Source organism: Phalacrocorax carbo, chromosome 13 (genome assembly GCF_963921805.1).
Source record: "Phalacrocorax carbo chromosome 13, bPhaCar2.1, whole genome shotgun sequence".
NCBI classification, from domain to species: Eukaryota; Metazoa; Chordata; class Aves; order Suliformes; family Phalacrocoracidae; genus Phalacrocorax; species Phalacrocorax carbo.
The window spans coordinates 8,254,468-8,733,900 of NC_087525.1; the positions used below are offsets into that span (position 1 = coordinate 8,254,468).

General features: G+C 41.8%; 4 protein-coding genes and 1 long non-coding RNA gene across 13 annotated transcripts; 2 read left to right on the forward strand and 3 right to left on the reverse strand.

Annotated features, from left to right (window-relative positions):
• Positions 1-21,657: 21,657 nt before the first annotated feature.
• On the reverse strand, positions 21,658-145,736 carry ARID5B (AT-rich interaction domain 5B). 5 transcript variants are annotated; one of them, XM_064464752.1, is made up of 10 exons: positions 145,593-145,736; positions 145,070-145,330; positions 131,870-132,095; positions 96,791-97,021; positions 61,568-61,680; positions 54,199-54,403; positions 51,802-51,854; positions 44,044-44,141; positions 31,509-31,707; positions 21,658-27,573 (listed from the first exon to the last, which is right to left on the reverse strand). In XM_064464752.1, the coding sequence occupies exons 1-10, from the start codon at positions 145,611-145,613 to the stop codon at positions 25,426-25,428; spliced, it is 3,555 nt and encodes a 1,184-aa protein (XP_064320822.1). In that variant the 5' UTR covers positions 145,614-145,736; the 3' UTR covers positions 21,658-25,425. The 5 variants fall into 5 exon arrangements, with proteins under 5 accessions (XP_064320822.1, XP_064320824.1, XP_064320821.1 ...); XM_064464754.1 differs by lacking the exon at positions 145,070-145,330 and having other exon boundaries at positions 145,593-145,735; XM_064464751.1 differs by lacking the exon at positions 145,593-145,736 and having other exon boundaries at positions 145,070-145,430.
• Positions 145,737-188,422: 42,686 nt separating this feature from the next.
• Positions 188,423-425,116, reverse strand: CABCOCO1 (ciliary associated calcium binding coiled-coil 1). Of its 3 annotated transcripts, none has more exons than XM_064464761.1 (10): positions 424,560-425,116; positions 422,158-422,235; positions 384,456-384,554; positions 235,257-235,369; positions 232,239-232,408; positions 228,918-229,062; positions 222,460-222,532; positions 191,961-192,083; positions 191,420-191,560; positions 188,423-188,749 (listed from the first exon to the last, which is right to left on the reverse strand). In XM_064464761.1, exons 2-10 carry the CDS (start codon positions 422,212-422,214, stop codon positions 188,675-188,677), a joined length of 996 nt encoding a protein of 331 aa, XP_064320831.1. In that variant the 5' UTR covers positions 422,215-422,235; positions 424,560-425,116; the 3' UTR covers positions 188,423-188,674. The 3 variants fall into 3 exon arrangements, with proteins under 3 accessions (XP_064320831.1, XP_064320830.1, XP_064320833.1); XM_064464760.1 differs by having other exon boundaries at positions 188,423-188,752; XM_064464763.1 differs by lacking the exons at positions 384,456-384,554; positions 422,158-422,235; positions 424,560-425,116 and adding an exon at positions 328,017-328,140 and having other exon boundaries at positions 188,423-188,752.
• LOC135315605 (uncharacterized) lies at positions 249,632-328,247 on the reverse strand. Its single transcript, XR_010375085.1, has 3 exons — positions 328,172-328,247; positions 252,535-252,694; positions 249,632-250,044 (listed from the first exon to the last, which is right to left on the reverse strand). It is a non-coding gene; the product is annotated as an uncharacterized LOC135315605 (long non-coding RNA).
• On the forward strand, positions 303,146-320,787 carry TMEM26 (transmembrane protein 26). Its single transcript, XM_009512300.2, has 6 exons — positions 303,146-303,658; positions 306,866-306,944; positions 312,553-312,666; positions 313,191-313,411; positions 314,471-314,547; positions 316,942-320,787. Exons 1-6 carry the CDS (start codon positions 303,468-303,470, stop codon positions 317,355-317,357), a joined length of 1,098 nt encoding a protein of 365 aa, XP_009510595.2. The 5' UTR covers positions 303,146-303,467; the 3' UTR covers positions 317,358-320,787.
• Positions 424,654-479,229, forward strand: RHOBTB1 (Rho related BTB domain containing 1). 3 transcript variants are annotated; one of them, XM_064464757.1, is made up of 11 exons: positions 424,654-425,121; positions 429,612-429,710; positions 453,433-453,634; positions 453,979-454,082; positions 467,028-467,213; positions 468,960-469,927; positions 470,356-470,474; positions 472,846-472,996; positions 474,718-474,806; positions 476,316-476,421; positions 476,933-479,229. In XM_064464757.1, the coding sequence occupies exons 3-11, from the start codon at positions 453,443-453,445 to the stop codon at positions 477,100-477,102; spliced, it is 2,085 nt and encodes a 694-aa protein (XP_064320827.1). In that variant the 5' UTR covers positions 424,654-425,121; positions 429,612-429,710; positions 453,433-453,442; the 3' UTR covers positions 477,103-479,229. The 3 variants fall into 3 exon arrangements, with proteins under 3 accessions (XP_064320827.1, XP_064320828.1, XP_064320829.1); XM_064464758.1 differs by lacking the exons at positions 424,654-425,121; positions 429,612-429,710 and adding an exon at positions 442,033-442,194; XM_064464759.1 differs by lacking the exons at positions 424,654-425,121; positions 429,612-429,710; positions 453,433-453,634 and adding an exon at positions 461,045-461,100 and having other exon boundaries at positions 453,993-454,082.
• Positions 479,230-479,433: the final 204 nt, after the last annotated feature.

A 479,433-nucleotide genomic window follows, 5' to 3' on the forward strand; every position in this document is an offset into this window, starting at 1 on the left:
GTACAACTTGAAAGCAATTGCTAGTCCAAACTTGTTCATGTTCTGTGAAATTTGTATCCAACTTTTGAAATATTGACTGAACAAATACTTAATTTAGTAACTTTATGTTGTACCTAATGTCTGCAGCTCTTCACTCGGTCTTGGAACGGTAGATGGTACCTCTTACAATTTTAAAGACATCAGCTTAAAGTGTTTACATTTTAACTAGTATTATGATTTAATTTTTTTCTATGGTAATTATATTAATAGTTATTTTATGGCGGTTTTTAGATTTTGGAAATACTGTCTTAGTATTCAGATTTGTAATGAATGTAGATTGCCTTAATAGAAAAATGCAGATTTGGACACGAAGGTATTGTGAAATGTTAGAACAGAAATATTTTTTTTTTGCTGCTAACCTATTGTATTTCTGTTAAAATATGCAAGTGAAATTAAAAATGTTTCTAGAGTAAAAGGGTTTTGGTGTCATTTTCTTCAGTCTAGAACTACATTAAGCTTTACTCCAGTTTATAAACCATGGGTGATGGCTGCTGTGAAACCGGAGAACTTATGGGTAGCTACTTTTCTGCTGGGCCTGCTGAATGTGTCCCTCTAGGCTCGTACTGACAACAGCAAACAGTATTGGCCTCAGCCTTCTGGACTGGAGGAAGGGAGGGAAAACCGCTTGGCAGCTGGCATTGATTGCTCAGCGAGTTGCCCAATGTATCCAACAGATCTCTGTGTGAATATGTAAAGTTAGAAATGTTAGCTGAGGCGCACCGTGTTTCCACAAGCGTGCCTGAACGTTGGTTTAGGTGCTGTCTCACTTCTCTCATAGTCTTGCAAGAAAACGTGTCATGAAGCGGATTTACATCATTCCGTCTGCTTTGTAAGGTGACTTCATAAACGCCCGCTGACATGACTAATACCATCTATTAATTTTTTTTTTTCTTTCATAGGCAGCCTTGTGCTGGAGAGGAGCTCCTGTTCGCCTCACTGGCTAGAGCTCGGAGTAGCGCTGCTAATCTAAAGCTAACTGTGCCACTCGAGTAAAGTGTTCTTTTGGCCCAATTATCATAAAAGAACTGTAATAAACGTAGAGGGAATTGTTAGACACTTTCATTTTAGAATATTTGACTGATTTAAGAGCCCATGAAAAAAACAAAGTGTGATTGATAATTGCAAGGCAAGCCACATACAGCTGAGTGCTTTAATGAAAATCATGCTGCAGTTGAAGTTGCCGCAGTTTGCTTTAAGGGATCAGAGTAAAGTAAGATATGATGATCTTTTCATATAACTGTTAGCAAATGGTTATACTATAATCTTTCCATATATGTATTATATATTCACAGAAAAATCTGTTTGTGAGACATCAAAATAAATTGCTTTTCATGGGGAAAAAACAGTCTTTCAAGATTTTTATATCAAGATAGCTTTCTGAATGTTCTCGATGTTCCTCCCCAAAGGGAGAAAAGTTATAGTAACTAGTGAAGTGTCTTTCATTCTGTTAAGGCTTTTCTTCACATTTCTATAAACTACTTCCTAAAGTATATAAAGAATATAATTTATAACATACATTATCTCACCAGAGGGGTTTTTTTGGCTATTGTCCAGCACCACCTGTGTGAGAAGGGGATACAGGAATACCTGCCGAAGGAAGTTGCAGAGTTGTGTTGCATACACAGGCAGCTTCGCCCTAGCCCTTAGTAATTACAGGCTTTTTTTATATGCAGACGTGGGAAGCCTTTTGTCCTGTCAAAGTTTCACTGCACGTCTGTGTCTGGACATGAATTCATAGTGGCAGCTAAAAGTAAAAAATTGTATTTTTTAAATTACCTAACTTTTGGCATCACTGCTGCCTCATAGACCTTGCAGTTTGATGATATGCCACAAGGGTGTTCTTTCCAAACTTTAAAATTTGGCAAAAGAAAATATGAAAATATACAAGACGGAAAGAGTCAGTAATCCTCCATCACCTTCCTTTTTTTGTTACTGGCTGTAAAGGTGGCACCAAGATGCAGATAGCTTTGCTGAAGTTTTTTCATCCCAAAGGCAAACAGCCTCAGTCTTTTCTACCTTTCTTTAGCTTATATCTTCCATTTTCTAATTAGTGTCTATTTCAAAATCCCACATGTACTTTGATAATATATTTCTTAAGCTGGGTGCCCAGAGCTGAACACGCACTCCTAGCTCGGGGGTGCTCTTGGTTGACACAACGTAATATGTACGTTAATATTGTCTCTCCATTTAACTGCTCATTCCGCATTAGCAAAAAAAAACAAACAAAAATGTTTCCATCCCTCTATGGCCAGAATTGCCTGTGTTTAAATAAAGATGCATCTTGGGAAAGAAAAGAAGATGCTAGCACTGTTATGGTGAGCTTAACATCTGACTGACAAATTTCCCGAAGCAGGAGATGTTATGGATGTGTAGCTGGCACAAGTAAGCTGCTTTGTCCACACAACGTTTGTCTTTCAGATGGCAGCAGCTACTTCCTTTGGTTTTGAGTGATCATTATTCCTCAGTCCCTCATCTCTGTAGGCAAGGGTCGAGAGATATTTTAAAATAAACTGAGAGCAATTTGACTGACCTTCTCATGATGTGGATGTGTCAGCTGGAGTCACAATCATCGAAGTACTGAGCTGCCAGAGTCTTAGCCTGTGTATCTGGCTTGCAGGAAAATCGAGGGCCTATGGCAACTTTGGTTTTCTTTCTCCTGAACCCTGACTTACTGACTGAACGCAGAGGACAAGGCTGCTCTTCTCCCCAGTGTAACTTTATCTCATGACGTGGGCAGCGTAGCTCTTCAAATATGGAAGAAACTTTGCTCAAAGTTAGGAGTCTCACGTTTTCTTAAGTAAATGGAAAGCTTTTTTATTAAGGACAAATCCTCATAATGGTGTTCTATGCACAGGTCCAGGTCAAACTGGATTTACTATCCCGTGCCTTTAATATATATGGTTTTTTTTTTTTTAATTTAATAAGAGTTTGTGTGTCTGATAATACATCACATTTTACTCATGACCTCATCAGAAAGTTTCTTAAGTATTTGCTTGATTGTTATCCCTCAGTAAAGAATGGTCTGCTGTCTTGGGACTAGCTTGGGTTTAGCCCAGCTCGCACAATAGCCCGTGAAGCCTGCAGACCGACACATGCTTTCCCATTTATCCATTTAAAATAATTGTATAATTCCTTGGCAAGTAAAGTTAGTGATTTCCAAGCATTAATGCGTAACCCGCTGTTTACATTTTTCATAAGGATAAACCAGAACATATCAGTCTTCTGCTACTCTATAGCTTGCTAGAGTGATTAATACAAACTTCAGCAACAATTTGTTTACTTGCCTTTTTCTACACGTTTCCTTCAGCAGGGCAAATCCTCTCAACCATACCTGCAGAAAAAAAAAGGGAAAGATAGAGCTAATTATTTAGTTTGGCTCCATCTGTCTCTTACTGAAGCATTAAAGAGAGCCAAGGGGTTACTGCAGAAAGAATTACTTGAATCGGGGTACATAGTTACAAGCGTATAAATCCAGTTCGGGCTCTCGCCTATATTAAACAAGAGCCAACGCGAGGGCCACGGCTTCTCAGCTCCTCGCCTATAAACAGGGACAGTAGTGGCCGCAGGTTCCTTCACGCTTTTGGAGTCATCAGTTCTTAGTGGTGCTGGATTTGGCAAAACGGGGCAACGTTTCATGACCGTGACCTAAATGCCGGCATCCCCACAGATTTCTCTGAACGGGGGGCGTGCAGGAAAGGGAAAAGAATTCCAGTTCTCCCTGTTTCTAGAGAGGTGGTGCTAGCAAAGGTATTTTTAACGTAAGAACAGGGCAGTTTTGAAAAGCTGACTGTTAGGAGCTTCATGTGACCCACAGAAGCTCAATTAGGATGTTTTCTGCAAAGCTACCTGACATTATCGCTACCCTCCAGCTTACTGTGCAAGTTTTTCAGCTTTTTATAGTGACATAATATTCGGAGATTACATTGTTTAGTCCTTGTACTTCACTTTTGAAACCCCTTACAACAGAGGGTTTTGAACCTTTAAGCTCTCCTTCCCTTTCAGTGTCACTGTAGGAATTAGTCATATCTGGCAGGAACGTGTTTCATCTCAGCTGGTTCGCAAAGCACGGGAGGTACAGCAGCTGAAAGAAGGGAGTGTGGCCTTGTGTTTGGCCAGTGCGTTGCGGCTGAGGCTTGTCCATGGAGCAGAGCTTGGGCCTGTCTCACGTGAGACACCGTGATCCTCCTCGTGCCGTTGAAGGCGCAGCAGTCACGCCGCTCAATGCCCCACAGACAAAGAAGCTGAAGAAAGATCAGAAGCGCCTTTCCAACTGATGTCTTCAGTACCTGCAGCAAGCTTCAGCAGTGATCCCGCTATTTTCCACAATGCTCTAGTCCCAACGAAGCACCGACATGCACTCGGGATGCAAGCTCTCCTGACACCGCCCCGGGTACGTGGCGGGGAGCGAACGGCGCCGGCACTGCTGCCTTTCCCCAGCGCCCGGCTCCGAGCACCGCTGCGCACTGAGACACTTTTGCCCAGCCAGGGCCGGAGCCGAGACGCTCTGCTTTTTATCCAGCATTTTCGTGCCTTGTTTTGCTTTTTATCCCACTCCAGTGCGATCACAGCAGCTCCCTTCGGGAGAAAGGCTTACAGTGCTTTATAATCATTAAGCCTCACAACACCCCCGGGTTAATTACTTGTATGGCAGGAGAAGTCAGCCACAGAGATTACATGCATGAAGTAGCCATGTGTCAGCCTTTATGGACCTGCTAGTGCTCAGGTTTGCCCTTTTAGCAGCATCCGATCCTATAATCAAATTACACGTGTAAGTTCTGGTTTTGATAAACTAAAGCTTAGAAGAACAAACACGCAAACGAGCGTTTCCACAGCCTCCAAGGTGCGCTCCTCATCGAGTGCTCCCTGGAGCAGGGCTGCAGCTTACCGAGCCGGAGTCCCTCTGGCACTCTCATTCATGCATTCTGTCAAACAACATTTTCTTTGATTTTTATCAAGATCTTCTTGACTGAGATCTTCAAAGCAATTAATTCAGTGCTCTATGATTGCAGCTGCTGAATAATTGTTTGAGTATTTTCTTTCCCAGGGAAGAGATGTAAAATGGTTGCTCCCCTCAATAAACAAGTTGTCAAATGTGATTAGTTAATGGACCTGTAATCATGCGCTAGCATAAAGGTAAGGATTTGGTAAGTGCAATGTGAAAATGTGTATTTAAATTAAAGCTATAGGGGAAGATTTTCCCATAGGAAATCTTGCTATCAATGCTGAAATAGACTATTTACCATTCATAGTGATTAACTGTAGATCATTAATTAAAGAAAACAAGAGATTAGTCGTCAAGCATTTCAAATTAAAGGTGCATTGATTGAGTTACTTATAGGTCTGGCTGGGAGATCAGGTTTGTGCCCGGCTCCCCATGCCTGAGCCAGCCGCCCCATGTAACCCGATATGCAGAAGTAAAAGCCTGTTAAAATTAAGGTAAAAAATTTACTGGCCACTATTAAGCTCCAAGAGCCTGAAATGTGATCCTGTGTTCCTAGTCACCCGGCCTGTAAGTCTCCGTTCTGCTCTTGGTCAGACGCGTGCTAGGAAGCAGAAACGGAGCGTTCGGGCTCGTTGGTTTGTGGGGGAGAGGGACCGTCTCCTTTTTGGCAAGTGAATGCTGAATTCCAAGCTCAATGCAGTTACAGCAAACACATACTAGAGCTCAAAAAGATAATTAGCTTGTTCTCATCTCTAAATAATAGATCTACCTTTCTCCCAGCTCTTTAGAAGAAACCTCAGGCAATCCTGCAGTGGCACGCGCGGGAAGCTGAAGCCCTGCGCAAAGGAATCTTGCAAGGTTGGGGTGTCCCCCTCCCCTTTTGGAAATGTACATTCGAGGGTATCATTTCCTAAAAGAGTTGTCCTTGACAGAAAAAGAAAATACTCTGTGTGTGTGTGTGTGTGTGTGTGTGTGTGTGTGTGTGTGTGTGTGTGTGTGTGTGTGTGTGTGTGTGTGTGTGTGTGTGTTAAAATTGTATCTATTATAGAAATGTAATTCTCCATTTGGGAATTACAAGCAGTAATACAATAATAATAGTTGTTGGTTACCACACACTAATTTCAAACTATTCCAGGCAGCTGCCTTCTGCTTTCTGTGCAATCTCTTAGCATTAGGCTCCAATATAAAATGAAATTACTCTGAACTGTCTGTCAAATTTGACTATTCTTTTAAAATCGTGTAGCTGTTACTTACATTATGTAATAGCAACTGGGGTAATTTAATTACTAAGTCATGTACGAGAAATAAGACTTCAGCTTGCAACCTTCAGGTAATTAACCACCTAACTACTATCAAAAAGAAAATAATCAGGGCACATAATGCTGGAGCAGCGGCCATAGCAAAGCACTTCGCTGGTGACGCACTGCGCAGTCAGCGGCTGCAGGGCCGTTGCTGCTTGTAACCCAAAACCTCCCCCTTCTTTTTTTGATCGCTTTTTGGAGAGCTGGGGCAGGCAAAGCTTTCGTGAGCTCAGCAGCGACCATCTCCCCCGACGCTGCCAGGACGAGGCACCTTCACGCTCCCAGTCCTCACGTCCCTGATGCACACGTGCCCTGAAGGCAGACGTTTAGGAGTGGGCTGACGCTCCTGACCCCGAGAGCCGCGGCGGGCAGTGGGTACCAGGGTCGCTGCCCCGGTGGCCGGGAGCCAAGGCTGGCCATGGTCTGTGGGCTCCCTTGCAGCCTTGCTCCCACCCTTGGGGGGTGCCCCTCTGGCACGAGGGACGATGGCGCTGGGTTTCTGCAGGACTCAGGTTTGATGCACCTTCCTTGATGTTTTTCAGAAGACAGGTATTTGACTGGGACTACAGGCTACCAGGTATGTGTTAGTAAAGCTGGTTTATAAGTACAGCTCTTTGCCAAGAATATTCCTCTTTGCTAACCCTGGATCCTAACACTGAGGGCACTGGCTTGACAAAAGTCATGGAATAGTATTTGTATTGACATTTTGGCTCTTCAGTCAGTAGGTCACACTGCAGGGGCTTTTCTTTTCTCCTCCAAGGCTATTTTATAATGCAACCTGAGATTCATGAATATGGTGTTCTTAGACACAACCCCACAAATTACCTGTTTAAAGCAAAAGCCCTGTGCTTTGGTGTTGGCACGCTTACAGCCTTACCCCACAGTTTTGCTCCAGCATCCCTCCAGCCCCATCTCCTCTGTGACTTACTTCAGAGCCTGTCCCAGTCGTCATCTCCCTCCCAGCCCACTCCCAGTGTCCCAATGGGATATTGTGATTCCTCCCACTCCCACCTCTGCATTTCCCGGTGTGGTATTTGAGAACAGTGGTTACCTAAGAGAGTGTTTCAAGGTACTGGACCTTTTAAAAGTGAGCAGGTCAGCCAAAGGGCGGATCATACACACAAAAATATGGTCAGTTGCAGGACTCCAGCAGCTAGAGCATGATGTCGAAGGCCAAATGTCAGGATGCTCGCCATGGTATCCCCCAACCCGGTGAGACCAAGGGTAGCACCAGGTGACTCCTTTGCATAGCCGCATTGCTCACAAAGAGCATCCAGGTTTTCCTTGAAGGCTACGTGCTCGAGCGAGTTCTGCATCCCTTCTTCGCTCACACATTGCTCGAGAGCCGTCCTCGTCCTTGTTAGTATGCAGCTGGTGTGGTTCACCGACTCTGCCAAGCAGAGCTTTTTAATTCTCCCTCGCTGGAGAGAGGAAACTTCTGAACAAGAGAATGATTAATGGGCGGGGTGGGGGGGGGGGAAGGGGGGAAGTGGGGAAGCAAACAAAATTAAAAAAAAGAATAATAAAAACCCTTAATGAAAGTGAAATGATCAAGATTTATGAGGATTCTATGAATTCCTCACACTCGTTCAACGCAGGATTGTGTAAGTTGCAGCGCACCGCACTTGGCACAGCTATTAATGAGAATAGCCACGTTTATGCTTTCATTTACGCTGCCTCCATGCCCGGAGGCTCCAAGCACGAGGCCTGTTCACACACGTACGGAAAAAACAGAAAGGCAGGCCTGAGTAACTCAGGACCAGCTGGAAGGTTTTTGGCTGCGAAGGGTGGGTGCTGCCTGCAGCGCAGCTTGGAGGGGCCGTGCAGGGCAGCTCCGGCGCGGGGACGGCTGGGGAGGGGGACGCAAATAGCAGGGCACTACAGTGGAAATGGGTTTTTCACAACACCGCAAAGCGTGGTATGTGGATAAACCCAAGTTTCCCTGGGAAGGCTAACCAGCTCCATTCAGCAGCGTTCACCATAGCCTTGGAAAGGTTTGCCAGGCGCTCATTTTCCTTCCATCCCCTTCACAGCTTTGATGGAAGCCAATGAAATGTTGCCGGTCAGGTTTCTTACCATGGCTGTGGAGACACAGTCTTCCCATGCTGCTGCAGCGGTAAGCACAAGCCAAACTGCATTAAGGGTGCCTCCAAGCTGCTTGAAATTAGAAACCATTGGAGCACATATACTTTAGCAGGTCTTTTTTTTTTCTGGTGAGAGTCCAGCAGAGGAGAAGTGCCCGGCTCAGCTGTGAGATGTTTGCAATGAATTGTCATCATAGGAAATACTGCACTTGAATAATAGCCCTCCACTCCCCATGACAGTAGCAGTAGATGTTTGAGCATTCTTCTTCTAATAGCTTGGCTTTGCTCTGCATCCCTCATGCTTCCCTTCACCACCAAACTCGCTCTGTCACTGAGGGTGGATAGGGGTGTTAACGGGAGGCTAACCAGGGCAGTACAAGCCAGCAGCAGTCAGGGCGTTACAAAGCACAACTCTCCCACAATTATCTTTGTAGGCAGCACGAGCGCACGTTTGTTCCGGGTGGGTCACAGAAGTTCTCCCATGTGGCGAGCTGCAGGGCACCTGGTAGAATCGTTGGGTATCATAGCTAGAGATGGGCCCGTATGCTGCCTGAGCACAGAGATGGCTCAGCCCTTGCAGACAGAGGCCACGCCTGAACTCCTCTGACGAGCTGAGGTTTGCAGCACGATCACTCCTCAGTACAGGGATCCAAAGCCCAGACTGCAAACCCTTCTGGACAGGTTTGACGGTCAGATCAAAATGTTGCAGATTAGTACAACATACACCAGTGTGTTTAAGAAGTGGCCACTCCAGTACACAGAATGTAATTCAGGGGCTGTGAAGAGGCGGGATGGAGGAACAGAGACGGCATCCCTATGTATTCCAGGTTAAAAAATCATCCCATTGACTTGAGGTTGAAATTTTAAAGTCTTTGTGCTATCTAGTGTGCGCACATACACGTGCATGCATGCACACACAGAGACACATCACACACATGTGTACATGTGTAAGTTTTAGCACTGCCAGCAGACTAGCAAGACACGCACTGGGAGCCCAGACACCCGGGGCTCGTGGGGCGCAGGCTGCCCTGCAGCACAGTCCCAGTGCTTGTAAAATGTGACACCCAGCTTGTGCATCTGCCTGTTGTTTCTCAGCTACGCGATCCAAGAAGTGACACGGTAACTCTTTCCCCTCTTCCTGTTTTCTCAGTTGGATAAGGAAAATTAAATAGAGCAAAATAAAATGGCATGAGCAGAATTTTTCCAATTCTTATGACCATCTGTCTAGATTTTACCAATGGCAAGACTCAGGGCCACTCACCTGGTGAAGACAGCCGTGCCAATGAAGCAGTCCTCACTTGGCCATGGGCCACCGTTGCTAGTTTGCCGGCTGCATTTTCTGCGCTGGTCGAGGCGCTGTGCTGTGGCAGGGTGCTGTGTGGCAGTGCCTGGTTCAGCTCTGGATGGTCCGGCACGTGGCGATGGGTACGGCCCTGCAGAGCAACCAGCCTGGGCAGGAGACGCAGCATAGCCATCGCGGCACTGTGTAGTGCATTGGTCTGGGAGGCCTAATCAGCCGAGCAGGCGCGCCATGCCTTGTTAGCGCCGCTGACTCAGGGTTATGCTGTGCAACTCAGTTACCCAAGGGGCCCTTACAGCGAGGGCTTGGTGCTGGACCCCAGGGCAGGGGCCCGGGTGTGGGTGCACCCCTGCCTGGCAGCGCAAGCGGCACCCAGCCCTTGGCTGTGGCTGCTCCCACCGGGCAAAGCTGCTCCTCCGGGCACTCTCAGAGCAGCAGGTACTGGTCTGCCTGCTCCAGGGAGAGGTGTTCGTCCACAAAAACTGACACACCTTCTTTTGATGGGAATGAAGACGTGACATTAAAACAAAAAGTGATGTGGCACACAAGGGAAAAAAAAATAGCGAGACAAAGGCGGCCTCAGAAAGGGGAAGATTGGAGAGTACATACCTTCTGGTGGACAGGAAGGTTAGCCTCCGATACCTCCCGAAAAGACGGGGGAAGAGTGGCCCTGGCTACAAAACCACCAGGCAGTGCCCATTTCTGCTGGGCATTAAACCTGGGAGGAGGGCGCGTGTCTGCCTGGGATACAGGTGGAGGGTACAAGGAAACCATTGCTGACGATGGTGCTGGCCACGGTATTTCCTATTGCTGAAGCATTTCATCACAATTTATTATTCTGACCTTGCTGCCTGTACTCTGGGTTTCTCCCCTCTTTCTCAGGGTCCAGAGGCTACTGGTGGCTGGTTATGCCTGCTTAGGACACGGGTATCTCTGGGGAAGCTTTTGGTCATCCTGCCTGCCTGTGGAGCTCACGCATGGCCGCAGCACCCTGCCTAACACAGTCACTGTGTAGTGAGACAGCAAAGCAACCACATGTACAGGAGGCAGTGGAATTTATAAAAACGTTGGTTTTGGAAAGAATAATAAGACTGAAAATTAATAGCGTAGCCAAGCCCTGTTTCGCCAGAGGGAGGAGCGGCGTTGAAGAGTGGGGATGGCCCCAAGACCAGGGTGGCACCAGGAGCACAGAGGCCCCAGCCAGCCCACTGGAGAGACGGGGCCGCGGGATTTCTAGTCTGAGTAACCTTGTTGCTTTGTTTGAAGTATCCAACGCGCAGCTCTAAGTCCTTTGTGTCTGATCCATGTGGAGATGTAGCTCAATTCTAGTAGCCTACAACTCCTTTGCCCTTTCTGGGATTTTCATTACATAACCCTGTAATGGCCCGGCTGAAAAGCTGAAGCCAGACGGAGCTGGGAACCGCAGTTCCCCACCGTGCTGATTTCAGTTCCTTGATCCAGTATTTCCTCTGAATGGAGGAGGCCCGATAATCGATAGGTGCTACAGGCAAGCTATTTAGTGGGACTCCCTCTGAACTTGGATAAATCATTTGACCTCCTTCTGCCTCCATCAATCCCATTGCAAAAGTAGCTTACTGCTGGCTCTAAATGAAGAACAGATGTTCTTTCTGAGCAGAGCTAGCACGCACCAGTGAGAGAGGGGGAGATAAACAAACAAACAAACACACACTCCAACTGCAGCCAGTGGAAAAGACAATTGGTGGCTCCACTCTGGGAGTTGTTCCTCTGTCTCCATCAGCACCTGAAAGCAGAAGACGCGGGGAAGACGGAGCGAGTGTTCGGGTAATGACTGCTTTCTCAGAGCTCCCCGTGACCCCACAGATCCTGCAGCTCAAGGCACGCCGATGGAGAGTAAGGGGGTTCAGGGCTTGCCTCTGCAAGGGGTGGTGGTACACCGAGGGGTGAAACTTGAAGGCATTTCATGCCACATTTTAAGTTAACGGAAGCAAAATCCCCTTTCCACTGATGTATGTAATGCCTTAATGAGTTAACACCCCTGCCTTCCCATTCCTGCTTCAGAGGCCAGCCTCTTCACCACAGCAGTTCGGACCCTTCTGTTCCGCCTTTTATAGCTGCTTTGTGCAAGTTTGGGTCACCGTCGCATCAGCAGCAGCCTTATCAGACATCTGGTTGGGGTTGGAGACCTGTCCACACTGAAATGGATTTGGCTGATCTCACTGAGGTAAACTCATAATGCGGTGGGCTGTTGTCAGGCTTTATTTATTTCAAGTTTATTTTATATCAGCCATTGGGTAGTGTTTGGTTGGGCTGCAATATAGCTCCAGGTGGGGAAATGTAATCCACTCTCCTCCATCCCTTGATGGAGTAGTGCCGGCTTCTCACTTTCATATCAGACAAAATTGCAGCTGAATGAATGATATACTTTGCCTAATTCAAAAGCTACCATAAATGAAAAGAGACCTGCACAGCAGTTTTTACTGTACACTTCCCCCCCCCCCCCCCCCATCCTGCTCTTCAGCAGGGAATAGGATTTTATTGTGCAATTATCACGTCCTAAGACAAGGCGTCCGCGATGACAAAGCGGACGGATGCTCAGCCGCAGCACGCTTCGGCAGCCTTTTCTGGTTTTGCTGATGGAAGACACTTTTCGTAAGTATTAAAAGATGAAGCGTTTGACAAAATGCTTCACAAAGTCTTTCTCCAAAGGGCCTCTCGTGCTCGTGGAAGGCAGGCTGCCGGATGGTCTACAGGGCCACCTGGCTCCCAGGCCACCCGCCAGCCAGCGCGAGCACAGGGGTGTCCGTGCAGCCTCCCGGGAACCCGCCTGCTTTGGCAGCCGCCCGGAGGGCACCGCCTGCGCTGCCTCGCCGCTGGGGACCGGCGGCTTTCACCTGCTGCTCTCGGCACCAACGGCCTCAGCCTGCCGCTGCTTCAGGCACACATCGCGCCTGAGTGTTATTTGCTCCTTTGCAGGCACCTTAGCTCAAAAGCCCACGTAGGTGGTTTTCTTTGCTCTACTTAAGCTTTGTTCTGAGTATTAGAAGCTGTAAGATAAAAGAGCAATACACAAGCGCCGGAGGTGATCTAAACCAAACCGGGCTTCTAGGAATGGAGATACCCAACATTTAACTTACAGAAATTAACATCTCCAGCCTAGCTGAGGCAGAAGCTCAGGAACCATCTAGCAAGCTTTGGCAAGGTTTGGGGACCTGGTGGAAAGGTTCAGCCAGGACGGGTGCCTGCAGCAGCGCGTCTGTCTGCTTCGTGCCTTTAGACCAAGGCCTTCACAGACAATGCTAAAACAACTTTTTAGCACAACTGTGGAAAGAGGACCATACTTTTAACATGAGGCAATTGAGCCCAGCCTTCTAGGAGCCCATCTAGGTATTAGAAGTATTTGGGAGATTCTGATGAAGATCTGGGGATGACGGGATTTAGGAAGGTCTGATGAAAACAAACACTAACGGTACGTGAAATGCTCTGCTCACCACAAAGCAGATACTAATGGTACAGAAAAACAGGCTATAGTTGGAAAGCTGGAGTCATTGTATGTTAATAATCTAAAATTAAAGCCCCAATGCTCTCCATTGCACAGAGAAGCTGGTATAAAACCACCTGCCCCTCACACGCCTGCAAGCCCACCTAGCCCCAGCTACAGGTGGGTTACATGGGCAGGATCGGTGCTGCCAAAGACCAAGCACCAGAGCACGATACCTGCTCCAGGCACGCCCCTGATGGGACAGAGGTGGTCGGTTTGCAGCGACAGAGCAGGACTGACACCGCTCAGACGGGTGTGTGCCACCGAAGTGTCGGTGTTTGATCCCACAGCCCTGCGAGGGCAGGAGCTGGGCTCCGCCGACAGCTGCCCCACAGGGAACCCGCCTCTCCCCAGCCCTCCTCCTAGCCTAGCCCCACTAAAATGGTGCTGAGCGATCAGGAAAAAAAATAGAGCTAAATTATTCATTTCTGGATAATACCACCACAAGAAAACACCATCACTCATGGGAAGCCAGTCCAGTACAAAACCACCAGTGGGCCTCTTAACCTCATTGCCCTTGTGGTAAATGCTGAGTCCTCGGTGTTTTAGAGGTTACCACACATCCTCTTTTTGGCATTATTTTGTATTGGTCTCACTTCTTTGCTTATGAGACATTTAGAAAATGATTTGTCCCTCACACTCCAGCTGGCACGAGCCAAGGACGACAGCCCCCCGCCACGCCGGCAGGGACCGGCCTCGGAGACGTGCAGCAGCCGCACTGAGCGCACACGCACACTGTCTCTGCATGTTAGTGTTGCATATAAATCAATATTTTCCACTCTTTATTGACTGTTTTCTCCATCAGAAATTCAGATACCGTCTAGCCACAGTTCCTCGTATGTCACGGGTGGCTGGGGGCCGGAATCCGGACAGGGTGGTGGCAGCACCCCGACAGCCACGCTCAGCAGCTGTAGGACGAAGTAAACACATTGCAGCGCTTGGGCAGCCTCATTTGGTAAGCTTGAGCGCCTTCGGACATGCTGCTTATGCAGTCATGGTGTGTTTCTTGGCGCCTCTGTATTTCGATTTGTCTGTTGGTTCCTTCCAAATAAATTTTGAAACTAACAGCGGCCAAAGAGCCTGTTGAACAATCGTGACCACCAGGGACGGAGGAGCAGCGGTCTCAGAGGTAATTATATATTGCATTGTATATTTTTATAACGAAAGTATATATGTGTTCATCTATAGAGATATATATGTAATATATTTCATTATATATTTTTATAATTCTATATTTCATAATGCCCACAGGCATTATGACAGGCTGCAGGTGGCTGGCGGGGTGGGACAGCTGGTACCCCCACCCCAGGGAGAGCCGCAGCGCAGCACCAACCCTCACAGGCACTGGGGAACCCCCAGGGGAAGAGCCACTGCAGGGTAAGTGCAGAACAAGCCCTCCATGAGGAGCCACTCAGCAGAAGGCAGCCTCCCCAGTCCTGCTGCAACCTGCTCTGCCTGTTGCCGCCTTTGCTCGCGTGGTCAAACCTCCGGAGCTCAGTCAAGTGGAGAGAAAAAAGATACCTCTCTGCTAAACATTCACCATCTCACTGTTTCAGGTGAGCACTGAAAAAACCATCCACTTTATGCCCTCCAAGGAAGTCACCCAGCTGAAACCGCGAACGTCAGCCTGGATATTTGCAGTCCCAGCAGAAAGCAATCCTCTGCTCTCCTTCATTAATTTTTTGGGGGGAGGATGGGGAGGGGAAGCAGACAGGGATGATGACAGTGGGCCTAGGTCGCAGTTGGGCTGCAGCCATTTCGCATTCACTTTCTCCTGCATCACAAGAAATCAGAAGTGGCACAGATTATTTTTGTCCCTCTTTTGTAGGTCACCTTTAATAGAAATGTTAATAATGCTTGCTATCTGTATATCTGAAATCTTACATGGTAGCTCTGTAATTCACTGTCTTTATCAGCCTTCTTTAATGTATAATTTAATGCTTGTGTAACTATTTTGTTTGGGTATGACTCTCAGAATTATGACTAAGAAAAATCTGTATGCTAGTTAACTACTTTTTATGGAAAGTATTTCTTTCATGTTATTTTAAAACCATGGAGCCGGGGGAAGTATTTTATGGACCACAGAACCTCGCAGCGTAGTTAATTTCTGTTTGAGCTGGTTTCTCTGCTATTTTAAAGGGTGCCATCAAGATCTTTGCTATTTCTCTTGGTTGGGAGCCAGCTGACTCTTCTGCAGTTGCAACACATCCTTGTGCTGTTATTAAAACTGGGGAAAATAGTAAACATGGGAGCTGGATGCTGCGTCACCCGTGCTGATGGGTGGAAGGAGGGTCTGCCTCGCTGTCCCGGGCACCCCAGGGCGGTCACTGCTTGAAATTAGGCACCGAGGATGCTGCATCCTTCCTCTGATGGGCAGAAACTGTTTCAGCCTGGGCTGAAACAGGCCACCAGGCCCTGTCCCAGCCATCCTGCCAGCCGGGTGCTGGGGCCAGGAGAGCCAGTGCAGTCCCGTGAAAGGGGCTTTCTTCCCACAGGCGGCAAATGGGTCTCTGTCACGTGCGTGCCGTGGGCTCAACAGAGCACGTGGACCTTCGCCGTACGTGTGTTAGCTCAGACTAAGCACCCTCTGCTTTAAAAGCAGTCATTGGGTGGTTAGCTGAGCCCTAGGCAAGCTCAAATTATGCACTAAATATTCTGCCTTTTGTTTCATAATGGATTATTTTGTGTATCTAAGCAAAGGAGGGGGTTTTGGGGGTCTTTTCTCTGCAGTTTGTTCCTAGCCTACTTGTGGGTGTGTGTTGAAATTTTTGCCTTTTGCTTGTGAGGTCAAGTGCTTTAATCGGGAGCAAAAAATTTGCGTGCTTTAGTCCTAAATTCTCTGAGCGGCTGCCAAATGTAATTAGAAACAAATGGCTTTATTCCTCATTTGAGAGCGCCACAGACATTGGTGAGGCAGCGGGGGGAGAGCTTGCTTTGCCTGGCTGGTTTTTGGGGAACTTGCAAACAAAAACATGGACAGAAAAACCTGAGCAAGCCCTGCGAGAGGAGGAGAGCGCCTTGTGCTCTGCACAGGACGGAGGGGTTGAGCAGCGGTGCAGGAAGCTGGGCATGGGGGAACAAGGCACCCCCTGTGCGCCTGCTTTGCAAGCGGCTCAATGTTTTCTCCCCATTGCTAGTGGAGAGCAGAGGGGGGCCAGAGCAGGTCATCGGCCAGCAAAGCTGCATGGCCATCGCCTGCCCCTGCAACTACAGATGCTGCCTACGCTGAGGTTTGGAGGCAGAGTGGGGCTTAGACACTCGTGAGCAGGACAGTTGAGGTGTTTAGCACGCCCTGGGCTCCCCTCTCCAGATGACCAGTAGGTAAACCCCAACTAGATGCACGCATAATGTATAAATTACAAGTGTTGAACTCTGCTCCAAGCAACACCAGTCAGTACCACTCACTGCAGAAACCCACTTCATCTCTGCTTAAACACATCTGGACTGCCTGTAACTTCAGCTAAATTGTGTTTAGGTGTATCCACAAACCATCCACAGCCTGAGAGAGAGCTGCAATAGCTTCATCCTCCTGGCGTGGTTTCCCACCACGTCCATTACTCATACCTGAGTACTTCTGGGATGTGCTGAGAGCGCAGCAAGGCTGCCCCCTGCCCCCCCCCCCCCCAAGCAAACCGCTCCCCTCCCCATGGTACCTACGTAGCTCAGCCCTGCCGTGGCGCCTGGGTCAAGGCTTCCTCACCTGAGGACCAGTGTCTGGTGCTGGGCACATTGCCTGCTGGCACTGCAGCTCCTGAACCCTCATATGGTGGGCCCTAAATAAACAGGGGCCATTGCTCATCCCTCTGGCGTCTCCCAGCATGAGGGGGCATTTGCTGTGTGCACAAGCGCTTGGAGGTCACAAGCCGCCTGTTCCAACAAGCAAACTGTTCTGGTGCCAAAATGGCTCTTACTGGCTTGTATAAGATGTGAAGTTTTGCAGCATTGCATCACAGCCTGGCATCGCCGCGTAGCATGGCATCGCCTCACGGTACTGCATCATGGCATGGCATCATCTCAGGGCATCGCCTCACGGCATGGCATCACGTCACCGCGCAGCGTCACCTCGCAGCGTCCCCTCACGGCACGGCGCTGCCTTGTGGCACAGCCCGCAGCAGAGGAGGGGAGATGGGGAGCCCACTACCACCCCCCCGCAGCCGCACATGTGCTCCGGGCGATGGAACTGCCTCAGAAATTGGTGGGGAGATTTTTTTCCTTTCCTGAGTAAATTTCAGAGCAAACTGAATAAAATTTGCAAGTTCTGTGTTTTTTGCCTCACTTTCTTCCTTCTTAAAGAAGACCCCCATGCACTGGGCACCCTCAGCCGCCTCCTTTCCCAGGCGAGCAGCCGGTCCCGGGTGGGTCTGGGGGGACCATACAGGACGTGGGTGGGTGAGGTTTGCACCCTAGTTGCAGGTCAGTGTGGCCGGGCACCGGTGTCCCCAGCACCCCACGGGACCAGGCTCGGGGCTGGCAGTCACGGTGATTGCTGTGGGACGACTAATTGGCTAATCAGCAATTTGTTAAATGCTGTTATGCCCCTCACCAAAAAACAAAGGAAGCAGCTGTCGAGCAGCTCTGTCGCCAAGACCAGTAGGAGTCGGAGGGACCTACCAGGATTTTTGTGCCCCCATGTTATGGTGGGGTAGATGAGGCGCAGGGTGCAGCACCCAAAGACAAGGCACATGTGCTGGCCCCACGGCCACCCCTCCCAGCACCTCCTGCCCACTGGTGAGCACGGGGAGGTCTTCGCAGCTGCCACTGCTCAGGACTTTCAGGTGTCCTGAATGTGGTGGTTTTACCTGAGCCTTTGGTTTTCAGCAGCCGCAAAAGTCTTCAAGACTGTGTCTAAGCCAGTTTTGAATACGTTTGTCCCCAACGCCCCAGCCTGCTGGCCCTCGCGGTACCGGCGCTGCAGGGAAGGAGGGCCCAGTCCCCGATGCACCCACTGACTCGAGGATGGGGACGTCCTGTCCCAGGCCTCGCCAGTGACACTGGGGGCTCATTCCCCAGGTGAGACACTAGATGGAGCATCTAACATCGCAAATACTTTTTTTTTTTTTTTTAAATCCCATAAAGGATAAATTGAAAAGCTAAATGAAAACACAGATTAAGTTGTATCCAGCAGCCCTCGCATCCCTGCCTGCTCGCTGGACGTGTACTGCTGCAAAAGCAGGTGCCTGTGCGGGGGGCAGGAGGGGGGCACGGCCTGGGCCCTGGCACAGCCACAGCTTTCTCCTGAAAAAAATGCAAACCTCAAGGGGCCATGGGTCCAGGTGCACAAGAGGGAGACAGGGGATGCTTTGGTGGCCATTCCTTATGCTTTCGTCGAGGCCATCCAGCCCTCCCAAGTTTCTCTTCAGCTGGGGAGGCAATATGCTCTGATAGCACCTCAGCTGTGAGGCGACCCAAACTGGGGAAGGCAAAGATAGAGACTCCAGTTTTCTTGCTCTGTGAAGAGCCAACGTGTCTGATATTCCTGGAAAGCCTGTGGGCGAGCGCTGCGTTTCCCAGAGCAATTACAGTGCCAGTGAGGATTACCGGTGATGTCTGTGCATGAGCTGCTCCTCCCAGCAGTGGAAACTTTCCTAAAAATATTCCTGAAAACTTCTGCAAGGAGCAGAGACACTGCTGGTGCGGCAGAAGGGGAGAGGAAGGGCCCCGTTCCCAACAGGTTGTTGTGACCATGGGGTTAGGGTCAGCCCTGAGAGGCTGTCGGGAGATGCAGCTGCTGGCAGAGCATCTGCAACCAGCCACACGCCCTGGGATCCATCCAGGGCAGGGGGATCCTGGCCCAGGACCTCTGCCTGCTTCCAGCCTCCCATGCCCTGGCAGCTGGTGAAAGGCTCGCGATGGTCCTGTGAGGCATTCAGGAGTTGTGCGTCTCAGGTGCGTGGGCTGCCACAGCCCAGAAACCAGAGAAAACCAGCACCACTGTCCCGGTCCTTCTCGAATGGTGGTCGCGACTGCAAGGAGTGTGCCACCAGGCACTGCTGTGCAACTGCAGGAAGGCGTGATAGCAAAAGCCAGCACCAAGAGCCCTCAGTCAGCACCACAATGTTTTGCGTCTCTGCTCGGCTTCAGACCCCCCAAAACCATTCATTTCCTGCCGCTGGCAGCTGAATTAAAAAAAATGGTGCGACGAGGTGACAAATCCCTCGGCTGCAGCAAGCCAGCGGCACAGCATCCCTTGTCCTCGCTCAGACCACAGGACATTTCACTTTCAAAACCAGAAGCGGTTGCGAGTCACTAAGACGGTAACAAACTTTTCCCAGGTGCTGTTCTGACCTCCTGCAGCCCTCACCAGCCCACGGCGGGAGCCGATGAGCGCCGAGGAGGTGCCCATGCTCCTCTGCGAGCCCTTTGGGTGATATAAGCACCCAATCCTCCGCTCCATCGCTTGCATGTGCACCGATACCCAGGTGACCCCCCCCCGACAAACCCACTGGGGTGTGCCCAGCCAAGGGAGGACGCTGCGACCCTCCAGTGCCACGCACAGTCCAGGCTCCTCTGGGAGTGAAAACTGCAGCGTGCTGCTCCTGGGGGCTTCCTCTTGGCCGCTCTCTGCGGCACGAGTAGGGCAGCCTGACACACACCCCAGAACAGCAGGAACACGCAGTGTTGGTTTATGCTAATCCACCTGCTAATTCCAGCATGGTGCTGGAACCCAAACTGCGTTGGCCACCTCTGCAGCTACTGCAAAGGCCAGCATCCATACGTGTCTGCATTTCCCACCTCCTTCAGGTGTTCGCTGGTAGGCAATATTGTCAGTACGAGAAGAATAAAATGCCTCAGCTTGGCACAGACAAAAATGGATGGGGGAAGAGGTTTGCTAGAGGGTCCCATCTTCTCCCATAGCCTCACAGCTGGTGTGGGGATGGGACATATGGCACGACTATTTACTGTTTCTCACAATACAAGAACAAACAAGCACTAAAGGAAATTATCAGGAGGCAGGTTAAACCAGAGGAAGGTTTGTTCTGTCTGCTCGTACACAGTGCATACTGAAACCATGGAGGTCCTTCCATAGCTCACTCTGAAGCGCAAATGATTGAACAAGGACTCAGCCATCAGAAGAGAAGAGAGCTTGTCGAGGGCAATGAAGTGCAGTGGTGGCCGTCGCGCTGGCTCAGGAAGCGCCTCACCGGGAGCCGTGCTGGCGGGCCACACCACGGGTGCCCCCCCTGCCCTCATGCCGGGCCATCCCCATCGGAGATGGTGCAGGGCTGCATGGCGCTGCTGCGCACAGCTGCGTGCGGGGCCTGGGCAGGCGTCACCACGGCTTCCCCCGGGCACACCCAGCCTGTGCATCAACACAGCCCCACGGCGCTCAACGGCACCGCGCTGCTTCACGTGTGCCCAACGGCCGCCTCGTCGCCAGAGCTGGTATTTCCCCTCATTTCCCAGCACGCACAAGAAATGCTTTGAGACTTTCCCTCAACCGCAGCGCGTATCTCTAAGCCTCATCTAACGGTGACGTCAACCTGGCCCGCGCTCGCCTGGCTGCAGCACGGTTAGGGGAGCAGCTTCCCCGCCGCATGCCGCGCTCCCGTACTTCCCCGCAGGCTGGGGGTTACGTCGCAGACACCAGCACGTACCCTAACCGCACCCCAGCCTTGGCCCGCGGCTGGCGCTGCCCGCGGAGACGCTGAGCAGGAAAGAGCTCCTGGGGTGTCGGCTGCAAACAGCCCCAGCCATGCGTGGTGCAGGGCGGGCGCATGAAGCAGCACGAGGAGCTTCAGCTCCTGGGGCTCCCACGCATGGGGAAGGTTCTCCCCTACCCACCCCGCCAGGACCCCGCTGTTAAGCCACGATCCGGGACGACAGGGCGGCCCTAGCCACTGGGGCACGCCTGCCCTGCTGCCGAGATGTGCCGGGCCGGGGCGATACCCAGTCCTGACCAGGAGCGTAACAGCCCCCTGACAGCACTCGCTGTGGTAACGGCTTCTCGAAGGGCCAAGTTTAGAGCCACTTTTTGGACCTGTGAAGGAACAGAGTACAAATTAATTCTTCTTGGTTGTTTACTGTCATCAGCAAAATTACTAGTTACCATCTGACTCCAAAATCTTACTCATGGTCGAGCTGGGAAGAACAGAGGTCAATTCTCAGATCCCAGCTTGAGCCTGCAGTGGTGGAAAAAAAATCCTGCTCTGAGATGCAAATGAAGCAAATTTGTTACTGGAGCCACTGGCCGTACATGGATGTTATCCCCCAAAAGGTATTCCTACAGTCAAGCCTGACCACAGTTACACTTTAATGCGAGCACACTGCAAAAATAGAGGGGCACCGACTGAAGATCTTGTCTCTTTCTCCTTTAGGAAATTGCAAACTTCCATTTCTTTAATCTAATCATTTGCAGGAGGAGATATTTTCTCTAGAAAAGCCAATATAAGAGGGCTGAAAGGTCGGATGGGATAATATGTAATCCATTGCGATAAGGGCTGTTTACAGAATTATTAATCAAACACAAAAGGGAACAGATAGTAACATTTTTTATTAAATATTACAGTGGATCAAAAAGTACAAAATATCTTTTGCCTGCTATGTGATTGGGAAACTATTGGCACATAATACAGTATCAAAAGCATTAATAAGTACAATTTGGAAAACATACAAAAATTGAGTGTTTATAGTTGGCTCAGCTTTATTTCTGGTAGTGTTTAAACTAACGCAAAGGTTACTCAATAACCTTTTAAATGGGAAACTATATAATATTACTGGGCCATTTTTATATATACAAATCATCACCTTACAGAGCATATAGGCTACATAACTTGAATCACAAAAAGTATACAATATTTACAACAAATGAAAGTTAAAAAAGTATAAACAGCTAGTAGATTACGCTGCCATTATTAGAACATATTTAAAACTGCGGGGCTGGGGGGAGAGGGGAGGGGGAGGAAGAGAACGAGTGAAATACCAACCACGCGTACAGCAAACACTGCAGGAAGCACTCACGGCAGTGCTGCCAGTGCCGCCCGCCTCACGCCAGCCCAACAAGTCCCATTGCTCATTAAAATCACAACAATTTCAAAACCAGACCAGATGCAACCTCACTGACCACCGCAAAGGAAGGGACCAGGCGGGGGAGCGGCGAGGGGACCCCGGCGGTGGTCTCGGGAGGCGGCAGCCCTGCGCCCCCCGAACGGGGCAGAGGTGCCGGCGGGGGCAGGCACAGCACTCGCCTCCTGCACCACCTCCTGCGCTGCCAAGCCAACTTCTCTGCAGCTGGGACAAACTACTTCCTAGGCACCCACACACCGGGCAAACTTCTCGTGTCAGGCCAGCACGCAGCCAAGACAGACCTGCTGCAAAACGCCGGCTTGCTCCTGCCCAGCCTTGCTAGGGTACGGATTTTACTGGGAGTCAGACCCTACTTCCCACCCGTTTCGCAAAGTCCAGCTCAGCATGTGGCCAGAAGCTACACGCGAGCTGTTTGCTGCTGGGCCTTTCCCTTTGAATCTCACAACCTTTAGCATCCCTAATGAATCCTGGACATGGTGCGTTTGAATTGCAACATTTCTTGGACCTGGCTCCTGGTAGATTTATGACTCTATTGCCAATTAGATTCCACAGTTTCCTTTACAAACCTACCAATAACAATGGTTTGATTGCACAAAGAAAGGCTTGTGCAATTTCATTCAATAATAAGGCCCCTTGAACTCAAACAATGCAAACAAAGCCCCATTTAAGGCATTAAAAAAAAAAGACTTTTCAGCCAATGGAGAATTCAATAGTCTTTTGAAAGATTTCCAAGATTTCTGTTAAGAGTATTTAAACAAATAATGCACCGCTTCTGTTGGGCGTTTATGCTACCATTTCTTTTCCTTTGCCCTGACGTTTTGCCCAGTACATTATGAGCTTCCCCAGCCAGCAGCAGCCAGCCTCCTCGCGGGGCAAGCGAGGATCCTTCCTCCCCTCTCCCCGTCCCCAGCCCCGCGCTGCCTCCACACAGCTCCAAAAGGCTACCATCGAACTCCAACGGGACGTAACCAAAAGGAAATCAGACACTTTGCATAAACAAATGCACAACTCCAGGACACACAACTTAACTGGAACAAGAAAGAGAAGCGTTTGCTTCGCCAAACACATGACAAGCTTCTGTTCGTGTTTGCTGTAGATTTTATATTCTCTCCCCTCCCCCCCGCCCGCTTCTCCCCCCCATCCCTAAACCCCTGATTCTCACGCGATTCAGATCTAGTGCAACTTTACTAGAGATGTCCTCCACACTGTGCCTCTGCCCGGCTGAGCCTGCGGTTCTGTCTGCTGTATGATTTGTGGAGCAGCAGGGTGCTCTGCACTGGCACATCCATGTTCTAAGTTCTACTAGTCTGTTTATCGATCAATTAAATATAGTTTTACCACAGGAATATAAAGTATTTAATTGAAGAAGCTGGATCTTTAACAGTAGACGAGTATATTATTCTGGTTTCCACCTTTGGATATTAAGTATGATACATTATATATTGTATTTGGCTTCATATCACGGGAAAATTCAATGACATGCCTAGCATGCAAAGTGTTTCTTAGTAGTTTCCATTTTTCTTTTCCTATCAATTATGCTGTCTTTGAACAGTAACTGAGATTGGTTTGAATCACAACCAATTTTCACATTGTAAAAAGCCTCCAAGTCACACTTCGCTTTATCGATGTCTATGCTCAGCTGCGTGGTGATGATGTCCTTCAAAGTGAACATACATCCATAGGGAAGTTCTTTTGTCAGGAAAACCCAGCCTCTCCACACCCAGGCGTTCCCCCTGCGAAAGGATGCCCAGGGAGAGGCTGAGATCCCCACAGGGGTGTGGGAGGACCGTCCCGACCACTGCGTGCAACCCCCCACCCATCCTACCAAGCCTGGCCGCTCGCGTGGCACAGGCCCCGTGAGCCTCCGATCCAAATCAGCACTGGTGCCTGTCCCAGTTTCTGAAATTCTCGACATTCTCACAAACCACAAATGCGTTTTCTGGACTCCTTTGTCATCCAGCAGCTTGTGCCAGGGAGGTTTTGTTTTCTAGACCATTTCTCTGGTAGGCAGGAAGGTTTCACAGCCTAGGTAAGCTTAAGTACAACGCTCGACAAATTCACGGACCACGATACGGGAAAGCAAAGCTCGGTGGGAGGGGAGAAGCGGTGTAGGAGCCATCGCAACCACAGGAGGAGGGCGAGAGGTGCTCAGCACCTCGCGAGGGCAGACCATGGGGAAAGGAACCTTGTTTGCATCCTTGCACCATAACATCACCTACAGTATGTTTATAACCATTAAGATTAATCTGAACCAGTTGCTTCGGTTTGTAAACAGTAAACGTTACCACAAAAACAAAACAAAAACACTGCTCAAAAGTATAAAGAAACTGGAAAAATTACAAACACATTAAAAAAAAAATTAGGACAGCCACAGCCTTTAAAAAAAGTTGCAGATAAAATGATACTGTTTAATTTAAAAAAAAAGAAACCCGAAACAGAACAAAACAAAAAACCCAAACATAAAGAGCACAGAATATACTGGACAAACAAAACTATATAAATTATTGTGACCAAATGTGACACTGGTAGTTTATGAAGTGGATATGTACAGTCAAATTAAACAGTGTTTACACTTCTGTTCTAATAGTGTTAAAATGAAAAATCTATTGCCGTTTTACTATACATTGCATTGATTGAATCTTTAGGACTCAGGAAAAGTTACCCAAAAATGCACATCCACTGATTGTACGGATTCTCGGCCCGCTTCTCCTTTCCAGGTTCATCTCGAGTCCTTGACTCATTTGCAACAACGCACGGCCTCTGGTCCTCGGCTCAGTGAAAGGCAAATGCAGCCCTCACCTGGGATTTCAGTGAGCTCAGGACTGGGCCTGCATTTCCATGGCTCCCTTTGAACATTTGCTCTTACCATATGCAAGTCCTTTCAGAAAATACGTATGCAAAATCCAATGATTTTTTTCTTTCCTTTTTTTTTGGTTGTTTTGTTGTTGTTGTGGGGTTTTTGGTGGTTTTTTGTTGTTTTTGTTCTTTTTTTTTATTTTTCAGGGGCTGGGATAAGGAGCGAGGGGGCTGATGTGGGACCCAGAATTAAAGAAGCAGTCCTGTCTCCAAACTCCAAAGCGCTCCGCTGGGCGGGGTATGACTGTGTCCTGGTGGACAAAAATACAGATCACTAAATCTGCGAGACATTGTCACAGGGGGAGGAATGTCGCTAACTTAACTTTTCTCCTCAGACCTTTTTTTGTGAGCGAGAGGGTTTACAGTTTTGTGCTGGGATGTACAGAGGACAGCTGGGAAGGTGGGAACGCAGCTTGAGGGTTTATAGCAGCTAAAGGATAAATGCTGTTATGCAAAAGGTCACCATAGGAACTTCCTACAGGTGTTGCTGCAGCTAAGTGTCTGTACAGTTGCTGAGAGTTTGCAGGGGACGTGAGGAATTGTCTCTGCACCATGAAGGAGTGAAGAGCCAAAGGCTGCATTAGTGGGGAGAGCACAGTCTGATTTTTCAAGTACTGCAGGGGATGAGAATACCCGGGCGGGAGGCGATTGTTCAGCCCTGTGCACAGGCTTCCCGGATACAAGCCTGGGAAGATGGGGGCTGAAAGGGGAAATTTGTGGCTTTCCAGCATGCTGCCAGAATGGAGGCCATGCACCGGCTTGCTGCCTTCCCCCTCTGGGTCGGGAACCTTGTCTTTCGCCGGCGTCTCCTTTGGTAAGTGCAGAGGAGAGACAGCTCGGATTTTTTTTTCAGAAATGACTTTGTCCAAATCCTCCAGGCTCCGTTTCAAAGGCCGGGCAGCCCCCACGTTCTGAGGGCTCGTTCTGCGGCTGATGATAGGATGCACCATCCCCTCCATCTTCCTCAGATTCTCCAGCCTCTGGGCCTGCTGCTTCCCGGACCTGTGGAGCAACTCACTGTGTTTTTTCGGGACTGTCATGGCCATGGGGGACACGCGGCAAGCTTTGGGGTTACAGTCTAGGCTCACCGCCTGGTTGCTCGCAGCCTGGAATGGGGAGATGCCTTTGCCTTCTTGCTGGGCCATGGATGAATGAGGGAGGCCGGAGCCCGGAGCCTTTGCAGTCTGTTTGTGTATGCTCTTTGGAAGACTCAAATCTGTTGGCTGATCATCTGAAGAGGCCTCCACTGCTGCCTTTTTTTCTTGCTGATGCAAAGATGGGCGATAATTTAAATTTAGTTTTTCTTGGTGTTTGTGTTGAGTAAAAGTAGAAATATTTTCAGACTCTCTGAACATATCCCGGGGGAGGTACTTTGATGTCTGTTCATTATTAAGGTGGTGTTCTGTGTGCCTATAAAGGCTGTGCAGATGAGGTGATGAATAAAAATCTGCCAAGAAAGTGGGCACATGGGAGTGCTGCAGTGCCCTTTTCTCACTCATTTTATCTTTGCAGTCCTGGATATCCGTCTTCGGTACGTATGACTCGGCAAGAGAACTGAGGTGATGTTTTGAAAAATCACAGCGCTGAGGATCCGTTTTACTTAGCATGTCATGTTTAAAAACGTCATTAATCGATTTCCTTTCCTCCTTGGTTTTAAAACTCTGTACATGTTGTATGACTGAGGGCCTATTAATTGCTACAGGATCAGAATTAGGGGCACGGGGACCTTGTGATATGCTTGAGGACAGCTCATCTCTGCCGTTCAGTTTCTTTTTGCTGATCAAAGGTGGAGGAGAGCCGTAAGGATAACTACATGACAGGGCTGCCCCACTGACCTGCGACAGCAGCTTCTTCTTTGCCAGGGGTGACATGATGCCTGGATTACCCTTTGAGTAGAGCAGCGGCGTGTAACCAAAAGTGGCGTCATCGTTCATGGACCCGGGCAGCTCCTTTTCCTTGAACATGTCGAAGTTCTGGACCACCAGTACTTTGGGCGTTTGCTTCAGTGCGTTGTGGATATCTTCGTTTCCCAGCTGGTCCACTTTCACCGTGCAGTTTGCAATGTAATCGGCCATCTCTGGCAATTTGTCATCTTCCATGTCGCTCTGAGTGGGCAGCTGGACTGGGAAAGCCGTGAAGGGCATTTCTGGAGGTTCGCTTTCTAAGCTGTCAGTAAAAGCTTTGTGTAGTCTTTGTTCAGGCTTTGTGTCTTCCAGGACATCTGCTGGGGGATGTAATCGTTTCGTGATGGTGGCATCCAGCATGGTGTCTTCTTCTGGGGGTGCAGATGTACTTGAGAAAGAGGATGAGTGCTGAACCTCCTCGGCTTTCTCACTGTTGGCGCTGTTTTCTGTCAGGTCTGACTTTTCCAGAGGCAGTGGTCGAGCCGCCTCTGGTAAAAGAGAGGGAGGGCCTTGCACGGGTTGTTTCGTCTCTCCCACTGTAGGATGTTCAGGGAAATTTTTCTGGTCTGCTGATTCTTGATCCTTCTCTTGTTCTGATGAAATCTAATAAAACGATTCAACAGACAGTAATAAGAATGTGGTGCGTTTCAACAGACTGTTCATAAGATCATACACAGTACACCGTTGGCTACTTTTAAAGAAGTACTTGTCAAGCACCTTGCTGGAACGTGAAGGCTCTAATGCCAGGTATTGGACTCAAACAAAGAAACATACCTCCTGGAAATATTAAGAAATACACCATCCCTGCCAGGGTCACAATATGGCATTTCAAAACAGCAGATGTTCGTAACCTGATGAGAGGCACCAGTGGCCTGACCAGATAGCTAAGCACTGATGTTATGCTCTTTTAAAATTAATTAGGCAAATGCAGGAGTGTAGAGTTTGTAACACAAACGATAAAGCTATAGAAATTTCTCCTGTTAGCCAACTTCATCTACGAAAACGACACAACGGTTCCCATGTTTCTTCTTACATAAAGTCTCTCCAGCGTAGCTATTTTAAAATTCAGTGATCACATAGGAGATCATTCACACCCAGTTCTGCATTAAAGTGTGAAAATGATAGAAATGGCATACTAGGAATCCCTATTGTAGGCAGCAAATCACTGCCACAGCTTAACTAGGACACACATTTTTTTATTAACGGATTAAAATGAAGTTGTCAACATTCAGTAAGTGTGTGTGCCCGCTATTACAAACATGGCTTTTATACGTTATCGTCAATGGGACTGCAGCTCTTTCTGCTCCCCCATTAATAAAGCTTGTGTGCACAATTCACACTATTCATCCCATTATGTAGCCGGCTGAACTGTGACCTGCAAAGGTCACCAGAGCGTCCCGTCTGCGATCCAGCTGACTGACAGCCCTTTTCAAAACTGCTGTCACTCTCCTCTGACATGTTGTGGTAGAAGACAGTCATAAAACAGCAGCATTGTGCGAGCCCTTTATTATTATTATTGTTTTCTTTCTTTCTTCGTTGTAAAGATAAGACGCATCGTGAAAGTTATTATCTAAATGCTGCTTTATGGTCTGTCATAGGAGTTGGGGATCGGAGAAGGTCCTAACGAATCTAACCCTCTCAGAGATTTATTTCTTCACAGCTGCTTTTAAATATTGCTGTCTTTTTGGTTGGCCTATTAGTTACAGTGTCTGTTAGTCATCCTAACTTCTTTTTAAACTCATAGCTGCCTTTTGCAGCCAAATACCATCATTAGGTCCTTTACAAAGTACCACCGCTAGTCTCTTGAGCTTATAAAATTACAGGAAAATACCAGACAGATGAGCAAAGCAAGGAGGAGAAAAAAAGAGAGAAATCATATTTAATAACTGTACATTCTGCTCTTTGTTTCTGTTAAGCAACATTTTGATTGAAGTTTCAGCTATTGTGAGGAAATGTGCAGTCTAAGGCTAATAGCATTTTGTCTGGTATCTCGTTACACTGACAATGTCATTGTGACGGCAGGAAAACAATGAAGACTACAAAAGCAAATGCAACCCTAATAAATTAAAGTTATATTCTCTCCCTGCATACTGCTCATGGTGTATGAGTTGAACATGCAATTGAGAAGACCACGCATTTGTAACTTGATTATGCTTTTCCATCTCACAGCTACGTCCAGGTTCTAGGCCACGTGCAGAAATGGTTTAAGCAGTAGCTTGCTTGGGGCCATGCCTACACATCTATGCGTGTGGCTTTAGAGGCTCCCTGTGAGCACCACACTACCACTGCTGTGCCTGGGTGAGGACTGAGCCCAAACGTGGAGCCTGGCATGTGGCTGGTGTGAGGGGGAAATCCAACCTTCTGCCTGGCTCCAGCGGACTTGGATTTCACTCCACTCAAGGGAGCTGGACGTCTTCTTTCTGCTGGTCCCGTAAGGGCCACATCCTGGCCGCAAAGCTCTCCCTAAGGCAAAGCATGGATGAGCTCTGCAGCTCTGCACCCACCCAGAGTGGAAGTGCCCACCCCTGCAGGCCCCTTTACTGCTCGGGCTTCGTGTGACCACCTGCCCATATGGTGACGCACATGAAGGCTGAGGTCCTTAATCACCCACCCTGATTAAACAGGGGCAGGATACGTTTTCCAACGCAGTCAGGGAGGAAACACTAATTCTGCTATAAAAGGTACCATTTTACAATGGGAAACTGCCATAATTGTACATTTTTATTGTCTCGTCTAGGCTCCCTACATTTCCGCTAAGTGCAGCTTAAGAACTCTTCCTGCAAACCACACAAAAATAACTGCAGCTTAAGTAGCAGGAAGTTTGAGATAGGAAACAACAAAAGCAAGGAAATTCAAAGCTGAGGCTGACGCTCTGTTGCTGACTTGTTATGTTGCGCTTAGTGGTGGCAGTACAAATAGCGTGTAATGTATCTTGCTGATCCAAGACCCCTTAATATATAACCAGGCACAAAGGAATAACGGGACGGGAGCACAAGCCTTCACTTCACATGTCCTTGCTTTGGGCAATCTGTGTTGCAACCTCCCAGTGGCTGAAGCAGGTTTGTGCGCACTCTCCTCTCTACGTATTTTTCATCAGAAGTAGAGGGGTTTTCCCCCAACAGGGCTCCCTGCTTTAAAATTACAGTGCGAGAGAAACAAAAAAACCCCTCCCCTCTGTGTGGAGTGCTCTTACGCTAGACCTTAAAGGTACTGTTGATAAAGGCAATTTAAGGCACAAATTCCAGTTTGGATGGGAGATGAAATTGTCCCTGTAAGTGCAACTTAGAGATGTAGCGGGACATGAAAATCAGAATTTTCTGTTCTCAAAACCGGGTACACAAAGTCTCAGAGGCATCCGTGTTTACTGGTCCTGCATTGCTTTTTTAAGCAATGAGGAGGAGGGTTGTTGGTAGCTGACTCAATACCAATTTCCAAACTGGTTTAGAAACAGGACTTATGTACCTGCCAGACGGTAATGGAGTCAAAGGAGCAGCCATAGTCTGCCGGGCATGTCATGTGTTCCGACATTCTTTGAATACTTACTTTCACTGCAACGCCTTGAAGGCTGCTGTGAGCTGGCAGACCGAGACAGGAAAAGCAATGTCTTGTGTAGGAGTTAAGCATGAGGAGGCTCACCGCCTCGTTCGCACAGGGCGCAAGCAGGGCACAGGAGAGAGTGGGCAGGATGGGCAAAAGAAGTGCCTAAGTAACACCTGAGCAAAAAGCCCATTGATACTGCTTAACAACACGTGAACCTTACTCTTATTTGCAGACAAATATTAATTCCACTGATCTGTCTTACGCTGGGCTGTGAACATAAGTTCTGTTCCACAAGGGCTGTCCTATGACTGCAGGTAATGCAGCTCTACGTGGAAACTGTGGCCTGTCCATGTGAGGCAGGTGACAGAATAAGAACCTATCTCAGCTGAAAACCATCTGTGGCATGTGAGAGGGAAGTTGGACTCAATGAGGGCTTGGATGGGGTTTCCCTCAAAATATGACCTTTTAATCCAAAGAGAAATTTAGCACAACACGATAAAAATCCTGGGGAGCGATCTGGTTTTTGACAGACGTGCATACATCTGTGAGCACGGACGGGCTGATCCAGAGGTTACCATTATAAAAATCAGCTGTGTCCAACAGTTACCACAGTATTATCAACAGTATTAGAGGTTCCCGCACCCTATACTTAGATTAGGAAATAACTGTGGTAGTTGTGTGGTTTCCTTTTGGCAGCTGCTGATCTTTTAGTGGTGACCACTGTATAATACAATGAGCAGAAATGGTACTTGTTACATCCAGTGCTTGGTCTTCTGCCACCACTACTATGCAATATGGAGCTAACTGGTTGCTCTTTGTAGCCCAGCAAAATCCCAACACAGACAGTACCACAACAACTGAATTTCCACTGCCAAGGAAGCTCAAAGGCCAACTGCTTGGAATTCTCCAGTTTAAATTATGTATTTTATCACTGGATTTCACATGATTAAAGCTGTACATTTTTAATTGAAAAGTTGAAATGCAGGAAAGCAACCAACCTCAGATGCATCTTGGGGTTTCTGTGCATTATCTTTTTCCTTCTTGCTCTTTTGGTTTTCATTTTTGAGGCGTTTCGTTCCAGACGCTTTTGTTTTCGCTTCACCCTCCTGGGAACTGTTATCCTGTTTTCGAGGTTTCACTGGAGGCAGTGGCTTATCTTCCTCTCCTTTAATAAATCTTTCATACGGCAGGATTAATCTAGGGGATTAAGGAACAAATAATTGATCAGATTTTGCCATTCTAGCAAAGAACAAAATGTATCTACTACGAGCAGTTTACTTAATAAATCCATTTTCTTCCATGCCATAAAAGCAACAGTGTGAACTCTACATCCACAAATCCAAGTATGATAAATCAATTTATTTGGCAAGATTATCATGTGGCGTAAATTCAGTAGAGTTGGAGTTGGTGTGGATCAGTTGTTAGTGGTTTGTGCGGCTACACCAATTTGTACCAGATGAGGATATGAGCCACTACATTTTTAGACTGTTCTAAAAAAACACATCAACCATTTATTTTTATTTTCCCTCCCTACCCTTAAAAGCATGCAGCAAACCCCAGGAAAACACCTACAAAGGCACAGCCAACTTGATAACAGCTACACAATTTCCAGGCTGGTGGTTCCCCTGCGTGCAAGGGCGAGTGCCAGGAACTTGGCAGAGGATGAGAGAGTAGGGCTGCAGGAAACCTACGGCGGCGGGCACAGCCCCCGGCACGCTGCAGCCAGCACCAGCCCACCGCTACCCTCGCAATGCACCCGCACAGCGACAGTCACCACGCTCCCGGCCTTTGCCAGTGAGTCTTTTCTTTTTCAGGAAAGGAGAGAGGAAAGAAGTTGAAAGCAAGGGAATTCTTCACTGTGGAACTGTCCTCCACAAAGTGCACAAAATTGCTTTAAAAACGCAAAGAAGAAAGACAAACAAAAAATACCCTCCCCTGAAAGCATCAAATACAGAGTTTTTTAATCTATCTGTTTTCCCTTTGCAATTCTTGATCTGAAAGGAAAAATAACTGATATAATTAAAAGGGATGGATTGCATTACGATCTCAGTTTCAACTTCAGTGATTAAAGTTTTTATAATGCATTTGGTATGATTAATGACTCACTGTGGGATTAATACAAGCCTCAGACTTTAAAAATGTGAACTTTAATACAGCAAACATAATTTGTTTCTAAAAAAAAAAAAAGACAAGTTAACTCTATGAAGAAAATGTACTTTGCTTATAAACAACATAAATCTGTTCAAATACCAGGAATCCTTAATTATCTTTAATCTAAGACTCCAAGGCAGAAACCTCTTTGGTTCAGCTATTCGTTTGTTATCCTAGAATCAGTTTCTAAGCATGCAATTTTGATTTACATACTTAGATGTTCAAACACAGTTTGGGCTTAAGAGAGCAGAAATTAGATTGCTCATGATCATAATATTTTACATTTTAATAAAATACAACATAAATTATGTTAAAATATAAACCTAATTTATGCTATATTAGAAACAAAATTCATTAACTGAGCATGCTCTGACATGGTATGTGCAAAGAGGCGTGAATAATACTTTCTAGCCCTGAATTTGGCAGGGCTCCAGTAATGAAGCTAAGCAGAGCCCACAGGGAATATTCATCTTCAGATCCCATTACAAACTGAGTTTAAACATGTTACAGCTGCTAAAACTGGAAACTGCTCCCTCTATGCAAACTTAGCAAAATAATACGTAGTTGCCAAATACCTGCTTCCCACTGTAATATTACAGTTAATGTTTATATAATAAAAAGCATAACTAAGCAGAATACGAAAAAAATAATCTTGTTCATACTTGAGGCTGCTACATTTCATCCGCAAAGCGCAAATATTGGTGAAAACACTGAATTCCTCGCCGTGCTGCACATAGCGCTTTGGACTTTAGCAGAGACAAGGTTGGGTTTCACACAGGGCAACGGTGAGGCCACTCCGCCATGTGTTAAATATTTAAAATCGCTTTTAATAAAAACACATTTTATTACAATAATTGTTAGCACTGCGAGGGAAGTGTTTGACTTTGTTTTGTTTCCATGGGAACACGTCACCCATTAAAAAAATCTACATATTCTATCCGTAAAGGTTTCAGACACTGTCCAGTCCCCCACGGGAGACAGAGATGCTCCGGCCCACGAGCAGGCCTTTCCATGAAAGATGCCGCTTGATTAACCCCGTGGCTACGGCCGGGACGGGATCAAGGCCTGGGCCAACACGATTAATCACTGCTCGCGTGCTCTCCACCGAGCCTTGTAGGGTAACGCGGGACGCAAACTCCTCCTCCTCCCGCTGCACCTCACCAGAACTCATTAGCTTTGGCGCTAATTAGTAACCGTGGCTTAAATTTCCTTTTCTGATCTTAAGGGTTCATGTGGGAGTACAAGGTTTTCATTTTAGTTATTTTTCACTGAGCTCAGCAGTTGGCAGGCCGACAGCAGTAAAAATACATTTCACATAGCCGGTCAAAGGCCCGGAGCCAGCGGCAGGAAATCTGGAATTAAATGTTTCGTGTATCGGGGAGGCGGCATGACTAAGGTAAAACTGAATCAAAACACAAGGATGGCTTGTTCTAGGATTTTCCCCTCCTCATTTGAAACGAAGGCCGGCAGGCTGCTGTTCCCCGCCACCGCCAAGATGGGTTTTGGGGGCCACGGGGTGCAGCTGGAGAGGAACTGGGCAGGAACGCGGGCTGTGAGACCCCGGGGAGCAGCACCGAGCTGAGCAACGCCAACAATTGCCGCTTCATGTAGAGATTTCCGTCGGTTGCAATTTTCACTGAATGTTTTTTCAGTTATCCTGTCATGGTACAACACAATTACCCACAGGATATGATCTTATCATTTGATTATTAGAAGTTTTTATAGTGCAGGAGTAATAAAGCTAATACAGCTCTCGGAACATGTAAGCAGCCGGCTCACATGCCATGAAAGCAGACGGCTTAGCCAATTTAAGGTCAATATTGCCCAACACAGGAAGAATGCGATCTGCTGTTAGCCAAATAGTTTAGCAGAATGTGACATGTCTGAAACCAACACGTTTTCTTTTTGGTCAAATATTTGCAGCGCAGGTAAGATTTAATCAATCTTTGCGCAAGGAGAGGTAGAGACGATGTCCAAAAAACCAGAGCTGGGTACCTCAAATGTATCGCACTTGGGAAACAATAACCATGTTTGCAGTCGCTTTGAACTGGGGCTGTATTTCGCAGGGGGGGAGTATCAAAGTATTCATAAAAAAGGAGAAGGGGGGGAATATTTTGTGGTCTAAAGAATATTTACTTCTAAAGCCAGTGAGGAGACCAAATAAAAGGGTCTTTATCATGATCAAGATTCCAATATTAGGATTAATAAAATGTATTATTTATAAGTCAATTAACATAAATAGAATATGTAAGCACTAGCGTATTAAAAAATCTTTCCACAGGCAGCAGATTTTTAGCAGCATGAGGTTTTTTTTTTTCTTTCCTGGAATAATACAAGAATAACATTTTCCAGCCAAGAGCAGAAACAGTAGGGGAGTCTTTGCTATCACAGGGCTTCTTATTAAATTCAGTCACTGTGAAAAGCCAGTCTTTTTTTTTTTTTTTAAATAAAGACAACTTAAAATCAATACAAGTTAGATTAACAAATCAGTACTATCCTAATCCTGATTTATTACGATCGGCAATATTAAGTTTAATCACGTATAAACTGCTACTCAGAAAAAGATTTTGCTTTACTAAGTCCTGAATTAAATAATGGTGCAGAGTGTACCGAGTTTTTAGATCTGCATCATCTGATATTATGAAAAATTCAATGTACTTCTCTGCAGCAGATGTCAGAGGTCAGCAAATCTATTACAGTAATGTAAGTAATCTGGCTTTCTGCCAACCTTTTTTTAAAAAACACTGAAGCAGATAATTTTATATTTACAAATTCTAAAATCCTCCAGGGACTGAATCTCTTTCCCAACAAAAAGCAGAAACTTCACATTAGAGAAATGTATTTCACAGTATATCAAACATGTCTTCATCATTAGCATTTCATAAAGAGGAAAAAAAAAGCCCTTAATCTTTATTAGTCAACATTTTTTTCCCAGCTACAGAACTAACAATACAAGATCTCATCTGAGCCAGTAACCACTACATTTTCATGTATTGATTATGCAGAATGAATGACTTTTTTGGCCCGACTCCGCTTCACGGGACACATGAGAGCACATCTATTTATAGACGTGATAAAAAAAGTAGTTACAATAATGCAAAGGATCTGACCAGCCCAGAAAGAGGAAGGAAATTAAATGTTAAGGCTGCCAGTTTCCTCTTTAACTCTCCACGCTGTGTATGGATGTGATGGGGCTCTCAGGCCGCGGAGGAACCATATGCCCAGGACACACAGGGTGAAGGAGGGAAGGAGGCAGTTCAGCACAACTCCTACAGTATTTTTTATATCACTTGTTTCAGTGTTTATTTTTAGTTTTTTTTTTTCTGGCAGAATAAAATATGCCAGCACGTCTCCCATTGACATCATCTTGCTTTCTCAAGGGCCCCAAGTCCAACACAAAACAGCGTGCAATGAAGCCTCTCAGCCACAAGAATAATGTTGGAAGGATTTAAAATACTGAAGCCCATTCCTTGGGAGATGGTGCCCCGTTCCCATGCTTGGCCAGAACGTTAAGGAGGTTGATTGCAATGAGAATGGAAAAGATTTAAATCTGCTTCACCAAATGAATACAGCAACCGGTTAACCCGTGGAACTCACTGCCAATGGATATCTTGGGGCCAAGGGATTAGTGAGATTATGCAAGGATTAGATGCTAATGTAAATCATGAGAACATTAAGCTTTTAGAGTTTCAAAAACACTGAAAAGGGACAGGCAATAAATCTCTTTTACCGGTAGGAGTTTGAAAAACACTTCCCTCCTGGCACATTATGCCACAGTGGCACTGCCGGAGCTGGGGGACAAGACGGCCGGTCTGCCTGGTTCAATAGGGCGACCATCGCTCAGGTCCTCACAGCAGGCGGGCAGAGCTGCCCACACCCCCTGCAGCCAGAGGGTCTGAGCACAGGGCCGGGATGAACAGCCACTGAGCGGAGGCAGCTCGGGGCAGCTCCACTGACAGCCCCTGCACTGTAAAGGGACCCCTGTTGTTAACCTTAGTGAGATAAACCCGATTCTCGTTCCCTAGAAACTCAGTGGAAAAAACATTCAGTTGTTTTAAGGGACCAGCAGGAATGCCCGAGCTCTGATCCCAGGAGAAGTCTTGGGTTTTTTACCCTGATGCTCTTTAAAAGGGATAAATCTTGCAGCAATGCTGTCAGTAAGCACAGGAAACAAGCCACCTTCAACAGCTATCAGCTGGTGGGGATGCCCAGGAGCAGGGGCAGCCTTCCTGGGCACCAGCAACAAATTCCCAGCAGAGAAGAGGGGAGAGGAATAACCCAAACTCTAAGGTCCCAGCCTGCTTTCTGAAATAGAAAAACAAAATACATTGAGGAAATCCAGCAGCGCGTTCCTCAAGCCTGACCTCCCCGGACCACATCGTACAATTCAGGGGTTACGAAAGCAAGCCTCGCGTGCTTTTGTGCAGAACACAATAGCAATAGGATTATTTGCATTTGTCTGAAGTACAAAACTGGTGTGTATTTTATCAGCAAAGACAAAATATGTTTGAGTTCAATTTTCTTCCCAAAGAATTTCCTTTCCTTAAAGAAATGGCTCTTTCATTATTTCATCAACAACTTTCCTCGCAGCCCACTGGGAGTGCTGGTGGGTAATGAGAATGGCTCACTGCTTAAAGGTGGGAACTGTGTGGCTCTAAGAGAATTCAAAGACACTTTGTTTTAAGTAAACTGGAAATTAGTGACATTACAAACACAGCTGTTGATTTAGCTGCACAGCCAGGCAAAGGAGGCTCAGGCGCTCTCAATCCTATGACTCAGCAGGGGGAGATGAACAACCCCAGTCTTTGCCTTCGGTGCAGATTTACTGGATGGGAAAGATTCAAAGGATGGGTGACAGGGACAGAAAAGCTTCCCCACGTCACTCTACCACAATTGCTACAAGCCTCTGTTCTGGCTGCAGTCAGCATTTCTGCATCTAAAGGCTGTCATGCCTTTTGCCCGTTGGTCCATATAGCTCAGCTTCTATGCTCAAGATAAGCTTACAGATGCCATTTTGCATTGCCCGTGGGGTGCAGGTCTGCTGGAGGGACTCCAAAATCCTGCTGACCCTGCCTGGGAACTGGAAGCCACATCCCCATTGCACAAAGTTGAACAAAGTTGGGGCAATCCCTGCCCTGTTAGCAAAGTGCTGCAGCAAAGTACAAGGTGGAGATTCCCAGCGGACCTCGGGAATCTGAAGTGAAAGATCTTACTCTCCATCCCTGCTGCTGCTCCTGCAAAGGAGAGTGGCACATCTCCCATTGCACAGCACTCTCCTGGGGCAACTCAGCTCCTAGCAAGGAAAAGGGGCTTGTCCCTGTATGTAGAGTCTGTCCCTACTCCTAGATGCCAAGAAATGGGGTCATCAGGCGAGAGACATTTTACCTACTGTTGACCAACCACGAGCACCCAGCTCAGCTGCTAGGAGTGCCAGAAGCCCAAGAGTGCTGGGCACGCTGCACAGCCTCGACGTAAGCATTGACACTTGCGTATGGCGGGCACGACTGGGAAGTTCCCCTCTGCTTGGGCGACAACCCAACCGGGAGCACTGGGTAGCACACGGCATTCCCCAACTCCACTGGGACAAACTCCTGGGAGAAAAGAAGGATGTGGCTGGGAAAACAATTCCCCGCGAGGAGAGAGATCATCTGTTTCCAGGCACTGGAAGGCAGTCCCCGACTAACCAGCGCTCCTGCACCCAAGGACTCCCGCTGATTCCAGTGCCGGCCAGTACGTCTCTGAGGCTGAAAACCCAGAAGTTTTGAAAAAACTGTGTGCTCTCAGATGTTTTGAATGGACAGCTAAGGATCTGTTTTAATGGTAAACAATTACATTCCTCTGTCATCTGATACTTTTTAAATTTTGGGGAGGGGGGGGAAGCTTTCTGAATTTTCAATAGTTCCTTTGTTAAAGCATCTGTTACTCACATAATTGAAAAGATGTTTGTTCAGTGGTATGCTTGAGAGTACAGTTATTTAATCTTAATGATAAAGCCCCGAGGGCAGAAAATCGTAAGTAGAAACCTCTTGTTATTTATCAAAAAGGAAAAAAAAAAACCAACACACCAAACCAAAAGCCCAGGAAAAGAGAGAACTGAGACACCTCATCTATCTTCAGACTTAAATTTGTGCTTGATGGAAAACTATTGAGACAATTTGCAACTTGCGGAGTTTTCTGTGAGTCTGGGACCAGCTGAAGTGGGAGGGGGACAGGAAAGTGGGGTGAAGACAAAAATAAAACAACCAAGTTAGTACGACAAGAAAAAACTGCTGCTTGGCAAGTTTTTTTGGGTCAAACAAAGAGCTAGCTGTAGTTTACAGCATGACATAACACTTGATTAATTTTTGCCTCAGGATGTTTTCACACTTAGTGTAAATCAAAACCTTCTATTAATTACAATGTGAATTAAAAGATAACCATAAGCATTTTCATGTAGATGCTATACTAGCCTCCTATTTTTTGTTACCTCTAAAAGATTGGCTGCTATTTTCTAAAAAACTCTACTGAAATGCTTACACCTTACCAAAGTTATCCAAACGCTTTAACAAAACCCAACGGCATTTGCATGGAACGTGGGGCTCTCTTGCATATTGAATTACTGCACAATATCCTTAGGGTAGAGAGACTTCATGGCTGTTAAAGGGAAACCATGTAAGGGACTTACTTTGACCTGCCTTGTGTTTCTGATAATATGCAATATTTATGTGAAAAATTTAGACAGAAAAAATGGCAAAATGCACTCTGAACTGTACAAAACCCTGCATCTCCTGGGGTTTAGTCCCCTGGGAAGGGACAGATGTGCAGGGTCCTCTGCAGGTGCACAGGGGCCACGCTCACAGCCCGAATAAAACCCTCCATGGGTCCGTGTCCCAACCGTGGGCACACCCATCTTGCCTATTCGCTCCTCATCAAGTCCCAGGTGGCTGTGGCTCTGCAGCACTCTCCTGCTCAGCTGCCTGAATTTGATGTGAGCATGAAGCCTAATCCCCCTCCATGCAGGGGTTGACCAGGACAGTCTGGTTTTCAGGGTGCTAGTGACTCATGAGGGTCAGGGTACAAGCTACACCACTGAAGAGCAGGGCACGGCCCATGGGAGGCTCTGGGTCCCTCCCTGCTGGGGACCCCAAGGGCACCTGAAGAGGCCAGGGGAGGCTACTGCTCTATGGGACTGTCCAGTCTCCTGCCACAACACCTTTGAACACAGACATCTCTGTCCACCAAAGCAGCTGAGGAGTGTTACCACATGCTGTTGCACATTACAGTTCCCCAGCCCGTGCGTGTTTGTGCGCAGCTTGTGCACAAGGCTTGCTTTGGAGGAAACCAAGATGAATCACAGCCAGACTTGGAGGCAGAAAAAGGCCCCAACAGGCAATTGCTTGTATTTTTGTTTTGTTCAATGCATTTTACTGGGAACATTATATACCTTGCAAAACAGCAGGCTGGGGTTTTTCGTTTGGGTTTGGTTTGTTTTATGAGGGAGTCATGATGGCGTAATATTTATGAAAAATCCCTAACAACAACGTCACTAGCACTGCAGAAACACAGCCTATCATTCATGCTGGAAAATTGAAGCTGCCGATCATGTGTTTTGTGTAAAAGCGAAATAAACCTCAAACCCTGCATGTGAAAACCACATCAGCATTATTAGGGGAAGGCAGCATGCAGGAGAGTGCTTCGCAGAAAAGTAGCCGTTTCTGAGGGTTTCTTGATAAGAGAGAGATGTAGCATACTGACAAGGGCTGTTAGGAGTTTCACAGGAAAGGTTCAGACTGAATCAGCTAATACCAACCAGCACGCCTCTAGCTTTCTGCGATCATGCAAGGTAAATGCATTAGAGGAGCACAAATGAAGAAAGTAACGACCAAAACAACAACTCATAAGCCCTGTACAGTCCGAGTCATGCACAGAGCAACAGCCCCACGATGGGAAAACATTTATGCTTTTTATATTGGTAATCATCTGTAACATGTGCAATTAAGTACAGTACTAATGGACTATAGCCAAGAGCCTGGTACTAATATTAAAAACTGACAGAGATGAATAGGTTTGGAAGGAAAACTAGGCTGACAAAGACATTTTTATGAAGTGCTTGGGCCTATCTGGAATAATCCAATCAGAGGCAGGTTCAGACCAGCCATGCCTACAGTGACAATAACGCATTCATTGGCATTATACGATGCCTGCTATGCTTTAAATAAAAACACCCATTGCTTCTACTCAGCAACCTGCACTTTCATTATTATACTCATTAATAAAACAAAAGTTGTCTAACTAATATACAAATAACACTTACTGAAACACTGGCAGCCTCGCCTTGTTTTAAAATGAAACCAGTTACTGGAAACACAAACCGTACTACATGAAAAATGAATCAGTTGATAATGCACACAAAAATCTTTCTTTCCCTTTTACTAGGGAGACAAAGCAAACACCACACCAACTGAAGCACTCTTCCTCCCTATAGTGCAGCGGCAGCAACCACCGTGACCCCTGCCCCGAACAGGGGGGCATGGAGCAGGAAGCAAAGCATTCCCTACAGTCTTTAAATCTGGCTTTGCTTCAGCTTTTGCCATCCTTGGTACCATGGCTCTGCAGCAACATGCTGGCTTTTTAGAGGTTATAAGCACCTTCTGAGAAATGCAACATTTCTTCATGGAATTTGCTAGACAGGGAGGAAATTCTGCCCTCTCCAATTCTTGTTTTTTTGTTAGTTCTTATTTCTCCTTTTTCTTTTTCTTTTTGCCCTTTGAAGGAGTGTGTGAAACTCCACCTTGCAGAGGGCAGGAAGGTGGGATGCAGTACCTGAATGGGACATACGTGACATTCCACTCCTCAGCATCCTAAGGATGTCACTGAAAGGTCGCTGCCACCTAAGCAACCTTGATACGTTAAAGCCGGTGCAAACAGCTAGTAGCTTCTGTCATCTTGGAAGAAAGCTAGTTAACAACACGGATGCCCTTGAGATCTAGTTGTAGACATGAATGGCAAGGCTAAGTCAAACAGCAGCAGGATCAGTGAAGTTGGGGAACTGCGTGTTCTGCCTCCAGTAAGAAAGGAAAGGCCAGAGGGATTCAGAAAGGAAAAATCATGAGGTTTATTCAGCATTTACTTCCCAGATTAATTCAATTTCCAGTTTAGCTTTACAGCTCACCTTCAAGTTAGAAAATGTATGTGTGTCCTGAATCATGAATGTGTATTCCTGCACTGCAGTTCTAGTTTTAGATTAAATGTCATCTGAGCACTTTGGCTAAAAATGAGCATTACATTTACAGGTGCTGTAGTTAGAATTACCGGCTGAAACAAACCATGACAATTTCATTTACTTTTTTCCAAGTCTGAGGCTTAATACAGCTTTCCTGCGGTGGAAAAAAAGTGTCTAACACTAGAAATCCAGAGACTGGACCAGGCACTGAGGGTTTTTGTACATGTGTTTTGGTTTTTCAGCCCAGATTTGGTAAAGCGTATTTTAGGTAAGCTTAGGGCTAACCTAAAAATACTAGAAGATTTTTTTTCTCAGGTGCCATCTTTTGACAGCTTGCCACAGAGACCTGGATAATAGGTTCTGCTTCGTATCAGACCTAACCAAGAACCACACAAGGGACTCTGGCATCCAAGAACTCAGATATGAGCCCTTCAGCGTGCTAAGACCCATCCTAAGCATAAACTAAAAAACTCCTCCTTCCTGGCTCAAGGCAAGCAGAACTGCTTTGGGTAGCCTGGAAAAGCCTCTGAATCTTGAAGGCATCATGAGTCTGTTCAGGTTTTCTAGTGAACACAATGGGCTTTGTGGCACTTTGTAGCATACCCCTGAGTAACTGCTGAGTAAGACACACAGACGGGTCTCTCTGCATCAGAAGACTGCAATTCAACGGTTTTGCATGTAAAAAAATAAACCACTAGCATGAAAGCAGGAGAGAGAGACAGGAGTTCACGGAGTATTTTTGAATGGCTCATTTATTTTTCCACAACTACAAAAGACACGCTCTCTCGGTGACTCCAGGATTTCAACACAGAGCCTAGCAAGGCTTGCTCCCTGTGCAATTTAAACCCGCAGAGACCTAACTCTCATGCATGCCTGGGTCTCCTCTGTCAAATAAACAACATCCTACAAAGCACATCTGGTGAGGGAAGACCCAGACTGCCAGTTTGAAACTCATCAGCTGGCTTGGGTGCAAGAGGAAGCCCTGAGCCTCCAAGGGCTGTAATGATGGAGGGGAAGAGCTGAATACCCACAATCTTATGAAACAATTACAACAATCTATAACATTTGTATGCAAAACAAAGGCAAGGAAAAGCCCCATCTGACGGGCACAGCGACTCAATTTGCTCTGCTGCTTGGCTTGATCTCCAGAAAGCTTCCAACTCTAACTTTTATAGAGGTATTACATACAGCTTCGTTGTGCACCCAAGTCCCTGTGTTGGAGACGTCGCCTGTAAATAACCCTTATTTACCCTTATCAACCTCCCCCTCCATGAGGAGGGTAGCGTCTCCCCTGCAGTGGCCAACATGTAAGGCACCAGAAGAAGGTGAAACACTGCCCACTAAGCACAGCTCTGCTGTGCTTCCTTGTGCACAGGCAAGTACAATCTCTTCTCGACCCCAGCAAAGCAAGTTGTTTATGCCCAGGAGCAAGAAATTGGACTTTCGTCATCTGAGCCTGAAATTGCAGAGCTTTTATTAACATTTCCTTGTCTAAGAAAAGAAAAAAAAAAGGGGAAAAAAAAAAAAAAGAGTTGTTTCTAAAAGCCATACCAAACCAAAACAACATTCCAGCTCCAGTATTTTATTCAACACATGCTGGCTCTGCAAGCCCTGGAAGTTATTATCTACATGGGAAGAATAAGAAATCAACAGTTCTGACCAGCAACAATGGCTGCAGAGAAAGAGTGTTTGGCAGCAGCTCGCAGGCAGGGAGGAGGGAAGGAATGCAATGAAGAAGAGGAATGCAACGCTCTGCATGACCTACAACATTAACAGCACCCTGCATTGTGGGCCACCCCATTATTTTGATCACAACGACAATTTGCTTAATTGGTATTCCTAAAAAATGACAGAAGACAAGTGTTTGTATCAATTAGCTGTTGTTTCTTATTTTCCTTGAGTATGTTTGACTCAATTTTTCAGCTCCTTTAACCAGAAAGCTGTTGTAAAAACTAAGATATGTACCAAAGGAAAATCAGATGCTTGTTTTATTTATTTAGTCACTGGAGACATACACGCTGGTTTAAATTACAATGGATTATCTGACTAAACTGTTGTGGGAATATTTACTATATCTTTAAGAAGCCTTTCTCTCTCTCTAATTCTTTATAAAACGCTTTGAAGGCTCTCCAAATTAATTTTTTCATTATTAAACATGCATTTCAGATTTGTTATCTTACCTTTCATAATGTCTGCGAGTACATGTAGCAGCACTTGTGCTTCCAGGGTTACCACCTAATTCATCATAAATATGTTTCCATTGTCGACGGGCTGTTATCTGTAAAAATGGCAATGGAAAATTTAATCTTGCATCTTTACAGATTCTACAGCGTTTGAGTTCACAACAACAAATGCATGTGTGACACTTTCAGAACAGCATGTACTACAAGAACTATAAAAGCCCCTACAGAATATATAGAGTGCACAGAGCTTTGGGTGTCTTTTTTTTTTTTGTAAGTTAACACTATGTCTATTTTCTTTCTCTCTAAAATGGAGTGATCTGACTGATTCATTAACAAGTCACAAGCAATACGGCCTCACAAAAGAGAATCTCAATCAATATGGGGTCATTAACCATCAGAAGTTATGCAGACAAATCCCATGGTGAATTATGAAAATGAAGCTCAAACCATACTCAGCACAAATAATGATTACATAGTTATTTTAACTGAATTAGGGAAAATAAATCTGCTGCAAAACCCAAATCCACCACAGAATTCTGTAAATCCACAAAAGCATAGTCCGTAACTCTATATGTTACAAGCTGTTTATTTTTATCCATTTATGTCAGTAAAATATATAGATCAAATACTAATGAAATCTTAACATACTCCAGTGTTAATATTTGAGCTATGTACTTTATTGGACCATGCTGATGAAAATAAACATCTTGTAACATATTGAGTTGCATACCATGGTTCTGTTTTTTTGAACAGAAATTAGGATTATACGGAATAACAGATGGAAGACCTGGCAAAAGAATTGTTTCTGAATACCACTTCATTATTTTATATATTCCACTATATATAAAACAGGAAGAAAAACAGGAATAGGACAAGCACAACAGATCACCCTCTTTTGCCTGCAGCTCATAAAGAAGGCCAGTGGAAAATTGTAGGGGCAATTTGGGGAGAATTTTGTCATTTTCTGTGGAATGCTACGGATTTTAATATATTCAGCCCCGGAGGCTTCTTCGGAGTTACCCACAGAGCAGTCAATGGCGTTTACTGAGGAGCTAAAGGCAGCAATCAGAAGAAAACAAATATTACAACTTGCAATCTGAGACCTGTAATTTTAATCTAAACAGAGATAGCTACCATCATTAAATATTACAGGGTAAGAGGTGTTCCTTTTCGCTCAATATGAAAGGAAAATCCTTCCTTTGTAGACATTTTTCTCTGAAGGCAAAAGCGTGGCTGGAGACTTATAATTTGATAATGTTACAATTTCTTCAAGTTTATTGTTTGTACAGTTCTCCTTAGAAAACATTAGCACCTCCAACTCACTTTTAGTACCTGTACACAGTTTGCACCTACAGATACTTGAAAAAAAAAGGTATCTTACTTTAAAACAAATTTAAAGCAAAATGGACTGGCTACATTCACTAATTTTATTTTCTGTCTTCTGTAACCAACCAACCCAAAGGCCACAGGCACAGGATAGAGACTGCAATTCAAGGACAAATTCTGCACAAACGAATTTTTAAAATAAAAATCAAACACTCATCTGAAGAAAGGTTTATTTTAAGTCTATTTTAAGTTCTTATGCTGCCTCTTCCCCAAGCTACCCACGCTTCTACCTATTCTTATTACTAAAGGTGTTGAAAAACTGGAGTCCTAATGAGCCATAAAGAACATTACCTCCTGAGAATATGAATGGATGCGCTTTCTGCAACCTGAAAGGTCAAAAAAGAGTTGGACCAAGTAACCCGCTGTGGAGGAATGCCTGGATGGCAAACTACCTCTGGTCTTGCCTTCCACACCTATTCCACCAGTCCTTGGGACAGGCAAAGGCTGGACGGCCCTTGCCTTCTGGTAGCTCCCTAAAATCACAGACCCCCTGAGGAGTGCTGCAAATGGCTTTATATTAAATCAAGTATCTGGCAGCCTCACAGACTGTGGGAACAAAGATGCACAAAGCCAAGCTGGGGGCTGTGCTCTGGCTCTCTGGCAAGCACAGCATGGCTGGCTTGCAAGGTGGTGGGCCAGGACCTGATGCTTTGGCTAAAACAGTGATGGTGTGCAGAAGCTATAAATGAAAGCAAAGGATTAGTCAGCAAGACGACTACTGCAAGTCCCCTTTTTAAACATCCCAATGTGACTAAGAAGCATGGTCTCCATTTTTAAAAGGAAAATGGTTACCTTTAGAGCCCAAGCCTCATTAACTATGAGCTGACTCAAGTGTCAATATGCAGGCTGGAACATCAGTAAACACAACCGTCTTTGAGGGGAAATGGGAATCCCTTTGAAATAATTTTTGGTCTCTCTCTCCTCTAGGCTGTTTAAAATAATAGTATTTATACAAATGTTTGCCCAGCTTTATCCAATTCTGCCTCTGCAACGGACCAGAACTCCTTGGCAGTTAGCAGAGACACACCCTCCCACGTACAGAGCTACGTTTAAATTTGTCATTCCCTGAAATGATTGGTATTCTAACAAAGCCTGGGGTTGAGTTTTCCACTGCTCTGGGAAGTTTAGGTTTTATGCTTAACAAACTTCAAAGGGCTAAAGTAAGTGATAAATTTCATCCTTAAACAATCTGAACAAAATGCTGCACTGTGGGAACTTCACAACTGTCACGCAGGGCAGCACTGCTCAAGCTGGATACTCATGCTGGCCGTATCAAGTCGAGGACTGCTTTCTTCTCACATACAAGTCCCTCCCAGCCATCTCAGTGACTATGAACTTCTTGAGGAGCCAGGGAAGGGCAGTGCTTGGCAATGCTTTGCCTATGGTTGCTGTTCCTATGAAAAATGCCTGCCTTGGCTGCTTTTACACAGTGGTTTTAACACTGAAGCAGCTCATACGTGCTCCCGGTGAGTAATATGTCCATGACTGGGGCACAGGAGGAACAGAAAGGCAGATAACAAATGGTATGAAAATTTCCCATAAACAATGAGGAGCAAAGTGTTGCACTTTTTTAAGGACATGGAGCTATAGTGGTCTAAGACAACTTAGAACCTGCAAAAGCTTTAACAAATGTCCTGAGCACTTTCATTTCACACTTTCGATTAATTCATTTTCAGTTGCCTGACGTAAGTTGACCTGCTCCAGCAGAAAACATACAGAAGCCAAAGCACCTTTGCTGCTTTACTTCTCCAATTTGTTTTTCCCTACTCCTACCGGTATATACATCCCTCCCAGTGCCTGCCACATTTCTAAAGGTGCAGGATGCTCCAGGCTCACCCATTAATCAAGGCAGTTGCACAGGCCAGTCTCATTGCCAGGCAGTTGCACAGGCCAGCTTCCCATTCCAATGCTGACTTTAAAGTAGTCTTCTGCTTTGCAGACCCCTCCCACAAATTTGCTCCAACCCACAGCTTCACAATTCTAGAGCTGGACCCACTGGAAGCCAGGAGCTTTGAAAACCTCCATGACATCCTTCCCAATCAGCAGAATTTGGAGTTAAGCAAGAGACTGGTCTGCCCAGGGACGTGAGAGCAGATCTGATCTTGTTCCTAGAAGCACAGTATTAGGCAGTGACTGGTACTCAAAAACAACCAAATAAAAGCGATGAGCTTATCTATTAAAGTAGAGGGCTGTTTATACACATGCTTTTAATGGTGTCTTCTGCTTTGAGGAACCTTAAGGTCTTCTGCACTGCAATCCCAGTTCCCAGCTCCTTTCCTCATGAAAAGGCTTCTTGCTTATTTCCTGCTGCAAATCTAATTGGGAATTTTCTGGTCATGGTATGTGATGTTCACAATACTCTTCAAAACACTGCTCTAGGTATTAGCACTGTATGATACAAACCCAGGTAGCTTTGCATTCCACTGATATATCAGTTTCTTTGAGCCTGCCCAGACGCAGGACTGCTGTATGTGTCAATCATTAATTTTTAAAAACTAAAGCACTTTATTGTTGCTTCCAGGAGGCAGAAGCTAAACTGGATCGCACTGACCTTCAGCAAAAGTTAAGCTGCTACACACTGAAGGTTAAGCTCCACCTAATTTTCTTTTTACCCTTTATCTTTCTAAGACATCTCCAGGTAGAGTCCATTCAGCACCACAGCCTTCTGCAAACATCCCAAGGCACTCCTTTTGTGTTGGCTCAAAAGGAAAAATGCCACTTCATGACTTGCCAAGGACAACTCTTTAGGTAAGTCCTGGAATTTTCCCATCTATGAACCTCTGAACATTTAACTCACTTGACTTAAGGTGACTGGGAAAATTCCAGGCAATGGCTGTTAAATGCCACTGCAGCTGAGCCCCCTAGAATGTGACATGGTTTTGCATTTCATCCAGGGATTTGGGGACATTTGTAAATCATTCATACTGTGAAGGGCTGCTATAGTGTTTTCCAATGCACTATCCTATTATTAGTAACAAAGATGCTCATTTCATGTATCTGTGTTTAAGAGAAATATGATCCCACCAATTCCAAAGAGACAACTTTGTCTGTTAAGGACTAAAACCAATTTGTACAGGTTGCTATTTTTATTAAGCCTGTATTATGTCCAACAAGAAGTACATGGGAGTGTGGTATTGCACAGTCATAGATGACAACTAACTAAGAATTAGTAGTCAAACAGATAATGGACAGATGAGAAATGACCCTCACAAATACTCTAACTGGAGAGCCCTTAAATATGACATGACACACAATCATGACTTGACACTACTAGATATCCCATATGTATATACTGTATGTACAGGTAATACTCTCTGACAAGTGTCACTGGAACCATTCCAGCCCCTGATACATGACAATAAAGGAAAGTCAGACAGCTGGCTAAGAAAGTTGTTCTCTGTACCTCCAATCCAATCCTCCAGTCCCTGGCTGTTTTCCTTCACTTTTAGATCCTTAACTGACAGGACTGGATTCAGAGGTCTTGCACTGTTCTGTGAATCTGGGCAGAAGCTGGAGAACATTGTACATAACCTCTGCTTCATCACAAATATACCAAAGATGCTTTTAAAGCTCCATCGAACTTGTCCATGGACGGACAAGGGACAGGGCAGGGGATGAAACTGAAAATGGGCTGACTCGTATTGTTCTGCCAAACAGAAGGATGTGAAGGTTGCAACTGCTTTAACTGGGAAAGTTTCTACACTCAGTAGTAAAAAACTAGTCACCTGACCAACCTAAGTCCATACATGTGATTTTAACCAATCTTTTAGTTGTTTCCTGTTCATAAAATGGCTGTCACATGCTGAGGCCAAATACCTACTTTTAAATATTCTTTTCTTTACAATACTTCCAAGAGAAAAGAACCATTTCTATCTCAGTGCACAAACCAGAAACCTGTGAAATTTTAAAACAAGCTAAAGATGACGAAGCCCTTATAATGGACAAATGACTCATTCAAGTCAGATGGAAGGGTCCATATAGATAAATGTGTATTAATCAGGGTAGGTTCAAGAAAGCCTTTGCTCTATACATGACTCCTCATCATCCACAGATATTGGCACTGTGCGTGAGTGGTGGATTCTGGTTGTTACTGAATGACAGCACTCACTCACAATTTCTACATCTAAGCAGACCTGCCTAAGATTGTGGAATTCATACTGAGGTCCATGTCACCCCAGTCATGCTTTCACTGCCTTGCTGAAATATGAAACACGAATCAAACGCATAAGCCCCTAAGCAATGCTCGCCGTGATAAAATATATACAAACAAATGCAGCTTGGCAAACTCAATGCATATCAACTGGCCATAAAATAATAAAAACCAGGGTGTGCACAGGTCAAAGTATTGCAACAGCTATTGGTTTAACATTCAGGGAATGTAAAGCAAAGGGAGATCCATACTGAGGATGAGATTGTTAACAGAAGAGAATGAGGTCAGGAAACCTCATGCTCCATGTACAACTTAAATTGCATCACAACAGCCCTCCCGACTTCAGCTCTTCTGCAGAGAGCACAGACACCAACCACATCATAAAAACAGGACCAGGTCCATCACTTCAGCCAGAGTCACTCTCAAACCAAAGCTGGGCTGCCACGTATGTCAGAGGGCGTGAGCTATGCTTGCCTGGCCGCTTACTGACCAGCAAGCAATTGCTTCGTTCCTTCTCTATGAAGAATAAGCACCACTGGTACATTTTTATCAAAGGTGACAAATGACCCTAAACAACAGAGAACATCTGTTACTGAGAAAAGGGCAGGAGCTTTGAGATGAGGGTGGACTGATGCTACTCTGGATGACATTCTCACATGTGTGATCTTCCCCTCCAAACCTCTCATGTTTCTGCTACCACCGGTAGACCTGGCCCTCTGGCCTCGTGTTCACAAACTCACCGTCCTAACTCCTGCTCTGCCCCAGGCACAGAGGTTCACCTTCTCCAGCACCTCTAAACCATCCCTCTCCCTCTGACACTAAAACTCAGCTCTCTCCAACAGGCCACCACTTTGGCATCCCTGCTTCTGTCCTTGGTCCCTCCAAGCAGGTCTGAAACATTGCTGTGAAAATCACCCGCCTCCCGGAGCGCTCTCAACACACCACTTTCAATCTCCCTTCCCGCCTTCCCTTGTGCTCTGGATCAAGTTCAAGATTTTAGCCCTCATTTTCATTGCACTTTACAGCTCATGGCAATTACTGTTGGCTCATAATTGCTTTAACGATCTATCTATGGTAGCTATTCATTCATATACACCCATGAGCACGCCTACGCACACCCCTGTACATAAGCATGGTATGTGCTGATTAATGAAAGATACAGGAACAATAAAAGCCAAATCAAGCATATATTTTTGTTGAGAATGTTAGATTTCATGTTTCACAAAATCTCAGCCACACCTAAACAACCCGGGCTGCTGATTTACAGAACAATATCCTTCATTGCATGGAAGGAAAACAGTGAGTTTTATATTTGGGTTCAAACGACTTTCAGTTTCTTGGTAGTGCATTTCTTCTTGTCATTTCTCTACAGCACAGATATGTCCCAGATTACTTCGTAAACAAAGCAAAAATAATTTCTTTCATCCAACTGCGGCAGGAACTGAACAACTTAATCTGATCATTGTGTGCAAAGAAAATATTTCCAATGACGACATCTTCCTATGTCAATTGGTTTTTATTACAGATGTCATCTCGATGTGCCATATTAATGCAGCTCTTTCTTCTCATTTCAAGATTTTAATCTAAGTTTGTTGCTCTAATATTTTATTGGTTCAAAATACACGCTGTAAAATCCATGGCCATCAAATTTTCCTGTGAGCTAAAAATAAACTGCTCTTGTCAGATATGGTTAGCTGATAAAAAGTGTCAGAGACTTTTCTGAATTACTTTGATAACTTCCTGTTTATGTGGTACTGACCCTTGTCTAATAAAGGTCTTTTACACTTGGAATAAGAGAAGATACTGCAGCATACTATTCCTTAATGGACAATGCTGATTACTTTTGAAAGCCTTTAATACATTTCCCATATTAGACATGAACAGATGTCAGGGATGTTGCCAAGTGAAATTTCTTTTATGCAATCTTGGCTTGTTGTACAATAATAGCCCTTTCTCAACATGGGAAAAAATTACAGACCCAACTAATTTCCTTGACAGGGAAGAGTTACATATGTTTTCCACTTGTAGTTTTTACGACAAGTTTACAATTTTGCCAAACCTGGAACTAATTGGGACTGTTTCCAAAAACAGTCCAATAAACCCACAATGTGTACAGCTAGCCTAAAATGCAGCAAATGATTGTTTGCTTTTACATTTTTTTTCTAACAGGGAAAAGTTAGATTGCACAATTATTTCATTTAAGTTACTTAAACACTTACTGTTTCATATCCTCCCAGTTTTTGAGCAGCTTGAAACATAGTCCAAAGGTTAACTGTTAGAGGGACAATAAGTATTTAGATAAGCATTGCATTAACCAACACATTTCAAAGAAATGCAAATTAAACAGTTTTTAAAAAAAGAAAAATAGAGAAAAAAAGCTCACAGCCCCTGAAAAAGCTCCTGTGAAACATCTTCCAAAGAGGTATTTACATAATCTGAAGAGTAAATATTAGCCCATACTATATATATTTTTAATTACATATAAGGGAACACACTTAGATTCCTTAACAGGACTGGAAAAATACACTGAGACAAAGGTAATAGGCTCATTTGACTTTGCTGATAAGAGACACGGTATAATGACTGTAGCATGTTTCCATAACTTTGATAATAAAAATTACTCATTGGGAAGAATGTTGCTTTGAATTATTTGTTTAATACTGATTTCATTAGCAAGCAAGCATGAGCCGCACACTGGCTCACAGAGAAAGCCTATTGATTAAACAATATCCAATATTTACTGCAGCCCATATAATGGCCTTCATAATCAATAAACAATAAGCTGCATTCTAACGGGTCCCATGCGAATGAACCCGGGGGAGCACAAATGAAAATTACCATAATAATTATGGTATGAGTGGTTGTGCCTTGCCCATGGCTGTGGGGTGGTAGGAACAGAGGCAACTCAATTCAAAAGATGTGTTGGGAGGTGCTTGTTACTCCCTGCAGAACTCATCCCTCTCACGTGCTTTTCATCCTGGCCCACTGTCCCACGGGGCCACTGCTTGCTACTGGTGTCTCACTTTATTCTATTTTATTTAATTTTTGTTTTATCTTATTTTAATTGCTAGAAGAAAAATCGATGTCTTAGCTCTATGAAAGGTGTATGCACCATTCCACCAACAAACTGATTCCCCGTAGACATACTACAGGCCACACTCAGCAATAATGCTGTGGACCATGGGGGACAAGACCTCTTCCTCCGCAGGGGGATGCTCTGCTGTAGTGTACATACTACTTCTTCCCACTCACCTATTTATATTGGCAATGTTTGCACAAGTCTTGCTGGACAAATAGAGAGTCCCGTCCTGCAAACATTTCTGCTCTTCTCAGCATACTTACTCTTGGCATTTAAGGTTTTGCTGGATCAGGCCCCTAATTTATAATGAATGTCAGGCAACTTTCAGTGTATTTCAGCTAAATGTTAGCAGAGGGCTCTACCCCTGGTGGTGAATTTTAGAAATAATACTTTACCTTGTCTTTCAAGCCCACCCTGTCACCCGTCCCCATGCTTAAGGGAGTGCAGAATAAAATGGAGGGGGGGGAAATCCTCTCTTCAACACAAAACGTTCTGAAAGCCTCATTGAACCTTGTACTGTTTCAAAGCTATCAAGAGCTTCGCTTAGGCCTTGATTTAATCTGAATCAATGCATAATGCAACGAAGCTGTTCATAGTACATTAATTTTACTTCCATTTCAAGCAGTCAGTTTTCAGACAAACACTGTAATCATTCGGAGTTATATAAGTTTATAATGGCTGCTGGAGGCCTGTTGCAATCAGTGCCAATTGCTATTAGGTATGTAAATTGTTATGTAAAACATACAGGTTTGACATTCTTCATCAAAATAACACATGGTTTTAATCTGGGAGATAAATTAGAGTAAATAATATTTCAATCCATGGAGTTCTCCCTTTAAGGATATAAAGTATCATTCAATCTATAGATAAGGAGGAAAAATACCCCCATTCACAGCTTTTGTTGGAAACTCTGAAAGATCTACATTGTGCTGCAATATTTATGTAAAATTCAGTTACAACTGTATCTTCTCCACCTACAATTTCATTACAGATTGTGGCACTACAAACTGTACATGCCAAAGCAATTCCAAACATTGCATTCTGTATTAAACAGATAAAGTCTGGTTTTATATTCTCCAAAGTCAGTAATTTATTAACTATAAACACATTTTGGGGCTTAAAAATACGATCTCTTTTGTGCCTTTCTTGACCACCTTTAAATGTCTTCCTTTAATATTTGTCCTTTCATAAAGAACATCTGGGCACAATAAAGATACGTCATATTATTAACTCAGAAGAAAGGCATTACAGACGCTGCAGATTTACAAAACAGAAAACTAGAGTGTTTTCAACATGCCTATTTCTAGTCATAATCAGCGGATTTAAACCTATAAATATCCAGCAGCAACTACCCCAGAAGGAAGAGATGCAAATCTAGGCATAAGACAGCGAAATGCCTGGACTGGAAAATGTGTGCATATAAACATGGTCCCCCCATCCATAAGGCTTTAAAATAGGCTTTGTGTGCAAATGCTTTCTCCAGAGAAGCCAAACCATTCTAAAATGTCAACAAGGAAGTGAGAAAAAGGATACTTACTCTGCTTAAAACCTAAATAGGGTATTCGTTCAATTGGTGTTTTCCTTTCTTTCATATATTTATAAAGAGCCACAAGGAAAGCCTGCTCATCAGCTCTGCATTCTTCACCTACGGCAATCTTTGATTTATCCTCACTTGAGCCTTTTTTACAGTTGCTGTTGTTACTCTTGGGTTTGGGCAAAGCTGACTTAGCCTCACATTTTACCTGGGAAAAGAAAAGATGTCATATCAGATCTGGGTAACCTTTAATTTTCACTTAAGAAATAAATACCCTTTCCTAGCAGAATGAATTGTTGAAAAAATGAAGGCCAAACCATGCAACTGTGTTTGAGGGGAAACAAAGGAACCTATTTATAGAGCTAAATGTCTTGTTCTGAATCTTAGTCACAATATTTTTAAATAGCCACATCTTTAAATCATTATAACCCATTGGTAATGCTCTCCAGATCTGCATTTTTATGACTATACATTGCTATGTCACAGACAGCTCCCATCGCTCACATACACTTGCCATTAGCAAGTCTAATAATAACCTTCTTTCCAGGATTGACACTGAGCATTGTCAACTCCTGTAGACAACCCTGGGACCTGAGGGTGTTCAGCTCCTTCCAGGAACACTTAGCAGCTTCCTCTGAAATGACACATTTTTCTCTCCTTTGGCCCACCAGAATAGATGAAAACCTTAGCAAGCCTTACCCAGGCAGAGCTCTCACCACACACGAGTGGAGGTTCTGCTGTAGCACAGACTTAAGTCAAGTGAGTTTGAGCATCTGCTTAAACTTAAGCACAGCCCTAAGTATTTAGAAGAAGGAAGAGGCCGGTAGCTGGAGCCTTTACTGGTAGACACCAGCAGCCCCAATGCGCACCGGTTCCAGAACTCCAGGTCTTCCACTAGCCTCCCCGGCAGACATGTGCCAGTCAGGAAGTCAACAAATTGGAACCACTTTACCTCTCATCAGTATTCAAACATGGGAAAAAATATCCAGTGAGACCGGCTTAATCCAGTAGTCCTGAAGGTAATCCTCTCATTGAATCAAGCAAATTACAACTCAAGCATTCCCATAATTTATGTATACGAAAACCAAAACCTGATGTTTAAAAGCTCTTCATGACCAAGACGGGATAGATACGTTTCCAGTGAAATACTAGAAGTCCTCTAATACAAAGTAGTGGGAATGCTTACATGTATTTTGGATTTGCACTGTCCCTTCAATGCTGTTAAGTGCTATGAGGAGCCTTCTGGCAGCTCCATACCCCATCCAAGACACGTCCTTTGTGCTCTCAGAGGGAGCAGGGAGACTGTAAGAGCAAGTGTTTGGCATTTTAGGAGGACAGCAAAGGAGAGCAGGGTATCTTGCTGAAGAGGAAGGCAGGAGCTCTTGGTCAAGTTGACTCTCTTTCACTCTCCCCACTTCTAAACCAGCTGCTTCCTAGGTGCTCGTTGGCATTTTGGAAGTGCTATGAAGAGCATTATCTAAGTGCTTGCGAACAACAACAAACATCTCATTGGAAAGCCTATGATATGCTTATTTTACCTCAATAAAGCTACCCTGTGTTCAGGCTCAGGGAAAGCAAAATCTTTTCTTTTATACTCCTCCAGGGTATTAACTTTGCAGAAAGCACTGACTTAAGATTAGCTGCCTCCATAGTTTTCCACAGATAAGCAACACTAGCTCCTAACCAGAAGGTAGAAGTGGCCACAATTTTCCAAGGTAATCGCTGCTACTGAAAAATCTCCCGGTTGGACACTGCAGGGTACAGTCTCGCTCCTCGCCACAACGCAGCAGGGACTGGGAAATGGGCTTCCTCTGGGATTTTTCTTGGTCAGTTACTGCTGAAGTATGTCTGTTGTACTGCTCAATATTCTCTGGTTGCACAGTTCAAAGAGATCTTGTCTTCCTATGGCACAAAACACCATGCTTTGCCTTTTAGTAATAGATATGCTTGTTGATTAAACTTCTGTAAAGATCCTGGGTTTCATCCAAAACAATGGAGCTAATGGGATTTTTTTTCTATTAAATGAACTTTGGATTTCCTCATCCACCTTCAATTCAGAGCTGTAATCCCTTCACTTTTTTTACTTTGGCTCCTCGCAAAATTATTTAACAGCTTCCCCTTATAAAATTTAGATTACATCGTCACAGTTTTCAATGCTATACCAAAGATTGGGTTAGTACTCCCAACACAAACCCATGATTTCAATAAATTTGGGATTTTTAATTTGAGCTGCAAATTTGTTGCAAGCTAAAACTTCACTGGACCAGGGAACAATTTTTCACTTTTGTCACCCACTTGCTAGGTAAAGTCAATCAGTCAATCAATCTTTTTAATGGATTTTCTTTTTCAAATTGGACAATTCAGAACTATGTTTCCAAAGACAGCCTGGGCATTAACGCTAAATGAAATCAAAGCTCACTGCTATGCAAACAAACTAATGGCAAAGGATGTTACTCACAAGGAAATAAAAGGAAACAATGGAAATAACATCAAAAAAGCCACCGGGAGTGGGAAAACCCCATGTAACATACAACCTCCTTCTCTCCAGCGTACAGAGAAGTGAGGTCAACCTGCCTGTGGAACTCAAAGGTGCCAAAATGCAACGGTAGGACTCCAAGCAGTGTTGTGTTAAATGAAGCTTTGACGAAGGCTGCAATGCTTCATCCACTCAGCGTTCAAGGCACAAGCCTCACTTCTGGAACCTCCCCACCATGTGACAGGAGATACGGATGAATGGCATGATCAGTGATTACAAGACCAAAAAGGCCAAATGCCATTCTGGGTAACACTGTTGTAAATCCAGCATAAATGTATTGAAGTAACAACCCCATGCAACATGCAACGCTACTGGCTTGGGGAAGAGTGGCCGGAGAGCTGCCCAGCAGAGAAGGACCTTGGGGTGCTGGCTGACAGCCGGCTGTACATGAGCCAGCAGTGCCCAGGTGGCCAAGGAGGCCAACAGCATCCTGGCTTGTGTCAGCAATGGTGTGGCCAGCAGGAGCAGGGCAGGGATGGGGCCCCTGTGCTGGGCACTGGTGAGGCCCCACCTCAAATACCGTGTTCAGTTTTGGGCCCCTCAGTACAAGAGGGACATTTCGGTGTTGGAGTGTGTCCAGAGAAAAAGTCTGATGAGGAGCAGCTGAGGAAGCTGGGGTGGTTTAGTCTGGAGAAGAGGAAGCTGAGGGGGGGACACCTTATCGCTCTCTATAACTACCTGAAAGGAGGTTGTAGCGAGGTGGGTGTTGGTCTCTTCTCCCAGGTCACTAGCGATAGGACGAGAGGACATGGCTTCAAGCTGCGCCAGGGGAGGTTTAGATTGGATATTAGGAAAAATTTCTTCCCTGAAAGAGCAGTCAGGCATTGGAACAGGCTGCCCAGGGAGGTGGTGGAATCACCATCCCTGGAGGCGTTCAAAAAACGTGTAGATGTGGCACTTCAGGGCATGGTTTAGGAGACGTGATAGTGTTGGGTTGATGGTTGGACTTGATGATCCTAGAGGCCTTTTCCAACCTTAATGATTCTATGAAGTCATGAGAGTGATGCCAGATTTGCACCAGGCACCACAAACCAACCTCTCTCAAAACACAATTTTGAATCTTCCTAGAGGGCAAAGATCTGGAGGGAGGTCCTGAACATGGAGTTTTGCTTGGCTCTGCTCACTCTTCTGGTCTGCTCAGAAAGCCTGGACGACTCTGTTATTATAGGAGAGTTCAATTTCCTCAGGAGAAGTTAAAGCTCTTTCATTGTAGCCTCAGTGTGAGTAACACCTCCAAAATGAAACTGGGTACTAAGGCCCAGACGGGCAACCCAGCGCTGCAGCGTGGATAAACTGGGGGTGTACTGAGATGGGCTCTGGGAACATCTGACCAGCACCTACTGTGTGTTCCATCAGAGGTGTACGATCTATTACCAAATGGCCAGTGAAACTCACAGGTACACCTGTGTGCTTGTCTTCTCCTGCCAGAGGTCACATTCAACACAGACCACTGCAGACCTGCATTTTAGAGTTTCAATCAGATAACGGCTGAGGCGCTCAGAATAGATCTCCAGGTCCAAGAGCACGCCAGGCCACCTGTGGCCACAGGAAAAGCATATCCTGGTAACTTTTAAACTAATTTCCCAGATCTTGCTCTACAAATGAAGTGAGAGGTTTACTTTAGCATTTGCACTAGGAGATGTAATGAGTAGATTCATTAGGGGACAATTTCCATGTTTAACAAGTTAATCCTTTCAGCTCTTCGAAATGGTCAGATCAGTCAGTTTTAGAACTCTTAAGAGTGCATTTCTGCACACTTTGAATGGGAACGCTCTTTGGGAGCATGAAGCCGGTATGATGCGGGTCGCACTGGAGCCTGCAAATCCCAAAAGGCTGTCCAGCAGTGATGACACATGACGTATGAAAGCTTCTGGAGTCCTGTGAGTGTTCGGAGAGAAAAGCTTGATATACATCTCTCCAATAGAGCTGATTCTGCCTCAGTGAATGGCCTTGTATTTTTGCAATTTTTATGTGCCCAGCCTGGGAGGGAACTCCCTTGGAATCTTCCCCAGGAGGTAATAAAATGGATGCAGTAGCCAGCAAGGAGATCAAAAGTAAGTGGTACATGATCAAAAAGAAGAACACGAAAGACTCACTTCTCCTGGCAGCACCTGCAGGTCCAGGATCACGTCTCTCCTGCTATCGTTCTATTTTTAACAAGCCACCTACACCGGCATTTACTCAGAGCTGCTCCTACCCAGCCAAATACTCTTCTGTGTCAGGTAACAGTAAAAGCCTACAAAACAATCTGCTGATGGTTGAAGGTAAACATGCCTAATGAGAACTAAGTTGTAAGAAAACACAAAGCTTTCTAGTCATTGGCAGCTGAGAACATGAAATTCAGCAAGTCATTACAACCATGTGGCTTGTGTTGGTCTTGACAGGCTCAAAACCACAGTCTTCAGAATGCCACTTCTGCCATTTCCCAACCCAAAGCATACAGCCACTGCATCTCCGTCAGAGTATTGCCCTGCCACCCAATAAATGGGGCTGCTGTCAGACACTGGGTGCCACGATCTGAGGATGAAAGCAGCACAACTTCTAGGTCAAAAGGGATTTTAGCTGGAACAGGAATACAGCCAAGACTGCTGCCAAAATGTTTTTAGCATCTGACACAAGTGGATTTGTCCCATTCACTCTAGCAGTGTTCAGCTCTGCTCTCCATGGACCCATTGTCAGCATTAGTCAGAGATGGAACACAGAGAAAGGAGGAAAACCAATGGTGAAGCCCAATGTGGAGCCTGAGGTGATGACTTAACCTCCCAACTGTTCCCAACAATGAGAAGACAATAGGTGGATCTCCATTTCCCCCCCTTCCCCAAATACGCTTCCCCTCCTTCCCCAGAAACCCACAGGCAGGGTCTGTAGAAAGTGCAATACATCTGCAGTAGAGGGTTTCTGATTCGCTGTCCCTCTTACTAAAGAGCAGCCCTACGACACAGATGGATAGGAAGAGCCGCAGTGAAGTCAGTGTGACTACATGCAAGGACATTATATCATGAGCATGTCTATTATTTATAATGAAATTAAGCTGGCCAAGATAATTAATGCTATTAATATCTGCACAATGATGAGCACAGTATGACTAGATAAATAGGCGGAATTACTTCTTATCTGAAATATCCTCCCATTTGACTAGTAGGGTGAACCCAAATATAAACAGAGAGGATAAACAATTTGGCATGAAGTGTTACTGTTTTTAATTATCTAATACCTATATATCAGGTGCTGAAGAGGCAGAACTGCTCGTGCTACAGTCCAGGGCACTTTGACAATATGGACCATGCTGCAGTTTGCTGCTAATATTTTAACATGAAAAACGGGCTGGGGAAAGGGGGAACTGAGGCAAACTGAGACATTTTCACACCACGGATATTGCACATTCTTCCACAAAAACATTCAGGCAAACTCTATAGTATCTGGCAGGACCCTGCAACTCGACACACCAGGCTCCATCACCTTTTACCATGCCCGTCTAATACTATAGTACAGACTCCAACTGAGCACAATAGGGCACAAAAAGAAGAGAAACAGTGACTTAAGGGCAGAGCTTCATCATGAACTTCAGCCTCTTTTATCGCCATCAACCGAAGGCACAATTTTAACTGAACTCCTAGGGAGGAGGAGGAGGTGGAATTTAATTTGCCTTCCTATGAGAAACTGAGAGCAGAACACTTCCACTTGACCTCTCTAACCTCCTAATCTCCCAGGACATTCACTGCATACAACAATACCAATGTAAATGGATCTATAGATTCACTGTATTTCCTAAAGAGATGGTCACAACAGTGGAAACGTTTTTCAGATACACATCCATCTAATTTATTGAAACAATGGATTCTGGAGGAGTTGGCCTAAAAATTCAGTCTATGCAAACCTGTTTAGCTGTTCAGCTCAAAAGTATCACAGTGAGAAAGTTCTGCCTCAGATAAAAATCTACAAGTATTGCTCTAAGTAATTTTCCGTCTTTGCATCTTACAGTTTCAAATTAAATCATCTTGAAAGGAGCCATTTGTGCTCTTTTTTTTAAAAAGAGAAAACCAAATTCCTATTTAAAACCACACAGACAACATCGAAAATAGGATGTAAATTACACTACAGAAAGTCCATTTTTAAATATTTTAAGGAAAAGACACAAAACCATAAATATGTAAAAGATTAAGTCTATAAACACAAATCGGTGATCCAATTTTTACTTGCAGCATGGGCTAAGCACTGCAGCACGTACAGAAGACTGTAAAAGCATGCCCTATTCAACAAACCCTGGAACATGCAGCTCAGCACTAAGTATTAAAGACACAGCCCAGATTTTTTTTTAAGCTTTCATACTGAATTTCTGCCTTTATCTTCTTTTTGTCTAACTCAAAAGAAGTTGAGATCTTAACATGAGGGTAACGTAATTTGTGTGTGCTTCTTAGAAACCATTACTGAAGCAGCTCTTGTTTCATAGTCTGTTTATCTTCAAACTTATATTTAGAAGTACATTGTAACAGGGTGAGCTGCTCCCTGGTTTATTTTTAATTTGAAGATACTGTCACAAACTATGTTTGTGTGTCACAGAATGTGAAAACTAACACTAGATGCCAAGAAAGCTTAAGCACTACCAGTTACCAACAAGCTGATACCATTAGGTTGTTAGGTGATTATAGGTGCTGCTAACTTTGAACACAGACATGAATTAAAGTGAAGAATAAAAGTATTGAAAAAAAAAATTACATTTATCTCCCCAAGAAAATAAGTTACATTCTAAATTTGAAACAGTGTGCTGGGAAACAAAGGCAGGGCTGTACCTAAAAAAGGAGTGTGTACTGAAAAGAGTATTATTAAGTGATTTACCTTGGCAACAGCTTTGCTTTCAGAATTATTGTTGGAATCCTTAATGCCATTTAATGAATCTCTTCTCTGTGGGCAAGGCTTCTTTTTGCGCGGTCTGCCTTTAAGATTTGGCGCTGAAAATTAATGGAGAACAATTTGAGCACATTGTCTTATACTGGATTCTTAACAGCTGAAAGCATAATAAATAATTCCACTACAATCAGTCACAGAAACGTACACATCTGTCTACAGTAAATGCTTATTACAAGATTCCCATCCTCCATGGGTTACATCTTGTCACACTATATGTTTCTATAGAATATCCCCCAAGGCTAATCCATTCTACTTTCACATAACTAATTAATATAAAGTCAAACATTGGTCTCCAAAGGACTCAGAGAGAAAGCACAAGTGTTTCTCCATGGTACAAAAAAGAACAAAATGGAATATTAATTGGTAACTTTGCATTAATCACCCTGCTGCATTTATTATTTCTAATCTTCAAGTAAGAGTACTAACTGCTATTTCCAACTTTGGGAAACATCTGGTTTTGGAAATACTCTCAAATATTGAAATTCCTTTCAGCTCCAAGAAATGTTTATATATCCTGTCATTCTTGTCAAAGTTCTTCTAAAAAAGTTAAGAAAACGAAAATAGATTACCCCCAAGTCCTGAAACGGATCAAAAAAGCCCTTAACAACTAGTTCTGGAAGTCGACAAGTACTGAAATAAGTGATTGTTTCATACGGGTTATATACCACATATATAAATTAACACGAATCATTCTCAGTTTTGTCCAATTCTTAAGATAAAAAAAGCTCTGAAATAACACAGTGACTAAATCCTAACCGTGCTGAGCCATATGTAGAATGGGATATAGATCATCCTAAAAAATATCAGACTCATCTTTCAATAACAGTATTACAATATAAATTATGATCACATATAGAAATAATAGATGAAGCAGATGTTTGCTCATTATTACCTGTCCTGCCTGCTTTCAGATTTAAAAATCAGCCTCCCACTACTATGGCAACATTTAAAATGATAAACAATCATGAAATAATGACTGTACCGAAGAAGATAATTTCTTTTAAACCTTTGATTTCTAGGTAACCATTGTTTTCACTACTTAAAGGGATGATTAGAACAACGTCAGAAATCTAAACACCACAAACCTCTTGAGTGCCTTCTAATTGTTTCTAATCTTACATTTGTCACACAGTAAGCCAGTGGTTTCAGGACATTTTACATTTTAATTAGTTTGCAAACACAATAAAGGGTGCTAATTTGATTTTATAGTTTGAGTAACAGTGTCATATTTGGTCTGTTCAGAGAAAAATAGAAGCTGTGGGTTTAAAACCAAAAGTCCGAAAGACACATCCTTTTTCTTCCCCCAGCACTGACACATGGTAAATAAATATATCTATATAGATATATGCATGTGCCTATGTGTGTAAGTCCATATTTGTATCTACATAAAAATATGTTTATCTCCCTATAGAAATATCTCCATCTATCTCCAGTGAAGCACATTCTGCTTATTGAAAAGTACTGCAGAAAGCAATTCTTAAATTGTCATCTGAGGCTAACATGCAAAATCAAACAAAGAGAGAAAGAAATTATTACCCATTCCAGTCGACAAACATCTGCCTGATTTATATCTGTACTCATGAATGCTACAGCATGTGACTGCACACTACGTCGCTGGAAGTCTCGACTTGGTGTGGATGTCAGTCTTACACAAAATGAACACTAAGAGTATTTGCTCTGTGCTTACAAATCCCCTCCCCCAGCCGCTCCATTACTCATATAAACAGAGATGAACGACTCGGCAGGAGCGTGGGATGAGCTCCGAGGACTCCAGCGCCGGCTGCCAGACTGCCAGCCCCGGCCACGCCGCCCTGCCTTATGTATAAAACCCGCTCATCCCTCCACCTTTGATGTCTTCCTGATGCCTACTTTTTTTCTGCACACAACCTGGACAGGATGGAGAGATCCTTGACCATGGTTAGCCCCAGCAGTCACACCTTCTTTAAAAAGGTACTGAAGAAAATAGAAACGTTCCTTCAATTTACTACACCCTAGCACATACGTTAAAATGTTAATCTTCAAATGAATGGATCCCCCAACCCAGTCCAACCAACGGCCAGAGAGAGATGTGGTTCAGCTAGGATCAAATGCACTTGTATGTGAATTACTTTTTCTTTCCTTCTTTCTTTTTTTTTTTTTAATAAATAAAGAAACTAGTTCAAGGCTCAATGTTTTCCAAACATACTTGTTACCCTGAGTTTTGGCACTGTACTTTGCATCACACTATAAAGCACTTCTAATGTTTTGCTGGAAGCTTTAAAAGCAAGAAGGCATTTGTTCCTAAATTCCAGGTATATTGAGTTTGCATATAAACACTGTTTAAATTGGAGCCTTCCACGGCAGAACTGGCACAAACCCACTATAAAATGGGGTATTTGCATTCTCCCCGTGGCTCAGGAGGTGTGGCCGGGAAGGTCTGTCTGCAGCACACACGAGGACTGTCCCACACGCGGCACTGTATGACTTTAAACCACTTTAAGCCATTCCAGAGCAGACGCACAATTAACAAGAAAGCAGCAAGAGCAATTAATACCAGAAGAGAAGGCCTTGCCTCTAGTATCTACTCTGTAAAAGAAAACATCTGATATAGTTCCAGTCACACTTGAAACAAAGCCATTAACATTTGCTCCCTAAATCATTACAAATAAATGCATTATTTGAAGATTATTTATATTTCAGCTATACCCATTTTGTTCTCCTGAGCTAGGAAACATGGCTAGGACTGAAGGAATAATTTACAAGTCACATACTTGTTTTAGTTTTTTCCTTTTTTTTTTTTTTTTCATTTATGACATATTCATGAGGACACACTGAAGATTTCTTGAATTTGTTATTCGTAATTATTTTAAAGCAATTTTACAAACATGTTGTGGCTTAGTCCCAGTCAGTTTTCCTGATGACACTGGATGTTCAGTATGTACTGGGCAGCTAAGTGAATATCCCATGATTTTTTCTGCTTTCTGGTGGAGGAGGACTTCTGGCATGACTACCTGAGAATATCTGAAACAATTCAATTTCTTCACGTTTGCACATATGGCTTTCAAATTAATTTTCTGAAAGCATTTGTGGCAGTGAGACCTGATAACTCATACATTCCCAGAAGGTGAGAACATAAGCAAAGCAAAATAAAGTAAAAAATGAATAAATAAGTGAATAAATAAGTAGAGTAAAAAGTTTGCATTTATTTGTCACCTCTTTAGTCTAAGTGCCTGAAACAGGAGTATGAGAGACATGACATACTACCAGTTTAAATACTTTTTTTCCTGTGCATTTGACAACATGTTTGCTCTTGCCAATTTGTGGGTTTTTCCCCTTCCTTTCTTTCTTTTTGCTTCCTGATGTATCTGAAAGAGGGGAAACCTCAGCTACTGAAATGTCCACTGGGACCCATGGTGGGCTGCTGGGAACTTTTTTTGCCTCTACTTAGGCATGAGTCAAAGGATCAATATTAGCACAGTATACATGCCTCATATGCCCAAGGTTTGGGATGCAAACCATAAGACCCCCAGGCCTGCAATCAGCAGGTGACAACACCCTGGGAGAGCAGAGCTGCTGCTGTTCAAGGCAGGGAAGCACAGAAAGGCTGCCAGCAGAGACGTGGACCTGGTACAGTACAAATGGCCCAAACCTCTGAGCTCAGACCTCTGGAAGTAAAAGGACGCTCATCCACTTGAAGCCCACACACACCTGTGCCTTGCTGACTCAAGAAGCCTCTTCTTGAAATTACACTTTGTCCCAAGTTTGCTAGTCATCACAAAGGGCAAATTCATTTAGACAATGGCAATGGACAAGAAATTAACTTCCCTGCAAAATCTGTAGGTGCAATAGCAATCCAGAGCCCGGCAGGGAAAGCCACTTCACCAGCTGAGTCCTGGTAAAGAGGTATGACCAGGTAAAGCACAGCCAGCTGCAAAATACACACAGTATGAGCCAACGCTCCTTATGTTAGGAGAGCTGGAGGAGCACAAGGGCACGTTTCCCACCTTGGGCTGGTTATCTTTCCCATACATGTCACCATTGTGCCTGCTACCTTTACCCATCAACAGGAGTTCAGAGGGACCATTCCAGCACTCCTTGGATGCCAGTTTTATATCAGCATCCTGCTTCCTTGTTTCCCTGAGCAGTAGATGCAGCTGGTGTCATTTAAACAAACCTGTCCCTCAGAGCCCACCAACCCGGCTGGCCCTGCAATGCAACCACCACCGCTTGCAATGCTGCCCACTGCTGCAGAGGATGCTGAGGCTGTAACATGGGGTTTCACAAGGAATCAAGCAAGAATCCAAGATGAACGAAGATCTAATTCAAGCACATGCATTTGTAACCATGAAGAACAAAAGATGTGATTAATAACTCGCATGTATGTGGTGTGGACTTTGTTTTTCAGCTAACCCCTTCTTGGTAGTAAAAGTCTTGTGTCCCCAGTCAAGTGAAAGCACGTGAAATGGATACATCATGAATATCAAGTCACACAAGCCATGATGATAACCATATCTTAACAACTCTTCCCATTCTGGAATATGTCTTATTGCCTCTCAGTTGTGAATTCTCAGGGAAAAGAAAATTATTTATAGGAATTTGCCTAGAGAAAGGAATGGTTTCTTTCCCTCCATGTTTGAAAGGGTCCTTAGGCGTTGTCTGGAAACAGGTAGTCACAAATCACAGATTGCTGCTTGCCATTGGACATGAGGTATCAGTATTTCTCAGAAGACCATGAAATGTTGACTTGTGCTTGAGTGGGACACAAGGAGACTGGGCAGGAGAAGAGAAGAGAGAACAGCTTGTGCTTGTGCCAGGGAGTGAAAGAAGGAGATGGGGAGACAGAGAGGGGAGAGGTGGCAGGTGTGCCCCCAGCCCACTCCTCCTATGCTGCGTGGCAGGAGAGGTCTCGTGTCAAATCACACACTTCCCACCTGGGCCATGGCCAGCCACCCCACGCTGTGCCAGTCTCCAGCATGCTACACAGCATAGGGTGCAGGAGGAGGCAGCCATAATCCTCCTGCCGAGCTGTTCCTTCCCCTGTACGTGGCTCTCTGGAGCAAGAGGGAGGGGAGGAGTAATGCCCTTGGCTTCTTGGGTTTGGGTAGGGGAAGTAACTTTTGCTGGCCACAGCCATGCAGAACTCCTCCTCAACACTCCTTGGGCTGTCTAGAAACTCCTTCTCTACCTGCACGAGAGCAAAAGGAGGTGCACACAGCCATGGTCTTCAGGAGTGGGGAGTGAAAGGGAAGGTGAGGTGCAGAAGCCACCACTGCCACCACCTCTGTGCAATTCTCACCCATAGGCACATCTCCTTTTAAAAAAAAACAAAAGCATTTAGTCCCTGATGTAATGTGACTTGTCCTCAACACTCTGAAATTAGGATTTAATCACTCTTCTTCCTAGATGGAATCTTGTACCTTGCCGCCTCCTTACCAAAGTGTGGCTAAGCTCTGCAGTACCAAAAGACCAGCAATGCCCTATGTGTTTCTATTACAAACCAACACACCTGAGAGGTTAAATGCAAACCCTGTGATATGCATGGCACAGGGAGTTAAACTGTCTGGAGATGTAGATCAGCAAATCTTTGCTGACTAAAATATACCTCAGGAAGAAGCTGACCTGGTGATCTCAAAGCCTGTCCTTGTGAGCTGCCTACGGATCACCATAATTGAACAAGGCCAACCCAGAGGCACCTGCAGCAGAGAATTAAAGACAGAGGTAAGCTCAGTAGCAGGCTCTGACCCACAAAGCAAGAGAACCACAGAGAAAAGAAAGGAGCGCTGTTCATGAAGCCACGAAACAGCATCATTGCTGAAAAATTACATCTTCCCCTCCAGTATTCTCACCAGCCTGTGCAAGCATCATGATATTGTAGATAACTGGAAGAGGACCGGAAGGCGAGGAAGGAGACAGCTACTGCTCACCCAGTCAGAAAATTCACAGGCTTGTGGCACTGCTCTCCTGCCGCTACCACCCTCAGCTGCTCAACTTTCAGGGATGCTGTCTGCTCAGCACGACGCAGGACAACAGGAGCATTTCCAAGCCCCACCACCTAGTATAACTCCCAGCTCTGGGTTAAACACGAGTATGGCAAGTTCAACGCATGGGGAAACAGAAGTACCCAAGAACAGGAGCTGCCGAGGTCAGCCATGATTAAACACTACATATGGTAGAAAAGCATAGGCTACCGCAAGAAGACAGCACCTCCACCAGCCACCTTCTTTACTTGCATCCCCAGGAAAGGGAAGCGATCACTGGGCTTACCATCTCCCTGTTCTCAAGTCAGCCTCACTTGAGCCGTGTGCACACCAAGAATGCAATGTGCTATGTACGCACGGCCACCCCTAGTGCACAAATAAGTCAAGAGACAACAGCTGTGATTTTGGAGTACCTGACTTTAGCAGGTTAGTTACAGTAGAATTATCTGTTTTTTAGGAGTCCAGTTATCATTGGAAGGCCAAAGAGTTCAGCCCTTCCCATAACACCGTTCTCTAGATGCACATATTTTGGCTGATGTAAAAGATGTGTTGTTATAGGGAGGGTGTTAAAAAAAATAGTGGCCTTCACACAGCTGAGGTCAAGCTATATTGGCACTTTGTCAAAATCAGTGGTGTAGCCAAGAGTTTTTAATGAGCCTGGAATGCATGACCTCATTTGTCATACCTGGATCACTTACTCATGCCGAGTCCAAAATAACCTTGGACCTTGTTGGCTGCTCAGCAAACCATGTAAGTAAACAGTACTGTACTCATGCCTGAAACATGTACCTTTTTCTTGCTTGCTCCACATTACTTACTCTAGAGAACATCTAAGCAATTGTAATGCCCATGATCAAAGTTCTTGCCTTTTCCAGGCCTCTGTGATCTGCATAACTATTTCCTGATATGACCTTTGATTCTGGCTTGCTGGTACTCTGGTTTCTCTGAAACACTTTGAAAGTAGGAGAAAAAAGAAAAAAGGAAAAGAAAAGGGAAGGACAGCCATTACCATATTTTGCTGAGAAATGTACTGGGATAGCTGCTCAGCACTTACAACATACACTGCCAACCAGATTCTGGCTGCCTGTTCTTTTTGTGACCATGTTTGTGTCCTGTGGAAAGACGAAGGAAAAGGAAGGAACAGCAGTATTTTTGCCAGCTGCAAGAGTATGACAAAACAGAAGAAAACCACTCAAAATACTGAGCTTGTAAAAATCATCAGCAAAGAAGGGCCAGTGGAAGACCTGGGTCTACATTTAGGGTGGGCTTACGCAGTCAGGTGAGCTCTAAACATGAGAGGTGGGAGTGCAGCAGAGGGAAGTAATCACAAAGCCAGGATTAAGGTGGAGCACTGGAAGGTGCAAGAAGTTAATAAACAGGGATGTACTATGGTGCTGGGTTCAGAAGAGAAGCATGATTGCACACCTGCTAAACGCATCAACAGTCTCTCCTCCCTGCAGAACACCTCACAGACTGTCTCCTCACAGAACCCTTCTGCACTGTGCCAGTCCTTCATACGTCTTCCAGTTCTCACACACGCACAAAAGCTGTGATACCAGAATGCTTGGCCCTAAGCTGCAAAACCGTCAGTAGATACAGAACAGACTAGGAGACTTTCCCTCTCAGGCAGGTGTAATGGCAGGATGTGTCAGATCACAAGAGCTATTCATGATTCAGGTGCCAAACAGAAGCTGGAGGTGGCATACGGAGGTGCCTGCCCATCAAAGTCAAGGTGGGAAGAATGGTCCCAGATCTCCAGAAAAACCATGAACCAACCATGCCGGCTTGGCAGGTGGCAAATAGCTGGTTGCTGAGGACACCCCTAAAGCAGTCTGGCAAAAATTAGCTCTTGGCTGAAAAACATGCTTATGTGTTGCACTTTTTAAAATGTAATGAATAGAAAGTTAACAGTTTTAATTGTTTTAACACTTACCCCTCTAGGGGGCTTCTAGCATTCTGCAATATCTGAAAGTTAAGAAAAGCATACTGCTATATTTAAGCACGGTCTCAAAAACTGTTCAAAGGTTAGTTAATCTCACATAATGTTCTGGAGTCCCAGCTGCTTCCTTGATTTCCTTGTTGCCTCCACCTCTTTGTTTTCTCTCCTTCACCCCATTCACTTCTCTGCATCCTGAGTTCAGGATCTTATATTCCACTTATTTTCCTTTCAGCTCTCAAAATTTATTTAAAAGCTTCTGCCTCCTGGAAAAAGGTTTCAAAAAGGAGGGCCTGGGGCATTTATTGCCTGGGCACACTGAGCAGGGCTGGTGAGAAAAGCAAGTTGCTACCAACCTAGTATTGCATTAAAGGGTCAGAAATTAAAGTGACCAGAAAATAAAGCAAAGAGATCAGACTACACTAAAAAATGCAGACATTTGTTTAGGAAACAACTAAATTTGGAGAAACTCTCCACAGGATCTTAAGTACACCTATGGAAGTCAGTGATGAGCACCTACCAACAATTAAAGCTCACATTGTGCTCTGGAGGTCTCACAGCCTCTCCACAAGCACACACCTCTTCCCTACTCAAGCAGCACATACAGCAATTTGAATATTAAAACTATTTTTTCTAGACTTTTTCTAAACGCAAACACTTGTTTATTCCTCTCTTTATAACTGAACATGCCAGACCTGACCTGGAAACTCCAGTGTACTGCTGCGACCAACCTTGCAGGGAACACTAAGGATCCACGCTGCTTTCTAACCCACATGGAGAAAGAACAGACTTGTGTAGCCATTTCTGAAAGTTTTGTTTTGGAAATGAGATATCCCATGCTCCATGTGGGGAAAATCAATTTGCTACCTCTCTAAAGAAAACATTCCTCATTTGGAAATAAGTGAAACAGACACTTCCTTGTGTGGATTAATGTGGAGACATATGACTTGCTGCAGACTGTTGTTTTGACCCCCCTCCTGACCAGACAATCTCTGAAAAAAAAGCAAAAAGGTGGTATTTTTCATGGATTACAGTTCAGACTAGTATTGCTTTTAATAGAAAAGTTAGAGGCATTGCAAACACCAGGTTGGTCAATTATGCCAAAACCCGAATGTTTTTTGTTTCCATGGAAGGTAAGGACAAGATTCAGGACGGGGCCTGGAGTCTTTTTCTTAATTTCAGCATGGTTGGAAGTTAAGACTTTTGCTTGATCTGGACTTCTTCATGTCCTGCTGTCTAATTTGGGTTTTTAAAAAACCAAAAAGTTGTTGTTTGGGGTTTGGGGTTTTTTTGGACAAAATTTATACATGTGTTAGAAATTATGAAGTGTGGTAAATTAAAGGGAAGCCGAAGACTTCAGAGAAAAATCTATGCCTGACAAATATGTGATATTCAAGTAGACCTTAGAGCAAATTAAAATAATGATAATAATAATAATAATAAAAAAAATCCAGTGTAGGCCTATTACTGGCTACAGATGACAGGATTGTTATTAATGATTCAAAAGGAGGCAGAGGTGTTTGGTAAATATTTGTTCCGTATTTGCAGAGAAGCCAGATGATATGCTTGCAAAAGAATATAATTAAAGCCAGTCAATTGACTTCGTTTTACAGAAACCAGATCTTAAAACAACAAAGAAAAACAAACAAAGCACCTTATTTTATACTTTGAAACTACAAGCTTGGTTAGAGAAACTAGCTGTGCGCATGGAACTTACCTGCATTTCAGCAAGACATCTGATTTAATACTAGATAACACTTTGATTAAAAACCAGCACTACACTATTTTATTCAAGCATATAATAAATGGATTAAGAACTAGCTAAATGATAGAGCTAAAAGCAGACATCAGTGGGGAATTTCTATCAAATGAAAATATTTCTGGTGGGATTCCACAGGGGTTGCTCTTAGCCTTGCTAGTATTCAACATTTTCGTCAGTGAAATAAATATAAGGTCCCTGACAGTAACATTCACACTGACACAAGGACTGGCACAATGCTAACACTGAGTCATACAACAAGTAATCAGAAGGAAAAACAGAACACACAAACAGAACCTCTTCAGTACAGCTCCAGCATGAAACCCGTGAGCAAGGACTACAAGTCCCACTGACCAAGCTGAGGGTGGCCCTTCACAGGCCACCCCCCACTGGAAATTCAACATACCCTGATAGGAAGATGCTGTGGCCTAAGGGAGGTCTGCCTTCAAGGAGGAGGTCTGAATAACTCAAGCTGTGCCGGGTTTGAGCAAAAATGACTGAGAAGTGACTTCACCAGGTAATATGAGTGCCTCAAAGGTGAGAAAAAGCTGGTATTCAGAAGTGAGGAGGCATAACCAAGCATGCCAAGGCACTGCAGTCCACATATATGATCCAATGCCAGTATATGGAAGCATGCGTATGACCAGCTTTTGGAAGACCTCTCAGGAAAAGCCTGAGCCAGACACAAGCTGGTGTGCACAGTGCAGGAAGAAACGCATGCAATCTGAGGGTCTTTGTCAAGATGTCAGGCTGGAGCTGGGCATCCCGCCTCAGCCATGGCAAGGGTCGGGTCCAGGCTGCTGCTGGGAGAGCCTTGCCGCTGCGGGTGGCTGCAGCAGCCTGGCTGGCTGCATGGAGGCGGCGTCCAGCTGTCTGGCTGTGGTCCTTGCTCAAACAGCTGTTTCCCTTCTCCTTCAGAAAAAAAGGTGGTGAACTGGATGAAAGCATTTGCTGGTAATTTTGGCCAATGAGCCACTACTTGGGGTTCATACCAGATTAGATGACTCAGTGGTTCTTCTGGTGAGAAACTGCATGAGTATAGGATCAAACACAGTAAAGTACTGTGCTATGCAGGACAAGGAACATGAAGAGCTGTACCCTTGATTCAGCAAAGTGCATGCCTAACTTGTAAAGACCTGGAGCATACAAAGACCTCCGATAACCTCTCTGGGGCTACTCATGTTTTGAGATTGAGTCTGTGTTAAGCATTGAACACAACCAAACCAGCATGACACTCTCTCACTAACAGGAAAGAAGCATTCAAGCACTGAACAAAGAAATCGTATCTCATCTTAAAACACCACGTGCTTGGGCAGCATCACAGGATCAGATGGGTTCATCAAGTTTCCCTTTCCCTCAGAAAAGTGCTGTCCATCTGCAGCCTCCAAGGCCTCCATGCCTAAAGGTCACCTCCTGGAAAGCAGCACCCAGTGGACAGGGGCTTCACTTTCTGTAGCAGGGTCACAGCAATACTCAAGAAGTGTACATCTGACTTCTCAGAATAGTCTGGGTTTATAAAAAAAGAAAAAAGGCAAAGAGGAAAGGGTGAGCACAAATGGATTATGTAATAGCCAAGACAAAAGCAGCGAAACACGACAGCAAGAAGCAAAAATGCACAGCAAACCCATGCAAGTCAGCCTATCTCACCAAAACTCAGCAGAACACCCAAGGTAGACTTCCCATTACAAGGCTTCAGAAAACGAAAGGCAAATAAGAACACAGAGCAAATCTTAAGGCAACTTTCCTAGCAATATTTCCTTTTCTCTCCAGTAAAAGCCAGCGTTTGTGAAGCTGCTGTCTAACAGAGTCAGCAGTACCCAATGGAGACATGACCTACATACCTCAGAAATACAATAGATATATAGCCAGTCATATCCACGTAGACAGGCAGATGAGATGGGCTAATTGACTGATAAAGGATGGACACTGTGTATGAATCTCAGGGGGCAGAAATTCATGCAAGAAGCATAAAATGTACAGTTTCCTGAGACCCTGCTTTTGGGAATGACAACAGCAGGTAGGAAGCTATCATCATCCAGTTGTGCACAATGTGAAAATGACAAATATATTATTTAAATCTCTTGCATTTCTGATTTGTAACTGACTATATAAGAATGATTTTTTAAAACTGTATGAATACAATAATTTTCTTTTGTTTTCTTTGCACTCTATCATTGCACTGCGAAGTAATCAAAATCTGTTAGGCATAATCAACCTGCACGAAGATACTAGTAAAGTGACATGCAGAAACTAGAGAGCAAGCTCCTCTCTTCATGCCTACATTCAGCTGCCACCACAATGCGGACTACACAACACGTTAGGTGGAGACAGGAGCAGCAGCCACAGCCTGAGCCCTGCTCCCATTCGCTTCTCTGGGTCACCACCAACTTCACCAGCAGCAGTTGGCAAAGGCCTTGCCAGGCATCCTGTTGCAGCACACACAGCCGTGAAGAGGTTCAGGAATAACACTGCTTCTGCAGAGGGCTTGGGACAAAGCCCTCGCACCCCTGGGGACCTGCATACACCTGCCACGGTGCTTTAATGCTGGGGTGCGAAGGTGATGCTGCTCTGCATTGTTGAGCAGGGGAGGAATCTGCACTTTTTCACTGGTAAAATGCAGCAGTGGTAACTCCAGTAACTTCGTCAGGCTGTGTATGAGTAGAAAGGGAATCTGTATAACTGCCGAAACACCTGAAAAATGGTGGTTTTAAAGTCCTGGTGGTAAGATCATGTGCCTTGGTTTAAATGAGTACAAACCCCGTGAACTCGGTGTAATCGTCCCAATCATCAACACAAACAGAACTGAGCCCCTCCCTACGTTACAGTCCCAGTAAATCTCTAGCACTCAGAAAAATCCAAATAAAAACGAGTTGCGTTCATTAATTTATGTGAGCAGGGCAGAGTTTAAACTAAATATAACGTGGATTGTGCAATATTTTTTCATAGTCAATACCGGTTCTTAGGAAATTATCTGAGTGAATTAAGTGGAGGGACTATTAAACAATTTACACACTTCCTTGTGTTTCAGATGTCTAATTATAGCTGTGTTTGTCTCTCCCCGCAGAACTGTTGTATACCACATGGTATGCATATTTCAGCATCCAGCATTATTAACTCATGACCGACTGTCAGTTGATCATTATCTAACACATGGGGTCTGCAAAAAAAGCCTTATTTGGGCAAAAGAAGGCTTCTGACCTGGTCCCGCTGTATTTTTCCCCAGAAGAACTTCAGTTGTATTATTTGCTGTCAATGGAAACTCAGAGGTTACATATGTGAAATCTGCAGACAGGAAAATAAATCCTTAGCCGAGTTTGAACACTTAGTTGATATTAAAACCATCTCCAGCTTGGTTAGTTTAAAGAAAACTCTCAGTTGCCCTCTAGTGTCACCCGGCTGCCATGCCAGGCAGCCCGCCCGCCGCAGCCAAGGTCACAAAATTCAACATGATTTCATACGATGAGGTTTACTATACCTGTAATATTTCGTATAAAAGGGCGGGGGGAGGGGGGGATGGTTTTCCCTCCTCGAAATTTCAGGGTTTGGGCCCCTGGAAGCCCCGAGTTTGCATAATGTTTACTGCTGTAATTGCAGCGCATGACACACGGGTTTTATGAGCGAGAATCTCTGAAATCACTCTGCGCACTGCACTCCGTAAAGTTCATTCATAACTAAAAATAGACTAATGTACAAACTGATTTAGCATTATACTGAAGCTAAGGAACATAGGGAGTCTGCAGAATTCCCTAATATGGAAGAGAAGCTGAGTTTTCAAAAGCAGCAGTTTATTTGTTTCTGAAAATGGACAACATATGTAAAAGATTTAATATACAGAACCAGGTGTATATGCAGCATAGATCTTCATATGTGCCCATTTTCATTCTATATAAAGACTTTATACAGCCTGAAACTATAAATTTAATAATAGATTACTAAATTAAGTCTGCACAATCACTTCATAAAAAAAATCATTTCAATTTAAAATACAGCTGTAGGGGTTTGGACAATTTCCTGCATAATAGAGGCCCATCCCTGAAATGTAAATAACACTGGTATAAAACAAGTCAATCAGGCACATCAGAAAAAAAAAAAAGGTACATGAAAACATAAATGCATTTTCCAGTCTATCCTACATAAGGATGCCAAACCTCTATTTTATTCGAATGCTGCTTTGATAAATCACTACTGCTTCAGCCAGCTTTTTTTTTTTTTTTCCCCCTAAAATGTCCTGTTCTTCCTAAAAGAAATCCAGGGCTGATTAAGTCCTAACATTTTGAATATACCAAACCATCAGGGTTTTGCAATAAGAATTATTCACTGCTTTCCTGTATACTGTCAGCATTCTTAAAATACTGTTACTATAAAATTAAACAGTGTGCTCTTCAGAAATGCATGACGTTGCCTGCTCTGTTTTCTGCAACTGCAATTGTGCAATTTTAAAATGCTCTTCTTTCTCAATGCCTTTTCCCCAAACAAATACCTTCAATAGTTACAAGATTACAAAAACAATTTAGACCTTTTTTTTTTTTTTAAATTACAGGCCACCTGTAATATTATTGCCATATTACACAGTAAAAATGACAAACATTACTTTATTTGGTGTATATCCTAAGGTAATTATAAGGCTTTCTCTTCTTAATTTGACAAGACTGAAATATCACAAGAAATACATATGGCAATTCAGAAAGTATAATCAGGGAAAAGGCAAAATGAGAATTGGAAAAGACAAATGATTTGATTTGCATAAGCAGATATTTGTAAGGCAGCGCCTTTCTCCACCGCCTGAACACCACTTTCCAGTTGCTCTCACTCACACAGCGTAGCTCACAGACACAGTAATTGCCCTTTCTACCCCAAAGTGTTGCCCCTGTTGGCAACAGAAGGCTTTTGCCAGCAGCACCCAGCGATGCTGTGGGACACTGTGAAGAGGTGACATGGCACAGCTGGGGAAGGAAGCAGCATGAGAGGTGCCAGGGACCCCGTCCAGGGACCATGAGGACCCAGCAGCTCCAGCCGCGTGTGCCACTCCAGCAACCCTGCTCTTCAGGGGAAGGCTTTCTCTCAGCTTTAACCTAAGCCAGGGCCCTGAAAAGCTGGAATTGCTACTGAAATAATAAAGAGGGTATTACAGTCCTATCTGACAGGTCTTGGTCAGGGCTATGCTATTTGCTCTACGCTCCTAGTGACCGAAGCCTGGCTCTCAAGTTGTAGGAAGCTTGTAGGGTTTCCAAGCCCAGCTCCCAAGCCAGGGGGACGAACAAGCCCAGCAGTGGTGAGCAGGGGCTGGGGAGTAACTTTAACACTGACCTGTACAAGGCCATTGCAACAGGGACGCAACTGGCCGCTGAGCCCTGCATCATCCAGCTGTGTAGGGACCTACCTGACCCCAGAGCCTTATCGCAGGGGAAGGGTAGGACCCCGACAAGCCACTGTCCCCCTTGCCAGCAGACTGGTCTCTTGGGCTGTGCCTTCTTTAGTTCTGCACAATACCTGATGTTGTTATCTGTGGGATTAGGCTGCTGGAAGACTGTGGGAGGTTCAGGAACCTCAAAAACTCATTTTCTCAGCCTCATGAAATACACAGCAAGAATTTTATTGACTAATCCCGGTCAGTCCCCTCCTCTTGATAGCATCTGGAAGGTCTTTCAGACTACACGGGAATCCTCATCCTCATTTCCAATAAAGGGATTGCTCCACTTCCAGGTTCTCTGACTCTGCCTGCTGTCAGATTTACATTTTTCCTAGAAGCCTCCACGCCAGCCATGACCTGATGCTGCTTTGTTTAGGAAACCTGACAAAGTGACATGAGTGGCCAAACTTTCTGTATATCTAATTTTAAACAGATACAAGTAGCACCAAGACAAATTATCACCTCTCCCAGATTTCCAAGTACACTGTTAAGTAGTCTTGGACTTCAACTAAGGTGAATATGAAGATTCATTGTCCCAAGAGATAAATATTGACGGAGGAAAAGCAAAGGTCAAATTGGTCAATATTTACTCAAGAAACTCTAAATCTTGATGCAGTGTAACACACACTCTGAATGTCTTCATCAACTACCTCTGGAGATCTTTCTTTATGACTAAGGATTTCAAAACTATCATCTTCTCCCCTCTAAAATTCGTATTTAAAAAACCAGAAACTTACACATACCTCCTGCAAATAGGAAGCTTTCCATGCCTATGGCCTCAGCATAAGATGTGTTGATTTGTAAATGCTATCCATCCAGTCTGCATGCCAAAACTCAGTAGCCCTGACCTCTGAAGACATGAAAAATTAAAACTTTCTGACTCATCACGTGACAGTATTCCAGACTATCATGAACAGGATTTTTTCTCTGGTAAGGATTAAGGCACTCCCTTCTCCCTCCGTCTCAAATATCTGTAAATTAAGGCTGAAATTTTAACTCAGGCTTCTCTTTCACATAAGGAACTACTTTGAGACAATGTCAATCAAGAACTTTTGGGGAGTTATAGTCCTATTATTTACTGTGGCAAGTATATTAGTCCTATTATTTATCTAAGGTTTTGAGTTAACTGCATGATTTCTGAAGGTCTTCTACCATGCTATTTTTGTCTGAAGCCACAGCACTACAGACTCTTCTTTCCACAGAACAGCACTGTTAACAAAAATTCCAGAAAATTTATAAAGGTTGATTTTTCTGAAAATTCATGAGGAAAGAAGACACATGAATCTCCTGGAGTTTCAGTGAGGTTATTCCCCTAATTCCCCTCGGGGCCTTCACACTCAGTGACCAGGAAGGTACCAACCTTCCTACTCCTTTGTTCATTCTAATGGTCTAGCATGGCAGGTGAACTCCTATTTCTAACCTTTTCCTTCACTAAACAGTCAAACATAGCACAGATTTGTTGCAATCACCATGGAGATCGGTTGGTTTCAAATTAGGCACAAACAGTTTGTTTCCTTTGCTATTTTTATTGTGTTTTGAGCCTGTTATGCTCCTCCCACCCTGCCTGTTCTTTATCTTTACTGGCAAATGAGAAAATTTTACTTTTTTGGGAAGTCAAATTCTAACCACAGCCACTCCTGAACTCAGTGGTCCTGCCTTCTCAACTGCCTTCCCTTGCTGGCTGGCAACCAAAAAGTCTGCACAAGGCCAGACTCCACAGATCAGATGACACAGAATGTGCAAATGAAGTCCCTGTAATCTGGAAGAAAAATGTGACCCTTGCTCTACGCAATTTCATAGTTAGGCCTACTAGGGATGGAAAAATTAATTTATTCTCTGCAAGAAGGAATAATAGGTAGGCTTTGGTCTCACATCTGCAATGGCATGAATGAACCAAGGGCTGCCATGAGAAGTGACATTAACGAAGAGGGACCAGGATGGGACTGTACGGTGAGGAGGGGGCAAAAGGTGAGGGCCTGGTACGAGGAACTGAGGAACAGGAAGACTGAAGCAATAGGGGCTCAGGGAAGCCAGACTTCTGGGCTGTTTGGATTACACACAGAAAGCAAATAAATCCAGCACCACGAAGCCAGGTGCAAGTGTCACTCCTCCACTGGGTGACACCTGGGCTTACTGCAGCCAGAGGCTACTGAGCACCCTCTCGCCGTGGAAAGGCTGTCCTGCACCATGGAAAGCATGAAGAAGTTGTTATTTAACTCCCAAAGATGTGAAGTCTCTAACAGAAGTTCCTTTGGAGGCACAGAAAAAAAGACACAAGGACCAACAGTGCTGAATGTAGGTTTCCCACAGCCCAAGTCAATGGGCTCCCTGTGCCAAAAATGCAGCAGGCTGGCATCTGACAGTCCCAAAGATGCATATGCCAAATGCAAGTCTTCCCTACTGTTCTGTGACAGGTACATCACTTTAAAACAGCATCAAGTCTCCGCTAAAACATCCCTCTGCTTCTGGAATCATTTGCGATCCATAATGCGGAACTTAAGTTTAAATTCAAAGACCAATTTAAAAAAAAAAAAATAAAAATCAATTAAATGCTTTTATGAAACAGGAGATTGATCTGCAGCTTAAAACTTCCAGTAATGTAATATTTTAGAACTTTAATAAATAATGCTTTTATCTTGATTGCAAAATAATACCCTGCCATGAAAACACAGAGCAGAGGTAGGAAACTGTTCAACAAGAATTAAAACGTCACACTTTGCACAGAACGGAGCATTACAATTATTGGTGAAACACATTTTTCAAACTTGTTAACACAAAATTAACAATTACATACATCACTTAATTCTGTAAGTGCATATCTCTCGAAGTACCTATTACCTAACCAGGCCTAGTTTGGTTTTTATATACATGCAGGCTTTGCAGCACAGAGGGGATGTAACTATGCGAGTGCTGGCACAGTAAACCCTGAAACGGCAAGTGCTATTAAATTGAGATGCAATCACGTTGAAAGGGAAACATTAACAAACAGCAGACAATTGAGAAGAAAATACAGGGCGCTTGTGTTCTAATACATGTGCTTCAAAACCTTATATAACTATTCATTGTCTAGTTCATCTGGCCAGGGGCCCAGTTTGCTCTATGCTATGCTATACTAATTTTATAATAATAAACTGTTACACAAGCTTCATGCAGTCATGCATATGAAGAGGTTGTGGAAGACATTACATTTAATTATCTTTATAGCAAAGACACCATCTTGAAATTTAACATAGCCTGGTAGAAGTATATATGAGTTAAACAAAAAAAAGAAGAAAAAAAAACAGAGTATATCACTAAAAACCAAAAAAAGAAAAAATCCTTTCAAAAAGGCTCTTTTCCTCCTCTGAATACCACCTTTACATTTTGCATGACAGATGAATACTGCTAATCCACTAATACAATGCAAGAATCTGGGTGTTCCTGGACTATGTTCATTTGAAGACAATCAATCAATGACTTTTTGGAAATGCATGTGTTGTTTGTTGTTTTTTTTTAAATACACCTTCTTTTCGTAAAAACAAGGCAAAATGGTTTACAAAGCCAAAAGGAATGCATGAAATACCTGGGGTTTAAAAACCCTTTATGTTATTTGTTGCTTTAGCGTGAACCAACATGAACCGCTGAGATGCTTCAGCTAAGATTTATCTGTCCCACAAAACATTTTGTAGGATAGCAGTTGGAAAATATGGGGATGAGAAAGACAGAACACAAGAGCATATACAGCATGAACCACATGCAATCCAGGAAAGTCATTTCATGTTCCACATTTGTCTATGGAATTGTCTGAGAATTTTCTGCTGAACATTATTTCCAGGTTTATCACAGCGGTTTAAAACTGGCTATATTTAGTCACTGACCAGTGCCAGAAAGCACTACCAGACTATAGGATCATGGCATATTTTAAGTTTGATATCTCATCAACCATCAAGGCCAGAAATAAATGCCTTTTATAATCAGAAAGAGTGAAAGCCTCAGACCTCCAAGATACACAAGGGATTTTTTTCAGCTCTAAGTCACCAAATATCAACCTCAAAAATCACATTATTCTGATTACCATTGTGCATCTGCTACTTCCCGACCACCCCCTACATATTTTGATTTCAACATTTTAATGTCTAATCTAAAAAACCCCACTAAAGCTAGTGAACCAATGTTTTATGTGGGCCCCTGAGGCACTTCCACATGCAAATACCACCACCACATACCAAAAGCAGAGAGTCAGCATTCAAGTGGCACTGAAGTCAATGGGTGTAGGAGCAAACCCCAAAAAGCTTTAATGCCAGATTCTGATCTAAATCACATCACTGTCAATCTCAAGTAATTGACTCCTGTGGATTTACATGAGTGGAAAGGAGATCATAATCTTGCTCTTAACCTTTACCTTTGAAGTAGAAATGGTCATAAATCCGATTTCTCTATCCAAAAGAAAAATGTCAGAATTTCATCATTTTCTTCAAATCAGGGCAGTCAGTCAAAAAAGTTCTGGGCAACACTAATGGGCAACTATTGGGCTCTTCAATTTTAACATGTCTAATGAAAAGAAACCAACTGAAAATACTTCTACAGACAAAACTCTTTTGTATCAAATGGTTTTGACATTAAACTGCATCCCATAGAACCATGGGTCCCAGGGCCCTATGCTCCTGCAACTCCACCATGCCAAGCACTGAGTGCTGAGCACCCTGAGCTGCTGTGATTGTACAACCACCAGGGAGACTGTGGAGCAGCACCAGACCTTGTCCGGAGAACAGGATGGGCACAGGATGTGGCCACCCTAGCGTTGCCATGGTGGAGTTGTCCCCAAGAGTATGTCAACCCAGCATGATAAAGTTCAGTCCTTCCATCTCTAGACCAAACATTTCATTTCAACCTTTCTGATGAAAAAAAAAAAGACAAAAACCCAAAATCCAAATAGACATATAGTGGCTCTGGGCCATTACTGCGGAAAAGATTTCCATTTGATTCAAATGGCGTCTTCCAGTGACAAAAAAAGCATCAAGGACTTGACTCAAAAGAGTGAGAAAACCTCCTGTGAAGTAAAAGTAATGCCAGAATTAAAATACAAAATGAGAAGAAGTGGGAACCAGGTGGCAATGCAAGAGAAGGGCTGGAGCTGAGCCCCACGCAAGGGGTTTGTCTGGCACGCAGACCCATGCCTGCAAATCTCCACTGAAGGAAGTGGGAACATTACCTATTCTCTAGCTGCAGTGGAATACAACACAAGGCGGCAAAACCTTCCTCAGCCAGTAAGGAGTGTTCGCTGACTTTCTAGAATTTATTTTAACCACTGTTACATTGTTCTGGTCTAGGCTCCCAAAATTAAGAAAGCCCAACCAACTGCAGCCTCCTGCAACTGCTTCCAGCTGCGTGACTCGCCTCATCTCTGCATCTGACTGACGTGCAAGTTGGAGCTTGTATTTGCTACTTCAGGATTGTCCTATTTTCATGGATATTCATGCTTAGACCCAAACAGTCAGCACAGCCCTGACGCCTTCTCCAGCTCACCTGAAATGGGAGCTGGTGTTTCTGCTCATTCATCTTGGCTTCCTTTGCTCTCCCGAATATTTCTCATGGTTGCTAGGCAACTATTGTTGAATACATGCATGAGGCATTAATTGTCTGAACACTTTAAAAGAGGAAAATTCTTTAAAACTGAGGACATTGTCATACCAAAAATAGGATATTTCCTTTATGAAGGGCAACACTCGTGGCTGGGAATGTTGATGGCTGCAGCATGTCAGAGGCTGGATGAGTCACCGAGATTACTCACATGCAGCGCAGCACAAAAGAAGTGTCTTAGGAGACCTGACTTTATAATAAAGTTTTATTTAAAATAAAAGTGTTTCAGATCTAGTTTTATCTTCTGACTTATGTCATTGGGATATTACAGTCCACATTTTCATTAAATTAATGGCGTTGGATCCAGCCACTGTTACAGTGTTAGAACTTACTGAGAGAATCAATTCACTACCTTCTAAACCCAAAATGGCACCAGCAAGTACTCCTCTTTGCTACACTTCAAAGAGATTCTGTAGTCTCACTGCTGATCTTAAGTGCTCTGTGCTCCTTACCCGTAAATGTGGATTTCATTTTATAGGGTCTTTTTTTCCAAAATACATTCCAATGTCATGATCAAGCTCTAAAGACAGTAAACACAGCCTTCCATAAATTGACTTAAACTTCTAAACTAAACAACTACAAGGATTTGCAGCTAGGTAATTTTTGGTTTTTTTTTGTTTTATAACAAACCCATCTCTACCATAACTAAACATTCACAATGTACATGTATTCATCTTAATTACAGGCTGCCTTTCAAAACAACCAACACCAAAAAAACCCTGAAGAACTATCACTTTTTTGGCAAATCAGTCAAATGATTATGGTTCGTTGCAAAATCGGGATGCTATAAAAGAATGAGGGCAACCATACTGCTAATTTTGAACATGGTATTCTGAGCTGAGAGCTGTTAAAGACCCTGGGAATAATCTTTTCCCTGTTTTTCAAATTTGTGCTCTACCTCTGTGAAAGTATGTAATGGGACACAGGCTCATCTCAGCAAAGTTCAGCTGAGGTTTGGAAGATGAAGTGACTTATTTAATCAACGAAGTGAGAAGTAGAATCATCAACACCTACTTAAAGTAAACATGCCACCCCACAGCAAAGAGCTGTTTTCACTGGGAGTTTAACTTCTAGTACAGTTGCAAATCCACAGCAAAACAGAGGAGGGTGATGACAGAGCTGCAAGGTTGCACAGTACCTCTCTGTTGAAGCAGCAGCAGTGCCTGCGAATGTCACCCATGTTAGCAGGATGGTCACCATTAGCCTTTTCACATATCCTGTTACCCTTCCTGTGGGCTGAAACTGCTGATTTTAAATAAATTCCTCCTCTTCTATTACTCACTTGTTGCTAACACCTGCTTTTTAATTAACATGCTCTTTAAAGCTATTACACCAAAAGGTAAGGTGACTGGAGATGTCTGTGAAGGACTCATCAGGGAAGACTCATGAAGTTGGGACAGTAAGCCTATAGATGGTCTCTCAGTGTGTCGCTGCACATATGAACAAGATGCTGTTGACTTACATTTTCTATACTTCAGCTGAGGAGGGGGCCCTTTTTAGAAGTTACTTAAGTGTCCTAAAACGGACCCGATCCAATTCTCCCTGAGCAGATCTCCCCAACAGAGAACAGAAAAGGGACTGATGAGCCCCCCGAGACCAGAGCAGAGGAGTATGCTGCCTATTGGTACCCTGAGACAGGCAACTGCTTATGGTAGATGGAGACTGGTAAGGAGAACAAAGAGGACATGCGGTACCAACAGCCGCCAAGCTGGACCAGAGAAGACACTCGAGTTCTGTTCCTATCAAACCAGCTTCCTGCCTGACCCTGCTCCTCCACCTCTGGTCCACAGAACAGATGCAAAGCTCTGCCTTGTCTACTTAAGAGGGTAAGCAAATTTTAGGAAGGTTTGTTTTATTGCATAATGGACACAAGATCCAGTACAGTCTAGCCTTACTGGCCCAGATGCTACAAATTTGAAGCATCTGTATTAATACAGTAATAGTTTTTAAGGCAAGAACGAATTAGTAGGATATTAGCGCCTTGTTTACTTTCTGCAAATACTACCTATACGATGTCAGAGTGACCACTGGATGAAGACAGTATCTCTTCCTTGAGTAAGGATCATGTATTTTGGAAAGCAGTCTTTATTTAGAAGATTCAAATAATAAAGAATCAATGTTTCTCCTAGCTAAGTTGTTCCCATGGTTAACTACCCCTCGCTGCTAGATAATTGTGCCTTAGTTTCAGCATTAATTTATCTGCTTCCACTTTGAAGCACAGGGTCCTACTTTGTGTCTGTTTGCCAAACTAGAGAGGCCTCTACTGTCACAGGTGGTCTCCTCATGGATGTAATACCAGACTGATCAGGTCCCTTCTATAGTCTTCTCCCCATACACTATATGAATTCACATTCTTTAGTCTTTCTCTTGAAAGCAAGTTTTCTGTGCCATGAATTGTTTTTTGGGTCCTTCCTTAACCCTGTCTGGTAGTTTAACACAATGTGCAAAGCATAGGCGTCAGAATCGCGCACAAAGCTGAAAGTGAGGAAAAATATCTCTAAAAGTTTTCCTGCTCTTCCATGTTCCTCTGCAGTGCATAGTTCAGAATAATACATTTGGGTATTAGTAGTGCAGTTATGCCATGAAATTCTATCACCCTTTTTGCAGAAAGCCATCATCATTTGACTGACTTACCAAAAACGTTAGCTCTTAGGGGTTAGATAATGATTCCATCTAGCATTACATGCAGCAGGGGTAACACCTCTCTATTTCTTCTCACTATTCCCTTGCTTATTCATCTAAGAAGCAGGTTTGCTCTCCTACTCCAGTCAATTGGTTATCTATCATTCCTCACAAGTAATTTATGGCATTAAGACCAACACAGCAGCCCTGAGGCACAAGGAAATGCTTGTCTGATCACTAGAAAAACAAGATACAGCCATATGTAATACCAAGGCCCCAAACTTCAGCTGAAACGTAAACTTTCACTGCTTCACTGGCCTTTGGCCTGTAATGGACAATAAATAAATTAAAAAACATTACAAAGTCCTAATTGCCAATGATACACCTACAAAAAAAAGCAACACTTTTTTTTTTAATACATCTACTGGCTATGGGAAGATGGATGCTCAAACCGTAATGCATTGGTATCTTCTCCAGTGGACACAAGCAAAAAGGGATTGGTGAGGTCTTTTATCTGTTTGCGTTAATGATAACCTAATTCATATATTGTCCCTGATCTGTCTGATCAGGTTTACGAAGATGCTGAGAGGTAACGAGGACTTACTCGAACAGCACTAATATCAATAGAGGGGAAAAAAACTCTGGATCACTCTTAATGTCCTCACTTTATTTCAGAGAGAGAAAAACCATAGCAAGAATTTTAATGCCTTTATTTTGCCTCTTTTGCAATTTGATTTAAAAACAAATTCACAGAAGCCCAGGCATGTGGAATTTAAATTCTGCAGAAATCTCACCCTCTAGTAATTACTACTGCAGTGTTTAAAATTGAAAAGAAAACAAACCCAAACCTGAACAAAACACTGTTTTTCAATTAATTTTCTTCCTCTGATTTCTCCCCACATTGCATCATCTCCCAATTACCGTGATTTTGCTGAGTGTGCCAGTTTCTTAAAGACACAGCTATAAAATGTATGGACTAATTGTTGAGCAGAACTGAAGAGCTATTAAAACTGCAATAGTACAGCACTTCCAATGGTAGTCTATTATTTCTACATGATTGGTTTTGTACAGTCCAACTCATGCAGTGAAACTCTTAGATAAATTAACTCCTTCGTTTTGACATAAACATCAAAGGGAGAATTAAAGGAGAATGAACATTATTTTCTGCTGCTATTTTAGACATACCATTCATAACACCCATGCATGTTCCTGGAAAGTTACAAATTATTTAAATTGAGAAAGCCATTTGCTGTTTTATCAAGTCTGTAATACATAAAATTTGGCTCCAGAATTATCTCATTTTTCCCATTTCATGTTTCCCTGTCATCTACATGGTAGAGCATGTTTACAGAACTTTATAACTATAATATACAATTCAGTCATTTCTAAACAGCTCTATAATAGTAAGTCTGAAATGTACACATTTTAAAGATTACTTAGTGAACACCAAACCCTTTCCCAGCTGTTTTAAATTTCAAATTTCCCAATAAATGAATAACATACTAAAAAAGCAAACAAGATCTGACATTATTTAGTCTAAGTTTCTAAAATGGCATAACATCTGTAGCTAAAAACAATTTGAATAACTATATTTAACTAGAGCAGTATTCTATTATTCATAGCTCATTTTCCTTACAGACTAGGGGACTTAATGTGGTGTTCAAACATTTCAAACATTTCTTTTAATTGCTTAGCCCTTCCAACAGCCAAACTGCAGCAAAAAGGGGGGGGGGGGGGGCGGAATCTTCACTCATATCTTTTATATATATTCATGCGACCAACCCATGATCTCAGTTAAGTGCCACACTGTTCATTAACACACATCACAGCCCCCCAGTCAGCACTGTGAGCTTTGAAACCATGCCAGAAGCAGGGGCTCAACAAATGGCACTTTGACCTTTCCACTACTAACTTCAATCTTTATTAAAATCTCTAAGACGTCAGCTCTCTCTCCCTCTTTTACCATCTTTTATCTGCTCCCGAAATACCTAATATTCATTCATTAAACGGAAAAGTTTGCTACATTCTTACGTAATGATAGATTCCCCTTTCACTTGCAATCGGCTTGTGAAATGCCTTTGATTAAAAAGGAGACCGAAACGCCCCCTCCCCCTACCAAACAACTCTAAGTTCAGATTGCTCACTCATTTCCAGGGAAATCAAGCATGCTGCCTAATATTAAAAAAATCTCATGGCATCTGGGCAAGTTTAGCTCCATTTTATGTTCCTTTTATTAAATTCCAACTTAGCAACACACGGAATGCTCACCCTGCTCTTTGCTTGCTTTTTTAATTTTACATTTGCATCTTCACATCTTCAGTCTGAGCATTTCTAGGGGGATAGAGACTGATTTTTTTTTTTTGCCCAGCAGGGTTTCCATTCCCTGCAATAGAGTCACCAAAACCAGTAGTCCCATGGAGTAAAATGTAACTAGAAACAAATAGAGGCTTTGATCATTTTTATGGTGCTCAAACATCGATTGTGGGGGGGGAGAGAAATCATGTGTGTGTCCCCCAGCGGTAATTAACTAATTACATGTTAAGAAAAAAAAAATTCAGAACAAGTTCACATGAGTCATTTATGTGTTTTCATTCTTTGTAAACTTTCTGGCACACCCTATATGCTTCATTTCTTGCTTTAAATAAGTAAGTACTGGAAAATATGCATGCTATTTGGAACCAAGGGGAATGACATATTAATTCAAAGTTTGCTTTGTGTAAATTTGCATTTTCCAGATTTGAAATAGAACTTCAAGGAAACCTAAAATTCGCCTGCAACCTTTAATTTATAACCCCCTTCACCCACGGATTATCCAGAAGGTATAAGCTATTCATTTAAGCGGCACAGTGAAGTATCATCATTAGGTGGCTCAGTTGCCTGGGATACTACTATCAGCCTGACCAGTAGGGAACCTGGGAAGCCCGAGCCCCAAAGAGGGAAAAGTAAACAAAGTAATGAGTAACAGTTACAGCTCCTTAAAATGTGTACATTAACCTCGGTATTGGGAAACTATTTGCTTTTTAGAGGCAGCACCCTCTGATTGAAATAATGACAAATATTTTGGAAATTCCATCCCAAGCTGAAATGAAATTACTCAAGTGCACTCTGGGAGAACAAAGCTTTTTAGTATACCTTCAAATGAACTCAGGTAAGTTTACAAATGGCCTATACCTAAAGACCATTAACTAAAATTACATTTGTTTTTATTGAAAGACAGCCTCAAGTGCTGACATGTAATATATGACATGTGATACATAATAATACTCTTAAACCAGTTCTGACATAATATCTCCCAAGGCATAACAACCACAAATGACTGCTTTAGTTAAGAACTAGCCAGGAGCAAAATAGATCCATGTAAAAGTAGCTTTAACCATAAATACCTCAACAATATTTTATGTCACTTTGTAAAAAAGTTAAAGGAGTCCCATAATAATTAACAACAAAAACTTCATGTTCTTTACTATTGTATAGTGGTTGTGAAAGGTTATTTCATAGTCCCGCAGCTGCCAATGCTGTAAATTGTGCAGGCACCAAGAAGCATTAAGGAGAAATAATAGCAATTTAAACTAAGGCTGACGTAATTCATGATAAACAGTCATTGGAAAATATTACAATGTTGTCTTTTTTGAGTGGGTTTAATCAGAAGAATGTGACCATATTCTGACATAAACCACTTCTCTTTTCCGTTGTACGGGCACAGGAACAGGGGCCCTTCCCTGGCCGCAGCGGTCTCCCCTGCTCCCAGCCATCGCTGAGCCCAGACACCTCGGGGGCGCTGCACGCGAGGCTTGGGATGCTGGTGGACCAAAAGCTTTCCTGAGACACAGCTCAGGAGTCTGGGCAGGCCCAGTGGTCCAAGGGAGGCACTGAAACCAGGGAAACAGTCAAATGAGGATGCTCTAATAAAGGCATATTGCAAATAAAAAAAAAAGATGGCTCCAGAAATGAAAAGATGTATGATGGACATGGCTTACACTCATGATGAATGCAGCTCGCCTTACTGTTTGCTATAATGGCAAAAAGTGATTTTGACAGCTGAATTGTAAAACTAGCCATTGAGTGGAAATCTTACAGAGGAGGAATTAGTCATTTATATCTACAATCTTTTAGTGATCGGACACCAATAAAAGACATGTGTGTAATAGATGACAAAACCCATGTGATAAGTTACATTTATCAGGCACAGAAGAACAACTCACTTGCTAACCCTTCGTTTGCTGGAACTACACAAACTCTCTGCCAAGCTCTGGCTAAGAAAACATGTAAACTCCACAATATCATCACATATTCACTATTTAATTAAAAATTTAAAAGGAGAAGTTAAAAGAGCCAGACTGGAAGTGGTACACCCAGGCTCTTGGCTCTGCCACAGGCACTTGCAGGAGGGAGGATATCTTGCCTCCCATCCCATGAGACCCCCAAAGCCCAGGCCGTCCCAGCAGAGAGGCCGTACCAGACTGATACCCAAGGGCACCTGAAGAAATGAGGAGCCATACCAATTTCCTCAGCGCCCTTGCCATGGGAGTTGTGCTCTCGCAGTGGCATCCACCGGCTGCTGTGAGCTTCCTGGGCAGCTACCCCGCTACTCCAAGCAGGAAAGGCAGCCACTACCAGCCCCACTGAGAAGTGATGCCAAAGGGATGGGGGGAAACAGGCAGAAGCAGCTTTTCAGGCAGCACCTGCCCCTCCACTCAGCATCTGCTGCCTTCCTGAGGGCAGCAGGAACATGCAACCTGAGTAAAATCAGCAATTCTGTAGACTTTCTCCATAAACGGGTTTTGATTATAGAGCAAAAAATACTCTATCTTCATATTTATCCTGGTTACAGCTACAGTTGCTAGTGAAAATGTACCCAAAAAAAAAAAAAAGAGTAGAAGTGAACAGCATTTGTTTCTATTGAAGTTCTTGCAGACAGGAAGGTATTTTATCTTACTTTACCACACATTACTTATGTTCACTTAACAGCTTGCTGTTAACATTGGGTGAGATTCTGCCCTCGGTTAACCGGTGAAAATCTTGAGTAACAGCCACTGAAGTGGATCGAGTTATTTTGGATTTACGCCACTAAGTGAGACAGAATGTGACCCCTTATCAGTGCCTTTCTGCTTTGAGTATACAAATATTTTATGCTTTTCAATGAGTGACAGAATGCAAAACTTGCAAATATTTATTTTTAGATGTATGGGGAAAAAGCAATTAGAGCTAAAAATGTTAAGAATGAAGAAATCACTTAACAGAGGCAATTATGTTGGGCACATAAACAGCTCTGCCTTCAGACATTTTATTCAAATGCTGCAGAGCACACTAGAAAATATCAATTGTTTAAAAAAACTGCAAGTATTTTTTCACAACCAAAAAATCAATCATTATAAACAACATCTGGGGATCATTAATATCTTACTCTACAGTTGAATTAACAAAATAAGAAAGAGGTCTGACCAGAATCCAGAACACTTCCAGATTTGCTTTTTCAAGCTAAAAGCTTATGTTTGCAGAGGTGGGGTGGGAGGGAAGAGGAAATGTACATTTATCTATATTGCATACAGCACTATTATGCATTAATCATTACTTCCCCTCCAGCTATGTCCTGTTTTTGTTTTGAGAGAGTTAAAATTTGAAATATTTAGCTAAGCCACCCTGCCCAGGACCTTGGAAAAGATTTGCATATTTTTCAGACTGTTGGAGATGCCATCGTAAAGCTCCATCTAAGGAGGTCCCAGTATCTACGCTAATAAAAAGCCTCCATACTCTTCCTATCACATTTCTAAATGCTCAAGTGTTCTAGTCTTAGCAGAGGAGCACTAACAATGATCCTACTCAAACATCACATCTGTGTTAAAACAAAGAAGCCCGAATCATCTATCTGGAAACTTCAGGGTTTGCTGAATTTCACTCATACAAATTACCCTGCAGGTAGCCAAAACAGTCAACAGCAATAACGCTGATCCTTTGTGCCAACTGAAAACCATTAAAACCCCACCATTTCAGGCCTAAATACAATTTTTGCACTAGAGCTGGTTTAAAAAGAAAAGCCAACTTTGACTCACACAAATAAAGCAAATCACCAACAGGAAAACTGTATTTCATTTAGACTGGAAATGTTATTTCTTTTTTTTTTTTTTTGTCTCACTCTTCGCCAAGGTTTTGTTTTGTTATGTTTTTCCCCTAAACAATTGATTTTATCTATGAGTCACAAACTTCTGTAAACTGAGATGTACAACAAAAGCAAGACCAAATTTCAGCTGCACCAGGAGTAATGGTACCACTCTATATCCTGAAGTCATCAGCTTTCATCCTACACATTTTTTTCTGGTACATGACCTATCCCTAAAAAGTCCCTCCTTCTTCATGGCGCTGTCCTGCCACGGCTTCTCTGGTCAACGACAGGAAGGAAGGTAAGTCATTCTGAACCCGTCAGCTAAGAAACCACAGTGGCTGGGAGGATGGGTAAGTCATCCCTCACTGCTACTCACTCCCTGCCAGCCCTGGAAGTGAGAGAATCTGCTCTCTGCATTGTTTTACAGGGAGACCCGAGCTGTTGAAAGTTTTGGTTCTTGTTTGATTTTTAATGTAAATGATTTTTCCCAATGCAAGCAATGTATCATTAAGATTATTATTTTTTTTTTTGGGGGGGGGGGGGGGGGGGGAGGCGAAAGAAGGAAAGAGGGTACTGCAATGCCTTTTATGCACCATGTTTTTCAATGAGCAGTTTCCCTGCTGTATTGCTCGTTATGGGAAAATGAAGACGTTTTATTTTTCAGAGAAAAAAATTTTATTAATACCACAGCAGGATGTAGTTCTCTTACTTTTTGGTATGAAATGTTTTATAAAAAATTGGCCTTTATACACAAAAATAAAACTTTTAACCTTCTCTTCAGGGTGAACAAGTGTTTACAGTACCCCAGGGACCAAACAGCTTGTTTAATGTCATATTGGACCCAGCATGCTATAAAAATAATCCAGAATGATTTAAAATTTACCAAATAGATTTAAAAAAAAAAAATCAAGAAAAAATACGGTATTCAGTTCTCTCTCACACTCCTGTTTATAAAAAAGCAACCCCATGCTTACAAAATGAAAGCAAGCCTTTTGGTTCATCTTTAGCAGGCAGGATTTATAATAGCTATCCAGCAAAGCACCATGACAAATCTTCGGGCGCAAGATTTTTACCTGGCGAAGCCAATGGAGCTGTAGAAATCCACCATCACCCAAGCACCTGACCCTCCTGTGTCTAAGCTGTGCATCTGTTCCCACGCCCTGTGAGTACCCAAGCCTGGAGAAGGTGAAGGTCATGCTGATAGACACATCTGTACGCTACCTTGCTCTAGGGGCCCACATGTATTTGGCAATGCAGCCCAGAACTGGGTAGTGAAAGGATCCACGCTCATCCATGCACCGGAGCAGGCACAAGTCTCGTAGAAGGCCAAGCCTCCTCCTTCAGACAATAAAACACGGAGGGCATGTGCTGCTCTAGCAACAACTGCACACTCTTTTCTGCCCAGTGACCCTCAAATCCATCTTCTGGACACTGCACAGGCAGCTTTGCCTCCAACTAGATCTCTTTGGTCTGTAATGAAAACTATCAGGACCCCTATTTTTCCATTCTTTCTCTCTTGCAGCATATATGACCACACAGCAAATGCCAGTAAATTACATGCATTTACAAAAGTTATTCAATAACAGTAACCCCAGAGGCTGATAAATGAAAAGGATTTTGAAAAATGTCTTTACCAACAATCTTGAGTTGAAGAGAAATGAATTGTTCAGCTGGTACATATTATTTTTGTTTTAAGGGAGCAGGGGAATGAGGAAATAGGGGTTTGGTTTTTTCCACATGCCAATTAATAGGAGCAGTTAGATAAAGGAATGTGTAGGTGAACTCTGGTCTGCGCAGAGAAATAAAACAAGGCCATGAATAGAACTGATCCTGTTTGTTCACCCTGCTGCGTCCAACCAGTCCCTCTCTCAGAGAGGCTGACACAGCCCTGTCACTGCTGCCCGGGTCCAGCCTGAGGTCTCCCCGCAGCCCTAGCTCAGTGCCACCTGCAAGCCTGCACAGGCTGGTGGCAATGCCAGGCAGGGCTCAAGCCTTTGTGCTTCAGTTTGACCATGGACAACTCCACTCCAGCCTCCTGTGCAGGTTCAAAATCTCAGATTTCTTGTTCCTAGCTAGCAACACCAGCATTTCATTATCTACCTGGACTGCTTGTGCTGGTGCAGACCTCTGATTGCTCTTACTTCAGGAGGGAAAGAGATACACAGTCTGACTGTGGTCATATCCATGAACTTTGGCTATCAAGATATACAAGCACAGTTTATGTCTTCTGCTTTCTGAACAGAAGCAAGCTTTTGAGCCTGTTTGCATTCTGGAGGGGAACCCTCCAAGGCAGTTGGATTAACTGATCAGTAGTCATATCAACAAGAATGGGAGCGGGAGGCTTCCCACTCACAGCAGTCTTTCCTCTGTAAATGGAGAGCAAGTCCTTCCCTGGCAGGCTGAACAGAAATAGATGCAAATGTTTGAGCCTTCCAGCTGCTGAGCCAATTCCTCGGCATCCCGCTTCTCCAGGGCCTCCTCAGTGGGATGCTGTGGCACACTGAACCAAATTAGAGGAGGACCAGAAAAGGACTTAGCGAGAAAATCAGTCCTGAATATTCCTGCCCAAACCAGCTGGGCACGTGCCATACAGCAGCACACAAGCAGGACAGATGCAGACGCAGGTAGCCACAGTGTCAGCAGCTGGTACCGGCTGTGGCAGCCCAGGCTGAAGCAGGAGGGGAAGCTTACCGCAGCCTAACCCTTACAGAAGCTCTGTAGAAATACAGAGGCCATCTACATGGGACTGCCTGAAGCACCAAAGCATCTCTTCCATCCACATCTGCAGCAGCTGACAGACAGCATCCACCTACCTTTTCTACTTTAAAAAGACACCCCCTACCCCACCCCCCGCCCCCGCAAAATATCCGTTACGTATTGTCAACAAAACTTAAATTTTCTTACTCATTTCCTGCGCTATTTATTTTTTGTTAACTCCTACAGAATGGGGAGGATGAGGAGAAGTCAGAACTGGATAAAACATTTTTGTTAAAAATGTTTAACAGAAGTAGAGAAAGTACTTCCTAGAAAAAACACTTTTTTCTATTAAAACTGCCTAACAAGGACAACAGCTTACACGCTGCAGTGAATGGGGCTCTTTGTAAAGGTGTTTCTGGTGTCTTACTTGTGACATGCTGTTGCTGTCGCACAGTACTCCAACGCTCAGAGAACGTGTAACACCCTCCCCAACAGCAATGTTTCTGAAGAAGACCCGGCATCCGTATCGGAAGCCAGCACTTCTCACATAAAGACATTAGTAGACCGTATTTCCCAAAATTTGTACTCACTTCAGAGTTCGAAGAATTTCAAGTGATGGGGAAACACACATGTGCCTATCTTATTCCTTCTGCACACTTCTTTCATTTGCCAGGTAAGAAATAGCCAAGCTCTTCAAATTAAATACGTCTGGATCTCCTTATAGACACCTTTTAAGAATTTTAGTCACATTTCTGTAATTTGGTCTGGCCTCAGATTTGACTGATAAACACCAGTGCCTTAGAGTAATCCATTTATCTACTGTACCACCCTGCCTCTGTTTAGCTTTAGCAGTCATCACTTTCCACATGTGACATCAATCTACATGATACCAATGTAAACTGTTTGTATAACGAAGTGTTGTACATTTTATTGTCCTGCCAGCAAAGAAAAGGATAAAATAGCACTTTGCTTGTTGCCTTCAACAAAGGTAACATAATTGGCATCATACATTTTGCAATATAGAAACGGAACCATACACCAGCCAGTTTTTTCTTCCTAACACAGCAGGGCTTGCTAATTTTACCATGTTGTTATTTTCATAAGAAATACTTTTAAAGAGTAGTATTTTTCTGGTTTTATAGTAATTTTTTAAAAATCTGCTTCTTAAACCAAACTAAATTTTAAATACACATAATTTCTAGGGCTAAGATTTCTGTGACTCTGGTTGGATAATGAGATAATTGCCTTGCAAAGGTCAAGAGAATGGCATAGTTAGTTTTCAGAGACTGAACAAAGCACTTGCTATGGTTCACTAAGCGCAGTTTCTGCATCACTCCACATCTCTTTGATTCATCTATTACTAATATACCATGATACACTTACATTATGGATCCAAATATTTCAACAAACCTGTAATCAAGGAATGACCCTGAATAAAATGCTCCACAGAAAGCAGATGGTACGCTCATCAAACGCCTTCAAGCCTAAAATAACCTTTCCCATATAAGAATATAGTCAATTAAAACTGAACTTTATATTCTGAGCTGGAGCTCAGAGTAAATAAAAATCAACATGATACTATTGTGTTATTGGACCAACTTCCAGGGCATTTCATTCATTTTTTCACCACCCCCACCCCCTAACAGCAACCAACACTTTTCTTCATAGTTCATTCAAAGCCACTTTTGTGTGAGTGGACTTGACAGTTTGGGCCCCATCCTGCAGAAGCTTGACATCACAAAATCAAAACTATTCACAGCTGTAAAGTGCTCCAGTGCCGACACTGTGTGAGGCAGGATCTCTCCTGCCTGTCAGGAGCTGATGGGTGCAGCAGCAGAAGAGCAGTCCTGCACCACCTCACAAAATGCCCCAATGCCACTGGTTGGGTTGGCGTTTCTCTGCCAACACAGTGGTGCCTGGACTGGGAGCCAAGGACAAAGCCTGCGTGCTACAGTTAGGAGAAGGGGGCAGAAGATTCTCCCATCACAGGCATAGTTGAACTCCCTCCCTCTCACTCCCATTATTATATCTTAAATGCATAATCAGAAATTCTCTAAGAGACCACAAGAGCTTCCTCGCAGAGATGCAGGATCTCACCCAGCAAAGGTATACCCACCGCTATGCAAACAGACTTTGCCAGCATTAGCCGCAACACTCATCCATCTGGTGATATGGGTAATAAAACTTAATTCTCACAGCATAGGTACGCTGCTAAAGGAATTACACTGTACCCATTACTGGAGTTACCCTGGGTGTGTACACAACATACATTCTGCCACATATTCAGCAGCACATCCGCTCCCCCTGGGTTGATCTGACACAAAAAAAAGGTGTGAAATCACCTGGCAGCTATCAGGAGTCAAATCTTGCAGCCCTCTCTCCCAGCCATAAGGGGCTGCACACTCCTCTGGAGCCAGAGAGTATTCTCTGCACCCTTTGAATTAAGAGTTCACCTCCCAGAAGTGCCTCTGCACTTGTAAAATCAAGCTCCAGCACTGGCAAAGCCCCTGCTGAAAAAGCCCTCAGTCCAGGAAGGCCAGAAACACACCAGCTACAGCTGATGTTTGTTCAGGGCCCTGGAAGCATACATGTGGTGGATGAGAGCTCTGCAACAGCAACAGGACATGTAGGGAGTCTCTTCTATTTTGCATTTGTTAGCATACTGCACCAACAATGACTTTAAAAAAACCCAACATGATTTTTAAACCTTCTGGAAAGACAAAGGCTATAGGCAAATGGTTAAGGCAGATAAATTTCAAATCCAGACAAGGGATCCTTTCACTCATACAGAGTAACTGTGCTACGTGCTCTACCCATGTAACATTATCTTTGACTGTGAGAAACTCAAGTTGCAATACCGAGATCACTAGTGGCTAGAAGCCTTCAGTCGCACAGAGGAAGGAGCACATTTGGTACTTCACATTTCAAACATAAATAGCTTTGCTTCACTTCAGAAGAATCACATCTTCCCCTTGGAAATCAGTGGACACTTAAAAAGAAGAAAAATGTCTTTACTTGTGAGAAAAAGAAAATAGCTGTAACGTGACTTACCAAACTCATCACATATACTTTCATTTTCTATTAGAGTAGGATGATCAAATGTATCCCGACAGTAGAAGATTTGGGGGTTCTTGCTTGTCACTGCAATGCCTCCCAGGGCTAAAACAAACTGGTCTGTTAGTATTGAAGAAGGCTTGTCCTGGATGCGCTTTAACATGGAACGATACCGACAGTACTGTGGGTAGCTGAGAATTAGCAGGTTTGAATCTTCATCATCCTCACCTGGAAGAAGAAAAAAGTACTCTTAGTATGTCCGAAAAATACAAAACAAGGGCTGTAACTTAAGCATCTCAGAAAACCCACGGCCCACTGGTTCAGTCTTTTCTCAAGACCTATCTTTTATAGCACAGTGGTTTTCAAGACAAAGGTTAAAAATAGAGATTTTAAAAAAGTTTTTGAAACTGCTTCTTTTCTGGCTTTCTGTTAAGTTATCCCATGCTTACCCACAAGAACTCTACCTGGATGAGTAAGAAAACACTGCTCTGCAGAAGTTGGCCAACAGCCTGATCAAAGTGCTCTCCATACTTTGCCAACTTGGCTGCTTGGATAGAAATATTATCTGTCATTTTTACTCACCTCCCTATACAGCCTTACTGAATTAATGTTTACACCAGCTAACATCTTTTAAAAATAATAATATACAAGTCTCAGAGCTATTAATTCTCCTTTGAAGCGTCTGATACTGGCAACTACCAAAAGGCCCCTGGGCCAGGGAGGTAGGCTGATCTGACCTGGTCATTGATGCTAAGCTACCCCAACAGGTGGAAATTACTTTCCTCACAATAACTGCAAATGCAGCAGGACTCAATAAAACACCTACAGAGCACAACAAGCAAATGAATTTCCAAACAGCTTGTACGGTCAAAATGTGGGCTCAAAATACAAAGCAATCTAGAGCTCAGACCTTTCCATTCCCCCAGATTTTAGATGACATTAGGCATAAAGGCGGCAGATTTTGAAATATCACAATCAAGTTTCATCATATGATAACCAGCAGGAAACTGAACAGTAAAAAAAACCCAGAGATGCAAACATAAGAAATTATTCATTTGCAGGTATGCAGCCAGTACTTAACAGCACTTCTTCTTATGCTCATTTATCTCCTCAGGTGGGGTAACTGAACATGGCTTTCCATGCACACCAATGAAGACAAAGCAAGAGCCTGCAGTTCACGTTTTCTGCTGTACTCTGATTACTGAATAACTCAGCTATTTCTTCTGTCAGAGACAAAAAGTCTACTATTTAATCCCATTACCAATACTGAAATCATCTTTCTTACCCTTGCAGTAAAAATCACTTCAGATATTGAAAGAAGTGCCAGATCAGTTCTCCCTAACTAAATACGATGGCACAACTCATCTTGATTTGCGTGAGGCAACGGAAATATTGACACATAAAAGGCTAAATTTTAAAAAGTCTCTGGAAGCAGATATATCACCTAGAATGTCATCACTACAGACAAATGCAATGCTGCAAAAAAAAAAATCAACACGGCAGATGGACTTGGGAAGTACTGTTTTTACATGCACAGCCCCTGAAATCCATCACTCTTAAATCAGAACTTTCCCCACTACCTTGATGTAGGTGGGGAGAGTGAACAATCTGTGTAAAAAAGAGTAATACATTTTGGTAAACAGCACTAACATTACTTTTCTAAGAAAATAAAATTTATGGCCCTAAACCCTCTTTTGGTCAATCAGGATGTGGTCATGCTTTTCTTTGTTTTCAACACGTAAGTATCCCCTAAGCCTACACAACAGCACGACTGAGAGAATTGCTCCTGGGAATAAGGCTCTCTCTTCTTTATTAGGAAACTCTAAAAATCAGATCAGAAAAACTGTTCTAGGAATTAACAAGCACATGATCCATCCTTTAGCTCCTCCGAGAGTTTCATATACGTCTGCCTGACAGTTATTACTACTTTATACCTTTGTGTAGATAGTGGTGAGCTGAATCTGTTGATCTGACAGCACTTTTCTTATGTCAGGATGTGGTCAGCTTTTTAAAACAGGGTGTATATAAATGTATGTCCCATGTGCCTTTGTAGTAAACCATTAGTTTCCAGACAAATGTGCTGTAAGTCCCTGTGCAGAATTACACAAACTTTCTAGCCCCGACAACTGACGACTTAACTCAAACCCCTGGCATAAATTAAAATCAAGTAATTTTTTTACAGGATCACTTTTACACATGCTTATGCAACTCCAACGAGTACTTTATGATGCATTTGTTCCCTTTCTTTAGTCACTCCAGGTTCAACAGATAAATCTAAGAATGAACAAAGGCTGAATAAACTGAAGATTTGTTTAGCAAAAGACAAACAGAGTGTTCCTGGAACAAAGAATTTTTTTCTCAACCACGCCCACATGAGAAAAGAGAAATCAAAGTAGACCAATCCCTAATAAAATGCAAGCCCAAAGAAGTAGTATTTTCCTTCTAGCAAAATCTAACACGCTCCATTTAATGGTGGGCTTAGTGTATATGGCTGAATATTTGATAAATATGATTAGAAAGAGTTTACTTGGGAAGAGAGATCAAAACGTGGATCACATGACATTAAAATGAAGAAAAACAATGTAATTTCTAAAAACATTTTGCTGAGATCTTAGAAAATCAAGATGCTGTATTTCTGAATCTCATTTAGCTTCAACAGAGAACATGGTAAAAGATAATACCTACAGCACGCTGTTTGTAAAGCTCAACTGAAATTACTCTAATCCCATGCTTACATCACAATTGTCTGTTTTAATAACCCCCTCCAATGTAACTTTTTCATTTATTTATACATTTCAGGGCTGAAAACAGAGAAACTGTAATTAGGAGGCAACGTTCCACCCTTGCCTTCCAAGTGCTGCCTATATATGCATAGATGTAATCCAACAGTTCCCTTTGTGAGGGGTAAAGAGAGCTGGGATTTGGCACAGCCTGGCATTTATGTTGGATTACATGTTCTTCAAGTTGTCTTTGTAAGTAAGGGATGCATGAAATGCCAAACACAATGAATCTATGCAAGAACTGACTTTTCAAATCAGCAGAACCATTTTTAATATGTAAGGCAAGACAATTAAAAGCTCGGCCCCCCCCCCGCTCCTCCCTCCCCCACCCCCCACCCCCCCCCAAAAAAAAAAAGCCTGCTAAAAGCACGAATTCTTAACAAATCCATCTAGAACCAGATTTACAGAGAGAGTAGAGAAATACAGATCTGTAACTTGCTTTTTGTTTGCTTGTTTCGGAAACATCAGCCTATAATGTTATTGCTAACCGCCATAATCTACTCTCAACATCAGTAAGCATTTTTTTCTTTAAAAAGACCTTCACACCAGGATTTTATAGAGCTTGATGGAAAAACTATGCATGTTCCTTCCTGTACCTAATTACCTCAACTGCAAAAGCTGCCAAGTATTTTGCCCTTTAGTTCTTTTAATCGTATTAGTGCAAATGCATTTGGATGCCAACAGAAACAAACATTTAAAGATTTTTGCTTAAAAGATTCCAAATATGTACGAGGCTGGTGCTAGGAAAGCACACTCCACTTCTTCCCAGAAAGCACAGCGTTATTTCTGTGGATGAAATATGAATTTGTGCCTCTTGTAAGACTAAATGTCTAGTTTCGACCCAATTTAAGTAAAATAATGTCAATAAGAACTGCTCTCACAATGATTTATGCTACCTTCTGTTACTTTATTACATTAGACATTCCTTTCTCTAAAGCTTTATACTTTTCGCCGTGCTCCTAGCAACCACATAAAGGCTGAGCACCAACTTTACGCACCTGGCACCCTTCCAGGCTCGACTGTTATTGATAATTATATTGAAGTTTCAATTTAATTGCAACTCTGTTGTGACACAGAATATTTTTTGTAATTAGGCGTTTCCCATTTTCTGTCCATTCATTTTTTGATTTTTTTTTTCCCCAGAAAACATAAGCAGAACAATGATACAGATAAGGGTATATGCATCTGTTACCATCATTACCAACACGGTAATGTGAAGGGAAAAAGGAAAAAAATTTAAAGCAAAAAAAAAATTGTGAATATAATTTCTCGGAAGGTAATTTTCTTTTCAGTTTAAGTGCTCTTATTCTTCTTACAGTTACTCAATGATTTCCTGTTCTAATTACACGACATTATACATAAAGTCATTTTTAAAAAGGAAATGTACTAGAGCAGGAGGCTAAGTAGCGTCACTCGATTGCTTTGGTTTGAAATTCCAAACTTCTGCATCTCTTTTATCAATTCTCTGCTCTACCTTTGTGCAATATATTCTACCACAGATCTACCATCTCTTCCGAGGCAGTTAACACAAATGTGTACATCAAAGAGGAAAACACACTTGCAGTTAAACTGCAGGCAAAAGAAAAAGAAACAAACCCATTTTTTTCCTCCTCACTGTAGCTGGTAAATTGGAGGCAAGCCAAGCCTAGGAGTGGAAAATATTAAAAAGAAGAAAGCTTGATTAAAAAGCGAGAGAAGAGATATTCAGTTCTAAATCTAAATGAATAAGCCACAAACTATTTCATAAAAACATACTGTGACGTAAATTACACATCAGTATTGCACTGTTGTGGTTATTTTGAGAAATGGCTTGTACTGTAAGTCAGCTGGTAAAACCCCACCCTTAATGATTTTGTAACTCTCCATACAGCAATCAACTGGAACAGTCATGAAATTGCCAAGAATGAAAACAGACAGAGCTGTAGAGAGTTTGTAATAAAAAGATAATGTACTTTTAACATAACAGAAGTAGAAGATTGGTTTTATTAACTAAAAAAACTACTTAAAAGGTCCCAGGCTTGCCATTTGTTTTGATAAATGTTAACACAGATCTTCATAAGATAAGCAATGTAAGTATCAGGGGAACCAAATAAAATGGGACAATGCTTTGGTGTGTGGGTAGCAAATTGAGCAAGGGAGTTATTTGGAATATAGAGCGAAAATGAAGGAAGTTGCTGGGCTCTGTCCGTCAGGCTCCTCTCCCGCATGGTGCCCTCGCTACTCTGCCTTCTTTCATTACCCTCACTTACCAAGGGGGTCTCCCAGAGGATGCACATATCATAATTAGTTCATCATTGCTTGTATGCATGGCTTTGACCATATCATCAATATGTAGCAGATACAGAGGTAATGGAGGATGCATCTGCATGACAGGAGGGACTGGGAGGGACTGGGAGGGACTGGGAGCGACGGGGGTTAGCCATGCTGAATGAACACGGCTGTGACTCCCAAGATCGGATGTCTCTTAACTGTGGCAGGGCTGCATTCAGGTGTCACTGCCCTCCCAAGACCAGTCCTCAGCACCCCACTGGAGCACATGTGATGGGACTCATTTAATCTAATAATGCAGTTTCAGTCTAGAACAGTTTTGCAGATCCCTGTGTAGTCAGAGACACCTGTTTCCAAACTGTTGTTCTGTAAGACATGGATCAACCCACTCTCTGGAGTTGCAACTCCCTCATCAATGACAACTAGCTTAGTCTAGAGGCTTAACTTGCAGATCAAACTGAGTGAAATGAATTCACCTAAGTGACAACGCAGTCTATCCTATGCCAAAGCAATGGTCCAAATGCATGCTAAAAACTCCCCTCCCAGCAGATACGCTTGCCATGAGGATAAAAAAAGGTTGATCTTATCTGTGGCAATGGACTTTGGCTCTTCCAGCTTTTAAGATAGGATCCACTTCTCCTTCCCCTGTTCTACTCCTTCGGCAAGGACCTTCTGCGGTAGGGACATGAAAACACAGGTGTAGACGAGAAAGACGTGTGTAACTGATCCTTCAAAACCAACGACTGCAGGTCAGACAGGCTCTGCACATCTCAAAGCTGCCTGTTCTATAACATCCCAATGGGAGATAGCACAGCTTTCCAGCAGACAGACAAACTTACCACATAATTAGCTAAAAACCTGAATCCCTCAAAAAAGTCGAAGAACAACAGAAAAGGCAAAACAACAAAAGTGTAAGCAGAAGGAGGAAGAAACTGGGTCTTTATGACCTAAAAACCTTTAAAAGGAATCTTGCAATGAAAACACCTTCCCATTCCAGCATTCAGTCACAACCTACCAAACACCCCCAAATCATCACCCAGATAACAGCAGCTGGCCAAGAAGGAATGCCAATCATCACTTACATCTCTCAGTACTTCTGCAAGACAAAGGATGCCTCTCCCAATGAAATAACCTTCACAGGAGAATTACGGCTGGCTCCTTACTTGACACTTCACACATCAAATCCCCAGTGCAGACACAAGGCTAAGAACCCCGGTAGGAATCCATGTGCCTTTGCACCCGGCTGCTGTCAGCTAGGAGCAACAGCTGAGGAGTTCAGGTAGCTGCATCATCGTCACAAAACCACTTCTGCATGCTGTAGCACACCAGTCCACCCTCTCTCCAGTGATTAGGGGAGATTTATCAAACACAGCTCTTCCAAGTCACCCTGCCTTTTCATTCCCACGGTCTTTGTTCTCTCTAGTAATGCCACTTGGTGCGCCTTGGCTGGCTAATTAATCACAAGACCTAAAAATATTAAGCTAAGAATCATATTTCTCTCACAGATAAATGCAAATACAGTAACGATTTAGCCCCATGAGATGGGACACGAAATCTGTGGGTTTAGGTTTAAATAAATTTGGGTAAATTATTGACACAACAGGGATACTGCTTTGTTGCCAGGACCCACGCTACTCATCCTTGCTTTGAGAACCCCCCTCTATTTGAATGCTAATGCAATCAAGAACAAAGGCAACGTGTTGCAGGATACGGAACACAGTGATTACATTTATGTTTACCAGATAATGATGATGTTAACAAGTTGCCTGTAATTCTTACGTGGACGTTTGCCTCCCTGATTTTGCTTTTAAATTGATCAAAAGGCAAAAGCCATTTCTGCCAATATACAGAAGCAAACATGAAGCCTTTCTGCATGTATCAGATATTTCTTCCCTTGTAAGGAAGACACAGAGCTAATTCTCATAATTTTGTGCCACTTCTCCAGCCCTTCGTTTTCTGTCACAGCGCCAGCAGAGCATCATCCGTTCAGAGAATTCCTAAGATTAGTTTAACATTTGAAAGAAAGAGAATACTTATAAATCTACTGCAGATTGAAACTACTGTTCAACCCAACAGCAATACAGTCATTAAAAAAAAGGGAAAAAAGACGGCATCATCTAATGTGTACTTAAAGCACATGGTTGAAGAACATTTTATAGTTGGTGATTTGGATCCAAGTTGTTCTAGTCCTACTTATGGAGGATGAAACTGAGTATGTTGATCCATGACTGACAGTAGGTCCATATAATCAAATCTTCCATAATATTTATCTCATTAAATCACTCTGAATTCGAATCATAAATCCAATTTTTGAAGAAGATGAAAGAAATGTAATACTGAAAAAGTTTCCAACCAGGTATTCAACATCCTGTTTCATACCCTAATCCAATATTCAGCTCCTCATAACTGCAGCTCCTACCCTGGGCTCCCAGGATCCTCCTGTGCCTTAGGAAGGGGGTTTATGAGGTGTTTCTAGACTCAAAAGAAGAGTGACTGACAATTGTCATTTCCAGCTTTTATATAACCCTTCCATCCACAGGCCTCAAACTGCTTTATGGAGATGAGTAAAAATTATTATCCCCATTACACAGAGAGAGAAACTGAGACAGATAGAGCTTAAAGGATTTATTCTACAGCATCAAGCAACTTAGGAGAGCAAGGCAGAGAGCAAACAGCCCGGGCAGAAATCCTCGTCGGTGGGGATTTCTGGGTAAGTCAGAGTTTCCCAAGTTTCCTCGAAAGGGAAGCAGCTGCCTCTGGCCACCCCAGCCAGCCTGCCTGCCTCCACCAGAGACAGGGCATGGACCAGGCGGGGGCTCTGTGTGGAGGCTTCTCTCCTACCACAACCGTTTTCCCTGTCCCACACAATCCCAGTCACTCCTTCATTTTCTTTAGCTGCTGCCCAGCTGGGATTATCTTCCCCCTCCATGGAGGGTTTGCAAAGCAGCGGTTTGCCCTGCCGCCGAACCGCAGGTGAATGCTGTGACGATAGCTGGAGGAGCATGAGAAAACTGAGCTGATGCTGGGGTTGCAGCCAAGTTCAGAGCTGGGCTGTAAAATCATTTCCCTGCCTCCAAAAATTTCCTTCTCTCTTTACTCCTCAGCTCACAAGCATGGGCCAGCCCATGTCCAAACAGCCACGGATGGCTACAAAAAACCACTCTGATATAAAAGGTTTTTAAACTGTGCTATTAGCTTTCTAAAGCAGATGGAGACAGGGGGAAGGGGGAGAGTGATTGTAGAAGGGAGCACATGCTGCCTGTCCTCTTGAATGTTCTGGGTCATGTGGACCATTCAGGTTGAATGTGCATCAGCTTTAAAACAAGTATTTATCCTGGTTGTCGTGGTTACTGATAAGCAGCTTCAATTCTGCTGATAACAAAATGAAGAAAGAATTAAAAAGGGGAGGGGAGCCGAAAACATAATTTGGTAATATGACGAAGCCAAGAAGAGGAATTAAATCACATTAAACAAGCCAATTGTACTGTAAATGGCTCTGCCTCTGTATTTGCTTTTAAATCATCTAAGGCTCTAACATGGCAGCTGCTTCAGTTTTAACAAACAAACAGTAAAAATCCCTTTTAATAACGAAAGGAAATAATGATATACTTTGCTTTAGCTGAATTCAAACATAATTTAATTTTTCCTGAGGTGAGATTTGCACAGGGAACAATCAGATAATAAGTGTTATCATTCTCATAGACAAAACTGAACTAGCACTTTGCAATTCAAAGTGCTATTTAATGCACCGTTTTCAGCAATCTCTGAACACCATCCAACATACCACTGAACTACGCTTCAGTACTTACACATAAAGCCTGATCCTGCAAATACTTGAACATGGCAGTTACGCTACAAACACAAATACTTCCACTGCTGCTGTGGCTGAAGTTACACATTCCCTAAAGTGCCTTCACGAGGGGGAGGTCGCATCCAGTAACTTCTCCTACAACATCTTCTCATCACCTTCATTGTTATTACTATTACTGTGATTACATGTCTTGGTGTCACTTTCTTCTGCAGTGTAGCACTGCACAGAGAAAATACTGGAGAACGAAACATTCTGCTCTCGCAGAGAAACACACTACTAGAGCCACTGGCAAGAGAGTGGGACACAATTTTACAGCCATGACTATTAACCACTGGAACAATGAGCTCAAGGACGTAACAGGTTCCCCAATCCAGTGCTCAAGACAATCTTTTTTTCTTGAATATATTCTCTGGTCCAGTGAGTTTTAAACTTGTGGTCTGTTATCTGCCCTCTGTGCTGAAAAGGTCTACATCAAATTCATACTTGCTTGGGGAAAATTTTAAAAACAAAAAAAAAGGAAAGATGCTAAGAGTTAAACTGGGTTACTGGGCTTAATATCAGAGTAACTGGGTCTCCTGTCCTCTCCTCTCTTTCACCTCTGCACACCATTCAAACACAAATGAGAGAGACGCATACGCAGCTTTCCTTACAAGGGACTGTTACACCACCTCTTCCACACGGCAGAATCAACAGCCTTCATTCTCCATTGCCCCCAAAAATATGAGTCAAAAGCCTTATCTTAGTGTTTCACAGCGGGCCCTTTCACTATCATTCTGAAAATTCGGAGGAACTGCGCCCTCCTCGAAATAGCAACGGCAGAAGCTGCTGGTCCCAGAGCTGTGACACGAGGGGTGGAGGGTGGAAATGGTCCAGTGATTTAAACAGTCGAGCTCTGCTTTTGACATTTATGCCCTCTTTGAAACCCTTAATGAAGTAACAACCCCGTTAATTCTTGCAGAGTATTTAGTACACATAAAAACTGCATTATCTACTATTTACAATTTACTACACACAAGCGGTATCTGGCTCTGTATAAAAATAGCAAGCTCACTGTAACCCTCCGCTCCCTTAACCATACTGCTGATTTCTTTGACACATGGAGAAGTGAGAATAATTACATTTTACTGAGTGCGTCTCATTACACTGATTTAAGTAAGATTTCCAAAGCTGCAAAAACATGCTTTTCGATTTCATTTGTTTCTACCAATTCACTCTGAAGACTGTTAGTAAAACCTTCAGAAATTATCATCAATATGGACAAAAATTGTACCCTTCTCATGTGGACATTTGACAGAGGGATAATAGGGTCTAGAAGCACCACAGTCAGACGTTTCTTTTCTATTTAATGTTTCCTTCTGTGCCAAACATAATATAACAGACAAGTGTTAGAGAGACATGCAGGGGGGAGCCTGAATAGAGAGCTTTACAAGAGGTCCTTAATAGAGAAACTGTATGCTTAGTCTTCAACAACATTCAATGGCAATTTATTTGCAGCCATTTTCTCATGTAACCTTTCACACGGGAGCAGGTAAGATAGAGCACAAGACAATTTGTCAACTGCCAGATATGAACAAAAGAAACCATTTTTAATAAGCTTCAGCAGCCCCTTGTATTTGTTTTGCAACATGTTAATAACTTTTTTGGAAGCCAATCAAAGACAAGGAGAGAAAAAGAAGTCAAGCTGGGAAACAAAAACCACAGTTCAAGAATTTTACAGATAAACTTGTATTATCATCTGCAGTCTAATAATTCTTAAATCCAGGAGTGGCATAGAATTAGAATTAGGACGATGCCATTCCTTTAGAAAAAAACTGCAATAACAAAAATGCTAGCACCATATTTTTTCCCCAAGAATTTGCTGTCCTTTAACTCATCCCAATGTAGTACATACCTGTTCCCCAATACAACCTTACTCTTGTTCCCCTCCTTCCTGGTGACAAGGTGAAATTCAACATGAGGACTATCATGAGGAAAGGCTGGTTGGAAGTTACCAAACTCCAGGCCACCGACCCAACTGCCCTGCACCAAGCTCCCCCAGCTCTTCGGGGAGTCTCACCTCCTAACTGAACTTCTCATGTTGCACCAAATAACCCCCAAATTGTTGCTCTGAAAAACAAAGCAAATGTAGCTGCAATAGCTGTTACAGGTATATAAGTAAGATTTAATCCAGTTCTGCATCACAACAAAGCAGACTCAAGCTGAAGAGGAGTAATAGAAGGTGTAAAGGAAAAGGGAGCTAGCATATCCCCCCATCTAGGATACAAGGACCAAAAACTGAACAATATGCAGGGCAAGACAAGCAAACCAACTGTGCTGAAGTTCAGCAATGCCAGAGCTTTCTGGTGTGACCAATGTCATACAATTAGGTCCTTCTGTGGCACAGCCTCATTTCGGTGGAAAAGGCATTAGTCGTAGGCATGTGAGAGCTTGTGGGCCAGTTGCTCCTGATCCCTTCCCCTTCCTGCAGGTACAAGTGCAGAGAGCCCCTCAAAATGGTGTCTACTGATACCTGTGCCAAAAATGTTTCTGCAGGGCTAAAGTTCAGTCATTGGACCAAATGCTTATACGAGCCCTAAATCTCATTTCTAAGGGAAGCGTCTTCTGGTACTGGAGAAACATCAGAGTGCCCAAACAGGGAGGCATCAAAATCCCAGCAACGTAGGCTGAAAAATCTGATGAAGTGTTAAGCAATTTCATTAACGTTATTAAAACGTAGAAAATTCCCTTGGAAAATTTCACACAGGCTTTCCCGTCTCGTTGCACATTACTCATGGCCTGAGAGATGGGTGAGGAGCAAATGGAGAGAAATAAAGCTTCTCTCCAGTCAATTTGGACCGAGTCCTAGTCTCACTGGTAGAAAGACCAGGCTTGTGGGCTTCAGTGAGAACAGGGCTGGGTCCTTTGAACTAGATTATTAAGGCATCTGTAAGAGAGGTGCAAAACTATATGGTGAGAGAAGATGCACCAGAGAACAAAAGGAGCTGCTGGTGAGATGACAACCCTCCTCGTTATGATGATGAAAAGACTCTCAGACTTCAGCAGACATACAACTGCAGAGTTTACTATCCCATCCCCAAAATTAGATTTTGCCTTCTAAGGACTCCGCAGAGGAGTCTGTTAACCGCTGAAGGGAAAGAATATAAGCATTGGCTCTTCAAGAAAGAAGAATGGCCTTTTGAATAAGAAAGGGCTCCCTGCAATGGGAACCTAGCAGCCCAGCCCCACGCTCCCTCTGAGAACTAGTACAGGGTTTTTCTTCCTCTTCTGCAGCACCAGGAAACAATTCCTGGAGAAGAGGAAAAGCTGTGCTACCTGAATTATCTGAAAAGGCCTCAGGTGGAGGCAGGGTGAGAAAGGATTTCAGGACAAGTTATGCCTATGAGCTGAGGAGAACAAGCAAGTATCCTCCCACTCTTTTCTCTAAGCGAACCATCTTTCCAAGTTTTCAGCAAGAGCGTCAGTCTCCAGTGAATCTGCCCAGAAAAGGGCCTGGCAGAGTGCTGCCAGTCTTCCAGAAAACACCAGGTGCCTTGTGCTCTGCTCCCGATGGGCTTCAGTCCGACGCCCTTCAGTCCGACACCCAGCAGAGAGGAAGGCTCCCAGGTAGAAAACAATCCTAACGTACTGTACTATCTACTAGTCTGGAGCGTGCTCTAATAATAGATAGCACCGTCTATTTCAAAGCACTTAATGGACACTAATTAGTCCTCAGGGCATTCCTATGAGGCAGGTAGATAGATAAGTATTATTTCCCCTGTTTTACATATAAAATAACCTCGTCAGAGATGTTCTGACTTGCTTAAGGCCACTGAATGAGTCACAGAGCTCAGCTCTCAGCAGGTCCTGGCTCCCAGACCTGTGCTCAGACCTCTCAGCCATGCCTCTTTCAGAAGTGCAAAATCGTCATTTCAAACAGGAGGGAGAAAGGAAGAAAGATCAAGGAGGGGCGATAACACTGGGAAAAAGTACTCTCTGGGAAAGGCGCTTCCAGGAGAACCACAAAACAGAGCCTTGTATCTACTGAATGCTAGATACCAAATCTAGGACAAGGACAGAGATTAAACAACACACTGATACAGAATTGTAAGAGTTTTTTCTATATATTCTGTTCAAGGAGTCAGTTATTTATTGTGATTTGTAACCACCACTAATGTCAGTTAAATAGGTTTAGACTTCTAATTTCTAGCATGGCCATAAGTGTTAAAGAACGTGCAAGGGCAGCAGGCAGCAGTCCTGAATGCACAGAACATATATGCTTAGTACATGTGTAACTTACATGCCCACAAACACAAAGTTACACTGAGGTGTTGTTCCACGCTAGAGACCTTTGTGTCTGGTAGGCAGGAACACAGAAATGATGGATTTTATATCACCTTGGGAAGAGCAGCAAATAGTTTCAGCCACCATTCACGAAGCCAGAACTTATAAGACATCAGATATTAAATGGCACACACTTCCTCGAACCAATAGCATGCTGTATCTCCCACCAAGGCTCCAAATCTAATACACGTTTTTCACACTCCTGAACGTGTCTCGTGGTGACACCTTCCCTTTCAGCTCGCGCCCCTCATACCACCGACTCCCCACGGCCACATCACGTTCCCGGGCACCTTGGCTTCTCCTCTCCCGCCATGGCTGCCGGGGATCACCCGCAGCAGGCGGCTGCAGCCCGGTGCTCCCCCCGCAGCAGCGCCTGAGTCTCGGAACCCAGGACTGACCGCCACCGGTCACAGCCCCGAGAGCCTAATCTCACCTGCGCAAGGGAGCGGGATTACCCGGCTCTCATTTCTGCCAGGGGAGCGGCTCTGCTGCCGTGTGCCCACTGTTCATACGGGCAACCCTTCCTCCACAGTAACAGCCCAGCACCAGCCAGGACGGAGGACCCTGCGGTGCAGGGTGCTGCGCAGACCGCTCCTACTCCAGAGAGGTGCTGAGGGCACCAACACACACAGGATCCACGGGGAGGCGAGAGAATAACAGTACTGACCATGCAAGACCCATGTTTCTTATTCCAGACACCCTTTTCAGTGCATTTCTCACTCTCAACTACACATTTAGGTGAACCAGTGTCCTTGAAAAAGTGAACGCAATGCGCCAGTCCCCCAGAGTGTTCACTAATTGTCTGTGCAAAAAATAATCTTAATTTTTGCTTCTACAGGATTCAAGGACCAATCTCCAGCAGGTACACGCTACACAAAACATATTTTTCTGAGGGAAAAAATTATTTATGCAGTGCATTATCAGTCTCCAATGGTGATGTTTAAGCACAAGTTTGATGAACTATATGCAGCATAATACATCTGCTTTGCATTTTGATTCCTTTATTTATAGACCACGGCAAATTAATAACTCAAAAATGTTGTTTCAGGCAAAGTAATGGACACACAATAAAACTATTCATTTCCTCAAAGGTCACTCTAGGAGAAGCATACATTGTTTAGAAGCCTACCAACAATGCTATTGTTCCAAAGAAAAGTGAAAATATATAATGAGCAGTTAGTGCCTATATCTGCATCGGAGACCCTAGGCTAATTTAAAGTGCAATCTTAAGGCAATCAATCATACTCTAAAATTACTTCATTTTCCAAACTGTTTACACTTTTTAAGTTACAAATCCACTTTCTGCTATTTCAACTCACGATTTACAGCTACAGATTTAGCCTGCCTTGGCTTGCTGCCAAACTCTAGTCATGAGGGAGCTAATGATCTGAACAGATCAGTGTTTTATAATGGAGAAAAGCGCATGTAAATTTCCAGCATGTCTGCAAGTAATCAAGGCATGCTGACTATAAATGAGGCGGCCTCACATTTATTTTAGGAGAAATATCTTAAAGCCTCACTTTTTAACTGGGCCAACAACAACAAAAAAATTTTTTTAAAAAATCCTTCCTAAAAGGTACTCCAAGACTATTCCAAATTACTCTAAATTGAACTGCTAGGCAAACAATATGTTAAAGAATAGTACAATAGCTAATTTCCTTTAGTGTTTCTATCTCGACCAGATCATATCCTTATCATGGCAAGCTGGAACATTAAACTCTCTAGTTCATGGAATCAAAACACAAGAGTGCTTCATATTACATTATAGAAAAATGAGCCATTCCCTACAAACAAGGTCAGATTTCTGGAATGCCAAAGGTCTACATTTAAACAGAGCTGGGAGGAGGGGAGGCTTTGCCCACTCCGTTCTCTAAAAGGCAGTGGGAAACTAGACCAGCAATTTACATTTGTTTTAATAGCCAAAATGGTAGAAGGAGAGCAAGAAGTCTCGTGGGAGATAATACTTAAATTAAGTATGATCTTTATTGTTTCATTACAGTGGCATAAGCAAATGATGTCTTCGTGTTACTGTACAAATAATACCAGATCCTCATTTTCTAGCGGAAATAATTACTCTATTCTATCATTTTCTGCTTACCATCAACCTACATCCCCCTCCCTGTGTAGGCACTGGGTTGTGGCAGGTTTGGGGCTGGACAAAGAAAAGTTTCATATTTTCTCCTGTCTTTAAAGGCCATACCAAGGAGGCATATTCTGGCCCAAAAGTGGTTTTAAGAATGGAGCTATAAATATTCTTGTGTCGTACTTCACAAAATTCAATCCATCATGATGGATATTTCTGTTATAACATTATTACATGCCTAAACTCAATTGTATAATTGGATAGGGCCAGAAACAATAAGCTGGCATTGCTTTGTTACAGCATGCTACAGCTTTAAAATACCTGTAATCATAAATCAACATAATTATTTGAAGTTCTGTCATGAAGCAGAACAGGAAAAGAAAAATTAAAATAAACTAGCTGGTAAAGAATCTCATTTTACCTTCTAGAGCCTGAAAGTTTTTACCGGCTTTGAGTCTCCCCACCAGTACAACTGGGAAAGTCTTTCTCCTTTCCAGGCTGCCTTGAAAGGCACCTCCTCCAGAAAGATTTTGCTTCCTTACAGCTTTCCAACACAACCAGCAAGGTTGCGCTGAGGAATCCCACAACTCTGCAGTACGACGCGTGAGTCTGCATTGCAGCCATCGAGACCAGGGTAACGGGGAGCTGGGGCTGGGCAGAGACAAAGCGACCCGAGCCCCCTGCAGCCAGCCGAATGCCTGGTGGGCCATGGGTTCAGGGGCCGAGTATTGGCTGCTGCTGCTGCTGGCGCAGTCGGTCACACTGGAAGCCCTGGAGGGAGATAGTTGAATCCCTCCTTGCTGTGGGAGCATTCAACTGAGCATTTTTTTATCCCAGCTTGTGAAATATTTTCCTACTCATCCGCACAAAATAATTTACTAACTCCTCCCTGACCTCTCTGCACTTCATACCTCACCACAGTCAGGATCAGTAACTTACCCTTTCTTGCTCTTTTCTTACTCCCAGGATCTATACGCGAGAGCTGGGGGGCATCTCTGACAGACAGCCCCTGGATTTGAGGACACTTTGCTGCCTGTTGGTTCATTTTTCATTATTGCTAAGCAACAGCCATTGGAAGACCATCGCCCAGCCGAGGCAGAGGACGGAGCAGAGGTGAGCACACCTGCCCTCCAGTGCCTCCCACCCAGCGTATGAAAACACCACGGACAGACTGTTTCATGCTACTGTAAGAGGCAAAAGCACTGATGGTGGCTGAGGCATTTCTTCCCTCCCCTCACCTGCAGTTATGCAACAGTTCCAAATCTCATCTCCACCTACCTTCCAGCCATGCAGAGGTTCGTGCTCACTGGAGGCACTGGGCTACAGCATGACTGAAGTTAATATTAAAACATGGATTGCTCCTACAGCTTCACTGAAAAAAATCCATTGCATTCACAGGGACGGAGATCTCCAAGAACCTTCTTGTTCTGTTTTTCTTGCTGCTATTACAGTTTGTTTTTTTTTTAATTCTCTCCCTGCTTTTTCTTTTGATCTTTGTAGATCTCAAACACTATGTTTTATTACTTCTGATACTTATGTGAAGAACGTTAAGTCTTTCATAAAAATACTCTTTTGTCCAAGTGCTTTATGGGTATCAGAGCTCAGCGACACGGACAGTTGAGTCTAAACACACACAGACACATACATACTCGTGGTTTCATCATAGATAACTACATATATGTACATACACAATAAAGGGTACAATTACTGTAACATGGTTAAAAACATTACTTTCTCAAATTGTCAACTTTTACTTTTGCACACTGTGACATCATAAACTGGAGAAGTAGCTGAAAATAGGTAAGACTTGAATTTCTTCCATCAAAGAAGAGGAAGAAACCCCCCTTCTCTTTCAATATATCTAAATAAGCAAAAAAGGGGGAACAAAGAGATTTGGGGCGGAAGAGGCAAGTCAACTCAAGCTCAGCAAAAATTTCTAGAAGATAAAAACAAGTATAAATAAAAAGCGGAGCTATAAATAGGTGATGTGAACAATTCTTGAGAACAAAAAAGCATTTGATATCATCAGAGTTGGTGTCACAGGGTGGCTATTAACCAGCATAAACATTCATTTTCAGTCCCACTGAGTCACCCAGAAAAGCTGGCTCTCGAATAATGAGGCTGACGGAGCCTGAGGTCCAGTTCTACTTTTCTTTACTCCAACTTGGAACTGTTGCACAATTACGATACAGAACGTCAGGATACGATAAACAGAACTGAAAAAGGGAAAGAAAACAAATTTTTCCCCTACAAGTCAGGTTCAGTGCTTTTGCCTATTAAAGTAACCAAATATGTTTCTCTCTGAAATCAAAGCCAAAAGGCAGCATGCCAGGCACAGTTAACAGATAAATCAATGTTCACGAAGGGCGGGCTTTCTTGTTCTGGGGGGTTTCTCCCTGACAACAATCTTGTGGCAAGCAAACAGAACACCCACCGCACATCTTGTCAATCTACTCTCATGAAATGGGGAAGGAAACATGAATACTTTTGAAGATCTAGGCACTGTTTGGAAAAACTTCGTGTTCTAACCTCCCTGTCAAAGGTCATGGTTTTCATAACTATTAACTCTGCAGCTATTGTAAAGCCCACTACATATAACGTGTAACAGCAGTTAATTTATCACTAAGATCATTGTATACTAGCTGGGAGTTTGTAAACAAGAATGAATCACAGGTTTCAATTTTGTGTCCCTTTCAAACTGGAAGACCTAACAGTTTCCTGTTCCAACATACAAAATAGTATTGCTTCTATAAACCTACTCGGGTCTCCTTGCCAGCAGTTTCCATTTAATTAAACTGACAGCAAAACAGGGCCCTTGCTAATGCGATCCAGACCAGTTTGCCTTCAATGTAAATTCTCAGGCATGAAATTACATCTGAAACAGACACAATAATCCCTCTATATCTTAGGCATAAGTTTAATCTATACTAAAATAACATTTTCTTTGTCTATATTGAAGTCTGTTTTAGAATTCAGTGATCTTTTCTTCTTTTCCCAGTTGAAGTTCAGGGAATTATTCAACTTCCATTCACCTTACAGTCAATTCAGAATTTTCTTTTTGCCTGTAATTTATACATTCATTGTTGGTTTCTAGGCCACGGGTAGCAAAATGATCTTGCATGTGAGAAACCAGGTTTGGGACCTACTTCAAACTTTCACTTTCTGGAAACAAAATAGGCTGGTAGCACTATAAAACTAGTTCACAGCTGCTTAAAGCACTCTAACTTGCCTAAGCTAACAGCCTGATCTTTCACACAGATCCTTGGGTCAACTAGCTGTAAAGAAGAAAAATTATGAGATTTATAGGTACCTTCAATAAAACGAAGGTGGGGTTGTTTGTTTGTTTGTTTAAAGACCCATAATATTTCACTCTCATCTAGTAATTTGTGTCAGTACTCAGCCTATGCACAAATCCCATACAATGCCCAGGAATAACATAATATGCAAAAGAATAGTTACTTATTGCACAGTAACCACAGTGTTCGTGATGAGCAACTCAATAAATTGCAGGGTGCATTTATGCCAGATGCAAGCGAGACGGGAATTTCTGAGAGACGCAAAGCATTTTGTTCCTGGCCCGGGGCTGCCTCCTTCGGCACCAGGGCAAGCCTGGGGATGCTACATGCCCCCTGCAATTCAAGCCTGTGATATCAGAGGGCTTTGAAGAACAGGGAGGGACAGCATCCAGAGAGAAAAGTCATAATTAGTAGGGGAAGGGCAAATAACCATTCTTTTCTTACTCAAGCCAGTGTATGCCACAGCAGGGTCTTCACTGTGACTGCCAAGCCACACCTTTCCACTTGATAGGATGAGGAAGCTTTATCTCTGTCAGGTAAACAATGACTGAAAAAACTCTCCCAAACTCGCAGCCAATCCAGGACTGATATTGGAGAAGCTGCTCTTTGCTGCTCTGTGGATTCCTGATACTGGAAGAGTACATCATCTGAGCTCTGCTGCAGTAGGTCTCCAAGCTCAGTGGGAATTACACAACACAGCCAGCAATATGTAATGACACTTCAGGACATTGACTTTGAGACACTGTGGCAGGATGGCCTGAGCTTCGGAGTGGCTAGCAGTAACCATCACCTCAACACTTTGATCCTGGAAAGGAAAATCAAGTCTACTATGTGCAATTACATTTCTTGTGATGCCAGCCATGTAGGGAAACTAATTCTTTTAAAAGGAAAGCTTGAAGTAATTCTGAAGACAGGTTTTGGGTGAAGTTTTAACACCACCAAGTCTTCACAAAAAGCTGTATAGATGAGTTCAGATATAGGTAGCTAAAGCTCTTCTGGCCAAAGTGACAGGTGAGGTGGCATAAGAGAAAGAGCTGTGAAGGAACCTGTAAAGAAAAGGAATGAAATGACATCGTGCTCCAAGAGGATGACATCTTTGTTATCCTCACTAGACCTGGCCATCTTGCATGGCCAATGCCAAAACCTGCTTCCATTTATGTGAGTAATTCTGTGTCTCGTTGACGTTCTTGTGCTCAACGCTTGCATTTTCTGACCACAGAGGGAGCTGTCAACAGCTGTCAGGACAGTACCCATAAGGGACCCTTTATCCCTACAACTTTGCAAAAAGGGGAAGCAACGGCAGGGATTTACCATAGCTCTTGTTGCTGGTACCACGATACCTCTGTTTCTTAGGTAGAGATATCGAAATGGTTTCTGCACCAAATGAAACTGAGGATTCACTCTGGTATAAATCTGGTCTCTGTGTTCAGACTGTCACACATGAGAGGGCTTCTTGGCTTTAGAGGGAGCCGTCACTGGCATGGAACTGCTGTCACTTTATCTGGTGAAAGGGAATGCCACAGGACAAAGAAAGTTGTTGCTGCAGCTGCTCCTCTAAGGACCCTTGTGTACTGTTTTGGTTTCGACAAGCTGGCTAGTGAGCTGACTGGGAAACGGAGGTGGTAGGGAACTTCTATGGATAGTTGGGGCAAAGATCTCAATGAGGCACACACAAAACTCCAGTCCTCCATGCAATCCACGCAGGTACACTCTGAAGGAAAAGGAGCAAAAAAATGGAAATTGCAGTCCCATTTTTTCTATGAACACCATCCCATTCTGTCATGTCTCGATAACTTTCAGTGATGAAGATGAAGCACCCTGTCAGTCACACTGAGCTCAGAGCATTCCTTACACCACCTGTGACAGTCAGTACATTGTGGGACTGGGCCCAAGGACTTGTTTCCTGAGAGCTTGTGTTTCAGCTGCAGATGTTATGACCATAAGAAGCAAAAGTGACAAAACCACTGTAAAAACAAGTGAAAAACTGAACCACAGCATATTTTCCAAGTTTCTACTCGCCCAAACATTTGCAAAACATAGTTACACGTCCAACTAAAAATACCTGCTGCCCAAGAAACGTTACATGACTTTAGGTAAGAAAATTGCCGCTTGCCCAGTGAGGTATAAACGACGATTTTAGAAAAATGCACTCAAAGCGTTTTCAGAGCCTGGACAATAAAATTTCCCAGCACTGCTGTCACAATCTTCCCCTTCAAATAAGAACTTTAATTGCATGGCTTTCCTAAAAAGTAGAAAGTTAAGTGCTTTTTTAAGAGAACCAGCCATACATTAAGTAGCCTGACATTAAGGCAATGGTCAGTCATGAGCATGATCAGAAATCATTACAGGTCCTTCTGGCAACTGCTGTTCTGCTGCACTGTTCATGAGGGTCTCTTGTTTTAGAAGCAACACTCAACAAGTAGTCTCCTGGTAAAAAAGTATGTAAACCTCTTCTTACTGTTATATTGACTTTGTCTGCAAGGTGAAGAGGGAAAAATGGCCTAGCAGAGAAGAGCAGCCTTTCTTCGCCTCTGCCCGTTCATCAGCCCCCTGACCTTCCCCCCAGGCTGACAGAGGTGGCAAAGAGGTACTGTTTTGTGCAAACACTGTACATGACTGGCCAGAAATGAGGGAATGACTTTCCATATTAACTTACATGGATTTGCCGATATGTCTGATCAGTTAAAAGTCTCTCAATGAGGCAGAGAAACTACCAATAGAGTTTCTGCTGCAGAGGGTGAAAAATGCTGCTATTGCATTTGTGCAAATATGCCGGGCTCATGTTATCAAACACACGAATTTCTGTCCACACTCTCTCCATCTCTCCTGCGCACCATGCCATCAAAATAGCAGGGACAAAATTGGCCTCATTTCCTGTATATTTCGAATAGACCTAAACGTTCTTAAGTATGTTGTCAGAGAATATATTTTAAGGCTGCTACGCTCACATCTGATCTCCTACTCCATGCTTTTAAGATATTAAATAGGCTTTACCCAATAAATCACATTTTGTGCCTTGGAATCACATGGTATCTGAAATCACCAAAAGCTAAATCCTGGGCCATTCACATTCATTATATGCAAGTCAGAGAGCCCAGGTCTAAAAAAACAAGGTAAAAACTGAGCACATAACCTTTCCTGCTTGGAAGGCTAACAGAACACTCCAAACCACACACACCGAAAAACCCAAGTGGCAAGGTAGAGAAGGAGCCCTTATTCCTATCTCCAGCAATCCTCATCCCTGCTCCCAATCCAGTGTTGTACCACCTCTCTCTCGCTCCACCACAGGTGCATCAAAGCTGGAGGTCATGGCGGAGAACAGTCTCGGCACTGACCTTCTCACATATCCCAGCTAGTCTGAAGCCTACAAAAACACAGCACTGACCACCCAAAACCTGAGTGGGATGATTAACCTAGAGGTTCTTTTCCCGTTGAGTGATATAATAACCGAGTAGGAAAACCAAAACAACTCAAAATTTTTCATGGGTGCACACAGTACCCGGTTTTCCTGCCACTCACATTGCTGCAAGCTTTGCTACTGAGCATCACAGCAGCAATCCTCAGCCTGTGGTACAACACTGAATAATTACCACAAAAAAAAAGGCAAAAAAAAAAAAAAGGCAAAAAAGCCCCTTCAAGCTCTCCCTACCTGAACTGGAAGGCTCCCCTAAGGGATGAGCGGAGCAGGCAGCTGATGGGGCAGAACACCCTCAAGGGAGCAAGCCCCCTGCACTCATTTGAGCTGACCAGTCCACTGAAATACCAGGAGCCTCCCGCACACAAAAACTAGAGCATCTAGTCTTTGATATTTTACAATAGCACAAAGACAACATACAAAACACATTCAAGAAACATTGTGGGATATGTGCCAGCATTTTAAGGAACGTTCCCTTTGGACATGAAGCTGTTTTTAGCCAAACCACTACGATTTTGTTTTAGTGACTCATACGAATGGATTCTGGATTAAGGGTTAAAAATGGGATATTTTCTCTTCTGCTCCTAGGTTCACCTCAAGACATGTGAATGAAAAAAAATAGCAGTAAGAATATTAGGCTGGACTTACGTTTACCAACAGACACTAAATAGGGATCTACTAAATTTGTAAAGCTTAGCTGAAGTTTCAAATATATAATTCTGAAAATGCAATTCCCCCTGAAGTGGGGCTGGGTGAGGATCATAAAGCTATAAAAAGATACTTTGTCCCTAAAGATTGCAAGAAGCTAATCATTAGCCACCCATTTATAGTGTTTACCTTTTCATTACATTATTCTGATATTTCTCCTTCCCAGAGACCTACTCCTTATTTCTACCATATGGGTAACAAGAAAGATCCACTGCCTCTAGGCAAAGTGTTTTTAAAGACAAAGACATTTGCCAGATTAAAAACAAACATACAAACAAAGTGTACATAAATTTGTGTTTGACTACTGATGGGCATCTGGAATAACACATTTTCTTTGGAAAATTTTTCTTCAAGTTTTTAATACAAATGAGAGTAAAATATGTACCCAGCAGCAAATGGAGAGAACTAAATTTAAAACGCACTTTCAGACCACTCTTTCATTTTTTTCTTTTTAACTTCTCTTTTCCAAGACGAGAGGGGAGGAGGGAGCTTGTACCAATGTTTTGAAGTACTGTAAGTTCTTTTGCCTTTTAACAGAAATATGTAAACAAGGTGTATGACTGTAGGGTAATGTTCTAGTCACAAAGCATTCAAGAGCCAGAGTGAAGCTATTTAAAGAATGGAGTATTCAATTCCTGAGGCCAGATGCTAGTATAAATATGAAACTATGTTCATACTGCAGATTAAATTATTTTTAGTTTCTGCATTTGAACTGCCAAAATTATTTGGGTTGGTTTGGTTTTTTTTTTTTCTTTCTACTGTACCACAGAACTTATGGGGCCACATTTTTATGTATCTGAACAGAGGATTGAAAACACAAGCATAAAAGGACTTTTTCAGCTATTTTCTATGTGCAACAAAACTAGAAGTGTATAGTGACAAACACTGTCATAAGTAAGGGTCATTCAGGGAGTAAGAAAACTAAAAATAAAGACGGAGCCGAAGCATTTGAGATTCCTGAAACAGATTTTTATAGTACCTTATCATTTAATTTTCAACCCACAAAGCTTTTTATCTGGAAATACTCAGTGTGAAAGAAAAGCGGAGACTGTGGTTTTAAAATAATTAAAGAGAAAAAACATGCATTAAGATTGCATTACACCCTGTCTACTGGGTTTGCCACAAGAGCTCACACAGATATTGCGAAGAATATCAACTTAAAGTCACTAGTAATTAACTAAAATAAATAATAATCCCATGACCTTGCCATAACAAAAACATACGTGAATTCAAGAGAGAAAGACAACGAAATAAACTAGCGGTGATAGAAGCAAACCCAGGCTCAGCAACTAGTGGGGTGAGGACCTATCACTGACACACACTCAAGCCTGTAAGTCACCTAACATGGCTGCCGAGGACCCCCTTCACTGTTGTTATTCTTTGGGCCCTGTAATCATCATCTTTTTGCTTCATCAGCTGAGAAGGATGGAAGGTCCAAGATGTATCTCAAGGACATGATTCATCTGCTGATATGAGAGGGTTAGTCCACCAAGACACAAAAAGTAGAACAGGAACGGCATGGAGGGATGTCAACCAAGCCATAGGCCTTTCTCACTGCAAATACCACGAATGCCCTGGGAAGGCCTGGATGCACAGCTAGAAGCATAAACCTGCGAGAAGAATGAACAGAAAGACTGCATCTTGGTCAGTCAAGAAACCTCCTGCAACACTAAGGAATGTGGAATTACTGAGCAGACTTGCTCTGCACCACGCTGAACATGCATATTTTGCCGATGACTTACAAGAAGGATGAGGCCGTAACACTGTACAGCTGGCGGGAGGAAGACGCTAGGAAGGGAAGGGGTCCTGCAGCGCTGGGGCTGTAGCCCATCTAATATTGAGATGTGTGAACCGACACTAAGTGCCTGCGGAGACTCTGTTCACTGCCCCAGTTCAGGAAGGCAGGGGACACTAGGCTTAATTACAAACAGGTGATGTGGGACATGCTGAAAGCTGAACATGCTCTTGAATATCACATCAGGTTCAACCCCAGTTCCTAATTAACTGTTCTTATCAGGCACGGATCTGGTATCGCAACGGTGAAGCCTCTTCTCAGTGGACAAGCTGACAATCCCAGCCTTCCCCGGGTATTTACAACATGCTTTTAAAATGCATTAGCCTGCATTTTAAAGAAACCCAGGACCAGAACATCTGGGCTTTGGTCGTTTTGTTTCTCAGTAATAAAAAGTGAAAAAAATTATGCACCTGTGGATAAAATGTTCAGGAACACAGCAGCTACCTTGTCATCCTTTACCTATTTTCCCCTTGCCAGCCTCACTCACAGGAGCGGGAACAGGACATGGGGGAACTTGGAGGAGAACAAGAGGGAACATTTCCCACTTTTTTCTTAAATTAGATTTTCGATTTGTTACAGGATCCTTGAATTGTACAACATGTGGGGATCTATTCCACTCATGACACACATGCATAACTCCCCTTGGCACTAATGGGAATGACTAACGTGTTGTGAGAGGAGAATTGCCCCCTAAAACTGCAGGAGTGTGAACAAGGTTGTAAATATATCTCAAGGTTCTGGTAACATTAGAAACCAGCCTAGCGTCTTTCTCATGGTTTATTATGATATCACCAAATCCCCTCTATGTATTTATAGCCTTGTAATTCACAATTATTCTGGGTCCATAAATGTTTTTGGCATCTGAATGTAGAACTGATACTATTATTTCACATATTATGGTACTGTCCGTGAATGCTAAATTTATTCCAGCAGAGACTCCTGGAGTTCATTCATCAGATATTTTATGCTACTGTTCTTTTAATGATTCATTTATCCTTAGTAATATTTGTATTCTGAAGTGTGGCGTCTCCAGCCGACAGCACAATGCTCTGCTGAATTATCTTTTTCTTTCACAGCATAACAAAGTAGAGCACAGTCAAATTGAAGATGGCCTTTAGTACACTGTCAGAACAATACTGCTTACCAAGCATATCCAGACACATTTCTCAAACCACATGTAATGCTCTGGCTGCCAACACGCTCATAAAGTCATTAACCGGCTTCTTAAAATGAGGGTGTGATACATATATTTAAATGTTTAGGAAAATCAAATGTGTGCTCTTCTAGAAGCTTATTTTGAATTTCAGCTTCTACATATATCAATTATGCAGCAGCGCGCAGATGTAAAAATTCACCTTGATTTTTCACAAGCTGCTAAAATATACTCCTGCTAAAATAATACACATTACCTATCACTAACAAAAGCTTCTTTATGGTGTTAACTATTTGTCCTTCACAATGTAACAGAGCAAGACAGACCCAAGCTAAAGGTTTACAGTGCTGAGGATTCATTTTTACAAGCAAATTATTATTAGCAGTAAAATTAAGGAGGAACTTATTTTACATGGTACAGATTTTACTAAATGAAGTAAATAAAGGTTATGCCACAATGCTCTCCAATACAAAACCTACCCAGTAAGTCACAATTCATGCTGTTACGTTTTTAAAATATACACTTTCTCTATCACCCACTCCCACAAACTGCACTCCAATTTATACATGTACTAGGTTTAACCCTTCCAAGCATCTTCATCTATCAATGGTCTCATCCTGCCAGGATCACCAAGCCACCAAAGACAAGCATGAACCAAATTTACCAAAAGAGATGAAACAGTCAGAGTATTGATACCAAGAGTCTTAAAACTCAGTTTAACAAGGGCAAGGCTGCCAGAACCAGCGCCTTCTCCTGTATACCCACACAGCCCCTCTTGGTGCTCACAAAGGCGACACACAGCGCTGTTTGTCCCTGGCTGCCCACATTGGGAAGGCAGGTTTGCTACTGCCCACTCAGCTGCTGGAGCCAAGCCTCTTCCCACACTCTTGTCCAACCCACAGAATCACAGGTTGGAAGTAATCTCAGGGATCATCTAATTCCTTTTCTTCCTAGCCAGCCTATCTCCCACCTTTGCTCGCCTGCCCAAGCAAAGCTCCACTTCAGCAAGCTGAGGGCCCATCACCTCCTGTTGCTGAGGTCCCCATAAATGCTAATGTGGCCTTTCGCTGGCATTACAGCCCCACACAGCTTGGGGGTAGCCTGGCTTTGGCTCCCGTGTGCCTCTGCCCTAGCAAATGATTTTGTGAAAAGAGGAGAAGGGGGAGAAAAAGCAAGCCTCCTCCTTCAGTTTCAGGTGCACAAAGGATGCTTTCTCTGACAAGCTCCCACGGCAAGAGACGGGTCATCTGTAAGAACATTAATATCATACCTCAGAGAGCAAGCACTAGCCTTTCTGCAACACAGCAGTCACAACTGGGCTAAGATATTTAGGAGGACAATGACAAGCCAGGCACATTGCAGTGCGCCTGTAAACAAAAGGCAAGTCATCTTTTTGGGCACGGGAGTAATGTAGAGCAACTCAGAAGAGCAATTTGGAAGGGAGGTGGTGAATAAGTTGGGTCTGGCTTTTCTCCTCCTCCCTCAGAAGGGAAGTGACACCCAGATCTGGCCACGGTGTCAACAGCACCCACAGAAGAGCCTGAGCGTCTCAGCACGGCAGGACAGGTCACAAGCCAGAATGATTCATGAGCTGGTACGAAGACAGCTTCGACTTGATTAACGGAGCCCTCAAAGGTGACCGCAGGACTCCAAGTCCTGGGCTCCAGCAGCACAGAAAAGCAGCCAGCCAGGAAAAAAAGGATGTCCTCGAGGCCCACCCAACTATACCATGATATATAGGTGCTTGGTTTACAGACCTTGGCACTCAGACAGTTTTTGGCTGGCTGCGTGGAGAAGATACAATGCAGGAAAAAGGCATCAGTGATGTACGAGGGACCAAGAGCTCTAACCAGCAACCATGGCACGCAGCGGAGACCGCTGATCACCTCCCTCCACGGCGCTGGGCAGGGGAAGCACAGGGACACAAAACAATAGACGTCCCAAACTGGGTCCCCTGGGACCCAGAAACAATATGGGCAGGGACGGAAACTAGAGGGAAGGCTGGGGAGGAAAACAGCACCCTCTAAACCCAAAAGTTAAAAAATAAAAAAATAAATAAAAAAGGCAGGCATTGAGATGAAGTCAGATTCAGAACACAGCAGCGCTGCACCAGGAGGCACACGTTTCCAGTTACTGGAACAAAACCTCATGGTCAGTAAGAATTAAATGCAAGATCCAACAGTGACTAGAAGGGAAAAAATCCTGGAGAGCAGACACATGTGGGTTATTACACAGCCTGGCAAGGTCAATCTCAGTGCTAAAAACGGACAAAAATAAAAAAAGCTGTCAAACATTTTTAAAGGGACACTGTCCCACACTGGCTGCTTTGACACCATCTATGAATGGTCCTTATTTTTTATCTACTTATTTTGTAATTTTGTAGCCTACTCTGTTCCAACCAGAGGCTGCAACAAAACTCTTATTGATGGTACAAACTGCTGCAACTTTGGCTTTAGGAGAACATGGAGCAGTTCCCTCCAGCTTCACAAGGCAGTAAAATTTAACTCTTCCTCCTCTCTTGTTTTGCAGCAATGATTCCTTCCCTGATGTTTCTGAATAGACCAGAACGGCAACTGCAAATGGCTTTACACCAACGACAAAGTGCCCTGTCATACCAATACGTAATTGAAAACGCTGACACAGTGACAACTGCTATCAGCACAATTCTGATAATCATGTTAGCTTGCTCCTGCTGCAGGAACCGGAGGGGGTGGGGAAGAGGCACTGTGACTTAGGGGCTACCTCAAGAGAAGTTACGTGGGATTTTGTTTACATTTCTTGGCAGATCTTCCGCATTTCAAAGAACAAAATACCCACCTCCTCAATTCCCAGGGGCAACGCTACCACCCCCTTTTATAAGAGCTCAAAGGCGGGTCAAAGTTTGAGAAGAAATCCAAATTTTATCTCTTTGATAAGGCACTCTTGAAGTTTGAGATGTGTGGTGTTAAAACTCCTTTCAAGAGCCACAAATAGATGAAGCTCAACACAACCCAGCAGTGAATGAAAGGCTTCCAATAGCCCATGCTGCATATTAAAATGTTTTTGTCACCCCCATACGCTTCCTCTGTAATGAAGCAGGCTGTCCCCAGAGAAAGGATGAAATTAACAGCACTTAAATCATCCCAGCGTTGCTCAGGCAAACACGTGGCCTCAGGAAGGCCCAGGTGGCTACAGACAACCTCCCAAGGACCCTGCTTACCTCCTCCCAGGGATGCTGGGGAAGGTGCACAGGAGAGCAGCAGTGGCTCAAGAGAGAGGGACAAGTGACAAAGTGCTACTGGAGATGGGGTCACCTCCAGAAGAAAATATGTTATTATCACAGGATTATTGGGGGTATACCACACCTAATTTAAAAGGCATTTAAAAGGCAGCCAACAACTGAAGCCAGCAAGCCAACAAGTATTAGTTATCTTAAGCCAACAGGATGACAAATAAAAATAAACATTTATCTTGCCCTCTTCATGCAAGACCAGAGAAAACTGTCTGCCTGCTGAGGACCTCAGGTTATCTCCGATCCCAAACATGTTAACACTAAAGGTAAGGGGTAATTAAACTGAAAGAAGACCTACAACCCAAGAACGCCTTCCTGCTCGATGGCCTCCCTGAACAGCAACTCCAACAGTGCTGCTCCGCAGTCTGCCGGTGCTCTCGTTCAGCTGCAGCAGTGCCGCATGTGCTAGGAGCTGCACAAACACAGAAGAAAACACCAGGCCACAGTCCTTTTCCCCAAGGGAGCCGTCCTCCTCCATTCAGGCTCCATGGAGCACAACAGACAAGTCACGTAATAGCCTCATCTATGGCAAAAGAGCTGTATCAATTGGGCTGGTTAAAGTGAGTTAGAGAGGTCACTCTGACCCACAAGACAAAAAACAACATACGGTGCACAAGGGCAGAAAGGGGAAAATGGGATAATGGGACACTTAGAGGAGCTTTATCAAGATCAAAATGGCATTCAGCTAGAGCAACGGGGACAGGAAGGCACAAGGAAGAGGCAAAGAGTGCAGACAAACAGGGAAGGAGGGGTGGGGAAGAGAGTTAGAGGCATGACTTAGGCACAAAATATCCAAAGTAGCTGTACTCTGAATAGCTAACAATTAGTTGGTCAGAAAATCATTGCATCAAGTTAAGCCAGGCAAGCCTGAACTCAGCAGCACGCGACAAACAATGAAAAAGGAGAGTCGGCATCAGTTCAGAAGTCACCACAAGTGTCAAGCATGCTACAGCTGCAGATTATCAGTTTTGATAAAATTATAGCTTGACTACATTACAACTTGATAACCTTCATCTGGAGAAGTCACGCCCATTGCAAGGCCACTGGGATGTGAAATCAGAAGGGCTGTGCCACAGCCCCGCGCCTGCTGGGGCCAGGCGCCACGGATGCCTGGACACTGAGGGGTCAGCACCTTCCTGCAAGATAGCTCATCCTGCTCTGCTTTTCCTTCCAAACTCATGGTAATCTGCTGCAGATTGGCCAGTTTATACAGCAGCACAAGATCTGATGAGGATCTCCTGGATGAAGCTATGCAAATTATGGGACTGGTAAAGAAGAGAAGGAAATGGGAGGGTGAGCCAGTCCTGCGGCATCCAGCCCCTGCCCGGCAAGCTCTGCTGCAGGGTTCAAAAGAGTGAAGTAGGAAACAGCTGCTGGAAAACCACCTATGGACTGGAAAAGCATGACTGCTAAAATATAAACCTCAGCTAGAAGTAGTACTTGATTTTCCTGGATTTCACCGAGAACAAAGATCCAGAGTCTACACTCCCAAATGCATGACTGGGGGGAATGAAAGGCAGGGCAGGACTGACTGATAAATTTTCTTCGGGTTCCCCCTCACTGAACCCAAACAAACAAGCAATAACTGCAGCAAAACCCCCTTCAGTGAGCACCAGAACTTGCTCATCCCCATTACTAATGCTGCCAGTGCGGGAACGGGAGTGCTCACCCACACAGCAACCTCAACCGTCCATTTTGGCATGATAAAGACTCCTAAAGGATGGATAAAAAGAGAGGCAACGACAGTTTGGGGACCAAACCCAGAGCTCTGTCATGAGAGACTCGTGAGCCAGAGGGATGTGGATTGCCCGGCTGGGGCAGCAGCAGCTCCCACCCCCCTGGCCCGGCACGGGCACAGGGACCATTTGTTCCCCAGCTAAACCCAGGCAGCGCCGCAGCCCAGCCTAACCCAAACCAGCAGTGCCGACGAGCACTAAATTCAGTAATTTTCCCCTCAGCCTCTTCTCTCAATTTCAGCTCTGACTCCTCTATCTTTTATTTCTTTTTCTAAAGACACATTTAGAGATGAAACCATTCATAACTGCCTATCCACAGACAGTTTGTGGCAGCATAATTGACAATGAGTCTGCTGCAAAAATGAAAATGCTGTTTTAATAACCTTGGCCTAAAATACATTCTGTTGTATGCCTCAAAGGGTTTCAATAAAAAGTCAACCTGTAGAGACATATTTTCTTGGCTTAAACAACAATCCAAAGCATATAAATGTAGTCCAACTATAATGACATATTTATAGGCCAATAAAGCTTACACTGCAGCTTTCATACTTCACTTAAAGGAAGTCTGTAAGAAGCAGTGTTATATAAAATAATTTGAATTTTTTTTTCAAACTATAGCCCAAGGAATACAAATATGCAACTTTGCCATATTTAACCAATAGTGTTTACATTGCTTAGTTGCTAAAAATTTTGTAAAATGAAGTAATTCCTCATTTGGTGACTTCCCACTTGTTTACCAAATATGGGTACACAAGTCCATTTATTACGAAGAAAAATCCCCTAAATAATTCTAAAGACAAAAATAAATAACTAGCGGCCTTAGTAGTGAATGATTTAATCAGACCAATTCTTCTGGAAAAACAGGTTCTCATGTTCATAATGAATAATGCATTCCTGAGCAACTCTATTTTTATATGCTGCATTGTTGTTATTCTTTATTTTTCTCAACATTTAAAAGAAATATTCAGAAAGCTATAAATAGTCTTAAGACATAAACTGCTAGCATTCAATATTGACATATTTGTAGAAAGGGACAGAATGTATAACATAAATACCTCAACAGGCAGAAAGACATAATTCTTAGAAATCATTTTTCAGGCTGAAATCTTGAAGCTCACACAAAAAAATGCCATTGCTAGATCTTTTATTTAATACAGTCCTAAGGAGAAGTTCTGCATAATTCACTAGTGATAAAAACAATGGCATTTTACAGAAAAAAAAAAAAAACAGTTTCTGCAGAAAAGAAAGGCAAAGAGAAAATGAAAAAGGAGAAAAAAGAGACAAGAGGAAAAAAGAAGAGAAAAAAGATATGAGAAAAAGAAAATAAAGGAGACAGAACTACCAAATTTGAATTAGGGTCTACTTTCGAATATTGGTGGATGGTTCCTCTGGGTTGTGGATTACCCAGGTGTCACCTTAGTTTTGGCTACGCGAGTGCCACAGAGCGTATGGTACAGGGTATACGCTGCTCACACAATGCCCCATTTTGCCTGGTTATTGTTTAAAGCTGCCCTGCTCCCAGCAGCAACGTGTTTAATTAAGTATGTTTGTGCAGTGCCACTTCTGTGGTTCTGTATCAGCCATGTTTTCATTTCATCCGGGTTATTTCACCCTTCACCACTCCTGGATAGTCTGTGAAAACTGATTTTGTTTCTTCTGTAATGTTTGGGGTTTTTTTTTTTTAGCTCCTTGGTAGGGATACAGTTTCCTATTACCTTCTACAGCTCAGTTCAAAAACATCTAGTAGGAAAAATTTCAGAATCTACTCACTTTTAAGGGATTTTTCTGTAATGGAAACATGCCGTTTCATAGGAAAAAAGTGGTCCAGGAGATCACCTTGTTTGTCTAGGCCTTTTCAACACCTGGTTCAGCAACTTCCTCATCTACAGCCAGGGTTAAACCTGGGCATCGCTACAGACTCATGCATGGCCTGCCAGACTAGCACAAGAAGGGATTTGCTCCCTTCAGACCCAAGTTCTGTACTAAGCGGCCTGCCCTGTCACAGCCACCCCACTCTGCCCCGTGGGGAAGCCCTCCATGAAACATCCCCATGGGTGCAGCACTGAGTACACGATTAGGAGGGGAACTGCAGTGGTTGGAAACTGTGGACGTGCCGGAGATCACCTCTCTATTTGGGCTCACTAGCCTTGCTAATAGAGCTGTGCTGATGCCCTCACCTGAGGAACCTTTACACAACAGTGCACCACGCTCCCTTGCGTTTACAACCCTATTTTAAGAGAAAAACTACCCCATTCCATTGTGCTGGAGATGTACTGCAGAAGTTGTTGCTAATAAATCTTTGATCACTGTGGCTAAGCATTGCTCTGTTGGCAAGGTGCGGAGTATTGGAAAAGGTCTGTGGGCACGCGTTGTAACCGGCTCTAAACCTGCCATTTTGACAGCAGAGAAGCTACAACACTGGCAGCTCAAACCTCTACGTCTTGGACGCTGCACATTATGCTACTGCCTTTGCCTACAGCTAGGGAGACGGTAATTCCCAGAGCACAACATCAACCTCGACCAACCACTCAGAATGAGATAAGTACATCTTCTTCACCTGGTGGGTGTTAAACCTCCATCCCATAGTTAAGCCAAACACCAGAGCTCATGGGTTGCCTACAGGATGCAACCAAACAGGGCTGCTCGCTTCACAAGCAATGAAGATCACCATTTTTCTGAGTTTTTCTCAGGTCAGTTGTCTATATCAACGTGCCTGATCAGCTATAGGTCTTCCTGAACCTTTGGTTACACTTCCTTCAACCAGTCATGATGAAGGCAGCAATCGTAATCTAACTTCAGTACAAATACCCTTTTCTACTGAAAAAAAGAGACCCAACTATAAAGCCAGAGCCACCAACCGAAAATGAGCAACATCAGAATGTGGGTTATCAAAATTATACCATATAGTTTGCGTTCCATAAGCGTTTTCAGTATAACCCCTACTTTCAAAGGCTTAACATACAACTATAAGCTTTAGGCTTAAAGATAATTTTCTTTGACTCCTAGGGTAGATAATAGCAATTTCATAACTTACCTCAAGGGTTTTTTTTGTTTGATAAAAACAAAAACAAGAAAACATTAACACACAAAACTTCTGTCTGAAAAACATTAAGATTCTTCTGACACAACAAACAAATGCAAATAAATGTAGTGCGTAAAGAAGATGCCAGGGCAATACCAGAGAAAATTACTGCATTTAATTATGAACCAGAAGAAACCACACAGAAAAGCAAAAAAAAAAAAAGAGAAAGAATTGCATGAGTTATTTTCTTCCTGGAGACGTAATGAAAAATAAGATCAACTTCCAACTGTATTTTAATCTTCCAACCTACATATCTAATGGTGAGATGCAAGATTGACAAAGTCACTTCACTATTTGACAAGATCAGAAAAACGAGATACAGAAGATAATTCCTCCAAAACAGATCTTCTGCTTACTGTAACTTGGCTTCGATGCCAACACAGTCGTGCTGTTATAAAACCAAACTTGGCTTATATGTATCAGCCTTAGCTTTTAATTTCTTACCTTTTCATGCATTATGGCCTAAATCTGATGCTCTTCAAACTTGGAACATTTGTTAAAATCTTGGTACAACGCAGAAATGTCCCTGGGATGCACTTCAAAGTGCCGTCTCTGATAGCCATTATGTACCCAAGGTCCTAATACCACAAACAGACATGTTTACCAACAGGCGACCCAACTCCCTCGGACCCTGGGTACCCACCATGGATTTTAGAGCTGTGAGAGCGCACCAAAGCTGCCCCAGAGCTGCAAGCCTGTCTGTGACTAGCTGAAGTAGCAGAGCTTCCCGTTTCCCTCCCTAAAAACAGAGAGGCCTACCTGGAGAGAACAGCAGGGTGCTCGCAGGGGGCCTACACTGTATAGTAACATAAAGCTCAAAGGGAAGTGCTACAGAAGGCTAAGGAAGGGACACCTCCCTACTGAACGAGACACAAAGCTGACCACAGACAGGACAAGCACTAGAAGCAGGTGACAATCCTGCGCTTCCAGAAGATGGGGCATGAGAAGTGCAAGGCCTCTGCCCTCCCCTGCCTGCCTGAGGAGGCCTCAGGAAGATGTGTGAAGCTCCTCTCCCCACCATGCACAGCTCTGACCCGATCCCTCGGCCTGCAGAGCCCCAGGGAGAGCCCTTGACAATTACTTGTGCACACATCTTCAGGGTTGAGCCTTAGCGCTCAGGGACACGTCTACGGAGCAGACAGGCATCACAGAGTTACCCCACGCTAATCTTGAAGGAGCCTGAGATGAGCTCACCACCACCACCACCCACCCGCTCGGGTACCTCATCGCCGCACCTCCGCCCGAAGCACAGACATACCTTGGGAATCAGCGACGGCTTGGCAGGATCAGGCTCATCTGCCTTCAAAAGACGCTCACCCACAAGCCCCTCCCCACAGGAGAAAGTAAGGGATACTCACCAAGGTCAGCCTTTTCCTTCAGGATGTCTTTGAAGTTCAAGCCGCTGTTCAGTGTGGATTGCCTGTATCTCGTCAAGGCCTCTTTCTGCCCATTTTTCCCCACATCCATCGGTTTGACCGGCTCAGCCCGGAAACCACACTTCCACTTGGAGAAATCGGACTGTGCCCATTTTGCCAAGTCCTCAAGCTTCACAGTAACTTTCTCTGAAACAGCAATAACTTCATCCTGCAAGAAATGGTCAAATGAGACATGTCACGTGGGGTCCCACGATGACTGATAAACCCATTCCACCACCCCCCATAGGCTACTGGAAAGCCTATCTTGCTGTTGGCAGATCAATCTTTCCATAACACAGAATATCTAGTACTTAATTTATTCCTCCTGCCACCTAAGTGGAAATATTAGTTGTTTACCTGAAACAAATACACATGACAATTTCTAGGACCAGGGCAATGATCCTAAAAGGCATTTGAAATGCAGGTTGCCAAATCAGTCTGTATAAACCCAAACCCCTGAGGGAAAGTTTGTTTTTTAGGTGCAATTAGCTGCAAATGTAAAAATTCACGGCTGGATGACTAATGGTTATAGCTAGTCCTGAAATAAATGGACTAAGTAAATCTCAGATTCTTGGAACTCTGACTCACCAGAAAATTCCTGTGTTTATGGTACATTTTCCCTTGGCTTATACACAAATATTGAATTTAACTTTTGTCCTAAAAATTAAATAAAACTGTGATGTAATCCCAAAAGAAATACTACATAAATGTTATGTGCTTCCCACCAAAAGAAACTTGCACATTCTCATGTTTCTTAAAACCTTTTTCAAGATCAGAACTGTAATTTTTTTCCCTTCTTAAACATACATTCTAAGAAAAGCACTTAAACTTAGTTTAGCCTCCAGAACATATACTCGAATTAAACAGCTCTAATTGCTGAATTTTATCCTTCCAGGAAACCATCAACTCCTCTCAGTCATGATGAATAAGCAGAATGTTTTATAGCTGACTCCAGTGAGCAAGGGCTCAAGAAAGCCTCAAAAAAATAAACAAACAAACATACACGCATATCCAGCAAGATATACTCCAGATTTTTTAGTTAAAAACAGCAGAAATAATTTATGTTGTAATGAGAGCTGGCTGCACACCACACCTTGCACACCACACATTTCTAGCACTAAATAATGTTACAGGTTCTTGAAATAAATAAGCCAGAATCCAATTTTTCTCACAAATAAACACAAGTATTTGCAAAGGGTAGAGAAATTCTTTGAGTTATTAAACAAAGAGAAAAGCACGATTGATTCTCTGGTTTTTTTTTCCCACTGCACACATTCCTCAGGAAATAAAATACTGCTCAATAGGAAAAAAAAAAGCTTTCTTGTGATAAGTTACACACAATACAAACCTGAAGTATCTCTAGTAAAAAAGCAGATCTGATATTCCACTCTCCCTTATATAATACAAAATCGTTTTATAAGCAGGCACCTTCATTACATTTAGCGCAATAACAAATATTTGGTCAGAAACGAACGGCATGCTTATATGCTAAGCAAGCTTGTAATGAAATCTTTTCCTTTATCATTGCACAGCATAAGAGCTTCCACCGAACAACAAACAGTAACAGTGATGTTTTAAATCTCTGTTTATGACAAACATCAATACTTTGTAAACAAGCGTTGGGTACTACAAAGTACAATTTCAATGGATGGTTTCACCCAATTTCATTACACCATCCACTTGAAATAAAAAAGCTGTAGCTGCTATGCATTTTATAGCTATTACATGGTGATTATTAAATGTCAGGATGGAAAAAAAAATACATGTATATAAATATCAGCCTGCCTGCAGACAGTCTCAGGAATTTCTGGATGAAGTCCTCTTTTAGGATGTTGAACCAGCTACTACACAATTTCTAATGTTCAACACTAGCAACAGTTTAAAAAAAACCTGACTTGAAGATCAGACACGGTTTTGGTCAAAATATTATTTTCCAAATAGCTCTCATGATCAAATGATTATGATTTCAATTACTAGTTTCTTCATATCCTTTCCAAGAACTGGTATGACTAATTTTGGCTGGCATACAAAGTAAGCTGAGCAGACAATTTATTAACCAAAAGAAAAGTACAATCACTATTACATCATCAATGAATAAACTTGTTTTCGAGAATACAACCTTCACACATACGCACATGATGTGTACACAGGGGAAAAAAAAAGGGAATTAAAAAAACCAAACAACCTACTGTAAGAAGGCTGAAGTGATGCTGGTGCACTCACCAGCTCTGCCTAGGCTGCCACGGAGGGGGAATCGGAGAGGCAGGAGCAGGGGAAGAGGTAGCTTTCGGGGGGCAGGGGAGAGCACACCCCAGCCGTATGCTTTCTGCAGCAGCAGCACGTCCATGGCCATAAAAATACATGGTGTTTGGCATCCCCACACTGATGTGAGGGGCCAGGTAAAGACCCTGCATAAAGACCATCGCGTGCTTGCCTCAGCCCTTCACAAAATGGCACTGGGACTCTAAATAAAGCCGCCATGGTGCAAAGGGGCACCCGGAATGGCACCCCAGAGCAGCTGAACACAAAAGTGGAATGCATGAATATAAAATATAGAAGAAATTCAGGCTGTCACTGCGCCACAACAGAGGTTGTGGGCCAAAACCCCCCACGCAGGCGGTTCTAGTTCAAGGGCTGCTTTTGGGGCCGCCTCATCACCCCTGCGGCAGCCATTTCCCTAAAGGCACCAGGCTGGCCCCCAAATCGGTTGGGATCACCCGAGCAGGGCATCTGACTGCAGGGTAAGTCCCTTGGGAGGGAGACCAGGCAGCGCCACCTCTCCAGCACCTGGGAGCGCCCAGCCATCCTCCACACCAGCACCAGCCTCCTGTCCTCCCCTCGTACTGCCAGCAATCACCACGGCTGCACCAGGGAAACACTGCTGAATTCACTTGTAGCCAAAATACAGAAAAAATACCCTATATATATCAGGGCCTGCCTTGGGTCACCCTACCCTACACACAGTGGGACTGGGTAGACCTGCTCTCTCTCACCACTCATTTTTTGAGGTCTTGCTCATTTCTGGCCCAATTCAGAGACAACTGGCCATGTCCTCCACAACTCCCCACACATCACAGCAGTTCATGGGTTGGACCGCAGTCCTCCAAACACCACTGCCAATGCCTATCCCACAAGCAAGGGACTGCATCTCTGGAAATGTTTTCAACCTGGCGCCTCATCATATGAACACTGTCAGGCAGCAAAACGTGGCGGGTAGCTTCAGCCCCTTCTTTTTGAGGAGCCCGAGCCACGGGCAGCATCCAGAGAGGCTGTCTTCCCCACGTCTTGGCAGTTTGCTAACACAAGAGGTCATCTGCCCCAGCGCCACCCAAGCAGAGGTCACCCAACTATTTAATCAGCTCTGGGATTTTGATACACCTTGCCAAGCTTTCACACATCCTTAAGCAACCTTTCCAAGTGCTCAGGCCCAAACTATGAGTCATGAGGGGTTTTTATTATATTTCTGGAGCAGCAGGTGACAAAAGAGTCCCTGTCCTTTTTTGTTAAGCAAAAACACCTCGCAGCCCTGTGTCCCAACAGAAGTTACTTCAGGACCAGCAGGGCTCTGCCAGCTGCAGGAGCCTCCGTAACCATTCGGTATCAACTGCTGCGCACCTACTGCCGCAGCCCTTCTAGAGAAACCCTTTCAATGAGATGACAAAGGAATACAGATGTTGAATAAATAAAAACCAGGTACACGGTGACACATGACTAACAAACCTTTAGAAGATTAAAGAAATCTGCTGTATAACCTTCATGTCATTCATAATTACATCTCTGTGTAAACATGAAAAAACCCCCACGTCGCATACAGTGCATATATATCTCTCTACACAAAAATCAACTCATTGTGTATTAGCTATGCTCTGAAGTGATATGTTTATGAGGTCTCCATTGCATGGTTAAGTCTTTATTTGCAGTTTTTCCCTGCTACAGCAAGATGAGCTTTGCAGGAAGAAACAGCCAACGCCAATTTCAGCTCTGCTCAGGAATGAGATTTATCCTGGATGTGCCTTTTTGGATGCTGACTGACCAATGGCAACGCTTTTCCCAGCCACAAAGTTGTCTAAATCTCAAAATAAGTACTGACTATAAAAAGAGGCACTTTTTCTTCTGTTTCTATAAAAGCGGGTATCTAGTCAGCCTATAATTTTAGCACATCTTACAAGACTCCTGAGCAAAGGACGATACTTCCACCTATCAAGTGGTAAATGGGGAGATAGTTAAGAAAGACGGTGATACAAACCCTTCTCATCCCTCTCTTGTTTTTTAAGAGCTTATCAGATTTGCATTTTCAGAGAAATCATCCAGGGAGAAGGGGACAGTATCTTCTTGAGAGCCGTTATGCTTAAATATTATGTCACTGTTGTCTAAGCAACCATCACAGCCTCCCGAAAGCACAGAATGCTATATTGCCTGACTCAGCAGATGGTTGAAATACTTACGTTCAGGGAAAGAGGTCAGGTAGTCAGAATAGTTTAAAGCAGATAATTATTTTTTAGAAGAAATATTAACTCTTACAAGGCAGGGAGTCACAGGGTAGCACCGGGAGGTCATACATCTTGATTGCACACCCGCATACGGTACGTCGCAACTCCTCACTCATTGCCAATAACTAGGAAAGATTTATATTTTAGAGACACCAAGGCAGCCCTAAAAGAATTACGGTGACCGAGATATCTCAAAATTTTGACGCGCTGAGACTGTTTTCACGCCAGTGCTTCCAGAGGTCATTTAAGGAATTCTGGAGGGCACAAGCGAGTTGAACACCTGCTTGGCTGTCTCCTAACATCAAATACGTGGCCTAGAGAGAAACTGGAGACGTACTGTAAAACCTTTTGCTGATAATTACAGAAGACACTGCATGTCATTTATCTGATCAGTATGATTTGCATCAGAAAACATTTTCAAGCCTTTTTACTGAAACCTTTAGCATGGTAGATAGCTGGGGATGCATATTTTACAACCCAGTACATTGCCGATGAAAATACATTCATCCACGGGAGCAAAAAATACAGTGCAACTCTTACGGACTGCATTCATTGAGGATAACAGAAATGCGTATTTCATTCAGGCAGAAAGAATTCTCTTATTCTGGGCTTTTTTTACATCCCATGTATTTTTTAGGTTTTTTGTGATTTAGGTGAAAAGGACCTTCCCGTACCGTGCACAACAACGCTGTTCTCACCTCGGGAATCCGGTTCCCTGCTCTAGATCCCTTTGAGGAGATGAAGGTCACATTGCAGAGCTGGAGAAAGGGAGGAGGGGGCTTATTTCCAGTGAACCCCTCCTTCCTTTCTAATTAACCCCTCTCTCATAGCAATACATTTACCTGGGTGTTTGGGGAAAGTATCGTCACCCTTACTTGCCAGCACAGACAAGCCAAAAAGCCCTGTTAGCAGCGAGTCCATAGTCCAGAGCTGCTCTTCGCCATACAGATGCTACCAGGACTCTAGGACAGTGATGGAAACCAGGTCATGCCAATTCAGTCCTAACCCACTTGCCGAAAGTCACTCAGGAACCTAAACCCAGGTCTCCAGAGTCATCTCCTACAAGCAGTACTTCACCCAAGCTTTCCTCCAGCGACCTTATTCAGCCCTAAAAGGTAGAGAATGTTTGTACAGGGCTGCTTTGCTCTCAGAGACTTTCTCCAGAGAGAAAAAGAAGGTCCCATCTCCCTGCCACCCACTGTGGACTGGGGACATACATGGGGGTTTTTAAGACTGCAGGATCACAGACTCTAAAAATCTGTGGCTGCATCATAGAAAAGGTCTGGCTCTGGAAGTGCCCTGTTCAGCCTCCCTACAAGGCACACAAAGGACTCTCCCACCATCCACTCCCTTATTACATGTTGCTCTTCCAGTACAACCTTTCTAAGCAGGCTGGGGCATAGCTCTGCCAGGCAGGAATATCTGCTCCTGTTCTGTAGCTGGGAACACCGAGTTACAAGGAAGCCTCACAAGAGGCTCCAGCACCGGGCACAGGCAAGAGCAGCTTTCTTTTCCCCTTTCCTGCCCCGAGCGCCTCATCTGGTGCCACCTCCTTGTGCATCTGCCAGCCCAGGGCAGACGGAGGCATCCCGAAGGATGCGCAGAGCAGGACTGACCACTGGGGTCTGGGCCTCCAATGCTCCCTGGAGATGCCAGCGTGCAGGGACCTACAGAGACCACCACTCTCCACCCATGAACCTACGGGGAAAGCCTTGAGAACGGCAACATGCACAGCCCAGGAATTTACCTGGCACAGGAGAAATTTGAAGAGGCCAAGGCAGAACATCTCATCTGTTAATCCTTTGCTAATTACTTTAAAGGACTATAATGATCTCATTAAATTCAGGTGACAGGTATTTCCCCAGCCTACCACACTACTTCCCCAGCCTAAGCACAGCTGCACATAGCTGTCTGAAACTCAAGCCAAGGGAGAACGCTATGTCCCAATGTGTGCATCCCATATGCCAGGGTCCAAAACCCAAAAGAAGACACTGAGATAAAGGACACAGGTGAAGCATGGGAAATCCTACGGTATTTGCTTTCCCCTGTATTAGCAAGCAGCTTTTTTGGCATGGCTCAGTACCTCCAAAGCGAGACACACAAAATGTCCTGGGGCAGGGCAGCACCATGTTTTTCTAAGTCACTTTGTGGGATACTGGTACACCTGGGCCAGAAGTGGGATGGAGATGGAGCGCACAGAGGGATGGCTGTGAGCAGGCAGACTAGACATTTCTGCTGCAAGCCTCCTCCTTCATTTCTGGGGTGGGTTTTTCTCCCTCCTCCCACTCCCGAGCAGAGGTTCAAATTGAATTTATATCTGTCACTGCAGATAGAAGTTCTGACCAAAGAAAAAATAGGCTTCAGTCAAAATGTTTTCCAGTCAGATAGCTCACAGATCTCAAAGAGTTGTTTTAGTTTAGGCAAGTTGACAAGCAATTCATTCCTAATTTTGCCTACTACGGCTACAGTACGAAAAGCTTTCCTCGTAGATTACATAATTATATTTTTCTTAACAAGGAGTACATTGCATTAGCAGGTTTAAATTATGCAAGCTTATTCTTTTGTCTTTTGTTATATTGTGTTCTATTGTGCTGGTAAAACAATATGTGCTTTAATTAGCAAATATCTGTAAATAATTTACTTGCTTTTCATACAGCAGAACAATGGAGCCAATTTTCACATACATCCACTGAGCATGTCTAGGGGGTTTCTTGCCAGAACCTTCCATTGTTCAGTATCTGTATCAATCTGCCCATCATTAGCAGCTAACGTTCAACAACCCAGGAAGAAATTAAAGTTTTGGCCCCCAGGAGCAGCTCCAAGCCCCCCAAACCTGAGGCTACGCTTTGCAAAGAAAGATTAAAATATCCAGAAAATGAAAACAAACTCTTTTATTATCTATAACCCTGGCACCTTCGCATAGAAACATGGACGCCTGCCAAGCATTAAGATCGTTGGATTAATGCCATAAAATGCCGATGTTCATCTGACCTTCTGACTGCATTTTAGCTACAAAATAAAAAGCTCAACTTGATACGACACTATGAATCACGCGAGTGTCTAGTCTCTGCAGGGTTAATGCTGGGTGTGAACCCACAGCACACACGCACAAACACACACACACACAAAGAAAAAAGCTCTTAAATCACAAGTGGGTGACTGTTTGGAGACTTAAGGCATTGTTATTTTGAATGCGAATGAAAGGGCCAGAACAAGCATTGCAAGAATATTTCAATTATGTATTTCCCAGAACTACATCTCTGAGCAACTAATGCAAATATTGCTCCCATAGCAGTAGAACTTCTTCCTGAATAAAAGCATATAAGAGCTTGAATCAGAACATACTTTCTGTATCATTCGCATATTGTTTGAATATTATTAAAAATGCAAAATCTACGTATGCGTTACTCTCCCGAGCAATACAGTAATTATGATTAAGGGACAAGCAGCACAAAAAGAGCCAATTTATCTTACTTGTGCTTAGGAATACTATTGTGTAACTAAGCAACTAAAGACAAAATATAGTCTAATTAATTCACTCCTATGCTTATTTAAAAGACACAATTAGAACATTTTTATTTTCCAGCCTGCACAGTATCTCAACATGCTTGAGGGTGTACCATGTGAGGCCTATTATTCTCCAAAGACAAGAGTTTAATGTTTAGTGCCACTGATCAGACTGGGAACAGCAACTCTGGAAAGCAGTGGGTGTATTTTACAGTCTGAATGCACTGGGAAGCAGAGGGAAAGGGAAAAAAAAAAAAGGGAGGGGGGGAAGCTGCCTTAAGTGACCAGATACGCCAGATTGCTGGCTAATGGTTAGCAACATGTGGCTTCTCTGAGTAACATCATTGCCCTCTCCTTCCTTTGCCAGCATATGCTACTGGTGGCGAGAGAGATAAAAATATACAGAGTGGATGTGCAATTACCAAAACCATGATATTTTATGACAAATGCCATTTCTCTAACACTGCTATTACAGTGCGCCTGATTTCCAGAGCTGAATTAATTTGAGCAAGTGTACATTGGAGATTGATGCTATTAGCATGATTTTTAAAGCACCCTTTAATAATCATAATCTGCATGTTTGAAACGTGTTGTCATTACCAGTGTTGACAGATACGAGCATGAGGCACACACCGTGGAGACTAAACCGGGGCCGTTCTCATTTCAAAGAAGAGCGTACAGATTCCTACACCTCTCAAAAATATCTATTTCTCTGCAAAGGTAGTAGTGCATTTTTCAAGGGGGGTGGCAACAAGCCACTAGCAGCATAAGAACCCACACTCCATCCAGCCTCTGCTACCTTTAAACCCTGGGGAAAGACCGCCGCACACAGAGAGCCCCTCAGAAACGCATCAGGCTTTCGAGGGATGCTGTGAGCACCTGTCCCAAAATGAAGAGGAGAACAAACCCATTGCCTCCCTTAACTTTCTGGAAGAATCTCTTCTGCAATTACAAATGACATATATTTATGGAGTGACTTTTTTTTTTTTCTTTCTCCTAATTAGTCTGAAAATGCAAAATACTGCTAGGGAAATAATTACAGGAAACTAGCTCTCTCCTCTCCTCTGTATGAGCAACGCTTACTCATGTAAATTACTTGCATGAGTAAGGATTATTTGCAAGGCGAAAAGCATTGCATCAGATCCCCAGTTTGGGAGAAGAGATGAAATCAACACGAGTTCGTAGTAAACTTAGCTCCCGATGAATGAACCAAAGGCAGATCCCCACCAACAGTCCAGCCTCAGCAGAAGCAGCATTCATGACGACGCAGGGCAACGCAGGGAATGTCATACCATGCAAAATAAATTAGTTGCTCGTTTGGGGTTTTTTTAGGAATTGTACACATCACATCAAATACCATCCCTGGATTTAATGAGCACCGGCTTTGATATATATTTTTAAGCCCAGTCTAATTAATGCCAACACCTTTAAAAACATGAAAATACAAGGCACTAACAAGCATTTTGCTCTAGAACTGCTTCTGCAAAGGTCAGCTGTTCCATAGCCCCGCGCTACCCCCTGGAGCAGAGAGGAGTAAATGAGCCAGAGGAGGATTCAGCCAGGACCCCGTGGGCTGCAGGGCTCAGGGGCTGAGCCCGCCTCAGATCCCCTGAGCGCCACAGGTCCAGGGCACTGCACAAGGGGACTGGGCAGGGACTATCTGCTTTCCACACGCACCCTGTGAAACTGTTTCAAGCAGGACAGCGTGCTCTTACAGCTGCTCCCTCCGGACCTTCGCAGCCCCCCGAGCATCCTCCTCCGAGCCCTGTGCAAGGCGCCTGCCATCACAGAGGTCTTCCCTTCCCAGGCGGGAGGTGGCACAGGGGACCACCCTGCCCCAGGAGCCGCCGGGGCAAGGTGGTGATTCCCTCTAGCAGAACAGACGCTTTCCCCATTTAGATGGTGGTCCTCCCAGGACTAGAGGACAGCCACTTTTTTCCCTGCTTGAGGGAAGGGGGAGCAGGCTGCTCCCACCCTCCGACCAGCACTGCACCTACTGCAGCTTTGGGGCTCAACAGCGAGGTCAGAGACAGCACACCTGGGCCCCTGTGCTTTAAAAGCAGCAACAAAGTTTTCAGTGGAGCAAAACTCTTCCAGCTCACCTAACGGCATCCCCAAGAGCACCGTCGCTCTCACAAAAACATCTCCGCTGCTCCTGCGCAGCACGGCCACTGGTCTGAACCCAATGACGGAGCTGGTCCCAGCCTCTGCACGCATGTTGCTCCAGGATGCCATCAGCATCGGGGCCAGGAGCACTCGTACCTGCACTACTGGCCCCATCCCATGCTTGCCATCCACTGAGACTCTCCGGGAAGCGATCTCTGGCCGGCTTCTGGGGCCGAAGGAGAGCTTCTCCGCCGCGCCTATGGGGATGCTCAGCCTTAGGTGGAGGGAGGGGTCCCTCAGCGGAAGCGCACCTGGACTTGAACCCTTTGCTGGGTCTGGGCCCCAGCGTATGGAAACATCCGGTTTTAGCAGCAGTCAGGGATATATTTAAGTCTGGATGATGAATTCAACTAGCTATAAAAAGACTTCTATTTGCACTTATCGCTGATTAGCTCAAACATTTGGCAATCAGATAAAATACGCCATCAGAAATTTCTGAGTAACAGAAGCATTACATACCTCCTCGCTTCTCCTCCCTCCTCGCAGCCACTAGCTGAATATTGTCATAGTGTCAATGCTGCTATTACAGAAAATAGGCAGCGAGCTGCTTGCATTAATCATGTCGCTAGCGCAGGTAGCTGCTAGCGACTATGCCTAAATCTCCAGTGGGCTCGATCGCAAGCCTGCAATTCGACCACTCGCTCCCCTCATCAACAATTTTACTGACAGCGAGTGCCCCTGTTGCCCTTTGCCTTGGACACTGCAGATCTGTGATACATGTTGGAGCACTGGTTACTTCATCCTCGCTCCCTCAACGTGAGACAAGGTGTTTTACCCGCTCAGCAGCCCGACACTGTGAATAAGATCTACCCTGATGGCTCTAACCCGCCTCCGAGTTGAGAGCTGCATCTCCTCCCGCAGGAGCCCAGCCCGGAGTTAGGAAGCCTTTTGACCCCAGAGGCAGCCCTGCCACCGCTTTGGGGACAGATACGGATGTCATTTACGTAAGGAACCACAACCGCGGGGTGGTTAGGTGACACAGCCGCCCTGCGCGCCCATGGAGCCGGCTACCCGCAGCCAGCGCTTCGCGAAGCGCCAGCCAGCACCCAGCCTTTTGTCTCTCGGCTGCCTCCACGTCCCTAAGCAGAATTCGGATCGTTCCAAACTATTAAAAATCGATAATAAAAAAATCATTCCAATGTCTATAAACAAGTTAATGGAGTAAGTGAAAACAAAGTACATTTCTTAATGGGAGTGTTATGTTGCCCTCTCTAGGCCCTGGCTCTCAGTGCCGGTTTCTGTAGGCTCCCTGCCAGAGAAGTATCACTCAGAGCTGTTGCTGTTGCTGCTGCTGCTGCTGCTACTCTGCTAATGAATGACTAACTTAGGCCAGAGGGGAAATGACATCACCGGGGTGTAAAGCACAACTGCATTAGGAAACTTTTTACCTGCTTTACATTTGTCATAATTATTCTGCACAATACGACCGGCATTTGCATAATTTCAAGGCGTGCCATTATCTTAACTGAAAATTGTTTTCATATGGTTGAATAATGCAGAATGACATCAGTTAAAGCCCCAATGAAATGCACAAGCATAATCACACAGCTAATTACTAGCGGTGTTTGCATGTAAAAATAAATAAAATTGTGCATATTATTAGGAGGGTACATGCAGCTGAGAACTCTCGTACCGGAGCAGTGTTTTACTCGTAATGGTAGGATTAATTTTCTCTGATGTTCCTACCACAGTAACATGAGCTGATCATTAAGGCGTATTAAAATGATTTGTGTCCCTTTCCCCACCCCCCCTCCCTTCCAAATATCTTTCATTTTACACACACGCGCGCACACGAGACACACACAGGCACAGTTTTAAATAGTCACCACGGGCAATTTCAGAGCATCCATTGCTCACTGTCATCTCCCCGATTCTTAGGAAAAGGTTCCCTTATCTCAGCGGCACGCACAGAAAATTAAAGTGACGAGGTGGCGGCGAGCGCAGGGGGCTCCGAAACGCCTTCCGACTGCGCACACATGTGTACGGGCACACGGCACGCCGGCACCTATAGCCGCGCGTGCCTCCGATCGCAGCCCCTGCGGACACGCACCCCTTCGCGTACCTGCACCCCCCGCGGCGCCTCCAGCAGAAGTTCCCCCAAAACACCTCGCCCCCCCCCGCCTGGTTTCCAGCCCCTCTCAGGGACCCTCCCCATGCCCGCAGCCCTTTCTGGGCACCCCATCCTTCCCCCTCCCCAAAGGGGAGCCAAAGCACTGAATTTAAAAAAGCAGATAACAGGAGGGAGCGGGGATGGGGCGCGGGGGGGGGGGGGGGGGATCGCGGCCCGGGGCGGGGGGCGCAACCTGCGCGGCCCCATCCCGGGCGGGCGCGGAGCTGCGCGGGCGCCGGTTGCCGGCGTGCGGCGTCTTTGCGGCGGCCGCACGGCGGCTCCGAAATACGCCCAGGCATATCTGCAAGTTATTTGAATGTATTATTCCCGTACCTGTCATTTATCACTTTATTCAACACGTCCCTGCCAGCTCAATAGCTTTTGATCTCCCTCAGCCTCCATTTCGTAATTTCCGCCCTCTTAAACATATCGAATACTAAAAAAAAGCCCCGAACAATATCGAAATCCACCCCAACGGGGTTTGGGTTTTTTTTTTCCCCTCTTTTGTGTGTGTTTTGGGGGTTGTTTCTTTTTTTTTTTTTCTTGTTGCTAACGAAGCCAGAGGGGCAGGGCGAGCCCCGCACACACTCCGCTGCCCGCCGGGCCGGGGGCACCCCGCACCCCGACTCCCTCACCCCCCCCACCCCCACCCCCCCCGCACAAGTTCCCGGGGCAGCGCACACCGGAGCGCCCCGACGGCGCGGCCCCTCCGCGCTGCCCCGCCACACACGGCGGGGAGGGGGACGCGGGTGGGGGGAAGCGGAGGTGGAGGTGGGGGGGGGGGGGGTAGCTGAGCCCGGGCATGCAGGTGGGGACCGGGGGAGGGGGGGGTCTGGACGGGGGGGGGGGGGCCGGCGCTGCGTTTACCACCTCGCCATGGTCACTGGTCCTGCCCTGGGGGGTGTCCTCGGGGAGAAAATAAAGTTTGGCGCTGGAGAGAAGTTGCCGGCTGGTGCGCTCCTCCCAGAGCAGCTGCAGCTCCGCGATGCAGGCGGGCTCCTCCGCTCGGCACCGCACGAAGAAGAAGTCGCCGAGGGAGAGGACCCGCGCCCGGCCGCCGCCGCGGCGTTGGAAGCGAAACGCCCTGTAGAAGACGTAGGGGCCGTGCGAACCGCACGGGGCGCCGACCCACTGCGGGGAACAACAACACGGCAGCGGCATCAGCGCCCGGCTCGGCTCGGCTCCGCGCCGCGCCGCGCAGCGCCGCGCAGGAGGAGGGCGGAGGGAGGGAGGGAGGGAGGGAGGGAGGGGACGGGGAGGGGAGGGCGGGCGGAGGGGAGGGGGCGCGCAGCGTGCGCGGAGGCTCCGCGGAGCTGCGCGGCGGCGGGGGCGGGGCGCGCGGGCGCGCGGGGCGGCGCGCGGGGGCGCGGGGCGGCGCGGGGCGGCGCGGTACCTGCAGTGCGCTGCGCTCCATCGCGGCTCCGGCGTGATTGAACTCAACATTCTCCCAAACTTGTTGGCGTGAATGGAACCCGGCAGGTCCTGGCAGGGCAAAGCCGGCCCCGCCGCCCGCCGCACCCCTCCGCCGGTGTCCCCTCGCCGCCCCGCCGCCGCCGCCCCCCCCACGCCCCGCCGCGGTCGGCGACGCCCCCCCCCCGACCTCCGCCCCCCGCCCCGCCGCCCCGCCGACGCCCCGACGCGCCCCGCCGACGCCGCCGCCCGACGCCGGCCGGGCCCCCGCCGCCTTCCCCGGCCCTGCAAAAATACCCCGGGGCGGCGGCGGGTCCCGGGGGGGCGGCGCGGGGGCGGTGGGGGGGTGGCGGGGACCCCCGCGGCGCCCGGTGATTTTTAGGAGGCCCAAAGGGCGGGCGGTCGCGCTGCGGATCTGACAGGACCTGCCTGTATATGTCTAATATAAAGACCATTTCCTGCGGCGCGAGGGGCGCTGCTCGTCCCCGCGCGCGCCCGGCGGGGCCGCCGCGCTCCCACCGCCGGGCCCTGCGGAGCGGAGATGCGCGGAGCGGCGCGGAGGGGGGCTGACACCTTCCCACCCCCCCCCCCCCGTGCGGGCCAGCCGGCCGCCCTGGGAGGGAGGGAGGGAGCGGGAGAGGGGAGGGCGGCTCGTCCTTCATTTATTTATCCTTTTTTCCCCGGGAAAGGAGGAAAGTGGGTTATCGATTATATAAACACATCAATATTCATGCGCCGGCGCCGCCGCGCTGCGCGGAGAGACGCGGGGAGGCGAGGGGAAACAACAACGTAAACCGGGGGAGGGGGCGCGGGAGGCGCGTCCCGCGGCGGCGGGGGGCAGGGGCGCGCACATCCCGCGTCCGCGGAGCAGCGCGCAGCGGGAGCGGGTGGCACTGCTGGGCTCCGGGGGAGGGGTGGCTCCGCGGGCGCGCAGGGGAGCGGGCAGGGCGGCTACGCTCCCCGCGGAGGGGGGGCAGCCCCTCACCTGCGCCCCGCCTGCCTTTCCCCCCCCCCCCCCCCGCCATCCCGGCGGTGCCCCACGTCGGGGACAGCCAAGGGCTTTGCGCGTCCCGCGGAGCTTCCGCGCCCCCGGGCTAAAGCGGGGCGCCGCCGCGTAGCCGCAGCCGCGGACAGCCCCGGCGGGTGGTGGTGGGGGCGCAGCCGGCTCCGCGGAGCCGCTCTCGGCTCCGCACCCGCGCAGCGCCGGGTACGGAAAGTTTCCATCGGGGCCCCCAGAGCTGCGGGACCGCTGCGGTGGTGCGCGGCCCTCCGCGCCCGCGGAGCCCCCACCCGTCCCGCTCGGCGGCGGGAGGGCCAGGTTTTTTTGGTTGTTTTTTTTTTGGGGGGGGGGGCGTCTGACCTGGCCACCCTTTTCCGCCCCAGCGCAGCCAACCGCGGCTCCGCGGGGGGGTGGGGGGGAGCGGTGCAAAGCGGCTCCGCGGGGACCTGCCTCCCCCCCCCCCCCCCCCATTCACTAATACCCGCACTTTCTCCCCCTTTTTTTTTTTTTGCCTTTTTTTTCCCCAAGCCCTCTCCGCGGACCCTGCTCGCGGGGGGGGGGGGGAGGCACGGACAGACCCCCTCGAAGCCCCCCCAGCGGGGCAGGTCCGGCCTCACCGCCGCGAAACGGCGGGGACGGAAATAAAAAAATAACCGAGCAAATAAAGAGAGAAATAATAAAAAAAATCCTTAATAATGACGGCAGCGGTGACGTCAGCACTGCGTGCATCGCGACACGGGGCGGGGGGGGGGACGGGACGGACAGCAACAAGTGCGGGCGGCGGCGGGGGCGACCCCTGGTGCCCACCCGCCGCACGGCGGGGCCGCCGCCGCCCCGGCTATAGCGCGGGCAGCGCTGCCCGGGGACCCCGGCGCCCGTGAGCCCCGACGCGCCGTGCTTGTGCTCACACGGAGCGTGGAAACGCGCTTCTTTCCAGGTCATTAAAAGCAAAACCCGCCGGGTTCACGTGCGGCGCACGCGGCCAAAACGTCCCTGATGGAGGGAACCGTGCTCGGGCTGGGCCGGGCACCTGGCTGGGCGTGGGGGGCCGCCCCGCTGTGGGCCCTGGGGGGGATTTCTGGTGAGTGGGGATAAGGGGTGACCCCTGTGCGAGGCGCGGGCAAAGGCTCGCTGGGCCCCGGGCAGAGGCACGGAGCAGGTACGGGAACGTGGGCAGCGCTCACGATGGTGCCGTGTGGGTGGCGGGGCTTCACCCCCACAGCCCCAGCGCTCGCGTCTGGCCGGGCAGCTGCTCTGGGATCCCCTGGGATGTTTCGTGCTTCTCCAGGGAGAGGCTGCCTTTCTTCTGGATCCTCTGGAGGAAATACCAAATTCTTTGTTCCCGTTTGTAAATGGCTTCATCTTTCCCGCCTCACGACCTCCTAAGACGCCTCGAGTGTCCGGCCGGCCGGCCGGCCCGTGGCCCCACAGCCTCTCGGCTGGGACTGCAACGCGGTGGAAGAAAGGCATCTTCAGGACCTGGGGAGAGGAATTTGCTTCCCGTGTTTGCTGTGCCGGAGTTGAAGACAGCCGGAGCTCAGGCCGGGTGGGAAAGCTGATGTGCTCTCCCAAGGCTTCAGGAAGCGGGAGCGGGCAGGGCAGGCGCTAGAGCAGCCGGGCTGCGGGTGCTGGGGGCAGGCTGGGACGCTGGCTGGGGCAGGCAGGAAGCCAGCAGGTACCAGTGCTTGAGCTGTGGCCCAGCACCGCCGGCTCGTGCCCGTCTTGGATGGGCAAAAGCAGCGGAACAGCTCAGGAGCCCTGCGGATAGGAGCTCTTTTGGCCACTGAAGTCTGACCCTTTGTGCTCAGGAGCTCAGTCGCCATGGGGAGGATGTTTTGCAGGGGCTGGGTAGCTATGGGAGGTAATACGAGGGAGACCCACACCCCGACACATCCCTGCAGAACAGGGAGTGGTGCTCCGATTCACCCCCAGTGAACACCCAGCCGGAATAACTCGCATTTCTTCAGCAATTCACCTTTGTTTCACTGACCTTGGCATGTTTAATCAGGGTTATATTCTCACACAGATAAAACCGTCCTCAAACGATTGTTACAATATATTGGGCACAAACAGGTTTTTTTTATTTGTTTATTCATTTTCTTTATCTCAGACAGGTAGGGCTGCTCCTTTCCCACAATATATAATCAAGTAGCAAAGAGAACTTCCCATCTCCGTTTGTGCCCGAATCCCCCTGCTTCTGCCCCAGCAGCCGGGCCCAGGCACTGCCAGCAGCCTCGGCGCTGACCCTGAGCTCCTGCCCGCTGCACGGAGCATCACTGGCGGCCCTGTTGCAGAGCCCCGTCCTCCCCTCCGAGCCACGGCACTGTCGCTGCTATCAGTTATATATAAGGTGGTGAGGCTGGATAACCAGGCACGGGCACGTTTGGGTCCTCTCAGCAGAGACTGCTTACCCGCGCAGCACGCCGGGAGGCAGGGGTGATGCATGACGACCCGAGGCACGACTCCGTGCACTGAGCTCCTGCAGGACTCCATCCCACCTCCAGATCCTGCGGGAGCTCAACTCCAAAGTCCATACTTGGGCTTACGTCTGTAACAGTTACATCTAAAGCCGGAACACAGGTGGTGGGGCGATCTGATGTTCACATCAAGACCCAGATCTCTAACAGCTAAAAGGTCTCCTGAGTAGGTAGGTTTCTTCTCACTGAACTTTGATTATCTGAAGGTTTGGTGCCCGGCGCGAGCTCGTGGCCCAGCTTCATACCTCAGAGAGCAGCAAAGGCAATTCTGAAGGACACCTAGTCTCCCGCAGGTATAGATTTGCTTCACTCAAAGCGGCGGCACACGGAGCTGTCAGAAGAGGTTGAGGTGTGTGTGGGCCACCTGCCCCCGCAGGTCCCTTCCCCACTGGCCCAGGGGAGGGGGCCCAGCATGGTTCACCCTCCACCCCCACGGCTCCAGCCCCCAGCCCATGGTGTCTCTTCAGCCAGTGCTGCTGCCTGGTAGGACCGGCAGCGTCCTGCTTATGTCTCTAATCCCGATAGCATTTTGAATGGGATAGCAACAGAGGCTGTGGCAGTGCAGAACAGTATGTATTCCCAGCAGCAAGGGTATGCGTGTTCATCATTGCCCTGACATCAATTGTATAGGAGCCTTCTCCCCCCCAAAACCCCTTTATACTTAAAATAATAAATAAATAAAAAAAACCCACACAGCTTGTTTATAGCAGAAATTGAAATTCCACATATAATCAAAGGTTGGATTTTGTCCTGCAGGCACTGGGTAAGTTTCTTCGTATGAATATTTTGTATCTTTCTCTGGCCAAAAGAAATGTGCAAAATGTTGTAATGTTTCTGTGCTTTCCTTTGGACATTCCAGGCTTTTGCTTAAGCTTCTCATAAAAGGCTATTTTCAGTGGAGGGGGAAAAAAAAAAAAAGCAGCCTACAGTATGCCGAGTCAATAAAGTAATGCAAAACCATAAAGCACAGCAATGATAACAACAGAAGATCTGTAGATTACAAAGGAAATAAGATGGGGATCAGACAGAGTGGTAGCTGGAAATGAATGCATAAAAGCCAAAATAAGACTGGTTCTAATAAACAGCCAAAGTTGAACCAAAAAGCATTTAAAGCGTTAATTTATTAAATAACTTTATTTTCATGCCTTACAATTAAAAATAGTTGTGGTCAGGCATGTTGGGAGACAGGAAGCAATTGGAGTCTTCAAGCCCAGTTTTATCCTTGGAAGGAAACCCAGCGTGACCCACTCTGCGAGCTGGGCTGTGCCTGCGCGGGGGCTGGCGAGCCAGCGTTCGTTTGGGGTGCTTTAGTTCACTCGCTGGTTTTCTACTCGGAGCGTTTCTTTTCCAGGCTTTTAAGACATGGAGGAGTTTTACGGGCAGTGCTCTGGGTGGGGGATGGAGCCACAGCGGAGCTGCGAGGGCGATGCCAGCCCCTGCTCCCGCTTGGCACGCGGGGCAGGATGCAAAGCCCTTTGAAGTTGCCAGGAGGCCCTGTGTTCACTTCAGCAGGTTTTGGGATCATTCTCTCCCTTCGGGAGCCCTTTAGATCAGGCGTTCGAACGTCCAGCTCGAAGCATTAAAAATATCAGGAGTCAGAGCATTTAGCTTCCCTCTAAAAAACCCACCAGCCCCAATCAGTGACCTAACTGGGCATAAAACCCTATGTGAGATCAGCTTTCAAACCCCAGCCTTTAATTCATATATGTATTTGGAGTTATTTTTATTTACCTTGCATTTCTTTCTGTCATCCTGGCAGCTCATTTTTAAGTTCTCCTTGGACTGCTAGGAGCTCGTCTGGAACAAGCACCCCACTGCCCCACAGCTCCTGGACGGGCCTGGTTAAGAAAAATAATCATCACTGAGTATGGAGAGATTCAACGGTAAAAAACTGACTGTGGTGGGACGGATCCCATGAAAATGGGGAAACTGGGAGGGCGCCCGGATGGCCAGAGTGTTGCAAGCCCTGTAACAAGGGGTGCAGCTGTGGGACAAGAAGAGCCGGTGGTTCAGCAGCCCCCAAAATACTTACCTAACCCTCCTGGTAACAGTAAGCTGGGGCGGCTGCTACCTGGAAAGCTGGTTTCATGTAGTGGCACAGGGTGATGGGTCAGCTACAACAGAGCCCACGCAGTTTCCGCCTGATCGGTTGCTAAACAAGATACACTTTTCAGATGCTGTTAATTGAGTCTGATGAATTTTGCTCCAGTGGGACCTATTACAGGCAAAAATACAAGTGACATCAGAGCCATAACTCATAAAAATCAAGTCCCTGAATTACATCTGAGAGCAATATGAAAATGCAAGTGGGATTTCAAATGGTATCAAATAACTTTCTGTCATACCTTATTAATACCACAGAGCTAATAGAAACAGCTATATTATCATCCTAATGTCATTATACATATATAATACACACACGCACATACACACAAACAGTGTGTGTAATTATAACAACATTATTTTGTTCACACAGCCTGAAAAATGTGATTAGATGGCGGCTCCGAAATGGCAATATTCAATCAGGTATGACTTGTATATTGGCTCAGAGCACAGCCTTCTACTTATGTAAAAATCTGCCTTGTTATGTGCGGTGCTAGCGCAGACGGCTGCGAAAGAAAGAGGGAGCCGAGGCCACAGAGATCATTTCAGCTCGAGTCAGAAGGGCTGAATTGTCATTTCAAAGCTGAAATGCCGTCACTGTCCAGCGAGCTATCCCCGGCTGTCCTTTCTTGCCTATATCACTTCAGAAAACATGCTATTTTATCTGCTAAAAATAGCTGCCTTCTCACAAAATCCCAAATAAAATCTCTCCACTGGAAATGGTCCTAAAATGCGTCCAAACTATTTCTTTTTTAATCATAAAGCTTGGAAGAGGATGTCGCCCGGTACGGCTGTAGATGGGCTTCAGCTTCCAAACGGTGCACAGGAAACACACGCCAGCCATTTCACATCCAGCTCCTGTCAAATAATTTACCTCAGCTGTTTTCAGTGAAAATATACATACGTATATATATCCCTGAGAGACGGGGATAGCTGGAGCTGGAAATATCGTCGTAAGAATGCCAGGCCGTATTTACCCAAGTCAGCGGTCAAAGCAAGTTGCTATTCTTGGTGTGCCAGATTTAAGTCAGTTTAAGTAAACAAGCTGACCTCTTTCCACTTAACAGGTCTTAGCCCTCATGGCTTTTTTTTTTTTTCCTGAGAAAATGTTGTGGGTTTTTTTAGATTTGGTGGGCCCCAGAGGAGGGTAAGCAGCTCTTTCAGAGGGAGCAGCCAGTGGTGCTGGGGAGCAAGCCAGGGAGGGCGAGGCGGGTTTCCCAGGCAAGGGATGCACCAGCCAAACCCAAAATCTGCCTTTTTCTGCCCTGACCTCATTTGAAAGCGGGGGACTTCACCACCTCATTGACTTTGAATATCTTGCTCATGCCTGAACACTTACGGCGACTCTTGCTTTCCTGCTTTGGGATTGAGTTTTTCTGTTTTTCCCAGTTTGGTTTGTGCAAGGACATTTGACCTCTTGGTTACTGAGATCTTTTTTAACAGCACTAGGACGAGGTGCAGCGACACAGAGAAAGGGCTCCTGAAGTCCCCCGAGTACCTGCAGGGCTGCTGGCCAGCCCCACGCGTGCAGCTGGAGGACACAGGGCTGGGGTGTCCACCACCACGACCTCACTCTTCCCTTTGCATGCAGTTTTTTTCCCTGTAAGCTCTAGCAGTCACTTCTACACACATTTCCATGCCTTTATAATTTTCTTTCCCGAGTTACAAATGCAACAAAACTGATGAGTCAATCATCCAACACAGTTTAGCAACATTTAACCTTTGGCTAAGCTGTCTTCAAGCCATTCCTACCTAAGTACATACTCAAGGCAGCTCAGCAAACATTCCGCTGGGGAATGCCCTGCAACTCGCCTCCTCCCAAATTTTGCCTGAAAAAGGCTTTTGGCATCTGGCGCCAAGTGGCAGTAGAGGAGAAGCAAAGCAAAACAGCTCCTGGTACCTCAACTCTACGGCCTGAAGGCTGCTTCTTGCTCGCAGGGCAACCAGCCCAATAAGCAAGTCCTGGGTCGCTCTGGTCCCCGGCGCTGGCATCAGAGGGGATGGCCATTTTGGTACCTCCCGCTGAACCAGCTTTACAGTCAGGCTGAAATAACTTCAGATTATAAACACAAGATTGGTCTGGCAAATGCTGGAGAAGACACAGAAATCATTCCTCCTCCTCTCAACTCAGGTACTCCCATCAAACTAAAATACTAGAAGGGGAAAGGAACGGATCTGTAAGACCAGCTCTGCCAAACACACAGGGTTGTCCAGCCGCTGTTTCCAGGGAGCACCAGTATATGCCATACCAGAGAGCCTTTCTTCTCCTCCTTTCCAACTCCTTTCCTTACCCAGGTGAGAGTTGGACACATTTCCAAAGTACAAGAATCTCTGAGGTCTAACTGTGATGGATCAAAGCCTCTGGGGATGATAAAGTTGTTGGGTTTTGTGTTGTGTTTTTTTTTTTTTTTAAATCCTCTTGAGAAACAGATGCTTTGGCTCATCTTCATTATACCTAGCCTGATTTATTTTAATTGCTCTGGGTATCCGGAATACTACGATTGCATAATCTCACGCACATGCCTTTAAAAGGAAGCCTTGGCTGCAATGCCGGGAAGGCAATGTTAAATACGGAAAAAGTACTATGCAAAGTCTCATTTATTTTGGAAATCACTGGAAAGAGTTCTACTGAAAATTCACAGCAAAACATATGCCACATTTGAATAATGATTTTCAGAGGTGCTCTACCTAGCTTTGCAGTAAAAGGGGCTCTGAAAATTGCAGTCCTTCAAGAATGTCTCACTTCCAACCCCTGATTTTCAGTGAATCAGAGGACATGTAGGTCCACGGTGGCCGTCCCAGGGTGGGACGCCGAGGGTGAGGCAAGAGCTGGCTGCCAACACTGCGCACCTAGGGGGATTGCTTCCACCCCATATGAAAATAACCAAAACACTGAAATGTAAGAGAAAACCCATTTTGAGCAGAGTCGGTTGGGGCCGCAGGCTCAGGACAGGGAGAAAGAAGGTGTCCTGCTGAGATCTGCCCTTCCTGGGTTTAGAAATACAGGACTCCATCTCAATAAAACAAAGCAGGAATAACAGGACTGCAGAGAAATACCTGAATGTCATCCCTTTGTCTTATCTGATGCAATTCACAAGATGCCCAATATTGTCTTCTTGGGAAAACAGGTCTGCAGAAACCTTCCAGTTAAGAAAAATCTATTATTTAAGGTACTTTATAATTGGAGCCAGAAAAAAAGATTTATTTTGAAGTCATGTCAATATATACTATCTGTTATTAAGATGCAGCTTTTCTGAAGAGAGACCCGTATCTTACCAAAGGCTTTTTCCTTCTCTGTATTTTTTTTAGTTTATCTCATTGAACAAACTAATACTTGCCATAAATACTGTCCCTGAAGCCAGTGGGGGTACTCTGTGAAAGAAATTGACCAAGAACTCAAAAAAACACCCCCCAAACCCTGCCCTTACCTTTGGCTTGTTAATATGCTATCCTGTCTTCTAAGGGAAGGAAAAGCCATGAATTTTATAAGTTGCCTACATTGTATTAATTATTTAAAAACATGCAACTGAGATTTTGTTTTGCAGGAAACATATTCGATTTATCCTCACCAGCCTTAGCAACAGATATGGTGGGGGATGATTAACCAAAGGGGCTTTGCACAGTGCTGGGATAAGCAAGCCCAATAAACTTCACAGGTGAAGGAGGAGACCTGTAATCATATCTTTTGATCCTGAAGAGGAACCGTGAGCCCTTTTCACTTGATTTCAGGTGGTATCGTTTATCTGGGACCAAACCGGATTCGCGTAGATTCGGCAATACCTATTTGCCATGCCAGAGCCAGGAGTGCAGCCAGCGCTACCGTACCCGGCTGGCTGGTGCTTTGAAACCGGGTCATATGAGGGGCCGTGAACAGGCAGCAATGCCACAATTTACAGGCTATACCTTTAAATGCCCACAAATTTGCTTTGGGTTCGCAGACAATAATGAGATTTACATTTGGGAAAAGGAGCCCACAGAGACTATCAGGAATATTAATGTTATCACAGAAGTTTATTAGTGCCTGCGTGTTGGGAAGCGGGTAAGGAAACCCTCTGGATTTTGTTGTGCTATCAGCAATTATCGTGCAAGAAGATTTCTGTTCCTGGTCCTCCCTCTGATATGGTTTGGAAAAAAAGGCTCCAAGACTGATCTACTGATCTTTGGGAAGTGTTTGGGTTTTTAAGCAGAGCGGGTGTTTCCTCCATTGCCTTCTGCGTACCTCTGTTTCTCAAAAAAGAGTTGAAGGCTCTTCCTTCTCCGAATCATTGCCATTTCTAGCTCAACAAACCCACGTGCTTGTGAAATTTGTAGGCGCATTCGCCATCACACAGAATTAAAATAACCCTTCAGATGAGGGTTAACACATCTGTTTTGTTCATGTCCTTCAAGCCAGGCTACAGCCCCTCACTCTGCTCCCCACTTTCTCCTTGTGCTCCCATCTCTGCTGGTGGAGAGGTATCTCCAGGACTGGATCTACGGTGGAAGCGATGTGGTACTGATGTTTATGCAGATGCCAAGAAGAATTCAGTGATTGGCTTCATGAGGACCAAGCCATCAAGATGTGATCATGTGTTCTGGAAACCTGTCCCCAACATGCCAGAAACCCTTCCCATCCTTTCTCCTCTTTCACTTTCAATGGGTTAAGGGCTATAAAACTTTGTGCCTGTTATCTAGGCTGGGATCTTGTACTGTGATCAGCCTTTCTGAAAGATTTGCGTTCTTTTAAGCTCCTTCTGTGTTAAAGAAGGAAAAAAAACAAAAAGGAAAGGAAGAAGCCCGCAGTCCGGCTGACCGATCGGGCTGGAACCTCCCGGCACAATTCAGGGCTGCTGCCCGAGGAGGTGGCGGCACCGCAGAAATCAGTGGGCTGGTGGCAGGAGCACTCAGGGAGAGGGATGCGCTCGGGAGGAGATCCGTTTCTCCTAGAAGCTTCGTTAAGGCTCCTTCATCCAGGAGGTACAGCTGAAGTTGAACCAGACCTCTCCGACTTCGGCGCGAACCTGCCCGCGCTGGGTTCCAGAGGAGCCGCAGAATGTGTGCAAAACTTCAACTGTATTTACATTTTGAAGCAAAATAGGGAACAGGCGCTCGCTCCGATAGCTGCCTGGGCCGGGACAAGGCCCCGCAGCCGCCAGCTGCAGGCTGGGCAAGCGTGCCCTGCTGCCGCCTTTCTGGAGGCAGAGCCAGAAAGTGCTGGCTCGTTTTTCCCAGGTGGCACAAGCCAGGCACTGCCGGCCCCTTGCCAGGAGGTTCACTCAAAGCCTGCAGAAGCGCCCTCAGCCAAAGAGCACCTTTGCTGATGGATGTGGTACCTGTTAGCGTCCCCCCAACACAGATGTATCAGCAAACCTCACCGACTACAGATGAGGCCTTAAATTGGTCTTGGTTAAACTCCTGCTGCTCAGTGTGCTTCGAGAAGTGGGACATTTGCTGATGGAGGGGCTCCTGGCTGTTACATGTAATTAAGAATCCTGCTGAAAGTTCTGCTTAAAATCACAAAGCTTGTTGCTCAGAAAAGCGTAGGTGAATCCCCCAGAGACACGGCCAGCATTCCTGCTCCTATTGTACAACATTATTGATTAATCAAAACTAATGCTCACAGCTGTTGCCTGATGGATAATGTCTTTGGTGTTTGCCTGCATATAATTATTTACTACTTTATTGATGTTATTTATTTCTTCATTAAGTATTGTTGGCTGTTTAATTACGTGAAACACAACTGCAAGTGTTGCTGCTAAAAGCCACTGGCTGGAAGGCCTGCCCAGAGCTGAAATCTTTCAATCATAAACTCTAAAAATAAATCTAAAGATAAAAACGTTTTAGCCAACATTTTGAGTGAAGACCATTAAACCACAAACGCGTTACATGTCATCTGGAGGCTGATGCTGGAGCACCACGTTCAGATAGATTCGCGATACTGATTTGATTTCAAACGGCAAAGGACTTTTGCAGACTTGTATGTTTTATTAGATCTCCAAAACAAATAAAGAAGGTCCCTATCTTATTCTTGGTAGCTGAATGTTTGAAATAAATCAAAGGGAAACTCCGATTTCCCAGAGCTTACAGTCAGGAGTGCCTAACCAAGCTCCTTTCAAAAACCAATTCCTGTGCCAAGATCCAAGGACCTCCAAGGCCAGATGCTGGCCCTGTCCAGCGCTCCAGTGACAAACTGGGGAGTCTCTCCAAGAGCTCCTCCAGACTCTCCCTTCTGCCCTCCTGGCTGTCCATGAGTGATACAGACCCAAGGGCCCCTGTGCCCTGACAGCCCCCGCACCCTTGCCCTCCTCAGAGGCACCAGGCACAGCTAGTGCAGCACATCTATGCCCGACCTTGCTGAGTTAGCGAGCGGACACCTAATCCGTGGATCCATGTGGGATGGGAAGGGATGATGGGTCTCAGCAATGTCTAGGTACTTAACATTTTAAAAAAGCAGCCAGGTATGTGACTACAAATACGGTATCAAAGAACACGGAAGGATCTTCTCAGCCTGCAAACAAACCAGAGGACCCCCAAACCCTGCTGTAGCTCACAGATCATTAATGCACCTATAACAGATCAGAAATAGCCTCTGTATCTCCTTACTCATAAAATAAAAATTCCTTCTCTGACATCCTTTCCAAACAGCCCTTTCCCCAGGGCAGAAGAACAAATAGCTTTGGCAGTCCTTGCCTGGCCATCAGTGCGTTTGTTATTCGGTAGCTACTAGCCTGAATGCTTCTACGCAGCTCCCTATAGATCCCTTGCTTACTTCTGAGGTAGTGCATTAAAATTAGTGAGGGCTCAGCTACTGCTTTATGAAAAGTACATAAGATGGCCAGTTGCCAAACCGCTAACTTCCCTATGGCCTCTGTCTGAGGGCAGCAGCCTCTGCTTTTCCCTTAGGAGCCCAGAGGAGGACCAGACTAACACCTGGCGCTGCCAGGTCACCTGCATCTCGTTCCAATGTGTCTCAAGCCCAGAGCACGAGCAGGAGTCGACTGTGGGGCCCAAGTTCTGCCCATGGTCTCATTACAGAGCATACACTCACCTCTTCTTTAACTAAGAGGCATTGGGGAAAACCTGAGTGAAATAGTAAACAGAGCGGAAGGATGAAAAAAAAATAAAAAGAAAGGTGATGGGTCTAGGGAATTGGGTCTCCATTTCCCTCTCTGTTTCCTTCCCAACCTCCACATTTTCATGTGTTTCCTCTGTCTAGAGCCAGTTCTTCCTCTGCCTGTGTTTTGAAATGTCACAATCTTTCCTGTATCCCTTGTGCCCACATTGTGAGGGTACCATGGGCACCTTTCCAGCAGGGATGCGCAGAGCGATGGGGAACACAGGCTAGGATTTTCAAAGGAAGCTACGGAAATCTTTATGGAGAACTTGGTGAGAATTTGGCACTTGGCACTCTTCTGTTCTTTTGAAAGTCCCACCCTACAGGAACAATCTAAACAAATGTATGCCCCAATGCTGATAAATCCGTTTGGAAAGATATCAAAGGAAAGCTTGCTGGGTTTGGAGACCTTTGAAGAAAGGGAAATATCCTGCCAACCTGATGCTGAGATCTATCTTGTTCCACCATGTGGTCTGAATCATCGAGCCTTCTACGGCTCCCCTTCCTCCTTGGGGCGTGGAGGGCAGCACTGCCTCGCTGAAGAAAGGAATTTGGGGGCCAAGAGGACAGCCTAATTTGAGGAAAATTCAAGTGAAAAATTACTTGACAATGGAAGTTGTTACTGTGTCTAAAAATATCTCAGTGAGTCAGATTCCTGAAAACGGCAAAGCTATGGAGCAAAACCATAACCTCTTCTCAGCAGTCAGCTGGCTTCATTCACTAGCCTGGCATCTCCTTCCCCTTATATTTTTAATATCATAAGAGTGTTTTTGGTTTTTTGGGTTTTTTTAAGTCTGCAATACGTAAATGTTTAATGGATCGCCCTGTACAGTTCTTGCTGTTCACATGTTCTCCAGCTAACTAAATTTGTAGAGCAAATTAAAAGTCTGTAAGACCAGGACAAGTGAATTACAGATATTTGTTGCTCAGAAACTGTCTCCTCATTCAGTCCCACATGCCCCCCAAATAAACGGTTTCAATTATGTTTTCACCTTCCCCAGCAATACTAACATCTCTCGCCGTTGCTGGCCAAGGCTGTTGCTCCTTAGTCTGCAACTGTTACGGCTTCGTGCACATATGCTTCCTGTGAATGTGCAACCTTGCACCGTGCTGCAGTCCTGTGTTTGCAGGGTAACCTATTAAACCAGGCTGGCTCCGGACCAGGCGTGCCAGAGAAACATGGGAGAAGGAAAGGTGGAGACTACAGTGTTGTCGATGCCTTTTTTTATACTAATGAGATGGGTGGGTGTGGCCCCTTTCTTTCACTGACCAGAATATAAATAGCCAGTGAGAGTTTTCTACTCCCCAACAGGCAAATCACCGCTGAGTGAGCCATTCCCAACACCACGCCACAAGGGACTCGCTTGGCTTCTCACATATGGGTGACTTTGCCCAGTCGGTCTAAAGGTCCCTGGGACCCCTCCATTCTTCAGACCTGGCCCAGGTGGACCCTGGGCTCTGCCCCTGCGCCCGCCCCAGGCAGGCGCCTGCAGGCAGCTGTGAGGGAAGCCACCAAATTCCTCAGCCCCCCTGACCTGATCGGTGGGAGAGCAGGGCAGCCCGGAGACGCCGCCTTCCTCACACACACACTGTAAATCTGAGTGTTACTTACCCTGCGTGATGTTTTGGGTCCGTTTTCCACATTGCCGAGGTCTCCCTGGCGATGTGACTCGAGGCGCCTGATGTCCCCAGGAGGGGCTGGGCACACGCAGCAGCGCTGAGCCCATGCTGCCTCTGCGGGAAGGGGAGAGCAAATCCTCCTGTCCCACCCTGCGTGGGGCAGCCGGAAAGCCAGCAGCAACAGCAACTTGGCCCAGCAGAACCTGAGGAAACAAGGTGAACTTTTTAGGCTTGAAATCAACAGAAAAAAGGAAATGGGGCTTGTGTCATCAACGGTGAAACTCCCACTGGTGCCTGTGGGACAAGGATCGGGCCCAGGCTGCACCCCTGTGCTTTCCCAGGTTAACAAGGACTTAAAATTCTGGATTTCAAAGGATGGTTTATTTCTGGCTGACCTGTCTGGCTTGAACCGTTTCATGTTTTCGACTGTCAGAATTATTTTTAAGCTACTGTATTAGGACGTAAACTTAATCAAGGACAAAACGTTACCAGCGTGGAGCGCTGTTCCTACCCGCTGAATGAAGTCGCCCAAACCTATCGCGATCCGCCTGCGACATCCAGCCCCTCTCTGACCATTAGCGCGCTCTTCACACTGTAAATACGCCCAGGGGAGGGAAGGGGTGAAGGTGACGGTGCACGGGCACAACGTGCTCCCTCCCGAGCGACGCCTCCGCGCGGGTCTAGCAACGAACGCCCCACCACGGGAGCAGCTAGGGATGAACTGCCGACGGCGCGCGGTGTTTTGGTCAAAGAAACTTCTCACGCACACACGTTTGCATTGGGTTTTGTCATTTGATGTCAATGGCGGGCTGTGACATTCCTCTGTGATATTTTTTTTCCCTCCCTACTATTTGAAGAACGAGATATTATCTTCTCTTCCCACCCCCCCACCCCTTCACCCCATGCCTATTTCACTAAAACCTGCCTTTCGGGTCAGCACACTGGGGTAAGAGATTAATTTTACACTGCAAGAAACACCGAACAGAGTATTTCAGCTTTGACATACGAGACGTCTGTTATAATATTGCATTTTTTCTAAATTAAATATTAGGAAAAATTAAACCCAATTGTGGTTCGTATTCCTATGGAAAATATTTCTGTTCAAAACAGTCCCTCCACACTAAATGACTTAAGTAACTGAAAACACAATAAATATGCAGCAAGTTAAAAACCCAGATTATTCAGGTTTTAAGGCTTATAACTAAAAGTGGTTTAATGTTTCATGCCTAATAATAGATTACTCCTATCACATTTCTAACCTTTATTTCTACCAGCTTTGAAGTCCAGCCATATAAAGGCTGTTTGTAGAACCACACAAAAGTTAAAGCAAATATTACTCAGAGTGATTCATATGAACAAGAATTTGCAATGAAGGCAGAGGGTTTTTTGTGTCTGTATCAAAGGAAATGAAATGTTTGCAATATTTTCCAGTTGATAAATGCATTAAAACATTTTAGTTGTGTAGTATGAACATTGCTGACATAAACAGACTTTGACCTGAAACAGATTGTATTAAACTCTGTGGGGGAGGCAGCATTAAAAGAAATAAAAATAAAATGAAAAATAGAAATTCCTAGATTTCAAAATCTGCCACAAGGTCACTGCAGTCCTTAATTAGCTGAATGCATTCAGAGAAGGCCAGAACACAGATTCTGTAAAGAGAGCAAATGTATGTTTAATCCTCTGTCCTTTGCTTACAGATTACCCTTTCAGAACAAGTAACCTTATTTTCTTGTTAAATATCTATTTACCTTTTTGAGCTTTGCATAGCAAAGCAGGGTTTTCTTTTTTTTCCCCCCACTGTTGCAAAAGAAATTAATTTGTTGCTAGTTGCTATGCATTGGCAGGATTTCTGCATAAAGAATGTAAGCCATCTATCTTTGTATTCAAGATATAGTTAATCTGGCAGTTAAAATACTTTGGAAACATTTTGATGACTTATCTGGAAAAGTAGCTTTGCATTTTCAAAGAAAACTCAGAACTGTATTGCAAGGGGAAGATAAAAGATATATGAAGTGTTTGTTCCAAGCGATAGTATTCATTTAAAGATCAGAATGTAACCCCACCCAAGCAATTATTGTGGAAAAACAAGACAAAAATCCTTATACAGCTTTCTGACACAGTCTTTATTTGGGAAACAAAATAACTATATTACAGTTATAGCCTAATGGATTGCAAGCTGTTTTATTAGAGTCAGCTGAATCCTGTTTAGCATAAAAAAAGAACTCTGTTTGCTATCAAGAACACATTTACATTAATATGACTTTGACAAAGTAAAATAAAATCGCATTAAGATGATGTAAGTAGATAAGACAATGAAATCTCTGTGAGATAGTTTTGGCACACCAATTAGAGTCAAGTCCCTACAGGAAAGAAACATATTTTTACACCAAGTATCCATGTGTTTTTAAGCCGTAGAGTGGCCAAAATTAATTCCATGCTTATAATATTTCCAGCAAGGGAAAAGAGAAAGTTTGTTGCTATTATTATTTTTATTTTTCCCTTGAAAAGGTAAAATTTCTGATAAAGTACATTTTTATTTGCAATAATACAAACAAGTTTTGTTCTCTGCACTAGCCTGTAATCATCCTGATTATTGCAAGGGACTTTCCAATATAGAGCAGCTGAAAACAAGGTTTTAGATTACATGGTAATTTAGGAATGCATGAAAAGCCAAGCAGTCACCATAATAGAGCACTGCATAAACTTCATGGCTTTTACAGCAAAACATAACATATGTTTTGTGATTCATTCAAATGATTTTTCATTTTTTTTGGTCAAAAAAATATGTCGAGCTCTAGTATTCATCCTATATTTAGGGAACATTACTCTCAAAAAAAGGACGACAACACCCCCCCCCCCCCCAACTTTGATGTCTCTCTTTTTAGCTTGGTCATTAAAAGAACGGCAGTGATGGATGGTGATAATGCTGTGGATTTTATGAGTAATCAGGCCTTGGCAGCCACAATATTTCTTTTGTAGTGAAACTTTAATATTCCTTTGGCCGTGTGTAAACTTTTCCTGCTTTTGGAACTACGTTACACAAGCTACTCGCTAAGCATTACAAAACAGTTATTGCCCAAAAGTTAGCGCTTTAACTTAACACCTGACAGGGTGAAGCCCCCACCGCTGCGCCCCAAAAACACACGGCTCGTGTGTAACAGCCCTTCGTGTGGTGGGGCATGGTTATGGTTACAGGACGCGTGGAGGAAGGCAGCAGGCTGGTGGCAGACCCTGGCAAGCGGGCTGGATTTTGCAGCCGCATGGCACGGCCGAGCCCTGCGCACTGGACAGGGCACCCCAGGCGCCCCAGCTCCCCCCCTTCCACGTGGTTTTAGTGAATTTGCTGCAACAAACACCAGGTGTCTCCACTTAGCTGGGCTACAGCTTAAAAAAGGGGCCTGCTACCAAAAAGAAAAAAAAAAAATATTAAGGTTCTTTCCATTGCTTCTCATCCGCCTGTTGCAAGGCTGCGTGCGCCAGGAAGAGCATGTATGTATGCGCCGATACTCTCATGCCGGGATCGTATTTTATTTTGTCACTTGATCTGCCTCTGTCAGGCAAGGCAGGACTTTCCAGAGTTTGAAATAATCCAAATTCAATTACTTTAAAGCTGCTACAATATGCAAGTCCTGGCAGCCGTTTTAAATTAATGGAACATCAGATGTGCTCTGATCCTCTCAATTTCCTTGGGCAAGGGAAATTCTGCTGCGGTGGTAGCGGGAGGGGAAATATAGGGCTATCAGTAAAATAAATGTCAGCCTTTGTCTGCTGATAAAAAAGTGCATACAGAAAAAAAAAAGACACAATACTTATTGCTCCATAATTAAAATATATTTCTATAGGTAGTAAGGATTATCTTGGTGGTTTGGACAAGCAAACACTGTGCAGGCTGATCCACATGAATGGACATCAAATTAAACCAAAATAACAAATTGCTTTTTATTTAGCTGTATTTGTAAAACCTCAATTATTTTGTTTGGGTGAAGATATTTTTTTTTTTTTTTTTTTTTTTTTTTTTACACCTGCTGGCATGTTTATCAGTACAATTATTAGAATGCCAGCCTTGAAAGCCCAGTTGCCAGGGCATGGATGGGATTTTGGCAAGAACTGGGGGCGGGGCAGAAATATATATATATCTCTATATATCTCCCTCTTCCCATAGCAAGATGCCAGCCCATGCAAATGCACTTGGAGTTTACTTTGAAAGTGTAAATACTCGTTAGGTTTGTCAAAAGGTTTGCAGACATGAGAACCTTTTGATCAAACCTGGGCTGTGTTTTGAGTAAAACTGCACTGGAATACAGTTTTCAAGATGCAACTCAGTGGCTTTGTTTCTGAAATACGAACAAGGCCAAAAACCCAAATCATGGCTCTGAACCTTTGCACAGGCTTTTATGGTGCATGGATTTTGCTGATCAGTAGGGCTTACGACCCAGGGCTATGTCCTGGCTACAAGGGCCCACATTTCATAAAGTCTTTTTCCTGAAACAAAAATACAATGCGAGCTGTCAGAGTTAAATTGAGGACAAGGTATTTCTTTAATTCTGATTTTTCAGTTATTTGCTTTATATGAGAGCCTGGCTGCTTCTGCGCTAACTGGGACTCGCGTTGCCAGACAGTATGCTTTAAGTTATTTTTAAAAATGCTGGGTTTTGAAGGCTTTTAAATCCTTTGATGTAAATGAAAATAAAAATCATAGTTTGGAACCTAACAGAGACTTTTAATCTTGGCCTTAAAAGCATGAATCATACTACAGCATAGAGTAAAACTATTTTCTGTCCCCTGCACTCACCTTCTCTACACATACTGATATTTGATATTTATAGGTGGCAATTAGACATCTCAGGTAGTCCCAGTGCCTCGTGCCAAGCTCTGCACACAGTTATTGCCTCAGTCTATGGCTGAGATTTCCACAGCCTTGCTGTTTTTCTCATTTAAATATGACATTTCAAGAAAGGCTGATTAAAACACAGCAAAGCAGAAGTAAAATGTCTCAGATTCCACGTATGTAACGTTATGGCAACAAAACTTAGGCCAATTACTGTCTCAGAGGAGGAAAACTAGTGGCAAGGTAGGGGTGTTGCAATACAATTACAGAAAAACTTCTCCTGTAGCCACCCTGGAAAACCCAACCGTCATTTTCTGGCAGAGCTGAGGCAGAGCCCAAGCCCAGCAAGAAAGCCCGGCGGACCAGCTACTACTCCCCTGGGTCTCAGAAGTGCAGCCGGTGCACGGATGCCAGGTTTCAAATACTGGATGAAGAACAACCAGCTGAAATACACTTTTAAAATCAGATTTTCTTACCGTAAAATTCTGACTTAGCATCCCCTCCCAAATCTGCCAGAAGAGGCGTCCCTTCCCTTTGCCTGCCTGGAGCAGGGGTCAGTGGCTGCCACGATGCTCCCTTGGGATGGTCACTTGGCAGGGCAGCAGGTACCAAAACCCATTGCCTCTTTCAGTGGTCCCCAAACAAAGATAACAGTGAACCCGACTGAGGACGCTCTCCTCAGCCCAAAGTGCGCCCCTGAGATCCTCTGCCACGCCGGCTGCCCGGCAGCTGCAAGGCTGCAGCGTGGCTGGTGGCAGTCAGTTATGTTGGCTTCCTCATCCCAATGACCATCCCAAAAGCTGTTGGGAAGCTGTTCACGGCCTGTGAGTACCCTGTCAGTGAACAGGCGCATCCTGTAAGGGGTCTGCATTCTTGAGGTTGTGCCATGGATGCTGGCAGATTGCTTTTATTGTCCAGGATCCTGCCACGAGTTTTATCCCAGAAGTGATCAGCATGAAATGAATTCTAGTATTCATATGCAAGTTATGTATTCTCCTCCCAGTGAGTCTGAAGATGACTCAGGGTGCTTTCAACCATTATACCCACCACCAAACCATGACAGAAGAAACAATCAAGACAGAAGTTCATCCTACCTGTATGAACCAGGCATCGAACCCCCATGTCCAAATCCCTCTTGATTTAAAACTCTCCATTGCCTTAAGTGGAGCTCTAACGTGAAGAACGTCAAGATTTGTCCCTAAATAAAAAGGGCCAAATTAATATAACAGCATGGTGGAGTTTCCATTTATTGCACGGAACAGTCAAGATATTCAGACTTACGGCTCCCACTGCAGCTGTAATTCAGTTTCCTTGCTCATACATAATGTTTTTATCTACTCTGAATGGGGTTATCTTTAGTTCCTTAACAAGCCCATATAATCCAGCTGTCACAGTTTCCATAAGAACAATACCTTGGAATTTCCTGCCTCTAATTTGGACTAACTCCTGTCTACAGCATCACATTAACCATGTTTCCAGCGTGTGTGGTGACTATGAAATCAATCACTAAGTACACGTTACATATATATTTATAATGTTTGAGTACTATTTGTAGAGGTAGCATCTCAAAGTAATGTAAGGATCTCATCTTGATAAATCTAACAGCTCCAGCTCAGCTGCCTCCTCTCTTTCAGGCTTTGCAGCTGGGCTGTTCGCTGTGAAGGAAATTCTCCTGCCCAAGCAGGCAGAGACAACAGATATGAACCTGCCCCAAGTCCCTTCCCTATCTTTTCTGCTGTGTGGACTTTTCCTGTTGCCTGACCACAGGAAGGTGCTGGACAGAAACACCTCCTGGCACATGCAGCAGCATCCTACCTGCTGCAGAAGCATGTCAGGGGAGCTCACCCAGATGCTGCACTGAGCTGTGCCCAGTCCCTGAGGAGAGATTGTTATCACTGTCTCTATTTTGTAAGGAAATGAGGCAGGACATTTAGCAGTTGAGACCTGAGGCTTCCCAATTAGCCATCCAGTAGCGTATTGACAGATGGCTGTTTCTATTTTTGCCTCCCTTACTCCAGGCCCATTCATTCACTGCCCTCCTTTTAATTACACAGAGCCACGTGCCCAAAACCTCGTCCGCTTTTTCCCGAGTGTATCAGTTGGTCTAACAGGAGATGTTACCTCTCTCTGAAACACTGCTTAACAGTTTCACCATTTGTTTTGCAGCAACAAAGATGGCATCTAGTTTGACCGGGCTCACACTTGGCAGTTTCCCTGAGACCAACAGATCACCACAGTGGATCAACTATTATCTCTCCCTTGCCCCAGAGGCCCCCTCTACGTACCTGCAAGCCAAGCTGGCAAGGAGGGCCATCAGGACACAGCAGAAGAAAACAAAGGCTCAGCACGAGGCAATCTGTATCAGCATAAACTCAAGCAAGGCACCATCACATAATGGCCTGATAAACCTCCCTTTCTAGGTTTCCTCCTTCAAAAGCACAGGTCCTCCTTTCAGTATATGGTCAGGCCAAAACATACACGTAGGCTATGCAGGTCAGGAGCGACATGTTGTCTCTTCCCCTGACTCCACATCCTCTTCTCATCCCAAAGGTTTTATAAAACATTGATCGTATGTATTTTCAAACTAAGCATGTCCTAATTTGCAGAATAAAGGGAACCAGGGGTGAAAAATGAAACTCACAAAATGCTGGGCAAAGCACTGGGGCCACCAAACTGCCCCCCATGGAAAAAGCAAAAACAGGCAGGAGCCCAACCAAGGGGCTTAGTGCTACCTGAGCAGACCCAGCACCCAATGCACAGCTTTAAAACCACTTGCCATTTCTGGAAGGACCTCAACCTGGAGCCGACTGTTGCTATGCTGCTTACAAGGAATGGGTCTCACCCATTTATCTCCTGTTCACTTGTGATCAATGGCCCAATGGAAAAACTGCATCAATAATGAATAAGTAGCAAATGATGTGCTCTATCTTTCCAGCCCTGGCTATAATGAAGACCGTCAGGTGGTACAAATTACTTCACCTTAGTCATGTTGATTTTTACCAGCTGGAAATCTGGCCCAAGTTTCATTTGGTTCATGAAGGAAATAAACCATATAGTATAATTTCTGAGTTGACAATGCAGGTAGACCACAATTTCCACAAAATCTGGCCGGAGGGAGAGCAAGGCTATTTGCATTGACCAGATGGCACAAGCACAGTTTACCAAGCATGGAAAAAATATCCAGCCACAGAGAGGCTGCTGCTGGCTTGGTTGGGGCTCTGGCACCAAATCTCTGCACGAACCCAAGCTTTCTAAAGAGTCTGTGAGAAGATGCGAAAGCCCGTCCAAGGCTGAGCAGGCACTGCCAGTGACACAGCAGATGCATATGTTTCTAAGAATACTGAGGGGCAGCCTGGCACTCTGGTGAGTGCTGGAAGCTGCACTGCACATGCACACGCAGCCACAGCTATCATTAGGGTTTTGCTGCTTTGGCACCTCTTCCTAATTTACTTAATTTCTATTTATACTATTCTGTTTCTGTTTCAAGCCTTTATCAGATGCTGACATGTTTTGTGCAGAGCCAAACTTTGGAAGGAGGCTTTGGAAAGAAGTCGTTTAAGGGGAGCTTAAAAATGTCAGAGCACTGGGAAGGGCAGTTCTCAAGCAAGGGGTGGCCACTGTAACTGCAAAAAGGCAATTGGGCCAGTTTTCCACTGGGCTAGGCCAGTGCTCTCCTGCCTGGGGCAGGCAGGTCCCGAGGGTCTGTGGAACATACTGGAGAGTCTGTGAAGGCTAATGGGGAAAAAACTAACCTTGTTGACAGCAGCTTTCCACACCTGGGTCTGAACGTCCATTGGAAAATGGAGGTAGAGGTCTGCAAATCAAGGGACGTTGAAAACCACAGCATTAGCATGTCCCAGCTCAGTCTCTGGGGTAGCTAGTAATCGTGTCCAACTGATGAGTACTTCTGAAATAAATTGCTTTGTTATTGTGATCATACTGCAGAGCATAAGCAGAGGGTGGGAGGTAACACTTCCCTTTGCCGCCGTCTGTGACCCAGTGACATGCTTGTCATGGCTTGGCTGGAGGACATATGGAGCTCCTGAGAAACAGCTTCTAGGGAAAAGCTATACACGCCGTGCCTGAGCAGCACTGATCGACAGTTGCGGTGGTTAAAACTCCGAGAGCTCAAATACAAGTAGCAGATGAGAAGAACACAGCTGTTGATGTTGACATGTGGCTGGCCTTATGGAGTGATGATAAACAGCTGGAAATGCACGTGATGCACTGGGTAATCGGGACGGAGTAAAGAATTTCAGGCTCGCTGGAACATCACAAACAAAAAGGCGATCAACTGAGGACACCAAATCCTTCCTTTGCAAATCATTTGTAGATCTTTTACTGCTTCATACTACAATGGGCTTCAGTCCCCTGGCTTCGGGAAGACACACATGGCAAGGCTGCCGGCATCCAGGCTGGCCAGGCCCTCACAGGCATCCTCAAAACCTCCCAGTAGAGAAAAAACATTTAAGGTGGATTAATAACTTCAGGCAGAAAAAAAGAGAAATCCTGTATCTCTGTGAATGACCGAGGAGAAGATGTAAGATGGGTTCACAGTAGCAAATCTCCCTTCCTGGAGGAGCTTTTTTCTTTTTTTCCCCCCTGAATAATGACACCATTAGCAAGCCCTCCATGCGGAGCAGCCCCAGACTTCAGGGCACACCGCTCCCTACACCTCTCCAAGGCCAGGTGTGGCACTGACAGCTGTAGGACTTCTCTTCAAGCCATTCTGCAGGGAGACCAGCTACTGGAGCATCGAAAGCCCTGTCTAGAGCTACCTTAAAACGCAGGAGCTTATCTCTGTATTTCAATGGCGTCTGGTTTTGTACTCTGCCATAAGCTTTAATTGTTGCTGTTCTGAAGAAAGCCTTTGTTCAATACAACTGCCTACTTCGCGATGACATCATCCAAGACTGTGGAAAGAAAGCACAGCCCGGAGTAGTCAGGCATGTGATGATGTATAAATAGCACTGACAGAACAATATTATAAACTCTATTGGTACAGCTGAGATAAAAATAGTAAGTTGCTGATTCATCTAAGACATCGGCTAGAGGGATGGAGTGAGGTTCAGCTACAATAAACCTTCTCAGCTAAAAGCATGTTACTTCACCATGAATCAGCTGCTCAGATCTTTCATTCTTTTCAGAAAAGCACCTGTCTCTTCCTGCTTCACTCCTCCATTACTGAACACATGAAATATAGGGCCTGATTTTATTTCTGCTTCCCTTACGCTGAAATATGTTTTAGTCAGAGAATTCTCTAAGGCTTTATATACATGTAGGAAAAGCAGAAGCATTCCTAAAACTGCTTGCCAAGTGCTTGGTAACGGCAAGGTTTATGTTATTGTTCACAGCTATGTTTCTACTTTGCTTGCCTCTAGAAAAACAAACAAGGGACCATTATTTCAATAAAATTGGCAATGCTGAACCACACTCCCAAAACCTCTGAATCTATAATGACTAGGTCATTTTATGGCTTTCAAGAAGATCCACGCAAAGTCAAGTACACATCCGCATACAGTGCGCTTTTCAAACCTTTCAAACAGGCAAAACGAAATCTCACATGCCAAGACTAGAAATACAGGAATTAAAGGGAAAAAGGAAGCCAAGAGATAGGTGACTTGCTCCTTGGAAGACATCAGCAGCAATTACTTGTGCTGTGTCTCACATGGCCCACAATTTATGATCCCGCTTGATTTCACTTTTGAAGTATCTGGAGTGTAACATCAGTCATGTTGCCCTTCTTCATAGGAAGACCCTGGAGGAAAGTACATGGACTACAGCACCAAAAACTAGTGCTGGAGCTGCACGTTCAGGGGCAGCTGCCCTTGGGAAGGGGAGTCTCACACTGCAGCCTGTCTGCGTCCAGAGCATGCATCACAGTGACAGCAAGCTGCCCGGTGTAGGATGCTGGCTGGCCGCAGCCACTGATAAACAGGCAGCTCCAGGAATCCCTCTCTTGTGGCAAATTCTTATCCACAATGTGGCCACCGTATTTTTAGATACAGTTAAAAGAGGTCTTAAGTGTTTAGCTTACAGTTTTTAACACTACAGCCATATGGCAAAATGAAGTAGAGATAATAAATGGTAACTAAGATTATGAGGTTTCTCTCCATGTTGGGCAAGCTCGTCTGTAATCAGTACAACACTGCTCAGAGCATTGACTTGGGCTAATGAGTAGAGCCAGGACACTCACAGCCTGCTCCTTCACCTCCTGTGTGACTGTCTCTCCCCCACAAAGCCTCCTATCGCTTGTGCATCACCTTGTGATCGCTGCATAACGATGACAGAACCTCCAGCAGTATGGAAGAAGACAGGTCACCCTCTATTTGTGAACACCGTCCTGCTGGATCTCCACAGACAGCAGGTGACAGAAATAAGCTTTCCTCAAATCATGCAATTGCTTTGGAATTTATCACCCAAGATTCCACTTATCAGTAACCTACTAAGTTTCTGTGTGCCAGCAACTTAAGTCCACATTCTGTTCCTCAACAGCATGACCTTACACTGTGATCATCGTCCACGTGAGCGTCAACGACATGGACATGGACATATCAGCCGCGTTACAGCACCTTGGTTTGTACAGGTAGAGCTCTTTATCTACTGACTGCATCTTGGTTTGCACCAGAGCTAAGCTGCTTGTTTAGGACCATTAACACGAGCAAGGCTTTTACAATTATGGAACTTTATATTAATTTTTAAAACTTGCAGATGTTGCAATCTGTACATACAGGAATAGCGCCAAATGTTATGATGACAGGAAAAAAGTTATATTGGCTGTTTTTTAAAAGTAAGGAAGCAGGAAAAAGAAAAATGTCACCCTACCACTATCAAGGCATTACACGTATCTGGTTTTGCACACAACTTTCAGTTAGCAGATTTGCATTTCTGATAGTGAGTTAATCAGCTAATATTTTTATGAGCACAAAACCAACAAAATAGCGGGGGGCGGGGGCGGAATGACAACAAAAAGCCCTTATTTGCTTTTGAGGTATTTTTATATTCACTAAATCCTTCCTGCTATGCCCAGAGAAGACCTTTGCTGCACATGAGTTTCAGACAGCAATGCCAGCAGTGATCCTACATACCTGCCACCTGTGTCAGCATCCTCCTCTGGAGCGAGCAGCACTGGGAAGAACGCCCTTTGGGATGCCACTGTGCCGCTGTGGAGCGTCTCAAAGAATTTGCAGCTCTAGCATTACTTTGGCCGAGGCTGCTGGTCGATCAGCATCCTGAGGTGCTTTGCAGAGAGCATTTAACTGACGCTCAGTGATTTACATAAGCAACATATGTTTTATATTATCAACATCTCCTTTGCATTCCATTTGCATGTCAGTACTGGTAGAACCTGCTGATGCTAAGACCCGCTTCAGCTTTGAAGCTCGGGACAATAACAAAATAACCTGCTATTTGTTTATGTTAGTAATAAAATCTACTAACAACTATGATGTGATCGTGGCCTTAACAAGAAGGGTAGCCAAAGGAAACCTTCTCAGTAAAGAGGAGATGAAGGAAGCGGAAGGACTGTCTGTCGATTTTCTAAATCTAGTCCAAGAAGCTGGTGGTTATGCTTGAAGTCTTAAATTATTTTGGACCACAGCTTTCCAAAAGATTGCTTGGAGGACAAAGAGAGATTGTAGCATTCTCTTCTTCCTAGGATAAAGGTTTTGAGAGATGGAGCAGAGCCGAACACTACAATTGCTGTTTTCCTGAATCCGTCAGAAGCAGCCAAGGAGCAAGGGTGGACGCACTGTCCCAGCATGGCAGCCTCTCCTAATCGCTGTTTTCCCTGGGCACCCCTCCCTGCTTCGCCTCCTGCCCTGCCTCTATTCCTTCTGCCACATAGCCAGCCATATGGATTATCCTGTGCCTTGGGGCTGGGAGAATGGGCGCCTTTGTATTGCACTACGAAGCCGTCTGAGGGACTGCAGCTGCATGTGCATAATCACCAGATAGTTTATTGAATTTATATATATTATATATATAACACAGCAATGCCACTACAACTGGGGGCATGCTACATGGGAACAGATCAAGAGTACCTTTTATATGTAATCATGTAGCCTTGGATTTCCGAGGTAGAAAAAAGCTGGTTTATAAAGCACACCTAAGCAGGCAATTTAAATTTTTGGCATCTCTTCCCCAATATCTCCACCACTGGTGAATGTGTGAATGTAATTTTGGCTCACCACATCCTGGCTCAGTGGATTTTACAGCAGACCACTCTGATAATGCTGTAGACTTACAAGTGAATAAGACTTCTAATATACCGGCACAATTCATTCCCATTTCCAGTTTAATGGAGCCTTTTTGATTATTTTCACAGAATTGTGTAAGGGTTTTTTTTTTCCCTACTGCACAAAAGGGAAAAGGTCCTAATGTGTTCCTGAAATGCCTTGTGAAGTTAATGTGACTTATTCTCTATCATCAAGAGAATGATACCGGAATGAATGAAAGTCAATATTTTTTCTCAAAGTTTCTTAATATTCAGTCCTCATACAGCATAAGGGAGTAAACTCTCAATTACACAAAGGCAAATACAGAGGAAACCGTCAAAGTCAATAGAGTTATTCTGGACACCTGAGTAATTTGTCCCTTGGTATGATTCAGTCTCCAAAATCCACTCTGAATGTCCATAACAACTGTTTGCTATTCACTTACATTTTTAGTTCTGTTATAATTCTAATTTTTTCCATGTTTCACAAATAACTGGAGTCAGTTTCTTTCAGATGATGCTGTTTCCCCAACTTGGCTTCCCTATGAATAACCTCCATCATCACTATGCTACTTTTGCTTGAATGTTTCATTTTTAACAATAAACATCTATCCCAGATGCCTTATTTTCAGCTTCATTAAATGTTTTACTAGTTCATCTTGAGTCACGTCAATATTTACCTTGGACATGGTTCCTTATCCTTTAGTTTCTAATACCAGAATTCTCCAGACAAACTTATTGTTCCTGGCTTGCCTTCTCCAAGCCACAAGTTAAAACTTTTTTTGACATACTAAATAAGATGCAAATTCACCCAACTATTTGCTTTGCTGCATGCTGCCAGCTATGCCTATTCCAAACATCTCTGAACTGATTTATTTCAATTTCTGTGTACACACGGGTCCCAAACCTATACCCAGTTACTCTGAAGTAATTTCAAAGCCATTTAATCACAGCAATTAGCAGAAGAGAAAGCAGAAATCAGATATCAGCCTTTCAGGCATAGTACCACAACAGACTTTTTCTACTGACCTCTTGCATCCTAGAGGAAGGGTGTCAGGAAACCAGGAGGGATTGCCAGCTCCAGCACCTTTGCGTTGGTCCTCACTGCACAAACCTGGATGGTTTTCGGAGAGATGGGACTGTGTTTCTTCACTCCAGCTCTCTCCCCTGCTCCTGACCAGCAGGACCGACTTGTGCTGAGCCATGTGCAGCATGAAGGTCATCATGCTGCTTCTTGTACTCACCTGTGTGCTGAGCAGGTCAGAAGAAACCTTGTAAAATAGCAAGCAGCAGTAGGAGGCCACGTTCACCAGACAGGAGGGCAGCAGCAGTGTGGAAGTAAGTTCTCCAGTAATATCAGTAAGGTAGGTAATGGTGGCAACTAAGAGAGAGGAGAGGTGGTGTTGAGAGTCATATTGGAGCAATACAGAGCCTAGGAGGATGTAAAGGTGAGGGGAATAGGTTCTCCCCATTTTGCAGCTGCGTTTGAGCAGCCTCTGACTTTGGCAAGACATTGGCAACAACTGGCATACGGCAACAACAAATATGTAAAGGAAAGCATCCATGGGCATGGGGAGGAGCAGCACAGGTGTCGGGGGGATGGCATTTTAGGGGAGATAACGTACAGCCAGTTGGTCTGTGGGACCCCAAGGATACCTTCAGGCAAGGGGGACCTGAAATAGCTCAGTGCGCTTATCTCCAAGCAGTCCTGAGCTGTCGCCCACAGAGCCGTCCAGACCCTGGATGCTCCTTGCCCCTGTAAGCATGTTTGCTTGAGAAAAGTTGTATCTAAATGCATACAAGGCAACGGGCAACCAAAGTTTGAGAAGTGGAATATTCCTGATCATTTTCTCAATCTTTACACCGAGTTTACTTCAGGTCCTTTTTCAAAGCAGTAGCACAAAAAAAGTAGCATGAGGTTTGATATATTTATATTTTATATTCATGTACTGCACTGGAATAAAACATTTTGAATTTTATATTGGATATGAAAAAGCAAAGATGTCAAGCTGGGAAAGTGCTTTGAAAATAACAAAGGACTTTATATGGGATTGTGTGAGGTCATTTTATCTGTTATTCCTGACAGTATTTAAGTACCTCTGTTCAGTTTGCAATGCCTTTTGTTGTCACCCGCTGAAATCAGCGGTGGAGGCTAGCAGAGCAGCAGGGCGCGCACCACAAAGGGATACGTTAGGAAAGAAGCACTCAGATTTTCTGAGATCTCCAAAGCGAATATTATACCTGTGCCATCAACTCACGTTTGTCTAGAGGTGTCCACGTGGCCTAGAGAAGCTGTGAGCCACATTCTTGTGAGAGGGGAGACAATTTCACATCATGCCGACTTCCCTGAGCAGGATACTTCTAGGAGTAGATCAGGGAGATGGCTTTAGATCTCAACCCAGGTGTGCAACAGTTTTAAGCAGAAATCCAGGGCGTTAAGCTGAGTTCACAGCGCAACTACATCAGCGACAGCTGCACATGCAGATACACGGGGCTAGTTCTGAAATACCTTGCCTGGGTGCATTAGTAACAGCAGCACAAGTAAATAATTTCTGTAGTTAGCCCACATGCCACTGCTAACATCCCAGAAAGAGTACACCTGCACAGTGTAATGAAACTAATATTTCTGTGTACCCTAGACCATGTTATAGCTTACAGACTGTTCCCCCGTGCTTTGACCCAAAAGGGCTATACTGCCAAAAGAACAATTGAGGTTTTATTTGTTTTTGAAAGAACTTGCTCACCTCTAAAGCATAGGTGTTCATTTTCCTCTTTTGGTCTAAGCCAGATTCACAAAAAGAGATCAATTTGAAACTGGGATATTCAAATTCCCTTCTCTTTCCTATGTCCCCCTGCACATATAGTCCAGCAAACAAAAGCAGCTTGGTACAGGGAGGGAGGTGAGACAGGATGAGGGGCCACAGCCTCCCACAAACACATGCAGCCAGCATATAAAAAGGAACGGTTGAGTTTCATGTAAATGATCACTTATGGAGGCCTAATAAATTATTCTGTGCAATGCGTCGTCAGAGATTTTTCTCTGCCATTTTTGTTTTGCATGTGTATGTAGGAGCTTTTTCCCCTTGAAGGATAATGTTCAGGTTTCAAAATTTATATTAATCTGTCACTGCATTCATCTGCCAGTCTGTGAAAAGGCTTTATTTTTTAATAAAGTGTGTTTTTTTCTTTTTAATGTGTTGCCATATCAAAACAGAGAGTTTAGGTTGAGCCCTTTCAACAGCAGTACTGCATAGCATGGAATGACATGTAGGAAGGCTGCTTTTTATATAGTACGATGTCATTTGACCCGAACAACTAATCAGAGTTCTAGAGGTTTTGTACTTACCCTGGCTGGGGACTGGCAAGTGTCTTCACTGCAAATCTCTCTGCTCCCAAGGACAGTCTTAATTTCCAGAGCAAAGGAGGACTCAGCCAGAGACAGAGGCTTTGCTGACAGATCCCCAGGATTTCTTTTCAGGCAGGAGTACTGGCCAAAAACTTCTCAGGGTGGTTTTGTTGTTTGGTTTGTTTTGGGTTTTTTGGTTTTGTTTCTCTGTTGGGACAGGGTTGCTACTCAAAAGAAATTATTAATTGCTTCCTTCAGAGCAAAGGTCCCTGACAGCCTCTGCTGGGTACCAACAGATGCCTTCCCCTCCCCTGCTCACCATCCCACCTTCCAGCTAGAGGTTACCCAGGCTGCGAGCTGCACCTTACCCACCTCACCTCCTTGGCCGGTGCGGCTGTGAAAGTCCCGCTGTGAGGTTCAGCCTGTGTGTTGATCAGCTCCGTGCTGCCACCTCTGCTTGGGATATGGACAGGGAAGGGACGATATAAGAGGGCACTACAAAAAGGATTGCAGAGGATGCCGATCAAATCCTCACATTTCTTCCTGTTGCTGTCATGGATAGCACCGGGGCTAATTGCTTGGCTGGGGTCTCGCTCGAGCCTGTACGCTTGAGCCCCTGTGGCTACAGAGGACACCTTTCTCTCAATATGTGCTGTCTCAATGCTTCTTATTCTGAGTTTGCCCTACCTTGAGACCTAACTAAAAATGGCATCAGATTACTGTGCCGTGATCAATCAGTGTGTTCACTTCCTCTCATTCACTCTTTGCCTGTATATCTTCTATTATTCTTTCCCTCAATTGTTTTTTTCTTCCCATCAAAATACCTGGAAGTATTCCAGTAACTTTTCTCTGCTGCTAAATATGAGCATTTTATTTACTGACTTCCACTTGAAGTTGATCTTGAACAGCACGATGGCTTTACACATAATATTTCACATAGGGCCCGTGATTTCAGTGCCAATTGCAAGATAGATACATGCTAGTCCCACCTGTTTGAGTTCTGTTTTCTCCTCACCTCTGGGAATTTCCATTTCACTTGCCTTCATTCCCACCAGCCATCCTGTGTTTGGCCATATGATTGCTTCCCTCCTGGAACAGAGCGGACAGTCATTCAGCCTGCAGGTCACACCTAGGTAATCTTTAATCACTAGGCAGCTTTGCTGATAGCAATCTCATTTCTTCTTTCAGAATAAGGGAAAAACCCTCCATGAGAAGACAGAGGGTGTGAGGATGATTCTGAATTAGTCACTGAAAAAAGGTCCAAGGCTCATTTCTTAGTATCAGTCTCTCCAGTGGAAACACAGAATGACTCCAATAAAATAGGTGGAGTCGCAATGGTATAGCTGAGATCTGGATCAAGATAGGGGTTTTGGAATACGCTGCTCTGAGGGTTTCTTTTTTTTTTATTACAGACACCTCATCTCCTGCTTTATGAGTTATTTTGAAGGTTTACTGTATCCGAGAAAGTAGAGCAGGAGTTCAGATTATGAACTTTGATTGCTCATGGTTTATTCAATATTTTTAATAAAGTTTGAAAAGGTTCCCTTCCATCAAATAATGTCCCCTTTGATTAATCAATTGAATTTGATATTTTCTCCATGGAGAATACAAAGCAGTATATCCCTTTGCCAGTTGTTTACAGGCAGCTTCGCAGCACACAATAGAACAATTATTTTCAAAGTAAAAGAGCTGTGATCATAAATGTTAATAAACCACTTAATAGTGTAGCATCTTTTTCTTCCTCTGAAAAACACACAATAAGGGCATATCAAGCCATTTTAAATATAACCGGCATACTTTCCAAATAACACATCCAGGGAAGCAGAATCGTCTTAAATGGCCTCCTTCACATTTACATCTGTAACAGCTGCAGTAGCAGCTCTGTCAGGCTTGATTTTATTCAGTGTTGCAGGATCAACATAAAATCTAGGCTGAAAATTAAAGGGAGTAAATGTACCCCTCACAGTGAAGAAAATGGTCCAAGAGTATTTCTGGCCACAACTCACTTTCAAAAGCAGCTTTGTCATTTGTGCCTGGCCTAGTCCCAATAAGTGCTATTATGATTTGTTACATTTTCTATAGAACCAGGAGACCATTTATTAGCCCCATGGTATTGTATTGAGCTTCAATTATGTAATAGTCATTATTCTGCTGAACATCCGAAGCTTTGTAAGAAAGTTTTAGCTTTGGAAAGAAACATACAAGGTTCTCAAATGATTTTGAGGAAGATCAAACTCCCCCTTTTTTGCTAGTTGAAAGAGGAAAGGTCCCTTCTTGATATAAATCATGAATAATTTGAATAGACTTTTTTCTAAAGAAAAACTCCTTTTTCTTTGGAAGCCATTGACAGCTTGGGATTCAAACAGAAGAGAATAAAAGAAGAAATAATAGTTTCTTCCTAGAAGAGAACGTGATAGGTATGCTTCCAAATTAGTAAGATTTTAATTTAATTATAACCGAGTGTGCGTGCATGTGTGATTTGCCTCCTTATGACTGAGGAATGAGGGTCTCCCATATGTAGCTTGGAGGAGGAGGAGGGGGCAGGTCCTCAGCTGGTGTAAGCCTTGCTAAGGCCTCCTTGATGCAGAGTTTGCAGCTGATGCAAGTCGAGGATGTGCCCCCCACCGTTCTGTTTGCCTGCTTAGCGGCCCATTAAGGTTCAACAACGCAAACTCTTGATACTCAATCGAACACCAATGGCCTTCCATTTCCAAATGGTCTGAGCCATCCACATCTCCCAGACTTGTTGATAAATTAACTACCATAAAATAACTAGTTAACTAGTTACCTGGCATCCATAAAGTAACTTCTACTTGACTAACATAAAATAACTACTAACTAGTTACCTGACATCATCCCCTTTCTATCACTCCTTAGTGTGTGTTTAAAAAAAACAGCCCCAAAACATAGATTTTATAAAGCACTGACATCACAATAAAAATTGATCAGCTCCAAGCAATTCTGCCCTTCGCAAGCCATTTTACATGATTGAAGACTTCAGCTTCCAGTTCTCAGAGGCTCCTCCAGTTCTCAATCAAGTGTGAGTGTTTCCCTGCTCTCTGCCAATGGCCAGACGCTAGAGTGCCTGCAACCACCAGCCACCAGGTAAGAGTCAGTCCAGCTGTTGCCTCTGATTTTTATTTGTTCTAAACCAATAACAAATACACCAAACACACAACAGACTTGCAACACATACATGCAACAGCTGCTCTGCCTCAGAGTAGCAAACCAAATTACTCCTAGGTATTCTCAGGGAATGGAAAAGCAGATTTCAAGGCTGGCAGATTTCTGAAATGATCTTTCTTTAATGTATGCTCAATTTAACTGGTATTTTAGTAAAATGACTCTAGCATTATGCCAGCTGAAGAGAAAGTAGAAAGTAAATCAACAAGCATTTTTTTCGTCTAGACTTCAGCATCTCAGAAATTCACAACCAATGCAAGTTGGCTACCAAGGTTGCACCCCTATTAAAAACCAACCAATTCAAACACTGCCGCTATAACTCAGTGGGATTACAGCCGTTGCATAGCAAGCATACCTATGCTTGCACGTATGTTTTGCGCTCCGTGAGGGCAAGCAAGAATAAAGCAGGTGATAATACATTTTGACCACAACCATGTCATCCCGTGGTTATTTTTGCAGTATAAATGAGTTATATATGGATCAGATGCATTTGCATTTCATTCTCTAATTCCACTCAGAGCAGTATTTAATTGTCCTTTTTTTCACAAGAAGAGGAAAGAAGTTGAGTACTCAGTTTACCTTAAAAAATGTGAATTGAAGTAAAACGCATTTGCAAGTTGCACATTTATTGGATCAAGTGAAATAAGGCATCAAGCCAGAATCTGATCTTGTTTGCCACTATGTAAACGATGAGTAAGTCTGCTAGGGTCAACAGAGCAGCAGCGGAGTCACATGAGTCACAGCACACTGCTCTTCGGAAAGATTTCTCCGTGGCTAAATATACTATTACAGTCACTTCAAGAAAAGCTCTGCATCAAGTTCTAATAAATGCTGGCAGCGATGTTGAGCTGTGAGCAGTCATAAAGCCAAAAGGATGAACAGGAATGAACAAGTGGCCTTAAAAACCCATTGAAGAGAATGGAAGTTTTGTCCGCACAAGAACTGAAGAAACAGAACTTTGGTAATGAAAATCATGACCTAATTTTTCCGCCACCCACATTTAGCCACCTTTCAAATGGTCTGGGGAAAAGAAAAATAGAAAAGGAAACAGAATTTTCGTCAGGATCAAAGTGCAGAAAATACCACTAAACTCAGCAGACTAAGTTTCTACAAGTTACCACTCGACTATGCAACAACACGGAGTTTGTTTCATTATAATTTTAACCAGGCTTGGCCCAATAAATCATGTCTTGCTCCTCCCAGGGGAACACATTAAACAAACCTACTGTTTTCAGTGAACAGGAACGGCCACACCAACAGAAGCCAATACATCACGCCATCCCCGTGATCCGGCAAAATAGTAATTGCAGTAAATACCCTTTGTATCTCCATCTGATACACACAGTGCTGAATCTGGAAAAATGAGAGCTCAGTAAACCATAAAAGAGATGCCCTTTGGTCTTGTCTTTTTTTCAGGGTGGTCATAAGTTAATGCTCTTACAACACTAGTTTTAGGTAACTAAAATTGCTTATCAAAAGAAGGTTTGCATTCTCGATCAACAAAGTACTGAATTAGAAGACATTTCATAATTCCTTATGAATTTCTCTCCCACCTAGTCTTTCCACTGGAAGCCTGATTAAATGAGTATTATTTCTTCTTAAGTGGTTTTACAGGTCGTTTATCTTAGATTTATGAGTATCAACCTACTTTAGAAGGTATTAGATAGCTTTAACGTTTGACACGTATTCTCTAAATCATTTACAGTGCTCTCCATTTGCACTAGACGATCAGTAATCTTCTCGATACTAGGTTTTATTGACAATGCACCATATAGAGTTCTTATTATAGGGTAATGATTTAAGATAGGTGCAAGATTGGGAACTAATAAATCCAAAAGCTCATTTTTGATTGTTGACACAGAGCTGAGGAATAATGTGCATCCATCTAAATCACTCTGTTTCTCAATAATGTAACACATACGTGTTTAACCTGTTAGGAGCACAATGCAGAGATGTGCAAACAGATCCTAATTCCTGCTTTGAGACTGGCAGACTCACGCTTAAAGCTCTGCCTTGACTCAGAGAAAACCACCAGTGGATGCGAGACTCCCCCACTGCGTGGAAGCACCTGCACCTGCCTTACACCCCGCGGTGGGTGCAGGTAACGGTGCAAGGGTGGGAGCAGGGGGCTCAGCCTGGTTCTCCGGGTTCCCGCACACTGGTTCACGCCCAGTTGCACCTGGCTTACCACAGGTGGCTGCTGGTGTCCAAGCCGGACAGCCTCAAGCAGCCCAAGCACACCTCTGTTATACTTGAGCCATGCCAAGGTAAACAGGTCTACTGAGATCAGGAAGCATTTTGCCTGAGTGGGGAGTTGCTAAGACTGAGATTAAGGGCTTGAAAGTCAGCCCCGTAATTCATATCTGGGAGACAGTATCAAAAGCTGTCATATATAACAAAGACTTACCTTCATGTAGCCGTACACAATAATAATTTCACAGAAATATTGGCACTGATAGTAATTGAATTCAACTGAATAACTGATTCAACTACTTCAATAGATCAGCCCCCATACCTACATTACTCACAGAAAATTGGAGTAGAAGAAAAAAAAAATTAAAGCAAGAGCCTTTGGTAACAAATGAACGTCACTGAGCTTGACAGAATTGAAGTCTCACCTGCAACCCTGTAATCCAGAGGTATGTCTTTGAAATGCAGTCAAGAGATCTGTATCAGTCCTGCTTTTATAGTACGTCATTGGAGATGATTTCAGGGGCATCAGAGCTGCATGAACTGTCAATTTGTTAAGTTGAAACATGACATTTCAAAAAAAGGCTGGAATGATCTCAGAGCAAAACCAACACAACATCTGGATCCTGCTTTTATCCCAACAGCCACCTGGTAAGAAAACTCCAGTGAAAAATTGGTGTTAGTGGCAAAATTGTCCTGCGACAATTATACACGACTGTAATTTCGAATAGCAGGGAAGTACAGTACAGAGGTGGCTTTCCTCACCTTGCTCGTTCAGAAAACAAACAACCCAAAAATCCTTACTCAGGCTAGAGGCTTGGCAAGCTCACTCGGCTGTCTACAAATGATTTAGTAGCAGAGGAACTGGTGCCACTAAATGTTGAGAAGTCCAAACTCCAATCAAAACAGAATACCTCATTCAAAGCAACACAGTAAGCGTTGCCGTTACCTTGTCTTACTGCAGTAAAACCAGGCACAGATTTGCTGCGGGAAGAGGAGGAATAAAAAAAAGGATCTTTCCCAAATTAGCCCTCCCCAATGCCGTAGGCACCATTCTGGCCTTGACACGAGGGAGCGCTTGCAGACCCCCAACCTGATAGCACATTAGCAGGCAATTTACTAACGTACTGTGAAACAGCAGAAATATCACAATTTCTCCATTTCTTATTTTCCACTTCTTATTTTCCATTTTCCTTATTAATGGAGCTAACTGCATTCTGCAATGTAGTATCTACATTTTTGTAAGCTTATTTCATTCTGTCAGTTCCTAAATCAGCAAAATTTAGCAATCTTCAACATCTCTCAGTGATGAGTGAAATTTCTTTTACTACTGTGAAGAAGGGAGGAGGTCAAGAAGGCTTGGGAAAATTTGTTAGTATGATCTGTAATATGAATCTGGCAGAAAAGAAATTGAGAACATTTCTTTGGAAAACAATCAAAGGGCAAAGTTTTCCTCGTGGAGCTGCATGGTAATTCATGACTTATATGCTCCAAAGAAACTTGCTACTCTGATGATTAGGATAGCAAAATATTCACTGTCTGCCTAACTGACCAAAGATGGTCATTTTTCCTGCCTTTGTCAGTATCCTTCTGTTCAGGCAGGGCCACGCGCATGTCCCTCAACACACAGATAAAGACCGACTGATGCGCCTCTGCTCATGAAGATTATAATCTAAGTTAGATACGGCACAAAAAGAAAGGGCAGAAAGTAACAGGGCAGGTGGCAGAAATTTAGGCAACGTCTTACAGAGCGCGACACGTGCTTTCTCTTACCTGGGTCTCAGCTGCTCCTGGTGTACGTAAAGTCAGCATCGTCGTGGTTAACCACTTACACCACCTCAACACATGGTAGTGACCAATAAAACCGAGGACCTTGAGAGCCTCTGAGTTGAGTAATCTTGAGCCTCCTGTACCCATTCCAGCTGGGGCTAACCAACAACACAACACTGATGTGTCGAACTTTTTGCCATGGAATAGCACGGTGGCCAGGAGTACACCTGAGTTCAAACAAGGACTAGACAAATTCATGGAGGAGAGGGTCCTTTGATTTCAAACCCCTGGTGGGTTTGGGTGCATACTTTGGCTCCACAAGTTTCTAAAGCACTGATCAACGGAAGGGTACGCCTTCACGTGGTGGATCACTCTCAGAGTGCCCCATTCCTATATCTGCCCTAAGCATCTCCTGTAGCCAATGCCAAAGGAAGGACCCTGGGACACTTGGATCCTGAACTGTCCAGACCTGACTTTTCTTACACTATAATCAATACAATCATAAAATTAGACTGTTTACTCAAGAAAATTGCGTTGGATGGAGTTTATGATTCAAATTTTAAGAAACTTGCGTGAGACCTCTTCAGAAAGAGTCAGAAAGAGCTAAATAAAAACTTTGAAATATTTGTATAGATTAACCTCGGTGGAGGGAGGCAAAATCCTGAGGACTTCTTTGCAGTCACTGGAGGAACTGGCTCATCTATAAGGTGCTTCAGAGCACCCAGCAGAGGCTCCCACCATGAATCACCATCCGCATCAGCATCCCAGACTGATACAGCTCCAGTAGCCTTTTCCCAGGAACAGAGGACGACTATACTCGTTTTGGGTGAATAACTTTTATAGACCATTTTTCCTTGTAGCCTCAATACGATTTCCTGCCAGGCCACAGGTCTCCCTCTCTTCCTTCCCCTACTGCACCTGGCCAGGGCGCTGGTAGTAACTCACCTTTCCCTTTTTTTGTTCTTTGAATCAGCTGCATAAATATGGAAAATACATGCATCAGCACTGTGAGTGCAGAATTCTACCTGAACACAAACCTTACATTTAATGCTGTCTTTGTTGCGACAGTGACAGCACAAGCTTTAAAGCAGTGGGCTACTAAGTCAACTAGGTAAAAAGTCAGGTAGTTTCTACTGTGGAAATATTTTACATTCTGTTCTTTCTGCAATATTACTAATTCCAAGTTCTGTTTAATGCTCTGCATCTGAATGGGACTTTCAATTACATGAGTCACTGCAACTGTCCTTTGATTTTTTTCCCCCTTTTTTTGTCATCTATGTGTAATCTGAATACACACCTGCTGAAGCCTGAAGCTTGCTCCGCACACTTGAAGTGCCGCAACAAAATGGGCTGAAATGTTGCATTCAGTTTTGAGTTGCTCATGGCAAGCAACGCTGCCCGCGTGTTTTGTCACTGCTGTCACTTCCTTGTGAACCCTGGCAGAGGACTGGAGGTGGTTTCACCTTGAACACAACCCCTCCCTAGACCACCAGCATACAAGAGAGCTCTGTGGTCGCACATGGTGGCAGGGGCAGGTATAACACCATCCTAAGATGAGGGAGAAGGGAGAGGAAAGAGGGTGAATTGTCCAGTTACCTGCAGTACGACGTGCCACGCTGACTAGTGCTAATAAGAGCACAAACGCCGCTTTCACATCCCAGTAAATCTACAGGTATTAAACTATGAATTTTTTACCAGCCTTGCCATGTGTATAACCCATGCTAAAGTTCTCTTCTAGAGCTCTCTTCTACAAATTTCTGGGTTAGCCCAGGATCAAACCTGTGCTAGAGGCTTTTCAAATAAGTACAATAAGTCCACCTGGATAAATGTGTTTTGGTGGTCAACTGAATCATGTGCTTAAGAGTCCGATTTAAACGATCCAACGCGCGCATTTTGTGGTCAGGTTGGCAGGGTAGGTTATTGAAGAAAATGTCTTTTTCTCACTTGTGAAAAGCTGAAGTTGGAGCCTACGCACAGTGGCTTTTCTGGGAAAGCAAATTTTCTAGGAATGCCAGTTACAATTTTAGGAAGGAAACAATGTGGTAATTTTCAAATTCAAATCAAATTTTGGCACAGAAGAAAAGAAGCAAGGCTTGAGGAGAAAAGGTCATGGCAAACAACTATGAAGCAGGTAAAAAACTGTTTTATCTTTCTGTCTCCTTTCCCATTGTTTTCAAGCTAGCTTCTTACTAGAAAAATTCCTTTCCATCTCTTCTAAACGTCCATCACTCTCTCAGTATAATGCAGGAAAACACTGCCTGAAAATAGAGCTTTTCTTTTACTAGAGGATAATTACTAACTGTTCACTGTCTCATAAAATTCTAGTGAAGACCAGGATTTTACCATGAAGATGCTAAAAAGCATCAATATTATACCTTCTATAGGAAAAACTATAGCGTTTCATGTCCTCTGACCCCTGGAAAACCCCCACTCCTCTGGCAGACAAGGTATAACATAACAACTCTTTCCTTCCTTTCTACACGATCTGTCTGATTTGAATTGAAAGCTCTATAGGGTGGGAACTATGTTAAGCATGTGTACTGTAAAGAACCATGTTACATCAACAGTGTTGCCAAAAAAAAAAATAAAAATCAAAGATTGTTATACCAAAGCCTCAACTGTACGTCCCAGGAATGACAGTACAATTATTTTTAGAGATGACTATAGCAGTAACTCAACATGACACAAGAGACCTGAGAAACAGCAAGCCTGATTTAAACCAATGGAAAAGCCAGGAATGCAGAATGGAGACTGTTCTTAATGCACCATATTGCATCTGAACATTTTGTTCCTACCCATCTCTCCAAAGCATGACGTTTTGCATTTCATATTAACATTCTGAAGACATTAAAGGATTCTTTAATTTGATGTTCATATGCTGTGTCAGAACACGCACTCTGACTCCTTAGAGAGATGTTATGTCTACCTTTTACTCATATTCCCTCCTTCAGCCTCCTAACCACCCTCCCGCCCGCTCCCAAAAAATCCCTGGGGCTATTTTTATTGGTAGCATTATTTAGTTCAGCAGGAAGATAGCTACAAATACGGTTTGTGGGATTTGAACTTCACTTTGGATTTCTGCAATACCTCAGCTGTTACGCATATGCACTAAGACTGAATGCTCACAAATCACTGCAGTAATACTTGATGTTCATATACAATTTCTCATCTTCAAAGCACTTTAGAATTTCCCAGAGGTTCTACAAAATCTGGGAGAGGGAGGAAGAGATATGGGCAAAAGCCTTTGTTTAGCATTGGTCTTAACATAAATCATAGTTAGTCCCTTTCTGCTTAGCGCTGTAGCGGGAATGTTGTAGTCTTCAGGCTTAAGTCTGAAGTGCTAAACAACGCTAAATTGCCAATAACACGTTTTCACTAAAAAGTATTTAAATTAGTCCTTTTTTTCATACGGACAGATCTCTTCGGTTGTTCTGTTCCCACGTTTGAGTTTTTGAGTTCAAAACCAGGGAAACTTGCAGCATTAGCATAATGGGCTGGGAGATGAATTTATGTATCATAATAAAGGGCATTTTGATTTCAGGAAGTTGTGATCACAAAAAAAAAAAAAAAGGTATTTCAGATAAAACAACAAAGAACACAACCGGGAATCTTAACAATTTTAAAGGGTTAAAATGCTTCCAAGAGGGTGTTGGTTTTTTTTAAAGGCAGAACTTCCAGCGCTCAAAGCCGAACAGGAGCTTCCCGCAGCCGGCAGCAGCTCCCGCCCCGCGGGCGGCCAGCGCCGGGCGCAGCAGCCTCGGGCGGGGGGAGGCGAGGCGTGGCAGAGCGCCCCCCCCCCGCCCCCCCCCCCCCCCCCCCCGCCCCGCTCCCGCAGCAGGGGCCGGCGCCGCTTTCGGGGCGCGCCCCGCCCGCACCTGAGGCGCGCCCCGCGGCCACGCCCCGCGGCCACGCCCCGCGGCCACGCCCCGCGGCCACGCCCCCGCCCCGGGACGGCGCGCGTTCGCGGGGCGGGGCGGGGCGGCAGCGCCCCCTGCTGGCGCCGGGCAGCGCCACAGCAAAACTCTCGGGAAAAGGCTTTTTTTCCTTTTCATCCTTTTCCTCTTTTTATAGTTCTATTTTCCTTTTTTCCCCTTTCCCCCTTTCCACTCCTTTTTTCTTTTTCCCCTCCCTTTCCCCCCTTTTTTCCCATCTTTCTCGCCATTTTTTTCTTTTTTTTTTCCCCCTCCCCCCCCCCTTTTCGGTTGGCCTCAGGCAGGCTGGCAAAATTTTTTCATTACCACCACAAAAGAAAACGGCGATGAAGCAAAACACAACTTAACTTCTTGCTTAATGGGAAACAAATACCAAGTTGTAATGAATAAAACATTCTATTTCTCAAATACGCCACTAAACATGTACCCCAAGCCAGCCTTTACGCTGGAAAGCATGACTCGTGTTCTGCGTGCTTTCTAGGGCACAGAGCTCCCTAACACAATTATTAGTACAGGCTACGATTTTGAAACTTAGATGTTAAACTGGTTCTTCTGAGGTCATTTATTTGGTTAGATTCCTTTTGAGTTTGAAAGGTTTCTGTAATGTCTGACAAAATATGGAAACATTCTCAGATGAAAGGTTGCATGCATTCCAAAAAATTTCCACTGACATCAAAAGGAACTCTTCTCGGGAATACTGTGAATGTGCAAAGTCTTCCTTTATGCAATTTTAATATGGTGGAAATAAACAAGTGTAAGATATTAAATTTGTTTTAAAGCTTAGGAAGCAATTTCAAATGAAAGAACATACATATTATTAATGAATAACTACAGTGAAAAGTGTGTATTTATATGTTAATTAAGTTCTTTCCTCATTATATCTGCAATGCCTCAAAATTAAGTTTTCCCTCTACGTATTCTCCTTCTAGCAAAATATTTCCTGAAAAAAAGCCATAGGTGTAAACCTGAAACTGTTACATATTTCACAACTGCAAAAAGGAAAGCAAATGAAACTACAGTGTTTTTTTTAAAAAAATTAGGATTTCTACAAACTGAACCTCAACATGTTTTAATTACATACCCTTGTGTTTATAATCTTCTACTTAAGTCTAAACTAAACAACACCACTGGCAGAACACAGTAAGTTTGAGGAACTGGGAGAACTATTTCTAGGTAATGTTAACAGAACCATTTTCCTTTATACAAAAATAATTAGGTCCAGGCAGGGAGCCAGTCCCCTGCGCACACCATCCCCTTACTGTCCAATTTCTGTAACATTCAACATCACCTTTCTTATCCGGTATCTTATTCAGGACTTTTTAATTTTTCTGTTCTCAAAGTATAAGCTTCTTCTTGCTTTTGCAGCTTTTCATTTATCTCCTGCTGTAAAGAAAATCAGAAGAAAGAAGTGGTTACGACGGAGCTATCTTAGGCTGCACATTGTCTTTGTGGTTTCGACACACTCTAGTGCAGTAAGACAGACATTATCCTACACACCTTCCTGTTTTGCAGACGTAACGGTGTTTTAGCCTGGACTTATGTGATAACACTTTATCACATTACTGTGCACAATCCCGACACACGGTACGACTGCCACGAACAGGAAGTGATCTGGGACAGCCATTTCTCACGTAACCTTGTCTTGGGAGATAGGCCCTTTTCCCCGCATTCTCAGGCAGCCTTTACCAATAAACACCAAATCAGAAAAATTGCTTTGGGATTTGGTTGTTGCCACTGTTCTCCTTTGCTGCAGATGTTTGTTCTCTAGTGTAATACATTTTATTGAAACACTGCTGGAATTAGAAAGCATTACTGAAAATGAACAATAAAAAAACATATTTCTGTGATGTTGCTTGTCTATCTTAATTACAAACACAATTAGAAATGTGTATCTCATTCTGGAAATCCAGGCTGCTGCAGACACGGAGTGTTTAATTTGCAAAGTAACATTTGTGGGGAAGGTACAAGGGCTGTGGCATATTTTAGTGAAATCTTGGCAGTGATAATGCGTAGCAGTTTTTAATTCTATAGCATTTGGAAATGTGGGATCGCTGGAAAAAAGGCCACAAATACTGCGGGTTTATGGGGAATTTATGTATATTTCTCAATATCAGCATTCATCACTGCAAAAATACACGAGAAATGGGAAGCATACAGTGAGAGTCTTTCCAAGAGTTGCAAAGTTTTGTTCAAACAACTGGAACAGCCTTAAAGGTCCTCTACAGACTCCACATAAACTGATTCAAAACTTAAGAGTTACAGTCTAATGGACTTCTTATCTAGTTTTGATAAAGTGGATGGATTTGGCCTAGAAAAGTCGTGGTAACTTGCCATTTTAGGAACTTCTTGGCTTGCCAGACCTAGAAATCCCTACTAGGGCTATACTACAACCTATCAGTGGATTACCACAGCTAAAATGTTTTCAAAGGTCTCCATAGCTCAGAATACCATAAAAAAGCGGGATTTTCTATCTCAACTTTGTATCTTTAGAGATGGCCTTCACCATATTCAATCCACCCTCGAGTATGAACAGATAGGTCCCTATCCCTTTACATTATATGTATACTTTGCTGCTTTGCTGTGGAACACTGATCCTCCAGGCCACCCCAGCTGCCTTTTCTTCTCCAGTTTTTACATCCCTCTTTCTCCGATTCTGCCTTCAGTGAAAATCAGCTGCCACCATACACGCTATGGCTGCTGTTGTGATCACTGAGTGTCAGCACTGTGATTTCAGCCTAAAAGTTATTTTTCAGACTCGACTAGAGCAAGAGATGTCCCCTGGAGACAAAACACAGATTGTGTAATCATCACTCATAACAACAAAATGGTATGAATTTGACCGTGTGTCAGGTAAAAATCTAATAAGATTATCTCAGAGGTCAACAAACTGAGAAACCAGCCCTGAGAAACCAGGACTTTTAAAAACTAAAAGAAAAAAAAGAGCCGCTTTTCTAATCTGTGCAGTTTTTGTAAATTGAAAAAGCTCTTAGACTGATGCTAATGAAATCAAGGTCAAGTGAAAACCAGGCATTTAATTTTTTTCTGTAGGTAGGGACAGGAGTAAGACAACATAGGCCATGTTCCCTCCTGCTTCTAAAGATATGTTGAAATGGAATATGAAATCAAACATGTAGAGCTAATGATGTCATCATTATTCCAATTTATATTCCCCATTCGTACCTAATCCATGTAAAGCAATTTATCCATATCACACTATTTTCAGATTATATTAGATATTTAATAAACTGCTGCTTGGTCAACATGTCCAATGTGCTGCACCAAAATTTTGAAGTCCCTGATGCCACCTGGTTGTTGCAAACAAGACCAAATTCCACCAGTTCCTGGCTGGAACTGAGTTCTAGCTGTTTTGCCTTCAATAATTTCATATGCTTGAGGGAGCAGTTTGCAAAATAACAATGACCTATTCTGCTGGCTTTCCACACATTTCAATTTATAGACCTCCCTGTAGACAAGCAGGTCACTCTACAACAAATCTGAGTCCACTGACAATAGCTTCCTTCCCTTTCATGAACCTCATAGAAAGAACTCATGGACTCCTCAGAGTCTGCAGACCGCGCACTGAAATGTGATGTCTTCCATTAAGGCAACTCTTGTATAGCTACGCACCTACCAACTGAGGTCTAGAACTGGCATAAATGTGTTATTTCTTACACAGACTGAAGGATGTGTAACATAGATGCATGTAACAATTTATATTAAGCACACGTCGCATATGTTCCATCAGAGCAGCTGATCCTGAATCCCCAAAAAGGAATTTTATCACTGACATCACTAAGAGCAGGATTTGGCCCATGTTTCTTAACACATAGTAATGCTGAAGATATATGTTGTTATATTACTGAATATTTTTTATCTTATCACATGTAAGCTGACTAAACTAGGAATTATTTATAGAGGCTAATTCACATTTTTACAGCATATGGATGTGCTTTTTGGCAGATTTAGCATGAGTACAGTTTATATTCATTAAGACTGAGCTAGCTAATTAACCATAGACAGAATTAGTGAATAGCTTTCTAGTAATAGTACCTCTAGGTTGCCAATAATTTCATTTGGGATTTCAGCCACTGCGGACTTCTGCTCTTCAGCAGTTACACCAGCCACAGCATCTGCCTCGAAGGACTCTACCACTGGACAGGACTCTTCCAGGTAACCCTCCTGATCAGAAGCCTAGCAGCAACCAAGCACAAGAAATATGTGAGTTAAGAGCATCCTCCTCTCTACAAGACCAAACAGCATCAGCTCAAAGATATGCAACAATACACAAAGCCTGCTTTTGAGAACTCCTGCTCTGACAGAGACCACCGGTGTCTCTCGTTCACTGCCCACACCAGGCAGATCCTGAGGTTATGAAGTCGCAGGGGGACACAGCCCAGAGATGACAACTCAGATGTCCTCTGTCGACTGATTAATGCATTAAAAGCAACTCTATTCAATCTTAGAAGAGAAAGCATGCTATATTCTGGGGAATAAATATAATTAGTGACAGGGTTCCAATGGGAATAAATGAGGTAGGAGGCTCATAGAAAAATAGGTTTAAAAAAAAAAAAAAAGGAACAATACTCTATACCTTAGATTCTGTCTCTGCAGCTGTTGGTGATATTATGAATGATGAATAGATATCCAAAGGCATCCCTTCTTCCAGCAGAGCAGGGAAGGGGGGAACTGCAGGTTGGGCAAGTTCAATCACATGCTGGCAGTATTTAAAAAAAAAAAGAAAAAAAAAGAAAAAAGGAAAAAAAAAGAAAAAAGTAATTCAGGTTTAATTATTGCTCAGAGGTTTATTGCAGAATTTTTAAAATGGAAATGAAATGGCTGGCAAATAACAAAAAACAGTACCTTTTCTGTTACTATCCAGGTGCTCAGAACTGGAAAGCATACTGAAAATGATTATAGATCAGCTTTAATTTCTAGCTGCATCTCAAGGGGCCCTCTTTATAATACTTGGAAAGAACAGATGATTTTCATAATTTCATAACACTACAGCTTCTTACTCATGTGGATAATTAAGTTTAGAAAACACGGGGCTTGGGTAACATGCAGTCTTCCCGATGCGAATGTGTCGCTTCTGAACAGGGACCTTGTTGCATTTTGGAGTTGAAGGGCCCAGCTGACCACCAGGGGATTCTTTGAAAGGAGTCAGCTGGAGTAAAGCGGTAGTGACACTGCATCAAGGAAGGCCCTAAGAAAAATATTTTAATATGGGACTATAACTTAAGAATTGCTAACGGTCCAAGTTTTGCTGCTTCATCAGCTTGCTCCCATTTCTCTTTCCTGTGAACATGGGAACCACACTGGTATTCTGCTGGCTTGTGAACTGCAGCTCCAGGAATGCTCCGACAAGGAAACGGCTTTCCCCCCGCCCGGAGTAGCTGGATGCAGCACTTAGTCCTTGCTCAGGCTCTCATGAGTGATGGAGAAGGCGGCCCTGAGCCTTCCAAAGGGACAAGGTTTTGTGGTTGTTTTTTTTTTTTTAAAATGGATGACAGAACATACATACCAAATAGGGTGACAAAAGGCATTTTTGAATGAGCACGGCACAGGGTATAATACTAAAATGGTGTGTTTGGGGCCTCTACAACACGAAGTGCCCACTGAGAATACCGGGCAGATGTTCCAGTTCTGAGTCAGCTATTGCAAACATGATTTTGCTTGGATAGTGTAAGTCAACTACATTAATTCACTTCAGGGTAATTGCAGCTCCCATAAATTAAATTCCTTATGCCTTTGAAATCATAGCTAGGCTGATATTTGGTTTATTTAGTTACTTGCAACAGTTAAACATGCTGAAAATATTAAACGTTCTATACATTTGCAAAAGTGATAGCAAAAATTGAAAATAAACAGTGAGACCCAGCCATTGTATTTTATTGCATTAAAAATCTCTTTTCTAGTCCTAAAAGCTTTTCTGAAGTTATGTTTGGACTCTCTCAATATCTTCAAGATTTCCTGTCATGTGTGAGCTCGCTAACAAAGTTAAGGAGTATTAGCCCATGTTTATAAGAACCCAAAAGGCTGACAGAAAGATTTCCAGAATTTAAGTGAGGAGAAAACCAGATTTTATAGAAGCATTTTCCTGTATCACTTGTGACTCAGATTTTACAGCACTGTGCGAGTGCCTACAGACTCACAAAAGGAATAGTCAGAAAGTTTAGTTTTTGCATCAAAATGAAAACACCTTAAGTTGAACTAAAAGTATTTCTAAAATCAAAAGAAGCTTTGTTTTCAAATTCTTTTTTTTTTTTCAAACTAGAACTCTTTTGATTTAGCAAGTATTTCCATTTTCTCCAATCTCTTTCTTTTCATTTTCTTATTAAAAATATTAGCTGAATTGGATGAGAATTCACAACTACTTTCTCCTCTTTAAAATAACATTTTTTGGTTAGTTAGTTGACTATTCACTCAAGATTAAATCATTATTCCATTTATTCCCTCCAGTCCAAATTTCAAAAAAATGAAACAATGTAAAAAACTAGATCGGGTTTTTAAAATCAGTCCCTGGCTTCTCCAATACATTTTTGTAGCATGGATAAGATTTTCAGAGGTTCTGTTCTAGAATAATATTTTTACTTCACTGTGTCCTTTTAAAGAGAACCATTCTTTACTCATCTGTTCTGTGTCTAATAATAACCCTTGGATCATTAAGAAATAACTAAATTACAGCAGAACCAGTCTCTTTAATGAGCCATAATAGTCTCAACATTCAGCCAAAAGTTTTTTTAAAAGACTGTGAAACTTCAATGTAGAATATGAAGTATTTTGTTGAGTAATAATAAGTTTATGAGCAGTACTACAGTTTACAGCCAAAATATAGTGACCTAAAAATGCCATTCTGCATTGCTCCTTCCTATACATTCTGTCCTTAACAAGTCCAGGGGAAAATTAGAATGAATGAATTGTGGTGAGAGCCTCAAGCCAACAAACGTATTTAAATGAATCCTTCTGATGCAATACTTTCCTTTAAAAAATACAATTAAGTCTTTGTATTTCCTTTGAACAAAACCTCATGTTTAATAGCACCAATGGCTCTGTAGTAAAATCTATTTAAAAACAGAGAAGGAGACACGGTAAGTTTTATACAGTTACAGTGGCTTTAAAAAATGTTGCTAGTTTCTGAAGTCTGAGTAAATTTATGGTGAATTACTTCCACTGACCTACATTAAAAAATTAATCCTCCTTTTTTTAATTCCTGAAGATATGTCATTATGCGAGCATTATTCATTAGGACAAAGATGTATTACTCAAAGTGTCCTCTTGAATCAATATAACTATCGAAATGTGAGAAACAGTTTGGCAAGATGATAATGCGTTAAAATGAATTGGCAATATTCTCCTGCACGTTGCGGTCCAATGGGTCCATGGGAATTCAAACATAAAGAAATCGTAAGGCAGCCGCACAAACGTAGAGGACATGAGAGTGTCAGCTGCGGATAAAAGGATGATCTGAAAGGAGGGAGCAGAAGTTAAATGCAGTATTCTTACTAATTCCTAGGTGTGGTGGGGTGCCAAAAGGCCGCTTGAATCTGGACAAATTAGCGCAGGCTAGAGGCTGCTCTAACATTGGGCAGAGGTTGGTGTGGGAAATACCATTCAGCGTCACCTTTGCTTTCCCATCCCAGTTGCATCAAGCCTCGGCACAGTCACAGCTGAGGACTGTAGCTGGTGTTCGAACATTGCTCTCGATGTACGGCCCCTTGCCACAGTTTTTCTCTGGAATTCTTTCTAGTAAAAGCGTGCATAGAGGCAGGTAAGTATAAAAAGTGACATGTTGTTTTGTGCGTAAACCCACATGCTTTTCTTGTTGTTGAGAGCTAGCAAATTACCTTTTTACAAATGTGGGCAGAGCAAAGACAATAAAATAGTGTACAGGAAAATTTCTAAAACAGAATAATGGCAGGAAAGAAGATTGGTAAAGCGTTCAAATAAACGAGTTCCACAGATGTGGTAGTTATTATAAAATTAGCTTTGCATAACTTACCAATATACCATTACATTTTCCCCCAGATGTTATCTGTTACTTAAATTAATTTTGCTTAAGTTATTATTATTGCAGATTTTATCCACACTGTATTTTATTATTTAACTTTCTGTGGCATAAAACAAGCCCTGGCTGATAGCATTACTTTTAATAATATATGTAAGAGGTTTTAGTATTATACAAATGGCTGCTGGGTATATCTTAATAGTCATAGCACAGAACGTCTGCTCTCAAAATATTATGTAGATTAAAACCAGCTATTTACTTATACTCTAATTCAAGTCATTGGAAAGGTTTGCAGTATTTATGTATGTGGTATGAAGGGAAACAATCTACTCCGGGAATAAATATCAGAGTTTGGAAATTAGCAAAGCTAAGGTCAAGGTCAGTTTGGATTTACTAACATACTTGCTGAAAATGAGAATATATGGTTTATGCTTACTTATTTCATAAATGAGAAAGGAGGCTGAAGGGGTGATGTATTTACTTCTTTGATACAAGGTTTTTGTGTCACAGAAACATTTTAAACCCACCTTTTCAGCTTAATATTATCTGAAATTCTGTACTCCTCTCCACAGAGTCTTGACATAAATTCTCTGTAGCTAATCTTAACCAAACCCAGGAAAACAATTATTTATAAGGATTGGAAAAAATATGCCACATTCAGCTTGTACATATTTCAGAGCCTTTCAATGGCCTTTGAATGGATATGGATTTGGTTTTATATGAATGACAGACGCATTTTAAAAAGGGTGTTCTTTGTGTGTTATTCTCTATATTCATATAATCTGTGTAGTTTCTAATTGTATGCCAAAGGACCTTATGCTACCAGAGACCTGCACAAGCTTCTCTCTTACATATGATCATGTATGAGATTTGCTATGTACCAAAATATTCAATACAGGATTTACATTAGTTTGCTATTCATGCTAAGTATGCCCAGCTGCACACCTACAAATGCGCTGAATTTCAGTAGCTGGAATAACAGGCATTTACAAGATACGGTTTGTTAGCTGCCTGTATTTCATGTGGCTGAATTTGAATGAATAACTAATGGACAGAGATGCACTGTCTCACACTGGCTCAAACCAGCCTGCCTTTCCCCGCCTCTCTTTAACCTGCCAGCATACCCAATCACAACAAATCCACCCTCCTTGCCTTCTGAGGCATCGCCCACCAGCGCTCTCGCAGGTGAGGAGGTGTCTGGGAAGCTGCTGATAGCTCTGCAAATACATTTGCCACCCTATTTTGCAGCAATGCTACACAGGAGTTCCAAAGGACTGAAGGATATGGTGTATGTGACTGTAGTGTACGTGTAGTGTAGTGTATGTGTATGTGTATGTGTAGTGTATGTGTAGCGTAGTATGTGTATGTGTAGTGTAGTATGTAGTGTGACTAAGATGGCAGAGCTTCCTTCCGAACGCCTTCACTGTACACGTTTGTATTAATCCTTAAAGTAGGATTAAGATCAATGAGGGACAAAACTTGGCCTCTGAAGTATGCTCCCCCGTCGCTAATGATGCACATGGAAATTCTGTGTGCATGTTCCTGGGCAGGAGTTCTCAAACCGCTATTCCATAAATGAGACAAAAGTTCAGTAAGTCAAAGGTATACTTTATGCTCTTTTTCCTGCATTTCAGAATTCAAGTTAATATGTTTTAAAGAGAGTTTTCCATGTTTCTGAGCTGAGATGTGAATCAACTTTGTTGACAATACATCAGTAATTAATCTAGTCCAAAATAGCTATCTGAAGCAATTTGGTGCCTACATTGACAAAACAGGATCTACTCCTCCCCCCAGGAAGCTGTAAATCAGTCAGTGACATCTGGCCTCAAGGACATCAGAGTCATCTGAAATGTGGTAATTTATATTAATGAACATCAATATTAATTTTTAAATAAAAAGAATTTGCTACTGCCATTATGTTTACATACGGAATATTATTTATAGCTTGTGTTCCTCCTTTCCTACATTTTGCCCATAAATTATTGTAAGGAAACACACTGTCACAGTTATAAATATTTTTCCTTGGAGTTAAAGCTTTTACATATCCTCTTACTGTTTTCAGTAACTATATGAGGGCAACAACCAGGATTTTCTTGCTACTCCAGGAACTGCTGCCAATTTTAATGCTCGACTGAGTAGAAAAGGGTGCTTCTACAAAAACGACCAAAGCCTTTCTCTCTAGAGATATCTTAATGCAGAATGTCCTTAATACGTAGATTCCGTAAGAATATCCTAACACACCAGAAAAAAACAACCTGATTTTACTGGGCTGCAGTAATTTACTTCTGCTTTTACCAAGTGTCCAATTATTCGCAGATTATTTAGAAAGACAAAATAAGAGACATAAAAAAAATAAAAGTCCCCAGTTGGCTTTCATGCTGAGGGAACAGCACTAAATGATTCACCTTGGAATGGTCACTCTAAATTCACATTGTGTTTAGCATTGCCAAATCTCCTAGAGTTATGGGATTAAAAGAGAATCTCAGCTTTCATTTAAAAATAAAGTTAGTGTCTAGCTCTTATGGTTGCAGAGGAAAGATTGAAAACATAAATCTTGAAAGCTCAAAAACTAGACTGCAAGCAAAAGGAACGAAACAATAATTATTTTTAAGCAAGACTCATGATTTTTTGGGATCTGTCTCACCATTTTAAATGCTTGATGTTAACAAAACCCTTTTAAAAACAATGCATACAGATTTTGAGGAGGAATGAAGGATTTTTTTTTTTAAGTACCTGAAAGTGTAACTCCTGCATGTCAGGACTCTTCAAAGTGTCAGCCCCACCTTTCCACTTCAAGGGAACCCATGAAACAAGCAAAGAGCAGGCAGCTCCTATTCTGGCTGTACAGTTATACTCACCATGGGATCTAAAGCCATTTAAAAAAACCCCAAAACCACAAGAACCTTTCCCACAGTAACCACCTAGCTGGATCTACAAATATTAAAAAACATAAGGCTTATTTTAATTAGTCAGGTGATCACATTAGAAAACCATAAATGTAAGTTCTGTTGAACCCAATGCACAACACGCAGTCTAATATTTTGGTGGGATACAGCTTATCAGGCCAGAGCTTTAAATTTCCTTGTTGTACTTCTCTTTTCCCAAATCGTTTAATCAGGAAAGATCTGATACAAATGCTGAAACATTATGATAAAAACGTGAAAGCATACTTGCCCAGGTGCATTTTGGTACTGCTTGCTGAGAGGAGGCCTCACACATTTTATAAAGACTTGCTACAGTCTCATACTCTCAGAAAATCAGTTTGCTTGAGAGCATGTGCCTTTGGCAACAAAATGGCCTCTAGACGTAACATGGCTTAGAGGGATGGTATTCATCACACCTGCTTTAGGGGCTTTGTCAACCCCCTAAACCCCTCTTTGTAGTAAGTGCAAGGACTGCATCTCCTGAGGGAGTCGGAGCAACTAAGATAAATTAAGAACCTAACAACTGCTTAATATACCTGCCCTGGACCACAGCAAGCACAGCCTGTTACCTCTCCCACGGAAAGTATAGGGAACCTAGGAAAGCTGGGCTCCTCATGCAGGCTCCCCAGTTTGCCTGGTGCTGGGAAATATGAAATATCCCCTTTTTTATTCAAAGGACCACTGTAGAAACTTGGTGGGGATTAACTGTACCACACATTCCTCCTGCAGCCCTGCATGAGTACGGTAAAAGTCAGATGGCTCTTAGCACTGTCCTGGGCTGTCTTTTCCAGGTGTTACATCCGAGATGTCTCCCCAGCTACTACTGTTCCACCAGGCTTTAGGTCAGCCTTAAGACTGCCAAATAATGCTAATGTAGACACGCCTATCTCCAGCACGTATGTCGCTCTCTGGCATGTCTCACGCTGTGTACACACCAGTTAGAGCAGGCATGTGTCTAGGGAGCTGCATGTTACCCCACCAGATTTCTCTTAGTTCAGTAAGCACAGTCTTCAGGCTTTACCTAAGCATGAGTACAATGTATGTGAAAGAAAGGCACCAAGAAGATTTCAAAAAAACCCCAGGAAAACTTTAAAGGATACTTTTGAAACAAAAAGGGTTCAAGAGTGATTGGGAGCTCCTGCTGAGAAAGTCTGACAGCAGAAAAATAATCTTTAGCTGTTGATACAGCAATGTGCAATCACTGCCTCAAGTTGGACAAAGGTCCCACCTCCTGCCTTTGTCTGCCGCCACTCTTGAACAGCCTTCCCTTCCTATCCATTTCCTCAAAAACCAGCATTTTCTCCATGCATGACTAGTCATGGACAAGCCCCTCACACAACTGCCCCATATTCTGCACATTCCTGCACCACCAAATGACAAAGGAACAAGTTCCCTCTAAACCCCTCTCAGCCACCAGGTGCATTAGATGTGAATAGGGCTGTCTATATTGATTCACCCCTAGCTGATGCTACAGGAAAAAAACCTGCTCTAACATTTAAAAGGTTACATTAAAAAAAAAAAACCAAAACTCAACCTAAAGAATATTGATTCTGAGCTAAGAGGGGAAAAAATTGCTCACACAATTTAAAAACTACAATATAGATTTTTTAAAATATGCTACATTAGAAAACTTTTCAGGATATATGGTCACATAAAAATGGGGAACTTGTGTTCTTTGTTATTAGACCTAAAACATAAGGTCTTTTCCTGAGTGTGTAAGTTTCTGTTAAAACAACAATTTGTCCTGTGGACTGTAAATTCAATTACTGTTTTTATTGGAATCACATTTTGCTTTGGAAACAATCATGCAGAAAAACAACCAGTAACTTAGACATCTTAAAACCATCTCAAAACAGGCAGGGCTCAGAGAACAAATCGGTTATGGTAATTCTTCCACTGTGAATGACAATTTAAAAAAAAAATCTTACTGTAGGTCACTTTAATCACAAATGGGAAAACAAATTTACTTTATCAGCAAATTGACTCGACTCTATTTTAGGGACTTATTTTTCACGTTTTCATGTCATCCAAATTAAGATATTAACATACATTTTTCCAATTTGGGAATGCAGAAGTAAGGCAATTTTACTCTCAAATTTCAGAGTTACAGTTTTCAGTCACCTCTTTGAATAAAACTAGCCTATTTTAGCACCAGAGTATTTGATCAGTGCACACAAAAAACCACATAAGTTTAAGATATCAGTCCTTCATTAAAATTGCATTTCTATATAACTTGAATCTGTACTATTCTCACCATAGCCTGTTAGTCAAAAGAAACCACCACTTCCTTGTATCACACTTGAATTTCATAATCCATTGTAAACAGGCTCTTCTTATTACAGTACATGTTCATAAACCTGTTTAAATTGTATCTCAGCTTGAATGCTGGGGTTAGTTTTAACTCTATCTTCTAGTACTGTCATTCACGTTGAATGAAAATGCAGTTGTGGGTAGCGGCAGGGTTAGTCTGGTGAATGCAAGGGTTAAACAAAGCTTTGTTTCAGCATAGCTTGGCTTGGTGGGTGATTTGAAATGTAATAAGTTTCCTCTTGGTAAACTGCCAAAGCCAACCACACCTTGGATGATGTGAGGTTGTTTTTGAGAAGGTAACATCTTACAGATTATCTCCTCCCACTTTGACTTGGAAGGTTTCTGAGAAGAGAGTCATTTCCATTTCTGTTGGGGCATGAAATGGTTTCTGGTGAAAGAGTGTATAAATATCATTCTGCTTTGACTTGTTAGGAAGTTCATGACAAATCATATAATCAAATGTGAATAGTCAAAATTTGTTTGAACAAAGGGTGAGAAGAAACAAGCGTTTCTACCTAATAGTTTCTGCCCAAATTAAAAAAAAACAAACCAACAAACCCCAACATTCCTTAACTTCTTATCCCTTATAAAGTCTAAGTTATCTTCATCTTTTAGAAAATTATCACACACACAATTAAAAACCCAACAAATTCTGACATTTGTTCAAATAAGGTTTCCACAATCATACAGAATTTTAACACAAGTCAGGATCGAGATCAAACACTTCGAACTTTGAAGCAAAAAATCTTGTGTTGGCTATAGAATAAGTGAATACAAAGGGTACTGGGTTGAACTGTACACCATAGGCTTTCCTCTCCTCCCCTGGGTTTTGCCTTTTAGAGAAATTCTGTTCTATGAGAATAGGCAAAAACAATGTGATTGCAAAACTTGCACGCAGTTTGCCCAATGAGATAAAGACAATGTGCCTGTGATGGTCAGCTTTTGATGGAAAAAAAAAATGAAGCCACAATGTCAAAGTGATTTATTTATGTCCTTTTAGCAGCTCCTTTTCCCTGGCGGCTTTCCTAAATAGCAACATCATAAGTACCTAGAGGGAGCAAACGCCAAACAGCAGCACCTTCTCTTAAGATTGCACAGCTATACCCAGAAACACGACTTTGCCTACTCTGAAGCTGCAGTCTTGTGATCAGAAGAAAACACCTATCAGGAACATCAAATGTGTCCAGATTGCCAAGCAGAGAAGTTGAGGAGAGGGGAGAAAAATCACTAATGGCTGGAAAGCTCAGCTGGCAATAGAGAGAAAGGCAGGGTGGTTGGGGACACAGGAATTAAATTGGTTCTGTGGGCAGAAAGACTTATTCAGCAGCTCAGGGAAAAGCGTGGGTCAATGTGCGGAGGAAGAGAGCAGGAGCGATGGGAAGGAGCTAACAGCAGAGTCGAATGGCTTGCACGCGGAGGAGAGGCAGCGAGGCTGAACAGATCCATCTTCACCACTCTGGTAGCGGAGTGCAATGCTGAACTGTAACACTTATTATTCTAGTCTCAAACTCCCCTTTGGCCCCAACTGCCAAGCACGCCAGACTGCACGAAGCAGCTGAATGCCTAGTGAGGCTCCAGCAGTATCTCTTGTCACCAAATCAAGATTTTAACTTACTTTTCCAATAGATTCATAACCCGAAGATCATATCAAAGATGGCACTCTAAAGACTTTTGGAGGTGGGCCCTATTCATGTCCTTATCTATGTCAGGCTATTTCCCTCCAATAATCCCTTGTTCCATCTAGACAAAATGTCACATATCCTAGGTCCTCCTGTCATACGATTCTTTCTTTTGAACATTTGGCAGAATGTGAAGCAATTCTCACCACTGCCACTGGGTTTGTGTTTTTATGTTGGCCAGAAACATTCACCTATGCACTGAAACAGTCTTTCTCCAGCTGACACAAACCGTATATATACACACAAACTGATATATATATATAATTGTTTTTATTTGTTGTTTAAGCCTAGAAGGACTAAAAAATCCAACACAAAAAGTGGCTTTTAAAGAAGGAATCGATATCAAGAGCTGAAAAGAAAAAAGTCCCTACTAGAGACCCTGAAGATAAAAGACCTTACAAAATACAACAGAAAAATTTTCAGCGAAGTCTCTCTGCACACACTATCTTCACATTTATAGGACTGACCAGTTTAAGTGTTCTTTGCAGGTGTTCATTATATCATGTATACACCCTAATAAATCATACTGGATGCACAGCTCTGTGTGGAAGAAATAGTGCTGATAGGAGATACCTTTGAAAAACTTGGCCCCAAAACCAGAGACAGGTTATTTCTCTGTGGCAACAAGTAACTTAACAGATATATTTGTCTCTCAATGGTAAATGAGCCTCAAAGCAACATCCTCCATCCAAGAAAGATCTTAAGGTGCTCTTATAATATAAACAATAGCCAATCTGAGCACTTTAACTGGATTTTTTTTACAGCCCCAGAATAATTAGAATTGTGAACGTTAAATAGTTGTATTTCAACCAGTGTTTTACTAGTTCTCTCCCTACCTTCTCTGATTTTAATTTTCTCACTTGTCAGCATCTCTTGGCAGTGAGAACAAGAAAGACCTCAAACCTTTGCTGATTGCTTTCCACGCAATCTGATTTCTATAAATTAGAAGTTGCTGATGGGGAAGCAGACAGCAGTGCCCTTTGATCGAGATACGCATCTTGATCCCTTTTATCATTTTTTAAAAAAACAATAATATTACAACAAAAAAAAATCATCATACAAGCTTTTCGATCAAAGTGTGTCACTGTCTGCTTCCCAGTCAACATACTGCCAGTAAATTGGCAAGGTGCCCAGAAAGAGCAGGCAGCAGCTGGTGGGTTTGATTACCATCTGTATATCCACTAATGTATAAAATATTATGTCTCCATCTAGTGGGCAACTGCATTTCACAGGAAATTTGAAAACGGGTTGGAGCCTACTTCCGCGGATGGCAGAAGGAGCTTCGCTAGACTTCCCACCAGCAGAATCGGGCTCTAAAGCTGTACCACACTGGAAATCTATCTAAAGCAAGAAAGGCATTGAAGCCCCAGTGGTGGCTCCATGGCTGCGCTGGCACTTGACCTTGAAATAATTTTTTCTCCAGAAGCATTCATAGAATATCTATTTCTGTGCTCTCCCAACAAACCATCTCTTTCTAACACTCTGCATCACCCTGGAAATCTTATTGGCCAAAATTAAAAAATGTAAAAGAGAGAACAGGAAAAGGAAGGTGAGAGCAAGGATGCCATTAACATTCAGAGCTGCTGAAATAAACAATCAGACATGAGATGAATTTCCAAGATGAAGTCTTCCTTTAAGAAGACTTAAACTACAGCATGGTAAAGCATTAGCCCCCCGACTACTCGATGACAGGACATGCAAAATACTACGTTAACTTTCTCGTGCAGTTTCCGAAAATGTCCTTGACTGAAAAGCAACAGGAGTAACATGAGACATGCAAATCTGTTTTTCAGAGAAGTGCCACAGAAACAGTCCTTGGGACACAGATTTTAAATCCACATGGCTGCTCACATAAAGGAGAAACTGAGGCACAAGGCAGCGCTGTGACAGCTCCCTCATGACAGACACAGGACTAGAACAAATAGTGAATTCTACCACATTCGTTACACCACCCTCCCTTTCATCGATTACCATCCTCTTTGACAACAACTCCGCTAGCAATGTACTGTCTGGACGTATTTTATGCACAGCCATCTAGTGTGAAAACTGCATCCTAATGCAGAACTATCAGTACAGCAAAATGAAATAAAAAACAACAACGAGATCACACTATTGATTTTTTCCATCCACATATGGACTAGACCTAAATTCCCTCAGCTTGAGAAATCTGTTGAGATAACTCTCCAACATAGCTTGATTACATTTCATTTAATGACTTCTCTGGATGCATGATAGGTCCTAAAATAGCTCTTCTTTTTCTGAATATCTTTTAATAAAGTTGTTTAAGATGCATTTTGCTTTGACACACCTAAACTGGTTACAGTAAAGCATTTTCTACTGTTATCATATAGTCCATTGCATTAGAAGTAACTTTATTACTCTATAAATAATTCATTTAAAGAAACTTCAGTTTAACAGCACCTGATAGACACAACCACTTAAGGTAGCACACTGGCAAATTTCAGCTTTAAATCAGAAGCCAATCTGTCTTCATTTATATATATATTAAGAAAAATCAACTCAGAAGAATAAAACATCGTTTTTAAGAAACTCAGGCATGAGTGCCTAAAAATGAAGTCAATCCATGCCAACAACTTTGTGGTAATTTATTATATTGCTTGTTTGTGCAGGAAGGGTATAAGATTTGTTTCAATCTAATCTAATTCCCTTTATTTCAACAGAAACTACAAGAATAAGAAATGAATGTTGTTCCCTCAACGATTTGCTGTGATAGAAGCTTTATTTTTCAGGTCAGCACTCTCCATTTTTGATTGCTCAATGGGAGCGCCACAATGGCTAAAAAAAGAAGACTCTGAAACGTTAGGAAACAGAAACTGCTGACTACCTGGTGAAGGAATAATGATTTATAATATATGAATAGGGGCAATAATTGGATAGCAGGCTGTACTCAAAAAAGCCTTAATTCACAGATCTGACATCAGAAAGTCATAATCCATCGATCTAGCATCAGAATGATGGATTATGACTTTTTAAGAACATGTAGACATGTCAGCTTCATGAGCATTCCGGGAATTGTAGTCCAAATTGTTTTACTGAGGTCATTTGAAAAATTTCAGCTTTTTCCAATAAAGCTGATGCACTAATATTTCGAAATGTAAAAGTTCTGTTGGATCCATTTTTTTCTTTCAAACCCTAAAATTCCTCCAACCAAATATCGCAGGTTGCCATAACCTCTGATCAAATAGTTTTTTAAAATTACTTCAAGTCTGTGTCATTTTCTTACAGAGATGACAACAATTTTAAATCCTAATTGATTTTTATGTTAAAAAAAATTTGTATTCAAATTTGGAGGTGAAAAAACCAAGGTGCAAAGTGAAGGATTAATTACTATGTTTTCTTTCAGGAAGAGCACTGACATATACTATGCATGTTTCCCCCTGAACTACTGCAAAAATATCAAATTTTTGACCTTTGACTCCTTCCTTTTTTTGACCGTGGTTAGGTTTTAAACTGTCACTGCCAAAAATAAAGTTATGATTTTAATTTAGATAGTATCTTTTATGAAAAGAAATAATACTCTTGTAATGTGTGAATACCTAGAGGTTGAAATGTATTTTTTATAAAGAAGCTTATGACACATTAACTCAAAAAGACATCTAGCCTCTTCAATGAAATACTTGGAACTTCACTTTCTTCATAAAACCTAACATGGGCTAAGGTTATTGAATTAAAAATTCAGCAAAGTTCCAGAGGTCCTTTCATCAAGTACCGCATACTTATTTACACGTAAACCACAACTTCATTCATAAAATTGCATTACAAAATTTTCCAGTGGCATTTCCCCATTACAATTAAGTGAAACCACCTAGAAATTAACAACGGCTAACATCAGACTAATTCAATAGCTCAGATGGGTAAGAGTTCATCAAAAATGCTTTCTGCTCCAGACAAGTATTGAGAGTAAAAAGAAAATCCTACATTAAATATAAAATATGACTAAATATTTTCAATGTATACACATATTAAAACCATAAAATACCTGTGCCTAAACCTCTTCCAAAGGTATAACTTTAAGTATACAAGTGACAAGGGCTAAAGGGCAAAAGAAACAAACCAAACCAAGCCAGAGTTGCATATTTTTCCCACAAACTCTTTTGCATTGTCCCTTGCCTAGAAGGCAGAGTTTCTCCTTCTCTGGTCTTTCTCACCTTATTTCCCTTCCTTACTCGTAAAACGTTTTTAAGAGAGCTTATTAACAAAGTAACTACTTAGGTGAAACTGGGTCGTTGTTTTTTTTTTTTACCTTTTTATATGTTCATAACTAAAGACACTATGGAAAGGAAAAGAAATCTTAGGGCTCTTTTACAGTGGTTGAAATACTTATTTCACTAAAAACCATGTGCATTGAGCAAAGGCATCCTGGGTCCAGTCTCAGCCCAGAATTCAAAACAAACAATGACAACAACAAGACCAAAGGAAAAGACAGCGGCAGAACAGTACCCTTTAAAATCTCAGTGGTTCATAGAACAAAAGGGAAAAATAACGCACTTTTACAACAGTAGACAGAGCAATTTACCTCATTTTGACAACTAAATATGAAACGGCTAATAAGAATCGCTGCCATCTTGCATACACTCCTTCTTCTATACACACCTAAGCTTCTTAGAGGTCTCACATAAAGGGAACACATCACTGAAAAGCAACTACTTCTTTAAAGAAGCCTTAAACAACAATAATGCCGCACAACTGATCAAAAGATCATTTGATTAACTTCACTGGGGAATTAACATCGGCAGGCTGTAATCACTCATTTGGAAGGCAGTCGTGAGGACACCACGGCCAACAGTTTTCTGCTTGTGGTTTATATGCTTGAGGTAACGACAAGTGGTCGGGATATGAGTTTTGCTGCTTCCTTCAAAGAGCCCGTTGTGCGGTGCCCTAGCAGCATCAAACCAGGTTCACTATTACTTCATCATCAAACCATCTTCTACCTGAATTTTCCTTGGATCCTTTCTGACCTAGTATTTACCCAGCTCAACTCAATTAAGGTTACGACATCAAATGAGACCAAGTAGGGTGGCTACAACCTTTCTAACCTTTCCAGACTGAAGAACGAATACAGCCCTTAGGACTGCACGCAGGGGAAGACAGGAGCCTGGTAAATTGGGTATCCCCTCATTCCTCCTCTTTTTTGGACCTATGCATTAGTGCTACTCTTTTCTTGTTATTAAACTGGTTGTATCCTTTCATTGTCTCCACTGACACCACTAACTCATTTCATGTATATTATGAAGCAGCAGTCAGATGTTAACTTTCTGTCTTTAATGATGTGTGCTTGAACCAATGACCTTGAAGTGAAAGGCTCTGTAGATCTTTAGCATTCCCTCGATACTCCAGGCTCCTTTATTCATCTAGTTTATAAGCAAAACCTGCATGCAAAAGGAGCGCTTACTCACAATTACTATTATGATCATTCTGCTGTGGCAGTACATTGCACTGAAAAAAATGAATTATAAAGTGCATGGGTTAGTAAAATTTAAATCAAGCAAATGTTTAATATCAAGCCATTTCATCTTTTTCCAAAGTTCGGCAAATTTATTACAAAGCACTGAAATTGCACTTCAAGCCCTAAGGCTTGCAGTGTTGGAGCCTGCCTGATTACTGTAATTAAAAGAACAGCATAACTAAAAATTTATTAAAAATTAAATATGTGGCCTTATTGTTTACTTCCAATTGATAGCACGATTTTTAGCTAAAAATTTGCACTGCTTAATACCTGACAAGTTGTTAATGCACATCCCCTTTGTCCTGCTGTGCATATGATTAAAACAGCAGAGGTTAAATATGGCAATAAAAAAAAATTGGGGAATTCTATTTTTGGTCACAGTGGTGCTTAGCTCCCCCTTCTCATTTTTACAACAAGCAGGTGCTGTTGAAGAAGTGGAAAGTCTCATGACAGGAGGGCATCAAGCTGAAGAAGGGTAGGAAAATGCTTCCTTGGACAGAATCTTCCTCCTTTCCACGGTCACTAAGTGCCTTGCAGCTTTGTAGCCAAGACCTGGCTTGCAGGAGGAGCCAAGCTATATGAATTAGATTACTAGACATACATAGCTTGTGAGGCCTGATCCAGAGTAAAGTTCAATGGGTGCAAAGCTGGCAAGTTTATGTGGCATAAAAATACCCTCTTAGACAGTGCTTGTGAGACACTTGCAAGTGCATGGCCAGCAAATGCTGGCTAGTGTACTGAGGGACCCCAGAGGTCTAAGAGGCAGGTTTTATGGGGAGGGGAAATAATTTTCTTCACTGTGAAACCACAGTTAAAAAAAGCTTACTTTTTCTGCAACTGTTGCCTGAATATCTCCATTTTGTCCTGCAACAATCCTGCATTTTCCTTTAGCTCGTGTACTGATCAGCAGCCCCTCCCAGTACACGAGGCGGGAAGCGAATGAAAAAATTAAAGCAACTTGGCAAATGTACCTATATATACATATTTCATGTTAGCACAGTTATGCTTTAGAAATTATGGCAACAGCAATAGAATTCTGATGCTGTGATCATGGATAATCAAAGCGAGTGAAAAAAGCCAGAGCTGAAATATTTTCAAAGGTATGAAAGTCTTTACTGTTGTGTAATTTAAATTTACTTGCCATTACTTGAAATTTCGTTTCATCTGTGTGATTAGAATTTAAATTCTCCCAAGGTATATTAACAAATATAATTCCTGTTATATTGCAGAAATACTGCAGCAACCTTCTCTTAATGCTGAAAACCAACTAGGCGCCTTCATTTACTACAGCAAATACAACACAAAATTAGCTGAAATGTTTTGAATATGAAGTCTTATTTGGTAATGATCCACAAGATGAACTAATACAGCACTTTCTACTCTACTTATACATACACACACATCACAAAGCTATAGCAGTATTTTATACAACTGAAATATGGGATGTCCACATTTTTGCAAGAATATTTTTGAATTTAATAGTTTTCAGTGTGAGGCCCAGTTTTGCTACCATTACATACCATGGTAGTGTCTACTTTAGATACAATGCTAGGAGATCCCCTGAAATTACTTGGGGTTCAGCGGATTGGGGATACCTGAACTGGATTTTAAATCCTCACTGCACACTCAAAATTTATACCTAACAGCAGTAAAAGAACCACAGACATTAAAAGCCTTCTCATGGGTTATCCCATGATGAATTTGTCCAAAAGTCTCCATCGCAACAATTTCTTTAATTTTCAAATTCAAGATGTCATTGATGAGTAGAAATTAAAGTTCCTTGAAGACAGAGTTTAACAGAATGTTAGTAACACGTTGAAGTTTTTATGCAGCCCAAGTAAATGGGGCCTTGACGGAACCAATCTGACTCCCAGGTGAAAAGGAAGCTGTAATACCCCATTGCACCACTACTGTTTATTGTAGTTTAGTTGGACAAGTTTAGTGTACTCTTAATGAGAACTTTCATTTATTCCCCCTGCCATACTCATCTTACCCGACTTGACACACAGAATCCTGTAAGTGGCACAAATCTATAAAAATGGCCTTTTACACAACTGAATTCACAAAGCAAGGTTTAGTTTGTTAACAGTGATGCTACCTTCTCTTTACTCCTCATCCGTTCTTCCCCAAATGATTTGGCAGAAAGAGAAAAGAGAAAAATAAAAATAAAAATAAAATAAAATTCTGTATTTCTGTATAGGTTGGAGTTATTGCCACCTGTCTGATTAAGCAATTACTTTTGCTTCTAAAATTAGTAGTACATTAACAGATATGTGCTAAGGAAGAAAGCAGGTTGCCTTTTTAATGGTATTTATTCACTACGAAGTGGAAAAAGAATAATTCATGTTATAGTCTGCAAAGTGGTAAATGGCATCGAGCACTGAAAAACTTTAGTGTCTAATTCCCAATTCCCAGAGCAACCCACAGTCCCCTGTTTAATATCCCATGTCCTGTTGGCTGTTTAATGTACAGTCTTTAAAATTTCCTGTTACCTAAATAAGCTCCCTTACTGCAGACTTCTACATTTTATTCTAATGCATATGGTTTGCTGCTTATTATTTTATGTAGTGTTCCCGCTACTATGAAAGAAAAAGCAATAATCCACAAGAAAAGTTCTCATTTTATCTAGCACTTGTCAAATATTAAGATTCGCCTAGTCTGTCAGAATTCTAAGCTTGTCTAATGTCTGTCATTTGTATCCAAAATTAATAAAGTCTATCCATGCTGTATGATTTTTCAGTTGCTCTGATTCTGATTATACACAATAATTTGTAATGTAAATTCACAAAAACTGTGCCAATGTAGCTATGTGTTTGCACTGGCAGTTTTAAGGGCTTGGCCTTTATGACTCTGATACCAAAGCCCCGTTCTTTCTGCTCATTACAAAGTTCCAGTAATGTTAGGACTGACCAATTACTTCTGGTAATTTGATTATGTGCCCTCTTTCTTTTATTATTTACCAATTTAACTGAGGTTTGATCAGAACAAAGAGACAATTAAATATGCTGCAATAAAAAGAGTATGAATAACAAGAGTAGGAACTGAAGTCAAACCAGCAGTAGTTAGGAAACACGGAGATAAGACCGAAATCCTGTCTTTAACTTCTCCTATTGTGTTTTCCTGTGCCAGGGTTGCAAAGAAAAGAATATTATTTTTACATTCAGTAATTCAGAAAGCTGTATTTGCAAGCGCAGCAAGGAGGGAGGGACAAAAGATAAAATCTCCATCATATCAAAATGAGTAACATTTGGCTCCTTATTTCCATCTTGACAATTTCTTGGTTTCTCAGACTACATGTGATTATTAAACAGAAATTAATGGTTCAGTACGGCGTTACATACCAGCATGCACGCGCCTATCCATAGACTCAAGGGGTCATTCTCAAAATAGACAGATACATAATGATGTTTTTAGAAATCCCACCGGAGGGCACCACAATGCACCACTGGTAGGACTTTAAAAAAGGAAAAAAGAAAATGTTAGCAACCTCGCCTCTAGCCCTCAGGTTTTTTTAAATCTAGGCCTGCAGGGACAACAGTAATGCTAAAAATTGAAAATAGTCTTCTACAACGAGCCTAACTGAGGGTAAAACTTTTAAATACTTCATTTGAAATATGATCATTACAGGTAATTTAACATTTCTCCAAATGTAAATCTTCAACTACATCCTAATTCCTGAAGACTACAGAAAGCTGGCAAGGTATCTTCCCTGGAACAAAAGAAAATCATTAAGACTCCTAAATATAAAACAGACAGAGATGAAAATGATAAATGGGTGTCATGAATACAAAATGAATGCTAAGAAAAACTCTGAGAGAACGTTGGGCAGACATTCAAAGTAGAATAAGCTCTAAGGAACATCCCTATCACACCTCCGTTTTACTAAACAAGAGTACAAGCACGTTGTCAGTGGTTGCAATGTATTGCAAATCTATTCACAACGCACAACATTCAGTGAATCTAAAGATACAGACCCGAATTCCAGCCTGTTAGTGCCTGAAACTTGCTCACAGCCTTGATCAATGCAAAATTCAAGACTTCTCAAGGACGGGATGTTTTCACAACTCTGCGACCATATTTGGATGGCCTTGCTATAAATGAAGCACGCAACATTCATCTTTATCACTTAGAATCTATGCCATTTCCTTAGACTGTATTCATAAGCCAAATTTGATACGCAGTCAAAATAAACTACAGAGCAACTGCACAGAAGATATTGTTCCTTGTGTAGCATTATTTGAACAGAACAGAGACAACAAAACTCTTACCAAGCACACGAATTCTAACACTAAGAAAACAGACTAACAAATGTATTGGCATGTAATTCATGCAAAATGTTCTGCGCGGTGAGAGCACTAACAATATTTTTTGCAGTATTTTTATAATTTTGTTGGTTCTTGTAGAACCAACCAAAAAGGTCAGAAGGACCCGCTCATCATAAAAAGTGGAGAGCACAATATTAATGAATTTCAGCTGAAGACATCCATGTTTGGGTTTTCTCCTGGACACGGCACCATCTGCAGTGTAACCCTGCAGAACCTATGCCAGCTCTGGCATAGGCTTTGTAGTCTGAGACAAACAAAAAAGACAAAATTTGAGGGTGAAATCAGTCTGGGAAAAAAACAAGGCAAATAAAGTTCATACAAATACTCACCACCTTAGCATCTTAAGGTCAGCCAAAGATTCTGCACACTCTTACAAGAAAAAGGAAACATTAGGTATAAATAATGAATTATTCCTCCTCAGCTGTTTTAAGCTGGTCAAGAGGAGACTCAGCATGACTTCACTACCACATTTTCAACAGTGCAATGGGAAGCCAAACCATTAAATACTTCAGATAATAGTCTTAATCACGAAACACTCTAAAACACTCCAGCTGCCGTCTTTTCAAGCCCACCTTGAGGAGATACAGTATAGTCTACCTATTCAATATTGTTTTCTGAGTGCCATAGCTAGGAACACATGATGAGGTCTTAGCTTCTATAAGCAACCCAGTGGATTTGAGGGAGACTGACAAAGGACAGGGTTGGTTAAGGCTGATGAAAGTTACAGCTAGGAGCCTATTTCCCAAAACAGAAGAAGAAGAGAGAGTGAAGCTCAGTGGGCTGGAGTTGGTGGGAGCTGGCCGTCGGCCCACACGGAAGAAGGGGATTGGATGGACAAAACTTCCCCCACTGCTCTGTTGCTAGCAACCTGTAAATGACCCATGCTTCAGGATCAGATGGTGAAAGAAACAGTATAGGAACTTGGTCACGGCCCCCTTCTTTCCTATCTGCGCAGCTGCACATGGGCTACCTCAGCTTGCTCTCTTAAGGTGCTCTTAGGTACGGGGAAAGGAGGACATGAAGAGCGCACTAGGCCCAAGTACATGGCTCTCCTTCCAGTGCCATTTGGCAGCTTCCTCCCATATTTCTCGTGCCTCATAATGTTGTTGCAGGGTATTCGGATTCTCATGAAAGGATCAAGCATTATGCTTTGGATAAAGCCTATCCCTTTGCCAAATGTTTTCCCTATTTAAGCCCTAATAAAAAATTTTTGAATGATTACACTGAACCTAAATGGTGTCAAAGTCTTCCAAAAGTCCAGCAAGCTACAAAGAACAAATAATACAAATGTTGAAGAAAACAGTTATTTTGTTAATATTCTATTTGCACAGCTGGGATCTTAGGGATTTTATCCATCTGTATATTTAGTAAGCAAGGCAAATTAATGTGAAGAATTGCGATTTCCTAAGTGAAAAAAAACCCCACAGAAAAATTAAAAGAAGGCTCCCCCCAAATCTGTCTTTCTCTGCTCCATTCCAGATAGACACACACACCTCCCCCGTAGCCATGAACCACAGAGTAACTGGAGAGGATTCTTCACAGACAGATGTAATTTATAACAAAGACAGGAAAAGGCAACCCTAACTCCGAGCTTGCTGCCCTTCCTATAAAGTTCACCTCCTTACCAAGAAAAAGCAGAGAATAATTTGTTTGGTTTCTGTAGTCAACTCCTTTTTCTTTTATTGTGAAAAGTTTCCATTGTCCTTTTATGTTTTGATTATTGAGCAAGTTTAAAGACTTGCCAAATAGCCCTAGATTGTTAACAGACCACCATTATTTAACTTTGAATGCTTTAACAAAATAAAGGCACAGTTCACATTCATATTCTATGCCTTCATTTTATTTATTATCTTTTCTTTGAAATTTAAACAATTTTCCTAGCTAAGGTTTATTAACTGTAAGCCTAAGTAGCAATATAAGTTACTTCACATACCAACCAGACATCCTATAAAACTAGGCTTTCTAATTAGTAACACTGAGTTTTGCTGAGCTTAGCATATTTATAGGAAATCAAAATAACATTTTATGAATTAAATATTCAAATACATTGGATTCAATGTTCAGTAAAAATATTTTATGTTGTATCTTATGACAAGTCATAAAATTCAAGGTGAAATTAGAAAACATACAAACTTTCTGGTGCATTTTAAAAAGGAACTTTAAAGGGTTGCAAAACTTGTCTGTTATTTAGACTTTGAATACATTTGTCCTCGTAACACCAACTAAAAGGATAAAAATTTATAAAAATGTATATTGGTTATAAATCATCACAGTAAAGAAATGCCATGCTCTTTATTTATATGAATAAGGTCAACATGTTATTCATAACATAAGGTCACAAGATGTATGAATTTGATACATAAATATTCACCCACAGGGATACATTCCCATGAAATAGCACATCACTTGTCCATTCCACAGATACTTTTATGAATACAATTTAATCTTCAAGATGATGAAAACCTGCAAATAAAGGTAGGGGGTACAAAAATAGTTATCCACTGTAGTATAAGTTCATGGCTCTCAGCCTGCCAATTAACAAAAATGATGCTGCAGACTTTGGAAGTAGGGCAATTGCTCTGGCAAACCAGTCTCCAGTAAGTCATACTGGACCAGCAAGCACTGAGATGGTACCTACTGGCAAACAATAAAAAAAAAAAAGGCCTAAATTTGAACCAGCAAAATATAAATGAAACACGGTACCTTCTTGAATAACTCCTTGATCCATGCTAAGTTACATGGAAGAGTTTAACACTGGAAATAGTAGTGTTCTGCAGCTGACACAATGCATTGGCTTAATTCAAATAAAATGTGTCCCTTTTTTTTTGGCAGATTCCTCACAGAAGTTGTTCTTTGGACTACCTAAAAAATTAGGATAGCGTTTATGCAAATTACTTTCTACCAGCTTCCCAGCAGCAGACTACTCAGTTCTCACCAGCTTACATACAAAGCTCTTGCGACACGGTGTGCCACGTTGGCTGACCTAGCAACCTGCTTTCTCGGTTCCTGGCTCCCCAGCAACATGGCTTATGGACAGCTGAGGGCACTTCACAGACCCCAGAATTATGTGGAGCTTGCTCCAGCTGAGCCAATTACACTGCGTGGCACCAGGATGGAGCTTGGTCTCTGAAGGAGTGTTCAAGAGCACTGCTTTGGTGTGAGGGAGTTTAAACAGAGACATGTAAGAGTAACAATTCATTAAAAGTGTCTATTTTTTGTCTTAAACTTGAATTAAATCAAAGTGCAAAAATCTCAGAACCTTCTGTGAAACAAAATTACCAATCTTTGCTCAGCTCCAATTATTTTGTTTTATTCTGGTCAAGTAAAACAAGAACTCCCAAATGGCATCAACGGAGTAAGCTATTCGGGAGCGCTAGAAAAGTAAAACAAAATTCATACCCTAATAGTCTACCTTCAGGTACTTTGCTTAACCACTTTAAAATTTCCCCAAGTCAATACGTTTCTGCCAATCTCATTGTCTTCCATTAGAATTTACATATTGATTGATAAATATTTTTAGATGTGTGGTATAGTCTTCTGATACAGCACTCAGTCACTTGGATGTTATAACATTCTGATGAATAGCAGAAGCATGCTCTCATTAATATACTGCCTGTCCTTCCAGCCAAAGCCTACAATTCCTAGCTGACCTGCATTCCAGCAAATAAATAAGCCATTACTGCTATTATCAGAACTATGTATGTCTATACATACACACACGCGTGCATACAGGAACCAAGCCACTTTCTAAATAAATAATTAAAAAACTCAGAGAGCACATCTGTGTATACATTAATTCCTGCACAGTTCCAGGAATGTTTTACTGCCAACAATTCAAGGTTTTTTCTCTCTCTCTTTATTTAATATCATACAGTCAAAAAATGTGATGCTTTGTCAACTGTACAACTGAAATAAAAAGTCATGATGAGCTTCAAAATTTTTTTTGCTCTAGTGCCTTTAGCTTTTCATCCACCAGGGTGCTGAGAAATGTGACTCCAGTAACTTCTCAGTTTAACTCTGTGTATGTGAATAAGTCCATTGACATAAAAGTTCCCAAGTGCTTAAAAAGAGGCACTTGTTTAAACACTGGCTGGGTCAGAACCATAGTGCTCAGCATACTGAAGGCATAGCCTAAGTCAGCCATTTGGCATTTTTCTTGCCAGAATTTTTACTTTCATGACTTCACGTATGTTACTGAATCAAAAAGCAGGTTTGTTTTGTATTTTATGTTTCCTAAGAAAATACCTTTAAAAATATTTTGTCAATCATTCTTTAAAGCAAGATTTGTAAAAGTGCTCAGCACCAGCTTACGAATTCCACTCACTCTCTGGAGCTCTCACTGGCTTTCAGGGCAGCACAGTTCAGCTACGAAAACTCAGAAATGTTAGAATTGCTGTAGAAGACCATCAACATGTGACCTACATGGAAACGTAACTGTTAAAGGTCAGTGTGTCTCCACACTGGCAACCGAGTACACCAGACAATCTTGGAAAAACAAGGGTGGTTTCTACTGGGCAAGATATGCTTAAAGTATTTCAAGTAACGCCGCACACAATTCCAACAGACTCTACTTTTCATTCAAATCAATCACAAGTCCTTCAAGATCTCTCTGGTTACAGCCATAGCAAGCTTCAAGATCAAAGGACTGAATATCAGTGACTTTTGTCACAAAACCCACTGACTCTCCAGCTGCTTACTTCAGTAATCTGATCTTGGGTACTACCCCCTTCTGTAATGGACATCAAAAATTTCCCCTCAGACATCAAAAGACCAAGTACCAGTCTGCTGGTTTTAAACATTCATAATCATAAAATAATGAACCTACTCCTCAAGCTGTAGTTTTAATCTTCATAGCAGTAAAGGCTTAAGGAACACATATTAAAGGAGAAAATAAATAAGGACATGGAATTTAAAGAAAAATGGGATATAATACAACATCGGTTTATCAAAGATACAGGATGCCAGACTAAATTAATAATTTATTTAATAAGATAACTAGTTTTCTAGACAAAAGAAATGTAAGAGACACGATCAATTCATGAGAGGGTAGGGATACCATACAGATGGGACTGAATGACCTTGAAGACTATTGACGCTTGTACTCAATGACAGATTGTAAGGTGACATTGTAGGGACATAATTTTTTTAAAACCTGCTGTGCACTGGGAGTACCTCAGCTGGAAAATACAGTAATAAAGGAGAACCAGAATAGCAGACCAATGACGAGACAGCCACGTGATACCGCTATAAAATGTGATTCTAGGACCTATCATGTAGGCTATTCCCAGTAGAGAAAAAGAAAGCACTATTGATATTGTACAAGGCCTTGCTTTTATCTCAGCAACAATATTATGCCAGTTTGGTCACTTAAGTTCAAACAAAACTGATTTAAAGTGGAACAATTATAGAAAAAGGCCAACAGGATGACTAGAGGCTGGTGCGTATGTAAGAACGCATGTATCAAACGCCTACCTTAAAAGCAAAGATTAGAGAAGGCTGGCTTTTCCAGTCTAGCTAAATGAAGGCTGACAATAAGATTGCTGTCTCTTTATATGCTAGAAAAATAAACGCTGGGGATGGAACAAGAACTAAAGGTCAATAGTGGCACAAATTGGCGCAAGGACAAACCCACGTAAGCTTGTCATGAATACACTTAAGACTGGAAAGTAGAAGTTTTATAACCATTACAGAAACCAGGCACCAGGGCAGCTTTCTAACTGGAAGAGCAAAGGCAAAAAAATCAATGTTTTAAGATGGAGTTTGAGAAGTTTCTGAAGAGAATTATATGTTTTCCTAGGAGAAAGTGGCACTAGAGCTGACAACTGAAGAGGTCCCTTCTGGTCCTATGCTGTTTTTCCTTCAAAGTAGTCTTGATTTCTTTGCCATGGTGATATTTACAAAACAAAGCCACAGAAAATCAGCTCAGTGGGTTTTAAGCATTACAAATACCTGAAACCTCCAAGCTTTGAAAAGCATGCACTCCATTAGCTGGGAAATGAGCCTCTCCAGTGTGAACTGATATGCTTATGGAAATATTCTGGTTTCATACATCTTTAAAATGCAGTTCTCAAGAAATCATTGAGCAAATTTGTTTAAACAATCATTGATTAACCAATCTAAATATGCAATACCTAATGAGGATTACATATCAAAGTCAAGTCCCAGACTTCAGGTCTTTTGCCATCAGAAAAAAGCTTTATTAGCTTTCAAATAGTATATTCTTCCAATCCACCCCCTTAAACTCAAACACAGAAGGGATTTTGTTCAAACAACAACAAAAAAAACCCCAAAAAACCCCAAACCAACCCACAATTGGATAAAGACCAGACATAGTCCAAAAGCTTAATGTTTCAGCAAGTAAGGAGTACACGGAAAGAAGGCATTAATGGAAACTGTTTTGGAACTCTAAGTACAGAGGATGATATCTAGTGACTGCTATAATACCGAATCTGCACTGCCATTAAACTTAATCTTCGATATTTTTATTGCAACCTGACCCACTATGACATCTCTAAAGAAAATTACATTGTACACTACTATTTCAAGAAGTCAAACTTAGCTAGTCATCTGGGCCATAAAATAGCAGATTACTCCATCAGGCTGGCTAAAGCAACTAGGAATAAAACTAGATTTACCAACCACATTATTTTTATTAGGAAATGTTTCAAAGCAGACTTAATCCCAAAAGACCTTAGCCTCATTCCATCCAAAAATACACAACAGAGCGCAGCAAAAACATGAACTGCAGTATAAGGTACAATTTGTAAACGTGAGAAAAAAAACCAAGATGTGCTGTAATATATCATCCTATCAAAGCAAAATAAATTAACTGAACATAGAAATAGAAAAGAATAAAAACTACTACACAATTCATGTATTAACAATTTAAACCTTTGTTATAAGATCTGACATGTGTTAATAGGAATTGCTCCATTGAATCCCTGCACATCAAGATTTAGTCTGTACGCCTTTTGACTCCTTTGAAATTGCAGACTAATATAGGTGTACTAAATCACAGCTAGAGAGTAAAAACTCCAGAAAAGGCAAAAGGAAAAAACAGTATCTTTAACAACAATATTCCTGAAGAACTCTGGTATGTTAGCACTACATGTATTTTATTTTGGATCGTAGCCACAGAACAGCTAAAAGCTAAAGCACTGCTTCTTCTGTAATCGTTCTAAATCTGGGGAACTGCTTATAATAGTAACAGAAAAAAACCAATGAATTTACTTGGCAATCTTAACACTTCTCAGTAATTCCTTGTACCGTCATGTTTTCTAACAGGTATTCATGCATGCATAATATATAGGTCTTTGTAGATCTGGAATGGAGAAGTAAGGGATTTGATAGCTGGAAAGGCAAGTTTTAAATTTTAAACACTGTCAAAGTAGGTTAGATGTAAGATGTGTGTTTTATCATCTAACCAAGCATTCACGTCTTTCAGTTTTAACCTTTTTTTTTTCCTAGGCAATATGATTACCTCAGGCAGTTTGGTTTAAAGGCTTTAGCTAACATAAAAATATATTAAATTAGCCAGGCGTTTGTTACCTTTTTTTTAAGACTTAAATAACTGTCTGTATTTTACAAAGGTGGTTCTATTATGCTAGCTGCATCAAACACAGAATATTAATCAGACTGTGAAACTCCACTAATTATGAGCCACATTTAAGTAACTTAAATTCTGTTAAGATATTGTATGCATAATCTAACTGAGTTTTGAGTCATTTCCCTTTTCTTGTCTGATTTTATTCTACACAGGAAATGACAGGGTCATTTGGAAATAACTGCAGTGAAAGATCAAAAAGGAAACCTGATTGAGAACACTGTACAATTGCCCGTGCTAGACAAAAAATAAAAACCAATGAGTTTACAATCCATCACTATGATTTCTCTGGAAAACACACACTGCTGTTTCTCTAAAAGGATATCCATTACAACACTAAGTACTGCTTTTATTTGTTGTAGCTGCATCTCTTTTAAAGAAGCAGGTCTTCTCATTAGTCTACTGGACTTTCATTCAGTAGGTAATACTTTCGGCACACATGGAGCACAAAGTTAGTCACTGAGCTAAAGCAAGCCATTTCAGTTGAAGCAAATCATTTCAGTTGAAGGAAGTCATTTCACTGACTTGTCTCAAAGTCAAATTTGCAAAAGGGATAATACTGTAATTAAGCTCTTGGAACACCAAAGTTCTTGCTATTTAGGCAAATCTGGCCACTACAATTTACAGTCCCCCATTCCAAAAGAACAGACTTTCATCACTGGAGCTCAAAGAAAACTTTGTAGACATCAGCAGCACTCAGCTTAGAGTAAGGATCACATCCAGCTGTGGGCTGTGGTGTGCCTACATGGGCTTGGTTGGGTTTTTTTTGGTAAGACATTGATCTACATAGCAAGACAGCGGTCAGCCTTTCAGCACAGACTTGTTGTCTACTTTCAGCACGCAGATTTCCCAGTTGATCTCCTGCCCCCTTCTGTTCCCTGAGCAGATGCACTGCAGAGCACGACTCCAGGTGTGCTCCTGCCATGGCCATAGACACCAACCCGCATCAGCCCCACTAACTTGTCAGGGTTTGAGCTGTTCATCTCAGGACTGCAAACATAGACCATAATGTTCTCCTTTATGGACAAGCATTTCTAAATCTAGCAAAGTTGTTGCAAAAGAACTTGAAGTCATGTTGGGTTCATCCTCCCATCACATTTTAACACATAAAGCAAGTGCAAATAATGCCATAAATTTTTATGTGCAGCTTCAATGCCTTAAAGTGTTACTTATTGAGGAACAATGTATCACCCTATCAAAATAAACTCTACAGGAGGATAAGTATTGATTTTCTTGGGCATTGCAGCATCGTCGGACAAATTAAAGACTCTCTGCGTGGAACTCAGAATACAAAACAGATGGATTAAACTGAACTGGTGCATAGGTAAGAAATGGCTGTAAAAGAGTTATGGCTAAAAATGGTCATGAAGGTTTTTGTGACAGTTATAACTGTAGACTGCACTTGTTTCTTTGATGGGTCATCACCAAAGTGATTCACAGAAACACTTTTGCCATTCCCTAGCGGAGGCAGTACGTTCAGCAGAGGCAGTACTCCCCAGCAGACAGACTGTGCAGAGCAGACACTCTTCCGTGGCTGGGACAATGTGCACTGACCTCAGCCATCCAGAAATGGGTTTTAAGAAAACACAAAGACTTTTCTCTGAAGCTGGTCTACAACTGATAAGATACATTACCCAAATTTATGTAAGAAATTACTTAATCAAGGCCTCATTAAAAATAATTTTACCAATTAGGAAGTGCTAACAAGCCACTGATCTGATTACCTAATATAAAACAAGCACCCTAACACAGTAGCGCTGAAGCCCTGCTCTACTTCTGTAATGACGGCTTTGTCAGACTTCTTCATAGTTGGGATTTTAACCCACCTCACAAATGATGAGAATAATTTCCAAACATTTGCATTCATGTCAAGAAAAGTCTTTCTTTCTTTGAATATGGCTATTTAAAAGCAACAGAGAAAGAAATTATCCCACATCATTTACAGAGCCAAACCACCAGCTTAAGGTGTAAAGAAAATTTTCCAGTGCATTAATTTTAACTTCACTGTGTACTGATAAGTTAAAATATAAGTGCCATCAAAAAAATTCCTGCACCGTGCCTCTCTGAGCAACCAGCTGTCTCCTAATACAAATTATAAATGTAAATGCTTTTCAATGTATTGTAAAATATATCCTTAAAACGCACACTCAGGCTAAAGGAAGGTTTATTTGATGAATTGAATCTGTCCATTTGATTAAAGGCCGTATCCTGCATCAATGCATTTTGCTATGTACTTTTTCACATATAAGTTAGAATACATGACAAAGTTTACAGTCAAGCCAATTCACTATTATTAACTGAATGCTTTCAAAATGTTGAATTTCTAGTTAGCTTGTTTCTTTACAGTCAGTATAATTAACTGTTGGTGGCTACAGTATAAATGAAACTCTATGCATACATAAATATTAGGACTGTGGTCAGGCTAGGCTCGGTACACAACTTTTTCTGATTTTGGTTGCTTATTTTAAAATAGAGTCAGACTCATGCATTGCTCTTTCAGATTACATGCCTCAACTTAGAAATACACACGCAAAAGTATTCATGATTTAACACAACTAACATCTTAACCAAGCAATGCATTTACACTTTTTTTGAAATCCAAAATTAATTCTGAATATGAGGATCAAAACATCTAACTTGTATTCTTTAATCAGCCATATTACGTTGGTAACGCAGTAATGTTGACATGAAGTTGCTTTGAGCAATATAAAACATATGCCACAGTGCATTCATTAAATAACTCTGCATAATGAGTTCCATCTATATAAATGACTTACCTCATTACTCATCACAAGTTCTTCTCTAGGACCATGGAAGAGGTATTCATAGAGTTTATAGTGTTTAAATAAGCTGGAAAACAAGAGAACACAGTACTATTACAGCTGAAAATCTTTGGAAAGGTAACAATATTAAAAATTCAGTTAAACTAAGAGTTACTCTCCAGCATGACAATACTCCAAATTTTAAAAAGAAAAGGTTGCTTAACTTCAGGTGCAATACACAGAATATTTAATTTACAGGATTTACTATCAGATGGCCGTAGAAAATACAGTATGATACTTCAAAGTACATCCACTTTGTCCTTCTGAAATTGAACTCTGAGAAGACAAAGTTCTACTCTGAAAAAAGTGATTCCTGAAACACTTATCACCAGGATACTTATGCCTTTAATATCAGCAATAGTGGACAAGAAGGAAACAAAGCCAAATTAACTTTCAGATTCTGGGATGGGCTGCCAGTCCAGGGAGCAAATTTGATCTTGGAACACCAAAACAATAAAGAATGGAAGCATTTATTCTCTCAAGGTCATGTTTCAAAATCAGCTTAGTATTTCCTCAAAAAAAAAACCACTATAAAACTAGATTGACACGCTGGGGTTTTGTGTATTACAACAAAAGTAACTTTAAGCAGATTTTTTCAATGGCCTAAAATATTTATCTTCCTTAAAACATATATAGCTTTCCTTTTCACATGTTTTAAATAATTTTCCACTCTCCCTTTCCTAATGATCAATGATATGGCATTTGTTTAATCAAAGGTTTGGTTTGTCACGGTCCATCTGTTATGATTACTTGTTCTCTTAAAATCATGACACAGAACTTCTGGCTTCTGTCGTGCCATTTTGACATATGATTTAAACACAGCTCTGTGATTTCACAGCAAGTCCAGGTTGAAGAATGATTCCAAGAGTTTATCACCCTCCTGCCTGATGTACCCATGAAAGACACAGCAATATTTGCAGGGAACATCTGTAACTAGTTCCTGTACTTCCTGGCTAAGGACAGGACACAGGTTCTTTTCTTAAGAGAGCCATCAACTGGGATGGCAATGCCTCTTTGTTTGTCACTTGCAAGGCCACATCTCAAATACTGAGGCCTGCTGCGAGGAGGGCTTCAGACTAGGTGGCCTCCAGAAGTCCCTTCCAACCTCAATTTTCCTATAGGTCTATGAAAGTACCTACTACACCCAGCATACGCAATTATCTAGCTAATGCTAAAGACACTGCTACTAGCTGCAGGATATAATGCAAATGCTATGAAAACATGTTTACAATGCCTGGCCACACAATCCAGCACAGGCTGCTCTCAGACGTGGTGCTGCCTGAGGCTCTCAGAGAGCCAGCTCCCGCAGGTGCCAGCTGGGCTGGCCACCCCACGGCGCTGAGGCATTTCTCCCACCCGGCAGCCTTGCACCCCGGCACGGCTGGCTGAAGGGCTCGACCAGCCAGCTGTGTGCAAAGCGAGAGGCTGCAGCGAGAGGACATAGGTGTCTGAAATACAGTCCTGGCTCTGGGAGGTAGCAGGGAAGCCAGCTGTGGGAGGTGATGCTCAGTACACATTATTTTAGCTGACTGTCCTTCCCTGAATCACCACCAGTACTTACACACTGCCACAGCCCACTGCCACAGTACCAGAGGTTCCATGAAGTGCTTCAGACCAGGGATGATTTGCTTTAATTTAAGCAGTGCTAAAGTGCTGACTAATGTACAGCAGTGGTTCTTCCAGCCCATGGAAGCAGCTCAGAATTAGGAGACTAAAATGGCAGCATGGCCTGCCTCTCTCACATGACAACAGTACCTCCTCCAGCAGTTAGTCAAATGCATCTGTGAAATTTTCAAAAACATTTTTACCCAACTGGGCACAGACATTTTTGCACATATGTACAGATGCATCTCCTAATTTGGTGAGAACTATTATGGCAGCCTCATTGAACATTTGGCTCTTTAAGTGCCATATAAAAGTTTTATTCTATAGTTACATTTAATTCAGTCATTCAATTACCATTACTTAAAAAACAAATTTGTTTACCAACTTGCATAAAAAATTTGGCTACCATAAACTATAAGCCCCCTCCCCCCAAACCCAAAGCACATAGGCAATTCATTAAGTTGTTACAGTATTTGCCATTTCATTAGCAGTACGTTTTTATTGCAGTACTTCACCAAAGAATTCCTGCCATGTGTCAGTGGAAATATAGGAATTATGCTTAAGCAGACTTCAGGACTTAACCTGGAAACGGATCACACCAATTTATGAAAATAGACATGTCCCCTCACATACACACCTATTATTTTGTAAAATTCTAACAGGGATTATTCGGAAAAGACAAAAAGTATTTTATGAACATCAGAGACACACAAGAAATAAGGGATATATCTTCCAACTGCGCTGGCAGAACTTAACATTTCAAACTTTTTTTCTTTTATTTATTCCGGTGCCTTTGAAAGGAGTCAGATTTACAGCACCTGAAAATCAGCTCTTCCCCTCTAGGTGTGTTATGATATTCTTTATGGACTATGTTACAGGTACAGATAATTTATAATATTTCCCAAAACAGAAGTCATTACCTTTGGCATGTCTGAATTTTATTTATTTATAAACAGAATTCTGTTCAATCTGGCACCCTTAATCCTATATCAAAGAAATAATTCATCTATTTAATGCTCTTTAAACCAAATCACAGAATCCCAGGCTGGAAGGGACCTCAGGGATCATCTAGTCCAACCTTTCTAGGAAGGGCACAGCCTAGACAAGATGGCCCAGCGCCCTGTCCAGCTGAGTCCTGACAGTGTCCAACGTGGCCGAGTCAACAACTTCCCTGAGGAGATTATTCCAATGGTGACTCACTGTGAAAAATTTCCCTCTCGTGTCCAGTTGGAATCTCCCCAGGAGCAACTTGTGTCCATTCCCCCTTGTCCTCTCCATGTGACTCAATGTAAAAAGGGAGTCTCCATCTTCTTTGTAGCTGCCCCTTAAGAACTGGTACATGGGGATGAGATCCCCTCTGAGCCTCCTTTTCTCAAGGCTGAACAAACCCAGCTCTCCCAGCCTACCCTCGTATGGCAGCTTCCCAGTCCTCTGATCATCTTGGTGGCCCTTCTCTGGACCCCTTCCAGACTGGCCACATCCTTTTTGTATAGAGGGGACCAGAACTGTACACAGTGCTCCAGGTGTGGCCTGACAAGCGCTGAGTAGAGCGGGATAATCACTTCTTTCTCTCTGCTGGCGATGCCCTTTTTGATGCAACCCAGCATCCTGTTGGCCTTCTTGGCCGCAGCAGCCACTGTTCACTCATGTTGAGCTTTGTGTCCACCAGGACCCCCAGGTGCCTTTCCACAGAGCTGCTCTCCAGCCAGGCGGATCCCAGTCTGTGCTGCACTCCCGGGTTATGTTTTCCCAGGTGCATGACCTTACACTTGTCCTTGTTGAACTTCATAAGGTTCTTGTTGGCCCACTCTTCTAGCCTATCCAGATCTTCGTGCAGAGCAGCTCTCCCTTCTGGAGTGTCTACTTCCCCACTCAATTTGGTGTCATCCACAAACTTCATCAGGCTACACTTGATGCCGGTATCCAGATCGCTTATGAAGATGTTGAATAACATTGGGCCCAATATCGATCCCTGGGGGACCCCACTTGTGACAGGTCGCCACTTGGAGAAGGAGCTATTTACCACCACCCTTTGGGTGCGGCCTGTCAGCCAGTTCCCCACTCACTGCACAGACCACTTGTCTAGGCCATAACGCATTAATTTCTCCAGGAGGAGGCTGTTGGACTGTAAAAAAGGCCTTGGAGAAGTCCAGGTAGACAATGTCCACCACCTGCTCCATGTCAACAAGGCAAGTCAGTGTGTCATAGAAGGCCACCAGGTTTGTCAAGCACGATCTGCCTTTAGTGAAGCCGCATTGGCTTTTCCCAATCATGTGCTTCATTTGACTTGTGATGGCCCCCAGGAGGACTCGTTCCATAACTTTCCCAGGGACTGAAGTAAGGCTGATGGGCCTATAGTTACCCGGATCCTCCCTCGGGCCCTTCTTGTAGATAGGGGTAACATTTGCCTTCCTCCAGTCCTCTGGGACATCCCCTGTTCTCCACAACTTCTTGAAGATTATGGAGAGTGGCCTCGCAATGACATCAGCCAGCTCTCTATCATGTGAATTACACATCAGTATTTAATTTGAAACAACAGTGTAGTTTTCTTTCTTCTATCAGGCATTATATAAAATGCTTTTTTGTTTGTATCTGTTGTGATCAAATAAAATAATTCCATACCAACGTTTTTAGCAATTACACAAAAATAATTTTACTCATGCAAGTAACACTGTTAAGAATAGACCCTCTTATGATGTCACATGAGAATCTGAAGGTGATTAACAATGACATATCTCCCTAGCTCCACTGCTTCCTGAAAGAAAATGTCAAGAGCTATGTTGATGTGTGTTTGCCCAAGGAGGCAAGATAAAAAGATGATAACTGTCACCCTCCACCAAACCTGAAGGCGTCATTATAGTTACTGCACAGTTTGTGCCAATGTGGTGAAGCATTTGTCCACATTTCCATTATAAATCCCATGGGTTTATAGCTCATCTGTAAAAGTGTGATCTGAACTAAAATATGTCATACTATCTTGAAAAGAAAAAAGCTATAGGCCTATCATTTTAAATTAAATTTAAAAAATGAAGAAAAAAGTTGAATACATTAATTTGAATTGTAATACAACTCAGTCAACCTATTTCTGAGTTCATAAAGTTCAAAATACACCCATATAAGTGTGCCGATTCCGTTCTTATTTAGAAAAAAAATATTTGAATGACTGAAATGATGGATTGTATAAACTGGACACATATGACACATTTCAGTGTATGTGTATATATCCATGACACTGCAACAGCACATACTTGTAATAAATCGAGCAGTTTGAACACACAGCCACATATTTAGTGTCCAAAATACCATTCTGCTGCAGAAGGCTTGTGGCTTGATTGTATTCCCGCCCAGTTAATACTTCGGTGGTAGTAGGATGGAGCACCGCATCTCTTGGATGAAATTCTTGTGACAGCGAAGGAATTACTTCATGGACAAGATATCTTTTAATGGATAATTTACACAAGAGCTACAGAAATGCTGTTTGGAAAGAACATTTGTTCCAAATAAATACACAAAAGGCACAGACAGGAAGGGAGAAGTAAAAGAAGTTGAGTGAGACATTGTAAATGCCAAGTTTCCTTTTAGTTTAGGGCTAGTACTTGGCAGGACATTGGTTTGCCTTGACTACAGAAATTTGAGATTTAAAGAGATGTTCTCATTTCATATGGGAAGAACCTGAAGCTTTTTATGTTTTCCATGAAAAAAGAAACAACAGGAAAAAAATGAGAAAGCAGGAGAAAGAAACTTTATAGCCCAATTTTAAGAGAAATCACCTGTGATGGGTTTAATGCCCAGTCTGAATCTGAATACCCAAACTGGAAGGCTATCAGCTGCCCTAGTATTTTTGTCTGTCTTCATGAGGAAATACTTTTCTGCATCCAAGAAAACACTCTAAAAACAAACCTCTCTGATGTATTAAACTTTTCCTAGCAAAAGAACAGTCAGAAAATTCCCAGCAATTCTATGTATAGACCAGTCATGACCTCACTTGCTTTTTATGCCCATCTGCCACAAAATCTCTCCTCTAACCACCATTCAGGTCAGAAAACAGGCTGAAAGGTACAGAGGTAGTACAGTGTACGAGCAGATATTACAATGGTACCTTTTTGTACCTTCCTTCTCCTTGTCCCCAACATTCATGGGTGATACAACAGCCTGAGAACCGCTCAGTCCATTATGTGCCGGGAACAGTGGTATATAAGTATAGCCACTGTCCCAACTATGGCATTTCAGCAGAGAAATGTCTGTATATGTTACTGAATAGTTAAGACTTTACATGGAGAGGTGTGACCGGCTGCTATCAGACCCTTAATTTCTTTCTCGGATAAATAACTGAATTACTGCTGTTTGCATCTCTTTCTGTGTCTCTGTTTAAAAGCTCAGACCTGTCACGAAACCTTTTCATGTAGATACTGAACTTTTGCTAACTTTGAAATGCAACATTTTGGTGACTCATATATGACTGTAGCCTTAATTCTGTAAAATGCATAACTTTAAACCACCTAAAAAGTCCACTACAGCCATCAAGGCCAGACAAATACCTGAAGTTATAGACAAGACCTAGGATTTTGTTCAACTGAAATATAAAAATAGAATGTTTTAACAGCAAACAAGTATCCTCTATACACTATTTTCCCCTTTCCCTTTTATCACCCAAAACTAAACCCAGTTTAAAGTTTTAAAGTTTGGTGTCTGCAGTATGTTGGCCCTGTATGAACATATCCAGTTGAATAATTTTAACTTTATCGGTTGATTTCCCACCACACTAAATTATTAAAATAAGAAATAGCGGATCCTGTGGAAATAAATACCTGATATTCAGGTAATCAATGACTGCTTTGGCTTGCTCAATGCTGAAGAACTTCAAGTCACCATTTCCTTCTGAATCAGTTTCTCCTATTCCAGCCATTGCTTTTCCAAGTTCTTTTAAATTATCTCCTAAGGTCATATGTTTGTCTGCAAAGTAATCCCAAAGAACAAAAAATAAGTATAAACACGACAGGGTGGGGTGGGGGTTTTTTGGCCCATTTTAATTATAAGACTTCTTGAAGTTTAAGAAGTTACATTATGAGCCATGCAGAAACTTTAAAAGCAACAGAAAGCAACAGCAGACATTTTTGTCCGTCTCCATTACTCTTATCAATAAAATGTGCATTAAAATTCCATCACAAAATCACTGATCCACCTTCATAATGTATGGATCACACTAATGGGTGTTTAAAATACTACAGCTTGGCCTCTTACTCATTTAGAGATAACCACAGGCACAATAACGTGAATTTGAGATGCACAATATGTTTATCTTTAAAGTAAATTTACTACTGTTTATGTATTGTAAAAGATTGTTCTTCTGATTATGCCCCTTGCAACGTAAACCAGTAATAGAGGAACAGATGTTAAAAAGGGTAACCGATTTTTTTTTTAAGTGCTTACAATCGCAATTGATTAAACATGAATATGGATAATACTCTGCATGTATCATCAAACTTGGAGACATTTTTGCACACACCCCCAAAATAGATAATTACTTTACATTTTTACCCTGGAAATCAAAACCAAATGCCAAAACAGCTTTAAATTAAAATTTAAACTCTTTTTGTTAACTGTCTTGACAAAGAGGAAAATGTGAAAAATATCAGTGCTCGCTGAACCTTTAAAAAGAAAGGATTCATCTTTTTGATTTGTGCACCATCACTAGAACCATGGCGGAGTTTAAAAAAAGTTTCAAACCAATTTACTTGTTCTTTTTAAGACTAAAAAGTCTAGAGTAGAAAATGGGGAAATATCCACCAGTGGTAAAATAGATTTATTTTCCTTATTGTTTTAATTCTCTACTGATCTGCTCCTTGGTTCTTTGTACAGAAAACAAATTATAAAACTTACAAGATTCTGGTCTTTATAGTTTTGCCCTTTAGTGGTTCAGCAATCAAAACCCTGAAAATTTCACCTCTGTTTTCAGTAACAGAGGCAGCACAATATAAATAAACATAATGGAAGAAACAAGAAAGAAATACAGAGAATGTGAAGGAAGTAGAATGGAATAGAAGCCATGGGAAATGAGAAAGAGCAACAGAACCAGAAATATCACAGTTAGTAGGGAAGTGAAGACACATAACAAGATCAGGAGAACTCACAACACCCAGGGCCAGGTCTGTCACCAGCTACTCCAAATTTTCTCTTTCCTCTGCACAACTGATTTCAGCCCCAACTACCTCCCTCAGGAAGGCTCTGAAGGTACTTCTGTGAGGTGAGGAGCACTTCTTCCCCAGTGTAGAGAAGAGGAACCCAATCACGTAAGTAATTCACCCTGGCTCCCAACCAACCAAAGTCTCCATTTTCCAAACCTCAGTTTTCCTCTTTCCTTTACCAGCCTTCAACAAGATTCCACTACCCTCCTTCTCTAAATCCATTCTTCCTGCTCCATGCTATTCTTGCTGTTATGGTCAAATCAGCCTAATTTTCCAGGCCGCTTGGGTCCAGTGTAAGGAAGGGAGAGGAAATGGTCATTAATATAGAAGACACTAGCATTTTGCTCTTAGTTGAAATGTTTGGTCTTGGATCTTGCACCAGCTGATGAACAGTAATTACAAGGAAATTAATCTCAGCCCTGGGCTACAGCATACTTTATAAGATAGATTGTTCGGGGAACTTAGCTGTGAAAAAAATATGAGAGTCTCCTATAAACATTTACAAACTGCATTTTCTTTCCCTAAAATCCATGTATCTTAGCCAAATCCAAATGGGTTTTCACAGGACAGCAAAAACCAAATTCACAACACTTGTTTGCCACACCTTATGTCTTGTCTTTAAGCATAGGGGTATTAGAGCTTTTTTTTTTTAAAAAAAAAAAAAAAGACGCACAAATTAATACATTTTTTTTCCCCAGAACCTCCATCTGCAAGCCCATTGAACTGTTTTAGTTGTAATTTTATATATAAAAATTAATCAGAGGCAGACACTGCCATGGAAAATTTTGGCATAAAGAGTTAAAGTTTGGCACAGCTTTATGCAACTAAGATCACATTCTTGAAAAACGGCAGTCAGCTTTAATAACTGCTTGTGCTACCAGCCTGTCTAGTACACACACATTACATACAGTCTCATAAAACTAATTTCTGACATGTTTCCATTCTTCTCCATTGTTATATTAATATAGCTAGCATATGTTAAGATACTTTCTCATTGGAGACAGGAAGGACAACTGGAATTCCAATGATCATAAAGCACGTACATAGTCTGTCAAAATTCCAAGTCAGAAAGGCCCTTGAATTAAATTACAATGAAAGAGTATAATAACTATTATAAGCTTGATTTTAAATATTCATCTCATCTTTGAACAGAACCGCTGAGTCCTTTCGCTCTTCCTCTGGGATGGACTTTTCTCAACATAATCACCTTCAAAGTGAATGTTAAGTAAGCATTATGATTTCTGAAAAATGGGTTTTAGAGGATGCTGTTACTATTTTTACTGGCTATTTTGTTCCCACTAGACCCAAGCTGCATGCTTTGTTGCAAATTTCCTTGTAGCCACAGGAGCTAGAGTCCTTTCATTGTCATTTTTCATCTTTGGCAGTGATGCCAGTTTACTTCCCTCACCAGTCTTTAGTTAACCGATATATTTTGTGCCAGAAGTGCAGCATTTGACATCTAGAAAGCTGCCTAAGAGTTGACCTCCAAGGATAAAATAAATGTAATTCACCTGCTGTAATGCTACAGGATGTACTGAATATCTCAAACAGCAGAAAAATGTGCCCAAGGCTACAGTGAGTCAGTCACTGAGACAGCTGGAATTGAAATTTAGGAGCTCCTTGTTCTCTCTACTGTAATTATTATTTATTTTACCATAGTGAAGATGAGGTCTCTTCAGGACCTGTCCCTTTTGTACCGCATACCTTGTTTACAAACAGAGAATAAGGGACATTCATTAGAGAGGACTGTAGTCTTTTAGCAGAAAGTTTAACATCTGCCAATAAGAATTATTTTCAGGTACAAGGTACAACATGCCAACATTCAAGAGGAAAATAAATTATTTTACAATTACTTGTAATTAAATATTGCTTTATTAAAATGGCTGGAAAATATTCTTGCTTTACACTTCAGATATTTATTTTACAATTTTTAATTATACTTACCACTAAGGTTCTCCAACAGGAAATTTAATAGATCCATGAATCCTGAGAGCTGTATAAGACTAAAGTTCATTTCTTTAGCCCACCAAAATCCCGCGGTATAATAATCTAGCAAAATAGCTTCCTTCAAAGAGGTCTTTAATTGTTTAAAATTCAGAAATTCTTCCAGCTTTCTAGAAGAAATTGTAGAGTAAAATAATGAAATTAAAAAATAAATTACAGATTCCAAAGTTTAACTTAGTCTACTTGCAATGATATTTATAATATTTACTATATTTATGTTACACATATATGTATATATCTTCCTGGAACTTAGCTACATCAATTTCTAGATATGAACATTTGTGATCAAAGCACATAGCAACTGAGAAAAGTAAACAAACACCTACAGGATTCAACAGACACTATTGAAATGTTAAGATACGATTAATAAATAACAAAAATAAGAGCATTACAAACAACAAAGAGAAACACACTGAAAATCCCAGAGCAAAATCAGTGTTTGTTCAGGAAGGGGTTTGTGGAATGAAATGGAACAATTAGACTCCACTTTCTACTACCACTCTTTCACTCTGGTTGAGAGTTTTACATTACTAAAAAAATCTTGTTTCCCTTTCAAGATTATTTTTCATGTAGCCTCTGAAGAAAAATTACATTTGAAAATTAATGTAAATAATATAATATGAAATTACTGAAAGAACCTAAAATATTTAGAAGTTTAAATTCCATTTTCATAATGGTCAGGACATTTAAGAGCCTCATCCTATTTTACTGGCATGCTGTGAAAATTTTTCCACTTACTTTTACTTGAAAAAGTAATGAAAATATACACTCCTTTGCAGATCATGCTGTTGCTGACACATTTATGTCTACTCTATCCAAACATAGAATTAGTTATGTCTTTTATAATAATTGTGCACAATTTTCCACACGCAGGGAGGGGATCAGGGCTAGGACTTCAGTTTGCAGTTCTTCCAGTATAACTTCAGCCATGTCTCAGGCAGTTAAGTTTTACATTAAAGCAATCCTTGGCTTCTTAACTATACCTGACGATACAGGTACCGGCTGTGATCACAGTTTCCAGTCCCCTGTAAAAAAGCAAAGTCTTTTCCTCGCCCCTGCTTCTCAGTCTTCCGAAGAAGGACATTAATCTCAGACCTACTGATAGGCAACCATTAGTTTTTCAGGGCTTCCACCAAGCCAGTAGAGATACACTGTCAAATAAGATGAGTTTCTTTTTTTAATCAAAGCCTCAATAGCTAACAACACAAAGCATTTAATCCAATCAGTTTTGTTTAAAACATGTATTCCTTTTTTCTGCATGACAAATATGTATGGCTGTACACATGCAAGTCGGTTAAAAACACTTAACTGTGTACTGAAATAGAAGTGGAATGTGGCCAGCTGAACTTTCCAAGGTTTGAAACGCTCCATATCCTCTGTTTCAGAAGCTTCTGCCAACTCTGTGTTTTCATAATCAGAGCTTCTCAGGGATTTAGATTTTCTGCGATGGTGTTAACAATGCCAGTACTCATCGTTTCAATATTCTGTAAGGCATGTCACTGACAACACTGTGTATAAATGACTGGGAAACGATGGGGCATTTAGATTTCCTAGTTACCCTGATTGCTATTTCTTACTTCATGGAAGGTACTCAGGCCCTATGGAGACAGACAGCAGCATAAAACTCCATGATAGATGGGAATGCAGGACATCCAAATTCTCAGACTGAATCAGATCTGTTCTGATTTTCTAACCATAGCTGTGGCCTTCAAACTGCTCTTGTGTACAGACATGATGCACCGTGGTAAACTAACAAAATTTGAGTGCTGCTGCTAAACCACATAGACAGCATAAAATACCCTGTAACTATCCTCTTTTCAGTCAGACAAAGTATATACTTTATGTTCCACTTGTACAGTATATATGTAAATACGTATGTGATCAGCTGTGACTAAGAAAAAACGTACGATCTTTCAACGCTTTTCTTTTTAATCTTAATGAGAAAGTTTCACAATAAATTGCGTCATTAAGCACATTTTAGTCTCCAGTGAGCTGTACGCTTCAGTCTCCTCTAAAATAAGAGGCCTATTGTGCAAGGGAAAACAGTAAATGAAAGAATTTTTTTTTTTATTACTTGATGGGAACAAATTTTCCTTCCAGTTTTTTTTTTAAAAAAACCCAGAGAGAACTTTTATTTTCCTCAGAACAGTGACAAATAGGAGGAACAGAATATATTTCAGGAATAATATCTTAATATCTATTAAATGATTCATTTATTCAGAGGGACAAGGTTGGATTTTTCATTCCCCCCGCCCCCTCCCCCAAAACTAGTCCAGTGCACCAGCCCTTTGGCTTTCAGTTCACTACGAATTTGCTGGGGGATGCAAGGGCTCCTAAATAATTTGGGCACTTCTGAAAAATCCCATCCTTAAAATATAAGTCTAGACCTCAGGTTGAACTCCTGGCCTCCTATATTTAGCTGCTATTAAGCACTAATAACAAGGGAGAGTGTTGCTACAGGAAAGACAAGTCTTTGGCTGCCTCCTATTTCCCCAGTGCACCATAATGGCTACCTGCTAATACCTCCTTAAGCTTTCCATCCCCTTCTGAACTTGTAAAACCTTTCTGATTCTTCAATAACTCCTGTTACAGTACAGAAACTTAAATGTGTCAGCAAAAAAGTTACTTACAAAAAAACCCTCACTGTTGGCCTGTTCTAGTTTACATATTAGTATTTCATTTATAGTGTATTTAATACTATTGTAAACTGAGAAACCATATTAATATGAAATATCAGTGGAAAAAAAAGAGGAGTCAAAGAAAAATCAAGAGATATAAAAAATACAATAAAACAAAGTAGATCGGAGATCAGCAGTATTTCTTCCTATCTTTCATGAATCATATTAAATATCAATGATTTAACTGAACAATTAAAGACTAATGATGCAAACATCACAAATGGTCTATACTTTTAATTTAATTTTAATGGTTCTAGCATTGTTATCATTGCCCACTTACTTTTGAAGTCCTTCTACATTTTGTTCCGACAAAGCAGTAATTTGGGAAAGAGAAAGAAATGTCCGATTAATAATCTTCTTTCCACCTATGGCATCCTGATCTTGGTCTTCGTCCTACACAGATATGTGTATATGAATATAATTTTAAAAGGTTTATTTTATTATGTCAGTAACTTATCCAAACAACATTTTTATTTTGAGGAAGTATGCAAGGGATTAATTCAGCCAATGCCAAAAATCTAACACAGCTATAATTACATGGCAGCAACACAATACCCTAACACATTTGCACTAGAGAAAAGCTAGGCAGATACATGGAAAATAATATTTTTATCTTAAATTCATGTGGGAACATACTGATATATTATGTGCAGCACAAGATTAAATTAACTTGCAAGTAAAAACAATAGAAATATAAAGAGGCAAAAAAAATATCCATGAATCTAGATTTGACCAACATGATACTCGATTGCACAGTAATTAAATTTTTAAATCAGTTTCTGTTTAAGATATTATGAGTACACATACACATTACCGTGCTATTTGCTCTTCACCCTGTACTTGATTGCATTTTCAAATTTGCTGTCTACAGTGACTCCTTCCCCAGCAAAAAAAAAAAAAACCGTCCAAGATGTTTGCTGCAACACACTGATACTCATCTAAGGATCTGACGCGGTTTCAGAGAAGGTCTATTAGTAATACAGTTCCTTATAGGAAATACATGTTACAGGGGACAACAAACTGAGCATGAACCAACAATGCAATGGTCTTACAAAAAATAGGAACACTTGATAATATTTTATTTAGTGGGTGTCACTGATAAAAAACATTTGACCAGAGACATCAGTAAGAAATCTATGAAATAAAGAGAACAGTGGGAAAAACCTCTGATTTTACAACAGAACATGTAGGTGACAAAGTAAGGTGTCAAAGCACGGTGTCAAAGCACATTATAAAATGTGAGACAAGCCAGACTCTTTCCAGAGGTGCAGGGAACAGGGGCCAATGGTCATTAGAATAGAACAGAACAGAATATTTCAGTTGGAAGGGACCTACAATTCATTAGCATAAGGAAAAACATTTCACTATGAAGATAATTGAGCATTAGAAAAAGTTACCCAGAAAGAAGCAAGAATCTCCACCCTTGCAGGTTTTCAAGACTGAACAGGACAAAGCCCTGGTCCACATTCAGCTCCGGCCCAGCTTTGAGCAGGCAGCTGAACCAGCTCATGTCCCAGAGATCCCTTCCAGTCTCGTGACTGCCAGTCTAATTGCCCTGACCTGCTTCTGCACCGGGACACAAAGAAGCCCGAGTAAAAACTGATCATAATTTACTCGTAGCAGGTACACTTCTACATCTGTGGGACTTGGGCTTTATAAAAGTGCAGCAAGGCAAAGCTTGCAGAATAATGTTTGTAGCTCACCTAGAGACAGACAGACAGAGAGAGAGAGAAAGAGAGAGAGAGGAGAGAGAGAAAGTGGAAGATTTTGTAACATGAGCTGATTTTTGAGCCTGAAGAGCATTGTTCTGGGCTAATAATTAACTAACTCTAGCATTGGTCAAGGAGAGCCCCCAAATAAAGCTACACTACTCCCCCTGCTGCTGCCAAACTGCAAGATATACTTAAAACTCTGGGACCAGCTGCATTGCAACATTCAAGACTGATGAAACAAGACTGAGAGCAACAAAGAACATTCAGCGGACAGAGTACTTTCACACATACTTTAATACAAAAAATTATGTTCTAAAAAATTATGTTCCCAGCTGTAAAGGTGTTAGTCTCAGATACAACGTCTCATCAGAACAATGGTAATGAAGTAAATGAAGGCTTCCTTCACATAGTTAGCATCATGACGTTAGTTTGCTTTTGTTTCCATTAGCAATAATTCAGGCAGTATAAAAGGAAGTACTTCTACACTCAGTAATGTTACTGTAATTGAAGCTGCATGCCCTAGCAAGGGAAAAAAAAAAAGAATTAATAGCTCAACATGCTAATACTATACAATATTGAAAGATATTTTTTAATAATTAGGAAAAACATTAATGCTTTCCTGAAGTGACCAGTGGTGTTAGAAACTTGTTGCACAAGAAATTGTTTAGAAGTAGTGAGAGCTGAATTAAAAGAATAACTGATATTGATGTTTTAGAAACTGAATTAATACCAGTTCATCTCTTCCTCTCAGGATGTCCAACACATAGGATACTTCACTATGTATTTTTGCACCATTATATAAATGGCATACTGCCGGTCAGTTAGTCAACCCCTTACCGACCACACTTCTTTACAAAGCAAAATGTTAACCTTTTACAGGTATCACCCCAGAATAGCATGAGGAATTTAGCACTGCATCAGAAAGAAAAGCATAAGAAGGTTCAAGGCACGGTTGTTTTGTTCTTATCAGGCCATCTTCCAGGTTCTCCTCTGTGGTTACAGGCCAGGTGTGAGTAAGAACAAAGGCTCTCCCATAACACTCTCAACTACCTGTACAACAGTCCTGCACCATTCAAGATCACCGCAATAGCCCTGTAAACAGAGGTGCATCAAAAGCCTTCTTTCCTCCCACTGCTTATATCTCGTGCTGTAACAAACAGGTTAGTAGGCAAAAAGTTTTTTGGAAAGCAACTTTTTACCTGAACTCCCAAGAATCTTACCCAAACTAATTCCTCACTGCTTCTTGAAAAGGATCAGGCAACATCCACCATGTCAGAAAAAGCTTGTCCAAGAAGGAATTTTCTCCTGCCTTCAGTATGTACCTGGCTTACTACAGCATGAAACTTTTTAACCCACATCGCACTGTCAGGCCCAGCACACTTACCGTGCTGATGCTAAGCCTCATCTCATTCTCCAAATTTCAAACAGCAAGAAGGGCCTCTGGGAAAACTTGCCGAAGTCTTAGTATGTAGTGTTGTATTATAGCAATATGTAAACTACATAAGATTACAAAACTGTATTTAAAAATAACTCTAGGTGCCTTGCACTCAGTCACGTATAATCTCTTTCAACACATGTAAACACATTTTAACACATTTAAAGGTCCTTTAGCATTAGAAGCATATTCTTTAACAACAGAAGTTTGCAGTCTAAACTCAAGAGATATTCAAGCTGTTGTAACTCAATATTGCAAATAAGGCTCTGTAATCTGCACATCCAAATCCAGCAGTTTACATGGCAAGGCGAATGCTTCCCATTTCTCTGTTTCATCACCCAGCATCTCTAACAATATTCCCAGCAGCAACACCCCTCACCAGTACACTACTATCTTTGTTCCCACTCAAGATAAGGATTTGTGGCACTGCTGTCCATTACAACAAGCACAAGGATCAGTTAAAAAGAAATAGGGTTCCAAATGACTGATGAGGAACTATGGGAGAGAAAGTACATAACTTAGAAAACTAGTTTTTAAAATTATTGATGTTTCTGTAATTTAAAAAAGTAGTGAAAGTCCACAAATCATTTGAACAATCCCATATCTGTGGAAAGTTTCTGGTTAGGCTGAACCTCCACACACACGACTAAAATCTTACAATTATTTTGACTGCATACCGTTTTGTCTTTTGATTGCTGTCTTTAACCACCACTGAAAATTCAAAAAGAAGTTATCTTCTATATGTGTTGACTGATGTCAAAGAATTTACTGCTCATTTTACTGTAAACTGTAGTGACTCGCTGAGGTAATCCAAGGTGAGTTAATTCTGGTAACATTGTCCTCACGTGTTGGGAAAAGAACCCCAAACCAATCCTCTCAATACTCCCAGCAGTAGACTCAACCTACTGAAATAGAGACTACTATTAGAGAATTATTTGTTGCTGTTTTCTTTTCCTTCAAAGAATTTTTAGCTGTTCTGAATGTATAATATGTTTCTGGCTGTTCAATACATCACTCCAAATGCTTTGGGCACTCCTTGTCAACAGCATCAGATCAAAACACCAAATCAGATATTCTAAACCAAAAGGATAACATCTTCCTTGAATCTCTCGGCCAGTGTTCACAAACCACCATGAAGCAGAAAATATTAGCAGAAGAGTGATATAGTTAAATAGCAAATTACAAAAACCCTCTGTGTTTGGGGGCGAGGGGAAGAACATTCTCTCAAAAACCCAAACCCCAAGTGAGTCATCCCTGGCTAGAAAAAATGCCGCTTGTCTGCAGTTTTGGTGAGGGCCTTTCCAGAGCGGCAAAACCTGGAAACACAACAATGGCAATTAGCACCATTGTTCCTGAAGGACAATAAGCTCGTTCTCTGGGATAAGCCCTCCGCAGTGGCTGAAGATGTTACTTATTTGCCTTTGTTTGGCAATATAACACCATGCTTTGTAAAATCATGACTTTCAAAAATATGCTCACAAAAGAATAGTTTACCAGCTCCCTTAAATGATAGCAAACACCTGAATTGTAAGGAACCCGAGATCCTCCTGTCCTCACTCCAACAGGGAAATTAGACTGGACTAAACTCTGCTGCCAGAGCTAGATAGTTTCCAGTACCCGAGCTAGTTCATTTAAAGCTAGCTCAGCTACCTCCGTCTGAGCGATACTGCTGACAGTAGTACAGATGTACCCTGAAAGAGCGTTGCGTATCAGTTACACTTTAATCAAAATGGGAATGAAAAAAACCCCCACACCAGCAACACAGTCTGTTATTTGTATTATTATACACATTTTGTTATCAAGCTGTCAAATACTTCAGCAGAAGCAGAAAATCTTGAAGCTGTCTACATAAATAGTTAAGGCAGAAACAGAAATGCATTCACTGTTCCTGTTTGTTTTAGAAAAGCCCCGCTTGTCCCCTCCCACAGTGGGAAGTTAAAACCAATAGTTACTATTTTTAGTCATAATATTTCTTCTGTTGTCAAACAAATAAGGAAACAAAAATAGTAACACTAATTTCAGCTATATTCAAAAGAGAAATAAGCAGATATGTCAAATGCAAAAGGTAAAACCTAGAGTGAAGGAAAGCTTTCAGAGGACTGTTATAAACAACAGATCCTGATAGTGCCCTTTTAATAACAAAATATGTTTCAAAAATTTCATGCAATCCAAACATCAAGATTTATGGATGGCCAAATGTATTATGACACTAAGCTTTAGTGATGTTTTCACAGCTGCAGACTACTTATTAGAAAAAACATGGTTAAAAATAAAGCAGCAGTAAGACTTGCTAAAATCAGGATTGAGACTTTCTAATATGCTTTCTGCTGAAAGTAATTACAAGTCTGAACATTTATGAAAATATTCAATTTAAATCAGAAGGAATTGTTTCAAGATCTAAGAAACAATATAACAAAAATAGTGGCAGAATACAGTGTTCCCTACAGCTGATGTCTAGACCATGCAAATCTAGCTTCAGCCAAAACTGAAGACTTTATAATTCATAAAAATGCACAATTCCACAGAGTTTACAATAAAAATGAATCATAAAGGATAGTAGGAAGTATCACAAAGGTAAGCTATCGTGTGTAGAACAACGTTCAATACGTAGAAAACAGAAAATACGCGGAAAAAAAAATCTTCTCTGAATTCCTCTAAATACACCTTTTATAAAGCCACGAAGTAAAAATGAATAAAATTTCAGCGGTACATTTCAAATGGATGTACGATATATTTTTGACAGGCTGTCGTTTCCCACACAGTACACCTTGTATCCTTTACTACGATCTGACTGCATTACCCCAGCGCTACGCTGTTCCAACTGCCAAAATATTTACAGAGAACACTAACAGAGAACGCTGTGAAAGACGCATATATTTTTCATAAAGCATTTAGAATACGTGGTAATACATTTCACATGGAAGCGGATTTATTTATTTAAGGAAACCTAAACGTTAAGCTTTTGTACCGACCATGGCTAGGGTAGCTTTGTGCCAACAGACGCAACACTTACACTGGCTGAAAGCAGTTAATCACCTCCACAGCAGTCACAGTAACTTCTCGGCCATCTAAGACAACAAAGCAGTTCAACCAGAAGAAAATTATCTCGTAGTAGCTACAGCTACACAGAAAGGCTTGAGGGAGAAATTCTGAGCTGAGGCAACACCTCACGCGTTCTTGGGAGGAATAACTTGTATTCTTTTATTTCTCCTGACACACAACATGAGATGAGTTGCCTGACTGTCAGAAATCACACCTCTGTCAACCAAGTCAAAAACTGCAATGCAAAAAAATAAAAGAAAAAAATAACCCAAAAATCGAGGAGGCCAAACACAAGGGAAAAAGCAAATATTGAGGAGAACAATGTGGATTTGCGAAATCCTGTAGAGCACTCTGGCTACCTAAAGCAACGAAAGATGAGGAATACAATCGCGATGCTGCTGGCAGCACGGTGTGAGCTTGCTTCCACCCCCTTGGAGCTCTTTGAAAGGAAACTGTACACGTTTCCCTCAGCAATCAGAATTTAGGAGGTTCCTACCACCAGGAAGAAGCCAAGAAACAGCCTAAACCCGAGCCCCTGTAGCCCACCGACCGACCACCGGCGAGGGCGGCGGGAGGCGCGCAGGTGGGTGGCTCTGCCCTAAGTTCTCTTGGGGACGACGGTTAGGCAGGTGCGCGTGCCCACGCTACATTTCTAACACCCCACCCTTTTACCTTCTCTGGAGCTTAGCGAAGACATTCAAAATAAAATTAAAAAAAAACCAAAACCAAACAAACACATAAAAAGAGAGGGTGCGAAAGCGCCGAGGCACCACCGCCACCCCAGCCCTGCCCTGCCCCCGCAACCCCGGCTGCACCATCGCCGCGGCCCCCCTCAGCGGCCCCGGTCCGGCGGGAGGAGCTGCCGCCGGTAGAACGGACGGGGCCGGGCGGGAGCCCGGGCCCGCCGCGGGACGACGGCCGCGGAGGGGAGTACCTGCCCCGCCGCCGCCGCCATGCTGCCCGCGGCCCGGCGTCGCCGTCGCCCGGGGAACGGGGCGGGGCCGGGCGGTTGGCGGGCGCGGGGCTCCTCCCCGGGAGCCAGTCGCCTGCCCTCCGCCTGGCCGGGCGCCATCTTGGCTCCTTGGCGGGCGCCCTCGGTGCTCCTTCGGGTGCCCGTGGGGTGTCGCTCGGAAAGGAGCCTGCGTGGTGAGGGGTCCGCCTGCCTGATGGATCCTCTCGGTTCTTCGCGGTGTGTCCAGCCGCTCGCTGCCACACTAGCTTTGGCGAACTGCGCAGTTCATGCAGCAAACACTACGGGTGGTGTTTGTAAGGAGGGCACAGGAGCGTAAGGACATGGCACACTTAAAAACAGTGCCATGGAGCCTGCGAGAAGACCAATCCCGGCGAGAAGGTGGCAGAGGAGGCCCAAGGCTCTCCTGCGCACCGATGCCTGTGCTACCACGGGGCCGATGCCCACGTCTGCCTTCCCCATCCAGTGACTGCCGCCTCAAGGCCTGCATGGAGAGACTTTATGAGCACTGGCACAGCAACATCATGCACCATGAAGCAATGTTTCCGTGCCCGCTTTCGTTTAGATCTTAACCGTTTTCCTAACCCAAATAGTGCCAATAACTACTGTAAGCATTGTTTGAATAACAGTCGTGAGGACAGATCATGCCGTTATACGTGCACTTAGCCTAACGACATCCCAACGTTTTCAGCTTCTTGAAAACCACATTTGAACTAAATACCTAAACCTAAATACAGCCCAACAATGGCAACACCAATTACTATAGCTCAGATGTCAGAAGACATAAATCAGCACATCTGTTGGGACCAATGGAGGGGTACAGAGTTACTCCAGCTAAGAACGTGTCTTTAAATGTTCATATTTTATGTACAATTTAAGAAAAATTTACAAACTACAGTAAGTGGAAGAAGAGACTGAAGTGCATTTTCATTACAATATACATCAGTATTTCTTGTTTCTCCTCTTTGTCCTATTCTTTTTTTTTTTTTAAATTGGAAGACTAATAAACTAAGCTATGCTGAAAAATTCTCTCTGTCAGATTTGTGTTGCATGCAGACTCACAGCAGCAGCAACAATTCAGAGTAATGGCACTTACCTGCAAGATCAGGTAAAATGCAAGCATTTGGTGAGTGAACAGTAATGAGAACAAAGAAAAAGCTAACTTATTTTGCAAAGTTTATTGATGTGCTGAGGGAGCCGGTATGACAAAACAATTTCTTTGCAGTGCCCCACATAAAGCAAAGACCTCCTGGGATTTCTGCAGCTGTTTCAAGGTCTGCTACTGTTTCTGAGCAGTTTGCAACTTTCTGAAGGTTGTCATCATCAGTTTCTTAAAATGTGCAAACCACTAAGTACAGTACCTGTGTCTTAGCTGGGTCACAAAAGAGGAGAAACTGCCCATTACCCACTAGGATTCCAATTTATAGTTTGAGATTCAACATGTACGTAACTCCTCTTCCTGCTCAAACACCCTGACCCTCACTGACACATGTACCCCAGTTGCGCTTCCAAAAGGAGTCAGAAATCTGTTTGAATGAGGTTCAGAGAGCTGGATCCTGCAGTGTTTTGTAGAATTATTCATAGTATTTTAAAGAATTGCTTAGCTCTGTGTAGAGCCCACACTGTGAATTCCTACAATTTGTGCCGTGCTCTATAGCTGACAGCAGTACAGCTGCAGTTACTTCCCCTTTTACTGTGTATATAAATCTAACCAAATAAGAACATTATTCAGAGCTGCAAGCACCGCACGCAGTATGGTGTAAAAACTGGGGAATTAAATGTGATATTTGGATGCAATATAACACAGTATACATTCATTCTGATGTTATCTAGTCGGTAACAGGTAGATTTTGGACTTTGCATTCCTCTGGTACTGAAAATGTCCACTGACTTCCATGAATGTTTTCAATTCGAAAGACATGGAGGCTCAAAGCCCTCAGAAGGAGTTAATTCAATTTCTCTTACTCAATATTAAAGGACTGTATTCTTTCTTACACAAAACCTGCACTGAGCAGGTTGAATGAAGCTGAGCACTGATTGAAGCTCAGCCCACATTTCCAGTACTGAGTTCCTAAACTTCCTACTTTTCAATATAATTTTTTAGATAGTCATTGTCACAAAGGTTAGATTTAAAAAAAGATACCAAGAAAAAAGATTGAACAGTAGTGTTAAGCCATTCCTTCTAATTTTATGTGGATCCTCCATGTTTACAAAACCTACATTTGTATGCACATTTGATCACAGAACTGGTGAACTTTAAACTCTGGTCTAATCCTTTCCAGGTAACCACGGTAGCTTTTCTGTGATTGCTAATGGTCACAGACACGCTGGGTCAGAGGAGAATAGCTCCTGCTGCAGAGCTCCTTCCTCTCCACTGATGTAGCTGTGTCAGATGCAAAAGTTCCCTGGAAGTGTCAGTTCCAGCATGTGTAATTTAGACAGACCATATTTGAAAATCGGGCCTTACGCAGTGTTACACACAATAAGTGCTCTTCTACTTACCTGAGAAGCAACCAGAGGTCAGATTTCTGAGGTTGTGTTGCCAAGGCCAGTATCACCTAGCACATGAGTACCTCAGAGTGAACACTGACCTCCTCTTCTTTCCATCTGTGATTAAAGCTTTTGAGCTCATGGTGCCTGGGCCACCTCTAGCCTGTTAAAGATAACCACATGGCCCACTTACACTCAGCCCTGGCAGGGTTCGTTCATTTCCATGAACGTGAAACGTCCGCTGCAATAAAACAGACCAAGTGGGTAAAGCCTCTGTAGTATGGAGGGCGATGGCTGAAATACAAACATGGGCAGGCTTGGCAGATTGACTATATCACACTCCCACAAACCTGCCAAGGCAAGTGCCATGTGCTCACCATGGTGAAAGCAACCACTGCCTGGCTGGAAGCATACCCTGTGCCCCACGCCACCACCCGGAACACTATCCTGGGCCTGGAAAAACAAGTCCTGTGGCGACATGGCACCCCAGAGAGAATTGAGTCAGACAAGGGGACTCATTTCTGAAACAACCTCCTAGACACCTGGGCCAAAGAGCACGGCATTGAGCGGGTGTATCACATCCCCTGTCACGCACCAGCCTCTGGGAAAATCCAACAGTACAATGGACTGTTAAAAACTACACTGAGAGCAGTGCGGGGTGGGACATTCAAGCACTGGGATACACATTTAGCAAAAGCCACCTGGTTAGTCAACACGAGGGGATCTGCCAACCGAGCTGGCCCTGCCCAGTCAGAACCCTTATGTCCTGTGGAAGGGGATAGAGTCCCTGTACTGCACGTAAAGAATATGCTGGGGAAAACAGTCTGGGTTATTCCTGTCCCGGGCAAAGGCAAACCCATTCATGGTATTGCCTTTGCTCGAGGACCTGGGTGCACTTGGTGGGTGATGCGGGAGGGTGGAGAAGTCCGATGGGTACCTCAAGGGGATTTGATTGTGCGTGAGAATAGCCAATAAATTAAATTGCATGATATTAATTGCTATATAATTTTATATCTCATCACTTCTATAGTGGCTGTGTGCCATGTCAGTGGTATTACAGTGAGAATCACCCAGGTTAATGGAGAATGAACTTTCATGAAAACCAAGCAAAGTAAAGCAATAACGGAACAAGAACTGGCTTCAGCATGCAACAACCCAACACCGCACACCACCTCTCCTGTTATGACATATGGAATGCAAAGCCATGGACTAAATGAACACAGTGAACATTTTATAGGGATGGCCCACAGACTAAGGGAGTGATCTGTGTGTGTATATTAAAAGGCAGGAAAAGTGGTGGTGATTAATTGGAATGTATCGGAACATGTGGGACCTGGACATGGCATAGATGGTATAGAATAAGGGGTCAATACTGTCCTGGTTTCAGCTGGGATGGAGTTTCTTCCCAGTAGCCAGTACAGTGCTGTGTTTTGGATTTAGCATGAGAATAATGTTGAGAACACACTGATGTTTTAGGTGTTGCTGAGCAGCGCTTACACTGGTCAAGGACTTTTTAGCTTCCCATGTTCTGTGGCTGAGAAGGGCCAGGGGTGCACAAGCAGCTGGGAGGGGGCACGGCTGGGACAGCTGACCCCAACTGACCCAAGGGATATTTCTTATCATACAACGTCATGCTCAGTGTATAAACTAGCCGAAAGCTGGCTGGGGGGCTGCTGCTGGGGGACCAGCTGGGCATTGGTCGGCGGGTGATGAGCAATTGCATCATGCATTGCTTACTTTGTATATTCCATTATTATTAGTATTACTATTATTTTATTAAACCGCCTTTACCTCAACCCATGAATTTTCTCACTTCTGATTCTCTCCCCCATCCCCTTCACAGGGTGGAGTGAGCGAGTGGCTGTGTTGGTGCTCAGTCGCCGGCTGGGGTTAAACCGCAACACCCTCTTAGTAACAAATGGATAATTTGTGAAAGCAACAGTACATTAGTCCTACATGGCTCTTAATAACGAGTCACGCATTATTGTACATAGGTGCATTAACATAGTAATTAATCATCCTCTCCTGGCTCCTTTACAACATTCATCACAGATACTTGATCCAGGGAACAGTATTCCCTCTAGGGAGTGTTCTTCTGTTTTACATACCATGTATCTTCAGAGAAAAATTCAGGGCACGGTTGTGCACTGGAAAAATAAATACATAAATCCCAGGTTGTCAGAGAAACTTGTTTTTAAAACAAAAAGATAGTTCTGCCATTTCTCAGGCAATATCCAATTAAAGTAAGATCTGAGTACAAGAGGGTAACTGCTTCAGTGTATCAGGGCAGGATGGACAGAGTCCTGAGTTATTTGGGGAGAGATGCTGCTGCTTTGAGCTCACCACCATTCTTCAATACAATCTAGCTCAGAATCTCTCCCTGTCTATTTAATTAATAGGTAGGCAAAATTTCCATGTGATTTGATAGTGATTTTGAGAGACTCGTAATGTTAGTACTTGGCCAAGCAATAAGAAAGGACAAGTTAAATTTAGTAAATTGTATATTTTCAATTATTCAAAACAATACACATCCAGAGAAATGAAAGAAGTAAAACATGTACTCTAATAATGATTCCATTATCCTCTCCCCCTAAAGAGAAGTGGCTCAATGGAGGATAAAAGCAAATATTAGATTGATTTTATTCTTGATCTTAGCCAAAAGACTGCTATATCCAGTGCCAAGAAATTGAACTGAGTTTCATAGAAATCCTAGATATTCGGTAGAAAAGACTTAAAAGGACATGTAGTCCATCTCCAGGGGACCTGTACTTTTTCCTGCCAACAAGAACTTCAATAAGAAATATGAATGTATTTAACCCAGTAGTTCGAGGCAGTCCCTTACTATGTATTACATCGTAGGAGTGCTGTAAATGTGCATATAACATTGCAGTATGCTATCAGTATGAACAAAGAAAGCTTAGGATTTTCTCCCCTCTAAGTATCTTTCAGTTCAGGAATCTAAACTATGAGACCTGATGCATAAGATACAGCAATACAGATAACTTAGGGCACAGCTGTTTCAGACTACCTACCCCCAAGGCTCACCCATTGCTAAAACACAACCCAAGTCTCTGTAGGTCTGAGGGACTCCTCACAGCCAGAATCCAGAGTGGAACAACCCACTAAGGATTCCCAAACTCAAGATGAGACAAAACGAACAGCGCTGACCATTGAGTGACTCTAAGCCCCTCGGGACAGGAACTGACTTTCTAAGTCTTACACAGCCATGAGTACACTGGTGTCAATGACCGAACAAATAATGTAACATAAGCTTAATTTAGGTCTTTGGGTTTATTGAGAGCATGTAGGAAAGCATCGTTTCACTGACTGAGAGCTATATTCTTCAGGAGGACATGCTGTTCAGTACAGAACACGCCAATTAATGTAGTAAGGAAAATTACCGGAAGGAATAACCCAAATTAAACAACCAGATACATGGAAAACAGAGATAAAAGTTGTTAAATACAATTTTACATGTATTTATTATATAAAAATATATTAAACATATATGTAAGTATTGTTTTTATATAAGACATATGTATGCTTTCTTCAGACTACCTTTTGAGCTCAGATTCCCATCTCCCCTATGTCCTTCCTAAAGATATAAACTACCATTAATCGTAACAAGTTTGCACGAACTAGAATATTAAACTCCATGCAAAAGCCAAGACATTTGTCTTTTGGGCAAACTGTCTTCGATTTTCATTTTGATAGTCAAAACTTGACTTTTCAGTTTGAACTATTGTTTCATTCTGTTGGCAGACCAAAGAAGATAGGTAGGCACAACTGTGTGAAGTAAGAGCCTGAAACCATTATTACATCTTAATAACATAGCAAAGCCTGAGAAAGAATATAAGTTCACTGATTCCATTGTCCTTGCCCTTTTGCCCCCAAATGGGAACATCACTTCTTTCAGAGATTTCTTATTTTACTTCTTTCATGTCTTTGTTGGGAAGCTCTATTGATTTTTTGCCACCTTCTTCATACGATGTTAACCAGCTTTTAGAGTAACATATAACAATTTAGAGCAGTAAGTAAAAAAATACATCCAGCTGAAATTACAGGGGGATTTTCAATAAAGAGACTATAATTACCCAAGACACAAGTTGGCTCGTGTACTGGAGCTTACAAAACCATCTTTTGAAAAAAAATGCCCTGTGACTTTTATGCCAGCCTGGATCTGCGTGCAACTTTAAGCTTGTCACCATTTCCGGTTTAAATTGACCATATTTTTTCTTTGTACATTTGTGAACAGTTTGCTTGTTGGACTACATAAACAGCTTCCAAGGTGTCTTAATATGTATTTACTTATTTAATATGGACTGGCAAGCCTGAATTACTGGGACATAACGTAATGTTTAAGTGATGCCTTCAAGCGGGACCACAACTATAGCAGCATTACCTGGCGGGTCAGCATGGCAAGTCGGTCTCCACTTTACAGAGTGAGGTCTATTCAAGAGAGTGAAATTTGTCACTGTGCAGCTGAGCAAAATTTCCTAAGTGTCCCTGCCACCAGAACCAAGTAACAAATGGGGTAGATGGCACATGTGTCTTCTCCTTGTGTACTTGGAATCAGAGAGTACAAATCCCAATGAGTGGATGAGCACCCTCAGGAAGAATGTGTCCATGCAGTCTCCTTAAATAGCTAAGCATAAAGGTTATTCTGTGATCACTAGGCAATATGGTTAAAATTACGATGAAGTTGTTTGTTATTGCCCTTCCCCTTTTCTTCCCTGACTTATTTGAGGTTATGGACTCATCTTGGCAGAGTACATTAAAATAAAAGGGTATATAACTCAAGTAATCAGTCCTGGGAGCACTTTCCTTCCTGGATTCTGAATTTGAAATATCTGCTGTGCAAGCAGATGTTTATGGAGAATTGCAAGGAGGAGTTAATGTCCATATTCACTCCAAAAAGATTATGTAGTTGCATGTAAAAAATGAATTTGCAGAGCTCTAGAGAGCTTAAGTATATTACTCCTAGTAAAAATAAAACTCATTGAGCAGAGGACCTGGGGCCAGCACATATATTTGTGCTAAGAATATCGCTAACTGCACACCAGCTCTGCCTGTGATGTCATATGGAACGCTCATGGGTTTCTTCTAGAAATGGGGTCAAATGCTTCTGTAAGATATTTATTAAAGTAATTTGTTGATTTAGTTGAGGCAGAATCTAAAATTAGCTTCTTGGAGAGTGAAAGTCTCATTAGGCTAACCCAGTCTACCCCATTCTTGAGTTCTTCAGTGTCTTGGAACTCAAAATTCAAAGGAGGACAGAGATGGGGCACAGCTCAGGTCAACCAGTCTTTCCCTCAGCTTGAGCACCCAGACATACACTGCTGGTACTTGTGACTGTTGAGTTATGAAGAACAATGGCATAATTTGGTCCACAGGGAGCAGAGTTACCCACATGCTTATCCTAGGAAATTCAGAAACAGAATAAAAACCTCAGTGCACTGTTTGACAACATTACTTGAACATGAGCTTATACTTTTCTCATTTATTTGAAGAAAAATTTGAAGGAAGATGATAGAAGTTAATGGAGTTTCATTATTGTAAAGCAACGTAAATGAATCATCCTCCTTGTCTTAACATCTGTGAACCAGTCTTCCTCGCAAACGAAACGTATGAGATTCTGCTCAAGTTTTAATGCTGTTTGGCATCTGCGCGTATACTGCCAGGGACATTCGGAACCATTTACATTAACAGCAAATATTACTTTTACTCTAAAGAAGGGAACGTATCCTTATTGATATTCAGCAAGTGGTGCATTGTTGCAACCAAGATATAATTTACTCACTTGTCTGACTGGATTATGTTACTCCATGCATTTTGTAGTCTCATCTGTGAAAAATCGAACTTTGGTTCTACTGTTGTCATTTCCCATAATTCTTTACAATCTGTGGCAAAAGGAGAAAAAAATAGCTCCAATAGGAACTGCTTCGGGGGATGGCATTTGAAAGGACATTATTTAGAGTTAATGAATTAGACTGAGAAGTTTGTCATATTCTTTACATGAGCTGTGAGTCAGACTTCGTGTACAAGTATTTCTTCCATTTGTATACTTTGTAAAGGCCACGACTTCCTTTGTTGCCTGGGAATCCTGCAGTAAAAGCATTTGTCTTCAGAAGCACATGGCTTTGTTCGGCTGCATGAGTTATTTCCAGTTCTCCTCAACCTTTTGGTTTCCTTAGAACCAGCAATGCCCCCGCCCGTCGTCATCCCTACTCGGGGCTCCCTTAACTCAGCGTTGCAGCCACCCAGGCAGGACAGCAGCGCATCAGTTTACAGCAAAATTCGGAGGAGTTCAGCCTACAGGAGGATGGTAGGGCTGAGCCATTCCTTATTCATAAAATTAGCAACTAGAACTTGAATGCAGTAAAAATGGAAAGCCCCAAAAAAGGAGGATCAGGGATGTTATTTCAACTGTGATTTCCTTCTCTGATGTAAATCTTGAAACTCTCTTTGATGAAAAGAAGATCAAGCTCCAAAACCAGATTTAGCTTCAAAAGATGATTATAGGCTTTCCTACACAAAACTGACTTCAAGTTTTATCTCCTGGGTCTACCAAGCACAATCTAATTCTTTGTCCACCTCTTGCTTTTACACGATTGCACGGATCACGCGTGACTTTTTGGTAACTACCTTTTCCTTGTTACCCAAGCCAACAAAGACATTACTCTTGATAAATGGCTATTTAAATTCTAACTGCCTCTGCCGTGTTTTGAAGTACAAACTGTAACTGGATGTTTTATATACATATAAGAGAAATATTTTTTCTCACAGCCACAGTGAAAAGTTATTTTGTTGAAAATATAGAGAAATTGAATGCAATCCAAATAAAGCATTTTTTAAGTTGAACTCAGCCATGTAGATTTTTTTATGCCAAATGAGAACTAAAGATCAGAGGCTGAAGCAGGGGATTATAATAGAAACCATTTTTCCAGTCATACCTACACCTTCTGCTGTTATTCATGAAACCCATTATCGCTCATGTAATAATGGTAATCATAATTATTTCTGTATCAGTCCAAAAAAATTCTCTATATGATTTCATCTGATGTTAATAAAATGCAAATCATTACCCTAAGTTGATAATATTTGGTTGTGGAAAAAATGGACTCAATCTTCTCTCTCCCCACCCTATATAATAAAAAAAAAATCAGAAACCAATTTTTCGCCAAGCATTCATTGCCGTATGCATTGTTAACAGGTGTTGTGCATTTCGTTTCCCGTGCACACGGTGTTGGAATGTAAAACCGTAACGCCGCTCGTCAGAACAAGTGGCATAATTAGAGTTCTTTGTGAGTTTGATTTCCTGGGTATTTTCTTCCTTTAAAGTAACTACATTGTAAACAAGAGCCAATTTCTTAGATTTGATCCATGGGTTGTAGAGCTTGTACTTCAGGTTCAAAATGGTGATGTAGACAATGACGCATAACAGCTGAACAGTTATTTATAATAGCGCAGCACCTGCAGCAGATTGTCAGCTGAAAAAGCAAATCTAAATGCTTTCAAATTCTCTTGTGCATTATAATAGGAGTAGTAGTGGCCACTATAGATACAATAGTTAGGCGTGTCATGTAACTTTTGTTTCTGATTGCTTGCCATTTTCTCAATTTTATTCCTTTAAGAACAAAAATGTTCATATTTAGTGTCAGCCCATATGCCTTTTTAAAAGTTCAGGCACAATTTAGCTTTTCATTAATTCTGGGGGGTTGTCAATGAAATTAAATATTAAATAGAACATCAAACTCCTCGTAATTTCAAGATTTCCCACTTTTCCTGAACTTTTGTACATGCGTAATTAACACAACCTTTGGATTTTTTGTTCTTCTTGATTAATGCTGCTGAGCTCGCTGAAAAAATTGGATCTGAAATTTTAAAACTATAAAGACATTTTTCTCACCTCAGTATGTTTCAGGATTCTCCTGTGAGCCTTTCAGCAGCGTCTCCCATTTAAAACTCTGAAATTGTGCATATGCGAAGTTTCTTTTTACATTTGGGTCCCTCCTGGATTCAGAAGAGCATTGATCATTTGTATGATGATGGGATAATTCTGCAGTGATCTGAAACACATGTTAGGAAGAAACGTAGCAGCTTGTTGTGGCGGATCCAGGACCATGCACAAGCCGTCGGCGTGCTGATGTAACCTTCACCCGCAGCACAAAGTCCGTTTAGGTGCACAGTCCACCAGATTTCCACCAGAAGGAACAACTGGTATGTGCATGTACAAGGACCGTTCCCAACACACAAGCACTCTAAGCGCATTAGAATTTTCAAGGCAAGACAGAGTTTTAACTTCTTTTCTCCATTAAATATCTATAAAAGTACCTGTTTACCTTCTGAGTGTTATGAGGCATAATATTGGTAACGTGCTTTGAGATCTCAGTTGCAAGGTGACAGGCAGCATAAGTGCAACGGTGCACTTCTATCAGAACAAGCAAAGGCACATTAGCTTCTACAACCTTCTACAAACATAAGCAGAAGTAGCGTCTGTCTCCAGATGAAAGGAAAAATAATTTTCAAGCAGCTAATTACTTTAGAATAGAAACAACAGAAAAAGAAAAGAAAGAAATTACTGGCATTTGATAGAAATAGCTGTAATGGAGGCTAGAAGCAATCCGCTTTGCTCTGGGGTGATGGGATGATGTCATTGCCAATTAGCACGAGTACTTTGTTTTAGAACATCCATCTATTCGATGTATGACCTATTTTAGTGTACAGCTACAAAATCATCTTTGGAGTGCTTCCACTGGAGCCAAGGGAGTTACTCTGGGAATTAGCTTGGCCAGTGAAGTAGTTCATACGCGATAGAAATACTTACAGAAACTTAGCTGGAAAAGAGTAATAGAGAGAGATTCATTCTTGCTATAAATCTTCTTGGCTTTGTGTTAATGTTATTTATCCACCCGAGATAGGAAGGACATTATATAACGTATGGATATTGTGTAGTATGGAATAGTGGCTTTTTAATGTAAACAGTCCATTAGTAATGCAAAGCAACTTATTTTCATCTGCTAGTTCGTTACTGCAAATTTTTCTCCTGGGTTTTGACATGTCATAAATCTCGATGAAGTCAACATTTGTTCCCTTTATCCTTTACTTCTGGTTGATTCACTTTACTTAAAATACATATAAACACACCGTAAGACCGCTGAGCTTTATGTGATTTCAGGAGAACGATGTTTCCACTCCTAGGAAGCAGCTGACAGCCCACAACTCAGCCCACCAGCCTAGCTGGGAGAGACTCAGATGCTCCCCCGAGCATCCCTCACTCCAGGGTACCTGTACCACCATAAGACATGAAGGTTTTAAATGGGCTGAAACACAGCCTGGGAAAGCCAAGAGTAGCTGCGGCTCTGGCACACAGCGGCCCAGAGCCGCTCTCTAGCAGGGTGCCAGGGAGCAAGGCGTAGCGGCTGCTCTTGCATCCCCCTCCCCGGCAGTAAGCAGTGTCCCTCTAGAGCGGGATGTGCTTCTCAAGTGCGTTGGCAGTAACACATGATAAAGCAGCTTTTGGCTCTTTGGAGGATAGCTGACTCAGGCTCTGACTGACATCCCACCCGGCCTCCCGGCCTTCAGTTGCGTGAGCACTTCTTGGCATTGCTTTTGTGAGCGCAGCAGTAAGCGATCGCTAGCAGTGCATTCGGCCCCTTGCCAGCTGATGACACCAACCGAATGTGACCGCTTTTACACACCCACAGAACTGACATCTCAAACAATTTGCCATGCGGTAACGCTATAGATAGAGGCTCACCTGGATTTATTTCGTATGGTCACAATATTTATTTCGCTCCCCATTTGCCAATAAAGAAAAGGTGGAATGAAAGAAGTGGTAGGCTACTACTCGCTCTGGAATGACTTCAGGTTTGGGGAGAATACTTGGGTTTACTATTAACCCTTCGCCTATAATGCCTGTAGAGTACAGAAAGATGTGCTTACCTGGGCTCCTGTCTTGGCCAGCTGCTTCTCATCAGTAAACCTGTCCCTCCCAAGTGCAGCAGCACCTACATCGTTGCACCCAGCTCCCTCCCTAGAAGAGCGATTCTGTGCCAAGGGAGTAGCTTCGCGTTCCAATGCCAGGATTATTTGCATGCTCTATATTATTCTGACTACCTTATAAGATAACAATGTTGAAAGAAATCAGTGAGCTTGTAGGGCACCCGTCCTACTCCACTTCCCCCTGAAGATCTGCAGGCGCAGCCATAGCCACTGACAACTCTTCCACACTATTATGCTTTCTCTGTGGTTTAGTGTTTTATTTATCTCACTGTTACGGTAACCTGTATCACCAAACGTTCCAAGCAGGCGCGTGAGAGCACAAGCCTGCTGCCGCAGCTGGCATCCAGCTCACTTGGGTGCATATAATCCCAACGTCCAGTGACGTCTGGGCCTGGTGCCTCATTGTCATCCACTGATCTTACGGCACAGTTTCACCCAACATTCAAAGCTGAACCTGCTGGCACCTCAAGACAGACGGGAAACATTTGTATATTTTTGGAGTCAAGAAAGCTGGAACAAAATCAGTCCGATACACACAGAGGTTGGTTAAGGCAGAATGATCTTAAAAATTAAAATAAGGACCTTCATTTCCAGCTCTTAACTTTGCCTCTCACTCAATTTTGTGGTTTTGGTCAAGCCACAAAGAGAGTTTTAAAAAGTGATTCCAATATAAAAATAGCCACCCAAGATTTTCAAAAGCATCAAGGCATTAATGTAACTTAGACCTCAAAGTGTTTTTAGAAATCACCAAAGGTGTGTTTCTGAACCTTTCAAGCAAATTTAAATTTTCTTTCAAGATTTGTCTCCACTTCCTTCAGATTCTTGATTCATTATGTAACAATTGCATACGCTTTCTAGATCCTTTCTAAGTTCACAAGGATATACTAAAAATTATTCCATTAGTATTTATAAACCACAAGCTCTAGAGCTTTTTTCCTACAATAAGAATCACCTTTTAGCATTGTATATATATATTTGTAGGAGGTATTTATTGGATTTAATGATCGCTACTCTGTGGGAAGACTGCAAAAATTAAGATTTAGCTGACATTCATTTATCCAGGAAACCCTGATTAGTGGAATCTTATATAAGACATACAGAAAAGTAATGCAGTTTTGTATTGTCTTTAGGAATAGGCTATGGGGATCTGGATTTTTCCCTGTTTGGACAAGCATCTCCTGGGAATTTCAACTCAGGAATTAGAAATTTTTACTTCTTTCTTTCATTCTCTGTCATGCCCATAAGCCATCTCTACTCTTCAAAGACTACCAAATAGCTGGCGAGGCGATGGCCTTTATTTTTAAATAGTGCTTAGCTCTATAAACAGTTCACTGACTGATAGTTACAGGTTAATAAGGTAAAAGCATTAAGCACACTTTCTGCGTGCTTTTCACCCGGGATGAATTCCCAAAGACTTCATACCACAGGTGAATACTGCAGTTTGCCAGATTCCAAAGCTGACTTACCCTTGTTGCAGTTAGCAAGGACGATAAACGCTGTGTATGTATTCCAGCAACGTTTGTGTGTTACGACATGTTTTAAATTTAATGTCAGTGTTCAGTCCGTGGTCCAGTTCTACTCACACCAGCTTCTGGACAGGCGCAGCAGAGCTGCCTTGGGTACCTCAATATCAGTGCCTTAAACAACGACTTCCCTCTCCTGCGGCAAGGATGCTGCCTTGCTCCTATTGCAAACTCATGGGCCCGGAGCAGGCACTTTTTTTATGCTTTTCTAGTTACCAGCACCGCTCTTTTTTGGCAGGAACAAGGAATACACCGCAGCAGAACAGCCAGCAGCCATGACCACTTGCCAAGCCTTCCATGAAGCTAACAAGAATGTAATTTTTGGCTTCAGGCTACAGAAAATGTTAAACCCGCCCCTTTGCATCTTCCCCCTCACTCTGGTAGGCAGGAAATGCCTTTCCTCTGCCACATCTATTAGGGAAGGTTTGATGAACGATGACCCTGTACTATCTTGTAGTTACATCAAAGTGGCAGAATCATATTGACTTGTTATCCCATACCGTTTGATGGTAGTCACTGCGCCACTGAATCCCCTATCTTATGCGACCATTCTGAGCTTGACAGGCTGCCTGGCGGCTAACTGACACCAGGTATTCTGAAAGCCTTATTCGCTTTATATAGATTAAAGCAATAAAAGACCACAGATTATATTTGACTATTGGAGATAAACAGTTTGTTAGCAGTAATCTGTCATATATCAAACTATGTGGCAACAGGCAGAGAAACTCTTAAAAGATGCTATAATTATAAGGCTGAGTAATTTCTTTGTATTTCTTTTAATAGTATATATTTTAAAGTACCCTCTGGGAGCAAAAAGATTTGTGTAGAGATAAAGCTGTAGGGAGTAATACATTCCTGCCAACACGTGTAGCTGAACCACCAATTTTGTTTTATTAATTTAGTTGCTGGATTTGCTCCTGATATCTACAGCTGTATTATCCCCTCATAGAGGTGGATGAGTGGGCGGAATGAGGTTAATTACAATTGATTTAGTAACCAAAGAGTAATTTTTTCCATTGTTTGTTCAGCACATTACTAAACATGTGGCTTAATTACAGTTGCCTTGTGTTCTTTTCAGTCTGGTATTGCTTATTTCACCGAGACACTGATTTATGCAAAATATTAATTGAAATAGAAGACAGAGTTACTATGGGAGCTGACATCCATGAAAACATTAGTTACCCATATTTTGCACTGAGCCTATTGAACTTCTCAGGGGAACTGGCGTTTAGAGTTTAATTTGGAACAACACAGGCTCCCTCCTTCCAGATCCAGTGGTAGTGCATGTACTGACTGCATCCTGGAGAACGGGTCAGAACTTTACTTTTTCCAGCAGCTGCAAAGGGAAATCCTCAGAATTCTTCAGTCAAAGTCTCAAAAATGTGCTGAGGTAGCTGTTCCATTTCACTGTGATTGCAATAATTGTATGCAAATGTCTCATTAAAAGTAATTCAACTTTATATAGCTATAAATAAGCAACTATGCTGTTGTAATGTGTTTCCAGGCCATTAAGTAGTATAATAAAGATTCATGGATTCTCTCAATAGTTTAGGTAATCAAAAAACCCACCAACCCCCTCTCCCCCCAAAATCAAGCAACTATACATCGAGACATCTTGTTTTGTTTTCAGAGTAATCTTTGTAATTAATCTGTTTGGAATAAATAATTCACTAAATATAAATAGAAAATAATGTTCAGTCACAGAACCCATAACTCAATATATCCAGGAGGAATGTTTTTATATCTCATTTCCTATTCAGGATTTTAATTTAATCCATTGAATTTCGCTGCCTCTTTTTCATAAACCAAATCTAATACACAATCAACTTTATAACCAGATAGTCAGAATGCAGAATTAAATGGTTTTGCAGAGACACACATAAAATCCTTCCAAATATTTTTAGGAGAGAATATGAGAATTTTGTAACCTTCGCTACCCACTAATAGGATTCAGATATCCACTGTGAAATGATCCAAATATTTCCTGGGTAACAGCCGTTGCATTATAATATTAATGTTTTAAAAAAAATACCTAGTTAATGCACATATCTCTACGCTGCAGTACAGAAATAGTCATAGAAACCAAGACTAGACAACAAGGAGAAAGCAAAAGTGAGCCACAATAGCTGAGTCAGCAGAAATGTCAGAGAGGCTCAGGTACTACCGCCAAGGCCGCATCCGAGACCCTGGCAAGAGTAAGAAACATAGCGCAAATGCAAAAGTGAATTTGAAGTTTGGCCGATGGGGGCGTGGGGTCTAGATACACAGTTTCTCAGTAGCGTCCTTGGGCAACTAGAATGCGCATACATGGAGGTACACACTGCAGGCACGATACTGCCTCCCACGTTCCCCTCCGCCTGGCCTAGGCTTCACTGAGAATTTTCTTTTGCTCGCTGCTTGAAACCACGGTAAGAAAATCAATGTATTTCCTAATAGGGACAAGAATACTACACACTGTGGGGCCATAAAGGGGTGTTAAAATGGACACATGGTACATTTTTGCCTTAGTTTAACCTCCAAAGATTTTCAAGGATTCAGAAACAGGAGGAAGTATAGCTAGACTCAAAATTGAGAAAAAGGAGAGAGAGAAGGCAGGAGGGAGAAGAGCTGAAGTTTCAGTGACAAGGCAGTATTACAAGGTTGTGGGAGCATCAGGAGAAAAGAGGGAAGAGAGGCAGGGGAGGCACAGAAGACGTGGTTATCCTCCTGGCTGAAGTCAGCCAGAACAGGAATGGCCACTCTAAGTGCAAGGTACTATTAGACACGTGGTTACACCTAAACGGCAACCACTGTCCATGCTGTCTGGTTTGCTTCTGCCTCCTTTCACTCCCAAGCTGTCATGGAAACAGAGACAATTGTTTCAAACCCTGAATGCTTTCAGTGGCAGTTTCAGGAGGCATCACGTACCTGACCCCTGCACTAGTGTCTGTAGATGGGCACAGAGCATCAAGTGAGGCATACCCGGGTACCAGGATACCTGGTAGCAGCAAAAGCAGCTGCCACAGCCCCTAACTCATCCGTTTCCACTCTGGGCTGTTCCCTACAGATTCCCAAGCTCTTCCCTTCCACGTCCAGTCAAAAGTACAACTACATTTTCCCCACACTCCTGAGAAATCTTGAAGCCTGTATCGGAGCATATCAGTGCTTGCCTTCCCTGTGAAGGGCTGACTGCAGCTGCAGCGTTTACGCAGCTCAGCACTCAGTGTTGTACCCTGGAAAGGGAGGAAAAAGAAGGGCATAGAGTTGCAGAACTACTCAAGTGCAGTCAGCTCAGAACAGACGCCAGGCACGCGGGGACAAACCACCAGGTCTCCAAACGAGGCATCTTCCCCTTCCTGAGGAAGTTTGAAGCCGAGGAGCTAAACGTGAGCAATTCCCAACCAGGGCGGCTCCCAGTGAAGTTCATGGGCAATGGGCAGCGCTGACAAGTGGGGCCTGGTTTTGTAAACCTTTGAACACTGTTTTCAAAAACTCTTTAGCTATTGGAGATTTCCCCACGTTAGTCTCTTGCGTCCTCCAAAGGTTTGTAGCAGCCTATTAAACCTAGTCTTGATATGATACAACCCTAAACCTTTCCTCCTCTTGGAATGGAATCACAGCATGAGACAAGATGTGATTCAGTGATACAACATACATGGTGACAATTTTCCAGACTGCAATTATAGGAGGAAAAAAACCCATCACAGTCACCCTCACATAGTAGCTTGGAAACCTGAACCAACAGAAGAAAAATAAACCAACAGAGAAAGAAAAAGAAATAACTCCAAAATGAATTGTTAATTCAAGATTGCAATATAATCTGTATAAAATATTTAAGCTGTTTTTCTATTTATTCCTGAACCTATAGTGATTAAAATGCAGCCATAATACACTGTGTTGCTCTTTTTTTAATCACAAATGCAATTTTAAGCAAGTAGACAAACTCGAGGAAATTAAAGTGAATATTTATGTCCATATAAACTTCTTAATGGCAACATTCTTGCTGTGAGCACAGCAGCTGAAGAGGGTGGATTAAATTATTTTGGCCAGATCCTGTTACTATTGTTTTCACTGGCAAAATTCCCACTGACTTAATGGGAGCTGGATTAGATCCTGACTTGAATAAAGTACAATTCTCAGATGCATATATAACATAATCACTGATATTTCATGCATAAACTCTAGTTTTCATGTCTGTTTTCCCTCTGTGGGTTTTACTAATGCTCTGAAAACACTAATCAGCTGAACTATATACCAGTGATTAAAGGTGTGCAGACTTGTGTTTCCAGGATTTGGGAAAATTTGTGTTTTACTCATATTTGGACTCCAAAACCAGAGTCTGAATGATATCCAGCCTCTTGAGTACAGAGCTTCAAATCTTGGTATGTTTAGTTCCTCCTCTTGCAGGCTTTGCAATGCATATGAATAGCATTTATTTAACAGACTAGGGAATTGCGTCGGATTTGGCAGTGAGCTGATGCTGTTGGTATGATATTTTCTCTCTCTCTCTTTTTACTATTTCCATCATTCAGGAATATTCAGAGCATCCTGGACAAGCTCTTGGGCTTCATTCCTTCTGTCTTGAATGATGGCCTCATACAAAGGACGACAGGAGGACAAGGCTATTCTCTGAGCCTCCAGAAATTTTAAGAGGATGCTGTACAAAGGACACGGCTTCATCAAAGGTCTTATATTAGAAGTAGTAATTCCATCTCCCTCGGCAGTGTGCTTCAGTGACCGCTGTTCCTCAGGCAGATCCTGCTCAGCTTCCTGTCGAGTGTGGGACATGCGCTGGCTGCCACACAGGCAGTTCCACTTCAGAGGGGCCTCGTCCTAGCACATGCATCTGACTGCTGTTCTTAGGAAGCCACTTTTAAATACCACTAAGTGTGTGCTCTGTAACAGTTTGCATGTACCAGACACAAAGTGTAACGCCTAACTGCCTGGCTTCGGCTGCACATACAGCTCCAAGAAAGAGAGAACAGCCCTGGAAGGAGGCTCCGTCAGCACACCAAGGTTCAAGCTGGCCTTTAAGATACCTTGTTCCTAAAAAAAACATAAGCTGGAGTGGCGAGCCTGAGAGGTTCCCAGGACCACCAGAGCTAATGGCAATTAGCAACTGTGTACTCCATGTGCTCTGAATCAGGCTCTGGGTTTGCGTGTACAGAAGGGAGTGGGTTTTCTGAACAAGTACTCCAACTCTGGGGAGGTTTATCTGTGATTACTAGCGGCCGATCTTTGTTTTAGTTTGGGAAAGCAACGTTACTCTAAAATGACAGTGTAATTTCCTATGCAGGGGCTGTTTCTCTGTATGACTCATCTATGTATTGAATTCCAAGATGTACGTATGAATCATAGATAACGGATAGAAAAATGCAAATTAATCCATTAAATTTTATGGGTTTTATTGTGCTTTAAACAGAGCAACTTTTTTTTTTCCCTCGTCGCTGAAACTTACTGGAAATAAATTGGATCAAATCCAACTTCGCATTATATAAAGCCACAAGGTTTTCTGTTGCTGTTTCAATGGGGCTGGGGATGTGGGGGTGGTCGTTCGTTGATCTGTATTTTCCTTTGCACTAAGCACAGCTGAAGCTTTATGGCAGATGCCATTAGCAGCAATGGAGTTTGCTTTTTGCTGTTTGTTTTAAATGTAGTAAAAGGGATAAAAAAATGAGTGTTGATGGTTTTTATTAGGTATCAGCGTAATGGGTTGTAGGTGAGAATCTAAATGCAGTAATTCCAGGGTTAATACCTAGCATCTAACGAACAAGTACACATTTGAGAAATTCACTGCAGACCTGTTTTAGAGAATAACCTGCTGAAGCAGGTTAACCCTATAGCATAAGGGAGTAGTTTAGTTATAAGAACAGAGAAGTCACTTATGGTGGGGAACCTTTGAGAGGGGCAGACTGTGAGCACCAGCAGCACTGAGCCAGTCCTCGGGCACAGAGAATGCAGGAACGAGCGAGCCGAGAATCAGGTATTCTCTGCCTGATGCTGCTACTGGCAGTGCCTGGAGTCCGCAGGGAGAGAAGCCATGGGACCCACAGCCCTGCAACAGGTCTTGGGACCATCTCTTCCATCCCCAGGCATGTCTGCAAGGAAGCAGATGGTCATGTGGCATGGCTGGAACAATTAAGCTAACCCACTGATTTCTCTCCTGGACCGTGCCACCTCTTCTGCAGAACGGGGAAGATGTGTCATTCCAAAACCTGCATATATTTATGATTGAAGTGTTTTGGTATCCAAATCTATTTAGTCTCTGCACTGTCATTTAGTCTTAACCTGTGACACAGGCATCAACTATTCAATTAGGACTGTTTTGAACTTAAAGGAGTGCATGGAGTCAAATCAGGTTGGTGACCGGTCATGAGTGGTGTTCCCCAGGGCTCAATGTTGGGGCTGGTCCTGTTCAATATCTTCATTGATGGTATGGATTGCGTGCCCCCTCAGTAAGTTTGCAGGTGACACCAAGCTAGGTGGAAATGTCGATCTGCTGGAGGGCAGGAGGACCCTACAGAGGGACCTGGACAGGCTGGATGGTTGGGCCAGAGCCAATGGTATGAGATTCAACAAGACCAAGTGCCGGGTCCTGCACTTGGGTCACAACAACCCCATGCAACGCTACAGGCTTGGGAAGGAGTGGCTGGAGAGCTGCCCAGCAGAGAAGGACCCTGGGGTGCTGGTTGACAGCCGGCTGAACATGAGCCAGCAGTGCCCAGGTGGCCAAGGAGGCCAACAGCATCCTGGCTTGTGTCAGCACTGGTGTGGCCAGCAGGAGCAGGGAGGTGATCCTGCCCCTGTGCTGGGCACTGGTGAGGCCACACCTCAAGTACTATGTTCAGTTTTGGGCCCCTCAGTACAAGAGAGACATTGAGGTGCTGGAGCGTGTCCAGAGAACAGCAATGAAGCTGGTGAAGGGTCTGGAGCACAAGTCTGATGAGGAGCGGCTGAGGGAGCTGGCAGGGTTTAGCCTGGAGAAGAGGAGGCTGAGGGGAGACCTTATCGCGCTCTACAACTGCCTGAAAGGAGGTTGTAGCGAGGTGGGTGTTGGTCTCTTCTCCCAAGTAACAGGTGACAGGACGAGAGGAAATGGCCTCAAGCTGTGCCAGGGGAAGTTTAGGTTGGACATGAGAAAAAACTTCTTCACCAAAAGGGTTGTCAAACGCTGGAACAGGCCGCCCAGGCAGGTGGTGGAGTCTCCATCCCTGGAGGTATTTAAAAGAAGGGTAGACGTGGTGCTTGAGGATATGGTTTAGTGGTGGCCTTGGCAGTGATAGGTTAGAGGTTGGACTCGATGATCTTAAGGATCTTTTCCAACCTTAACAATTCTATGATTCTGTGGGTCTAATGGAAGCTGCCAGATTAACAGTATTAGATACAGAAACAAAGACCTCCTAAATTCCAGTACTGGAATTTTACCGTAGTTTTATCTTGCCTCAGAACTTCTGTCTGTTACAGAGAACTCAAATTAAAGTGTATGGGGTTTTGATATATTATTTTCTGTATGCTGCTGCTTTTCCTATTTTAAGACCATAACATTGATTCAGAAGAAAAGAGACTATTATGCCTGGCATAATGACCAAAACTCAAAATACCTTTTTTCCTGGAGTCCCTGGGGCAACAGGGCATTTATTCCTTTGATGAAATTATACTGACAATGTCAGCTTAATATTCTCCCATAAAGAGATTAGGATAGCTTGTGTTTAACAGTATTTTGGGATTCAGTAAATGTCTACCTGTCCAAACCTCTGCTTTCTGGAAGGACTGTTGCCAAATCTGATGCCTTACAAGTAGAGGAATTTTATAAGGTAACTGCCAAAGTAAGAAAACATAAATATGCAATGCTACATCTAATATTTGCTTTATGCTTTTTGAGATATTATGTCCTGAAGTAAAAAATAAAATGTAAACTTCATGAATCTCAAAATCTATAATTAAGAACAACACCTGACAAGACTATTTTTTCCAGCTGACAAATAAATGTCACTTTTAAAGGAATCTTCCACAAAGTGATAAAAACAAGCAAAGGGGCAAAAATTGTTCTGTCTTCATTGGTAGAAAACATGGAGGGGTTTTTGATAAACACTTACAATGACTGCACCGTTGACTTGGCATACACATCAAAAGCCTGACAGACTGGATTCGTGTTTCTGTGCAGTACAAACAATGACACGGAGGCCAGATCTGAGCAGCTCTCAGCGAGCAATTGAAGGTAGTGCAAACAGATTCTGAAGAACAAGCAGTGCACAGTTCTGCTGTTAATAAAAAGGATTGCAAACTAGACATGCACATCTTCAGTTATTTATTTATTTTTAATTTAATTTCACTTTGGGTCAGGGACTTTCAGAAGCTAACTGGTAGGGTTGCTGTGTGAAAAGCACCAATTTCTTGTAGCTGGTGGGGCATTTTTGCACTAACTGGTATGAGTTTTCACAGGTGATCAGCCTCCTGGTGCTACAGAAGTGAAGATGCCTTCGCAAATGAATACATGTTGACCCTGTACTTAAAGGCAATAGAACTGGAATGTCCCTTGCTTAATTAGATATAGCTGCTGTGGTTCTCCTTAGTCATTTCTGGGTTCGCAGTACTGTTCTAAATAATATAGTATAAGCAGTTCTGTTTTTAAATACAATACTCTCTTCACTGGTACCAAGGCAAATGAATAGGAAATTACTAGCATTATAGCAAATTACACTAGGTCAATACATAACGCTTTCATTTTCCTGATGCCTGATTTCAAGTCATTTCCTCTAAAGTTGTTCATATGTATTCCAAGTTAATAATGCTTTATGTTGTTACAGCTTATGGAAAACTATGCTAGTATATCATTCATACTGATGTCAGAGGCAATACACATTTAAAACCACAAAACTCAGGAGCATGTATATTGGGGGGGCTTCATAGAAGGATAGAAACTAATAGGGTTTTGTATTCAAAATTCTTTGGTTTGGTCGCTAAAGCATGATTAACTGTGTTCACCTCCAACATGCCTGAGCTTGACTTGTTTAGGTCAACTATTGTCCACAGATACTTGGGGAAGGTGGAGTCTTACGTGAAACAGAAGATATTTATAAGGTTAAGTGCTCCGAATGCAGCACTGATTAGTGATATAAAATTCTAACTTCCTTGAAGTTCAACATATCTTAAAGTGGGCATTAATTTTTGAAGTGAAAGAAGAAAGAAATCAAAGGCTTATAAAAATGTTCTGCTTAAGCCGTCTTCTCGCCATAAAGCTGTGAGTTCTTACTAAACGTACCAAGTCTCATTGAAAAATTTCCCTTGACTAGAATGTGCAGCCCAGGGCTGCATTTAAAAAGACAGGGTTACATCTCTACCTGCTTACATCATTTAAAGCGAAGATAATTTAATTTCAAAATTTTTATTGAAATAAAAATTTTGTCCAGGTGTTTTCTGTTCCTTTAGGAAATTTTAATACTAATTTTAACTGAAAATTAGTTTAAGCAAGTCCCTGATTTGAGAGCTCCAGCATTTCAGTCTGTGAAGAACTCATTCAGATAGCCCATCCAGGAAAGAAAAGCAATAATCACATCTGGAGGCAAACAAAGCATAAATCACCATGCTGGCAACCAGCCAAGACAGTAGGGGACAAGTGTAAAAATATTACTGAAATGGCAGTACAATATTCTAACCACATGCTGTTAACAAGACAAAACAAGGTTGAACATTATTTCTATTGTCACAGACCACTGCATATGAGAAGGAAAGAAGAGGGGGGGACTTGCAAACTGAGGGTCAAATTCAGTTGTGGAATAACAGGGAGCAAGTGCTTTGAGAGACAATAGGAAAGTAGCACTTCTTTACATCAAAACCCCACTTAACCCCCAGGTATTCCAGTTGGGAAGGGTTAAGTATTCAGATGTTAGCATTTCCAATAAATGCTTTAATATTATATTCCTCATTTAAAATACAACCACACAAGTTCAAAGCAAATCAGGCTGGAACGGTAAAGGGCACTTGGAATGCTATACACACCAGTGACAGTTTAGTTTGTCATCAAAAAGCAAATATAACTGCATGAGATGAATGCCAAAGCACTTCATTGTGTAAAGATTTACATAATGCATAAAATTATTATCAAGTAATGTTTAAATATAAGCAAGATGCTCCAGTCCAGCTCAAGGATCCATTATTTTAGATGTTGCTCAGAAATAAAAGGGGTAACCTTTGCCACAAAAAGTAAGTTTTAAGAAATAACTTTAAAAATAATTAGATCATCATGCAGTTAAATTCCCCAATGATAATGTTGCAATCTGCAATATCAAATGCAACCTAACATGATATTCATCACTACCCTTATATAAAGAAAAAGTCCCTATGATTGAAGGCAGACAGAAAATTCTGACTTTCTGAAAGAGGTGAGCCCTCAAGTACACGACACAAAGACGAGCAAGAAGTGATAACCTCCAAACATGGGCTGACAGTGTATCATAGGTCTTGCAAAACTTAACCTCCGTGTTTCAAGCCTGATGAAACAAAGCTGAATTTTTGCTTAGAACTTAGGTTCTAAACTATTTTAGATGCAAACAGTGAACACAGCAAATGAAAATCAGTAGCTTGATGGGCTTTCCACTTAGGGGTGGAATTCTGAGAGAATTTATGACTGATGACAGCTGTAATAAACTGGAATTGCAACTAAATACAGAAATTATGCTTCAAGAGCAGCCACCTTTTCATTAGATTCCTATGAAGGCCAAGTGAGCCATGAATTCAAGTTCATCAGAAATTCGTACCTTCAGTACCATCAGATAACCACCCTAGAAGGCAAGATACCTTCAGTTAAAGAGAAAAGGATTTTTCTATAAATGCCAAGAAAATGATATGGCAACGTGCAACATCAGAAAGAACACGGAGACTTGAAATATCATTGTATGAATAATATTCACTATCAAAATGGCCTATTTCCATCATAGAGCAAATGTAAGACCATGTAAAGGTAGATCTATGGAAACAGGCAGTTCCGGTTGCCCTTTGAGTTGGCTGATGCAAGCCAGTTCCAGGCTCTGCACCAGCTTGGTACCGGGGCCACGGAGAGGAAGCCTGCCTACGACTTCCAGATTGGCATTTGCTTAAGCATCAGCTTGGGCGGTGGGGAGAGCACACTGGGCTACCTACGCTTGCCCAGTTTGATACACTCTGAGATGAGCAGCAGGCAGATTCCCACATGCGTACCCCTGCCTCGAGAAACCCCAATTCCAGCACATTTCTGTGAAGGTGATAAACCTTAGGATGAGAATTGCCGAATTCAGAGAAGCAGACAGAGCAGACTTCCAGACAGCATTAAACAACCAACGCAAGTGCCAGGCCTGCAGATATGATAGCCGCCTCCTGATATCATGAAACAGATTTAAAATCAATTAGCACAAATGGATCCAAATTGGGAGGAGATTGATTTTGTGCCGTTGCCTTCCTACCTAAAACCTCAGAACTACTTGGATGATACCAGTTTCCTGAACAGAATCCTTTTACTAAGGCTTTGTGCACCCTTTTGCTATTTCTTGCCAGGGTGAATAATCTGTTTGGAAATTATTCTGTCTGTAAAGCAAGAAAGTACTACTATGTGATAGCTTTCAGTTTGGTGACCCCCTTGATCTTCATACCACACTTTGAACAATAGCACACAAGACAAAAAGTGAATAGATTTTCTTTTTCCTTAGCATAGAAAGCATATGTTGATACCTAAGGGCTAACGGTCATTGTAAAGCAGATCCCCCTATGCTATAAATCCCATAAATCTACTTCTGTCGAAGGAAACCACTGTACAACATGCTCTTTGGAGGAGGTCTAAGAGGAAGAGATAGAAGATTCAGAAACAAATCAGAAAGCCAGAGGAAAAAAAGCTTAAGAAGTTTGATGAAACAGGATGAAAGCCCGATTGATGAGACACATTACTTCTATTCCTGTCAGCTTAAAGAAATTTGCTGAAGCACAAAGTACATATAGTTGGCAAAGGAAGCATGCAGTTAACTGCCTGATGAGAAAGGGAGGCAGAGCATTCATCCTTTCTTCTGCTAGCCAATAGTTAGTGGTGGCGAGACTTATTTAATCTTGTGTTTCTCTGAGAGCAGATAAAATTGAATGGAATTACAGTCCGTGCTGCAACCCTGTGCTTGTGGGGCAGCACTAATAAGGTACTGTCACTGCTTGGGGCAGCTAACTTTCTGCGCTCATGCTGGAGGGCTAGCCTTTCTAGGGTCCTTATGGCTTTCCAGTAATTAGAAGAGAAGACACAATAAATTGCTCTGAATTGGCATGCGTATTTGTGCGTGTGTGTTCCTGATTTCAGTTTTTCCTACGCGAGATAGTTGTATAAAGCAGCCCATGCAAATTCTCTAAATATCAACCTTCTCGCAACCGTTTTCATTCCTGCCCTCTTTCTCTGAATCGCATCAGAGTGCTATGAACTTACTCTCTATGCCACATAAAAACAAAACGCTGTGTTAAAATATTTTCATTACCAACAGCCTCTTAAAAGATTATTTTGGAAAACCATTTTGATTTTCCAATACTTTGTCCCTTCCTAATTCGGTCATATCCCTGTTTCCCTACCAGAGCTTTACAAGTCTGCTCACACTCACTTCTAATTCTTTGTCTCGCAGCCAGTGTTTGTCCGTCATGTAGAGAGTAAGGGATTATTCACCAGAACGCAGCAGCCCTCACCCACACTCTTTAGAGCGAGTTAAGAAAGATGTTAAGAAACTGCTCTCCCTTAACATGCAGTCACAGTTTAGAGTGAAATATAAAAATAAAACCCGCCTATAAAACAAAAGAACTGTTTAGAAAACTGCAATATGTAAGGCTGGCCGGCAAGCACGTTTTCTTGTTTGCAGGCTTTATTTACTTGTTTATTTATTTAAACTCAGCTGGGGATGGAACTCACACACACGAGGAGTTCCTCACACTGGGGGAAGCTCAGCAAAGCAGATACTAGGGTCAGTTCTGTAACTGCTGATAGCAGCAGGAAGCTGGTATGCTGGTTTTCTAGTCCAAGCAGCACCCCCAGAACCTGACTGATGGCTCTGCCTTGAAACTGTGCACTTCCAGCCTGGAGGCATGAACACGTCGGGCTGCAGAGCTTGGAAAGTGCTCCAGAGCTGGGGATCTGGATATGTCTCAAAGCCAGGCAATCCTGGTTTGGGGAGCACCCACCCTCCATCAGTGGAAACTCGTGCTGAGGAGCCTTTAATGGGATGAGGAGCACAGCAGGATTGAGTGATCTTCCTTCTGTCCCCGTTTTACCCCCAAATAGCCCTAAGAGTAGGATCCCTAAGAGTAGGTAAGCACCAATTTTCTCTCACCAAGATCCTGTACAACAGGAAGAATCTGTGCCTACCCTTTTCTCTGCTTTGTATATCTAGAATAGTCCCCTGGGTGTTTCACCTGGTAGAATGTTTGTCCATACTGCCAATATTTGAGTATGCTCATCAATCATAAAAAATAAACCTGGTTACAAACTCAGCTACAAATGACAATAATGCCAAACTAATCAGATTCTTGATAGAAATTTGCCATATTCTATCACTTTGCTTTGCATGCAATACCTGATTCTGATCTTTTGCCAGTTTTGCACTGGCACAACTAGTTTGCCTTCAGTGGAGCTAATGCTGATTTGCAGCAGCAGGCAATCAGAATAAGGCTCTTATTTTTCCTTGGCAATGTGTCCCCGGGGAAAGCTTGTCCATCTCCAGCAGCTGTTGCTTTGCTACATCTGTCTAACTTTCCTTTTTAATGTCCATTTTTTCAAGTTTTTTTTATGTCAATCAGTGTGAGATAACATCATTCAGTTTTCCCTCTTGCAATCAAGTTTTAGCAATCACAGCCAGATGTTGTTTTCATTACAACCCCAACCCCTTTTCAGTAAAGTTTCAGTGTTTAACTATCAAAAGCACTCTTCACTTTCCTTTCAATTGCCAGATCTTAATGCTTTCATAATCTATTTCACCCTGACATCCTGTCTGTCTACAAATATGGCATGTTTGATCACCCCTGAATGTTTGCCTTTGTGTTCTTTTCACTTTCTTTCCATTTCTTCTGCAGAGTGTACTTTATCCTCAAACCAGGTCAGTCCAAAATACTACAATGCATTTCTCTGTCTAAAGATATTTAGAGATCATTAGATAGCAGGTGGGGGAGGGCAGATGGAGGCAGATGAAAATTTATCGATTTCAGGATCTGAACTTTGAAGAACTGCTTGATCCTTTTCTTTCAAAATTCTGCACATATTGAGGAGAGATACAGTTGATATATTCAGTATTATGCTCTGTGTCTATAGGGATAAGTTCCTTCACAACCCAACCTACATTTGATTTTTATGTTATAAAATACTGACAGTTCGGCATCTGAGGAAATGTTTCTGTAAGGGATGAAAAAATAAAATACTTTAAACAAAACCACCGCCTCCACATTGTACATTGCTCAGGGGCTTTTATGTGGCTACGTAGCTGTGCTAACAAGAGGATATAATCTCACCCATGGAGGAAAGTAAGAACAGAAGGTCAAATTCCTCTCTGTAGAATGACGGGTTTCACATGTACAGCAAAGGTGTGAGGAATTCAAGTAAGCCTAGAGCAGGCATGGTGAACGAGTGAGCAGAATAAAATTTATCTGAATGATTCCATGAACTAAGTAATCATTTCCGTCTTGAGTGCAGGCCAGGGTTGCTCTCACCAGTTCTGAAGCAAGGAAAGAAGGAGCCAGGGCCAAGCCTTTACCATTGTGTATTTGCCAACTCATAGCAATTGAACAATGACTACACTTCCCTGAAGGAGCTGCCTGGCTCTTAGAAATGTAGGTTAGTGTAATGTGTGTCAGATATAAGAAAGGGTTTTCAGAGCTAATCCTGTATTCAATTCTATTGCAAGATTAATTCCCAAATGGTGCTATATATGAGCAGATCTTCATTATATGATATTTCCTCTCTGCAGAATACAAGGGTTCTTATTTAGGCACCAATCGTGCAATCCAATCAACAGTGGCAGTTCTTATGTCAAAGACGATGGGCATCTAGTTCCAATGAATTAATGATACAGGCTACATCCATCTAGATAAGATTGAAGGACTGGACTTATTCTGAAGGACATTTGTATTCCTTAAAAATAAACTTGGAAAGGATTGAGAATTAGACTGCAATCAGCACTGGATTTACTCTGTAGTGGTTTGAAGAATCTGGCATATGAAATCAATAGGAAACAACACAACAAAGGTATTTGTCGTCATTACCTGCATTGTGCCAACCGCCAAAAGGAATGGAGGGTGGCATAACAGCTGCTAAACAAAGAGCAGGCTAGTGTAGAAGTACCTGGTTTATATCAAAGATTTCTTCCAATCTTTTACTGCAGAAAGAAAACCCAACTTGTTAAAATAAAACACAGCTCGTGAGTACACAGTGAACATGATTGAAGAGCTAAGTAAATTACTCTACTCTCCTTTTCAAAATTCCATTTCCATTTCAACTTCTGCAGTTTCTTTGCTGAGAGCAATGACATTTAACAGGATTCTTTAGATCACTTCTGCAATGCAATGTCCTAATTACAGTAAATGCTCTCCGTACTTTACCAATAGCTTGATAAAATTGATTTGATTTTTCTTTTCATTAGCAAAGGAAACAAAAAATTAAAGCCATGGTTACAGACAGGTTGGAAAACAGAGCTGCATTATGCTTAGGAACTGCTACGAAGAGAAAAAAAAAGTTGAAGAGAAAGAGAGGCCTGAAGAAATCAAGTATTTATTGTTTGCTTAACGGAAAGAAATGTATAAGCCACTTCTAATACATTTTGGATATATATTAATATACTTCAGAGCTTTCAGGAAAAAAATAGTGCTTAATTACTGCTATTTGCCGCCAAGTACTCACATTTTTATAGAGAAAAAGACATAACATAAAAACACTGGCTGTACAGTCAGATACTCTGAGTCCACTGGCCACAAGGAGAAACTCTAGCTGGTGATCCACCTCTCATTGTGGATTGTTTAAAATGATAACATGAAGGCTGTTGGCCAGATTCTTTGCTTTTGAAGATAAATGGAGCTCAGTAACAAGTTCAATAGCATGCAGAACACATTCCACTTGTGCTGTTTCATTTCTGCAGATGTGTCCTTGGGTGCAACGCCTACGTCAGCATTTTGGCTCAGAGTGACTGGGACATGCACCTGGGTTCTGTGCAATTCCACATGGCCAGGACTAGAATGCCTCACTCTCTTATGCTTACGCTGGTGGTCGCTAAACCACCAAGTAAGGTTTCTGATGTAGAGTCTAAATAAGGAAGGTTCTTAATATAATGGGTAGACTAAAAATTGTTGGAAGAAAAATACTGGCCAGCAGGTGCTGCTGGGAGAGAAGAAAGAGCATGAGCTACATTTCTTTTGCCTTAGCTGCTGTTCACTATTTGATTAAAACACTAAACCTGGTTAAACTCAAATGTTCCCAATTTCAATCTAAGCCTCAAAGACCAGATATTTTACAGCCCCATTTGCCCATACCATCACCAGGCTCAATATTAACTTTTTTAAGTAAAGGTGATAAGATGGCTTTGTGTTCCGTGTCCCTGATGGCCTGTCATAGCTTCCCCCACTGTGTAGGGAGGAAAGAAAAGATCCTCCTGGCCTTCATGAATATCACAGCCCCTTTATAGACAAGGGACGAGAAGACTGGCTTCTCAGCTACAGGTAGCTGAGAAAAAATAAGCAAGTTACTTCATTTCCTCTAGCTTCCTCTTCCCCACCTATTTAGCAGGGTTGAAAACTTTCTTAGCTCAGGGTGCTGCTATTGTTAAAATAAAGTCAATTTATTCTTATGAGGCATTCAGTCACTGCAGCGATGATGGCCGTATGTTAGATAAGTGCTTTCTGTGAGAAAGTATTTTGTAAATTTTGGAGCCCAAACAATTACTGAGCTAGGAATAAAAAAAACAGGATAAGATAATTTCTCCACTATCACATTTTTGAGTGTTCCAATAAGGAGAAAGAAAAAAGTCACTCAACTCTAACATATTTGACAAATACGTATTAAACAATTATCCCTATAAACATTTTCCATTCCACTGTTTGCTTTCCCTTTTAAGGTCCAAACTTGCAAACTTTTCTCAAGCACAGCTTGCTCTACAGGACAACTGTGTTTTGTTGGGGAAAAATTTCAGGTCCTGGGCACTATGGTCATATGGATAAGGAATAAAGTGCAGTATATGAATGAGTTCAAGATAAGAAATAGAGCAAGTCTTATATTCCATTCCAGCTTACGATTTGGTGTGCACTTAAGCAGGACAAGATCAAGACAGGTACTTAAAATTATATTAATTTCTAATGCAGAAGGATGATCCTAAGGTGGAAATGAAGAAAATAAATTACTAAAGTTGTTTTCTTCCTCCTATTTCTGCATTATTGTGTTATTTAGATTAGTAAGTGAGAACTACCATCAATTTCATTTGTGTACACAAAGAGGTCCATAATTGTCACAAGTTTACCTGATACCTGTGTCCCTGATACTATGTACTTTTATTTCTGATGACATTAAAGATGCAGCCATAAAAGTCTTATTGGCCAAACATCTGAGAAGAGTCAGGAGGGGAAGTTGTCCCACCTAAGTGCAGAAATAATTTATGAAGTCTAGGGTTTTTTTAGTTGTGTTTTGTTGTTGGTGGAGTATGGCAGATGAGCTGGCTGCTGAAAGGTTCCTAAAGACAAAAAGAAATCTCAGTGCTGGGGCAATCCACATTAGAGATGTGGGGCACAGAACTTGAGCAAGGCAACATCAGTGCCACTGGGGTAGTAAATCTCCATAAGAAGAGCAATGAGCGACATGGTGCGAGGCACTGAAATACTGTCTGTGCTCATCCGCCACAGCAGAGCTCCTTTCCCAGCCCACCCTCCTGAAGCTGGTGCCTGGAGTACAGCTCCGGGATCCAGCATGAGCCTGTTAAAAACAAGGAGAGGAGTGAGCTCTTGCTTCTCACTCGGCAAGAACATCCTTGCTTCACCCACTTTTCCCCCCAACAATACTGCAGCAAGTAAGCCTGCAAGCAGAAAGGGCACCTTGAAGGGCTTTTGCCCTCTCCATCCTATGCAGAAGCCTAGGTGTAAGGCAAGGCAACAGGGATTCAGGGTTACAGCTTTGTAAGATTAAAACCTTTGGAGGCTGCTGCTATACTTTCTCTGAAGCTCAATTCCTCTCGCTATAGAGAGAAGATAAATATGAGCTCATTTCCTATTGAAGCACACAAAATGTAAAATAAATATTGTCATATATGCAGAGGATTTCATTTCCTGTAACAGCATCCAAACACCCTTACCAATGTTTACCTCACTACACCAACTCAATTTTATTCTTGAGTAATGGAGCCAGGTCATCAATTTTACAGGATATTCTCTCAATGAGCTGTCAGATATATGCCAGGATATTTCAGGTGGTGTTACTGAGCTATTTGCTGGCTTGCCTAAGCTGCAGTGCATGAAACACAAGCTTAGGATAACTACTTCAGCATGGTGCTCCCTACCCAAATATAGACTGCATTGAACCAGAAGTATTGGGGTATTTGTTTAAATATCACATTTCCATGAGCTTTTTTGTCTGCTTCTGATGATCTTGAGACAAAGATCGTTACAGTAACTTTAGCCTACATTCTCATCCTGCGCACCCACAGCCCCAGTTTTACTCTGTGCATTGGCAGGACTTGGTGTCTCTCGGCTTGTTTCGCTGCCCAGAGGGCTCTGCCTGGCCTCCCGCAGCAGCCCCCATCCCTCCTCATCTCCCCTCCGAAGGCACAGGACTGAAATGGCCCCACAGAGTTTGGGGGGATCAGGATCTTATGCTTGTCCAATTAAAGGCTGCAAGAGACACTGGCTGCTTAGTGTCCTTACCCCTAGCTCTGCTCTCTAGCTCCTGTTAAAAGACCAAAGGTGAGGGAGGGAGAAGCAGCTTTCTGTTGGATCTTGAGATGAAATGGCTGGCCACAGACCTGAGCCACTGCTGCTCTTATCTTCTGTAATCACTCAGCTACTTTGCACCTGCCCTGCCTCTCTGCAAAATTAAGGAATGTAAAGGATAGCATTTGGCCCTAAGCTATTACTTTGCTTTAATTCCTTTCCCAAAGAAAATTCACTTCAACAGTTTGATATGAATTTTTTTTTTTTTTAAGAATAGATATTAGCTGCCTCCTGCAGATAAGACTTCTGAGTTTTAAGGCTCCCTGTTTTCATTCCAATACTTTGATTACAGGTTTCAAGAGATTAATTTTGGTCGTTTTAACTTCTTTTCTCTGAAAAGGAGTAAAGGCGATAGTGGAAAAAAAAAAAAGAAGCATAAAAAGTCCTGAACAGGACTTCCATCCCATTTTCTGTTATATATAGTAAAATTTCAGTCTCCAGAAAAAGTTGGGATGGTAGCATACTAGGCAAGCCACATTCATCCTGTTTGAGTCTTGAGGCACAGCCTGAGCATGGGAAGATACAGGTCTGGGGAAATCACTGGAACTGCATTTCTTCAGATCAGGAATGGCCAAGAAGCAATGGACCTATATGGAAGCTTTTGTGAGTACACAAAAGCTTGTCCTCACAGTGCTGTTTTTAGTAAAATCTGCCTTCCCACCCAACACAAAAATATATCTTAGCAAAAATTGCTTAAAGTAACATAAATTGATCTATAAGTGTCATTTCACAGCTTGCCAATAATAGGAAATACAACATGCTCCCCTACCAGTGTTGCATTAAGACATAATAATTGAAATATTTTTGTTTCTTTGTATTGGATTTAAAAAGTCAATAACAGCAGCTACTACTTAATTCTAATGCAAATGTGGTTTTCCTTTCCTTGATCACAATGTTTGCTCCTTGCAATGAAAAACTGCTCATTACCTAGTTTTATGTCAAGTAAATATATAAATAACCTGTCCCCCAAATGAAAATCCATGATGAAGTCTTTTCCAACCTTAACGATTCTATGAAACTTCAAAATTTTGATGCATTTTTAAAACTCCATACCAAAAGTTTTTCAGATCTGATATTTTAAAGAAACTGTCTTTTGAGAAATACAACCACCACTGCTATACAAAACCAAAACATCTTTTGAGCTGCCTATTATATATCATTTCTTCTGTAGCTTCTATCAGTACTTTTTAGTTTAACTTATTTGCCTCGTGACATGTATTTGACAACTTTAAAGTGTTCAAAAGATGCTGTTTCCTTTCACAGCAAACAAGTTCACTGTCTAATGGTTGGCAAGATACCCACTACAAATTCATGTCCACCGTTGTATACAGGAAACTGGAGTACTTGCATTTAACCTGAAAATCCTCTTTAGTCATTGCCACTCAAATAGTACCTGAAAAGGTGTCCCTTCTGCTGGGAAATGAGAAACGCATGTATATTAGTTTTCTGGCTCAGCTGCTGGATTCTCTGTTCCCACACATGACAACCATGGTTCCTTTGGCCCAGAGTAGCTCCTACATTAATACGCTACTTGTCTCTTTCAAAAAAGCAGTGACAGTGCTGCAGTAACCACTGCCACCCGTGTGGCTGCTGAGGACTACTGCTTCCTTCCAAACACAAAGTTAAGGCAAAAAATAAGGATGAGGGCAAAAGGAAAAATAAAAACTAAAATTGAAAAAGGCAAACAAGGGAAATAGAATTACTTTGGAGAATGTTTCCATTTAAGCTAGTATGGTACCTATCAGAAACTTTATTTCTCTCTCTCCCTAGCCCTGCCTACCCCCCTCCCTTTCAAGGTGTTTTCATTTTAGAACCTGTTGTTTATATAGTTTACATCATTTTCCTGATATTGAAACCAAGCCTTTCATTATATTCTGACTTTGCTACTGTCACCAGCAGCTACATTACTCACTGTTTCATATGTGTAATCAACTTTTTTACCTCACTGGCTGCCTTTTTTCCCTCCTGATTCACAATAAGAGACATAAGATTTCTTAGGTCAGCACGGACCTCAGAATCCATCAGAGAAGGAAAAGGTTACAGGTATTAGGCAAAGCTGCCATCTTAAGTTTGAAAAATTATAGTTGTTCTCCACTGGTGGCATGGCTTTCTTTTGTTAGTGTAGCAGTGTATTAATGTTCAGCTGGGTCTTTAAATTGGCTAAGCAATAAATACTCCTCATTTACATTTTTATGATGCAAAAGCTCTATGATCATCAGAAGGTTTTGATTTTCATCCTGGTAACTTTATAAGGGATTTTTTTCCCCCCTTTAAATGCTCTCTCTTCACTCTCACTTAACACTTTCATTGCTAAAATTTTCCTGGATGTTTTGGTTTAAATAGGCACCTTATATGTTAAACCTTTATTTATAATCTATTTATTGGATTGTTTCCTCTTATGTAAAGCACTGTTTCCAAACTATATTCAGATTCCCAAGGCCTACATATTTCACTTTTAGGGCACAGATGTGAACTCCTTTTCATTTTGTTTGTTTTGGGTTTTTTTTTTTAACTCTATTAAGACTTAGATTTGTCCTGGTGGTTTTGTTGGGTTTTTTTGGGTTTGGGTTTTTTGTTTGTTCGTTTGTTTTTTAAATCACAGAAGTCTATAAAAATATACCCTGGATACATGGCGCACAGCTTTGGGAAACAGGTTATTCTCTTTTGAACCCTATATCACAACAAATAAAAAGCTCACAGTCCCTAAACTTACTCATATCCCTCTCATATTCCTTGTGGGCAAGGGGCAGCAGGACCTCAGTTATCTTCCCTGCCCTTACCTTCAGACAAGTCTGTGTCATTTTTCCGTATTTCTGTTTCCCCGGGTGTGTCTGGAAGTAGCTGGCTGTCCGCAGCGTGGCTGGGCTGGCCACCGTGACCAGAGGCCTGCGGGGAGGGCGGCTGGGGTGCTGCGGGCCTGCTCTCGGGACGCCTTCCTCACACAGCAGCCCAACACCGGCACGGGCAGCGGGGGCCCGGAGCTCAAGAGCCGCCCGGGCACACAGAGCAGGGCACAGCTAGGGGATGAAAGCAGCACTCAGGCTTGGAGCCACCTTTTGCCGAGGAGGCAAGAATTAGAATCAGCGCCCAGGTACGTTGTGGGCTGCTGCTGGAGTCACTGCGTGTCGGGTGCCCTCCGTCATTGCTCCCTTCTCAGTAACACACTGTGGGGACAGACCCCGTGGTTTGACTCACAGATCTCACACATACCTAACCTTGCAGATGCGCTTTTCTACAGTTCAAACCACTGTTCTTAGTGAAGCCCTCAAAAACCACTGCCACTGAAGACCTGGCAAAATAGCAGCTCTGATCTGCACACAGATGCCCTCTCTGCACTGTTCTTTTTTTTCCACTGCTTCTCTACTAGCCTCCCATGATTTTGCTCTTCAGTCATAAAGACAGCATAGTTTGTTTCTCAGACTGGAGTTTTGGCTAGAAGTCTGCTGAAGGATATTCAGCCACTGATGTTCTCCAAGAAAACTGACAGCATTTCTATTCCCATCAGAACTGGTCACTTAGTTGATTATGCTACATAATGAGTGATAGACCGAGCCACATGTTATAACTTGCATTCCCCAGTGGCTCAACATCAAGTCTTTCAGTCTCTTTTCAAAGCTTATAGAAAAAACAACCCTAAAAGCTCCACTCCATCAAGGGTCCCTTTAGGCCAAGATGAAAAGCAGATTCACATTTATCAATCCTTGAACAAGAAAACTATCAATCACTGAAAATACTTAATGCAAAACAGTGAAGAATGTTTGCTAAAGGCAAACAGTACCGAGCACGGAGTTACTCAGGAATACAGGGTAAAGTCAAATACTGATTGTCTCTGCAGATATGCACAACCTATACATGACACAAAGACACACTGCCCTTTACCTAAACAAATCAAGATCTATAAATCATGCTGACACTCACCGCAGTTTAACTCTCTCACCTGAGAAATTACAGCATTCTTGCTGTTTATGATTTGCAGGGGTACAGTGGAATAGAGTTTGTCCTTGTGAAATTTAACAGTTTCCAGGGTATTTTCAGAGGTCTGGTAATATCAGTGAGCCTTACCATGTTGCTGTAAGTAAGGAGTGATGACATATTGCTGCATGGTATGCAGTGTAATTGTTATTGCTGGAACAGAGTACTTGCAATTTTTGCCTTGCCGGCCAGCAAAGGCAGATCTAAGACTGCCTGTTTACACGCAGCAACATATTTCTGTAGAAGAGATTGCCATATTAACTCTCACTAGCTGATTTTAATGAGACCAATTTGTACTGAAAAATGGATTAATGATATAAGGCAATTACTTAGCACTGCATGTGTGCAAGTAAAACAACTTTTTCAGGAAGGGAAAAGAGTCTGTCACCTCTAACAAGGCCTGTGCACATAACCTAATCTCGTTTGTTCTGTGGGGTTCCTAAGATGTCTATTATAATGATATCCAATTTTGGATTTCAGTTATTTCCTACATTCAAAGAAACCAGCCTTTTATTGACTACACTGATCTCTTGGAACAGGAAATGCAATAAATTGCTAAAACTAAAGGTCCACAGACAATTAGCATGAGCTGCATTTAACTCAGCAAGTCATGTACTTCAGTCTCTGCAGTGCTATGGAAGTCTTTGAAATGCGTCCTAAGTATTTCAAAGACCCCCTCAAGTTCACACAGATTTAGACATAGTGATACCGAGCAACTGACCATCTCCAAGAGACATTCTGTAAAAAACAACTTTTTGACAAATTATCACAGGAGAAAGATCAGAAAGGGTAGCATTGTGAAACCAATTTATTCAGCCCCAAGGAGCAGGGTAACAGACTGATTGCTTTAAGATTGGTGTGTTCAAGTGATTGAGTCCAATATCTGGGAAGGTATATGCAAACTTCAGTTGTAGCTGTTCCTACACGTCTGTGACTTTCCCCAGCATCCAACAAGTGACATGACAGCTTTTCTTCCGGTTAGTGAAATGTGAAAACTTGATCTCTGACTTCCATCACTCCATTAAATTTGGTCAAAATGGGCTAACAGTTATTTGGTGCATAACAATAGAAACCAGACTTGTTTGTATAAGTCTAAAACTGATCCAAATACCACTGCAATTTTTGAATGAATTCCAAAGGTTGGATTCACAAAGTGTTAACATATATACGAATGGTGACGTATACATGATTGTTTGCAAGCTATCAGGAACGTTTTCAACAAATCATTGAGGGTACAATTTTTCCTTCATACTCACATGCTCTCTGACCAGGCAGAAGAGTTTGGTCTCAGCCCTCGATGGTTTGGATCAATCCATCTCAGCAGATTGGGTTGGAGCAGGCTAGCATACAGATGGGGCTGTTCTAACGCTCGCCAGCTAGCTCTAATCTGAATGTACAGCCAGGACCATACTAGCTGAGGACCATAACTACGTCTGATTCTGATTAAGTTCCTATCATGACTTGAAATGGAGGTACTGGTGTAGCATCAAGAGAGATAAGACCTTTGTCTGCTGGGAAAAGACAAGAACTCTCTTATAACCAGTTTCTGCAAGAGCAGTAGAAACAGAACTGAACAAGAAAAGCATTGGCACATAAAGTTGATTTTTGGGTATGTGCCCACCAACATTTATGTTGATTTTTTCCCCTGCGTATGAATCACACACACACAAAAAAAAAAAAAAAAAGCAAAGCACAGCTCTCATTCTAGTACTGCATTTTGGGGCCAGCTCTCAACTACAATTTATTCATTCCAAATGAGCTATGAGCGTTACTCAAACGCAGCCACATGGCAGCACAGTTCAAAGAGAGAAGCCTGTAGTAGTCAGAATGTGGGGAATTAGCTTAGTGAAGTGAGAGCAGCTGCATTCTTTGGTCTAAAAACTAAAGCAAAGTGAACATGCATTACAACTGTTGGGGAAATATTTGTTAAGATACCTATCTGTTTCCTTTCTAATTTTGGCAAAGTATCTAGTGGCAGTACTGCAAGAATAGCTTTTTTAGCAGAACTTTCAACCAAGTCCAAATGGGGAAATGCTGAAACTCTCATGAGAAATATCTAACTCTTGTGACACTTCCTGCCTTATGTTTAGAAGAGAAGGGATTCAACAGGCATATAGAATGACTAAAACTAAATATTTGATGATTTGTGTAAATATAGAGAAGCAGAGAGAGAAAAGTGCCACAGTGGTCACTTGAATCACTTTATTTTCCCTCATTATTCTCTCCCAACTCGGCCAACAAAACTGCTAAAGGGAATGCCTAGCAGAAGTGTTTGAAACATCAGCTCCCTGGTGACCTATATATCCTTATGTGATTATATACTCAGCTCCTGTCAATAACTGCAGCTTCTTTAAAATCAATGCTGGTGTGTTCAGCATTTGTCCCAAGTATTTCAGATTTTTCTTCTCTTTTTGAGCAGAGCCAGTAGCACCCATTTCTTTCATTATGGTGTGGTAGCAGCTTCAGGTGAGGAAGAGTTACGGTGACAGTCACCCATCATGACCAAAGCTATTTATCACTTGCAGCATTGTACAAATATAAGTGGGATCCAGGGTATATGAAAGTAACCAAGGAGATTCTTCTTAGGCTTCAGTGCTGCAGCATACATAAAACAGCTTCATTTGCTAAAGCTGTGCAGTGGAGGAGTGAGGACAGGGAGGGAAAGACAGAAAACAAGTTTACAGACCCTGAGGCTACTGAAAAGGAGAGGGCAGGCACACAACCACCTTGTACAAATGGCTCATTTAAAAAAACACAAATTCAGTTTGTCTTACATTCGATAAGGTGTAGAAGGAGAAAATTTTAATCTGTCAAAAGTACCTGGCCTTTAAGCTGGGAGATAAGGAAACGTCAGCAAGAGAAACAGCAAAAATCTTCATGCTTTTGAGAATTATCATTGTTAGGTGCTCTGTAATTTTCATTGCTGTTTGCTGAAACTGTAGTTTTGGCCAGTTTATCAGTCATAGAAGATATAATAAAGGGGAATCTCTGATGAACATTGCATTTCATGATGCCAACATTTAGTTCTCATTAGATTTCCTGAGGGTGTTGCTCGTGACATCCCCCTGCCCCACCCACCCCCCAGCCCCATGCTTATGGATTACATGGCTTTCTCTGGTCTGATGATTGCCAGACCTCCCCCACAGGGCTCCAATGGGCACCTCCATAGTTCACATGCCTCAGGTCTAACCTCTTGGCAAAATGTTTGAATATAGATTAATTTCTATACTGTATTGTGAAATAATTGAACCTCATGCATACATACTATCAAAGCACCTAATGTGAGCATTATAATTGCCTGCAGATAGTGACTTTAGGCAATGTAGAAATTAATCACGAACAGAGGTTCAGTACAGCAGACCTGCTCTGCCAGATACTCTCATGCAATGGATCCTGATGATACATGGATGTTTGAACAGAACAGCATTACAGAAGAGGAACATGTCTTTGGATGACATGACTTCAATCATTGCCTTGATAGTAACGGGACAGAAATGCCCCATGCTCTTAACTTCCTCTTCAGCCCAGGTTAAGGTCTTAAAAAACCAGAGAGAAGCAGTCCAGAATCTACTGCTTTTACTCCCTAGAAAGGCCCTGCAGACACAACTTCCCTTGCCTGCCTTCCTGCCATCCTCGTCTGTGGTTACAGTCACCAGCCGGGCTTCTGCTTGGAAGCCCAGCACTCCAAATGAAGGGGTACTCCGTAGAGAGGCACTAAGCTTGTCTCACCAAGAGCTCTCAGTAGGGATTTCCACAGCACCATATCAAGGCTCATGATTGCAACTTTTAGTACAAAGGCTATTGTTATCTCATTTATTATGTTCCTAAAGCTTTGAGAACATTTCAGGTGCTAGTTTGGTTTTAAATGCTCCTCTGTTGTCTCCATTTCACTGTAAGGGACTAAGTAATCTAAACAGGACTTACTAGCACTACCTGTGCTTCAGCAATATAATAAAAAATGTAGACTTAATTTACAAGTACATTTTCTCTAGGAAGCTAAAGGGTTGTCAGAAACTGGTTCTTCCTTACAGCTCTGATGGTCTGGGAATGAGGAGAATCTTTCACCCATACCTTCTCTATATACATCTCAGAGGCACGTCAAAAATATTTAGCTTTTTTCTTCTTCTTCTTCCCCTGCTAGCTGATTTACAACCCTTTTTTTCAACTTTGAGAAATCTTAATTTCTGGCAGTTTTCACAAGCTGCACTTCAGAGTTGTTTCATCCATGTAGTGACTTCATCTCAGAACAGCCAAGATAAACAATTCTAACCATTTCATAGCATTTCACATATCTCTTGATAATTTCCAGATTTTCGAATATTTCTTATGAATCTGGTAACATAGTATCACGCATTTTAGTGATCTGCTATTGTTTCACTCAATAGCTGTAATGACGCGTTCTCCAATTTAGATTTTCCAATTTATACTGAAGCTGCAATGCCTCTGACTACACAGGACTAAAACCACTCATGAATTGGCAAAATTTAAGGTCTACTCCAACCCCCATTTAGTGTAAAGAAAAAAAGCTTCAAATAACATCATTTATTGAACTATTAGTTAGTATTCCACTTCACTGACCTTTGTAGAATTTCTAAGACCCGTGGAAATAGAGGCTTCTTGAAAAATGAAGGACTAAAACACCCACTTTATTTCCACACCAGCGGCATAATACTCCCTTAAATATTAATGTATGTATTGAAAAAGAAGTAGGACAATTCTGTTCCAGAAAGCTAGGACAAACAGATAAGTTTAGGTAGTGACATTAACAACATTAATTTTTTTTTCAAATGTCAAAGGTCAGTGTTTTCAGATTATGGGAACTACCCTATACCCAATACTTGAAAGAATTAATAAAGGCATTGATTTAGCCTTCTAGAGAAAAAAAGTCAAGGTAAAAAATAATGTTCTGTTACATAGTTCATGTGCTGAAAGTATCTGAGACTTAGATAAGTTTGAGAACAGATGCTATGAGCTAAGTAGGACAAAACCGATTCAACTGATACTGAGTACATTAGTGTAATTTATGCATTCATAAAACTGATACACACATTTCTGAAAAATCTTTAAAGTAGAAGTAATAATGGAGCTAGTCAGCAATTTACCACTAGCAATTAATCATTCTCACAATATTCACAACATTCAGTTTTGTTCTTGTTATTCGAGGAAGTAATGATTAATTGATAGAAGTTTAGCAAGTGCACTAATAGCAGGTGCTCCTAATTGCAAACTCTCAGGGATAATTTGGTCTGAGCTACTTTATGCTAATTTGTACAGCATTAGTCATAACAGTCTGTAATTTTACTTTTAGAACAACTTTCTCCTATAGTCACTATAATCTAATTAAGAATTTTAACTAGTTATTTGTATGGAGAACACTGCTGAATTGTAAATGTGAGAGCCTGATTACCATAAAAGATTAAAGAAGAGGTCCTTAAAAATATGCCCCCACCAATTAAAAGCCCTTGCTAATTGGTTTCAGAGATAGTTCTGTTTTAAAGTACTTTTAATGATAACATTTACCCTAATCTCATGTACTTTGAAACCCAATCCCACTGTCCATATCACCCATCTTTTCTGAACTGAAGTTTCCTTTTAACAGCAAGTACTTCTCTTCTGAGGCTGAACAGAATCAGTAGAAAAAGCTGCATTCAGCTACCTGTTCCCCATTTCTGCAGTTGCCGTGCACCCAGAAGGCTCACCGGGGCACATGAACCGGACAAACAACTAGGCAAACAAGCGCTTACTTACAACAGCCAAAGAATTGAACAATGAAATTTTTTTTCAGTTGGTCTTTCAGCAAATCAGCTACATCGACTCTGGTTCTTTAAAAACATGTCTTTACTCCCAAATTATTGCACAAACTATTTAATATTGTATTTTTCAGGCAAACTGTGGTACATGCCAGGAATTGCTACATTTTCATACACACCCTCTGAGAGGTAACTGAAGCCACGCACCGATAGCGCTGGGGTTCATACGCAAGTATAGCAAATATGATGGGAGTTCACCCCAGCTCCTCCTTCGCTCTAAACCATCTTCCATTCCCTAGTCATCTCCCTGCCTTTGCCTGCCTAACACCAGGAACGAAGAGGAATCAAAGATCTGGTTAGGTACACAGGACTTAAAGAAAGGAGTTAGGTTATACCAAATGCAATCTGCATGCATAAAAACACAGCAGCACCAGCAAACTTCAGAAGGACGGTCATAATTGCTGACAGTGTCAACCAGCTCAGCAAAAGCTTTATATGGCTTTAAGGCGCAGACTATGCGGATAGACCTCAGAGCCATGTAGGAGTGCAGTGAAGAGGAACTGCGGCGCTCTGCAGTCCTATAGCTTCACCTGAGGAGGGAGCTGAGCTTGACTTGTGGCCCAGGCCCAAGTGACATTGGCTCCAGCACCCTGCTTGCTCCTGCCCTGCATAGCCAGTACTCCCGGGGCGGTGCAACCCTCCCGGCAGCAGTGGGAGATGCTCGTGCCTGGACTGGCTACAAGCTGGGATCTGGGAAATCCCTTGATCATGTGGTACGCCCTTGTGGATGTGGTGACAAGACAAAATCAAAATACTCCTAGCAACAAGTCCTTTTTTCAATGCCATTTTACAGAGATAGCTCTTCTTACAAGGGGCAAGTAAGAATAGTAAATACTGTATTGTTCTATATGGACCAGGTAGATTTTTCACAGGGCATTTAAAAACCTGCTTCAGTGCTTGATAAATGCTCAGGTGTCTTCCATGATACTGGATGAGGTCTTATCTCCTCAATACATGAAAATGAATGGTCAGTTCAAACACAGTTGAAAGTATTTTCTACATATACTCAATTTTCATATAGAATTTCACATTGTGGATTATCTGACAGCTAAAAAGCCAAGCTTGGTGAGAGCTCTTTGCGTTACTGGTTGTCCCATTAGTCTGTAAGGCGATCACACAACAGAACTGGAAGCAAGCCACAGCTAACTCCTCTCATCTGCAGTTCTTAGTAACAGTAGGGAGGTAGGATGTGGTATTTGATTTGAAACCAGAAGCAGCTGCCAAACAGATGTTCTTGCTGAGGCATGCAAAACTTTGTGCTATACATCTTCAACCAAAAATGACAGTCCAAATCTGCTAGCTAGTAGTTAAGCCGTCTTCTTTTGCATGACTTTGGGAAAGAGGGATGCAGTACAGACTAGGCTGTGCATAAGAATTGCTGAACCTTGTGACTAGGATGGGAACTTCCCTTTGGGATGCTAAGAATCTTGGCTGTGTTTGCATTTACCAAGCCTACAATAAATAAAAGTAAAACCTAGTTATTGTCAGATGACTGTAAGAATAGGTGAAAATTACAGGCCCTAAGCTCCTCTCTGACAAGGGTCATGCCATGTACACAATAACTAGAATATCTGAAGCCAGTGTTTAGGCTAAAAGCCCAGATTTGACTTTTGTAGAACAGCTCAGCAAATACCCTGGAAAAACAGCACTTCAACTTAATGCTTTTTTTTCCCCCTGCATTATGGTTATCAGAATAGATACATGCACAATAGAGGTCCATTAGCATCTTTATCAACACTGCAAGTGGGCCAGGGAAAAACATTAGAGAGTCGCTTCCCTCAGTAGCTCTTTGAATTTTCTCTCCCCCTTCACACACATGCACTTCTCATACCTCACCATTAAGGAGTGGATTTCAAATTCCCTCAAACATAAATCATCTATTACTAATGCACTGATCTCAGGCAGAAAAATAACTCATTTTCCTGCCTGAAATCTGCCCTTCATGTGGCTTGAAAATAATTGTCAACTCAGTGGCTAAAAAACTGAAAGCCAGTAATTAACTTTAAATACCAATGTAAGCTCCAGTTGCATTATTCTAAAACTTCTCATGCCATAAACATCTCTGTAGCACCCAAGTGCCTTCCAGTAGTGTACAAAGCAACCATGACTAACATCTGTCTTATGTCATTAGTACTCTTGTCCCTCAAGGGGAAAAGCATTTGTAGTGGAGTGTTTTGTTTTGGTAGGAAATGAAAAGAAAAAACTGCACACAGCTACATGTTTATCTTAGAGGAACCAAGATCAAAGAGATGTATTTTGCACTTGGAGCACAATATCATATCTGTGAGGGCCCCCAGCTCTTGGGGAAGTTTATAAAATGGTCTTACACTGCCCCCTTTGGAAAGTCTGCTTTCTGGCACAGGCCTGTATGTTGATCATAAGAACATTCCATGAGGTCTGAAGAGAAAGTTGTCAACCACAGAGCTGTCAGCTCCCTTTTAGCATGCCTGAGCCTAAGCCATTGGTCTCTGAATAGAAGGGCTGAGGAGTTGAACTTGATTCAGTGCCAAATAGTAAGTCAGCATGGCGGAGAAGATGGGCTTGATATGCTCAGGGAACTCATGGTGGCAAGGAGAATCCTGTGCTCTTTGGAGATTCTGAGACTCAACGCTTTATGGTGAGGTACTGCTGAGCTCCCCTACAAAGGTGTCTCATCACAAGGGCATCTACAAATGCCCTTGTCACCTAACTGGAGTCATTGCCACCTTGCTCAGGTTTAGCTTCTCCCATCTATTCTTCAACCATAAGGTAACTATGCCATGTTGCAGTGGCATGGCATGGTATTGGGACAGCATGTTTGGTCATATGTGGGAAAAGACAAATAGGATGTGTGTCATCTTCGTAGTATAGCCCAGTCCAATCCTCTGCAGGCAACAGCTGGACAAGGATTGGAATGGAAAGAGTTCGCTCTAGCTGGAGGTGCAGCCTTTCACCAGTATCTACACCAGGGTGGCCTCAGACTAGCTGACTTGGTTAAGCTTGGAGAGTGCTTGTCAAAGCCCAGGGTGAGTCGCTCCCCAGTAGGATCATCCTCACAGTTTTACTAAAGCATGTTCAGTTTCACCTCTTGGCCCAAGTCCAGATTGTTCTGGGGCTGCAATACGAAGCTTCAATTACATTATTTCAAACTTGGCCAGCAGTATTTTATTTATGAGGACGTTTTTGAAAATGGTCACTGGTTTAACAGTGCAGGCTCAGCTTGTAATTTCACAGTAATTGATACTGCGATGTAGAAGCAGGGCTATGAGTCAGGTTACAACCTTGGACTTCAAGAGGGCCAGCTTTGGCCTCTTCAAAGACCTGCTAGGAAGAATCCCATGAGCCAGGGCTCTGGAAGGCAGGGGGGCTCAACAGAGCTGGACAGTATTCAAGGACCACTTCCTCTGAGCTCAAGATTGGTGCATCCCCAGGAGGAAGAAGTCAGGCAGAGGAGCCAGGAGACCCGCATGGATGAGCAGAGAGCTTCTAGAGAAACTCAAATGGAAGAGGGAGGTTCACAGTATGTGGGAAAAGGGACTGGCCACTTGGGAGGAACATAGGAATGTTGTCAGGGTATGCAGAGGTGCGACGAGGAAGGCCAAGGCCCACTTGGAATTAAATCTGGCAGTGCATGGCAAAGATAACAAGAAGGGCTTCTTTAAATATGTCAGCAGTAAAAGGAAGACTGGGGGTACAGCGGGCCCACTGCTGAACAAGGAAGGGGCCCTGGTGGCACAGGATGCAGAGAAAGTAGAGTTACCGAATGCCTTCTTTGCCTCAGTCTTTATTGCTAAGGCTGGCCCTCCGATGTCCCAGCCCCCAGAAGAGAGAGAAAAAATCTGGAGAAAGGAAGATTTGGCATCGGTTGAGAAGGATTGGGTCAGACACCACCTATGCAAACTGGATCCTCGCAAATCCATGGACCCCAATGGAAGGCACCCACAAGTGCTGATGGAGCTGGTGGAATTTCTTGCTGAGCCACTCTCCATCATCTTTGAAAGGTCATGGAGGACAGGAGAGGTGCCCAAGGACTGGAGGAAAGCAAATGTCACTCCAGTCTTCAAAAAGGGCAAGGAGGAGGACCTGGGGAACTATGGGCCAGTCAGCCTCACCTCCATCCCTGGAAAGGTGATGGAGCCGTTCATCCTGGAGGTCACCTCCAGGCATGTAGACGAAAAGAAGGTTATCAGAAGCAGTGAACATGGATTCACCAAGGGAAGATCATGCCTGACCAACCTGATAGCCTTCTACGATGGTGTGACTAGCTGGGTCGACCAAGGGAGAGCAGTGGATGTTGTCTATCTTGACTTCAGTAAGGCATTTGACACTGTCTCCCATAGCATCCTCACAGGCAATCTAAGGAAGTGTGGGCTGGATGAGAGGGTAGTGAGGTGGACAGAGAACTGCCTCAACAACAGAACTCAGAGGGTCATGATCAACGGAGCAGAGTCTGGGTGGAGGCCTGTCACTAGTGGTGTTCCCCAGGGGTCTGTGCTGGGTCCAGTCCTGTTCAACATATTCATCAGTGACCTGGATGATGGGACAGAGCGTAACCTCAGCAAGTTCACTGATGATACCACGCTGGGAGGGGTGGCTGATACACCAGAAGGCTGTGCTGCCATCCAACGAGACCTGGACAGGCTGGAGAGCTGGGCCGAGGGGAACCTCATGAAATTCAACAAGAGCAAGTGCAAGGTCCTGCCCCTGGGGAGGAACAACCCCATGCACCGGTACAGGCTGGGAGCTGAACTACTGGAAAGCGGCTCTGCCAGGAAGGACCTGGAGTGCTGGTGGACAAGCAGCTGACCATGAGCCAACAATGTGCCCTTGTGGCCAAGAAGGCCAACGGTATCCTGGGCTGCATTAAAAGCAGTGTGGCCAGCAGATCGAGAGAGGTTATCCTCCCCCTCTGCTCTGCCCTAGTGAGACCACATTTGGAGTACTGTGTCCAGTTTTGGGCCCCCCAGTTTAAGAAGGACATGGAACTGCTTGAGCAAGTCCAGCAGAGAGCTACCAAGATGATCAGGGGACTGGAGCATCTCCCTTATGAGGAAAGGCTGAGAGACCCTGGTTTGTTCAGCCTGGAGAAGAGAAGACTGAGGGGGGATTTCATCAATAACTATAAATATGTAAAAGGTGGGTGTCAGGATGATGGGACTAGGCTCTTTTCAATAGTACCCAATGACAGGACAAGGGGCGATGGGCACAAGTTGGAACACAGGAAGTTTCACCTCAATGTGAGAAAAAAATCCTTCCCTGTGCAGGTGCCAGAGCAGGGGCACAGGCTGCCCAGGGAGGCTGTGGGGTCCCTTCCCTGGAGACATTCAGACCTTGCCTGGATACAGTCCTATGCCCCCTGCTCTGGGTGCTCAAGCAGGGGGGTTGGACAAGATGATCTCCAGAGGGCCCTTCCAACCCCTGCCATTCTGTGATTCTGTGATCACTTTGTTATATATAAGGTTGGCTAACAGGAGCATCCCTGAAAACCTGGGGCAATATGGCATTCTCTGTGACAAAATGCCACACCCAGATACTTTTTTCCTTTTTGCCCCAGAGACTTGCAGGGATTTCCTGGTCTACGTCTCCTCAAAAGCCATAAAAGGCTTTTGATCCATCAACCTGTTTTCAGTCTGTTTAGCTTCATTCCTTAGTGGCTTCAGACCAGCACACATCAATGCATTAAACCACTTCCAATCCAGTAGACACCATCTTGACGTAGCAACGGTTTATCTGCCAAAGCTTTACAGTGCATCTGCCTTTCCTATGCTGGTAGCTTTGCCCATGCAGACATCCTGTCTAGAACAGGTCCCTGAGCAACACCCATCGACCAGCTCTGCCTATCCTGCTACCTCAAAGCTGCTTACGTGCAAATACGAGAGAACAAAACTCCATTAAAGGCTTGCCCTTGGAGGCTAATGCAAGAAATGGAATACAGACACCAATTTAAGTCCCTGCAAGTTTATCAGGGACACAGACCCTATATATTAAAGGATGTTTCTTTTTTACAGAATAAATGCCTGGCAAAAGAAAGATGCATAAGGTTTTTCTGTTCTTAGATCTTTCATATTTCATAGCCGTGCATTTTACAGCTGCACCCATGGATGGTGTGTAGTTACTGTAGTGACAGAAGTATTAAAATACCTTTAAATACCTCCATGAAGACATCTTTTTTAACCTCTGGTACAGCTGTATTTATAGCAGTGGCAGTTGCCAGTTTTCCAAGGCTAATTATTTTGACTTATGATGATATTTTCCATATTCCATGAAGTGTCTCTTACTTAATATGTTTTACTGTGACATTTCTCCTCTTACCAGTTTTGTTAGCGTACGATACATGGGTGATGATGACTAAATATCTTGTTCTTAAAACAAAGAATATCCTCCTTTTGGAATGCGATATTCATGCAAATTAAGAGGTAAATTGCATCAAGAGTAAGCAAAGGCATAACGTCCTCACCCTTACTGACTTCTGGTGGTGATAGATTGAAGAGGTCAGAAGCACTACCAAAAGAAACATTTTTAAAAGCTGGTACTAAAAAGCTATTCATATTACTGAGAGGAAGATGGAAAAAGGATGAGCTTGAGGGCCTGCACAAACCTGCAGTACAGCAGATGGGGGAGGGGGGGGGAAACACACAAAAAAACCCACACACAGAACAAACCCCAAACACAACCCCCCAAACCACACAACCAAACAACCCACACCCCCCCCCCCCAAAGAAAACCCACCCAAAAGCAAAACAAAAAAATAAACCCCAAACCACCACCAAATACCAACCCCACCCCAGCTGAGTTTGTAAAGCATCTCTGCTACCATGGTATCCTTTATCCTATGACTTCTCTGTTTCCTTTGGGTAACTGCCTCAAAATCCAAAAGGAAGAGCCAGGAACTCCAGATTAATGAGAAACCAACTCTCTACTTTTTGGGTTTTTTTTTCCTCCTTTATTTTACTCAGTTCTTTGATTGTAAATATATTTATCTCCAGCATAATGCAGCTCTGGTTTCAGTTCCCAAATGCCTCATTCTTTAAGTGTTCAGTTTTGTAACCTTGGCATGTAGGACTTTAAAACTGTGGAGCTTGCCAGGAATGGGTGGACAGTTTGTCCACATCCTCCAGGGTATGTAGTATGTCTCTTTAGGATACTGCACAATGTACTCCATTTATTGCTAGATATATTAACTCATGCTTCACTACTGACATCATCCTAAACAATGCTGCCCTATTCCACCCCCTGCTACATTTGTAAATCTGCTCTTCAACACATCCAATACATTTTCAATTCTGCCTTATCTGAAATCTCAGCCACGTCTTGCCTTTCTGGTTCCTTGTCAGGCTCATGAACTGTCATTACAAGTTCAAGAATGCATATCCAGCCACCACACTGGAAGATTCTTGAACTCGTAGCAGCCGACAGCACGAGTCATTTCAGAGCCTGGCTCTCATTGTCAAGGCTCACTTCTTCCTTTACAGATGCCTCTTTCAGTGTATCTCAAGTTGTGCCTGTCTTGGTGCTCCTAATTTAGCTATGACTGACCTCTCATTATGCACTAACACCACCTAATTTCTACATCTGGTACAACAACTTTTTCCTCTGATTTGAAATAAGATGCAAAGTTGAATAAACTCCCTGGCTGTTGCTACAGACTCTGAGAAGTCACGGTCCCACTACCCTTTAATCCTTTGAATGGGTGATATGCAGTAAAACAGTTTGGGATAGTTTCATTAAACATACTTGTGCAGAATAAAACGGTGTCACAAGACAGCTATTAACATACAACGACAAAACATGAGATTCATAAATGAGAAATACCAGTATAGTCCTGCTCATACTGTCCTATCAGTGTAATAAAGCAATTCATAGATAGTAAGTAATGACAACAATGAGTAATAAAAAAAAATAACCTGTCTTTTTTCTGGTGGAGCCTTCTCCATTCTAGAAGTGTATTTTATTTGAAAACTAACCATTTCATTCGTGCATGACAGTTCACAGACTTTAGCTAATTATTGCCACCAAACATGCATAAGAGAGTTTGGAGAAAAAACCTACCTGTCAAGCCATAAAGATGAGTTAATTTTTTAAACATAAAGTTTACACAGAAACTGTATCTATATTGTAACATCAGTATCTCAGAATGTGGATGTCATTTACACATATTTCTTCAAAGTATGCCAAATTACGATTTATAAATCGTATGCTAATGTGCCATTCACTGTCATACTAGTGCTTCAGTTTTGGCATACTGATTTCAATTTCCAATTCTGTAGCACCAGCGGTTCACTTTGCTCAGTGCTCCTGTATGCCTACCACAGCTGAGTAAGCGTTACCTATCTGATGTCTACAACAGTCAAGGCAATTCAGGGTCACAGAAGGCAACGTTACTTGCCACAAAGATCAGGAGCCAGATCTGCCCCACGCATTCTGTAAATTTAAAGAATAAAGGTCTTCTGAGTCTCAGAGTTGCAAAGTTCTCTCCTGCCAGAGTTAGACAGACTTTAAGAAAAGCCCAAGATTTCACAATATTCTTAAGTACTAAATATTTCCTGACTCACCACAAGAACGAAAGAATTGGCAAAGTGTCTTCAGCTCCTAGAGTACTGTAAATCAGGATCCTGAGCTTCTGGGCATTTTGGGCTGCATTTCAAACTAACGTACCTTACCATATGATTTATACTACCTCTGTGCAATAAAAGCAGTTCTGGATAGCTTGATCAGGCCTCCATTATCCCTGCTTACCTCTTTTTCTCTCATTCCTACTCCCACCAAATAAGCACATACACCCCAAAAAACAACCCTCCCACATACCCAAAAAGAACACAGAACTCAAACCACACAGAGTAGCTGTAATTACTAAAGCAGGGTTTTTCTGATGTAACTGCAGTTGTGGCCCATTTTTGTAGAACTTCTAAATATGACAGCGCTCTCTGGGCTGAGCCTCTCTGAGCTCTACATTTTAATGGGCTTATTCTAAAAGACTTTGGTTTTACTTGGTGCAGTCAAAATAATAAAAACTCCTTCTGTGAACAAGTTACCTCTCTCCTCAAATCCTCCAACAAGCATGTCAGAGCTGTGTTGTCTGTCTCTGAGACACTGAAAGGGACTTTCAGGTAGAAAACTGACAGAATCTTATGTATTCTGTTCTAGAAGATCCCCTGTTTTCTGATTCAATTACCAACAAAAAGAATCAATTAGTAGGATTTCTAAAAATATACCACGTTTGGATAAACTTTGATTTCTACAAAGTTAATGCTAAAACACTAAAATGAGTAGATCCCAATCAAACTTCCAGAACAGGGACTCCACAGCACCTAGTCAACGGGGATAGTGGAGAATATTAATCAGCCAAGATATTTCAAAGAGCAATAGGACTATCTTCCCCTGATGAAACTGTTAACAGAAGCTGGCATAACTGAAATACTCCAGTGAAAACTCCTGGATGAAATAGTTAATTTTTGCTCTTAAAAAAAAGGAAATAAAGCCTGATGAGACTATGTTGGTTTTGTCCTCTGACTGTCATTTAGTACAGTAAATAATCTGATGCACTCCTAAACTTTACCCTCAAATTCCTTCAGAGAAAAGCTGCCATAAATGCCTGCCAGACCTAACGCAACAGACCCTTCCTTTTGTCTTCTCATTTGAATCCTGTAGTGCTGTTACTAAACGTGGAAGTCAACAGATCATTATGAAACTCAGTCTAAAACCTTTCCTTATTTTTTCTTGTCAGATGCTGAAGGTTCTACTGTCAAGTAAGATTTTGCAATTTCAAACAGTGTTTTATCAGACTCAGCAAATTCACAAGAACTAGTAGCGATTCACTGGGATCATTAGTTGGTTTTTTTTTGTTTGTTTTTTGTTTTTTTTTTTTTTTAAACTGGCTTTTCCATGTGTGACTTTTCCCATAAGCAGTACTCAGAATTGACATTTGACTTCAAGGCAATTTAAAGACCATTAGGAACATACTGTGACATTGCTGAGTCTAAACTCCAGAAGATATTTGTACGTGCCTATTACACCATATAAGCTCTCTTTATTCAAGTCTCTCAAGTCATTGAGAGCATAGACAGCACAGACGGATGTCTCAAATAAAGGACAAGTGAAGTATAGTCAATGGGATAGAGCACTCGAGAGAAGGCAACAGATGACATTATTTATGAACAAGCTGGCATTGTTAGCTGTGCGGTGGGGGTGATCAGAAACAATTCTCACTCATTTTTTTATATTGTCAGACAACTCAACAATATTGTTTTTCTCAATAAAAGAAAAATGTTTACAATCTCTATGGGTGTCAGATAGGTATTAATAACTTATGGGTAAACATCATAGGAAAAAATTCTGGCACTCAGCCTCTCTTTTTGCCAGGAAAGAAAATGATTGAGCAGATGGTTTGTTCAGAAACTGCAGCCTTTGGGAAGAGGCTTTTCTGTAAAATTGAATGTATTTTGCAACCAAAAAATATGTGGAAATTTTTGTCCTGAGAAAGTTTTCCCTGATAACAAAAGGACAGGAAAGTCAGTACAGTATTCTGGTTCAAAAAGAGTATTGCTAATCATACTTTATTTTTTTTTACTTAGCAGGTCTGTAGCAGTCAAACGCCACATAAGAACATAATTAAGCATCTTGACAGCTTTATGGAAGCCTTGCTCTCAGACAAAGACCCATGTCACTGTATTTCTACTGCAGTGGTGATGAATATGATTAGCAGATTGTGACTGAGGGGTTTTTTTTGTGGAGGGAAGAGTTGTTTCCTTTACACACTCCCCCTCCCCTTGTCTGCATTCATGCAATGATTTCCCAATCTGCCAACCTGTGTTTTGTGGCACAGTCCAGTCTTTCAGCCCTTTCCAACATGGAGATTAAACAGCCAGCTTAACAAATTCGCTTGTAGAAATATTAAGGAGTTTTATACGCAGCTTCAGTATTAATTTCTTCATTAAATCCTGAACGCATGTCGGGACAGGAAAAAAACATGCTTACAAATATATGCAGGTCAATACTGGGCCCCAGTATTGTCAGGGAGGAAAGCGGCTTATTAGTACCATAGCCTACACACAACCTTCATGTCATGGAAAATATATTTAAAAAAGAAATATCAATAGAGACACTATTTATCAGGCACAGATATGTGGAGAAGCCAGTGTCCTTCCATGACTCCCTGAATGAGATACAGCCTGACCTTGTGAGATACCTGTCTTATCACATACCCAGTACTAACATTACAGTTGGGGGGGGGTGGATTTATATATATATATACATATATTATTTTTTTCTTCAGCATTTTGCTAACTGATCAAACTCTCTTATGCTTTGAGTTTATGAGAAGCATAACGATTGTAATTACCAGACACCATACCCAGAGAAACCAGGCTGTAGTGAGACACTGGTTGTATTAGCTTGGCCTCAGACCCATTAGCTTAGACTCGGTGCCATGATAATTACTGCCAGAACACAGATCATGGAGGAAGAACTTAGTTGTAAGATACTGTGCAGAGGTACCCACAGTGTAAACAAAAGTAGTGTTTACTACTACAGACTTATCTTGACAACTGTCTTATAAATGCTGAACTGCTTTGCCTGTGTGCCTAGTGTCCCATCTGGGAAGGGAGCTGACCTTTTCACTAGCAATAGCTGCATCTGGAACCTGCGCCCAGCCACCTTTCCATTGTGCCCCAAACCCAAACAACATTTTTCCTGTGGGGTCATCACATGATTCTTAGACTAGAAAACAGGAAAGGCAGTGACTTACAAGACCATTCAAAGGATTCCTAGCCAAAATTGGAAAGTTTTCCTCTTTGCTAAGGATGAATGCTATAGTTTTTCAGTGTAACTTTAGCTATCCCACTTCACCATGGTTGAAATAGTGCCTGCAGAACAAGGTTGTTTCTATTCTTTGAAATATGCAGTGCTGCAGAACTCCTGAGTGTTCTCAGAACTAGAGCCCAGACTGGAGGAGGAATTACAAATCCTAATAAAATTCTTGAAACTGGGGTTTCTTTCCTCCTAGTTCTTTAAGAAAAAAAAATAGTCTTTCCAGAAGGCTTTTTCTGAAATATAAAACCAACAGAAATGATGTATAACTGTAGAGAGCTATAAACTGCTCATGTGCTTTCGCCCAGCTTTAAACAGAGGGGAAAACATACCCCTCTGTGCCATATTTTGGGGTTGCAGAAGCTTTGATGTCAGTGGAGATCTGCCAGCTCCCACCCTCTGACACTGTGGCCACGGGCCTAGTGCTCATTGCAGACCCATGCCCATTAATGACTGACAATGCCATGTAGTAACTGCTTTCACTTTCCTTTCTAACAGGCTGCACTCGCAATGCATTAAAATATGAACTGAAGTTTGTGCCAAGCTCACTCTTCTGAATCAGATCTACATCTTGGAAGGCAGTGACCCACAATAGGTGGTAGCTATCCAAAACAGCCAACCATTGACGGGCCCCCTTCTCCAAGAAAGGGGTATAGAGAAGGAGAAAAATGACTACAAGCACAAAAAGGGAAGCATGTAATTAAAATTATGTCCAGGTTACAGAGAGGAAAATGAGAAAAGGCTTCCAGTGGCCAGCAACTTTCTCTCTTCCTCCATACGGTGCAGTTTTGCACTTTGGATGATAAACTTGTACAAGTATTTTTTGAGACTGGATTCTGCAGCTGGTGGCATGGGTACAGGGTGGGATTTAGACCACGTCTTGTGGCTTTTATAAACTTAGTGGCAAATAGAAGGTGCTTGAAAATACTGTGGGATGGATTTTCAGATGCGGATTTCTTTTACATGCTTCCTTTCTCTGAACAGAGGCAGGATGGCTTGCTAAATTGGAGACTGAGGAAAGCATTTTAACAAAAAAAAATAGGAAGCAGGGGAAGCAGCAGAATCAGGCTTATAGGAAAGAAGAGACAGGATTTGTAATGTTCATAAAGCCAAAAGCTAGGAAATTAGGTGAAAGAAAACTATCAAGAGGTATATTCTTGTGATTACTGAAACTGAGACTGCAAAGTTCTTTAAGTGAATTATGATTTACTGGATAACAGACACAGAAAGGTTTCCCCACCACCACCTGTAAAACTGCATTGGTTTTTATCAAGTAGCTCCTGTTGAGCCCATCTAGTTGATGAACATTCTTATCAACTAGCAAATATAAATGACTTATGGGGATAATATTTCAATATATAATGACATTGCTATATCTCGGATTCTTTTAAGATCTGGGTTATTAAATATTAAATATCAAAGCTGTAAATTATTGTAGCAGCTTTATACAACTAAATTAAATTCAAACAAAACCTAATTTCCTTAATCATTGACTGTAATCCTCCAGGAACATATGCTATTAACTCAGCTACAAATGGCACAGAAATTGTATGACTTCAGTTAAGTTATTTTATATCAAATTCTAATTCAGGGCAGAGTCCTCAGTAAATCTCCTGCAGGGATTTTAATGCTTCTGCAGTCATATTGGCTCTTTACTGAAGAGCTAATCTTTTTATACTCTGTTTTTTCACTCCTTTATCCATTTCTTTCACACCCTTACTGAGCTATAGCTAGTACCTTCTATCACATATCATGTTTTGAAAGATTTGGCTTTCCCTTCTTACATTTGATCAGCAAGAGTCAGGCTTTCACTTATGACAGAATCGGATAGATATATTTTTTTTGTTTCACATGTAAAACTGAATCATTCCCATTCATTTCAACATGTATGTTAATTGCCACTTGTTGTGATCTGTCTATAAGGCTGTCATAATTATTCACAGTTTGCAATCAAGCATTCAGAAAACAGAACAATTTCTTCTTCTTCAAGAACCCTACTGGAAGTAAAATTAAGCAGATTTAATTTAAGCAGGAACTGTCCTCAGAGACTCAAGACAATGATCAGATAATAAAGAAATAACCCTCAGAGGCCTAGGAGATAAGGCTTAGAGAAACCTCCAGAGATCTTCTAGTCAGGCCTCTGCCCCACAGTGTGATCAACTAAACTGCTGTCATTCCTGACAGATGTTTCCCTAATCTGTGCTTAAAAGCCTGTGACAATGGAGATTCGACATCTCTCAGTGCAATCTATTTCAGTGCTTCACTGTCCTTCCTAGTGAGATAGGTCTCCAGACATCTAATTGCAAGCTTTCTGTTGTTTAAGCCTTTTACTTCCTTCCCTATGCTTTGGGACTAGGAAACAGACTATTCCTGGCCTCCCTGCAACAGCTTCCTGAACACTTAAGCACTTCCATCTCTCCTCAATTTTCTCTTCTCTAGACTGAATTACAGCACCCCCTTTTTCTTTCCTCAGCAGTCTTGTTCTTCTCTGGACACTCGATCCCATCAGTTCTCTCTTGGAAACTCATCACCTGAATTAGGGTGGTTTAGTTGAGATCTTTCCCAGCATCAAGGAAAGCAGAGGTAATAACTCAAATCTGGCATGTTACAGGTCTGTTTATACATCCCAGGGTGCCTCCTTCACAGCAGAACAACATTGCTGCTGCACATTGAATTTATGACCCATTCTCATCCCCAGTCTCTTTCAGCTACTTGCTTAATACCCTGTAATTATTTCTTTATGAATATTGTAAATCAAATCTTCAAAGCCTCTTGAACTGAAGATGGCAAATAACCACCACCTCAAGTTTCACTGCCAAAACATTCCAGTTTGTAAGCAAGCAACAGAAGTAAATTCTGAGACAATCTCCTTTGTTCAGAGTTCCTGCTTAAAAAGAAAAAAACCAACAAACTACAAACAAACCAAAAACCCAACCCAAAACAAAAACAAAAAATCCCCACCACAACACCACCAAACATTGCACACGATCACCAAAAGCCCCAGAACTTCTGTACTGGGATTCCTCCTCACATGTTTTCCAACCCCTGCACTCCTGTCCAAACTACACTGTTCCATGTGCCTGAACAGGGGTCTTTTGATCCTACAAGCACTGCAACCTAATAAGGACGTCACTTTTGCTATTTTAAAGTGAACCGTTTGTTTATGCAATTTATTAATTTCCTACTATAGAAACACTCCTGCACTTACCCACTGGATTCTCCTTCATCGACTAAAAGTAGGGCAGCACTTCAGCTAAGGCCTTCCCAAGTGGGGAAGAGCAGACACTTTGCAGGTTTCAGTTCTGTACGTGCTAACGTGACCATCCGTTTCACAACAGCGTGGTACCGCTGACTCGCATTCAGCTTGTGATCCATTCTCCAACCCTAGTTTCTTCTTGGGAACTGGTGCAATTTCAAATTTCTCACGGTTCTGGAGTCTGTTTAGTGACATCAGCATAATGACTCAGCCTAAAAGCTGAAATTAGGCAAACGCACGTGCAAAGATTTGGTGGCACAGCTTTTTGAAGTGCCAATTTCGTACTCCTGCAGGTCACTAGTTCTGTAGGCACAGTAAGGTTTAACATTTCCCAGATGCATCAGACATGCTGCAATTGGCTATTGTATGGAAGAGGCACACAGTACGTCTTGCCAACGTGTCTTGGATGAAAATCCCACACACCATGACATGTTGACACCATCATGTCCAGGATTTGACAGAGAACGGCAACTCATCTGGAAGCATCTAACCCTCAGAGGTTCCCAGACAGACAATTCTCAGCACCCACACGGACAGGTTTCCAGACAGAAAAAAGGAGAGGGTAGTATCATTAGCAGAGCACTCCATACAGACACGAGTCTTGCTTTGAGCTTGGATCCAACCAACACTACCAACCTATCACATGCATAAACTGCACTGCTCTCACTCCAGGTCAGTTTCTTTAGAGACTAGAAAGTCTCTACTCTAGTAGGGTAGCCATTCTGGCTCAGAGCAAAGGTCTGCTTCCACTGTCTGCTTCCAGCAGTGGTCCTGACTCCATGCTCAGGGAAAGAGTACAAGAACAAGGTAAACACAAAGTTTCTCCCCAGCCTGTAATCAATGAGCCTGACAACTGTAAGTTGCACATTAGTAGAAACTATGAAAAGAACAGAATTAGTGGAACACCAGTACATCTAACATCATAAGTAAAAAACACACTAATTGTATAAGCTTTTGTGCAGGAGTCAGTGCTGTCCCATGCTACCAGGCACATCTGTACTCATGCTGGGACTCCAAAGAGTTCATCTGCTCCTCCTGCGCAGCCTTATCACCTCAAGGGTTTCTGTGTCACCTGATCATCCACTGACATAACAATTCCCTGGCAGACTTCCCGTTCATGATGCTTGAGCAGATAACTAAAATGTCTGTTATTATGCTTTTTGCCAATTGTCCCTCACGCTCCTTCAGCCAGCCTTATCATGTGTATACATTTAACTTGCCAGAGTTTATAATCTTTTCAGTTTTCTTCATCCGGACACCACTTCAGCATTTTGAAGTATGCCTTCTTGCTCCTGCAATCTCATTTACCCTGCCAATGCTGGCTTCTTTTCACTCTTTCTCAAGTTTTTCTTGATACACAGTTATTTTCTCTGCACTTCCAACATGATTTACGGAAACAATATCCATACTCCCTACAAAGAGTTAAACCTGTCTTACTTTCAACAAACTTCCTGACAGGTCTCTAGTTTTCCTTTCTGAAGCTGAGCAAAGCAACGGTAGAGAACTCTGGCTTGTCCTCTCCTGCGAGGATGCTGAGTCTAAGCACATTAAGAACCCCATTTCAGGGGAGCTCAGAACTGAAGTAATCCATACCTATCTAATTCCTCCCTCTACTCAGCCTGTTGTGTTGCCATCATGGTCCACTAGTCATCTAGGCAGAGTCAATGTTACATATTCTTCCTACTTAAGATTGGGACTTCCACCAGTGTGAAGTCTGGATTGAGATTACCTTGTAAAGCAGTTCAGCTCCAAAATGTCTTTAATATGCAGAACTACAAGCTATCAGCAAAGCTCACTACACCCTTCTTGAATACATGGTATTGTGGGAACGTCCCACTGATCATCATCTTTCCAAGTTTATGACATCTGCACTTTTAGGAACTCCATGAACAATTAGACATACCAGTTCCCCCATGTCATTTCTTAGACATCAGACACTCCCACAGAGTATCTTGTTTAAACAATCTCTCAGTTCTCTCTGTTCCCCATTTCCTCTTCAACCAGGTTTGACCTTAACGCCAACGGAAGTGCTGTGAACCAGCAGCGCTCAGGGCATGATATGGCAGGGTGGCTGTTGGCAGGGGATTATCAGTAGTAGGCCCTTAACTTGAATTAATTTTCCTCTGAGTGTGAGGAGCTTGATTTTGTTGCTTCAAAAAGGCACATTGAACAGTCCATTTATCTACTCAGGCATTTCCTGAGTGAGTGATCTATACCATGGAATGGCCTTTTGGTTCTCTTTTTTTCTGGGCAGGGTTATTTTCAAGCAGCCTTCTCCCCCATCTCCCCCCACCCCGAAGGATATCAGCTGGCCAGCAGCAGCTTCAGTGCTTCACAGAGAAAGAGGCTTTGTTTTGTAGTGAGGAGAACTTGGATCTTCACAATTGAGGACGAATATCTCCTTACAAAGGTCACAACTCTTTGAAGAATATCCCTTGTGCTTAAAGTAGAACAGTATATTTAAGATTAAATCAGCTAGGAAGTTAAGACCTTTGGAGCACCACAGTACGTTACATGGATTTGATTCTCTGTTTGTATTTTACAATGGTGTATCTCAATTTAAGTGCTTTGGCAGTAAATCAGTACAAAACTGGAGCAACACGGTAACAATTTTGGTCAAGAAGAAATTTCTGTTCGGTTCCCTAAGTGTAAATTCAAATAAAATTTATTATCACTTTGGTGAGAAACATTAATTTTTAAACATACTCTGTACTTTATAAACTTCCTCCCACAGAAGATACTAAAGATCAGGCTAGAGGTAACTGACCTAACAGTGAAACTTCTGTGTATTTTTCTGTGCCTTTTCGGTAACATTAGTGTTAGCCCAGATTTCAGCCTGATATCTGGAGTTCCTGGGGCTGCTTCTTAGTCCTGAAGCAGGGTGCAGATTATACAATATAGTAGTTTGACTGGATTTCAGTACTGGTTACCTTTTCTAACTTCTATGGCACACAGGCATTCCAGTATTGAACTAACTACACAGTTTCTGCTTTCTGTATTGCAATGTTAAATAAGCAATTTTGAAAGCTCCCAAATATTAATTACACCTTTCAGGTGGAGGGGAGAGGAAAAAGAGTTTTGCAGTCTCAGTAATGCAGCGGAGCTTTTAGCAGGGAAGAGTCAAATTAATTCTTACATTTTACCTCTTTGCTAGAAATCTGAGATGAGAGCAGCAAGCGGGACTAGCAGAGAGATGGTCACTGTGTGAGTCAGAAACCTCCCTGCCGTTTAGTCCTTGGGCAGATGATAGAGAGGGGACAGAAAGAAACCCTTTACGCCCCTGTCTTGGTGTGGTCAGAGCTGTGCTGAGCGCTACAAACCACTGCAGCCTGGAAGCGTGAGCTTTTTTTTTTTTTTCTTCCCTTTAAAAAGTTTTCAGGAAGTCTGGGGGAGGGGCAATGCTGTTTCTTTTTTGTTATAATGGGCCCCTTTGTGGGGATGGAAGAGGAGAAGAGATCTGTGTGCCTGTGGTGCGCACGCTTCCCAGTGATTCCCAGGGTAACTTCCCAGGGCTCCTAAAAAGCGCTGGGCCCCTGAGGTGTGGGCAAAAGGGGAGGGAGGCTGGCCCAGGATGGAGCTGATGGTGTTGCTCAATGCTCTGGTTACTCGCCTGCTCTTTGTGTTGCACTCTTTAATCGGGGTCTGGAGAGTGACTGCAGTGAAGAAAGAACCCAAGTACTGGCTGCTGGCACTGCTCAATCTTCTCCTGTGCCTGGAGACAGGGCTCACCCTCAAGTTTAAGCAAGGCAGAGGCTACAAATGGTGAGCATATCACGCCGGCTCTGGCGGAGCCCCTCTTGTTTCTTTGCATGTACTTTCCTGCAGATGCGAGGCTGCCTTCTGCAGCTGCTGCCCGAGAGCAGTGCTGCCCTGGCTTTGTCGCTGCCAGGCTTTTAGGGGATTGCATTTTCTCCCCAGCTGCACCTGGCGGGTGGGGGGATGGAAAAACTGGTAAAGCCCTGCCTAGTCCATGGCCAAATCCAGAGGGCTTTCAGGAGGGGCAGTTTTGCAGCAGACTACTTTGGAGCTGCTCTGTACAGTTCAGTGTGCGTATACACACTAACAGCTGAAAAACGTGGTAAAAGTAGCTGCATGCAAAAGGTAGATGCTCTAGAGATGCCGATGCAGTGGGCTGGGGAAGCAGGGGCACGAACTCCTTCAGTGTCGCTGGGCACTCCCTAAGCAGCAAAGTGTCAGGGGCAACACCTGTGAGGCACAGGCGTGCTGGCGGGCCCACACAGGCTATTCCATGCAGGTGCCCTGCATCTCTTACCTCCTCCTGCCATGCCCTGGTTTGCACCTCCTTCCCTGGAACTGGATTCCCTGTCCCCTGCTACTTGCAACAGTGCTAACACCACGCTAGTGCATGAACCAAAACTCAGTGACAAATGATGAGCAATACAGCAAGAGTGGCTTAAATATTTGTATTTGATATACGATTCCAGAGGGGAACTTTCATGCATGAGAGGCTGCCTGAGAAATAAACAGAAAACTTAGTCATAGCAGAGTTTGCCCAAGCACATGGGTCTTTACATGTATCTGAAGAATTACTGCAGTCATCTACAGCTCATCAGCACTCACTCAGCCAAAACAAATGTTCTGTAAAAAGGAAGGGGTCATGCAATTAATTGTCAAGATTTCACTAAGACCTTTTATTTTTAAAAACTTAAACTGCAGGCAGGCCTTGAGACAACTGCAGGACAAAAAAAAAAGCCCAGAAGCATTTTAGTGATACTAAATTCCTATCCATTGCAACCTCTGAAACTCATTATAACAGAAGCAGTGTTGTGTGAAAATTCACACAAGCATTCCATGCTCTAAATTTGAATGTAATAAAAGCAGCTATGAAGTCTGGGACACGGGAAAATTTAACAACAGCAGAGCTCCAAGTGCAGTTATGAGGCAGAGACAGAGTGAGCAGATCTGATTCACTGGGGAGAAGAGGCAGCAGCACAGACTTCATGAAGGAACACTTGCTACGGCCACTTTTGGACAATCCAAAGAAAAATTGATACAGAAAGCAGATGCCTTTAGATGAATACATGTGCTAGAAGACTGGGCTAAATTTGGCTAGAAGGAAATTTTGAAAAATGCATGTGGTCCAGCACTTTAAGCAACACAGTAAAGTGTATCTATAGGTGAGAACAGTAGACAAACAGCCAGCATTTATTGGAATCAGGATGACTTTCTCCTCTGGAGGAAAACAATAATGTTCAGAACAGGCAGCAGCATCATCTGCATTTACAGAAACTAGTCCATAGACAAATCACTGATGCAGGCAATGTCAGTCAGTGCCACAGGACTCTCCTGCCTCCAAAAGCCTCATATTCCCTCCATTTGTTATTGACAGAAGACTGACTTAACTATACCAGTACAAAAAACTGAGTGGCACATATGAAGAAAAAGTATTATTGTGGACCTGCCATGTAATATTTCCTCTAGATTGCTTCTTCTGAAAGAAAGGAGGGGTTAAAGCCCCTGAAGTCTCTTGGCGTGATCTGGTATCATTAGCTCAGCATTGCTAACCTGCCAGCTGGATGGATTTTTCATGTGCTCAAGTCCTACAGGAAATACCGTAAAATATGTTAGCTTTCCCATTCAAGTGAGAGGTGTGTTCTCTCCCAAAATAACAGGCTAAAACCCCACAGAATCCTTAACGTTTTTTTAAAAAAGCAGACAACAAAAGACCCCACTGCCAAAATAAAAAACACACCCTCACCCCCTATCCCCAACCTCCCCCCCAAAAAAAACCCAAACCAGGGCTATCTTATTTAGAAGAAATTGACTGAAACATTTCATAGCAGCCCAGCAACCCATTTTCCTGAGCAGCAGAGGTTTTTTTTTTCCTTTTTCTTTTCCTCAATACTCATGAAAAGTCATGATTACAAAAATAAAGGTACATTCAGGATAGGAACAAACAATAAATACAACATTTGACCAAAACGTTGCTGCAATTAAATACTTAGAAGCAATTTAAATTCATTGCAGAATGTGCCAATGACAGGACAGAAGGAATCAAGCAAGTGTCTTGAGTTTGACTTCACTGCCCTGTCTTGGGCCAGTACGCATGAGATGCAAAGGCTGCTGTGCGTCTCAGCGGCATTGCGGTGATGCTCACTCTATACTATGGCAGAGCTAGATGGAACATTGGTGGGACCAGACCTCATTCCTACTCAAAAAGAATAGAATTTGCCAAAAAAACCTGCTGCAGACAAAACTGTCACATGTTTAATATGAAAACATCCACAACCCTCACAAGAAACAGTTTGCAGAAGGAGTAATGAAGCATCTCTAGTACTTCTGAATAAACTCAGCTCAAGAAGCTGAAGATAATACAGCTTCACCACCATAAGTCATATAGAAGACTGACAGAGAAGAACTAGAGGCAGAAATCCTAAAGAATTATACAGTTGCTGGCACAAATGGGCAAACAAGGCCAAGACCCATTTTCATAAACCATTTTGGCCTGCACTGAAAGACCTCCTACTGAATAAAGCTTGGTTTAGCCCAGCTGATACTATTTCTACCTTTCCTGTGTCAGTGCACAGGATTCTGATCAACAGCCTTTATTCCCAGCATCATTCAGTGAAATGACTCAATGTATTAATTCACCCTTCATGAAATCAGAGAGAGCGTGTTAGCTAGATCCTGGGGTTTTTTATTATTTTAGAGTACAGAGTATGCTGTGATGGAAGTACAAGCAGCAAAGTGCCTTTGGTTAGTTCTTGAAAAGAGATTTTAAATAACTTCCATATATGATCTTAGATGGATATACAAGTAAACCTGTGATTTATAATACTGACAGCACAAGGAATTCAGCAAGAATAGCAACTCTGATTTGCAGTTATCCTATTTCTTAATATCCCATATGGTAGGAGGCATAAGATACTTTTGAATGCAGATAATGATAGGCTATTTGGTATTTACCATGTGATATAATACTAAGCTATCTTTTCTTTTCCTTCACAGGTTTTCACCGGCAATATTTTTATATCTGATTTGCACAGTACCATCACTATGGCTACTAGAAATTCATCATGGAACTCAGGTATTATGAGGCAAGATGGACTAGTTTGAAATTGATCATTATTTGATGGGTTGGATTTGGGCATACATGCAGAAGTCTGCCAGGTCTTGTTCCAATTTTCCCCCAATCCAGCTACAGCTATACTATGACTACAGTGCATTTTCTGAATACCAAATGAACCCCATTCCTAGCTAAAAATGAGAGCATTTGTTAGTATTTGGCTGGGGAACTGAGGACTAGAAGTTTGAAAAACAGCCTCTCACCCCCAGATTACCTGCTTGAATCTTGCTTGGGATGGTGAAGGAATTTCATTGCTTTAAAGGCCTTTGTAAAATAAAATGAGTTTCACAACACTTACAGGCAGATGTCACAACTCCAAGCAAGCCAAAACTGAGACAGGTATCAGCGAAAGGGGTCTTAAACTCAGATTACCTCATGTTTGCTGCAACCAAGGAGAATCCTTGTAGATTGCTACCACAGATAGCTGACAGTGATTTCTCTGTCAGTGTTTATATCCTGTCTTTGTTCATGCTATATAGTAATCTGGGAGGGGGCTGTCTGGATTCCAATTCAGGACTAAAACACACAGTAAAACATTAAAGGCAAGTGTTCTTTTGGCAGATGGGGCCAGTTAAGGCCAGAAGAGGGTCACTCAGCCCAGCAGCCCACACCGAGTGAACCACCCTCCCCTTGCAGGCTGCTTTCAAGTCCCCATAGCACTTCCGCATACTGGAAAGGGGATTTTGTCTGTCCCAGCATTTGCACATATGCAGTGCTTTACAGCCACAGCAGAAGAGGACCTGACAGGGACCAGAGCAAAAAGCAACAGAGGAAAATACATAAATTAGACTAAGAAGACATAGTGCCTCATTTTCTCGTTTGAAACATTGTTAGAGCCCACAGAAGCATAATCAAATATTCAAAATTGTGTTTACACTGAAAATGCCTGAGGCTTTTTCTAAATACAGCAGCAGGAATTTATTGTCTTCTTGTTTTGCCAAATCTCCTTAAACAGTCACAGACAGGTAATGTGGATATTGAGAACATTTGTCATAGTTAAATCTGGTCCAAGAAACAGGCTAATTCTGTAGTCAAAGGCAGCAGTTTATTTCCCAAAATGATGTTAGAACATGGCATACTTTGTTCTTATTGATATACTGCTACTGTGAATTAAAGAGGGAGTATATCAAGTTAACAGCTTAGTTTATACCTGGAGAGATAGGATAGAGACTTCTGGAAACACACAATCTAATAATAGATTCAAAAACAATACCTCCAGAAGGGGAGCAGCCCTCCTAACAATTAATCTCAAACACAGCACCCAGACTAGTACTACTTCTCATACTAAAGTATTGCTGGGATTTTCCTTGTTAAAATACTAACAGAATGGGTAGTTATGCGGTTGCTAGATCTACACATTTGATGTATCCGCCATGAAAACAGTTTGCGGTCTTTAAGGCAGGAGAACTTTGATCTCACGTTGAATTTCTAACAGGAAACATCAACTGCTTGTGTCAGTGCTGTTATTTAAGGCATGTGCTAATACGCAGTCTCTCCTGAAGACAGGCAATTCTGCCTCTCTGAGTACTGCAGAACTGGACATGAGTAATACCATTCATATATCAACAGTGAAATACTGACTGCATAGAAAGTACTGCTTTGCAGTAAAGTATTTGGGGATGAAATACATGTTTGGGAGAGACTATAAAGCAAATTGAACTGTATTGAGTCAAAAAAATTGCTGTCTGCAAAATAGAGCAGCAAGAAAATTAAAACCATTTAGTGCATTAAAAACAGACATTCTCTCTTCATAATGTATAAGATCGCAGATAAACAAATACCTCCGTTATCTTTTCAAATGCCTGGTGCATCACTCTCACAGAAAGCGATAACTGACCACCTTTTGCAGGGCTTACCTGATTACCAGTGCTGTAGTCGATGTAGGCTTCCCAGTCAGTAATAAGATAGGTACTTGGTAAACCTTGTAATTATTTTTAATCACCTTAACTTGAACATTTTAAGGAAATATTCTGAGGTGGGATTCTTTTACCAGCTAAAATTCTGGTATATCACTCTTCTGAAAGCAATCTTACATCTTTCACCATTTCTTCCCTCCCATACACAATTTGAAAAACAGCTTAAGCAATCTTTTCTCCCTGTTTTACATTTCAGCTTTTCTGTATGAGCAAAATGAAGCAGTCACAGTTGCTTTGAATTTCTGACATCACACGTGTTGCTATAGGGACAGCAACACTATTTCCAGCAAGAAAGGCTGGAATCACAGAGAGGAAGCAGGGTACCTGTTGCTTGGCAGAACGCCTGCTCCAGGGAAGGTCTAGCCTCTTCCACAACGTACTCGGGCTGCCAGTCTCCTCACACATTAACAGGATTGAGGGTACTCTGCCCTGATATTCAAGTGTCAATTTTACCATCTCAGTGATGGACCCAGTGCGAAAAGGGTGTAGCTAACCTCATTTTTATTTGGGAGTAATGGATCGTGAATGACATGCAAATAGAAATTTGCTGCGTTAGTTCAGTGTTTCAGGAGTTGCCCACACACTGACAGTGAGCTCTCTGCAGGCCCCACTCTAGAACACCACCATGTCATGCAGCAGTTTCCATTTTGATTGGATGTTTTATAAATCAGCAGAATGAAAGCTTAATCTCAGAAGAAACGAAGGAAATAAGCCAAGCTAAGAAAGCATTTTCGTTTAGCTATGCACACAGACTCAATACCTCGGAGTAACTGGGCTCTAGCATTAAAGAGGTAAACCATGTTTGTCAACTGCCAGGGAATCTCAGTATTCATTTTTCCTTGTCATATTCCCATTAAGTCACTGCACATACATAATTGGCTAGGCAAATATTCCTGGCACCAAGAGTCTTATTTACATGTGTGTACATGATGAAAATAAAGGCTCTTCTCCAAAGTTTCAAGTGAATCACCACCACAATCACCACTTAATAAATTTTCAGAGAGAAACAAATGAAAACAAGACATGAACATACTTAAATTAAAAATCAGGGGTCTACTTAAATGGCTAGCTTTACAGATGCAGTTTTCCGCTTCCTGCCTGCATGCAGCTGAGAAGAGATGTGGACCCAGCCCTGAAGAGTGCCATTCAGTCCGAGTTCGTGGAGCCTTGCACTGAAATAGTAATCCCCCATTCAGCTGGGAGTAGATGCAAAAGTTACATGTAAGGAACCTATAAAAGACACTGATAAAGTGAATTAATTTACTTAAAGAAGTTTCTTTGCACCTTTGGGCCACTAGGAAAAAAAAAAGAGCCCCCTTGCAAGCCATGTGGAATCCATGGTGTGCTTTCCTCCACCTCCCTCCAGCAGTGTGAGTTGCTGATTCCCACAGCTCCTCTGCCCTGTGTGCAGGTTAAGCGGACCAGCTGCTCTGGAGCCATGAGAGCTATCTGCTCCATACTGTTGGCATGGGGAGAGCCACGGCATCTGCTGAGAGGCACCTATACACCTTGCTACCTCCCATTTCACTCCTGCTCTTCAGCCACTTGATTTACTTGCTGGGAGTTCTCACAGGGTTTGGGAAGGGATTTCCACCACCCTTACACATACAGCAAATGCAGCAGGCTGTCCTACAGGGGTCCTGCCTCAAATTCAGCAAATTCTTCTGTGAGCAACAGGGCTTTAAAAACAAGCAAAAATTCCCTAACTCCGAAGTGAAGTTTAATGCAAGTTCTCACTTCATCTTACCCCTGCCAGACCAGGGAAGGGGGCAGAGGAATGGGCTCAAATGCAGATTTAATGACAAACTAGAGGCTGTCATGATGAATTAGCCTTCCTTCTCCAGCACAAGTTAGTAATCCCTTTGCTCTACCCAGGCTACTTGTTACTAGGTAGATACTCCTTCTGGATACCCCAGTTATGCAATGGTTTTAGGTCATGGTCTCCTCAGCCGACTGTGCCACACTGCCTGTAGGGGTTACTCAAAGGCTGGCTTTGACCTTGGGGGTTGGTCTCCATAGGCTTTAGACCTTTTCTACAATCAACAGGTGAAATGTCTTCTCCAGAGCACCAGTTAAATTTCACTTCTGAAACATCCTCTGACCAAGCCATTCTCTCTCCCTCCTTTGGTTGAAGGGCTAACCCAGGGAGATTAGCCCCACGAGGCTGAAGCCAGCAGAGTACCAGCCCCTCTGCTGCACTGTCTCCATGCCCAGAACTTCAGACTTCCCTCCTCCAAATGGAAATACCATGTTCTCCACACCCGTGTATTAATCTTTCAGCACTCTCATACTCACTGTCTAAATAAGGCAAGCGTTCAGTTTAAGAGCCTTTACCACCAATTATAAAAGCAACAAGCACTGACTTTTTTTTTTTCCAGATTTTTCAGACCACGGGAAGTTGCTCCATTTATCTACAACAAGGTCAGGCAAGAGGCAGCATTTACCCAGATACTGAGCAACATTATCAGACACCAAGTAAAGTATCAAAGTAGGATCTGAAATTTGCTGGAAAGTGACATTTGCTGGAAAATGTTGCCATTATATTGGCAGGCATTATGCTGAACACAGCTACTCAGTATGCACTAGAACGCATTCCGATTGTTGCAGAAAATTGCTCCCCATGAAATCAAATGGTGGGGGGGCCCAGTGGAGAGATGCAAATCATCTGGTGTTCTCTGGCACAAATAGGACAGGATAAAAGTCTTAAGTAACAGCATGGTTTGATTTTCTAGTTATCCCTTTTTATTACAATGGAGAGAGATGTTAAGGGATTGTTATGAAAATAGATTTTAGAACCATACCCCAGCTGCTCCAGGGCCAGCCTTGGGGGTGAAGGTAGAAGGGCAGGGCAGTGCTGCAGACCTCAGACAGGACACAGCCCCACCACTGGTTTACTGCAGTTGAAGTAACAGTATATTTTAGCAACATTCGATTTCCCAGAGCACTGGGTACTTGGAGAAAGGTAAAAATACCTATTTTTCTACTCTGCAGGGGTAGGCAACAATACAGGCCCATTTTTCTTAATTATTCCTGATTCTCACCTCTCACATTATGAATTTCCTTGCAGGATGAGGCACAGCTGAGGGGAGTGTGGGGTGTCAGGCAGAGAATACAACCCAAACATCCTACCCCAACTATGCATTTGGGCCTCGAGGGAAGTCATACGTAAGAATGAAACAATGGCATTTTTAGAGAACTTTTTCTGGATAGTAGAGATGAGAAGAAGATATTTTGAGAAAAAGTTTGAGTATAGAGACTGACTAATTTTTACTCCATTTTACTGTTTTAGACTGTGTAGGAAACCCAGTAGCCTGTTCAGGGGAGCTGCAGGGAGATAGCATTCAAAAAGCATGGTCTTAACAGCACAAAGGTGTCACCCGCTCCATCAGCCTTTGAATTTACATCCTTTTCTACAGTACAATCCTACACTTTCTCAGGGACCTACCAACACATCACTCCCCTCCTCATGAGAGGAATTCCTCCCTGCTGAACAAGAGGGGAGTTTCATTCAGAGTGAGCACATACCTTTGTGAGCATCAGCTGACTTTCACAAATGAACCCTCTGCAGTTCAGCAGAACAGAACTCTCAGCCACAGAGCACATCTGCTCCTGTGCAGATGTTTACGCACGTGTGATGTTTTTGTTCACAACAGTACTGCGGTAACGAGCCCGGAGCAGTTCAGGTGAATGTCAGCAATCAAGACTTCAATCAATCCAGAGACAGCAGTCACGGAAGTGAGGGAACAGATCACCACATCATTCAGACGGTGGGACACCTTTTCCTTTTCCTAGTAGAGAACTTATGATAGTAGAGCAATTAGAGAGGACTGTTGTATCTATTTGGGCAAGCTCCTCACACAGCGATTAAAACTAAATTAAAAAAAGAGAAAAAGAAAAAATAGTTTTAGAAAACCATATTCTGAAAGTGGCCTACAGCGTGCCGCATACTAACTGTTGTTATTAGGAAGTCTCTGTGTGAGGAGGACACACTCCTACCATTGTCCTCCAAATTTAGAATTTAGAAAGTGTCCAGGTGATGGTTCTGCAAAGGACAATGGTCAGCTAATAAGTGAGAACAGGAGGAGTACACTGAGAAGAACTTGCTAGTCATTAGCCAAAGTTTATGTTAATGTGCCTTTTTCCAGTTATGCCTGCCACATAGAAATTATTTGCTCTAATACAGTGTGACTGAGAACAAAAGCAGGCTCAAGGATAAGAACAGTCTCTGAAGGTACCTATGATGTCAGTGTCCTGAAGTTCCAGTATGTTATCATGATTGTCTTTTCAACAGGCTAAAGTCTTTGTGAATCAGCTCTCCACAATCTGTGAGACTGTCTGGACACTGGCCCTCCACCAGACTTTCCTATTGCTACTGGTAGTTGGGAGATGGCTCCTTCCCATTGGAGTTGAAATCACTCGGGATCAATTGTCTCAGCTGCTTCTCATGTTTGTGGGAACAGCAGCAGATATACTTGAATTTGCTAGTGAAACCTTGGACATCAAAGATGTTCGGTAAGGATTATTTGCTCACCTAAATAATTTACATAGTGCAAACTATTTGTTTTCTTTGAAGGTTTGTTTGCACTATCTGCGGTGTTCAGGCTAGGGGAACTGAATTTCCCACAGATAACAGGAGACTACGTTCAAGGGCTCTGTTTTCCTACTCTCACCTTTCCCTCTGTAAAAAGACCTATGAGCTTTGTTAGGGATTACTCATCTGTTGCCAGGAGGGAAGCATGTTGCATCCATCACAATAAAAGGGTACAAAGAGTCAAACAGCTAGCATAACTGCCATGCAGCGTCAGTTCTTACAGCTACAGGAGCCGAAACACCGGGTACACCTTAAGCCTCTTTCAGGTTAATTGTTTTAGACTAGCAAGGGAGAAACTAGGGTTTTAGTGATTCATTATCCAAGTTATTTCTTTGGTTATCTCATACGTACTTTCTTCATGATAGAATGGCAAAGTGTTCAAAGATAAGAAGAAAGGGAATGGCACAGTTGGGTGTGAATTTTCAACATTGTGAACTCTGCTTGAGAAAGTAAGCCCAACTCCCCCTCACAGCACTGAGAGGTGAGCTGTGAACATCCATCATAAAGAAAAAGAATCATGGAAGAGGTTCATCCTCTTTTACAGACATACTATTTTTATGTTTGGTTTGTTGTTTGTTTGGTTTTTTTTTAAATATGAAAGAAAATGTTTTGGAGCAGTAAGAAAGGTCCCTCTGACTTGGCAGAGAAGCTTCAGGCTTGCAAGGAATGTGTAATCACTACAGGGTAAAGAGATCTCCTCTCTGAGCCACAGTGTCTACTTCCATATGCTTATCATTATAACGTTAGCATCAGATATTTAGTGTAATTACACTTCTGGAACATGTGGCCTGAACAGCAAAAGTTCTATACCAAAAGCTGCCTCTGTTTTCCTTAGTCTTAAATCTCAAGAGCATGCAGTAATCAATCACTGCTTCACTCAACCACCCTTTAAATTACATTCCAAATACTACAGGAAACATTTTTGTTATCACATAAGGAAACTGCATCTTCACTGTTATCACTTTTTTCCCCTCCCATAGGAATAATTATGTTCTCATAAATGCAATTCTTGCTGTATGGACCTGGAGTATGTTACAGTTTCCACTTGATCTTGCAGGTTAGTACTTGCACACAGACAAGAAAAAAAGAGAACAAATGCTTTAAGTTTTTGTTGGCATGTCTTGTGGCTGTGCACACGCTACAGGCTACACCAAGGACTTTGGGTGGAAAGCAGTTCATATGGCAATGAAGGTTTTTGAATAAAGCCAGCTGTGGTTTCTTTTGGGGAAACGCATGTTTCTGGCTAACCTCTGATCTCCCTGATAAGGCTCTCTACTTCCAGAAAAGAAAACAAAATTGCAATGTTGTATTGGAGCATCTGCTCCAGTTGCCTATTTCTGCCTTACACTTCACTACGTGAGCTCTCAAGTTAGATCTGGTGTTGGATGATACTAAGACCCCAATCTGCATAGGTTACCAGACCCTGTGGAGAGATAGGCTACCGTTAACCACAGCGGACACCACAGCCAAGAGCATGGAAGCAGTTATCACAGGAGGAATTACCTATTCAGAGGGGACATAAAGGACCGTATAACATTGGGACTGTGCACCCTTATCTCAAACTAAAAGGTCAAACATTCAGCCAGCTCAGGCTAGTGTTTGTCCCTAGGCAGAAAGGGCTTCTCTATGTCCGAGAAGAATAATGAGAAATCCACCTCAATCATCATCTGTTCCATCCATTTTGGCCTCCAATCACTGCAAGTTTGCAACTCAACTATACTAGTCCAAAGATGTGTTATCCTCCCTAGTATCTTATATAAAATTGATGATTAGGTTAACACACTGATTAAGATAATACATGAATAAAACAATGAAAGATTATTCCAGGAGTTTTTCATGAGCTTTTTCTTTATGGACAGCACTAGGGTTTGTTTTCAACACTGAAGGTATGAAAACATTTCAGGATTTCAGCTCACCTCCTAAAAACTGATGCCACTGCACTTCAGATTTCTCACAGCTAAAATTCATGTTTCTGATAAAATATATTCTGCTAAAGATGCACACTTAGGTTAAAACACACACAGAAAAAAAAAAAAAACACCAAAAACACCCCCAAAACATACCAAACAAACAAAAACCCCAAACCACCCAACGCACACCACCACCCCCCAAATAAATGAAACACTTTGTTTAAGCACTGTTTCAATTTAGGTGTAGTAACCTGTTATACTGTGCATTTTTCTCTGGCTATTGCTTTTCTGTTTATTTAACTAGATTTACCAGTTAAAGGTTAAGTTATTGAACACACACTGCCCTGAAATTTACTATGGGTGCAGTTTATTTTAGGTAGTTCTATACAGTTGTACAGACAATGTATTTTTTATTCAAGCATTAGTTCATTTACTCACGCATCAAGTGTGACATAAAATAGAAATTTATAGGCACTTATTGGAGTACAGCAATACAGTTAGGACTAATAAACAGCAATGGAACAAACACATATTAAAAAATTAGCTGCTGCTGAAAATTTGCCTAATGGATTCCTCAAATTTCTACGTACTACAACTCATTTTCCACTCAAGTCTCGTCTTTTTTTTTTTCCCCTAGCATTGACTCAAACAATAGAAATATTTTGGTAAGCTGAAATGTTTGGCAGTTGTTACTGCATCACAAGTAGCTATGCTTTTTAAACTAATGGAATCCCACTGCCTGAGAGACAGGTTAGTTAAGCTCCAGGCAGTTCCATAAGAGGCAGCCACATTTACCACACACAAACCCTTCTGATGATCCTCTCTAGACACCATGCCACAAAGAGCATTCTAGCCCACCACCACTTTTATAGCCAAGGGGAACACGTCCGTGCAAGTTCCAACAGTTGCATGCAATTTCATACCCAGAAGGCTAAGAATGAGTAACCATGGCTCAAGCCTGCCTTACATGGCAAGCAGCGACAACAGGTTCTTCCGATCCTTGATGCTCAATATTACCTTGCACTGACAGGACTTGTTCTTACTATGTCACATGAAAAAGGCAATGGCTAGCTGGTGACACGTTTAAAAGCAAGGTCTTAGGCAGCCTAGAACAAACTGAATTGCTACTGCTTAGGCTCTTCCCATTCAGCATGGTCCATGCTTTTTTTTTTTTTTCTTAAAGATACATATTAGTCTAGCATGTTGATTTAATAAAAAAGCATCTGGGGAAGTTGTTGCAGAAAGATTAGGTGATCTACTTCTGCTTCCTGTTTTAAAAATGTATAAAAACTGATAGCTTTGTGGGATAGAGAAGGGGAAGTGGTTTTTGGTCCTGTTCAGTAGACCACATAAGTGCTTGCTTCATGTGAGCTTAGTGTGTTTTGCTGAAACAGATCCCAGAAATGGGATGTGCTTTATGTTGGGTTGTTCACAGCTAAACGCATTTATAATCCAGGGTACCCTGGATTGTAACTGCCCTTTAGGCCAATCCTGGCTCAATTTTAGAGACTTGTTTTAACATAACTGTGTTTTATTTCCAGTACAGCATATTGGCTGCAAACCAACTGCATCGACTAGGCGGATCCCCAGCCTGCTGCTGTGCAGGTACAGCGCGGAACTGTGGAACATTGGGGTCAGCCTTTTTATACAGGATGGTCCCTTCTTCATTGTGCGCTCAATCCTGATGGGCCACTTCAGAATATTCAATCAGATGCTGGTATTTTTTACAGCTAAGAATATTTTAGTTGTGACTTTACAACTGTATCGTTTGGCAGTGATAACGTTAGACTTTCGTGCTACCATTCTGCAGAAGAGCAGGAAAGGAGAAGTCAGCTGTTGCCCATGCGAGCCTTACGAAGCTAGTACTCACGCTACCGCTGACCAAGATAACAAGATGAAAGAGTTTGTTGCTTTTCCTCTGAAAGAGGGATCCCAAGCTCTATCAGAAGATCAGTGAGCACAGTTACTGCCTTGAAAGAGGTTGCAATACCCACAGCTTTTTCAGGAGGGCTTAGCCTATTTCTATGACCAAACACACCTTGACTGAGTGCCCAAGTCATCTCTTCCACCAAGAGACCAATAATTTCTTCTAAACTGTAGGAGAAATTTCTGAAGCAAATTCATAGAAATGGGACATTTTTGTATCCATTCATATGCTGGGTTTTGACTAGTTCCCTATTATATTATCCACAGGGATTTTGTAGCCATAGTTTGTAGTAGGAAGAAAGGTTTGGCACACTAACAAAGTTGGTGGCACTGTGCTAACGTATGTACTTGCATGTATTCAAATCGAAAAACAAGCCTATCCATTATGGGAAGTATGGAAGCATTTAGCTTTACTATAGCCCAACGGTCGAAGCCAGGCTATAACCAGAGCGTGATGAACAGTATGTTCATCGTGTGTGGGAGCAGTGACAACTGTGCAGACAGGCAAGTGAAGGGGCATGACAGTTTTCTACTGTTACTGTGGCATTGAAATATTGTTCATTCAAGAACTTTAAGAAAACCTTGTCCAAATGTTACCTCATCCTTGGCTGCATTCAGTTAAAAACTATGCAACACCATGAAACATGACAAACAAAACTGTCCCTTAAGACCTGCATGGTCTGAATAACCTAAACATTACAAATTAAAAAAATTAGATGAAAAGCAGCCCCACAAGTCTGCATTTGTCACAGGCATTTTTTTTTTTTTACAGAGGCGCTTGCCTTTCTGTTTCTATGAGTTAGAACACCAAAAAACCCCCAAACAACCCCAACCACCCCAAAATATTTGTAAAGACTTCTTCCCCCCCCACTGGTTTTACCATGTTTCCAATTGAAATGAGTTTTGAAAATGAAGACATTTGATATGAGTTTTTAAGAGTGGTCTGACTCAGACACACAATCTAACTGGAAAGAAAACAGCACTGCTCAAGTGTGTCAAGACACTCTAGACAAAAGGATTCAGGCTTGAGCTTCACATTTTATAAAGCACCACAAGGTTCCCTGAAATAACTTCAGAGATAGTCTGATCTGTTGAGTGTCAAGATCCATTTTTAGAAAATAGCTAATAATTATTCATCTACTACTATGACATTTGGAGTGAACAACATAGGCCTGATAAATTTATCCCAAGAACACACTTTATATCAGTGTAGTGCCATTGACTTTGCTGGGCTTAGCTTATAGAAGCTGAAAGTAAGGTAAGTGGTTTTTAAAAATCTGCCTAAAAATCATGCTGTCACAGAAAATGGCAGGTACTTTTACAAATTTTTGCATCCATTCTAAGAGAGTGCAGAAAAGCATATTTTAAAAAATCTAGCAAATATAAAGTGACCTAATTAAGGTAACGTCCCTTATTAAAAATTCCCAATTAAACCTTATTTTCTAAACCCTTCACTATCTAACAACAGAGTCCAGTCTGGGGAATGAATAAAAATTTTTCTACCACCACCACAACAGTCATACGCTTATTTATGCATAGCCTGATAAGCAATGACATGTTTATTCTTTGAAAGATTAACCTATCTAAAAATCCCAACCCCAAACATTGAACCTGTGTTTATATTTGTGAGCTATTACTCTTCTGTGCAGAATCAGGTCCTTCCATTACGAAAGAAGAAAATGCACAGGCATAAAGGAGGAAGGAAGTCTTATATACTTCATAGACCTTTCTAACATTTATACTTTAGTAATAATGTGCGACACCTCCTGCTCTTCTTATTTTGGGCCTTCTTCCATAAAAAATTTTTTAAAAGCCAATCATTATTCACCACGGCATTGTGAGGCAGACATATGGAGAGTGGAGTGCAGCTTCATTTGGGATTTTAATTCAAGCCTAGAAGTAAAAGAGCTAGAGTACTGCTGCTGACCAGCTGTGCTGTCTGAAACCTTTCACACTAGGGTGGATTTAGAATCAGTTGGAAGAACTGCAACACATCTCTTCCTTGTTGGTGCAAGCCAGGACTACTCACATTCATTTTGAGTTTACTACTCATGATATAGTAATTATCCTGTTAAAAGGATCCTTGCTAATTAATTTGGAATGTACTGAGCTTGCTAGAACATCATTCTAAATTCATCAGCACAAAAATTGCAGGACATACTTTTTTTGTACTTGCCGTCTATTTAAAGGGCTTAGTTCAGCAACAAACTGCCTACGAGGCTCAGCCTGCAGCAAACGCAGGATCCCCCGGGGTCAGCAATACAGAGACTAGTTACGGCAGGAATATTTTACAGAGAACTATATTTCCTGGTCTTCAGGCTGTTCCATTTTGAATAGCAGTAAAGATTCTAATCAGATTTACTGTGCGAAGAACTAACCCCAATGTTAGGTTTTTACTACTAGATCCTCCCTCATGCTTATGATAGAATAGATTTGGACTTACCTTTTCCTCCCCACTATTGGGGGCGACAACAAGCAGATTGCTTAAAAACAAAAGAAAAACCAAACAGACAAAGCAAGCACATAAATGGTGGGTAGTGTACCTCCCCACCTGTGCACAGAGGGGAATCGCATGTACCAGCGGAAACACGCAGTTCCCTCTACTTCATTGAGAAGCCCAGGAATGGCAATTAAGAAGTCTAGTAGCTTGTGTGTTTGGTCACAGTGGCAAGCCTGCTTCACCTCCCTCTTGCAAATTTTTTATTATTATTTTTGAGAGGGAGGACTACAGCACTGGTTTTCCAGCAGGCTGTTTGAGTCAGCTGAATCAGTGGCTGGGTGTGGGGAGCCATTGTGTAATCCTGCAGCCTTCCAGAGCTTTGCACTAGGCAAGTGGTAGAATGTGTTTTCTTCAAGATCTGCCACAGCATCTGTGGCGTATCCAAAGAACAACTGGTGTCACGCTTGCTATTCGGGAAAAGCTGCAATAAACTTTCAGATGGAAAAACCTCAAACCTTCAAAATGAAGGGATTTCAGAACATTTATCTTAACCATTATTTACTCAAGTCAGGAGAATTGCATCACTAAATCTCTTCTGCAAATAGATATCTAGCCATTTACTGTTATTTATTCTGGTTGTTCCTGCCTTGTCCTTTTAGATTATTCCATATTAAACCTCACTGAAATGTTTTACCACCACTTGTATTTTCCTGAGCTAAAATGTATTCCTCCTTTCCTTTGGACATTGGCTCAAATAAGATCATAGCCCTAAGCAAAAAAAAAAAACCACAAACCAAAAAAACCCCAACAAACCACCAAATCACCAAAACCCACACACCAAACATACAAATAAAACCACCACCATGATTTTATTTCATTTCTGTTGGTATTCATACTGTACTATGTTCTCTGGGACCATGTGGAAGTGGAAGAAAATGTGCAATTACTTTTAAAAAATTCCAACTGTATTTTGCAAATAAAAGGCAGTTACCTCAGGCATAGCTGCCAATTTATTATGTGAGAGCTGACTGTTATATGTTCCCATTAATTACATCCTCCACATGCTGCTTTTCCTTTCCACCCTTCGTAAGTTAATTACTTTGGCCAGATTCTGACTGCAGCCATTGCTTTGAAAACACACAGCAACTGCAGTAAACTCCACTCTTTATTCTGAACCTTTGCCTCCAAATATTCAAGTCACAGCATAATCCCAGAGAGGATGTGTTTAATATCTGCATACAGGATGCATTTTACCGATGCACACAAATACATATATGCATTTAGATACCCATATACACCTGGCAATGCCTAATGCATACAGCTTTTATTTCTGTTATGTGGGATTGCTGATGAAAACACTCTGCAGATGTTCAGGTATTTCTGTAAGTGTTTTACAGACATTACAAATATCTTAAAGCTTAGGGCTTTAAATACTAAGCATATGATACTCTCTGACCAATATACTGATTTAAAAAAAGTTTTGTAAGTTCCCTGGAATATATTCTTTCCATGCAGGTTTCCCCAGGTGAAGGAGACCTGCCCAATCATTATTTCCCCCTCAAAGATAAAGTTTTTGAAAAGAGCATTAGAACAGGGCACTAGCATCTAAAGCTGCACAAGGCTGTTTCACTGCTTCTGCATCAAGAGAAAACAGGCAAGCCTTGAAGTCACCAGGTTTATGAGTCCTTGGCCCTCTGGTCTGCTGGTTCAAACTTCCATCCTTTGCCATGCAGCAAGGTATGAGGAAGGAAGCCTTCCTGTGAGAGGAAGGAAAACAGATTATTCCTAACATGTAATAGTGTGGCAGCAAGGAGGGCTTATGATGGCAGAAGTAGCGGAGCTGTTTGCCCAAGATCGGTTATTGCACTAGCCGGGAAATGCAGTGATACAGAACCCTAATGGAATAGGTACTAGTGACTGAAGAAAACACGAGCTGTGTCCTAAAAACCTTCCCTGGCCCTTCAGAGCCAGCATGGGAAGAGTTCTCGTCAGCCAGCTGCACTCCAATGACTTCCAGCAAGCTGGTAATACAGGAATTCCAGTGGTCCCAAGTCTGTCTTGCAGGTGACCCTAAAAAGCTCTACACAAACTTTTCCTATTTTGGGTCCCATCTTTTCCCTTTAGATTGGGTTAAAGCAGTGGCAGAGAAAGTGATGTAACAATATAAAAAACAATTTATCCACCTAAACTCTTATCTCATCCTCTACATACAGCTGTTCTTTCCCCATCTACCTTTCCGGCTGCTTTCTGGGCCCACTGTTGAGATCCCAGCACGCATACAAAAGACACTAAACATTGAACTTCCCACTGTGCCTGTGAAAGTCTTCATGAAAGCACACAAGAATTCAGGCCAAAGCTTAAGATCCAAGCCTATTTCTTCCTGTTAAAGACACAAGGTATCTACAGCTGCCAAAGAGCTTCCTCTATTTGTTTGTAGCCTACTACAGAGAAAAGAATGTTTTCCTGAACAGTCTTTCTGTGAAGGACTAGCTTACTGAGACACCAGCATTATTTCCTGTAGCCCCATGGATTAATATCTCCTTCAAACAATCTTAAGATCATACAAAGTTTGAAATGAGGCTGTCAGACTGTAGGTAAAAATAAGGGAGATGAGGGGTGGTACATGTAAAAGTGATGCCCTAACCCAGCATTTTTTACTTTGGGAGGTGGGAAAGGCCTCCAAGCCAAGTAAAGCAGGCCTGCATGGTGTCATCTATAAATAGCAGCTTGGAAGAGCTGAACTGAAAATAGATCTAAAATCTTCAGTCTCCTAATACATGTGAACTAACGACACCCTGGACTAATCATACGAAACGGATATGATTATAGCCAACACCTAGGCCTCACAGAAGGCTCAGAATGGCTTTACAAGAGATTTACAGTGTAAAAACTGGTTGAGTGTTGCTGCTCTTTCATTTTATCTTGTTCTGAATAAACTGATGTTTCACATTTGCAGAATGTGTTGGGCTTAATTTTATCCGGCATCCTGCCTAAGTGCTTCACAATTTCAGTCCCTTGATAGAATTCACACAAAGATTGTCGTTCACAACAAACTTGGTAGAAGCCTTGTTGGAGCGTCTTTCAGGATTGCAGGAGACAATAGTGTGTTCAGCAACTGCAGAACATGAATCGAGACAGCTGTCAGACACTATAACTCACTGTAGGCCTAATCCTGCTTTCAGTAAGCATTCACAATACCACTGCTGAAGGTCATTACTATGTCTCTAGTGTTACTAGAGAAACATAAAAACAAGACTCATTTTCTCATGCAACCAATTCTAATGTTTTAAAAAGCACCTTCCAAAGAGATTTATCACAACTGCCAAACTAGAATACTCTCTTTTACTCATTAGAGGTCAGCTCTGTGAAACAGTTAGCCTTCTCCCTGAGTGAGGGGGAAGGGAAGAACACTCCTTTCCTTCCCCTTTCCCTTTCCAGATTTCACATTGAGGTGAAACCTAGTCGTGCTGACCTGATAACAAACCAATATGAGTTAGTATTCTGCCTTGTGAGCTGCATATCAAATTTAACTTAAAATTTAATCTCCATTGTGGCTGAATAGAAAAGACTATTTTGTGGTCTAATCCAAGGAATACTAATTCATTAAAAAAAACCTCTTACATGCAGAAAAAGGAGAGAATGCATAAGTGAGAGTTGCCACAGGGGTAGCCTGAAGCCATATGCCAGCAAGTTACTCTGCTTGTATATTACGAGAATTTTTATCCATCTAATCAATAAGAAATGAGTAGTTACTATGGCAATTTCTACACTACAAGGTACTTATGCTGCAGCAGAGTATGTTCTAGAAGGACAAATACACTTAGTACTCTGTTATGTAAATTTTTGCACCTTTTACAGTGTTGCAGTGCAGCGTGCAGGCTTGAGAAAGGTGAGAAGAATAAACTGAGTCAAAAGATAGCAGAGGTTATAAAGGACTGCTTGGAAATTGTGAGTGACTAATAGATGCCAGGTTCGAGCAATCCACAAACATTCAAACAAATCAAGCAGTGATTTTGCATATCTTTAGCTTGAAATCAGATATAATGAAACTAAGATTTTACTACTCTATTTCCCTTTGATTATCTTCCTCAGAGTTTAAGTCTATGCAGCTGGAGTCTAGTCTCTCTTATACCACCATCAATTTGTACTAATATTGATTTCAAAGGATAGCAATACACCCTGCAGTAGCCAGGGCTGGTTACAGTGGTTGTATTCCCTTACAGCACAATACTCCATAACCCTGTAGGGACTGCTGACGCTTACACATACAGGGAACAAGGATAAAACTTCACCCTCAAGATACAGAACACTAAAATAAAAGCTCAATGTTCTCTTAAAGGATTGAAAATAATTGGTCATAATCATCTTTATGAAATACACAGAGAAAGTACATATGCCTCCACAATATCTTTATCCCAATTCCATTACATTATATTTTGCAGTATTTTTTTCCCCCTATACCTCTTTTCAAAATATTGTCACTTTTCAGGTATTAGAACAAATGCTGAGGAGAAACCTAAACACTACAGAGGCAGGCAGTTCCCTTAGAGATGTCTGACAAGGCAGAAACATCAAGGCTGCACGCAGAGACAAATTAAGACTCACCACAACTGCTGAAGATGGACCAATGACTGTAGCACAAGCCTGTTAAAAAGATGGTCATAGGATGAGCAATTGGCCAACTTTAGATGGGAGAAATAGGCACAACGAATGTGGGAGCCTAAGGACACTTCGAAACCTCCATTAACATCTCCTAGAATCCATATCCGAGTAACACGTGGCAAAGTTACATGCATGTCCACTTCTGACAAATATGTGCACCTATCTGTGGATCAGATTTTGATGCCTTTATTCAAGTGATTGGTGCCGAGAACTGAAAGCTAATATGACTAAAAGGTCCTGAGTTCTTTCCCACAGGATTCAGATACAATTGTATTTTTACTCATAAAATACTCACTATGAAGTTACATTATAAAGAAACAATAATTCATACATAGGAAGGCTCCAGCCCTCACTGTAGTAGCAAAGACATGGCCCCGAAAACCTCACAGGTAGAAAATAATTAAAAGGAGCAATAAGTATAACCTACAATAAGCATGCGTGTTCAAAAGAGATCTTTGAAGTGGGATGATTCCTTTGAAATTTGAGAAGAATGAAAGAAAGAAAGATCTTGTATCAAAAGATGATACACTTCGGCAAATCTTTTGAAGGCTGGGAAGTTAAATGATAGTTGTATATCACAGTCCAAGCAAAGGCTGAGGTAATGTGTAAACATGCAAACAAATCCAAAGCTCTAACACAGCACAAAGGAAAATCTCTTAAAACAGAAAGGCCATCTAGCAAGCTTAGTCTGCTTCTTCGTAATGGTGCATGTAGGGTAAGAGGCTGGGCTGCTCCTGCGTAAGACACTCAACCTTCACACTCTGCGGGCAGCCTAAGTACCACAGTAGCCAACCTTTAGCCGCTTGAAATTAAGACTGAGTCTGTCTGGATATAATTTTCGAGGATTTTTGAAAGGTCTCACAATTGGACAAGAAGAGAGTTTAAACAGGCTCTGTATTTTCTCCGAAGTGCGTTACCTCAACAGCACTCCCATCCGATGATTTCAAGTCCATTTCCTTATTAAAAAAAAAAAAAAAAAAGACCAGCTACATCAGTTTTTCCACTGCAGAAAGAAGGAATGAAACACAAGAAGTAGACTGGCCCAGAGACAATCAACATCATAAAACTAGACTTGGAAAAGGCTTTATTCTCCCCTCTTGGAAGTTTATGGGGTCCTTAATGCCACAGAGCAATACCTCAGAAAATACCACGTAACACAGTTACCAATAACATAGTTCAGAAGTTACAGCCTTTCCCTTCACTTCATCAGCTGGGTATAAGAAATAATATCCTTTTAAAATGAACAAGAACAGAGAAGGAAAGATTCTTACAGCATTGTTTCCTTAACAGAATTGTTTCTTCCAGAAAAGCTTTAAGGCAGCACACTTGTGTTTTAAAGGTTTATTTCTGTAGATGGGATAGCTTACATCAAGCCTCTCAGTTTGAATCAAGTGAACTAAGCAAGGCCAGTACCTCCTTTAGGAAACCTTTAGCTGATCACATTTTAATTTGCACCGAATGTTTCTGCATCAACCTCCATACAACTCATCCTAGACAGAACTTCCTTATAGCAAGTTGTCCTTTTAGCTAGCTCTGCAGCCAAGGTTCTCTGAGGCACTGAAAATGGAAGAAAGCGTGGCCTGTAAGGAAACACAACAGGAACTGACTTCACATCTAAGCTAGTTCTCAAAGTGGCTTTTCTATAGAAGTGTTTCCAATAACAAACTTCAGCAAATATCCAAATTGCAGTTTAGAGAGCCTGTCACTGTGGTCTCAACAGACCTGCAATAGCACCAACTGTTCATACCACGTGAAAATAAAATCTTTTTAGAAGAGCAACATACTTCATTGTGCTGCGCTGAGAGAACTGATGCCTACTAGGAACTAGAAATTACCCTAGAAGTAGAAAAAACACCATTTGCTCATAAAATGGTTTGGTCTTAAAAGAAAAGGCCTGAAGCATGTCAGCCACTCTTGGATCTCCAAGATTTTGTGTCCAAGATGGGGCATAAAGCATGTCCTGTGAGTTACAAAACACCACGAGCATTCCACTTTCAGTATTTTACACTCCCTAGCCTCCCATTACCTAATTTCTATTGTGTAATGACCTATTTATAGACTTCAGGCTCTTTACTAGTTATTTTATTGTTATCAGTAACAATTCTGTTACTTGCACTACTTCCTTACTTCAGATTTGTACTGCCCTAGCACTCTCAAGAAAACAAAACAAAAGAAAACAACCCAAATGAAACTACCCAACCCCACAACACATAACCCACACTTTTACAGGGTGGTGGAAGATTTAGCAAAACAGCTGTTTTAAGAGCCTTGCAATATCATAGGTGTAAGCAGAAGCAAAGACAATATTAAACATACTCGAATTAGAGCATGAAAGGACTTCTTCGACAATGAGTCACTGCTAGACAATTTAATAAGAAGTAGGACCTTACCCTCTACAAGCACTTGAAAAAAGAAAAAGTAAGAGGGGAAAAAAAGTGGGGAAAAAAAACCCCAAAATGTTCTTTACTAAGCCACAGTAGCAGCAAGGGAAGTTAATCCTTTTCATTCTACCTTCTCTCTGTGTTCTGAGAGGTTACTTTCATCCCCTTGCTCCTACACAGCCTTGTTCCAAAGGGCCTCACGGACAAGGATCCCTTATTACTTAGTCATTTCTGAAAGATGGACCTCAAGCTACACAAAAACTGAAAACAAAAGTGAGTAGAGCCTAAGCATCACCACCTCCCCACCATATCTTACAGCAGTTGGGAACACTGGGCAAGGAGAACAATAGAAAACGCCCCATAAGTGCTTCCTGGTGGAAGCCAGTGCTACTATAAACTGAGATATTACTTTGTTAAAAGAAGGGAAAAGTTACATGGGATGTGGGAGAAGGGAGAACGCCAGGGGGAGATTTGACTCGGCTACTTACAAGAACGTATAGCCAAGCCCTCTCTGCACATTTCAAGGACAGAGTGAGGGACCATGTCTTTTTCAAATACTTCGTAACTCTTCAGATGATACTAAATGTCATTTGGAAGCACTTTGCTTATATGCACACAGCTATTAGAATGAGGTCAGAGGCATTGGGAGGGAAGCAGGGAAAAAGAGAACAGTACTTGGGCAGTTAGAGACAGGGCATGCATTTGCACCTTCCTCTGGGGTGGGCAGAAGGCTCGGTTAACCCTGGCGTTACTGTAATTTAATACTTTCTGTAATTACTTCAGCACAGCTTTGCACAACCATGGGGTAACATACACCTCTTCACACCACACACCTTCAACGCTACAAAAGACAGGTAGGATTCACCAGCTCTACTTATCATACCTTTGCTTTCAGTTGTCCTGTAAATGGGAAATCTACAGATAATCCTTCAGGACAGACAAATTCCCATTAGAAGGGGTTACCTTCCTCTCTACTGCATTCAAGATATGAACAAACCCTCTTGAAGCAGCCAATTTAGCAGATGATAAATTACTACTTTGTCTTCCCTTTCTCCTCGCTAAGGGACTATATATGTTACAATTAACATCTCTATCCCTTCTGTTTCTGAGTCTGCTCTGACCAAAGACATAGGAAAACTTTACAGAATAATCAGTTTCTGAATTCACAACTTCATTATCAACACAGGAGAACAGAAAATGTTCTTACCACGTCAGGACAGTTCACTTCGCATCCAACACACGAGAGACGAAGAATACAGACACATAAGCAAGCCAATCTAATTCCCTGCTTGCAACAGGAAAAGTTTTTACCCTCCCAACTGCCTATGCACCAAGTCTCTCCCTTCCCTTCCCTGGGCTCACCTGATTGCAGTTAGCAGCTCCTTAATTCAATTTACTAATTCAGCAGAAAACTAACAAGCAGAAGCAGGGGAAAGAGGCACAGTGTGTTATATTAACTCAGCTGTGTTGCCTAACTGCCTGATGAATGACAAGTCACATAACCTAATTGGACAGAGCCAGGTCAGGAAACTGTTTCTACACTTAACTGTTGAACAATTAGGCTTGCATTTAGTGGATCATTATTGACTTTAAGATCTTATTTATGTGTTGCTGACTCCCACAATATAACAGGAGGATTTTCCAAGGGTATCTCTGTCCAGTGCACAACATAAAACAGGATAAAGTTCTTTAGATTTGCCTGCACTTAGAAAGTTTCCAAAGACAAACTGCAGCGGCAGGATGCCTTTCTGTTTCAAGTGGGACAAGTCTACCCAAGACAGCTGCTTGCAACTGGAACAAGAGACTGTGAGACAATGATGAGAAACTGGAATGGAGGACTGACCAAAGGGAGATGGACCCTTTCCCCAAGTAGAAAACAGAAGAGGGCAGATCTGCCAGTTTCCCACTGCTTTCCCCACTTCTCTGTACAGTCCAGACCTCTTTGGACTCATCCATTTTGGGCTTTAACTGCATTCAAATATATCTGGAAAAAGGATGATTACCTAGCACTATCAGGTTGGCTTGTGGGAAGAAAAGGAAAAAAAAATTGTTTGAGACATGTCTGAGGCTTGGGAGAATTTTTTAAAAGTGACTTAAAAAGTGACTTAAGCCCCCCATATTCCTTTGGCAATTTTTACAAGATATAAACTTCTTTAGTGCTCCATAGCTTGCCTGAATACCGAGTTTTCCATTTGTCCATATTCATATTTTCAGACACAGTGAGAGGGAGACAACAGAGGCCAGATATGAAAAGCACAACCACAGCTGTGCAGTCAGGCTTGTCTAGAATCTGTCAGGCCATAGTTCCAGAGCAGTCAATAGCGGCCGGTTTCCTATTCATGCTGCCCTACAGCTACAACAGCATATTGAGCAGCTCCATACATTCAGGTAAACATGACTCTCCCTGCAGATTGATGATCTTTTCTCACAGTAATTAATTATAAAAAGGATAGGGTGTTGTGCCTCTCAGCCTCCATTTTATCTGGTTTTGACAGAGTTTGTTCTTATAATTATCTTTTTATTTAGCATCACTCTGCTGCGCTTCACACTGGATCTTCCAGCCTTCTAACAATGAATGAGGGGGTCCATGAGACCCACATGTTTGGCTGCCAGGCTCTCCCCCAGACTCCCTCCCTTTTGTCACCTCGGTCTGCAGATGCAGTTCTATCCACCGGTATGGAGAAGGTGCTTAAATCATTGTATCCAGCACTTGTATATACACATTGTGTACAGCACTTTGACAAGCCTTTACACTGACATGCTTGTAACAGATTGGTAGGTTGCTTCCATAATCCTCAGGAGAAGGGACAATGGCACCTTTTCTTTTCTTGCACTTGTAATTTACTTAACACGGGGGGCCTAGCCCTAGACTTGGACTTCTATGATAATAACACCAGCTGTCACACCGTAGACTGGGGGCATTAGACCAAGTGGTAAATCTTGGTTCAGTATCTTGCAAGACAAAGACATTTTGTTAGATTAAGTTCAGTAAGTGATGGATCCATTTCTTGAAAGTCACATGCACAAAGAAATTGAGCCCCCTGTTTGCAGAGACGAAACAGCTTCAGCAGTTTCCAGAGTTCTGGTACTGGGGGTGACAGACCTGTTACAGCTCACACACAATCACACACAAGGTGGTTACGCCTTCCTCAAATTCTTTACTGCAGGAAAGTGGCAACCCCTCAAGTTAGCCGACAACCATGAGGATCTCCATCTGTTGTTCCATGTATCATTCCCTATTTGTTAGAGCTGACTGTCGAAGATTCATGCAACCTCTTGCTTTCCAAAGGTTTCCAACAACATCAGTTGTCTGAGAAAAAGAACCTGTGAACAATCTTTGCCTAAGAGAACTGAAATGAAAACCAATGTGGTTATTAGTGAAAAGAGAGAAGTGTCATGATAAGACATTATCTCATTTAGGACATGAGATTACATCAACAGCCATACCATTTGCACACAAAACCCATGCAACGTAATGCAGCTCAATTCAGCACAGACATAAATCTAAATGTGGCTAATCACATTAGTCTGTCCACACAAAATGAAATGACCTGTGACTAACACAGATGAAACAGAATTATTTGTAGGGCAATGTGAGCATCTATTTGGGCTGCACTCAATTCTAGCTGGTTAGGAAGTGAGGGCAACAAGGAAAATAGGACCCTTTCTTATGCTCAGCAAGCTTTGCACACACAGTAAGAAATTATTTTGCTGAAAGACAAATTGTTCAATATTTTGCAAATATTGTTTTGCCCCCTGAAGGACAGTTATTTGGTTTGATATATTCCCATGATCTCCAGGGAACTACGCAGAAACAAAGGTGTGGATAAAGACAGACAGAACAATAATGAAGTCGGATGCCTGGGGGTGCCGATAATGTGCTTTCAGGTCACCAAGTAACTACGTCTAATGGCACTTTACTTAGGAGAGGTATATACAGTTCAGAAGTAGAAAATTGGAGATGTCTGAGCAAAGGCCAAAAGAGCTGTAATAGTTTATACCATCTGAAGGTGTGGCCCAATGTACAACCATGTTCTCTCTAAAGACTTCAGTTAAAGGCTACCAGCTGCATTTCCTAGAGGTAGGTAGTTAAGGTAGAGGAACAGGCATAGATGGTTATAAAGACCTAATGCTTCCTGAACAAACATCAGCTTCAATGTGGGACACTGCAGTGTATGGAATCAGTATCCCTAGCTAGTCATGTGCTTTGCTGCTGGGAATATTAATGACTACCTTGGGCTTTGTGATTAAAATATTATGCTTTTTCTACTGGTAGGGATTAAGCAAGAAAGAAGGTTCCCAGTCTCCTAATTATAACACACAGAAAGTATAATTTGATGGCACATATGTTAATCACATAAGGTAGCCTTAGGAAGCATCCACATCCACATATGACAAATCCTTGTTATGCCAGAGATCAGGCCTAGTTCAGCAGGCTTTTCCTAGTCTGAGATGTAGTGAACAAACGGACCTTGCCGAAGTGCCTGGAGAATAGTGACCTCACACCTCTTCAAGCTGCACATTCATAAGTGTGGATGCAAAGAGAGGTGACTAAGATGGGTTGACTTTTGCACCAACATCAAAATTTGTTCAAGCAGGAACTAGTAATCAGGACAGATGACTGCAGCTGTGCAAGACCTCTTCTTTCTAAAGCCAGGAAGAGAAAGATATGTCCTAGAGCATCTGAGCTGGGTAAGCCATTTTCCAGTACTCTTTTGAATAAAACAGTGAAATGGACCAGCTCTCTAGAGAAACTGAGCCTATAGATTGAGTACTAGCCAATAGTATATGTTTATAAGCAACAGCCTGATTCAGCCAAAGAATTATTTTTGGATATTTTTGTTCTTTAAATGAGGAAGAGAGAAGCTACTGGCAGCCTGCCATTGTAATGTGATATCTTGGCAGGAAAACGCTTTGTATTATATCACAACCATATGGTGGTGGAAAAGATTTTTTTGCTGTTAAGTTCCTGTAATAGTCCATTCCCATTTTTAACACAGCCGTTCTGTATAAGAAGAATATGTTTTCTTCACAATTCTATCACAAGAGCTGTTAGTATATGACACACTTTTATACTTAATAATGGTCAACATTAAAAACATTACAGTTTCAGAGGTACAATTACCTCTTCTATTGTGAAAAGGTAAAGGAGCTCACTGATGGAATGTAGCTTCTTTGAAGAGTTAACCCTGGTTTCCCATAAGAAGGCATTCCTTTTTTCTTTTTTTTTCCCAATGGATGAGAATACTGTCCAAACCAGCCATGATCAAATGAAGTCTAGCATTCTTTGGGAACAGTGAGAACAGGAAGATGTGTGGGAAGCTGATGCTTGCATTTCTGTCTTCACCAGCTCAGATCCATTCCAGGAATGGCAACAATAAATAGATTCCCTCAGATGTCTTCATATTGCTAGTAGAAACCCAAAGCAAGTCAATGCTATAGGAAACTGAGCTTTTCACACATTCTTAGGACAGATTCCTACTTTGGTCCAGCTGACTTTCTCCCTGTACATGTCTAGGAATCAGCAGATACCAACATCGATGAATTAAAATCTTTTAGACTCAGAAGTCTTCAGGCTTTGACTTTCCTGTTGGGATAAGCCCGTTATCAGTATGAGGCCATGAATGAGTTTTTGGCGTATGCATCCTCCCCAGCACCCAGTACCAAGCATGTGTTACTATGCTGCTCATGTTTCCAGCTTTTACAGTCTTCTATCTTTGCAACACAAAAATGAATAAAAGTACACAGAATCTCTTTTCCATTAACAGCAATCCAAACACCACCAGAACCATCTCTGCAGTCACCTTTTTTGCCAAGGAAGCTGAAATACAAGATAAGACACAGGGGTACTTACCTAACAAACGTCTCTCCAGCACAGCAAATTAATTTCCATTAAGGGTTCCTGAGGCTGATCTGTGCAGGATCCTAGTTCGGAACATGATACCCCTGCAGCTTGCTCTTGCCCAGACAACTCTGCTTGTTCTCAGGAGTGCATAAAGCAGTGAATGGGTAGCTGGATACTACTTCACTGAAATGCTTTGGCCCACTGTGGCTACACTAAAGTGCAATAATAAATTAAATAATGCCCCAGAACATTTCCAGACACATGAATGTGAACATCTATGTAGTTAAGCCTATAGGATGGTTGCTGGTATGTTTCTGACACAGGCACCCTACAGCCCCAAGGCGCGGGTCAGAGTCATGAAGTTCCAGGAGCTGTCCCCAGCCAGCAGTACTTACACATGCGGAGGCCCGGATAGTTTTCAAGTGTAATCACATGCTGTTCTGTGCCAACAGACCTCAAGGCCTTTGTACTTTCATAATTTCTAACAGGTTTAATTTAGTAGGAAATATGTAAGCTAAGCAATTCCCATTGGTTTCAGGTATGGTCTGATGTCAAGAACTATTTGCACTCCATGAGTGAAAGGGATAGAGTCTGGCCTACATTTGAATTTGCCCCAAGTCCTTCATGATATTGTTATGATCTGGATGCCTACAAAAACCAGATAACAACAGAATTACTGAACTCTGGAATGAAAACCCATAGGGAGGAGTTTGTGAAAAAATGATAGAAAATTCCACTGCTTTGACTTGTGTGATGGCAGGGCTGAAGTTTCTGCGCTCACTCCCTGAGCAGAAACATTACCAGAGCAGGTACAAATATGAGACTATTTCAACAAATGGTCCATAGCTTGCCTACATGTTAGAATTCAATTTTCTCTACTTTCATATACCTTTATTGCACTTCTTGGAACATAACAACCTAAGAGGTTTCTCTTTATAGCATGGAGCATATGAATGTTATAAAAGTATTTACAGCAAAATATCCTCAAGAATTACTTACATTACTGTCAGCTCTTTTGAGACACTTAGACTAATCACATCGTTAGGGATTTTCCTTTTTAAAAATGTCCGTGTCCCTTGATAAAGACCTTCACACTTTAGCCAGAGAAACCACATTTTGCTCATAGGATGTATTTCTGACTGACAGCATAGTTTGCAGCCTTTAAAAATATTCATATGCAGTAGTCAAAACATAGCACGCTTGCAGCCCCTTGGAATCTTAATTCCAAGCCTGTCTAACTTCCTGTCAAAACTTACAGAGTAAGCAGTAATCAGAAAGATCTACTGTGAGAAAGACTGAGTATTGCAGGATCCAATGAGACAAAAGAAAAGGGCTATATTTTCTGATTTTCCAGAGCAGAATTGCAAAACAAACAATGCAGCCTCAAAGCAACAAATCTGAATTGGTCATGGTATAGTTCAATGGAGAACACTCTGAAATGAAGCACTCTGAGAAGAAAATGAGAGATGAAAGAAAGACTTGACTGTAATTCACCTTTGTTAATATGGAAATTATGAAAATAAGTAAATGCCTATAAAAAGACATTAATGGAATTCACCCAGATTTATGGTTTGAATTTGATTCTGTCATTCCTTCTTATATATAAACCAACAGAGCTCAAGCTGCCTAAAAAGCACCACTATTACAGTAATACAGAAGTCTGCTATGCCTAGTCAATAATCTTAACTCTTCCAGTGAATGGTATACCAACAGTAAATGGGCCAAGAACACAGACTTCCTCTACCTTAAGTATTAACCATACCTTTGAGCAAGTATCCCCTGAGTAAAGCTTAGTCTTCTGCAGGCATTATTACCAGCTCTTTCCAAGCCTTTGCTTGCCAGTCAGATATAAATGACGTTGAGAGTTTGCAGCTGTTACCCTTGAGATCAGTGGTGAAATTTGCTTAAGCTTTGCTGTCTCTAGGAGTGTAATGGTATGTGGGAGCACTCCAAAAAGGCTAGAACAGTGCAGCAGCTTATGACCTCCACTATAGACCTCTGAAGAGATAAACTGAAGTCTCTGGTCAGGTCCCAGGTATAAAGTGAAATCCAAACCCACCTCATTCCAGAGATCACCAAATCAAGACACAGTCACTTAACATGTTCACGTGCACACACGCGCAGAGAGGTGAGCAGGCCTGGAGACAGCAAAATCGCAAGTCAGCGTGCACGTCCTGACACGAGACTAGACAGATTTGTTCAAAACCAACTTGAACTATGCCTAAGAGCAACTAATTTTCTCCTCATGTTCATTACATTCTCTCTCCTCTTTATGTGAAAATGATCATTCTGACCTGCAGAAAAATGTTTGATTATTACTCAGTTTCATGGTCACAGCATTAAGTTTTTTCAAAGACATCTTACAAACTGAGAACAAAAAAAGAAAAAAAAAAGAAAAAGCCCTGTTACCTAAGAGCCTATTGAAATTCTTTAAGTCTCTGGGCATGCATTATGTATTCACCAAGTTTGCTGCTGGTGATGTAAGTTAGAAATTCTCCTGCTGGTTTTGATTACAGCCGCAGAGTCACAGATTTGAACAGCGGTAGACAATCATTTTTCTGAGCCTGCACATAAATATAAAACGTTTCCTTTTTCCTTATCACATAAACCTTCCACTATGATTACTTCAAAATGAATTCCTGTTTTCTTCAGATTTTCTCCACTTATCGTTTTACAATTAACAAAATGTATTCCATCCAACAAAGCTCTGTTATTTGCATATTCAAAGGTCACCATACAGGTTAAAGTTATTTAACTATGAAAGAGATGATAATTTCACAATCTTTTTACATGCAGATAAAATACAAAATTACCTCTGGGTTTTTAATTTGCACATTTACAGACACATGATAAAGAGTTTTACGATAATGGTATAAGCAGCACAACGAACTTTCAATTAGGCTGTGACAGCTCTTCCCTCTAGTCTTTGCATTGTCATTTTATTATTTAAAACACTGTCATCTTTTTAAGGGAGCAACAAAGAATTTTACTTACTACACCCATAGTTTGGAACCAAAATGGCAGCTTCTCCCAAGAGTGCAGCTGCAGCATGTCAGCTCGTGCACATGCACTGCTTGGCTCCTTGCCAAGCAGGGTGGGAAAGAGATAGAATCAGGTACAATTAGATCAACAGACCATCAGGTTTTATGGTGTCACTAGGACTGAACAGTCCAGATCATCAGATTAGAGCAGTGATAAATTGCAAAGAAGTGTCCTATATATTGCTATAGCACCCTTGTGGTTGGTTTTATTTTTTACTTTACGTTATATTGCCCTTGTACAAACACAATAGAAATCCTTCTGGATGTGAAACCTAAATTATTCCTGGTAAAAGCAATGCTCACTAAATTTCCTATAAAACTGTAACAAAGTGAAATTCTGCCCCCCATCTAAGAAGTTCTTGGCATACCTTACAGAAAATTAGATTCCTCAGCATGACACTTCACCCACCTCAGGCAAACCAATGCAGCTGAGCTAATTATGTGTCCAATTCATTCCAAAGTTTCCCTCTTCTCAGTTAACACCATGGCCACAAACATATCCAACCTCTTAGAATGAATATTTCTTAGTATTATGAACTACTCCAAAGTTGGTTGCTGTGACTACTTTCTATTTGTGTTTAAAGCCAACCATGTCAAAGTCATACTTTGCTTTTTGTCCCCAACTGCCTGAACTTCTAAACCACAGTGTAATTGATTGCAACAAAGCAATTGCTGTATTTTTAGATGTCTAATCAAAACCTGCTACAGCAACTTCTATGGCAGTAAAAACTATAAAAATTATGTGAATTTCATGGAAAAGAAGATCCAACAAACCTCCAGAAATTGACATTACTTATTGAAAATCACAGGTAATTTTACATCTCAGCTGACTGCAATAGAATGCAGCCATTTCTGGTCATATCTGATGTAACAATATTGCACACCGATGGTAAATCTTTTACAAATGGAACTATTTTGGATGGTGTAATCAGTGGGTTGCACAAAACCACAGACAATTTACTTCTCTCAAGCACTCTGAACAGAAAAGAAAGGTCAGAGACACATGTAGGCAAAGGAACGCTTCTATGGAAGTCACAATAACCTATGAGTACAATGGATCTAGAATAGCTGTTGAGCTATTGTACTGTCAGAAGTTTTACTCTCCTTGACATGTGTCTTCCTCAACTTCATTTGCCATGAATTCCCACCTGGCCTGGAACTTGGAGAGTTCAACAGGTTTTTTCCATCCTGAGACACCTTAAAGGATCTCTGCTTCTTCTCAGATTCTTCTAATTTAATTTTTGTGTCAGCTCTAGGTTGGTTGATACGGGGTGGAGAGAAGGAGGCAAATGCAAGTCACAATGAATAGTATCCTAATTGTACGTATTACAGTTATATGCTGTTGCCCCATAGTAACTGCCCCTTCCAAAAAAGAAGATTCAAATTAATAATACAAACCCCGCAATCTTAGAATTAGAATGCAATTTTTGAAGACTTCTATTACAGGAATTACAACCACATTCCTTCGTGGCTGGATATGAGAACACCAATGACAATATTACAATAGCAAAACCAAATGCCATGCATTTAAAAGACTATTTAGAAAGACATGAAGAATTTAGAGGTCTGGTACACCTAATACTGCATAAGAAGTGACTTAAAATTGACTGAGGTGGAAGTCTGAAGATGAACCGAAACTTTTTAGAGGTTGATAAAAATAAGAAACCTGGTAAAGTGCATTTCTCTTCCTGAATTCTTCTGAAAGTGGATGTGTGAGAAGGACTACAAAAGACTTCCATTTTTAGGTCATGTCAAATAAGACTGCAAATCATGTCTTGGAGAAGTGGAAGTCTTGGGGCAAGATGAAATTGCCACTGTAGTCCAAAAGAGGACTGTATCTATTTTACAGGTGAGGAGCTTACCTGGACCCTTTACAGACCTTGATACAACACTAAAGTGGAAACTAACAACATTAAAATACCTGAATTAAAAAAAAAACAAACCCAAACTTTTAATCCTTCTGTGATATTACATGTACAGAATTCACAGTCTCTGGGACTACACTCTTGTGCATGCAATATACAGGAACTATGGAACTACCAAGTTGCTTTCAGTAATTCATCCTGTAATCCTGTCTTTAGTTAGTGCTTTACTGCAGAAAGCACCTTGAAGCCAAAATCTGGTCATTGATGTAGTGGAAGAAAAGAGTGGTGAAGACTGGTTTGCTATCAATGTACTTTCTGAAGCATGAGATTTCACATAGCTTAAGAAATTAGAAGTGTTATTGCTTATATAATTATTCAGTCCTTTTAAACCATCCAGCTGCAGTATTAATCTTGGTAACCTTCCTTGGCAATGAATTAAACAGACTCACCAGACACTGAATAAAAGTAGTATTTCCTTTTATTGGATCCACATTTGTTCTAGTTAATATCATCAAGTTCACATAGAAAGAACAAAGGAGGATCTTGTTTTCACTATACATTTGTGATCTTGATGTAGATTTTTTAAATTCAACAAATTCTTTGTCCTATTTCCTTGCTGTCCTGCCCAACTGTATGCCTCTTCAGATTAAATAAAACAATAATAATATTTTTTTAAAATTGCAGAAGGCAGAGAAGTTGTCACTTAGTCTTCTCCTAGGATACCTGGTACCCCTGCCTCCATTCTGAGACATGAAAGGCTCTTTGAATTATACTATAACATGAGCTGTATGCCTGAGTGGTGGAATAAAAAACACCCACTCTTCACCAAACTGTTTACCAGCCTACACTGAGGAGTAACCAAGACTACTGCATGGAACTAGAAGAAAATCTTTTAATAGTCTATTTGACAAAGAAATTGAAGTTTCAGGCCAACTCTCCAGAAATTCATGCCAAATTCAGAAAAATTTTGGCTTTAGAAAAAGGAAAAAGAACACACAAGAAAACAAGACTTGTGTGATCATCCTTTGCAAATGTTTGCATGCCTGTCCATTGCTGCCACCATTTTCTCACCCTAATAACTTTGACACCCAGTAGCCAATGTTAATTAAACCTGGCACAGCAACAGCAATTGAACAGAAACTACAAGTCTCCTGAAAACAAACAGCGAGCTAAAGGAGAGAGTTCCCATTAGCACACACACTGAGGGGAAACCTCTGACATGAGCTTTGCTAGAAGGTACCAACAGCTCCACATTAGCAAGAGCAGTTGCATGTGCTTCAATTACAACTCACAGCGTGTTTGACACCCAAGCACCACAACTGGAAGCAATGAGCCTTATGAGTTCTTCCACTTTCAGGATGGAAATACACACACATGAAAAAGAAGTCCAGTTCTTCCAACAGTTCAACAACCCAATAGCTAAGCTCCATGCGGGGTAGGATGGAGCGCCTCAATGTCTGAAGTAGGCAGGTAGCCTGCACATCTAGGGGATGATGAAGGAAAGGCATTTTAGTCATTGCCCTAACTTAAGTCAGAAGGAAAATTCTTATCCCACCCCCATTTGGGATCAGCCAAAGAGGAGAAGTGACTCAGAGGTGTCTTACTGTCACAGAATCTCCATGGAGCCCCAGCTTCTGTGTTACACTTTGCTCCGGTCTCTGCTTCAAGCCACTGCATCACCCAAAAGCTGGTCCAGACCAGGAACTATGTAAACACCAAACAACAGCACATTTTCCAACAAAGAAAATGGACATTTTATTCTTTTAATGCATAGAAGTACTTTTCTCTCTGTATCTTACAAGTAGCTCTGAATTTCATCTTTTTTTCACATTTATTTTAATCCCCTGCCTTCAGTTCATTTGAGGAATCTTAGGGAGATTTTGGAACAACTTTACAGATTTATTTTTTCTCTTTCGATAAAGCCACTCCTCTTTTTTGTTGTACCTTCACTTGAATATTTTTATGAATACAATAAAAAGATGAAAGAACCCCATATTTAAATGCTCTGCTTGTGTTACAGGACTATACTCTTACCTTTCTTAACCTGACTGCATATCAGTGCCACAGAGCTGGATGCGGGAGGGCACAAGGCATTAGCTTAGCACAGGCTTGGTTAGACCCTGAGGTCTGAATGTACGGCTGTACTCAGATACTCAGCCCTTGGCAAGGAACCAAAAGGCAAAAACTGCTGCCAGTTGCACTCAAAGGCAAATTTCCCAGAAAGACATAATCCAGAACTGGAAAGAAGGTAAAAAGGTTTTGGCCAAAGGCAGAGTTGCTTCATTCTAACAGGGAGAACGTGGTTTCAACTTCTTCCCATGTCTTTCCCCTTAGAACAGTGAGGTTTTCCATGTGCCCAGGACTTAAGCGATGGGAATATGGAGCCACTAAAAGGCTCCAGAGATTAGCTATGGAAGAAAAAAGAAAAGAGTACAAAGTAGGGCATTTTGTTTGCAACTTTTACCAGCATTATTCCTTAGAGAGAGGATTGAGTCTTTCTTTTTCGCAGTGTGGGTGGAAGCATAAGTGGAAGGCATTGTGAGTCAGATCAGATCAAGCTACCGCCAAGCTTTCCAGTAAGCTTTCTGAAGCCATGACATTGCAAATGACATTCCTCTTGGGCCTCAGTTTCCCAGTTGTAAAAAGACAACTTTTTTCATGGAAGCTGCAAGATGGCTGTTATTTAGTGTGGGCCCTTATAAATAAGTGTCGAGGAGTGGAAGGTTCCAGACAAGACAACAGTATGTGAAAAGCAGAGATTGTCATGTCTCAGTGCTGAGAATGTGTTATTTCTCAAGAACCATACCCACTAGTGCTTAAAACTCTCCTAAGCCGTAATTCCAGCTGAGTATGAATGCTTGACATTTCAAAGATTCCTGTGGACACAAAACATTCTTAAAAGTAACTTTTTAATGTGGAAAAACATTCGTTCTGAATTTGTTTTTTTAATAATGGGGAGAAGAGGATGTGTTTGTCCATCTCCAGGGGTTCCCTATGCTGCCTTATAGTAGGAGCAATTTGGGACATTTGGACATAAGGAATCTTTCAGCTCCTTTCCCATGCTGTGGTAAGAATGCTCTAGAAGTCCTTAGAGTCCTCACTGAGCTGAGGCTCTCAGAGCATTCTGTAAGAAGACAAGGTCATGATCCCTGGTACTGAAGCTCCTTGGAGCAAGGGTATCAGACCACCAGAAGGTTTCCAGGAGCACAAGCAAGCCAGCTGGTGTGCAGCATTTTGTCCAGAAACCTGGTATTTTGGCCCAAGTTTCCTGAAAACCAAATAGTTTCCATCAAACATTCATTTGTGAGTAAATTTACACTGTCTGATGAAATCCATTTAACTGAGAAAGAGCTTGCTATGCATTCCCATTCATCCCTCTGTGGAGAAGGGAACGGACCATAAAAATGTCTGTGCTAACATTACAGCAGGAGACTCAGGTGAAAAGAGTGGGGACGCGGGGGGGCACTGAAGTAACAGTCTTTACTCTGGGAGTTAGGAGAAGCCCCATGCTCTCCAGGTGCAAATATTTCTAGGTGTACATCACATGAATCTATAATCTCCTTTGTCTCTCCTGCAACTCATGTTATATCTGCAAAAAAAGACAGACTGGGCAAAGGAGCCAAATGCCATTTAGGACATCAACAGTGTTACCACAGGCTTTGAAGGGAAGTTGTTTCATGAAAGCTACCATAAACTTAACTCCCTACCCAGCCTGATAGCTACTAAAATGTGGTTCTCAGCAAATAGCCTATAGTGAATGGAACAAAAAAGCAGAATTTAGAATTGAAAAGAATTAGTTTACTAATTCTGCACAAAACATTGACATTCCAAAAACCAAACACAAAATTAAGTATCAGATCTCCTGAATAATACTGAAGGCTTCATTGCCTAAGCACATTTATGGGCTCTAAGATGTGTATTGAGTTTCAGGCTTTGGCAGTACGTTCCAAGGCTCTTGGGAAGCACACTTACCACTTTCTAATCCACACCCTGTTGGTTATTACTGCTGGTTTATATGGTACGGATTATATAAAGTGACAACAGATCAGACTTGACAGGAAAGGCTGATTTTGAAACTGCAGCAAGTCATCTTCTAAATGTAAAATCATTATGTTGAACGTTAATCCATTAGTATCCTTAGCACATTAAATAAGAACAGTAGAAGCTGTTCTAATTTTTATTATCTGTTACTATTTTTTCCTTCTTTTTTTTTTCAAACTAGCAGCAAAAATTTCAGAAGATACAAACTCTTAGTAAGCATAGAAATGTATTAACACAAAAGTAATTTGGCAGTATTACATCACTTGATACCTGCATTCACATCACCAGCTGTTTGAATCTTCCTCTCAACTTCTAGACAATTAAACTATTATGTTATGAAAAAAAAAATTGTAATAAACCGATCTTCATGTACAATCCCTAAAAAAGCATTAATTATCCATACAGCTTTCAGGGATAACACAAATCAGAAAGTCCTGCCTCTTTTTTGAATTCTTTTTTGTTTTCCATGATGCCATAGGATACACTTGGATATAAGGACTTGAATTCTCCTTCAAGCAAAAGCATCTCTTTAAGGAGTGCTGCATGACCAAACTGTCAGAAAAGCATACTGGTGATTAGCAATCATTGTGTGCTATCATTTTTCCCACAAAAATAAGCAGGAGCAAAGGTTGCTTCTTGTATTTGAAGCTGGTAATATCTAATGAACATTCTCAGCAACAGGCACCGATAACTACAGTCTTTGCTACAAAATAAAATTCTACATTAAGAGATCCCAGGGAAAGCACATGATTTCTTTCTTCATGAACCAGTACGTGCTAGATAAAAATAATTTAAAAAGACATTTTTAAACTTTGCTTTCAGATGCTGCATTTTGCCTTGACGATGGAGTCTTCTGAAGGGAAATTTCTGGAGTGAATATGGCTGAAATTAGCCCACTGAAACAATTACTTGAAACCTACTTGTCACTTAGGGCTTCAGATCCCATCAGTACCTGCTGTAGTCACCCTGGAATGGCCCCTTCATTAATGATTAAACTCTCGCTATGACAGCAGATCATCACCTAGATTCAGTTTTGTAATTCCTTTGCAGCTGATATACCTTTTCGTAGGCTGGTTTAATTCTCCTATGTGGGGCAGTACTGTTTGGTAGTGGTATTCAAGAACAATCTATATGTATTGGATTTTAGCCCTGGGCTAACTCCTTCGCAGGTGTGTCTTTGGTGCACAGCATGACTGCAGCAGCAGTCCTTCCAGAATCTGGCCCTGTGGTGCTGTGGGTGATCCTTTGGTTTCTAAATCTACTTCGTCTTTCACTGCCCAGAATTACATGCAAATTGACTCTCTGATAGGTGATACATAGCATTCATGGACATCCATTCCTTTAGTTCTCTTGATGGCAATCACGAACCTTGCTGTACTGGTTTTGACTGGGAGAGGGTTAATTTTCTTCAGAGTCACTAGTATGGGGCTATGTTTTGGATTTGTGACCAACACAGTGTTGCTAACATGCTGAAGTTTTAGCTATTGCTGAGCAGGGCTTACACAGAGTCAAGGCTGATTCTGCTTCTCACCCCACCCCACCAGTGAGTGGGCTGGGGGAGCACAAGAAACTGGGAGGGGACAGCTAACCCCAACTGACCCAAGAGATATTCCATACCATATGAAATCATGCTCACCATATAAAGCTGGGGTAAGAAAAAGGAAAGGGGGAAAGTTTGGAGTGATGGCTTTTGCCTTCCCAAGTAACCACTACATGTGATGGAGCCCTGCTTTCCTGGGGATGGCTGAGCACCTGCCTGCCTGTAGGAAGGAGTTCATGGATTCCTTGCTTTGCTTTGCTTGTGTGCATGGCTTTTGCTTTACCTTTTAAATTGTCTTTTGAGTAAAGTTACACAACCTGTATAGAACCACGCTGGCTCTGCCTCTTGCTAGTAGGCTGATGCATACTATAGCTTACTTTGTGTACAAATCATCAATTAAAAGAACATGGTAACTCCATCTTGCAAAAAATCAGGACAGCAATAACCCACACTGCCTCTTTGATACCCACCAGAAGTGTCATCCTGTTCCTTTCAGGAGCGCAGCTTCCTTCATCTAAACAACACCATGTTTGATCTCTCCTTTTTCTCCTGGGCCTTTTTGATTTGCCAGCTGCGAATCAGACTCCAAGCTGACTCTGGGTTAGGAGTCTCTCTATTACCAACAGGGTTGGTTGCCCTTCTAGGTTCTCAAATGGCCCATATATCCTCTTATATACCTTAGTCTGTCCTAGAAAAATGATTTAATATTTTCTTGGTGGTGGAAAATCACATGCAATACATCTGCAAGAATTAATGCACCAATCACTGGGCTCCTGCCTTTCTCTCAGATTGGCAGGGATAAGTGCTGTAGCGTTTCCTGTACAGGTTCTCATGAGAACAATTTGGTCGTCTAGGAAGAAAGTAACCAGAATGGGCACGCGGACCAAGGATGTTTTCCTGGACAGTGAGGGAATTCATAGTCCAACAAAAGTCAAGTGTTTTTGGAGAAAATGAACTCCTTTGCTCTTGTTACACCTGCAGGGATTAATGCCTAAATCTATTTTTTCTACTGGAGAAGCAGTCTGTGCCATCTTGGCCATGAAACAGTGAGGGGAGACTTAGAAAAGACTGAAATCTCATTGTGAGTAAGATCTGGGAATCAGATATTCTGGGAGGAGGATTTTATGTAGATATTATAGATTTTATGTAGGATAGGACTTCTGACTTCGTCATAGTACATGATATGTCTCATCTGGAAACAGATTTCATGGTGTTCTATGGCTTGGAAAACTATAGCAATTTACAGCAGAGTAATACTCCCACATTGCTTGTAGCAGATGTGGCTATATTGACACACAGTTTCAGTGTTTGTTTTCTTAATGTTTTGATTATATTTTGCCAACATTTTATTTTGAAAGTAAAAATATTACTTAAATGAATCCCACAATTTTCATTGCTTGTTGCTTTAAAAGGAGACATCGGATGGTTTGTGTTAAAGGATTTTCATAGCCCTTTCTTGGCCTAAAATGAAAATTCACTTCAGGAAATCAGAGTAGAGAGATATTCCTGCTGGAGCTAGAACTGATGAGGTTTCTAGGTCTAATGCATTTGAGAAGAGCCCAGGTGCAGTAAACAGCACACTGTGATTAAGACTGGACAGGTGCTACCACGAGAATAAAGGCTACAGCACATCTAGCAATGATTGAGGGCAGTTTATGTTTTGATTCAGTAAGTTATTAATATGACTCATCCGTATGTTACCAAATATCACACCCAGCAAGTGAAAATTGAAACATATGCCTGTGAGATATAAAAGGGAGCTTTTAAGAGAGGCCTTGGCAGAATGGGTGTGGGGGGGGTAAGAGTAGGACGAAAAGAATTGGGCTTTTCTTGCTGTTTGCTTCATCAGGTTAAATGAATGCATTAAAATTTCCAGGTAAAGGAAAATAGGCAACCCCCAGCCTTTTTCTTCAGCTAGACACCTTCTAGTCCCTAACAAAGAATAAGATGGGGATGGAAGGATGGTGTGTGGAGACACCATAGTATTGTGCAGAAAATAAGCATCCCCTGAGGCACTTGGAGATGTTTCTGATCCCTCCAATTTCCCATTTCTTCAGCCTTTCCCTCATCCCGGTGCTACCTCAGGGCCATGCAAGGGCAGAGGAGCATGCATGGCTATAAAAAGGGAGGCTTTCTGAGACTTCCCCTGAGCTTAGACCAATACCTGTTACAGTTTCTTAACCATTTCACATAGGAAGAATTCAGCAAGCTAGTGGGAAATTATACGGGAAATGAAATGCCTTTCTGTCTTTCTCCAGTTATTTTCAGCAAGAACACCACTAGATGGCACTGGGAACTGTAACCACCCTGTGTGGAGCAGTTTCGCTGCAGCCGCTTACCTGTAAGGGCAGGCAGCAGGAGTGCTGCAAGGGCTGCTGGTTTACTTGCTGCCCTGGTCTGAACACCGCAGAGGGGGCAGGGCAGGGTAAAGAGCACAACCCATTACTCCTACCAACAGTCTCATGATAGTGACAGTTCTTCATATCGGAATAAAACTGAATGATCAGTATTTCACTGCTCTTTAAAACACACTCAGAATTCTATCAGCTATCTGGCATAATGGCTCCACATGCTATTAAAGTAATGATAAAATAATCAGGGACTAATGTTACTATTCAAATTATCAGCAATATCGTTTTCTGTTCTTTCTCATTCTGGGCATGAGGAGGAACACTGAGTTACTAACGTATTCTTTATCCTAGCCTCACTAACAGAGCTGACAAAATCCACAGAGCAATTATATTTTGCATAAGGTTATAGTTCCTAGAGGAATAACAAACCTTCTGTGACACTGCATGAAAATACATTTGACCAAGGGACTCCCATGGCTATGTGTACGCTCTACGTGCATGTAATTAATATAATTGAGAGATCATCAGCATATATACCAAGTTTGTGATTGTAGTAGTCAGTGTACAGAATTTTTATATCTAATCATGTAATATTTGAGATACCATACACACCACGTGTCTAAAATAAAATCCTGCCAACACACAGAAAAGAATGTATTCATCATCCTAAATCAAATATATATAAAACATGTGCTACTTGTAGAGCATTCACATGTGTTAGCTATCTTCCCCTCCCCTTCTTTCTATGTGAGAAGCTGGCACAATTGCTTTCTCTCAGCAGAAGATCTCCACGTGAACATGCAGCCCTGCAGCCAGTTCCACATTGCTGAAGACCCATCAGTTTCAGCTGGATTCATTCACCCCCAGAATCAGGGCATTGCTCCGAGAGGGGTTGCTTTAATGCTGCTCAGTGCCTTGAGTTAATCAGGCTGGGACTCAAAAGGACCTCTCTCAGCCTAACCTCTCAAGGCACTCTGCCTTGAATGTACTTGGAGCTCTGAGCAGAACCTAGAACCAAAGAAACCAAGCAGTGGGTTTGTTGGAGATAAGCAGAAACATCCAAGCTTAACAAAAAAAAAAGTATCTGATCCTTATGGATCTGCTTCTGCATTAAAGAGCCAGTCTCTGTGGGAAAGGAATGCTTATTTACATGTTAAAATGAGCTTATATATTTCTGCCACCTCAGCGTGTGCTGCCTACTCAACATTCAGGTGACTTCCTAGATGCCAGTGCGCCAATGACCTCCAGCACCTAACATATATTTCTACTCCTTATTCTCAGATGCACCTTCTAGAGAAATCTTTTTACTAAGAATTTATGATACATTAGTCATCTTCTCTCATTGGCCCAGTGCCAATAGGACAATTGCCCCTCTCTATACCTATGAAGATTACTTTAAGAAAAACTGGGCCTCATGATCAAAAAAGATGCTCGCAAGCTCCCTCTGGCCCAGCTTCAATTCCATTAATACCCACTGCACTCAATTTCCTTCCTCCAGCTGTTTCCTGATGAAAGATAAAGGACTAGCAATTCATATATTGTCACCTCCCCATCTCAAATCAGCTCAGCAGGATGGTCACTGAAAAACTTGACATGTAGGTCACAAACAGTGAAGGAGACTGTGGGTTTTCTGGGGGTTAGAGGCAATGTGATGTCAAAGCTGTGTCCTCTATAAAGACTGTTTTCTAAGTAGAAATATTTCTTGGGTGTGAGGCCCAGTTATTCAGCTCAGTCTCAACAGACACACTGGCAATCCCAGGAGGTAATTTTTCAATCATTCCATGATACTCAGAAGCAAAGTCAGATGTCTAAAAGTTAAGCGACCAGATGTATTTTAAGAGACTGTGAAAAGTTCCTTTGGAATTTAATCACAGACTCAGGGTAATGAAAAGAAGTCATTTCCCATATGTTGCTATTCAGAATTCTCTTAAGCATCAGCCAAGATGTTACACCCATGTCACAGGTCTAATCATTTGCAACAGCTAGCAATTCCTGAGCAGGCCGCGCTGTAGTTGGGAAATGCAGACAAAGCCTCTGAGAAGAGACAAATGCAAGCCTAAGTTCATTGTTCTAAAGGTTACCAGAGATCTACAAAGCAATACATGAGGAGCCATTCCACAGAGACATAAAGGTAAGGTCCAGGCTGGTAGGCTGGTGGACGCAGATCCTTGACAAGCCACACAGAGGAGCAACAAACTTTTGGAAACAAAATTTATTTTTACCTGACTGCTAAAATATTTTGTTTCAACATCTGACTTTTTCCCTCCTGCTCTGAGAGAAAAAGACAGAAACATTCACCAAGTGTTACCAGTATACCCAAGATCTAATGATCCCAAAATTGAACTTTTTGGCAAGTTAATTTTTCTACAGAGGAGGCAAAGAATAAGGCAGCTCCGCATCTCCACTGCAACAACCTAACTCTGCCACAGCAGTACTCAGAATAACTGACCAACTCTGATCAGAGTAAAAATCCTGTACACCCTTGAAGCATAAGTCCCTCTAATACTGACTTGAATCAATGTTTATTTGAAATATTCATCTATTTTTAATTACTAGGACTATTAAAACTCAAGTTTTAAAAGATGCATTAGTGCCCTTCTGAATACAGTTGATACGGACATGAACCTACCACTGGTGTACAAAGCTCTTTGCTACTCCGAAGATCCATCATAAACCAAAACAAAACCAACAAACATGCGCCAGCTGGTGTCTGTAAATCTGGCCAGTAGAAGTATTTGAACAGTCCTTCCATAGGTCCTGGACGACTTTCCACAAATATCCCGATTAAGCCAGTCCTCATTCAGAATTCCCCAAACCCAGAAAGCAGCAAATCAGAAGCCAGATAACGTCTGTCCCTCAAGGTGACTGGCTAGATGTAAGGTCCTCCAGCCGTGGATTGCAGCAAAGACAAGTCCAAGCTGGCTTAACAGAATGGCTGACTTCACAGTTTTGGCTTTGCAGAACTTTGTATAGATTAGGAACCCCTTCAGCCTACTGTGTGGCTGACAGTTCCTTCAGATTCTGAACATTTTTGTATAGGTCCATTTTAAAAAGTAGACTTTCCTTTGTCTTGTCCTTAGCTGCAATCTCATGGATATTCATAGCATTATGGTAGAAAGGTGTACACAACCAAATTTTTAAATGCAGACAGCTAATCCACAAGGAATAGAAGACAGATGATTGTCTCCTTCCTCAGTTGTTCTGAGATTTATGCTCATCATTTATAAGGATAACAACAACCTGAAAAATAACTTTCTTTTATCTTTGGAGATGGTTCCTAGCCCAATGATGCCCAAAACAATGCTGCAAAGGTAAGAGTTTGTTGATTTTTTGCTCTGTCAAATGGTAGCATCTGTATCCATTCCCGTTTACTAGAAAGCAGTACACTCACTGAAATTCATTCTGACTTAACTCCAAAGTACTTCAGCACTAAAGGAAACACAAAGTCCATCCATATCCAGCTTGCTACACACTATGAATTCTTATGAGCAGGAAGAGAGAATTCTTGTACAACAGCTACATTATTGGAAGACTGAGTGTATGAAGAAACAAACACCTCACCTACGCAGACCAGTCTCACGACAGACCAATGATTACTGAGTTGCTGAAAATAAACACAACCAATTTCAGCATTAAAGGTTTCCCAATATGTTACAGGATTTCTATCCTTTTCCTTCCGTACCTTAAGAAATTGATTTTCCTGAAAGATGTGTGCATACTTTTAATTCTGAAAGACTTGAGAGTTTATCAAGACCAGGAAATTTCATAAGAGAAAGACTTCCTGTTTTCAGAGAAGAGGGATTTTTAACATTTTTAACATGTTTATGTTACAGAAGTCAGGCAGCCTCTGGCTTCCTGCTACCAGTAATAACAGCTAGAATGAAATAGCTATGAGACTGAGAGCCCAATTTTAGCACCCGGCCAATCCATTTGTTTCAATTAACATTAGTACCATCCATGGATACATAGCAGAGAGCAAAAATTTTGTAGCTCTCTTAAGAGGTGGAAAACACTGGACAAATATTGATTTCCCTCTTCCTCCCTATGCCTTAGATCATTAAATATTAACAATGCCAATACATTAATGGTCTAAACTTTCACATCAGGCAGCAACATAAATAATTAATTTGAGAGAATAGAAGATAAACATCTAATGTGTTAATTGCTTGAATGAGTACAGCAGATGGTAGGAATCAGCATGATTGCATGGAAGCCATAGGGAAACATTACTGGATCCAGAATCATCCCCACAGTCAAGAACGAACCCTGCTTGCTCTTTGCTCCCCTTTCCAGTTGGGTTCCCCAGCCTAGATTTCTGTTCATTGCAGGCAGGCAGCAGGGGAAGGGGGATGGGGGAATATATTTGAGGCCAGAATGGCTGCCACCAAGGGAAGGAAGAAAGAACTAGATTCCCAAGAAATCCTCTGATTTAAGAGAAGGCCAGGCAACTAAGGATCACGGAATGTAACTACATGAAGAACTTTTGGTGGAGATTTAGTAAAACTACACTGGCGTCCTGTGATGGGTTAGAAACTACTGTGAAACCACATATTGACAAACCTTTGACTGAATAAGCAGGTTTACATTTTGTTATTAGAGAGAGAGTGCAGGGAACGTTAAGCATCTTGGAAGACTGCAGCCAAGATATTACCCTAATGCTATTTTCCCAAGCTTTAGGTACAGATGTTTTTAATATGTGAGCATTAACACTCTGCCTTTCTAATTATGCAGGCTTAGACTCTTACATCATGTTTAAGAGGTCATAAAATCTGTGTAATAAATGTGAGCTAAGACATTTAATGCAAAGTGTGTTCAGTACTACTTAGAAATTACTTTTAAATTCCACATTTGCAGGGCTCATATATTTCCACCAGATTTTGAGAACATCAAATTCCTTCTTCTATGAAAAAGCCACATTGTTGGTTTTTCGTGCCTAGAGAATACTCTCAAGAAGGTTTGAACATTCAAGGGTGAATGTTCAAAGCAGTATTAGAAAATAATGTGAGTTTAATTAACATGTGTCTTCTTTTCCCATGAAATCAGTTCTGTCTGTACCCAAGCTGTTGGAGAAACCCCAGCTGCAAGCCTTGAATCGTAGTTTACCAGTGATGTTTGCAAGGTAGGGCAAGTACACATCCATATTTCCTTACACCTTTGGGTTTCTTGGCCTCTATGTGCAAGCTGACTAAAGCAGAGAAGGGCATCAGCTGCTGCAGTGTTTCCAAACAAGGAGACGAGCTCAGGGTTTCAATCCTAAAGACGTGCACCTAACTGATGGAGGCAAAGTATTTAGCAGAAAACTGAAATGGGGCGTTGGCTTTAAGTGTTCTGGAGAAAGTCTGGAGTGTGAAAAGATTTGTTGATCGTATCACAGCTGCCAAACATCTCCAAGCTGATAAAGAGGGAAGGAAAACTACTTTTTGAAGATGCTTTGTTGCTGTAAATCACTTTTATTAGGTTTAAGATACCCCTGAATAATCTTTCAGGCTGGTTGACTCTCCATGTCTTTGTTTGGTTTGTTTTGACTGAGCAACAAAATGAATTAGTCTTCAAGTGATTAATTACTTTAGTCCATATGATTTTTTTTTGTTACTCCCTCATATCAACACCCCATATTGCATTTGTACAGACATATTGTATCCTTATATTTGGCATGTGACAGGAATTATTTTATCATTAAAATAACACCTTGACAATCCCTAAGATACCAGCAGTATATCTTCTGAACCTACCACTAGACTGATGGATGAAAGAATATTATTTAGTGATTCATTCTTCTGCATTTACAGGCTAGTTTACAGATGCTTCTACAGCAGTATTGGAAATTTATATTGACACTGACTGAGTAGCAAACACAAGGACAGCAAACAAGCCAGTCTCTGAATGAATTAAACCATGAGCTTGCAGAAACAAGTGCAGGTTTTGTAGCACAAGCTGAAATCAAATTGTGGATTGGTTGGTGTACTGGATATTTACTGCATCTTGTCCATTAGCTGTCTTCATGGCACATCTGGAATCTGCTCTGGGAAAATCTAGACTTTCCCTTCCAAGCACTGGAGGAACATCCCTGCATTAGTAAGGATAGATAGATAGATGGAGGGAATTATTTACTAAGTCTTTCTTCAGTTCTGATTGATCATACATATAAAGGAGAAGCCAATGGAGGCAACAAGTCACTCCGTGGAGCTTGCAGCAGCGCTCCAGGTTGGTATCAAAACATTCAGCTAAGGAGAACACATCTCTCAGTCACCTGCCTCTTTGCCATCCGGACAAGAGTATCTCAAGCCAGGACTGAAGGCAAAGACAAAACAGTGCAGAAGACTTGATGACCACATAGTACGTATTATTGCAAAGTTATTTTAGACAAGTTCTAGTCTGATTCTGCAGCCTAAGGGCTGCTAGCAGTCCCATCAGCACTATCTTATCCCTGTTTCCTCTCTGCAGAATGAAGCTTGCAGCTTCCTTCCACACCCTCTTTGTTTTCAGTGTCCTGAGTTTGACTTCATAATTACTTCATGAGACTAAACTTATTCCACAGCAACAAGATACAGTTTTCTGTAGAGTTTCCCAAAGGAAAACTTGAGGGAGTGTTTGCCTACAGTTATATAAATAGCCTGACCTATTTCAAATACCATTTTTCAGTTCTTCCAGTCACAAGTGCTTACACCTTCACTTGGGGAGTTTCATCACAAGATCCTTTCTGTGCTCTCAGGATTTGTTTTTTAAAAGGCCAACAACAACTTCCATAATAAAGCCTTTATTTTCCTTGTTGGCAATGGCAAAACACCCCAAAATGTCAATGGTGAACTTCTGGTGAAGTTAACCTGTTCTTATTCTGTCTTCTGAAAGAGGCTGATCCACAGGCAATCTTCTGAGACTAAGTCAAAATGGACTCTGGAAACAATCATTTTTACGCTGAAGCCTGCTCAGGCACACAGGAACTCAGATACATACGGTTTTACACACCTTTCAGCAAGATCAGAGCTGTAAATATAGATCCTACCACTTAAGAATATAATTTGTGTTTGTGGCATTCCTCAAAAGATTTCTGACTCTTAAACCAATTAAGATGTGAAATAAGAATGTCATTTCCTGATATGCATTTTCCTTGCTGCTAAATAAAGTTAAACTTAAGGTCTGCCCAAAGTAATTAATTCTCCTCAAGATTTGATTATAAAACCACTCGCAATAATTCTTTATTACTTTCCCCAGCACCAGCAACAATACCCAATTCACTGTTCCCTACACAATAGTAATAATCTGCTTGGAAAATAAATATTCTTTAAGAGTATTTGAATGATGGCTGCATCTGTTTCATAGCACACATGAAAATGTCTTTGGACACCTTGGAATCCTCTTGTCTAGTGAAGTTTACTGCAATATCATGAACGATAAAAAACAGAAGGCTTGACTATGATTAGATCTCAGTCTTGTCTCTTCTTTTAAATGCCTGAAAATAATTATTCTAAGGCTCTAATTATTGCATCAGCATTTCAAGTGTCATTATTTTTACATATAGAGGAAAGATGACATTCTCTAAAAGAAGACACAACCTGTAAACCAAGAACATGTTTTTAAATAAAACTGTTTGTAAGTAAAAACTACTCCAAAGTAAGCACTGAATACACTTAAAAGAATAGAAGGAAGCAAGAAAATATTCTAATTTTACAAAGGATGCTGCATCACATTTTGGGCTAAATCTGCAAGGGATGTTTAGTTGCCAGCAGTAAAGCCACAGCCACTAAACAAGTTACCACCTGTCAACAGAGCTGCTGTAAGTGGCCTGATACTTCCTAGCCTGGAACAATTGTCCAGGTAAACACTCAGGCTCAGCTTAAAGTGTCCTTAAGGCAGCACCATGTTCCAACTAGACTAATTTACTCTGTAGAGGAGGGTGAATAAATCCAAACAGCATTTTGCGCTATTTTGACTAGATTGTTTCTGACATCTAAATGAGACTGAGAATGCTCTATCTAGGTTGACAGTACAGTGAACTGAAATATGACCAGCTCCTAACTGCCCTGGTATATCACCTAGAGAGCTGACATGCTTCACATGAGCCAGTGATTTATTCCCATAAGTAAGCAAGGCACATTAGAGCAGGACACAGCAACAATGAGCACTTGAAAACACAAGACCTTTGGACCTAGCCCAAGGGCCAGGAAACATTTTTATTTAGCAAGGTGCTCATGTAGGAAAGTTAAGAATACACACCAGAACTAGTTACAAAATTCTTGACTATTGGGGGGGGAGGAAATCCCTTTTTGGAGGGGTATCTTCATCCCTACTGAAGTTTTTCTACAATATTGCTAACAACGAGAACAACAGCGCCCTCCAATTGTGAAAAAGCATGAAAGCTGCTGATGAGAGGGAAGAATATCATACGTTTGGTTTCTGATTAGAGATGTGCTGTGCAAAAACAAGTCTTTGCAGCAATATTTTCTCATTCCCAGTCGTTCTGATCTTGTTAAATCTCTTTCCCCTGCTAACACAGTTCTGACTTTTCTGTAGAGATATTCTTTTCCCTGGAAAATATTAATTTTGTTTCCAGAGGAGGTAGAGGGAATATAAAGCATTTCTTTGAACAACAGGAAGTGACAATTTCTTATAGTCACTCAGAACAAATATTTGGGATTGGGTTTTTTATTTTAAACAAACAAACAAACAAACAAACAAAAGGCTAAAAATCGATAAGATTTATCTGAAATCAGAAACAGTCAGGGGGGAGAGAGCAGATTCCAAGGTGAAACTTTTATGCTATGCTCTTTATTTATTAGTGTGCACATACCTGCCATTTCTCTATACTTGTCCCAAAAGGCATAGCTCTTCATATAGGCTTCTACACATGTGCTAAAAAATAATAACATTACATGACAGGTAGAAGAATGGAATCCCAGCTCTGCCGCATGTGCAACACTGCATGCGATACTAATGTATGCAGACAGCTAGGGTTACCCCACCCATGTAGTTTTTAATACACTTTTCCAGATTTACAGATTTTTGCTTTTTGCATTCAAAGCACTGTTCTTTCTACAAACACATTTCTTCCACAGAAAATAGTGAAGCTTCTTCACCAGTAGGAACAGTAGGAGTTTTTAGGAAAAATACTCATTACCTTGGAAAATAACTTTCTTCCAATTACATTAGATAATTAAATACAGCTACTAGCCAAGACATTCTTCAGAACATCAGTGTTTTCATTATTTTAGACATGCAGTTACCGCTGCATTACAATCGGTTCTGCATTAGCATTGCAGCAGGAAGGATTCCTAGAATTTGACGTTTAAAACTGAATCTCACACTACGATTAAATTATTGTTCCTTCTCCAATAAGGACAGAAAAAAAGAGCCTCTTTTAACCTGGGGGGCGGAAGGGAAATTAAAGTTTCACTGACCAAAGTCTGACTACTTCTCCAGTCAGGCATCCTATTTAGGGGTGTTTGCTCATTACCTCAGACACACACGCTGCATTCCCTGGTGTCATGTGCCCAATTCCAGAACCCATTAGAAAGTCACGAGGTAAAAGGCGCGTGAGTATGACTGCATAAACCACCCACAAGCTAGTAGGACACACTCATGTCTCTGCAACCCTGTCTTCATAGCAGCACCAATGCAGTCTCTTCCCCTCCTGTTCATAAACCTGGGAACACAAGCATCTTGGCCAACTACAAGTTTTACCACACAAAGCATTCAAGAGTGGGGGGCAGAGAAGTAATAGCTGGCTACTAGCACTGAGCCAGTTTTCCTTGCAGCCATTTGGGATACGCAGCTTTGTTCAGCTCTGCCAGAGTTTTCAAGCAATGTGCTAAAGCAGCCGCTGTAATAGGCAAATTAACAGATAACTCTGCTACACAGGAATGGGAGTGAAGGTCCTACTGTCTGTTCAAGGAGAGTGATTTCAAGTATTTTGGCCAACAAAAGCTTGGCTTTTCAACCCTTCCTGCTGCAGGAAAGACAAGGTAACAGTGCTGCATGGCTCCCCAATACTCTGCAGCATATTTCCCCTAGCAACCTTTTGGCATTCATTTTACTACAAGTAACAACAAGCAGAGTCATATGGCCAAAAAAAACCAAGAAGGAAAGTGTTATCTATGGTGGAACTCAGAGTTTTGCATGGTATAACATTGTTTCCCGTCTTCTTATGCTTAAAGGCTCTCAGAAATGCACTGCCTTTTCTCAAAGTGATTACGAAGATTTTGCTCTGTCTGAGTATATCTCTTGCTAGTTAAGCTTGCATTTCAAGATCAGGAAGTAGTCTATCAAGTGAAATTTTGTAACTAAAAAGTATCAAAAAATTCTGTAAAACAATCTTGGTGTTCAAGGAGAGAGTTACTTTATAAGCTTGAAGATTTTATTCTTTTAGCATTTTACATCATGTTGAACTACTGAAATCCCAGGCCAGTGCTCTCAGCAACGATAATGAAAAAAAAAAACCCAAACCCCAACCATAAAAGCTAATCCATTGAGGTTTTATCATTGTTCATTGTGATTTGTACTGTAAATGCTTTTGAAACTTTACCAACCCTAGAGCAAAATAATCAAATATGCAAAGTGAGAGTTTCTTAATGTGATGGCACCCACTTGGTCAGTATCCTCTTTGTCTGCAAAACGCCACAGCTGTTTACATGCTGTACATGCCACAAGGAATCTTCAGAAATGTGCCTGATTTTCTTCCATATTTCTAACAAGCAGCGAACAGAAATGGAAGGGAAAAGTCCTGTGTTTACAGACCCATTGGAAATTGAAAGTTTGGGGATTACTAAATAGCTCTAATAAAGTCCTCCCAATGCAAGATCTAGCTACATTAAAAAACACTACTTGTTTGACTCTCTCTGAATTACTGCTCTTAGAACAAGGCCACCTGGGGATAATGAACAGATGATTTAATTTTTAATCAGCATTTAAAAGCCCTTTAAGTGGAGCTCATTTTCATTAGTTTAAATAAAGAACACCTCGAAAAGTGAAAGGTCATTAAACCTCTGGAAGTACATTCATGCTAAGACTTCAGCTAAACATAGGTCCTTTTAACAGGGTGTCGAGGGATTTATTAAATATAATACGAACAATTGCTCATTTCTGTAGTCAAACAGAGCCTCATAAAGGGATCTATTGTCTCATCAATGCCTTCCACAGGAAACTGCTGTAAGAACTGTATTCTGAACCAGCCTGTGCAGTCTGAAAGCATCTTTGTAATGACCCCACTGCACAAGGTATTCAGAGCTCAGTTTCGGTGAGGTCTGGGAAGACTGTGCACCTCACAGCATTAAGTGTGATGTGCAGCACGGCTGCAGTAGGGAGCCAGCTGCTTGGCAAGATTTGCATCTCAGAACTTTGATACGAGACTTGACCATTTCGTAATCTGCAGTCAGGCTCAGCACTTGTGAGAGAGTTGTACACATTTCATTGTGCATCCCTTTTTGCCCTGCCTGTTTAACCCAGGCTTCAGGGCTGCCTTTCCAAGTACACCTACTTTCCTTGCCTACAGAACAGATCTACGTTATGAGGCTAACTCGCATACCCTTCAAGGTTTTAATAACACATTGTCAAGCATAAATAAATATGGATATGATCAAGGATAGGAAAGTCCATTCAGTAAAAAGGGGGTTACCCTGAAAAGCACGAGGCTGAATTCCATCATTTCATTCTCAGTTTTGTTCCATTCTGAGAGCAGCCTGCAGTTTTCTTTTTTTTTTAATTTATTTTTAATGAGCCTGTAAACGTATAATAAAACATAACTTATAACTTCAAGCTGGGAGCTTCAGCTCCTGTGATGCTCATTTTTCACAAGCGATCAGCAAAATGAACAGGATTCAAGATACATTTAACATTGTCCATGATATTTAACATCACAGCCAGAAAAAGCTGCCAGATTCATGCTAACTGCATAATGCTTCTTCTTTTTGGGGAATTTATACTGAGCATGAGAGGATACGGACAATAAGAAACTACACTACCCCATCTCTTACTGGCCATAAGGTCTAGGTGAGGAATACCAAAGAATAGACACAGCCCCTGGAAAAATATTTTTAAAAAATTAAAAAGAGAAAGACAGAGACAGAGGGGTTGGGCTCTACAGAGACTTTCCAATGTCCTCAAAACTTTGCAGCAAGTCAGAACCAAGATAAATGTTCCTAGTCCCCTCAATAACTGGAAGAAAAATTAGTTTCAAACCCAAACGCTTCAACTTCAGGAAAGATTTAAAATAGCACCTGCACCTCTTGAAGAAGTCAGGCTGGGTTTTACTGTTCCTGGCAACTGCTCAGCTAAAGTGTTGCTTCTTATCATGACAATTCTTTCTGCTGATGTGTAACATGGACTAGGAATCCAACATGGAGATAGTGAGCGTCTTAGAGTAATCTCACTTCAGACTAAGCTCAGGGCGCTCAGTATCCCTCAACGTTATGCTCCCCTCATCCATTATCCACACATGACTCCTGTTAAGTTCCACAATTCTTAAAGTTTGTATCAAAAAGCTGAATTTGATCCCTCCATTCATAAGTTCTATACAAATCAGTTGGAATTTCAGGTTTGAGATAGTGCTTTGTACACTGCATGTATGTGTGAAATAGACTTAAGAATTTGACTAAATTTCTACATGACATGAATGGAACAATCTCTGTGTGCAAGTTTTCTTGTCAGAAACATTAACTTCACTTTCCCACACCAGCCTGTTAAATGGCTTAACTGTCCCTTTATGCAGAAGACAGGACTAATGAAAGTTAATTCCCCCTAATCACTAAGGATTTGAGGTTGTAGATTTGCAAAATGAAATAATGCATCATTACTCAGGTTTTTCCTTTAAAGCAGCTTTATAGTGTTCCTTCCTTAAGAACAGATAAGCCTAGTGAGGTTGGCATACGTTTTTAAGCCCAGGGAAAAGGCACAGCTCTACATGCCTACATCTGTGCCTCCGGCACACTGGCAGACTGATGCTTTGATAGATGTTAGAAAAGATACTAATTGTCCTGAAAGGATCAAGCCACTTTTCATTATTATTAGTGATACAAAAATATTTTTTTTTATAGTGCAGAAATAGTGAAAACTCCATATTTACATTTTCTTAGGCAGTGGTGTCTTTCCAATCCTATCAGCATTTAGACTGAAACATGGACAACAATAGGGAAGAATGGGTGGTTTCACTGTTTAATACTAGCAGTGCTTTTCTAAAAGTTAGAGATTCTAATGCTCTGGTTCCTTATGTATTTGTTGGCTTTTATCTATTTCGGGAAGAATGTACCATGTATTTCCACCCAACAAATCACAATAAGATGATTAAGTATATCATACGTAGCACAATACAGGACTTTGATCTTTTCCCGGATGTACTCAGGAACTGCTGTGGCAGAAAGATAATACATAGTTGACTGCTTCCAAATGGGGGGGCGGGGGGGTGGAAATCCTCCCAGAAATAAAGAGCTTCTCTTTTAAATTAAAATAAGGACTAGGTTTCCAAGGGCATGTGATCATTAATTTATAAAGGCCATGGTTTGCTTATCAGGTGACATTAATGGAATCACTGACCTGTATCAAAAGTTGTGGAAAGAACAAACTTACGTTCTTTAAAACAAATAGGTTGGTGCCATGTCTTGGCCACAGAGACTACTCTAGCTTGTTTTGACCTGTGAAGTGTCCATTTACAGCATAATGACACAAAATCCTTGGTGATATTCCCTGGAATCTCTGACTACAGTGATGTTTCAATTACTGCAACCCTGGATGAAGAAAAAAACTTTAAAAAAATTATAATATGAATAACAAAAACTGTCCATTCCTGAGCAGTAACACCACATATAAACTTTTTCTCGCTCTGCAAAGATGATCACTTGGAACTCAGGAATGACCCACACTTCTACTGCCAGCCACTGCTTTTGTATAGAAGCTGAGACCATACTTCTCCGGAGAACAAACATGGGAAAATCCTCCAGTTATGCCTGAGGGGTCCTTTCGCTTTACTGTTAAAGAGGACTGTTTAAGGTATCACAAAGTGATAAATACAAGGTTCACTGAGGAAATGCAGCAAACATTTTGTATGGATCAAATAAGAGGGATACTTTGTGGATGGAAGTTTAAGAATTATAGATGCTATTTTTAAGATGTGCCGTCCTTCCAACCAGCACCCAGTGCTTTGGACACTACAAAGTACTGCAAATCCAGCCTTGCACTTTCACCTCAGATTGCCAGGAAGTGTATAAAACCATCACTCATCCCTAGGAGAAAATACACTCTGTAAGATGTAAGATGAGTCCAATGCTGCAACCACTTCCATGCAAAAACTGCCCATGTGCTAGCAACTAGACCCTACTTCAACGAGTTATATGAATAATAGTTATTACATCAGCATGGAACACCTGCAATTATTTTTATAGGAGTGATTGTTTGTTTTATCAACAGTTAGATTAATTTTAAACTCATTGTAACCAGAATAACAGAGAAATCTCCTGTTAAAATACGCCAACTTGGAGTTTATGAAGTGAAAAAAAATCCATCCAACATTGTTGGCTCTTTCTCTAAATTATTCCCTTTTAAATAACACCTTTGTTTCTGTTTACTCTTGAATGGACAGACTAGTCAACTGGAAAACCAAGTAAATGCTATTTGAAAGTTTGCTGGCCTCATTTGTTAAAACTGACTGGACTGACTTTTGATACCCTTACAATTTTGTTTCTACACACACTGAGAACAGTTTCAGAAACCAGAACCATGAGGTTCATTCTAATTTATAAATTTTACATAATTCCTAATATATTCATTGGAGGATATGCAAGCTTTCAAAAGCCAAACTTCATCCATGAACTTACGGATAAAGAGTCCAGTAAATGCCTGTTCTTGAATTTGTACAGCCATGTAAAGAGTCGAAGGGAAAGTATTATAGGAAATATCAGTTATTTGCATAGTAAAATCAGTGAGATATACCCATTTAATGCCCTTAAGGTCCATTTATTTCATAGGTCTTCCAACAAAACCAAACCCTTACCAGCTCTTGCACTTAAAAAATTTTTATCTACCTATTTGGATACAAGATAGAGGTGAGTTATAAAAATCTCAGCTAAAAATAATTTCAAACTAGGTAATTTGTAACATTAATTTATAAATATTATTTAGGTACTTCACAATAGCCTCAATGCATTTATTCTATTAGTTGACATTATGTTTACATTAGAATGTTATCCGAGTTACAGAGTTGTTAAAGATTAACATTGAAAATGTCTTGGAAAACAAGTCTGACTTCATAAATGTCATGTAAGGATAGTTAATCCTAAAACATCTCCATTAGTTAGTTCAAACCCTTTGAACTAAAACCTAAATGTGGCCCAAGTTAATTGCTCCTATTACTCCATGAACAGGAACCAGGTGCCCTTTCATATATTAAATTAAATATTCATATATTTATTTCCATTTGTGTTCAAGGTGTAAGACTCTCGTGTCAGTTGTAAGAACTAACAAAACCTTTTGTCTCTTTAAAGCATAAATGACGTATATGTTTATAGACAGGTTTACAAAAAGCCTTAGCATAAACACAAAATAATTAACATAATCATAATCTTTATTAAAATAAACAGACACAGTCTTCTTTGTGGTATGTGAGTCTAAAGAGGGAAGTTATTTATTTCTGGGGTCAGAAGCAAAATTTCATAACCCTTGATCTTCATCAGTTTTATGAAAAGGTAATGGATGGAGGAATTTCCTGTGAGTTTAGCAGCACAAGCTTTCCATACAGGGAACTTCCAACATATCTAAAACAGAAACAAGAGCACGTGATAGTCAATGGAAAGGAGGAAGGAGGCAGATGAGAGACAAAAACAGATAAGAGTGGTAGTGATGTGAAAATAAATTTTCCATGTTTTTTCTGGCTTTTATGAATACTACCAGTGTACTTAAAAGGCAACACCTTGCCTTTTGTGAAATAGACTTGGAGGTTAGTTCTTAAATGCAGTAAGTGTTATAGCTGCCAAGCAACATTATCTGATATTTTTATTTGCTATTATCATTATGAGAGATCATCCCTGGCATGACAATGTGATACAAATGCCATATCACATCAGTCTGATGTAATTTTGAAATCTGTCCCACTCCATTTTGGTAGCAGATACAAAAGCAGGCAAAAATTAAGCCAGGGATAACCTGGTGACGTGCCGACATTGTTGCTTTCTTTCCTGGGTGGCACACACCAGCACCAAGGTTTGTGGTTCTACACAAATTACCGTAGCCAAAAAAAATGAGGAATCCCCAGCATTGAGCTAATTTTGTTTCCATTTCTAGGAAAGAAGGGTCATCATGGAAATGGAGACAGAGAGTTAATGATTATGGAATTCCCTTGAACAATTTCACTGGAGCAGATAAAGGCTGCAGGAAAACAGGATGTGGAAATTAGATTAGAAACTGGCTAAAATGTAAAAAACATTTTCAGAAGCTATACAAAACTGGTTGTTGCAAGAAGTTCTGATGAATGATTAGCTATTGTTTCAAAAAACAGCACTGTAATAAAGTTCAAGCAGTTTCCAGCTGAGAAATAATAATTTAAAAAAATTTAAAAAATCAAAGCACCTCTCATGGCTCCTACAGAAACTTGCTCATTTTGAACCAAAAATAGACAATGCTACTTTCCTTCTCTGCCATCAAAGCCTGACCACAAATGCTTCATGGCTGAGTGGATTCATGAAGGCTTTAAAGGCCCAAGACTCTATGTCTGGCAATCAGACCGTAAAAAGAGACGAGTTCAAGTTATTCAGAAGATGATTTAGCTTATTAGAACTCCATGTCTGTGATTCACGTGTACACAGTGCTGTGAAATATATCCTCGGTTTGTGTTACAAAACACATTTACTCCAGCCACCTTTAAATATGGGGACCTCTGGGAACAGAAGAGACATGGAAAATATCCCTGAAAATATTCCATTAATTATTTTAGAGAATTGATGTTAAGGAGTTAAACCATGGGGAGGTACAGAACCAGTGTAAATGGCAATGTGGTGCAATCACACACTAATCATGACAGAAAGCAGTCTACACATAGCTGGCATAGCATCGGGCACCTTTGGTGGAAACAGGAAAGGAGAGGTGCCAATATTTCGTAGTCCTCCTAATGAATTTGCTAGGTATATTAGAAATTACAGAAAAATTTCAGCAAAATAGACTCATAAAAGTGGTATCAACAGGGCAAACACAGTATTTCTCTCTAAACATAAATTAATTCAGAGTCCCTACAAATCCTCCCTAGAACCACAACGGTCTGCTAGAGACAGATGCCAAAGGTTTCTGGTGTGTGCTCCAGGACAGCCACAGAGGTCAGGCTTCCAAGTTCAGTGTCACAAGGCTGGCAGTTGTGTGGGCTGAGCCTCCTGACCATCACGAGGAGCCTAAGGGCTTCCATACTCCTTGCTCCTCAGTACAGCCTTGAAGCAGCCAGTCCAGCCTTTTGACACCTTTTAAGCAGACTACCCAGAGCTGGAGAGGTCAGTTTCCAAAAGTTTCCAAAATTCAAAGACAGGTCTGTTTCCCAGCCACAGAATACTGAGAAAAACAACCAGCTGCTAACTAATCATATTAATGGCATCTTCCATCATACATGTTTCTTGCATATTTTATTTCTAAGACATTGTGCCACGGCCTGTCAAAAATTGAGGTAAACATGATCTGCAGGCAAAAACTTGAAAAAACCATCCAGAATCTCAATGGATCAGGCTTAAAGAGAAAAGAAATAAATTTGCCTTATTTACCTGTTCACATGCTCATCCAGCAGCACTGAATGTTCAAAGTCAGACCCTTTTTCCCTACTCAATCCCAGCCATGCATGATACCCAGGTTTACTTCTTTTAATATATTAAATGAAACTATGAATTAAAAAATATTGAAAGAAAGTCTCCTACAGAGAAAGCAAAAAACCTGGTCCTGCTGTAATAACTCCTGCCATTGTTTTATTTTTTATGCTTCAAAGGTATTTAAAAATTGTTATATTTACTCTTGTAAGAATACAGCAAGCAGATTATGTGTCTGTGTAACACACTAACAACTGCTTGAAAGTGTTAATTAGCTTCTTCATTTTCATTGTGATTAATAAACTCCAGAGTGCCTGTTATCCAGAATATAAGAGCACATATTATGTAGTGCATCCAGGCGGAGAGATGCTGGTCTTTTCCTTTACTGAGACCTAGGCACAAATGATGAAGCTGTAACTGCAATAGGTCTGTCATTGTGGTTCAGCTGAAGGGCCTCTCTGTTCTTACAGGTTAAGCAGTTATTTTTTACCAGAACAGAGTTGTGAAAATGAGTGGCATCCTTGTTTTTTATGTATTTTCCTGCAGGGTAACACACCTGTCACTACAAATCCAGACAACCAGAAATAGAAAGCAGTTTCTGACTATATCAGCTCAGCATTTCTCTATTAGGAATGATCTACTGTGGCAGTGCCAACTTCTTGTAAGCAGTAGGAAAAGGAGAATATAATTTTAAGGGAAATATTAAGTTTCTCATACATAACCTACTATGCACTTCCCTTCCTACCTCCTAAATGAGGAGTAAATCTGTGGGGTACCTTACCAGTCATAGAATTCATCGCATAGATTGCATTCCTTTCATTTTCCTCCTGGGCACCACTTGATAGCCGGTGGTCAGACACGTGATTGTTCTTTGGCTGAAGATATTATTACAACAACCAAATAACAGTCATGGCCACGAAGTGCTATTGGTTCGCACAGTTCTCATGGCATTAAATTCAAGACCGGCCCTCACTGAAGTGCTAGAAAACACTATAATATGTGGGCTATATGCCTGCCTATGCCATCCCCTATATCAGTGTTACTCCATGATTCATATTGCATGACGATCCCATACAAAACAGAAGACCAGGTGCTATACCAAAAGATCCTAATTCTGGATTTGTTTGCATTAGTATAAAATGGACATGACTCCTCTGAAATCAAAGGAGTTAAAATCAGTTTACATCTGAGCAGAGTTTAGCAGAATTTGCCTTCTCCTCCACATAAGAGCTAACAGAACAGTTCCCCCAGTCCCTGTGATTTCTTAAAGCCAAAAGGCATGACTTTTCTTCCTAGTGACAAACTAGATGCAATTTCCTGACAACTGAGCTGTTTCTGAGTAAAGCTGCATGAAGAAGTTGAATGGCACCAGCTTGATTTATCAAGACAGTAGCAAGCTGCTACTTTTATTGTGGTACAATGGATACCCACCACCAAGCAAGTAAATGTGAGTTCCCTTCTCCTTTCCTGAAAACGGCCTAAAGACCAAGCCATATGCAAAGAATCACTACTCTCATCAGTAATTTGTCTAAGGGTCATTTGTAATAAAAAATTTTTCAGCATCTTGACACTTCAATTAATTATCTCCTAAGTTCTCCCTTAACGTAAAGACTTTAAACAGATGGAAACTTTTGCCTGCATTACATGAAATCAAATGTTTAGTAATATTGATTTGAATACAATCATTGAGAGGAGGAGGGAGAGGAAAAGCAGCCTAAAAGCAATGGCTTCATTTAAGGACAATTTAATCTCAGACTTCTAAGGTTTCTCTTCTTTCCACTTTAAAAAAAAACACCAATGAAATGCATATTTGCACACCTGCTAAACTGCAAATGGGTTTTCTTTCTGGACAAAACTTATGTATTATATACATAGAAGTACAGTACATGATTTCTAAGTGCAATTACATCTTCATTAGATATTTTTGTTGGCAAACAAAACTAGTTGAGAGTCTACAGAGATGCAATCCCTTCCTAATACAATGTGCTGGCAAAAGGCACTTAAGTAGACAAAGTGATGCCCGCAGAAGTGTATTTTTGACAGGGTTGGCTGATTCAACGCGTGTGTGCACATGCGCACACGCACATAGGTGTGTACGAGTGTGTGTGCAATAAGTTTTGTCAGTATGAATTACGCTTATGTGTAAGATTAATTTTTCTGAACAGCATAGCATTCTGAGATAAGACATTCACAAGGTACTTCAACGCTGCTGAGTCGCTCCAGCATACGTTAAGTGGTAGGCTTACTAATAGACAATCCTAAATTCAAGTCAAATCTCACTATTATTCCCTTATTACCAGCATCAGATCACATGTCCCTTCTAGGAGAATGTCATAAAAGCAATCCAATTTTTAACAGAAAAGCTCAAGGTGTCTTTAAATAGCAATGCTATTCTTATATTGACTTAAAATAATTTTAGTTAAGTGTTTGAAATGCAGCAGTGGCTTTGCAAATCATTTCTGTCTCTTCTGAAAAGCTTGCAAACCTTACTACAGCAGTACAGTAGATGGTGGGCAACCAAATGTACTGCAGTTTCAAAGTATCACAGTTACCCTCCATGCATTTCCTTCACATAATATAAGTAAATGGTCAATTTTTAAATTGCCAGGCTTCTCACCTGGTTAAAATAAAACAAAAATGTCGTCTGTCTGGAGCGCCACTTTGTGCTTCAACCACCTTTCAGAACAGTCATCTCCTGATGCAGCCTACACCTTGTCTGTTTATTACCTTAAAAAAAAGGTGAATATGAGGACTTCAGAAATGTGCAATAAGAAGGCTTGGGGAGGGATGCTTGGGTCATCTCACTTCTCTGAGCACAGCTCGGTAAAAGTTAAAATTTCAGTACAGCCACATATCCTTCACACTTAACAAATGGTTCTAAAATATCAGCAAGCAGCACTTAAGCATGTCTATTTTCTGGCTGCTTCTGGTGCAGTGTTATGTTCTAAGTAAAGCAGGTCATACTGAGGCAATTGTAAACACAAAAACACTCAGGAGGGGCAGAAACTGTTACCTGGTCACAAAGGTAGGAAGGAAGATGGCACTATATACTGACCTGGAACCCAGGGTATATCCTGCCCTCGTGGTAGGATTCCTGTCAATTGGTGTCAGTCCTTTTTTCACACCTGGGCTAATCCACACTGCATATCTCCTTGATCACTTCTGGGCTGCCCTCCAGAGCAAACTGACTAGCTCCTCCCAAGAGGGGACTGCAGCACAGAATAATCCACTGCTGGGTTAGCTCGAGATATGAAGTAGGAAGCTAGGACATGGACCACATCTGGTTTGTCTCCCCTCCACCAGCACCAATCCTCCAACAACACCCAGCAGGCAGTGCCGTTGCCCTACAAGACTCTAGAGGTCACCTCAGCATACCAAGGGTATGTGGCCCAAGCTCCCTGTGTCATGCTATGGAAAAGCATACTGACCTGCTGCAGCAGATGCCTTTGAGTATTTGAGCCTTTGACAGAAGAACACCAAGAAAGGGCAACAATGCAAAGGGCCAGATAAATGCCACATCAGACTCAGTGAGGATCCCGGCTGAGTGTGGTACAACTTGGCCATCTAAGTTCATTTTCCAGAACCTAGGCAGCGTGAGCATGAGCTGACCCATGTGAACTTGCTCATGGACCAAGGCTTGCTTCCTTGGAGAGAGCAATACAGCATGTGCCAGATCGCTCAACCTCTGAGCTTTCATTCCTCATTCATAAAATAAATAACAATTCCTCTTCTTCCTTCAAACAGCCATAATGTCACTGTCAGCTCACGTGTCTACTGCTATACCATACGTGAACCACTGCCTGTTTCTGTCTCCAACTTCATCTTCAAAACAGAGCCCTGGGCAAAGCTGGACTCAAGTCTAAGGGCGGCATTTTTTGAGACAGATGCTGTACCATACCCTATTATTATATCCAGGGCAAATGCAGTGACAGTACGGGAAGGAGCAGTGGGTGGGGATGGGTGGAAGCCTATTTTCAGCCCTCCTATTACTCTCTGCTTTTTTTGATTCCATTAGTATTCACCATCCATACAGTATGTATAACATGGTGGCACAAGTAAAATTTCCTGCCCCCAGAACAAGTTTCAATGCTCTGACACATGTCATTTGACATACCTTCCTGAGCTGATTCAATAAGCCACCATTCCTGAGCTCATGACCATTGCTGTTCCCAGTGCAGAGGTAATGGAAGGGACTACATGTCTGAGTCACTGCCTTCCATGGCCATGAAATTTGTTTTGCACAGGGCAGTTAAGACACAAGCACCTGATCTCCATCCTGCTTTTACTGCTACAAGTTCAGTAACCTCCATCAGATGGTGAGGAAGAGAATGGAGAAGCCTCTTAAACTGTCCCAGGAAGATTTACCAGTGTGGGGCCAGCTGGGTCCAAAATCTGCCATGCTACGAATTCTGCAAGATGTGCTGTCTGTGTTCTCCCTCTGGCCCTACCTCTAAACATAAAAAAGTGCCTGTTCCTAGTATTCATGAGTGTAAAATTTAAATAGACCAAACTAGGTGATTAATCTTCTCCCGTGTTTCTTGTGTTACAAACTTATTGCTCTCACGGTTCACAGTACCATCACAAGTGTCATAGAGACTCCTTTTTCTACCCAGTTAAAGATGGCTTTATTCTATTATGTAAATACTCTGAAAACATGCGATGCCCTTGTTAAAACAAGGCAGTTGTGATGTATCTACATTTTCAGGCTTGGAATACAAATTCTCTTTTGTCTTTTACCATTGTTCTTTCAGCTAAATTCCAGCATATATTGCAGCTGTTTTCTTGTTGAATTACTGGATTGTGTGACAAGGTCATGATTTGGCTCTTCAGGATCTGAGTAACTGTGAAAGAAAACCTGAATTAAATTAGAAGAAGTGCTAAGTAAATACAGCCAGTGGCTAAGACTGTACTTCGACAGCAAAACCCCAGCCCCACATCTTCCATCTAGCTAAGCAGGAAGCAGCAGTTTATTCCTAAAGTGCAGTTTCACCAGCACAAATAAACCCACAAGTTGGACCTTCATTTAGGCCACATTTAGATACTAATTAATTCTCAATAAAACACCTCAGGAGGATAAGAACTGATGAAAGAAGCTAACAGTGGTCAGAAAGTCTGTGTGAAAGAGGAAAGAAAAGACTGGCAGTCCATTCAGAGGAAGGGTGGAGATCCATCTAAACCTGAAGACATGCAGTTATTTATTCTGAGTATTCTTTTCACAAACGATCTTATTTACAGTGGCTGTTTAGAAAAAGATTAAACAAAACTTCTTCCTTTGCAGCCCCATCCTTAGATCTGGATTAGATTCTTTACCAGAAACAAGAAATCTGGGGCAGAAGCACAAAAAAGCAAGCCCTGACAACTAATTCTTGTGAAAAAAATAAACAGCAAGCTAACAGAAATCCTAGGGACAAAATAAGTTTTAAAATGTCTTCTCTCTAAGCTCAGCCTGTTCAGCGGCTTTGTTCAGATTAAACCTGCTTGGGAAGAGCCAGTCCTGTATCAATTACATAATATCAATCCAATACTCAGGGATAATCTGTAACGGTCACAGTTTACAAAACCCTATGTTTTTCAGCCCAAATATTTGAGGATACCCTAAAATTTTTACGTCTTATATCAAGAGAGTCGTAGACTTCATATACTTAAATTTGTCTCTGAATGTGTTTGCTTATTCAGATACCTTTTTGAGGTCCTTGCTTTGAAAACGAGAGGAATGTGACTGTCTTTAGTCTATTTTGATATATTTAGAGTTTCTGTTCTAAAATGGAAACCTGACCCAAGAAGGTCCCTTATAGGAAGGACTGCCTTGACTACAGCCCACACAGTGTGCATCAACAGCATCAGACCTGCAAAATAGGAAGGCCTGAGCAGTAGGGTCCAAAAGTGCAATTTTCATTCTTGGCCCATGTTATTTCCTTTATGAATGAACATTTATAAATTTGCAATTACTCAATGTAATCTCTAAATCAAGTACATTTTCTTGCAGCTGTGACACTAATCCTATTTATATCTTTTGGAGTACTTATTTTTAGTGAACAAAAAATGTGATTGAAGTGTTTCAAGACAATAAAAATGTTCTATTAATAATGAATTGTGCTAAAAACATACTCTTCAGTGTTATCACTTGAACATATCACTTAATATGAAACTATCAAAGACACAGGCAGTCCTCCAAGTTATCTACTGAGTCCTGTCCAAATGAGAAAAAGACTAGACCATTGTGTCATGAATTTTCCATTGTCTCCATTTTTATTCACTACTCTCTTTTCATCTCTAACTACTTGTTCAACTGTGTTCATTCAATTACTGAAATCCAGCTGGTTGAAATAAATCCAGTTGGGCTTTATCATCTTTTGAACTTCTTTTTTAAAGAGATCTTTAATGACTTTAACTATTGTTCTTGCAAGACTCTCTCACTCACACTAGATAATGCAAGGTTATCTTGGTGAATCCTGTCTGCAAACTTGACTCAAGTTCAATTGTATGCAAACTTCCAGGAGGGAAAAATGCATTGCTTACACAGTGAGAACACTCAGCATTCATTTGCTAACTTCTAATAGCATTTTATATGAAATACTTTTAAAACCGTCTTAAACAGAACCAGATGTTTACAGAAATTCTCTCTGATTGCTCTCCAAGTAAAACTATCTTCCTCCCCTTCTCCAAACTCCCTTTATCATTATACAATGCATTGAAATGGAAATATAGAGCATGTAATGATTGCCAGGATTAAACAAGGGGCAGATGGAAAGAAAACCGAATTAGCTGGGTTTGTACGGCTTTTTGTTGTTGTTGTTTTCCAGTCTCTCTTAAACATAGCATGTATGTTGATCCTGAAAGTATATGTTTACTCATCACAGTTTCTTTAAGGTACTTTTCTTTACTTTTGTTTATACTCTGCAGTGACCAGTTTTCCGTTTTTTGCTGTGGGGCTGATATGGACAGGCCCAGAAGAGGAGAAATCACTCTTACACACTGCATGATGCCCATTTCTGTGGTAACCAAAGGCTCTGCTAGGACGAGGCTCCTGATTCCAGAGAACCAGTGCTGTTTGGAGATGTTCATTATGGCAGACAATCCCAGAGAAAAAATGAGTTCAGGTGTCTACATCATCTAAAATGCATACAGCATTGGAGCACACAGTGGTTTCTTTCTCCAGTAACAGAACACGTTGTTTTCATCATGAGTGAAATTACTAAAACCATGATAAATTGCAGAATCCACCTCATGATTCACAAACACCTGTATTACTACAGCCAGCAATTGAATCAAAGGGAGAGTAGCATTGTCTTTTTAGCCATGTAATCAAAGAAAGGTTCCTCATGCCGTCAGAGGTCATTGGAGTTGGCTATAACATCAGCAAAATCCTCCAAATATGCACCAATTTAAATTAAAAGTTAAAAAAGGAAAAGAAGGGAGTTCCTTCTCTTGGAATGCACTTCAAACTCTTCTTCTCCTTTCTGAGGGAAATCTCAGCTGGATTCAATCTAAACTCCATAAAGAGGGTTAACCCCGCTACTTCCTGTTGAAAGAATGTGATTTGCTTATGTAAATGTCAATGACCTCTAGTTTTCTAACATTCAATTACAAATATTCTGTAGAAAAGCCTTAATTATGGACCTGATTAAGCTCAATAAATTCTGCCAATGTTTCCCTCAAGTGTTCAGTTTCTGTGACTGCCCTGAAAGTACTGGGAAAGAGCATAAGAGGGAAGTGAACAAGCCATTTCATCCAAAGCTTAATGTGACTGCAAAGCCCTAACAGCAACGCAGAGTGTTTGAAACAAGGCATCTATTCTATGTGCCTATACATATATATATGTATGTGTAGGTGCACAAAGAATATATACGTTCTCTGTTCAGCTGGTCTGATCATGATATTTTAACATGAGTGTAGATCATAACCCACAGGTCTTTACAAGTGTCTGGCACCCACCTGTCCCTCACTGTGTAAGCCAGAACACTGATGGGAAACCACTTAGGATACCCAGTATTAGCCTACGTCCAGTGCTACGCCGTAACACAAGGAGTGCATTAGCCTGCACAGCACTTGCTTTCATCACAATTGCAGCAGCGCGGTCCAGCAGCAATTCTGTAACTTAGCAGTAGCAATAATAGGCTGATAGAAGCAACCAGGAAAAACAGGGAGAGACTGAAATCCATGTTTCTCTGCTTCCCCGTTCCTCTGAGCAGACCTGTGGCTCATCCTGGCCACTGTTTTTCTCTGTAGTTCCCATGATCAGTAGTGTAGGCACCCAGTTCAGGCCAATGGCCTGATGCAGCTTGGAGGCAGATAGCAGATGAGAGTGATAAAAGTAGAAATATTGGCATAAGTTTTTTTCCAAATCTGTTCCCTTTCTTTTGGCTGGTTCTTTTTTTGCTTTGACTAATAAGGAACCATATCAGTTCCCCAGTGGAGGGATCACTGAACTCTGTCAGTGGGCCAGTGCCCTGTATGGTCAAGACCATTGAGTGCTCCTGGTACACACCCAGCAATAATGATAGATACATACTTAGTACAGGTACAAATAGAGAGAAATGCCGCTTGACCTTAGCACCTCAGATTCCAGGTTTAAGCAGTACTTTATGCCACTACCTCTTCCCTGCCCTGCTCCCACCAAATGAAACGGAAATTCAACCTTTAATCTCACTATATGCAAGACCAGTCTCTCCATGTAACTGTGAGTGTTATTCAGCAAACTCTCTACCTACAGCCCCATTAACTTCAGTGGGGATCACACAGAGTGCTTGCAATATAGGGCCTGTTACCGATAATCTGTGCTGGCCGACATGGAACAATTGCCCTCATTCAGGCTGCAGCTCACAAAGGGAAAGTAACATCCTAAACTTCAAGAAGCTGAGGTATCACAGTGGTGAGTGCAGAATAAGAGCAGAGAGAAGAAATCTCTTTGAACAGAGCCCTGCTGCAGCAATTACCCATCTGACAGGAATGTTACTTCATTAAGCAGGAAATACATCAAGGCTATTATCCTCTGAGTTCTACATCATAATTGAAATAGCTGAAGAGGTATTTCTTTTGCTATCTGATATATCTGCTTTTATATCTGCTGACAGGAATTCAGCCGGAATTTATAGCTGTAAATGTAGAATGTATAAAAGAAGCGTAGCTCCACACAGTGCGCTAATTTCTCCATTACTCTTTGAGCACCTTAAGGATAAATGACATTGAACACTCAGATCCTGAAGTGTGTTAATATCCCTGTAACTCTCATAGGCATCACTGATTTCACTAATAACAAGTTATGCTAATTGCCCTGTGTGTAATGAGGGCCAGATGTCTCAGTACTGAAGGTTACAAACATTCAATGATTTTAAGGCACCTCACTCGCTTCGGTCATACTGCTTCTCAAAATCTGGTTTTAGCCCATGGAATCCACCTCTCCAGGATGCCAGAGTCAAATGTTGTTATGAAGGCTGGATTTCATTTTGGTTTTATTAAAGCCATGTCAAGATTAGAATCAGCATTTATGTATATTTGTATATACTCAGAAAAGATTAGTGAAGTTTTATAATATATAGTAAAAAAAAAAATCACTGCAAATTATGTAACAAAACTCCTTCTGCAGACAGATCATATTATTTCTTTCTTCTCTTGATGTTAGTTGCTCAAATGACCAATTTCTCTTTGTTTTCTTCTTTCCTTTTTTCCTCCCTCCCTTCCTCCCACTCTTACTTTCCTCCCACAAATCATAATTTTCCTCTTCTTAAACATTTTTCTCTGCTGTCCTACATCTCTATCATATACACTTTTTAATTACTTATTATTCATTCCAATGCACCAACAGCTTAACTACTATCTCGAGCTGGTCAAAAAACACTGGGGGAAAAAAACATGAAGATTTATTTATGTTTAAAAAACCCCAAACGTTCCTATTGCATGTGTGCGCCTGTAAACAAGCAACAAAAATACATTCCATGAAATGTATTACCTTAGCTATCACACAGTTGTCTCTGAAGTACATGGAAGTACAAATGTTTTCTAGGAATATAACCAACCATGAGAATGTAAAAACATTGTAACCTCAAAGATTTTCGGCATTAACAGAAGACTTCTGTACGACTAGTTTTCCTAATACAAAACAGGGTGTTTAATATGGTCCTCTCAGACAAAGTCTTGTATTCTGTAAAAGGGACTAGTTGTGCTCACTGTACATGAAACCTGCTACTTTCATAAGACCTGTAGCCAGACTAAGATAATTATATAGAAAAATGAGTGGTTTTGGAGAACTAGTTGTCAGTGTTCATTATAGCTTTGGTATAAACAAGAGTCTGTCTGGACAGAAGCATAGTCACTTAGGATCTTCTTGAAAAACAGCTCTTCTTGGTGCATAATTGAAGGGAATATTTATATTCAAATGTGGGAATCCCGTGTTTGATTTAAGAATTTGCATACATCAAACTAGGGTTTCTCAGATCATTTCTAACAGATGATAAATTTTGAGAAAGGAAAATGTGCTTGTGAGCATTTTGAGAAACAATACTGCAAGGCATAGCAGGGCTTGAATGAATTGGGTTCTCAAGTGCACAGCCCTCTGGGCTGAATTTTAATACCCTTATACAACATTTTAACTTCAATGAGACCATTCACACATTCCAATGATTTTAAGGACTGTCTTCCTCTGTGATGCCCAGAAAATTTTGATTTCTAAAGCATCTGTTCAGCTTCACCCTTACAAAGCCTGATTCAGTGTATGTTTTGTGTAAATTCCAATTATCAGTTGTGCTGGTTTTAGCTGGGGTAGAGTTAATTTTCTTCAGAGTCGCTAGTATGGGGCTATGGTTTGGATTTGTGATCAAAACAGTGTTGGTAACACAGGAATGTTTTCATTCCTGCTGAGCAGGGCTTGCACAGAGCCAAGGCCTTTCCTGCCCCTCACCCCACCCCACCAGCGAGGGGCTGGGGGGGCACAAGGAGCTGGGAGGGGACACGGCTGGGACAGCTGACCCCAACCGACCCAAGGGGTGTCCCACACCATATGGCGTCATGCTCAGCATATAGAGCTGGGGGAAGAAGGAGGAAGGGGAGAATGTTCAGAATGATGGCGTTTCTCTTCCCAAGTCACCATTACGCATGTTGGAGCCCTGCTTTCCTGGAAGCGGCAGAACACCTGCCTAACAACGGGAAGCAGTGAATGAACTGCTTGTTTTGCTTTCCTTGTGGATGGAGCTTTTGCTTTACCTATTAAACTGTCTTTATCTCAATCCACGAGTTTACTCACTTTTACTCTTCTGATTCTCTCCCCATCCCACTGGGGGAAGTGAGCGAGTGGCTGAGTGGTGCTTAGCTGCCAGTTGGGGTTAAACCATGACAGCATGATACAAAAGGATAGGAGAACACTTTTTTAAAGACTTTTTTCCCCCTGCATTGAGAAATGGCCAGGTCTGCAGCCCAAGATTCAGTGAGAACAATGAGGGATTTATTGTTCAGTTTCTTTCTGGATAGGCTCCTATTGGAGTGCAACTTTTTCCTTTAATTTTCACTTTTTAATCCATCTCATGAATTACAAGTTCCATGAAACCTACATTTAGAAATAAAGTAATTGTCTGTCAGCCCACCATGATTTTTGAAGAATTGCTTTGTCCTATTCTTCTTAAAAGATTCATGTTCTTAATGAGCAGAACATCTGAAACAACTTGCCTAAAACAGTGATGTAATCCCTAATGGCAACAACTCTCATCCTGAACAGTCTGATAAAGATCACTGTAATATTCTCACTAAACTTGATTCTGCTCTCATTTAAAATTGTATAAAGCAGCAGATACTGCAATGAAATGGTATTGTGACACAGGTCACCAAATGTTTTTTTCTCAGGAAGGTTTATAAATACTGTGAAAATTATTCAAATACAAATGTTTCCCAGATGAGTCAAGCAGGAGGAACAGCTGCCACTTAGCCTAGTGGGCAATAGAGAAGACTTGGCTAATAATCCACAATCAAAACCACAAAAATTTTTTGGGTTTTTTTTCAGAACTGTTACTGAAGTTTAGTTTGTTCTTCTCCTTTCATTCCTTTTTCACCTCCACCTTGGAACAGCTGTCTGTAACAAAGTAGTCCTTGAAAGACAGTAACACTGAAGATGTGATGTAAAATAATTTCCCCTGGGAGTGTAAAGTATTTGTGTTAAATGAAACGAAAAATCAACTTAAACGTTCATATGAATGCCCAAGGAGAAATATTTAGCCACTGTGATGGTTTCTACCTTTTCCCTCCTCACCAAGAAATAGGATAAGAGATTTCCATTAAAATAATGTTACGTATGAATTACACTTTGCCCATGGGGAATAGGGGAAATTACAGCTTTTATACTCTGCAATTTACAGGGACTTGACACTTGTTTTGGGATGTACTAGGCTTACTACAACAGTGCTGAGTACTAAGTATTTCCAGAGTATAAAATATGCCATTTAGAGAAGGAGACCCGCACTTAACTCACAGGCACCATTCCAGCCATTTCAAGGATTCTGTTCCTCAGCAGTGCACAGAAAATGCTGAGGCGTCTGTTCAAAGTGCAAGCACGAGTTCACGGAAGGACTGGAGTCATTCCTGTACCCTAAGATCTTTTTGAGCATTTGGTAAGACTTGGCCTCTGGCAAGTCTGTCTAATGGTTCTTACCAAACAGTCAGAAATCCAGTTAAAACCAGTACACGTGGATGCCACCTGGCCCAAAAGATTGACCATGAAGCATAGAGTGGATGAGGAAATAAAACCTTTACATCTTGTACTCCATCAAAAGGTACAGTCCTCAACTCCAGATGCAATAGTAGCCCCACATGTGCACAGTTTTAGTTGTATTTAAGTATGCTAAGATATGATCCCCAACAGCCTTTATCAAGCCATGTTTCTTAAGCTGTTTAGCAAGTGAGACATCTCTGGAAAGTTTGTGGCTGCACAAAACCAGCTGCAGCAAGACTGGGAGCAAACTACTTTGGGTGTAGCATCAAGGGGAAAATTCACATTTCAGCAAATTGAATTTTCTGGGTATTGTAATACTCACTGCACCTACTCAAAGTTATTACAAAAGCCAGGGTTATGATATCGCTGAGGTATCTCAAGCACAGTGAGACCAGGTGAGGTGGTATCAAATTTGTTCCACAGAGACACTCATAAACTCATTGGATCATATTTTGCCTAAAAGTTACAGCACTTTTCCAGCACAGAACTGCCCAAAGCTACATTAATGTTTAAAAAGATAAGATCTGAGGTTTGAGCAACTTTTATGAATATATTAATAAAACAATCCAGGTACTAACAAAATAATTACATATGAGATGCTATTTCTTAAGGTATTTTTGACAAAAGATTCTTACACTTTCTTTTACTTATTAACAGAGTCCAGCAATTGCTGTATGAGGTAAATCTTTTTTATTATTTACACAAGGTCCCTTTTCATGAAAAGAGACATTTTGGGCACTAATCTGAGCCCTCTCAAAGACTGGCAGTGTATCGAATGCAAACTCTATCCAAGTGAGACATAATATGGGAGCCTTTGGATAATATGCACATGAAGCACTTTCTGACATTTCACATATACCTTCCACCTGCCTTTGCAATCCTACGTATCCCAGGAAGGTCAGGGAACCTTTAATCAAGACTGCTGAAGAAACTGGTAAAAGCTTTAAATTGCCCTTAAACCAAATCATTGTGCATATTGCATTCGAAATGCATTTGTAAGTTCACCCAGTGTTTGCACAGACACAGACAGAGCTCTGTTCATCACTATAGCTCTCAGGCAGTAAGAAGAAGAGACAGTGATTATCATGCTTGGTACATTTTAGTGATGCCTCTGTGATGCTCCTTACAACTTTGCAGGAAAGCACTGCAAAATGCTGCCTCAATTTCCCCATCCCAGGCGATAATGAGCTCACCTCTTATGTGCTCTGAGGGCTCCTTCTGGAAAGGGTTCTTGAAGGGCTAGACATTTATCACGAAATGAGATTCCATTTTTGTTATACTGCATTTTTCCACATGGCTTCTCTCTCCTTGCATACATAAAACGAGGTGCTCTATCAGTGAATCAGGATTGTGTAGTGCAGAGTGTGTCTGGAGAGAGGCAGGCTAGAGAGGAAAGACAGCTTCTCAATGCCAGAAACTCTTGCCCTGTTAGAAGGCCAGAGACTGGGGAATTTGCAAATTTCCTCTACCACAGGCCTTCTTCTGGCCAGAGTAAAGCTGTCTTGAAAGTTTATCTTGTCTGGAGTTCACAAGGTTGAAGAGAGGTAATGGAAATTTTTCCTATATTTTCTCTGTATTGGCTGGTTTTTGTCTGCCTCCTATCTAGGCTTTCTTTTTTATCTTAATAGTGCCTGTGGCCCACTTTTTAGCCTTCCCAGGGCAAGTGAGGTCTGTCCATCAGTAAACAGAAACATTTTCTGTCTCCTAGGTGCTTAGCTTTGACAGCAAGAGGGGAGGGTAAAGCAGATGTGTACTTCTTCAATTCTATTAATAGCAATGTAGCCTGATTGTCATTCAATGGGGAAATCACCTTTCCGTAAAAGGCTGCTGGGTTGATGCAAAGTTAGAAATACAGATAAGCAAAATGTCTTATATATGTCTCCAGCCATGTCCAGTGTTAAACCAATTGTGGGTGGTTCTTGTTCAATGTTAGAAACAGTATCATGTGTAGTTTGGGTTGTGTAAATTCCATTTTCAGAACTGTCCTCTGAACACAGCTTTCTGTCTTTCAGTCACGGTCCTCTAAACATAGTTTACCTGGTGATGCACAGGAATGCCTATCTCCTATTGGACATGTGCCTTTTGTAGTCCTGAGTACTCAGCGGGGCTGTGAGTATTGCGTCCTTGGGACTCACACAAGGTCAGGCTTTAGAACTGCCAGTGTTAGCATGTGAGGAGCTTCAGGGGCAGAACTGGATGTTGAGACCTCTATTACTGAATTGGTGGGAACATGAGCTTGGAGTGGGCTGCAGTACTCTTGTACCACTGAGCCACTTTGACTCCTTTTAGGCATCTTCTTGCCTTTACTTCTCCACAGATACAATTCTGTACCAAAGAACCCTGTCTGGCCCTGCACCAACCTAAAGTGTCCCTACTTGCATGAGAGCTACCCAGGATTAATGACTATCAATCCTGCTCTGGGAGCCATGGCTGGGAATACCTCACTCCCTACACCTCTGTTTTCTCACCCCTCCTTTGGGCTCATTCACTCTCCCCAAGGCTGGCAACCCTGCTCCAGGTGCTGGATTCTGCTCTCTGAGGCATTTCACTGGCATGAGTCACTATCTGGGGAATAGGTCAACTAGGTAATTATACAGGTTTACTTTATCACCTGAGGATTATTGTGGTTTTAGTCTTTTGTTGTGTTCAGCCTATTTTTATGTGAGGGGTTTGCTTGGTTTTGCAACCTTAAATGTGCTGAAGAGACTCTAAATATGCTCCAGAGATGTTTCTTACTTCTCACAGATACTTACTTTCTACACAAATTTGCCAGCTGACTTGGTGTTATTGAAATGAAAAGCACATAAATGCTTCCTAAGAAATACTTGTGATTTGTTTACATCTCTTTAAAATTCTAATCCAAAAAGTTAACACTGACGTTATGCAAAATGCCACATTTACATTTAATAACAGCATCCTGAATAAATATTTAGAAAAACTGCAGTTTTTTAATTAAACCTGTTGTGAATGAAAGAGCAGATAACTAATGCATACAATAATAAACTTTCCTTAGTCAATCCACCTTTTTGGCAGCATATTTAGTATGTGATTTTATAAATATTTTTAAAGAGGTAACATCTGAGCATGATGCTTCCTATTCTTCTGATTATTTGATGACTGCGTGTATGTACACACAGAGTTCATCAGATCAGCTGATTCCCCCATCTGTTCATTTCTGCCCGGAAAGAGAGATTTAATATTTTATTAATCATGAGCAAACCATAACATAAACAGCACAAAGCCAGATTCAGAAAGACCTAGCCTAGCAACAGATAAGCGTTCTAATTTCAGAGGACCTAGGAAGGGGATTCCGGCATTCTGACTCAGTGATCAGAATTTAATACTCCAGATGGGTGACATTTCTGATTTGACAACCTAAAAAAAACCCTAAACTCTTCTCTGTAACAAATCTAGTATAAACAATTCTTCTGTCTCACTGGCCAAATGAACTAGAACGTGTATGCTCTTTTCTAAACAGAAGATGTAGTTTGGTCTGCTGTTGGAGGCCCATTTCTATTTTCCTTCTCTTGCTGACAGAAGGGCTATTGCCTCATATCATCTGACCCAGACCTGGTTATACGTAAGGAGTGTTCCTGCCCACAGAGCTGCCACCGAAGTTCCTCATTTTACCCAGGAATAAGACCACCTGTTCTGGGGCTACATTGTGCAGTAGTACAGAAGACAACAGTTTCCTTCTTGAGCCACGGAGTGTGCTGCTACGTCGTCACTGATCTGATTTTCAGACTCGTGCCTCATGGATCAGAGGACCATATTATTGAACTCTGTCTGCATACTTATGGACCCTCTGCAGCTCTGGCCTGCCATTCAGTGCACAAGAACTATGTCCAGCATCAGCTGTGTCCTGCCTGAACAAATAAACTGATAGAAGAAGAGCAGGAACCAGAAAGCAAGGAGAAAGTGGTCCTCAACATTCCCGTAAAGAGCAGCAAATAAGTCAAGATCACACTGCCTGTGGCTGCCATAGGCCTCTACAGCTGTAGGGCAGACTGAGCTGCAGGAGTAGCAACTGTAGGTTGCGCAAAGCTAGAAGATATTCCAGGCATTGCAGTAACTCCCTAGTTGCAGGAGCAACAGCTGAACACAGAACACAGAACATTCACTCTGGTACCAGAGATACACATGAGCAGTACTCCCATCATGGTCACAACCCAGCGCAAAGCCAGCTTCTCTGACCCACCTTTTCCTGCTTAATTTTCTACAGATTGCATAAACAACAAGAAATGATAGACAACATTTCAACCTGGGTAAAAATTATGCATGGCAATTACAGTGAAATACCTTACATGGATGAATAAGTATATCTCCAGCAGAATTAGAGGTCACAGTTTATAGACACACACACACACAACTTCCTCCACTCAGGAACAGACAAAAACAAAAAGCCCACTGAATGGGTTAACATGCATGAAATGATGCAGGAAAATACTCATACTCTTTCACTGTCAGTTGTAACAGGAATACATTGTATTTTGCGTTACTTTATTGCACAGTGAAAAATTATGTGGCCTATCAAGAAATGATTTATACTACAAAATTCCTAGTACATAGAATTGATGCAATGTTACCATTAAGCACCCTTTAAAAACAAAGATCTAGTCCCAAGATTTCAGGACATTCTATTTCCTGGCAATTAGTTTTTCTCCAGTAACTTTTTTAACTTCATCAGATCTCCACATGAAAGTGCTTATTTTTTGTAGAAGATGCTGTTTTTCCACCACCTAAAGCTGGCTTTGGTACTTGTAAATTATAAAGATACTGGGAAAAGTTTTCCTGCTAGGTGGTCAGAGAACAGCCCTTGTTCTGCTTGCTCTGTGTCACCGCACACTGAACCATGATGGCACCAGCTGTACAGCTGCACACATCAGGCTTATTATTATAGGTCAACCTCTATGTGTTGGAGTTGTTTGAAACTGTGTTTTTTCACAGGTTATATTCCTGTGGAAACACTGTTTATCCTTTTTAGCAATTTTGGCATCTTTTTAAGATTTCAAGGTAACAATCTAAATTTGTTTTCACATTTTTCCTCTCATCTTTATTCTTTTTTCTCCTCTCTTCACTGCTTCTTCCACTGAAGGCAGAGGAAGTTCTAAGGCAGAGGAGAATAGTTTAAATTGTAGAAAATTTATGTGAAGAAAAAAATAAAACCTAAAATTTCTTGGATTTGTGATTTTTTTTCCCCCCTTATTTTGGTGAAAATAAGATGCCAACAGCCTTAGCCAGGTTTTCAATTCCTGTCATTGCCTTCAGCCTGACTCCAGTTCATTAAGTGTTATCCTAACTTCTCAAATTCTATTAATTCTTTGGAGCTGACACTGTGTTATGAGGGCTTTGGCCTAATACAGTGATAGCTTGGTCCTGAGAGAGATCCAGCATCTAGGGAACCTCCCAGATGCTACGCTAAAACAAAAAACAAACTATAACATCTGAGAATGTGTCTCAACATGAAGAACCTTATTAAGAGCAACTTCACTACTTTTTTGTTTGTTTTGTTTTTATTGAAATACCTAAGAAATTGAGATGGGGTATTAAAAAATTTTAAGAGATAATTCTCAACACTACAAATGCAATCCTCTAAAATTAAAGTCTTTAGTGATGCATTTTCAGTGATGGAGGCATAAACCCCAAAAACCTCTCCCAGAGCTTCATTCTGACATACATAAATCATGGTACAGCTGCAAAACCTCCATTTACTTCAGTGGGACTAAAAGTTTTCTCTGAGTATCTAATCAGTTTTCTTTATACTGTCATTTTTCCCGTTCCTATTATGAATACTACAGCAATTTATTTGCACAGCCTCCTCTATAGCTTTTCAGCTCCAAAAGCATTTCCCGATTCAATTTAGCTTATAAACAACTGTATTTTTTGTTCTTCAAATATATTTCAAAAATGGTACAATTTTCACAAATGGACCCCATCTCAGTTAAATTTGTTCTATCTAACATGAGTAAAAGCACACAGATTTTCCTCAGGATACAATGTCTAATACTTTTGTTTCCGCAGTTGATTATAGCTAGTGTTTTTCTGCATATCTTTACAAAGATTGAAGGAGCATCTTCAATACAGCTCACAAAATGAATTCGGATTCTGAACATACTCCTTTTTCTCCTAAAAATACTAATGCTCTTTCAGAAGTGTGGAGCTTTTTCACTACCACTTAATGATGAAATTCACTCATTAATTCTGCCAAGTATAAGAAAGTATTAATAATAATCAATAGTAGATTTATATGGTAAATCTCAGATGCTCTGTTTATTATACGCTACAGTGGGTTAGCACATAGTATTTACTCATTTTGCTGCAGAATGCTACATATAATCTCATCTAAAGAATGGAACTTGCCTTTTGTGGTAACTTGTTTTGCAATATCTAGAATGATAGCACACCGTGGACTTATTTGCTCATCAAGTCACTGGAGGGAGCTAAGTAAACACTTACATCAATTACGGTGAAACAGAATTAGTAGAAGAGCACACAATAACAGATTCCAAACTATTTGTTCCAAACTACAGTCTAGAAAGACTATAAAGCCCTGAAATGTTTGACAAGTATGAAATAATACATAGTTAGTTTAAATATTTAGAATGAATACAGTGGGACATTCCTTAGGTGAATCAACAGCTTGGAACAAATTCAACATGGTAGCTGTTCAATAGAGAAAAATAGGCTCATATTCATGTAATGACACTGTGCAAATCAGCTGGTTTCTCTGATATGTACATGTAACTGGTGTCTGCAACAGAACCCCTGAAATGGCTGCCTGTTCATTTGACTTATATACGTACTTTCTATTCATAACACTTGGCATTTTCTATTTTTTTAAGACCAACAAAATAACAGGAAAATCCATTAGCAACCTGCACGCTGCTTCAATAGCATGTGAGAGGTTACTCCCCAGGGATCACATTACCATGGGAGAGAGGAAGATAATGATGCGCCCTGTAGCAAGGGTGTTCATATTGACAAACAGTCAGATTATCACTGCCCAGCACAGTTAATGCAATACAGTAAAGTGACAGAATGCTGGAGTGCAAAGTGGTGAGTAGAGACAAAGAAATTTGAACTAGAAAATACATTCTTAGGAGAAAAATACTTAACAGTTTGAAATAACATAGCTGGGTATGAACACACTTTATACCCTAGACACATAGTGTGCCACGCTGGTTTATATACTGTGAGAAATAGATTGTCCTGCATGTTTTTATTGCATGTGAGAAGACAGCATTAATTACAACTGTCCACACCTTTTCTCCCATGAACAACACATAGATTAGCTTTTTCCAGAAGAAGACTCCCAGTTTTGGCTTGATGCCCCCATGTCATGGCATTAGAGATGTATACAATCAGATGAACTGCTGGCCTAAGAGACTGTAGTATTGCTCTGATTTACACTAATGACAAATGTGGCCCACTGCTACACTGGATAAAACTGTTGCAGCTGAAAACACAGAAGGTAACACATCCTAGCTGAAGAGACAATGTTACACAAATTCAAAGCATCCAGGGCCAGCATGAACCTAGAAGAGACATCAGATGGCAAAAATATCCTGTCACTGCTGATTGACCTAAGTGAAAGCCTCTCCTAATCATTACTAATTTCCTGAGTCAGCGAGTTCCCTTAACGCCTATCACTAATCACACAGATTTACAACTCAGTACAATATTTGTGAACCAAGGGAAAATCCTCTGAAGTTTAAAGATTATTAAAAATTATTATCCCAAAATTGGGGGGGGGGGGGGGGGGGGGAACGAACCACAAAAAACCAAAACAACCCTTTAAGGGCAATGGTAAACAATGGCAGGATTTTGATTTATGACATTATCACAAGATAAGAAGCATCTAATCTAAGGGAGGAAAACAATTACTTAGGGCTAGGTACGTGTGTGGCAACATGCCCGTTACCACCCTGCTAAATATCAAAGCTCCTGCAGTCCTACCCCGCTATCCCTCTAAGTTGGAAATCAGCTTTGCCATTTATAACACATGGCATTTCACTGAGACACCCAATTGGGAGATATTTTTAGGCTACAGAGGAGAGGTTTCTTGGTTAATAACCTTGCAGCATTCCTGCATTATATTGGTGGAAGAGTCGCTGACAAAGTAACAGTTCAAACACTGGTTTTCTGTCATACCCTTGTTCTTTGTTGAATTCATCACCTTCAACCAATAGCTTCTAAACAGCTGAAAGTTCAGAAGTCTGTTAAAGTAAAATGCCTGTGTGCAATGTCCTGGATAAAATTCAGTCAAAGATCACAAGGTTAGGAACTGATGAAGCAAAAATTTCTACTGTGGAAACAGACAAAACCTAATTAGACCTACAGATTTGACCTGTTATGTGTGTATACATTTAAAATCATTCTATTGTCCCACCTTTGTCTTGCTTCATCGACATTTTTGTAGCAATAGGTTACTTACTACAATCAATGGACATTTTGCTTTAATAACATATACAAGGCATTGGCTCACATTACACTGTCACATGAGGACTACTCACATAACTGAACTCGTGTGGATAGGTTGGCAGGAGAGGGCCCGCAGCTTCTGGAACATAAATTTTCTTTGTTTTGTTCATTAATGTCTCCGTGCTGCTGACCTAGAGAACAGGAGACATAATTATTAGGTGTTTTCAACACCATTCCCCATTGAAATTAGCTTGCCATATCAGGAGCAGAAAACAAGCACTGCAAAACAGGCACAGTCCCCGTATCTTCCCACGGAAGCAGAGTGAGTACTACAGATTCAGCACATTTCTAATACTGGTTATATTGTTCATGCAATTTAGCTTTCACATTGTGTAGATATCTCATGCCTCTTTCATTAGCTGAAGCAATTAAAGTACAGTCAGACATGAGATTTATATTTTCATATTCCCACTTTGTGCGATTCATTTTGAGATAATTAAAATAATTTTTCAGTGAAGCTGTCACAGCACAATGAAAAATGTTATGGGAATATAAACAAGACTTATAAACATTTTATGAGATTTTTTTTTAAAGGAGGAGGGGTCTCAACAGCTTTAGAAGATCAGAAAGGATTCCCCAGGTGAAGAAATAACAGGATTTTTGAAAGTCAGCTTACAATTACTTGAAAATAATTACTTTTCCAGAAAACAGGTATATGAGAAAAACATCAGCTGACAGAAATAATTCAGCAGTTTTCACTCTTATTTTCTCTGTACAGTTATTACTGTACCTGTCTAGATAAAAACAGAACAGACAATGTGAACCAGTACACATCATTTCCTGTATTAGCTGCTTTAATCTGCTGTGATTGAGAATGTATTTCTGGACACAGTCCAGGCAGGCTTCTGGCAATCAGAACAGTGAAGAGACCTGATGTACCTTGTTAATTCTCTTAAGGCTAAATCCCACAGTCCTTGCCCAGGCAAAACTCTCATTGAGAGTTTTATTTAGGTTAGATTTTGACCTATTAACCTTAACATCTTGAATTCATGGTTCTTCCATCCATACTTTTCCCTCTTCAAATGAAGTATCAGGTTTACTTAATATACTGATATAGAAAGATATTACTTGGTACATCTAATGTCATGTGTCGTCATGCCACTGGGGAACAGCACTGGAGAAAAGCTCTCTGTGAGTTATGGTGTAGTTAAACTGATGTGAGCATACTGAAATAGAAGATGGGCATTAGATCATTCACATCCCCGTTTTGCAAGCTGATGTGTACAGGAAAGCCACTGAAACCATGTACGGCACCAGTTGCATGACTAACTTCAGGACTGAAGGAGTTCACTCCAGCACAAACTTTTTGAGTTTTGTCCCACCTCATTTACTGCCTATTCCTCTGGAGACCGATCTACATTTTAGTAGTTTTCCTTAAGTCATCCTTGTGTTCTTCAGCAGTCTGGAATTTTTTAACCCTTTGTGAGTACTCATGAGCCAATGTGAGCACTTTGGTGGTGACATTCATTTAAAGAACATACCTCAATAAAGATTTCTCTTGTTCCTTCAAATAGTGGTTTTGGAACTCCTCCCCAGGTAGTGAGCAGAGATCTTGCCATGTCAGTCTGCTTTCTCAAGCATGCCTAATACTTTTATTTACCTTTTTAATTAAAAACAGTTAAAAAACCCCTACCCAAACCAATTCTACAGCAAAAGCTAAGTGTTTCTGTTCTTCTGGTGTCAGTAACATAAAATCCATCCTTCCGAATCATTCAAGGCTTATTTTCTCTTCAGTGTATTCTGTCCCTTAACATTGGTAAAGTTCCTCCCTGTATCTCTGTCTGCAAGTTCTCAAACGACCTGAATCACTACAATCTCGATATTCCTTATCCTTTATGGCTAGTGTTAACCACCTCTGTTTGTTTGCTGGACTTTTTGCCACAGCCCTTCTTCAGTCTTCACTATGTACTTTGCTAAGCTGCAGGCTTTAAAAGCATTCTATAGCCTAGTGCAAGAGGTAGATATCTAAATGTCACCCGTTGGCTGCAACAGAGGCTGGCTTTATTCCAAGGTTCACCATGTCCCTTCTCTATCTCCTTTGCTTTTATAGTTCCACTTACTTACGTGCCTTTACTTCTGTTACTGCAGAGAAATATACTTTCTGCTTAGAAATGCCTGCCATCAAAGGCACAATGTAGATAAAGTTATCTGCACTAGCTTTGAGCTAGATGGTCCAAAGAACAACTGTATTAGTGACCCAATAGCAGAAATTTCTACACATTAACAGCAAATCCATCATACCCTACGGACATACCTTGAACAGTCACTTTTCATGACAGACATTCTTGGACCTCAAGCCCTCCTTCCTTACAGAGGACACTAGAACAGTCCAAGAGGTCACTAGGAAGCTAATGATTCACTTCAGAGCAGAAAGTTCTCTAAAATCAGTTATTCTTAACTGTATGAAATTTCTGTTACTTTCTTCATCATCTGTAACCAATACAAATTCCCCTGTTGAATATTGCATACCTGGAACTAGCTACCAAAAGCACTTTGATAACTCTTCTAACATAGAGTTCGATGCTGTGTAATTTTCTCTTTAAAAAATATTTAAAATCATCTACTGCTTTTCTTTTTTAATACTAATACCAAAGCTACCTATGAAAACAAGGGTGTAAAGTTAAAATTTGAAGGAAAAAACCTCATACTTTCTGTGTCTAACAGTTTTGCAGTAGGCAAGCACTTAAAAGGAACCAGACCACCCAGTTCAGAGCACTGTTCTATTTAAAGTCTTTCTGATGCTGAAACTAATTATGCATACAGCTAGGCAGGTTAGTATCAGAGCTAGAGAAACAGCTTGGAAAAAAAAAAATCAACAATTTAGGGTTTAAAGGATTAGGTTCACACCGTAATGAGAAGCCACAGATAATCATGAACTCACACTTTGTTTTATGAGTATACATTGCTGTTCTGTTGGATCAGATATGGGCTATTTTTAGATATTTTAGATAATAGTTCATAAAGAAAATGTCCTGTGTATATAGTAAATAATACAAAATGTTTCATTTTCTTAGGAGTAGAAGTAAAGTTCAAGTTACAGCCATCAGGACTGCTGCAATAACCAAAAGCCTGACCCTCCCTTCCAAACCAACAAAGATTTCAAAGGAAGAAACTAAGCTGAGGGTGGAAATGCTCAGAAGGTAAGTTAGCAGAGACACACCTTCCCCTGGAAAGAGTGTTTTGGCCAACATGCTTTCCATCTGTTCCATAAACGAAGTGAAAAACTCTATCGCTAAAGGGAGGTTTCTATTGGTACAATCATGTTCAGAGCTGGTATCTGGCAGCAGGAAAATGCATTTTGAAAAATAAAGGCCAGTAAGGGGATAAGAAGCTCTGTTCCCTCTCAGAAAAGAATAAGAGAGAAAAGAACAGGAAAGAATGGAGAGGAGAAAACATGTGACAAAAAAACTTTATCTCCTGTTTTTCACTATTCTCCCAGCAAGAGCACTCTCACCTTACCTGTAGGTTCTCACTCATAGAGAGCTTCACTTTGAGCCTCTTCCTTTCACACAAACATCCTTGTTGTTCACATAGTTACAGGTCTTGCTTTCAAATGAAGAACAAGGTTGTGAAGAGTATCTAAAGCCTCCAAGTGCCCACAGGAGAAATACCGTTCTCCTAACCACAATCCCCTGGCAACCCGGCCAAGCCACCCTTTGAAAGACATGCATTATGATTTAGGGTGTCATCCACCCTACCCCATAGTCAGCGTTTAATCATCCACTACTGCACAGACATATATGTCCGAACAACTTAATTTCTGTCATTTCCCCCCTTCTCATCTAGAGGCCTCGCAGAACCTCATTTCCACCAGGCACCTGCAAGGGCAAGCTAACCAAGGGCAAGCCCTCAGCAGAGACACGGCACTTTAGCAAGAGATGCAGCAGAACTGGGGAACTAATAATGTAAGTGCCAGCAAGGACTTTGATTTACACACATGGCATCAGGATACATCAGTATAATTGGAATTGCAGAAGCAACACAAATATTAAATAAATTAAGAAACCAAAGTTCTTTGGCACGATAATTCATATCTGTAGCATGTTTTTCCTGTAAAAAGAAGTTAAAGTTGTCCTTTGAAACTTCCTTAGAAGTGGGAAAAAATTCAGTACGGAAAAATTGATTTTTTTTAAAATGCCCTCCTCCTTTTTCTCCTAAAAATGCCATCTTTTATTTTTAGGACACAACACCACTTAGCAGTAAAAGTCGCTTACAATTTCTTTTCCTAACAGCTTTCTTTTGAGTGCCTGCTGTCCCAAACAATACTTCAGATATGTTATTTAACCTGGGAAAGCTAAAGCCACATTTGGATTTCCAAGCAAATATAAAAAGTAAATTATAATATTCCAGCCACAGTTCCCACTTTCCTTTTTGTGCCCATAGTTTAGACATGTGAGTATTTTTCATATTTCTTTTTCTCCTGAGTCTAATCTGACATTTTCTTCCAACACACACAATTTGAGTCCTAAAGAAGGCCAGAAGCAAAATTTCTGACTGGTAGAACTCCACTGAAGTTAAGGGGAATTTATCCCATGTGTATAAAGATCTGGGGGCATGGCAGCTGTAGCTTAAAAAGACAGCAGAAAAGTTGAAGCACTTGAGACACAAAAATGAGGTGTAGAAGTTTGCTTATATGGGTAAATTAATGAGCTTCAGTAAGTAATCCTGATTTACTGCTCAGGAGCTGTCACCCACCATATAGAATACCCTTACAGCCTTGCTCCTTTTATAGTTACAAAGGAGCTCACCCTACTACAGCAGGATTTTAGCAAAAGAGTCTATAAAACCAAATATATTTATCTGAAAAATAAAAACCATAGTGTGTTGAAAGATAAAAGCACAAGCCTCCTGCACAAAAGATTTACGTGAATCTGACTGCTGAGACATTTTGTTCATTTAAAATTAGCTGTTGCATGAGTAGCATAACTAATGAAATGGTTTTCTGATAGATTTGTCCCCTACTGTCATGACCCAGTTCCTGTAGCAATATTTCCAGCTGCATCCTGCCAGAGACAGCTAGAAAGCAGTTATAGCTAATCTGACAGTGCACAAATGCTAATTGGATGGTCAGGTACATTTTGACTGATTAGCTACAACCAAATGTTACGTATCACATGAGTTCTCTCAGTGGGATCTTCATTTGTGCCGTTTTCTTCTAGTCAGAGGACAGTTCTCCCAAATTTTGTACCCATTTGGACACCTCTGTGAGTCCTACCTATTCCTCTTTCACATTGCACTGAAATTAACCCCTGGGCTCAAAAGTAAATGGAGGTAGGGGCAGAACTGACAGAGGGACAATATGGAAGTGTTTTCCTTGGGCACCAGACTTACAAATAAAAAAAATAACGTCTGGAAATACCTCAGAATTCCTGTCACTATAACAAAACACTTCATTTAAAACATCACAGAATTTCTTTCCTTAATCATACTTATACATAATGGGAGGGCACAAACATGTAACTTAAAAGGAGATGCTTGAGCTGTTATTGCCACCATACGCCCTCTGCCTGAGGACAAGCTGAGGTAACAGGCTAGCCTTGTCACACCAGGCATCAAGCAATTCTAAGGTTTGAAGGTCTTCATAGATTTAGAAATGGGGATTATGTTGGGCTCAACTATCTTTTGGAGCAGAGTCAGTGGGGAATATGGTGAATTTTTTTTTTTTTTAAAGGAAACACCTTAAAGAGATGAAGTATCAGAGAGCAAATAAGAATTGGGGTTGCTGTGAAGCAGCTGGGTCTTTTTAGTCTGTCAGAGCATTCTCTAACATTGAAGGCAAAAACCAGATACTCTTCATCAGCAAGGTAACCACATGGAGAGAAAGGTTGTCATGAGTTCTGACATTACTCTGAGCAGACAGGATTTGGAGGTCTAGCCCTCTTCCTTGCCACTGGCAAGGATTTACTAAAAGACAGTGGGTGCAGGACAGTTTCCTTACCACTTTCACCCTGGGAATTGTGAAGATTTCAGAATAATTTTTTAAAATACAGGTCATCATGTAGTTCCCATGAGAGGAGTAGAAACCTTTTGTTTTCTTTCCTGAATCCAAAGAGCTTTTTTTGTGCAAAACTTTAGTTGCTTCTAAGTCCTGAGCTACATGTTTTCCCAACACATTAGATTTTGTTCCAAGTCAGATAACCACAGTTTGGATGAGGTAGGGGGGATAGTTTTTGTCTTGGATTAAAGACAGTACAGTGGCACTTGCCTTCTAGTTACCTTAAGTCCTTATTTCATCTGGCTAGGCAATGTGATCAGAACTCAAGGCTGCAGCTGCCAGCACAAAATAATACGGCAAAATAATTTAACATATTCAAATATTGAGTGATATATCTGAAAAAGGCAACGTAGGAGTTGTGCCACCCAGTGGAACAACTAAGAAGAAAATACTGTGCATAGAAAGTTCTGCAGTGCTCAAGCTGCAGGGCACTTTCCATGGTATCATTCAGATCATAGTTGTTAATTCAACTTTATTATTTATTGTTCCTCTGTAAACCCAGTGGAAGCTGCCAATATTTCTTTGCCAAAGTAGGCAAAATAAGATTTTAAGCAGTATACAGAAGATTAGTTGATGGGAGATATGGTCCTTTACCTTATTCTATACCTTTCATAGGTACAAATAGATTTGATTTCTGAAAGATCCCCTTGTAATAAATTAAAATGTTCTGCCTCAGCCATGTACCTTCTTTCTTGCTATTTGGCAGTAAAATAATTTTTACAGAGTATTTCTGCAAGAGATTAATTGAGGCTGCCACTGAGAAGCCAATGAGTAAAGACTATAGTTCTGGTCTCAGCAAATAACTGTGATTTTATTATGCAAAGTGCAAGGAGTCTCAGTCCCCATACCCGAGAATCAAACTAGCACAGGGGACTGTCTGATCAGGAAGCACTCATTAAGGATGTCTAGCAACCTCAACCTAAGGAGGTGCGTTTCAAACAAAAGTCTCTAACCTTGGGGCAAGAACTTAAGTGAATAAGATGTACTTAATCTGTGCTTGTGGTAAAGTCTTTTCCTATCCTACTGTTTAGCAAGACATCCTCTGCCCCACTCGTTTGAGGAAATGGTTTGGGGAAAAAAAAAAAAAAAAGAAACAACTGAGAAAGCCATTATAAATCTCTTACAGGCATTTTCAGGTTACAGCAAAATGTGACTCCCTTTAAGCCTCCTTACTGTAAACTGAAGGACTGGAGGAAAATAAGCAAAGCTGCAGCATGGGAAAAATGCCTTCTGTCTTGCAAGGGGTATCAAAGTGGAAGCCAGTCAATGCCTCAGCAAGTACCAAATGTAACATTCAGAATCCTTCTGCTGTGGAGACAATAAATAGTTAGAATCCCTCTCTCCAACAGCTACCAAAGCCCAAACTCCAGTATCTGCTGATGCATGTTAATATGCTAATAATGTGATATATTTGTCAATGTACATACTTGGTAATAGGTAGAGCCTTCTACATAAACATTAAATGCTTCTAGTCAATGTCAGTTTCTGATGTAACCCCCTAAGTCATCTTAGTGGTGAACGTCAGGATGGGACAGTTTTGCTTAGAATGCTAGGTCTTTATGTGTTTTAAAAGGCCTCCAAAATCAGTGCCGTAACACCAGGCACAGAGGAACACTAGGCCTTTTTCAGAATCCTTGAGAGGCATGTTAAATTAGCTTATTCTTGGTACATTAAACAAGTTGCCATAATGCCATGTGACCTTTCAGTTGCAAATCTCTTTTCAAAACTGCTTTTTCTTGCATTGGTTATTCAGCATGTTCACAGAGTGCAGACATTTGTCTTGATTCCCTTATTATTTGATAGTCATCACAAAACTTAGGAAAAAAAGGACCACGTTTATTAAGATGAAAGGCAATGTGAATGTGTTCCTTTTTGGTATATACCTAAATATTTGCTGTCAAATATGAGACCACCATCTAGCTTCAAAAACTGTAAGCTTTGCATTCTGGGGGCTTTCCCTAAGCGCATTTAAGCTTTGAATGTATTTGCGTGCATACATCCACCAACACAGATGGCAAAAATACATGAAGAAAAACATCCAAACACATGCAAATCTTTTTTGAATGAAAGCATCAGTCTGATTTAATGAGCACATTTGTAACAGCAGTAGCTTCCTCTCTTTCTGTGTAGATAAGGATCCTGTCATGACGAGGGGCCCAGGTACAGAGATGATGAGAAATTGCCAGCTGCTCCTCCCAGCCTTTTCATTGCCTATACAAGATGAATAAGAAATAGCAAAAGGATCCATGTTGATAAATACACTGTCAGTGACCACTGTTTTATTCTTAAACTTCCACCTGTATGATGATTTCAAGGCTGCTGAGACCTCATGTAGCTTGCAAATATACACATAGCTGTGATCACATGAGGCAGTAAATTTTCAGATTGTGTCCATGATGAAAAAAAGTACAGAGCATTTGTTATTTATTTTTATGCCACAATTTTCAGCTTAAACATAGGAAGTACATTCTTTCAGGACAGGGGCTTCCTTAACACACTCACTGGAAACACTGAAAATTGTAAATACAAGTGAACAAAGACACAGAGAGAATTTGTTTTTGAACAATCCATATGCAATTTACATAGAGAGTTTTTACATTTATGGGCAAGTTAGGATTGTGTATCCGTAAATAGGTAGTTATGCCTTTCACTTCTGAATAAAAGTCAAAGAGTTGGCAAAAATCAGTTGTTACTTATCCATTCTTCAGGCTCATTACCTTCATTCCAGTGTCACCCCTATAGCTTTCAATTTAAACAATGCATCTTTCACCTTCATATAAAATATCTTAGATGTTTTGCAATTTTTTGTTCAAAAAATTAACTGTCTTTCAAAGCTGCATGTTAGCAGCATGTTCAAGTGTCTGTGCACTGACTCTAATGAACCTTGGCAATATTGCAGCCAACAGAGATGGATTTTTCTGTTTACATGGTGTTAGACAAGTGAAGTTGTTGGGCTGACTCAGATATTTTGTATTATTATCTTGTAAGAGAGTTATGAATCTCAATTCAAGGAACTTGTTGGAGCTAAAAGTAATTGGACCATAGAACTTTCTCTGGGAACATCCTCTTAAGTTGTTTCATTAGGAGTTACTTTGAGTGATACAACCAAATTTTGCTCAAATATTTAATATTTGTGAGAGAGGGATATTGGGGTGACTACTCTAGAATCTACCTTTTCTATTCACCTAGCTCAAAATATCCTTGGTCTTACTGAATTATTAAGATGGTACCAAATGGTTCTGAGTAAAGAACTCAGAAGTCAGCAGTTACTCTGGCTTTCGGTGATCGGCTAGTCTCTTCCTCCAGTATCTGCCACTCACACTCCTCTTTATCTCAGCCCTTGAGGACTGAAGAGACAGTTGGCTGAATTTAGCGTCTTAAAAGTGTGCTTACGCACTGGAGCATGCTTATGTGAATCTGAATGGTGAGCTGGTGGAAGAGTGCCACTGGTTTAGCAATCAGAACAAAATAATCTTTCAAGCCAATCATGCTGTTCCTCTAGGCTCCTATTCCAGAGGAGTCCAACTAGAGGGTTTGTAACAAAACCAAAGCACATGTGCATTGCCAGGAAGCAAAGCAGAACACCTTGATGTGCATCAGTATATTCACCACCTCATGACAGAGCTGGGGCTCTCACTGCTTGAAGGCATGTACCCTTCTGTGTAACAAACAGCTACTTCCATTAGATATTCTACTTTGTGCTGTGATCTTGATTGTCTTACAGTCTCCAGTCGCATTTTCACATTTCCCTTGAAGCATCTGGGAGAAGGAAGGAGTAAAATAACCACTGTTAAAAGCAAAGTTTGGAGTGAAACATTATGAAAATTTATTTATTTTTCAGATCTGCCAGGTAAGACAAATAGCAGGCTGCCACTCCTGCTAAAACCATATAGCATCCCCTCACCAACTGTCAGCATGAATAATTAAGGAAGTGCTCCTCCAACCCCATAAATTGGACTGGAATCACATCCTGAGCTCATTTAACTACATTCCTGCATAAAACTAATCACATCTTTTAGTCTGTTCAGGGCTTGGTCTGAAATTCCAACCTTAGATTTTTCATTTGTTTTTCTCTTGGATAAGCCAGAAGGAATACAGACTTCCAGATCTGAAATACACCTGGCAATACTGGCAGCTCAAGACTAAACATGATTCTGCTTGAAAGCTGACTAGCTTTTACACTTCTTTACTCAGATTTATGTAAGGTACATAAGACTCTTCTTTTTTCATGTTATAAAGAGGCTTAACTTACTCTGTACTTTCAAGTACTTTGAGGACCCTCTTGAAAAGACAGCTGGTATTTACTGTGAAATACTCATGTATAGAAATAGAGGGGTGGGTGGGGAAGAGCCAGTCATAACTTAAAAGTAGCTTTCATTTTATTGTGGAAAGACATGGCTCCTTGACTGGAAGAGAACACTTCCTCTTTCTGTTTTAGTCCAGGTATACTTCCTACCTATATATGATCTCCTGTGCTCTCAGCCCTCCAAGTTATATAGTGCTGCTTTAAGCAGGAGGCTGGGCTAGATGACCTGCCGGATCCCTTCCAACCTCCATGCCTGTGATTCTGTCTCTCATTTCTATCATATTTTTCCTTGCCCTCTCCACCCCACCCAAGCTTCTACAGCAGATATTTAATTTAAAAATTGTTCTAGAGCAATTTCCTTTGTCTGCTCACAACTATTGTCAGTTGGCTGACATGCCCTGCTATGCCAATATGCCATAGACTGGCCGCTCAGCAAAAGCAGAAGCAGCAACCTGCACTAAGGTTCTGCTCCTGAGAGAAGACCAGGAGACACACTCAGAAAAAAAAAATTAAGATCTCTACCACATGGCCAAAAAGAGAGGTGGGTTGTAATTCATGAGGGGCTTTGTGCAGTTCACCTGCCCTTCCTAGCAAAAGCCTAAGGAATGACGTGACAACAGTCAGCCAACATTAAGACATCATGAAGTAACTAAGGCCAAGAGGCATCTAGAGTCACATCTGTTATAATGATAAACTGTCTAACTAGAATAATCTCACTTAGATAAGTGTGCCTGTGGCCTGAAAACTGATCTGACAGCAATCCCAGTTACTGTCAAGAACTTCACCATTAGCCTGTGCAATAAAAAATGTAACTTACCAGTCACTGTCCTCCCTACTCCAGAGGTGACCAGTGTAAATCAAGAGGTTGCTGTATCACAGATGAGCTGAGAGACTTTAATGAGAAATCTCGTCCTTATGGATTACTGTTCCCTTGCCACATCTTGTCAGCAATTCTTCAGAAAATTATTCTACCATTCCCAATTGCAAGGAAACAGATGGCGCATGGAGGGAACCTCTCTGATGTATAATCTCTTGGTAAAGCAAGAATAAATAAAGACTAGAGGCCAACACTAATCTTGCCTTCTACCAAAATGTTGCTCAACTGGGCTACACTTATTTCCTGTTTAGCAGTTAGATAGGACAGTCATCATTTGATCTGCATTTTGTTGATTCCTGAGGTAGCTGCCTAAGCAATATACACTGTTTTCACCATGTGGAACACCAACAATAAAACAATTTACTGTAAGGCATAGAAAGAGATGAAGTAATATTAGTAGGAATACACAATTTTCCTTGGATTTCAAAGTACCTGAACAAATATCAAGGCATATATACTTTAGTCATAATTTATACAGAGGCATACTGCATATGCATCTATGCATATGAAATCCATACAAGAGATAATAAATGCTCAGTAAAGCTAATTTATAACAACTCTTGCTAGTGCAATGAATCCCAACACTTAAAAATTAATGTGGCATGTTACAAAAATGAGTATCTGAGTAGCAGTGAATAGATACAAAATGTATTCTTCATTTGTTTCCATGCTTCTCAGCTATGTAGCAGAAAAAAAGAGAAGAAAAATTTCCTAAATGCAAGAGTTATACACAAACTTGCAAATAACATCCTTAGCAACTTACAGTTGGAGAATAAGCAGAGAAATTGCATTTTTTCTTATTGAGGTATTATGGGAAACTTTGGTTCAATTCTTGCATATAATACAGAGATGGCTCCCTTAAGGAAAGTAATTTATTCAAACATACTTGGCATAGTGTTCAACAATCTTTTCTTCTGCAAGCTGCAACCAAGTGAAGCCACTGAGAAAAGCAAATGTATAGATATATCTCGTGAACATACTACTAAAGCCATCAAAATTTTGGCATTTCTAGTAAGCTCCTGGAACTGTTCCTATACTAGTATGCTATTTCTTTGGTCAAGAGCACAGTGTTGTGGAAGGAGACTGGGTACTGTTTATAGGACAAGGAATAATTCAGAGGATGCCCTAAGAACCTGCACCATTGACTATTATGTGGCTGGTCTTCGGCTGTTCTTCTGAAAAAACTACACTCTTGTAGAAAATGAAAGCAGATCAAAAACCAGTTCAATCTTGCAGACTTTCACTCCCTCTCCAAGGTCTCTCTGCTGGAGGGCATAAAGTTGGGATAAATATCTGATATTCCTGTTAGAGCAAATTCCCTTTAAAGTACTGAGGAGACTTTCACACAGTGCTGAGCTCCCACCCCCACTATGCAAGCATCTCAGGCAGGTGCAGCCAACAACCTCCAGCCGACATAGCTGTCAGTGGCAGAGTTCAGGTTCTCCAGACAGTGGCAAGAAAAACAAAACAGAGAATATATAAAAATTTAAGAAACAAAAGCCAAAAATGTGATACAAAGAGCTATCCAAAGTCTGCCTGAACAGTGTTTATCTCATTGGGAATGCCATGAAGGTCAACAGCCACTAAACCATCCATGCCACTGTGGAAAAGAACTCCTCTGGAAAAACTCCTGGGTCTGCACAAATCATACAAAAAAGAACAAGAGAGAGCTTTTGCTAGAACCAGCCCAGTAGCCTAGCTATTGGCATGAAGAGTATGAAAGTTTTGATGAAGGCAGACAGACCATGTTTCCTGTTTGTAGAAAATTAACAGCTTTGATGCTACCTTTCATATTTCATAAGTTTTAAATAAAGTAATTACATCCAGTCTTGCCTTCCATGTCATAAGCTCTTACTTTTTACCTAGACACAGCTCTGCTGACACCTTCAGCACATCAAAAACCCCGTTATTCTGGTGGCAGTTAAGATGACCAATTTGTACCTTCTTCTATTCTGTGCTATATGGTAGCTCCTGTGATGCAAACAGCCACTTATCTTGCAGAGCTAAATGGAGAGGATATGACTCACATGCTCTGATACAGGTTGTTTATTAGTCATGACCACAAGACCATGGTTTTGTGCTATGATAAGCTCTGACTCCTGCTATTCCTATTATGCCCATGAGTTTTTGATGATGATACATGGGAACATTCAGTTGTGAATGAGACAAGGTGCCCTGGACTGTGATACTATCTGCTGTACTACTGTGCATTTTTACAGATGTTGATGGATTTCCAGGAGCAACTGAGCAAACAAACCCAGAACTGTGATCAAATTTACTGCTGCATGTGTAGCTGCCCCAGTCCTAAGCCATGCAGAATTGTCTGAATGTGGATTTCAATACCGGGTACAAGGCAAAAAGGATAGTTGGATGTTTTACAATTTTTTCATCCTACTTTCAGCCAGTAGTTCTCCAGCCGTGGTTCTTAAAACTGTCATTGCTACAGTCATTGCCCTTTTCAAGCAAGGAGATGGACCTCATGACTTACCAATGTCACTGTCAATCCCACCTTTTATTTTCTGTTGTCTGTGAGGAAACTAGAGACAGCAAGCAATTATACAACTTCCGTGAACCTGGCAGGGGACTGCTTACCATCAGACTACAAAAAGCCAGATATGTAACGCTTTAGGACAAACATACCATGGACACAAATGGCTACTCTGAAAATGTAAGGCCTGACAGTGGTTTGTAAATCCTGAGCTGTAAGATTTTACCACTGATGGTTCACCGGTCCAGGTTCTCCAGAACCTACAGAACCTTCAAGTGTATAAGGCAGATCTACACCGTATTTGGGGCATGAGTTCCAACTCACGCCCACCCCTGAGCTTAATGTCTTCTCCCACCCATGTTATTTCAGTGAGCTCCAAGGCATGTTGTGTCCTGTTCTACCCTGGAGGTGAGCCCAGACGCACACTTTTATGCAGTATGAATAAATGGGTGCGCTGTGCCCTGTCCCATTTCTCCTATCTACCATTGCTGCAATGTGACTTGGTCACTGGCAGGCACCCAAGTCTGCCACAGAACTCTTCACTGAAGAGATGGTGGGGTTTTGAAGGTTTTTGGCACTTTCATAATTTTATGGCTTTGAATCATTAATTCACAAGCATTTTACATGTAGCAATACAGATAAAAATAGCCAGGTGAATTTTAACTTATACTTTGACCTGAGGTATGTAATGTTCATGGCTGCAGGGGTCAAAGATCATTAATATGGTCTCTGAAATAAACATCATCTAGCTCCCCATCCTACCTCTATATTGCTGATGACACTGGTGTTTGTCCAAATGTTTTCCAGTAGGCATCCAGACTTGATTAAGAATACCAAGAAGTAGATAATCCATCACTTTACTTAATATTTTACTATAATTGGCTGACTTCCATTTTTAAAGTTTTTTTCCAGCTCACCAACTCATTGACTCTTACATCTTTCCTCATCAGACTTGGATGAAGATGGTGGATAACAATAGCTTCCGTGTCACTGTTGAGTTATCCACTACTGTCAGTAGAACAGAGAAATACATTTGTTCTTATATTCCAGGAGCAGAACCTCGTTGAAGGCTCCTAGGTTTTAATTGACACATTTGTTACCAAGAAACTGCAATAAGAGATAAAGATCTTATTTGTGCCAATGGATATTTATGACATAAAACATATTAGTAGCCACTGTATTTATATCAGTTATTGTACATTTCAAGCATTCTAAAATGTAAAATAACTTACATGTGTGTGTATATATGAATGCTAGTATATATATGTATATACTAGTATATATATGAAAAATGTATTAGCTGCATGATAATTCTGATTCTGCAGAAACTCAAACTTCCTGCTCACCTTTACCCTTTATAAACAGGACCATGGACTAGAAGGAAAGTCCATTACATCAAGTGCTAACATAGCTCTTTCGGGGCTATGAGCAGATTATGTGTTAGGATCATTTGGCCATTGGTCTGCTTTATTGACTTCTCCCAAAGACAGCAAATTAACATTACCTAAGCAATACACAAGCCATCACAATATTTCTGCAGATTTCACTGCACTGTCTGACCGAGGTCAATGGGTAAGCATTAAAACCAAAAATCTGACAAAGGTTTATATATAAGTAATGAAAATCTCTTATTCCAGTTGTTTTTAACTTGCTTGAACTGCTAGCTTAACACATTCAAATACAAGTAGCAGATATTCCAGGGTTATGCTATATATAGATATATTGTCATATAATGCAAATAGTCACACCATCCTTGGATAAAACTTCTTTACTTTTATAAGATAAAATGTATGAGCACAGTCACTACTCAGTGGTTTGACCTCTTCCTGCCACAGCAAGACTGCACTGTACTTGTTCCCCATGTATGCTACAGAGAGATTTTTCTGAAGTGCCCTTTTAGAGTGGCTGTATATAAATCCTCATGCCCTGATATAGTTTTTCCTGACATCTTGAAGCACTACAGCTACATCCTCAAGGAGAGACTTCACCAGAAAGGCAACATTCTTTGAAAAATCAATGAGATCGGGTGTCGTGGCTTGAGAAAGCAAGGAAGTAATAACAAGACCAGAAATTTCACATCATTATTTTATTATCCAAAACACTACATATTATTGCACCTAGAACATTTTTGTACATTACTGTTTTTAATGAATTTGTAAGACTTTTCAGATACACAGCGCTGATCTCACCTGAAAGGGTTACAAGTTAAAGATGAACCACTTTTCTCAAATTTTTTCCACAGCGGGGGTTATTCTCTAAGGGCTGTACTTGAGATATGGGGAAAAGCTCTCTTCTATGGAAATGGCAATATAAATAAATGTAAGTAGCCAGATAAAAAATAATAAACAATGGGGGGTTATTGCAGATTTTAGGGAAGTAATATTTTCTTTAACCTGCCATATGTTGTCCTCTCAATTGCATATTTCTACTGCCCTCAGAGATACAGTGTATAAAGCATACTCATACTTTCCATTTATTACTTAAAATTGAAATTGTTATAGCTTTTAATACTTTTCAAAGTAATCTCTGAATTTCTCCATTTCACAGAACTGAACCAATTTTATAACTGCTCTGTTACTTAAATAATTAACCTTTTAACACATACAAATGTTAATCTGAACCTCAGCCTTAACTGATTCAATCTATCAGGCCCTAGCTTGCTTATGGGTGGAAAACAGTCTTTCAGCTGCAGCATTTGAATGTAGGAATTGACAGAAGAAATTCTTCAAATGAAAATAAACTGAAATAACTAGGATATGAAGATGGAGAATGAGATCATAAAACATTTGGTCAAGTTCTAATCCAAGATTTCTCAAGTGTGAGAACACTTTCTACTGAATGTCTCAGGACATAATAGTCCTCAAATAATCCATATCCACTTTTCTGTGAAGCTACAATTTTCTAAAACATAAACCTTTCTTTAAGAGACCAGCTGAATCAGGCTAAAATAATTTTATTCACTGAAATTTAAAAAAGAAGTCATGTATTTGAGAGCTCTGAATAAAAGAATTTTGACTATTCTCTATTTGTTTCCAGAAGAAGTTACACCAAATAATTTATCATCTGCTATTTTTTGTGAACTTACCTTTCAAGGAATGTAGAATGTCATAAAACTCAGCATGTGTAGTATCGAACTGTTCTAATTTTATGATCATCGTAAAAAATTTATCACACCGTGAAACAGAAACTAAGCAATTGTTGTGGTTTAGCCCTAGTCAGCAACTAAGCCCCACACAGCTGCTCACTCCCTCCCCCCACCCCAGTGGGATCAGGGAGAGAATCAGAAGGGCAAAAGTAAGAAAACTCATGGGTTGAGATAAGAACAATTTAATAATTAAAATAAAATAGTGATAGTGATAATAATAATAATAGTAAGAACAATAATAATATAATGAAAAGGAATACAACGAGAGAGAGAGAGAGGCGAAACCCTGGCGGGGGGGAAACAAACAAGTGATGCAAATGCCCACCACCTGCCGACCGATGCTACCAGTCCCCAAGCCATGATAGCTGCTTCCCCTAGCCAACTCCCCCCAGTTAATATTCTGAGCATAAAATATCTCTACGCCCAGTTGTGGTCAGCTGTCCTGGCCGTGCCCCCCTCTCGGCTTCTTGTGCACCCGGCAGAGCATGGGAAGCTGGAAAAGGTCTTGACCAGTGTAAGCGCTGCTCAGCAACAACTAAAACATCAGTCAGTGTGTTGTCAACATTGTTCTCATCCTAAATCCAAAACACAGCACTGTACCAGCTACTGGGAAGAAAATGAACTCTATCCCAGCTGAAACCGGGACAGCAATTCATACCTAATGTACAAAATTACTTTGTGAGGACATGCCTCAACATTTCTGTGCCTTCAAAGCTGACAAAACAAACATCTGTACTTTTGGAAAACTTCGGTAGCTAAGGAAAAGTGATCAAAAGTTTTTATCAAGATGACATCACATACCTTATCAGTAACATACATTGTTGGATCATGCATTATAGAAGTGCTTCAGACTGAGATCTACAGTGGAAACAAACATTAATCAACATTTACTTTGCTTAGTATGGCTGGGAATGTTATGTTGCCTTGATAATGAATTAATTCAGTATTCCCAGGGGAACCTTTAAAATATGGTTAATCTTCTCTCTGTAATAGTCATTTAAGTACGCAGAGCCCTGGGATGCCAAACGGCCTAATGAGACAGTGGTCCTGTGCAGTAACCGACGTCTCTCACACACTGGCTGCAATGGCCCAGCTCTGAAGCAAGTTCCAGGGGATTCTGCAGATCTTTCATTCCTATTTGTTCAGACCCTACAGTCTGTGCAATAGGAGATCTCTTATCTAGCCTAATCATTAGTACCTTACAGAGGAATATGGCATAAAATCCTCAAAGAAGTTCTCAGACAAGACATTTCCAGCAGACTGTATCCTACCTCATCTGTTAATTACCTTACACACTTTGACACTTCATTAATAAATCCTAGTATTAGCTGTCTATGATTTTTCAACAGCAAATAATGTCATAAATTCATTTTCCAGCCTTTCTACAGCACATAGATAATGGTGTTCATGGTTCAAAATGTTCTTCACCCTGTGGTCCAGAGATCACTGGCAGACCATAATGTGGGAAACTCTAGCCCGGGAACGGCTAGCAGAAAGCGGGCATTGAAGTAGAAGGACAGGCTCAGGGTCGGAGCGACCTTGGGCCCAGCTGTTGTTGACCGGTAAAGGAGTGTGAGAAACAAGTAACGGCTAATTGCAAGGCTGAACACAGGAGATAAGCATGGGAGGAGTTGGCATCTACCTCCCAGCCAAGGATGAGCTATGCTTTTGCAAATAGGTATGAGCTAATTTACGAACGGTATAAAAGATATTTGCTAATTGCCAATAAACGAGACTTGCTGATCATCATCGGATGGTGCCTGTCTTCCGCTGGTTTTCCGTCACCATAACCCCTCATAAAGTAGTCTATGAAAAGAATACAAAAGAAATGCAGCAAAGAAACTATGTATACACATTCCCACACATGCAAGGAAGCAAGCAAAAAAGTACAGAGAAGAAACAAATGTAATAAATATTCAGAGGTCAGCAGATGTGGCCATGTGCTGGTTTTAGCTGGGGTAGAGTTAATTTTCTTCAGAGTCGCTAGTATGGGGCTATGGTTTGGATTTGTGACCAACACAGTGTTGGTAACACAGGGATGCTTTCACTACTGCTGAGCAGGGCTTGCACAGAGCCAAGGCCTTTCCTGCCCCTCACCCCACCCCACCAGCGAGGGGCTGGGGGGGCACAAGGAGCTGGGAGGGGACACGGCTGGGACAGCTGACCCCAACCGACCCAAGGGGTGTCCCACACCATATGGCGTCATGCTCAGCATATAGAGCTGGGGGAAGAAGGAGGAAGGGGAGAATGTTCAGAATGATGGCGTTTCTCTTCCCAAGTCACCATTACGCATGTTGGAGCCCTGCTTTCCTGGAAGCGGCAGAACACCTGCCTAACAACGGGAAGCAGTGAATGAACTGCTTGTTTTGCTTTCCTTGTGGATGGAGCTTTTGCTTTACCTATTAAACTGTCTTTATCTTAACCCACAAGTTTTTTCACTTTTACTCTTCTGATTCTCTCCCCATCCCACTGGGGGGAAGTGAGCGAGTGGCTGAGTGGTGCTTAGCTGCCAGTTGGGGTTAAACCATGACAGGCCATTATACACAAGATTTTCCAGTACAAAGGGAATAACATTATCATTGCATATATTTAAAATACCAAAGTCAAAATACCAAGGTCAAAACAACCAAGGGGCAGGAAATGACATTACATCCCAAACCCAACAGACAGTTATTAAGCCACTTACAAGCTGATTAAACCTCATTTTAATGCCTCGTATCCTACAGATGGCTTTGTACAGGCTTTTTCACTGTTATAGGATGAGCATCACCAGGTAACGCCTTCAGTCTCTTCAGTGACAAATTCCTTATTGGCAGATCTAACCCAAAAGCTGGTCACTTATCTCCCATAAACTTTATTTTAAATAAAAATCCCTAAGATTTTAAATTTGAAGGCGAGAAATATATTTGCTTCCACTTTCATTTTGTTTCAAAATGCCAGAATCCCCTATAACAACTGCGAGGGTTTCTGTATTAGTAATGATGCCTGAATATTTAAAAGGGCAAACAAAGGTTATATAAAATCAAGCAAGCAGTTATATTTGTGTAATTGGGAAAGCTCCAGTTTTGGACTTGATTATGCTTTGCACTCCACAGGCCTCCACTTGTACCATAAGACAGTGTAGAGACTATCCTCTGGTAGAGGAGGTGTGTGTTCACTCTGCATCCTGTGTGAATCTGTCAGGATATATGACAGTGACATAAACAGTCCTTTTCTCCCTCTTGGAGCTTTGTACTGAATAACTTGGTGAAACCTCAGAATCATGCTGTTGGCATTCAAATGGCACTGGAAACCGCATCACACTAAACTGCACTGCTGTGTTTCCTGTGCTGCTTTAGAATGTCAAGGGAATATTTTTATCATTTTGAGTCTAACTGAAGTGAGACAGGGACAACTCTAAAGGTTATACTTTGTGTTCTGTTCACAATCCTGACCTCCTTACCTCATTTCCACTATTAATAGATTTGCATTCCTTAAGACAGTAATAAATGAGGCTAGTCTTGTAAGGGGAGTAGTATCTTTTAATAGCTGCACTGAAATAATGGAAGGAAACAGAGAAGCTTGTAGAACCTAAAGGAGAGGGTTATGTACTGAATGATCTTCTGTTTTCTCCTGCTAGAGTAGCACGTCTAATAAAATATAATATAATATTACCTCTCACAAATCATGCTTCGTTTGATCCCCAGACCATCACAACTGCAACAAATCTACTTTGGACAGGTGACAGTTAACAAGCCAGTTTAAAACTGAGAGGAATGGCTTGATATGAAAAATAATGTGTATCTTCCAATAACACTGTGGAGTAAAGTCCCCCTGGTTGATTAAACAAAAACTTTTCTGTATGTCTTAAAATATCAACTAATTCTAGGAAAAATGTTATAACTCAGATTTTCAGTTGCACCTTTAATTCACATGAGTTTTAGCTAGTTTCGTCCTCAGGACTTCCCACGGTTCATCTCTGAGTGATAAATCTCAGCAACAGTACTAAATCAAACTCTTTATATTAAAAGCCCGTAATTTCCACATTTTTTTTGTTCACAAAGGACAAGATTTACCATCACTAACTTCTGCCATCCACAAATTAGAATCCTAAACTTACCTTGTCACCTGGGCTCCCTGGTAGAAGACGACAAATACTTTGAGGGGATGACTGACTTTTCTAGATGCCTAAGGCAGACTCGCAAAACCAAACCCCTTCTGAAAGAGCCAACCTCTCTCTTCTCTGACCAGACAAGGAGCCAAGATAATTTGTTTAGGCTATGGACTAAATGCAAGGGTCTAGTCCCACGTGAGATGCTCTAGCATAATCATTGCTGCCCCAGAAAAGCAAAATATGCCTTAAGTCATGTGTCATACCTGCCAGCCCTATGTCAGTATCTTACAAAATGTAAGGCATCTCAAATGACAGTGTAGGGCATCTGCAATGGCACTACATGTCTTTGTTTAGGCAACTGATTCCTGTTATAGATGTCACAATAGAAGCAGCTAAAATTAAACGAGAGACATTTCAGCCACAGGAAAAATAGTCAACTATGCAACGTTAAAAGATTTCAGGTTAATGGTGTAAAGATGAGACAGAGAAAAGGACAGAAAACAATGAAGCTAAGTCCTTAACTCCTTTTTTTCTGCTAAGGCAAAAGGAGACCCTTTTCCCCCACCACTTCTATGCTTAAACCTGCCATTCTCCCCAGCATCAAACCAAACTTATGTTAAAGTTGAGGACTGTGTTTATTTTCACAGGGGTAGAACATAATTTGTGTTTGTGTCCTGCAGCAGTCTCGCTGTTACTAGAAGTGGTTTCAAACACTTTGCATTTACAAATCCACAAAGCCACACAAAGCCTTCACGAGGTCTGGCTCTCCACCACAAGCAAAAGCATGTTTAGAGTTACTTATAATCAGCTGACTTGATGTGAATGGATTGCACATGAGATGGCATGTTTACCTCTGCACTTGCAATTGCTTTCAATGCTTACTTTTAAAGCAGGATTTTGCAAAAACACAGCATTTGCACACTGTTAGAACCTTAAATATCTCACATTTTCTCTGCCCACTAAGAAGAAGAAACCTGGCCTGTACCTTGCTTTATTTGACAGCTTCAGGGATGTGCAGTTCCTCAGTGCAGGAAGTTGGGTTTAGAATAGATTTCATCCTGTACTTTGGACATACATCTTGATTAGATTATTCTGCATCTACCTCATTTTAAAAGAGGCGTTAAAAACCACTATCAGGTTTCCAAATCTGGTTCACACCCTTTGGTATGCTAAGAATTTTAATGTCTCACACTCTATACTTTACTGTAACAGTTATGAATTTCACATTCACAATCTATGCTCGTTACTAAGTATGTGATTTAATAGTCAAAGAAAGAACTGCTGTATATCATTTTATACAGTATAAGCCATGTAACAACATTTTCTGCCCTGCAAAATGAATCAGGAAAGTCTGCTTTTACTCATTGCAACGTGAGTTGAAGGCCCTGGAATTACAATCCCGTTTTAAAACCACATTTGTCTGAATATATGTTTCTTTTCTAATATATGATAAGAATGTAGTAACTCTAACAGATGGTAAATAAAGCAGATGTGAACCATGACCACTTGCTTAGAAAATGTGGGATGAGGTAGGATGAGATGGTGCTATCTTTCAGGCTTCATGGACACTTGCCCCAGCTCAAGAATAGATGTTTTAGAATGCAAGTATTTATTCTAAATTAGTTGGTCCTCCTTGACCCTCAAACACACTTTATTGCAGTACAAGTCTTTCACATGCCTCCATATGCTCATTTTAAGTCAGCTTTGCATCTGATGAATGACAAAACATCTCCATTTGCATAGTTGGACCTCCTTAAATGTGAAGATCCATGTTCGGAAGTAACAGGACATGCAAGCTACACATCAAAGAATATGTCTTTTTTGCCAAGAACAAGGGGAGTCTTGTTCGAAATAACTCATGTGATGAGAGGATGAGAGGAAGGCACAACACACCAGTTTAGTCACATTTTCCTTACAGAATCACATCTCCTGAGGTGAAATCAGAGCAGGCTGGTCTAGACCACAACTGCGCTCTAGAAGCAATAAGTGCAGACCAAGCTGATGTTGGCAATACACATACGGGTTGTTATCTTGTCAGCGATATATGTTCGATAGAATATATATTCAAAGCTAACACCAATCCATCAAATACCTTCAGGCCCCATTACCCTTCCCTTTCACCCAGCTGCTGTTTACAGACAAAAGGAATCCATTTGGTTTTGCTGAGCAGATCGAAGTGTAACAGGCTATATATGGCCTGCAATAGAGGAAAAGAGCGTGGCATGCCATACCGCTACACTGACATAAGGTAATTATTGGCATAAACAGTGACACGTTGACTTTTGCACCTACTGCAATATTTTAAGTCTCTTTCCACCATGTCATCAAGTACAGAGTTCGGCCACCAGCAGCCTCAGGCAAAATGTGCCAGTGCCAGGGCTGGGACACAGAGGACAACTCTAGACATGGACTTGCAAGCTAAGGTCTGACTTAGCACTGCCTAAGCCTCCTGGGCAAGTGACTGACAGGTGAGGGTGTGCTAGCAAACACTCAATACTCAGCAGGAGACAGAAAGGAGAAACAGCAAGTTTCAACCATAGTTAACTGCTGAGAGAAAACTTGTGGAAGCTGGTCCCCTTGCTAACGGATTCTCAAAACATTTTTGTTGCAGAAGACTTTTTAATTACTCAATAAAATCCTTATTTTCTGAATTTAGCTAGTTTGGGTACTGCCAGCATAGAAAGGGAACTGTGCTCAACTCTCTGCCAGGCTATGTGAGCACAGAGGAGGAGGTGGTTTATCGCACTCCCCATATCCTCATCCTGAAAGCAGAGACAATTCCAAGCTCTCTACCGGGCCTCGCAAAGCGCAGGAGCAGGTATGTGTCTCCTCATGAAGAATCTACTGCTCCATCAGCTATTGCCAGTCTCCTTCAGAGAAATACAGCCAGAGAAATTTTGTCCATGGACTACTTCAAACTAGTTCCTGTAGACCTGTGGGATAAAGAGCACAGCTTGGGAAGACCTACTGTGGAAAGTGAAGGGACATTTTAGAAAATTCACAGTAGCAAAGAATTTTGACCTGCAACTTTTCTGTCATCAAAGCACCGTGAAGCACCTGGACTGGAGAATCTGGCCCCTACACAGTATAAACTCTGTAGGGGTGTGTTCACATCTTGCATGCGAACATCTTGTTCAGATCATACTTTGCAACTCAAAACAGGCACAGTAGTCACAAATAAAGAATCATTACACTCCAAAATGGAATTCAGTTCTCCTCTTCCATTTTTAAGGTGTTATGCCAATCACTGACACTCATGGTGCTCATTTCCTTCAGTATAATTCTGTGCAGGAATTATGGGAACAGTTTGGTTGTAGTCATGAGTATCATAAAAAAAAAGTGTAATAGTTTTGCACTTCATTTCATTTTCACTGGCAAGCCCCAATACCTGGGGTTTACAGATTTAAGGAAACGTTATTTTGTCAATCCAGTCCTTTTTTTTTTCTCCACATCCAGCATGTCTTCTTGTCTTATGAGGCTGTAATAGAATATCATAATATGAAGCACCCTTTAACAGTCGGAGCTATTAGTCCTCCACTCAGCCTAAAGTACAGGTTTAGCATGATGCACAATACAAACCTTGCTCCTCATCTGACAATGGCAGGAAACATGCACAGCCACTGTGCATAAAGACGGTGCACTGTACTAGTCTTTTACAATTACAGCTGGTCCCTTCCGGACCAGCATAAAGAAAAGTACTGCTGGCTTTGGAGAAGCCCAAATATGTATTGATAGCCCTCTATCAGTGAGGGTGACCCAGTATATACAGATCTGTCTAGAAATGCCTGAAAAATTTTAAATCACTTTAACCTTATCTGAATTTTTTTTTGCATAAGCACTGAATCTAAAGGGAAGAAAAGATTTTTTTTGTCATGATACCAGTAAATATAGAAACAGTTACTGTCTAATGAGGTTCACATCAGCACATACAGGTTGTTAGGAATTGATCCAGACCGCTCTATGTATTTCTCATGATTCCCTATATTGGAAGGCACTGCAGTATTGTACTGTAATGTGCATGGTAGTTTTTAACAATACACAGTTTGTTCATTTGCCTTCCATAAACATGGTATCACAGCTACCTACAGTAGGACAAGAATGTCAAAAGAGTGGAAAAAAGATGCAATAAAACAAAAGATGTGTTGTGATAAACACACCTCTTGGAACAAAATAGGCGTTACTTGAAGATTTATATCACTGGAGACTCTAAGCTAGGCTAAAACCAGTGAAATTGCAAGTTATTTAGTGTACCCCATGCAGAGAACATAGTACTGTTTCTAGACTGGCTTATGATTAATAACACCATGGGATTGGTACGCTCCAGCTGACATGCGCCACTTCAGCTTGAAAGATTACCTTTTTTTTCCCAGTCATTGTTATAGTAAAAGTTTGTGTTAGTCAAGCTAACAAAAAGGAAAGAGAATTTGTTTTAAGTGAAAAAACATCTCTCACAATGAGTGTTTAAGAACGTTTTAGCTTTCTGGTTTTGATCTACATGACTGGTTTATAAACTGCTTTTAAAACGGACATAGCAAACAAATCTTGTCGGAGAATAATACAACACAGCACTAAGCTGTAGCAAATTATTTCCCTTAGGGTTAGGTTTTGCCATGTGTCCAGGAAAGACCAAATAAAAACATGTCCTTGCTAAAATAAAGTAGCTTTTTAAAAATTCAGCATCCTTCCCATACACAAAGCTTTTATTTTTATGGTTTACGTGCAGAGTATGGCTTTCAACAACTGTCAGTAAGAGCAGAGCAACTTCACCAAACTCATCAGATGATGTTTCATCTGGCTGTATAACAGCTGTATATGCTATTTAAGGCTGAGAAGACTTAGGTTTATGATTAACAATTTAATGTAAGTTACATCATGGGAGAGGCACCTTGTGCAATCTTCTTATGTAATTTACTGTACATGGTATTTGTTCCAATGTGAGTTATAAGTCATCCATGAGTAAGTCCTGATGAATTAGAGGAAGCTGTAAGCAATACACAGGGAAGCCTGACAACAATGAGCATTTGTGATTCTTTAATAACTTGGTATTAACCTTTAAGTTTTGGTTTTCCAAGTGTTAAGTGTAATCACCAGAAACCTCCAAACTGATGTAATCTCTTACATTCCCAAATCGAAGAATGGGCCTTCCAGCCAAATTTTTTCCAAACGTCTGTCTTTGTTAGTGCTTGGTGCAGAAAACTACTATGGATGCATTCATAGCTTTTGATGGCAGAACAATGAACTTCTGACAAAGCCTGGGTTGTGCATGATCGTGATCACATTCACTTTGTATGTGTGACCTCACTAGACTCTTACCTTTTATCTTACCTTTTATGACCTTATTTTCACTCAACTGGGACTACTTTCATACATAAGATTGCTAATGCACTTGAACGATTGAGGATTTCATCTAAATTAGTAGTTTGTAGTAACATTCGTAATACTGTAGCTACCTCCTAAGCATACAAGCAACAGTCTGCACTCGGTGGAGTTAAACTTTAGGGAGCACTAGAAACAGTGGTAGAGAACAGAAAAACAAAATTTCCTCAGTGCAGCAGTTGTGTCAGAGGCTTTCAGGGGCCTTTTAAATGGAGGGTTGTTGATGAACTGAGGGAGAATGAATCATGCTTCGGAGCTACGATAACAAGACACAAATATTTGCCATCGGAAATAAACCCAGTAAATGTACCATTCAGTAAATATGGGCATCACTAATACAAATGCAAAGCTTCATCGCTTACCTCATTTGAAACAAATGAAAAATTCTCAGATCCCACCCCATGTGTGGAGAACACACTCCTACAGCTACTTTCCTCATAGGCCTGCAAATCTTTCTTGATCTTAGTTTTTGGACACTTTGAATTACAAGCCTGATGGGAGTAGGAACTTCTTTTATTTATCTCTGCATACAAAAGGTGATTTACACATAGTATCAGCAATGCATTATATGCCTACTATAAATGATGTATTAAACATTACGCTACAGCAGAGAAAGGAGATCTTTCCATTTAAAACATGCAGGCAGACTCCAAATCTAACCACAGTTTCTTAATGGAAGCAGGAATAGCCAAAGTTGTTCTGAGCTGTTGTGCCCTCTTGATCCATAAAGTGTTTAATTCAAACATCTCTTTTCACACCAAATTTATCAGACCCCAGGGATTCCCTTGGCATCAGGAATTCTGGCTCAATAAAGGATTCAAATGGAATGGAAGAAGTGGGTCACTGATCAATTTGTCCTCTGGGATGCTGAAAGCATCCTTCAGTCTGCTGAAAGCATCCTTCTGTCTGCTGAGTTTGACTATGTGAGTGATCTTTGTTGCACAAAGGAAATTCTCAGAGAGAATGGAGCTGCCAGACTAGCTTCTTTCACCATCTCCTCCAGCGAGGGCCTCTTTTATTGCAAGAGGCACAGATGGGAGAAGGCAATGTGCACTCTCTGCTGGTATGGATCCCAAGGGCCATTGCTATCACGTGTGCTAGTGACCAGCCTGACGTTGGGATGGCCACAGCTCTGCAGCCACAGAGTGGAGCTTTCTATCAGCCTCAACCAGACTGGACTACCCTGCCACAATGTTTGTGCAAGTTGCCAAATAACAGATCTCCTTTATACTCAGCTGATATTAACCATAGTATGTGGGATTGTCAGGAATGATTTATGGCACACCTGCACAGCCAGAGTACAGTGATAGAAATCTGCACATGAAAAGTGTGGCATTGCTGGTGTTTTTTTCGAGGAAGCAACTGATTCTCTGTGTGTGGATCTATTTTTCCTTTACATAATTACCCTAAATGTAGGTTTTTTGGCTGAATTTGCCATCTGCAGGTTCACACTATATTTCACAAAACCCAGATTCTGATCTTATTATTTAGTTGCATTTTCCACTGCCTGTTCACTGACCTATGTCTTTCCATATCATTTCCCTTAAAGGCTTAATGTAGTTGTGATCTTACCACATGTCTATTTCTCCATAACAGTGTATGTAGTGGAACCACAAATGAATACAGCAGGATATTCCATACAGAACATGTATGTACATATACGAAAACTGACAGGCATATAGGATATACCCTAAGAATCACAGCCAGGAATTAGTGATTGTGTCAGTATCACGGGATCACACAGCCAGGCTTTGTGGTGGAGGAAAATTATATGACCACATTCAGCATTCTTCTTTCAAATGGCCTGTTCACTATGGCAGAGACAGAAGATGGTCATCCGAAGTCCTAACATAATTAGATGAAAGACCTGCATCTCAAGGAAAGTATAAGCTATCTTCTTCTCAGTCTGACATTCCCATTCCCAATGGATCCCAAAAACTGTATTTCACTCATTCTGCTTCTGGGCTTAAAGTAGTTCCCTATTTTGTGTAAAAATGGTCTTTGTGAGTCTTAAGGATTATACTTTAGTATCAGTAATTAAGCAAGTGTGGAGCTAGGTAAGGCTACTAAAGGTACAAGACGTGTGTGTTCTATATATCTCCAGTGCATCTAAGATATTTAATTAGCTCTTTCCAGATTAATAATGCTGAGAAAAAATTAAGGTCGATAAGAGATCCCCACAGCCACAAGTGTTTTCTGACCTATTACTGCAATAGTTCCTTTCCTCATTATTCTGAAGTAGGTTCTTTCCAGGTAACGTTATTTCTGCCTGGAATCACAAAGTACAAGATGTGTAAGTAAGGAAATTACATGCTGTTTTATAGAGTACCATTTGGGAAAAATTGGATTTAGAATGTAATTTCAAGCTTTTGGAGTCAAACTGCCATGTTCATTCTGGATTCATAAGCACTGCCTTAGGTTTGGCTAATGTGGTTTTGCATTTTAATATGGAATAGAACAATAATAACAGCTCTGCCTGAAAGAGATTTAAGACTTAACCAGAAATTCATGATAAGGAAATTCCCTATGGTACAATGTGCGGTCACCTGGGCTGAGTAAAGACAATAGGCAGAATTCTGAAGAGTACCTTGATTTTGGGATGTCAGGTTTGAGCCATCTTGAATAGACTGGGTTTTCAAAAAGCAGGTGTTCCACACTTTTCAGAAAGAAAGCAGCATGAGTGCCACTAAAAGCAATGTGCAGATAAATCTTGGAAAAAGTACTTTATTCCAAGAAGAAAGGTTGTTTACATTAAGGGCAAATGTCCTTTTCCATTTTGCATTAGGCATTTGAAAACCCTGCCAGCATCTGCAAAACACATGTGTTTTAACGATTGTACGGGAAGAGGCAGATGTAAGGAAACTGATGGCTATGAAACCCTACATTAAATTCTACATAGGATGCCTTTATTAGTGGCTGAAAGCTTCTGTATTTAGAGGAAACTCTCTCCCTTACTGTGTCCATTGGAGTAGACAGAACTTTTCATAAAGCTGCCTTAGAATCATGATATAGCAACACTATAGCAGATGTCACTAGAGCTATACAGAGGAGGATTGTTTTTTCCCTAGTTTATATCTGCTTTCTGCTGTGCTGCACCCAGTCATTTTGTGCAACAAAATAAAAAATTTAATCAAAGATCTCGCTCTGTGATGGTATGTGGTACTAAAAAGGTATGTTGTTTACTGGAGGGTGGGGAGGGGCAGGGCAGGTTGAGGGGTGCAAACCACCTTTACTGTCTTTCTAAGATAAACTGTATTTACATTTCCCCAGCATCTGGTGCGCAATGACCTTGAAGCCAGACTGTTCTCTCAGTAACTGTCTGTCAGTTGTGAAGGCAAAAGTACTCAGGTAGCTGCACTCTCTGCTGCGGCAAACTGGAAAGGAAAGGAGACACAGGCTACCCTTCACTCCCAAAAAGATAATGTGCCAGATTATACATCCCTTTGCCTGCATGCCTTTCTTTTTGTATCTCTTACTCCTTGTACAGAACTGCAGAACTGCCTAGGAATGCATTGCCACCCATGGCTGTCTCATTGCTTCTGTGTCCCACCTCTCCTCAGATTATAAATCAGCCCTGGAACCCATCCAAAGGCCTATGGAGGATTCCATGTCCCATGCCTCTTCTGTTAACTCCCTCTACTACATCCTCTCAGAAAGATTTTTTTTTTCAACCAGGTATACATTTGTAAACATTAGTTGTAGAAAACTATTTGATCTGTTCCTTTCTACCACACTGTTTTTAATGTGTAACTGCCCAGTTGCACAAACGTCTTATATCCCAGATGCCCAAAAGAAAGAATTTATACCTAGGTATCTTCTATATAATGACATGACATGAAATTCCAGTCCCCTGATAACAGACATTTCTTTATCATATGGGATAGCCTAGACATTCAAGACTGAATATCACTAATATCACTAACTCCAAGAGAGAAGAAATTGGCATTCACCTATATACCTTGGATGTACAAGACTACAAAAAGGGATATTGCTTCCCAATTTTACATGAAGGACAGCCAGAAAGAACAGAAATTGGGTGAAGCCCAATCATTTCAGGAAAACCAATGTTCTAGCACCACAAGAAAACCTTGATAGTAAGCCAGCAAATGTGGTTTGTGGATGAACTTGCAATTGGAAATGCACTTGACTGAGTGCTTCTCAGGAACATTGTATACAAAATTGTATACAAAAAAAATTTATTTCCAAACGTAATGGCAAGAATATGAACTTTGTGCAAACCATTATGTGGCTACCAATATGCTGGAGCACTTCACTGACTGAAACAGGAACTGATAAAGAATGCAAAGAGATCCTCAGCCTCTCAACTTAAGATTTAAACTAGTTTCTTTTAACCTCTGTACAATGACACATGTGGATATCATTGTGTAGAACTGGCTCATTAAACCCAGAATTCCGTGCCAAAAAGAATCTCTAAATCACCCTTGTCGTCATCTTTGGACTATCTAAGCATTGTCTATCTTGTGTATTTATGGACATCAAAATCTTTGACACATTTCAGCATCTTACTGCAGACAAAGGATCAGATTTTCTTACTTGTTAAACTCTCTTGCTTTGCTACACAAGTACAAAATGCATAAAGCAATTATATGTGGCCCTTCTATCACCATGCAAAGAAACAGTCACTGTTTTACATGACAACCAAGGTCCCAGCTCTGCCCACCTGCCTGCCACCTCAGGAAGTGTGTGAACAGAGGTGTTCTGGGTTCCAGCCCTTTCTCTTGCCTTTCTGAACACTTGGGCAAATACTCAGCACATCCTCATACCTGTTAGGGACCCAGCTGCAGCTAAGAATAAAAGTCCAGGTCTTTTTTTCCTAATGCAACATTAGAAGACATTTGAGAGCCACCCCTTCACCTTCCCCCTCCCTTTTGTTCTCCTGCTGACTGTCAACTCTTTTGACTGAGCATGGTATCACTGGGATTGATTGCACAAGACTCACCTGAATGCCAGTCAAAATGTTTAACCTTCCATTCACCCGTACACTCTGAGACACATGATCTTCTTCAAACAGTCACCCTACGATTTGCAGGTAGGGGAAAGGCGAACAGTGGGGCAGCAAAGTAACTACAAGGCTTAAAACGAACTGAACTGAGACATTCCATATATGTGGGCGTTGCTAAACAGCAAAGTCCTTGTTTATGATACACCTTATTTTACCTTCAACACACAGTGGCTTTATCACACCTCATTTGTAAAGTCTGGGTACAAGTTCTGACAAACTCAGTGTATTTAATTTACTCATATTGGTAAGCCTTTCCTTAAGGAAGCTGTCCTGCTAAATCTGTTAGGCCTGAGACAATGTCTGTAATTGTGCATGAGCATAAATAAAGGCCCTAAGAATGGACCAGTTATTCCCACAGAACACAGACAGGAGATCAGCACCATGCATACCCAGGAAGCCTACGCTGCCCCAGAACCAAAAGCAATTCAACCACATTGGCTGAAAACAGCATTTGAGCTACTGGCAATCTGAGCCTGTGGCAATACCCTTATTGATACCTAAACTGTTTGGCAGGCTGCTGCTGCTGCAGCATTTTACCAGGGGACAAAAAAAAAAAAAGGCTTTAGCTCAGAAGTCCCAATCTATTACACAGCAGAGAAGTAAGACACAGCATATTTTATAGAAAACCAGGCGAGTAAGAAAAGAACCCCTTAAAAAACTATTGTCCTTATGGCATAACACTTTATATGCACATACCTGTCCCATCCTAATATCTAGCCCGTTTCCGCCAATGAATATCCCAACTTCAGGGTAAATTCTGGTCATGGTGCAGACACTATTAGATCCCCAGAAGATGCAAATGTGAAACTGGATCTTCCTCAGTTCTAGTACTCACAGACCTATTAGTAGTTCAGGAGAGAGACATAAACTAGACAAGGTGCCCTGGCAGATCCACAAAAGTGCTCACTTACTTCCTTTTCTGGTAGCCTTCTAGTTGCAAAAATGACAGCTCTGTTCTCCAGGCATGTGATGCAGCAACTAATGAAGACATTGAGTTTACCAGAGATACTTGTTCCAGACAAAAACCCCCCATGCTGCAGAATTTCTCAGATTTCCACCAATTTGTGCTGTAGGCTTTTTCACTTTCATTGCCTCATTCTGCTACTAAAAAGTAGATACAAATCCATATTTTTCTCACTATCCAGTTAGCAGTGCTCTTTGCTTTTAATTCCCAGCAGGATCAATTTTCAATGAATAATTAACAAGAGCGCTTGAAAGCTCAGAAATACAGCCTAAGAACTAAAATGTTTTCAGATGAACGCATGTGCTTTATTAATCCATCTTACACTGGCCAATAACAAACTAGTACTTAGTTCTCTTTCTAATGGCCCAGATTAATACCAAAATACTAATGCCTTTGCCAAATAAGCATCAACTGATCCTTTTTAGTGCTAGTGAACTGTGTTCACCCTGACAACTGACAAGTTCCAGGGTAGAAATAGTGAGTCACATCATAAACATCTGCATTTTCAGAACATGGAAATACCATCAAGAAATTTTTTTCAGAAGTTGTCAAGAATTTTTCAAAACTCAGGTTGGTGAGTCATTAGGAAATACTTCTAAACTGTGTATGTCAGTCAAATGGCAACACTTGTGCTTGGAGGTCTACTGGACAAAGAACAGAGAAATTAGAGGTGTTCTTCATAACAAGCTATAATCGAAGGGACAAAATATTTCAGAAATTTATCACTAAATTTATAGAATCCTTAAAAGAAAATCAAAATAGTTTATAGTTTCTGAACTATATAAAAATACAAATAATCAAAAGTTCAGTGAATGATTAATACACATTTCAAACGTGTCATGGACAAAGAATTGTGATCAGTAGTTATAATTGTAATGGCTGAACCAAAATATTAAGTACTTGTGAATATGTACATTAACTCTTTACAAACTGTTGAAAGCTTACTTCACTGCACCTGCTTAAGAGCTGGTAGTCAAATAACAAGCAACAACATTGCCTACACCACCTTGGTCTGTGCCTTTCTCAGATTTCAAAGTATCTGAATTTTCCTAGAATATTTCAAACTATGATTCTTCAAACACTCTGGTATTTCCTGGAAGTTCTAGCAGAGTAGCAATCAATATCTAGAAAGACCGATGGAGCTTTGATAGGGGTTGATCTCGTTAAGGACAACGGAAAATTTTCTTGAGTTTAGTGGCACATGTGCTCAGTCTGAAAAGAGTAAGTACTTGGTAACAAAATGCAGAAGGTTGCCAAAATTTTCTATCTGTACTAAAAATGTCTTCATGCTTTTTCTTTTTTAATCTACAAGTACTGTATGCAATGTTTACAGGAGCTGGTTATATATTCAGAAAAAAACCTTTCTATGGCGGTCAAGATATAGAGGCTTCCAGCCCAGTGAATTTCTCTGCAGATGAAATACTAGTTTGGCATTATTTACATAATTATTTCTATTAAAATGTAAATCTGAAAATTTGAGAGTAATACTCAGTTTTCCCTTTCTTTTTCTCCGTATTTTCAAATTTTCTTATATTTTAATAGGTTCATTGAAATGTATCCAGCATCTTTTCAATACCTCTCCTCTTGAAAAGCACACAGAGAAAATCTGAAAGTTTTCTCATGCAGTATACCACAATCTTCAAATGTAGAGGTAACACAAGAATCATAACCCTCTCTCTTGATCCTCCTCTGCTCTCCAGCTCCACAAACAAAATCCAGACCATTTGGGGGCATTCATCTGATCCACCATCTTGCTAGAACAAAGCTGTCAGAATCTGAATCCAGACACAAGGACTGCTTACTGAAACTGCATTGTAGCAGACACTTATTTACAGCGGGACAGCTCTGGTCTCCACTGGTCATAGCCTGGCGATACACTGCAAGGTGATTTCTCAACCAAACACTTCTGTTGGTCAAGTCTCATAAGCTAATAGCAAACTAGGGATTCCAACCACACATGCAGCAAAGGAGAAGGCCTTCTCAACACTCAGGTCCTCTGCCTTCTCAGAGCTGGCTTTGTGCTGTGTTGGCTTTGACTTCTGAGGAACCCCGATTCTTACGCCCCATGGCAGACGGTACTACATAAGCCTGAGGTTTGCTTTTGGGCCTTTTTAAAAGCAAAAACTTCTGTTGAAAAATTTTATATAAACACCTACATTTTATTTTAGCTAATAAACGGGAGACAGAACAAAGAAATGAAAACAGAGAGTAAGTAGATTAAACAGCATGAAGAAATACTATTTATAGTTAAATTTCCTTTTATGGATGGTAGCCTATTACCAGGGCTGGAAAAGGATGTTTACATGAGGTTCAAACACTCAACAACTAAATGTAGTTACAAGAATATATATTACCAGCTTGAGAACTATCAAAATTGCCAGTGTTGCCATTTCAGATGTGTGTGTATCCATTTTTGCATGCACATCATAATGTGAGATATCAGAAGGCCCTGTTTTTCCTGTAATTATTCAGACTGGCTTGTTTTGGCCAAAGTCCTTTGGTACTGTGAGCAGAATTTGTGAGGATAGAAATAAAGTCATATTTCACACCCTTAACTGCTTGTTCTAACTTATGAACAGGATAAATGGAGGATTGAGAGACAGTAAGCATGGCAGCTCCAGTATGCGCTTTTACAGAAACCAGCATTTGAACTGATGTATACAGTCACTACAAAATTATGCCTATGTGACAGTGATGCTTATGAGAGACTCCCACATACTACACAAGAGGAGTTGGTCCTAGATGATATGGGTTGGGGGTAGTGTGCTCATTCTCATCTTCCTCAGTGGCCCCAGACTTCAAGATTAGGAATGAAGGCACACAAAACAATTTGACATTTCAATTGTGCTAAGCCTAGGAAGGGTGATAAAACTGTATCTTTTTCTTTGAAACTGATGGTCACCAGAAGAATTTCTACTGGCAAAGAAGTAATTTGATTAAATCCAATGTACGCTTTTAGCTAACCAGCATTTAATTCATTATGGGCCAGCTCTCCATTACTTACCTGTGATCATTTATGCTTTCCAAAGCAGAGTAAAACTGTGTTGTTCTAGTTCAGTAGCATCCCACATTCACTGCGTGGTGAAAGGTTATGGTGAAAGGTTGCTGAGAACTAAGTCCAAGTGGTATCACAGGCCTTGGCTTGTTACACTGAGGATTTGCTAGGAATGCAGCCACTTTGGTGCAAATCTTCTGTATTGACAGAGCAAACAACCGCACACACTATGCATTGTTGCAATCCACCTTGGTTTCAAGCAGGGATTAAATTCTGCAACTCAGGCTAGGCAGAGGAAGACTATATGGCCACAATCCTTCTACCAAATGTTGCAGGAGAACACAGCCCAGCACAAATGGAGGAACTTAGTCCCTTCTCCTTCCCCACAGTAGATCCATCCCTGAGCTCTGTAGTTACAATGTAAAAGGATAGGAAAAGAATTTTTGGTCAGTTCTTGCTCTCTCTCTGTTTTACATCTGAACACGTGGATGGATAAGCTTCAGGCAGTTTAACGTTCTACATTATTTCATGATCCCTTTTTGCCTAGATCAATTTTCTTTAATTATAAAGTCATACAATCTTTCCTTGCTGAATTTGGTGCTTTCCAAAAGATTAGTTGGGTGTGGCTAAATGTATTCACTGACTATGCTTAATGAAACTGTGGAAATTAATGAGGGAAAAGGTTTGTCTTCTCTACACTCCTTCTATAGCATCATTGTTCTTTCCAGTGTTCTTTGGAGTGCATTATTCATAGGTTTGTCCAACCTGCTTACAACCTTTTTTATTTAAAAAGACGGAGCTGTATGAGGACACCACTTTGAGTGATGCTGGATAAACAGAAACTGCCTGTCAAAGCAGAGTTTATTTGTTAGAACCACTAGACCTCTGGAATTCTGTTGTCATTTCACTCCTGCTATTTCTGAACCCCAAAGCAATGGGAGATTCAGGTAGGTTTGCCAAAATTAGGAATGCACTCCCTCTGCATGACTTTTGTGTATTATAGATTTGGCATTTCCACAACCTAACTAGTATTTCTGCTCAGGCTAAAATATTTCACTGCTACACCAATTTGCCAGTGAAATCCTTTCTCTCTCATGTAGTTCCCAAGCCAATATCTTTACCCAGACAAACCTCCACCAGTCTTAGACAGAAGATTTGTCTAGTAGCAACATGAAGTGTTTCACAGTGGTAATTGCTTCAGTGTTTAGAATATTATGTTTATAACAGTCTATAAAGATGATGTAAACCTTCAGCAAAAGGTTATAGGTCCTGATGTTTTATTCAGCTGTTGCTCTGCTCACAACTCCCACTGAACTATGTACAGTGTTTTGGGTGTAGGCTTCCCAAAACCTTGTAGGAAGGAAATAAAACCTCTCACTACTGTGGAACAGTTTGTTGTTTACAGTTTATAAGCCTTCTAAGAAAGGCTCTGAATGCCCTCAATATCTATATCACTGTGATTCTGATGTCTCTTGGGACAAAGCAGCAGCCACAAGGCCAGTACAATCTTTGCCACACAGAGATGCGGAGAACAGGAGTTCCACCTGCCCTAACAGCAAATGACAGGGAATAGGAATGTAAGACAGAGCTGGCCACAGCCTGCTGGAGGCTGCGGGCAGAGTCAGAGAATACTCAACAATGCAGTACCACTATCTGAAGCCAGTTTCTGTCTGACGTGGCAGCAAAGGGCTACAGTAACCACACACATAACCCTAAGACCATAGAGAGTAAAATATTGAAAGCATCTATTTGTGATAACAGAGGGTAAAATATTAAACACATCCCAATAAATTGCAGCATAATGAGCCATTGGCTTCCAGACCTAGCTGGAAAGGCCAGGGACATTACTTCACCGACCTGCTCATCGCCACCTCCCATAGGGCCTCCCTTGTCACCTCAGCTCACTTAGCAGAACTGAGTGCACCAACACTCCTGATTCCACTGCAGCACAAAGATCTCGGCTCTATTAACCAACAGACCAAACACTTCCAGGTACTCTTTGAAAATAGGTGTTAGGACTTTCAGAAAGTTCAGGCAGTCTAGCTCCATCCTATATGTTAAGTGGGTGCTGAAGAGCACAAATGCACCAACCATCACAGAACACATTTTGTATCACTTTCTGACAGAACAAAAACCTCTCCCAGATCTATTATCCTTTAAGAACTCAGGTGTATAATGGAAGACATGAGTCATCTGGAGCTACTATAGTGAGAATAATGTAACTGCAGTTCATCCACAATGGTGCAGCAATGAAAAGACTCAGAACCATAAATATTTTTGTCACCACAGTATCTCCTGTGAATGGGGACCAATGTAATCAGAGTCTTGACATAATGATTAGTAGCAGTCTGTCTTGTGACTGGGTTCAAGAGATATTGTCATAAACATTACACAACTGTCAGCCAACAATTATTCTTAACAGCAAATTTAATAAAATGCTTTGGCATCCATTCCTGGAAGCCTAGAACTTACACAACTTCTCCTCATCTGTTCCATGTGCACTTTGAAGGGTAACATCGCCCTCTCCATCTCTGCTTACAGCTTCAACACCTGCAATTTTGCACAAAAAGATGCTGCATCTTAAAAGCATAAATGAAATTGTTTGTGTTGTGGTTTAGCAAAAATCAATAAAGACAATAAATCAAAGCTGGTGAAACAGAGCAAGCGTGCTGTAAAGCCCATTAGTTTTCCATACTACTGCCTACCTTATTTAAGGCTGAAACAGAATAATCACACTTTAAAAAGCAGATGACTTACTAAATACTTGCTTTTCTCTGAATTAAACATGCAGTCTTAGTATCCAAGGCATAGTTTTAAAGTAACAAAAATATCCTAGACCCAGTAACTCTAGGGCAGTGCAGAAACAGGAAACCCTGCCTTTGTTGCCATGAGAAAGTAAGTGAATGGGACTATCCTCAGCCTAGAAAAGCTTTCTCCCTGGTAGCATTGAGAAGCTTGCTTGTGCTGGACCCAGTTGGGGATTAAACATGGGAGTTCAATTTCCAAAACTGTCAGTCAAGAACCTTTCACACAACCTAAATTCATTTTGAAGTGCTAAGAGAAATACATGAAATAGAAGCAAGTCATTCAGTGTTCACAAAACACATCTGATTTAAAGCAAACTATATAACCTGTTACGTGGGTTGACATTTATCTCATGTGGGTTTACTTAGCAGAGCTAAAAATGTTAGCCAATACAAGGTTTGAGGCCGTCTTCTGAACAGACGCAGATGATAACCTTGTGAGCTCAGCTGTCTGCTCCAATCACCTTGCAAATGATAGTGTGTTTCCAGCACAAGTTACAGGAATTTAGGCTGTTTGTACCAATTGAAATTGCACAACTATACAGTTCTGCACGCAAATGCTGTGGAAGCACTGTGGAGCCTTCCTCACTGGGACTCTAAATATGACTTACCAGAACTCTGAATAAACTCTTCCCAAACAAAATAATCCTTCCATTCCTCAGGAGTAACTATGACCCAGCAATCTTTCTTTGCCCTCAGTACCGCACACACAGCAAAGGTTGTTCACTTTCAGGATTTATTAAAAAATCCAAAATTTAGCCAAGTTGTTAACACTTTTTCTTTTGTTTCCTTAACGAGGGGCTCACAATACCAAGTGTCATTTATTTTAAAGGCCCAGCTCCTGGAATCCTGTGATTATCCTCCCACATTTCTTTTACAAAGTTAAAGCGCAGGGTATGCCAGTGCTTGACAGTTCTTTAACATGACAATAGATGTGCTGAAGGCAACCTATCTATGGCAGCATGGAGTTCCACACCTGCTAATTCACCCTACTGCACAGCTCAGCACACTGATTCAGCATGTATGGATACAGTACGCGTGTGTACAGTCGGTAAATTTCAGGCCTTCATGACTCCACAGGAAAGCACATGAAATAAAAATCATCAAATGAAGAAAGAAAATTCAGCAAACGCTGCTTTTGTTCTGGTTTTCATGATCTGGGGGCTAGATTCATTTGCTCTAAACAGGAAGCCTGATCTCAGCTATTCAAATAGGAGAGCACTTTGTCAGCAAGCCCAGCCTGCCTTTACCTGCAATACTGCCAGCTCCCACAGTCTTTAGGCCGTGTATCACTTTTTCTTTAGCCTAGAAGAGCTATGCTGTCAGAAACTTCCCATAACAAACATTAAATGTCACTGCTGAGTGACATGTAGCACTGGCAACTGCACAAAGGCTGAGCACCCGGTCTCCACACGCCTCCTGAAGCCACAAACAGAATGACCCAGAGTGGAAAATCATGTACAAGACACCGAGTAAGCAGAGAATTCCTTTAATAGCTGGCTACTGGGCCATTCCCCAAACTTTACCTAAGCACTTCAGCAATATACTCTACAACCCTTATAAATACCACACGGTGCTGGATTACTTATGTCTTCCCGCTATTGTTCTCTTTAAAGAGTTCTCTTAGCGCATTTTTGATAGAGAGGTCAGACACCCTGAGGACACTATAATGGGAAACATCCTGGTAGGAAAATGGGCTTAACATTGCTTTTTAGCTACGATTCAGCATGAATCGATTCATAGTCCCCGAGAGGGTGGTGGAGCCCTGGAACAGGCTCCCCAGGGAGGCATCACGGCACCAGCCTGGCGGTATTCAAGAAGCAGTTGGACACGGCCCTTAGAGACATGGTGTGAATTTGGGGTGTCCTGTGCAGGGACAGGAGTGGACTCGATGATCCTTGTGGGTCCCTTCAAACTCAGGACATTCTATGATTCTATGAAAATTCTTTGTGAGGAAACCGAGGTCAACAGTGCAGCGTGATTTGCCCCGCAGGCAGAAACGTTAAACACGGAAGGATACAGACCCCGGACCCGCCATCGGATTCAACATTTCATCACGCGTGTGCTTACACAGGGCAGATGTCCATGCTAGTCACATCGAGGGGGGGAACAAGGCACCTCGCAGGATTCCCTGGCCGGCAGCCTCTCGGATCCTGGCAGCCAGCTCTCTGAGGGCAGGAAGGGCGGCGCGCCGCTCCCCGCCGCCTGCCCGAGGGGGCGAAACGCCCCGCAGGGGCCACCGCGACACCCGCGCCGGGGCCGCGCAGCCGTCGCACCTCACCTGAGCGGCGCCACCGCAGAGGGCAGCGCCGCCCCGCCCCCTTCCTCCCGCCCGCCGCGCGCCTCTGGTAACGGCCGTAACGGCACCCGCGTGCTGGAGCGCGCTCACGCGCCGCAGCCCGCCCCGGGGAGGCGCGGGGGGGCGCTGGCTGGGCTGGCTGGGGCGGGCCGGCCGCTCCGCTCCCCGCCGCGCCGCGCCGAGCCGGGCCGGGCAGGGCAGGGCAGGGCAGGGCAGGGAGGACCGCAGCGCAGCGCGGCGCTGAGGAGGCGGGCCGCGCCGCGGCGGGCAGAGCGCTGCGGGAGGCGGCTGGCGCTTCGACCCTGTCCCCAGCGGGTCCCGCTCCGCGCTCAGGTGAGGTGCGCGGCCCCGGCGGGCGGGCAGGGAGGGAGGCGGGCAGGCAGAGAGGCAGCCGCCGCCGCCAGGCGCTGCCCGGGACGCTTGACAGGCCGGGCGCGTCGGGAGGGCGGGTGACCCGCCGGGCCGGGGGTGACAAGCCCGGCCGGCCCCGGGGGGAGCGGGAAGCTGCCGCGGAGGAAGCAGCGGCGGAGGCACGGCGCGGCTGGGGGCGGGCCGGCGGGCAGGGGGAGTCCGGCCGCCGCCTCTCTTCCAGGGCAGCTCCTGACAGGAGCCCCCGGCCCGCTTCGGGCCGCGCGTCCCGCCGCCGGGGGAGAGCCGGCACCGCCTGGCCCGACCTGGGGTCCCGCTGCCTTCCCCGGCACGGCCGAAAGCGCTGTGACAGCTCCCGTGGGCGTGCCGGCGGTCCCGCTGCTGCGCTACCGGGCTGTTAAATACCGTTACACCTATTTATCATTTCTGCGGTTGAACGCGGTGTAAACAGTGAGCTGGGGTATGTAGCGCTACACCTGATATGACTTTTACTTGTCCGAGCAGAGGGCTTCTTTATACGGTTTATCCTGGCTACCCTGTCTTTTTGAAAACTCGATGTACAAAACTAAAATCTATTTGCCTTTCCCTTTCTGGGTATTGATCTGGCACATTCACCATAAAAATTAAAGTTTCCTCTTATATAGATTCTCCAGGTGCTTTCTGAACGCGCTTTGTTTGAAAAGCAATTTACTGAATTAACGTAGCATGCACAAAGATAACCTGAGTTGATGTACTAGCAAAGTAACGTCTATCGCATGAGCAAAACTGGAATATTCCTGCCCTTAGGTTCCTTTTTAACCTTAAATTATTAATGGTTCTCTGCATTACGTGAATGAAATTTGCAGTCGGTACAGAGTGCAAATGCATGTAGAGAACCAGCTACAAGAGGAGCTGGTTATGAAGAAGGATGTGTCTCCAAAGTGACTAGCAGGAGGATGAAGACAGAGAGCCGCTTCAGCTCCTTACAGTTGTTGAGAATGTCTGAGGGAGAAGCAGTGAGCTGAACCCTGCCCAGCTCTTTTGCAGCTCTCGGAAGAGAAGAATGAGAAAAGGACAAAACTTTTCCCTGCTTGGGGAGCATAGGAAACTGGAGCTTTAGTACATACACTTCTGTTTAGCAGCTGTTCACTGAGTTGTTGTGGGTGCTCCTAAGGTAGGGTGAAGGGCAGTCATAGTCTTCTTTTAGAACCCGATTGTCAACTTCTCACCAAATGCTGACATTTGTACTTAGTTAAAAGTATTTACACCACGCCATCCATTACTTTTGCCTATGGAATAAGTACAGGAAAAAATTCCTTTATCTCCAAGGGAGACCCCAGAAAAAGAATGCTTGTCTAAACTGAAGTAGGAAGGGCAAAACATTTACTATGGATTCTGGAACATTAAAGGTTTGAAAACATGCTGAGAGGAAATGTTGGTTTAGGTATCAATGGGAAGTAAAATTTCTACTGTCTGTTCAACCATGTAATGCACAGTAAGCGAGGTGTGTCATAGTAAAGATTACAATAGTGGACTAAGGTCCTGCTCTTTCTTTTACTCAAACTTTTTCCAGTATTTGAACTTTTAACAGCAGAAGTTTGAAGTAAGACCATATTAAACAAAGCAGAAACAACGTCTTTATAAGCAGTTACTTTGCTTCCACATAATCCCTCGACGTTAAAGAGATTTTGGGCAGATGTACAGAAAATGTGTGATTTACAGAAATATGACACCAATACATAGAGATGATAGGCTAGTAAAGGGAAGCTCTTAAGTAGGTTGAGAGGGTAAAATTCTGCAATATTGTTAGTTCAGTAATAATATTAAAAAAAAGAAACAGAATAACTGGTGGAGAAAAAAAAGACTGGATCAACTTAGGCTACTGAACAACCCAAAGGTGAAGCTGGTGTGGATCTGAGATAAAAATTGGGCTGAGTTGTCCTTGAGCTTTTTCTAGTGTCTTTGTGTTAGAGGAATGACTTGTCCATAGCAGAAGAGGCTCCTAGGCCAGATCACACATGACCTTTTACGTGTTGGCCCCGAGGAGCCGTCCAGAGAGCCCAGCGTTCCACATGGTCTCGTCTGCATTCCTTCTGGGCCTGGTTTGCACTGCGATTGTATCGCCTGCCAACCTGTGACACCAACCACCTGCTCCTCCCCTTCCTCCATGTTTAAAGGAAGTTCCCCACCTTGGAGAATTAGACCATATAAGTACATCCCTCACTGAATTACTCTTTTTTCCAGCTGGCTTTAGTTTCCCTCAGCTTACAGTGACCTTACTGCATGTCCTGCAGACAGCACCATAGTGTGCTTGCTGTGTGGGTGAGCATTAGTTCAGGTACTGCCTGCCTGGGTGAGGAGCAGATGGGAGAAAGAAGGAATTGCGCTGCCACAGCCAGAACTGACGCTCTCTGGTGCAGGCATACAGGGTAAGAATCACACAAAGCCAGCTCTCTTTTCAGCTGTGAGCTTTTCAAGACTCAGTAAGGTTTATCTGCTGTATTCTTCTGAGAGCAGATCGTCATCACAGAAATAGAAAGTCTGCCTCCACTACCATGGTAGGGAAGATGTATATAATTTGGAGTTGTAATCAGGCAGCACAATGGTAATTAAGATCAGAACCTTTCTTTTGTGGTCCCAACTATCTTCAAACCCAGAGAACGGAAATAAGATTGAGGGGCAGGGGGATGGAGGCCAAGAACATTTTTTTCTGTGGAGTGGAACTTTTAGGCTTATGCTTTAGTAATGATGAAAATCAGGTTTAACTACATTTCTATCTGTTTACGCTCTTCAAACAGCTGGTCTGACTTTAGAGCATAACAATTAAAAAAATCTCTCAGCAAGCAGGAGAGTCTCAATGTGGCCTTTAATAGGACAATAATGTAAATAATTAATGATTTCTGAAAAAGAATTATGAATGAGCTGGGGAAGAGCTTTGTGTGTCTGTCTGAGAGTGAGAAGGATTCAGTGTATCCGTGGAGGCCACGTCTGTGGATTTTAATGAGGGCAAAGCAGAGAACGGCTGGTTGAAGTGTATGAGATCTCAGTGGAATAAAACCAAAGCAAGCTCTGAGTTTATGATCAGATAAACCAGATTTTTTTTTGAAAGGGATATTCTGAAAGAAGCTGCAAATAACTTCTGATCTGCCGTCAGTACTGAGGAAGCAAATGAACGGTTATGGATGATGCAGTATCACGTAAATAGGTATTTATACAGTTGGAGAGCCCTGTGTGTGCTAGTGCACAGTGGAGTTTTGTTTCATTGTGTGATAAGGCTGTTACGTGTAGGGCTCACAAATAGATCTATGTGTGGAGACCATAAGGGCCTGCCTTGGAGAAAGTCAGGGTAAAGACAATAAAAAAGATGGTGAGAAGATTTTTTAGTTGTAGCTGCATGAAACATGGCAGTTAAGGAAGGCTGATATGGTCTTTGCCACTAAAATGCTTACGGATAAGCAGCAGAGTTGTTTCTAGGGAAGGGAAGGACTTCTAGAGGGATATAAAGATCATGCCTCTAGCTCTAGTGTCAATTCCTGTGGCTTGTCTATTCCACAAAGGTGGAATGAGGTGTTACTTCATTTTCTGTGTTCACCCTCACTGTTGCCTTGGGCAGGGTATCTACAGAAGGTGGGAATTTCTGTGAGAAACTAACTTCAGTCCTAAATTCAACTCTGAAATGTTGCTGCTAAGGAGTGAGAAATGCCTAGAAAAGATAAGCAGGCCACTAGTCCTTCAGCTGAAGAATCTGTGTTTCACTTCTTGTTTTCAAGCTAGCATGAAACCTCTGAAAGCCACTTGTGTCATCGAGTGTTGCTTTTAGGGCAGCATCTGAGGTAAAATCAATGTTGCTCCCACCTTAGGTTCTTGGAAAACCTCAGCCTTGTTCCTGGATGGGAACCAAGCCACAATAGTGCAGACATTTACCAAACCCAATGAAGCACTAATATAATTAATTTCACTTGGGACCAAAGGTGGAAGCAACACAGAAGACCCAGTTCATGTGTTATCAGGCTGCCAGCTCATATTTTAGAGTATTGTCACCTTCCTGAAGGTGGGCAAAAAACCCCTCCTCAGAGTCTGTTAGCTAACCTATGAAGAGCTGGTTGACTGTGATACAGCAGTGTTTGCTTCTGACACATAAGGTGATTTTTTAAAAAATCTAAATTCAGAGGAAAATTATTCAGGAACAAGCTTTATTTGTCAGAGCTGTTCCAATCTCCAGTTATGGTCAAAAGCTCATCTATCTACCCATGATTTCTTTGGTGCATTGGAGTGAACAGTTAGTATTTTAATCCAGATATTCAATATACCTGTTTGAAACTGAACTGTTTTGTTGACCAAGCAGGCCTGTTTTACAATATAAAATGGATCATAAGAGATGTCTTTGGTATTGCATGTGTTGTAATTTTAGGTTGAAAATAGTAATGCTTATTTTGTTTATTCTCTCTCTTTTTTTTTCCTCCTTTCCCCTTCAGGAGTGGCACAGTAAGAGAAAGGCATGAAATATCTTTAATGGAATTCTGCTTTTGATCAAGCTGTTAAAAATGGATATGAACGTTATTTTCTCCTGTGAGGTAAGTATTCCCAGGGAGTAATTAAACAAAAAACAACCCAAAAAAACCCAAACCTGACTCATTTCACTAAAGTGTTGCCTGTCACTGCTGCTGCTCTGTCCAGCAGCTTTTGGTCAGGTATTTCAAAGTTGTAGCATCTGTGACTTGCAGAACTTTGTACTAAAAGTCTTGACTGAAAAGTCCTAGAATTAATCCTTTCACTTACAGATTAGTCAGCTTTGTTCTGATATTCCAGTAAATAAATAAAAAAAAAATGTATAAAGGATGTGCATTGTTGCAGAGTTAGTGTAATGGGTGGGTTCTGCTCATAGTAGCTTTTGACCCGATGTCAAGCTTTTCTTCAAAGCATCAAAGAAACGGAAGCTGCTAAGTCTAATTTTCAAGAGTGAATACTTACACAGACTAACTACAGATGCAGGAAATGAGTGAGATCCTGGGATGAAAAAAGAGCTTGTACCACAAATACGCGGGTACTCTTTCATGCAGCCAGGCAGCTTTCTCTGTTCCTGCTCTGCGCAGCCTAGGGAAAAGGTGGGGCTGTTGCCAGCCTGAATTACAGGTGCATATTAATAATGCTGTTGCCAAGTCCCACACCCACTTCTTCACAGGTTCATACAGTAAACATGTAAGTTAGCAAAACCAAATACATCGCTTTAGTTTAGGATCACAGGAAAATTCAGGTTGTAAGGAACCTCAGGAGGTCATGTAATCCAGCCTCTGCTCAAATTTTGGAGTCAATGAAATTAGGTCATTTTCACCCATTGGCCTTTCCAGTCTGTTATATGTTCAGAAGCATTAAAAAAGATGGATATATATCTTGCCATTTAAATATACATTCTAATAATGCAGATAGCAGCATAACATGCTACTAAAATTTGTTCAGAAGGGAAAACATTTTAATTAAGACAGGATTGTACAAGAATGGTCGGCTTCTCTGAACAAAGGAAACAATAAATCTCTGATGTGTTCATTTCTTGCAATTACAAATGAAACCTCTACAGGTCATCTAACACAGTGACATGCTGCCAATATTTTCAAGACGGGTTCCCTGCAAGAATGACCCCTTCCCAGGCATCTCTAGGGAATCTGTTTATTTACTTTCTCATGTAGGCAAAATCTCTTTCTCATAATGAAGGGAAGGGAAGTGAACACATTGCTTATCCTGCCTGATACATGTTACTGAAACATTTCCTCTGAAGTATAAATATTTGTTCATGGGAAAACATAGTGACAATGTGAATAAAAATAAGCATCTTGTCAGGAAGCTTAAGAAGCAATCTCTTCCCCCAGGCTTTCAAAGTAAACACAAACCAAGCTTTGCCCCCCATCATTATGTACTACCAAACAGAATGTTTCATGAGCCGTAGGAATGACTACTTTGGTGTTTTAGCCAGGGAGGGTCATACGAAGAAGGGGTTAATGCTGTCAGGAGAAGGAGATTTCAGCATTCAGAGCCTCATAGGAGGGTCATTGAAGTGCAGAGACACGGTTTACTTTGGATTTATGCTTATCTTAATGTGATTTGAATTGATCCCTCAAAATTGGTAATTTAATAGCTTTAGTAGTTACATTAGTAATTTAATGAGCCCCCTCCAGCACATCGTCAAAGACAAACGCATACTTTCTGAACAAAAATAGAAGTTGTTTTATAGGTAATACAGTTCCTGAAAGCCAGTATATGATATTACACGTATGCCAGTTGTGATGCTATGAATTATTTAATATACACTAAGAGAGATCTCAGCACCACAAAGTACTTACTAAGCCAAATGGCACACCTAAGAACCCCAATATCTCTTTTCACCTCTGCTCCCAGTGTCCAGTCTCACTTCCTGGCCTGATTTTCTGTCTCTAAATGAATTTCTGAGTGACGCTCATAGCTTATGTAATTAAGTTACAGAATAACATTATTGGAAACTCGCCGTTTCCACACCAGTTGCTTCTGTGATTGGGTCTCACTTCTTGGCAGGTCTGGACAAAAATTAACTTACGTATTGTCATGTGCTTGAGTCAGAAAATGCTATGTCTGTGGAACGCATGTCTTTGTAGAGGTGTTATTTGCTCCTTAATAACCTGGTCACAGCTTATTTGCTTATGGGCTTCTGTGTCACTTGAGGCATTATGAGACGAGTAGTAGTAAATTTAGCTCTCTGGTTAAAGAAGCTACTGCTCTCTCAGAGATTACTTTCTCCACAGTCAGTGGAATAAAGAAGGTACATGTGTGATAGCCACTACAGCGCAGTGTCTGGCAATTTAATTTAGCTGACAATTCAGACAGGTAAAAACAAAGTTGGACTGTGCAAAACCAATGGTGGGGGACCGGGGTGCGTCTTTGAAACAGTAACCTTCAGTAAAATTAAATGTAGTAGAACAAATTTTCAACTTTAAAACTGCTCGAGCTGGTTCTTCACAAGCTTATGATTGCTTGTGACTAGAGATGAGAAAACTGGGGAACCGCTGTGTGTCTGCAGCTGGGGAGTGGGGGGAAGGGGCAGTGTTGCTGTTTGTTGCTTTTAATATTTGTAAGTCAATTTATGTTCTATAGCAGTGTCTATCACAGACTGTTGAAATCCTGTACTAAGCACATTTCTAACTTCACCATGGGATTTCCTGTGCTTTTGGTAAAGGAGAATGAATGGTTCTTACCACACCTATGCAGAATCAGGAGAAAATTCTTTGTTATTGTTAGGTGGGAAATGAAGAAAGAAACGATGCAGTTCTGAAATGTCCGTTAATTCAGGGAGCTTAAGCAACAAGGTACCGAACACAACAAATCCAAGTTGTGATATAAAAGCATTGCTGTCACCCCAGAGCATCCTCTTGCCAACTGGAAGTACCTGTGCCTCACAGTTTTGGAAGCAAGGGCCTAGTGCTCTCAAGATGAGGATTTGCAGCAATAAAAACACATTTAGTATGGTAACAGTAGCTGAGCTTTAGATACTTGCTTATTTTCAACACTTTGTCAGTGGTAAAATGTGCTTCTACACGGCCTCCTAAATGGACAGGTGTTCCAAATAATTATCCTGAGCAACAGGTACAATCAGGTCTTGATTTGTGGCTATTGCTTAACACTTGAACTCCTTAAAATTGGCTCTTCTATTTCAGATGTATGTTTTTGACTGTCATATGTGCTTAGGCATACATGTAGATTATTGGTCACTAAATAAAGAGGAACATTTTAAAAAATACTTCCCAGTCTTCTAAGGAAAATACCTGTGGGTCAGGTTTTTCTTGAGGCAATGCAACTGTCTCCTTTGGGATTTCTCAAGGGGTGAATTTGGTTCTCTTAATCCTCCTTTCTTTGCGTGTTTGCAACAGTGGTTCCCACTGGAAACACTGTAGTCAGGGAACTCTCAATATTTCTCTTCCAGTAATAGTACAATAGTATTTTAGTTGTAGTTCTGAATTTCATCTTGAAGCCTAATGTAAAAAATAAGTGCTGTTTACCTATTTTAAATTGGAATGGTGGAGAAATATTTATCTTCTGTAACAGATATAGTTTGACAAAATTTTATAGGCCGTTGCTTCTGTAAATAATGTAAATAATTCATAATTTTTCCTGCAAAAATATTTTGGAGGTGAGTTTGGAGAGGCATTCAGTTCACTTGAGGCTTCTATAATGCTACAAAATGCACACTGCTTCAGCACTTTTGGCAATATGTATGGGAACAAATAAGTTTAATATCTTTGTAGTTCTTCTCTTCTACCCTTATGCAGGAAAAGAAATCTCGCCTGACTCAGAAAAGACTGTAAAGGGTTCTTTAAAAATAAAAAGCTACATGCCTTGCTACTTTATTTAAAAAGAAAAAAATGTTAGTAGAATTCATGATGTTTTGTCAATATGACTTCCAAGCAATGAGTGCATGAGATATTTCAAGGCACTGGGATACTTCTGATTTTGCCAAAGCTCCCTGAATGCCTGATTAAGTTCAAAACCACTGCTGGTGGTTCTAGTTTGGTTTTAATTTTGCAAAGGTAAATTCTGCTCCTGACATATTTAAATGCTGCAGTTATCTGTTTGTGTATGTGTGATTGCAAAGGGATGTCTTTTTCTCCATACCGTGCAAATCACACAGTATTACATAGTAGCTTGAATCCTTTAAGCTCTCTCTTTTGCCTAATCTGTATTTCAAGCCTGTAACAATGATACTTTGACAGTTCCTGGAGTTAGTACGTTCCACACCCTCTCTAAAATCTGCAAATACGTGCAAGAAAGATGTGCTTTCATGGTTGGTGGCTTTTGAATGGTAGCATTAAAGAACAGAATCCTTTTTGGTAACTATTCCTAGCAAACATAATTTGGGAAAGTCTGATCAAACAGCCTGTGGTGAAACATGCAAACTGTCTTCATTCCCTGCTTCTTAGGCTTGGAATCTTTTGTGTTCATTCGCTCGTATGGATCACTTGTGTGCATTCCTCTGCAATTTCTGCAATTGCGGTTATCCTTCAGCTACACAGTTTTACTAGAATTTATAGAAAGTGTTTCAGGGGGAGAAAGATGTCCATCAGAACCATCCCTGGTAATAGTCTTTCTGCATATGATCTAAGGCCTTGACTCATTGGGAAAACAAGGAAGTGATAAATAGAACTGCTTAGACATATTGAAGAAAACCACTAAAATAGATGAGCAGTATTTGAACAGTAGAAACCTTGTGTTGATATAATCCAGTCTAACCCACGGAAAATAAGTTTGTGTTGCAACAGTGCAGTCTTTACAAGGTAATCTGTGCTAGTGTAACAAAATCACGTTGTTAAACTGGTATAAATGTTGGTAAGAGGCACAAGGTCTTATCTGCCTGGAAAAGCTTTCTTTTTCAAAAAAATGTAGGGTTCAAAAGTAGAGAATGTGCAGAATGTAACAGGAGTTTCAGACTTTTAATTTGGATCTTGAATGATTAAAGCCACAGTGTTGCTACTGTGCAGAATCACACTATTCAAAACAAACAAAGAACTGTACTGTAATCTTAGGGAGAGAACTGTAATCTAAACCAGTTCATTTTTTGAACAACCTAGTGGAAAAAGCATTGAAGAGATAGGTGTTTCGTTCAGTGCTGTTTTGTTTCAGCTACTTTAAGTTATATACCTTCATCTTTCTAAGACAAACATGTTGCAACTAATCCTATGGACTTTTTTATCTTGAATTATCACCTGAATTGAAGCCCAGAGGAGTCAATGGAAGCTTTCCCATCTGTTTCAGTAGGTCTTATATCAGGCTCTTAAACTGTAATTGGGGTCTTCTACTTTTGCGTCTAGCTAACTATGGGACAGAGGTGCGTAAGTTGTAGTTAATAAGGCTGTTTCTCAAAGATTAATGATGGTGAGATTAAGCTGCCCTGGATTCTACTATTTAATCCTGCTTTATTGGTTTGACACCGTGTAAAGATCAGAATATGGCTGTTGGCTGCTGTTCTTGCATATAAGCAGTGGTTCAGAGACCAATAATACTAGTCTTCGGCAACTGTGAAAAAGGAGAGAAAATCCATTTTGCTTCTCTTCCCCTCACCACCCCTACCCTACACCTTCCAGTTCCTGTAATTAGAGATCTGTGTTCAAGACTTGTCCTCGTGATCTCTGTATAGCACCAGTATAAGCCACTCAGAGCAGTAATGGCATGTTGTTGCAGAGACCTCTATTTATTTATTGCTCCTGTACAATTTATGCAGTCTTTGACCAATATTTCAGCTTCTAAAATCTGCTCTACATTTTGTATCCTTCTGCATATAAAGCTACTAGGCTTTTAATACATTAGGTGGTTTTTACAAGCCTCAAAAGGCAGGCAGAGTATTTATAATGCTTTAAAGAACGAGAGCTGATCCATTTATATATGGCTTTTAAAGCTCAATAGCTCAGATCAAGAGTGAGAAGCAAGGACTATTCGCCATTGAAAACCTCCTTTTGTATATTATACAAGGGTTCCAAGGTATCACTGTCTCTTTGAAACTCGGTACTCAGAGAGAGGTGTATTTCAACTGATCTACATAGGGAGGGATGGAGACTAACAGCTAGCCAGGTCAGGCAGACAGAAAATCTTCCCCAGATGAATGTTTGCCGTGACTCTTGTTTCATTCCACAAAGACGTTCTTTCCATTCCATTAGCATCTAATTAGATGGCAGAAATATTTTAAGAAACCGAACAGTTATGCAGATACCAGCACTACAGGTGAGATAATTGGATGACATAGTACAGACGTGAAATCAGTTCTTCAAGGTGAGGGTTTGCTCCTGGGATAAGCATTTCATATATGTGTGAATGTTCTTCTGTGAAGTGGCAGTAAGGTGTTACTCTGGGCTGAAAATGTATTTCTGGTATGTCCCAGTCTGTGAACAGAGGCAGTAGCTAGGGACAGAATTGTCAAGAAATTAGAATAATTCTTTGCAAATTTGTCAAACTATCACTGCTGCATTAAGCATAGCATTCCCCTTAATTTTGGTTAGTGAGCTTTATTAAATATAAAACTTGAGTAGATTGCCATAGAGAGCAAACCTTGATTTTGAAGACGAATCCTCCTGTACCTTAGAAAACCTTTTAAATACTGGAAACAGCTGATAAAACAGGCATGCTTTGAATAGTTGGTAAAAAGTCTTATGACACTTTGGCGCAACACTTCCAGTTTCATTCCCTGGCCAAACAGCAAAATGACACACGTTCAAGAAGAAATCCTCCTACTAGTCAGTTCCTCCCATTTAGCTTCTGTTTGGAACTGTTTTTATAAGCTGATTAAATCTTTCTTACCCATGTGGTAGTTCTGAGGATCTAGAAGCAGGGAATATAGCAAATACAAGCCATTGGAAACTTCTTACCATTTAAAAAATTTACACATCTAGTACAATACCGTGCTGTACAAGAAATTCTTAATACAGCCTTCTCCCCTCTGGGTTGGGAATGCAGTGAGCCATGACTCTGCCACTTCTTCCCTTGGGAGGCTCTTATACAACTGCTCAGCTGTTTCTCTTGCTGTTCTTCATATTAAGCCAAAATTTTATTTTGCTTAATTGTATCCTGGTACACCTAATTTTGCAATCTGGCACTATTCAAATGAATCCACTCCCTTTTAAGACCAGACTATGCAGCCTGTAGAAAGAGAAGTGCAGCAGCAAAGGCAGTAAGAGAGTTTTGTAAGGTTTCATGGGAGAGACTCTGACAGTGCAAGTGAACAGGCTGAGATGCACCTGAGTCAGTGGAGTGCCCTTTCAGCAGCGAAGGCTAACCACATACTGGGCTGCACTAGGACAAGTGCATCGAGGAGGTCAATGGCAGTGACGATTCCCCTCTACTCAGCACTTACCAGGCTGCATCTGGAGTACTCTGTGTCCAGTTTCAGGCTTCACGATACTGAAGAGAGACTGACCAACTGAAGAGAGTGCCATGAAGGGCCACTAATACTAGGGGACTGAAACACAAGATGTACACAGAGAGACTGAGGGAGCTGTTTATCTGGACTGGAGAAGAGAAGGCTAAGAGGGCATCTAATTACTATCTCAGGTATCTAACAAGGGGTTATAGGGGAAACTAGACTCTTCTCACAGCTGCACAACAAAAGGCCAAGAGGCAGCAGTCACGAGCAGAAGCAAGGTAAATTCTCACTGGGTGTGGTAAATTCTTAATGGGTGTAAGGGAAAACATTTTCATAGTAAGAGGCTAAGCAGTGAAACAGGCAGGTGGAGACTGTGGACTTACCATCCTTGACCTGATCAGGCTTTGAAGTTAGCTGTGCATCGAGGAGAGGTTGGGCTGGGTGACCTCTGGAGGCCCCTTCGCACCTCAATTGTGATTCTGTTGTGGGGAGAGCAGGGTCTTAAAATTTGCAAGTTAATATGGAAGTGGGGGAAGGCAAAAGCCAACATCCTACACATGATTAGTCTAAAAACTAGTGTTGCTGAGCTATAACCCTCTGAAAAAGTAGTACGTGTTTAATTTTTATTCCAAATCATAAGAATTGGCATATTCTTAGGTAGTCCCTTTCTTGCTTAACCAGCTGTTTAAAATTGTGAACACATTAAGCATTTTATGTGCCTCTGCTAGTGAAAAAGAATGTGGAAATAGCATTCATAAGGCAAAGAACTGGTGCTATATATCATCCATAGAATATTCTAATAAAATCTGGTGTGTTGCAGGCTTCTTAAGTGATGGTAGTCTTGCACTGTATTTAGCATTCAGTGAATACATGAAAAAAAAAAACTAACAAATAAATGCACGTGGGCTATGTTGGTGTCTAATGCACACAGTGAAGATATCATTGTGTATGTTACATGTCTCCATCTCTGAGAATTGAGATGATTGTGTGGGATAGTATGAAAAGGGATGCAACTGGCCTAATCAATTTGCACAGCTGGCTGAGAATAGATGTTGACATCACTAAAAAGAAGCACCTTACGTCAAACGCTAAACTCTGTCCTTGTTACACCAAAGAGAAAAAAGGACTGTGTACAATGTATAATAGTTTTGAAAAGAAAGCTAACTGTGAATGCATAAGCATTTGGCATGGCTACATTACCATTCTGAATGCAAACTCATTAATACAAAAATTGTATTGACAGGAAATGGATTTTATTTCAATGAGTATAGAATATGCATTTACATAGTTGTTTTCAAGGCACTTATTCTCTTTATGAATTTTTTATGGGTAAAATCTAGCAGAATATATACTAATCCATTACAGAAGTAGTTAGAAATGATTTTGATCTACCCACATAATTTAAGTCTCTAAGCCTAATTGTGGGGAAAAAGTAGACTTCAATGACAGGAGCTGAGTAATTCTGATATTTCAATTCACATGCTGCCAGTTGGCTGAGACTACGGATATCGCATACAATGGGTGGATGGTGAAGTCCATAACTGAAGTACCACATGTCTCCTTATTTTGGTTGCGCACCATTCATTCATGTTCTTTTTTACGGTTGGAAGCAGGTTTCATGGACTGCAGAGAGCACCTTCTGTCCCTGTGAGATTGCCATATGCAACATGGAACCTATATGGGATTATTTAACGTACTTTGTTTTATGTAATTCCTTATGCATTTAAATTTATTTCCACTAACGATCTTTTAATCTTAACATGCTCTTAAAGTATTCTAATAGGAAGGGCCCCTGCACGGAGGGATAAGGGAGAGAGAGGAACTCTAGTTTGTCGTGTACTAGTGAGTTTCACTTTTGGACTGTCCCAAGCTGCCTCTGCAGCACCAGATCCACCCTCTCTCAGAGCACACTCAAGCCCAGTCCTGTTGTCAGTATGTGTAACTCGTCTTAGGAAACTGCATTCATGCTTGGGTGTTACTACTTAAAACAGAGGGGGAATAGTCTCAGTTGTCCTGAATTAAAAGCTTGAGTGGGTCCTCAGAATGAGTGAGGGGCCACATCACTAGATTTTTTTTTTTTTTTTTAAGCAGGCATCTGCGATAGACCCTACCCAGATCTCTGATACAGGGAAGAACCCCTTGCTTCCACATAGCCTCGATCTGGATGGTCTGGGATGTAGACTTTCTCAGAAGGCTGGTAAACAGTAGTATAAAACTAAATCCCAGACTTACCATGCTTAGACTATCATTCTTCTGCAGATACAGCAGACTTAGATTATGATAGGATGATAAGAAGCAAGGGCTAGTCCATTTCCTCCTCCTCCAGAAGGGTTTTGACAAAGCAGCTAAAGTAAATGCTTGTTGTCCTCTCTTCCTGCACCTCCTGTTATCCTTGACTGGTATTTTTTTTTCAACCAATCTACTCCTGAGCCCTTCTCTGGTGTCTCAGGAGTGCAGAGGGTGGAAGGGCCTGAGGGCACTGAGCTTCAGCATTTCTGAGCTGGTAGAAAGCTCCCTAAGGAGTTCTGCTAACACTGCATGATGGAGCAGCCTCTGAAGTTAAACTAACTCTCCAGATCCAGGAGTAGAAAGGTTATTTGTAAATTCAGTTATGGTTTATGCACAACTGATGTTCTCTCCTGATGTTTTTTAATCATCTGAGAAACACATTCTCAAAAACAAAAGGTTAATTTAGCCCCAGAGTAACAAATAAGATGTTGGAGCTTATGGGAACATACCTTTACATTTGCGCTCCCAAACACGTTTTGTGATTTAGCAAAACTAACGTAATTCTAATGAAGTAGAATTCTCCATGGGTGTGAGTGCATTTTTTAATTACTATTTTATTCTGGTTTTTTATTCAGTTATTCTCTAAGTTTAAAAGACAGCGTTAAAAGGACATAATGGAGATGCAATGATGGGGCACACTTGGCAGTCCATAATCATGTTTTGGAAAGCTGTACCGACTTGGCAAAAGCAGACTGTAGTTAAATCCTACTCATGGTCCAGTGCCATGTCCTCTAGGATTGCTTGCGAAGATGGAACTTATTTCCTTCCAGCTGTTATTCTCCCCTGAAAACAAACAAATAAAAAAGAAAAAGCCAAGCTGGCTACCTGGAATACTTAAACATCTAATTGAGTAAAGCTTTACCACACATATATTTTTAATGCTTATGCAAAGTCAGTGGGAGTACTTGTGGTTTATTACTATCCTTTCTTGATTCAAAGCCTAGAAACTGTCGGTTGCTCTACACCCTGTTAGAGATGTGTTCCAGCCACTTCTCAGGGTGTGTCACTCAAGCTTATGGGCAAAACTCAACTGTTTGTATAAAAGGTTGGAAAGATGTAAATATGGTTCAATAGCATTACGTGTCAGAGAACAGAGAGCTTCTAGCTGTCCTGGAGTTTTATTTTATACTTTGCTGAAAAGCTGCGATCTGAATTGCACTGAATGGTAAAAGCTGCTCTAGATGGTCATTAAAATGGAAACTACATAGTAGCATGTAACTGTTTCCACAGCTGCAGAAACCTTCAGGCTCAGCGTACCCTTTGATGAAACAGAAAAAAAGACAGAAACTTGAGACCTTTTCTTTATCCCCATCAAAAGCAAAGCCCTGTTTCTCTTTTCCCCATTTTAACCACCTGACTAATCTTTGTCATTGCTGTATTCTGCTAAATTTACTGTCATGCACTAAAAATAATGCTTTCTCCCTTCTTCCTGCCCCCTTCCTTTATTCCTGTAGAAGAGCTCTGTAACAAGCCTGCAAGCAGATGTAAAGAGTTGGGGTTTTTTTTATTGCAGTCCAATACTACCTGAGTCACTGTCAGAGCAAGTCTGGTTGCTTTGTATCAATTTTCTCCCACACGATGCTACCTTACCTGTTCTGACAATCCCATTCACTGTTTGCAGCAGCGATAGCCTAGCTGTGTTTGAGACGCGAGGCTCTAGTTCTGTGATTTGTCTTCAGAAAGGGAGCATTTAGACTGTAAAACAAAGGTACCAAGAAGGAATTAAGATTTGCCATACTGAAACAGTCCATTAAAAGGAATACCCTTTTTATCACCCTGCCGTTTTTTTATCACCCTGCTTTGCTCAGCCCCCTGAATTAAGTGGCACGAACCTGGGCCTTATTCTTTTCCTTAAAGTTCTGTGTCCTAGAAAGAAGTGGGTACAGAGGGATTGTTGCTCTTGCATAGAATGAAAATTTTTATCCCTCATTTGTGGAGAAAAAATAGTTCACGTAGAGCTTGAAACTTTTTTACTTTTTGTTACCTGCATTATCAAATTGATATTTCTTTGATTGCAAGCACGCGTATGAGTCAGAGTTGTTTTAGTTTCCAATGCGCTTCTTGTCCATCCGAACTCTGTGCAAAGCTAGGAAGGTAGCACTTAATATTTGTGGTGATGGACGTTGTTCTTCTGCACCTAATAGTCTCCTGAGATAAGAAGTTGCAAACTGTAATTTTTCCTGACGTAGATGTACTCAATTGAAAATTGTTGCAGACTGACCTGATTAATGTAAGTTTGGCTTCTGGGTATTTGAAATATGTAAGTAATTGACTCTAACCGAATGCAGTTGGATGCTGTTAGCCTGTTAATTGGTACTGCAGTTATTGGAAGTGGTGGTTTTAAAACGACTTTATAACACGTTTTCCCCCCAAAAATGACTGTATTATTGTTACGAGACCGTGATTCCTTCATGCACACACGGCGTTTATAGCGTGTGTATGTATATGTGTGCGGGCATTCATTCATTGTCGGCTGGTTCCGTGCCCCACACCGTCCCTGCGGGGCCGTGGCAGGACGCCCCCCGCCCCGGGGCCGCCCGCCGTCCCGGGACCCGCCGTTGCCGTTGCACCCCTCGGGCGCTGCCGGCGGGGGCGGCTCCGACCGCGCCCCTTTACGCGCGGCCTCGGTTTCATGAATGAAATCCAACGGCCGCGCTAAAAATAGGGCGCGGGGCTGCAGACGTCACGACGTCCCGTCCCCCCCCCCGCCGCCGGCCGAGTCAGCGCGGCGGGGCGGGGGCCGGGCCGGGAGCCCGGCGGCATGCTGCCTCCTGCCCCGCCGCCCTGAGGAGCAGCGGGGAGGGGGCGCGGCGGCGGCCGCCACCCCACTCCCGTCCCGCCGGGCCGGGGGGCCCAGCCCCGCTGCGTGCGCCCCGCCTGCCGGCGTCCCGCCCTCACGGGTAGGTCCCGCGTCGCCCGGGCGCGATCGTGCTCCCACCTGCCGGCGCAGCCTCCGCGGCTGCCCGTGCGGGGCCGGGCCCGGCCGGGCTGGCGGGGCGCGGGTGGCGGCGCCCTGCGCGTCCCGCCTCCCCGCAGGTGCGCTCCCGCCGCGGCGGGAGAGGGAGAGGGAGGAGGAGGAGGAGGAGGAGGAGGCGGCATCATCCCCTGCCCCGAGTCCCCAAGGCTGAGTTCTCGGTGAAGCGGATCTGCTTGGCTTCCTCTTCCAGCGAGGCCACATGGTGCACGGCAAAAATAGAGGGGTACGATGTTTACGGGAAGCAGAAACCCGGCGCTTGGTACTTCTGAGTGTCATTTACTCTAAACCTGAAGGATTTCTCTTGCTCCCTTCCCCCCCCCCCCGCCCCCTTCCCCTGCTGTGTCTGTGGAGTCTGTTGTGGGTTGCTGTGACAACAGCAGGAGGCTGCTGCGGGGTCTTGCAGCACACAGATTATCAGGTGGCTGTGCCGGGACCTGTATGGGGGCCATAGAAAGGGGCTGTAGAGACAAACAGTAGTAGGCTTTAATTTGCTAAGCCAACCTTTAGCGGGTGTCATGGCATCCAACATCTAGAGCAAAGAGAAATCAGTCACTGGACAGACTGAGGCAGACTAGTCGGAGAGCTCTGAGTTGCTTTCTGTCAGTGAAGGCACTACTCAGGCTTCTGAAGGCACCAGTATACTTGTTTAAAAAAATGGTAATAATAAAAGAAAGCCCTTGAAGCTCTGCATATGGTCACAGCAAGAGCAGGGAAATGATACCAGAATATTCTCAATTACTTTGTTCATCCTCAGTTTGTGTACTATTTCAGGACATGCATCTGACAAATGTTCAACCTGAGCTGTAATAGAAGCTGAGGTGGAAGTTAGTTTGTTCAGTGTGCTCGAGGGGAGTTCTTCAGCACTGGTCTTTCTAGGCAAAAATAAAGCATGTGGGAAGAGAAACGCCATTGTTAGGACTTTGTTAAAGAGTTGTCATATGACTGCTCAGTGTAAGTAACAACTGAATGGCACGTACCTCTGTACAGGCTGTATTTCAGGTTTGGGAGTCACAGTACTTGGAAACAGAACAGCTTAATTTCTTTTCCATTATTTTCTGAGGTTCTCTCCCATTAGGTTGTGATTTTCTTGTATATGAACACAGGATTTGTGTGCCTGATTGTATGCCTCAGGTATGCTGTGGATCTATACACTACTAACAGAAAAAAAACCAAAACTTGGTGAGTTCCATATTTGTACCAGGGCTCTTTATCTAAGTGACGTAATACTTACAGAGCATAAGATCTGGGGCAGGCTCGGATGCATAGAGATATTTTTCTCCAAGAAGAAATAAACATCAATATGAGCTCTGGGGAGCTTTCTAAAACTCCTGCCCTTTTAAAAGTCCAAGCTTCACAAATACTGTAGAGCATTAGGCTGAGAGGAAGAGCTGATCACTTGACCAGTAAATCCTGATGTTTGAATCATTGCTAATACATTTTATTCGCTGGAAAAATGCCTAAGTCCTGCTTCCAGATGTTGCCCTGTGCTGAAGGAGATGAAAGGACAGAGAAACCTTGAAGGAGAAGCAAAGGAGCAACAGGTGTTTGACGTGCTCCTCCCTTGCTCCCATCTATCCTGCCAGATAGATGTAGAACAAAGTATGTGCTTGGGAAAGGGGAAAAGGAAAGGCTAGGCTGAGCAGTCCTCGCTGCATACAGCAGGCTTGCAGAGCAGCTCATAGCCAGACTAGTCAGCCTGGTGTGAATGTACCCTGGGACCGTTGGTTGTGTTTCCATAAAAGAGCTCAAACCTTGTGCCGAAGGAGTGAATGGAATGGTGGCACGGTGCGTGAGCTAGAACTGGTACAGCCTGCAGTGCGTGTGGTGATAGTCGGGCCCTTTGTTACTAGGGGAAGGTGCATGAAATAAAAGTATGGATTCCCTTGGGGTCCCATTCAACACCATTCTACTTCTCTGTTTTCCTCTCCTTTCTGTCTGACATGAAAGACAGAAGATGGCAATTTCTATCCTCTTTTTAAGTTATTTTTTCTTCGCAAATGAGCCTCTGTGCGGCACTAGACATTACAAGTAAACTCCACATCTACTCGCCTCCTGCACAATTCATTTAATGTCGCTAGGTTTGCATTTGAGACATAAATGCAGAACTTGACCCAACATCTGAAAGTAGCATTTATCTGAAGTCTGCCATCCTGAAGTGTTTACTATTCTAGTCAGTGTTTAGGTCTTTGGGGGTTTTTACCTCCTGTCATTATGAGGTCTCACTCTCCTTGTGTAGTTTCCTTGTAGCAATCACATGTGGGAGTGAATAAAATCACATATAATATCTTTCTAACAGATTAACAAAGAGGAGAATGCATGAGAAATGTCATATAAAGTTCAAGAAAGAAGAGCCTGATTCTGTTTATTGGAAGGAAAACAAGCACAGGAAGTTAATTCAACAGCTCTCAGTGCTAGAAGGTCACCAGTGTCTCTGGAATATTTTTCTTTGTTTGTAGCACTAGCAAAACTTGATAAATATTTTCCCCACAGAAATGCGCAAAAGTTGGGAGAACGCCTTGTTTGGTGGTTATTGTTGTTTTTTTTCCTTCTCTACTGTTGGGAACACTGCTCCAAATAATGCCCTTACCAAACAGAGCGTACAATGTCAACACCTGTCTTCATAAATGTGTAAAATCAGTAACAACGTATCCTATGGTATCATTAGTTTAATGCTGTACAAGCTTCTGATGCTCTTAATTATTTAAGAGTAAAATCAGGGATTTCATGGAATTTATTACCATGAAACCTAGTAGTGTTGGATCAGGCTTTTGCAGTGATCCTTCTCCCTTTAGTCTTGAGTTTTATATGTTATCTCAGATACTCTTGAGCATTGCCATCACTAAGGATTCAGCTGCAGCTTTGCCCCAGTTATGTTGATCCAAATAACAAACAAGGAGCCAAAGCAGCCAATGATGTATCTACATTAGTGGGTCATGTGATGCAGTAGCAGGGGACTGGGGGGTGAGAAAGTTGGTGCTGAGGACCCGGTGTCCCCACTGCACACATTTCAGGGGCAAAGGGTGTTACCGCAGGTTACCTTTAATCTGGTACTATAGATGGAACGCTTGCTCATTAGTGGTGGGTGGCACATTTCCACTTCAGATTCATCTGAAAGGAATTCAGTTTGTGCACTCCATGGCTGCAGCTGATGTGAACCAAAGCATGGTGAGTGGTGACAACTGGGTTATTTGCTTCAAAAAGGTATTCCTGAGACGGACTAAAATGCTAGTAGAGCTGCACCCTTACTCTGCTCCTGCAGTGTAATCTTTTGTTGCCAAAGGAGGTCTAATCTAAGGGCTCAGCACACAATGGTGTTTTATGGGTGGATGCTTTACAAAGTACCAGCTGTTTGGTGATGATTATCACCATCAATGGGTATTGTCCGTTCTTCAGTTTCTTGGTTCTCAGCCACTATTATTAATGTCAGCCACAGTTAATTTCAGTTTGTGATGATATGACTGATTGTGACCCACAGCGATGCCGGATCTTGGTCACTGCCTAGTCCCCTGTGCCTGCTGTGGTCACCTCTGGTAAATGGAAAGAACAGTCAGTTGTAGACAGGTGTATCTGGAATCCTAACAAAACATACCCACAAAGCCAAAGTGCAAGCCTTAAATCAGCCAGGTGCCAGCTATGGATTCTTATCCCTCTTTCCAGGGGTGGGTCCAGTGTGGTCACCCTTCCTCACATCTCTCTGCACAGCAAGAAAGAAGAAACAAAAGGAGGCATAAGGGACTGCTCTGTGTTGTGGCCTGTTCTTGAGGTAGACTCTGAAGGATTGGTGAAGGGAGGCGTGGCAATCTTGCAGGCTCTCCTACCATATAGAAAGCACTCATCCCAGGTTCTCACGCAGTTCTGAAACTGTTAAATGTCCTTCACCTGCTGTGTGGATTTCTGGAGAGATGATCTAATCAAAAAGGATATCACAAGGTATGTCACCAGTCAAAACAATATGTAAGCTGTTCAGTGTTATCAGCTTGTTGATTTCTGCCCTTTAGGTCTTCAGGAACTTGTCAGAAAATTTATGTAGCTCAAATTTAATGCTGAGCTTTGCATTTGGATCTCTATGTGGTCTGATAGACTGTATAACGCAAAGATGGGTCCCTGTGGACTGCACATTTTCAGGATTCTCAACAGAACCTGTTATTGTACCTAGAATTGGATGTTTTCATGTTCAGCTATTGAGCTTCAGGGCAGTCTGTTTTATACAGTAATGTGGGGAGAATTTGTATTTTGCTAGTATCCCTGACTTTTGGTCATCTATGTGCTCATCCTTCTGATCAAAAGGTGTTATGTTGTCACAGAGGTAGGTTGGACTTGACGAAGGGTCCTAATAACTAGCCTTTAGAAGCAAACAAATCTGGAGTCAAGCAGGCTGAGAAAGCAGACTGACAGGCTTCTGATACTACAAGCCATGAATTCCTTGTCTCTACAGTTTCTACAAAGGTTGTGGTGATGATTTGACTGAGAAGTTTTCTAGATAAACATAGAGACATCTGTTCTGTCTTCAACTTTACATCTTCCGAAGAAGCTGCTCCTTTCATTTCTGTGTGTGGCCATGGTCAATTTTTTGCTCCCTTTTAAACTTAAGGGATACAGCAGGGATTATGGCAGCTGAATGGAGGGTTCTGAGAACGTCTTTCAGCAGGTAATACAAAGTAAGGGATAGCATCCAGGATTAAATCTGACGCTTGTTGCCAAAAGCTATCATGAAAGAAGCTGGTTCAGGCAAGACAAGTGCAGTCTGTCTTGATGACAACCTCAGTGTTTACTTTCTCCAGCTGTATCAACTTCCAGCAGCATTCTGTGGGATTTATTTCTGTTTCAGCCCTAAGCTTAAACACCCCAACTGTCCCAGAACAGCTGATAAAGGGTAGAACCAGGTTCTGCCCTTGTGAAAGATAAAGGTGTTCCTGCTGACCTGTGCTCTTCTTTTGTGGGCAGCAACAGCCAGGGTTATCTTATTTATCACATCATGCAGTGAAGCAACATTTCAGTCAGCTACTCCTCTCTTTTTACCCATGGTAGATCCAAGGATCTCATGTTGGAGATCAGGTTAACTTTAGAATACAAGGGCTTTTCTCCATTCCCAGTCATTGGTTTTATCTGTTGTCATCTTCTGTCAATGGATGGGCCAGGTAGGGCAAGTAGTTGATGAATTCCAGAGTTAATCTTGAATTTCTTCCTTCTGCATCAGTCTCTTCCTTTTCAGTCTTTCTATGTAAACTGCCAGAACTTTGAATAATGGCAATAGGGCAAAGCCTCTTCATCCTGGATGAGAATCCAGCCAGATACGCATCATGCCCATCTTTGTCCCCTGCTGACCTAGTGATTTCTTCCACCTTGAGTCTTATCACCCTTTGTCACCAGCTAGTTCTTTGATGCTGACAAGGAATAGCTTTTCATTTTAAAGCAATCTCCCCATTGGCCCTCCTGCAATTTAATAAAATACTAATATTAATTTATACCTTGTACAAAATGTTTTGTGATGGTGTTTCAGCACCTGGTATAGTTTATGTGTTACTTGATACTTGTGATTTATTTCACAAATATACTTGGTGGGGCCCTAAATTCATTGATCTAATTGAGCCAAACCACAAAACAGCCTTTTGGCCCTTAACCTTTCTCCAAATCAGATCTGTCTGTGGATTCTATGCTCTTGCACAAATGAACAGTAAGTCCCCCTGCTTTTTTTGCCTGGCATATATGTGGTAAACCATAAAGATTCTGAAACAACACATAGCAGGTTGTATATTGAGAATGAACCTTTCACAGGCTTGTTCTGGCTCATGCGCTCTTTGGTCCTTGCCAGCGTGCTGGTGCCTTGGGATTCTGCAGCGTAAGGTAGTGACTTCAGCGCCTGAACAACTTGGCATTTTGCATCTACTTTTCCAGTTTCCATGGTTGCAAGCAGTAATTTTCCAACTTGGGGATGGAGGTAAGAGCATTGCATAGTCTCGTAAATTTTTTTATAGCCCTTTTGACATGTTATTGCATAATGGCTCTCTGAAGGAATCGTCCCAAAACTATACTCCAGATTAGATTGAAATATAGAGTACCTACCTCTTTCATATAGTTTCAAAAGAGTGCGTTTTTCAGGGATAAATGTTGACGGTCTTACTACCTTACTGGTGGTCTGAGTTTTTCAAATAATTCCCACTCACACCTTTCATATTAAGTGGTGGTAGATTTTGGTGTCTCTTTCCATTAGATTCCTTTAATAAAATTGTGATGTTATAATTGTGGTTGGCAACCTGTTCGTTTGAAGGACTTCCTGGTCTGCATGTTTGGTCAGATTACTTGAGACAGGTGGGAATTACTGGTTTTCTTTTTTTTTTTTTTCATGGAATAACTTAAAGGAAAACTTTACTGAGCAGGCCTCATTCTTACAGGATGTCACTCTGAACCTTCAGCTGGAGTTTGTTCTTAACACAAGAACTAAGTAACATGCTTGCTTGTTTTCATGCTAAGAGTCTCAGTCTTACGGGACGTGTTTAAGTACTGAGCTAAGAAGTAAAATCCTGCAGGATCACTCCATAATCACTGATTAATGTAGACACTCTTAGTGATTTGTCTGTGGTGTTTTGCTGAAGAGAAAAGGGTTTCAAATTAGCTATGACTCTTTGAAAAAAAATCTTGGTTATGTTTTGTATATGCTAACTAAGTGGTGATTGAAAATACCTGGAAATTTCAAAACGGGCAGTTAGCTGCATTGGCGGTGAGATCCATAGGGGTGGATCCCTGATCCTGCACAGGGAACTCGCTGTTGGGTTTGGACCTTCATCTACTTTCTCTCCAGGGGAGAAAAATGCAATTATAGCTTTAAATATATTAAACTGCATTCTTAAAACAAGTTCATGGTTAAGATCTGGTTATCTTAGAGAGGTTGTGGGTGTCTGTTGTGTTTAATCTGTGTACCAGTGGACTAGATAATCAAGTGGCATACTTCACCTACAGATCTTTTGGAGAATTTCTCTAGAAAGGCAGCATTTCATTACTGAGGCTGGCTAGGCAGAAGGATCTGCATGCTATGGCAACCACAGCTGTTTTTTAGTTCAGCAATGAGGAAAAACTAAACAAAAACCCAAGCACCCTACAGCACTCTGAGGTGGAGAAACAGAGAAAGAAATTAGTGACCGTAACCATCTGCAAGCCATGGTTCAGAACAGTAACCTTATACTTCTTTGGAAATAAATCAGCTTTATTTGGAATAGCTCTTTTCCGGCTAACCAAGTGAGTTAATTAAATGGCTTTATCTTAGAACTCAAGTCTACTCACATGTCCTGATTTATGGCTGCCTCTGTCTCCTCTTCATCTGCAAACAATCACAGGTGACAATGTAGAAATAGAAACATCCTAAGAGATTTTTGAGATCCTGTGTTATTTTTGTGGGTATCTTTTTTCATTTCCATCCATTTGCTCATCTTTCTTTAGAACTGGACTAAGCAGCTGAACCTTTCGCTGCTTTCTTTTGGGACGGCCATATTTGATCAGATCTTTCCCCTACTAGATTTCTTGCTGCTGCTCATCTGATGGCCTTTCTGTCTTTGACTTTTTTGGCAGTGTCCTCTCTGAGACTGGTCATACTTCCAGTAACTTTCCTCTTACTTTACCCTATTTTGTTTTGTTGGTAAACTAAACTATTGCAGGTTGTAGGTTGGATTTAGCAAGTTTTTTACTGGCCTTGGAATTTTATGCTGGTTTGTTTTTATTAAGCTTTGTAGATACTGGTTTGCTCTTGTCTAACCAGTTTTGTTTCAGTTCCAGTTGATCTTCCCAGATGTTACCAGATTCTCAGAGCTCAAATCTAGAATTTTTTTCATTTAAGTTTTGCACATACGTTTGGCATTTTTAATCAGTGTGATTATATAATAGGTTTAGCACAAGCTTAACCTAGAGGCTACCTTAAAAAAACTAACCGTGGCTGTATTTTTAAGATCTTGTACATATTCCTGGCTTTAATCATTCCAGTAGCCAGAAGGCTTCTGGCTACATTCGTAAGCATTTAATCCACACATTTTGCTAATTGTTTATACTGTAATTTGCTGTTAGCATCTGTTTTTATTTGAGGTGTCTGAATATGTGTGCAGGCTTCTGTGTGTCACTCTCTTCAGGAGCTATTTCTGTTTTAATCCCTTTCTGAAAACTAGTGAACAATATTAAAATTATCTACATTTTTAACACATAGCTACCTATATATACTGGAATGGATTTAAGAACTTCCCTTAATATAGCTACAAAGCTGTCATTTTGTTTTTATTCCCAGTTTGTTTTAATCTCTGTCCTGTGCAGTACTGAGTCACACTAAAAATATCTTCATTAGACTGCCATTGATCGTGTCTGAGATCTGTGATAACTTTCCTTTAATTAAGTTAGTAAGTATATCAGAAATTTAAAAAAATAATAATTTTTAGACTTTATTTTCATGTGTTCCTTTTCTAGAATTTGCAAATAATTGCACTGATTTCTTTTGTTACTTTTATTTAGATTTGCCTATTAATTTTGAAGTGGCTTTGTTAACCTCTTAGAAATATTTTTAAGATTCCAGACTCTGTACTTAATACATATTTTGTGAGTGACTGAAGTGCAATTTTGCAGAACTACCATTTAAGAACTCTTGAAGGATTTTAAAATCAGATTGTTATATAAAACCTCAGCTAATCTGTGTAACAACATTTTAATGGAATATTGGGTTGGAAGAAAAATTGTTTTGGCATCTCTCTGCTTGGTAGTTTAAAACCAACCAGACACACTGGCTAGCCACACTCCTTCATTTTGTTTTCCAGCCTTGTAAACATTTCCATGTTCCATCTGTGATGTCTAGTCCATGCATGAATAAAATATGAAGTAATTTAATACCAGATATTATGTCAGGGGTTGCTGTTTATTCTCAGACTTGAAATGAAACTCTTTTAGATCACATACTGAAACCTCTTGGGTTTTTGCTACTCATTCAGGGCTCTGCCTTTGAGGCTACGATGTAGAAATATGTCTCATTCTCTGTAATGTGGAAAAAAACATGTTGTTTTGGTACTTTTGTTTATATCATGGCTATATTCTTGGAAAGGATGTGGAGGAGGAAAGAGGAGTTAGCTCTCATTTCTCTTCTTGTATTTGGAGTCACGGAGATGGTACAGAGCCCATGGGCCATCGCAGGTATCAGCCTCGTAGGAGCTTGCATCCAACAAGCAGCTGTGGTTGGATCACAGACAGGTAACTGGAAGCCTCTGTAGTCCTTTACCGCAATTCTAGTAGCCTTTCAGGATGCCAGGTCACAACTCAGATGAAGGGATAAAGGCAATATCTTAATAGCTTTGTTTCCTTATCTGCTAAAACCGCTGTGCCAACATAGCGGGTTGGTATCACAAGGCTGTTAAGGTTGACATGCAGTAGATCTTGTGCATGTATGTTTGAAGCCATGTTACTTGCTCTACATTTGGGAGATTGCAAGGCTCTAGTTGTGCAACCATGTACTTGTGCCATGATGAAGAGTTTCTGGGCCCATGTTTCAGTCTAATGTAGCACAACTCTAAAATATGTTCTTACAGGCTAGTCTCTGTGCTCTAGCATTTCCAGAAGCATTCAGTGTCTGTGAAAACAATACCAGTGTGACACAGTAGTGGCATAAACTCACCCATGCACCTTGCTGTCTATGTGGTCCCTAACTCCTCCTGTCCACACATACATAAAGATTGTAACTGTACCTTAGCTGGTATAGCTATTAGCATGCAGTCCATGCTCAAAATTTTAAATAAATGGGTAACATTTAGTTCTAACACTGACTTTTGTTTCTTGGTTTACATCACTTTAAATAATGAAAGAATGCAGTTAAAAATAGTGTTTGGCTAGTAATTACTAAACATGCTTTTTCTTAAATCAGAACATAGGGCCTCTGACAGTGAAAAATGGACACCAAAATAGCTTGTATCTATTATTTTAAACAGCCTGACAGTTAATATATATTCTGCATTTATGTGTGAATGAGATGTGAATATTAAAAAAGGTATTAAAACAAATCATTTGGTTTCTTTATCTGTAGCGCTTTCTTCTCAGGAAAAAGGACACCATCACTCCAGATGATGACCTGTGTTTTGTCAATTAAATTGCTATGAGTTTCCTTGCTGAAATAATTATTACCCAAGCCTTCTTGAACACGTTGGTGCCTTGCATTTTCCCTTTTCTCCCCCCTTGATTACAATTCCCTGGCAGAGACCAGATTGCTCACCAGACTACTAGACATTAGAAAATCAAAATCAGATGTGTCAAACTATGATCCCATATTCCTTTTTATGAAAATGCCAGACTGTAGTAAACATGCAAGGGTTGTTTTTAGTTTTTCAAACATCAGTTTTTTCCAGCTTACATTTGCATCCAGGCATTTGTTCAATATGTTGCCATAGAATATTTAAGTAAATATTTTCAATAATAGGTTTCTGTGAGGATAGTATCTTAAAAAATCTTCCCTTTCCATTGTTATGTGAAAAAGAATTTGTAGGTGTAGATGTGTATTTGCAAGTTTCTGCTGGGCTGTTTGGTTTCATTTTAGTCCATGATCTGTACAAACTTCTCCTTGGAAATTTAAGAGAGTGTGATACATGCAGGATATAATGGGAGTCATGGTTTGTAGAGAACAGAGTCTCTCTGGAGTCATGTTACAAGTCAGTTTGATTGTGTGCATATAACTAAAACCATCTGTGTGACTTGCTGTTAGTAATATTGTTTGGACAGCCCTAAATCAAATCCCGAATGGGCAAGATTAAAGAAGGCAGGTTTATACTGGTATCCTTCAGGTTAAACCCACTGATGTCCAGTCTTTTCTCCTTTGTGGCCTAAAAAGTGTTAGCAAGTGGTAAGTTTGTGCTACCTGTCCTTGTTTCACCAAGATCTATCTTCTGCAAACAGGCTTCTGTTTACAGACGCCAAAGTGAAAATAGCATGTGAACAGCATAAACCAAATGTGTTCAAAATAGTTGTGCATTTGCATAACTGTGGGGTATTTAAAAGAACGTCTAGCTAGCTTTGGTACAGTTTGCAACAAGCTTTTCCTTAAAAGTTTGTTCTGTTCAGGCATCTCTCAAGAAGTGGAAGCAGAAGGCTCTGATTCTAAATAGCATTGTTTTTTGAACAGTGGTAGAAAACAAGTTTAACTGTCTTGTTACAGTTTTTGGTAAATGGACACTGACATGGACTACGAAAGACCCAACGTTGAAACTATCAAGTGTGTGGTGGTTGGAGACAACGCAGTGGGAAAGACTCGTCTAATTTGTGCAAGAGCATGCAATACAACCTTGACTCAGTATCAGCTGCTGGCAACTCACGTACCAACTGTCTGGGCCATCGATCAGTACCGTGTCTGCCAAGAGGTAAGGACTGCAGGTGTACAAAATATGGAACACATGCTGTGAGGTTGTGCTATTATTTATTGGCAAGCCTTTCTTTGTCAGGATGCAGCAACAAGCTCACAAGTCTCTACTGCACCCATGGTCTAATATGTATCTCCCCGAGTCTCTCACTCCAAAGTTATTTTTTTAATCAAACTTATTTTTAGAAAGATGTGTATTCTGCCAGTTTTATAAAATACAGTATTTGCTGAAAACTATATGCGATAGACTCATGGTCTAGTATGCTTTGGACCTTCTTACGGAGCAAATTAGAAATGTACTTGTTTGATGGAGGGAAAGAGAATGTTATATGTGTTCTGTTCTAGGTGCTTGAACGCTCAAGAGATGTTGTGGATGAAGTGAGTGTTTCTCTCAGGCTGTGGGATACATTTGGGGACCACCACAAAGACAGGCGCTTTGCTTACGGAAGGTAAATTGACCCAAGCAAAATTTTAAGTAATACTTGTAGTAGAATTTTGGGGCAGAAAAAAATTGCAAATCTTAATTTGGAAAAGCAAGGACTTAAAAACAGTCAAGGGTATTCATATTCCTGCCTACTGCAAAGAGGATTATCTGCTGCAAGGATTAAAAAGATATAAATATTTAAAAGCTGCATAGTTTTACTACACTACATTTCCTTGAACAGCCTGCTAAGCTCTATCACAACTGTTGTCCTATTTCAAATTTTAAAGAACATGCCCCAAAATGAGATTGTTGTTTTACAAAATTGAACATCAGCATTCCCTGCCTGTATAGGCAGTGTATGATATAATTGCCTAACAAGCAACTAACAAAGAGAGATGTTGGGAAACATCACTCGTACTCAATGAAATATTTACTTTATTAAATCCTGTGATGTTGAATGGGCAGCTAACCTCTTGAGAGCAGAACCAATTTCATGAAAGGTTTTTCTTCTATAGGTATCAAGTGCCTGCTAGTGAATTGATTAAACCTGGAAATTCTAAAAAAAAAAAAAAAAGTAATCTAGATTTTTAGATTTTTCCAGCATGTACAATATAACTTCAGGATAGTTTCAACAAGGACTGAAGCCAGTGATAGTTATTCAATTTTGTTTAATGGTAATTAGATCTGGCCGCAACAGAACAGCTGAGTAACAGGCATTTGAATACACGTATAATGAGAGCAGATTACCTGTATAGGGCAAATACTGAGCTGAAGATGGATTTTGGACAGATATTTTCATAACTGACATTTGAGTGAGGTCTCAGTCCTTGCACTTTTTTCACCTTTTGAAATTTTTCATATTCTTTTCATATCTGTTTCAGTCACTGCAGATGATCAAACTTCCATAGACATTTTTTTTTTTTTTCCAGCTGGGAATGCCCTTTGTTGAGGGTCTGTCCTAGCTTTGGATTCCATGTTGCCAAAATGTACTGTCTTACTGTTTTTATCCTCTCTGTGCTACCTGATGAAACAAGTGACCTTGAAGGATGACAGCCTTTTCTATTCTCTACCCCTTAGAACTGCTGGAGAGGGTTCTGTTGGTTGAATCCACCAGTTAAATTTTCACACTGTAAAAGTCCATGTGGCAGTTTGGACAAACCCTCCTTTGTACATAGCACTGTGTTAGTTATGTTTTCAGAGCCATGGATTACCTTGAATTTTGTGTCAGGAGCTAAAGTAGCAACACATCTGGGCTGCACAACCTGTACCATTTATAAATCAGTTTGTGAGTGAGAGAGGTTACTGACTTTATGGTAATATTGACCTTAATATTAGTGCCACTTAAGTATGGGAATACATATTGTTTTACCTTTTGGCCGCATATGGAACCTTCTTTAATAAATGTGGATGTAACTTCACATTTCCACTAATTGTTCCTCTTTGATGTGGCCTCCTGATATTCGGCAACAGATACTGTGTCACTGAGAAGATTACTAGAGATTAGGAGAACAAAATCAGGCATGTTCTGAACTCTGATCCCATGTTTACTGACAGGACGGACGGGAGAGGGGGGAAACAACATACTTAGATTCTAATCTTGAAACACCAAAAAAGATGTGAATAACTTGAGATCTTGTGGGATTAAGCATACGAACACAGTGATTCATTTGTGATGTTAGCAGAAGTGAATCTATGTAGAATTGGGTTTGCTATACCTTGATTGACTTAAAAAGGCTGTTCTGGAAACCTGCTGTTCTACTAGTGGTTTTTCTGCAAGTCTGTTAATGCAGAAAGTAACTCGAAACTCTAAAGAAACTATTTTATAAATAGAATTTCAGTGTAAAATTTCCTAATTGTAAGTACTGATTAGGTACTTCATTATTTCAATAGGTTTTAATGTTTCATTTAAAACCAATTGTTTAGTATTGTATCTATTTTAGCAATTTAAAAAGAGATTTCCAGTATTGAATGTTCACATTTATAGGAACTGATTTTAAATCACCTCTGTACATTGAACTACAGCCTACTCATAGCTGAGTCAAATCTTGCAGTACAGTGAAAGACGTATTTTATGCCAAACTGCTCAAGGCTACATCTACAATTGCCCCATGTTTCTGATGGTGTGAAGGATCATATAATAATATAACCCTTTGGTTCCCTTCAAAATTTTTTTATGCATATGTCCCCTGTGTAGGGGAAGGCTTATTTCAGCCAAACACTCAGCCAAGACCTCTAATTGTCCTAAACGTGGTGTGACAAGAACCAGCAGGTCATTAATCCACCTACTGCTTGTTGGAAAAGATTGTTCCATACAGTTTTAAAAAATGTTACATAAATAGATTATAGATGACAGGGTGAACTGGGACTTGCAGCAAAGATAAATCCTTCTTAATTTTTTATTTTTCACAGATAGAAACATGAAAGGAGGATGACAAAAAGAATGTGTTTTCCACTATTGTTGTGTGACAGAAACATATTTGAATGCCACTGAGGATGGAATAGTTAATGTTTCTACTGCCATCCTTTAAAATGAGAGTATGGAGAGTGAGATCCAGCTTGCATTCTGCTGTGCGGTGTTTAGTTTAATAATCACAGTCCTCCAGGAGCTTTGGGAAGCAGTTCCTGACAGCTTAAGGGAGGGAGGGGGATGTGGCTGGAGAGACTTGTGGAAATATTTGCTGCAGTTTTATAGTATGAGGGTTTTTTTTCCTTAAACTAGAGTGTGTGTTTTAGTTTTGGAAGTATCCTGTTCAGTTCAGCTTAGGCACTATGTGATGCCAAAGAGTCATTTGTTGATTTTGTCCCACCGGGTTTTGTCTGATGCAAAATCACTCCAAAATGTTGTAAAGTGACAATGTCTTTGTTATGATTAGCGTATTGGTTTCCAGCTTCTAGTCACCTCTTTGTTTAATAACAGTCTAGTCTCAGTGCTATTGTATTCTCTAAGCCTGCAAATAAGGTGGGAACTTCATATAAAGCTCAAGTTGTTACTAGGTACCAGTTTCCCTGGGAGGCACAAAATTGCATGAAAACATCTTAATTTTCATTTCAACTTGTCAGGATGCGCTATTCTTTATCCTCCTGTCCAATCTGGTTTTGAATGACAGTGTCAACATCGTGTTCAAAGTAATTCTGAAAGTAAAATGGGAAAAAGACTGGCTTGCACTATTTTTTTTTCCTTTTGCATCCTGGTTTTGTTCAGGCAAACATGCGTGACTACAATTTGATTAATATCCTGTATATCCTGTTTTTTTTATACGTGCAGCTCTAGTATGGGTAAACATGAGTAGAAATCTGCAAAGAGTTAATTCAGTCCCAATGAAATATTTATTCTCAATACCATGGATGTGGTTTGTCAGCTAATACAGCCAGGATGATTTATTTACTTGCAACTTCAATATGAGCTGTAGACCAAACAAAATCTGTTCATACAGCATGGACAGAAAACAGCTTTTTCTATCGTGACTTAGATATGTGAATGAGCCTTGCTGTGAGACTGCTGACAGAGCCTTCTAAAATATGTTTAGAGTATTTCCTCTGTTGTGAATGGATTTCATAAGCCCTGTGGGTATTGTATATACACAGAGGAACACATGCATTTGTCTTTTTCTGTGTGATTACAATTCCCTTAACCAGTTACTTCAATGTAATTGAATCCATAGAAGTATACCTTCTGAACGCTGCTGAAAAGGGTCCATGAGAAGAGGGGTTTATCACTGATATTTGAAGACTTCCACCTATCTCTTTAGGGTTGTTTTGTTTCCTGTTTTTTGTTCTTAGAGAACAGCGATGATGATATTTCTATAAAAACAAAACCCAGGTAGCTTTGATGTAAAACAGTATTTGTATTAAGCAAATTCAATGAGATTAGTGGTGGTGAGGTAGGTGTCTTCACAGAGTGACTCGGTTTGCCTTTAGTTAGATCAGTTCCCTCTGTCACTCACTGCCTGTGCCTAAGCTGAGAGTGGGCCAGCAGCTACTCTCCCTTCTTCAGAGAAGGTCCAAGGTTTCAGAAGTGCTTTGAATGAAAGCCCAGACTTTCCACTGCAGTCTTGCTATCCTTGTTTCTATGTTACAATAATTCTCCTCCTTCCACGTACCTTGCAAGCCATCTCCTGGCGTGGGTTGGAGGGGATCATCAGAAATGTGTCTTCACAGCAATAGCACTTAAGAGACATAAGACAGTCTTGTGCTTTGTTAGCAAAGGGTCAGCCAGTGGGTTATCCAGTTGTTTTCAGATGTCTCCCACCTTGGCTGCTTCCTTTTGCTATGTTTTGCTGCCACAAAAAAGTGATATGCAGTATCTTCACATCATCTTCAAATACCAAAAGTTGTGAGCCTCCCCATCTATTTTACAGTGGTTTATAAGCTATTTGGTTCATCATCAAGCAATCCAGAAGAACTCCTGTAAAAAAAAAAAAAATTATATTTGTTATGAGTTTTTTTTCCTTTTTTGAGTTTGACTCAGATCAGCCCCAAGAAAGACTAGAATAAGCAGAGAGGTTCACAGAAATAGATTTCTCAAGTAATTGTATTCTGATATGGTGTGTGTATGACTAGTTTTTTCTTCTTTTGTTAACTACATTAACATTTGAGGCTTTTTCACTCGGTCGATGGGAAAGTGTATGCTTTATATGCTTAAGCCAGTGAAATTAATGCAGATCTACTACTTTTCTTCTCTGCATCACACCGTGGTTCCATATTGTGAGTAGAAAGAGGTTGCTATGGAATTGCTGTTAGGAATCCTTCCTTCTTTAAAAAGGTATGTGCCAAATGACTGTTGGGGGTGTCTGAGGCTCAACTTGTGGTATGTGTAATCAATCCATAATAGACACCTGTAACGCTTTAAGCTTTCCTTGACTGGAGTGAAAAAGTATGTATCAAATGTTATTTGTGGTATTACATAATTTTCCATTTTCCTTGCTCTCCTAAATCAGTGGCTGAGTAAAGAGGGCATCTGGGCTCCATCCTAAAAGACTGCAAGGCAACATCGTAATATTTTGGAAATGCTAAACCTGAGAAGTGACTTTCCATCAAAATCTTGATCTTAGTGAATTATTTCTTTGTGAATAGGTGTTAGGTGAATTTCTTGAGCTGTTTTCTGCTCCAAGGGTCTCGGGATCTCAGTCTGGATTTCCTCATACGTATGTCAGACTATGTAAACCACTCTGCACAACCAGATATAACTGTTTTAAACTGAGTTCTTATCAATACCTTTGTGACATCAACTTGCCAGTTAAAATTTCTTGACAGTTTTTTCAAAATACAAAAAGAGGAAAAGGCAGTTTTGGTGATAGCCAAAGAAAGTAAAAAATATGAAAGTCCATATTTTGTCCCCAGAGAAGGAGATGCATCTGGCATCTGTTAATGCTCAGTTTTCATGTCTTCTGTGACTTCAGAAGTCACTCTCATACTGGATGAAAACCAAACCCTATCATTCTTTCATATTCTCTGGCTTTTCGCCTCCTCCTTTGTCCTGTTCCTGGCTTCCTATCCATGTTCTTTATTGGTATTTATAAGGAATTTTGCTTTTACTGAATTTTAGGACCTAGCTTTGGATCTTCCTTTTTTTTTTTTCTTTTCCATCATTACATCCCTCGCCTACCTTGAAATATTTTTTTTTAAGCAAATCTCTTGTTACTTCTTTTAAACTCAATATGTTTTCCTAGTTGATCATTGGTTCCTGAGTTTTTTAAGAGGATGGGTCCAGGAGTAAAGAAATGGTTCATTTCTTCTTTTGTTTATTCTTCTGCAGTATCTTTGATTAAAATTCGTTGGTTTTCTGTAGAGAGGCAGCTGTAGTTCTTATCTGTAAGCTGCCTCCTTTCAATAACAGAAAATAAGTTTGAAAAGCCCACCTTTCCCTATGTTTCTGCTTTTCCACTCTTTTGTGAACTTATTTCTCATTATTTCATTTTCTGACTGCTGTCTGGAGCCAGCAGTAGCAATGAGCTGATATGTCTTACAAAAGCGCTTTTAGCTATATTTTTCTCAGTCCCTTTGTATGTTACTGTGAGTTTTGGTGTTTGTCCCGGATTGATTGGATGTGTTCCAGCTAGCCCTGTACCTTCTTCTGCTCTATCATTTTCTTTCATCTTTATCCATTGATTTGGTGTTCAGGCTTTGTGTCTTACCTTTATAAACCCTGACTTTGCATGCGATACACAGAATATTTCGGCCTCAATTAACTATCTCTAGAATCCAATTTACCATAGAATTTTTGTTCCTGCGTTAGAAATGCAGTAATTGAGATCTCTGCTCCAGGGAAGGGGGAAAAGGCATATATTGGTATGTTATGATGGATGTGTATACTGCAAACATACCTGATTCCAAAGAGAGTTTTACTGACTCTACTGGCACAATTTGACCCAGAATCATGCTAGGGTTACTTGCAGGCAGCCTGTTTCAACTGCGAACTTCTATTTAGCACTAAGGTGGAATTTTTTCATATGTAAATGCTGAACCAGAATTATGGGTGAATTTACTCCTTATAGTCAGCGATAAAATGAAACAAATTCCAAGACTCTGTAAGCAGTCCTTTAAATTAAAAATAAAATTATTTTCCTCCTGTTACACTGCTCCACACGGCTTTGCCGTTCTTTTTACCATTACCGCTCGTCAGGCATTTGTACAATAAAAGTAGCTCTTACATGTTTCTGCAGTGGAAAATGAGATATTTTAATCATTCTTTGCGATATCAAAACATTTTTTGTCATTCTCTGTAAATGCATCACTGTTTTCCCATGAGTACCTCAAAGAAAATAGAAGATATTTTAAAATGCTTAACACTTAAGAATGATATATTATTTGTAAGGAATGTATGGGAAAACTCTCTCCACTTTTGAAGCACAGTCTTGAAATATGCAGTTTTCTTAAAGGAAGCTTTATCTTCTTTTTATTATTGTTGTTTCCTACTAAAAATGACGTTACAGAAATTTTATAAATAGATCTGCATGCTACTTACCACAAAATCTGAATATATTTCAGGGCATTTTGACAGTTTCGCATATTACACCAGTACATAAGAAGCTTCACTGCTGTCGGTAAAGTATAGAACTAATTGATTCTCCTGCTCACATCCAGGGCGCTGCATGGTCTTGCCCTGCCTAACCGGGATATCTTCAGTTCTTCACATGCCAGGCACCCCCTGCATTTCTGTTTTCCTAGCCTCTCATCTGTTTTGAGTGTGTGTGCATAAGTCTTCAGGTCATTTTGTTATGCTTACCAGTCACTTAATGAATTTCTTGTCATTTCATGTGATGGCTGCAACTGCATTTACTAAAAACTGAGTCCACTTCAAACATCATCAGCCTTGCTTATCTGCATAATTTTTTTTTCAGCTCAGTGAGATGCATGCATGAAAAATTTTGTATAACTGAGTGAATATCTCTCTTCAAAATGTATCTGGAATGACATGGAGATGTAGCAGGGTTTTGTTAAGCCATAGATGAGATTCTCAAGTTAGTTCTTAGATGGCCTTCTCCTGCCTGAACCTACTGTGTTTGGGAACTTGGGAGCTGGTATTTGCACTCAGGCTGCTGCCCTACACAACCTTTCCTTTCAGGTGGTTGAAGGACTGTGCGGGTGGACACTAGAGATAGCTCCTGTCAAATTCTGCTCTCAAGTGGGATAAGTGCAGCTGTGATGCAGGTCTCTGAGGAATCTTGGGAAAATTATGGGAAATGTATAAAGAACAAAAATGATGGCAGAAGGAGTAAAAGCAAAACAACCTTTTGTTGACAAATAAATGTCTAAGGATTAGCTGTTCTGGTAAAGTCAAGAGTCTAACAATTTGGATCAACCTCTACCAAAGTGTTTGCTCTGTAAAATTCTAATAGGCTCCCGTACTTCAACCTTGCTTCTGTCTAAAAACAGGGAAAAATAAAGACTATAATAAGATAAATCCACTGGGGGGGGGGCGGGATCCTTCCTCAATCCACCCCCAAGTCTATTCTTAAAGTTTGGTTTATTTAATATGTGCAACAGATTTTTTTTGTCAACCAAAATGTAAGTTGTCTACCCTTAAACTGATTCTGTCAGATTTAACTCCTGGGTCTCATTTAAGCTCTCTAAAACAAAATATGTACTTTTGGCTTGTTCTCTAGAAAGACAAGAAGATAGCATGGCAGTGCAGTTCAGTCTTTCTCCTTTTCCTCTGTCCCACTCCCTGCATCGATTTCCAGATCAGAGATGTCTCCTCTTCACATTCTGTATTCCTCACAGCTTTATTTCTTCCCCTTTCCAAACCCAACAGTATTATTCTATGACTGTATGGCAAATGATACCCCTTACACATGACCAGCAATTCTTGCGTGCAGCAATTTTCCCCAGTAACTCGTAAATTATAAACTAGAGGGAACAACTTCCCAGGTAATGCAGTGTGTACATTTCAGAAGGCAGCCTGTTTCTTTAATGAGACATAAACCCATGCTAGTGTATAAGCAGACAGACTACAGTTTATAACTCGATTCAGACTATGAAACATTAAACTTTTAAACACACTTGCCATAGAATATATGAGGTGTCATTTAATATTGCTGTTTCCTTGAAGTTCTGTCTAAAATAAGAGTATTAGTGAAGATGGAAAATGAGTAGCAGTTTCTCGTTGAGAGATGGATCAGCAATGTGGTGTGTAGGTACATCTGCAGTGCAGCTCATTACACCAGCTCTGGGACACACGTCGCATGTAAGCAGATGAGTCTTTCACAGTCTCTGTCCCAAACCAGTGGAGTGCTCTGTTACTCCGAACAGCTCTACTTAGAAAACATTAACTTTTCTGATGCTTCGAACAGCTCCATCAGAAAGGCTTGTTACATAGCTAATATCTCTCTTTTTCTCTCCCATCTCATGAGTTTCTCGTTGTAGTGATTGCAGAGTAACTTCCAAATGGTTACAGTGGTTACCTGAAGCTTGACTACTGCTGAAGCCTGAGATTGATAATTCAAAGTTGTCTTGCTTTGTCATTGCTATACTGCTTGCTTTTTGGCAGTGGCTTGGACTGCTCTCTGTACATCTGATACAGTTCATAACTCACGCTAGGAGCCTACAGGATGGCAGCACACCATGTGCTGATCCCTGCCACAGATTGGGTTGTCTAGAGGGTTCCTTTTCATTCTCTGAAGTCTAAAAAGGGGTGGTTGCTTCCATCAAGAGTCCTTATCCAAGTTTGGGAAAATACTGCTGAATGCATTGAGGTAATACCTACGTTAGGTAGATGGGTTCCTTCTCAATATAGTGCTAAGGTTCTTTCTTTGCCCACAGGAGCCTCCTATAGGAAGTCCATATCTATATTTAGACTAAGCTGGGCTGACTTCAGATGTGTATGTTTTGCATTAAGAATTACTTCTGTGACTCCAAGGGGAGCATTTGAAGTGCTTTTATGGTGCTCTTACACTTTAGTGCGAGACTCCGATGCAGGAGTCTGGTCAGCCAGGAAGTGACAAACGTGTGAGTGGTGGTTCCCTACAGCTGAGGGATTTGTTCCCCTTCTCCACCTGCCAAGTCCCACACATTTACATTGCGTTCTCCCCTGTTTGGAGCCCCAGTGAGCAGAAAGAAACCTGTTTTCTTACATTAGTGATGCAGAGTGTTTCACTGGTGGTTGATCATGTGCTAGAGCAAGTCGCACAGGAGTTGAGTTTTGGTGATACTTGAGTATGTTCAGATGTTTCAAATACTAAGAGTAGATGATTCACAGTTTTTTTCTGATAAAACTCTGAAGAGCAGAATGTAAGAATAAATGAGTTAAGCATTTCCAACATGTACCACTGAATCTACAAGATAGTGTTGGATACCCAAGCTACCATTTCTCTGTGCTGAGTTATTTGTAATACTTATCTTTGTTTCTTGTGATGCTTCAGTATCAAACATCAGTATATGCAGGAAGTGTATGATTACACTTTCGTTGTGTTTAACAAAGGTAGATGCGAGCAGTACCTTATCTATTGCCTATTTCAGTTGGATGGTGCTCTAGGAGGAGTGTGACGGGGAAGTTCTGAAGCACGTTTTGGTATTCAAGTCTCTGGAAATGTTTCTTGAATCGTTCCTCAATTTTACTAGGAAATAGTAATGAAATGTCTTTTTAGAAGAAAGCAGCTTGTATTTGTGAATATATTGCTGCAGAAAGAAAGAAGAAAGCAGAAGTAAACCTGATTCATCCTTTCTCATCCTCCAAGTACCCAAACTGCACAAAAATGGCAATAAATTGGAATTTTTTTAAGTCCTGTCCTTTTATGTTCCCTGAGAATATTAAAATAACATTGGTAAATTTTTAATGTTTGGGAAATATTAATACATTGTTTTAACCTGACAGGTTCTGGCTTTTATGAACAAGTGTCAAACCAAACTTTATACTGAGGCGTTAGCAAGTTGTAAATGTGCCTTTGACATTAAAAGGAATTGTAGGTATTTTAATTAAAGTTTCCAAAGCATAGTTTTCCCCAAATGTTCATTCCTATGTAGACAGTTCATCTTCCTCATATATTACTGTCTCCAGTTTGTGCTGGTAGTGTAAATCATGCTTATGACTTGAATGAAAACTTAATTTATTATGATAAGGTGGATGTGTTTTGCGAGCTTGCAGACCCAGGTGTGGTGCTGGTTCAGCGTGCGAACTCTGTCACTACCCAGTGATTTCTCATCCATCCTGTTTATGGCACAGGGCCATTTATTTCTCCCAGTTCAGTATAGAACTCTAGGATATTCATTTTATGGGGAAGTCCAGGTTTTAACACAGGATAAATAATATGCAAATCATACTTTTTTACCTCTTTATTCTGTTTTTCACTTCATTCAGAAGGCAGTAGGATGGAAATGTCACGTTAGTGCAACACTATGTGTGTTGTGAGTTATGGGTAAAGAAACGAGCTTTCCCCGGCTCAGTTTTATGGTGGCTTAGGGAAGGTCAGAGGTGATGAGTTGCTCAAGAGCTACATGGAGCTCTGTGGCAAAAACAGGAGACTCTCTTGGCAAGGGCTGTAACACACGCAGAGCTGTGCTGGGGCCGATCTGCTGGATAGTCTGTGCCTGTTCTGTCAAAGGAAATAGATCATCGCTGGCTTTTCTCAGGAGCGCGGATGTGTGGCCAGCCCGGCATCGGTCAGCAGCCGCAGGGGAGCTGTTGTCATCTCCTGCCTGCAGACTCCTGCTGGAGCTCTGTTTCCTTTTGGCCTTCTGAGAGATGTGATTTGTGTCTTGTGGTTTGTAGAGTCAGGGGGACTGGATACTCGTGATGGCAGTTACGTGGCTTAGGTATTAATTTGTGAAGGGTGCAAGACAGTCTGTCTCTCTAAGATGCTTAGAGTTAGGACCAGCCAGACAGCCAAGGCTTGCCTCTCAGGCAGTCCTGATGATCTTGAATTAAACAACAATTGACCAGATTAGGGTATGTGTAACACAATTGAGTTTTATCCTAGCTGTACATTGATTCCTCCTATCTTGGAGCTAAGCAAATGTCTGCTGCGGCCTAGGTTTTACTCTTATGTGACCTTGAACAGAGCAAGTTTGGGTTTAAAGGGTAATTTCTTCAGTTATGTAGAAGACTGCTGTGTTAGCTGCTTACCTCGTCATTGTTTAGTAGATAACTTTCCAGTTTGAAAAGGCCTTGTTTCTAGGTATGACAGATGTGTTGCAGTTTATGTAAGATACAAAGTTGGAGCAGGAGCATTTCTCTTGCATTATATTTATGCTAACAGCAGTACCTGTGTTGTATGCAGCTATCTTTAGAAATGGTCTTGCTGGATATAACTGTGCCCTCAGTGAAATGTAGAAAGCAGCAGTACTGAGGAGGTATTTCATTATTTAAAAAGTGAATGTTAAGACTCACTGCTGCTGCTCTGTACGTTACACAAACTGCAGACACAACACATTTGTGCTAAATTAAAGAATACTAGAAGTGAGATAGACATGGTATTACTGAGCTTATCCTGCTGACAATTTTGTAGCAATAAGTTGCCTCATCAAAATGTCCCCCGCAATTTTTCTTAAGGGTTTCAATTCAACTTTTTTCTTCTTTTCTTTTTTTCCCCATGAGAGACCCAAGAGCTTAAGAACTGTTTTGTAACATCCCATCCCAGTTTATAAATAATGAAATTGCCCCAAGTTAGGAGTGCCCTGAGACGAGTATTCACGCATTTCTCTGCCCTAGTGTGCTAGCTCTGACAAGAGTTAGGTGGTGGTTTAGTGGATGAACTGTCAACCTTAATCCTCATACTTGAAATTTATAAAGCGAGTTTATTTAGTGAAGTACTTTATGTTTCCTTAAAACCTTTTAAAGCCTGCAAATATTGTCATGCTTTGATTTAAGCCACTCTCCTATTCTACACTTCACTGAACTTATATTCATCATAATGTTTATTTTTGCTTATATTGTAGAAGTGGTCATTCTGCAGTAATTTACCCTCTAACAGGTTCTTTATTAAAGATATTAGAGAATTGCTGTGCAAAGTGCATTGCAAGAGACCACCTCAGTATCTAAAACGGTGCGGTAAAGGTATTTCTCCATGACAAGTTCAGAAGCGATCTGTGTCTGCCTGTGTGGCTGTTCTGAAGTTTTGCATAACCCCTTTCTAATTCCTAAGCGCCAATGACACTTGAATTGCAATTTAGGTGTCCAGTCAGCAGAATTATTTCTTGAGCGATCACAGCCTGTGAATAACTGCAGTGTAAAAGCAGAGAATGGCAAACCCTACCTCCCTTCTTAGTTGTCTCTTCAAATGTGCAGGGACCTCTCTGCTCAGAGGGACAGTGCTTCCTAGGTATGTGGCTTTGTGCTCCCATGCTTTTGTGGTGAAATGTGTAGCTTCTGTCAAACCTCTGCACGAACAACATGTATTCTGACATCTGGGTGCCAGCGCATTTTTCAAAGTGTAGAGTGGACTAACTTTAAGGTCGAGTTATGAAAATAGGTGAAGCTGCAGCAGAAAGCATGTTTGTTGGTTTTTAATTGGTTATTCTCTTGTTACTTTTCTAGGTCTGATGTAGTTGTTCTGTGCTTTTCAATTGCTAATCCTAATTCCCTGAATCATGTGAAAACAATGTGGTATCAGGAAATCAAGCACTTCTGTCCTCGCACACCTGTCATCCTGGTGGGCTGCCAACTAGATCTCCGCTATGCAGATCTTGAGGCTGTTAACAGAGCCAGACGGCCTTTGGCAAGGTAAGGTTTAAACAAAAATATGAATTAAAAAAAATCACCTTGGTAACCAGGTACAATACTTTCAAAAGAGAAGTGAAAGAGCCTGGTCGTCTTTTTTTATAAAATGAGAATATATATGCTTCCTTCTTTTTAATTCTGTCGTCTGAGTTGGTTAGTTCTTTAACACATGCAGGTATTACGTGTTTCCCACAATATTTTTGCACATTGGACATCTAAACTTGTTTGGATGCCTGAACACTACAATAATAAAGAGACAGTAATGGTTCCTGGAGGTTTTTGTAGATATCTTTCTCCATGTGAACATGTGTATCATGTCCTACCGTCGCTACTGTCAGGTACTGTTCTAAACTGACAGATCCTACTCAGGTTTTCTTAATTCTCAATTATTTTTTGTAAGTGTAATCCTAGATCATGGCAGAAAACAAAGTGGTTACAAATGAAATTTGAGATTAAAAGAGAGTTTGGGGTCATTCTGGAGAAGCTTTGCTTTTCCCAGATACAAAAGACAAGCATTCACATGTTTGGGCAAAACAGTCCCACAATTACCTACTCAGTTCTGATCTCCTTTCATGTGAATCTGAATGAAACCAGATTCATGGAAATAATATCCATGATCTTGTAATTAAAGACTGTATTATAACAGATTTCCATAAAGTAATTGAACTAATATTACATGGGCTCTTAGAAAACTTTGCATTGCATTGCATTACATTCAAATTCTTGATTCAGTAACACGGTTTTCCTAGGTTTGTTTTTTTATTCAACATTTTTTTCATTATGTGGGTGGGGTGGGCTTTTTGGTTGACTCTTTAAAAGGGAAGGTTTTTTCAGAACTCAAAATTCTTCTTTGGCCCTAATCTTCCTTTCTGATTTCACCATTAATAAACTTTGAATCAGTACTCTGCATGTCTAGCACAGACTTGTGCCACCTGAACTGATTATTAGCTGGCAACCAAAGCAAGCTGCTGTCTGGAGTGTGTTAAGTCTGTGCCAGCATGTGTCTGCCCAATATGGTATGCTCAGAGAACACGCTGTTGGGTCATGTCTTCTGGTGAGATGATTTTTTGTTGGGAAAATGGATCCTAGCCCAGACTTTTTTTCTGGTTGGTTTTACCCTACGTCGTGTATTAGAGCTGCTCTGAAAATTCATGAGTTCCTACGCAATGCTTCTACAACCAAAACGGGCCTATCTCTTGAAGTGTGTGTTCAGTTACACTTTTGTCATAGGCTGCTATTATTTTCTTGAAAAAGCATAAGCTTAAGATATATTTCTCATTTCACATTTAGCTATATTTGTGGGATTTCTATGTCATGATAATTTCCATTTGAGTTTAAATGATGGATACAAAGAAAGATACTGACAGAATATCTGAGCAGAAAGGGGAGTTAGCTTTTTTAAATAATGAAAGTTCTCAAGCATCCTATCGACTTTTTTACTGTAAATTTCCCTTTAATAGAGAGAAAGCTTGCTCCATTTTGTGCAAATGATTTCTACATATTTCTCCTAACAGTGCAAAGACACTACCAAACTTAAACAAAATTACAAGTATGTGCTATTCTAAAACTCTCTGGAGTCATGGTGGTTGATTTCCAAAGGGCTTTGTTAGCTTAATTTTATATTTTGTTTCATTTGAGGGATATGTATCTCAGAATTGGTGCTGAGACATTTTGTAAGATTCCATGCTTTCTGGAGTAACTTTGTGATGATTGTTGTATGTGAGAAGGTTTCTTTCTGTTTAACCCTAGGCCGATAAAAAGAGGAGACATTTTGCCACCAGAAAGAGGCAGAGAGGTTGCCAAGGAACTTGGGATACCATACTATGAAACCAGTGTATTTGACCAGTTTGGGATTAAAGACGTGTTTGACAATGCAATTAGAGCTGCCCTGATCTCCAGAAGGCACCTGCAGTTCTGGAAATCTCATTTGAAGAAGGTCCAAAAACCTTTGCTTCAGGCTCCATTCCTACCTCCAAAAGCCCCTCCTCCGGTTATCAAAATTCCTGAGTGTCCCGTATCAAGCATGAATGAAGCTGGATATTTATTGGACAGCCCACTGTGTGCAGATGTTATGTTTGTTCTCCAGGAGCAGGACTACATTTTTGCTCACAAGATTTACCTAGCTACCTCCTCTTCAAAGTTTTATGACCTTTTCTTAATGGAATGTGAGGAAAGTCCAGACTTGGATGAAACACAGAGTAATAAAGAAAATGCAAATAAGGATGTTCTGACAAGTCACCTTGAGACAAATGGTGACGGTGATGAGCTATCCTTGAAATCTGCTGATGTTAAAATTCCCCCACCAGAAAGTACTGACTCTTTAAATGTGCTAGAACCCGAACCTGGTGAAACAAATTCTGCAGCCAGGTCTCTGTCATCCTGGGGTAAGGGGTTTGTTAGTGTGCATAAGGAAATGCAAGTGAATCCTGTCTCGAATAGGATGTGTCCTGTAACTGTGGTAAAAATGGATTCATCTGTGCAGGCCGGACCTTTTAAAACTGTTTTGCAGTTTTTGTACACAGGGCAACTGGATGAAAATGAAAAAGATCTCACAAGACTGGCTCAGATTGCTGAAATCTTGGAAGTATTTGATTTGCGAATGATGGTGGAGAATATTATGAATAAAGAAGCCTTCATGAATCAAGAGATTACAAAAGCATTTCATGTCAGAAAAGCTAATCGGATAAAAGAGTGCCTTTGCAAAGGGACATTTTCTGGTAAGTAAATAAATGCTTTAACAGGAAAAGCAGTAATTCTTTTCTCATTGGTGTTACCATCACTTCACAGGTTTCAAAAACTGTGACAGCTTACACTGTTATGAGAGGAGGGATGAGCCCAAAATTATAGTGTTCCTCAGGGCCAACTGTTCCAACCTGGGATTCTGCAGTGTAATTTCTCAAAATCTACACACAAGCTTTTAAATAAGTAACCAAATTTTCCAAAGTGTTGAATGTCCAATATCCCCCTTTTAAGTGAGGCTTTTTATTTATCTATATAAAATGCTGAAGTTATTTTTGAGGTGGGGGTCTTGGGAAGTGAAAGGCGTCCTTGGTTAACAATGTGCAAGTGAAACATACATTCTTGAGACACAGTTTCACTTTAAACACAGACTTGCAGCATGCATCTTTCTTTGTTCCCACGGCAGATGTGACATTTAAATTGGATGATGGAACCATAAATGCCCACAAGCCACTGCTGATCTGTAGCTGTGAATGGATGTCTGCTATGTTTGGAGGATCATTTATTGAAAGCTCAAACAGTGAGGTATTTGTCCATTTTTGTCCATTTTGCTTATAATGCCTGATGGGTTTAGGGTGATAGAAGCATAATTTTGTATCTATTTGCAGGGTTGTGATAACCCCTTGAATGATTCTTTATTCTTCCCTTGCAGACCTTGGATGCTTTTCTTCTTAAGGCATTAAATTATGATGCCTGGGAGGATAACATGTTTTCTGCAAGGCATGAGGCTTCCTCCAATGCTGAAGCATGTGTTTAAACCTGAAAAATATTAAATATGGGGGAAAAAATTAATATGGATTTGTGAATTTCTCTAAAATAAGTTTTAAAGTTGTGTGAATATATAGTTATGTGATCAGAAGCATTGCAAAGAATACTTGGAGCAAGGGCATTGAGGAAGGAATTAAAGGGGAAAAAAGGTTAAAGTACACGGAGCATTAAACTGGAAGAGAGTTTTACAGTACTTCAGTAGAAACTAAGCTCAAATTCTGTAGTGCATCAACTTGTCCTCTTGAGTAAAGCAGATATAAAGTACAGTATAAAAGATCTCAATGCTTTGAATTACGATTTTGCAGCAGAAGCCTTGTATTTTCAGGGTCTGTTTTTCAAATTCTAAACACTGCTAGTATTTTTTTCTTGTGTCTTATCTGTACCCAGGTTTTGATTTTTGTTTTGATTTTTGTTTTGATTTTCTTGTTCCTTTCCATACTTACAGTTCTTATTTATATGAGGAGTTCAAGGGTTTTGTGTTTAATAGTCTGGAAGATTCTGTTCTATTTAGATTTTTCTTGCTTCTTCTAATACAGCTGTAAACGTAATTCCTTTCCCAGAGGCATGCTCAACAAGTGGTTCATTAAAAATACATAGTTTTGTTCTAGTAAGCAACACTTGGCAATGAAGAATATACATTTATTTTCTACCAGCCTATTTTTAATGATCAACTTAACTTAGTTCATCTTTCCAATTTAAAACATTTAGCTTCCATTTTGTAGAGTTCAAAGCATTCAATAATGCTTTTGCAATTTTAAAAATAAAGGTAGATATGAATTGAATGGTTTCGTTTGACTGGTTTATAAAAAATAGAACCATCTACTTCTTATTACTTTTTCTGTGTTTGGGACACAGCATTTTATAAACTCATTCACCGAATTTACAGTTTCCTGCACTAACAAAAATATATTAATAATGAATGAGTTTCACCACTTGCTCCTCTTGGAGAAGCGAGCTGCTTCCCAGAGTGGCTGATACGCATAAGAGGTTCATGCTTCAGCACTAACAGGTCTGGGTTCGAATCCCAGCCATCAGGCAGAGCTGAAAGAAAAATGCACAAGCCGTCAAAGGTTAACAGCCAGCTACATGACAACGATTAACCCCCTTCTAGCAGGAAGTATGTGCTGACTGCTACCAAGCTGTCAGGTTAAGTTGCACGTACATTCAATTCCCCACCATAATTTTATTATTCTGCTCTGCTATTTTTTTTTTACTGCAAGTTCTTCAGAATACCACAGAGCATTCTTCAGTGCCAGCACCTCTTGAGTTATGAACATGTGCATTAAAGTGCCAATTAATGGGATTGACTAGCGTGGGTACTAGAAGCGGACTTACCTGTCACAACCTTGAGACCCGCAAGAATCAGTTTTACCCTGTTCTTTGGAGAAGTGATCATGTGTGCAAACTGTAGTTGAGATGCTACAGTGATAGGTTACAGGGAGGCTTTCTAAGTCTCCTTCCTCTTCTTTTAGGCTTCCCTGCAGAAAGTGGAATCAGGGTTACACTGGTGAGAAATTAGATAGCTTTTGCCTTGGTCTTAGTAGTTTCATTACATGGTGGTTACACTTAATTACACGTGTGTGGCAGAAATGGTTTACATTTCCTTTGCCTCATTTCTTCAGTTCTCAGTCCCTTCCCAACCATCACTTACTTGGATAATTGGATTATTTACAAACAGACTGAGAGGGGTGGGGATTTTGTTATCCTTTGTTTTCTATTATTCTCAGAATGCCCAGAATATTCCTTGCCAGGAACATACAGATTGCATTCCTCAAGAAGTCTACCAAGGGAGGTTTGGCATGGGAAGTGCTCAGTGGCTTTATGTACCCCACAAAACTGTCCATTTGCAGGCTAGAAAGCATTGAACAGATTCGCTGTTTGATGTGGATCCAATTCTAGAAACTTGGTAGAGTTGCTCGTATGTAAATCTGACTCTAGATATGCTTACCTGTTGGCAGCTTCTTGAACTTTAATGGAAAATTTATTTTTTGAAAAATGTTTACCCTGCATTTCTAAAATGACCTGAAGAGAAAAAGAGACAGTCCAGCAAAGTGACAGAAGTGAAATATGGCCTCTATATGAAAATGCCTTCATTATTAGGGATGCTTTTCTTATATATCTTTTCCAGGTAGTTCTTCCCAACATAAACAAGACATCTATGCAAGCAGTTTTAGATTACTTGTATACCAAGCAACTGTCCTCCAGTCAGGAACTGGACACACTTGAGTTAATTGCATTGGCAAATAGGTTTTGCCTTCCTCACCTGGTTGCACTAGCAGGTAAGACTTTGTGGCCTTGTCCAATGCAGTGTCGTCTTCAACAGGTGAAATGTGTTTTGATGGTTTTGGAAAGCACAGGATTTTCTCAAGTGTCATGGAAAATAAATACTTTTTTCTGAAAGGGATATTATAATACAAATTGATATTTTCCCTTAGAAAAATGTGTTTTCCTTTCTCTTGCCTTTTTTAGTTTTGTGCTAAACCACTTCAGAACATTGAAGTATTCTGTTCTTTGAAAACAGAAAGAGTAAACCTTCTCTTTAGCATTGATATAATGTCTGTGGTTTGTAAGATCCATTCTGTTGCTGTTAATTTACCTGAAAACAGGATGGACCCCAGGCTTTCCATTACATAAAGAATGAGGTGTTCTATTATACATTTCTATTCAAAGACAGTAACTGAGCCAATTGAAAACTGATCTAGATTATCATGATTTTTAGAAATGCTGTCTGGATCCTTTCTCACTGCCTAGATGGGAATTGGATATTTTGGTATATACATGGGGATGAAAGCCTTACTTCGAGAAGAAAAACTTTTCAATCACATATTTAGAGAAAAACTACAGGATAGGTTACTACTTAATTTCAAACTTAAATCCATACACACCCCAGACCTCTGGGGTTTGGGTTTTTTCATTTATTTGTTTCTCTCTATGTATGTAACTTGGCATTGTTCTGAAGACATGGCCAAGGCCAAAACTCAGAGACAGATGAAGCAAAGCTACATGTATTTGCAGGACAACATTTATGCAGAATTTCATCACATACCAAATCCTAGTTCTCCTTCAGTTGTGCATCAGGACTGTGTACCTCATCTTCACTGGTTCTGACAGAACAAATCTTTATTGTTTGATTTTTATATGCACATTTTAAGTGAACTCTTGGTTATTTTTTAAGTAGTTTCAGCATAAACGTACATATAGTATTAAGAATATTTAATTCTTGATGATTAAATTTTGAGTCCAAAGGTGATTGCCAACAACGGAACCCAGTAGAATCAAATCAGCTGACAACATTTCCCAAAGAACACTCAAATCTCTAAGATTCTAGGAAATAGTTAAGGAAACTGTTGAACTGAGGTGACTTTTGGGGGGGAACCGGTCAGCCTTTATCTGGATCTCTGGGAACAACTAATCTGAGAATCTGAAGAGGGCCTGAAGTGAACTTTTCTATATCGGTGTTGTGCGTAAAGTCATTAATCAAACCGCAGTGCAAGTGCACTGTTGCCTAAAAACTTGGCTATTGCTTTTGTATTATCTGAAAGAGACAGCTGATCCATATTTCTAATTTATATTGAATATTGCACCCATCCATTCTGCCAGAAAGAGACTAGTGGCTGCTGAACTTTGCCCTTCTGTAAGTGGTTATTAATTGCAGGCTCGTTTTCTTTAAGAAAGAGATAAGAATTGTGTGTGAAACCAGAAATAGATAGTTTGGGTTGAGGCAAAGGGAGAAATCCTTATATGGACTGTGCCTCACTGGAGCAGGACAGTTTATACCTGTGATGCAGAATCTCCAGCCACAAGTCTAAAGTCCAGAATTTGACTTCATCCAAAACAGAAGTTGCTTAGGATACCTGGATGAATATGCCACTTGCATAATGCTAGAGTTAACACTAGGAGGACAGAGAACACGCCTTCTTGGTTCTTTGTTACTTGTGGTTGATCTGACCTTGAAATGTGACTGTTTCCCATGTGAGTGATGAGTTTTCTCCTGTAACAGAACAGCATGCAGTACAAGAGCTGACAAAAGCCTCCATGAGTGGCATTGCAATAGATGGAGAAGTACTGTCCTATTTGGAATTGGCACAGGTCAGTGCACGCTGTTTTTTAAAGATATTCTGGCCAACTGAAGGACTTCCTTTTAGCACCTTACTGCTTCTGAGCAATGCTTCTAAGTGGCTCAAAGGCTTCAGTCCTGAGAGTGACTGACAATAAAACTTAGTTTTATCGTATATTTTAAAGAGTTTTTTCCATTAGTTCAAAGGTGAAATGACCATTTAAGTAATCTTGGAGGAGCTGTCTTTCAAATTTATATTTTAGTTTTTCTTAATCGTGGAGTTCCCAAGCTCCATGTTCTCATGGCCATGCTTCAGTAACATGAAATGCAATGTAATGAAGCTGTTCAGCTTTGTAACGGTGACTGATTCTTGGGTTCCTTTCAATTCAGTTCTTGTAGCTATATTTAGACTTGTATTGCAAAGGCAACATATTTTTTTTTTTTATTCTTAGACTCAACTCTTAGGCTGGCTACTCAGAGCCAGTCATCTGATAGTTCAGAGGGAGTGCAAATCCTACTACCTTATGTTCAAACACATTTCAGTGTTTCTTGAGGCCCAGAATACATGAAAAGAGAGCCCTCAGCTTGCAGTTAAACTGCACACCTCTGTTTTCCAAAAGCAGTGGTACAGCACTCTCCCAGATACAGTACAAGCTAAAATATTTTTTAAATTTTATCATTCTTGATTTCACACTAACGATGAGTCTGGCTGCAGCTTAGTTTGAAGTCTGGGCTTTAAGTGGCACTGAAATACAACACAAGCTGGCCACCATGCAAGATTTCCTGCAGCTGCTTTCAAGTGCCTCTCTTGGAATCCCTATAGTGCTATTGCAAAACCAGGACTGAACCCCTTCCAAGAAAAGGCAGCTCACTTCACTTCACTTCATTTTGATCTTATGAAGGGTGTTTTTTTTTCTTCTCCTGGTTGAAGACAGAGGTAATATATTTAACTACTGTTAGGATATCCTCTGTGCCCAGTACCTGCATCAATATGATGTGTTTATAACCTGAGAAGATTACAGTAGACAGTCAGAATGCCAAAATAGATACACATGCTATACAATCTGACTTGCATTATAGCTTTGCTTCCTTACGACCATGGGAAGTTTGTACAAGGTTTTGTATTGAGCTTTCAGTAATGCCTGAGTTCTGTCAATAAGCACAGCTTTCCAGGGAGTTACTTCAGAGCAGGGTTTGCAGTAACTGATAGAGGTATATGATTGGTACGGTCATACCACAAAATTCAGGTCCAGCATACCGTGGGTTCAGATCCTGTGTGGGACTGAGTGCAGTTTGCCAGATGCTGTGCATGCTAAGCACCTATTCATGAGCCTTTTGGGCCACTCGTCGTTCAAGCAGATTGTGCGACAAGGTCTAGGGCATCTAGAGGCTGCTTCAGCCTCAAAAGCTCCCCAGTATGCTTGAGACAGTGCTGCCAGATACAATCTGCTGGGGAACATTCTAGCTTTAGTTGTTAATTGGGGCTGCAAAATGAATGATAACCTCAGGAAATGGAATAAGCTCTTTGTTTTTCTTTACAGTTTCACAATGCTAACCAGCTGGCAGCTTGGTGCTTGCACTACATCTGCACCAATTACAACAGTGTTTGCTCCAAATTCCGCAAGGAAATCAAAGCTAAATCTTCAGGTATGGGCAATTTTCCTCCCTAGTTTTCATGAGGCTTCCCCTTCTTCCTCCCCACTCAGTTGATTAAACATGAAGACAAAGATGAGCTCAGATAGTTAAGCCATGAGACTCAATCTCTGTGCTATCTTGGTTAGCATTCATAAATTCTTCTTATCTGTAAAGAAAGGTCATAATCATTAGCCTGATTCCTGGGCAAGCATTATGTTCCATACCTATTTCAGTGATGCTAAAAGGAACAGAGCTATTTTCAGGCTCCACAATGAAAACTACATTCTGTAAAGGGCTTGCTTTTTTACACTCTTTGATGGACTAAGGCCTCTTGAATGCAACAGTTTCAAAGCCTTTTCGCCCTGTAAGGAAGGCATATGAGGAAACTGGGGGAATCCCCAGTAAGCCAGCTAACATAGAGACTGGATAAATGGTTAGCAGCGTAGCTTTTTGCAGACATTTCTGGGATTTCTGTATCTTATTGGCTTGTTTGGGGACTTTCAGATTGTTTCTTTTTAATCAGATAATCAAGAATATTTTGAGAGGCATCGCTGGCCGCCTGTGTGGTATTTAAAGGAAGAAGATCACTACCAGCGAGTTAAAAAAGAAAGAGAAAAGGAAGACATTGCACTGAATAAACATCATTCAAAGCGGAAGTGGTGCTTCTGGAATTCCTCTGCTGTAGTTGCCTGAAGAAAGCAAATAAGTGGAAATCCATAGCCAGTGTCAGAAATTAGTCTTATTGTTAGAAATAAGATGTAGTTCAGGTTTTCAGGAAACTTTGTTCCACGTGTGCATTTATTATTGCTAGGGTCAAAAGCACAAGCTCACTGAAAGTGAGCCTGGAACAGCTCCTCAAAGTCATATGTATATTTTTGGCTAGTAAGCAGATAAATGTCTACCATTATTACATTTCCTTTTCTACAGAAAAAAATCCATCCAGCATTAATGTTTCAATCTCCAGTTGGGAAATATTTTTATACTGTCTGGTGCATTTTGTTCAGATAAAATTCTGGATACTGTTTTATTTTACAGACCACAAAATAACCATGTAGCAGCTTTGTAATTAGATTTTAACTATTTTTACTATGCGAGTACAGTGAAATAGACAATCTTCAGTCATAAGAGACAGCTTTTAGAGTATCTCCTAGAAAGTCATCTTAGGAAAAAATCTAGTTCCCTAGTATAGGTTGTCTTTTTTAAACGAAGTACTGTCCACTGGTAATATGATTAGATGGTTATTTCCCCTTTCTAAAGTAAAGGGTTAGAATAAGATCCAATAACTGCAAGATATAGAGTGCTTGATCTTTGCTCAGCTGAATAATAGGCAGTGTAATTCCCTGTTCAACTGCAGGCAAATGTATTTCTAATATTTGCCATGTAAGTGCAAGTAATTATGACTATGTGGGCCATGTGAAATCTAGTGATTCTAAATATTCAGAGGTTTTATATGTCTAGATCAAAGAGAATATTTCTAAAATCATTTAGAAGGGCTTATTAATTTATATCCTTATACAAGTATGGATCTGAATACAAAAGCAGTTATGCTGCTTGCATTTGAATTACTGCATGGCAGTTACCTTGTTCTGTGGGATCTTAACCACGCAGCCATTCCTCATGCTGAATTCCTTTTTGCTTCAGTGCAAGCAAACGAAAGGGCTGCAAAAACACGTAGGAGTTATCTAGTGTTACAGCATTTTGTAAATGAAGAAGGCTTTTCACACACAAGATCACTTCAGTTTGATCCAAATTGTTTTATAGCTTTTCCCAGGTAGAACTCAAAATGTTAGATTATTTTGAAGTAGATCGTATATTTCCCCTGGAAGTAGGTATTTCCAGAAAGCTGGGGGCAAAATGATGGCAGAAAGGCAGGAATTCTGCACAAATGGTGCAAGGTTAAAAAAAAAAGCCTCGAGTGTTTTCAAATAGCCTTTGCGCTTATGACTTTTTATCAACCATTACTCTAAAGCTGCAGTGTTACACTAGATTGCATAAGGATGAGAGCTTTTTTTAAAAGACCAAAACTAAAATACATAGACTGTAGAACATATACATGCAATCCTGTACAGTGTCTCAGGCACAATTCTGTAACCAAGGTAGTATTGTGTATTACATTTGTTAATATTGTTTTGTGCTGGCAGCTCAGCATACCAATGTGAAAAGCTGATTCTTTGTGGTTTTTTCTGTATTCAAAGGCAAGGCAGTACAGTCACCCCAGTACTGTAGGTCAGGAAAGGCTTTGGACTGAAAGCCATATACACCTCTACATATTTGCATTCTGAATGGACTAATTCTCAGCAGATGCTACTGCAGGAGAGTAGGAGCCACCCAGCATGGAAGGAGATGCTGCTCTACAAACTCTTATAAGGAAAGCAAGCGACAGATTCCTACCCCTGTAAGATTCATCACCGTATGGTGATAAAGAAGGGCTATAAATGATGGTTGCAAATATGTCTCCTTAATTCTTGGTCAGTGATAATGTATATTGTGGAGGAGAAGAATGAATGAGAGAACACATGTCAAGACTAAGATGAGATAAATACCTGTTGTCATAAAATGTTAACCAGTCACATTTTAAGTAAGTATTGCTACTAGGTTTTACACAACCAAAGCTACTGTATGATTGTAATCTTGCCAAACTGTAATGGATATATAAATGAACCTGAGGTATATGCAATAATATCCAGTTGTGCTAGTTATCAGCTACTATAACCAAGTGGCTGGTTCATTTGGTTAATGCCGTCTATGGCCTTTAATCTTGGTGGTTATTTTGTGTTTTTTATTTTGCAAAAGAAGTCAATAAAACTGTTTAGTTACAAATTGTCTCCCAGCTCTTTGAAGAAGCTTCCTAAATTTTGGATTAGGTGTCGCCCTTTTTGATGCTGCTTATAAGCACTCATTTGTGGTATCATTCATTGAATTTTACCAAACTGGTACTTGCATGGCATATTAATATTTATGGTTGGGAATGTCACAAGGAAATCCTACGGTGTTTATATAGGATGGAAGGTTGGTGCTTGTCAC

What these genes read in the sequence shown, in the direction of transcription:
- ARID5B (XM_064464751.1), bottom strand. Translation starts at nt 145,360, where the DNA reads ATGCCGCTGCCGTGTTGTTGTTCCCCGCAGTGGGTCGGCGCCCCGTGC. An exon ending in GGACCAGTGACCATGGCGAG is followed by an intron (nt 132,096 to 145,069) that starts GTGGTAAACGCA and finishes CATTTCTTGCAG; the next exon opens with GATGAAGTTATTGCTGTTTC. An exon ending in ACTCGCAGACATTATGAAAG is followed by an intron (nt 31,708 to 44,043) that starts GTAAGATAACAA and finishes TTAATCCCCTAG; the next exon opens with ATTAATCCTGCCGTATGAAA.
- TMEM26 (XM_009512300.2), top strand. Translation starts at nt 303,468, where the DNA reads ATGGAGCTGATGGTGTTGCTCAATGCTCTGGTTACTCGCCTGCTCTTT. An exon ending in CAAGGCAGAGGCTACAAATG is followed by an intron (nt 303,659 to 306,865) that starts GTGAGCATATCA and finishes TTTCCTTCACAG; the next exon opens with GTTTTCACCGGCAATATTTT. An exon ending in GTTTCCACTTGATCTTGCAG is followed by an intron (nt 314,548 to 316,941) that starts GTTAGTACTTGC and finishes TTTTATTTCCAG; the next exon opens with TACAGCATATTGGCTGCAAA.
- CABCOCO1 (XM_064464760.1), bottom strand. Translation starts at nt 422,214, where the DNA reads ATGGAGAGGGCGATGTTACCCTTCAAAGTGCACATGGAACAGATGAGG. An exon ending in ATCCACACGAGTTCAGTTAT is followed by an intron (nt 235,370 to 384,455) that starts GTGAGTAGTCCT and finishes ATATCTGTGTAG; the next exon opens with GACGAAGACCAAGATCAGGA. An exon ending in CTGCAGAGACAGAATCTAAG is followed by an intron (nt 191,561 to 191,960) that starts GTATAGAGTATT and finishes GGTTGCTGCTAG; the next exon opens with GCTTCTGATCAGGAGGGTTA.
- RHOBTB1 (XM_064464757.1), top strand. Translation starts at nt 453,443, where the DNA reads ATGGACACTGACATGGACTACGAAAGACCCAACGTTGAAACTATCAAG. An exon ending in AGTACCGTGTCTGCCAAGAG is followed by an intron (nt 453,635 to 453,978) that starts GTAAGGACTGCA and finishes GTTCTGTTCTAG; the next exon opens with GTGCTTGAACGCTCAAGAGA. An exon ending in GCCAGACGGCCTTTGGCAAG is followed by an intron (nt 467,214 to 468,959) that starts GTAAGGTTTAAA and finishes GTTTAACCCTAG; the next exon opens with GCCGATAAAAAGAGGAGACA.